This window comes from Loxodonta africana, chromosome 14, assembly GCF_030014295.1.
Source record: "Loxodonta africana isolate mLoxAfr1 chromosome 14, mLoxAfr1.hap2, whole genome shotgun sequence".
NCBI classification, from domain to species: Eukaryota; Metazoa; Chordata; class Mammalia; order Proboscidea; family Elephantidae; genus Loxodonta; species Loxodonta africana.
The window spans coordinates 24081983-24620623 of NC_087355.1; the positions used below are offsets into that span (position 1 = coordinate 24081983).

Below are 538641 nucleotides of genomic sequence, written 5' to 3' on the forward strand. Positions count from 1 at the left end.
AAAGTTCTGTGATAGATATATTTACAATAATGACCAGAAAAAAAAAAAAAAAATAGAGTGGTTGCTGAGGCTGCTTATGTATAATCAAAAACCTCCTGGGATTTGGTTTCTTGGTTTGGAGGTTTAGGGTCATGGTTTTAGGGGGCATCCCAGTTAATTGGCCTAATAACATGTTTAGTGCTTCTGTTTTACCTCCTAGTTCATTGCATAGTACCTAGGGTCTTAAAAGCTTGCAAGTGGCCATCCAAGGCACAAAAATTGGTCTCAATTTGCCTGGAGCAACAGAGGAAGAAGGAGAATCAGGATTAGAAGGAGAATATGGAATGTGTGGCTAATTGCCTCCATGAACAACTGCCTCTTTTGCCATGAGACCAGAAGAACTAGGTGGAGCCTGGCTACCATTACTGAACATTTTGATCAAAGATTCCATAGAAGAATCCTGATCAAAAGGGGAAAAATGCAGAACAGAATTTTAAATTCTCTTGGACTCCAAACTTTCTGGAGCCATGAAGTTTGGATGAACCCCTGAAACTACTGCCCTTAGATAATCTTTAAACCTTAAACCAAAAATATCCTCTGAAGTCTTCTTAAAACCAAACAACAATTTAGCTTAACTAGTGAAAAAAGGTCTGCCCTCTTTTCAAAAGTAGTATCTATATTGGATCAAAATGACTACATCAGTTTTTAATTGGGTTATTTTGTTGTTTTTAAATTGCAAGAGTCCTTTATGTATTCTGGATACCAGACCCTTAACAGACATATGATTTAAAAATATTTTCTCTGATTCTGTCAGTTGCCTTTCATGTTCTTGATAATGACCTAAATATGTATGAAGTCCAATTTGACTATTTTTTTGTTTGAAAGATTAGATAGAAACTTTAAGGGGCAGTGAATTTATGTCAGTGGAAAAGGAACAACTCAGAAAAGGAGGGTGAGAATAGTTGAACAACTCAAAGAATGTAGTTAAATATCACTAAATTGTACATGCGAAACTGTTAAAAAAAAAAAAAAAGAATTCAAAATGGATATAAGGACTTAAACCATAAAACTCTTAGAAGAAAGCATAAGGGTAAATCTTCTTGACTTTGGACTTAGCAGTGGATTCTCAGATATGACACCAAAAACATAAACAGCATAAACAACCCATGGGTCAAAGAAGAAATCACAAAGGAAGTTAGAAAATATCTTGAACTGAACCAAAATGGCAACATGCCAAATCAAACTTCATCATCAGCTAAAGAGTTCTGAGAGAATAATTTATAGCTTTGTACACTAATACTAGAAAGGAAAAATACCTAAAGTCTGTCACCTAATCTTCCACCTCAAACAGCTAGGGGGAAAAAAAAAAAGACCAAATCCAAAGTAAGTACGAGATAGGAAATAATAAAGGTCAGAGTGCAAATTAACAAAGAGAAAAACAATAAAGAAAATCAGTAAAATCAAAAGTAATTTTTTTTTAAAAAAAGATCCACAAAATTAGTAAGACTTTTGCTCACTAACCAAGAAAAAAAGATAGAAGACACAAAATACCAAAATCAGAAATGAAAGCGGTATCATACCAAAAGGCCCTATAGAAATTAAAAAGCTAGCAAAATAATACTACGAACAACTGTATATAAACAATCAGATGATTCAGATGAAGTGGTAATATTTCTGGAATGACACAAATTACTAAAATAGACTGAAGAAGAAATGTTAAAATCTTGATAGAACTATAACAAGTAAATTGAATTAGCAATTTAAAATCTCCCCACCAAATAAAGCTCATGCCTAGATGGCTTCACTTGTAAATTAATATCAAACATTTAAAAAAGAAATAATACCAATCATACATGAAATTTTTCAGAAAATATAGGAGGAGGGAACACTTTTTAACTAATTTGTTGAGGCCAGTATAAGTCTGATACCAAAGCCAAATAAAGACATCATGAGAAAAGAAAGCTATAAACATAGACACAAAAATACTTAACAAAATATTAGCAAACTAAATTTAGGAACATATAAAAGAGATTATGCATCACGATCAAGTGGAACTTGTCCTAGGATTACAAGGTTTGTTTAGCAGCCTAAAATCAATTAATGTAATATACCACATTAATAAAATATAAGACAAAAACCACATGATCATCTAAAGAGATGCAGAAAAGACAATTGACAAAACCCAGTGCCCATTCATGATAAAAGCTCTCAAAAAACTGGCTATTGAAAGGGACTTTCTTGACCTGATAAAGGATATCTAAAAACAAAACAAAACACTGACATCATCATATTTAAACATGAGAGACTGAATCCTTTCCTTCTAAGATTGAGAATGATACAAGTGTGTCTGCTTTCACTACTTCTATTCAATTGAAGGTTCAATAGCATAATAAGTTTAAAAAAATTAAAAGAATATAGATTGGAAAGAAAGAAGTAAAACTATTCATAGATAAAAAATATTCATATGGAAATGCAAAGGCCTTAAAATAGGCAAAATAAATTTGAAAAGAAAAACAAAGTTGGACTGACTCTATCTAATTTTTAAGCTTACTATACAAAGCTACAGTAATCAAGACTATGTGGTAATGGACATATGGATCAATGGAACAGACTAGAGTCCACAAATAAACCCTCGAATTTATGATCGATTGATTTTCAAAAGATACCAAGGAAATTCAACAGAGAAACAGAAGCTTTTACAAGAACTGGTGCTGGAACAACTGGATATTCACATGCAAAAAGATGAATCTGGACCCTTACATCACATCATACACAAAAATTAACTCAAAATGAATCATAGGCCTAAATGTAAGAGCTAAAACTATAAAACTTCCAGAAGATGTTAAGTTTGGCAAATATTTCTTGAATATGTCACCAAAAACATGATCTACTTGTAAAAAAGCAAAAATAAATTGATAAATAAATATAACATGATCCATAAAAGAAAAATTTGATAAATTAGACTATATAAAGAACTCTTAAAGTGTAACAATAAGATAGAAAATCCAACCTAAAAATGGTCAAAACTGGATATCCATCTGCAAAAGAATGAAACAAGACCCATACCTCACTCCATGCACAAAAACTAACTCAAAATGGATCAAAGACCTAAATATAAAATCTAAAATGATAAAGATCATGGGAGAAAAAATAAGGACAATGCTAGGAGCCCTAATACATGGCATAAACAGTATACCAACATTACTAACAATACAGAAGAGAAACTTGGTAACTGGGAGCTCCTAAAAATCAAACACCTATGCTCATCCAAAGACTTCACCAAAAGAGTAAAAAGATTACCTATAGACTGGGAAAAAGTTTTTAGCTATGACATTTCCGATCAGCGTCTGATCTCTACAATCCACATGATACTGCAAAAACTTAACTACAAAAAGACAAATACCCCAATTAAAAAATGAGCGAAGGATATGAACAGACACTTCATTCACTAAAGAAGACATTTAGGCGGTAAACGGATACATGAGGAAATGCTCATGATCATTAGCCATTAGAGAAATGCAAATCAAAACTACAATGAGATTCCATCTCACTCCAACAAACCCAAACAAGGATGGCATTAATCCAAAAACACAAAATAATAAATGTTGGAGAGGTTGTGGAGAGACTGGAACACTTATGCACTGCTGGTGGGAATGTAAACTGGTACAACCACTTTGGAAATCTATTTGGCACTTCCTTAAAAGGCTAGAAATAGAACTACCATACAATCCAGCAATCCCACTCCTTGGAATATATCCTAGAGAAACAAGAGCCTTTACACAAACAGATACATGCACACCCATGTTCATTGCAGCACTGCTTACAATAGCAAAAAGATGGAAGCAACCAAGGTGCCCATCGATAGATGAATGGATAAATAAATTATGGTATATTCACACAATGGAATACTACGCATCAATGAAGAACAATGATAAATCCAGGAAACATTTCATAACGTGGAGGTATCTGGAAGGCATTATGCTGAGTGAAATTAGTCAGTTGTAAAAGGACAAATATTATATAAGACCACTATTATAAGAACTCGAGAAATAGTTTAAACAGAGAAGAAAGTATTCTTTGATGGTTATGAGGAGGGAGGGAGGGAGAGGGGTTTTCACTAATCAGATAGTAGATAAGAACTATTTTAGGTGAAGGGAAAGACAACACACAATACAGGAGTGATCAGCACAACCAGGCTAAACCAAAAGCAAAGAAGTCTCCTGAATAAACTGAACACTTTGAAGGCCAGCATAGCAGGGGTGGGGGTTTGGGGACCATGATTTCATGGGACATCTAAGTCAATTGGTATAAGAAAATCTATTAAGCTAACATTCTGCATGCCACTTGGGAGAGTGGCGTCTGGGGTCTTAAATGCTAGCAAGCAGCCATCTAAGTTGCATCAACTGGTCTCAACCCACCTAGAACAAAGGAGAATGAAGAACACCAAAGACACAAGGTAATTATGAGCCCAAGAGACAGAAAGGGCCACAGAAACCAGAGACTACATCAGCCTGAGACCAGAAGAACTAGATGGTGCCCGGCTACAACCGATGACTGCCCTGTCAGGGAACACAGCAAAGAACCCCTGAGGGAGCAGGAGAGCAGTGAGATGCAGACCCCAAATTCTCGTAAAAAGACCAGACTTAATGGTCTGACTGATACTAGAAGGACCCCGTGGTCATGGTCGCCAGACCTTCTGATAGCCCAATACAGGAATCATTCCCAAAGCCAACTCTTCAGACAGAGATTGGACTGGACAATGGGATAGAAAGTGATACTGGTGAAGAGTGAGCTTCTTGGATCAAGCAGACACAAGAGACTATGTTGGCATCTCCTGTCTGGAGGGAAGATGGGAGGATGGAAAGGGTCAGAAGCTGGCCAAATGGACACAAAAAGAGAGAGTGGAGGGAATGGGTGTACTGTCTCATTAGGGGGAGAGCAATTAGGAGTATATAACAAAAAAAAAAAAAAAAATTTTGTATGAGACTGACTTAACCGTAAACTTTCACTTAAAGCACAATAAAAATTTTTTAAAATGGTCAAAATATTTAAATAGACATAAAAAAAAAAAGCCCCAGTGCCGTTGAGTCGATTCCAACTCATAGCGACCCTATAGGACAGAGTAGAACTACCCCACAGAGTTTCCAAGAAGCGCCTGGCGGGTTTGAACTGACGACCCTTTGGTTAGCAGCCATAGCACTTAACCGTTATGCCACCAGGGTTTCCTAAATAGACATATGAATGGCTAATAAGCACATAAAAAACGCTGAACTTGATTAATCATTAAAAACCCACTATTGTCGAGTTGATTCTGACTCACAGAGACCCACAGGACAGAGTAGACTGCCCCATAGGGTTTCTAAGGAGCACCTGGTGGATTTGAACTGCTGACCTTTTGGTTAGCAGCCGTAGATCTTAATCACTACACCAACACGGTTTCCTACATTAATCATTAGGGAAATGCAAATTAAAGCCACAATGAGATAGTAATACTGTAAAAATGGTGGTCTAGGGGCATGGGGCCTCCTTGTCTAACTTCACAAGAGGGGAGGAGAATCAGCAGCCCAAGGCTGATTACTGTAAGGTGAAGGCCAGACATATCTTCACCCTCCAAACTTTTTATCAGTTCTGACACAAGCCATCCCTCCCATGGCACTCTCTACTTCTCTGCGGTGTTTGCTAATTAGTTGCAATGGCCACATATAACTTAGAGACCATACTCACAGTTATGGGGTTTATTAGGGAAATCACAGGTTACAATTCAGGATCAGGAACAACTCAGGTTACAGTTCTTCTACCAGGACAGCCTCTTCTCAGCCATGCCCTCAGGCAAGACTCTCTCTGGCCCTTGGCCTCTCAGTCCCTTGGCCCCTTGGCCTGGTGTCTGCTCAGGTAAGTGTTACAAAACTCTTTAGTTCCGCCAATAAGTGCCTGGGAACACCCCACTCTGCCAGGAAGCCTCCTGCCTGAAGGCACTCAGCTTTCTTGCTCTGTGGGTTCAGCAAGTGTAGCCACCTTGCTCCGTGGGCCAGGAACCCCACCGTGCCTTCTCACGTTGGCTTCCTGGTTCTGCCACTATTTCTCTGCTGCTGCTTCTTGCCATCTTGTGCCATCTCTGCTATTACAACTCTCTCTCCCCCTGTGAAGTTAGAGGACCTCTGACGTACTTTTTTTTTTTTTTTATTGTACTTTAGGTGAAAGTTTATAGCTCAAGTAAATTTCTCTTTCAAAAGTTTATATACATATTGTTTTGCAACATTGGTTGCAATCTCCACAATGTGGCAACATACCCTCCCTTTCCACCCTGGGTTCCCTGTGCCCATTCATCCAGTTTCTGTCCCTTCCTGATTTCTTGTCTTGCTTGGAAGGGAGTTGTCCATTTGGTCTCATATATTCAATTGAACTAAGAAGCATGTTCCTCATGTGTATTATTTTTTGTTTTATAGGCCTGTTTAATCTTTGTCTGAAAAGTGGGCTTTGGAAATGGTTTCAGTTCTGGGTTAGCAGAGTGTCCAAGTGCCATAGTTTCAGGGATTCCTCTAATCTCTTTCAGACCAGTAAGTCTGGTCTTTTTTTGTGAATTTAAATTCTGTTCTACATTTTTCTCCGGCTCCATCTGGGACTCTCTGTTGTGATTCTTGTTAGAGCGGTTGTTGTTGGTAGCTGGGCACCATCTAGTTCTTCTGGTCTCAGGCCGATGGAGTCTCTGGTTCATGTGGTCCTCTAGTCCTTTGGGCTAATAATTTCCTTGTATCTTTTGTTTTCTTCATTCTCCTTTGCTCCAGGTGGGATGGGACAAATAGATGTATCTTAGACAGCCACTTGCAAGCTTTTAAGACCCCAGATGCTACCTAACAAAGTGGGATGTAGAACATTTTCTTTATAAACTATGTTATGCCAATTTACCTAGATGTCCTCCGAGACTATGGTTCCAGGCCCCAGCCCTAGCTACTTGGTCCCTCAAAGTGTTTGGATGTGTCTAGAAAACTTGTATGCTTTTGCTTTGGTCCAGTTGTGCTGACTTCCCCTGTATTTTGTGTTGTCCTTCCCTTCACCGAAGTTGACGCTTGTCTACTAACTAGTTAGTGATTTTCCCTCCCTCTTCCTCCCCAACCTCATAACCATCGACAAATGCTTATTTCTGTGTGTAAACCTTTTCTTGAGTTCTCATAATAGTGGTCTCATACAATGTTTGTCCTTTTGTGATTGACTTATTTCACCCAGCATAATGCCCTCCAGATTCATCCAAGTAGTGGGATGTTTCACAGATTCATCGTTGTTCTTTATTGTTCCATAGTATTCCATTGTGTGTATGTACCGTAATTTGTTTATCCATTCATCTGTTGATGGACACTTAGGTTGTTTCCATCTTTTTGCTATTGTGAATAGACCACCACACCATTTTTACAAATGCACAGCCACTACAATAGCTATAATCTAAAAAATTAACAATACTAAGTGTTGGTGAGGATATGGAGAAATTGCAATCTTCATATATCGCTGATGGGAATGTAGAATTGTGCAGACACTTTGGAAAGCAGTTGGACAATTTCTTTTTATTATTTTGTTGTTGTTGAGAATATGCACAGCAAAACACACACCAACTCAACGGTTTCTGCAGGTACCATTTAGTGACATTGATTACATTCTTCGAGTTGTGCAAGCACTTTCATCCTCCTTTTCTGAGTTGTTCCTCCCTCATTGACATAAATTCACTGCCCCCTAAGGTTCCTCTCTAATCTTTCAAGTTGGTGTTGTCACTTTGATCCATATAGATAGTTCTTCAAGGAGCATAATGCTCAAGGCAGGCATTTTTAACTAGTTAAGCTAAACTATTGTTTGGTTTTAAGAAGACTTCAGGGGATATTTCTTTCTGGTTTAAGGTTTAAAGATTATCTCAGAGCAATAGTTTCAGGGGTTCATCCAACCTTTATGGCTCCAGGAAGTCTGGAGTCCAAAAGAATTAAAAATTCTGTTCTGTATTATCCTCTTTTTGATCAGGATTCTTATGTAGAATCTTTGATCAAAATGTTCAGTAAAAGTATCTGGGCAGCATCTATTTCTTCTGGTCTCATAGCAAAAGAGGCAGTTGTTCATGGAAAAAATTAGCCATACATTCCATATCCTCCTCCTATTCTTGACTCTCCTTCTTCCTCTGTTGCTCTAGGCAAATAGAGACCAATTGTTGTGCAGTTGGGCACTTTCTTAAACAGTTAAACATATACTTACTATACAATCCAAGAGTTTCACTCCTAGGTATCTACCCAACAAAAATAAAAATGTTTGTCCACACAGACTTGTATTAGAATGTTTGTAGCAGCATCATTCATAACAAACAAAAACTAGAAATAACCTAAATTTTCATCAAGAATTGAATGGACAAGCAACATATGGTATATCCATACAATGGAATAAGAGGTAGCAATGAAACAAATGGACTACTGATACATGCAATAACGTGAACGAACCTCAAAAATATTATTATTGGTAAAAGAAGCTAGGCACAAAAGACTATCGCATTTATATGAAATTTCTAAAAAAGGCAAATCTACAGAGACATAAACAAATCAGTGGTTGTGTGAGGCTGGAAGTGGGAACACAGACAAGTAAAAACACACAGGAACTTTTAGGGGTGATAGAAACTTTCTAAAGCTTGGATATGGTGATTTTTGCACAACTGTATACATTTACAAAAAAGCATCAAATTATACATTTAAAATGGGTGAATTTTATGGTATGCATATCATACCTCAATAAAGCTCTTAAAAATTTAAAAGATAAATAATAAACAAATCAAAATCATGAACCTTGACTATATCCTGGATCTGAAACCATAAACTATAAGAGAAAATTTGGGGACATTTGTGGAAATTTGAAAATGGACTCTACATTAGATAATATCATTGGAAGTGGTAATTTTTATAGGTGTGATAATAACATTGTGGTTATGTAAGATAAAGTCTGTGCAGTGCCATCACCAGAAGGGAGCCAGGGTGCAGACTACACCAGCTGACACTGTCAGAGGGGATGACACCAAATTGACTGTCTAGAAAATTTTTGTGACGTGTCCAGCAGAAATTCATTATTTTTTATAAAAATATCCCTATAGCTATGAGTCAGAATTGACTCGACGGCGGTGGGTTTATAGTTATAACAACAACAATACTTTTTGTAAGCTTAGCTTACATGTATCAATATACCTAAGAGGCTAAAACTCTATGCTAATTCACTTTTTGAACCTTCTAATGCACTCCAGGAAACCTTGGTGGCGTAGTGGTTAAGCGCTATGGCTGCTAACCAAAATGTTGGCAGTTCAAATTCACCAAGCGCTCCTTGAAAACTCTATGGGGCAGTTCTACTCTGTCCTATAGGGTCACTATGAGTTGGAATCGACTCGATGGCAACAGGTTTGGATTGGTTTGGTTTAATGCACTCTGGTCAGAACTATCATTTTTATCCAATTACAACGGCACTTCAGATCATGTGATTTCCTCTGCACACTTCAGATCATGTGATTTCCTCTGCACACTTCAGATCATGTGATTTCCTCTACAAGCATGTGCTGTTATCTTCATTGCTGTTGCTGTTTTTATAGTCACTGATCTTGTCAAATATTCTGGTGTTTTAGCTACAGTATAGTGGTAAATAAGTATTTGTGGACCTATATCAATAACTTTTTGGAGAATGAAATAGTAATTAAAGAAAAAGGAGAAAGATCAAAAAAGCCTTCCGCTCAGTTATTAACAATGTAATTCAATGTAGAAAGATTTTACGAAGCAATTTTGTTGTTAGTATTCATATAATCTAAGACATACTACATTAAAGGAACTCATATCACATATTATTCTACAATTAAAATCGATAATAAACATTACTGGGGATTCTGTACAGTCTGATACAGGGGGAAGTCCATGGGGGTAGGGTGACACCATGCGGAACTGCACTGGGTGACACCAATCCTAGTAATGTCAATGAGTCTGTCTTAGGAGATGCTTGTTGAAGTATTTAGGGATGAAGTTTCATGAATCTACAACCCACTTTCAAATGCCCCATAGAATTTCCAAGGTTGGTGGCACATTAATTAATCACTCGGCTGCTAACTGAAAGGTTAGCAGTTTGAATTCACCAGTTGTTCCATGGGAGAAAAATGTGGCAGTCTGCTTCTGTAAAGATTAAAAAATTAGTGCCTTGGAAACCCTATGGGGCAGCTCTGCTCTGTCCTATGGGATCGCCATGAGTCAGAATTAAGTCTATGGAAATTTTTTCTTTTTTAATTTACGGAAGCCAACTGCCACGTCTTTCCCCTGAGGAGTGGCTGATGGATTTTAACCACTGACTTTTCAGTTAGCAGCCAAGTGCTTAACCATTGTTCCGCCAGAGCTCCTTTATAATGGTCGTAAACATGTCTTACTTGGTTAAAATAAGGACAGACCTAAAACACTGGGCCACAATAGCATGCAAGTTGGGAGAGAGTGATCGGAGTGAAAATGTTCCAAGATGCTTTTATTAATTTGGGAGAGTATTAAGATATAGTTTAACTTTAGACTTTAAGATAAATGTGCATGATAATATTCCAGTAGAAACTAATAAAGGAATAGCAAATAAGTGTATAAATTCTACACTAGTAGAGAGAATAAAAGCGGAAAAATAAAAATGAAAGGATGAAAATATTTAATCCAAAAATATATATATAATTTAGAAAGGAATACAAAGAAGCATAGAAAAAATGGGATTTATAGAAATAAAAATGTAATATGGAAGAAATAAGTCCAAATATACCAACTGTTGTGGGTTGATTTATCTTTCCCAAAATGGTATGTTCAAGTCCTAAACCTCAGTACCCGTGAACATGACCTTATTTGGAAATACCATGTTTTTACACAAATAACATCCACGTTTTACCTTTTTTGCCAACCACGCAACACCTCTCCCCCAGCTATTTTCGTAAGTGTGCTATGCTGTGTGTTGCATGTTTGGGCTCATTATTTACGTGGTGCATTATTTGAGAAAAAAATACTGTGGTGTCCTTGCTGATGTAATTAATTAAGCTAACCTGAGGTCACAGTGGAGCAGGGTGAGCCCTAATCCAATGTGACTGATATCGTTATAAGAAGAGACACAGAAACAGGTGCAAAGGGATACGGCCATGTGAAGACAGAGGCAGAGACTGGAGTTGTTCTGCCACAAATCTGGGGCTACCAGCAGCTGGAAAAGACAAGGAAGGGTCTTTCCCTAGATCCTTCAGAGAGGGCAGGGCCCTGCCGACACCCTGAATTCATACTTCTAGCCTCCAGAATTGTGAGGGAAAAAATTTCTGTTTTTTTTAAGTCACTTTGTGGTAATTTGTTTCAGTAGTCCTAATATGCCAACAATCATAATCAATGGAAAGGAATTAAACTCATCAGTTAAGAAAATAGAAATCAGATTGGGTTAAAAATAATCCAGCTATATATTGTTTACAAGAGGTACACCTAAAACAAAAGACTATGAAAAATTTCCAAGTAAAAGATGAAAAAAATGTCCTAGGCAGATGTTAAAGAAATTTGGTGTAGCCATATTACTGTCAGCCAGAGTAGATGTAGGACAAAAACCATTTCAGAGGGTAGACGATGATTGATAAGTTCATCGGAAAGATATAGCACTTCTAAACTTGTATACGCCAGAGCCTCAAAATATAGAAAGCAAAAATTGATAGGATTACACAAAGAAATATATAAAGTCTCCATTACAGTGGGAGATTTTAACATATTTCTCAATTATTGATACATGAAGCAGACAAAATATTCATGTAGACATGAAATATATGAACTCAAATAAAACACTCTAATGAATGCACATAGAGCTCCATGCAAAACAACTAGAGAATACAAAAAGATAAATGAAAAAATACTTAGATCTGAACATATTAATAAAAATACCACATGTCAAATCCTATGGGACACAGTAAAAGCTTTACTTCAGGAACATTTATGGCCTTAAATATTTATATTAGAAAAGGAGAAAAGCTGAAAGTGTCTGACTGAAGAAGTAAGAAAAAAAACAAAAACTAAACCCAAGTAAAATAGAAGGAAAATAAAGGTAAGAGGGAAATGAATAAAATAATCAGCAAAGATACTGTGGAGAGGATCAATAAAACCAGTGACAAACCTCTGGTGAGAGTTGACAAGAAGAGAGAGGGCAGAAATGATGAAAGAGATGGAAAGTGGGACATAGCAACAGATGAAGCAGAAATTTAAAACATAATCAGAAAATACTATGAAGAGCTTTGTGGAAATTGAATCAGAAGAAATGGTCAAAATAATAGAAAAACATAAATTAAAAAAATGATTTAAGAAATATTAGAAAATATGAAGAGTCCTAAAGCTAATCCAGAAATTGAATTAATCATTAAAAATTTTTCCACATATGATTTCTTCAGTAAATAAATTGTAACAGGAGAGACAGAGAAGCCATAGAATTAAAATATTTCATTAACATAGCAACAAAATTCCAAATCCAATGTGTGGACCTTATTTGAAATTTTATTCAAGCAATAAACTGTAATAAATTTATGGATAATAGGGAATATTTGAACATTGGATATTTGATGATATAAGGAATTATTGCTGGGTTTTTTTTTTTTTTTTTTTTTGGGTGTGATGACCCTATTTTGGTTACGTTCCTAGAAAGCCCTATTTTTTTAAAAATATATAGTGAAATATTTATAAATGAAATGACATCTAGGATGTACTACAAAATAATTCAGTGAGGGAGGAAGTAGGAGCATTAATGCAAAAAGATTGGCCATGATTTGATCATTACTGAAGGTGGGTGATGGGTACAGGCGGGGTCCATTATTCTATTCTCTCTACTTTTTTATATGTGATTGAAATCTTTCATGACAATACATGTATGTATATAAACCTGTTGCCCTCAAGTCTATTCTAACTCATAGCAACCCTATAGGACAGAGTAGAACTACCCCATGGAGTTTCCAAGGAGCACCTGGTGGGTTCAAACTGCTGACCTTTTGGTTAGCAGCCGAAGCAGTTAAACATGATGCCACCTGGGTTTCCATATATGTATATACATACATTAAAAAAAAAAATCAGTTGCCATAGAGTTGACCCGATTCATGGTGACCCCACATGTGTCAGAGTAGAACTGTGCTCCACAGGGTTTTCAAGGGTGTGACCTTTCAGGAGTAAATTGCCAGGCCTTTCTTCCCAGTTATCTCTGAGTGGATTCAAACGTCCAACCTTTCAGTTAGCAGCTGAGCATGTAACTGTTTGTATCACCTGGAGACTCTGCACAAACACATATCTGGTGTTGAAGAGAATATGGAATAATAGGAACTCTTACACGTTACTAGTCAGATTGTAAATGAGTCCAAACACTTTTTTAGAACAATTTTCGCTTTTTTGACAATGTGAACATCTGCATGTCCTACTAACTAGGAGTTCCGCTCTTTGTATATATGCACACTGACAAAAAAGAGGATAAATAAATTGCAGTGTAGTCATGCAATGGAAAGTTACGCATCAGTAAAAACTAACGCACTACAGCTACACCCAGTGTGGGTAAATGTTAAAAATACTGAGTGAAAAAAAAAAGGCAGAAACAGAAGGCTATATATAGTAGTATGATGCCATTTTTATAAAGCTCAAAAACAAGGAGAAGTAAACAATAAGTGTGTAGGCATACATACAAATATGATTATTTTAAAAGGAAGGAGCCCTGGTGGTGCAGTGGTTAAAGTTGTCAGCTGCTAACCAAAAGGTTAGTGGTTTGAACCCACCAGCCGCTCCATGGCAGAGAGCTGTGGCAGTTTGCTTCCATCAAGATTTACAGTCTTGGAAACCCTATGGAGCAGTTCTACTCTGTCCTATGGGGTTGCTGTGAGTCGGAATGGACTGGACGGCAGTGGGTTTGGTTTTTTCTGGTATCTTCAAAGGAGTGATAAATCCCAAAATTCAGGATAATGATTATCTCTGGGGAGAAAGCCCGGGGCCAAGGGATGGGGAAAGAGCATTGGGTAGATTGACAAATGTCCTAGTTCTTTGGGTGGGTGATGAGTCCCTAGGTTTTCATTATATTATTAAGCTTTAAAATGCAAATATATGTGATATATACGTATACATATGAAAACATTTTTTTTGTGATAAAATATGCACAACACAAAAGTTGTCATTTTAACCATTTTCAAGGATATAATCCAGTGGCATTAATCCCACTCACAGTATTGTGCAACTGTCATCTCAAAAATAATTTTTTTAAGATAAGTTTTTTAAATAAAGAAAAAATCCTATGATGCTATGATGTGCCCCTCCTTTAGGGATGGTCCTCTTTCTCTGTTGAGCTTCTTAGAAATCACAGGGTTAAATATGGATGGGATCTTGACTCCTGCCATTACTCTGTGGGTCTGAAATAGAGTATGTTTTACCGAGCCAAGAGCCCAGTCTCTGGCACCTCTGATGGCTCTTGCTCACTATTCATCTTACTCACTTGTTTTTTCCCTTCTGTATTTAGTGGCTTTATAATGTTCCAAAATTTTCCATGAAGATAATCTTCAGCAGAATGAACCATTGGGTTTGGACCACAAGCTCACTGGCTCACTTACTCCTGCAGGACCAGCAGAGAATGGCCTGGCCGCCCTGTCCAGTTAGGGCTCTGCCTGCCCGAGCCTTGTGATCTCACCAATCACATCTCCCAATGTCTCTGTTAAAGAGGAGAAGCCAGAAAAGCCACCTCCAACTCCTCTAGCTGGGTCTCAGTTCTCATCACTTTCTAGCCTTGAGTGAAAACACAGCAGAGCCTCCTGGGCTCCCCAAGTGATGCCTACAAGAAGGGGTGGGTATTCACGGAGGCCTGGCCCAGGCCTTCATCCTAGGCTGTACGTATTCTAGAGCAAGACTCTAATCCTGCAGCCAAATCTGGCCCTCAGCCTGTTTTTATAAATAAAGTCTTATTGGAGCTCAGCCACACTCCTTCACTTACATATTGTCTATGGTTGCATTCACGCAATGATGGCAGAGTTGAGCAGTTATGACAGAGATGATATGGCCCGCAAAGCTATTTACTATCTGGTCCTTTACAAAACAAGTTTGTTGATTGAGTGGAAATACCAAATTCCACAATTCACTTCTCTGATGCCAAATTTTGTTGATCAGTCAAAATGAATTTATTATCAATTGTGTTCCCCTCCGTCCCACTTCTGTTCTGATACCAGCTGCACATGGAGCACTTTTCTCTCTGACACTAAGCACAGGTCAGGTCTCCCAAGTTAAAGTACACAGTCCTCCAGACTACCAAGTCTACCCAACACCTCAGATGCCAGCTACAAGCTTGAGTTCCCACGACACCCCCACTTCTGACCTTTGGCTACAAATTCAAAGGATCCCTCTGCCCCCTCAGGACACCAGCCATAAGCTCAGGAGTTCCCAGCCCCCCTCACTTCTGACCTGCTGGCTTTCACTACTCCCTAAAAAAGGTTTGATAATTTGCTAGAAAGACTCAAAGAACGCATAGTAAGCTCTGTACTCACAACTGCAGTTTTATTAAAGCAAAAAGGATACAAATGAAGAGACTCATAGGACAAGGTCTGGGAGAATTTCCAAAAAGGGAGGTGCTACCCTCCCACATACACTGATGTCTCTCACCAACCAGGAAACCCATGGAGCTTCTGTGTCCAGAGCCTTTGTTTTTGTTGTGTTGTTGTTGGTGGTGCCGTCAAGTCAGTTCAGACTCATAGCAACCCTATGCACAACAGAACAAAACACTGCCTGGCCCTGCGCCATCCTCACAATCATTATGCTTGAGATCATTGTTGCAGCTACTGTGTCAATCCACCTCACTGAGGGTCTTCCTCTTTTCTGCTGACCCTGTACTCTGCCAAGCATGATGTCCTTCTCTACGGACTGATCCCTCCTGACAACATGTCCAAAGTATGTAAGACGCAATCTTGCCATCCTTGCTTTTAAGGAGCATTCTGGTTGTACTTCTTCCAGGACAGATTTGTTCATTCTTTTGGCAGTCCATGGTATAGCCAATATTCTTCACCAACACCACAATTCAAAGGCATCAATTCTTCTTCAGTCTTCCTTATTCATTGTCCAGCTTTCACATGCATATGATGTGATTGAAAATACCATGGCTTGGGTCAGGCCCACCTTAGTCTTCAAGGTGACATCTCTGCTTTTCAACACTTTAAAGAGGTCCTTTGCAGCAGATTTACCCAATGCAATGCAACTTTTGATTTCTTGACAGCTGCTTCCATGGCTGTTGATTGTGGATCCAAGTAAAATGAAATCCTTGACAACTTCAATCTTTTTTCCATGTATCATGATGTTGTTTATTGGTCCAGTTGTGAGGATTTTTCTTTTTTTTTATGTTGAGGCGCAATCCATACTGAAGGCTGCAGTCTTTGATCTTCATTAGTAAGTGCTTCAAGTCTTTTTCACTTTCAGCAATCAAGGTTGTGTCATCTGCATAACGCAGGTTGTTAATGAGTCTTCCTCCAATCCTGATGCCCTGTTCTTCTTCATATAGTCCAGCTTCTCGGATTATTTGCTCAGCATACAGATTGAATGGAAACCCTGGTGGCATAGTGGTTAAGTACTACGGGTGCTAACCACGAGGTCGGCAGTTCGAATCTACCAGCTGCTCCTTGGAAGCTCTATGGGGCAATTCTACCCTGTCCTGTAGGGTCACTATGAGTTGGAATCGACTCAACAGCAGTGGGTTTTCGGTTTTTTACAGATTGAATAGGTATGGTGAAAGGATACAACCCTGACGCACATCCTTCCTGACTTTAAACCATTCATTATCCCCTTGTTCTGTCCAAACTACCGCCTCTTGATCTGTGTAAATGTTCCTCATGAGCACACTTAAGTGTTCTGTAATTCCCATTCTTCGCAATGTTATCCATAATTTGTTACGATCCACACAGTAGAATGCCTTTGCATAGTGAATAAAACACAGGTTAACATTCTTCTGGTATGCTCTGCTTTCAGCCAGGATCCATCTAACATCAGCAATGATATCCCTGACTCCACGTCCTCTTCTGAAACCAGCCTGAATTTCTGGAAGTTCCCTGTCGATATACTGCTGCAGCTGTTTTTGAATGATCTTCAGCAAATTTTGCTTGCGTGTGATATTAATGATATTGTTCTATAATTTCCACATTTGGCTGGATCACCTTTCTTGGGAATAGGCATAAATATGGATCTCTTCCAGTCAGTTGGCAAGGAAGCTGTCTTCCATATTTCTTGGCATAGATGAGTGAGCACCTCCAGTGCTGCATCCGTTTGTTGAAACATCTCAATTGATATTCCATCAATTCCTGGAGCCTTGTTTTTTGCCAGTGCCTTCAGTGCAGCTTGGACATCTTCCTTCAGTACCAAAGATTCCTGATCATATGCTATCTCTTGAAATGGTTGAACGTCAACTAATTCTTTTTGGTGTAATAACTCTGTGTATTCCTTCCATCTTCTTTTGATGCTTCCTGCCTCATTTAATATTTTCCCCATGGAATTCTTCACTATTGCAACTCGAGGCTTGAATTTTTTCTTCAGTTCTTTCAGCTTGAGAAACACCGAGCGTGTTCTTCCCTTTTCGTTTTCTATCTCCAGCTCTTTGCACATGTCATTATAATACTTTACTTTGCCATCTCCAGCTGCCCTTTGACCTCTTCTGTTCAATTCTTTTACTTCATCATTTCTTCCTTTTGCTTTAGCTGCTTGATATTCGAGAGCAAATTTCGGAGTCTCCTCTGACATCCGTCTTGGTCTTTTCTTTCTCTCCCATCTTTTCAATGACCTCTCGCTTTCTTCATGTATGACATCCTTGATGTCATTCCACAACTCGTCTGGCCTTCGGTCACTAATGCTCAATGTGTCAAATCTCTTCTTCAGATGGTCTCTAAATTCGGGTAGGATATAGTGGAGGTCATATTTTCTCGTGGACTTGCTCTGATTTTCTTCAGTTTCAGCTTGAACTTGCATATGAGCAATTGATGGTATGTTCCACATTTGGTCCCTGGCCTTGTCCTGATTGATGATATTGAGCTTTTCCATCGTCTTTTTCCACAAATGTAGTCAGTTTGATTCCTGCGTCTTCTCTCTAGCAAGGTCCATGTGTATAGTTGCCATTTATGTTGGTGAAAGAAGGTATTTGCAATGAAGAAGTCGTTGCTCTTGCAAAATTCTATCATTCCATCTCCGGCACTGTTTCTATCACCAAGGCCATATTTTCCAACTACCAACACTTTTTCTTTGTTTCTAACTTTCACATTCCAATCATAAGTAATTTTCAATGCATCCTGATTGCATGTTTGATCAATTTCAGACTGCAGCAGCTGATAAAAATCTTCAATTTCTTTATCTTTGGCCTTAGTGGTTGGTGGGTAAATTTGAGTAATAGTTGTATTAATTGGTCTTCCTTGTACCCAGAATAGGCGTATGGATATTATCCTACCACTGACAGCGCTGTACTTCAGCATAGATCTTGAAGTGTTCCAGAGCCTTCATTGAGGCCTTATTATGTAGGCATGATTGATTGAATCAGCCCACCCGGCCCAGGCCGTCATCCCAGGGTGAACTTACTCCAGAGCAGGACTCTAGTCCTGTGGCCAAATTCAGTAGGCCTGGCCAGCCCCCATCTGAATTACCTCATTAGCATACCTCTGGGTAGTCTAGAGGCCTCTTCAAAGACACTTCAGTCACTTCGGAAATTCCAAGGCTTTAGAGGTTATCTCTCAAGAACCAAGGACAAAGACCAAATTACTTGAAGTAAACTTGGTATAAAGCCCATATTTCCCAGGGCAGGACTCCATGTCTACCCCCTGAGGGCAAGCTCCCAGTGTCAGACCTGCTGGCTGCACCACAGACAGCGTGGGTGGTTGGAACCCGGTTCTCCTCTACCTGTGGAATATCTGGTTTCGGGTCCCTGGTCTGCCACTTGCTGGAAAATCCTGACTTTCTCTCTGCCTCCAACTGCCCATCTGCCAGATAGAAAAGACAATACCTGCCCAAGCTGCTAAAGATCATATGTCTGAGGTCTGAGCTTCTCAAACTAAAAAGCACAACAGCAACTAGGGGAGTGGTTCTCAGAATCATCTGGCTGTTGTTAGTTCCCATCTAGTGGATTTCAACTCATAGCAACCCCACGTGACAGTAGAACTTCCCCACAGGGTTTTCTTGGCTGTAATCTGAATGGAAGCAGATTGCCAAGTCTTTCTCCTCAGAGCTGCTGGGTGGGTTCAAATCACTAACATTTTGGTTACCAGCCGAGCACTTAAACAATGAGCCACCATCACTGCACCACTACACAGATGTCCGCACCCCCAGAGTTTCAGATTCAGTAGGTCTGGGGTGGGGGCAGAGAAATTTGCAATTCTAGCAAGTTCCTGGGTTGTGTTGCTGCTGCTGCTGGTCCAGGGACCACACTTTGAGAAACTCTGCCCTAGCTTAGTGAGTGGCCCTCCACTGTAGCTGTACATTAGGCTCACCTGGGAGCTTTAAAATCCAGATGCCCAGGTCACATCCCAGGACAACTAACTCAGAATCTCTGGGAGGGGAACCCAGGCAAGTTTCAGAACCATTGATACATATGGGAGGAATATTTGAGGGTTTTGTGTGCTCTTTTATTAATGTTATTTCATTGAAAAAATTTTAAAAATCTAATAGAATATGGATACATTACGGAACAGAAGGCAAAATCTCTATGAATTTTCAGAGACATTTTCTGCCTACAGTGAACTGCTTTAGATTACATCTCCCACCTAGGGGAAGCCTTAATATAGGTATAAGCATCTTGAAAGAAGCTGTTATGAATTAAATTGTGTCCCCCCAAAATGCGCATCAACTTGGTGAGGCCATGATTCCCAATATTGTGTGGTTGTCCACCATTTTGTGATCTGATGTGATTTTCCTATGTGTTGTAAATCCTAACCTTTATGATGTTAATGAGGCAGGATTAGAGGCAGTTATGTTAATGAGGCAAGACTCAATCTACAAGATTAGGTTGTATCTTCAGTCAATCTCTTTTGAGATATAAAAGAGAGAAGTGAGCAGAGAGGAAAGGGACCTTGCTGTAATCAAGCAAGAAGAGCCAGAAGCGGAGCATGTCCTTTGGACTCGGGGGTCCCTGCACTGAGAAGCTCCTAGACCAGGGAATGATTGATGACAAGGACCTTCTCCCAGAGCCAACGGAGACAGAAAGCCTTCCCCTGGAACTGACCTCCTGAATTTTAGCCTCCTAAACTGTGAGAGAATAAATTTGTTTGTTAAAGCCACCCACTAGATAAATAAGACAGAAGCCAACCTTAAGGTGCATTATCCTGGCTGTTTTTACTTAAATTCTTCCATAAATTTGCACTCAATACAGCTATTGATAGGATTTCCAGGACTACCTCCTTCTGCAACCTGCTATGAATTTACTTCCCTAAAAATGTACTTGGAGTCCCTGGGTGGTACAAATGGTTAACACACCTAATTGAAAGGTTGGAGGTTCAAGTCTACCCAGAGGTGCCTTGGAAGAAAAGCCTGGTGATCTATCTCTGAAAAATCACCCACTGAAAACCCTATGGAGCACAGCTTTACCCTGACACGCATGTAGTCATCATGAGTTGGTGTTGACTCAATGGCAACTGGTGAGTCAAATGTACTTAGATCTATTTCTCTCTACCTGCACTGCCACCCCCTAGGCCAAGCCACCATCACCTCTCACCTGCACCCTGCAAGGAGCTCCGAACTAGACTTCTGGCTGCTCTTCCATACATCCCCTTCCAATAACAAGAGCAATTTTTATAAAATATAAAACCAACCATGTCTCTGCCTTGCCCCAAAACTTCAGTGGCTTCCCGTTGCACCCAGAATAAAATGTAAACTCCTTACCTGGTTTACAAGTCCTGCCCACTGCCCACCCCTCCAACTTTATCTTATTCTACTTTCTTCCAAACCCCCATGACGCTGGCCTTCCCTCAGCCTCTGGAAGAACCCAAACACTTCCCCACCTAAGGCCTGTCCTCCACCTCAACACTCTTCCCTAACTCTCCTTGTCTTTCAGGACTCAGTTTAAAAATGTCACCCCAAGATGCCTTCACCACCATCTTGTCTAAGGCAGGCAATCCCCACACAAAGCTAGGCTCTAAAACATTTCCTCTTCATCTGGTTCCCTTATAACATTTATGACAGTAATTATTTAGGGAGCCCCGGGGTGGTGTAAATGGTTCACAATCTGGGCTGCTGACTGAAACGTTGAAGGTTCTAGTCCATCCAGAGGCACGTTGTAAGAAAGGCCTGGCAGTCTACTTCTGAAAAATCAGTCACTGAAAATCTCATGATACATGCAGTTCCACTCTGATACATGTGGGGCCACCATGAATCAGAGGCAACTCAACAGCAACTGGTTGGTTGGTTGTTCATTATTTTATTTATTTTTTGAAGGGGTGGACTCCATCTACTCCTCTAGGCTCTAAATTCCTTTAGAAAAGGGACTGAGTCTTTTTGTTTTTGATCATGTCCCCAGAACCAAACATACTATTTAGATGTTCAATAAACACTTGTTACATGAGGTAGCATTACTATCAGCCATCCTTGCCTTCTCTCTCTTGTTCATAAGCGACACGACACATGGAGGATGAAATGCCAGTGCCCATAAAGTGAGGTAGGGAACAGCTGTGAGAGTGGGCCAGGCCTCCAAGGGCACGGTTACCACTCACTTCTGCCAAGTGCCGCCGCACAGGCCCATGGTTGCCAGATCTCCCAATGTTTCAAGGGATGAAGAGAGTACAGATTTTATGTGATTTTAAAATCCTGGCAACTAAACTCAACTTAAAAACAACAACCCTCGGGGAGGCCAAACAAAACACATAAGACATCTGGGGGCTGGACCCGCCTGAGGCTGCCAGTGTGCAGCCTCTGCTGAAATCCAGATGGAGGAAGCTCAGGCTCTCCTCTGATCTACCAGCCCAGTTACCGTATCAAAGGGAGGAATGAGGTTAGATGTGGTTTGGATTATCAATGTTGCCTAAGAAAAGATAGTCCTTTGAACTGTGAATTTGACTCTGGCCTTCAAGGGCTCTAGGCCCAGCTAGTGAGCAAGCTCAGGCAGCCTGTCTCTCAATAAACATTCCTTCCTACCTGGCAACTGCCAAGGACAGTGCAGCCCTTTGGGCAGTGGGTGGAGATCAAAGCCCTAAGCCACACTGCTCCTTGCCAGTCTCCCAACCAGCCCCTTCGTCACTTTGGCCTTCCGTGTCCAGCCCCTTCGAGGCCACAGATTCACTCTTAACCCCAATCCTCCACCAGCAGCAAAACTCACTGCTCCCCTTCCTCACTCACTCCCCCCTCCCCGCCCCAGCTCCCTAGAAGCCTGCTGGTCCCCAAGCACACTATCTCCTCTCCTACAGCCCTGTAGATGGAAGATGTTCATCCCCACAGCTCCCCTTTCTCCAGTAGGTAGCGGCCCTAAAGGTAAGTACTGTGGTTCAAGCAGTGGCCATCATCATGTGCTTTGTTATGTTTTGTTATATTTTGTTTTACTATCCTTGTTTCTTCACACACGTGTACTTCTTTCCCTCCCTCCCTCCCTCCCTCCTTCCCTCCCTCCCTCCCTCCTTCCCTCCCTCCCTCCCTCCCTCCATCAGTCCGTCTGTCCATCCATCCATCCATCCATCCATCCACCCATTTTCTTTCCTAATGCATTTCAAAGTCAATTGCAGACATCAGTACACTTTCCCCCTTCAGAACACACATTATTAATGTTCAATGTTATTAATTTTTTTTTTTAGGTAAAATTTACATTCAATGAAATGGGCAAGTATACAGCTGCAGAGGTTTGGCAAATGCATAGACCTGTATAACCCAAACGCTTATCAAGATACAGAACATTGCATTCATCCTAGAGAGTTCCCTCTTGCCCTTTTCCAAGTCAATCCCTCCGACCCTCAAAAGGTAGCACCGTTCTGATATTTGTCACCAAGGATGAGTTTTGCCTGTTCCAAAATGTCAGATAAGTGAGGTCACACAGCATACAGTATGTTGTGCAAGCCCTCCTGCAGGACAATGTTTTTGAGATTCATCCATGTTATTGTACGTGTCAATAGGTTGCTCCTTTTTATTGCCAAGTAGCATTCCATTGTACGTTTCTCTCTTTTCTATTGATGGACACGTGGGTTGTTTCCAGTCTTTGGGTATTATGATTAAGATTTCTATAAGCATTCTTGCACAGGCATTCTTGTTTTCAATAATTAGGGGTGGAATTGCTAGGTCACCTGGTTTTGATCAGGATTTCTATTTGATCAAATCATATAAGCAATCATAACTGAGCTTCTTCTATGGACCAGACCTGGCTAGATATGCCTGGAAAATGAAAGACAGAACTGGCCCTTAAGGAGCTTGCAGTATAGTAATAGGGACAGATACACACAAGTGTGGCCACTTAGATAGCAACACATGGGACATGGCTTACCATCTGCTAAAAAGGGAATGAATGAGGCAGCCAAGCAGTGCTTCATATTCAGAGAAGGGAGAAGCCCTAATGTCCAGAAGGCCTTCATGCAGGAAACAGGCCTTGAAGAGCACCTGGGAAGGTGGGTGGGAACTGGAGGGGAGAGCCAGGAAGGACATGTTAGGCAGGGGGAGGCAGGATAAGGCCAAACATGTTGAGAAGGCTAACAGAAGCCAGATGAGTTGGCCTGGCCTGAAAGTGTCTGAGAAGGGGAATAGCATGACATTTTGCTCTAGAACGTTTGGGGCTCAGGTCATTGAATATCAGGCTAAAGCACAGTGAACTGTGTCATCAGTCATTTTAGCCTCAAAACAACACTCCAAAAATCCAGACACAGCCATGGAATGCAAGAGCTCCTTAGAATTTCCAGTTGCAGAAAACTGAGCATGTCATTCCAACACTACTCTAGTGACATTTCATGTGATGTTTAATTGTATGTGTCAGCTTGGCTAGGTGATAGTGCCCAGTTGTGGGGTCAAACTTCAGTCCAGATGTTGTTAGGAAAGTTATATATGTGGTTAATGCTTAAATCAGTTGACCTTAAGTAAAGCATATGAGTGGGCCACATCTAATCAGTTAAAGGTCTTAAGAGCAAATCTTCCATCATGTGCGTGGGACTCAACCAATCAGTTGAAGTTCTTGAGAGCAAAAACCAAAGTTTCCCGAGAGAGGATTCTTTTAAGACTGCTGGAGCTTCCAGCCTGCTGCCTGGGTTTTGGACTTACCAGCTCCTACAACTGTGTAAGACGATTCCTTATAATAAACCTCTCAGTAGACAGATAGATACCTTACTGGTTCTGTTTCTCTAGAGAACCCTGACTAGTACATTTCAGTTCTGTTTTTCAGTGTCATGGTTAGGTGCTTAACTGCCACAAAAACCTCCTGTCACAGGACCAAGCAGTTACTGTTACTGCCTCATAAACATCCCCAATTTGTGACTTTGCACACCCTGCTCCCCTCCCTACAGTTCTGAAGGCTGCGAAAGCAGGATTTAGGCCAAAAGAGTTAAATGAGAACATCTTTGATGCTCGTGTTCTGTCCTCTGAGTCCTGGTCCACAGAACATGCTCCAAATGGACTGGCACCTTGTCAGGGTACCCACATAACACAAAGGAGACTGCATTTCACGCCTCTTGAATTCTTTACTAGCAGGACAAACCATCTCTGGACAAAAACAAATGTCTCCACTGCTTATAATCTACGTATCTTTTCCAGACTGAGCAAAGGAACTACCCTTGACTAAGCTGAGGTCTCTGACTCAGAGTCCCATAAAGACATTCAGATGGCCTCAGGCAGGAGAAAATATGTTGACCAATTCTTGCAGATCTTACAACACACTTGAGTTGCCAAGGCTCCACTCTGGCCTTTCACTGTGATTCACTGGGTTGTATGAGAATATAAAGAGGACCGCTCTTGGGGAGATACACCCGCTGAAAAGAAATGGAGAATTGCAGTGTGAATAATCTTAGCTCTTATTGGCTTTTGCACACGATTTTTTTCTTTGGCATCAGAAGATACAGCTTGCTGAAAGGGCTCAAGTTGGTTCCCAGGGTACAAATCTCTGATTTGATCTAGCTGGATCACGGAGAGAATAATTGCCTGAAGTTCCCAGGGTGGCCTGGCAGCCCGCAGCTAGAGGAAAATGTGTGTGGAAATGCAGGAACCTTCATGATTTCCGCTCCCCTGCTCCTAAAGTAGGAGCCCCGGTGGCGCAGTGGTAAATGATACGAATGCTAACCAAAAGGTCAGCAGTTCAAATCCACCAGCCACTCCTTAAAAACCCTTATGGGGCAGTTCTACTCTGTTCTCCAAGGTCACTATAGGTTGGAATTGACTCCACGTCAGTGGGTTTTTGCGTTTAGTTCCTAAAGTGAAGGTCCTGGGAAGGTTCTCAAAGTGAATGGTTTGCACTTGACTACTAACTGCAAGATTGGTGGTCGGAACTCACCCAGCAGCACTGTGGAAGAAAGTCCTGAATATCTGCTTTCGTAAAGGTTATATCCAAGAAAACCCTATGGAGCAGTTTTACTCTGCAACACATGGGGTCACCATGAGTCAGAACGGACTTCATGGCAATGGGTTTTGGTTCCTAAAGTATGAACCTTGGCAACAAAGGGGGCCAGCCAACCCAGTTTGCTGGGGCTTTCTAGTTTCAGCACTAAAAGCCTCATGTCCTAGGAAACTCTTCAGTTCCAGACAAACCTGAATGCTGGTCATCCTATAAACAGCAGCGATCCTGTGGAGCATTTTTCTCTAAATAAAGTTCGATTTTCTTAAAAAAAAAAAAAAAAAGACCAAACCCGTTGCTGCTAAGTCGATTCTTACTCATAGCAGCCCTATAGAGCTGCCTTATAGGGTTTCCACGGAGCAGCTGATGGGTGTTCGCACTGTCAACCTTTTTTTTTTTTTTTTTGTGGGGGTGGGTGTGGGGGTTAGCAGCCGTAGCTCTTAACCACTGTGCCAAAGTGCTGGTTAAAAGAGGAATTCTCAGAGGCATGTGCTGACAGCCTCTAGCCCAAATCCACAGACAACTCACCAGTCCAGGGGTGTGGCCAAGTGGAGCATAGCAAATGATCCTCTGTCAGCAGGGCTGGCAGCACTAGAGACATGTGCCCTGTGGGCCGCCTAGAGATGCCCACTGTGGTCAAGGAGGGAGAGTTGGGGAAGTTGGTTTCAGCTGCAGAGATGGATAAGCTTCCACAGTCTTTGATGAGGCAAGAGATGTTAAAGGCCTGTTTTACTTGCACATTTCAGAAGGAGCCAATGGTATACACCCAGTTAGGCTGACTCGCTGACCCATGGGTTGCAGGTTGGGTTATTGTAAGCCTTCAGAGGTCTTTGTGGTGCTGGGGTGGTTGAGTTTGTTCCCTTCTCCCACCTAGAAGAAAGAGAAGGCTCTGGAGAGTGCTTTGTTGCACCCTGCATGGTCAAAAGGAGACACCTCAGCTATGCAGTTTCTGTTGCTAAAAGTTCATTCTCCTCCCTAATACAAGGCATAAACAGAATACAAAACATTACCAAAAATGATGAAGAGGAACCCGATAACTGGGAGCTCCTAAAAATCAAACACCTATGCTCATCTAAAGACTTCACCAAAAGAGTAAAAAGACCACCTACAGACTGGGAAAGAAGTTTCAGCTATGACATCTCCGACCAATGCCTGATCTCTAAAATCTACATGATTCTGTCAAAACTCAACCACAAAAAGACAAACAACCCAATCAAGAAGTGGGCAAAGGAAATGAACACACACTTCACTAAAGAAGATATTCAGGCAGCTAACAGACACATGAGAAAACGTTCTCGATCCTTAGCCATTAGAGAAATGCAAATTAAAACTACGATGAGATTCCATCTCACTCCAACAAGGCTGGCATTAATCCAAAAAACACAACATAATAAATGTTGGAGAGGCTGTGGAGAGATTGGAACTCTTATACACTGCTGGTGAGAATGTAAAATGGTACAACCACTTTGGAAATCTGTCTGGCGTTATCTTAAACAGTTAGAAATAGAACTACCATACAACCCAGAAATCCCACTCCTCGGAATATACCCTAGAGAAACAAGAGCCTTCACACAAACAGATACATGCACACCCATGTTTATTGCAGCTCTGTTTACAATAGCAAAAAGCTGGAAGCAACCAAGGTGTCCATCAACGGATGAATGGGTAAATAAATGGTGGTATATTCACACAATGGAATACTACGCATCAATAAAGAACAGTGACGAATCTGTGAAACATTTCATAACATGCAGGAACCTGGAAGGCATCATGCTGAGCGAAATTAGTCAGAGGCAAAAGGACAAATATTGTATAAGACCACTATTATAAGATCTTGAGAAATAGTATAAACTGAGAAGAACACATACTTTTGTGGTTATGAGGGGGGAGAGAGGGAGGGTGGGAGAGGGTTTTTTACTGATTAATTAGTAGATAAGAACTGCTTTAGGTGAAGGGAAGGACAACACTCAATACATGGAAAGTCAGCCCAATTGGACTGGACCAAAAGCAAAGAAGTTTCCGGGATAAAATGAATGCTTCAAAGGTCAGCGGAGCAGGGGCGGGGGTCTGGGGAACATGGTTTGAGGGGACTTCTAAGTCAATTGGCAAAATAATTCTATTATGAAAACATTCTGCATCCCACTTTGAAATGTGGCGTCTGGGATCTTAAATGCTAACAAGCGGCCATCTAAGATGCATCAATTGGTCTCAACCCACCTGGAGCAAAGGAGAATGAAGAACACCAAGGTCACACGACAACTAAGAGCCCAAGAGACAGAAAGGGCCACATGAACCAGAGACCTACATCATCCTGAGACCAGAAGAACTAGTTGGTGCCCAGCCACAATCGATGACTGCCCTGACAGGGAGCACAATAGAGAACCCCTGAGGGAGCAGGAGATCAGTGGGATGCAGACCCCAAATTCTCATAAAAATACCATACTTAATGGTCTGACTGTGACTAGAGGAATCCCGACGGGCATGGTCCCCAAACCTTCTGTTGGCACAGGACAGGAACCATTCCCGAAGACAACTCATCAGACATGAAAGGGACTGGACAGTGGGTAGGAGAGAGATACTGAAGAAGAGTGAGCTAATTACATCAGGAAGACACTTGAGACTGTGTTGGCATCTCCTGTCTGGAGGAGGGATGGGAGGATAGAGAGAGTTGGAAGCTGGCAAAATTGTCACGAAAGGAGAGACTGGAAGGGCTGACTCATTAGGGGGAGAGCAAGTGGGAGTAAGGAGTAAGATGTATATAAACTTATATGTGACAGACTGACTTGATTTGTAAACGTTCACTTGAAGCTCAATAAAAGTTAATAATAATAATAAAAAAAGTTCATTCTCCTGTGTGCCTGCTCCTCTCCAGTAGATTTGAAGGATGCATTTTGCAGTCCTCTGAGATTCTTGCCCCAAGGACAAGGAAGTCATTTTTGTCCCCCAAATATGTGGGTGCTGCCCCTTTGGAAGCTGTTGCAGGTTGTGGCTTTGCACAACTGGTCTCTCCAGCCGCTATCTTTCTGAGATGCCAGAAGAAATACAATCAGAACACACTTTAGAAGTGAGGATGGTGAGACTTCATCTCGCTTACTTTGGGCATGTCATCAGGAAAGACCAACTGTTAGAAATGGACATCCGTTTGGTAAAGTAACAACAACAACAACGAAAACCCCAAACATGTTGCCATCGAGTTGATTCCAACTCATAGTGACCCTATAGATCAGAGTAGAACTGGCCCATTGGGTTTCCAAGGAGCAGCTAGTGGATTGGAACTGTCGACCTTTTGGTTAGCAGCTGAGCTCTTAACCACTGCAACATCAGGGTTCCTGGTAAAGTAAAGGGTCAGTGAAAATGAGGGACACTCTTAATGACATGGATTGACACATTAGCCACAACAATGGATTCAAGCATACCGTGATCATGAAGAAGGCGTATGTTTCACTCTGTGATTCATAAGGCGTCCATGAGTCGGAGCCGACTCAACAGCAACTAACAACAACAGCATTGTTCTATGGTGTTAGGCCGAATTGTATGAACCAGGTTTCATAGTCTGAGCACAGTGTTCCAGGGTTCGCCTCTCACCTCCACCACCCTCCCTGATATTGTGACAATGCACCTTTGACAATATCGTCGATTGTCCCACAGGGACATGTGGCTGAGCTCAGTGCAGACAGCTCTCAGACAATTGTGGGCATCTGTCCTCTACCGCCCATGCCAGCCAAGACTCACAATATGTTCTTCGTTACGACTAGACAGGGGGTCTGAATTACAAGGAAATAATTCAACTTGGCAGGTTAGGGTGAAATTGCCAACCAAAAGAACAATTTATGAGATCATCCAAACCTGGATATAAAATTAGTTCCATACATGATAACTCACCACAGACCACCTTGTTTAACTTTAATTTTTCCTAGTAATAGGATCTCCCTGCTATCATTTATGTTCCAGAAAATATAAAAACAATACAACCATCATGGTAGAAATTACTTTAAGTCTGAAACATAAAGGATTATAACAGTAGTCTGAGCTTTAAGCAAATTTTATATGTTATAAATGAACTCATTTGAAGAGTCTTAGCACGCTTATTAACCATTATTGTAATCCAGCAAGAAAAGTGGGGTTTTGGCCAAGATAGCTGAAACAGAACTTTCTGAAGCATTCTTGTTTCAAGCTCAAAGCTCTGGTCCATAAAACCAGGCTCACCTAGTGAACTGACATTGTTTCTGGGCTCCCATGAGAGAAAAAAAAAAAAAAAAAAGGCGTTTGAAGAAGACTGGGCAGTGCAAGTGATTTGCGACCAGCTGCTAACCTAAAGGTTGGTTGTTCAACCCACCCAGCTGCTCCATGGAAAAAAGGCCTAGTGAACTACTTCCATAAGGTTATAGCCAAGAAAACCATGAGGAGCAGTTCTACTCTCTAACACATGGGGTCGCCATGAGTCAGAGGCCAACTCTGTGGCAGCCAATAACAACAACAACTTGAGAAGAGTGTGTTTCAACTTTTGTCACTCCTTCCTGGCCCACCTAGCAAAATGTGGGATTCAAAGCAAATCAAGACCCCTGTACTTGAGAAGCTTACAATGGAGACTTTGAGGAAAAGTTAATACAGATGAAACAACATTAAGCAGTAGAAGAAAGCTAATTATGTTGCCATGGAGCTACAGCTTTTGCCAGCTGGAGGGTTTGGAGTAGGCTTCAGGGCTGAGCATACCTCACAGTGGATAGGGAAGCTGGGGTGAGCTGAATCAGTGGTGCTGAACAAAGCCACAACTACACTGTTACTGTGATCAAGTGTCATATCCTGTAACTAAAATTAGCCCTCAGTGTAAGAAAGAATGGAAACTTAGCTATCCGGGTCCACCAAGCTTTGGCATCTGGCCCTATCCCATGGAACTTGAATGAGAAAATGAGTGCCGTGTTCAGCCATCTGTATGAAAATGGCCCCTGCCTCAAGTGACTCTACTCGCTCATTTGGAGAGGTTTCCCTCTTCTCCTGTTGAACTTTCCAATCCTTCTGGGCCTCTACCCCATGCCTGAGACATTCACTCCTTGTATGCAAGGAGATAAAAAATAAGAAATATTTATTTAGAGAGGCAAAAGAAAATTCCAATCTTTTTGTTAGGAATTGTGGGAAAGACTCTGTGCAGCCGAGATGGAAGCTAATGGATAATTTAAGGCTTGCTTTTGCCAGTTTACCCCAGCAAATGGGTTTAAAGTTTAGGAAAAATATGAATGAAAACTGTTTCAATTATCCACAGCTGTGTAACAAACCAAAACCGGTTCTTTTATTATTTCACACAATTCTGTGGTTGTGCTCAGCTAGGTGATTCTTCTGCTCCATACGGTGTCAAATGGGGCTGCACTCATCTGAGGCTTTCTGGGGCTGGAGCACCCAAGATGGCCCACTCACATGTTTGGCAGGTGATACTAGCTGTCAGTGGGAGCTCAGCTGAGGCTGTTGACCAGTATGCCTACATGTGTCCTCTCCATGTGGCTTGGGCCTCTCACAGCATGGCAGCTGGGTTCTGAAAGTGAGTGTCAGGAGAGGGAGGGCCCAAATAGGGAGGAAGGAGGAGGCTAGACCCACCATCATTTCCACCATGTTCTATTGATTTAACAGTCACTGGGCCAACCCAGATTCAAGGGGAAGGGAAAAAAATTCCACTTCTCACTGGGGAGAGTGACAATTTACAGCCATCTTTAATCCACTACAAAAACCTAATTATAGCCTTTCCATATAAGACAACATATCCTAGTCTGTGCCTGAACAAGCCTTGTCCTCATAACTGTGGACCCTTACAGAGCCTTTGCCACAATTCCCCTCACCAGGCTGACTTCCAGTGAGTTTAACCCAATACTGTCTGCTTCATGGCTCTTCTCTTAACGTAGAAGCCGTATCCTCTGAAGGCATATAAAAGCAAGCAGAGCTAGGACCACAAGCCCACCAGAGCAAAGGATAACTCCTCACATTACCAAGGTGGGAAGGGGCTTCCAATTCTGAGCACTACCACAGGGCAACACCCACAGGCTGGTCATCCAACACACACTTGCAGCTGTTCCATCTTCAAATACAGCCAACACACTCCTCAGTCAGAAGTCACTGGGTAGAGTGCTGACCCAAGGGACAATCACTAGTTTGCAAGTTTACATGGGCATTGCCTCCTTCACAGCACTGACAGTGCCCAAGCCAGCACCATCTCTGGGTTTGAATGGATAGAAATTACTGACAGTAGTATCATTTATTCACTAAATATTCGGATACACATTGCTAATTGTCTTCTAGAAAAGTTGTGTCGACTTGCATTCCTTATATCTAGTGTATGAGTGCAAATTTGTACAGCTTTTCTAGAAGACAATATACTTAGGACTTGGCTCCACGAGCTGTCTAGCTCCTCATGAGTCCAACTCCCTTCCTTTCATTCTTTTCCTCCTCCTTCCTGAACAGGACTGTCAAAGGTCGTCCATGACCTCCTGATGCCCATTTTTATGGGCTCTTTTCCTATCTTTTCTTGCTTCACCTCACGGGGGCAACTGGCACATCTCTTCTAGAAACTCCTTCTTCTCTTGGCCATCCTTTTCTTATCACCTTGATTCTTTCTTAGAGTCCTTCATGACCTCCTTTTTGTCAGACTACCCCTTAAAAGTTGTTGCTTCCCAAGATTTTGTCTTTGGCCTTTTGCTCTTCTCTTATTCTACAGGATCTTTCTAGAGAATTTCATTAATTCAGATGTCTTTGATCACCACCCATGTGCATATTGCTCACAAAGACCTTCTTTCCAACTTAGATGTCTGTCCTGATCTTTGATACGACATCCTCAATTACCAACTGAAGATCTTTCTTTGGATGTCCTGTAGGAATGTTGACAAGCCCAGAACCAAATTCATTACTAATTTGCTCTTCTCCTGTATTCCTTATCTTAGTAATGAGCACTGCCACTCACCCAATTTCCCCAGCCAGGACACTGAAGCTGGTCTGGACGGCCACCCCACCCCTCGTCTCTACATCTGTTTGGTGATAGGCCCTATTGAATCTACCTTCTATATGCTTCTGACCTTTCCTATTCTCTCTCCTCACTGCGACTGCCCTCATCCAGATTCTTATCACCTCAACTTCATTGCAAATAATTTTTTATTCCCACTATGTGGAACTTTCTATAACTCTGCTACTCCTTCTCAGGATGGTTTACTAAAAAGCAATGTAAAAGGACCATTGTGTTGGTGGGACTACTTGAAACCAGACAGAACAGGAAGAATAAGCTGCCTTTTCCACACTGGCTATTTCCAGTCCACCCCTTTACCTCAAAGAAACTCACACTGACAAAAGCCATGCCCAGCTGACGCCTTGGTTTCCCTGATACCTGGGGCTGTTTGTGCTTTCCTAGGCCGCTGATGGGTTTCTTCTATCATCTTTCCCTGGTTCTCCGAGAAGTCCAAAGCAGGAGTTGCAGTATGAGGTGTGTGAGGAATGTGTAATCACTTTGTCAGAAATAATTCTCCAACCTGTGGGTCATTCTCACCAAACCAGTCTTGAGAGACATTGGAAGCTCAGAGATATTTGGCTTAGTGGAGAAAATATCTCAAAGATGATTGTGTTGCCTAGGTAGCCCACGGGAACTTCCTGCAGTTGCTTCCTGACCTGCGTCTGTGAGATAATACTTTCTTGGCAATCTTACCGTGATCCTCTATCCATGGGTGAGGCATGGATTGAACTCTCCCTCTTTCTCCACCTCAAGAGGATCTCTATAATATTTATGTATGAATTTTCCTAGTTTTAAAAGCAATGCATTTACAATGTAGAAAACTCAGGAAATACAGAGTAGTAAAAAGAATAAAAATTTCTTTCTTCTAAAGTTGGGGGGAAATGGAATGGGATGGTTGTCATTAGTGGAGATGGTGGTTGTGGAAAGGACGTTGACTCATACAAAAACCAAAAAACCCATGGCTGTCAAGTCGATTCCAACTCATAGCAACCCTGTAGGACAGAGTAAAACTGCCCCATAAGGTTTCCAAGGCTGTAAATCTTTACAGAAGCAGACTGCCACATGTTTCTCTCACAGAGCAGCTGGTGGGTTCAAACCATCAACCTTTCAGTTAGCAGCCGAGCACTTAACCATTGTGCCACCTGGGCTCCTTGTTGACTCAGAAAGCCCAAGATATCACAGGGATTTATCCCACAAAAGGAAACATGCAAATTGGATTCCTACAGCACCTTGCTTATAGGTTGGTTGGGCTGGCTCACCAAAAATTCAAGGTAGACATTCTTTTCAACATCAAAACCTGGTTAATTGACCCGAGTTTTCTCCGAATGCTTTTCTTAAGCACTGTGGGAGCAGGAGAAGCTGAAACCAATTCCTACTGAAGTTTGTCTATTTCTAATTTCTTGTATTTTCTTTATTTTGTTTCCATTTCATCTTCTCAATTGGACTGGAAATTCTTTCAGGGCAGAGACATTATTTTAGGCTTCGTTTGGTTCCACTCATGGTGACTAACTCAGGGATGGATACTCAACCCACATTTGCTGAATGATTGACGGATTAGACTTTAAGGTGGGAAGCAGGAAGACCGGATCTGTTCAGACAGCCATTTTCAGGTGAGTGGTCTCTTTGCCTCTTGAGACAGTGGCAGTAGCTGCAGGAAAACTGAATGCATGAGCAGTTGCTGAGCGTTACGTTGTGATGACTGTAGAAGCAACTCTAGTCCCAGGCAAAAAAAATTTGACCTTCTCTGACATCAGAGAGAACACCTTGGCTAGAGTCTCCTCAGAGTTCACATCCAGGCCTGGTCTTTGCCAAGGCTGGGAGCTTGATAATCATCTTGAATTGGTGAAGAGGGATCTGGTTCCTCCCCCTGCACTGAGAGAATGAGGAAGAACCAGTGGCCAAACATGTTTCTGGAAAATTACTGCTCATGCAGAAGACTTGGGGGTCAGGGGAGGACTTAAGAGTGAATGGAAGGTTTTGATTGCCTCATTCATGAAGCTAAGGAGATAGCATTTAAAGACTTACCTGCAGGGAACACTTAGTCTGTTCCAATCACAGATGCTTCTCCAGAACTTCCATTTCCTCATTTTTCTCTAAGGCAGCTGGGCTTCTTCACCCACTTGAGTTTTGAATCCAAATTTCTTATTCTTTTTATTGTCTACCTCCTCCCACCCACTCAAATAACCATGTCTCCTCCCTTCTTTGGCTCCCTTGAAAACTTTTGAGTAAAGTTTGAGAGAAAATTAGAACAAGATTTCCTCAGTTTCAGTAGTAATAATCAGAAAGTCCCTTACAGTAAGAATTAGCTCAGGATAACAAAAGCAGGGAAGTGGCCTTCCATCTTCTGGTTTCTCAGAAGTCACTGAGGGTGGATGGCCACTCTACCGTACAAATTTCTTATCATTAGTGCTGAAGGGTATCAGATTTTTCTAAATATACTAATTTGGGATCACTGGAAAATTTTTACTTCTTCTCCTAGGTAGTTTTATGACTCATTCAGGATAGCTTTGTAGTTCATCAGACCCTCCAAACTAAAGACTGAAACAATTAAAAATAAACAAAACACTGCAGCCTTTGCAAATCTGAGACCAATCTACGACATTTGGGAGAATGTTACTCAGTTATTTAAGCTTCACTGTTTACACTGAAAGTAAGAAAGAGCACATGATTATAATGAGCCTGTGTCCCTGGATAATGTGGGAAGAGTTGAAGCAGATACCTACTGAGTTGTCTACCAAAACAGTGATTCTTTGTTCTCTGATGACTACTCTACCCTGGTTCATAGGGGTGGGTTTGGGGCAACCATATTTATACAATGTGAGCCAGGAGTGAACACCTGGTCCAAGATGAACCAGTGAGGGGTTTCTTCCTAAGACTTTGGGAATGAAATTGAGAGACAGATTCAATGACACTGACATTCAGGGAAAGGGGAAATTATGAGAGAAGGAGAAAGACAACTTCCTTGTTTCTCCAGAGCCTTCCACTTCTGGGCTCTAATTCATTTTTGCATTTCTGCCCTTAGGTTTCCTGAAACACCCCTGTGGCTTTATTACAAATTTCCTATTGCTGGTTAGGATAGATTTTTATAACTTGCAACCAAAAGAATCTTAATTGATAGGAGTGGCATTTTGCTTTTAAGTAGCTGATAGAAAATTCACGACATATTAGAGACAAAATCTGAATTTAACAAAATTTTTTTTTTTTTTTACTGGTAATAGAGGTGCTAAACATAATACAAATGCATAGCTGTAAAGCTCTTAAGGGCCATCATTTTGGAATGACGTGGAAACTGAGGTACAGAAAGGCTAAATCGTTTGTCAAAGTCACATCTGTCTGTACCAGGTCTCTAGACTTTTAGCTCCTAGACCATTGCTCCTAGATCTAACATCCCTCACTTTGAGTTAAATATTGCATTTACTTCCACAACTTAAGCACTATTTTAAAAATAGACCATATTTACTTATATGTATTACGTATTTACTCCTATATAAATAACATATCTATTCCGGTAAACCAAGCAGCATATTATTATTCCCACTTTTGAGTGAAAAGCTGAATCTTTAAGATGTTAAAAGACTAACAAGGCCACACCTTAACAGAACCAGAAGTTTGTTCCCAGGTGGGAGCCTCCACCCAGTAGACCAGTCTTCTTGGTCCCTGCATCCAGGTCATCATTGATCCAGGTACACTGGTATATACATCATGGTGGGATTTCAGGGTCATTCATCTATTCAAAAAACATTTATTGAATACATACTGTATTAAAGAGGGCTCTGTTCTAGGGCCAGGAAATACAATAAATGCAGCGACTAGCTTACTGAGTGTTGGTGAGCTTAAAGAGTTTTAAATCTAGTATCTGTGGTTGTAGGTTGGGGGGTGCAGGTAGTGGATGTTTGGATGTGTGCGTTGGGGAGAGATAAGATTACTACTGGAGTGAAAATTCCTTGGAAGTACAGATGGTGGCTTGACAGTGTCACCGGATTATAGGATGGTGCCCAAAGCATAGCAGGGTGAGTGAGGGAATGAATACTTGACTGACTAAAGGAGACAGGCAGGTAAGCGCAGAATGCTCAATGACACATGCTCATTTCCATGTGTGTCTTTCTCATTAGTTAGAATGAGGGTCTTTATGGTGAAGTTGTTTATTTTTCTGAGTCCCTAGCACATTCTGATGTGTGCTGGGGATACAGTCAAGGGAATTTTTAGTTATGTTAACAGGTTAGAAAATAAGAGGAAATCTTTCCCAGTAAGGTACCTTTTAAACTAAGCGTTGGCAAGGTGAGATGGAGCCTACGTGGTGTCTGCCAGAAATAGACAGTTGAGTTTGACCGAGTCTAAGTAAGTCTCTGCTTTAAACTAGTTATTACAATGTCCTTCCTCATGAAGACATGCGTATGTGATTGTGGAAATACAGAAATGTATTTGAGGGTGGAGGCTGGAATTAAATCAGCTAATTTAGGGAAGGGATCTTAATGCAGAAATGGGAAGATAAGGGCACAATGGCAGGAATTTATGGATCCAGAATCTCCAGAAATAAGTGAGGGCTTTTTGGACTCCATGTTCCTGATTAAGAAATGCCACAGCTCCTTAGGGTACAATAATCTTATCAACAGTAATGCCATAGATAATCATGATTGCATATCTCTGTGTCACAAAAGCAGTGAGATTAAAAATTGATTTCTTCAACAGGATTTATCTATTCCTTTGATGGAGCATTTGTTTGCTCATTTATTCAATGTATCATTTATATATTTGTCAGGTGCCTATGGAAGATTCAAAGACAATACATGATTTTGACATTAACGCCTTATCATTTCTGTGTGCAAAACTGCTAGGCCCTCTATCATTCTTGGCCATAAAAGTACAAAGAAAACCTGGGTAATCACAGGGCTAACTCTACTTGCAGCAGGGATTTAATAACCACTCAATTTCTCTGCACCACATTTTCAGGGTCACTAAACAAAAAACCAAACCAGTTGCCACTGAGTCAGTTCCAACTCATGGTGACTCCATGTATGTCAGAGTAGAGCTGTGCTCCATAGGTTAGTTTCCTATGGTTGATTTTTTGGAAGTAGATTTTCCAGGCCTTTCTTCCAAGGTGCTTCTGGGTAGACTAAACCCATTGCTGTCTAGTTGATTCCGACTCATAGCAACTCTACAGGACAGAGTAGAACTGTCCCATAGGGTTTTTTATGGAGCGGCTGGTAGATTTGAACTGCCAACCTTTTGTTTAGCAGATAAGATCTTAACCACTGTGCCACCAGGGCTGCCTGGGTGGACTGGGAGTTCTGAAAACATACGTATAATAAGGCAAGTTCTTCATCCATCTATTTTTATTTTATGATGCAGGAAATTGGTTGACGCTGTCAAAAAGAAAGTCACTATTCAGAATGTTTGCTGGGGGAAGAGTGCTAGGACGACTTCTCAGAGAGTTCACCTCCGGAAAGGGTAGAGATACCCTTGTCTCAGGTTGATCCATGGTGTCTCACCATTGATCTTTGGCAGGTTGCGCTGAAAAGGGATGGTCGGAGTTCCAAAGTGCAATTTTATATTTCCAATTAAAGTGTAAAAACAAACCTTTTCCATAAAACACATTGGCCTCGGCACTGGGAACTGACTACAAAGCCCGAAGCTGATTGAGAAAAGCTGAAAGCAGACACTGTAATTGATAAAGGAGATAAGTCAATCCATGTCCTTTAAAGAATAATGAGTTCCATTTTTCATCAAAAAGATCTGCTTGTGCCGAAGAAACATTCTTTCAATAAATCTACTTAATGGTTTCCCCTCTAATGATATATATATAACCTTTAGCTTTAGATCCTAGCATCCCAGCAGGTCCCTGCAAGGGACTGCAGGCCACCCATCATTTGCATTGCTAATTAACCCAAAGAAAACCCAAAGGTTTCTCAGGAGGGCTGCTGTTCCAGGAAAATATTTGAAGGCCGTCCTGGTTCTTCTAGTAGGTAAATATCCTATCATTAAACTTGAGAGGCTATGCAAATTTACACCCCTCCATTCTCCCCGCCCTCACCACCACTACTCTGGGGTGTTCAGGGAAGTATCAGCTCTGAGAAGGACTCTAGTCAGACAGTTCCAGTGTTAAATGCTTCAGATACTTGGGTCATGAGAACTGATTAGCTTTGTTTGTTTCCTGAGCTCATCGCCCTCCCACAGACATGTCAGCCTTGGTGTTGTTGGGGACCATCGGCGGCAGGAGGTAGTCTGTGTTTATTGCATTTGGTAAACTGCAGATCCACTTTAATGATCCTGCCCGAAGTAGTGTGGTCAACGAGCCCATTCCCCACCCCATCCTGAGCTGCCTAAGCCTCAGGTGTCGAAAAAAGGGCCTGTCCCCTTCTAAAAGAATGATTTAGGGTCCTCTGCCTCTTGTATTAGGAAAGACTATTTTTCAGCTCAGTCACCTTTGTGAACCCCAACTTCACAAATGTGTTTTTCTTTCCACAGGACCCAGCTTTATGTAACAAAGCCTATTTCCTTCAAGGGCACCCAGCCCTCCCCATACTGCTGGACTTCCCCACATGGGAATCATTAAAAACAACCCCAGAGTTATTTCCTTATGTTGCTGTTTGTTTATTCTCCAGTCGCGTGTGAGTCAGCCAGATCATGATTTGTGGTGGTTTTGCTTGTGAAATCTTTCGTAATTGTATTCCTATTGTCATGTTGGGTCGAGCAGTTAGACTATATAGTGTTTTCTCATTGCACAATGTTTGCAAATCAATAAAGAGAAAGGCTTAACAATGAGATGACGTTTGCTGGTCGGGAACCCGGCCCAGGAGTCACCCATGAGGTGGCTCTGCAGTTTCGCAGATACAGCCAGTGGCACAAGGAGCCTGTATACTCTTTAATCCCACTGCTTGGCAGGGTGACTAGGCGGGTGGTGGCTTTTCTGACGGGTTTCACTGGGGTGATACTGAAAAGATGAGAGCGAGGGAATGAAAGAACAACAATAACAACACTTCACACATCAACTGACCAAATTTTTACTGCATTTGCTACACGCTGGATTCCAACATGCTGATCCGGAGCGTGGCTGGCTATAAGCTGGCGAGACTTCTTTTCCGGCCCTTCCAACAGGCTTTCTCTTCCCCGCCATGTACGTTATTTATTTTGATCCTATTCACTGTCCCAAGTCCAAAGACAGTTCTTAGGAACTTTCTGGATGCAAACAGTGAGTGGCTACAACACACGGATGAGAGTGGGTACAGTTTACACAACAGAACGTGGAATCCAGGGAAATGGTTTTTGGAGGCAAGACGCCTCCTTAGTTGCAAATAGTATCGTGGAGCTCAGAACCCAGAACTGTCTGTATTTTATAATTCCTGGAGTATAACGAAACTAGTTGTTCCTAATACATTTTGTCTTTTTAATCAAATACCTGACCTGATTTAAAACATTGTTGCTTGCATACATCTTTGAGTAGTGTGCCTTAAAGTTATTTGTATTGACATAGGATGAAGATTACAAATATCTGCATAAGAAGAGAAACTGCATGGCTCTATATGAAGACAACAACCATCACATTCCACAGCACGTCACTGGTAAATGTCCAAAAGCGTCAAGCATTACTGAAAATGAGAGAGCACGAATATAAGTGAACACAAACTCCACGGCAAAACAATCATAACGACAGAACCAAGGCCAACTTCTCTATTAATCCTTTTAAAATTTTACCTCTGTTTCTAGCACTTCGAATTAATTGTTATTTTAAGCTCCAGTAGCAGGATCGGATTTCTGCTGCCTCTGGGCAAATGAGTTATGATCTGATATCAAGTTCCAAGGGAAATGCTCAAAGTTTTATTTTCCCCCAGTTGAATAAACAGTACCATGTATATTATCTCTTGCGTTAGAATGGTGTTGTCTTCACATGAGACTCAAATAATGGTATTAGTCATTCATTTCCTTGAACACAGACACCCTCATGCGTGCTGACAGGTTTATAAGGATGCGGTGGCAGCTGTGGGTGCTGGGAGCTGCTAGATGCCCGACTTTGATTTCTTGCAGTCCTGAGCGATGGAGCCCAGGCGTGCCTGGTTATTGTCTGCTTTCTCTCCCAGATGCTTGGCTTGTCTGAAAGATTAATACATTAACAAGAGCTGAAGGTCCAGGGTTGCACATCTTCAGACATGTTTATTAGCAGATGGCACATAGGATTCAAAGGTCACCACAAAACTGACATTTTAAAGTGAAACAACAATATTTATGTTCAGATAGTCTACTGATGAGATCATGTGGAAATGGTTTTGATTAAATTAACTTATAAATGGTTGCCAATCCATAGAAAACCTAAAATGCCATGTCTGTTTACCAAATGTTTTCTTCTCACGATCTCACCTTTTAAATATTAATGACCAAATGCTGATTTGTTTTTTTGGTATGCTTATGTAACTGTAGGAGTCATATAATTGGGTTTTACTTCCTGGGTTATCTTTTCTTTTTTTAATTCTAAAAATGTCTCCTGTGTGTGTTCTGAAATCTCACCTGCTATGATTACTGCCTTAAGAGTTTGGATTCCACTATGTAGTTATAATTGCTTTAAATTTCTTTACTATAGATTGAGTCCCTGGAGACACCCAGAATTCAGTCTCTTATATAAGACCTTATGTCTAAATCTCATAAAACAATATGAGCTGGCTTTCAGAAATAATTATTATAGCTGTATTTTTACCTTTGCGGCCATTCTGCGGCAGAGTGTGTTTGTGTTTCATATTAACAGTGGAAAAGCAGAATGCAGTCAAGGAGAGAGAAGGGCCTCTCAACTTCTTTTGCTTTTCTCCCTGTGGTGCTCACAGCTTAGCATGAATGTGACTGAAAACGTTTACCTCAGAAAATGGTTTAGCCAGAGAATACTCAACAGTATGAAGTGAAAAACAATCTTTTTAAAGTTTTGCAAGTCTCTGCAGTTAATAAAGCTAACATAAATGTTTCCAATAAAGGCATTAAAATGAAGAAAAACATATCAGTAGATTAAAACTTTCACAGACATATTGTTGTTGTTGCTAGTTGTTGTCAAGTCGATTCTGACTCAAGGTGACCCCACTTGTGCAGAGTAGAACCGTTCCAAAGGGTTTTCAAGGCTGTGACTTTTCGGAAGCAGATGGCCAGGCCTGTCTTCCAGGGTCCCTCTCTGTGGGTTTGAACTGCCAACCTTTCAGCTAGAGGTTGAGTACTTAACTTTTTGTGCCACCCAGGGACTCCACAGACATAGTATAGGAGATGAATTTGACCATATATACTGCTTTCCATTTATTTACATTTAATTTTATGATCAATAATTTTGTAAGCTATAGATATATATATTATTGTCTTGCTTTTTTTTTTACCTTATTATTATCTTTGTCTTGTCTTTTGTACAATTACAAAATTACAAATGTAAGAATGACAGAATATTTACTCACTTTTCAAGAGAACCTTTTTCAATATTCATTGCCCCTTCCATTGGATCCAATCCTTGTTCAGAAAATTGTTTCAAGGCACTTAAGGCTGCCTAAAAACGGAAAGAAAAAAAAAAAAAAAAAAGACAAACAAGGAGATCCATTCACTGACTTTAATGTTATAAGCAAGTGATTGTAAAAGAAAGGTGAGATATACAGCAAAGGCTATCATTTTCATTAGGCTGAATAAATTTTTTGTTGTTGTTGTTTAGTTTAGCAAAATTAGATTTGAAAGTCTGCATTATCATGGAGCAACGAACATACATTACCAGAGCTGTGAGGGTTTTATTTTTAGAACGGGGAGTGAGTCATCCACAAGTCTCATCCCTTCTCAGCAATTTTGCAAAATCATGTGCTTTATCTGCAAACGTAGGAACACCAAGTGTAATCCTATAAAACTTCGAGGATGGCTCTGGATAATTTTCATCACATTACTGAAACTATACATTTTTTTCCTTCAGATGTAAGCATTTCAACTTCAATGCTTTTTCCAAAGTTAGCATAACTGTTCATTTTTACAGAAATTTAGCCCAACCAAGTCACAGAATGTTAGCAAAGGAATGAACAGCAGATACGTGTGCATACTGAGGGGATGGTATGATGGTATCACGTGTGCAGAGAGAACATTCGTGCTCCTCAGGGCTCAGGGGAGGCCACTTGGCCACAGCAGATCTCTGTGAGGTGTTGATGTGCCCGGGGTGTGTGGGAGGCTGACGGGTGTCGACAGGCTGGTGGAGCCTCGCTGGATAGCTGGGAGGCACCAAAAATGCGATGCTGATAAGATCTACATAACTTGACACTCTTGTGCATGTTCCAAATTGTTATTTCTTTGAATAAGAATTCGGTTGGTCTTCCCCTCCCCCGTGCAGCACTACTTCTAAACTTGATTAGAAGGGTTTTGTTGAGTCTGAGGTAGGTGTGAGCGGGCTGGGCGGTTTTAAACTAGGAGAACCCTGCTGGTTCACACGTTGGTCATCTGTACCTTCTCAGTTGCCTTTGAAAAACAGCTCACTCTTGCAGTTTTCCAAACTTTTATCTGCCAAGGACCCCTTTGGGGTAGCTAAGTAGATGCATGATCCCTTTAAAATTTCTTTACTAATACTTTTTTCTCCCTTCTCTCCTGGTGTTTATTATCATTAATTACAACTCCTACCCTGGTGGCGTAGTGGTTAAGTGCTACAGCTACTAACCAAAAGGATGGCAGTTCGAAACCACCAGCTGCTCCTTGGAAACCCCGGGAGTTCTACTCTGTCCTATAGGGTCACTATGAGGCGGAATCCACTAGATCGGGACGGGTTGGGTTACGGGTTTATATCCAACCACAAATAAACTTGTCCTTTTTTCTTTAAAATAATCCTTCCGCTCGGATCTGTATACTGATTGCCTTAGTGCAGATGCGCTAATCCGAGCGCCCACGGGTGTCTGCGGCCCTGGCCTGGGCACCCTGGGGCGGGAAGGAGGCCCCTACTCAGAGTTTCCGTTTTCATCATTAGCTCTTTGAACCCCGAGTCCCGCAGGGACAGGTCTTGTTCCCGGGCCGACTACCCCAGATTCTGCCCATGTTCATACACTACAGCGAGGATACTGCTGTTTGCAAAAATCCTGTAAAAAGAAGGTCTGGGTGGGCTGTGTTGGTGACTAATCTCGCCTCAGCGGGGTTGGAGTGTGGCTATCTCTCTGGGGGCGCATCTGAGTTTTCCTGTTTAAGAATCACAATATCACACAGTCTCTTTCTATTAAAGTTTCCTTTGATTATCTTTTTATTATGAAAATCGTTTTCCATTACAGAAAAATCAGAAGCAAAAAGAGTGTGAAAATATCCACCATCCTGCCCACTATTGAAAACCTGGTGCGCATGCGTCCATACCTCAGTCTATCCCCTCTCCTCCTAGATATAAAGCACACTTTAACCTGGATCATGTCTTGATGTTGCCCTTTTGTAACCTGCCTGTGAGCAGCTTTCTCTACCAATAGAAACACTTCAGTAACACCATTTCTCAGGACTGCCCGGTATCCCCTTCACCTTTCTGGCCCTCCTATATTTAACTTATTTAACCTACCCTTTTTTTTTTTTTGGGTGGAGGCTTGATGGTGCAGTGGTTAAAAGCTTACAGCTGCTAACCAAAAGGTCAGGAGTTCAAATCCACCAGCCTCTCCTTGGAAACCCTATGTGGCAGTTCTACTCTGTCTTATAGGGTCACTGTGAGTCAAAATTGACTTGAAGGCAATGGGTTTGGTTTTTTTGTTTTGTTTTATTTTGAGTATTTAGGTCATTTCCAATTTCAAGCTGTTGTAACACTGCACCAAGCTTCCTGATAGTTAAATCTTGGTATATGCTCTTGATAGTTTCCTATGATAAATTCCCAGAAATGAAACTTCTGGGCCAGAAGACGTGCACACTTTTAAAAATTTTGGTCTGACCTTTCCGTCTGCCTCCAGAGAGGTTATGCCTTCAGCCTGCAGCATGAAGTGTGTCCATTTCTCTAGGTGCTTTTGGAATTACCTTTCCAAACCACTTTGCCGGTCATACTGATAAACCCATTGTGTCATTTTACAACCCCACCTGATTTTTAATTTGTCCATCCTGATCATTTACCTCATTCGCTAGACTCTGAGTGAAGTTTGGCTGCTTTCGAAAACCAAATTCACCCTCAAAAGACCCAGATTTGGACAATTCCAAAAACCAAAATGGAAATAACAAGGTATTAACTTGACTATTGTTTAGATATAATTAGGTGGTCACTTGAGTTCCTTTCAGATCCTGAAATCCTGAGTGACTAGGCAGACTCTCAAGGTGACTACCCTGGAAGCAGTCATGTGGGTGTGTACATTCTTGTGTGCTTTCTGAATCAACTCTAGTTTTGCTCCTCATCTATGCACGTGGGAGCTAAGAGCCAGGCCCACTCACTTCTAGACTGGAGATCAGACTATCCCTGACCCTCTTTCCAGATATCTCTGACTTCATGGGTGCGCTAATGTATATAGAGTTCTTTGTAGAGACAATTTTGGGTAAATAAGCAGCTATTTTGTTCTGACCTGTTAATATGTGAATTATTGGCAGGAATGCTGACTTTTAGCTATTTCTTCCCAAAGGAAGAAGTACAGAAGGCTATTACAGAAGGCTCTTCAGTACCAGAAGATTTACATTTGCAACGTGACGTTGCTGAATGAAGCTCCGGAGAATGCCAGGGCTTCTACGTCCAAACAGGGTCAAAAGTATAACCAAAAACAAGTTTTTAAATACTTACTCAAAATCATTTATAGGCTAATCGTAGCCCATTTTATTAGCTGCCTTTGGAATGCTTGATTCTTTCTGGCGTGCAGGCGCCTGAATGCCAGGAGCCAGTGGTTATGCGATGTGGAGACATTACCTGTTTCACCAAGCACCTAGTGACACCAGCTCTCTTCCACTCAATGGTGTTAAGTGCACATAGAAGGGGAAGGCCAGGTCCCAGGGAACATGTTGTTTTAGCTCTTAGAAAACCTCTTGGATGATTTTATCGACATGTCAGGTCCTCAGTGTACTGTCCCAATGATTGTCATCCCTCAAAGAACTTCCTACGGGTGGAATGGCAGAGTGCTCTTCCTTTTGATGCCACAAACGATTTTCAGAATTCTTCTGTTGCTGCTTCCCTCCAAAAGTATGCTTAAATGCTTCCAAGTAACATTCCCTTATCTACCAGATGAGACAATTCAACCCATATCTTACTGAAAACCCTGAATATAATAGCTTAGAAGTATGAGAGGACTTCTAATTTATAAAAGGCAATGAAGACAACTCCACCTCAGTAAACAGTAATAGTCAACGTTGGATGAGCATCAGTCTGTGACAGTCGTGGCACCAGGCCCTTGTGATCACAGCCCTGCAAGGTGGGTCCTACTCATAAGGAAACAGAGGCCCAGAGAAGTCAGTAGCCTACTCAAGGCCACAGAGCGAGTAAGTGGCAGAGCCGAGATTTGAACCCAGCCCACAGGTACTTCTTTTAAACTTGAAAACTGCTTACATGCAGCCTACCCAATTTCACCTTAGCATCTTCTAATATCATTATTTTAAAATCATATTATTCCACACTCATTCTATTAACTATTTCCCACAATAATGGCTTGAGGTAAACTCTTAAAGTTCTCTCCATTTTCTAGAAAAGCACAGTGAAGCTGGGAGGGATTTATTACGGGGACCACACAGTCAGCTTCCAGCCTCCAGCTTGTTCAGCTCTTCTGTAACACTTGCAGTTCTGACTGGACAGTCATCGTTCGTCCAGTGGAATGACCACAGATGAGATGACTTGATTCTTCATTTCTTAACAGTTTGAGGGCAAGGAGCCTTGGTCACTTCATTTGCCTCTCCGCTCTACTTTTCTAAAAAGAGTTTTTCACTGTTTACCTTCCTGCTGGCAAGAGGGAGAGACAAGTCTTCTGGATTTTTGGGGGATGGTGAGATGCAAGCCCCTATAGTGAGGGCAACATTGACATTGCCAAGATGAAATGGACAGAAAAAGGGGGAAGGGTTTGACTGGTTTATAGACAGCAATGAGCTGAATGGGTTTAAGAAAGCAGACATGGGCTGAGGCCTGCTGACCAAGGGCCTCCTCTTATACATACTCAAGACCACCACACAGACTATCATCCTGAGATACTCTGCAAACCGTAAGCAGAAATTATCCTTTTAATTAAATAACAGATTGGCTCATAAAATCAAGAATATCACTTAGAATAATGAGCTCCTTTAAAAACTCACCTGCGTGAGACCAAATGGCCAAAAATTACTCTAAAGCGAAGATGAGAAGGTAAGGCGGCAGGGAAACTAGAGTACCGGAAATAGTACAACCAGAAGGAAATGAATGAGAATGATGACACATTGTGGAAAACGTAACCAATATCACTGAATAATCTGTGTAGAAATTGTTAAGTGGGAACCTTATTCACTATGTAAACTTTCACCTTAAACGCAATAAGATATTAGAGAAAAAAAAAAAAAAAGAACTGCTGCAGAACTGCTTCCTCCTTCACATGCCATGACTTTAGCTGAGGAATCAGAGCCTCTACTCCCACGCCCGCCACCCGTTCGTTACCCACTACTTGCCCAGAAAGGACAATTAACAGATTAAGAAATTTCACGGAAGATGAGTCTGCTTCACTTCTCTATGGGGAAATGCCCACAATAATAGGATTATACAGCAATACCCAAAGAACCACATTACATTTAAAAACCAGTTGCCATCAAGTTGATTCTGACTCCTGGCAACCCCATGTGTGTCAGGGTAGAACTGTTTTCCACAGGGTTTTCAAGGCTGTGACCTTTTGGAAGTAGATCCCCAGGCCTTTCTTCCAAGGCATCTCTGGGTAGACCTGAGCTACCAACCTCTCCATAAGCAGTTGAGGGCATTAACTCTTTGTACCACCCAAGGGCTCCACATTACATTTAGCAAGGCCCAATTACATACTGAGGTAAATGAGCAAAATAAGCCTCTGCTATCAGATCAATCACTGGACAGAACAACATATAATGGAGTGGCTTTGTGAGTAAATATTAAAATTTAACAGTCCAAAAAAATATATGTATTTTTTTGTACTTTAGATGAAGGTTTACAGAGCAAGTTAGTTTCTCATTAAATAATCAATACGCATATTGTTTTGTGACATTGGTTGCCAACCCCACGACATGTAAACACTCTACCCCTCTAGACACAAGGTTCCCTGTTACCAGCTTTCCTGCCCCCTCCTGCCCACGAGTCCTTGCCCCTGGGCTGGTGTGCCCATTTATTCACCTTTTGTCTAATGGGCCTATCTAATCTTTGACTGAAGGGTGAACCTCAGAGTGACTTCAGTAGTGAGTTAAAGTGGTGTCCAGGGGCCATACTCTCGAGGTTTCTCCAGTCTCTGTCAGACCAGTAAGTCTGGTCTTTTTTTTCCACAAAAATATTTTACTACACATCTACAAACCTGGCCAGAAGATGGTAAAATCAACAAAATCTTTACGTTTAAGTTACTTGACCTGAAGACACCGTTACTTGCTAGGGGCCAGTAGCTTAAAAAAATTCAAAATGAATTATAAATACCCCATGTAATATTAAATATTGTTTGGAGTCAGGAAAATCAAATAGTCTTCAACTGGGGCGGGGGAGGGGGGAGGACACAACTGAAGCTCAATTAAGAAGCAAGCTCTGACTTGTCTATTTACCAAGGGAATCAACGCCCGACAAGCTGTTCAGCCCCCACTGCCTGCAGTTCATCCTTTCAGCAAGGACAATTTGCTGCGTGATAAATGTAAACTAATCTTGGGGAGTCGTGGGAAGGAGGTAGAGTGGGGTTCCTTAATAAGGAACATCCTGAGTGATACTTGAACCCTAGTTGTGTAACTTCCCACACACTGTGGATTAGAGAATTTCAAAGATACACTAACATAAGTGCCCAGAACCCTCCATAAGTCTTTGGCCATAAACAAATAGATGACTAAATGATTTCATTTCCAAGGTCAAAAAATGTTTTCCTAGCAAATCAAAACAAACTCACTCAGCATCCATTTGCATGTTACCGCAGCCTACCAAATGGAATCTTAAACTTTAGCTTTATGACAGTTTATGTGTTCTGGAATTAAAAAAAAAAAAAAGTATATCCAAGGCAATAAATGTAGCTTTCAAAAAAGCAAGGAGAAAAATTAAAGCAATATTTTAAAGAAGTGGATGGCATTTCCTTTTCTTATTCCTGTCTCTTTAACTCAATCCTTGTATCCATTTGTGCATGTGCGTGTGTGTGTGTGACTGGGAGAGAGAGAAAGTGGTGTATTTCCCTTAGAGGAGAGCATCTGCATAGATACACGGAAATATTTTTGTCCCCAAAAGATTTTACAACTGTTTTGTGAGTAAAGCCCCACAGGTTCTAGAACAGATGTCGCTACCATTTCATGTATCACTTGTTTTGTGTGTAGTTATAGCAATGCTGGAAACATGATGCCAATAAGATACTTACCAGGCCTATTTGCTGGTCTTCACGGGCATGTGTGCGTGAGTGCGTGTGTGTGTGTGTATGTACAAGCACAGAGCAGAGGTGAGTCTCTCTAGTCATTTCTGTAATTTCTAACTTTCCTCTTGTCAATTGGCAATTAGCAAATAGTGTTGAAACCAGTGACTATTCTTCCTGCTTCCTTCTTCAGGGATTAAATCGTTTGTAATGACAGTTAGGTCATTCTTTGGGAGACAACAACAAGTCTTCATTAGCAAGATGTGAATTTTCAACTCACTCTTTTATGACACACAGTTCTTAGTGAAATCTTTGAACATAATGCCCAATGGATCCTTTTACTTCCTTTTTTTCCATTTCACACTTATCTCCCCTCCCCCGACTTCATATCCTGATTCCAGAAATACACAGACTGTTCCCATTAAAGTCAATGGTAACCATACATGTCTAAATGTGGACTTCATTTTTGGAGTAGCGTTCAAGGTTTGTTTAGTTACGCCTTTTCTCCCTGAAGTGCTTGCCCATGTTGAACTCTTCCTGGGAGCAGATATAAAGGGTAGATTCATGTTAGAATGCACGCAGTTGCCGTATATGCAGTTAATGAAATCAGTCTCCTTTAATAAGAAAATGATACGTTTCAAATTTAAAGGTCTTCATTTGTAGTTGGTGACTCCTCTCCTAACATCTCATTCCAACAATCTCTGAGACTGGCTCTATATTAAATCATTTAAGTGACCGAAAAACCAGAAATTTCTTCAGTAAGTTTGAAGGTTTATTGCCCAAAGAATGTGAATTTTAATGATTCTAAGTTATCATTTTCTTTAACTAGTTAGGTCCTTAACTAAATGCCAAGTTTTCCTTTATGTAAAGTAAGAGAAACCAAGAAGAGCCCTACATTTCTAGACTTTATCATATTATGAGAAGATCTTTGGTCTATTACATTTCAGATGAATCAATGATATCACTTTAAAAATAAAATGGAAAAAGAAAGATTATATTGGGCTTAATTAAACCATTTCCACCCTACTTGCTAACAATTTCATGACAGCATGCACTTTTCATTCATGCTTACACAATCCTATTAGTTCAGGCGAATTCCATAAAATTGGTATTTTACAAAATGGCTCACCCTTTGAACAAAGGGATGTCTGCCTGCTAAAGTGATGGCTACTCTTTGCAAAAAAATAAATAAATAAAGAGGGGGTGAGCAGAGAGACACGTGGCTTTTAGACAGTCTACTAAAACAAAGAACAGGAATTCTGACTCTACAATCTGGGGAATCAGTACAAAACTGGGCCCTTAAACTGCAGACTTGCCCATCACCTTTTATTTACACGGTCAGGCTCTTAGGATGGGCAATCCGTGTAGCTGCCAGCCTTGACAACAATACAGAGTTGAATTTAACACAGGATTAACTGTGCTGAGGGACGTTTCCAGTGTGCTTAGAACCAGCTGGAGCAGCGGCACCCTCATTACCATGCTTCCTCCGATCATGTTCTTTCTGTTTTACCAACATCATTCCTTTTCAAATTCCTGCTTTGTTCTTTATTTACCTCCGATTCAACAAAAAGTCCCCTGTGTAACGAAGTTTATAAGAGCAGGGTGTCGGGGCACATCAGCATGCTGCCAAGGCCAGTGTCCATAAATGACAGCATCATTCTCCATGCCAGGCACAATAATGCCCCCAAAGATGCCCAGGTCCTAATCCAGGAAACTGTGATTCTGTTACCTTACATGGCAAGAGAGATTTTGCAGATGTGATTAAGGTTATGAGTCCTGAGATGGGGAGATAATCCTGGACTATCCAGGTTGTCCCAATCTAATTACAGGAGTCTTAAATCAGGGAGTGGGTTTTTAAATCAGGGAATTTTTCTGGACTTTGGTCAGAAAGATATGGGTATGGAAGGCTGGTCAGAGAGATGCTACACTGTTCGCACCGAAGGTGGAGGAAGGATATCAGCCAAGGAATGTGGATGGCCTTTAGAAGTGGAGAAGCCATGGACATGGATTCTCCCCTAGAACCTCCAGAAAGGAACTCAGCTTAGTCAACACATTAATTTTAGTCCAGGGAGACCCATGTCTGACTTCTTCCCTCTAGAACTATAAGATAATGCATTTGTGTTGGTTTAAGCCACTAGGTTTATGGTAATTTGTTACAGCAGCAAGACAGAACTAATACACTCTCCCTGCCATCTGGATGAGGAAGGTGGAGGGGCATGGAATTTGGAGTCTGTCAGGCCTGGATTAAATTCCTGCTCTACTGCGGGCCACCTTGTGTTCTTCTACAAGTTAATTTACCTCTTTAAGCCTCTTTCATCATCTGTAAATTAGAGACTACAACACCTACTGCACTGGATTGTTGAGGAGTTAATGGCTGGACCACAGTGGCGCTTAATAAATAGTCGCTTTTTCACCTTTGCTCTCTCTTGAGCCCCACATCCATTCATAAAATTCTTTGTACTCTCTATCTCCATATTAATTTATGTCCAATTTATTACACATTTTAGTTAATTTGTTCAGCACCTTGCTCACCCACTGGTTTACCTAAAAGAACCTTATCACTATCCCTTCCTGCTAATCAAAATCCGTTAATAACTCCCAGCCCCAGAAGATTATTCCATATCCTTGACCCGGCATTCTAGGCCTCCCATCAGCTAACAACTTCCATTCTATCTAACAGTCTCATTTCCTACCAGTCCATTACAGCAGTGTTTCCCGTGCAATGCCCAAACCAGCAGACCAATCACCAGCCTCAGGAACTCCTGGCAGGTTTCAACATTATTAACAAGCTCCCCAGCCAGCTTGTTTGGAGGCACATCAGATTTAAGAAACCCTGCCCACATGAATCTCCTGCCCGAGGAGGCTGGTCTACCCACTGTCCGTGGAGTTTTGAGTTTGCCTGCCTCCGCATCTTTGCTCACGCAGTCTTTCTGCTTCTCAGGGAAGACTTCCTGGTTTCCAGCCTATTCCCACGTCTAAATTTCTAACAGCCCTTGCCATTAGCCTCCCTGAACTGTTAGTCATCTTTGATGTGTTTACCCCCTGTCTACCAGGTAGTCAGTCAGCCCTTGGCCGGGAGACACATTTTCCTCTTTGAAATCACCACAGTGTGTTTACAGAATGTCCTCAAGGAATATTCCTTGATTGATTATCCATCAGCTTCCATGTGAAGCTCCCCCAAACAGACAAGTGCTCACAGACACATTTCTTCTGTCTGTTATCTCTCTTCCCTCAGAGTCGGTATCTTGGCTTTCCCCACTGCAGGGCTTCTCCACAGTTTGTCTCTGGTGGGGCTCTCTCTCCTCCTCTTAAACACTCCACCTCCACCTGAAGGCTCTGTGCCCAATATGCTGAGGAATAAACAATCCTGTGAAAGCAGGACTGGGTTGTATCTATCCATTTAAGAGAAGGTTTTCCTGCCCCATAATTTACCACTAAGGAATACAGATAATAGTTACTGTCTTTGCAAAGTGTCAGTCATTTGGGCTTTGGCTTTTGTCATCTTTGAGGTCTGCAACAAGAGCTCTGGCCTCCTCAGACTAGTCTGAGGTCTGCAGAAGAAGTGCCTGGGAAACCTTATCTGGGAGGACCTTCAGTCTCCTCAGCCCAGTCTGCAGAGGGTGCCAGGGAAACCCTATCTGGGAGGACCTTCGGCCTCCTCAGGCCAGTCTGAGGTCTGCAGAGGAAGTGCCTGGGAAACCATCTGCCCAAGACCTTGGAGGTAGCAAATCCTGAAATAGAAGGGCCAGAAGGGAGCCTATTCCGCCTGAGGTGAGCCTGGATCTGCAAGGCAACCAGGGCTGAATTCTGCCTCAGCACCCCACCCGCTGCTTTGAAGGTCCATTTGGGATTTTTTTGGTCCTTTGATTCTACTCCAGAAAGTATGCAAAGCATTCCTGCTGAACATGGACACGGGGTGCTCTGTCTATTCAGGAATGCCATTTTGGTTTGAGTATGTGACTTAAAAAACCTGTTGCTGTTAGCTGTTGTGGCGTCGACTCCGACTCATGGCGACCCATGGGTGTCAGAGTAGCAGTGGTGCCTCTAGGAAGGTGTGGGCCACACCAGGTGACACTGTCAGAGTGGGTGACACCAAAATGACTGTCTATAAAAAATATTCCTGTAGTTAGTTATAACAACAAAAACATTTTTCATAAGTCCAGCTTATATATATCAATATATCCACAAGGGTAAAACTCTATGCTAAGTTACTTTTTGAACCTAATGTACTCTGGTCAATTATAATGATGCTTCAAATCACGTAGTTTCTTCTGCTGTTTTCATTTCTGTTGGTGTTTTTATAGTCGCTGATTTTATTAAATTTTCTGGTGTTTTAGGTACCATATTGTGGTAATTAGTATTTGTGAACCTATATCAATAGCTTTTTTGAGAATGAAGTAGTAATTAAAGGAAAAGAAGGAATGATATGTGGGAATTACGACTTATGAGTAACATCAGTACAAAAAGCATTTCTAAGGATCCTGTATGGTCTGGCACGGGACCATACAGGTTCACGGGGACCAGGGGTGGAGGGTGACAGGATGAGTTACTGCACTGGGTGGCTGATTTTTCAGAAGTAGATCGACAGGACTTTCTTCCGAGGTGCCTCTGACTGAACTGGAACCACCAACGCGTTACCCATTTGCACCACCCAGGAACTCCGATAAAACCTTACATTAGAGTTACGTCATAATTTTTGCTGTGCCCATGTATTCCTGAATTACATGTGCACGGAAGGCAGGAGGGAAGAGGGGAGGAGGAGTGATGGTCATGCAAGATAACTTTTAATTTCTGTTCAATTCTGAATCTGATTGTATTGAAATAGAGTCTCAGCATAAACTGATAGTAAATGAGTGAGGCATGCAGCAAGTTGGATGGTTTTCTAGGGGACTTTGGTGGCCATCCCTGTAGTTGGGCTGCAGCAGGAGGGGCCTGGAATGGACCCTCTCCTCTATCCCAAATGTCTCTTTAACTTGCTGCTGACACCAGAGTCTTTTCTCTTTTTAACTTTTTAAATGAAAAGTTTCAAATATTCACAAAAAGTACAAAGAATTACCCCTAAATATCTATCACCCAGATCAAGAATTATCAAAATTTTGTAACCTTGTTTCATGTATCTCCCCTGAAGCTTTTTCTGAAGTACCCTAAAGCAAATATCAGATAAATATCATAATTATCAGAAAATTAAAATAACTCCTTTAAATCATCTAAATACCCCAGTCAGGTTAAAATTTACCAAGCAGTATCAAAGATGTCTTTTAAAGTTAGTTTTCAAATCAACACCCCAACAAGGCACACGTTGTATTCGACTGATAGATCTCTTAAGACTAAGGAGTCCTGTGGTGGACAGAGAAATGGCCTCCAAAGATCCCCACATCCTAATCCCCAGAACCTGTGAACACACTAACTGCAAAAGGAACTTTGCAGGTGTGATTAAGGGTAAAGACCTTGAGTTGGGAAAATAATTCTAGATTACACAGGGGCTCAGTCTAATCACATGAGTACTTAAAATCAGAGACCCTTTCTTGGCTGTGTTAGAAAGGAGGATCAGAGAGATGTGATAGTGCTGGCTTTGAGGATGGAGGAAGGGGCCATGAGCCAAGTAATGAAGGTGGCCTCTAGTAATTGAAAAAGCAAGGAAACAGTTTCCCCCCTAGAGCTCCAGACAGAGGCCTAATAACAATCTTGGGTGGTTTCAGACCTGTTGCTCAGAAAAGGGAGGCACACTGCTCTGGCAAAGACTGGGCCAAGCCCAAGGGGTACAAGCAAGTGGATCTGGGCTCAAAACAAGAAGAAACCTTGAGTTCAGCAAGTACACGCTGGACCCTGAGGTGAACCTGTGATGCCCATTGCCCAGAGCCATCTGTCAGGATGGGTGGTAAGGGGACAACGCAGGGAGGCAAGGGGCTTTGAAGGCCTTCTCGTCACTCAGGGCAGCATACAAGGACATGGCCACACAGATAAAAAACACCAGCACATTTGCAGTGTGAGAAGGGTTATTGGAGACGCCACATTTACACCTTGGGAACATGGTATGAGTCTGGTTTGTTGGAGAAAAATGAGCTCTCACTGTTAGGGTAAAAGTCTGGATCTGAGCTTCACCATTGGTTATGTGAGAAAGCGTCTATTCCTTGTTCCTCAACGTCTCCATTTAAAAGACTGAATCAGTAAAACCTTCCTATCATAGGGATTAATGGATGGGTATTTGTAGAATTCTTTGAGGTTTCTGGAGTCCCTAGGTGGCACAAAAGTTCAAGCTTGTAGCTACTAAACAAAATGTTGGTGGTTTGAATCCACCCAGAAGCACCTTGAAAGGAAGGCCGGGTGATCTGCTGCCAAAAGATCAAAGCCATGAAAATCCTATAGAGGGCAGTTCTATTCTGCAACACAAGGGGTCACCACGAGTTGGAATTGACTTGACAGCAATTTTTTTTTTTCTACTGGTTGGAAGATTCTGCCATGTACAATGGTGTGCTGATAAATGCTTAACAACTGGCTCCCTAGAGGCAAATCTCTAATTTGTAGCATTTGCTACAAATAGCTCCTTGATGGTCAATTTCTACCCTCCAAGGTAACTTTGCTGAACACAGAGTTGGAAAGGGATTCTCACAGTTGGGTCCTACGAGCCGGTTTGAGCCACTCCAGCACACCACTGCATGTAACGTCCAGCAATACCTACAGGTCTCCGCACCCTGGAATTGACTCGGTGCATGTCGATGGGTGCTCAGAGCCCGTACAGACAAGTGGTGAAGAGCCTGGGATTTGCAGTTGAACAAACCTGGACGCTACAACTGGCTCCAGCTCTTATAGCCATTGACCTAGAGCAAGTAAAAATCTCGATTATTAAGTGACAATGACATCTAGTGCTGAGTGAGCACTTACTCTGCTCTAAGGACTTTTCATCTCCTAACTCATTTAATCTTCACAGTCACCATGTCAAGTAGGCTTGACTCTCACCCTATTTAAAGATGAGGCTACGGAGACACAGATGAAGTAATTTGCACAAAGCCATACAACTGGTTTTTGGTAGATCTGGAATTTGGACCTAGACAGTCTGGCTCTAGACCCTGAATCCTTAACCACTATACTGTACCACTTCTCAACCCAGTGAAAAAATGTATCATTCATGTTCTTAAGAAATAGCACAAGCCAGACTAAAACATGGAACTCTGTAAGAGCAAGGGTCTGGGGACAGACTCTGAGAACATGGTGTTCCCTTTTTGATCAGCCTCTTACTTCCTCTATGCTCTGCTTAAGCTGTGGTCTTCAGGTGAGTGAAGAGGCTGGGGTGGTAGTGAATGGAGAAGGTGGAGAGCTGGCAGCAAAGGTTCTGGGCTTATCTAGGTAGGAGGGTAAGTGACAACTTCGGGCCGGGATCAGGCCAGGCAGCTTGGCCTCAACAGTGGAAACTTTTAGATGGAGCTAAGATCTGGAGTGCCAAAGCTGGAACCCAGATAGGCTGGGACCAGATATTCACTGGACTAACTAGAACTACAAATGAATATACTTTAATCAGGCCAGATTTCTCTTGGCTTCTGAGACCTTCTGTACTCTTGTTTCTCTTCTTTCTTCACTAGGCACCTCTTTTCAGTCTTCTTTGCTGTTGGCTTTTCCTTTTCTTCCTGACTTTTAAAGTCTATCATTGGACCTCTTGTCATCCCTATCTATGTTCTCTTCCTAGGTGACTTCATTGAGTCCATTGGCTTAAATTCCTTATAAACACTGCTGGCCCCCAAATTCCTATCTTCAGCCTAGCCTTCTCCCCTAGAGTTCACATACACAACTGTCCACTGGATTTCTCCATTTGGATTTCTAGTAAGCATTTCAAAATGAACTTGCCTAAAACTGAACCCTTGAATACCATCCTCCAAACCACCCCTCCCCCAGGAAATGGTGTCCCCATTCAACCAGTTGCTCAGATTAAAAAACTGAAGAAAACAAAAGTAGGAATTAACCTCACTTGCTTCCTTTCTCTCTCACCTCCCTCATCTGATCCATTTGCACATTCTGTTGGTTCTTCTTTGAAATACGTCTAGAATCCAACCACTTCTCACCAGCTGCTCTGCTATCATCCTGGCCCACACCACTGTCACCTCTCACCTGGGCTACTGCAGTAGCCTCCTAACTGGTCTCTGCCTGTATATCCTTGCCACCTAAAGCCTATCCTTTGGACATATCCAGACTGATTTTTTTTTAATTGTGGTAAAAATATATATAACAAAGTGTTTGCCATGTCAACATTTTTTACATGTACAATTCACTGACATTAATTACGTTCACCATGCTGTGCAACCATCACCACTATCAGTTTCCATATTCTTTTTATCACACCAGAGCGGTTATTTTTGAAATATAAATGAGAACATGTTACTACCCTTCCAATTGCAGTGGCTTCTTACAGCTCTTAAAATAAAATCCCAATTCCTTACCATGGCCCAAAGCCCTACATAATCTTGCCCCATCTATACCTCCAAACTCATCACCTACCACTCTCCCCCAAGTCTACTGAGTTTCAGCAACATTAGCCTTTCTGCTCTTTTTTGAAAACTCTGAGTTCATTCCTGTCTGAAGGACTTTTCATATGTTTGTCCCTAGACCTGGAACACTCTTTTTGCAGATCTTCCTATGGCTCAGCCGCTCACTTCATCTGTTCTCAACTCAAATGTTACCTCCTTGTGACAACTAAATTAGGAGTTGCACCACTGCCATACTCAATGTGTTGTTCTTTCATTTCCCCACACTGCCTGTTTTTTCTTATTGCCCCCTAAAGCTTTATTATGTATTTAATCATTTACTTGCTTTTTGTCTAGGTCCCCCATTAGAACGTAAGTTCCATAAGGGCAGAGATTTGTCTGTTTTGTTTATTGCTGAATGCTTAGCACCTAAAATAGTAGACACTCAGTAAATAACTTACTGGTTGAATGAATGAAAGAACAAATAGATGGTTAAAGGAGTGACCATGTTTAAGAATATCTAGCCATCTCAAAGTCTTTGAAAACTCATATATATATAGTCTCACTGATTCTCAGAAGTTCCCTATGGAACTTCCTCCATTTTTATTTGAAAATAAAGTAGTAGTAATTCATTCGATGCTTAAAACTGATCATTCAGCTGGAGCAAGAAGCCACTAAATGTTGGTCTTTCAAATAAAGTAAGTAATAGTATCACGGTAGGTCTCCAATATGGGTGCTCTCATACGTGGTATGTGTATTTTATGCCAATTATATTATTGCAACTTTGGAGGAAATGATATTAGAATTAACTTGTTATCTAAATATTTTTTCTAGAAAGTCTTCATTTTTTTTAAAGTGACACAAATGCAAATTAACTCTAAAGTTCAAGATGTAAGCCACATCTTCCTTTTCTTATTAAAACTGAAAGAAAAGCACATCACTATAGTAATATCACATTTTGGTTTGGTAATTTTTTTTTTTTAAACTTCATCAAAATTAATTTTTAAATCTATAGTTAAATAGGAGTGCTGGTGGTGCAGTGGTTAAGCACTCAGCTGCTAACCAAAAGGTTGGAAGTTTGAACCCCCCAGCCTCTCCGTGGGAGAAAGATGTGGCAGTTTGCTCCTGTAAAGATTGTAGCCTTGGAATTCTGTAGTCTTGGAAACCCCATGGGGCAGTTCTACGCTGTACTATAGGGTCTTATAGGGCAATTCTACTCTGTCACTATGAGTTGGAATTGACTTGACGGCAGTGGGTTTTTTGGTTTGTACTTAAGTCACCATCTTAAAGGAAAAACTAGTATCTTCATTTCCTAAAAACATCTTCATTAAGGCAACATCATTAAACAAAGAGATTTACTTTGTGTTTGAAAAGGTATGATCACAAGTGGTCCCTCTCACCCACTTCCACCCTTAAATGGGAGAAGAAAAAAAATTTCGTATGTTCTTTTGATTATGTGGTTTAGGTCTTATACCTACATTAAAAAAAAAAAAATCTAAATTACTTTGAGAAACTGCTAGAACTCTGTGAGAGGGCTGACACATTTGAATACGATATCCAAGCACAGTCTTTCTAATTGCACATGAAGATGTAAGGTTTGGAGTATAAGAATTCATGTGATGATCAGTGATGGCTCCTAATCCACCTTAAGCCACACGTGTGACATCTGGCAGTTCCCAACATGTATTAAGACACAGAGATTTTTTTTTTTTTGCCTGAAGGTGTGTTCCCTTTTAAAAGCAGAATATTTTTCTTTCTTTTCTTTTTTCTAAAGGTATCATGTTAGACTCCTTTCTTGATGGTTAATCTTCTAAGTGGGTAAGATAGAAGAGGGAATCTGTAATAGATTTAAAAATTGGGGGCAAAATGTAACATGAAGCATTCCAATATGCAATTTAAAGTCAAAACCTTAAATCAGGCAAGGGATATTCTATCAACCAACAGCATTCTTTAGAAATGCCTAGCATTCAATTGGATAAAATTATACATTGAAATAGATTGTAGACATATCGTGAATGTTTTTCCTCCAGCATCTGGTAGTATCAAAGCTCAAGAGGAAAAGTGGCTGACCATGCCAGAATTTAAAAAGCTGACTCTTTGGATAAATATTAGAAGAGGACATGAATTAAGTTATCAAAAAACTAAAAGAATTTGCTGAAAAGTCAGGGGAGGGAGGTGCTAAAAGCAATAAGCCATTTGGATTTTTTCCCCTCAAATGTCAGAGTTCTTGGTCAGACTTGAAAACACTTTTAAACAAGTCCTCGGCAACCTCCACATTGTTTTTGGTGATGTTGATATCCTTGAGGCCATTGTCTTGGGACCAGAGGGCATATTAAAAAAAAAAAAAAATCACTTTAACTATTTGGAATTTGATAGCATGAAAATTTAGTGCTTTGTATAGCTAACATTGTTAGCCAAATAAGGGTGAAAAGTTATTTTAGAAAAAGAAAATTAATGAAATGAGTACAAGCAGAAAAAGCACCAAGGCAATACTCCAATTTATAAAAGTCGGTAGTGCTTAGAGTATCTGAGATGCAATATGGAATGAGCTCCAAGAGAAATTAGGCACCTCCTCCATGAAGCCTTCTATATCTGGAAGGGAGTACTGCCTTCTGACCTCTGGGTATATTGGTCAAGGAAGGTTAACTGCAAAACAAACACCCAGGATCTCGGTGCTCACGGAAGTCCCAGCTGGATGTTGCAGGCAGTGGACCTTTGTCAGTCAGGGTCCCAGGTCCCTTCCGTCTTGTGACTCTGCCCTCCTTAGGGTTGGCACCACAGGCCTCTCCAGTCAGCCAGTGGATGAGAAAATTCGGTGGAAGATAGTGCAAAGGATTTTAAGAACGGGGACTGAGAATGCTCACATACCATTGGCCAGAACTCAGTAACATGGCCACACCTAACTCATGGGTGGTTGGATAACTAACATAGTCTAGCTGAGAGCTGAGGAGAACAGGAAGCCGATTTGGTGAGTCCCTACCACAAGTGGTACCATGTTCCTATACTTACTTCTTGAGGAATTTACATATCTATCTCCCTACACTAAACTCTAAGTCCCTAGAATAGGCAGAATTGGGTCTTAGTTGTCTCAGTATCTGTAGCCCCCCAAACGACATGGAGTCACTGCTCAGGTCATAGTCAGTAGATGTGGGCTGCCTGGCTCACAAAGATCAGGAGAGTCACCTGAAGATGAGAAGATGGTGCTCCGTGCTGGGAGCAGGCACTCTCATATGCCAAGAAGTGCCTGGAGCTTTCTCCCTTCCTTAAGATGGCCCCTTCATGAAGACATTTCCAGAGGATATAACAGTGGGCCAGGGGTGCCTACTTTGTGAATTCTCATTTTCTCTTCCAGCTAGGAGAAGCCTTCAGAGGAGAAGGATCCTCATGCCTTTCCCTCTAGGAGATGCTCTGGTGTGGTAAGGGAGAGGGTTCCTGAAAGACAAAGAATGGGCTGGAGGGTTTTTAGTGAACCCCAATCTCAAAAATAAAAAAAGAACCAAACTCTAACTCCCTTTACCATCTGAGAAAGAAGTTATAAATTACAGAAGAGTGAGCAGAGCTATCAAACTTTATAAAAACATGGAGCCTTATTCCTTCTGTCTCCATTGTTGTTAGGTACCATCAAGTCGGTTCTGACTCATAGCAACCCTATATACAACAGGATGAAACACGGCCTGGTCCTGTACCACCCTCACAATTGTTGTTAGGCTCGAGCCCATCACTGCAGCCACTGTGTCAATCCATCTCATTGAGCGACTTACTCTTTTTTGCTGACCTTCTATTTACCAAGCATGATGTCCTTCTCCAGGGACTCATCCCTCCAGATAATGTGCCCAAAATATGTAAGACATAGTCTCGCCATCCTTGCTTCTAAGGAGCCTTCTGGTTGTACTTCTTCCAAGACAGATTTATTCATTCTTTTGGCAATCCATGGTATATACAATATTCTTTGCCAACATCACAATTCAAAGGTGTCAGTTCTTCTTTGGTCTTCCTTATTCATCGTGCAGCTTTCACACACATATGAGGTGACTGAAAACACCATAGCTTGGATCAGGTGCACCTTAGTCTTCAAGGTGACATCTTTGCTTTCCAACACTTTAAAGAGGTCTTTTGCACCAGATTTGCCCAATGCAATGTGTCTTTTGATTTCTTGACTGCTGCTTCCATGGATGTTGACTGCGGATCCAAGTAAAATGAAACTTTTTACCACTTCAATCTTTTCCCCGTTTATCACGATGTTGCCTATTGGTCCAGTGTGAGGACTTTTGTTTTCTTTATGTTGAGGTGTAATCCACAGTGAAAGCTGTGGTCTTTGATCTTCATCGGTAAGTGCTTCAAGTCCTCTTCACCTTCAGAAAGCAAGGTGTGTCATCTGCATAACACAGGTGGTTAATGAGTCTTCCTCCAATCCTGATGCTGCATTCTTCTTCATACAGTCCAGCTTCTCAAATTATTTGTTCAGTATGCAGATTGATTAAGTATGGTGAAGGATACAACTCTGACACATACCCTTCCTGACTTTAAACCATGCAGCATCCCCTTGTTCTGTTCATATGACTGCCTTTTTGATCTACGTACAGGTTCCTCATGAGCATAATTAAGTGTTCTGGAATTCCCATTCTTTGCAATGTTATCCACTGTCATAGATTGAATTACGTCCCCCCCAAAAATGTGATTATCAGTTGGGCTGTGCCAGGATTCCCAGTATTGCATGATTTTCCTATATGTTGTAAATCCTCCATCTATGATGTTAATGAGAGAGGATGGGCAGCAGTTGTGTTAGTGAGGCAGGCTCAACCCACAAGATTAGATTGTGTCTTGTGGCAATCTTTTGAGATATAAAAGATAGAAGCAAGCAGAGAGACAGGGGGACCTCATACCACCAAGAAAGCAGCACCAGGAGCAGAGTACGTCCTTTGGACACGGGGTCCCTGCGCCTGAGAAGCTCCTCAACGAGGGGAAGCCTTCCTCCAGAGCCAACAGAGAGAGAAAGCCTTGCCCTGGAGCTGACACCCTGAATTTGGACTTGTAACCTATTAGACTGTGAGAAAATTAATTTCTCTTTGTTAAAGCTATCCACTTGTGGTATTTCTGTTATGGCAGCACTAGATGCCTAAGACGTCCATCACTGTTATAATTCACACAGTTGAATGCGTTTGCATAGTTAGTAAAACACAGGTAAACATCTTTCTGGTATTCTCTGCTTTCAGCCAGGATCCACTTGACATCAGCAATGATATCCCTTGTTCCATGTCCTCTTCTGAATCTGGCTTGAATTTCTGGGAGTTCCCTCCCTGTTGATATACTGCTGCAGCCGCTTTTGCATGATGTTCAACAAAATTTTACTTGCATGTGATATTAATGATATTGTTTGATAATTTCCACATTTGATTGGGTCTTCTTTCTTTGGAATAGACACAAATATGGATCTCTTCCAGTCAGCTGGCCGGGTAGCTGTCTTCCAAATTTCTTGGCATAGGTGAGTGAGCACTTCCAGTGCTGCATCCGTTTGCTGAAACATCTCAATTGGTATTCTGTCAACTCCCAGAGCCTTGTTTTTCACCAATGCCTTCAGGGCAGCTTGAACTTCTTCTTCGGTACCAATGGTTCTTGATCATATGCTACCTCCTGAAATGACTGAACATTGACCAACTCTTTTTGATATAGTGACTCTGTGTATTCCTTCCATCTCCTTTTGATGCTTCCTGTGTTGTTTAATATTTTCCCTGTAGACTCTCTCAATATTGCAACTTGAGGCTTGAATTTTTTCTTTGGTTCTTTCAGCTTGAGAAATGCTGAGTGTGTTCTTCCCTTTTGGTTTCCTAACTCCAGGTATTTGCACATATCATTATAATACTTTACCTCTCCAGCTGCCCTTTGAAATCTTTCGTTCTGCTCTTTTACTTCATCTTTTCTTCCATTTGCTTTGGCTACTCGACGTTCAGAAGCAAGTTTCAGAGTCTCTTCTGATATCCATTTTGGTCTTTTCTTTTTCTCTCTCCATTAGGTTTCATTTAAAACATAAACAGCCCTTGTGGATATTCGGGGACAACACAGAAGGGGTTGCTGGGGAGCTTGCAGCCAACCTTGCATTCAGGCTGGGTAAGATGAGTCTTAAGGAAGAGATTGAGGGCAATAGCCTTATTGTTTTTGAAAACAAAATTACCATAAAAGAAAAATGGATAAATTTGATTTCATCAAAATTAAAAACTTCTGCTCAGTGAAAGACCCTGAAGAAGTTGAAAAGACAAGCTACAGCCTAGGAGAAAGTATTTGCAAACCAAATATATGATCAAACCACCAAAATTCAAATCTATTGCCATTGAGTTCGTTCCAATTCATAGCGACTCTCTAGGACAGAGTAGAACTGCCCCACAGGGTTTCCAAGACTATCTTTACAGAAGCAGACTGCCACATCATTCTCCCTCAGAGTGGCTGGTGAGTTCGAACTGACAACCTTTCAGTTTAGCAGCTGAAAGCTTAAACATTGTGCCACCAGGGCTCCTAATTATCTGACAAAAGACTCATATCTAGAAAATAGAAAGATCTCCCAAAACTCAACAGTGAAAAAAAAAAAAATCCAATTAGAAAATGGGCAAAGGACATGAAGAGACATTTCACCAAAGAGGATATAGGGATGGCAAATAAACACGTGAAAAGGTGTCCAACATCATTAACCATAAAGACCACAATGAGATATCACTATAAAACCAAACCCATTGCCGTTGAGTCAATTTCAACTCATAGTGCCTATAGGACAGAGTAGAACTGCCCCATGGAGTTTCCAAGGAGTGCCTGGTGGATTCGAACTGCTGACCTTTTGGTTAGCAGCCGTAGCACTTAACCATAACCACCAGGATTTCCAATATCACTATATACCTATTAAAATAGCTAAAAAAAAAATAGAGATGACACCAAATGTTAGAGAGAAGGCAGAGAAACTGGATCTCTCATATATTGTGGTGGGAATGTAAAATGGTACAGCCACTCCGGAAAACAGTTTAGCAGTTCCTTTAAAAATTAAACATACATCATACAACCAGAAATAGCACTCTTGAGCATTTATCCCAGGGACATGAAAATTTATGTTCACACACACACACAAAAGCAAAAAACTTGTACCCAAGTATTTCTAACAGCTTTATCTGTAATGGCAAAAAACTGAAAACAAAAAAAATATCCCGTAGTAGGCAAATGGTTAAACAAACTGTGTCATATCCATACCAGGGAATACTATTCAGCCAAAAAAAAAAAGAAAAAGGATCCAAGAACCTGGATGAATCTCAAGGGCATCAGGCTGAGTAAAAAAGCCAATCTCAAAAGGTAACACTCTATATGATTCCATTTATATGACATTCTAAAATGACAAAACTGTAGAGATGGACAGATTATTGGTTGGCAAGAGTTAGTGATGGTGGTATTTGGAGGAAAGGAGAAGGGTGAGCCTATAAAGACAGAGCACAAGAGAGATATTTGGGGTGGTGGAAAAGTTCTGTATCTTGATTATAACAGTGGTTACATGAATCTATGCACGTGATAAAATGCACAGACGTGTACAGACACATTATACCAATGTTCATTTCCTGATGTGGAGATTGCACTATAGGTACAGAAAATGTAACCACTGGGGGAAACTGGGTGAAGAGTACATAGGACATCTCTGTACTATTTTTTGCAACTTCCTGTTAATCTATAATTATTTCAAAATAAAAAGTAAAAAAAAAAAAAATTAGAACTGTGCTTTTTGGAAAATTAGCATTTTTAATTTTAAAGTTAAAAATTCTCATTGAAAAATTTTGAAAAGTACTTAAATGTTAATGAAAAATCTCCCATATTATCTTCAACTCCAATCCCACACCACAGAAATAACTACTATTAAGAGTCTGGTGTGCTTTTTTTCCAGCTATTTTATTTGTTATATTGGTTTTTCCTCGAATGGAATCACTAGGCCTATTCTTTGGCAACTTGCTTTCTTCACGCAGTAATAATACACCTTGGGCATCTTTTCATGCCACTATGAAGTGCTCTATCTCATTCTTCTTTTTTAAAAGTCTCATTCTTCCTAATGGTTACATAGTATTTCACTGTATGGCTGTACTACGATTCATTTAATCATTGATACACATCTAGATTGCTTTTAGCTCTTAAAAATAATGCTGCAACTTTAGGGGGTAGTAAGTTTATGTTATTGAGGGAGGAACAACTCATAAAAGGAGGGTGAAATGGTTGCGCAGCTCAAAGAATGTAATCAATGTCACTAAACTGTACATATAGAAACTGTTGAAATGGTGTATGTTTTGCTGTGTATATTCTCAACAACAACAATATAAATAAAATGCAGGAAAAAAAGAATGCTGCAATGCATATTCTTATAGTATGTATATTTTGTGCAAAAGTATCTACAAGGCACAATTAAAATTTTGATAGATATTGTCACATTGCTTTCTAAAGAAGTTGTAACAAATTGTGGGAAGAGAAGTGAAGGGTAGGCTGAGTCCCCAGAGTCTGGGCCTGGAAGGGAAAGGCAACCACTGGAGCCTCCTGGGCTGGGGAGGTGGCCTCCTCAAAGATCTACTCTGCCTCTGGCTCCCACTCATGGGAAGGTGCATTTATTGGAAGCTGGCAGAGGTTTTCTTGTTTCCTCTCACCTCTCAGCGGTTAGATCACACTTCATCCCTGTCTGGAAATCAAGTGAGAGGGCACATCTTACCATCATCTGGGAATGTGAACAAGGCTGGTCTTCCCTCTCAAGGAAGCTTTTCGGGAGCTTAAACACTGGTTAGGGCATCTAGTGGTGGGATTTTCAGCCAACAACTTCCAACGTCTCTTCCTTTCATCAGAATAAATATTAACTCTTCAATTCCCTCTTTAAAATCATTGGGCACCACAGGTAGGGAACTTCCCAGTTAATACTGGCTTCAGGATTTAGAGGAATGCATTAGATAAATTAATTTCTGGTTAGCCTTTCCTTTACCAGAAGCAACATTCACAGAATGCTATGATCATTGTAAATAATAATAATTTAAACATCATTTTTCCATTATTATTTTAGGTAAATACCAATCTTATCATCCATTCTTTTTAACAGGAACCTCTCCCATAAGCCTTTCTTGGCTCTTTGCTAACAGCAGAACAGAGTTGAGTACAATAACACAGCTCCCCACAACCTGACCATAATGCACCTCTCCAAATTTCATCTCCTGCTATTTCCCCTCTTTCATTTTATTTCCCTTTTGTACCTTCATATTGTTTGTAGCTCCCCTGCATGCATGTTATCTCCTACCTTTTCTTTCTCTCACCTGTTCTCTGTTTGAAATCAAACGGCCGCCCCACCTTTCTTAACCTGGCTAACTTTTGCTTCTAGATCCAGTTTAGACATCTTTTTCTCCAGCTTTTACTTGGACCAAATTCTGCTCTGTACAGACATCTAGCACTTTCTACATAATACTAAAATTCTCTCATTATTTGTCTGTTTACCCCTGCAGACTAGGAGCTCCCTGAAGCTATGGTCCATGTCTTAGTCATCTTTTTACATTCAGTTTCTAGTCAAACAGGAGCATAATAAATGTGACATGAGTTTGACATGGATTTAAGTAACTAAGGATGCTCCTGGACATACATACTCTTTTCTCCCCTCAACCTGCATTCGTGTGAATACTGAGCATGGGCTAATTTTAGGCCAAGGGTAGTAGATGTGAGAATTCTGGTCCTTTCTAGCTCTGTCTTTTTACAGCATAAGGAACATTAGAAATAGTATTTTTATTGGTAAAATAAGTGGTGTTTAGGATAAGTAGTTTGCAAAGATATTATATGGGGCCACGTCCTTTGCATTACTGAGAATAAGAATAAGGTCCAGCAGCCTAATTCCTTCACAGCAGCCCTAGAGGTCCACCGTGCCACCACCATGTGTTGCTCACTTCCTGGAGAACTTGGTTGTCTGGCTCTCGTGTAAGGTTGGCTGGCCCTGCTGATAGTTCATTGATGCATCTGTTCTGGACTGAGCTTTATTGGCGCATCTGAAGAGAGAGGTGGATTTTTCCTGCACTTAAAATAACAGGCTATATGAAAGTTTTTGCACCTGTTTACTTAGAAATGTTGTACGTCTGGCAAAATTTGGTCTACTAATAGCTTTTTTTTTAGCTTTTATGTTCAAAATATATCTTTTTTGTGGTAAAAATATATGTAACAAAACATTTGCCATTCAACAATTTTAGCATGTATAATTTAGTGGCATTGATTTTGTTTTATCATGCTGCTCAATCATTACCATTATCCTTTTCCAAATTACCCACCACCATTAACAGAAACTCAGTGCCCCCTAATAATTGCCTTTTTTTTTTACATGCCACAGGATAGCATAGTTAAACAAGGAAAAGCAAGTATAGCTCTTCCCACATCTAATCGCCAGAGGTGACCAAAATTGACCAAAGACTCCACCAGTTAACAAGAGTCCCTCACAGTAAGCCCAAGAGATGCTGAGTCAGGGGAGTGACAGTCCTGACTCTCCTAGTTAACAGGTCATTGTCTGCCCTCCGCCTTGTTCCAGCCAGAGGTCCATTCCCAACACAGTTCCAGTCTGACTTCACACTGGACTAACTCAGGTACAAAGTGATTGGTCTTCCCAAGGAAGAACCTGGGCAAAGTTATAAAACGTGCCTGCTGTAAATCGCTTCCTCTCCCACCCACCTGCAGACATCAATGAGTTTAAACTAGAGAAAGTAAAGGCTGGCAAAATCATCTTGGCTTACAAGAATTCACGGGTCAGGAAATATTTTGGGAAAGAGAGGTACAGATTTTTACATTCATTAAAAGGAGACACAGATATTAAAATGGTTGAGAAACACTGACCTGGTCCCTTGCCCATAGTTTACTCAGGAAGTTGTATCTCAGCAAGGTACTTGGTTTGTCTAAGGCCACAGAGCCAAGAAAATGGGCACCCTGGCCTTGAACCTAGGTCACCTGGTTCCCATGTCACAGTTGGAGTTGCTGGGTGGTGCAGTTAACACACTCAGCTGCTAACCTGAAATGTTGGCTGTTGGGAGTCCACACAGAGGCATCCTGGAAAAAAGGTATGGCAATCTGCTTTTGAAAAATCAGCCACTGAAAACCCTATGGAGCACAGTTCTACTCTGACACACATGGGGTTGCCATGAGTTAGCATTGACTCCATGGCAATTGGTCCCCATGTCAGAGTTGATGGAAAAGTGGGAAAAGGCATGAGAAGACAAACAGGCTCGAGGGATGGCTCCACGTTCATCCCACACTACCGATGTCAAGTACTGTGCTGGGCTCCGTAAACCAAAGGCGACACAGAAGCGACCCCCGCCCCGAGGTGCTCCAACGAGCCGGGCAGTCAGACACATTCGTGATGACATGACGCAGTGAGGGCGGAGGAGCTACGCAGGGGGTTAGGGGATGCTCAGAGAAGCCCTCAGCCTGGGCCGGTTAGGGAAGACTTTTCGAATAAATGGCTGCTGAGTTTTCCCAAAGGAGCACGGGAGTGGGCCCTAACGCAGTGAGCAGACAGGCGTTCTGGAACCAGGCTCAGCCCCGCTGAGGCACAGATGAGAAGCAGAGCTTTCTGTGAGCGGAGAACCTGGAGGGGGAGCGGGGAACGTCCTCACAGGCAGCTGGAGAGTTAGGCTGGGCAGGCCCCGAGGGACCTCAGTCATTTTAAGGAGCAGCAGCAGGCTCAGGTGTGCGTTCTAGAAGGAGCTCTCCGCCCGCACCCAGGTGGTTGGCCGCAGGGAGACCCGTCAGGCGACCGACAGCGCGGACTAAGCTTTTTCCTTTTCTGACTGCGTTAATGTTTCTTCAGCTTTTAAACAAACCACTGACCGCCCTACTCATTGTTACAGCCGCTCCTGGTTGAGCAGACGTCTTGGCTCCCTTGCAGCCATGAGGCCCAGCCATGGGTACCTGGTCAGGTTGTGCAGAGGTCTTTGCCGGGTGGGGGTGGGGGTGTCCTGCTGTGAGAAGCCCAGGAGGCAGAAGAAGGGCGCTGCAGGGTCCTGCTCTGACCTGGCCTACTGGGCACCTTCCGCAAACAACAAAACGAGCAACACCTTCCCAGCAGGGCTGCAGTGAGGGCCAAAGACAATCCTGTGGCCAAAATACCTTCAAGTCACACAGCGCTGGACAAAGGCAAAAGGATGTGCCCAGAGGCACAGGGCTGTTTGGGACACATACTCCCATCCCAGTGACTGCCAGATGGGTGACATTTGCACCAACCCAGGGGGTTCAACTTTGGTCCTTAGGCCCCTAGGGGTTCATGAACTGAATTTGGGGGTTCTATGAACTTTTTTTTTTTATGAACTTAGATGTGGGAAGAGATTACATCTTTAGGTTTATGAACATGTAACAGAAAATTAGCATTTTTAGGCAAAGTATTAGAAATATTGGGAGTATATTAGAAGTATAGTTAATAGAGAAACTGCTACATCTTGTGAGTCAATATTTCACTAAAGAAACATTCCTTACAACTGCACAAATTTATTTTGCAAAAATTTTGATAGTTGTATTGCAATACAATTTTTTGAAATCTTACATAATTTTATTTTATGCTATTGGATTATTGGAAAATAGTCTTCTGGGACAAATCCATTGGTCTCACCTGACTGCCAAAAGGGTCCCTGGCTCAAATAAGGTTAAGAAACGCTGCTTAACCAAGGCCACATATGTGAGGTGGAGATCAAAGAAAGGAAAGGAAATGCTCATTTTACCCTCTAATAATAAGACATTTGGGACTTGCGAGATCTAAGCTGCTCCTGAGCCACTAGCAAGTTTAGGGCTTCAGAAGCAATACAGATAAAGGAAAGAAGAAGATGGGTGTTCCTCTGATGCTAACTGTCCTTTGGTTTTAACGAACCTTTTGAACCCAAGCCACAAATCTGAAAACACCGCGTATCTGTATGACGCTGATCATCTCAAGGATGCCTCTGCCTTCAGTCTTGGATGTGTTTTTTTAAAACCTAACAATGTATGCTAAACATGAGGAAGGTTATGGAGGAAGGAATTTTGCTAAAATCACACGTGTGTATTCTGTCTTTGTTCCATCCCTCAGAGCTGACTCCATGCTTCTGTTGTTATGTATCAGGACACCACAGGGTGTGGTGGCCCTGGGGACTCTATCACCAACCCTAGAGGCACGGTGAGGCAAGAAGGTGACAGCATATTCATTACCAACTGACCTCTTGCTCCTTTGAAATGTTTTTTGTATTACACATCCAGATGCCAGCACGCAAGGATGTGCAAACCAGTCCTGGGATGACACTGGACACAAACACGCAAGGATCCTGTTATCCGGGTGCTGAACCCACGTACCGGCGAGCAAAGCCTGCAGTTGGTCAGCATCTTCCACATTTCTCTCCAAAGCAACCAAATAAGTATAACCCCTGGATAGGACGGTCTCATTTTCAACAGTTTTTTCCTAATTCTGTGCTTTCTCCTGTTTGATACATTGTCTTTGCTCATCCCACTTTAACCTATAGCAATCAGCTCCTTTAACAGGGATGTCTATAAAGAACTGCCCTGGAATATGCTTTTCCAGTGCACTTAATGTCTTTCCAATTAAACCCAGATGTGAAGAGCTGAAGGAACAGTTCTCAGGACTGAAAAAGATGACATAAATCTTGCAGCTGACAGAGATCCCACTGAGCTCAGTTGGGGAAACTCACGGAGAACTTGTTTGGGGCCAGAAAAGCTGCTGGGTGTAAAGACAGATGTGTATACTCTGATTCAAAAAAACATGTTAAAAAAGAAAACCCGCTCCTCTAACAGTGCCTACAAATAGGGCCGGAGGCACTAGGCAGGTTAGTGTAGCTCCCCCTCCCCACACTCACAGCTAGATCAAAGGAGGTGATTGAAAAGGCTTTGCTAGAAAACAGACAAACACAGCCATGCTTCCTGGTCTCCTTAACGGCTCTTCTCAGGCCGAGGGAGGTGGGCACTCCTGACAGGCTTCTGCAGGAAGAGAACAAGGGCTGTTTGTGCAGCTGAGAGCTTGGCTTTTATTTTTTTAATTATCAGGTTTTGTACACTTTCCAGAAAGTTCTTTTTAAAAATAGTATATTCTTCCTCCTCTTCTCCAGATGCTAGGAAGTCCAGGTTCAACCCAAACCGTGTCTATTTCAAAGGGACACAAAAACCGGGGGCTGGAGTTAAAGAAGTTTGATGGCATGAGGCCCAAGGACTGAAGGCTTTGGTTTTCGCTTAGTTTCCCAGTAATTTCGTTTTCAAAGCTTGGAAAACAAATTCTGCTGAACATCAGCTTCTGTGGGATGCAGCATGGAGAGGGGCGGGGCGGGCAGCGGACTGAGGAGCTGGGTGCGAGGAATGACTCCGGGCGGTTCGGACAAGGTCGCTGACAGGTGCTGCCGCGCACAAAAGGCTTCCAAATGCATCCAGGCTGCACGCCTTCTAGAGGCAGCGGGGTTCTCCGAGAGCCTCCCCCCGATCGTCTACCCCCCTCTCTCCAGCCCCCCTCCTGCCCCATCACGGTTCTGTGACGACAGAGGTCTCGAGGCTGTCATTTGCAGGCCTGCACAGTGCTGCTCCGCGAGCCCCGGCCAGGGCCCGACCCAAAGCAAAGGAGACCTTTCGCTTTGCCCTGCGGTGCATCGCCTGGAAAGCCCTAATTATACCTGCATTTCATTTACCATTTTATGACCCGACCATTTCCCCTTGTAACCATATCTTTAAAATGGCTCCTTGTCTTCACGTGGGTGAAGGCAGAGCTGGGCTGTCTTTCCACTTCCTGCTGCTCAACGTCCCTGCCTGAAACAATCGTATTAAAGTCTTAGAAGGTGAGCTCTGGATCCCAGCACTGCACACATAACTTTGACCACTTTTATTTTCCATCCTGAGATGAAAGCCAAGCCATGTTGTTTAAATTTAGTTGGACATTACTTTCTGAGGGAATTCTAAGTATTGTAAAGATGTCTTCAAAGATAGACAACTTCCACTCTAAAGAAATTAATGCAAATTACAGTGTATCTCTGTGACATGCTAATTTATAGCCCCGTAAAGGTACAGTTCAAAGCTCGAGTGAGCCAGAAGGAAGTCTGTGGATTGATGGTTTGCAGTAAGAAAGGCCTAGAAACAATAAAATGTAACTAGGATTTTAGTTTGGAAATGAACGAAGCAGTCCATTTGTTCCAAGTTACTGAGTTTTTAATTTAAATCTGCTGTTAAAACCTAATGCATTTTGTATTTGTGGTTAGTAAGTGACTCTAACTTGGTGTCTTTAAGGAAAAACTGCGAAAGAGCAGGAATAATTCTCAAAGATAAGACTCACAGCTGCAGGTTTCTTAGCAAAAATGTAATCTCTACATCTCACTTTTAAAATTTGATTACAAAGCAGAAAAGTCTGAGAAAAATAAGGTACCTGTGAGTTTTTTTTTTTTTTTTTTGAGGTTAACAATTACTATAAAAGGGAAAACACATTTCAGTACAGGCAAAAGTCACTTGGAGTAGCACATAAAATCTTATATATTCATAAACCATTGCTGACAATTATTAATCCCAAACATTTGAATCTGAGCAAGAAGATACAAACTATGATTCGAATGTTTTCCTGTGATTACATAAGGATGAACTGCCATTCCTTTGGTCGGTATTCATGCATGGCATTTATATTCTACACCTAAGACTCTAATATATTCAGAAAACACACCCTTTAGGTTCTGAGGGCAGTCTGGGTAAAATCGAGAGGCACTTCACTCCCAAACCAAGCTGGTAAAAATTGGCATATGGGTGGTTTCAGGCCTGAGTAGCTAAACCAGTTGGAAAACGAATAGCTCTTTTCAGGAATCAGGAGAAAAAATTTCAATGTAGGTAATTTTTTTCCATTTTTATACCAACAAGAAATACAAACTCTGGTAACTCAGATAACAACATCTCCTTCTAAAAGGCATAAAGCTATGGATTAAGCATGTATCCTTTTTTTTTTTTGTAAAAGAAGGCAAGTGTCTTGGGTGTGGGCCAGCACTACCAGGACTCTTGTCCCCATGTGTGTGCTCAGGATCTGAGCAGACTTCTCGCTCCAGCAGCCACTCCATTCTGGCGGCAAGAGCTAGCGTCTCACTGGTATGTGCGTCTGGACAGTCAGAAAACAACTGGGGCTTTCATTAAAGGCTGCCTTCCTTTTATTCAAGACCACCTGATTCTAAAGACATTTTTTAGAAAAAAACCAGAATGTTAGATTTGTTGTTGTGTGCTGTCAAGTCGCGTCTGACTCATAGCAACCCTATAGGACAGAGTAGAACTGCCCCACAGGGTTTCCAAGGAGCAGCTGGTGAATTCTAACTGCCGACCTTTTGGTTAGCAGCCTGAGCTTTTAACCGCTGTGCCACCAGGACTGCCTAGACTATGTGAAAATTAGTTTGTGAGAGGGAGGGGAAAATGGAGGCTCACTCTCAGGAGACACGGAGCTTCTGTTACGGGTAATGGGAAAACTGGGAAATGGATAATGGTAATGTCAAACCACATGATAAGCATATCACTGAATTGTACACGTGAAGAATGTCTAAGTGGCAAATGCTTTACTGCATATATACTTACCACAATTAAAAATTTAAAAGTTTATAGATAAACATAAATTAAGCTATCTATAAACCGAAAGCTATTAAAATTGGTGTTTCTCCTTAAAGATGGTTCAAATGGCAAATTTTATGTTATATATGTTCACCACAATAAAAAAAAAAAAAAAATTGGTGTTTCTCAACAGAGTAAGCTATAAAATAGGAATTCTGCTCACCAGTCCAAATTAGCAGCTACATGTTCAGCACCTTCAGCTGTGTGTTCGTTTTTAAATGCCACACATTCATAAAGTTGCATTTTACTACACATACCAAAACATTAACCAATAACTCTGATGTAACACCCACTGGGCAAATGCAAAATTTATAGAACCCTGAAGAAGAATATTTCTTTTTGGATGATCGCATCGCCTACTTCATTTGCAGATACAACGTAATTTTTTAAATGTTAAATGGATCTACTTTCAACTCACCTATTTACTTAAACTTCTTGATAATATCATCGTAAAAATGAATTTAAAATGCTTCTGCCTGTGGTTTTTGTTTCTGCCTGCGTTAAAGGATTTTTTTTTTTTTTCCTGAACTCTACTGGTGGCAACAGGGAAGCAAAGTGAGGATTAGGATCCATAGGGATGGGGTCCTGGGGCCTTTGGCCCCAACAGTATACACCCACCATTTATCCACCCACTCTACATAAAGATGGCAATAATGGCCCATGATGACATCTTACATTTGAATGGCATTTAGCATTTTATTATCTTTGAAGGAAGAAGAACAAGAGTACTAAGAAGTAAAGGGACATTCTTTCAAAGGCAATTAAATATTATCTCAGGCTTACTGAGGTGTAGAGGTTCTAGACACACAGCCTGTAGATGTATAGTAAAGCACACAGATGGCTGCTTAAATGACTTTATGGTAAAGTCAGCAGTGAGACTGTGTTCCCCAGGGAACAATGGCACCGAAGATCAGAGCTGCAGACCGTACAAGTCTGTGATTGTTAGTGCTGGGAGGTGGGTGGCTGTGGAGCAGGCAGAGTAGTTTAGTCAGGAGCACTAAATCCTCCCCAGGCTAGAAGAGGAGCGGTTTTGGCAGGACCGCCAATGCAGCTCATACTTAAAGATAGGGTTCAGCCTCAAACAGAGATGAAAATGTTTAGCCAGTTCATCCTACTCAGTGTTTGTGGCATGACACTGGAATTCTACCATGTACAAATCCCCAAACACATGCCGTGCTGCAGGCAAAAGTCCATCTGGATCCCATCTCCTTGTACAGAGGTACAGGTCATGGAACCTACTCCCTGCTCTGATTGGGCTGGCCCTGAGACTCATTGCTATCTAATGGTGGGAAGTTTACTCTTGCAAAGGTTCAGGAAGGAGAAACACAATGATCTGGGGATCTTAGGAGCTGTGGTTTCTGGTCAAACTACTACTCTCATTTGTGGCTAGGATGGAGGGTCCAGGAACCAAGACCACAAGTCAGGAGTCAAAGGTCAGCATGCCCAGAAGGCTCACTCCAGCTGCAGCAGACACTGACACCCCTGACCAGAGCACTTGACCTAGAGAGGGTGTGGGGAATGTTCCCAATGGGCTCTGGGGCAGCCACATTCAGGGCAGGCCAGGGCAGTCAAACCAGGAATGCGAGGCTGACCCCACAGTCCCCAGAGACAGGCCCAGTGAGTGTTCTGTGGCTTTCTTAGGGTATCCCCATTGCCTAGAAAGCCTTTCCCTCCTGTCTTCACCTGAAAACCCACTTCTCATTATTAAAGATTCAGCTAAAATGTCATTTCCTCACTAAAACCCCAAATCCCCTGAGGGTGGGTTGCTCTGTCTTTTGAACTTCCAGAATGCTTTGACCATATATCCATTCACAGATTTTTATCACACTGTATTGTAATATGCGAGGCTACATGTCTTGTACTCCACTTGGCAATGAGCTACTCAAGGTCAAGGGGTATGTTTTATTTATTTCTCTAGCCCAAACACATAACCTGAGACACCAAAACAAAACAAAACCCAAACCCATTGCTGTTGAGTCGATTTCAACTTATAGCGACCCTATAGGACAGAGTAGAACTGCCCCATAAGAGTTTCCATGGAGCGCCTGGTGGATTTGAACTGCCAACTTTTTGGTTAGCAGACATAGTTCTTAAACACAGTGGGTGTTTAATAAACGTTGGGTGGATGGACGGATGAGGCTCAGTGTCTGAGGTGTCCACCAAATCAAAGTTCATTGGCTCTTACTAGAATCTAAGAAGATGGACACAATGTCTAGGTCCAAGGGAGCTAGAAATCCACATATTAGCACAAATTAATCATGATGGTGGAATCGTGATGGTATACTCTCGCCAGTGGGCAGAACAGTGCCAGCATTAAGACAAATACTCTTAGAAGATTCAGATCTGTAAACAGCATGTATTTCAGTCTTGTTGCCAAGGAGCATTGTAGAATTAAAAACCAAAAGTCAAATAGGGCATAATTACCCCCATGAGATTAGGCACAAAAGGGCAATCTAAAACATACGGGCAGTCTTTTTAAAACAGGTCCCAGTTGGTGGAATAGAAAACTTTAAATAGGACCTATTTAAAATAAAAATATATATATACTTAAAATAGGTGAGCCTAAATTAATCTAGTGTAAGAAATGCAACCTCTCATCTTGCCTTACACCGAGAAAGAATAACTGAAATCTGCCCAGAGTTATCAATCATTCATTCAGTCAGGTATCTTTTGAATACTGCCTAAGTGTACAACACAGTCTCTGCTTCAAAGAGGATATAAGGAAATAGGAAATGTGCATATGAGAGGGGACGAATTTGTTAGGTGGGAGGGAGAGGAAGCAGACTCTTCTCACGGCAGGAAGGGGAGAGGGCAGAACAGCTCTAGATGCAGAGGCAGGACTGAGGATGGAGGCCTGTATCAGGAGGTCTTGGGGAATTTTCATTCCATTCCATTTTACAAGATAATTACTATCTTCCTATTACTCATATATGGGTCACCTGGGGAGATAAAACTCTGTGTTTTTAGAGCTACCGACATTTTCTCTACAACACATATTTTTCCAATATGGAAAAATTTATACACAAACCCATGTGAGCATCCATTCAAAAACAGATTTAGCATTTTATTATCTTTAAAGAAAGTAGAATAGTGCGAGGAAGGAAAGGACTAAGACGGTCATTCTTTCAAAGGCTACTAAATTCATATTTGAGGAGTTATAAAGAAAATTTATATTTTGCAGTGAATTGCATACAGTGTACCAACTAACAACATTTACCAAATGAAATCAAGGTTCTTTCCTATCCCAAAATCTCTGATTCCCTGATATAAAAATGTATTGATACTTGAGCTTGCAAATGATGTTCTTATAGCCCTATCATCTTTCTCTAATTTGTACTGTGCACTCCCAGAAATGCTATGATTTTTCCTCAAACTGACACATTGTGTCATGGATTAAAATTTTTCATAATCCTCTCTGGCCTTTTCTTGATAATCGAGGGCAGTGAAAGACACATAAATGACCAGTGTGCAGTCAGCTATCTATTTTACCGACGGAAAAAGGAAAGAATACTAAAGACTCCTAGTCAAGCTTGGAAATACACAGAAAGAAATGCCAACAACCAAAAAAAGCACTCCTTCTGTTGTTATGGTCTAAATGTCATAAGTAATACTGGACTATAAGTAGGCATCTAAATGAGGGCCCTTGGAAACTGTGGGGCTCTCGCGGGGAACGGTCTCTGACAAGGGTGAGTGCCCAGCATGTGGAGTCATCAACAAGGGCCAACCAGCCCGTACCAGGGTGCCAAGCGTCCTCCAGGCAGCCCCGTCAGCCACAGCTTTTCCATGTGCAGTCGGGTCTTCTCAAATGAACCATTCATGCTTAGGCATTCTCTCGTATTTCCATTTGTAATGTTGTCATAAAAGAATTTCATTTTATGCTTTCCAGACAAAGTGATTTGGTACAAAAAAGATATGCCACCGAAATAAAAGGATGGGGGAGGAAAAGAATTCTTGCAGACAAATCTGTGGATCTGCAAAGAAACAGGCCGGGAAAAACTATGCAGCGACTGCTTCCCTCTTCCCCCTCTTTCTTAGGCCTCCAAGGCTCCCACTACTGCCCTCACTTCGTTCTGTTCACCAGCACCAGTTGCTTTTCTTACAATTTATTCAATCTGGGTTCTAAACACCACTTTTAGTTTTCTCTTTGGTGTAATTTGCCTGACTTTCCTTTCTATCCAAGTGTTCGTATTTTAAGAAGCCCTAGTGATGCAGCAGTTAAGCGCTCGGCTACTACCCAAAAGGTTGGCAGCTCAAACCCACCTAGTAGCTCTGTGGGAGAAAGACCTGGCCATCAGCTCCCATAACGATGCGTGCATGTTAAAAATAGGGAAAACCAAATGAGATTGGAAGTCTAGGAAACAATGTTGTACCAATGTCATTTTCCCAGCTTTGACACTATACTGCAGTTACATAAGATGTCATCATTGGGGAAAACTGGGTCAGAGGTATGGAGTAGTTCTACTTTGTCACATGGGTTCGTTATGAATTGAAATCCACTTGACGGCATCTAACAACAACATCCTTATTTTAGTTGCTTTGATTTTATATGATTTCTATCAGGATAGGGATAACGTGCAAAGTATTGAACAACAAATAGGGTGCTGGCACCGACCTCGTGGAACTGATGCTGCCCTGGGCCTTGGGCAGGGTCTTAGACAATCTGTTGTACCGGGTACTAGCCTTTAGTTGCAGGATCTTGGGGAGGTGGAGGAGGTCTCAAGGGAGAAACCTGGGCAGCCATGGGGGTGGCAGAAGACGCGAGGACTTGAGGCAGTAGCTATTTACCAGTAGGCATGGAAGAATTTCAGTTATTTTACCAGTCTGGCTGGGCCTGCTGGGTGGTACTGGGGTAGTGCAAACAGTTAACATGCTTGACTGCTAAACCAAAAGGCTGGGGATTTTCAGTCCACCCAGCGGTGCCTGGGAAGAAAGGCCTGGTGATCTACTTCTGAAAAATCAGCCACCTAAAACCCTATGGAGCACAGTTCCACTCTGACACACGTGGATCACCACGGGTTGGAACTGACTCATCTGCAATGTTTTGTTCTGTCTTTTTAATGGCCATACACCATCCTGCTGAACATCATCTCATTAAGCTCTATCCTTAAATTTCACTCCTAAATTCAACTTTTAAATTTCTTTCCCAGGAATCTCACAGGGAGGACTACTATTTAATTAAAATGTTCAGTTTTACTTCCATAAAATAAAATTGGCACTGTGACTTGGAATTTTGGTTTTCACAATTACAGTTTTTCATTAGACAGCTCAGCTTCATGACAATGTATTTGAATCTCCTGGTTTCTACTTTGATCCCAATTCCGTTTTGTTCTGATTATCAAGAATATTACTTTTACTCCTTTCATTTTAATGTACAAATACTTTCTTGCTCTATCAGTTCTCTGGACCTAATCTTGTCTAGTAAGTTCATAGAAAAAAAGAAAAAGAGCCTGTAGTTTTATCAACAATTACCAGACGTTCTCTCCCAACACTTGTCAAGCAAGGCTCAAAGAGATGGTCAAAAAAAGTGAGAACAAAACAGATCCTCTAAAAACTAAGTACGGTTGAAAAAAAAATTTACTGATTTAAGTACTATCTCTAAATGTAAAAAATGTTGGTTCATTCTGAACTCAGTTAACAAAGATATAAGAAAGTTACCTTTGGTTACGTGAACCTGATTCTTGTCATGTGTATTCTCAAAAGGGGAAACCAGAATTTTATCTAGATACATACAGAACCAAAGTGGTGTAAACCCAGCTCTGAATACAAAAAGAACAGGAAGAAGTTGATGCTGGTCAGTGGGTGGAGGGCATTGGAGAAGGGCAATAACACTTGACATTAATTATACATCGTCCCACCCGATCGTAGTCAAGGTATTTGCCAAGAAGTTCTTACATTCCTGTGGCTGGAGAACAGGGCCACACTAAAGCTTCATGGAAAACAACAGTGCATTATAAAACATCTTAAGCACTTCAGCTCCCTGCAATGATCAAATAATTTAACAAAATAATTTCGTTGAATGGAAGCCTACTTTTGTGAAAGTAACTAAATGCTGATTTTAAGGTATTTTTAAAAAGAAGTTTTCTCTAACAACTACAGATTTAGTGTTAATTTGCCAAGGTTTTTATCCCATGCAGATGCAGAGATATAATTTGAGAAGAGTAACAATACATAAAGGATGCCCTTACGTTCAGAGTGTATAGTCACAGAGGAAAAACAGGGCTCCCCCTCACCTAGCATGACAAAGCTAATTCCCGACAAATAGAGAGAGGACAAGCCACTTCAGACGGGCTTTACTGTTACATCTGTACAAAAGACTTGTAATATTTTTCCAGGCCATAGAAACAGCTTTAGAGAATGCATTTTCCTTAAGGAAACTGGAAACCCCCAAATCCGTTCCGAGAGCCCTCTGAAGGTCCAAGCCGCTTTTAAAGAGATGACTTTAAATGGCTGAGAAGCGCCCTTGTTTCTGGTGTGCACCAGCATAGGCGTTGCAGTTGTATCCTTCTCCCTGTCAGGAAGTGGGGCCTCCTACATGAAGTCGGCTCTCATTAAGATGATACCCTCCACAAAGACCTCAAACGGCGGCCCTACCATGTGCCCAGCTCTCAATGAAATCAAAACCCAGCCTCAGACTCACAGGGCTCTGCCCCCAGATCTCCCCACGTCCCACACATGCTGTTGTCATCACACCCACGCTGTTGTCACAACACCCAAAGGGCTGTTACTAAGGGCCCTGGTATGCTGCCGAATATCTGCATTAAATAGGAATTTCCAAAACATATTTTAGGAATACTTGTCCTTGGCTCCGAATCTTCACTTACTCAATGCCGCCACTGTCTCCCGAGGGGCCACTCCTATCAGGCATACCTCCCTTTGCCTCTTGAGGCTCCTGGTCCCCAGCCCTAGTTGTGAATACACAATAGAAATCAGAGGAATGCTTCAGGGAGGAATCTGGGGCAATGCTTAATTGGATCAGTCTCCTTCTATGAGACCATTCATACAGGTCAGCACGTCTCACTTCACCCTCGTCCTCTACTTAGCAGTGGCTGCCAACCCAAGCTCAAACTCAATTCAAGTTTTGTATCCTTATCTTCTTAAGATTCTCTGTGTCTTAGCCTGAGGTACCTGACGAGTTATATGTCTGGCAAACATTACCTCAGGCACCCCACCCCCCCCCACCCTTTGATGTTGTGGAGTAGCTGTTGACTCTATATTTAACCAAACAAGAACTACAAGAAAATGGGGGGCGAGAGGGACAGTTGTTTTGGATTAAGGTGGTTTTGAGACGGTCATGTGTTCCAAGTTAGAAAAAGAGGCATGATTTGATAGTACAAATTACTAAATCAATATTTGGGGGCTTTTAATACTTGTTAAACATGTATGCTAAATTACCACAGGGAATGAGAGAAGTTGTGAACAAGTTTAAACACATTTGATGGTATCTAGCTTTAGAACTCTTTTACCTTCTCAGGGAAATTGACAGCGGGGATGAGCAAAACGACAGAGGTAAAGGATGGCGAATAGTAATTAATTACAAAGGACTTCTGAGGAGAACATTTTAATGAGGGATGATTTCTCTCCTCTACTAAGGTTCTGAGTACTTTTAGATCCATGGTCTTCCAGACTCCAGGAGTTCCTCCCCACCCCCGCTTTGGATCTTTTTTTTTTTTTTAATGCTTTAAATGAAAGTTTACGATTCAAGTCAAGTTTCTCATACAAAAACTTACACACACATTGTTATGTGACCCTAGTTGCTCTCCCTATAATGTGACAACACACTCTTCCTCTCTACCCTGTATTTCCTGTGTCCATCCAGCCAGCTCCTGTCCCCTTCTGCCTTCTTATATCACCTCCAGAGAGGAGCTGCCCACTTAAGTCTCATGCATCTAGTTGAGCTAAGAGGTACACTCCTCACCGGTATCTTTTTATGTCTTATAGTCCAGTCTAATCTTTGTCCGAAGAGTTGGCTTTGGGTATGGTTTTTTTGGACTAACAGAGACTCCAGGGGCCATGTCTCAGTCAGGCCATTAAGTCTGCTCTTTTCACTAGAATTTGAATTCTGTGCCCCACTTTTCTCCTGCTCTATCAGGGATTCTCTGCTGTGTTCCTTGTCAGGGCAGTCATTGGTGGTAGCCAGGCACTATTTAGTTCTTCTGGTCTCAGGCTGATGGCAGACTCTAGGAGTTTTGTGGTATCTATCCTTTAGTTACTTTGGAGGTCCTAGCTTTGGTGACCACAGAAATATTGATTGCTTCCAGGAAGAGGCATGATTATTTAGTGCCATGTTTTATTATTATCTATACATAGTTTTGTTTTCGTGTTCTTCACACTGATGTCATAAGGAGCTCTAAGATTATCCTAACATACTTACGGTATGTTGGTCACATCCCACAAATTTCCAATGTGCTTCTGAGAGCAATTCATTCCAAATGATTTAGCCATTGATACTAAAAACCAGCGTTGGATTAGGAGCCTGAACTGCAACTCTGAGCTTCAGTTTTGGGGGTACACCTGCTCCACTACCCCGCACCCCCACTCTTTTTCTTCTTTCAGTTTAGTTCACTGACTGATTCCAACTCATGGTGACCCCATGTATGTCAGAGTGGAACTTTACTCCATAGGCTTTTCAATGCCTGATTTTTTTTGGAAGTAGATCCCTAGACTTTTCTTTTTAGGGTGCCTCTGGTTGGACTCAAGTCTCCAACATTTTGGTTAGCAGCTGAGCAAGTTAACTGCTTGCACCACCCAGGGACTCTTTGCTGTATATTAGGTAGACGAGAAGACAAGTTGTCAAGTCAATCCTGACTCATGGTGACCCCATTTGTGTCACAACAGAACTGTGCTTTATAGGGTTTTGAATGACTGATTTTTTCAGAAGTAGATCCCCAGATCTTTCTTCCAAGGCACCTCTGGGCAGACCGAAACCTTCAGGTTTTCGGTTAGTAGCCAAGTGCATTAAACATTTGCACCACCCAGGGACTTCATATGTTACCCCATTGCTGTTGAGTTGATTCCAACTCATAGCAACACGATAGGACACAATAGAACTGCCCCATAGGGTTTCCAAGGAGTGGCTGGTGGATTCAAATTTGTTAACATATGGAGCCCTGATGGCCCAGTGGTTAAGAGATCAGCTGCTAACCGAAAAGTCAGTAGTGGGTAATTATATGGGCGTTGGAGTCAGGTCCAAGTGGCCTGAAAACCCGTGGGAAACTTCACCTGAGTCTCAGTTTATTCAATGTATATCCTCAATGAGATAATGAACACAAAGTATCTACCACAGTTACTGGCACATAGGAGATGTGTAATAAATAGTAGCTCTTTCTCGTTGCAGTTGAGTTGATTCCGACTCATAGTGACCCTAAAGGACAGAGTAGAACTGCCCCATAGAGTTTCCAAGGAGCGCCTGGTGGATTCAAACTGCTGACCTTTTAGTTAGCAGCCATAGCACTTAGCCACTATGCCAGTAGCTCTCATTGTTACACAGATGTATGACAGGCCACAAACAGCTTGTGGGCTATTGGGGAAAGTAAACACTAAACAGTTATTTCAATATTTCCTGCTAAAGCCCACCACCATCAAGTCGATTTTGACTCATACTGACTCCACAGGGTTTCCAAGGCTCTAAACCTCTACAGAAGCAGAGTGCCGCATCTTTCTCTCATGGAACCACTGGTGTTTTGGAACCGCTGACCTTTGGTTAGCAGTTGATTGCTTTAATCACTGCACCACCAAGACTCCTTATTTCCTACTAACCTGTTAACCTGTTGCCATCGAGTCCATTCCAACTCACAGCGACCGTACCGGACACAGTAAAACTGCCCTATAGGGTTTCCAAGGAGCAGCTGGTGGATTTGCACTGCCGACCTTTTGGTTAGCAACCTGAGCTTTTAACCACTGAGCCACCAGAGCTCCTATTTCCTACTAGGTGCTAGTTTTAAAGCAGTAATACTTATCCCTGGCTTAGTAAGTCGTTAAGTGGAGGGTGAGGCTCAGAGGGGAATACAGGAATTGATACTTGAGCTATAGCTTATTGGAAAAGTAGGGGAAGACATCCTTTCTCTTTGGTTTGGGTGCAAATCACAAGCCTTGTAGAGTCATTATTAATTTGGCAATTAAGAAGTGATTTCGGAGGTTACACGTGATTTCTTCTGTGTATTTGCAAATGCATCCATATGCTAAGAACAGGATGCCCCTGACATCATGTCATGCTGGTGGTTGCCAAAGAGGTTAACAGAAGCACAAGCATGGGGGCAGATGGGAAGAGGATGGAGACTTTGGGAGGTAGAGAATGAGGTGGGGAGAAGCACAAGTCAGGCAGAGATCCAGCCATGGGCTTTTGCCCAGACATGGAATGTAGGGTACCTCTGAAACTCAGAGCCTGCAGGGATGGAGTTGGACCAGTCCCCTGGAACTTCATGCTTGGGACTCCACCCATCTGCAAGGCCACACTCAGGCTCCTTGGTCCATTGTTCCAACAGTTCTGCTCCCACTCTTCCCCTTTGGCAACCCAATTTCCCTGCTTCTTTGTCTCAATTTAGTCTCTTTGCCTGCCACATCACCTTCTAAATCTTCTCTCCCCATCCCAATTGATAATGACTTTTTGCCCACATCTACCAATAACAAAAGATTTAAACCTAAAGAGCACATAAAAGATTTTCCTCATTCCTGTTGCATTTATGAACCTCAAGTCTCACCTACATTGTGAAATGCCAAAATGTGCTTGTAGTCTAATTAATGTCTTTACGACGTTGTTGTTGTTTCGTATCGAGTCAGTTCTGACTCATATTTACCCTGTGTACAATAGAATAAAATGATGCCTGGTCCTGTGCCATCCTCGCAGTCATTGCTATGTTTGGGCACCTTGTAGCAGCCACTGTGTCTTTATGATAAAAAAAAAAAAAAAAAGCATTAAAACATACTGGACCTATTTGAGTGTCTTTGGAGGGCACACAATTTGGCAATAAGGACTATGGATTCCAGAATGTGCAGCCAATGGTAAGGAGACATCTTTGAAAATGTTTTACACACTAGATAGTTAACATGATTGTTAGTTGCCATCAAGTTGATTCCGACTCATGGCAACCTTGTGCGTACAGAGTAGAACCGCTCCATAGAGTTTTCAAGACTGTTGCCTTTCAGAAGCAGATTGCCATGCTGAACTTCTTTTTTTTTCAGGGAGTTTGGATGTATCTACGGAGCTTCCATGAACTTGCACTGGACAAGTTGTGCTAGCTTCCCCTGTATTGTGCACTGTCTTACCCTTCACTAAAGTTACCACTTCTCTATTGTCTATTTAGTGTTTTTCAATCCCCAGCCCTCCCCTCCCTTGTAATCATCAAAAGATTGTTTCTTTTTGTGTGTAAACTTTTTCATGAGTTTTCATAGTAGTAGTCTCATACAATATTTGTCCTTTTGTGATTGACTTATGTCACTCAGCATTAATGCCCTCCAGATTCATCCATGTTGTGAGATCCTTCCCAGATTCATCTTTGTTCTTTATCGTTCCATAATACTCCATTGTGTGTATGTACCACAGTTTGTTTATCCATTCATCTGTTGACAGGCATCTAGGTTGTTTCCATCTTTTTGCTATTGTGAACAATGCTGCAATGAACACAAGTGTGCATATGTGTATTCATGTGATGGTTCTTATTTCTCTAGGGTGAATTCCTAGGACTGGGATATGATCCATATGCTGGATCATATGGTATTTCTATTCCTAGCTTTCTAAGGAAGCGCCATATCATCTTCCAAAATGGTTGTACCATTTTGCATTCCCACCAGCAGTGCATAAGAGTTCCAAATTCCCCGCAGCCTTTCCAACATGTTATTTTCAGTTTTGTTTTTTTTTTTAAATCGTGCCAGTAATGCCAGGGGGAGACTAAGCCTTACTTCTGAAGCGCCTCTGGGTGGGTTTGAACTGCTAACTTTTTGGTTAGTAGTGCAGCATTTAACCCCTTGCACCACCCAGGTACTCCTAGTTAAGGTAAAGCCAGTCATTACTGGAAGGCCAAAGGAGGTTCCTTTTCTTCCTTCTGGTTTGTCTGCCTGCCTGTCTACCTACCTACCAGCATTTACTGAGGCGACATGAAGTGGGATCTGACAGACCCAGGTTTGAACTTCTGGCTGTGGGATATTGGACAAGTTATTTAGTCATTATGACATGATTCAAGAGTAGATGGACACTGTACTGTTTTATCTTATTTTATCAAAGTAAAAACACCATCCCATATGCTGGGCGTGAAAATACAAATGGCTCTAGGTTTTTACGTGTGGCAATGCACACATGCTGGATTTCTATTGATCCATTTGTACTCTTTCCTGACCTGCCTGGAACTAGTGAAATGCAAATTAAAAATGCATTGTTATAAACAATATCTACAAGAGTTGTATTCTCCATCTCTATTTCATCTCATGTGTGCCAATTCTGAAGAGTAAATATGCTTTATGTATGAACTTCTCAGTACTTGATCGTAAAGGATATTATTGCTTCATGGGAAAGACTGTAGAAAAATAAATCACCATAATTATTATGTAAGCCAACGACACAGAACAAATGTTCACAGTTCAGGTTTCTAAGTCTTTCTAAGTGGCCGAGGTCTTAGTTTGATACTCTTCCCACGGCTCTGCTAAAATTTTATTTATTGATGTACAATCCAGGATTCGAAACCCTTCCTTTTATGAGAAGTATATTCAGGAAAAGGAGTCAAGGTATCTATTCCATTTGTGAAGGAGACTTTCGAGAAGGTAATTTCCTTTCGTCCTGATTTATCCCCTAGCTGGAATGAATAAAATTTGGCTTTTTGCAAAATGACTTCTGCTCAATAAGCAGCTGCAGGGGACATTCGTGCTCTGCAGGATGCGGAAAGAGATAAGGAAAGGACCTATGACTTGTGGAAGTGGCTTTGTGTGTTTTTCATTTGAACCTTCTAAGCAGGTTCACGAATCATTGTGTGTATGCTGAAGGGGGAGTAGGGGCCAGTGGCTATGAAACCAAGACATTAAAGTGGTGCAGTGTGATTCTTCCCACCAAAGGCCATATTTATTATGAAACATCTAAAGACAGCCCAGTTTTTTTTCTTTTTAATAGAATGTTGGGATTTTTGAGACAACACCTTACAAGTTGTTTGAAAATTTATACCAATTTCTAGTTTTTGAATGAAAATTTTCAGGGATATTGCCTGAAGCGGGAGGCCCTGGTTTCTCTCTCTTTTTTTTTATTGGCATATAAGCTCGTAAGAGACTGGCTGGCAGACAAATCAGGCAGAACCCTGTTTCAAGAGACTCCTCAATCTTCTAAGCTCACATTGAGCTATAAAGTTGGTTCTCAGAAGTCTCCATTTTCTCTCTGAATCCTCCCTGAATAAAGGTTCTTGCGTCTCCTTACTATTTTTTTGGAGGGTGACACCTATTCTCTATTCTGCTTTACTTTGAATATCATTTTTCAAGCTTTCTGGGAAGCGCTGTTACACTTCTATGAAGAGACTCCAACTGCCAATCTTGAAATATTCTTTGAAACCAGTAACACCAGGTGCTCTGTTCAAGAAGGATAGGAGGTAGCTCCATATAATATACAATACAACGTTTGTTCAGGGGCAGTATTGGATTTAAACACACATCACACACACACACACATACACACACAACTGCAGCTTTAATAGCTGAATGTTTCTCTTGAAATACTCTAAGGATTTCAGGAAATGCAAGGAAACTTTTTAAAACAAAGTATCAAAAAAGGAAAACAAAAGAATCAAAGGAAACATTAAAAAAGAAATCCAAGTTGAACATGGTTTGTAAATAACATGCTTAACCAGAAAGGAAGTTGGGAAGTTAGATGAAGTTGTATCATCAACCTGCAAATAAGCATGATCTCTTTCCGACTGATAAAAGATCTACTCTTTACGAGCAGTTTCAGAGGGGTGGATTTGTTTTTGTGATACCACGTTAGGAAGATGAAGCTAAAATAAGGTTACTGCCCATCAGAGTGTGCCACTATTTTCTCAGCACAACTTACGTATGGAACCAAAGGAAATGGAAGAAAAACATTAAATGATGCCTCGTACAGCTGCCAAGAAAGTATTTATTTTCCTTTTACATTTTTATACAACCTTGCTTTCCAAAGTGCAGAGACCTGCAAAGGAGAGAAGTCAGGTGAGAGACAGAGATGGATTTCATCTCCCCAGGCCATAGTCCTGGGCAACTGGGTTTGGCCCCTCAATTTCCCTGCCATGCAGCCAGTGTGGCTGAATAGTTCTGGGGTAAAGCTGCTCTCTGCAGGTATTGCTTTAACCTCTTCAATGTTCAATAGTTTAAAAACATGATAAGCATTTCAATTTCTTTTTGGGCATATACTTTGTTTTTCCAGCACATCTGATAATATTTTATTGTTGTTAGTGGCTGTGGAGCTGGCCCCAACTCACGGCGACCCCAGGCACGATGGAACTAAAGTCCTTCGCCATCCGCATGATTGGTTGCGGATCAGACCTCTGTGATCCACCGGGTTTTTATTAGCTGATTTAGGAAGTAGATTGCCAGGCCTTTCTTCCTACTCTTACTCTGAAAGCTCTGCTGAAACCTGTTCAGCATCATAGCAACACACATGCCTCCACTGACAGACAGGTGCATTGGCTGGGAATTAAACAGGGTCTCCTGCATGGAAGGTAAGAATTCTACCACTGAACCACCACCACCACCCCGATAATATTTTAGTGTTTAATAGCATTGTTCTCATAGTACCTTTATGATATTCCATCCTCCTTATTTAATTTCTACATTGGTAGGAATGCTTTTGACTAGAAAATGTGTTAGACCCATCTTCTTTGTACAAGTACTAAAGTAACTCATTTATTTTTTACTTCTTAATTATTTCTTCATCTCTTCCAAACTAAGGTTGGATGGCTGCATATAATCTTTTGGTTTGGGGTGATTAACTTCCCTCTTTCCTTTTATATGACATTTTGAAATTTTTCCTTCTCCTCACCATCCTCCGGTGTGCCTGTTTTGAATTCGTTGCAACTGACATTGAGCATCAGTAACTGTGCATCTCCATCATAAGCTCGCCTTGGTTATCTATATGCCTGTGTGTTTGTGTGCGTATGTGTTTATATGCAGATTGCTTAATTATATCAAAATGAGACTTAATATCCCCCTTTTTTGTTACTTTTTCACTTTGTTGCTATTTTCTCACCCCTGTGTTTAAAGGCAGTGCATGCTATTGTATGGTTATGCCCAAATACTCTCATCTTTTTTTCCTTGACTAATTCATCAAACACTAGGGACACAGTCTTGCTCTTTAGAATAGCACACTTACAGAGTTCCCAAACCTGGATGGCAACCCATGCATTAGATTGTTTTAAACCAAAACACTGTGGTTCAATACTATAACTGTTTTTCCGGGTTTCAGATTCATGAAATTACCCAATCATCTTTATTATTTCGAAGTTCAATTTATTTTAATATGGCTAAAAAATGTGAGCTCTTCCTTCTTTTCAATAGAGTTCTCGGGCTTTAGGAAAATAATTTTGCCAGCTATTATATCTCTAGTCTTTGTAATAAAATTCCTCAAGAGGAGAGGTGAAAGGGCTTGAGCAACGCCTTTCTACCCTCTGGCTTATTAGAGAGGATGAAGGGTTTCTGGGCAGGATGAAAGAAAGAATCCAGGAAGGAAGCCAGGAAGAAAAGGGGGTGGAGGGAAACTTAAGCCAGTGTCAAGAGGTTGGTGAATGGAAGAATGTGACACAGAAGACAGAGAAAAAAAAAAAAAAAAAGGAAGCCGCTCTGATAAATCTTACCATCCATCCTTGAAGGCTTATTTCAAAGGCTTCTTCTCCATTCCTGTCTTTCCCACCCTCTCACTCTCCCACCTAATCCTTCCCTCCACTGAGATCGCTTAACATTTTATGTAGATCTGCGTTGTTGTTATTGTTGTTAGCTGCCATTGAGTTGGCCTCAGACTCATAGCAACCCCAGGCACAACAGAGCAAAATGTTTCCCAGTCCTGTGCCATCCCACGACTGGCTGGGGATTGGACCCTTGTGGTTCATAGGGCTTTCCATGGCTGATTGTTGGAAGTAGATCACAAGGCCTTTCTTCCTAGTGTCCCTTAGTCTGGAAGCTCTGCTGAAACCTGTTCAGCAATACAGCAACATGCAAGCCTCCGCTGACAGTTGGGCGGTGGCTGCACATGAGGGGCATTGGTTGGGAATCAAACCGAGGTCTCCCACGTGGAAGGCAAAAAGCCTACCACTGAACTACCACTGACTGCCTCATATCTATCTCTCTTATTGTTGTTGTGTGCAGTTGAGTCGATCTGAACTCATAGCGACCCTAAAGGACAGAGTAGAACTGCCCCATAGGGTCTCCTAGGCTGAAATCTTTACGGGAGCAGATTGACAGGTCTTTTCTCCTGTGGACTAGATGGTGAGTTCAGACTGCTGACCTTTCAGTTAGCAGCCCAGTGCTTAACCATTACACCCCCAGGGCTTCTGCCTTCTGTATAACTAAGTAAACTAACTTGTCATCTAGTTGATTCTGACGAATAGCAACCCTATAGGAGAGGGTAGAACTGCCCCAGAGAGCTTCCAAGGAGCGCCTGATGGATGTGAACTGCCAACCTTTTGGTTAGCAGCTGAGCTCTTAACCACTGAACCACCAGGGCTCCACCTCCACCTCCCTCATAAAAAAAAAAAAAAAAAAAAATTTTTTTTTTTTTTTTTTTTAGCACTCATCAATTTCTACTTTGTATTATAGGTATTTGTATAGTCTCCTGTAAACCCTCCATCCATTCAACATCTTAAAAATTATTTACTGAGCACCTCTCTTGATGCTGGGCACTTTGCTAGATACCAGGGATACAAAGATAATGGTGACATGATCACTGCCCTCAAGAGGCTCACAGTCTTGGCCTGGCCCTTGCCTACACCACCAGGCCCGTTCTCTGTCCTCATCACCATCTAGTTTGTCTTTTCTGCGTCAGTGCAGTCTTCCCTGCCTGAAATGTCCTTTCTCTAGTCCTTGCTTGTTTGTCTTTCAAGGCTTAGGCATAAACTCTCCAGGAAGTTTTTCCTGAACTGCCAGGCTGAGCTGAGGGCCTTTCCCTGCACTCTCCTAGCACACGCACACTTCTCTCTTAGCACCTGCCACAAACTGAAACTTTCTCTTTACAAGTCTTATCTCCTCCAGGTAACTCAAGGGCAGCAAACTTGCCTTCTAATCTTTGCTTCTCCAGGCTCAAGCACTATGTCTGATCCACGGTAGATAGCCAATAAATATCAGCTGAATTAATAATTGACTCACTTTCCTCATAATGTCCCTCTAAGAAGAGGTGGGGAAGATAACATTTATTCCCTTTGACAGGTAAGAAACAAAAGGACGGAGAGGATAAATCGCCTGTCCCCAAATTTAAATGGTGGGTTGGGCAAGAGGCCACGTCTTTTGCTCTGTTCACCAGACTATATCGATTTGCTATTAAGAAGGTACACCCATCCCCCCCATGTCATTCTGGAAGAGTGTTTGAGTGGGAGACTGAGTAAAAGAACTGGAAGGCAAGCAGACAGGCAGAACAGATGGGGGTCCTATCTGGCAAAATAAGGAACAACTGAAACAAACCACTTGTGTTTATAGGCAAGACAGGTTGGGAGTAGTGTTGTTGCATGGATTCTATTAACGGTTAATTCAAGAAAGAGAAAGATGAAGGCTGAGGGAAACAAGGTGGGAAGCAGACTGGAAAGCTGCTGCTTGTACAGGGCAAGAGCATAAACAGGTGCAGACAGACAGCACTAGGAAGATTCGGATTTCAGTTAGAATTAAAGCAAGGCTGCTTGGAGAACAAGACTGCAACCTTGGAAAAATGAGAAAGAGATTTATGAGAAAACTTCTAACCAATGTGATTTTTAAATGTGGAGAAATATATTTTTATGAAAGAGCGACCAACAGGTAGCACAAAGCAGTGGGAGGAGCCTAGTTGCCCTATTTGAAGTCAGAGCCTTGGTTTTAAGTCTCTCAAAACTTACAGGCTTTGTGACTTTGAGCAAGTTATTAGCTTCTCTGAACTTTAGTTTCTTCTTAGATTAAAAAAAAAGAAAAATAGTGGGTATAATACTATACCTTGATAAGATTGTGAAGATTGATTCTCCTTTTCAGCAATAAATTCAGATTTGTTTTTCAAATTACTCCATTCAGGGTTGGATTAAGTAGTTAACCAGCTTTCCTAGAAGCATCACAGCAGTTATCCCTTCATGTCTCATTGACAAGATTTCAGTCATATGGCTACTTCTAGCTGCAAGGGAGTCTGGGAAAATGACTACCAGTTTTTCTTTTTCTTTCTTTTTCCTACTGTAAAGGTAAGATTTTAAGGCAGGAGGCAGTTAGGAATGGCTTTTGGATTAGTCAACATTTGCCATAATACCTAATACCCAGTAACAACAACGCATGCCTAATTGGACAGAAGAAAGGAATCATGGGACTAACAAACTAAGCAATAAGCTTGGGATGAGGAGTCTGATTAAACTGCAAATTAAAGTTAATAAGTACAGTGATAAAGAATAGCCCACTAAGAGAAACTGTTGGAGCAGTACCACTACCGTTTCAGGAAAAGTAATACAGAGACATGTTCCCAGCAAAACTGAAGAGGAGACTGAGTTACCTTTGTTATTTTAGGGTCTCCCTTTCTTTCTCATTAGCTGATGTACCACTTGCTTTTCACTTCTTCTCTCCTCTCAACCCCAGTGGTTTTTAGTTCCTTTAAATCCCTAATGCTATTTTAGGATAAACTCCATTTTCCAGGGTTTTCTTTTTCTCCTTCTTTTCCCCTAACTCAACTATCTTATGTTTAGCTTTCTGAGATCCCAATTCTTAGTCACTGCTTCTGTGATTTAAAAAAAAAAGGAAGAAAGAAATTCAAGCTAAGACAGTCAAATTGTAGGTTTCTTAGCCCTCTCTTGGAAACCCTGGTGGCATAGTGGTTAAGTGCTACAGCTGCTGACCAAAAAGTCAGCACTTCAAATCCACCAGGCGTTCCCTAGATACTCTATGGGGCAGTTCTACTCTGTCCTATAGGGTCACTATAAGTCAGAATTGACTCCATGGCAACAGGTTTGGTTTTGGGGGGTTTAGCTCTCTCTTATAATATTTGCATTTTAATAGCAGCCATTGATGCCTGAATGCAAAGTAGTGCTACAGGTAAAATATTTTTAGTATTACAGGATAGGAGCCCTAGTGGTGCAGTCGTTAAGAGCCCAGGCTGCTAACCAAAAGGATGGCATTCAGATGTACCAGCTATTCCTTGGAAACCCTGTGGGACTCGACTCAATGGCAATGGGATTTATTGTAGGACAGGACCTGTAGAAGAGAGATTTTTAGATCAGACGACCTTGCCTGAATTTGTTGTATATTACACACCTACACTGTTTAAACTAAAGCCTATCCCTGCCAGCAAAATCCCGAAGTGGAGGTGCAGGCAGGGAATGCAGAATAAATTTGCCCTTAATCAGTGTGCAGTGTGACAGGACAGGGTGGTGTGTACTGGAATTGGGTGGGGAAGGACAAATCTGTCAAAACATGAGAAGAAAAACCGATGCGCTTGGAAGAGATGACATCCGGTTTAAAATAAAGCTTCATAAAAAGCTATACATCTGGGTAACACTCAATCAAAATAGTGCCACTAATGGACTAATTATTAGCACAGAGATATAACTGTGAGTTCCACAAGGTAACTGAGGGGTGTGGGTGGATGGAAGGGTGAGTAGGATTGATGGACGGTACATGAAAGGTAAATAAAATGTTGGTCTCACATTACAACACAAACCAGATAAGAATTAAAGTGTCTTTCTTTTGCGTATTCTTCAGTAAAATGCACTCTTTTTTTGTCCTGCGTGTTTAGCTACAAGTATATACTATTAGAAAATGATCTATAAAAGAATATGTATAGATAAATCAGAGAATAATTACTCAAATATCAGATAATTACTGACTTTATAAAAAGAATTCTCCTTGAGGTTTCTTTAAGTGCCATTTCAAATACTATTCAATGTACCAAAGATTTTTTTAATGCACAGCACAAGGTTTTAAGAAATATATTTCATAAGGTTAGGCAAACCCATGCCATAAAGATTTCAGTTGATTTAGTTCAGCATATAAAAAACAAGAAACATACATTGCTTATACGTAATGGAGATAGGAAAATGCAACCTACCTTCAGGGATAAGGAGCTGTTTTATGTGCTGTGTCAGCTCCTGTTTCACCAAGAAGAATTCATTAAGTAGAGAGTAAGTCAATAAAACTGAGCTTTCTTAAAAAGAACTGATGTAATTAAAGGTATTGCTGAAAACTAGCTCAGTTATCAAGGGCCAATGACTGCAGCAAGTTTAGGAAATGAAACAATATACCACAGATTTTTTCTTTTCCAATTTTAACTTATTTGGGGAAAAATATGATAATTGACTTAATTTGTAATAGCCAAAGTGAATACTGGCATGATGGAGCTTATATGTGCTTATATAAAACTGCCATTCTTCATATAATAATGAGTTGTAGTATCGACAGTGCTGGCAGCCCAAGAAATTTGGTAGTGAGGCTGGTATAAGAAAGCACACGACTTAGGCTGGCATGGCTTAAAATGGGGAGAGAAATTTTCATTAATGCTGTTCTGTATGCTACAGTCTAGATGAGAGCATTTGCTTTCTGGGATACTTAAAGCTGCATACTGGGAAAACTCTGCTTAAGACTCTCTGAGAATCTCAAATGACAGTTCTGTGGAAAGAAAATGAGTAGGGTAGTCAAATGATAGAACGTCCACATATGAAAGGGCAGCAGAATGGCTGTGCAATATAGTTTTTAAAAAGAATGGTCCTATCCAAGTTTATGTGGTCTGAGTCACACGGTTTGAATGTGGGGCAAAAATCCACACGCCTCAAGACCAAGCAATGTGCACACTCGGAACTTTTGCAGATCTCAGATATATGGATGCGCAGGGAAATAAGGGGAGTTGTGTGTGGGTAATTAGCACCCTCTCCCCCTGGAGAGCCCTCAGCTTAGTGGTGTCTTGTGATCTGAGCACTGGCTTGGAAGACAGAAACAGCCAGAGGCTTGGATTTGCCAGTGATGTCATGTGACAAGCCACTGCCTAGCCTAACACCTTCTAATGTAACACCATCAAAAGGATTAAGTGCTTACTGGCTAAAAAAAATGATACAAAAAGGTGGAGCAGAAGGTGCTCTAAGCACTAGAAAGCTTAATGTAATGTTCTCCTGGCTGCCTCACCCTCACATCAAGGATGTCATGGCAGAAAGAGGGGGAAAGGAAGAGGAACACTCTGAGAAGGAGGGGGATGGAAGAAATTTAGAAATTTCCAGTTACAAAAATAATACGCAACCCATAATAAGATCAGTTACAAGTATGTGGCACATTACAAATTATAACACAGTATTTTCATACCCTCTGTGATCCATACAACCTTTCTTGCCCATCTCAGAGAGTTGCTAAGACAATTACTCAAATGAAATACTGTCTGCCAGAGTTATTTATGAACTAAAAATTCTTTAATAATTTATTGTGGCCTAAATGGTTAAAAAAAAAACAACCAGGAAGCTTGAGAGGAGTATCTGAAAATGGTTAGGCCTTTATCAAATTCTCTGGAGTCTGCAGCCATTTTCCCCTTGAAATGCTTGCCAACAAGCATCAGAATTACAAATTCGGAGGCAGTCAAAGGGAGATGGTCTTATAAAATATAAAAGTTGGATGACTAAATCTGATGGATTGGTTATTTCATGATCTAATTACCGCCAACTTACTGTGACACATAAATAAAGAGCAGTAGAAAAAGTTTTAAGTTTACTTTATCTAAAGAATGAACTTTAGCTCTTTCTAACCACAAACTGTCACTCTGTTAACAAACAAAAAAACGAAAATGAAAAACACCGCTTTCGATCCCTAAGTACTGTTTAGGATTGGGTGTTTCACAACTTTGTTCTATTTGTCAATCCTCACCCAGAAGGGTATGTTCTGTTCTTCTCCCATCTTAATGGGCGTGTTTATTGGTGGGAAAAGAAAAAAAAGTTAGTTGGTTTGAATTTAAATTAATCCAGTCCCTTTGATCCCTATAAAGCTAATTTCCACTCAATCTCCCAACAGATAAGTGGTCTATATGCCACAATAACATAAAAGACTATGTTCAAAAATGGGTCCAATGAGTTTCCCAATAGAAATGGGTACATATGTTCACCAAAAGATATAAATAAGAATGCACATACCAGCATCATTCATAATAATCAAAAACTGGTAAGGATCAAGAAATTGTAAGATTGTCACATCATGGAATATTATACAACAGTGTACAGGAATGACCTGCAATTACACTCAACACTATGTATAAATATAATATTAATTGAAAGGAATCAGACATAAAAAAGCATTTAGAGCAAGATTTCACTTATGTAAAATTAAAAAAAAAAAAAAAAACACAAGCAAAACTAATTTATGTTGTTGGAAGTCAGGATAGTGGTGAACTTCGGGGATATGTATGTGTTTCCTGATCAGGATACTGGTTACGCAGGTGTGCTCAGTTTATGAAAACTCAGCAGATATGCTTGTGCTATATGTACATTTTCCTGTATGTATATTGCACTTCAATAAGCAGTTTTATAAAAAAATAGGCCAGCCTCTAAATTGATAGGATTCAATTAAATTTTAATTCAATTCAATTTGCTTTGACTGGTGTTCTGACATCACCTGTTTTCAAATTTCCTGGCTGCCATAGATCAGGATGTTGTTAGTTATTAGGTGCCCTCAAGTCAGTTCCTACTCATAGTGACCCTACATAAAAAACAGAAAAACACTACCCGGTCCTGCGCCGTCCTCAAAATCGTTGCTATGCTTGAGCCCATTGTTGCAGCCATTGTGTCAATTCATTTTGTTGAGGGTCTTCTTCTTTTTCGCTGACCCTCTATTTTACCAAGATGTCCTTCTCCAGGAACTGGTCCCTCCTGATAACCTGTCCAAAGTATGTGAGACGAAGTCTCACCATCCTTCCTTCTTAGGAGTATTCTGGCTGTACTTTTTCCAAGACAGATCTGTTCATTCTATCTGGCAGTGCGTGGTATATTCAATATTCTTCACCAACACCATAATTCAAAGCCATCAATCTTCTCCAGTCTTCTTTATTCATTGTCTAGCATTCAGATACATGTGAGGTGATTGAAAATACCATGGCTTGAGTTAGGTGCACCTTAGTCCTCCACGTGATATCTTTGCTTTTTAACACTTTAAAGAGGTCTTTTGCACTAGATTTGCCCAATAGATCAGGATGCAACTGATGAACAAAAACTCAATCTGATTCTGAGACTTAGTAGCTGAGACACAGAATATAAGTATTTTTATTTTTACCATAAAGCATTTTGAATAGATGATATTTTAGTAATTTGGATTTTGTTCTATCTTTAAGATTTCTTAAAAACCTTGGAAGGTCTCACACTACGTGATCTCAGAAGCTAATATACAGCCATGGTATATCGGCCTGGTATTGGTACAACGACAGGCTCACTGACCAATGGAATTGAGAGCCCAGATGTAAATTCACCCCCCTGGGCAGCTGATCTTTGACAAATGCCCAAAGCCCTTTAAGTGGGGAAAAGGCAGTCTCTTTAACAAATGGTGCTGGCAAAACTATTCATCTCTAAAAAAATGAAACGGGACCCATACTTCACACCATACCGGAAAATTAACTCAAAATGGACCAAATACCTAAATATAAAACCTAAAACTATGAAGATTATGGAAGAAAAAATAGGGGCAACACTAGGGGCCCTAATACATGGCATAAATACAGTATAACCCATAACTAACAATGCAAAAACACCAGAAGATAAACTAGATAACTGGAATCTCCTAAAAATTAAACACTTAACGCCCATCAAAAGACTTTACCAAAAGATAAAAGAACCTACACACTGGGAAAAAAGATTTTTTCGCTACAACATATACAACAAGGGTCTAATCTCTAAAATCGACAAGATATTGCAACACTGAAACAACAAAAAATACCTAATAATCCAATTAGAAAATGCGCAAAGGATATGAACAGATGCTGCACCAAAGAAGACATTCAGGTGGCTAACAGACATATGAGGAAATGCTCTCGATCATTAACCACTGAAGAAATGCAAATCAAAACTACAGTGAGATACCATCTCGCTCCGACAATACTGGCACTAATTTAAAAAACAGAAAATAACAAATGTTGGAGATTAGAACTCTTATGCACTGCTGGTGGGGATGTAAAATGGTACAGCCATTTTGGAAAATGATACGGCTCTTCCTTAAAAAACTGGAAATAGAAATATCATATGATCTAGCAATCCCAGTCCTAGCTATATATCCTAGAGAAATAAGAGCTGTCACACGAACAGACCTATCACACCTATGTTCATTGCAGCATTAGTCACAACAGCAAAAAGATGGAAACAACCTAAGCGCCCATCAACAGATGAATGGACAAATAAACTATGGTAAATACACACAATGGAACACTATGTAATCAACTATAAATCAATTGTGATCAAGTATATACTTTGTGATGTAATAAGTTAGTACTAAAATTTGGTAGTGATGATATATATATGTATGTGTGTGTATATACATAAAAACAAAACAAAAAAAGCCCAAACCCGTCGCCCTCGAGTTGATTCCAACTCATAGCGACCCTATAGGACAGAGTAGAACTGCTCCATAGAGTTTCCAAGGAGCACCTGGTGGATTCGAACTGCTGGACTTTTGGTTAGCAGCCATAGCTCTTAACCACTATGCCACCAGTTTTCCACGGGTATATATATAAAAATATGTATATATATACACACACACACATATACGGTATATATATATACACACACACACATCCCCTGTGTACTTACCGTGTTATATAGAAACATATATGAATATAAATCAATCTATCTATTTATTATCTACTATAAAAAAAATTTTTTTTCTTATCTTTTTGGGTATCTATCTGATTTACCCATCCATCTGATTTACCCATCCATCTATAGTAAGTACAAGGGATTTTCAAGTCCTCAGAATTGGGAGACAAACTTAAAAAAAAAGAGACACTTTCTAAACTAAATGCAAATAAGAATCATTATAACATGGTAAGAACTGTAAAGGTTAAGGACAATGCATTTGAGCCTTTAGCACAAGGCCTGACACATTGTAGATGCTCTAAAAATGTCAGTTTTCTTTCCCTCCACTTGCCAGCACCTGTCAATAAACCTCAAGATACAGCAACATAAACTATTCACATGAGTATATTTCAAGTCACCTGAGAGCCAGATTTACCGGATGATGCTATCACTCACGAAACCGACCATGTTCTTTGTTTCACGATGGCTGCCAAGAGGGCTGTTCATGAAGCCTCTGTAAATGTGCAGAATCTCATCATACATTTTATATACCTGCTTGATCTTATTTTTAAGCCTTTGCCTCAACTCCTTCATTTGAAATAATCTTACTGGAAATTTTTTAAGTCACTTTACATCTTTTTTAAAATAAGGCAAAGCATACATATAGGTAGGTAGGTAGATAGATAGTTGAAGCAGATCGATGGCTGCATTCCTGATTATTAATCAAAGACCTATGGTTTTGAGTAGCTTACTCAGTTCCCTGAACCTTTTTTCTTTCTTTTCCTAAAAGTATTTATTATAAAAAATATCAAGCATATACAAAAGTAGAGAGAATAGTATTATTTCCCAGGGTCGACAACTGTCAACTTACGATTAATTTGGTTTCACCTAAAGCCTCATCCTTTCCCCTCACACCTAGACTAATTTAAAGCAAATTCCAAACACTTTATCATTTCATTGGTAAATGTTTTAGTATGAACCTCCAAAAGACAAGGACTCTTTCTAAAAACATAACCACAACACCATTATCATACCTAAAAAAAACGAATAATTCCTTAATACCACAAACATCTGTCAGTATTCAAATTTCCCCATTCTTTCATAATTTTTAAAGTTTGCTCAAATTTTAAACCAACCAGTTGCCATTGAGTGGATTCTGACTCATGGCAACCCCGTGTGTGTCGGAATAGAACTGCTCTCCACAGGATTTTCAATGGTTGATTTTTCAGAACTAGATCTCTAGGCCTACCTTCTGAGGTACCTCTGGGTGGACTTGAACCTTCAACCTTTTGGTTAGCAGCAGAGCACGTTAACGACTTACACCACCCAGGACTCTGTTCAATTTTTAGATACTGATTATTTCTGGGCCAACTTATCAAATACTTCCTCAGAAAATTAAATTGGGGACCAGGCTAGGAACCTGACCAAGACACCTTCACTTCATAGCATGAGGCTGGGATTCCTCCAGCTTCCACTCAACTTCTCTCTTTGTTCCTGCATCCCTCCCATTCTTCCTAGGTCCTTTAACCACGACATGTGCACTCACACACACACGCACACACACATATAAAAATGGGAGAAAAGCTTTAAAACTTGCTGTGCTGCATTGTAAGCTGTATGAAAACAAGTGTTTCATATGAAAATGAAAATTGCAGATACAGCAGAGACATGGGTTAAACAAACATTTAAGATAACTAGTCTCAAGAGATGTCAAATGTGTAATTAATGACAATTATTAGACCTCTGAGTAGGGAGTTTCAATAAAGATCTATTTAAAAATATGTAAAAGCTGGTCTAAAAGAACACTTCACTGTGTATCTTCTAAATGAAATGCCCTACTCCAAAGTTTCTGGAAAAGTTTCAGATCCAATACATCTCTTTTAAGGATCCCTGGTGGCGCAGTGGTTAAGCACTTGGCTGTTAACCGAAAGGTCAGTGGTTCGAGCCCACCAGCTGCTCCGTGGGAGAAAGATGTGGCAGTCTGCTTCCGTAAAGATTTCAGCCTAGGAAACCCTATGAGGAAGTTCTTCTCTGCTATGCGTACGAATTGACTCGATGGCAACAGATTTGGTTTTTTGTTTTTTGGTTTTATCTCTTTCAAAATGTCTCCAGGAACATAGACATATTAAAACGAATGGCTTCCTGATGGCAAAGGCAATACAGAATGTGGGCAAAGTGTGCACAACTGAACCAAGGTAAATGATGACAATAAGAAATACACAAGATTAAGGGACTTTAATCTTGTAAATACTATAACATACAATTTGGCAACAACAGCAATAACAACCGAAAAATATGTGAGTGGTTATACGGATAGATACATATGCATGTATGTGTATAGCAAGGTATATGCGTGTATATACGTGCATTATAAGTGTATTTGTAGGCACAGATATATACACATTTATGTGTGCTGCATATATGTCCATATATATAATAAAGCACATTGGGGGCACAGTCACGGGTATCTCCCAGACATAACCAAACACCTCACAGGGTTTGAAGGAATAGGACCATAGTCTCAAGGGACAACTCAGTCATCCAGTATGGTAAGTAGTGTCTGGGGTCTTAAAAGCTTGCAAGTGGCCATCTAAAGTACAACTATGGGTCTCTACTCATCTGAAGCAAAACAGAAAGAAGGAAATCAAAGACTGAAAGAAGAAACTAATCTACAGGACTAACTGGCTACATGAATCATGGCCTCATCTATCCAGAGACCAGAGCTAGATGTTGCCTGGCCACCACTATCAACCATTCTGACCAGGGGCACAATAGATGGTCCTGGATAAAATGGCAGAAAATTGAAAAACAAAATTCTAATTATATTAAAGAAAAAAAAAAAAAAAAAAGCCAGGCTTACTGGACTGGTAGACACTAGAGGAATCTTTGAAACTATTGCTCTGAGATGCCCTTTAAACTTTGAACTGAAACTACTTCTGCAAGTCACCTTTCAGCTAAAATCACACATTGGCTCATAAAATAAACAATATCGCCCATGAATACTGTGCTCCTTTTTAAAATTAAAAAAAAAAAAAAATCATCTATGTGAGGCTAACTGGTCAACGTTTACCCTAAAGCAAAGATGAGATGGGTAGGGGGCACAGGGAAGCTGGGTTAATGGAGCGGAACAACCAGAATGGAAATAATGAGAATGTTGACACAATGTAGACAATGTAACCAATATTACTGAAAAATATGTATAGAAATCATTGAATAGAAACCTAATTTGCTATGTAAATCTTCACCAAAAACTTAATGTTTAAAAAAATGAAGTGAATGGCTTCAGAAAAAACAGCATCCCATGCAGAGTCAGTTCCTCTGCTCATCAGCCCCCTTTGTGGTTTCCCTGTCTTCAATCTTTCCCTCCTCAATTTCACCTAACACATGGATGCTCACAGAGTTAGTTTTCTAAAACACAAATCTAACATGTCGTGTCTTAAATACTCACCATTGCCTACAGAATAGAGTCCAAGCTTCTAAAAATGGTAGTAAAGGATTATTAAAATTTCTCCCAACCTACTTTCCTAGTCTTGTCTCCTACCACTTTTTCCCATCCCAATAACATCAGTGCTCAGGTTGTGTCAGAATAGTCACTACTTGAACATGTCCTCGTTATGCTTCTGTGTTTTGTTCATGCTGTTCCCTCTGCCTAAATCGAGGGAGAAACATCATTCCTTATTTCTTCAACAAACAATAAATGAAAGCTTACAATTAACGTATAAAGATACGGAATAAGGCAAGATCTTTGCTCCCAAGGAATTCACTAACATAATGGAAGACATAAATAAGTAAACTAATTCTAGTAGAAGAATGACAACTATGGATAAATATATATGAACTAGGTTCGGTGATGAAACAAAAGAGGGAGTATGTAATCTTGTGGCTTTGAGGCTATCAGTCAGCATCCCAAAACACAACACATACAAAATGCATGGAGGAAAGAAGATCCAAAGTATACCTGTTGCCATCGAGTCGATTCCGACTCATAGCGACCCTACTGGACAGAGTAGAACTGCCTCATATGGTTTCCAAGGAGCACCTGGTGGATTCGAACTGCCAACCTTTTGGTTAGCAGCCATAGCTCTTTACCATTATGCTACCAGGGTTTCCGATCCAAAGTATGATTTTTAAAATCCCAAAATCAAGCATGTGGAATTAAAATGTAGCCACAGGATGGCTATGTCCAAGAAGTCAATTTAGAAGTTTATTACAGGTAATGCTTATGAGAGATTGTAATCACAAACTTGTTACCAGATAAACACCAAATCTGTGGAAGTGTACGACAGGAAGGAGAAGTGAGCAATTTGGCGTATGCAAGGGAGAATGAAGCCATTACTTCTAACAAATTAGGAAGCATAAGAAACGGACTTAGAAAAGGAAGAATTTCAATGTAATATTGAAAGTCAAGTATCATTAAGAGTATGCCAGACTTGCTGCCACACTCACTCTGATGTCATTTAAACAGTTAAAATATTTTTTAAAAATTATCGTTGTGAAGAGTGTAATACATACAAAAGAATACCACACAGTTTTATTTAAAAAACAATAAATATCCATGTACTCACCTCCCAGGTTAAGAAACAGAGCACTACTAGTACCTTGGGTGCCCCTAAAGCCCCCCCTTCCTATGAGTGATAACCACTATCTTGTTCTTTTGTGTTAATCATTCCTTTGCGTTTCTTTATAACCTTACCGTTTGCATTTACCACCTAAGCAACACTTTGTTTTAGTTCTGGAAAACTGCATAGCCAGCACAAACCTTGCAGTCTAAAGAGAGAGCAATGTTGCCTTTACTAGATGGAGATCCTTCTTTACTAGATGGGCTCACAAGCATAACGATTGTGAGGATGGTGCAGGACCAGGCAGTGTTTCCTGTTGTACACAGGGTCGTTACGAGTCGGAACTGGCTCAACAGCATCTAACAACAACAACAAGATGGAGATCCAGGAGAGGAGAGACTCGACAGGGGCAAAGTATGACTTCGTGTTCTTTGAAGATTTACAAAAGCCTCTACTGCAGGAGCCAGAGGGCAGCAAGTCCATCCTGAGAAACAGAGGCCTCATCACATTAGGGCTGTGTCAAGGCAATGGTGGGGATCAGAAACTGGATGTCCAGTAGGACTATGGTCAGGAGTGGGCTGCTCTGTATCTTCTGCTTTTAAGCTCACCATGTCCTACCTCCAGCTCTTAGAAGAACACTTCAGTGGAGGTGAAATGGGTGCCTTCAGATGATTAGGAAACAGGACATGGAGGGGAAAGTAGGAACTTCACTGATACATGATCAAGGGGAAAAAAAGTACAGAATAGAATCTGGGCTAGGTTCATCTAGCATAATGTCTTCAGGTTAAAAGACTGTACTGTTCTTCGTCTTATTTTGAGGTAGCACATTTTAAAGCATCTTCTTGAAAATCCAAAACATTGAGATAACACAAAGTATCTTCTCTGATCACAATGCCACCAAAGTAGAAATTAACAACAGGAAGAGCAAGCAAAAAAAAAAAAAAAAATTACATGGAAACTGAATAACACCCTGCTTAAAACCACTGGGTAATAGAAGAAATCAAAGGAGGAATTAAAAAAAAAAAAAAAACTCCCAGAATCAGATGAGAATGAAAACACATCATACCAAAACCTTTGGGACACAGCAAAGGCAGTGCTCAGAGGTCAATTTATAGCAATAGATGCACACATCAAAAAAGAAGGGGCAAAATCAAAACATTAGTTACACAACTTTAACAAATAGAAAGAGAACAGCAAAAGAAGCTCACAGCCACCAGAAATAAATAGAGAATAGAAAATACAAAGAATCAACAAAACCAAAAGTTGGTTCTTTGAAAGGATCAACAAAATTGACAAACCACTGGCCAAACTGACGTAAAAAAAACAAGAGAGGATGCAAATAACCCAAATAAGAAATGAAATGAGGAACATTACAACAGACCCAAGTGAAATAAAAAGGATCATAACAAAGTATTACAAAAAATCATACTTGAACAAATTTGACAAGCTAGAGGAAATGGACAAATCTCTAGAAACATCTTACCTACCCAAACTACCACAAAATGATGCTGAAAATCTGAACAGACCCATAACAAGAGAAGAGACTGAAAAGGTAATAAAAAACTCCCAGCCAAAAAAAGCCCTGGCCCAGATGGCTTCACTGGAGAATTCTATCAAACATTCAGAAAAGAGCTTACACCAGTAGCACTCAAACTATTTCAGAACATAGAAAAGGAAGGGATATTTCTGAATTCATTGTACAAAGCCCGCATAACCCTAATACCAAAACCAGGCAAAAACACCACAAAAAAAGAGAGTTACAGACTAATGTGTCTCATGAATAAAAAAAAAAAAAAATCTCAACAAAATTCTAGCCAATAGAATTCAGCATCATATCAAAACAATAATACACCACGACCAAGTAAGATTCATACCGGGTATGCAAGGATGGTTCAACATCAGAAAATCAACCAATGTAATCCACCACATAAATAAAAGGAAAGAAAACAATCACATGATCATCATAGCTGATGCAGAACAGGCGTTTGACAAAGTCCAACACCCATTCCTGATAAAAACTCTTAATAAAATAGGTATAGAAGGGAAATTCCTCAACATAATAAAGGGCATTTATACAACATCAACAGCCAACACCATTTTTAATGAAGCGAGGCTGAAAACATTCCCCTTGAGAATAGGAACAGGACAAGGATGCCCTTTGCCACTACAGCTATTTAACATTGTGGTGGAACTCCTAGCTAGAGCAATAAGGCAAGAAAAAGAAACAAAAGGCACCCAAATTGGTAATGAAGAACTAAAACTGCCCCTATTTTTGGATAATATGACACTATACATAGAAAACTCAAAAGACTGTGTAAGAAAACTACTGGAACTAATAGAAGATTCAGCAGAGTAGCAGAATACAAGACAAACATACAAAAATCAGTTGGATTCCTATACATCAATAAAGAGAATGATGCAAAGGAAATGAGGAAAACAGTATCATTTATAATAGCCCTTAAAAAAATAAAATACTTAGAAATAAATTCAACCAGGGATGTAAAAGATGTATACAAAGAAAACTACAAAACACTTCTGCAAGAAACCAGGAGACCTGCATAAATGGAAAAACATACCATGCTCATGGATAGGTAGAATCAACACTGTGAAAATGAAAATTCTATTCAAAGCAATCTGCAAATACAATGCTATCCTGATCCAAATACCAACAACATTCTTTAAAGAGATGGAAAAACTAATCATTAACTTTATATGGAAAGGGAAAAGGCCCAGATAAGTAAAGCACTACTGAAGAAGAAGAAGAAGAAAGTTAGTAGAACTCACACTACCTGACCTCAGAACCTACTACACAGCAACAGTAGTAAAAACAGCCTGGTACTGGTACAATGACAGATACATTGACCAATGGGACAGAATTGAGAACCCAGATGTAAATCCATCCACCTATGGTCACCTGATCTTCGACAAAGGCCCAAAGTCCATCAAATGGGGGAAAAGACACTCTTTTTAACAAGCTGTGCTGGCAAAACTGGATGTCCATCTGCAAAAAAGGGAAACAGGACCCATACCTCACACCATACGCAAATACTAATTCAAAATGGATAAAAGACCTAAATATGAAACCAAAAACCATAACGATAATAGAAGAAAAAATAGGATCAAGGCATTAACAGGATACAAACTACAACTAACAACACACAAATTCCAGAAGATAAGCTAGATAATCGTGATCTTCTAAAAATTAAACACTTAGAAAGGTAAGATAGTACACAATACTGGGAAAGCCAGCACAACCTGTACAAGGCAAGGTCATGGTAGCTCCACAGACACATCCAAAATCCCTAAGGGACCAAATTACTGGGCTGAGGGCTGGGGGGACCATGGTCTCGGGGAACATCTAGCTCAATTGGCATAACATAGCTTATAAAGAAAACGTTCTACACTCTACTTTGGTGCATAGTGTCTGGGGTCTTAAAAGCCTGTGAGCAGCCACCCAAGATACTGCACTGGTCTCACCCTGTTGGGAGCAAGGGAGAATGAAGAAAACTAAAGACACAAGGGAAAGATTAGTCCAAAGGACTAACGGACCACGACTGCTGCGGCCTCCACCAGACTGAGTTCAGTACAACTGGATGGTGCCTGGCTGCCACCACCGGCTGTTCTGACAGGGATCTTAGTGGAGGGTCCTGGACAAAGCTGGAGAAAAATGTAGAACAAAATTCTAACTCACAAAAAGACCAGACTTACTGGCCTGACAGAGAGTAGAGAAACCCTGTAAGCATGGAGAAATCCCATGAGTATGGTCCCTGGATACCCTTTTTGCTCAGTAATGAAGTCACTCACGAGGTTCACCCTTTAGCTAAAGATTAGACAGGCACACAAACAAAACAAGACTAAAGGGGCACACCAGCCCAGGGGCAAGGACTAGAAGGCAGGAGGGGATGGAAAAGTTGCTAATAAGGAACCCAAAGTAGAGAAGGGTAAGTGTTGACACATTATGGGGCTGTTAACGAATGTCATAAAACAAAATGTGTACTTATTGTTTAATGAGAAGCTAGTTTGTTCTGCAAACCTCCATCTAAAGTATAATAATTTTTAAAAAGTAGCTTCTTGAAAAAAGGGGGCATAAAATGTAAATATTTTGAGACTTTGCATGTGGGAAAATATCTTTACCTTCATTATTGATTGATAGTTTGCACTGGTAAAGAATTCTAGGTTAGACAGTATTTCCCTTCAGAATTCTGAAGACATTGCTCCATTGTCATGATCTCCTTCCAGTGTTGTTTTTGAGAAGTCCAAAGCTGATATAAGTGCTGACCCCTTAGATGCAATCTCTAGAAGCTTGTGGTATCTTCTCTTTGTCCTCAATGCTGTGAAATTTCACAATGATACGCTTTTGGTGTGGAGCTAATCCATCTACTTCACACCAATATGGAAACTCATGTCCTTCTTTCTTCTCTGTACTCTATTTCTGAGACTCACGATATTTAGATGTTGGACCTCCTATACTGAACCTTCTTTCTGTATTAATATCTTCTATTTTCCATCTCTTTATCTTCTTCTTCTACTTTTTGGGAGTGTTCCACAACGTTATTTTCCAGTTCTCTTAGCAAACAAAAGGATATTTCTGGGCAATTACATCATCAAACTAGTATGCCACACTGTAGTTAAGACAACAGCACACCGTCTGAGCAAAAGTTTTAGGCCAAGTATTATGGGAAAATGGAGCCAAACCCTTTAAATAGCAGTTGTAGCAGACCAGGTAGAGTCATATAATGTGGCAAGTCCTATTGGATTTCTTTGGGTTTTTTTTTTTACTAGGTAGCCAGCTTTACTCAATCATTCTCTGCTCAAGGGAGTTATAAAAATCTCCTTCCTGCTGACTCTGCTTTTTTCATTTTAAGAATTGACAACTCCATCAGTACTGACACCTTTGAATGTCTTTCAAGGAATTTTTCCATTTCATATAAGTTATTAAATTTATTGGCATAAAATTGTTTATAATATTCCTTATTATCCTTTTTATATCTGCAGAATCTGCAGTAATATTACCTCTCATTCCTGATGATGGTAATTTGATCAGTCTGGCTAGAGGTTTACCAATTTTATCAATCTTCTCAAAGAACCAGGTTTTGGTTTCATTGATTTCTTTATTCTCTTTGTTTTCTATTTCTCAAATTTCTGCTCTGATCTTTATTGTTTCCTTTCTCCTTCTTATTTTGTTGTCATTTCTTTCTTCCTTTTTCGAGATGAAAGCTGAAGGCATTGATCTGAGACCTTCTTTTCTAATGTAGGCATTTAGTGTTATAAATTTCCGTGTAAGTACTACTTTAGTTACGTTCACAAATTTTGACAAGTTCATTTTTATTCAATTCAAAATATGATCTAATTTCCTTTGTGATTTCTTCTTTGACCCCGCTTTACTTAGAACTGTGCTTTTTAGGTCCCAAATATTGGGTATTTTATAGATAGCATTCTGGTTTTTACTTCTAATTTAATTCCATTGTGGTAGAGAACATACTTTGTATGCTTGAACCCTTCTAAGTTAATTGATACCTGTTTTATGGTCCAGAATATGGTCTATCTAGGTAAATTTCCCATGTGTACTTGAAAAGAATATGTATACTCCTGTTGTTAGGGGGAGCGTTCTGTAAATGTCAATTAGGTAAAGATGGTTGATAATTTCGAATTTTCTATATCTTTACTGATTTTTTGTCTCCTTGTTATCCCAATTTGTTCAGTGAGGAGTATTTAAATCTGACTATAATCGTGGATTTGTCTATTTCTCTTTGTGGTTCTATCAGCTTTTGCTTCATGTATTTTGAAGCTCTCCTCTTTCAAAAACATTTAGGTTTATGTCCTCTTGATGAGTTGGTACCTCTCTCATTATGAAATGACCTTCCTTATTCCTGATAATATTCTTTCCTCTGAAATCTATTTTGTCTCATATTAATATAGCCATTCCAGCTTTCCATTGATTTTCTTTGAATATATCTGAGTGCAAGGAACAGATGGCCGTATATAATCAACTTGACGGCAACTAACAACAACTTGAAAAATCTGACAAAAATCACAGAATTAATGCATCACAGTTTCTGAATGGTTGAAAAGATGACCTCCAGAGCAATGCTACTCAGTGTGATTCCCCAGACTGCCAGCATCAGCATCCGCTGGGAGTCTGATAAAAAGGCAAATTCTCAGGCTCCACTCGAACCTACTGCTCATAGTTTCTGGGGGTGGGACCCCAAAATCTGTGTTCTAACAAGTGCATCTGGGAATTCTGAGGCGTGCTAAAGTTTGAAAGTCACTCCCTAGAGTCCTTTCTAGCTTCATGATTCTAGGAATAAGTATTTGTATCAAAACCAGCCCTCCCCCGCAAAATACTTTTATGTCTGAGGGTGAATAAAACTTTCTCTAGCTAGAAGGCTATATCTGTGACCCCCACATTTATATAACACTGCCCCAACTAAAGGCCTGTTTTTTTTATGTTAGTTATATAATAATAGTCCTGATTAATGTGTAATAACAGCTTAACTATATAAAGAATATTTTTTTAAAATAGGATTATATTTCAGGAATATGCGGTAACATTCATTGCTTTGAATTTTTTTTTTAAAAGTAGGGAACACTCCTTATAGTAACATCATAATGAATTTTCACTGCATGTGACTAGTGAGTCTCAGGGATGAATCAGAGTTGGATATGACTCAAAAATTTCATCTTTTTAAAACAACTCTATAGGGCAGAAGTTATGTTTTCCTTTAGGTCTAGGACAGTAGGTGGGCCATTTTCTAAGTGCAGTTTCCCTACTGTGCAGTTAGTCTGTGTATATATAGTCTGTTGAGTGCTATCCCACACAGGTGGGATTCTTTTTCCTTTAATTTATATTTTACTTAGACATACCTGGAGATCTTCTTTTTGCTGCTACTGCTGCTGCTACTGACCTACACCGTTTTAAGTTTCTCTAGGTATGGGGCATCACATTAGGCCTTTTAGGTATATTATCTCATTTAATCCCCACTATAACCCCCCCTTTTTTTTTTTAACCCTACTGGAAACCCTGGTGGCGTAGTGGTTAAGTGCTATTGCTGCTAACAGAAGAGTCCGCAGTTCGAAACTACCAGGTGCTCCCTGGAAACTCTACGGAGCAGTTCTACTCTGTCGTATAGGGTCACTATGAGTCGGAATTGACTCAACGACACTGGCTTTGTTTTTTTTTTTTATAACCCTACCAAAGCAGCTTTGTAGTGCAATGGTTAAGCGCTGTGCTGCTAACCAAAAGGTTAGTGGCTTGAATCCACCCAGAGGCTCCTCAAGAGAGAGATCTGGCGATCTGCTTCCGTAAAGATTCAGCCAAGAAAACCCTATGGGGCAGTTCTACTTGTCACAACAGTTGAAACGAACTCAGTGGCACCCAACAAGAACAACATAACCCTGCTGAGTTCCTAGGTAGTACAAACATTAATGCACTCAGCTGCTAACTGAAAGACTGGAGGTTTGAGTCCACCCAGAGGCACCCCGGGAAAAAAGCCCAGCAATATACTTCTGAAATATCAACCACTGAAAACCCTATTGAACACAGTTCCATTCTGACACACATGGGATTGTCATGCGTTGGAATGGACTCAACAGCAACTGGTTTTTATAACCCTCCTCATTACACTCCAGGAGCCCTGGTGGCGCAGTGGTTGAAATCAAAAGGTCAGCAGCTTGAATCCACCAGCTGCTCCTTGGAAACCTTACCGGGCAGCTCTACTATGTCCTATAAGGTCACTGAGAGTTGGAATCGACTTAATGGTAATGCGTTTTTTGGTTTTCACTACACTCCTCATTTATAGAGAACTAAATGTGTAGCCTTTGGTCACACTGTGGGGGAGTCTGTGGCAGCTGTGGGAGATAATTCCTTGACAACAAACCCTAGTGAATTCAGACTGTGGCTACTGGTTATAACTAGAAAAATAAAGAAGAAAAGAAAAGAAAAAGCCTCATGCTAGTAAAAAAAAGAAAAGCTCTTTCAAGAAAGAGTAATGGAAGTCATTTCAGTATACCACCTTTTATTTACAATGGACTACATATTTATATTAAATGTACTTGTTTTATTTTTTACAGAAGTCTTTTATTTGTGTTATAAGGCATAGACACTAAAATTTTTTTTATAGCCCGAAATACAAAAAATCACTAATCATGGCATAAAAATTCTATCATAGGACAATAATCGGGGACCACAGAATTTTGATTTACACCTTGTTAACTCAATCAAACCACTCATTCAACAGAATGAATAACTTCATTCGTGGGATCAACTACCGTGTAGTCACAGCAAAGTTCAGATGTTGATTAAAGCTTGGATGCTATTGAGACGGGTAACTGCTAGATCGCGACTGAGTAGGGGTAAAGGAAGCATTCTGACTTCCCCATTCTAGCTCCAAGGGAAACCACGGACTTCAAGAAAGCGGCTGGGAAGAAACGCCGCTCAAAACCAGTCTGAGGTGCCCGCAAAGGCGCAGAGCAGTGCACGCATGCGCAAAGAACCGCAACTTGTCCTCCCGGTGACCTGTCACAGCTCTGTTGCGGATATTGGAGGGGGGGGGCCTGGGAGGAGCTAAGCCGACATTTTCCCTCTGCCGGGCCATTTTGTGAATCCTGGACTCCATTGCAGCTGTGCTGACCAGATGAAGACAATATCATCAAAGAAACCATTTTCCTGTCCCAGTGGGACATGTTCCTAATGCCCCCCCCCCCGAAGAAAGACCCTTCCTCAGCCTTCCCTGCCCCATATAAACCCTGGTGTCTGTTGATCGGGGTGCCATCTTGACCACGCAAGTCCTGGTGTGATCCTTTGCATGGCCAACCAAATAAAGCTTTCTTTTTTTTGCTTTCACCCGACCTGTGTCTCAGTGTCGCCCTGAGCCAGACCTGGAGGTCTCCTAACACATATTTAGCCAACTGTGATGGTTTAATTGTTGATTTTCTCTGTAAAGAATGGAAAATAGAGCTTCCATTATGTTGGTGGTGTTAGATGCTGTTAAGTCAGCTCCAACCCATAGCAACCCGACTTAGAACAGAATGAATACATTGCCCATTCGGCCCCATCCTCACAATCCTGGCTATGTTTGAGTTCACCGTTGCAGCTACTGTGTCCATCCATCTTGTTGAAGGTCTTCCTCTTTTCCGCTGACCCTCTACTTTATATAGCATGATGTCCTTCTCCAAACTGGTCCCTCTTGATAACATGTCCAAAGTGCATGAGACAAAGTCTCACCATCCTCACTTCCAACGAGCATTCTGGCTGTATTTCTTCCAAGACAGATTTGTTCATTCTTCTGACAGTCCACAATATATTCAATATTCTTCATCAACACCATAATTAAAAGGCATCAATTCTTCTTCAGTCTTCCTTATGCATTGTCCAGCTTTCATATGCATATGAAGTGATTGAAAATACCAAGATTGGGTCAGGAGAACTGTAGTTCTCAAGATGACATCTTAGCTTTCTAACGCTTTAAAGAGGTCTTTTGCTGCAGATTTGTACAATGCAATATGTCATTTAATTTTTTGCCTGCTGCTTCCATGAGCAATTGATTGTGGATCCAAGTAAAATGGAATCCTTGACAATTTTAATCTTTTCTCCATTTATCATGATGTTGCTTCTTGATCCAATTGTGAGCATTTTTTCTTTATGTTAAGGTATAATCCATACTGTCTTCATCAATAAGTGCTTCAAATCCTCTTTGCTTTCAGCAAGCAACAAGGCTGTGATATCTGCACATCACAGGTTGTTAATGAATCTCCCTCCAATTCTTCATACAGACCAGCTTCTAGGATTATTTGCTCATTATACAGACTAAATAATTATGGTGAAAGGATACAACCGTGATGCACACCTTTTCTGATTTTAAACCATGCAATATCCCCTTGTTCTGTTGGGACAACTGCCTCTTGGTCTATGTTCAGGTCCCACACAATCACAATTAAGGGTTCTGGAATTCTTATTCTTTGCAACGTTATCCATAATTTGTTATGATCCACACAGTCGAATGCCTTTGCACAGTCAATAAATCACAGGTAAATATCTTTCTGATAGTCTCTGCTTTCAGCCAAGATCCATCTGACATTAGCAATGATATCGCTGGTTCCCTGTCCTCTTCTGAATCTGGCCTGAATTTCTGACAGCTCCCTGTTGATGGGCTGCTGCAACTGTGTTTTAAATTATCTTCAGCTAATTTTACTTGCATATGATATTAATGATATTGTTCGACAATTTCCACATTCTGTTGGATCACCTTTCTTTGGAATAGGCACGTATATGGATCTCTTTTAGTCGGTTGCCCAGATAGTTCTCTTCCAAATTCTTGGCATAGAAGAGTGAGTGTTTCCAGTGTTACATCCATCTGTTGAAAACACCTCAACTGATAATCTGTCAATTCCTGAAGCCTTGTTTTTCACCAGTGCCTTCAGTGCAGCTTGGACTTCTTCCTTCAATACCACAAATGCTCCCTCCTAAAATGGTTAAATGTCAACCAATTCTTTTTAGTACACTAACTCTGTGTATTCCTTCCATCTTCTTTTGATGCTTCCTGCATCGTTCAATTTTTTGCCCATAGAAGCCTTCGATATTGCAACTTGAGGCTTGAATTTTTTTCTTCAATTCTTTCCGCTTGAACAATGCCAGGTGTGCTCTTCCCTCTTGGTTTTCTAGCTCCAGGTCTTTGCACATTTCACTAGAATACTTTACTTTGTCTTCTCAAGCCACCCTTCGAAATCTTCTGTTCAGCTCTTTTACATCATCATTTCTTCCTTTCGCTTTGGCTATTCTATGTTCAAGAGCAAGTTTTGGATAAAAGAACATTTCAAGATCTATCCTAAAATACAACACTGTCAGTGATAGGATACTATCCACATGCGTACAAGGAAGACTAGTTAATACGACTGTTATACAAATTTATGCACCAACCACTAGTGCCAAAGATGAAGAAACTGAAGATCTTGACCAACTCTTGCAGTCTGAAGTTGATCAAACATGCAGTCAAGATGCATTGGTAATTCCTGGTGACTGGAATGCAAAGTGTTGGAAACAAAGAATGATCCCAGTTGGAAAACATGGCCTTGGTGATAGAAATGACGCCAGAGATCGCATGACAGAATTTTGCAAGACCAACGACTTATATATTGCAAATACCTTTTTTCAACAACACAAATGGTGATTATACGCATGGATCTTGCTGGATGGAATACACAGGAATCAAATCGACTATATTTGTGGAAAAAGACGATGAAGAGCCTCAATATTATCAGTCAGAACAAGGCCAGGGGCCGACTGCAGAACATACCATCAATTGCTCCTATACAACTTCAAGTTGAAGCTGAAGAAAATTAAAACGAGTCAAAGAGAGCCAAAATACAGCCTTGAGTATATCCCACCTGAATTTAGAGACCATCTCAAGAATAGATTTGAAGCACTGAACACTAATGACTGAAGACCAGAGAAGTTGTGGGATGACATCAAGGACATCATACACGAAGAAAGTAAAAGGTCATTACAAAGACGGGGGGAGAAAAAAAAAAGGACCAAAATGAATGTCAGAAGATAGCTTCCATACCTCTTATAACCTGCTTATATCAGAACCAAAAATAATATTTAATATTGACTTTGTACTTTACACAAGAACAAAAAAAGCCCATACACAGAGTAATCAGTGGTTAGCAAAAGAATTTTAAAACCTAAAACAAGAGACACTTCAGATGATAAAGAGAGGTTGGCCTTTCCTCGTTTCCATTTCTAAGCAACAAACCAGTTGCCATTGAGTTGACTCTGACTCACAAAGGCTCCATGTGTGTCACAGTAGAACTATGTTCCATAGGGTTTTTAATGGCTGATTTTTTGGAAGAAGATTGCCAGGCCTTCCTTCTAAGGCACCTCTGGATGCACACGAACCTCCAACTTTTACGTTAACAGCGAGTGCGTTAACTGTTTGTACCACCCAGGGACTCTCCTTTCTGGTAGCATAAAAATGGAGTTATAGAAAAAGCGTTTTCAACATGTTGCTAAAAGATTAAACAAGAGTCACTTAGTTTGAAGGAATTTTAACTATAACACTAAGGGGAGAGAAGGCTGTAAAATAAAACCAAAAAACTTGTCCACAAGATACTGAACTCGAAGAAATCACGGAAAAAAAACAAAAAACCTCCCAAACTGTCTAGACAATCATGAGCAATCATTTACTTGGTTTGCTATAATTTCAAATTAACTCCTCTTAAAATAAATGATTTATATGTGACCATTTATATGGCTCTTATCTATGATTTCAAAGGTGATCAGTTCAAAGCTTAATAAATTTTCTTGATATTGAATTTTTAAACCTACGAAATCTTATATTTCAGTAATGTCCTATTAACATTTAAGCAAAGCTGCATGATCTAAAGAAAATTCAATCTCTTCTGATGATTAAATTTCAGTAATTGAACATAAAAACACTTGGAACAAGAAGGACTGTATAAATGAACTGTCAGCATATATTACAACATGACAATGTTGCTTAGGTAAGAAAATGCTCCTTGAAGAAGTTGGCACAATGAGAAGCCAATTGGAAAAACAGAGGAAGTACGCTATCACTGAAATAACGAAGAGGAATTCCATTAAGGCTCCAGGCCAGGTATGTGAAGGAGGTGTGATTGATACGCAGGACTTAGAGATTAACTGTGTGGGACATTCTAAGCCAGGCCTCCAAGCATCTAACATAGTGCTATATTTGGTATCAGAGTTTGACTGAAATGGTGTTTACACAGCCATTGCTCTTGCAAGCTCTTTTCTTTTTAAATACTAAGGATTTTGTTTCAGCCACAGCATCAGCAAGGGAGCATTTTCACAAGGAAAAGAAAAATATAATCATGTTCAGAGTTAGTCTCATATTAGGATGTGATTAGTGTTCACTTTTAGTGTCAACAACAATTTAAAAGGCTATATTTCATTACAAAGACATGGATGACAATGACCATGAGGCCATCAAGTCCCCATCTTCCTGTCTGTAGGTCCCTTTGGATACTGCTATTTAATGGTAAGATTTTAGATGCCAATATAATGACATGCTATAAAAACAATTTTAAAATTTTGATATTTACGAGTATGGGAGTATGGAAGAGGCCATTGTTCTGAAGCTGCTTCTAGAATTGCTGCAGAGCACTGGACTCTAGTTCACGTTAACATTCTTTAAAATGTTAAAAGACAAGTGTTAGTTCTGAGTCTGTATTTCTATTCCAAGTATTTATATAATGGAATTGAGGTCATTTGGATGGATTTGGATAGTCCCAGTCTTTCAAACATTCCTTTGGGAATAGCAGTAAGGTACCAGAAATCATTTACAGTAAAACCTTGTTAACAAATGGCTTTTTAGTACATGAATTTCAATACGGTGAAGGTTAAATGATGTTCTACAAAACCCACTTATCATTTAAATAAAAGTATGTATACTGTCCTAGTTTTTCAGGTAAGTGTTAGTCCCACTTGGCAATCCCAGGTTACATAAAGAGTCCCATTTTCCTGTTTATGACTCTTGCTATACATTACAAGGAGCCAGTGACCCATCTGTGATTCCTAGCTCTCCTACTAGGTCACTGTACTACCCTGATAAATCACTCAGCTCCCTAAGTCAATTAAAACTCAAAAACTAGGTACACTGGAGGTTAGTTTAATTCACCTATCATCAAAGCTTTTCTCTAATAAAATAAAGATTGACAACTGGAAAACAAATAACCTTAAGTAACATATTTACATTTTCCATACCTTATTAATTTGTTTCTAACTATACATCATAATTATACTTCATCATTCTTCCAATACCCAAATTCAGAGAGACACATTCTAATCTCATGGACAAAAAAGAACTACAGCAGCTAGCATTGCCAAAACGGTCCCTGCTATACGAATTCCACAAGGTATTCCTAAACACCAACGACCTGTATTTTGGGTGATTTAAAGAATCTTGTTTTGTTTCCCTTATCCTTTTGGAGAACTTTATTCCTACACTTTTAAAATAAATACACTTGTTCTAAAATTATAATTCAATTTAATATAATATATAAAGACTGAGTATCTTCTAGGGCAAGCACCAAAAAAGAAGACACTGCCCCAGAGGAGTTTAGAATCCAGTTACCAAGCGAGGGCATGAGAGAACTGCAAAGTCTGTGAAGGTTCAGGGAGAGATCTGAACTAGCCTACAAGGGAATGAAAAAAAAAAAGCTTTTGGGTAAAAGTGACCTCTGCAATGGGGTTTCAAGAACCAATATAACTGTGCTAGGCAAAGACAGGGAGAAGGCTGTCCAAAATAAGGAGAAAGCAAGAGCAAAATAGTTATGAAAGCTCAAGAAAAACTGGGGGGGTTTGTCTAAAGCCAAAGACTGTGAGCGGGGGATAGTGGGAGAAGAGGCTGACAACGAAGTTTGGGATATATTGCTTAGGACCTTTGCTGCTGCTGCTTCTGAGGAGTCCGGATAGAGGAAAAAAATGGAGTCCAGGCATCTTTCAAGAGGCAACTAGCCTGAAATTATGTCAACTAAGTGTGCAGTATAATATCTTTTCTCTGATTCTGTGAGCTGAATGAGCATAGGAAACATGTTTGCTCACTACTACATCCTCAGAGCCTGCCATTAGCAAACACATTTCTGTTGAATAAATAAGTAAATGAACAAATAACTAAATTGATTAATTAAAGGTAAATGTGAAAAATGTAATTTTTCTGGTAGTATATCTCATACTGGAAATAAGTTGCAATGTGATTTATTTCAAATAAATGAGCACTTAAATAATCCAATCGAGTTTTCTTCACTCTATATTAATTCTCTTTCTAGGTTACACAGAGTATTATATAAATCGGGAAATATTAACAAAGTTTATATGCAAAGAGGTGATGTTAGAAGCTTGTACTAGCCACTGGTTTTACATATTATCAGCCAGCTATTTGTAAAATAAAAATAAATAAAATACAAATTAGCTATTTTACCAAACATGGCATCTAATTGTAGAAAATCTTTTTCATCAGTTTTTCCTACTAAATATCAATTCTTCGTGATATCTGCTTTTAAACGACTTGCTTTAAGATGGGAAGACAAGAAAACCTTTCATAATGGCCACAGAAAACCAAATCTAGTATTTCCTTTCTCATTGGGCACTGAACTCTTGAGATTGGCAGGGGTGGTCAATGCAATAAGCTTTTTCCATCCTCCCCTGTGACGTCATTCAAGCAAGGAAGCATTTAATGGGGCCCGTGGCCTAATGACACTTTTGCTCATTAGGCTGCGTACAGAACGTGTGGGTCAGTTAGGAAAACGATGTGAAGAACTTCCTTTTGAAAGGATTCTTCAGAAATTACTTCCGGGAAGAACCTTAGGACTCAGAGCTTGTAGTTAACTCTGGTGCGTGGCAGGCAGTGGATGCCAGAAAATGTGTGTTGGATGGTATGGAAGAGAGGGAATCTGGTGTTTCCTTCCCTGTGAAAACCTCTCCTCACTGGTGGAAATTAACAAGAAGGTAAAGCGAAGACTTGCAACTTTTCTGTGGTAAAGAGGAGGCTCCCACACGTAGCAGTGACTATGGACCAAGAATTTACTCCCCTCCCTTCACATAAACACACAGGAGTGTCTTTCTATTTGATAAAGAGGGTGGCAGGAGATCTTCTGATTTGTTTGTTTGTTTGATGTCCAACTCTTGCCTGATTTCTCGCTGTACTCTGCTATTTGAAAAAACACTTTTGCAAACTGCCCACTTAAGGCATCTTGGCACATCCTAAGAGCTTTACCTGTATTTGTATAAGCCAATTTTGTGGCACTACTATTACTGTTGAACAGTGGTTCAAATAAACCCAGAAAGATTAGCTTGATATAGATTAACAACTGATACAGCAAAAGAAAACCAAAATTTGGGATCCAAACAAAGACCAGAATATAAATTTTCATTAGGTACAACATGTAACATAGAAATTAATTCATGTTTTATAATGAATCATAACCTATGTTAACTGATTATGATGAAATATTTCAGAGAACAATGATTGTGAAATATAAATTTTCTTCCATGATTTGTTTTGGGAAAAAAGAAAACAGTTTACTAAAATGAAAACCATTTGCGTGGTTCAAATGTTTAATCCAGGCAAAACAGTTTCAATTTTGTGGCATATAATTTGCATTTAACAAATGTTAGGGAATATATGCGTGAATGAATGAAAAATTTAACATAAACACTTTCTGTCCCTTGAAAACACAATGGGATGATACAAGTGTATTCTTCTACAGAGTATAAATTTTTAAATTACTTGATTTGTAAATACAATTTCAAATTCCAAATAAAATGATAGGACTAAAATAAAAAAATAATATATATTTTTCTGTATTTTACAGCACTTTTGACATTTTTATCCAGTTATGAACGTTAAAAGATAAAAATATATTCAAGTTACCTATTTAGAAGAACAAATTCATCATAAAATAGCTTTTGATTACACAGAACACAGCATGTATGTCTTTGCTGGTTCAAAGAGGTAAAACAGTAATAAAGGAAATACAGCTATAACAAATTGCTCTAAAAAAAAAAAGCAAAGTTAAAATGACCACCCAATTAAGCCATAACTTTAAAGATCACCTTGAGGTTAAATTGGGAAGAAATATGAGGCAAAAGGGCAGTTAAAGATCACTGTTTTAAATCTGAAGTCTCCTTTCTATAATGAAAGATTCAGTTACTTAAACTGTTCTACGCTATTTCATTTATGGGTGGCTTTTAACAATATCTCATCCCTTAACAGTGGAAATAAGGAATGCTCTTTTAAACAAAAGCTATACCAGGCTATCAAAATCTTTGCTAAGAAAAATAAACTAATCAAGATTGATCTCCTGGGTTTCTCAGAAGGTTCACCAATTGCAAATGTTCATATAACCGCCAAAAGGGAAGAAAACAGTAAAGCATCTCCATAATACAATGCTTGATAACTCATTGTGGGATCAGGGAGGTCAATATCAGTGGCATTTTGCAAAATACACTTAACCATAATGAAAATAAGCACTCATTTATTCCTTTTCCAAAAAAATCTAAGTTTCTATTCCCCAGTACTGAGGAGTTTGGGTCAATTCCGTCTATCAAAACTTAACAGATTTTTTAAAAAATTGTTCAAGGAAAACCTGAATGTGCTCCTAGAAATACTTTTGGCAGAGGGATTTTTTTTTTCAAGTTCATTATTTAAAAAAATCCAACAGCAAGGTAAGAAATATGTCTACAAAGAAAATTAAAGGGAGATTTCCTTTATATTTAAGCACACTGAGCAATTTATTTCTTCTCAAGAGGTCTTCGAAATTAGTTGTTGCTCAAGCAAATGAAAATAATAGAATTATGAATCAACTACTGAAAACAGACAGGTTTATTTCCCTTTGTTTCCAAATTCTCTTCCCACTTCTTTTAAATTCCACCAAAAAAGCCTAGTTCACTATAAATGCCACACGAATGAGATGGATAAATAGTTAAGTACAACCCAAGGAGGCCTTAATCTAAAGTACTGTTGTCTGTCAGCTAATCTCTCCTGGTTTAACAATTGGAGTTTAACTACTTCATGATGAATGAGACAGGGTGCAAATGACTTGAGCGTTTCAGCACCATAAAACAGGCTTAGGGAAATAAAACCTGCAAATTTGATCACTAGCCTTATAGTTGGCCATCACTGGTAATATAGTTTGGTTTTCAGGAGCTATAAAGGCTTTAAAGGAATTGTCTAAGTGTAATATTAAATAACGAAATGTCAATAATTTACACCTAAAGTACCATTTATCCTGGTGCAGCCTGCTATAGAGCAGTATTTGCTGTTAGATAACACAGAGCTGGGCAGCTCTGAATTGAAGGTGGTGAGCTAACTGTCGGAGGACCTACTGAGGCTGAGAGTTTTATAGACTCAGTATTACAGAAAGTTTCTTGGGAGCATTACCAAGTAGTCACATTAAGCATAAAAGACTCCAGTTGCTAACAGCAGTAGGTCTATTGTTCCAGGAGAAAAGCATTCCATGAGATTCATTATGGGGGGCGGGGGGAATCCTTTTTGGAGTTCTGCATACAAAATCTTCTCAAAAAGACATCTGCAGTCTTAAAAAATTCCGCCTACTTTTACTACTACAACCTTTGTTAATTTTCTACAGTTCTCTGCTCTACTAACTTAAAAGTCATTTCCTTAAGAAAACAGATGACAGACAACTTGAGTGACTGATGATATTGTGCCATCACTTTGTTTTTCTCAGAGGCCTTGCTTTAAGAGGATGGATGTTAGTGTAAATGACAGAAAGGGGAGCTTCGCATAAGATTTCACTTCTGTTCAAAGACAAGCTAATGTACCCTCACTGCGGTGCAATCAACTTGACAAATGGACACCGTGCAACCCTCTGCCTCCCACTGAAACCCAAGAGCCTGATTTACACAATATTCTCCCTGTAAACGGAAAAAGACTTCGTGCTGCTATGCTGTGTAATGGGTTGATCTGATAATTCTTTGCAGGTAATGAAATTTGATAATAAGAAGGTGAAATGCATCTCAAAGAATGAAATGAGTTAATAAACTTATAAAACTACACTTAAGTCTTTTAAAACTTGAATAAACAAAAAGGGACTTAGCTCAAATCATCTTGAGAAAACGCAGCAGATCTCATGCTGAACTCTGCAGTTAATTAAAGATAGCTGGCTTTTATTTACAATGTATAAAAGGTCCTAGCTCTAAAGAGTGCAGTTCTACTTAAACAATTCAATGTAATCTTTAGACCTCCATGTGCCTTATCTTTGCCATCAGATTTTGCAGGTCCTCATTTTTTTTCAGCTCTTTACCTCAAGAATTTTACATTACTTTATCCTGTTAAATGATTTCCCTGGAAGCTTAATAGTTTTCTTTTTAAAGTGGCAAATTTATTAAAGAATTTATAAACACTACCATGCAAAATCAACAAATAGTTCATCTGGAGATTTAATTAAGTGCAGCCTAAGCTGGCTACGATACAACAACACAAAAATTAGGACTTTATAAGAAATAAAAACTTCTGCTTTAAAGTAATAATATAAATGCTTACTTATTCGAAGTGTCAATGTTTGGGTGAATTATTTTTTTAAAAGAAACTCATGCGACAGTACATTTTGCAGGCAAGGCTGATTTCAAATCCTGGGTAGTAAAACTGTCTATGGGTATTAATGCCTGCAAATAAACACCATGAATGTAAACTGCCATCAGAAGCAGTTTTAACACATGTAAATGTTGAATGAGGTAGAATTTTAGTCTTATATTTACTTTGCTGTTGTCACAAATAAAAAAAGCACTTATGAAAACATTTCATGCTGAAGTGAATGGATTTCAACAGCTGCTGATTTGGTGACATGGGGGACCCCAGTGGAGACATCCTGCTGAATTAACGTTTTGGAAATGTTAAAAAGAAACTTCAAACAGACCCCGTTTAGCAGGCGGTCAAAGATTTTGCTCGGCAGGGATCATGTGAAGGCTAGCAGAGCAGTCACTCAGCCATGAATCAGACTTGTCAATAGTTGCCTATTTTCTCAACAGGTGACTCAAACAGGCACACAATCTATTTCCCTGAACATTTCTGCGTGTGCCTGTACAGAAGGCTCAGCCTAGCCTTCTGCTCTGGCATTGTTTAGGAAGGCACTGCATGCAGGGGTGGGGAAACAGTCATTTCAGGGGTTTAAATTCATTATTTTAATTTATATTTTTGCTTTTTACCAACCAAAAAATTGGCTAAGCTATATTTAAAAACTACTGATTTCCTGACAAATCTTTATCCTAAGTTAGAAATCTGCAACAGATGCAAACAAAGAATTATGGGAAAGTAAGAAATCCTAGAGAGAACAAAGATCAAACCCCTCATCTTACAGATGAAGAAACTGAGGCCTACAAAGATTCAATAGAGATTTAAGTGATTTGTCAAAGATCCCATAGTTATCTATTGATGTGTTAGGACTGGAACTTCCATTTTCTGGCTTCCAGTTCAATATTCATTACACTTATCCTTAAAAAATAAAATAGAATTAGGTTTACCTTAGCAATGTAGAAAATACTCAGGGGAAGAAACCGTTAAGCCGGGCAAGATCTCATGGTGCAGTATTTTTCTGATTTGGTATGTTTTGATTTTTTTTTTTTCCTTTCCTTTTAACTGGCCACAGAGAGATGGAGTTAATGGAAAATTCCTTCCCCACACTACCAATAAGTAGGGGGGCGCACAAGGGGTGAAAAGAGGTCTAGTACCAAGCTTTGTTTTCAACTTTCAACATTTACCAGTTAAGTACAAATATAGAGAATAAAAATAATAAAGCATTTCATTGTTACTGATTCAGGTCAGCACTGTAAACTATGCAATACAAGCTACTATTATGTCAGAAAATTACCAGGTATCCATTAAATGAGTCCAGACTGTTTTCTATTGTTCAAGGATGTTTTAGTTATTTCTGAAAGCCTAAGTACAGAGTTCAGTGAAAGTTCTCAGAGGTGACTCCACAATCATAGCAGTACTCATAGCTTAGTCAACCTCACCTACTGCTCCCATCGATACATGGTCATTACCGACCAATGCTAAAATTGAATCTGAGGCTGGATAAAACTCCTCATATTGGCAAGATGTTTCCTAGAAAAGTACCCTGTTGAAAATACTTTCTATATGAATCAGATACGAAAATTAGGAAAAAACTTAAGTAAATGCCAGTCCCATAAACACACACATACAAACATACACTCAGATCTCTCGGGACCCAAGTTCAATGATTCTTGCTGTTAAGATTTACCTTTCAGAAGTTTAACTCCTCATATGGTATTAGGAAACAGGGACTCTACTACAAAGGTTGAGGAGAGTGTAAAAAGAAAACCAAGTTTATATATCAAAATGAAAAATGCACTCGTCCCATGTATGGAAATTAACCCTGAGGAGATAATTCAACAAGTGGGGAAAGACATATGTGTAAGAAGTTTCATGGAAGTATCTTTTATGGTAATACAAAGTAGGAAACTAAATTGGTAAGAAAAGTAAGGTACATTCATAAACAGGCACATGTGCAGCTGTAAAAAATGGCCATTCATTTAATATATAATAAAGCTGTTAAAAAATCACCATTCACTTAATATAAAACTACAGTAATACTGTCATACAGATTGATAAATAAATCAGTGGCACAAAATTGAGAGCCCAGAACAGACCCAAGCTTATATTTTCAACAAAAAACAATGGTACTCATGTGGGAAAAAAAATGAATCTTAATCCCTTCCTCATGCCACACACAAAAACTTGAGATGCATCTTAAAGCTAAGTGTAAAAGCTAAAACTACAAAGGTTTTAAATTAAAACAAGAAGAATATCTTCACAAATTGGGGGTAGGCAAAGTTTCTTAAACATAGAGATATATAACCATAAAATAACTGATATACTAAACTGCATCAAAATTAAAAATTGCTCATGAAAAGATATTGCTAAGAAAACAATAGGGAAGTCACAGGCTAAGAGAAAATATTTGCAAGATATCTATGACAAAGGATTGTTATCCATGATATACTAAGGACTAATGATAGTAATAAGAAGAAGATTATGACAAACAACCCAGCTAACAATGAGTAAAAAATTGAACAGACTCTTCACAAAGAAAGATATATTGATAACCAATAAACACACGAAAAAGTACTCAACACCATCAGTCATCAGGGAATGATATATTAAAATCTTAATGAGACACCGTTACACACCCAGCAGAATAGCTAAAATTAAAAGGACAGCACCAAATGTTGGAGAGGATGTGCAGCCACCGGAACTCCCACATATCGTTGGTGGGAGTGTCAAATGGTAAAAAAAGGTCTGGTGGCCTCTTATAAAACTAAACATACACCTATCATCAAACAACTCCACTCCTAGGAATTGATCCAAGAGAAATGAAAACATATGTCCACAAGAGACCTGCACAAGAATATTCACAGCAGCTGTATTCACAGGAGTTAAAACCTGAAAACAGTTCAGATGTCTATCAAAAAGAGAATGAAAAAACAAATGGCATAATCATACAGTGGGATACTATTCAGCAATAAAAAGCAAAAACAAAACAACTGATACACACAATGACATGCATGAATCTCAAAACCATCTTGCTGAGTAAAAGGAGCATTACACAAAGAAGCACATACTACATGAGCTTGTTTATATGAAGTTCTGGAACAAGCAGAAATAATATGGTGAAAAATATCAGGACTATGGCTGCCTTTGGGGACAGTGAGGGCTAGGATTTGCTGAAAAGGGGCATGAGGAACCTTGTTGCAGTGATGGCCATGTTTTGCATCTCGAGAGTGGTTTGAGTCGCACAGGTGTAGAGTCAGAGCTTATCAACTGCTGTACTTAACATTTGAGTATTTTGTTGTATGTAGATTTCACCTCACAAGAAAAAAAAAGGAATCATAAGCAAATATTGAGCTCAAGTTAATTGTACACACACACACACACACACACACACACACGCTAAAGTATTTATTTTATACCTGGTGGCGCAATGGTTAAGCATTCGGCTGCCAACAAAAAGGTCGGCAGTTTGAATTCACCAGCTATTCCTTGGAAACTCTATGGGCTAGTTGTACTCTGTCCTACAGGGTTACCATGAGTTGGATCAACTCAACAGCAATGGGTTATACTGATGTCCTTGGGTGGTGCAAACTACTAGCCAAAACGCTGGCGGTTCAACCCCATCGAGAGGTGCCTCAGAAGACAGGCCTGACAATCTGCTTCCAAAAGGTCACAGCCTTGAAAACACCATGCAGCAGTTCTGCTCCGCACACGTGGGGTCACTGTGAGTAGAGATCAGCTTGATGGCAACTAACACCATACCGATGTCAGGTTCCTAGGTGGTGCAAACTGTTTGCGCTCCACTAACCTAAAGCTTGGCGATTCCAACTCACCTAGCAGGGCCATGGAAGAAAGGCCTGTGAACTGCTTCTTTAAAGATTACAGCCAAGAAAACCCTGTGCAGCAGTTCTAGTCTGTAATACACGGGGTCGACATGAGTCAGAATTGACTCAGTGGCAATGGGTTTGGTTTTTAATTTTATACTGATGTTTGCCACTGTCTTTCAAATGCATTAAAAAGAGATTGAGAGACGATTAAACAGAGAGATATGTGATGAAGCAAGTATACTAAAATGTTAATCGTACATTCTAGGTGGTAGGTATATGGATATTCACTGTAAAATTCTTTCAACTTTTCTGTATGCTTAAAAGTTTTCACAATAAAATATTGGCAAAATGATTATTTACATATATTTGTTGGAATGGAAAAATGTCTACTAGACTTTTTTTTTCCAATGTGATTTTCCTTTTTTTTTTTTATCGTGCTTTAAATGAAAGTTTACAATTCAAGTCAGTTTCTCATACAAAAACTTAAACACACATTGTTATGTGACCCTAGCTCCTTTCCCTACGATGTGACAGCACACTCCTTCTCTTCACCCTGTATTTCCCGTGTCCACTCAACCAGCTCCTGTCCCCCTCTGTCTTCTCATCTCACCTCCAGACAGGAGCTGCCCATATAGTCTCATGCGTCTACTTGAGCCAAGAAGCTCACTCCTCACCAGTATCATTTTATGTCTTATAGTCCAGTCTAATCTTTGTCCAAAGAGTTGACTTCAAAAATGGTTTTAGTTTTGGGTTAACAGAGAGTATGGGAGCCATGACCTCTGGGGTCCCTCCAGTCTCAGTCAGACCATTAAGTTTGGTCTTTAAATTTATTAGAGTTTGAGGTCTGCATCTCACTTTTCTCCTGCTCCATCAGGGATTCTCTGTTGTGTTCCCTGTCAGGGCAGTCACTGGTGGTAGCCGGGAACCATCTAGTTCTTCTGGTCTCAGGCTGATAGAGTCTCTGGCTTATGTGGCCCTCTCTGTTTCTTGGGCTCATATTTTTCTTGTGACTTTGGTGTTTTCTATTCTGTTTTGCTCCAGGTGGGTTGAGACCAATTGATGCATCTTAGGACCGCTTGCTAGCTTTTAAGACCCTGGACACCACTCACCAAAGCGGGATGTAAAATGTTTTCTTAATACACTTTGTTATGCCAATTGACCTAGATGTCCCCTGAAACTGTGGTCCCCAAGCCCCTGCCCCTGCTACTCTGTCCCTCAAAGTGTTTGATTGTATTCAGGAAACTTCTTAGCTTTTGATTCAGTCCAGTTGTGCTGACTTTCCCTGTATTGCCTACCATACATTTTTTGAAAGCATGTTATTGAACAGTTTTTAAATAAAACTATATGTTTATATATACAGATATTAACAATATTGGTAGCAGTGATATCTCTATCTCACATGTGTGTGCACACGCACAATTCCAGGTGAGTTTTTCCTGTAAAATAGTTTCTTTGAAACTATGAGCACGTATAATTTTTCCAAATAACACTTCCCCAAATGATATTTTACATCTTTGACATTCCTTTATCTTTGTAGTAAAGTTTAACTTCTAAAAGATGAAAACCCTGGTGGCATAGTGGTTAAGTGCTATGGCTGCTAACTGAAAGGTCAGCAGTTCAAATCCACTATATGCTCCTTGGAAACTATGGAGCAGTTCTACTCTGTCCTGTAGGGTCCCTATGAGTCAGAATTGACCTGACAGCAACGGGTTTGGTTGTTTTTTTTAAGATAGAACAACTGAATAAATTTTAAGTCCATCTACGGATGTGAATGTCAAAAGATGATATAAAACTAGTTCAGTGTGATCAGTAGATATGAATGTCAAAAATGTCCATGCTGTTGACAACCCTGAAGGGCAGCATCAATTTTACTACCTTCTCTTAAAACCGTATGACATGGCAGAGCAGATAACAATTTAAAAATGATCTATAACACAAATAAACTGTAAACAACTTGCTCTGTTTTTAAGTACCAAAATTATTATGAAATCAAATTATCTTAAATTTTCATGGAAAAATTTCTTAACAAATAACATTTAAATTTTGTAGATTACTTATTTACATGCATGCAGAAGGAAAAACAAAATCTTTTCAGTGGGTTGAGCCAACAAAACAGAGATGAAGAAAGTACAAGGCTCTCAGAGCCCTGTGGGGTCAGATATAATTAGAAACATTTTATTATTTTCTTAGTGTTCCTTTATCATATATTCAGATTAAAAAGCTGAGCTGTGCTCTCATTACTAAATTAATGTATTCTATTGACAAAAGGAAGAGTTCAGACTTTTATTTGTTGGGCATGATTTTTTTATTCACAATTGAAATAATAAATCTACTTTGTATCATATTCTGGGATAGCTGGCTGTAATCCAAAAATACCATTGCAAAGAAATTTATCTATTTAAATTAGAAGTTAGCTAGTCACTTTAAGTATTCTAAGTACTTAATTTTGTACTTGTTGCTATATACAAAATTTGATGTTTGTTATTTAAGAATTTACAGATATTACACTGAGTATGCTACTTAATATTATAAAAGCAGTATAAAAGACTCATAAAAAGATTTCTTCACTTTTTTGGGTGCTACAATGTGCTACTTCCCCTCAGGTATACTAATACTTCTTTACGGCAATCAACTACAACAATAACAATACTAACACTTAGCATCATATAGCATATAAACTATAAGTAAACTGCTATTTAATTGAAATTAGGCATTTTTATTTAATGGTTAATGAGTGTAAGAATGGTCAAAATGCTAAAGAAAATTTATCTTTGTCATTTATATTTTTCTTCTAGCAAATGACCAAAAACCTTCCACATATTTCAGTTATTTTACCAAATGATTTTATTCCTTATTTAATAGTTTCTCTATTTAATGTAATATTACATAGTCTTCCAGTTGTCAAATAAAGTACTAATAAAATTTTTTTCCCAATACTTAATTTACCTACATATAAAGATGGGGTCTCTTAAAAACAAAGAATGTAAATCACAAACCACAGGTAAATCAAACTATTTCTCAGGTTTAACAAATAAAAACATGACTATAACAAACAATGACAATGTCTAAAAGAGATTATGTCCTTTTGGAGGAACAACAAAATGAATATAGTCGTAGAATTCCATTCTGGAACTATCTTTCTCAAGATTGTCTACCTCAAGTACGTGAGTTTTCTATCTCTCTTACACACACACACTGCTTTCTTTTATGATCACTTTGTTTCAGACAAAATAATGACTTAGTAAACATCTCCAAATAAGGCTATTTCTAAAACTCAAAGCCACCACAAAAAGTCACAAACTTGCTATTGAAAGAATATTTAGAAAATTCTGAAGGCATTTCTGAAAGTGAAATCTTAAAGGTATGGCTAAAAGAAGCATACATAGCCTCCCATGATGCTAAGATGTTCACTTTGGAGGATGCAATACTCTTAACATGTATAAACCCTGGAATGTTTGCGTGGATAGTTGTGTTTCAGCTTTCACATTTGAAGAAAGTGCTCTATAATGGAAAGAAATGTATCAGGCGTGAAATGTACAGGTTTACGTTTTGTCTCTGTCATTTATAAGCTATGCAAATTTGGGTAAGTCCTTTCATTTCTTTAGGTTTCAATTTCCTCATCAGTAAAATTAAAGAGTTGATCTAGACCAGCACTGTCTAACAGAAATATAATGCCAAGCCACATATGTAATTTTAAAGCAGTGTTAAAAAAAGACCCCATCAAATTAATTTTAATAATACATTTTATTTAACCTAAATATCTAAAATATTATCAATTAACAGTTTAATCAATGTAAAAATTATTAATGAGATCATTTAAATTATTTTTTTTTGAGGGGGGATACTAAGTCTATGAAATCCAGTGTGTACTCTATACTTACAGTACACACCCAATTTGGACTAGCCACATTTCAAGTGCTCAGAGGCCACATGTGGCTAGTGGTTAATGCGTTGGACACAGCAGGTCTCAACTGCTGGTAAGTGTCCTTTCAGTTTTAAAAACTCTATTACTACTTTATTGTCAAAATTAATCTAGTAATAGAATTAGTATAAAATTCAGCACCAGTTTATGAAAATCATAGATCAAATGCTTCCACAGAATATCTACTCTCATCAGGAAAGGTTCATTAATTTTCTATCTTATTTGGCATTTTTAAACTCTGGATGATTTTTCCTAACATTGAACAATCATTAAGAAGTAAAGAACTGTCAGTTATCTTCTGAACTCAAGCCCCACCAAGAGTGGACTGCTTAATCTATTAAATTGGCTTAGCCTCTTAAAAAATTGCCAAGTCCCCATTTCATTTTATATGATGCAGGTTTGGCCTTACTCTGAAGCTTTAGGTCCTTATTTAATACTAAGACTGGTTGTCAAATGAATAAACATCCAAAATTACTACTACAACAATAAAGCCTATTTCATCTTTGCTTTGCTTCATTCTTGTCTAAATTATTAATACTGCTACAGGGTTTTATAGTAGTGAACCATAGCACAAACAATCAATGTTCAATAACAGATATTATCAAATCTTGGCAGCTTCTTGTTGGGAATGGCTATAGTCATTAAAACAAGTGATATAAAAATGAGATTAAGGCTCTAATTGAGACAATGTAGAAGTCATTAGTATCCCCTAATAACAAAAGAAAGGAGTAGAACCCACTTGCATCACAGGACAACATTTCAAGTACCAATTATATATGCACCAGACCCTCTGTAAGTTATTTATCTCCTGGTACCTTTGCTTGTGAGTTTATTATACCAAACTTGACAGAAATAATATAAATGTTCTCTCTAATATTATTATAATTGTTTGAACCTTCTCTGTTCCCCTCAAATTTATAACAGAATAGCCAAAGCACACTCAAGTGTTTGTGTCATTGTAATTTTTATATAACAGAATTCTGAATTTTTAAAAAAGAAGTTAATAAAATATCCCACATGATTTGTCAAAATACATTTCTACAAATCTCTAAAATTTATCTTAATATTACGTATAGTAAAATATGATACTAATAAATGTTTATGCATGTCAACATAATACATTGCGCCCTTAATAACTAGCATAAGAAATTGCATTTGTAACTTTGCTGTGAGATAAAATCATGTCAGCTGAAGTCAAATTTCTCCATTACCTACATTATTTAAGCAGCATTTGGCAGAGCCAGCCTCCACTACCATGTAATACTGCCTCATTCCTGGAGGAAAAAAAGGTAAATGCTACTGTTATGCTGTTGTAGTAAACCCATAATTCTCCCAAACAGTTACGTATGGCATGTCAGAGGTCGGTGAAGACAGCAATAAAGGCAAAGTTAGGGCAAGTCTTAATGTGGCATGTCCCCTGCCTAGCCTGACACTTACAGGATGTTCAAATGTTTGTTGAGTGAATGGCCACAGAGGATAATACACTCTACAGTAGGTATGTGCATATACACTGTGGCCTGCATTCATTCCGTGTGTATGTGCATGCGTGTGTATGTGTATACATGCATGCACACATATACTACATAGTCACATTTACTTTTTTACTAGAGAAATTTGCTAGTAGGAACTTTTAATCTGATTCTGAAGTCAGAATCTTAGCTCTCCATTCAGGTGATGTTGTAACTCATCTTTCTCCCGGTTTCACTCATTATGTACTTCATTTACTCATCAAATATTTATTTAGTGTCTTCCACGTCTACCTCTTCAGTTAACATGGTCTAGTACATATTCAGTTGCTAAACACCAAAAAAGGTTTTAACCATTCCTATAGCTAAACTGTCACTAAACAACAACAAAAAAAAAACAAACCCAGTGCTGTCAAGTTGATTCTGACTCATAGCGACCCTACAGGACAGAGTAAAACTGCGCCACAGAGTTTCCAAGGAGCGCCTGGTGGACTCAAACTGCCAACCCTTTGGTTAGCATTCGTAGCACTTAACCACTACGCCACCAGGGTTTACAAACTGTCACTGTTATCAGGTTATATGGAGTCCTGATGGCACAGTGGTTAAGAACTCAGCCGCTAACCAAAAGGTCAGCAATTCAAATCCAGCAGCCACTCCGAGGAAACCCTGTGGGGCAGTTCTACTATGTCCTGTAGGGTCGTTATGAGTTGGAATCGACTTGATAGCAATGGATTTTTGGATCAGGTTACTCAGCATAAAGTGGGAAACCTTTGGCAAAATATACTAATTTCTGCCAGAGGGATTAGTAAAAGGTATTGTTGGTCTGTTTTTGATCATTTGTACAAAATTTTTAAATAGAAGCTTGAAAAAAGATTTCTAATACATGGTTCAGTTATAATTCCAATTATAAAAATAACTAGATGATCTTTGTGGCCACAAGGAGAGATCAATATATGACAACGATAAAATAGTACCTAATATTTTCATCTCATTATGTTCAAATGTTTAGAAGACTAAATTTGAGACTAGTGATTGTGATAAATAACATTTATTTTCTTTGCTGTGAATATGAAGTGATTACACAAATAATATATAACGGCTTTCCTTAAAATATAAAAGAATTTGCAGAATTTCCTCACATTCTACTAAACAAGGAGATGGATGGTTAGAGGCTAAAATCTTTAGGTTCTCCAGTGATGCATTAACTAAACCAAAAAGACAACTTTACTCATTTCAGAATGTTTTATTAGAACAGCAATCTTCGAAGGCAAACACAAAAGATTCTACTATGCCTAGATTTTAAAACATAAATAACCAATTTAATGCATCACTAATGATGTACAATAGATGTCCTCTTGTAGTACCAATTCAAAAAAGAGACTGATGTAATCTGCCAGATACTTCAAAGTAACTAGTTTGGTAAAAAGAAAACACTTCTTTTGTGCAAACTTTCCTAGTTAAAATAATTGCAGAAACTCTCTCAGATACTTCATAAATAAAAATACTGAGCCATCATTAAAATACTATTTAATAAGACAAAGAGAACTAAGTACCATCAGTCTTGAAAAGTTATCTTGAGTAACATTAGGCTTTTAAATGGAAATACACCTCTATACAAAGAAAACAGATACTAATGCCAAAGTATGATTATTTTAGAATTGTGTATTTATATTCAATGTCATAAAATTTTAACTATTACTTTTGCTGCTATTATACACCCTGTACACAAACACACCAGATGTCTTACCTACAATATGAAAGAAGTCTACTAGTACATCTCACTTCCCTGTAAATCTTCCCTAGCAGGTTTAAGTAAAACATTACCCAGACTCTAAACTTCTAAAGTAAAAGCTTAGGTCAGAGTTTCCTGGGCATATTCTGTTATGATGTTTAACATGTTTTCCCAGAGAAAGAACCTTAGACTTTTCTCTGCCTCTGTTCTCCCGTGCCTATCATGGAATCCACAGTTTTAGTCTTAATGGGGGAAAAAAAAAAGAAGTGTAAAAACTCAGCAAGTATTTTACAAAGGATGATTAATAAGATTATTATTCTTGGTCTACACCATTTGTCAATTTGTCTTTTGGCCCACAAATGTCAGCCAAAATATAAATACAAATGAAGACATTTTCAAATGTTATTTCTTCTCCAGGAGCAGCTAATCCTGGGGAAAGTACCTATTATTCCACAAGAGAATGAGAAAAAAGGAGTTTCCATTTCTATTGACCACTGAAATGGGGAGTGGGGGTTGGGAGATCCAGGAGTGGCACACAGGGGATGCTTTTAGGGTTCCTTCCAATGGTATTCAGAACACCAAAGATTAATTACCTGAGTTGTGAAAAACATTTTTTTTCAATTGAGATTATTTTTTAAAGTTTGTAATTGAGTAGTTAGGATAAACACCCATAAGGTTAAAATAAAATTTTTCTTTACTGAATGCTATTTTAGGGTATATGTTTCCAATTAAAGAAAAATCTAAATCATTAAAGTTATGTAATAATGATGATATTATCAATAGAACATTATTATTTAGTCCACAGAATTTTAGAAGAGCCAGAAAAAGGTATTTCTTAATTTGCTAAACTATTTCTCATTTAATATAACTGTTGTATATGCCCTACCCACCACTCATCTATCAGTTTGTCATACTGTAATGGTTTATGCATTGCTACAATGCTTGGCGTGGTGGCGCAGTGGCTAAGAGCTATGGCTGCTAACCAAAAGATCAGCAGTTCGAATCCACCAGCCACTCCTTGGAAACCCTATGGGGGCAGTTCTACTCTGTCCTATAGTGTCATTATGAGTCAGAATTGACTCAGTGATGAGTTATGATGCTAGAAGCTATGCCACTAGTATTTCAAATACCAGTAGGGTTAACCACGGTGGACAGGATTCAGCTGAGTTTCCAGACTAAGACAGACTACGAAGAAAGGCCCAGTGATCTACTTCCAAAAATTAGCTGATGAAAACCCTATGGATCACAATAGAATAGTGTTCAAGTTAGTGATGGAAGATGAGCCCCCTAGGTTGGAAGGCACTCAAAATATATAGTGGCTACAATAATGGACTCAAACATATCAACAATTGTGAAGATGGTGCAGGACTGGGCAATATTTTCTTCTGTTGTGCATGGAGTTGCCATGAGTCAGAGCCAACTTGAGAGCTGCTAACAACTAATAATATGCCCTATACCAATAAATTGACCATAACTGCCTTGTATGTTTGCAAATTTTCAGTGGCTTCCCATGACGCACCGGATGGAATTCAAATTCTTTGTTCTGCTGTCCAAAACACAGCACAATCTGACCTTTATTACCTTTCACCCTAGTCCTTGTTCCCACTAACATTCAAATATCAATGCTATACTTCCACCAAAGGGCTATGTCTTGCTCCTCCCCACTCAATGTCTGGGATATTGCCAGCCCTGCTGCCATACCAATGCCTTTTCCTCCACTGCCTAGAGGAGAATCTGGTTCAGGCAACCTTCTGCATAGAATTTTTCTATCCAAAATCATTCCTACCCTGTCTCTAAAATTCCTTAAACATTTTGCCTATATTTCTCATAAGTCAGTTAGCTTTCATTTGCATTATACATTTTCTTCTAATCACGATGATCAATTCTTAGGGTGAGCATCCATTTCTGATACAATCCTTTCCATCCACATACTCTATATTGTCACACTGCCTTGTATGCAACAGCAGGCATTCAATAAAGGTTTATTGAGTGAATTAACTTTTATGTAATCATCATCTTTTATTCTGGATTTATTCTTACCCGAGCAGAAATAAGTGGCGAAAGCTGTCACTGCCTGTAATCACCTTTCAAAAGCAAGTAACAGAAATGATTAATTTCTCAATTACGAATGCAATTGGAGGTGAGACTAGAGAGTGGTCCCATTCATAAAACGAGCCAGTAGAAACCCATAAAAATACTAATGCCAGAAACTAAGCAATAGGCACTAAATGATAGGTTTTCCTTGTAAAAGGATACATTACTTATCAACATGTACACGGGAGACATCAAAATATAAATGAATACATGGTACACTGAAGTGCTTTATAATGAAGTTTTGCTGAATATATTCTTTACTACCCTGTTGAAGTAGTTGAATTTTAAAACCTCCCAAATCAATGAGGCTTAAAGTAATAGCAAGGCTCATTTCCTGGGATGACACATGAGTCTCTATACAAAGTTCTATCATCTACATATATTGAGAAGTCTGTAATGAGAGAATTCATAAAATAGAGTTTCCTTTGATGGAATTGACCTGGACAGTGATTTATAATTTTAAAATTACTCATCTAAAACAAAACCAAAAATAAACACCCTACCTTTTGTTTAAAAAGCAACAGTACTTTCTTTTTTTAGCACATAGAAATAATGAATATTGGCTGAATAGATAAATGACTGTCTGATTTTTAATTAGAATATTAAATAAAAGCATTTTGACAAGTGATGCAACGCTAATATCTGAGCATGTGTTTTAGGGGAAGAAAATGAAACTTGGCCTCTTGGCTGAGATTTGAAAAATGTTCCCCCAAACTTTTTGCTGCTTCTGGTTCTGTAGGGTAACAGCTCCAGGGAAACCCCACTATTCTTTGATGGTACTGGCCTGGACTTACAAATCTTAGGGAGATAATCAGTTTTTACTGGGGGAAAAAAAAAAATCAATAGTCTGCTGCTTGTCAAACATATCTGGAGACAAAAAGGACACAATAAAAGACAAGAAAAAAAAAAATACTCCTAAGACATGGAAAATCACTAATAATGTTAGTATTAAAAACAAAAACAGACCATTATTTGTTGCTATGAGTTGGAATCAACTTGATGGCAACAGGTTTTTTTTTATTACTTGGAATCAAGAAAACCTTTGAATAACACACTTTGAATGTGATAGTTTGTCTCAGGCTATTTTTAAGCATATTCCAAGCCCCATTTAATAAGGTCTCCAGAAATATTTTATATTTATGGAAGCCCAGAGAGGAAAGCAACCTACAGTGACAAATATTGGTTTAAAAATGACTTCTTATAGCTCCCCACCAGCTACCACCAGATACAGTAGCTTACTAAAATGGAGTTGGTAATTTAGCCCAAGGTTCTTCAACAGTTAAGCACTTCCCAAGGACTCTTGGGACAAAATTGTGAGTGACCACACCAATTTTCTCTTTACCAGAACATTCATAAGTGATTCAACAGGACAAGATGTATCTTGCTCTTCCTCCCTTTATGTTACAGGATACCTTAGATATTACATAGAATGCATATTTCCAGTGTATAGAGTAATTGACTTTTCAAAATGATGGGTTTAAAGACCACCACTTATCAAGAAGTGACAGAGTAGGTTGTGAGAGCCCTGCTGTCTGGTCCCTCTCTGGCAGCTTACTTTTGCCACCTAGTGGGGGAGGCAATTTCATAGTAAGGTTTTGTGTTTTGCTTAAGGATTGTCCCCTTTAAAATCTAAAAGTAGGGATCAGCTTATTAGAAAGTACGCAAACATGCTTTTCTTTGAAACTGGGGGTTTGAGATAGAATTTTCTTGGTAACTTTAAGTAACTTCTCCAAATTGGTCTGTTCTATGCCTATTAATTTTCTTCCAAGCAGTTAATTTTCACTACAATGATTAATCTAGAGAATTCAAGGTAAATGTAACTTTTTTGTATGGTTTATAATTCTTTGGGGGGGAAAAAGTGGCCATTTTCTAGCTTCTAATCTTTCTCCATTCCCTTACCTTGTACGAACTCACAAGGGCTATGTTTTGGCTCATTCCTGTTTTTCATATTTACCTAGAGACAAAATCTCCATCTTTATCCCTATTTTCTCATTGCTGCTCTAATCTCAAACCTTCGGTTATCTACTGAATAGCATCCCTGGACTTGAAATTTACTGTATCAAAAACATAAGTCATCATCCTCCAAAAGGATCAAATAATGGGCTTTTCTTTTTGAGCCAGTGTGGTGAACTTAATCAGAGCCAGAGGGCAGTCCAAGGTTAAAAATGGCAAAAGAGATTTTTTTTTAATGTAAAATTAATGAAACAAGTTAAGCAAAAAGGACCACCAGAAGTTAGGGTCAATTTACTGGGCTGGACTGCAGGAAACATGGTGATCAAGAGTTAGGGTGGAGCAGTAATAATTAACAGGAATTGAGGTCAGGAACATAGGAAATTTGAGGGAAGTCACAAAGCCTGAGTCCTTAGGCTTGAGATACACCCAAGTGTCAAGAGGGCTGAGCATTGGTGGAGATGTAGAAGGCCTGGGCCTAGAGATGCATGCCAGAAATGTTTCTTCACTCCACCTTTTTTCAAATTGTAACAACACCCCTACAACCCCCATGTAGAGTCCGCTTGAGAGTCCCTGACCCAAGCTGCTTACCAAAATTTCCACTATCGTGAGTAGCACTATAATCCTCTACGTTTCCGAGGCTTCTAAGTTTATAAAGCTATTTTTTAAGCTTTATTGAGGTATACTTGAAAAAAAATCATTCATTGTAATTTTAGTAAATTTATAAAGTTGTGCAAACATCACCACAACGTAGTCTTAGAACATTTCCACCAGCACAAAAAGTTCCCCGGTGCCCATTTGCAGTCAACCCTACTCCCATTCGCAGCCCGAGGCAACTGCTGATCTGCTTTGTGTTCTATAGATAATTTGCCTTTTCTGGAAATTTCATATGAATACAAACACACAATATGGGATCTCTTGCGTCTGGCATCTTTCATGTAGCATGTTTCATTATGTCGTAGCATGTATCAGTAGTTCTTTATTGTTGAATTCCTTTGCATGGGTATACTACATTTTTTGTTCTCAGCATTTGCTTATTATGAATATTCATATATAAGTCTGTATATAACACATGTTAATTTATCTTGGATAGATACCTAGGAGTGGAACTGCTAGATCATATGGTAAACTTACATAAACTGCCAAACTGTTTTCCAAAGTGGCTGTACAATTTTAACTTTCCACCAGTAATCCAGGAGGGTCCCAGTTTCTTTCTCCATATGTTTGTCAACATTTGTTATTGTCTTTTTGAGTATAGCCATCTTAGTGGGTGTGAAATGTTATCATCTCGTGGTTTCATTTTGCATTTCCTTGATGGCTAATGATGTTAAGCATCTTCTCAGTACTTTTTAACCAATCATACAATTTCTTTGGTGAAACGTCTATTCTTATCATTTACCCATTCTAATTGGTTTGCCTTCTTCTTATTGAATTATAGGACTTATTTACATATCCTAAATACAACTCATTTTTCAGATATGTGGTTTGGAAATATTTTCTTGTAGTTGGTGGCTTGTCTTTCCATTTTCTTCCTGGTGTCTCTTGAGGTTACAAAAATTTCAAATTTTGATAAAGTCCAATGTATCAAATTTCCTCTTCTATGGATCATGCTCTTGGTGCTGTATCTAATTCTTTGCCTAATCCAAGGTCATGAAAATTTCCTTCTATTTCTTTCAGAAATCTTACTGTTTTAGGTTTTACATTAAAGTCTATTATCCATTTTGAGTTAACTTTTGCATATGATATAAGGGTCTAAATTCATGTCTTTCAAATGGGCATCTAATTTTCCCAATACCATTTGTTGAACAGACCATCTTTTCCCCACTGAATTTCCCTGGCACCTTTGTTGAAAATTGAATATAACTGCAAAGGTTTATTTCTGGACTCTCAATTCTGTTCCATTGGTCTATGTGACTATCTTTATGCCACTAACTTGAATAGAGTAACTTTATTGTAAATTTTGAAACTGAGTAATCTAAGTTCCCCAAATTTGTTCTTCCTTTTCAAAATTGTTTTAGCTATCCTGGGCTGTTTGCATTTCCAAATAAATTTTAGGATCAACTTGTCAATTTCTCCAAAAAGCCTGCTGGGATTTTGATAGGGATTCCACTGAATCTATAGGTCAATTTCGGGGAAAGCTTCCAACTTAACAATAATGAGTCTTCAAATCTATGAACACTGAATGTCTCTCATATATTTAGATCTTTAATTTCTCTCAGCAATGTTTTGTAGTTTTCAAGTGCACAGGCATTGCATTTCTTTGGTTAAATATAGTACTTAAGTATTTCTTTTTTATGTTATTTTGAACAGAATTGTCTTTTTTTTTAATCATACTTTAGATGAAAGTTTATAAACTAGCTTCTCATTAAACAATTAATACACGTTGTTTTGTGACATCGGTTGCCAACCCCATGACATGTCAACACTCTCCCCTTCTCAACCTTAGGTTCCCCATTACCAGCTTTTCTGTCCCCTCCTACCTCTGGTCCTTGCCCCTAGGCTGGTGTGCCCATTTAGTCTCATTTTGTTTTATAGTCCTGTCTAATCTTTGGCTGAGGGGTGAACCTCAGGAGTGACTTTATTACTGAGCTAAAAGGGTATCCAGGGGCCATACTCTCAGTGTTTCTCCAGTCTTTGTCAGGCCAGTAAGTCTAATCTTTAGCTCTGTCCTGGACACTCTATTGTGGTCCCTTGAATAGAATCGTCCTAATTTCATTTTTGGATTATTTTTTCAAGTATATAAAAATATAATTAATTTTTGTATATTTATCTTGTACTGTGTAACTTCACTGAACTTGTTTTTAAGTTCTAACAGGTTGTGTGTGTGCTCATTTCTTAGGATTTTCTACATATATCACATCATTTGCAAATAAAGACAGTTTTGCTTCTTTTCAAGTTGCATGCTTTTGTTTATCTTTCAATTCTTGCATTGGCTACAATCTCAAGCACAATGTTGAACAGAAGTGGCAAGAGCAGACATCTCGCCTTGTCCCAGTCTTGGGGGAAAGCATTCCGTCTTTCACCATTAAGCATGACATTAGCTGTAGGTTTTCATAGGTGCCCTATATCAAGTTAAGAAAGTTCCCTCCTTCATAGACTATTGTTTAGAGTTTTTAGTCAGGAATGGATGTTGTATTTTGTCAAATGCTTTTTGTGTCTACGGAGATTATCATGTGGCTTTTCTCCTTTGTTAATATGGGGATACGCTGATTGATTTTCAGATGTTAAACCAATCTTGATCATGGTATTTTATCATTTTTATATGTTGCTTGATGTTGTCCCACAGTTTCAGAGGTTCTGTTCATTCTTCACTTTTTCCCTCTCTATTGTTCAGGCTTTATCATTTCTTTTGATCTTTCTTGAAGTTCAGAGGTTCTTTCTTCTGCTGTCTCAAATCTTTTGTTGAGTCCCTCTAGTGAATTTTTCATTTCAGCTATTGTAATGAATAACTGCAGAATTTCATTTGGCCTTTTAAAATAATTTCTATCCCTTTATTGAAATTCCTTATTTGTTAAGTCAATGTCATTTTATATTTTCATTTTTTAAACATGGTTTCCTTTCTTCCTTGAACATATTTATTGCAGCTGCTTTGGGTCTTTGTCTGCTGACTCCAACATCTGGACCTACTCAGAGCCAGTTCCCACTGGCTGTTTTTCTTACTAAGTATGGGTCACCCTTTTCTTTCTTTGCACGTTTTGTAATTTTTTGTTGAAAATTGAAATTTTATTTACTATATTAAAGTAGCTCTAGGTTTTGATATTTCTTCCTGAGGATTGTTGTCGGTGTGGATTTTTTGTTTGCTTATTAATTTGCCTGGATTGTGGAATCTATCTTCCCAAAGCATGTGGCTGCTCATGTGTCTTTCAGTTGTTGTTGTTGTTGTTTTTATTTATTCTTTATTTTTAAGCCTTGCTTCTTTGGGGTTATCCCTGCATCTGCATCATTTAGTGGTTGGCCAATGATTGGTTAGTGAGTGGCCAACAACCCTAAGCCAGGAAAGCTTCTACCCTCTTCCAACTGATTTGTGTTCTGATTGGGAAGCACATTCAAACTTCAGGCAGCTTTCACATCTTCCCTAGCTTTTACTTTCTGCCAAGTCCTCTCACATTCCCTATGCATATGTGCAGAATTTCATAGTCCATCAGAGATGCGTAGATAGCTTGAGCCCTCTCTGGCCTCTTCTGCATGTGTATGTAGCCTTTCAGTCAGCTTAAAAATATCCAGTAAGTTTATTGCTATATCTGAAACAGGAACTCCAGAATATTTAATTGTGCTCATGTGGAACCTGAAAATAGACCAAGAGGCAGTTTTTCAAACAGAACAAGGGGATACTGCATGGTTGTGATCATTAAGGTTGTGTGTCAACTTTGCTGGACCATGATTTTCAGTGGTTTGGCAATTATGATGTAGTCTGGCAGTTGTATAATGATGTAATCACCTCCAGGATGAGATCTGCTGTAATGTGATCATCCCCATGGTAGGATCTACTGTGAGTACCCAATCAGTTGAAAGAGAGTTGCAATGGGGGTGTAGCCTGCATCCAAAATACGTAAACCTTCTGGCAAAGCTCGCTGGCTTTTGCTCTGCTCTGGATCCTGCATTCGGCTTGTCAGCATCCAACCTCCAGTTCTTGGGACCTGGGCAATCAGGCTGTTTTCTTACCTACAGATCTTGAATTCATCAGCCTTCATAGACATGAGCCAGCAGCCTAAAATTTGACCTGTGGATCTTGGGTTCATCAGCCCCTGCAGCCACGTGAGTCAGGAGAAGCCTCCAGTCTGACATCTGATGCCTGACCCATAGACTAGGGACTTGCCAGCTACAACCGTGTGAGCCATTTCCTTGAGATAAATCTCTCTCTCTCGCTACACATATATATAGTGTCCATATATATATATATTCTTCACTGCTTTTGCTTCTCTAGAGAACCCAGCCTAAGACAACAGTTTAAAATCAGGAAAGGTGTGTGTCAGGGTTGTATCTTTTCACCATACTTATTCAATCTGTATGCTGAGCAAATAATCTGAGAAGCCGGAGTAAATTAACAATGTGGCATCAGGATTGGAGGAAGGCTCATTAACAACCTGCATTATGCAGATTACACAATCTTGTCTGCTGAAAGTGAAGAGGACTTGAAGCACTTACAAAGAGTACAGCCTTCAGTATGGTCAACATAAAGAAAACAAACATTCTCACAACTAGACCAATAAGCAATATCACGACAAATGGAGAAACTACTGAAGTTGTCAAGGATTTCATTTTACTTGGACCCACAATCAACACCCATGGAAGCATCAATCAAGAAATCAAATGATGTACTGCAACAGGAAAATCTGCTGCAAAAGACCTCTTTAAGGCATTAAAATCAAAGATGTTACCTTGAGGACTAAGTTGTCCCTGACCCAAGCCATGGTATTTTCAATCACCTCATACGCATGAGAGAGCTGGACAATGAATTGAAAGAAGACCAAAGATGAATTGATGCATTTGAATTATGATGTTGGCAAAGAATATTGAATATATCATGGACTGCCAGAAAAACGAACAAGTCTGTCTTGGGAGAAGTACAGCCAGAATGCTCCTTAGAAGCGAGGATAGTGAGGCTTCGTCTCACATACTTTGGACATGCTATCAGGAGGGACCAGTCCCTGGAGCAGGACATCATGCTTGGTAAAGTAGAGGGTCAGTGAAAATAAGGAAGACCCTCAATGAGATGGACTGACACAGTGGCTACAACAAGGGACTCAAGCATAGTAATGGCTGTAAGTATGGCACAGGACCAAGCAGTGTTTTGTTCCATTGCACCTAGGGTCCCTATGAGTAGGAATCGACTCCATGGCACCTAACCACAACATTGCTGTATCATTTTCCAGATTTCCCTGTTAAACTTCTGGCTGGTCTGCTGGTCCACTGTTGGCCCCAACCAAGACTGTAACCTCGCGATTTATTGAGCTGTTAGCCTTCCCTGTTGGCTGCTGAGATATCTACCATTACTCAAAATGGTACTGGGCATGGGGTTTTTCACATTCTACTTCAGATCAAGTAAGGCTCCTCTTCCAGTGAAGCTGCTGGTTTTTCCTGGCTTTCCTTCCCATAGGGTCGCTATGAGTCAGAATTGACTCAATGGCAACAGGTTCGGTTTGGTGATTTTATAGAACTGCGGAGCTGACAGAACTGGAGGTAGGAGATGAAGACAGCCCTAGGCAGGAACACCAGACTTCTACTTTTCTCACCTGAAGTTCAGTAGTTTTTCCATGAATAAATGCTTTTCAATTTGTTGACTTTGTATGGTCAAGTTCCAGAGTTCTGAAATTGCTGCTTTTGACAATTTTGTCCAGTTCTATTGTTTTTTGGGGAAGAGGATTTGCCCACCTCTCACTCTGCCATACTGATAAAAACCCATTGCTGCCAAGTTGGTTCTGACTCACAATGACACTGTCCAAAAACCTAACCAAACCCAGTGCCGTCGAGTTGATTCCAACTCACAGTGACCCTATAGGACAGGGTAGAACTGCCCCATAGAGTTTCCAAGGAGCACCTGGTGGATCTGAACTGCCAATCTCTTGGTTAGTAGCCGTAGCACTTAACCACTACACCACCAGCATTTCCAACGACACTATAGGACAGAGTAAAACCGCTCAATAGGATTTTCAAGGAGTGGTTGGTGGATTTGAACTGTAGGTCTTTTGGTTAGCAGCCAAGCTCTTAACCACTGCGCCACCAGGGCTTGTGCTTTTAAAGCTATTTTAAATGCTCTTTTACTTTCTACCATACTCAAGTGGTAACCAAGGTCTGCTGATTCTTTCTCTGAAATGTCTGAGAGAGAAGCTGTTTTCCTTGCCGTTTCCAGAGCCATACCAATCAAGGAAACCAGTACTCATTCCTGAATTACTATGATAGCTTTCCTTTCCATCATAGTCAGTCCTGCACCTGGTTGTCAAATTGATCTTACACACACTAGCATAATCATATCCCTTGTTCCTGAATGTAGAATCACCTCTTTCTGAAAAGAGCATAAAATTTATATGGTTCAGCCTAGCATTCAAAGATGCAGTCAGCTCCCCTTGATCTCATGCAACATCATTCATTCCTAGAGTTCCCACCAAGTTGAGTTTCTCTTCCTCCATATATTTCTTGCAACTTCCATGTTTTTAGCTTTTCTCATGTTGTTTCTCTTATAAGGAATGTCCTTATAATTTGTTTTGCAGTTTTTGGTCCATCAACTCCTAAAAGAAGTTTAATCAGGTGAATTCTGCTCTTGATCATTCCTATACTCCACATCCTTTAAATATCCATACACATAGTTTTTTTAAAAAAAAAAACATTTCAGACATTAAATCATGTTGCCTTGCAATTTGGCCCTCAATTGTTTTTCTGTATATGATAGTTTCTCTACCTTTAATTATACTCAATGTGAAAACTTCTACTTTGTCACACTTTAGTGTCTGGTACAGTAGTGGACATAGAGCTGGTACTTAACACATGACTGGTGAATAAATAAATGGAAATGCTTCCTGATTTTGTACAGAAAATTTTTTAAATCTTTAAATAAAAATTACCATTTTTGGTGTCATTTTTTGTTGTCATTGTTGGTTGAGCTAGTCATTAACAGATTATATAGTAAATCTTCTCTAGGAACTTAACTCTCACATATACCTCTGAAAGCAGGGGTGATACTCAGAGTATTTAATAATTAGTGCGGTATGGGCACCAGCCCGTAAGATCAGACAACAAAACAAGATCCTGGAAACCGTGTGGGGCCAGGCAATGGCTCATCAGTTCCTAGATCATGGGGAAGTCCCAGAGGTCCTAGACATGAGGCCATGATGGCAGGGGGTGATACATGGGGCAGCAATTTACCAAGTGGCATGAAAGTATTTAAACATTTTAACAACTGGTATAACCATATCAGTGCGCACAGACTAAGTATCATCTCTGCCAGCAAGTAAGTTGCTATTCTCTGGATTTTATACTGGCTGTAGAATGTGTTTTTTGTAGAATGTAATATCTATAAAATGAAATTCAAGTCAACCCTGAGCTCTTTTGGAATTGGGCGCCAATACAAGAATGAGTCTCTGAAATGCCAGGCACAGTCAAGAACAGCAAATCCTCAGAAGCCAATGTCAAGGACCAGTTAAACAGTACAAGATCACAAAGCACAAAAGTACTAGGAGGTGCAGACGAACCAACAGAGCAAACTCTGGGTAAGTAACCAGGAATCAAACAAAGTTCAAAATTAAGGAGGTAGGATCAGTCAAGCAAAAAACATGGAAGTTCCAGGTAAGGATCCCAGGAAAACAGCCTTGGAAGCAGAAATGTATCAGCAACAAGGAGACAGTCAGGTACCTTCTCCCTGAGCCAAAAAATGTCTTACATGCTTCCTCCGCAGGTAAGGGAAAATGAACCAGGTAGGAAGCCTATCAGCATATCAGGCTTTTAGACTGAGAAATGTAAGTGTGGGTCCTGGTAGCATAGTGATCCTGACCTTGGTTTGCTGGTAGCACATTACCGTACCACCTACAAACAGTAACAAAAGACATTTTTATCACTACCTCACCCTTGCTATTTTGCTTCACATATGTTAAACATTTTGGGCTTTAAAAATGCTTTCAAACTCTTTCCATCAGAGAATGCAAGAGAGAAGCCAAATAACTAAAAGATATTTTAAAAATATTTGACCTGAAAAGGCATTACCTGCCAACTTAGAAACAAAGAGAGCAGGCCAAATAGCTACTAGCAATGAAAGAATAAAATAGAAAAGTTTGAAAAATACCCAGTAACTGGTTTGTCTAAAAAGAAATTTTGAAATGGGGAGAAAGTATGATTTAATTGAAGGTAAGATAGAGAAGGTTACAGTTTTTCAAGTTTTAAATAGTGAAATAAATCATACACAACACCATAATTTGAGTTTACAAGGAAGGTAATACTCTGTAGGCTGTAAAAGTGATCTCCACTGGGCAATAATGCTCCCAAATCGGTGGCCTAGGGAACTATATTCCATTGATTGTCACTTTAAGAAGGGCTATATAGGCAGCAGTCTTCCACTGTAACTTTCACATCCATTTAGCCAATTATATACATACGGTATTTATTGGTCTAATAACGTTATCTGGTTATGATTCATTAATATGGACTGTTAACTCACAAAGGTTTTAAAAATATTTCCCCAATGATCTTCAAATCAACATCAAATATATTTAAAAAAAACATACAGAATAGTAGGAATAAGAAATTCTTACCTAAATATTTTTAATTTAGAGGAGACATTAAGAATTAGAATACTGAATTAAAACATTAAGGAATTACTAACGTGGAACATGGACTATGCGAGTCCAAAGTTGAACAAAACGTATTAGACAGAAAATCTAGAAAACATTTCTGGATTGTATTTATAATTATTATATTTATAATTATCTTCAAAGAGCCTGTTTTGAAACACTGACCTGCAGGTAAGCTGAGGTACAGCTTACATAACCGCACTGGAAGTCTATTTTAGTGTAGCTGGGGAAAAGTCTTTTTTTTTTTTTTTAAGCCCTAAAGTTCATGCTTTCTGCTAATTAAAAAGCTTCTATTCACCATTTCAGGAAAAAAAAAAGTGGGGGAAGGAAAGCAATAAATAAATTCGTGGGTTTTTAATATAGTCCAAAATTATTTCATAGTTCAAGTTAATAAGTCATGGTGTTCACAATATCCCTGGATGTATGCGACCTCTTGGAATGTAGTCATACCGTACTAAGCATAAATGAAACTATGAGTCAGTTATAAAATTCCAACTCGATGGCAGTGGGTTTGGTTTGGGTTTTTAGAATACATAATATTCAATCTTCCTGTTACCTTCCCCTATAACTCACTGTTGGTTCTGAAGAGTGCTTACATATCTGAAATGAAAGATCACTATGGAAACAACAGAATATTCCCTCCTACTTAAAAAAAAACAAAAAAAAAGTCCAACTGTGAAGTGTTTCTAAAGGAGGTCCCAGCAAGGAGACAAAAGTAAACTCTGCTACAAACTTTCTTTCAATGTTCTGATGAATATTGGTAAAGACAGACTATTCCCTTAGGGAATAAAATTTGTTTCTACTGTAAATAAATCCAAAATTCACAATCAAGTCTAACTGTGCTATAATATGGGCGATATTTCCGGGAAACTGGCTCTTTTCCTGAAGAGAATGAACTCTGAATGACCATGTTTAAGGTAACATTTGATACAAAATTCAAAAGGTGAAAGCCTAATGTTTGTTCTTCTAGTCCAGGGATAGGCAAACTTTCTGGAAATGGGCAGATAGTATTTTAGGCTTTACGGGTCACGTGGTCTCTGTCGTAACTACTCAGCTCTGCTGCCACTGTGTGAAAGCAGCCATGGGCAATACATAACGGATAGGTGTGGCTGTGTCCCAGTAACACTTTATATATGGACACTACATGGAATTCCATATAATTTTCATGTGTTACAAAACATCATTCTTTTGATTTTTTTTCCAACCATTTCAAAATATAAGAACCATTCTTAAGTCACAGGACATACACAATCAGGTGGTGGGCTAGCTACGTCCCACGGGCCAGAGTTTACTGACCCCTATCCTAGTCTATATGGTCACTTTGAGTTGGAATTGACTTGGCAGCAATGGGTTTTGGGTTTGGTTCTAGCCTAGAGATGAGAAGTTGATTTTTCCTGCTGTCTTTGCCTAGTGCTGCTCTAACAGAAATACTGTAAGTAGATGGCTTTAACAAAGAAAAACTTATGCTCTCACAGTCTAGAAGCCTAGAAGTCCAAATTCAGGGCTCCAGTTCCAGAGGACGCTTTCTCCCTCTGTCAGCTCTGGGGAAAGGTTCTTGTCATCAACCTTCCCCTGGTCTAGGAGCTTCTCTGTGCTGGGACCCCAGGTTCAAAGGATGCACTCTGCTCCCAGTTCTGCTTTATTGGTGGTAGGAGGTCCCTCTCCACTCTGCTTGATTCTCTCTTTGGTGTCTCAAAAGAGATTGACTCAAGATACAACCTAGTTTTGTAGACTGAACCCTGCCTCATTAATACAACTGCCTCTAATCTGCCTCATTAACAGCAGAGAGGTAGGACTTACAACACATAGAAAAGTCACATTAGATGACAAAGTGGTGGACAATCACACAATACTGGGAAACATGGCCTAGTCAAGTTGACACACATCGGTGGGAGGGGAGGATACAGTTCAATCCATAACACCTGCTAAGATTTTTGAAGATATGATTGAATTCTCTTACTGTAAGGCATATTTGTATAAAATGGAAATTTTCAAATAATAAAGTTAAGTCAGTAGAAGACACTTTAGCTCTATAATCAACAGACAAGTTTCTGATAGAGGAAAGACTCTGAAATATAAAAATCAAACATGAAAGCATTTTTCCAAAATGAACATTAAAATTGATATATCTTTTAAATATATCACTTTTAACACCCTATTTCATAAAAAGTAAATAAAAAATAAGTTATATTTTTAATTTTAGCAGATCTAGGGCCCCCTGGAAGCTGCCAGTGGGCAGTGACCATACTGTCTTCCCACACCTGTTGAATGCACTCAGCACTGTGGCTTGATACATGAAATAAGCAAAGCAGCTCAATGTCAAATCATATATTTAATCTATGTAATGTAAAGAATTCCAGAACCCCATTGTATTTACGTCTAGAATGATGACATGGGGTCTGTTATCATGCAATGTAAATTTAGTATGTCTTTAATTTTTTTTGATATTAATAAAAAGGTTTGTCTTGGGCAATTGTTGCTCAAACCTATGAAGGACATGTCTCTTTAGATTCTGAGGGATGCAGACATGAACGATGCTATTCAGTGAACAATGGCTTATATACCACACTGTGGAACACTAGAATCATGGTAACTTGAAGAAGGTAACCTGGGGCACTGAGAAGGAAGTACTCATGTGCATGATGGGTTACAGAAATTAAAACACAAGTAGATCAGTAAAAGGATAGAGCTATAAGACAGATTCCTAAGGACAGTTATATGTATTTAGAGTGTGTGAATACTCTGAAGTCAATGTTTCAAAGTACTCAGGTCTTTTCACAACAAATACCCTACAGGGGCACCACCAGAGAAAGCATACTAGGCCAAACATTCTATTTTCTCACTAATTCTACCAATTCCAAGTCATTCTAAATATTTAGAAATCCAATTTAATTCCATCCAATAAACATGTATTCACCACCTCCTAGGTGCTAGAGCACAGACAAAGAAATGAAGGTGAACAGGACACTGCCCTACGCCTCACAGAGGTTAATGCCCACTGGCTAGACCAACATGAAAAGAAATAATGGGGAAACAGTTCGATAAGTTTAACAATAGCATATGTAAAAAGTACAAAAGAGTGAGAGTTTTAACTCCCTCTACAGGTTTGTGGGGAGTCCCTGGGTGGCCCACATGGTTAACCTACCCAGCTCCTAACAGAAAAGTTGGAGGTTCAAGTTCACCCAGGGATGTCTTGAAAGAAAGGCCTGGTGATCTACTTTTAAAAAATCAGCCATTGAAAATCTTACGGAGCACAGTTCTACTCCAGCACACATGGGGTCGCCCATCAACTCGATGGCAAGCGGGTACAGGTTTGGAGAAGGCGTTTTGACTGGAGTGACATCCTGGTTGAACCTGACGGATACCACAATTCAAGTTCCCCTTGTGAGCAAGGGGAGGATGGGGTAGGCAGAGGGAACAGCACAAAGGCACGGGTGCAAGAGAGCTTCAGACGTGGTAACTCAAAACTGCTAGAGCGTAAAGCGTGGGTATTTGTTAGGTACAGGGTGAACGGTGAAGAATGAGGTTGGAGACATAAATAAAACCAAACCCACTGCCATCGAGTCGATTCCGACTCATAGCAACCCTAAAGGGACCAAATCCTAATATCCTTGGATGTCATCCTGCAGGCCTGTGCTGTCCAACACACATGTAGCTACTGAGCACTTGAACTGCAACTAGTCCAAAAGGAGATATACTGAGAACATAAATTAGATACCAGATTTCAGACACTTAGTATGGAAAAAAATGTAAAATATCTCAATAATTTTTAAAAGTTGATTATATGTTGAAATGATATTATAGATACACTAGGTAAAATATATTATTAAAATTAATTTCACGTGTTTGATTTCTTTTTTAATGTGGCTACTAAAAAAATTTAAAATTATACACGTGGTACTTAATCCCTAACATCCTTGTGGTTGATTCCTCAACAATCATTTCACCTCAAGCACTTAAACTAGTAGCGACCTCATTTCTCCTGCCAATGACCAGTTCAGAGATGGACATGTGACCAACTCAACCCAGGCCTATAAGCTATGAAGGAAAGATGACTGGAAGAGTTCCTAAAACAGATGTCTTCGCCCCTAAAAGAAGTCACAAGGAGACCAGGTCTCTCCTCTTTTGGATGTGGCTGTGCTGTATGTCGCACAGAGAACTACTGAGGCCATCTTTCCATGAGTCAGACAATGAAGGGGAGAAATGACAAAGCTAAGAAGTTGAAATAACCCAAGTCCATCATTGAGCTACTGTAGCAACTGATCCTGGAGTTCACTCCTTCTCTGAACTTCCTGTTATGTGAGATAATAAGCTCCCTTATTATTTAAGCCAGTATGAGTCAGGTTTTCTGTTACTTGCAAGCCAAAAGCATCCTAGCTGATACATTCCACTGGACTATCATTACCTCAAGGGCAAGGGATCACAGGCACAGGTATCTTCATTTAGGACCATGTTGCACATGAACTTGCAACTGTTCTGTACCCAGTCTACACTCAATCAATGCATGATTGTGGCGAGAATATATTCGTATGATATGTATGAAGGTTTTTCTTCTTTCTTTTAGTTTTAAAACACAAGTATAAGACATTAGAACATAATTACTCAGGTAAAGAGACTTTTAAGTAATTAGAAAATAACCTAAGAGCAGAACATAGTTAATTAAAAGTAGAACAGAATACCCATTAGATTTGTAAATGTTTATCACGCATATTGTCCCTTCATTGAGCAGTCTCACTCAAATCCTAGTCAAGGAATACACACTAGGCATTACACAGCTTGATTTTACTAATTTCGGCACAAACCCTTAAAGGTAATGTAGCAAATGAAGCATGTTAACAACTGCTACAGTTTATACCTCATAGAGTTATTGGCAGGATTAAGCAAAATGGTGTATTTAGAGTCTAGTACAATATCTGGTTCATAGTAAACACAATAAATTTGGTTTCTGTTTTTCCTTTCTAGAATTGTTGATTCTATGATTCCAGGTATGTGTTAAATTTTCACTGTCATTTACTCTATACGATAATTTTGCTTTGTGTCTAGAAGTTAGATTACAGCAAATATGAGTATGCTATGCTCGATGGTTAGTTCATGTGCTTGGTTAGTTGGTTGATTTACTAATTCATCCTTTTATTTATATGAAGCAAATAAGTCCCACAGCTAACATGGACAAAATAGGTAGGCAGTAATGAAAGTGTAACTAGAAATTAAGTTCTAGTATTTTTACTAACCTATACCTTTTTTTTTTTTATACCTACCCTCTGGGCCTCGTCAATCTTAGTGAGACTGATGAGGCAGTCCTAATAAAAACGAATGAAAAGAAAATATAAAGGCAGGGAAGAAAGTTTATGATTTGGGGGCTGTAACTAGAAGGTGACTGGTGTCCAACAAAAGAGACAGAGACGAAGTGGAACTCAGTTACATCTAAAACTGATGAAGGAAGATGTAGAATGAGTGTTAAAAGAGAGAGTACAAAAAAATTTGGTGAGTTACACTAAGTTAGAAGATTCCAAAAGCCTTTTTGCACTATTAAGCCTCTTGCATTTATAAAATATAAATTTAATTTCCAAATAGCATATTCTGAAATACATTAAGCAAAACCCTCACCAGCTCAATCTTAAAAAATGAACGTGCCACTCGGTAAATAGGAATGGCAATTCTTCACTGAAACCACCCTATGACATACAATTTTCAAATTGCACAAGGTTATTGGCTCACTAAATATTGAAACTATTAGTTATATTTGAATGCTCCATGATCTAGTGCAGTATTTGCCACATAGTTGTTCACAGTCAACATGTTTGCTGAAGAAACTAGTATCTGAGAATAGAAACCACTGTTTTTATTCTGGATAATTAAACATTGTAATGTGAATTTACAATATCATAAGCATTTGCGGTGATGGATAAAGCAAACACATGTAGAACATTCTCACTCAGGCACCATCAGGACCTCCACGCAACACCAACCCGACCGACTGCCCACTGTCTGGCTGAGAATTCATACTTCCGGAATAGAATCTCTAGACTACAGACCCTTAGACCATTTTTTTGGAGAGCAGTAATTTTTTTTTAATTCCTCTAGGATGTGTGAAGCAGGCCTTAACTAATTGGTGGCATTCACAGGAACTCTAAACCAGGTTTTGAGTTCAGTTTAGTGCACTCCAAGGTGGTTCCAATAGAAAGAGTACAGAGATGAAAGGGATGACATCTTCCACGTTTCCTCGGGGTCGATGCACCATATGAGTAACCAATAAAGAAATTAACCTGCTTTTTTTTTTTTAAGTTAGGTTTACTGAGTTATAACCCACATACAGTAAAACTTACCCTTTTTAGTGTACAGTTCTGAGTTTGACAAATGCATACAGTTGTATTACCACCCCCATAATCAAGACGTAGAATTTTCCATCACCCCAAAAAATTCCCACGTGCCTGTTTGTAGCGAATGCCTTCCTCTGCCCCCAACCCCTGGCACCCACTGATCTGTTATCGATCCCTATAGTTTTGCCTTTTCCAGAATGTCCTATAAGTGGAATCAGTGTAGAGCCTATCAAGTCTGATTTCTTTCACCAACCATAACTCAACTGACAGTGTTGAGAGCAAGAAGGCCAGTGAGCCAGGAACATAGTGAATGAACGGGAGGGTGGTAGGAACTGAGAGGGGAGAGGTAACCAGGGTCCAAATCACATACAGCATTGTATGCCATAATAAAAAATTTTGGATGTCATAATCTAAAGCCATTGGAAGGTTTTAAGCAGTGAGTAATGTGCTCTGATTAACTTAAAAATCATTTTGGCTACTATATGGAAGACAGACCATATTAGAACAAAATTAGAAAAAGGACCAGTTTCCCTATTTACTCACGTTTGTTAATTAATAAAGCATTTAGTGGTCCATCTTTCCACCGTGAGGTCAAGTTTACGCCGTTGGTATGGTAAAGAAGTACCTTTTGCTTAGACAGACTCTCAGGATGAAGAGCGGATAATGGCAACACAGTGTAGAATAGCCATCGAGTGTAAAGTAGAGGTTTACTCTGTTTTCCTCCCTCAGGGAGCCCAATTATCCAAATACAAGGGAGGAACACTAATCACATGCCCACCCCTACCTGGTACCTCAGAGGCAACCAAAGTACGTGCACAGGATGAGCGTTGTTGTCATGGTCCTAGTCATTCATTCATTCATTCATCCATTCAACTATTAGCAATACATCCTGAAAGTCTCTTTTTTCACTATAAAAGGTTTTTTTAAAAATTCATGCAAATTTTTACCTATGACAGTTGTTTTTGCATTAATATAAAAATAATGTTTCTATTTACTTACCACTGAGAAAAACTGACATTCCTTACAGATGTAGTATAAGAGTATTAAGTGCTGGTGTGCAGGCTGTGCACTGTACACCTCTAGTGGGCACCATGAGCACTGAAGTTACTGTGGATTTGGGTTACAATAATTTTCTGTTGGATAGCAGGTAGCAGTAAAACGCCTTGAAAGAATGCCTTTTCCTAATGTGTAAAGGTATCAAATGGTTAATAGTAGCACTGGACTTTGAGTGCTTTGGGACACAGACCTGGCACAAGCCTGAATCAGCCCCCTCATTTTACTCACAAAGGAGCCAAGTTTCAAAGAGGCGAAGAGACAAAGTCCCATAGCTGGTTCATGGCAAAATTAAGACTGACTCTCATCTCTATTCCCAGTCCAGTGCTCTTCAATAGCTACATGTGTTTTTGCTAATGGTGGGCTGCTCTTCTCAAGTGTGTAGTTTATTGCGGCACTCTTTCATGTCTTTGCTCTCAGCTTAAGGTGAGATTTGGTCTAATGTGCAATACTTGCCAAATGTTCACAAGGGTGGAGCTGCTACACTGTAAGCTCCAAGAGGGCAGGAGCTATGTCTAACAGTCTCACCAGTTATCCTCAGCACCCATCACATAGCTAAATTATTCAGTTCTTTACAGGGAAATAGAATACTCTCTGTAAGCTATGTTGGGCCACGCCCTCAGATGCCTGCTGCACTGTCTTCTGCAGCCGGAGCGTGCTTCAGCGTAAAAACGCGAGACGCACTGGAGTGATCTCTAAACTGCTTTTCAGATCAAGATGTTAGGACTTCATTATTGTCTGGTCTTGTTCAACCAGGAACAGGAAGCACTGTCTTAGCTATGACAGAACAATCTGTTATGGAATCATAAAACATTAACACTGGAATGGATCTTGAAAGTCACCTATTCCAGCTCTCTCACTGAACCATTCAAAGAAACAGACTCCCAAGGAGGTGGCATAATCCACCCGAGTAGCCACAGCTAATTTATGCCGTGGTTAATTCCACAAACTTCAATTTTCTGGCTACCATTTAGGTGCTCTTTCCTGAATACCACAGTAACACAGCAATCAATGTATGATTACTGGAAACCAACAATGTTTGAGACATTGTGGACTAGAGAGTTATGTTCCTACATATGTTTTTCTATGTCCCGTTGGAGCTGAACAGATAAATCATGGCCTTGAGAAGATACAATTGTGCTCTTTTGTTCTCTCCATGAAATAAGCAGTGCTCAGAAGGAAAAAAAGATTAGGCAGACAAGACTATTAGAACTCCTCAAATTTATGAGGAAGTGGACATGAAAGTGGGTTATGATTGCTTTGTATGTGAACGGTTAATTGAGAAAATATAGCTGGCTAGCCATACAGTAAACTGTGTATTTATTTTGACTTCAAGTTAGAAAGTCTATGACCTAGATCATTAGTCTAGTATAATCTGATGATTCTTTGACTAAAAGTGTGTATTGTCTTGGAAGCTACTCTCTAAACAACCAAAGGAATTTTCTTATTAAGAAACAACATACTTTTCAGATTTATTTCAGAAATAAAGCTTTAAAAGTAAAAACAACAACACTGGGACTTCATTTCAGTAATATCCCAAATTTGGGACTAAGTTAATAGTTCTTAAAGTTCATGTTATTTTTATATATGTTCTATGATGCTGAAGTCTCTTCAACAAATTCAAATGAGTATATTGTAGTGAAACTCTACTGTGTCCACATGGTTTGGCTGAACTTTCCTCCTATATTTAATTATTAAAAATAAAAGTGATCTGTGGGGCAATTCTTTTTTCCTTATAAGAGAGTTCTACGCTTAAACTAATAAAAAAATAGTGAACTGCAAATTAGAAGTCCAAAGTAATTAAAATCTCCTGAATTGATATAATTTCCCAACACAAATGATTTTGATTTTTTAAAAAGTCTAGCAAATGGTGTTAATGGATAATGTATTACGGAAAGCAAAGCTGCTTGTGTGCACATGGCTTCCATTGATGGTCCCTGATTTCTTAGCTGGGCCATAATGCAGCAAAATGGCAGTAGCGTATTATACCTGGTCATGGCTGGCTTCAATGGAGTTTCCAATAGCATGGAAAGTCATCTGCACAGGGGCTAATGTCAGACAGGTCACACACTCTTTGCCACTTTGTCTATCACAGTAGTGGACCTATAACAGAACACACGTTATCTTCTAAACACCGCTTTTAAGAGGGAACCAGGTATAATAGGTCCTTTCTTAATGGGTCTAGATTTCAAGAAATACTCAAATTTATGCAAAACACACCTCAAATATTTAAAACTGTACTGGACCCTCCAATATCTATGGAAAATGTATTAATTCCATTTTAAATATGCTTAAGGTTTTAAGGGAGTTTGGAAAAAGTGCTTCACATTATCATAGCTAGCAGAAAAATTCACTACTAAATGTTATACTGATCTTTAAGGTCCAGCTTTTCATAATGCATAATGCATAAAGGACTCAAGGGTAAGCATACGTCAAAGTTCATTTGATTCTGATGGAACCCTGTCAACTTGAATTTTCTCTCATCTTTGACTCTGTGCGTGTGTGATTGCCACTTAATTGGTAGTGACATTCTTCTATTTCTATATTACATTATAGTCCCTATAAAGCCACTGTTAAATATACATTACTATATCACGTTCTATTTGAAATTTTGACGTTATAATCAAACTGAATTAAACTGATTTGTAATGTGGAGACCAAATAAAGATACTACAAAATTATTTTTTCTTTTAGTTATTAAATTCAACCAACCATTATTAAAACCACATGGTAAAATGCTCCACAGAAGAGACAAAGTGTATGGAGGGGGGCATTGGGAAAATTTCCATCCTTTCATTTATCTACTACTTTCAAAAAATTCTTTAAAGCAGTTTTTCTTTTAATTCTAAGCTAATAAAGTAAGAGTAGTGTTGCTTTTGTGATAAATTAATGAAATTATGTCTGTAGAATGGAATGAAAGTCATACGAATTAGAGGGAAAATTAGTTTTATTAGCTATAATTTGCTCAATTTGTTAAATTTGTATGATTTAGGGTAAATGCTTGGGTGAAAATCCTGAATTTGTGAGGAAGAAAATTAAAACACATAATAATTAGTTGTCTGAGGTTTTATTCTAATTGCTACACAATGCCTATACACATGATCACAGATTATATAGAGAGTATAATTACAATTATGGCCTACGTAGATTTTGTCATGTATAATATGCATTTGACTGGAAAATACAGCAATATGAATCCTAGTCTAATAGTTTAATAATTCAACTTTTTAAAACCATTAGTGTTGTTAAGCATGGTCATCAGTTTCCCTAGAGGTAGGAAAACTTCTTCCCAGCAATCCATAGAAGTTTAGAGCTCAAATAAAGTCAATATACAAAGCGCTGTTTCCAAAGAACTTTAATGATTTTGTTATAAAAACATTTTTTCCAAGTTAACTTTGGGGAAAAAGATTTGACAGCAGTTCCAATTTACTGTGCTGTATTTTCTGAGCGAATTAAAAGCTCCCCTGGTGTCTGTCGGTTCAGGACTGTGGAAGGGTTGTTTACGATGGTTCAGCTAGAGATGATGGGGGAAATGAAACTTACGAAAGGTTTATGCAAAAGCCAATAAATGGTGACGCTATAACAGCTGCAGTTCACAATTTTTTATGGTACAGTTAAAGTATTATGTCTGATATAGTGCTATTGTAAAAATGCTCTTTTTTAATTTAGTAAAATAAAACCACCTTTTTGACTTCAATTGAAAGCCTATATGAAAGAAAAAGGCACTCTCCTAAATACACAAAGTGACAGTGAGCAAGCTTGTCTGTCAGCGAATTTATTACTGTTCTATTTTTTCTCCTAAAGAAATGAAAATTAGAAAGGACAAAAATGCCACAAGACAATTACGGTAGAAAAGATAAGCTTCAGACTTCATTTTCATCAGTTAGTGGGATACTACTACTGAAAGATTTAATTTTCTTTTAACTGTATCCACTATAAGCCCACAAAAAATAAAATAAAATAAAAATAAATGTGTCCTGAAGACATTCAGTATTGTTGTACATACATAACTCATATATAAAAGATAAACATAAAGGTGCAAGTTAGCACATAGCTCCCAAGAAGACTTTACAACATTCAGTAAACATAACAGAGACTGCTAGTTGTTCTCCAGTAGTTCTCTATGGTAACTCCTAGCTGGGCACTTGAATGCTCAGAATAAAGATCATATTTCCCAGGCTTCCTTAATGCTACAACTAGACCTATGACTAAGTAGAATGTAAACAAAAGAATTATTTGGCAGCTTCTTAGAAACTTTTAAAAGAGATTTCAGATGTGTGTCTCTTGCTCTTCCTCTTTACCCATTTCATCAATCCGCTGCTTAGAATATAATTACCACCATATTTGACCAGTGGACAAGATGAATCCTACAGACTGTAGGGCAGTGAGCTGGAAGGAACCTAGGTCCCTGAGGACTTCATGGAACCAAATCATCGTATCAGTTCTAAACTGCAAGCCTATAGACCTTTATGTGAGCGAAAAATAAACATCTATTTTGTTTAAGTCACTATATTGTCTACAAAAGAACCTAATCCCAATGGGATTTTTCTAACTGCCCCAGAATTGACACCAGGACCCATGGCCAACAGCAAAAGGAACTCTAAAACAGCCGCCAACATTTAGGGCTAGGCCTTATTCCCTTCCCTAACTCCCTCTGTAAGAGTCAGCAAAACTGGTCCAAACATGAAAAATACACATAGGCACAGCAGAGAGGGTAGTGTGAGGGAGGGAATCTGGGTCGTCAGCCTTATCAGGCTTACAGTATTGTCAGTGAGGGGGTAGTTCTAAGAAAACAGTTTAGAGAGAATGGCTGTACCTGTACAAAAGGCAGACTTACATTTCATTCCCGGGCTGGAGGCTTGCTGAAAGGTCTGTAAGCCCCCTTTGAAAAAAAACCTTGACTGTCTGATGTATGTCCCTGGCAGTTTGGAAGTATCTGAGTATAGGGACTGGGACTGGAGATTTCTGAGAGCTTACTGAAGGAACCTTAGGCAAATAATATACCTGAAAAAAAAAGGATTAAGGGAAACGTACTCACCCCGGATCTCCATGGCCCTAGAGGGACTGAAAGAATTCCAGCAAAAGCCAAAGGGGGCTACTCAGGCCAACCAAAGTGATACCCCACTGACAGAGGGGGTTAGAGGCATGGACCGCTGCTAACGCTCAAAGGAAACATGGTCGCCCCTCAGGGACAGGAGGAGCTGGGCAGAAGCTGAACACTGCCCCAAGAAAATCACAAGCTTTATCCAGCAGTGGATAAAACCAGGTTAAGAGTGACTTCTCCTACCAATAGGCGACGCTGGTCCCCATCCAAGTTTCCTAATGCCAGAGGAGTTAGGCCATGAAACAGAGGTGGAGTGTGCAAGAAGGTGTCTCAGAACCATGTCAAGCCCCCACCTCACCCTGAGTGAGAGGAAGAGAAAAGAGATCAATGTGCACATTCCCTCTCCAAGTCTCTTGAGCCAAAACAACTAGTTTGCAACGGAGGGATATGGGCATGGAGCTTTACCCTGAACGGGACCAGACTTTTAAATACTAAAGGTAACCAGAAAGTTATGGAATTTGCCAAAGATATAGCAAAAGAGCAGTCCTGGTGGCACAGTGGTTAAAAACTACTGCTGCTAACCCAAAGGTCAGCAATTCAAATCCATCAGCTGCTCCTAGAAACTCTATGCAGCATCTCTACTCTATCCTATAGAGTTGCTATGAGTCGGAATTGACTTGACAGCAACTAGTTTGGTTTTTTGAGGTACGCAAAAGAACATGAATGAAAGATTTGACAGAGCATGGAGGAAAGGGATGAACTGAGCAATATCAAATCACATGATGCTATACTCCACTGCACTGATACTGCCCAGTAAACCAGATTAAAATATGTGAAAAAATATATGAAACTATTACTTCAGAAGGACTCAATTTTGTATTAAAAAAAAATAATATACTGATAAAAGTCCTAAGAAAGATCCACACTTTAATATTTAACTACTTATTCTAATAAAAACAAGTCTGATATGGCTCTCTTCAGTTGTATATTTTCTTCTTGAAAATAAAAACATTAGAGTTCATAAAACTGAATTTCAAAAAAAAAAAACAGCATTTTGAAATTCATCCTTTTAAATCTAAAAATGCTTCCTATGACTCAAAGTATCAGCAGGAGTCAGGAATCTTAGAACAAGGAGGGTAATCAAGTCCCATTATGTTCTTAATGCACAAATCTTCAGGATTGACAGGGCAAATCTTTCTGCTAGAACAAAGCAGTGTATTTTGACAAATGTATTTGAAAAAATTCCAATATACTAATGTCATAGCACCTTGATTTTGATGAAATAAAAATGAATAAAGATAATTTTAAAAGATTACAAAAGTCTTTCCTTATGTTTACTTTGTAGAAGGTCAGGGAAAAAGAGAAAGACCTTCAGTGAGATAGGCTGACACAGTGGGTGCAACAATGGGCTCAAACATAGCACTGATTATAAGGACGGCATAAGACCGGGCAGTGTTTCGTTCTATCGTACAGTACAGAAGGTTGCTATGAATCAAAACTGACTAGTTGGCACCTAACAACAAAAATGTGTTTTCTTTAAGATGTACTGTTTATAAATCGTATCATTTCACTTTAAGTACTCTAAAATATAAGCAGCCGATCTTGACTTATAATGCCTTAGTGTATCTTCCAGATTTAAAACACCACCAACTATTATAAATTTACATTTTATTTCTTATCCCATAGATTTATAAAAATTGTTCCACTAAAAGGTAGATCAGAAATTTCAACATATGTGAATTCCTTTGAAATTTGGAAATCTATAACAATTTTTATTTTTTAAAATAAGTTTACTAATTTGATTTGTAATCCTATAAATCCAGAAAAGATACTACACTACCGCACTCTGACACTGATCTTGCCTTTTAGAGATTTATTCTTCCTGAAAAGAATGGCTCTAAGCATTTCAACTATTCATATAATTTAAGGGAAAAAAATAATAACTTTATAAGCTTTTAAAAAAAAAAAGTAATTTAAATATGAAGCTAGCTATATGAAGTTTATACACCCATTTGAAAATGAGGGGCCATTCAAAGGGAAATTTAAATTCCCTGTACCCCCCACCTCCAAAAAAAGTTGCATCATACTGTTTCCCGCATGGCTGGAGTTCCTTGATGTGGCAGGACTACTAAATATTTTACTAATCTCAGCAGGGAACTGGTTAACTGCTTGTCTGTCAGATGTTTTTAATGGTCATCCCTGTAGGACAAAAACGAGAAGGGTGTGAAAAAGACCTACAGTTAAAAAACGTTGCTTGTTAGATCATTAAGGAACGATAGAGGCCTGTGCGTAAATTCCTGTGGTACAGATCACAATCGGTGTCAAGGAAACATGTATTTGATCACATCATCTCAGGTTCATTAACCACGAAGTCTACTTCACAGCAGTAGGCAGAGATTCCATTGTTGCCACTGTACAGAAACCCCTGCCCAGAAGAATAAAGACAGCAACGAGCTAAAGTGCAATACATAGTTTAACACTAAAGCTTAGGATGTTCAAAACACGCCTGATTCTTGCAGTCTGCTAACCAGCTATACAAAAGACTTAAATTTTTATTAACGCAAAATAGCATCCTCTTGGCAAGGCGTGTGACAGTTTTGTTTAATAAACATTGACATAATAAGTAAATTAAGTTGACTATTAAATATTTCTTAACTATTTTTTAGATCACTTATATGGGTCAGCTATGCTCAACAGTACAAACCTACATTATGTTAGTTCTACTTATAACTGATGAATTACCTTATAAATAATAAGTAAAATGAGTTTATCCATGAAATGAACTTATAGCAGTGTCTGGCACATGGTTCGCATTTTAATATATCTATATATAAATATTCTTATTACTATTATAACATCTATAATGATGTAATAAAATAAAAGGTATGACAAAGTATGTAAGTATTAAATATTACTTATATTACCTTGGGATAATGTCCATCACTGACTTTCTCTAAAGATTTTTTTTTTTCCTGATCCCTTTCATAAGTAAAATCAACTTTGTAACTAAAATGTCAACATATAATTAACACACTCAGTTACGTACCAGTGCTCTAGCTATATGGGTAATATTGTTTCACTCTGCATGCAATATGCTTGTCACATTAATGCCTCTAAAAAGTTAAGTGGATGAATGGAAACACATTACACAGACTGAGAATCAACTTGTAATTATCTTTTCTCTCTTTTAGAAATTCTATGCTTGGCATAAGCTTTGAAAATTACAAGCCAATATTTACTGTACAAAATCTGGCAGTGATGTACAAAGATTTACTTCTTTAGACAGATAAAAATTGTCTAACAAAAGCAACAACAGATGTGCTGACAGCATTATAAGTGTGATAACTGCATTCTTCATGTTGGTTCAACACTTCTCTGCTTTTCAGTTTCCACTGACTATGCCAGCGAAGGCCTAGGGAGGTAAATAAATCTCACACACACACACACACACACACACAGAGTTATTGCAGTTTTACATTTCCATCAAAGGAAGGCACTGAATTATTTACAACGATCAATTTCATGTCTACTGGGAAAGAACTCCCCCCCTTGCAGTGTGTATTCATGTTTTGATGTACCCATACACACCCGTTTACATATGTAAAACAAACCACATTAAAATCTAGAGGAATTTGTAAAAAAAAAAAAAAAGACTTTTTAACAAGGAAAACTTTTTCTAAAGGAAAAGGGAAATTACCCTGATACAGGCAATCAGTATACTGACAAAGTTAAACTAAAGCAAACTGTTCCCTCAACAGGGCAAACTCCACTACTTTTCATGTATTAAAAATCTACTATATTAAGCATCATTTAAAAAAATGGACACTACAGCCTTTATAAGTCTTTTCATTAAATAATGGTTTCATTAATAATGGCATTTAATTAACTTTTACAAAAATATCGGAATATGGTGCTTTCTACCCAGGAATTACAGATTTTAGAAACATATATACTTACATCTAAAATATAGTTACATTAATGATTAAAAATATTTATGACTTTTGCTTTCACACAAGATGGACTAGACACTTTTCCTTATACCTTCTCCTAACTAAAAATGGTAGACATTACATAAAAAACAAACATTTAAGATTTTGAAAGATGGAGAGAAGGCAGGCTGGCTGGAGACCTTGGGACTTGAGGAACAACATGGTAGCGAGTTCCTGGGCTTTCTTTTGGCCTCTTATATTCCACAATGGGTGCTAGTGAAGCCAACAACCCAGAAATGTCAATGGGTGCAGAAAATAAAAAAGGCCCCAAGAATAGCCTGCTTTCTCTAGACAAAGGACCAGGAAAGGGATAACCTAGTTAGAAGAAAACACTTAAGACAATAAATGCCTACTCCAGCCAAACACTACAGAAAAAAAATATAACAGTCCCATCCCTACCCCAGCAGTAAAAGCCAACTGGGGCATCTAGACCTCCATCCTTACCAGACTACAGTGAGGTACCCCAACTTCCCCACTGGGGTGGTAATAGAGAGGCCAAGTGGGAAATCTGAACTTTCATTCCTGATGGGCAGTAAAGAGATCCCCATCCCCACAACATCAGTGGACCCAAAAAAGACAGTGAGGTGGGGAGGCTGGATTTCTGTCCCCACCTGGTAGTAGTGAGGTATCCCAGCCCTCAATGTTGGGGTGGAGTCAGGAGAGGCATAGTGGGGGGTCAGTACTTTCACCACTGCCCGGTGGTAACTGCCCCCTCCCTCCACCAGGATGCCAACAGAGGTTAAGGTGGGGAACCTGAACTTCTACCCACACCTGGCACTAACAAAGTGGTGTCCCTATTCTTTAGTTGTGTGATGTCAGAGGAGGCCTATGAACTCAGAAAACTTAAATAAAACCCAGAGTCTCTTAAAGTATGTCCAACGATTCACTTGTCCAGGATTCATGTCCTGAAAATCATTCATTACATCAAGAACCAGGGAAATCTCAACTTGAATGAGAAAATCAATCACCAGATGCCAACACAAAGATGACACAGATATTAGATTTATCGGACAAGTTTTTTTAAAATAGCCATCATAAAATTGCTTCAATAAACAATTACACATATGCTTGAAACAAAGAAAAAATAATAGTGTCAATAAACAAAGAGAAGATACAAAGAAAATCCAAACTCAAATTTTAGTACAGGCAGTCCCCAGGTTACAAACGTCCAACTTATGGACAACTCATACTTGCCCTTTAATGTTAGGTAAATTTCCCCTCAGTTTGAAACTACTCAACCAATCCCTACTCACAACAAATTCTTCATCACAATCAACTTTACTTGCTGCATGTGCAGATTTTAAATCATTGAACTGGCATCAAGGCTTTTCACACACTAAAGTAAGGCTACATAAGAACTGTATGCACCTGTTCTGACTCACCTACAAATTCGACTTAAAGACTCAAAGACACAGTTAGGAACAGATCTTGTTCATAACCTGGGGATTGCCTGTACTGAACAATACAATAACCAAAATTAAAAACTCAATGAATGGGCTTAAGAGCAGAATGGAGCAGAAAGAGGAAAGAATCAGTGAACCTGAAGAAGACAGGAAAATAAAAACTGGCCAGTCTGAACAAAAGAGAGAAAACAGACTGAGAAAAAAATGGACAGAGTCTTAAGAACCTGTGGGACCATAACAAAAGACCTAACATTTGTGGCACCAGAGTCCCAGGAAGAGAAGAGATGGTGAGTAAATTCAAAGAAATAATGCCAAAAATTTGCCGAATTTGGTTAAAGATATAAACTTAGAGATTCAAGAAGCTGAGCAAACCTCAAACAGGATAAATCTAAAGAAATTCACACCAAGACACGTAACAATCAAAATTTTGAAAACTAAAGAGAAAGAAATATCCTGACCTATAAAGAAAAACAATTACAACAGATTTCTCAACAGAAACCATCGAGGCCAAAAAGAATTGGCACATTTTTAAGTGCTGAAAGAAAAGAACTGTCAACACAGAATTTTATATCCAGCAATAACATCTTAATGAAAGAACAGGAAATCAAGACATTCTCACATGAAGAAACACTGAGTTTTTTTTTTTTTTTTTTTTTGCCAGCAGGCCTACCCTAAAAGAATGGCTAAGTTTTTTTGGGGAAAAAAAAAAAGATAAAAGAAGAAGCCTGAACGCCATCAAAAAGGAAGAAAAAACACAAGAAAGAATAAAAAATATTGGTAAATCCAATAGACTTTTCCTCTCCTATTCAACTTTCTAGAATACATTTGACTTTCGACGCAAAAATTGTAACACGGAAGTGGTTCTCAATGCATGTAGAAAAAATATTTTAAACAATTATATTGTAAACAGGATAGTGTAAAGGGCACAAAGAAGGCCACAACATTACTCATGTGGTATTCTTAACCAAAAGTGAATAATCTCAAGCAAATCTTGAGAAAACATCAGACAAAATCAAACTGAAGAACATTCTACGAAATATCTGACCGGTACTCTTGAAAAATGTTAAGGCCACAAAAGACTTAAGAACTGTTACTAATTGGATGAGACATTAAGCTAAATGCAATGTGGGATCCTGGCTTGGATCCTTGAACAGAAAGAGGCCATTAGTAGAAAAACTGGCAAATTCTGAATATCTATACAGATTAAAGTTTTTTGTCATCATTAATTTCCTGGTTCTTTTTTTTTTTATATAATTATACTATGGTTATATAAATTAATATTAGCCTCTGCACTATTTTCTCACTTTCTGTAAGTTAAAAAAATTTTGTTGTTGTTGTTAGGTCCTGTCTAGTCAGTTCTGACTCATAGCAACCCTAGCTACAACAGAACAAAACACTGCCCTTTCCTGCACCATCCTCACAATCGTTGCTATGCTTTAGACCACTGTAGCAGCCACTGTGTCAACCTAGCTCATTGAGGGTTTCCCTTTTTTTTACTGACCCTCTACCAAGCATGATGTCCTTTTCCAGGAACTGGTCCCTCTTGATAACATGTCCAAAGTACATGAGACAAAGTCTCACCATTCTTGCTTCCAAAGAGCATTCTGGCTCTACTTCTTCCAAGACAGATTTGTTCATTCTTCTGGCAGTCCATGATATATTCAATATTCTTCACCAACATCATAATTCAAATGTATCAGTTCTTCTTCAGGCTTCCCTATTCATTGTCAAGCTTTCACATGCATATGAGTTAACTAAAATACCATGGCTTGGATCAGGCATACCTTAGTTCTCAAGGTGACATCTTTGCTTTTTAACACTTTAAACTTAAAAAGGTCTTTTGCAGGAGATTTTCCCAATGCAATACGTCATTTAATTTCTTGACTGCTGCTTCCTTGGGCATTGATTATGGATCCAAGTAAAATGAAATCCTCGATAACTTCAGTATTTTCTATTTATCATGATGTTGTTTACTGATACAGTCATAAGGGTTTTTGTTTTGTGTTGAGGTGTAATCCATACTGAAGTCTTTGATCTTCATCAGTAAGTGCTTCAAGTCCTCTTCACTTTCACGAAGCAAGGTTGTATCACTTGCATATCACAGGTTATTAGTAAGTCTTCCTCCAATCCTGATGCTGAGTTCTTCTTCGTATAGTGCAGTTTCTCTGATTATCTGCTCAGCATACAGATTGAGTAAGTATGGTGAAAGGATATAATTCTGACGCACACATTTCCTGATTTTAAATCACACAGTATCCCCTTGTTCTGTACGAATGACTACCTGTTGGCCTATGTACAGGTTTTTCATGAGTACAATTAAGTGTTCTGGAATTTCCATTCTTTGCAATGCTATCCATAATCAGTTATGATCCATACAGCCAAATGCCTTTGCATAGTCAATATAACATAGGTAAACATCTTTCTGGTATTCTCTGCCCTCAGCCAGGACCCATCTGACATCAGCAGTGATATCCATGTTCCACATCCTCTTCTGAATCCGGCTTGAATTTCTGTCAGTTCCCTGTCAATGTAGTGCTGCAAATGCTTTTGAATGATCTTCAGCAAAATTTTACTGCATGTGGTATTACTGATATTGTTCTATAATATTTGCAATCTGTTGCATCAACTTTCTTCGGAATGGGGACAAATATGGATCTCTTCCAGTTGGTTGGCCAGGTAGCTGTCTTCCACATTTCCTGGGATAGAGGAATGCTTCCAGCATTGCAACTGTTTGTTGAAATATTTCAATTGGTATTCAGTCAATTTCTGGAGTCTTGTTTTTCACCAATGTCTTCAGTACAGCTTAGACTTCTTCCTTCCATACCATCTGTTCTTGATCATTTCTACCTTCTAAAATGGTTGCATGTCTACCAATTCTTTTTGGAACAGTGACTGTGTATTCCTTTCATCTTCTTTTGATGCTTTTGATTTTTTTGTCCATATAATGCTTCAATACTGCAATTTGAGGCCTTAATTTTTTCTTCAGTTCTTTCAGCTTGAGAAATTTCTTTAAGGGTATTAATAATATGGAAGAAAACCCTTGGTATCACAGAATTAAGAAGACTTTGAAAGGAGCCAACAGTCTATTAGAATAAATAATAGATAAGCTTAAGTTTTTCAATGCATATTAGAACTGTGTACTAAAAGAATCTTCAGAGAACAAGAGAAGGGATCAGTGAAGACAAAATTTTCTCCCAATTAGATTAAAAAAAAAAATACTAGGGTAGCATGGTAAATACAAAGCTATAATCATTCTACCTCTGATATGGGAAGGAAAAAGAATGCAGAAAAAAATTTTCTTGCATAAAAGCCTGGAAACTTTATCCAAAGCAGAATGAAAAAGAGGACTTAAAAGTTACTCCTTAAATCAGAGGTTTAGAGAAAAAAATTTAATACGTTATAAAAATTATAATATTCATGGGCAACCTAGTAATGGGGACCAAGAAATGTGAACCAAGCAACATCAGTAAATGCTAACTAATTTGCAAAACTAAGAAGAAATATGTTGTTGATTAACCTGCAAATTAAAATTGGTAGGAAATACCATCTATGACAGATAATTTTTTAGCTATTTCTATTTTACTCTGCCTTGGAAGACACACAGCCAGAATGCTCATTAGAAGCAAGGATGGCAAGATTTCATCTCACATACTTTAGACATATTATCCAGAGGGACCGGTCTCTGGAAAAGGACACTACTCTTGGTAAAGTAGAGGGCCAGCAACAAAGAGGAAGAGCCTTGACGAGATGAACTGACACAGTGGCTGCAACAATGGGCCCAAACATAGCAACAGTTGTGAGGATGGTGCAGGACTGGGCAGTGTTTCGTTCTGTTGTACATATGGTCACTATGCGTAGGAACCAACTCGAAAGCACCTAACAACAACAATCTTTACTCCAAGGAAGTACTACTATCACTATCTCTACTTTCGCTTCTACCATTCCCTTCATTACAATCAGTTTCCACTGAAGCTACTGTAACAGACAGCAATAATCGCCTAAATGCCATCTTTAAATGCTCTATCTGCAGCATTTGACAATGTGGACTCACTTCTCTCTTCCTCAACTTTCTCTTCTCTTGGCTTCTGGGATGGTAGTCTCTCCTTGTTCTCCATTCACTTTTCTTTTTTCCTCAGACTTCTTTGCTTAAATGGTGGTGTTTTCCAAGGTTGTCTATGGCCTACTTCTGTTCTTTTATTACTTTCAAGTCCCTCCCTTAGTAAATCTATCTATTCATCCCTAAGCTGATGACTCCCAAATATCTATACCTAGCTCAGGAACTCTTCCATGAGCTCTAGACCCATATGTTCCAACTACCTATTTGAAATTTCCATCTCAACATTTACAGGCACCTCAGTCTCAGCATGTTCAATACTGAACTCCTAATTTTTCCACCTAAATTGCTCAGGCTTTTGTGTTTCATACCTATGGGGAAATGGACCACTATCTACCCTGTCAAGGAGCCCTGGTGGTGCAATGGTTAAACACTTGGCTGCTAACCAAAAGGTCAGCAATTTGAACCCACCAGCTGTTCCACAGGAGAAAAGACCTGGTGATCTGCTCCCACAGATTACAGCCTTGGAAATCCTATGGGAGTAATTCTACTCTGTCCTGTAGGGTCACTATGAGTCAGAATCAGCTTGAAAGCCCACGCAAAAATAACAACATCCACCCTGTCAGCCAATTCAGAAATTTCACAGACTCCTCCCTCTCTCTCACTCCTGACATTAAATCACTTTCTGAGGCCTGTTAATTCTACCTACTAAAAATTTCTAGATTCATTCCCCTATTTCTAAATTTCCATGGCCATTACTTTAGTCCATGTTTTTCTTTTTAATCAGAATTATTGTGCTAAGTCTTCTAATTGGTCTCCCTGCTTCAAGTTTTACTCATATACCCTTTTGCAATCATTAGAGCATCCTAACTAAAACATAAACTTAATCGTATCAGTTTGACTTCAAATTCTTCACTGACTTCCCATTACCTTCAGGATATAGTTTATATACTACCTCCCTATGGGGCAGTTTTACTCTGTTCTATAAGGCTGCTATGAGTTGGAATTAACTCAATAGCAACTTTTTTTTTTTTTTTGGTTTCCTCTCCCTAGCGTGGTATATAAATAAATCCTTTTAATACCTGACTCTTGCCTACTCCTGAACATACACTCCATGCGTCAATAATAGGAAACTAATGGAAGTTTTCATGCTTTCCAATGTAAATGCGTTTTACACATGCTAATTCCCTCTCTAAAATCCTCTTCTCTATTCTTTTTGGTAAGGCTAATTCATACTTATCCCTTAAAACTGAGATCAGTATTCACTTCATTAGGAAACTATCACTGATTCTTCAATCTGGGTTAGTTTACCTTCCTCCAAGTTCTTGTAGCATCCCATGTTTAACTCATTCAGCACTCAGAATGATCTTTTCTAATTATCTACTTATTTTTCTGTCTTCCACAACTAATTTATGAGCTTCTCCAGGCAGAAACTTTATTTTATTCATCTGCAAATTCTGACCAACTAGTAGAGAACAAACATCTACTGAATAAGTAAATAAATGAATGAAAATGCTATCTCTTCTTCATTCCAGCCAACAAAGGTGGGTTCTGTTTCTAGTAACGGAAGAACAACTCCCATCAGAGCAACCATCCATCAGTAACCAACAATAAACTCTAGGCAAAACATAAGAAACAGCTACCTGGAGGCATTGGAAAGGAACCAAAAGCAGACAGGAACTTAGTTTCTCTAAACTGACAGTTGTAGAAGGAAATGATGCTGTTTCTGGTTTGTTTTTACAGCTTTATTATATTTGCCTTTCAGCAGCCTCCACTGGTGTGGCATAGAAGAGCTAAAACTCAGAAAATTTAAAAATTGGCTTCAAGAGTCAGAGAGAGAGTCCCAAATTCTGCATATAAACTTTGCCCAATTCTCTGGCTGATTCCTGAACTATACATGCATGGAGCAGACTCTAAGAAGCCTAGTTAGTACTAAGATAAACATGGATTTCAACTATTTCCCATAGCTGTGGAGAACAAGTTTGGAGTTTGAGTCTAGCCAGGTTCACTACCTAAGAAAACAAAATGCAAAAAAATATTCAGAGTAATATAACAGAACTCAGAATGTCTAAATATATCATTCATAACATGACACAATCCAAAATTACTACACCTAGAACAAGAAAAAGGTGACTCATACTCAAGAGGTGGGAAATCAATAGAGAGCAAACCCAATATATCTCAGATGTTGGAATAAGCAGAAAAAGTGTTTAAAGAACCTATTATTACAATGATCAAGGATATAAGAAAATATATAATGAAAGAATGGATAAGAAATCTCAACAGAGAAACAGAAACTATGAAAAACCATATGGAAATCCTAGAACCGAAAAATGCATCATCTAACATAAAATAATTCACTGTATGGACCTGATAGAGGAAAGAGTAAGTTAACTTATAGATCAAAAGATATTATACAATCTGAAGATCAGAGAGGAAAGAGATTGAAAAAAAAGAATAAAGCACCAACAACCCAAGTGAAAATATCGAAATGCCTAATATCCATGAAAATGAAGTCCTAGAAGAAGGGAAGTTAAAAACGCAGCAAAAAAAATTATTTGAAGAAATAACGGTCAAATTTCTTCCCAAATTAGATGAAAACAATAAATACACAGATTTAAGCAGCTCAGGAACACCAAGAAAGATAAATACAAAGAAAACCACATAGTCAAACTGCTGAAATCTATAAATAAAAAAATATATATATATATTTTTAAAAATTTTATTTATAGATCATCTTAAAAGTAGCCAGAGTAAAAAACACATTAAAAACCCAAAATCCAGTGCCGTCAAGTCGACTCCGACTCATAGCAACCCTATTGGACTGAGAACTGCCCTACAGAGTTTCCAACGAGCGCCTGGAGGATTCGAACTGCTGACCCTTTGGTTAGCAGCTGTTGCACTTAACCACTACACCACCAGGGTTTAAAAAAAAAAAATATATTATATACAGGGAAATAACAATATGAAAGTCTGACTTCCCTGAAAAATCAATGGAAGCCAGAAACAGTGAAATTACATCTTTAAAGTGTCGAAAACAAAGAAACAAAACACAAAAATCCATCAACCCAGAATTCTACATAAAACAAAAATATATTTCATGAATGAAAGTGAAATAAAGACATTTCACATAAATAAAAACCAAAAGAATTCATTGTCAGTAGACCAGATCTACAAGAAATGATAAAGAAGGTTCTTCAGGCTGAATGGAAATAGTGTAGATGAAAACTCAGGTCTTCATAAAGAAATGAAACATACCAGAACTGGTAAGCATGTAGGTATATATAAAAATACTATTTTCATCTTAATGTTTTTATAATACATAGGAATGCTTTAAGCAAAAAGTATTACACTGTATTGTGGGGATTATAATCTATGTAGCTGTAATACATATGATAATTATAAAAGGATCAAGGTGGGAGGAATGGACCTATCTCATTGCAAAATTACTGCCGTTTACATGAAATAGTAAAGTATCTAAGTAAACTGTAAAAAGTTAAGACAGCCTGGTCAACAATTACTTTAAAACAAAGATGAGAATGTAAAGGGGCAGGGTAACTAAATTAATGGAGACCGAACAGCCAGAATGGAAATAATGAGACTGTTCATGCATTGTGAAGAACGTAACCAATGTCAGTGGACAACTTGTGTAGAAATTGTTGAATGGGAACCTTAACTGCAACACAAAGCTTCACCAAAAACATGATAAAATATTATTTAATAAAAAAAGACAGCAAGAACAAAAAGTAAAATGGGAGCCCTTAATCCAATCCTATCAACAATTACATTAAATATAAATGTACAAAACACTTCCATTAAAAGGTAGGGATTATCAGATTGGATAAAAGAGCAAGACCCAGCCAAGTGTCATCTACAAAATGTGCACTTCAAATATAAAAATACAGATCAGATGAAAAAGATATATCGTGTAAAAGTACCTATAAGAAGGATGAACTGGTTATATATTAATATCAGATAAAAGAGACTTCAAGATTATAATAAAGATAACGGTAAAAGAGTCAGATAATACATAAATAATAATCATAAAGGTGTGTATACCTAAACACAGCACTTGAAAATACATGAGGCAAAAAATAACACAATTAAAGGGAAAAGTAGACAATTACACAATAGCTGAATATTTTATCCCCACTCTATCAACAAGTCAGAGAACTAGACAAAAAAAAGAGAGAGAAAATTTGAAAAACAGTATCAACTAATCTGACATTTACAAAACCCAATAACTACAGAATACACTTTTTTTCAATACACATGGCACTGAATAGACCATGTTAGGCTAAGCTTAAATAAATTTTAAAAAACTGGAATCACAGATGGTATGACCATAATTGAATTAAATTAGAAATCAATAAAAATAAGATTACTTGGAAAAATTCCAAACACTTGGAAAATAAACAACACACACCTACCCAAGTGTTGGCAAACTATATAGCTCAGGGGTCAAATCTGGCCCACTGCTTTTGTACAAACTACAAGCAAATAATGTTTTCACATTTTTTAAATGATTTAAAAAAAACAAAAAGAACAGTATTTTATGGCACATTTGTATCTCCCATATTTTGAATATTTCCCTTATCTCAAATTATTTTCGTAGGAAAGATATCATGATTATCAGTATTATGGATTTGTGTCCCCCGAAAAGGTATGTTGAATTCCTAACCCCTGATAGCTGCAATGTAACCTTATTTGGAAATGGGGTATTTGAAGATGTTACCAGTTAAAATGAGGGTGGATCCTATTCCAATATGAGTGGTGTTGTTATAAAAGAGAAGAGGCACACAGAGACATACAGAGGGAAGACGGCAATGTAATGATAGAGGCAGAGATTTTAGGAGCCACAGCTGACATCGAAGAACACCAAGAGTTGTTTGGAGCCATCAGAAGCTAGGAGAAAGGCATGGAACAGATTCTTCCTCAGAGCCCTAAGAAGGAATCAACATTGATACCCTGATTTGTACTTCTAGTCTCCAGAACTATGAGACAATAAACTTCTGTTCTTATAAGCCACTCAATTTGTAGTACTTTGTTACAAATGCCCTAGGAAATTAATACAGTTATTTAAAACTAATTAATTAAAATTAATTAATTATAATTAATTAAGGGATCGATTCAATGGAGATTAAAAAACAATTGCTGGAGTTCTGGCTTCTGGTAATGGAAAAATTAGTTCAATGGACAAAGACTCCCGCAGATAGCAATATAAAACACACATAAATTTTGATCACTGGAATGTGATCAACAGCAGACGTCACCAGGACAGACAGTCTTCACTTGAAAGACCAAAACTATATGGAATAATAATTGTGAGTTTATGGCTTCAATGCATGAGGGCATTCCCCAGCTTCCTATGGTTCTACTGGTAGAAAACTGTAGTTTCACCAGCTAGGGGTGGCAGAAGAAAAAGCTCAGGGCTGACAGAATAGCTGGAAAATTAGGGAAGAAATCCTATACACAAAATCTGTATATAAATTCTACCCAATCCCTGGGAAACCCTGGTGGCATAGCGGTTAAGTGCTACGGCTGCTAACCAAAAGGTTGGCAGTTCGAATCTGCCAGGTGCTCCTTGGAAACTCTATGGAGCAGTTCTTCTCTGTCCTATAGGGTCGCTGTGAGTCAGACTCGACGGCAGTGGGTTTGGTACCCAATCCCTGACTGCTAAACTTTGCATGCACAGGGAAAACTCTAGAGGGCCTAATTCAAGATATCATCAAGGAAGTAGTTAAGATTTGAAAGTTGGCTACTTGTTTTATGGAATCCACTTCCTAATCTGCACACAGCTAAAGCGGCAGAAAGCTGAAGCTTTATTGGTTTGATGTATCAGTGGTGATGGGGTTGACAGAATAGCTGAAAACTTAAGAAAGAAACTCTGGAAGCTAGGGAATGTAAAGAGGATGGGCTCCAAAATCTGTGTATAAATGCTGCCCATATTCTTGGCTTACAGCTATACTATACAGGATATGGGAGACCACAAGGGAAAAACAGGAGCTGGAAGCTAAAAGAATTGAGCAGAAGTATCAGCTCTGCAACCAGGGCTTCAAACTGATTTTTCCTGGCTTAATCATGGCCAAGGAAGTGACAAATGGAGCAGACACAAATTTTTTAAAAATTTGAGTGAACTGGAAGCATAATTGGAAGAGGAGAAATTATGGGTCAAAGCCCTGCTAGAAACTTAATCTCACTATTAGAAAACAAGGACAGTGTACACATTGCACAGCAACCAAATCTCTTGCCTGTTGGATTTTGCAGAGTCAGACACAGCAGTGCCCAAAGTGTTGCTCTGAATGTGTGTCCCTCTCCTTAGTCCTGGCAATAATCCAATCTTATGCATCAGGCTCCTGAAAGGGCTTACTACACCTCTTCCGAGTCTTCCATTCTAGGGCTTTGACCTGTAATTTTTCCTTTTCCAGTAATGGTTCTAGATCACCCAAAATTAAAAAATTTGGATCTGTTAAGATTTTGTTTAGTCGGTCATGATTGAACCGGTTTGAACTGGTTTGAGGCCCTGCCTGCAACACATCACGAGGGAGACAAAGTCTGCAGTTTTAGTACAGGTAACCTATTAGACAAAAACAAAAAAATCCTCAGAAGGAGATAACATAATCCAGAATTGCTACAACATATTATTCACGATGCTTGTTTTTCAAACAAAATTAGAGACATGTAAAAAGGGAAAAAAGTGACTCACCCTCATAAATAAGGCAGTCAATAGAAACTGATTCCTAATGTGCCCAGATTTAGTTGATAAAAGCTTGGATTTACTTGACAAAAGTTTCAACACAATGATAAAGATGTTCAAAGAATTAAAGAAAAATATAGTCTCAATGCCTAGGCAGACACAGAATCTCAACAGAGAAACAAAAAATAAAAAGAACCAGACGGAAAGGTTAAAGTGGAAAATACAATAAATGAAATGAAAACTTACTATATGGGCTTGGCAGCAAATTGGAGAAGCTAGAATAATCAGTAAACTTAACGAGAGATCAACAGAAAATATATAACCCAAAACTCTGAAACCTGTGGGAGAATATGAGGTCCAACATGTGTGGTAACTGAAGTCCCAAAAGGGGAGGTGAGAGGGATAGAAAACACATTTTAAAAAAAAGTGGTCAAAAACTTTCCAGAACTGATTAAAATATTATCTTATACTTTTAAGCCAGCACTAGAGTTTGTCAGATTGTCAGGCAGTGGTGGCTTGCATGTTGCTGTGATGCCAGAAGCTATGCCACAGGGATTTCAAATACCAGCAGGGTCATCCATGGTGGACAGGTTTCAGGGGAGCTTCCAAACTAAGACAGACTAGGAAGAAGGACCTGGGAACCTACTTCTAAAAAATTGGCCAGTGATAACCTTATGAACAGCAGCGGAACACTGATACAGTGCTGGAAAATGAGCCCCTCAGGTTGGAAGGCATTCAAAATACGGCTGAGGAAGAGCTGTCTCCTCAAATTAGAGTTGACCTCAATGATGTGGATGGGATCAGGCTTTCAGGACCTTCATTTGTTGATGTGACATGACTCAGAACATGCAATGTACAAAGTATAAACCTAGGAAAAGTGAAAGTCATCAAAAATGAAATGGAACTCATTAGTGAGCTGAAATGGACTGGTATTGGCCATTTTGAATCAATCATATGGTTTACTGTGCTGGGAATGACAAACTGAAGAAGAATGGTGTCACATTCATTGTCAAAAAGAACATTTCAAGATCTATCCTAAAGTACAATGCTGTCAGTGATAGGATAATATCCATATATCTACAATAGAGACCAGTTAATACGACTATTATTCAAATTTACACACTAACCACACCAAGGCCAAAGATGAAAAAACTGAAGATTTTTACCAACTTCTGCAGTCTGAAATTGATCAAACATGCAATCAAAATGCATTGATAATTACTGGTGATTGGAACGCGAAAGTTGGAAACAAAGAAGGAATTGTAGTTGGAGAGTATGGTGCTGGTGACAGAAACGATGCTGGAGATTGCATGACAGAATTCTGCAAGATTGACTTCTTCATTGCAAATATCTTTTTTCAACAACATAGATGGCGACTATGCACGTGGACCTCACCAGATGGAATACACAAGAATCAAATCAACTATATCTGTGGTAACAGAGGATGGAAAAGCTCAATACCATCAGTCAGAACAAGGCCGGGGCCGACTGCAGAACAGACCGTCAAATGCTCACATACAAGTTCAAGCTGAAGCTTAAGTAAATCAGAGCAAGCCCACGAGAGCCAAAATACGGCCTTGGGTATACTCCGCCTGAATTTAGAGACCACCTAAGAACAGATTCGATGCATTGAACACTAATCACTGAAGACCAGACAACTGTGGAATAACATAAAGGACATCATGCATGAAGATAGCATGATGAACAGAAGATTTCAAAGGGCAGCTAGAGAAGACAAAGTAAAATACGATAACGAAATGTGCAAAGACCTGGAATTAGAAAATAAAAAGGGAAGAATGTGGTCTGTAGTTCTCAAGCTGAAAGAACTGAGGAAAAAATGCAAGTCTTGAGTAACAATATTGAAGGATTATGGACAAAAAATTGAATGACACAAAAGAAGATGGAAGGGATGCACAGAGTCACTGTACCAAAAATAACTGGTCGATGTTCAATTATCTCAGGAGGAAGCATTATGATTAGGAACCAGTAATACTTAAGGAAGAAGTCCAAGCTGCAGTGAAGGCATTGGCAAAAAACAAGGCCCCAGAAATTGATACAATACTAACTGAGATGTTTCAACAAATGGATGCAGCACTAGAGAAGTTCACTTGTCTGTGCCAAGAAATTTGGAAGACAGCTACCTGGTAAACCGTCTGGTAGAGATCCATATTTTTGCCCGTTCCAAAGAAAGGCAATCCAACAGAATGCGGAAATTATCAAACAACATCACATTCAAGTAAAATTTTGCTGAAGACCATTCGAAAGTGGCTGCAGCAGTACATTGACAAGGAACTGCCAGAAATTCAAGCCAGATTCAGAAGAAGACGTGAAACATGGGATACCCTCGCTGTCAGGTGGATCACGGCTGAAAGCTGAGAATGCCAGAAAATTGTTTACCTGTGTTTTGCTGACTGTGCAAATACATTCATCTCTATGGATCATAATAAATTATGGATAACACTGCAAAGAATGGGAATTCCAGAGCACTTAATTGTGCTCATGAGGAAACCGCACACAGACCACGAGGCAGTCGTTCAAACAGAACTTTGAACGAGGGGGGTATTACCTGGTTTAATGTCAGGAAAGCTTGTATCCTTTCACCATACTTAGTTTGTACGCTGAGCAAATAATCCGAGAAGGTGGGCTATATGAAGAATGCAGCATCAGGATGGGAGGAAGACTCATTAACAACCTGTGATATGCAAAAGACACAACCCTGCTTACTGAAAGTGAAGAGGACTTGAAGCACTTAACGGATGAAGATCAAAGGCTACAGCCTTCAGTATGGATTGCACCTCAACATAAAGAATACAAAAATCCTCACAACTGGACCAATAAGCAACATCATGATAAACAGAGAAAATACTGAAGTTGTCAAGCATTTCCTTTTACTTGGATCCACAATCATTCCCCATGGAAGCAGCAATCAGGAAATCAGAGGACATACTGCATTGGGCAAATCTGCTACAAAAGGCCTCTTCAGAGTGTTTAAAAGCAAAGAGGTCACCTTGAGAACTAAGCTGTGCCTGACCCAAGCCATGGTATTTTCAATCACCTTGTATGCGTGCAAAAGCTGGACAATGAATAAGGAAGACCAAAAAAGAATGGATGCACTTGAATTATGGTGTTGGTATATTCAGAATACTGAATATACCACGAACTGCCAGAGGAGTAAACAAATCTGTCCTGGAAGAAGTTCAGGCAGAAAACTCCTTAAAAACAAGGATGGCAAGGCGTTATGTCACATACTTTGGGCATATCATCTGGAGGGACCAGTCCCTGGAGAAGGACATCATGCTTGGTAAAATAGAGGACCAGCGAATAAAAGGAAGACTCTCAAGGAGACAGAATGACACAGGGGCTGCAACAATGAGCTCAAGCGTAACAACTGGGAGGATAGGCAGGACTGGACAGTGTTTGTTCTGTTGTACACAGGGTAGCTATGCATCAGAACTGACTTAACGACACCTAACAACAACAAAATTTTAAGAGACTAAATGAACTGCAAGCAGAATTAAAAATAAAAACACTCCTAGACAAAAAACACATACAGTGAAATTGGTAAAAGTGTAAGATAAGGAGAATATCTTGATAGGGTGCAGGCAAAAATACCACATTACATACCTGGTGCTGAAACAACTGGCTATCTTATGAGGAAAAGAATTAACTCCAACCCTTTCCTCACACCATACACAAAATATTAAATTTAAATGGATCTTGGTCTTAAGTATAAAAGTTAAAACTATAAAATGTCTAAAAAAAATCTTTGCAACCTTGAGGTAGTCAAAGATTTCTTATTTAAGACCAAAAAAGCACAAACCACAGGGGAAAAAAATGGAAAACTGACCATCAAAATTGAAAACTTCTGCTCCTCAAAAGACATCATTAAGATAATGAAAGACAAGTAACAGACAATGTCTGCAATACAAAGAACTTGCATCCAATCTGGAAGGCATTATGGTGAGTGAAATTAGTCACAAAAGGACAAATATTGTATGAGACAACTATTGTAAGAACTCAAGAAAAGGTTTAAACACAGAAGAAAAATTCTTTGATGGTTACGAAGGTGAAAGGGAGAAGGAGGGGTAATCACTAACAAGATAGTAGACAAGAATTATCTAAGATGAAGGGAAGGACAACACACAATACAGGGAAAGTCAGCACAACTGGACTAAACCAAAACCTAAGACGTTTCCTGAATATAACCAAACACTTCGAGGGACAGAGTAGCAGGGGCGAGGGTCTGGGGACCACAGTTTCTGGGGACATCTAGGTCAACTGCCATAACAAAATGTATTAAGAAAACCTTCTGCATCCCACTTTGCCCACTTTGGTGAGTGGCACCTGGGATCTTAAAAGCTAGCAAGCAGTCATCTGAGACGGATCAATTGGTCCTAACCTACCTTGAGCAAAGGAAAGTGAAGAACACCAAAGACATAAAGAAAATATGAGCCCAAGAGACAGAAAGGGCCACATAAACTTCAGACTCCATCAGCCTGAGACCAGAAGAACTAGGTGGTGCCCTGACAGGGAATACAACAGAGAGTCCCTGATGGAGCAGGAGAAAAGTGGGGTGCAGAACTCAAATTCTAGTAAAAAGACCAGCCTTGATGGTCTGACTGAGACTGGAGGGACCCCAGGAGACATGGCTCCCGGACTCTCTGTTAGCCCAGAACTAAAGCCATTCCTGAAGCCAATTCTTCAAAGACTAGACTGGACTATAAGACATAAAATGATACTGGTGAGTGGGCTTCTTGGCTCTAGTAGATACGTGAGACTAAACGGGAAGCTCCTGTCTGAAGGCGAGATGAGAAGGCAGAAAGGGACAGGGGCTGGCTGAATGGACACGGGAAATACAGGGTAGAGAGGAGGAGTGCGCTGTCACATTGTAAGGAGAGCAACTGGGGTCACATAACAACGTTTGTGTTAAGTTTTTGTATGAGAAACTGACTTGAATTGTAAACTTTCACTTAAAAGACAACAAAAAAGGTTAAAAAATAAAAAAGAACTTGCATCCAGACTATATAAAGAACTCTTATAACTCAGTAAGAAGAAAGCATCCCAATTAAAAAATTGGGCAAAAGATTTAAACAGACACTTTACAAAAGATATACTAACAAGCACATAAGTACATGAAAAGAGCAAGTATCACTGTCATCAGAGAAATACAAATTGAGATATAATGGGATGCCACTGCACCATCACTAGAAGAGCTAACACAAAAAGGACTGATCATGTCAGTGTATTGAAGCCTTATACTTTGCTAATAGGAACATAATACGATGCAAAGTATTGAAAAAGAGTGTAACGATTTCTTATAAAATTACATGTACACTTACCATATGAGTCAGCAATTCCACTCCAAGGTATTTTTCTAGAAGAATTGGAAACATGTCCACACAAAATCTTGTATATGAAAGTTCATAAATACCTTTATTCATAATAGCCCCGAAGTGAAAACAACCCAAATGTTCACCAAGAGTTAAACTGTTGAAAAATTTGTGGTATATATCCATATAATGGACTAGTTCTTAGCAATAAAAAGGAACCAACTACTGATACAGAAAACACGGGTGAATCCCAAAAACATTATACTAAGTCAAAGAGACCAGACACAAAACTGTTCACACTACATGATCCCATTTATATTTTACGCTTGAACTCTTGAAAAGGCAAAACTAATCTTTGGAGCCAAGGGAGGTAAGGAAAATTGGCTGCAAAGAAGCATAAGGGAACTTTCTGCAGAAATGGAACTAGTCTTGACTATGGTGGTACTGTATTTTTCAAAATTCACCAAACTGTACAATGGAAACAGATGCACTTTATTTTATATATATTATTACTTCAATAAAGTTGATTAAAACATTTAAAATATGGTAATCTTCTTAGACACAAGAGTTGGAGACACTAAGTTATTGTTAATACTTCTCATAATTACTCAGTTAATTTCATAATTAGTTGCCAAGCAAGTCTTACCTTAGGGACTTTGTACTTCAGCACACTTACCATCACTTGAATTTATCCTATTTGTTTAGATGTGATTGTCTGTTCATCCTCCCCCCCACACAATCACATCCTCACCCACACCCACACACACACTCCCAATCTAACATTAGCTCCACGAGGGCAGGAACTGTGACGGTCCTATTCATGCTACATTCCCAGTGCCAAAAAGGGTACCTGACCCATTGTAAGTGCTCAAAAAAATGGACTGAATTAATGAACAAACCCAAACCCTCTGCCATCGAGTCAACTCTGACTCACAGTGACCCCATAAGGTTTCCAAAGCTATAAATCTCTATGGAAGCAGAATGCGACATCTTTCTCCCACAGAGCCGCTGGTGGTTTTCAATCACCAAACTTTCGGTTAGCAGTCGATCACTTTAACCACTGCAGCTTCAGGGCCCCTTATGAATGAAACAAATGAGTCCTTTATGTTAGTACTCATTGGGAATCTCTCCTAGGCCTTTGCCCACTTTCCCTGGTCAGCTTCATCTACTTCTATGGCTTCACATTATGGCTATATACTGATGACTCTCAGATCTGTGTATCCTATTAGTTCTTGCTGATCACCAGATCCATTTACAACTGGATATTGGACAACCTCATTTGGATGTTTCACAGGCAATTCAAATTCAACATATTTAAAATGGAACTTATTAACGTCAAGTTTATTCACCTCATCCATACTTAAAATAAAACCTTCCCTAAATTACACCTGACATTCATATTAACTCTCTGCTTTACTTCACTCTCAAAATTCTTGAAAGAGTATTTAATCTTCAAATAGTCTCTATTTATTCTCCAACACTGTGAATCTAGCTTTTACCCTGGCCAGATAACGAAAACATTCTAATAGAGGTCAGCACAAGAGATCATTTAATTCTTTCAGTTGGACCTTAGACAATTATACCTTAGCTCCCCTCGGCCCCCACCATGCCACTAATTGTCATATTTTAATTCTTTGTTATTTCTCTCCTGGATTTAGACAATTATACCTTAGCTCCCCTCGGCCCCCACCATGCCACTAATTGTCATATTTTAATTCTTTGTTATTTCTCTCCTGGATTCTTATAAAACTGTTCAAAATGGTCTTTCTGTTAACAGTCTTTCTCTTTTTTTGAGGGGGGGGGATCTAATTTATCCTTGACACTGCCTCCAGAGTTATCTTTCTACAATCCAAAAGCAATCGTATCACCACTAACCTTTCAAAAGTAAGTCAGTAGCCCCCCTTTGCTTAATGGCTAAAATTCGAACTCCCAGCAAAACACACAGATCTTTTCAGCCTCCCTTCCAGACCTTCCATTTTGTACTCCAGTTGTTTTCTAAAACACCAGGCCCTTTTATGTCTTCAGTACTTTGCTTCTTCTGCCTGTAACTCCTTTTCTCCTTACCTGCCTTAAAACTCTATGTACATATTCTTTATGACCCATTCCCAATGTGTCCTCTGCTATAAATTCTTCAGTCAGGATTACTCATTCCCATTCATGATTCTTGACATCACTAAACCACACTTCAAGTATAACTCCAGGTTACACCTATATGACACTTATTATATGCGGTAGGCACTACATACATTATTTCATATAGCATGCTACAAACTGTTGGTTATTTTTATCAAACTGTTGTATAACATTTGAAGACTGGCTCCTGGAAATAGGGGTCATGGTGATGGTTAATCTTCTTCTAGATATTGGTTTTATTTACCTGTCTGTCCCAACTTGCCCCTAACTCTTCCTTTGCCCAGTATTCAGCATGCTCCCTAGCATTTGTAGGTACATAGTATTTGGAAACCCTGGTGGCATAGTGGTTAAGTGCTATGGCTGCTAACCAAGAGGTCGGTAGTTCGAATCCACCAGGCGCTCCTTGGAAACTCTATCAGGCAGTTCTACTCTGTCCTATGGGGTCGTTAGGAGTTGAAATCGACTCAACAGCAGTGGGTTTGGTTTTTTTTTTTTAGTATTTTCCCAGATTAAACAAAAGTTCCATTTCCTGTTCTTCAGCTGAAATCAATTCCAGTGTTCAATGAGACAACACTGTACAGCCAGATTAACTTCATATTCATTCAGTTCTTTACATACATGCTGAAATAACTTAAGACTGTTCATAATGTACCAAGTCCCAAACCCCAACACACTGCATCGAGCTGATTCTGACCCACAGCAACCCTACTGGGCTGAGCAGAGCTGCCCCATAGGGCTTCCAAGGCTGTAAACCTTTACAGAAGCAGACTGTCACATCTTTCTCCCAAGGAGCAGCCAGTGGCTTCCAACTGCCGACCTCTTGGTTAGCAGCCGAGTACTTAACCTCTGCGCCACCAGGGCTCCCTATGTACTACCTTTCCCTTTCAGCTGTGAACCTTATTTTCTCAAATATTCCACTTTAGGACCTGTTCCTGAAATTTTCTTCTACTTAAAAATGACAATAGTGCCGATAAAAACATTTTTGAAGTTTTTCAAAAATCCATTTTCCCTGACAGTTAAATCTGCTTTTTGATATAATCATGTTAAGATGGTAGAAATTTACAGAACAGAAAATGTCAGGGTTTAAAATCAACTAATAATTCCATACAGGGAAATGAGAAAACACGTTCCTGATATGACGTTTTACTTGTGTAGTCCCTCAAATGTGTATCTATGTAATAAAATTTTATGTTATGAAGTCCAGAGCCCCTTCCAGCTCAAAAGAGAAGGAATTCCTAAATGGTTCAGACTCAGTTGTGTACATAGTTGAGGGCAGAAATTAAAGGCAAATGTAGGAAATATATATTTTTACTAATGACATAAAATATTAAAAAATACATTTGACTAGTACTATTTTTACTAAACCAAACCAATATCCATAAGACCATGAATTACCACCACAAACTAGTCCTACTTACAGGTATCAGTGTCCAAGCATTACATAATAGTTGGTTAAAATAATAAAAATTTTTAGGCAAAAATGTTCTAGGCACTTTTGTTTGCTTCCTGGAACAGTGTGTGTAATGCCTACTTCAATGACTGACACACGATGATACAGTTGATCAACGTCAGGTCCCTTCCTTTGCTTGCCACGCATCTCCTAGGTAAACCACGCCTCTGGTATGCTACAGTGGTTTTTTATTCAGCGTGCAGAAACTCTTTACATGCAGTATTCCATGTACTGTCTTCATTCTCAAAAGTGTCTTGAATGAGAAGAGAACAATGCATATGAACTTTTAGCTATTGGCATTTGCGGAAAAAGTCTCTTTAGACAGATTTGTCTTTAGCTGCCAGCCTGATCTGAGGGTACCTGATGGGTACACTGCAATTAATCTTATGCCTTCAAGTAAAAATCACATCCCTGCCAAACTTTTTTGGCAAAAGGAAAACATAATCCACCTTTGGATGAAAAATGTGTTTTTTTCTTCAAAGACTCCATTTTCAAATAATTCTGAATATCAGAATTTTCATGTTGACTTGAAATCTCTTCTCATACAAACAAACAAAAAGAAGCTATAGATACTTCTGCTTGGGTAAGACACAGAATGACAATCATTTTGCAGTGCCAGGTGGTTCATTTCTGACCCACAGAAAACATATGGTGGTGGGAACAGCTGTTTGTGTGTGTGTGTGTATATATATATATATTTTAATGTGTATGTATGACTTGGTGCATCTAGGCTCAAGATGACTGTCTTTGTCTTTTGAGTCCCTGTGGTTATACACTGCAGTGATTTAGGGTGGGGTTAGTTCTGAATAGTTTATGCAATAGTAATGGGCTGTTTTACTCAAAGCCTGCTTGATTCTTACCTGTATTACTTTTACTCATCATGGTATGTTTTTAAAGCATCAGGATTTCTTTCTTCAAACATGTAACATTTTTCTCTATAGAGTTTGGAATTTCAACAAAATGAGTTATCTATAATCCCACTACCTCTCCTGGAAATACAGTTAAGTGATATGCAGTTTGCATACTCCTGGGAGCTTAGCTGGGTATATGAAGGTCCAAGGATATCAGAGACAACACATCAGTCCGCATGAACTTGGGCTACCCATTTTAAGAAGAAATCTGGGTTTTAGGGCCACTATAAAAGGCTTAGCCTTTTGGAGAGCTCAAATAGCAATCAGTCCAAACTCTCCACATCTTTGGAAAGTAGTCAAGGTGAAATCCAGGACAGATTTTTAAGGAGTAACTGCAAATAAGAGCAAAATCTGCTGACCCCGTGTCAAACCCACAAATGTGTTTTCTTCATTTTACTCTAATTTCTCATTATTTTTTACTACCATTTTATAACAGCCCAGATGAAAATGTGGGCCCAGAAGTAACACAGTAAGTTATGTTTCAAGGACAAATAAATAAACATTTCTAAGTAGGAGTATATATGAATATACCTAATTTCTTACTCCATATTTTCTTATTAGAAACCTATAAATTTCTACTTACATTGGCCTTTTTAAAAATGGATACTTCATTCTTCAAAAAAATTGCTACAAACAGCCACTTTGATAATATACGGATTGCAAAATATGTAGTTTAAGCAACATACCAAAGAGTACAGAAAGGAGAAAGACTAATTCTCAGGGAAGCCAGCTCGCTCAAAAGAAAATCTCAATGCAATGTATACTAAGGTCATATTCTCAAAAATAAATACTTAAAATAAGCCTGTAACTATAAAAGAAGCCTGCTATAATCGTATTAAACTTCACAAAAGGAGACATACCAGTTGAAATGTATTAAGTCTGAATTGTATTTGAGAAGAAAGCTTTTAAGTAAACATTTCAAAGGCTACTACTGACATTTTCATCTTGCTGCAAATGACACCAACATTAAAACCTCACAGTAATGAAAACCCCTCTGTAAAACATTCCTTGATTTTGTAAAATAAACTAAATTATGCCTTATCTAAGATTACCAACTAAGTACTTCTTTATATCTTCTTCTGTAAGGAGTAAGAAAACTAGTTAATCATATTTTACTTGAAAGGTTTTACAACGGATGATGTTCACAGGAGGCGCACAGAAGAGAAAATTAAAATTAAATCTATCTAGAAAGAATACTAAAATAATTCACTTCCATTTCCAGTCTAATCACTTCTCTAATGACTCATTTAAACAAAAGAACTGCTTGTATTTAATTATACAAAATGATTTCTAATACAATTAGTATGCAAAAGCATACTAAAGATGTAAATGCTTAGAATAATGTAAATTACAACATAATAAAGTCTCCGTTTCTGCTGAAATGCACATTTCAAGAATGTCTTTTCCATAATAATAATTTCCTCAAAAAGCTGAATAATTTCGAAATATTTTGATATTATAACTAAAGAGTATCAAGTTACGTAACAAAAAACCCTGAAGCACTATGGTATAATTATAATTTAAAATGAATTTTTCTGAAATGTGTAGAAGTTATAGAAATGTACTAGCTGTGTCAAAGTCTGAGGTTCACAGAACTACTAACATAAAACTTTTTTTCCTAAAAAATAATAAAACAATCAATAAGCATGTTCAAGTTTTTAGGAAAGATAATTGAAATGTACTTATCAAACTCAAAGAAATACTCATTTATGACAGAGATCCAAAAGGCATGCTTCTAAAAGACAGTAAATGCTTTGGGTGCGTCAAAGCGAGGATGAGAGTTACTGAGACTATGCAAGCGTTCAGTCACATCCTGCTCTATGAAGCCAGCTTTATTAATAATAATTTCAATTATTTTGCAGATTTAAACAAAAGGATGTAAGCCTCATACCTACATTCTGGTGAGAAAACAGGCTTTTTGCAATTTATAAATTTCATTTTAAAATATTGGATAATGAAAAAATTTGAAAGTTAAAACAATTTAGTTTTCAATGCACTCATATATTTTTACTTTGTAATACAATATAGCTGTCACATACAATGGCTCTGGTAGGCTTAAATCAAATTTCAACGGCAACAGAAGTCCAGTGAAAGCTTTACACAAGGTTCAATAAGCAATACTATCTGTTCAGAGTACAATAACAAAACAAAAAAAGTACTAACCTAGAAACACAGAAAAAGAATTTATTTTTAAATTCCAGAAATAAAAATAACAGAATACCATGTAATCTATAACAAGCTGGTCCTATAATTTCTAAACTATAGGCCCATTAAAACATTTATGAAATGGGAACAATCTACATGTTCTTCTATCAGGTAAATATATCTGAGAAAGTTATCTGTAAAGAAAAGGCTGTAAAACTCTTAGCCACAAAGAACCTTCCACAGTGAAAGCTCTGTGCCTGATGCGACACTAGCCATTTCCCACAGGGATTCTGTTCACTGCTCAGCTGCAGGTAGCACTCCATCAGCAACACCGTACTAAGCTCATTTGACCAAAGAAGCACGGTAATGTTTTAAAACCATCTGTTTATATTCGTTAGTACGTAAAATCACAGTACACAAATTTGGAAATGTTTAATTTGCCCATAAATAAGAGTATATTATCTCAGCATAAGCTTAAAAAAAAAGGTCTAAGCAGTCAGCTCAATCACAGTGGGAGCAGACTCTACATTTTGGCTGAAGTCAAGATATTTTAAAATTAAAACTGTTGTCACTGCCAAGAACTAACAAATAAAGACAAATAAAACAAAGTAAGTAGTTCTTCTGGCAGCAGCAAAATTTTTACATCTACCATAATAACATCTCCAAGCAAGAATTAATTCGGAGCTTGAATGCAATTTGTGCTTTGTTTCTATAAAAATGCAGTGTTACTCTCAGACATTTCTAAATGACTAGATGCGTAAATAAGCGGTGAATTTCTTTTCATCACAAGTTTATTTCTAGTTCATCTTAAGCAGATTATAGATAGAACTAAAAATTATTTAGCTTTTTTTCTAGTACTTCAACTGGATGAATCAAGGTTTCTTTTTTAAACGGTGATTTATTGTAATTCCTAAGGTAAACAACAAAAACAAATTCTAAAATTGTTTAACTTTGAGTGTTTAAAATTTCAGATGACAGACCCAATAATCATTAACAGCTTCTTTAATTTCATGTTAACAGTCCAATTAAGAACGCTACCGACTACCTGGCAATAGAGTTGAAAGAACTGGAAGGTTTCTGTGAAGGGAATAGAAAAACATGCAAAATACCCCCCAGAACACATGATCTTTCTCATTTTATAATCTAAACTTGTAACATTTTATAAATACATGATCATTCTACACAATACAGATCTTCTAGCGCATTACTAAAGGAAATTACAGTTTTTGGTCTTAAGGAATAAGACTAAGATGGAAAAGCGGATGAAAACAGTGAAATCCGAGGGAGCAATACACCGCACACAGCACGCTGCTGTTCACTCCGTCAGCCTAGCGCAATCACAGTTCAGTACATGATTTTCAAGGCAACTAAGAAATCTGGACACAGGTATTTCCCCTTCCTAGAGTTAACAATTCTTTGAAAAGCTCTGATCTATCCATAAAGGACTGTTTTTCTTTTTCTGAAAAGGGAACAAAGAATAAATATAAAAAAAAGTTCCCACCTCCAAATTCATACATAACAAGTTAAATGGTAGTTTCAGGGTGTGCAGTGAAGTAGAATTGTTGGTACCATCTGAGGCAGGTTCTACCCTAAATGGCCCAAAACATGATCCAATAAAACAAACCTATGTTTTCATGTCTCAAACAACTAGAAAGCATTCCATGAATGTTCTGATGCCGTGTTTAGTTAACTTCTCAGGTAACAGGCCTCAAGGGTGGTATACCTTAACACTGTACCTGAATCTTTACTGACCATGGAATGCCAAATTCAAAACAGCTATGGAAGTAGAATCATCATTAGAAAAACTAAACCTTAATGTAAAACGAGGGAGAACTGAGTGCTAAATACTAATACCAAATATCTGAAGGCAGAATGTTTGTGGAAGACGGTGATGTACCCAATGAAAATCAACCAGCACAAAACAGAGAATGAAAAATGTCTGAGGAGACAGAGAGAGAAAGAAAGAAGGGAAATAGTGTAGAGTCAGAGCTAGACAGCAAGGAATTACTGGATAGATTGAAAATAAGGAAAAATGTGGCATGTGCATGGCTCTCTCTTTCTGTCCTCTGTGTTCCTAATAATTTACAATTCAAGTGGCATGTAGGACAAAACAGAAGGCAAGAATGAGCCTTCTGATGGATAGAAATGAAAGATTTGGGGCTAAGGGGTTGTTTCGTTTTTTGTTTTTGCTTTTGATTCATACCTGAAAGCCTTGAATCCTTGCTAAATATTCCAGTTGTTTTGAAGGTTGTACTGGAGAACAAGGGGGAGTAGGAGAACTTCCTTTTAAACCTATAGCTTCAGCTGTAGGAGACGTTCCATTCATAAGGAGTTCCCTTGCAATTGTAGCCGAACTATTCGATGTGGGAGATATACTGAAGAAAGAGCTTGAAGGTTGGTTCATATCTTTGGGTGACAAATAGCCCAGAGTAGTGCCAGAGATTACTTTGTGGCGGCTGGCTTCCATCTCTTGATAAACATCAGGAGACAAATGAAGAATTCCTTTTGGAGCTATAAATAAAATGAAGGAAGATTGTTAGTACACTTAAAATAATTGACATAGAAACATGTTGTAGCATCATTAACTCAACGATTTCACTTGGTATGGTAATAAAGCACTGAGAAACACTGTCAATCAAATGTCCTCTTCACAGCTGCAGAGGCAATTGCAACTGGAGAATAATGCATGCTTCAATATTCCTAAAATCTGAAGTTTAAATAAATCTACAAAAGGATTTCAGTGGACTGTGCGTGTGGTAGGGAAGCTATGGAGGGAGAAGAGAAACTGATATGTGGAAGTGCCATGGGGGAGAAGATAGAGAATATGCAGAGTGTTCACTTTGCAATGTAATATTTTATGTTCTGATAAAGAGACATGAAACCCCCAACTGGGGCAGAGTAGGTAAAACGAAAGCTATATCAATCCAAGTGTCTTCTGCAGTACAAACCCACACATCCAATGGCCTATTGATTCTCTCTTCTCCATACGGATGTCCCACAGACATCTCTAACTTATGAACATGTCAAAAAGTGACAGAGCATCTTCTTCCCCAAACTAGCACTATCTCCTATTTTGCTTATCTCATTATGGTACCATCATCTATCTGCTCAGTTGCCTAACCTAGAAATCTGGCAACCATCTTTCAACCACCCACAACCAAGTAGTCACCATGCCCCACCAAACATCTCTAGAATTTGGCCCTCCATCATTAAGTTCATCAGTTCATGTCAGGCCATGGGCAAGTTCTAACACCAAGAGAAGTGAGCCTGTGTGGGCTGTGCCATCAGCTGGTGGGCTTTTAAGCATATGAAAGGGGCACTTCCCTTTGACTACCATCTGTCTCAGAGATGTTTCAAACCACATTTCCCACTGCTTTCTCTAATGTCTTTTGATTCAATATTAACAATTCCAAAAGCGTGATGTCTTTTGAAATTACTGAAAAGTTACCACTTTTGGAGACTGTGCTCTGAGAGATGTAACTTAATCCTCTTTCTTCCACCCCTCCCTCCTCCAACATTAGCCTGATTCAAGCTCTCAATGTTTCTCACCTGGGCTCCTATAACAAATGCTAAAAGGAGTCACTGCTTCTGGTCTCCCCAGCGTCTATTTCCCAAAATGTGTTCCGTAACACTCTCCAGGTAAAACGGTTTTGTGATTGTTTTGGAAACAGACAGTGGTGATGGTTGCACAATATGGTGAATGTAATTAATCTTGCTGAATTACACATTTAGCAATGGTTAAAATCGCCAAAAAAAAAAAAATTGTCACATATATTTTACTACAATAAAATTGAAAAAGTAAAATTTTAGAAAAGGGTAGCATGATAAATAAATTTGGGAGAAAAAGGCAAATTATACACAGCTCTTTGGTGGGAGTAAAAATGCACACTACCAGAGTAAAAACTCTGAGAATCCAGCAGAATATAAGTGTCTTCACCTTGGTTTAACCCAGGGTTTCCTAAATTTATTTTATATCCAAGCATTTTTTACATAACATTAACAGCATCTAACACTTTGGGATATGCTAGAGACTAGACAATTTTCTTATTTAAAGTCTTTCACTGGATCCCCATCACTTTCACTATAGAATCCAAACTCCATAAGATGGCCTACAAACCCCTTAACGGTCTGGGTCCCAGTTACCTCTTTATCCTCATCTACTAATTCCTGATGAGGACCCCACACTCCAGTCATGCGCTCATTTGCACTTCTTCCAATACTTCACACTGCTTGATCCCATCACACCATTGTTTGTATTACTCAAACACACACACACACAAATTGAACTGTTACTGCTATGTCCTAGACAATGTGCTAACCAATACTGTCCTGCCCCTAAATCAGGCTCAATCTATTATAAGAGGAAAATGAAAACAGATCATATAATGTGATGGGTGCCTTACTAGAAATGGGTCTAGAGTACAGTGGGGAAGGAGATGCATTAGGAGCTCAGGAAAGATTTCTTGGAGGAGATGATATCGACAGTAAATTTTAAGGGATAAGGAGAAGTTAACCAAGGGAGAAGAGCATTCAAGGCAGGTGGACAGCTGAGTGAACGCACAGACAAGCAATGTGTGTGTCGCAGGAACCCTCAAGCTGGTCTTCAGCACTAGAACATAAAGGGGAAGTTGGGGAACTGCAAAAGGCAAAGCTGGAGGAAGGCAAGGGCCAGGTTCCAATGGGACTTTATCCTGATGGCATTAAAGCATTATTTTGTTTTCTTTTATTTTAGTGAAAGTATACAGCCAAAGATCCACCTTTCAGCAATTTCTACGTGTACAATTCAATGACATTGATTACATTCTTCAAGTTGTGCTACCATTCTCGCTATCCTTTTCCAAATTATTCCACCACCGTTATTTCAAACTCACCACCCCCTAAGCGTCCAATTCAACCTTTCGAGTTGCCATTGACAATCTGATCTCACATAGATAATTCTTTTATTTTTCCAGTAATCTAACTAGCTTAAAATAATTTTTGAATTCTCTTTATGCTTTTGTGTAGTTTTCAAGCTCTGTACATGTGAGTTTTATAATCAGGAAGGAATTTCAATAATTTTTTAATAAGAAAACGGTGAAAAAAATACTGATGGAATCTCACCAACCAGAGTAAACTACTTTTAACATTTTGCTTTTAAAGGTAGGCTTTTACTCTTTTTCTCCGCTATGTGCTTTTTCTGTTGTTATTAATTTGAAAAAGAAAAAAGTTATAACACAATATATTTCTATTACTAATTTTAAAAGCATAATATTTCATTATAAGAACTTGTTTCTTTAAACATTTCATATTGTCTGACATCTAATTTCTTTGTAATTTACTGAAATTATAAACAACATAGTGCTGAACATTCTTGTAATTAAATTCCTGTTCACATAAAAAATGATTTCCTTAAATTAGAAGCAGAATTACTAGTTCAAAGATATGCATTCTAGGTATTTTGACACTAACACTACCCTCCAAAAAATGTTGCACTGATTTCTCACCCACAGAAATATATGAAAGTGCGTTTCTTCCTACTTCAAAATTGGATATTATTATTTTAAAATCTTTGCCACTTATCTACAGAAACAGTGACAGAAAGCAGGTCAGTGATTGCCTGGGGATGAAGGCGGAGGGAGTGACAGATTGCAAAAGAGCACGAGGAATCTTTTGGGGTATGCAACGTTCAGTTCACGGGTATATAAATATGTCAAAACTAATCAAATTGTACACATTATGTGTAGTTTATTATATGTCAACTATAACTCCATAAAACTGTAAAAATCTTTTGTCAATTTGATATGTGAAAATGTCTTATGATTGATTTTTGTTTTTTTACTAGCTGCATAAATACCATATCTATTTCTTATTTAAATAATAACAAGTGTTATGGCTAAATTCTATACTGAAAAAATCAAGAAACTAACAGCATTACTTCAATAGTGTTATTACACAGCAGTAGTGGGCTTGCCCATAGCAATATTATAAAGCAAGAAAAATGCTCTCAGCGCTCAAGAGAGGCATTTCATCACAGTAGAAGAACTCATGCAGAGTTCAGGATCCCTTATTCCCAGCAAAGCCTGAACTGACTTTTCTTCATAACTAAATAAGTTCCTTTCTACAGACTTCCACTAACAGTCACTCAAAGAGTACAAAGACACATGTGGATCTATGGGGCCAGCTACTGAATGATTTTCAACTTCAGTGAAAACTGAATGGGTCTTTATTAATTTAGGTTCTTCCCGATGTGAATTTAAGTTGTTTTTCAATAGGGTAAAGACCTGAAAGCACAATCGAAGAGTGATTTAGGGTATGTTTGTTTATATGGCCAGTTAGGTCTCCCGAAAATCTAAACCAATTGATACTTGTTAGCAATGTGTGTTTAACCTGTTCCTACACATCTACCAAAATAGGTTTTAGTTATTTTCAATAATCATTCAGGTAACTCCAGGTTTTACTGGGAGAGTTGCAGAATAAGTTTTGAACTGGAGAGCTCTTACAAGATTTTATCATATGTACAGACAAGGAAACTCAGCAAAACCTTGCCTTTCAATGTTCACTAATGTCATGATTCTTCCAGGGAGGCTGAAGAACACATTTATGAGCAGCAAGTAGTGTTAGGGGTTTCAGAACAACAGGACAAGCCAATGTAGCAAGAAAGAAATCCCACTGCACTGATCCAAATGGTTAGTGTAGTCTATAAGGAAAGATTTCTCTGGAAGTCCATGAAAGACTGCATAGATGTTTCTTTAAACAGGGAATATGTCACTTTTTATACTAGAGCTTTGAAAAAAAAAAAAAAGAATTACATTATGCTCCCAGCTTGAATTCTCGCTGTAACTATGTTGGACTAACTTTTGTTTATAAATACTCAATTCCCAATAATATTCAGGTCCACTTCTGTCACACTGAATTTTTCATAACAAAAAATAATGCTATTTCCCTAAAAATAAATCAAAAAAAAACTGCTAAAAATAAAGAATTCTTATACTGAAAACACAGACTGTTGGTTCAAAACAGGAAATTTGAAAACGTATGACCAGCAACAGCATGATTTATCAGTCTTATGGTGATTTTTAAAGATCATTTATATGAAAACTGGTAAAACCAAATAAGGTCTGCAGTCTAGTTAACTGTACTGCACCCATATTAATTTCCTGGTTTTGATAACACACTTAACACACTGTAGTTACTTAAGATGTCACCATGAGTAATGGGTTCCCTCCTCTCTACCATTTTAACAACTTCTTGTGATTCTATAATTAGATTTTTTAAAGTTTTAAAAAATCAATTACAAGAAAACGCTGTTACCCTGGCTCTGAGCCTCTCCCTGAGTACAGAGGCCCTGGGACAGGGCAGTGCTGGAGATACCAAGGTGGCAGCCCTAGTCCCGGATGTCACACCATGGATAAGCCAGGCTGTGCTGGCAATGCTAGTTCCTTGAGTTCGACAGCTTTCATCACCACCTCAGCCTAGTGCATAGCCCCTGCCTCCCCAGGCTCAGGCTGCTTGACCTTTAGCTACCTGAGAGCAAGAGACCCTGATGGTAGTGTAGGCCTCATGGCTGGGACTCTTTCCCAGGGAAGCCTGAAGCCATTTATCAGGAGAGAGTGTACATAACCCCAGATGGAGCCCACCAGACCACCACAGTCACTCTTGGAGTTAGAGCAAATGGAATCTACCTTCTGCATGATCTTTAACTACACTAGGCTGATTCGATCTATAGAAATTTCCTCTTCCTGCTGTCCTGTTGTTGGTATCTAATAGGACGGGGGGCATTTGTGTGGGACACCACCTCTCCTTTTCCAGATAGCACATTATCAACCTGGCTTTCTAGCTGAGGACCTGAAGCCCCAGTTCTGCCTACTTTTTAAGTCAAATAAACACTATTCAAATGGAGAAAAAAATCTAATAGGGCAAAATTTAAAAGAAATTCTTCTGAATATTAAAATTAGAAACAAATGGAAAGTGTTGGCTAAGAACAATAAAAAATTTAAAAAGATGGTAAAAAAAGCTGTTAGAAGTTTCTTTTTAAGATCAGTTTCAGAAATCACATCAGAAGGTAAAGTTCTCTTAAAAAAAAATAAGGAAAATTTGGTCAGATCTTATACTAGAAAGGGGGCCAATACTGTTCTGGATTAAAAAGTAGCAGCTACATTTAAGTAAGAGTCATTACTGAACAAATGAACAAAATGATGTATTTTAATGTGCTCAAAAAGCAGACTTAAATCAGTGGTAAAAATTAACCTTGTTTTTGCTCTTAGAGTGAATTGTTTTCTTGGATGAAAACACTGATATTGCTATTTTGTGCGTTTCTTGGTCCTTTTTTTTTTTCTACATTTAACATAATGATGTATATAAACAGTTATTACTGTGGTGGCTACTCATGAAAGAAATTACTGACAAAGAACTTTTTGACAAGATATTTCAGTTTTTTGGTGAGTACAGTAATAGTCTAGTCCTAATCCATACAGACAAAACCCCAGGGTAGCAGAGCCTTGCTAGGAGGTCCGTCCGATACAGCCACCCATCCACCTCAAAAGACATCCCTTGATTTTCTCAGCAAGTCCAGAGTACAAAAGGGTAAATGGTAAGTTTTCTTTGAAAAATTACAAACAATGATAACAGAAAAAAAAAAAAAAAAGTTTATTGAATACTTACCTGTTTTTTAGAACAATCAGTAATGAAATGGAAAATGCTTTTGGAAAATTTGTTCTACTGTACAATGTTACTAGCTTATCAAAGAAAGGTACTGATCAGAGTTTTCAAACCCAGAGTTGAATTGTTATTTTTCATTAAAAGAGAGGGGGGAAAAGTATATAATGACAAATCATAAGAACCTGAATATGGTGAATAAATTCACCACTCATCTTAACAAGAAAGGTCTTGCTTAGTTGGCTTGTTTAGAATAAATTTTTTCAAGGCTAAACCTTTTCAATAAAGGCAGGACTGTCAGTATTTTCACCCAGTAAAACAAAACTGGCAATGAAAATGAAATTTGAGAGCAGCTTCTGGGATAATGAGCCATCTTCAATTACTAGTTTAATTATGAGGGGTAAAAATGTGGCTGGTAAAATAAAGATCATCCTCATTGGTCATCTTTCTTCACTGAAAAAAATGCTTTAGTTATTATTTCCCTAAGATTGCAAAAAAGACCAAATAATGGATTATTAAGTCTGTCATACGACACAAATCACTTGCCCTCTCAGCAGGAAGAAACACATATTGAAACATTTACTATAGCAGCACCCAAACATTGTACCACACTGTTCCTCTGCTGGCATCCTGAGTGTCTCTCCCTAGTCAATATATCATGCCAACCAGCTCACAAAACAATAATTATAGCTAAAACTCATACTAGATATCAGGCTTGTTCCAGAAGTTTTGCATGTATTAACTCAGCAATCCTCACAGTGATCCTGTGAAGTAAGGACTATGATTATCTCCATTTTACAGGTGAAGATTCTAAGGCACAGAGAGGTTATGTGAAAACCAGAGGCTACTGCCCTCACCTAGTGTCCTAAAATATCCAGAGCTGTTATATTACCTAACACGTCCAGTTCTCAACATAAAACTATGAGACATGCAAAGAAAGAAAAATGTGATCCACTGACCCATACATAGGGGAAAATATTAACAGGCAACAGAAACTGATGACAATTCTTCCCCAAAGTGATATACAGATTTAGTGTAATTCATATTAAAAAACCCAGCAAGATTTTTTGTACATAGAGACAAGGTTATTCTGAAATTTATATGAAAAGGCAAAGGAAATAAAATAGCTAAAACAAGTTTGAAAAAAGAATAAAGTGGGAGAGATCAGTCCACCCAATTGAAGATTTATTATACAGTTAGAGTAATCAAACCTGTGTGGTAAGGAGATACTGAACTTCTGTTACGGGTGACAGAAAAACTAGGACCAGATAACGGTGATGGATGAACAACATGATGAACATAAGCAATGCAATGAACTGTACATGTGAAGATTGTAGAAATGGAAAATGTTCTGTTACCTATATATTTACAATTTTTAAAAAATCAATTAAAAAAAAAAAACTGTGGTATTGATGAAGACATAAACACAAAAACTGATGGAAAAGAATAAAGAACCCAAAAAAAAAAACCCATATAAATATACCCAAGTGATGTCTGACAAAAGGTACAAGAGTAATTCAATGGAAGAAAGCTACCCTTTTCAACACATGGTTCTGGGGCAATTGGACATCAATAGGCAAAAAAATAAATCTCACCCTAAGTCCGATACCTTAGATAAAAATTAGCTCAAAATGGATCATGAATTTAAATGTAGAATTTAAACCTAAATCTTTCGTTTTGTTTTTTTTTTAAAAAAGCTTAGGATAAAATCTTTGGGATCTAGGCCTAGGCAAAGAGTTCTTAGATTTGATGCTAAAAGCACAACTGTAAAAAGGAAAATGATAAACTGGACCTCACCAAAATTAAAAACTTTCACTCTGGAAAAGACTCAGTTAAGAAGATGAAAACATAAGCTACAGACTGGACAAAAATATTGGCAAGCGACATATCCGATGAAGAACTAGTATCAAAAATACATTAAAAAAATAAAGAAAAAAAACTCACAAACATCAGCAGTAAAAAATTAAGCCCATTAGAAAATGGGCAAAAGACATTTTACCAAAGATGATATACAGGTGACAAGTAAGCACATGAAAAGATGTTCAACATCATTAACCATTAGAGAAATGCAAATTAAAACTACAATGAGATACCACTACACGCCTATCGGAACGGCTAAAATAAAAAATAGTGATAACACTAAACGCTGGCAAGGATGTGGAGAAACTGGATCACTCATACATGCATTGCTGGTGGAAACGTAAAATGGTACAGTCACTCTGGAAAACAGTTTGACAGTTTCTATACATACAACTGTAAAACTCTGGGCATTTATCTCACCGAAATGACTGCACAACTTGAACAATGTAATCAATATCACTGACGTGTACATGTAGCAATTGATAAAATATCGTATGCTTTGTGAAATGTATATTGGTATAATAATAAGAAAAAATTTTTTAAATGACATTTGTTCCATTTTCTTAAAGTTCCCCCCTTTTTTGTGACAGGCGGTGATTACTCATGTTTATCTTGTAGATTAACTTGCTTTTCAAGAAGCAATTTTGACTTCGAAAAACTAGTGAAATCATGCCTAATACCAAAATAGTATAATACAACCTATGAGTATTTTCTGAGTAAATGAGAGAAGGAATGAGGCATCTGTTATACACAGGTGTTTCAGGGAGACTGTCCCCAAAGCCTCCTGAGCCTTAACAGCCTTCAGCCATGTAGCTCCCTGGTACTTCTCTCAGTGCCTTACAGCCGATGCTCCGACCTCCCTCACACCTTACACTTCTCGTGTCGAGGGTGTGTTTACCTTTCCAGTCACACATAACCCAGGTAGTGTGTGCAAAAAGACCACGCTCCAAGCACATCTTCAGTCACATTTGTTTTAAACAAACAGTTTTAAAAAGATTCATATCAAAATACAATATAAAGATTTAATAATTAAAACTGGTCCATGAATAAACAGTCAGATGAACAGAGAGAGAAAGAAAGTCTAGAATAAACGCATCCAAACTGCCGAGGGACCGAATTACTGGGCTGAGGGCTGTGGGGACCATGGTCTCGGGGAACATCTAGTTCAATTGGCAATAACACAGTTTATAAAGAAAATGTTCTACATCCTCCTCTGCGGAGTAGGTCTGGGGTCCTCAAAGCTTGTGAGCGGCCATCTAAGACACTCCACTGGTCTCGCCCCTCAGGAGCAAGGGAAAATGAAGGAAATAAAAGACAAAAGGGAAAGATCAGTCCAAAAGACTAATGGACCGCAACTACCACAGCCTCCACCAAACTGAGTACAGCACAACTAGGTGGTGCCCGACTACCACCACCGACTGCTCTGGCAGGGATCACAATAGAGGGTCCCGGACAGAGCTGGAGAAAAATGTAGAACAAAATCCTAACACACAAAAACAGACCAGGCTTACCGGCCTAACAGAGAAACCCTGAGAGTATCGCCCTTGGACACTCCTTTAGCTCTGTAATGAAATCACTCCTGAGGTTCACCCTTCAGCCGGAGATTGGACAGGCCCATAACGCAAAATGAGACTAAGGGGGCACACCAGCCCAGGGGCAGGAACTGGAAAGCAGGAGAGGACAGGAAAACTGGTAATAGGGAACCCAAGGTCAAGAAGGGAGAGTGGTGACATGTCATGGGGTTGGTAACCAGTGTCACAAAACAGTATGTGTACTAACTGCTCAATGCAAAGCTACTTTGTTCTATAAATCTTCACCTAAAGCACAATAAAAATTAAAATTAAAAAATGCTACACTCAAAAAAAAAAAAAAAAAACAAATACATACAGAGTGTTAGTATATGGTAACAGTGAAGTTTCAAAGAGTGTTAGTATATGTTAACAGTGAAGTTTCAATGTAATTGGGAGTAAAGTCAGGTCCATATTTTTAGGATAAATCCAGTTGCATAAAAGATTTAAAGATAAGAGAACTATAAAAGTCAGCAGAAAAAGTATTTGATAAAATCCAATACCCCTTCTTGATGAAAACCCTCAAAAAGATTAGACTATAAGGGAAGTTCCCCAAGATGATTAAGGGCACAAATGAAAAACCAAAAGCCAACATTATACTTAGTGGAGAAAGACTGAGAGCTCTCCCCTTGAAATCAAGACTAAGACAAAGGTGCCTGCTCTTACTACTTCTGTTCAATATTGTATTAAATGTTTCAGAAGACAACTTAAAATAATTTTTTTATATCTCAGTGGAGAAGGCTTTATTAACTATGCCAAAATTACAAATCCTATAAAAGAAGAGCCATTCAAATACATTAAAAAAGGGAGAGAGAGAAAACTCCATTATAAGCAAATAAGAAAAAAAAAATTGCCAAGTCACCTCCTAAGGGCACGTGTGTGCCTATATGCACACACATGCTCCTACCAGGTAAGAGAAAAAGACCAACAGTGCAACTAAAAAACAGGCAATAGGTGACCATATCACTGCCAGAAAAAAATATAGAAATGCCTCTTAAATGTACACAATATATGTTCAATCTTAATCATAATAGGAGAAACACAAAATAAAACTACACTGAATACCATATTTCAACTATGAGACTGGCTAAGTTCCAGAAGTTTGATAGCATATAGTGTTACCGAGGCTGTGGGGAAACAAGAAATATTATATATTGCTGGCAGGAATGAAAATTGGTAAGTTTCTACTGAGGGTAATCTGGCAACATCTATCAAAATTAAAAGTACATATATTATTTGACCCAGTAATTCAAATTGTAGGAATTTATCCAGCAAATATACTAGCTCACATATAAAATGACTTATGTATGAGGCTTTTCCAGCTGGATTATTTAAAATAGAAAAATATTATAAGTAATCTAAATGTCTATGAATTAGAAATAAAGAGCACATATTTCAGGCTTCACAAGGAATATATATGGTTAAGATCTTTTAATTTCACTCAGACTTTGGACAATTACACATTTTCTTGCTAAAAAAAGAAGAAGTAAAAAGTCATAAAAGGTTCTCCAAGTGGACTTCAGTATACATTACTCTGCTTTCCTAACTTTTCATATATAATATTTAAGGCAGCCAGACTGTACAATTCAAGGCCAAAGTCTGTTTATCTGTGAGTGTTTTAAATGTATTTGATTTTTTATATCCACATGCGAACACTTTACGCCACACACAAAAATTAACTCGAAATGGATCCAATGATCTTTTAAATGTAAGAATTAGAACCATAAAACTCTTAGGAGAAAACAAAGAGGTAAAGTTTCAGGATCTTGTTTTTGGCAACTGATTCTTTGTTATGACACCAAAAACACAAGCAATCAAAGAAAAATTAGATAAATTGTACTTCATCAAAATTAAAAACTTTTGTGCATCAAAGGACTTTCTCAAGAAAGCCAAGAGATGACCTACAGAACGGGAGAAAATATTTGGCAGCCATATGTCTGGTAAGAGTTTAGTACCCAGAATACATAAAGAACTCCTATAATTCAACAACAAAAAGGCCAAGAATCCCATTTAAATATGGGCAAAGGACTTCAATAGAAGATACATAAATGGCTGATAAGCACATGTAAAGACGCTCAATGTCATTAGTCATTATGGAAATAAATGTAAATGTCCACTAGAATGACTATAATTTTTTTAAAAAGGAAAATAAGTCTTGGAAAAGATATGGAGAAATTAAAACCTTCATGCATTACTGGTGAAAATGTAAAATGGTACAGCCACTGTGGAAAAACAGTTCAGTGATTTCTTAAAAATTTAAACACTTAATTACCATAAGACCCAGTAACACCACTTCTAAGCATATACACAAAAGACTTGAAAGCAGGAACTCAAACACATACTTGTACACCAATGTTCACTGCAGCATTATTCACAATAGCCAAAAGGTGGGCACAATCCAATTATCTACCAACACATGAAAGGATAAACAAAATTTGGTACATCCCAACAATGGAACTACTGCTATTCCACCATCAAGGAAAATGAAGTTCTGATACATATTATGACACGGATGAACTTTAAAAATACTACGCCAAGTGAAATAAGTCAAACATAAAAGGACAAATATTGTATGATCCCAGTTGTATGAAATACCTAGAAGAGGCAAATACATAAAGAAAAAAGGTTACTAGTGGTTATCTGGAGCTGGGGGGAGGAGGGAACAGGGAATTATTGCTTAAGGGGTATGGTTTGGAGTGATGAAACTTTTGGAAATAGATTATGGTGATGGTTGCACAACATGGTGAATGTAAGTGATGTCACTGAATTATACACTTAAAAATGTTTAAAATGGCAAAATTTTCATTATATTTATTTTACAATTAAAATATATATATATATATATATATATATATATATATATTCCTGATTATAAAACCACTATGTTTATTACGGAAAAATATCTTTTCTATTTTTCCATACCTTTTAATTAGACTTCAGAAAAAAATGGGCCTAGGCTTTAAGCTTTGTATTACCCCAAAACCACTGCTGTGGAGTTGAATTTCCAACTCATACACAGAGACCCTATAGGACAGAGGAGAACCACCCCCACAGGGTTTCAAAGGCTGTAAATCTTCAAGGACGCAGACTGCTGCATCTTTCTCCCACAGAGCAGCTGGTGAGTTCGATCCGCCAACCTTTTGATTAGCAGGCGAGCGCTTAACCACTGCGCCACCAGGGCTCCTTAAGCTTTGCATAGAAAAAAAAAAAGTATATTTATTATTGCTAATTCACAATCCTACAAAGTATGTGACAACCTGCTTCCCCAACAGTTGGGGTTAGCATTTTTATATTCCTGCCAATTTTTATGGATCAAACATTGTCTAACATTTACTTTTAATCTGCTCTTCTCTAGTTGCTGAACACATTTTGTTTATTGTCTGTTCTTTTTAGATGTGTCCTTAAGTGCTCTGGCCTTTTTGCTATTAGTGTATTTGCTTTTTCTTATTGACCTATATGCATTCTTTTTATTTAAACCTGTTGCTTTTTTTTTTTTTTTTACATGCTACAATTTGTGCTTTCCATTTGTAATTTTCCTTTTTGTTTTCTCATGCTGTTCTTTGAATTTATGTTTAGTTTTTGTACATTTAAATCCATCTTTTTCTCCTTTATGGTTTCATCCTATGCCTTATGCTTAAAAATACTCTTCCTAAAATTAAAAAATGTACCCTTAAGTTCCTTATAGAGTTTCCTTTTTTTTTTAGAAAACATTTATCTATAATCTGTTTTGAGTGAAAATATGAGTAAAGCAAGTTTTTTAAATCAGGAAAATTTAAATTCATTAAATCTTTCCTGAGAATATTTCAGAAAAACATGTGGTTTGTGCTAATCTGATTCAAGAGCTATTTTCTACGTTCCTTATTTTCTAGTTTCAGATTCTTTTCTCCTCTAAATGAATGGGCCTTTAAATACAGTCTCAACCAGTATATGTTAAAACAAAAGAAAGCTTAATGTTGTCTCTCAACTTTCTTGACTCAGCGGGCAAGAAAACAGATTCCTTGTCAGAGCAATAAAAGGGCTAGCTTCTCACCACTCAGGCACGTCCAGCAGAGCCACCAACGTGAAACGGGGAGGGTGTCTTTCTGTAACACTTGGACCTTTCTTCCGTTGGTCAGGGGCAGAACAGCAAGCAAAACGCTTTATATTTAATTATATATTCATTAGTTTATATTGAACTAATTATCTAATTAAAAAGTGGTTTCTGTTATAGGTATCCCAAAAAGTAATTGTTCAGAAACTCTCCCCCAAGACATCATTAAAGAAAGAATCTATTATCTTAAAAGTATAACCCTCATTCACCAAGAAATAAAGGAAGAAGAAGAAGAAATTCTTAATACAGTACACAGCATATGAGAAACAAGCATCCAATCTATACAGTGTCATATCACTGGGATACTTTAGTCTACTGTTTCAGGATGTACAGGGTTTAATAATAAATGAGTATGACAGAAAAGTGACAAAAATTCTATGCCAACTACGATTCTGGAAAGGTCAATAAGAGCTCTATCTATCCCAAAAGTATTTGTCTCAGATCATCTCTAATGAACCTAGGAGAACCAGCATATTTCACAGGGGCTAAATAAAACTTTTTAAAAGGTTAACGGAAAAATATTTATGTGAAAAATTCCTCTAAATAATCTTTTAGTGGGTGGATTCGGCACATACCAATGAATACCTCTGAGCTTAGTCCAATTTTGAATTAAGCTAGAGTTCACCTTTAAGAAACAATGACTCTGTTTTTAAGTAAAACCCTGTATTAATAAGAAACGTGGAATGTGAATACAAAAAATAGAAGATATTATCAACTGAACTATATCTAAATATTTTATAGTTTTTCCATGAGCCATCAATAAAAAATAGTTTTTCCATGAGCCATCAGTAGATCTTCAAAATGCATGCTTTAAAAAAAAAAAAAACTTGTCAGCCATTCATCTGTAAAAATCTGGTTTTTTATGTACATGCCAAACATAAAATTGCCCCATGCTAAATTTAACATAAATCTCACATTACAGAGTTAGGTGTTCTTATACTTCAACATGACTATGACAGTGATTCAAAGGGTAAAAACACACTTAGATAAGATACCTTCTGCATTTCAGTACAATGAAGAAAGCCTGAAAAGCATGTAAAAATTAGGTCCATATTTTAAATCTGTAGGCAATCAAGCCAGGAAAATAAATTGAAAAGCCAGGCTATATAATCACAATCACTTGCAAAACCATTTAAACTATTTTTTAGTTGTAATTGTTAGCAGTTTCTTATGACTGTAATCTTTAAAATAATATCTTCCATTTCAAAAAATTAAATGCACATGTACATTAACTTTTTTTTTTATCTACTCGGAATCAGGTCTAGCTATGGCACATTCAAATTTCCCTTTTCCAATTCTGCATTCTCTTCTTTTAATTTTAGTTAAGTTATAGTTTCAAATTAATTTTATATTATTTATCCAAATAACAGCTGGCTTAAAATTTTGATCTTTGTAACTACAATTTGTGAAGTAATACAGAGTTTAACAGAGAAAAAAGTCTATCATAACGCAGAGTCACTTTATGATGGCATTCCTTTTTACAAAGTAATTAAAATGTTACGTTCTCAGATGTTATTCAAGGATGGTTAATCATTTTACATATGTTACGTAATCAAAGATTCTCAACATTATATATTGGTATGCATAGCTCTTAACAGAGCATATTTAATAATAAAATGTAAAATGAGTTGTTCAAGGTCAGAGAGCATGTCAGAAAGGCAGCTCACTGGAGACTGCATTGACAAAGTCAAATTCCAGTCTTCCCCCACGGTGCCATCCAGAGAGATCGCAGCTCTAGCCTTTGCCTGCAAAATGTTAACACAGGTATCCTTCATGGGACAAAAATTGCTTAGAGCAGAATTTCAAACATAAGGGACTGATTATGTAAAAGAAAACTTAACCTAAATGCTACTACCATAATATATAAATTTAATCTTTGGGTAATAGATTATCACCTGATCAATTCCTAAGCAGAGATCAATTTTTTTTCCTAATGTATTTAAGTGGCTAAGACCTGGCTCCAGGGGACTCTGAAGCCTCATCGAAGGGAACTAGTCCTTGGGGAGCGAAGGAGTTGCTTTTTGGAGCTGGGTTGCCTCCATCCTCTGTGGTAACTCAAAGTAAGGATCACTCAGTGTTCATGTAAAAGAATGTGTATATTAGCTTTCTCACTCCCTCACAGTTAAGAAGAGGCCTTCCTTAATTTCTCAATCTGAACCCACTGCAGACAAGAGCAGTATCTAAAGCATCAGGGGCGTGATTAAGTTTTAACTGGCTTCAAATAATTTTATCGCTTCTAACTTGATCTCTAATGCAAACATTTTTATGTAGTCTTACAAATTTCTGAACACTTGTACTCACTGACCTCTTTATGATATTCCTTCCCATGCTTGCAAAGGAATTCTAAAGTCCCTTAGAAAGTTAAAAAAAAATAATAAAGTCAACAAACAGTGAAATATCGCTGTTCAATGATGAAGCTTGCACGTTATCTATAATGTGCTTTCATGTTAAAACTATCAAGCTAATAACTGACTTCTATATTCAGATATACTATGTTTATATTCTTTGAAAAAAAAGTCTAGTGCCAAAATGTGGCAATTCAAAAATAAACTATAGTATAGTCACCATGTATGTGCAAAAAAACATCTGACAGAAAAAAAGTACCACCCACTGCCATCGAGCCGATTTCAACTCATAGCGGCCCTGCAGGACAGAGTAGAACTACTCCATAGTTTCCAAGGGGCACCTGGTGGACTCAAACTACTGACCTTTTGGTTAGTAGCCGAAGCTCTTAACCACTATGCCACCAGGGTTTCTGAAAAAAAGTACATAAGTGGAAATTTTGGCAAACCTACACAGAATTATATATAATTTTTATAAAAGAAAGGAGAGAGGTGGCAGGAAAGGAAATCAAAATTCATTATGTGCTTGCTAGGAACCAGACACTATGCTAATTACATAAAACTGCAGTCAATTTAGTGTTCCAATATCAAAGGTAACACAAACTATCTAAGAATACTGAACTGATTCCATTTTCTACCTTGGGCTGTGTCTCTTAACCTCATCTCCCTTTCTCTACACGTATGTGTGTACACATGTGTGTGCGTTATCGCAGGGATCAGAGTTAGACTAATTTAAATTCCCAGAAACTAACTGAAGAATACCATGACCCCACTGAAATATTTTTTTCAAGATCCAAGAACTCAATTCTGATTAGCATGCTTTAATAAGAGTTTGTTACTAATTTAATTATTTATCAAGAGATAAGCTACTAGTATCAAAGAACAAAGATCCCTCATTAAGACAATTTACACATTTAAACTTACTCAGCTTGCAAGGCTGTAAGAAACGAGAGAGCTAGAAACAAGACTGGTTGGGTTCTTAATTGGCTGAATATTTTGTTTCACTGATTTACAGTAAAAAGAGATGCTTTTCTTTGAAGAAGGGGGACAAAGAAAAATGTCTACGCTTCCAGTGCAAAACATCTTGCTCACATATATTTGAAAACAGAAATAAACTTAAGTGGATTTTTAACTCTCTGATAATACATGTAGCCCCTGATTTACGACATATTAGAGTTACGGATAACAGCGCTTAAAGACTTTTTTTTTTTTTTTTGGTACAACTTATCATTAGTAATACGCACTACATACAATGTTAAAATATATCTGTAAGTTTATATGTAATGTTTCCAACCCCCAGAGGCAAATAAAAATACTGATGATAAAAGGCAATAATAATTTAAAAAAAAAAAAAAAAGGAGGTATTCGACTTACTTCAGAATCGACTTACGATGGAAACGCAGGAACAGAACCCCATCGTTAAGTTGAGGACTACCTCTACTATAATTGAAATGACAATGTAATTTTACTCTTAGATTTCTGGTATTTCACCTTGTGGCTTTAATAAAATGCTAAAAATCCTAATAACTATGAAAAAATATATATGGCAATGTTAAATCATAACAGATTATGATTTTAATTATGTAAAAATTTGTGTTGTACCTAAAAAACAGTTAGAACTATGAAAATGGTTGATTTGAGAAGGTAACAGGCTCACAGATAATTACTTATTTTTTCATTCTTTTGTACTGCAATGTTGTTGCAATAAAAACAACTTAAAATAGAATGGCATTACTATGTAGCCTAAATGTCACCCCATCTGCAATGGTTTGATCGTGTTGCGGATATGAACACAAGTGTCTTAGTTTTCCAGTTATTCTGTAAATTCAGGAATGCAGACATCGTGACTTCTTTTTAGTCGCTACAACACTTATCATGGCATCTTGGTCCCAAATAGATTAATAAATTCCCAGTGATGGTCTAGTCACTGAACCACTGATTAACACCAAGTGTAGATAGCACAAAGGGGAAACTTACTGTTATTTGTTGGTTCTGGAAACCCAGCCTTTGGACCACTCCATCCTTTGTTTTCCCCTGTCTGAAAGATTAAATCAACTGTTTAAATCTAGAGACACAAGCTTATTCAAAAAGAGAAAAAGTTGACTGATTAATTAAGCAAGGGCACAGGGCTCTCACACAGTCATTCTGCTTATTCTATTCATCTCTGACCCCAAGGACAATGGACAGAAGAGTAACTAACACAGTGTCATCTATCCCTTCTCTATGATTTGAAACTATTTCTTATTGTCTCCTTTTTATCTGCTCACTTAAATTCATAATTCAATGTATTAAGAAAGCTTCATATTCAATACATGTATTAAGTTGAACATAGACTCTATCTAGGTCGTTAAGATAATTCTTAATCAAACAGTAGGCAGTAAGTATCATCATAACTTCTAAAGTGACAAAAAGAGCTTCTTTATCACTCCTGAGGTTAGGTTAACAATCAAAACACTATTATGTCCATACTGGAGAGGTGGAGCCAACATGGCACCCTAGACAGATACCCCATGCAGTCCCTCTGTACCAACGATCTGAAAAACTAAGTAAAACAGATACAAACCTGGAACCCTAAGTATCCAATGATGGGATAAAGAACTAGATCAGACACTGAATGGAAGAAGAAACTGACAGAGAACAGAAAAGAGGAAAGATAAAGAGTGGAGGTCCCCTGCCTACTAATGTGACACAGCACTGCCATCTTGAAGCTCAGCCAGCAATTAGCCCAGACAGGGAGTATGGAAAGGCAAATTTACCAAGCTCCCAACAGGAGACAGAGCAACTAGTAACCAGAGAAACACACTTTCCCACCCCTTATCCTTCTGGTGAGCAGAAGCAAGAACCACCTCCCACCCTAGCAAACCACACTGCCAGGGACAATACGAGCCCACTACTTCTGGCCCACCCTGCCTTTTTTTTTGTTGTTGTTCTCTTTCTTTCTCCCTTCCACCTACCATCATATACCACCCCTACTCCTGCTGCCCTTTGCCACACCACTGCTGCTAGAGAGTCATCGGCCCACCACAGCCCTGGGTCTTCCTGCCCCTACCTGCCGGCTCCTGCTACACTACTATTTTTCTTTTTTGCTTTTATTCTTCTTTCTCCCTCCTACCTACCCTGTACATTACCTCTCTCCCTTGCCACCAGGCCTTGGGTCTGCCCTGCCCCCACCTGCTCCTGCTGCACCACCATTTTTTTTTCTTTATTTTCATCCACTCTCTCATTTAGCCCCATAAGCCACATTCCTTCTCTTCCCACGGGCCCCCGGGTATGCCCCGATACCACTCACTGCCCCCTGTTGTACCATTTTTTTTCTCATTTTTCTTTTCTTACTTTTCTTTCTCTCTCCCATCTAGCCTTGTGTGCCACCTCCCCCACTTCCCACTAGCCCCTACCACTCTGCCATGGCTAGAGCATCCTCAGTGCTCAGACCAGTACCACCAGCACACCAGCCCCCACCATGTCACCATTTTTTTCTTTCTTTTCTTTCTACCTCCCACCTAGCCATGTATGCCATCTCCCCCCTCTTTCTCCCGGCTCCTAGGTCTGTCCCACCCCCACCTGCTGGCCACCTTTTTTTTTTTGCTTTGCTTTCTCCCTCCCACCTAGCCTTGTACACCACCTCCCCGACTTCCCACCAGCCCCCACCACTCCACCATGGCTACAGCATCCTCAGTGCTCACACCAGCCACTGCACTGGGCCCACACTAACCCTCCTCCCCCTCCATTTGAACAGCTGCTGAATGGTGAGAAGCGAGTCTGTAACACATCCTGACCCCAACACCCCCGCCCATCTGGCGAGGGGCTGTGAATGCTCTCACACCACTGGACCAACATCAGGAGGTAGACAGCACCCACCTTGTCTGCCCTCAGCCACCTCACGTAACCGGTACACAGTGAAGTGGGCTCACCCTGCCTGCTGCTGCCCTGCTCACTGAGACAAGGTGGTAAGAGCATCATACCCACAAACAAGCAAGCAGCAAAGCACACCCGGCCCACCCACCCTGACATATCAAAACAAAACAAAAAAAAGCAGGATGAAACAAACAATCGATAAATAAAGAGAATAATATCTTAATGTCTCAGAGATGGCAGATGATACCAAAACATAAAAAAGCAGGACAAGAAGGCTCCAGCAAGTGACCAAAATAAAGAATTGGATGACCTTCTAGTAGAAGAAAAGGCAGCGGAAATACCTGATACAGAACTCAAAAGACTAATATTTAGGGCTCTCTAAGACATCAGAAAAAAAGATCAAGGAACACACAGACAAAAGCAGGTAAAAAACAGACGAAATCATGGGAAACACAGACAAAATCTAGGAAAACACAGAGAAAGCAATAGATGAATTCAGGAAAATAATACGAGAACGAGACATCAAAATAAATAATTATATATCATATAAAAACAGCAACCAGAAATCTAAAAGATAAACGACAAAATTTCAGAAACAGACAACTCAATAGAAGGCTTTAGGAGCAAATTTGAAACACTGGAACACAGAATCAGAGAGACTAAAGACAAATTCATGGATGCTACTCTGAAGAAATATCAGAAAAAAGAATGAAGAAAACCCAAGAATTATGTGGAACACAGTCAAGACAAAAATTTGCACGTGATGAGTTTCAGAACACAGGGAGAACAGGGAAAACACAGGGAAGACTGTTGAAGATTTGCTGGTAGAAAACTTCCCAAATATCATGAAAGACAAAAAGACGACCATTCAAAAAGCTCAACGAACCCCACATATGACAGACCCCAAAAGAAAGGCACAAAAACATATCATAATCACATTTGCCAAAACCAAAGACAAAAAATTCTCAGAGCAGCTCAAGAAAAACAAAAAGTCACTGACAAAGGGGAAACAATAAGACTAAACTCTGATTACTCAGCAGAAATTATGCAGGAAAGAAGGCAATGGGCTGATATATATATCAAACCTTGAAAGAAAAAAACTGCCAACCAAGAATAATAAATCCTGCAAACTTCTCTCTCAAATACAATGGTAAAATTAGGACTTTTCCAGATAAACAGAAATTAAGGGAATTCATAAAAACCAAACCAAACTTACAAGAAATATTAAAGGGAGTCCTTCAGTTTTTTCAGTTAGAGAACCAACAACATCAGACAACTGGAGTCTAGGACAAAGGACAACATCAGCAAGATACCAATCTACGTAAAGAACTCTCAATAATAAAGCAAAGCAGACTTAAACAGGGAAACAGAGACGTCATTCTGTAAATGATGACAACGTCAAAACAAAACAAGGAGTAAATGGTGTAGGTATACAGCTTTCAAAAGAGAGGAAGTCAAAGTGACATCAAGTAATAAAAGACTGGTTCAAACTTAGGCAGATAAGGGTAAATTTTATGGCAACTACAAAGGAAGTTAACAAACCTACTCATCTGAATAAAAAAGAAAAACATAAACACTTGGTTAACATTAAACCTATAATAACAAAAGAAAAGAGAAGAAAACCCACAAACAAAACGAACTCTGCACAGGAAAGTAAGCAGAACAAAGAAAATGTCAGCACCACACACACACAAAAAAAGGCACAACAATACAACAGCAACAAACTTATACCTATCAATAATCACACTGAATGTAAATGGCTTAAATGGACCCAGTAAAGAGACACAGAGTGGCAGAAAGAGTAAAAAAAAAAAAAACAGAACCTATCGATATGCTCTCTACAAGAAATACCTTAGACACAAAGACATAAATCTATTAAAAATCAAAGGATAGAGAGGTTTACCCTTCAGCCAAAGATGAGACAGGCTCATAAAACAAATAATAATATACGTAGCGCAACCATATACCATATACGAGACGAAATGGGCACACCAGCCCAGGGGCAAGGATGAGAAGGTAGGAGGCGACAGGAAAGCTGGATGAATGGAAATGGGGAACTCAAGGTTGAGAAGAGCGTTGACACGTCACAGGGTTGACAACCAATGTCAAAATACAATATGTGTACTAATTGTTTAATGAGAAAATAATTTGCTCTGAAAACCTTTATCTAAAGCACAAAAAAAAAAAAAGGAAAAAAAATCAAAGAATGGAAAGAAATACATCAAGCAAATGGTGGCCCAAAAAAGTGCAGGAGTGGCAATATTAATTTCAGATAACATAGACTTTAAGGTAAAATAAACCATAGAAGTCAAGGAAGAACATTATGTAATGATTAAAAGGACCATCTACTGAGAAGACATAACCTTAAGAAATATCTACGCATCCAACGACTGGGCTCCAAAATACATAAAACAAACTCTAACAGCACCAAAAAGAGAAATAGACAGTTCACAATATTAGTAGGAGACTTCAACAAATACTAGAAAAATACTAATATAAAGATCATCACCGAGCTAATGACACATACAAAATATTGAAAACAGAGTTCTAATCTTAAGTAAAACATGTAACATACTGACTTTTGCCAGACGATTTGATCTGTGTTTGGTATAAATACATTCTGAAACACATAATTTTTTAACAATTTTATTGTGGTAAAATATAGAAAACATAAAATTTGCCATTTTAACCATTTTTAAGTGTATGATTCAGTGACATTATAACATATGCAGTGCTGAACAATCATCACCACTATCTACTTCAGAAAGCTTTCTATCACCCCAAACAGAAACTCAGAACCCCTTAAGCAATAATCGCCCCTTCTTGCCTTCCCCTGTCTTCTGGTAAACCCTAATCTACTTTCTGTATCCATGAGCTTGCCTAGTCTAGATATTTTTTATTAAGTGGAATCATACAATATTTATCCTTTTCTGTGTAGCTTATACCACTTGCATAATTTTTTGAAGGTTCATCCATGTTGTAGCATGTATTAGAGCTTCATTCTTTTTATGGCTAAGTAATATCCCATTGTATGTATATACGACATTTTTTTTAAAAATCCATTCAACTGTAGATAAACACTTGGTTTGTTGAAACACAGGTATCTTGAAGTAGTATTCTAATTAAAAAAAAAGATTTTAACTGGTTATGTTGTCTTTTCATAGAGCTAGTATTATTGATATGAAGTACTCTAGGAATTTAAAAAAAAAACTTATTTCCTATTATAATTAGCATTTTACATTTATGTTAACAGATGCCAAAAGTCAAACACATAAATTAAATTCAGATATAAACACAAAACACAATTCTAGCAAATAATTTACCAGGGTTCATTTTTCAAAAACATTGTTCTTGTTGAATTTTCTCTCTTTCCTTTTCATTATACATTACCACAATGAACAAGGAAAGATATAACAGCAGATAAAAGATGCAAAGAAGAAAATAAAGAGTCCTGAGAAATAAGCTGACAGTATGTTACAAACAACCACCAGCTCCATATTTTAAATCACTGCCAGAGGAAAAGCAGATAACAGGCTTCTCATTAAAAAAAAAAAAAAAACTATGCAAGTCATAAGACACTGGAACTGGGTCGTTAAACCACTGAAAGAAACAGAAAATCCAGATTCTATACCCCGACAAAGTAACTTCATGCAAATAAAGGCAAAACAAAGACTTTCTCAACCAACAATTGCTGAGAGAATTTAAGAGGGGGCTCTTTGCCTAGGGGACACTGAGGTTCTGTTAAGGGTGATGGTGTAATTCTAGAATGAAAAATGGGATGGTTGAACACCATCAAGAACATAATGTCACTGAACTGTACCCGTGAAGATTGTTGAAATTTCAAACACTCTGTTACATACATATTTACTACAAATAAAAAAGGTTACCCATAAATTGGTTTAACAAGGTCATAGGATACACATTCACATATAAAAATCAGTTATATTTCTATACTAGGAAAGAAGAATTAGAAATTGAGATGAAAAACCAATGCCAAAACCAATGGCATCAAAAAACATGACATACATAGGGATATATTTATTAAAAATGTGCAAGATATTTGTCTTAAAAAGTACAAAATACTGCTGCAACAAATTTCTAAAAGCCTAAATAAATGGTGCTATGTCTTGTTAATGAATCAGAAGATGCAATATTGTTAAGATTTCAATTCACACCAAATCGGTCTATACATACAACACAACCTCAATCAACATCCCAACCAAAATTTTTTTGGGGGGGGGGTGTAGAAATGGATTCTAAAATTTATATGAAGTGCAAAGGCTCTAGACCAGCAAAAACAATTTTTTAAGGCAGAACAAATTTGGAGTTCCCTCACTACACAATTTTAAACTTTACTATAAAGCTGCAATAATCAAGATAAAGTTGTGGGGGGGGCGTGGCCAAGATGGCAGAATAGCCAAACTCTTCTGGCGAACCCTGTTATAACAAAGACCGAAAAAAAAAACAAGTGAAATGATTATATTTATGACAAGCTAGGAGCCCTGAACATCAAAGGCAAAGTTAGAAAATGGACTGATCGGCAGGAGGAGGGAGAGGTGGTTCAGAAGCAGAGAGGAATTACCGGACCTGAATCACCAGGATCCCTCAGGCACCATTCTCGGGAGCGGCTGTGGCGGGCTGCTGGTAGCGTTCACCCGCAGTTCCCTCAAGGAGAAACAACCAGCCACACAGCCTACTCACGCCTCCAGAAACAAAGAAGAACACCAATTTCGGCAAAAGCTAAGTAGTTGCGTATGTTTTACCACGGCCCCTACACCCAAGCTGGCTTCAGTGGCTGTTGATTTCCCTGGGCCTGAGAAAGACACTGCTGACCGCCCTAAGCCATTGTCCCGGCCTTGGAGAAGGAATAAATTCACAACTGGGGGAAACGATAATTTGTCAGCTCCACTAACCTGGGGAGCTCAGGACAGAAGCAGCTCCTATCCAGGCATAAACGGTCCGTGGACTCTGAATACCTTTTGCCCCTGCATGGATCTGTGTGGGCCTATTTCAGGAGAACAGGCCCTTGTTGGCAGACTGCAGCTATTTCAGCTGTATGGTAGAGAGGTGCGCATTTGATGTTTGACACCGCTTCGACAGAAAAACAATTCAAAGAGTTAACAAGACTGAAAGCTGGTTCTTTGAAAAAATTAACATAATTGATAAACTATTGGCCAAACTGACAAAAGAAAAACAGGAGAAGAAGCAAATAACCCAAATAAGAAATGAGATGGGGATATTAAAACAAATCCAACTGAAATTAAAAGAATCATATCAGGTTCTCGATCATTAGCCATTAAAACCAAAAAACCCAGTGCTGTCAAGTCGATTCCAACTCATAGCGACCCTATAGGACAGACTAGCACTGCCCCATAGAGTTTCCAAAGAGCACCTGGCGGATTCAAACTGCCGATCCTCCAGGCAGCAGCCATAGCACTTAACCACTACACCACCAGGGTTTCCAAAACTGTCAGCTCACTGCATTTTGGTGGTATCGTGGTGAGCATAGCTGCCTTCCAAGCAGTTGACAGGGGTTCGTTTCCCAGCCAATGCAGTGGGCTGACATTAGCCATTAGAGAAATGCAAATCAAAACTACAATGAGATTCCATCTCACTCCAACAAGGCTGGCATTAATCCAAAAAACACAAAATAACAAATGTTGGAGAGGCTGTGGAGAGATTGGAACATTTATACACTGCTGGTGGGAACGTCAAATGGTACAACCACTTTGGAAATCGATTTGGCGCTTCCTTAAAAAGCTAGAAATAGAACTACCATACAACCTAGCAATCCCACTCCCTGGAATATATCCTAGAGAAATAAGAGCCTTTACACGAACATATATACTCACACCCATGTTTATTGCAACACTGTTTACAATACCAACCAAGGTGCCCATCAACGGATGAATGGATAAATAAATTATGGTATATTCACACAATAAAACATTTTATAACATGGAGAAACCCCGAAGGCATTATGCTGAGTGAAATTAGTCAGTTGCAAAAGGACAAATGTTGTATAAGACCACTATTATAAGACCTTGAGAAATAGTTTAAACTGAGAAGTACACATTCTTTTGGGAAGAATAAGCCTGGGAGAGCGTTATTTACTGATTAGATAGTAGATAAGAACTACTTTAGCTGAAGGGAAGGACAACACTCAACATAGGGAAGGTTAGCTCAACTGGACTAGACCAAAAGTAAAGAAGTTTCCTGAATAAACTGAATGCTTCGAAGGTCAGTGGAGCAAGGGCGGGAGTTTGGGGGCTATGGCTTCAGGGGACATCTAAGTCAATAAAAAAAAATAAAAAATAAATAAAAATAAAAAAACAAAAAAAAAAGTCAATAGGCAAAATAAATTCTATTAAGAAAACATTCTGCATCCCACATTGAAGCGTGGCGTCTGGGTTCTTAAATGCTAACAAGCGGCCATCTAAAATGCATTAATTGGTCTCAACCCCTCTGGATCAAAGGAGAATGAAGAACACCAAGGTCACACGATAACTATGAGCCCAAGAGACAGAAAGGGCCACATGAACCACTACTACATCATCCTGAGACCAGAAGAACTAGATGGTGCCCGGCCACAACAGATGACTGCCCTGACAGGAAGCACAACAGAGAACCCCTGAGGGAGCAGGAGAACATTGGGATGCAGATCCCAAATTCTCATAAAAAGACCAGACTTAATGGTCTGACTGAGACTGGAAGGACCCTGGTGGTCATGGTCCACAAACCGTCTGTTGGCCCAGGACAGGAACCATTCCTGAAGCCAACTCTTCAGACATGGATTGGACTGGACAATGGGTTGGAGAGGGATGCTGGTGAGGCATGAACTACTTGGATCAGGTGGACACTTGAGACTATGTTGGCATCTCCTGCCTGGAGGGGAGATGGGAGGGTAGAGGGGCTTAGAAGTTGGCAAAATTGACACGAAAAGACAGAGTGGAAGGAGGGAGTGGGCTGTCTCATGGGGGGGAGAGTAATTGGGAATATGCAGCAAGGTGTATATAAGTTTTTATGTGAGAGACTGAGTTGATTCGTAAACTTTCACTTAAAGCACAATAAAATTAAAAAAAAAAAAGATAAAGTTGTAATAGTTTAAGGACAAACACAGATTAATGGAACAGAATATGGAATCACACATATATGGTCAACTAATTTGCTACAAAGGTGCTAAGGAAATTCAATGGAAAATTTATCTCAATGGAAGAAGAACATACTGCTGTTTGAATAAACAGTAAATGGTGCTAGAACATTTGGACAGGCATTGAAAAAAAGAATCCCCACTTCAACCTCATATCCGTATAAAAAATTAACTCCAAGCAAAGGTTACTTAGATAGGATCAACAAAGTATGAATCATAAAAGAAAATTTTGGTAAAATAGACTTCAACAAATTAAAAACTTTGCTCTTCAAAAGACATTGTTAAGAAAATGAAAAGAGAACCCACACAATGGAAGAAAGTATTTCTAAAATACAGGTAGTCCCCAACTATGACGGGGTGCCATTCTGCAGTCTTTAGTCAGTTCTGATGTAACTTGAATACCATATTATTTTTTAATTTTTCATTATCTTTTATTACCAGTATCTTTATAAATCCAATTGTTATTTGTCTTTAGGGGTTGGAAACATATATAAACTTACAGATATATTTTAATACACTGTTATTCTTAGGTGGCATTGAGTCGGTTTTAACTCACAGTGACCACTATGTACAACAGAACAAAACACTGCCCAGTCCTGCACCATCCTCACAATCATTGCTATGTTTGAGCCCATTGTTGCAGGCACTGTGTCAATCCATCCCTTGAAGGTCTTCCTCTTTTCCGCTAACCCTCTACTTTACCAAGTATGATGTCCTTCTTTCCAGTGACTCATCCTTCCTCATAACATGCCCAAAGTACTTGAAATGAAGTCTCGTCATCCTCACTTCTAAAGAGCATTCTGGCTGTCCTTTCAAGACAGATTTGTTCATTCTTCGGGCAGTCCAATGTATATTCAATAATCCTTGCCAACACCATAACTGAAAGGCATCAATTCTTCTTCAACTTCTTTATTCATTGTCCAGCTTTCACATGCATATGAGGCAATAGAAAATACCACGGCTTGGTAATACATTGAAGAGGTCTTTTGCAGCAGATTTGCCCAATGCAATACGTCATTTGATTTTCTGACTGCTGCTTCCATGGGTGTTGACTGTGGATACAAGTAAAATGAAATCCTTGACAGCTTCTGTCTTTTCTCCATTTATCATGATGTGGTTTACTGGTCCAGTTGTAAGGAGTTCTGTATTCTTTATGTTGAGGTACAATCCATACTAAAGACTGTAGTCTTTGATCTTTGTCAGTAAGTGCTTCAAGTCCTCTTCACTTTCAGCAAGTTGTGTTATCTGCACATCATAAGTTGTTACTGAGTCTTCCTCCAATCCTAATGCCCCACTTTTCTTCATATAGTCCAGCTTATCAAATCATTCATTCAGAATACAGACTGAATAAGTATCATGAAAAGATACAACTCTGACATACACCTTTCTTGACTTTAAACCACAGAATATGCCCTTGTTCTGTTTGAACGACTGCCTCTTGGTCCATGTACAGGTTCCTTCTGAGCACAATTAAGTGTTCTGGAATTCACATTCTTTGCAAAGTTTTCTGCGATTTGTTATGATCCATGTAGTCAAATGCCTTCGCGTAGGCAATAAAACACAGGTAAACATCTTTCTGGTATTTTCTGCTTTCAGCCAAAATCCATCTGACATCAACAATGACATCCCACGTTTCCTGTTCTTTTCTGAATCCTGCTTGAACTACTACTGCAACAGCTTTTGAATGATCTTCAGCTAATTTTACTTGTTTGTGATAACACTGTTCAATAATTTTTGCATTCTGTTGGATCATCTTTCTTTGGAATGGACACAAATACAGATCTCTTCCAGTAGGCTGGCAGGAAGCTGTCTTCCAAATTTCGTGACATAGATAAGTGAGCACTTCGAGTATTCCATTCATCTGTTGAAATAACTGTAAGAAAGCAGGGCCAGGAGTAAAGCATGTCCTTTAGGCCCGAGGTTCCTGTGCTGAGTATCTCCTAGTCCACCGAAAGATTAATGGCGAGGACCATCCCCCAGAACCCACAGAGTGAGAAAGCCTTCCCCTATGGCTGGCACCCTGAATTTGGACTTCTAGCCTCCTAGACTGTAAGAGAATAAATTCTCTTTGATAAAGCCATCCACTTGTGATATTTCTGTTATAGCAGCATTAGATGACTACAACACTCCTTTCTTCACGGCATGAGGTTCCAGGTCTCACTTCTTTCTTTTGTATGTCAAGTGACTGGCTCAAGATGCAACCTACTCTTGTAGATTGAGTCCTGCTTCATTAACATAAATGCCTCTAATGCTGCCTCTTTAACATCATAGAGATAGGACTTACAACACACAGGAAAATCACATCAGATCACAAAATGGTAAACAATCACACAATCCTGAGAATCATCACCTAGCCAAGTTGACATGCTCATTCTGAGGCATGCCACATCAGCAAGTGAAGGTCCTGAAAGCTTTACTCCACCCACTTCATTAAGGTCGACACTGCTTTGAGGAGACAGCTTTTCCCCAGTCATATTTTGAGTGCCTTTAACCTGAGGGCTCATCTTCTGGCACTATACCAGACAATGCTCCACTGGTATTCATAAGGCCTTCACCGGCCAATTTTTTCAGAAATAGACCACCAGGTCCTTCTTCCTAGTCTGTTTTAGTCTGGAAGCTCCACTGAAACCTGCCCACCATGGGTGGCCCTGCTGGTATTTGAAACACCAGTGACATGGCTTCCAGCATCACAGCAAGACGCAAGTTACCCCAGTATGACAAGCTGAAAGACACATGGGGTTTCAGTACATGCTGTTGTTGTCATTTGGTGCCGTCTAGTCGGTTCCGACTCATAGTAACCCTATGCACAACAGAATGAAACACTGCCTGGTCCTGCGCCATCCCTACAATGTTATGCTCGAGCTCATCGTTGCAGCCATTGTGTCCATCCACCTCCTTGAGGGTCTTCCTCTTTTCTGCTGACCCTGTACTTCGCCAAGCATGATGTCCTTCTCCAGGGACTGATCCCTCCTGACAACATGTCCAATGTATGTAAGACACAGTCTTGCCACACTTGCTTCTAAGGAGCATTCTGGTTGCACTTCTTCCAAGACAGATTTGTTCATTCTTTTGGTCGTCCATGGTATATTCAATATTCTTCGCCAACACCACAATTCAAAGGCATCAATTCTTCTTCGGTCTTCCTTATTCATTGTCCAGCTTTCACATGCATATGATGCCACTGAAAATACCATGGCTTGGGTCAGGCGCACCTTAGTCTTCAAGGAGACACCTTTGCTTTTTAACATTTTAAACACTTTGCAGCAGATTTACCCAATGCAATGCATCATTTGATTTTTTTTTAATAATTTTTATTGTGCTCTAAGTGAAAGTTTACAAATCAAGTCAGTCTCTCACACAAAAACCCATATATACCTTGCTACACACTCCCAATTACTCTTCCCCTAATGAGACAGCCTGCTCTCTCCCTCCACTCTCTCTTTTTGTGTCCATTTCACCTGCGTCTAACCCCCTCCACCCTCTAATCTCCCCTCCAGGCAGGAGATGCCAACATAGTCTCAAGTGTCCACCTGATCCAAGTAGTTCATGCCTCACCAGCATCCCTCTCCAACCCATTGTCCAGTCCAATCCATGTCTGAAGAGTTGGCTTCAGGAATGGTTCCTGTCCTGGGCCAACAGAAGGTCTGGGGGCCATGACCACCAGGGTCCTTCCAGTCTCAGTCAGACCATTAAGTCTGGACTTTTTATGAGAATTTGCAGTCTGTGGCCCACTGTTCTCTTGCTCCCTCAGGGGTTCTCTGTTGTGTTCCCTGTCAGGGCAGTCATCTGTTGTGGCCGGGCACCATCTAGTTCTTCTGGTCTCAGGATGATGTAGTAGTGGTTCATGTGGCCCTTTCTGTCTCTTGGGCTCATAGTTATCGTGTGACCTTGGTGTTCTTCATTCTCCTTTGATCCAGGTGGGTTGAGACCAACTGATGCATCTTAGATGGCTGCTTGCTACCTTTTAAGACCCCAGACGCCACTCTTCAAAGTGGGATGCAGAATGTTTTCTTAATAGATTTTATTATGCCAATTGACTTAGATGTCCCCTGAAACCTAGGTCCCCAGACCCCTGCCCCTGCTACGCTGGCCTTCGAAGCATTGTTTATTCAGGAAACTTCTTTGCTTTTGGTTTAGTCCAATTGTGCTGACCTCCCCTGTATTGTGTGCTGTCTTTCCCTTCACCTAAAGTAGTTCTTATCTACCATCTAATTAGTAAGTGTCCCTCTCCCACCCTCCCTCCCTCCCCCGTCTTGTAACCACGAAAGAATGTTTTCTTCCCAGTTTAAACTATTTCTCAAGTTCTTATAATAGTGGTCTTATACAATATTTGCCCTTTTGCAACTGACTAATTTCATTTCGTTTGATTTCTTGACTGCTGCTTGTGGATCCAAGTAAAATGAAATCCAGGACAACTTCAATCTTTTCTCCCTTTATCACGATGTTGCTTATTGGTCAAGTTGTGAGCAGTTTTATTTTCTTTACGTTGAGGTGCAATCCATACTGAAGGCTGTAGTCTCTGATCTTCGTTAGTAAGTGCTTCGAGTCCTTTTCACTTTGAGCAAGCAGTTAGTACACACATACATAAAAAAGAATACAGAAATCATAAAGAGGTACTCCAATGATGATGAAGAAGAGTTGGACAACATTGGCGTTTTGTCAGTTGCAGTAATAGCTCCACTTGTGGAAGCTTCTGGATCATCTGGATTATCCTTGGGAATGAGGATAGCATTTCTAGTCAGAAAATTAGTGGGAGTTGTCTGTACGGTCCTTTCTCTTTTTTTCTTCATATATTTTAGGGTAACATCTCAATGTTTCCCAAACCTGCCTATCAACTTAAAACAATCAGTATTTGGATCCATTTTCAAGCAACTGAAGCCCCGGATTTAATTGAGAAAAAACTTTAGCTAATGCTTTCACTATAAAGTTTTTGACAGCTTCTATCCTTCCTCTTATTCACTATTTCTTTCTTCTTCACCATTTCTCTTCTCTTCACAATCCCTTAAGTCCTGGTCTGTCAATTCCCCTTCTTTGTGATCTATGAGTTGTTCCACATTGGTGACATCAAGTTCTATATTCAGCGTTCTTGCCATATGGACATTTTTTCTACTGATCTCCTCCAACATATTATCCTGATTAGATGCCTGGAGCATGTGCATATAACTCAGCAGTTTTTTCCATATCCTCTGCATCTGTTTTCCCATAACTTCCTCCCAGGAAGAGTCATTGTTCCAGATACACTGATGGTCGTAAGTGAGGTTCGTAGTAATTCGAATATATCGAAAATTGGGGACTACCTGTACATATCTCATAACATACTTGTATCTGAAATATATAAAGAGCTCTTACAACTCAATAATAAGAAAGCGTACCATCCATTTAAAAAGAAAAAGGCAAAAGTTTTGAACAGACACTTCAAGGAAGAAATAAGGATGGAAAATAAACACACTAAGATGCTCAACATTAACAGTCATTAAAAAAAAACCAGTTGTTGTCGAGTTGATTCCAAGGCATGGCAACCCCATACAGGTCAGAGTAGAACTGTGCTCCATACGGTTTTCAACGGCTAATTTTCTGAAAGTAGATCACCAAGGTGGCTTTCTTTCGAGGCACCTCTGGATGGATGCAAACCTCCAACCTTTTGGTTAGCAACCAATCGAGTTTGCATCACCCAGAGAAATGCAAATTAAAGCCAATGAAATAGATCACACACCTACTAGTATGACCAAAGCTTTCCAAACTGAAAATACCAAGAACTGGAGAAAAGGGGGAACAACTGGAACTCTCAGACATTGTTGGTGAGAGTGTAAAACGGTACCATTCTGGAAAACGGTTTGGCAATTTCTTATATAGTTATACATACAATTATGTACATACAGGATATACTGTAGGAATACGTACATATAAAGGCCTGTACATGAAGTTTGTAGTCACTTTATTTCCAAGAGTTCCAAACTGGAAACAACCCAAATGTCGGTGAATGGATAAACTAATTCCAGTGCATGCATATAATAAAAAGGCATAAACTAATAATAAGCATATTAATTTGGATGAATTGCAAAAGCCTATTATGCTAAGTAATAAGAAGCTAGACACAAAAGGCTACATAATGTATGATTCAATTTATATGAGATTCTGGAAAAGGCAAAAACTACACAGACAGAAATCGGATCAGTGCTTGCCAGAGGCTGACTGTAGGGGAAGAGACTGGCTACAAAGAGGTATTACAGAACTTTTTCAGGGAGAGAAATGTGATAAATCTTAATTGTAGAGGTAGTTACATGAAGCATTATTTGTCAAAATTTATTGACCTATATCTCAATAAATCAGAAATTTTTTTTAAAGTAGGGGTATAGAAGTATATAAGCACAGAACACTTTGTAAGAATCTTTATTTTTATTTAACAAACCCTTACATAACATTCACTATGCTTCGGGCACTGTTCTAAGTGCTTTAGGAATATTAACTCATTGTGGGAGATTGATGCCTTTGGAAGAGAGACCATAAGATGGACGGTCACAGGGGGAAGTGAGACATATTTTTTCACTATCTTTTGTGTTTTTGAATTTCTCAACAATGTGTATGTCTTGCCTGTTTTTAAAAAAGAGCTGTATAAAAACTGATTTTGTGGTTTCCTTTGAAAAACTGCCTTTGCCTCACTCACCAGGGATGTTACTAACAAACCAAAGTATTTAGTCCTTCTCCTACTTGATCCCTCTGCAGCATACGACTGCCAGCTACTCCTTAAAGTCATTTTCTACTCCTTCTTGTTATATTCTTCCTCTTCCTTCCACCTGTATCCCCCATGCATATCCTCTTATCTACAACTTCAGAAATATCTCTGGAGTTTTCCCCCTTCTCCTCTCTACCGCCACCACTTAGTTCAGACCTTCAGTGTCTTTTACTTGAACAACTCTGCTAGCCTCCTGACTGGCCTCCCTGCCTTCAGTCTCACCCTGATCGAATCTACACACCACATTACATACAGAATTGTCTTTTTAAAATTGCAAACCACATCAGGTCACTTCCACGCTCAAGTCTTCAATTAATGACTCCTCAAATTCTTTGTTGTTGCTGTTAGTTGCTGCCGAATTGACCCCAACTCATGGCGACCCCAAGCACAATGTGATTCGACCTTTGTGGTCCACAGAGAGTTGGCATAAAAATAGTGATCTCAGTTCCTCCTAACTTCCCAGACTCATCCTGATGTTCTCTAGGTTCCAGGATACTACAATTTATGCTATATGATTACAGCCCCTCACCCTCCCCATTCAAGGAACAGTCAGTTTCTTAAATGCAGAGACCAAGTTTCAGTCATCTTGTTATTAGTTAGTTTATCGTTAGTAAGCGTTTGGCATCTGTGAGTGTGTAAGAAATGCTTTTCAAATTAATAAAATTAATTAATGAAAGTAATGCTGGCTTTTCATTCTGTTTTGTTTTCACTTAACTTATAAATAAATGTCCATGAGGAGATTTATTTTGATATATATTTTTATAAATCACTCACCAGTTTTAAGTCAATATAAATGGGTTTTAAGTTAAAACAACACAACGTAAGAACTACAGAAACTTGAACACATGTTAGGTTTCATGTTACAAATACTTTCAAAAGAAGGAAAAGCACTGACTAGCCAGGTTACAAAAAGAATTGAAAGCCCTAGCAATACCACACAGACAAATGATTTTCTAGACGCTCATAAGAGTATTCATAGCTGCCTTAAAAAGAAAAGTATACCAAGATGTTTTATAATAGGTGATTCTGTTTCTTATTCTAAACTTCAGAAATGTGCTCTCGTAGAAACTACAAATCATCTCTTAAACAGGATCCTTATGTGAAAAAATGGCCCGGACACCAATATATTACTTTTGATAGAAACAAGTACTAGCCTGTTTTATGAATTTTAATAGAGATAAAATGTTAAGTAAAAATCATTTCTAACTATGCACAGATAACAAAACGGTAACAAAATTGAAATTAAGTCAGTTCCTGCACCAAGCTATCTGTGAAGTCCTAAATTCAGAGCTCTATGATTCCTGTGCAACAGAGGCAGGTGTTAGTGATGTCATTAACTGCTGCAGAAGAAATAGGGGACCATGAACACAGATTTTGGCAGAAAATAAACACTCTCTGAGTTTATCTTTAAATTTAAAGTAAATAGAAAAATTACTTTATAGAGTGTCTGTCCAATATAGTTCCTGCCCTAAAGGATCTTTATTTTCAGTGTTTTCAGCTGTATTCCAGAAACATAGGTTAACAACCTCTGTTTGTAAAAGCGCAAATTAAAACTGCTTAAACAACCAATCAATAAGCTAAAACATATTAAATTGGTATTATACAAAATATGCACAACCATAAAACTGTTAGTATTTGCTAATCATAAGATTATAATTACTCATTAATATTTTATCATGACACCATAATTAGATGCTGCTTTGTACCTTTTTTTTTTTTTTTTAAACCTAGAACACCTATTTTTAAAGATATAAATACAGGGTACTGCCTCGGAAAACTGAAGATGTCTAACAACAGTTAAGACATTACTCAAAGTCAAGGAATATGGGGCCAGAATTTGTTAACGCATCTGATATTCTGATAGAATTGGGCATACATGTAAGCTAAACTCTCACCTTGTCAAGCTGATCTTGAAGACTAGTTGATGCTTTATAACCAAGTTGTAACAGCATTGCTTCCGCTGCATTTTTTTTGGCTATCTTTTTATTAGGTCCTGTTCCAGTAGCAACTTCATTGCCTACCTTGACCTGATAAGATTAGACAAAGAAATTAATGATAGTTGTTTTGGTAAACAGGAACTCCTTCATATCATAAAGCAATGCATTCTACTGTTTAGCATCCAAAAAATATAAAGTGCAGTCCATAATAAAAACAGCAAGTTAAGATACCATTTATGTAATAGTATACATATAAAATGCACATGAGGAAAATATGAAAGAAAGTCCTCAAAATGTCAATGAGTGGTTATCTGAGATTGGTAAAATTTCAGACAATTTTTATTTACTTATAGAATTCTATATTTCATTTTTCTAAACAAAAAAACCTGTATTATTTACATAATCAGAAAAATAAGACTGACATTTTAATAGGGTTTATGTCGGTTATCTTCAGTACTTTTTATTTAAAATAAACTGAAAAGGATGAATTCATATTGGTGCCATTTGAAATAATGTTCATGTTGCATTCTAAGTTTACAACGGTTTATATTAAACAGTGCCAGGAAATAATTAATATACAAGGGGCACTACAATATCGTGGTTAGGAACAAAGGCCTCCAAGTTAGGTTTAGGTATGGACCCCAACTCTACTACTTCCTTCCTGTATGCATTGGTTCAAACTACTTAATCTTTGTAAGCCTCTGTTTGTTCATCAGTAAAATCAGGGTAATATTATCTACTTCACAATGTTGTTTTGAAAATTAAACCAGATAATTTATGTATACCACAGTATTTAATAAATTGTAATTGCTCAATAAATAGTGGCTTTTTATTATTAGAACTATTCCACAGTTATCTTTTGTGGGCAATTTATGTACCTATGCATGCATGTGTGTGTTTAAATATATATTAACCATCTTACAGCTATATGTAAAGTTAGGGCAATGCTTTTTCAGAAATGCATATGCCAAGACATAATGCAGATATAAAAAGTAAATTAGAAAGCAAACCCATGAGCGATACAAAACACACAACTGTAGTAGGATTTATTTCTCCAAACCTGTCTCAATAAGTGACAGAAGCAGATAAGAAGTTAAAATATAATCACAACTTTGGAAATTAAGCAATATAATTCTAAATAACCCAAAGGATTAAGTCCCGATGAAAATTAGAAAATATTTTGAATAAATACTAATGGTAATACAATATATTAAAACTTGAGGGATGTAGCTAAAGGTGTGTCCGGAAGAAAATACATAACTATAAAAGTTTAAAGAAAGGTAGAAAATTAATGAGCTAAACATCCATCTCAAGAAGTTATAATTGTAACAGAAAAATAAACCCAAAGAAAATAGAAGGAAAGAATAAAGTACAGAAATTAATGAAATAGAAAAGAAAGTATAATAGACGAGTTCAACAAGCCAAAACTTGGTTCTCTAAAGACTAAAAAAATGATAAATGGAAGGTAAGACTGATCAAGAAAAAGTAGAAAAGATACAAGAAAGAATGAAAATGGGAGATTACCAGAGCTCCTGTAGCATTACAAAATAATAAAGGAATATTGAGAACAAGTTTATGCTAAAATTTATTGGATATTCAGATAAAATGGGAAAATTCCTAGAAAATAAATTACCGAAACAAACACAGAATAAGCCTATAACTGAGCAGGCCTACAATTATTAAAGAAATTAATCCATAATTAACAACTTTTCCACAAAGAAAACTCTATGTAACTTCTCCAGCAAATTCTACCCAATATTTAAGGAAGAATAATGTCAATCTTAGACAAATTTATTCAAGAATAGAAAGAGAGGAATCAGTCCTCAATCTGCTTTATGACGCATCACCTTGATTCCAAAATCAACAAGAAGAGTGTAAGAAAGGAAATTAACAGACAGTTTCACTAATGAACACAGATGTATAAATTTTAAACAATATTATAGTAAATTGAATCAAGCACTATATAAAAAGAGTCACGACCAAGTTGGCTTTATTCCAGGAATGCCGGGTCAGTTTAACATTTGAAACTTGGGCAAAATCATTCAATGGAATTTGTTATATTAACAGATTGAGGAGGACAGACCATATGGATATCCTGTAAATAGAGCAAAAGCATTTGATAAAATTCAGCACCCATTCACAATAAAAATTCTCGGCGAATTAGGAAAAGGAGGAAACTTTCTTAATAAAAGGCATTTCACAAAAAACAGCAAACCTACTAACATTATACTTAATACTGACACTCTGAGATCAGAAACACAGCAAGAATGCCCTCTATTATTACTAGCATTTAACATTTTACTGTAAGTCTAGACAAAGCAATGGGCAAGAAAAAGGCATAAGGATTGAAAATGAACAGATAAAACTGTCATTATTTGCAGATGAAATTTATATATTGGAAATCCAAGAAAATCTACAGATGAATTATAAAAACTTATATGAGAATTTAACAAGCTCTCTGTATACAAGTTAACTGCATCTCTATATTCCAGCAGCAACCAAGTAAAGATGAAAAAATTCTAAAGATACAACTTACATTAAATGAAAATCAAATACCTAAGATGTACAAGACCTCTATGCAGAAGACAATAAACACTGAGAAAAAGTAAGGAAAACCTAAATAAATGAAGAGAGATGTCATGTTCATGGACTTGATGTTATAACAATATAAATTCTCTTCAAATTGACCTATAATGTCAGTGAATACCAATTCAAAACCCCACGTATTTTCATAATATTTGACAAGGTGATTCCAAAATTCACATGGAAATGCAAAATGCTAAGCACAGCCATGACCCTTTTGAGGAAGAACAAGGTGAAAGCACTTACTCTTCTGGAGACCTAGACTTAAAAGTTAACAAATGAAAAGAGTGAAAAATGTGGCTCCGCTAAAATTAATTTACCTCTCTTTCTCAAAAGTTACCATTAAAAAAAAAAGGAAAATCACAATGCAAGAGAAGATATAACTATACAACCACCAAAGACTCATATCCAAAAGCAAATTCCTATAGATCAATTTTTTTTAAGCCAGTAGAAAAAGGAGGATGAGAGCTGAACAGGCAATTCACATCTGAAACCTTTGACTACTTTCAGATGATCATGGTGCTCTCTGCAAGAAAGAAAGAAACAAAGGAGGGAGGAAGGGAACATCAATAGCTTCATGCCACTATCTGATAAAATTTCACAATGATAATACACTCAGTGCTAGCAATAAATGGATGAGTAGTACAAGAAAATCATATAGCATGATACTTCTAGCCATACTTTCCTTTTTTGGTTTTTGCGTAAAATCAAAATACTGCCTGTTTCACTTGTTTCAGAAATATAGCTTCCCAATTGGTATCCACACTTGAGTCCTGTCTGCCATTATTTAGCATGTTATTTGTGTTGCTATTTCCATCACTAATTTTAAGCTTCAGTAATCACCCACTTTTAAGGAATTGGGATTATACAACACAATGGAAACGAAATACAAATAAGCATAAACAAGGTGCAGATGATATAAACTCAAAGAATATTAGTCAAGATGAACAAAATGGCATAGTTCTTGGGGCAATGAATACATTGAAAATGTATTCATTACCGGATTTCTTTAACAACTATCGTTAGTTAACAACTAAACGTAATTTCATTACTTTTTCTTCTGAAACCAGAAGCCACCATATTGTGACAAGTCAGCAGTAGTCTACTGGGCTCACCCTAAGAGGTACTAATCTGGCCCAGTTCACTGTCAGATTCTTGATGCCAGATTAAACACACACTACGCCCCTTACCTATGCTTGCTTGAGCCTTTGCATCCCGGCTGGAGCCAGCCTCTGTAGCCTGGTGTTTCTCCAGTGCTTGGTTTGTTCCCCTGCCCCACAGCCCCTAGGTTGTTGCTGTAGTACGTGCTAGTTAAAAGATCAGGTCAGCTATGTCAGCAGCCTCCTCTACTGCTCTGAGGGTCAAAACACTTGCTAAAGTAAATGGAAGTGAAACTCAATGAATAGCAAATAACTGCAAAAATTTTTTTATCTGCTTTTACATGATATAGACACCTCACTCACATTCAATTCTTCTGCTGCTTCATCCCCAAATCTGATTTACCTACCCAAGCCTGATGTCCTCTGGCTTTAGACTCTCGCTCCTGGACTCGTCACTTTCTAATACTGTTCCCATCTCTGTATTCACCTTGTGTATGTATCATCTGACCTATTCTGATTTCTGTTCCTGATTCCTTCAAGACTTGCTTCTTCTAAGACAGGTGCTTCCCAGATTCACTTTCCCATTCACCCACCTGTTGCGCCAAACAAGTGTGTAAAGTATATGGCTCAACAGTCTGTGAGTAATTTTCCCAGAATAATTTGTTAGTACTGGAAGGACTCTCTTGCTAACAAGGACAATGGTCACTCAAAGAATCATCTCATTAAAAATCACTTCATTATGAAAATCAAGTAAGTATGCAAGTCAGCTTCATAAAACCATCTTCCTAGAAAGCTCAAAAATTTTATAACTATTATAAGATTTTTTCACTAAAATGTTAATTTTTATCTGCAAAAAAACTCGATTATTTTGCTATGCGGTAAAGCTAAGGCTGCCAAATTTTTGTCTTTAAACAAATCATTCAAAATGAATCAAGTCCTAAAAAAAAACTAAGAAACAAAAAATAGCATTTACCAGAAAGTTAATCCATTATTTTACACTGAGACATAAATAAAATGGATGAAATTTGCCTTACATATATTTTTAAACAGTCTAGAGGTGTTAACCATAGGTAGAAAAATTAACATATGATATATAATAGTGCAAAGTGCTGATATCAATTTAGCTATCATTTTCTCTTTGAAAAATTAAAATATCCCTCTCTTCTGCTCCCCCCCCCCCCCAAAAAAAAAGCTTTAAGAAATCTGCTTTGGAACTAAATATCCAAACAATGTCATCGGAGATTTTCTTTTGTTTATCTGGTAATCAACACAAGTAACTGCATCCATTTTAAAACATACAAACTTACTTTCTGGGGAGGTGACAGATAAAAATGAGCATATTATCTCCAGATATTTTACTTCCACATTCAATTAAAACAAATGATAACATTGCTTAAGTAGTTTATACAAAAAGTCTTTTACTTTGATAAAGCTGCTGCATACTGTAATGAATCCACTGGGGCTTCCAGAAGGGGGAAAAAATAATATGAATTCAGTGTGAAAACATTTAAAAGCACAGCCAAATGTCCCCGTTTGACTAGAATGTTTACGAATACCCATAAAATGGAAGCTGGCCTAAGATACTCTAAACTCTTTTCAAAAGGGCTACTCAATACATTCTATAGAAAGTGAATTGTTTAATAAGATCAAAGCCAGTTTATATTCCTATTTCATGTCTAGCACTTAGGTGATTTTTTTCTTCAAGCTTTGGAGTTCAAAGAATACTTTGTAGCATTCTTCAAAGCTAAGAATGTCAGAGAAAAAATGGTGAATATATTTTACCAACTAAAAATACTAGAATAACACCATTATGGGCAGACATCTAGATAATGATGTATTTACTAACCACAGAAGGACTACCTCTCTTTGGGTACCTGGGTTCCCAACAATGGTTTATTATAAGTTTATATGTTCAAAAAAAGCCAAACATACTAACTCTCAGTAAGGCTGAGGTGCAGGCAGTAAATATGTATCAAGTATTTATTAAATTAAGGTCCTACTTTTGGGAGCCCTGGTAGCACACTAATTAAGTGATTTGGTTGCGAACTAAAAGGTCGGCAGTTCCAATCTAACAGCCGCTCCTTGGAAACCCTATGGGGCAGTTCTACTCTGTCCTACAGGGTCGCTATGGGTCAGAATCAACTCAACAGCAACAGGTTTGGAGATTATAAATTTGTTGGGAAGGCAAGACTTAGATATGTATGAAAAGTTCATCAGTGAGGTACAATGTTTGAGTGCCAAAAAGCCTGGCAAGTGATCATCACTTAATACATGTCCATTGATTTTTAACTGGATTGTATTAAAAGAGAAATCTATGGGTTTGTGTGATTGAAAGAGGTTCTTTAACAAGCCAATTACAACAGTTTGGGGACAATAAGAAGAATATAAATACAGACTGGATATTAGGTGACTCCAGTGAATTAGGGATTAGGTCTAACATATGAAAAAGTCCATGTTTTTTAGAGATACACACAGGGCATAGAAGGCTGAAATGACATGCGATTTGAAATCAGCTTTAAAATACTTCAGGAAGAGAAGAAAGAGAGAAGGGGAGGGGAGGGAAGGAAAAAGAAAAGCTGATAAGTAAAACAAGTGTGGCAAAAATCTTAGTAATTGTTGCATAGGTAAAACAAGTGTGGCAAAAATCTTAATAATTGTTGCATTTGAGTGATAAATACATTGAGGAACCATTACACTACCTTTAGCTATGTTTGAAATTTTTATAATAGAAAATTAAAACAAAGATTTCTTCAAAACTAGGGCTTGAGTTGGCAAACAAAGGAACAGGGTTTTAAAAGGATGAGGGCATTTTAGGCATCCTATCCCATTCCTGCCAACACACTAGTCGCCACTCAGTTTTCTAGACTGCACAACGCAGCAGTCAGATCTCATCAAGTCCGTGCCCTCCGCCCCCACCATGATGAGTTACTTAGCTAGCTTTCTTTTCCTCATTTGCCTTATAGCCACGAGCTCATGCTCTTGGCCCTGTTCCATATACTACGTCCATCCTTTTGAATTTTATTTCTAATTCATTTGTTTTCATTTCCCAGTAGTTAATAGACTCCAGCTGCAAACTGTAACAAAAAAAAATTAGAGATAGGTATTCCAAATCTAAGTGATAAACTCTGCGGTAAATAACCTGCATGAACTCATAGCTCCTTCAAAAGCTCCAGGTGTCTATCTTAACATGTCCTTGACACTTGAGTGTTCCCACCAAGCTGGTGGGTGGGCATGGGGGTGAATGAAAGCTTTACGTGTAAACACAGCTCTACTTTCTGCTATTCACTCTTACTTGTCTTTCCCCATATCTCTATTCCAAGCTGAAGATTTCTAAATTTTTCAATAGTTAAAAAAATATATATTCTAATATAAAATGCAGAAATACCTGCATCACAAATTCTCGACGTCGGGGCATTCCTCTTTCTGAAAGCAAAACATAATCTGGTTCCTTTTCCTTTTTGGCCTGTTGAATTTGAGCCAGGCGGCTAATGGGGTTCATTCCTTGACCATATTCTGGTCCAGCCTAAAAAGTAAGAAAAAGTTTAAAATATGCTTGTAAAAGTTGTTAATGCATCCTTAAAGAAACAGTGGTTCTCCCCAACCCCACTCCCACACCTCCAGACTGTAACTGGAGAAGATAAATGAATCATTCAGAAAGATTTATAAAGAAAAATAAAGTAATAGATCTGAAATTAGGGCTTCTATTTTTTTTTTTTTTATAGGACTTGAGTCTCAAGGATACTATTGATAAGTAGAGTCAATTATGGTTTTAAAACTGAACAAATTTCCCAGTATAGTACAATTGCTTCATAACTTCTATTTATTGAAAAATACCAAAAATATAAGAAAACAAGCCATAAAACGGAAGGAGATATTTGCAACACATATATTAAAAAAAAAAAAAAAGTATTCAAAATACGTTTTTAAGAAATTCTAAAATTTATTAGGAAAAAGACAATCTAAATGAAAAATGGGCAAAAGAGATGGACAGATTTTAATAGAACAAACAAGAGAAGATTAGGACTCAGAAAATACATATTCAGACTACAATAAGATGCGATTTCACACACAACAAAATTAATAAGGCTGACAGGTCTAATTGGTAACAGAATCTCTGATCCAATTTCTTAGATGTAACTCCAAAATCACATTCCGTCAAAGGAAACAATAAATCGGATTTCTATAAAATCAATAATTTCTCTTCAAAAAAGACAACTCACAGGTTTGTAGAAAATAATTTTCAAATCACATATCTGGTAAGAATTTGCATCCAGAATATACAAAGACCTCTCAAAATTCAATAAGTTTATTATTGTTTAAAATAGGCAACCCACCTTCTAAAAATGGAGCAAAAGATTTGAAAGATGTTTCATCAAGGCTCATGTACCACTATGCACATGAAAAGATGCTCAATATCTGGCACAGTGGTTAAGAGCTACCACGAGCTATGGCTGCTAACCAAAAGGCCAGCAGTCTGAATCCACCAGCCGCTCCTTGGAAACCCTATGGGGCAGTTCTACTCTGTCCTATAGGGCCACTATGAGTTGGCATCAACTCGACGGCAATGGGTTTGGTGTTGGTTTTATCAACTGTCAATGGAAAAATGTAAAATAAAACCACAATGAGATACAACTATACAAATATTTAAATGTCTGAAATAAAAAGACTGACCATACCAAGTGTTGGCAAAGACGCAGAGCAACTGGGATTCTCAGACACTGCTGCTGGGAATGTAAAATGGTAAAACCACTCTGAAGGACAGTTGGTAGTTTCTTAAAAAGTTAAATATACACCTACTATGTGACCAAGCCATTCCACTTCTAAGTATTTACCCAAGAGAAATGAAAGCACATGCCCATAAGGCTTGTACACAACTGCACACAGCAGCTTTATTTGTAACAAATAAAACCTGAAAGCATTACAAATGTCCACAGACAGGTGAATGGGTAAACAAATGGTGGTATACTCATATAATGAAACACTACTTAGCAATAAAGTAGAACGAACAATTAACATACACATCAAGAAGGATGAATCTCACAATAATTATTCTGAGTGAAAGAAGCCAGGTGCTCCAGGGTGACTTCAATCTTGACTCTGTGAGGTTCCATGTTTGTGTTTTTAAGACACATGTAATTCCCACTTCAGGGTTCAACTGCATGCTTCGCTATTGGAGCAAAAATTGCTCAACCAACCTTACAGATTTTACATACAAATATACGTCGCAGTAAGTTGACTGGGTGTTTATCTTATTTTTTTTGAGAAAAGTTTCATGTACAGAGTACAAAAGGTCTGAGATTAATATTTATAAAACTATTACAAGCAAATTTTTAAAAACAGAAAGAAAGGTTGGGGAAAAGAACAAGTAAATTAAAGGAGAGACAAAGAGGAGGTTTGCAAAATAATGAATGCCATATGGACAGGATTGTGCAGTGAATTAGTTCTCAGAGTGACTGAAACCTCTGAAACCCAGTTAATTTTTTTTCCTTTGTAAGTTATATCCTTTACCTCAATCATGTCAAATTTTGTTTCACCTTTAGAAGTATCCAAAGAACATACCTGTTTGCATCATCTCCTACAACAAACCCTCTTAGGCCCCCATGCCTTAACTCAAAGATGCATGCAGCCTCACAGAAGAATTAGGAGCCAGGGAAATAAAAGCAGGAGTACTTGGCTAGAAGTACAAAGATTTTTCTATCACGTTCTATCTTTAATCAAGGTACATCTTCTCCTCAGAGACATCAGAGGAGGGAGGATCTGGCCCTACTCAAGTGAGGCAGGCCAATGCCACCTGCCCCATAATGTGCAAGTCAACTCATCTAGATATGCTGGAAAGTACCCAAGAAGAAAGAATGGAAGAGAAGAGCCAAGGGCAGCCCACTGTCCTGGCAGGGTGGTGATTTTGTTGTTAGGTGCCGTAGAGTTGGTTCTGACTCATAATGACCCCATGTACCACAAAATAAAACAATGCCCGGTCCTGCATCATACTCACAATCATTGTTACACTTGAGCCCATTGTTGCAGCCACTATACTTGAGTCATTGTTACAATCTACTTCATAAAGGGTATTCATCGTTTTGCATGATGCCCTCCTCCAGGGACTGGTCCCTTCTGATAACACGTCCAAAGTACGTGACAGGAAGTCTCGCCATCCTTCTTTCTAGTCTGTCTTAGTCTGGAAGCTCTACCAAAACCTGTAAACTATGAGCGACTCTGCTGGCGTCTGAAATACCGGTGGCACAGTTTCCACCATCACAGCAACACGTGAGCCACCACAGTAGGGCAAGACAGACAAGTGATAGGATACTATCACTGTGTAAGTTACGGCTCAAATTTTTCCAGAGCAAAAAAGAGTTCCTAAGTCTTCTTTTTAGAATTATAGTTGTTGTTATTAAAAATAACTTTATTTCTAATCCAACATTCCTTGAATTACTAAATCCTTTATGTGACTTTGTTGTCACGCTACTCCAATGAACAGCCAGATATGTTCGCCAGAAAAAATTCAGTTCAGTAAATATTTACTAAATACCTACTATGCTGCAGGCTTCGCAGTAGATACTGTGGATTCAAAGACGAGTAAGACACAGCCGCTGCTAGAAGAGACCAATATATTGTCAATTTTAATACAATTTAGTACGTACAAGAGTTTTAAGAACATAAGGGAAGGGATCAAACCCCAGAAAGGGTGAGAAAGAACCAAAGACGGTTTCCTGGAGGAGATGAGCCCTAGGCTGAGCATGATGACTTAAGGACAGTTAATGGGCAAAAACTGGGGTGAGAATAGGGATGGGAGTGTGGGAAGGCATTTGTAATGGACTGAATGTACCCCCTCCTCCGCCAAAATATGTGCTAGGATCCTAATCCCTATACAGGTAGTCCCCAACTTAAGATGTATTTGAGTTACAACAAACAGCACTTATAACCATCTTTTTTTTTTTTTTTTTGGTACATCTTGTCGTTAGTAATACGAACTATGTACAATGTTGCATCACATAATTTCCTGATGTTATCATTTTCATGCCAACCTCCAAAGACAATTAAAGACCGGATTTATAAAGATACTGATAATAAAAGGCAGTAATAATGAAAACTAAAAACAAAAAAAGGGGGTATTCGACTTATATCAAAACGAACTTATGATGGGGTCATAGGAAAGCAATTCCGTCGTAAGTCGAGGACTACCTGTACATGTGGATGTAATCTTATTTTAGGGTTTTCTTTGTTATGTTAATGAGGTCCTATTAGTGTAGGGTGCGTCCTAAACCTAATCATTAAACCTAAGGAGCAGACAGATAATATTTGAAGTTGATGGAGGCAGATGAGTCTATAAGCCCAGGAACTCCAAGGATTGCCAGCTACTAGAAGGTAAAATAGACAAGAAAGACATGATTGCTCCCTACAGCCAGTGCCCTGAATTCAAACTTTGATACTCCTGCACTGTGAGAAAATAAATTTCTGTTCTTAAAACCACCCACTTACGGTATTTCTGCTGCAGTTGGCCCTAGCAAACTAAGACAGCATTCTAGGCATGCGCCTAATGATCATTGTTGTTGTTGCTGTTGTTGTTAGGTGCCATCAAGTCAGTTCCAACTCAAAGCAACCTTATGAATGAAACACTATGAATGAAACACTGCCTGGTCCTGCACCATTCCCACAATCGTTGTTATGCTTCAGACCACTATTGAAGCCACTGTGTCAATCCATCTCATTGAGGTCTTCCTCTTTTTCGTTGACCCTGTACTTTACTGAGCATGATATCCTTCTCCAGGGACTGATCTCTATTGACAACATGTTCAAAGTATGTAAGACGCAGTCTCGCCATCCTTGCTTCTAAGGAGCATTCTGGTTGTACTTCTTCCAAGACAGATTTGTTCTTTTGCCAGTCCGTGGTATACTCAATATTCTTCACCAACACTACAATCCAAAGGCATCAAGTCATCTTCTGTCATCATTATTCATTGCCCAGCTTGATTTGAAAATTGAATTGAAAATACCATGGCTTGGGTCAGGTGCACCTTAGTCTTTGAGATGGCATCTTATTTTCAACACTTTAAAGAGGCCCTTTGCCTCAGAATAGCCCATTGCAATGTGTCTCTTGATTTCTTGACTGCTGCTTCCATGGGCGTTGATTGTGGATCCAAATAAAATGAAATCCTCGACAACTTCTATCTTTTCTCTGTTTATCATGATGTTGCTTATTGGTCCAGTTGTGAAGATTTTTGTTTTATGTTGAGGTGTAATCCATACTGAAGGCTCTAGTCTTTGATCTTCACCCTTTTCAAGTCCTCTTCACTTTCAGCAAGCAAGGCTGTGTCACCTGCATATCAAAAGTTGTTAATGAGTCTTTCTCCAACCCTGATGTCCCATTCTTCTCCATGTAGTCCAGCTTCTCAGATTATTTGCTCAGCATACAGACTGATTAAAAACATTGAAAGGATACAGCCCTGATGTACACCTTTCCTGACTTTAAACAACGCAGTCTCCCCTTGTTCCGTTCAAATAACTGCCTCTTGGTCTATGTACAGGTTTCTCATAAGCACAATAAAGTGTTCTGGAATTCCCATTCTTTGCAATGTTAACCATCATTTGTTACGATCCACGTAGTCAAATGCCTTTGCATAGTCAATAAAACACAAATAAACATCTTTTTGATATTTTCTGCTTTTAGCCAGGATCCATTTGACATCGGCAACAATATTCCTGGTTCTATGTCCTCTTTTGAATTTGGCTTGAATTTCAGGCTGTTCCCTTTTGATGTACTGTTGCAGCTGCTTTTAAATGATCTTCAGCAAAATTTTATTTGTATGTGATATTAACGATACTGTTCAACAATTTCTGCGTTTGGCTTTCTTGGCTGTGATCTTTATGGAAGCAGATGTCCAAGTCTTTCTCCAGTGGAGCTGCTGGGTGGGTTCAAACCACCAGCCTTTAGGTTAGCAGCTGAGTGCTTAACCATTGCACCACCATATTTTTAAGAACACTTGTCAATTCTGCAAATTCAATGACCAAAAACTTCCGAATGTTTCATTTCATTTATTGACTCACACTAGGATTCAGAAAAGACAGGCAGCGCACAAGTGATTCTAAGTGTGATCCATCTGAGGAAAAATGCAGGATGCTAACCTAGTCTGGAGTGGGAGGATGAACACAGAAGGCTTCTCCAAAGAAATCAGAGAAGGAAGAAAGGTAAGTGAAGACTGGGAGGGAGGGGAAAAACATTACAGACAGAGGAACTAGCATGTGTGGCCCACCTGAGGACATGTGGTCTATCTGAGGCCACGATGACTGCAGAATCTGAATGCACGGGATGAGACTGGAGAGTAGCAGGGGCCAAATCTTGCAGCATCTTTTGTACATTAAGGACTCTGGACTTTAACCAAAGAGCAATGAGAAACTACTAAAAGGTTTTAGGCAGGAACATGAAATGATCATCTTTGTGTCTCTAAAAACCACTCTTTTTAAATGATTATTTGGTGGAAGTGTACTTGTAAGAAAGCCAGTGGCACAGTGGTTAAGAACTCAGCTGCTAACCAAGAGGTCAGCGGTTCAAATCCACAGCCACTCCTTGGAAACGCTATGGGGCAGTTCTCCTTTGTCCTACACAGTCGCTATGAGTCAGAATTGACTCGATGGCAAGGAGTTTCCAGATTTTTTTGCTAGTAGTTCAGGAGACCCTGGGTGGAGCTAATGGTTAAGCGCAATTACTAGCCGAAAGGTTGATGGCTGGAACCCACCCAGAGGCGCCTCAGAAGACAGGCCTGGCAATCAGCTAGGTACACATAAGGTAGCCACGAGCCAAAATCAACTCAACAGCAACTAACAACGATAGTTCAGGGAAAAGGTGATTGTGAACTGGACCAAAAAGGTAGCGGAAGGGTGGAAAGAAATGGACCAATATAAGAAATATTTAGGTGATGGAACTGAGAGGGCCTGATGATTGACTGGATATGACAAATAAGAGAAATTAAAAATGGCTCCCAGTTTTCTGTTCTCAGCAGCCGGAATGGAGTGCCACTCACTGAGATGAGGAATGCTGGAGGAGAAACAGGCTTTAGAAGGGAAGATGATGAGTTTTGGACACAGAGTTTGAGGTGCCTGTGAGGTATCAAGCAAAGATGTCTAACAGGCAGTACAGCACAAAAGAGTGTTTAGAAATTATCTACATAAAGACTGATGTGAACTTCTAGAAGCAGGAGGGCAGCCCAGGTGGAGAGAAAGAGAGAACAAAGACTGAGAACTCCAGTACTGTAATGGTTAGGTAAAGAGAACAGAGATGGCAAAGAAGACTTCAAGTTTTTTATAAAATGCTAGTTTCTATCTATGTACTAAAAATAAAAATTAAATAAATTACAAAGGGCATGAAGAAGAACTGATGAGAAAAGAAACATTCAGATAGTAATTTATAAGTCTAAGACTGAGAACCCAATGAAAGGTTGAGGGTAGCTTTTGAGTTTGGCACTAGAAGTATGCCTAGTTCACAATGATGATCAGATAAATTAAGTCTATTTCCAATGCTACGTTGTCTTTATTCACATATGGTTCTCTTATGAGAACATCTTCAAGTTCCAATGAAACTGTTGTTGATACAGAGTCCAATGACAAGGAACTAAATGAATAAATCCAATTAGCTAACAATGGAGCTCTGAGAACATTAAGAATGGCTGGTTTCTTCCTTTGATTGAAACTAACTACAAGAACTGCTGACAATTACATCATTCCGTGGATACCAAGTCTTAGATTATCATCCCACAAACCAATAAAGACAGCTTTATAATAGTTTTGCCCAACAAATTTTATCTCCAACACTGGAAAGCCTTCTTTGAAGTTTCACCTTCGAGAAGTGAGCTACATTAAAAAAAAACAGGATAAAAGACCCAAAGGCATCATTGGGCCAGTCTTACATTTTAACAGGGTAACTTAGTGCAAATGTTAAAATCCAAATGAAGTTCACAATCAGTTTCAAATGGGCACTGGAGTCAGATATGACTGGATCTGAAAACTGATTCTGCTACATTTTCTTGGGTGGGTTTCATCTATAAATGGAAATAACAGCTATATCACAGAGTAATTAAGCAGATCAAATAAGACAGTGCTATAGTTTTATTATTTAAAATAAAATCAAGGCTAAATCATCAACAGATACTTTCTCAACTTCTACTAAATATAGGAACCACAGATCTTAGATATTTAAGACATATGAAGAAGTGACGACAATGCTGAAAACCCAGATACTGTTCCAAATGACCCATTGACTGGCAGACTGTAAAGTATGATCATACTTAAAGTCATCTAGATTCCAACTCATTACACGCATTTTGTTTTCTCAAAGTAACCCTACATTTCAGAGAATATCTATAGACTTTAACACGAGACAGACATGGCACAAGCAATTCCAAGTGTGATGTATGTGAGGAAAAATGCAGGAGCTAACCTACGTAGTCTGGGGTTGGGGGGAAACTGGTGAAGGCAAGCTTAAAGTCAGGTTTAAGCTGCAATCTGAGTGACGGATAAGAATGAAGTTCCGGAATAATATGCTTATATGCTGGAAGTGGTAGCAAATAATTTTGAGAATTCAAAATGTTTTTTTCCACTGGAGAATTAACATTTTTAAAATAGCTGTCTTCTAGTCTTGCTTTTCATCACTATAGTTAAAAGCAGTAAGTTGTATTCTACTATAGAAATGTTTCTCTAGTCTTGAACTCTCAAAAATAAAGATCTTTTCTAGCCAAATAGTTTACTATTCTTAATTATTAAAATGGTTGGGGCTAGTGTTATGTGCCATCGAGCTAATTCTGACTCATAGCAACCCTACAGGAGAGAGAACTGCCCCCACAGGGTTTCCAGCACAGCTTTTAACCATTGCGCCACCAAGGCTCTTTATTAAAATTAGGGTTAGTTTAAAAGAGAAGATGGAATTTATTATAATCAGTTTTGTGCTGCCAGTCTGATATAAAGCACTACTCTTCTAACATGGAAAAGCTATTTTACATATAAGAAGATTTAAGAAAACAGACCATGAATACATTCACAAATATATAAAAAGTGAATAGATGAGATTAATAGAAAATATCAATAAACCCATTGCCATCAAGTTGATTCTGACTCATAACAACCCTACAGGACAGAGCAGAATTGCCCCACAGGATTTCTAAGGGGCAGCTGGTGGATTCCAACTGCCAACCTTTTGGTTAGCAGACAAGCTCTTAACCACTGTGCCAACAAAATAACAATAGTTAGTATTTATTACTTCATTACTCTTATAATTAGCAGTAAATACTTAATAATCATTAATGTATTCTGTGAATTATTTCAGTTAATACTTTTAACAATCCTATGAGGCAAGTATAATTATTTTTTCCACTTCATAAACGAAGAAACTGAAGATTAGCAAAGTTAGGAAACTTGCTCAGGTCTCAGAGATTCAAACTCAAAATGGACCCATAGGTAATGCTCTTACTAGCTACGTCCTACTACCTGGTTGTGCGATTAGAGCATAAAAATGAAAACCACTCCTCCTCAGAACCACTACAACTCATTATGAGTCTATCTATTTATCAATTACGTTTAGTCTACCTTACATATAAAATACCGTGTCAGGAAACACATAGCCTAAATCATCTTCTCAGTGAGGTAACGGCAGCATTCATTAAAAAGAACAAGTATTTATGTATGTATGCATATACGCATGCACGTGTTTTTAAATAAAGCATAGATACAAAGGTATAAAACCTACAGAAATATCTAAATTGTGCCACTCTACAATCTAAGCATAGGAAATTCCCCACGGTTAAAATGTGTTTCATTTCTTCCCCCTTGATGTGTACAGCCTAACCAGAAGAAGGCTGCTAAATAAGTGAGGATGAGCTGGCAGCGGATGTGCTAGCAATTAAAATCTTTCTTTAGAAGCAGAAAGTTCTAGCATCATTCATGTCATACATACTGAACGCTCATGGGCACTGTCCTGTGCTAAGTGCTGATTCACCTCATTCTTCTGGCCTTTGCCTTTTTTTTTAACGTAAATAAAATCTGATTCAATAAAAGAAACAGTCACAACATCCTGCAAAGCTGTCCGCTATGTATTCTTCTTCAGCAAAGTATAAATGCCGGAACAAAGGAGAACAAAATAACACCTTGGACCTCACAGGGCTGCCATGAGGATTAAAGGTGATGAAGTACACAGAGTGCTGGGACAAAGCCTGGCACACAGACTGCGGTGTAACTGCTCTGCTGCTGTCAGGGTTGTATTATTCATATGATCATTTAATTACTCCGTATCCTGTTACCAACTCAAGGCACCTAAGAGATTACTGTGTAGCAGTATAGTATACAGAGAGAACACTGGATTAGAGATTAGACTAGTCAAACTATTCTACGTGATAGCTGAATAAAAGTGAGCAATTCTTTGAGCATGTTTTGTAAAACCTTATTTGTAAAATGAGGGATAATATCTATCTTACATGTTGTGATAAACATTGTACTAAGGAGATCATGAATGGGAAGGTACTTTTCAAATCAGAAAAAAAAAACTATAGATATGTAAGGTACTACTATTATCTGATGAACAAATGCAGGTATAAAAACCCAAAACCAAGCTGACTGCCGTAGAGTTGATGCTGACTCATGGAGACCTCATGTGTTACAGAGTAGAACTGTGCCCCATAGGATCTTCTGGACTGTAGTCTTTACAGAAGCAGCTCACCAAGCCTTTCTTCTGCAGAACTGCTGGGTGAGTTTCAACCACCAACCTTTGGGTTAGCAGCCGATCGCAAACTGCTTGAGCCAGCAGGGACCTACTCCAAGTATAAAAACCAAAAAAAAAAAAAAAAAACCCACTGCCGTCGAAGTTGATTCTGACTCATAGCAACCCTAGAGGACAGAGTAGAACTGCCCCGTAGAGTTTCCAAGGAGTGCCTGGCGGATTCGAAGTGCCGGCCTTTTTGGTTAGTTGCCATAGCACTTAACCACTACGCCACCATGGCTTCCAATGCAAGTATAAAAAACCCAAACCCAGTGCCGTGGAGTCGATTCCAACTCATAGCGACCCTGTAGGACAGAGCAGAACTGCCCCATAGAGTTTCCAAGGAGCGCCTAGCGGATTCAAACTGCCGACCTTTTGGTTAGCAGCCATAGCACAGAGGTGTTTAAAAAAACAAAACAAAATTCTCCTTTATGTATAGTCACACATCATACCCTGATTACATAAGTTTAGATGACTGCCTTGTGAAAAAAAAATTTTCTATAGCTACTGTAAAACTTATTCAGGAAAACTAAACAACTTTTAAGAGTACATACTTACCTTCACGATTGTTTTGGGGCGTTTTTTAAAAAATAATTTTGGCTTCTCAACTACAGGAAGAGGTGGAAGTTTTTTAAGCTCCTGTAAGACAGTGGTTGCAGCACGTTTCTTTGAGAGTTTTTTGCTATTTCCCTCTCCTTCTGCAGAGAATTCTCCCACTGATACCCGAGTGACAAAGCTTTTCATATGAGGTGGTCCACTTTCTTTAATAACCTATTAAATAAAATATTAAATAATGTACAGACACTAAAGATGTATTCTTATAGCATAAATCTTTCACAATACTCATATGATAATCAAAACTGAAATGATTAACAGTGATGCCAAAATTATTTAAGGAAGCTATTACGAAGGCATTTTATGAGGACTATTCATTAATGATACTTATTATACTTAATAAACAGGAGGTGAAAGAACAGAAATCTAAAAAAACATAATTCAATTCATAGTCACAATCTTTTTGTTGCTGTTACTTCGAAGTAGGTATTTCTAATTACGGTTACCAAGCTTCTTAGGGAACACAAAATTAAGTACATAAACATGCCATATTAGACTAGGTACACACACCCTCTAGAACAATAATCTGTATGTACTTGTATACATATTTAATTCTATCCAAACAAGTCACTATAGGGCGAAGACTACGTCTCATTGTAGTTCTATGGGCCGCAAAGCGTCTTGCATGTGGAAGCCTCTCAAAAACAGCTGATGAATGAAAATACTCCCTTTTTTTGACTTATTCATTTACTTTATTTCAAATAACAAATTGGCAACCTGTGGAAAAGAATGAAATAAAAATATACATGGACCCTTGTCAATTAACACTTCCTGACAGCTTCCATCACTTGATGGGTGCAGCAGTCTGGTGCTGTACCTGCTTCAGTCCAAGCTGCCTTCAGGGTCCCTTACATGGTTCCCACTTGTTACGTATATCTCAAAAGTTGTCTGAAGTAGTCAGACTAGCATAGTGGTGAACATTTCATAAAAGATTAAAACACTAACTAGTTTCTTTTGTTGTTGTCGTTCTGCTGTAATTTTTCTCAATTTTATTTATTTTGTTGTTGTTGAGAATATACACAGCAAAAAATACACCAATTCAACAATTTCTACATGTACAATTTAGTGACACTCATAATTCTTCGAGTTGTGTAACCATTCTCATCTTCTTTTTCTGAGTTGTTCTCTTCCATTACCATAAACTCATTGCCCCCTAAGGCTCCTATCTAATCTTTCGAGTTGCTGTTGTCAATGTGATCCCATATAGACAGTTCTAAAAAGAGCATAATGCTCAAAGCAGACCTTTTTTTCCTAGTTAAGTTAAACTATTGCTCAGTTTTAAGATGACTTCAGGGGATATTTTTGGTTTAAGGTTTAAAAATTATCTCAAATCAATAGTTTCGGGGTTCATCCACACTCCATTGCTCCAGAAAGTCTAGCGTCCATGAGATTCTGAAATTCTCTTCAGAAAAATACCCTTTTTTTGATGGACACCTCAGAGGCTATTTTATAGAGATGTTTACTTTCTGTGACATAATGTTAAAAGGGTAAGTAGATATGCCATAAAAATATCTAGCTTTCTACAGTAATGAATTATGACTATGTCAGTTATACATAAAATGCTGTCTAATCTGCTCTTACTATTAAAACTATGCCAGTTTTTGGAGGAAAGATGCTTTACAAAACCTGAGAGCTCAAAACTTCAGTCTCCTTCAAAATTCTGACCTATGAGGGATATCCTAATCTAGCTAAATAGTTTACTACTAAATATAAAAAATATATAGTTATTAGAATTGTTTCTTTAACATTTGGACACCGCTTGGAAAAGAAAAACAACACAGTATCTCAATAATTTAAAACCAATAAGTAATTTATATAAACATATTTCCCAAGTAATTTAGGTTTACTATTTTAAACACCAAAACTGTTTAATTTAACCACTTTGATAAACATTCTCCTCAATTAAAAAAAAAAAGTGACACTTTTTACTAACTTAATGGAGGATGCTAAATACGAAACCTTTTACTGCTCACATTAAAAAAAAACACCCCATTGCCATCGAATGACCCCATTAGATCATTATGAGCACAAAACATCCTATACAATATTGATACTCCTAAGAATCCACAGACTCAATAAAACCGTCTGTTCCTACACATCGTACCCTTTAAAAGACCCCACATCTCAATAATTTTTTAGTATGTACAATTACTTTTGATGGAGTCTGCACAGTTTCTCTATTATTTCTTATGTTATCAGTAGGCCTTCAAGTACATTTTCTCCATGCCTTTCTCATTTTGCTGCTTTTTAATCTGCTGCTGCTCTTGTTGTTAGTTGCCATCAAGTTGACTCCAATTCACCAGGACCCCACGTGTGCAGAGTAGGGCTACTCCATAGGTTTTCAAGGCTATTACCTTTTGGAAACAGATAGCCAGGCTTGTCTTCCGAGGCACCTCTGAGTGGGTTCAAATCACCAACGTTTCAGCTAATAGTTGGGCATTAAACCATGTGCACAACCTAGGACTCCTTACCCGTCACTGTCAAGTCAATTCTAACTCATAGTGACCCTATCAGACAGAGGAGAACTGCCCCATACAGTTTCCAAGAAGCAGATGGTGGATTCAAACTGCTGACCTTTTGGTTAGCAGCCAAGCTCATTTCAAATCTACCAGTCACTCCTTGGAAACCCTATGGAGCAGTTCTATTCTGTCCTATAGAGTTGCTATGAGTGGGAATCGCCTCAACGGCAATTGGTTTGGGTTTTGTTTTTTTACAGACTCCTTTAATCTGCTACAGGTTAAAGAAATCAGGTAATCCAACTTGTTAGAACTGTATCCTAGAAGACAGCAAGCAGGTTCCCAGTGAAGGTCACGGGATCCTGCCAGTGAGTAAAATGTGTGAGCTGTCTAGTGTGTGAACATCCTAACAGATAGAGGAGGATACTTCCACGCTGTTTAAGCTCATGTCCTGGTTCTTGCCTACTTCCAGATATGTGAGCTGCAAGATTAGTGACCTCTTAATAAGGCAGGTATTACAACATTTTAAAATATAGCGCGCTTACGAAAATACCTTGTAGGGGAAGGCGCAGCTGGCAAACATGGAACAAACATGGAAGGTGCACATTATTTATGTAAAAATACTGTGTATCATTTCATACTAGTGGGTGTGAACATAAAGAAGTACATATTCTCTTTTAGGTACTAGTCTACCAGTTAAATTTTATGTTTGTTTAAAATAATCAGTGGCAGGGGGAAATATTGGCTGATCTCTACTGAGCACATACCTCAAAACTGACAGGCATATTTCGCTTCAGAGCAATTTCAAACACTAAGCTGATCTCAGATTTATTTGCATCTTTGTCATCATCCATTTCTTTTCCTGATTCTCCATTCTAAATCACAAGAAAAAAAAAAAGATGATATCGAAACTTCACTTTGCAACAAACTTTACATATATTCTGCAATCTGGAGGGTCTATCTAAAATACAGTAAGAAACAGCAAACCGTAGACCCTGTCCAGTGGATTCCCGTGAAACCATTCAAGTACTTTGCTGCCAAGATTTTTGTTATTTGGTTTTTAGGTTTCTTCCTCAAGCAGAAGCATAAATGCTGAGTTTAGGAATCTTTCTACTCAACCATACACTAATTTGAATTTGTCCTATGCTCCTATATCCATTCTCTCATCTTACGATCTCTATCCCCTCCACACATGATACTCTGCTGGAATTGTAATATGATATGTAACCTCCTATGAAGACTAAGTTGTAGAAAGCGTACAGGATGCAAACCAGGATGCTAGAGCTCAGTGTCTGGCTCTGGCACCAATTCACTTATTTAATACATACTTCTTGAGGGCCTCACGTATGTTGAACACAGTGCAAGTTATTAGAGATAAAGAGTTAAAGAGACAGTATTTTCTGCTTTCAAGAAGTTTATAGTCTAGTGGGGAAACAGATAAGCAGATAAGAGTTATCATGAAACCCTACAAGGAGGAAAAACATCTAAGTCTGTCACTAAACCAAAAAAACCAAACCCACTGCCATCAAATTGATCCCGACTCATAGCGACCCTATAGGACAGAGTAGAACTGTCCCACAGGGTTTCCAAGGAGAGGCTGGAGGATTCGAACTGCCAACCTTTTGGTTAGTACCCATAGCTCTTAACTATTACACCACCAGGGTTTCCAGTCTGCTACAAGCTAAGTCTCAAAATACAGGTTTGGGGGAAGGGGAATCACAGAGATTGAAATACTAAGTAGAGAATATAACAGAAGGTGAATATACTATAGGACATGCTTGAGCTAGAGATACTATTTTGAAGTCAATACAGAAATCAACTGAAGCTGTGAGATTACACAAGAATAGCCTGAATTTCCTCATTTGTAAAATAAAGTAGGACTGGAAAACTCATAAAGATCTCCTACACCTTTAAATTCCTTGATTCTACAGTAACACAAGGTATCTACCTTCAATAAATATAGCATTAAATGCAAGGCAAATGAGTGTTACTTCTCATCTTTGCACACCTTCCAAAATCTTGAGTTGCCTGTGAAGTGAACGCCGTAGGTGAACCAAAGCTCTGAAAGGTAAGGTAATCTTGGCAGGTACATGAGTATAGTAGACAGGCAGCCTGAGAAGATCACCACTCTAGTCTCCCTCCCCTTAGAAGAGATTATTTTTCCCTTTTTTTAATAAAAAGGCTTTTATTTGTCTTCTCAACAATCCACTGGGGGACAACAACAAAGAGGTAGTCACATGTGGCAGCACCACACCTGAGGTGATTTTTCTGGAATAGGTTCATTCTGTAGTGCTTGAAGCGCTTTCATTGCAGCATTGTGTCTAGCAGCTTGTCGAGTCTTTCCTTCCCCAAAAAATTCATTATTTCCTACAGTCAGCTGAACATAAAAGATCTTAGGCATTGGGCAGTGATACCTAAAATAAGAAAATAAAAACACTGTTAGGTCAATGAAACCACTCTATACTCATTAATAAAATTTGTTTTGTTTAAAATGATACAAACTATATAATGCAGGTACTATGCCCCCTTATTAACCCTAATAAAATTTTAACCTCATGAAGGTATTTATAAAACATAAAACGGCAATATATTTACGGATAACAGAGTATGCATTGATCTCCACAAAAAGCATATTATAGAAAAAAAACAGTAAATATAAATGGTACCAACTAATTATTTACTAATTGATAACTATCAATTAATTGATTATATCACAGAAGACTTCCTGGAGAGAAGTTTTCAGTGAGATTGTGACAGAAGCGCACCACGTGACCTGGGGCCAAGGGATGGATACAGAGGATGGAGACAGGCAAGATGTTTAGGGACCAACACACAGATTGTGATGCTTTTATGGCAGAAGGTAGTTAGGACTAGAAATGGGAAAGGGGCAGAGAAATGGAGTTACTTTGGTGCAAGGCATTAGGGAAATCAGATTCAATACAACAAAGAATAATGAGTGTAAGCCAATTCTTAAGCGGAAAGTATAATAAAATAAAAAATGTAATCAAGGTGAAAATTTTTAATGAGACTGGAGTGAGGAGAGATGACTAGAACGCTTCAATAATGCAGACATGAAGGAATAAAAGTGGCTGTAACAGGAAAAGAACAAACCTAGATGGAATTAAAGAAGAAAAATTAAGAGGGCATGTAATAAAACTCATTGATTTAACAACTATATATCGAGTCCCTTCTATATGACAGCAGGATATGACGATTAACAAAACATACCAAAATTCTTTGCTGCTTTGGAGCTTACATTATAGTGGGGAAGAGAGACAATAAAGAAGATTAATAGGTAAAATATCTGGTATGTTAGAGACACATACTAAAAAAGAAAAAATACAGACGGAAGGGTTCAGAAGTGTCAGGGAGCGAGAGGAAGATTACAGTTTTACGTAGTGTGGTCAGGGAAGGTCTCATTTGGAAGACAACAGTTGTGGAAAGAGCTAGAACACGTGAGGGAGCAAATCATGCAGACACCTGAGGGAGTGCACCTGACGCAGAGAAAACCAAGGGCAGAGGCCCTGAGACAAGAGTGTGCCATGTGTGTTCAAATAACTAAGAGGAAGCCAGTCTGGCTAGGGTTGAGCGAGTGAGGGAAAGAATGCTAGGAGACGAGACGTAAGAGGTGACCAGATTCCACAGAGCCTTCCTTAGAAATCACTACAAGTGAGTGAAATGGCCGGCCACCGGGAGGCTTTGAGCAGAGAAGTAATATGATTTGACTTACACTTTGGAAGCACCATCTGACTTGTACATTGAGAACAGACTGAAGGGGACAATGGTGAATGCAGTGGAATGTATTAAGGGACCAACCCAATAATCCAGAGGAAAGATGGTGGTAGCCTGGGCTAGGGTTGTAGCAGAGAAAATGATGAGAAGTAGTTGGCTTCTGCATGGATTGTGGAAGTACAGCTGACGGAGTTTGCCCAAGGACTAGAGAAAGAAGAACCAAGGATGTCTCCCAGTATTTCTGACTTGAGCAATTAGAAGATGGGAGACAGTGAAGAGTGCAACAAGGAATGTGTTTACGGCAGGCTGTGGGGGGGATACCAGCAGCTCCATTTTGGGGTTGTTAAATTATTAGGCCTATTACACTTCCAAGTAGAGATGTCAAGTGGCAGGAAAGAGGTCCAAGCAGCATACGGAATGGTAAAAAATTTAAAGGCACAACACTGAGTAAGAGCTCTCCAGAATGAAGTGACAGGCATGGTGTCCTTCCTGAAAACAAAATGAAAAAAAGTATATCAAGGAAGAGGGAGGGATCAATTGTGTCAAATGCTGCTCATAGGTCTAATAAAAGGATCACAAAGAAATGACCTCTGGATTTAGCAAGTCAGCAAAACTAATAGGACCAATTTTGACGGAATGGTGGATTTACAAGTATAATGCTGAAAAATTAAGTTCAAAATCACTCCAGTACTGGAAAGTGTCTATTTCCAAGGAAAAAGTCATTCAATCAAGGTCCTAATAAGTTTTAGATGATTACTGGACATCTAAGTAAAGTGTTGTATGACCAACCCCAGAAAAACTGGACGAGGCCATCAAACGAGAATTCACCAGGCAGATGCGACTAACCAGTGAAGGTTTACTGAGGTGAAGGACTAGAGATGTGAGTGGGAGTGAAGATGCAGACTTGGGAGGCAATAATTGAAACCATGTGAGTGGATAAGCACCTGGAAAGGGTAAGCACAGAGGAACCAAAAAATAGAGCCCAAGACTGGAATCTGATTGATGCCCATGATCAAAGGGCAGGGGAAATAATAGACAGCAGTGAAGGAGATGAAAGAGGCCTCAGAGTTAGGAAAGACATTACAGCACAACGTCAGGGAAAGGAATAATCAACAGTGTCAAACATAGTACAGAAAGCAAGAATATGAAAAAAGAAAAAGTCACTGTTTTAAATTTTTAACCTAAACTTCATTTTCTTGGCCCACAGTTTTCTATCATTTTGGTTTAGGATAAAGTCTTGTAAATGTGTTTTTATTATATAAGTCACATGCTCTCATTTTCCAATTAGAAAATACAGAAAAGTTAAAAGAAGAAAAAAAATCACAGTAAGACTTAACATGCAAAGAACAAAACACATTAAAAACCATCATCTTTTCTGCTCTGATTACAATCACTAAAAAGTACACTGAAGTGCCCAATTTTTTATTATCTATTTTATCTTAGATCCCTTTAATGCAGAAATTTCGTAATATGAGTAACGTAGATTACCTTCATTTTATATCCCACAAAATTCAGTTTTTTCACCTCCATGGAATTCTGTGCATATTTTAAACTGGCTCCACTATAAAACTTTAAAACAGACAACTTGAAATCAGAAATTTACTCCAGGACTCAGGCCTTATATGGCAAGCTTTCACCATACAGCAAATGTTTACAATTAATTATGAACTTCTGAAAACAGAGGTGCACAACTGGAATGCTAACAGACCCTTAACTACAGTGGAGGGAGTGGGCGCCACTATAATCACTAAGGCCTGCTGACAATTACAAAACTCGTTTTGGTTTGCCACAGAGACAAACAAAATTTCTGTTCATTATAGTTTTACTGGACTATGATGTCATAACACATAGCCATACTGAAACAATCTGCTGATTTTCCGACCAAAATATTAATTGCACACTAAAGAGCCCTTGGGGGCTCTTCCTTTTTGGTCATCGAATACGGCTCTGTGTATGTGTATGTATATGTGTGTGCATGTGAATATGTATGTATACATAAATTATAACATATAAATATTAAAGGGAAAAATAGTTCTGTTGTGTTTTTAACATAAAAAGTGAAATATTCTAGCACTACCAACAGGAAATACTGAGACCGGATGCCTGACTTGTTTCATTCCAGTTTCACTCCATCCTCTTACTTAACAGTGGTTCTTAATAATATATCCCACGAGGTTTGAATACCTTATATATCATATCTCCTCATACCATGATGACAATTAAGATTAACCAGAGCACTCTCATTAATGGAGCCCTGATTGAACTATAGGAGAGATGCCCGAATGTTTTTTGTGTTCGATCCTGGTCTCCAAGTATTCATTTCCTTTGGTAAAGAAACACCCAAAGCTTATTAACTTTAAAAGTTGGTATGTTCTGTTTAATAGAGTTCCCTTTTCTGTTTTTCTTTATTTCAAACAATAAGCTTATTTTTGGTAAAGTACTTATAAGTAATGTACATATTTTTACAAATTAGTATATAGTTATCTAATCTTACATTGCTATTCTTGAATGACTTCTCTCAATCAGAATTTTGTGGTCAATGCTTAGATCTCCATACCGATTACTGTTCAAAGATGAACTGGGAAAATCCACTTTCCCAGTCTTTTTAAGTTTGGGTCAAATGGCTTCTCCTACCCACAAACACCAAAAGTCTACTATTTACAAAGTGTGACCTCACTTAGGTCAGGTTCATCTTTACTTGTTAAAAATGCAGATTCATGTGCTCCAACCCTGACCTACTAAATCAGGGTCTCTGTGGATAGAACAAGAATCTTCACTTTAACAAATTACCCTAGTGAGTCTTTACACACTAAAAGTCTAAGAGCCACTGTTCCCCAATATCATCACCACATCCACAATATGGCTTATATGACTTAGTGATTACTACAAACTTTATTTAAGGAAGGATTCACATACACTCCTTATAGCACCACAGTTAGGCCATTTATATCTCTTCCTCTTTTAATCCTCACAGCATCCTGGTGTTACCTTGAGAGGTAGCAGACCTCCCAAACAAAGTTACTGGGAGTCAAACTCAAGTCTGCCTAACTTCAGAACTCTGGCTCTTAAGGAGTTTCCTAAAAATCTGTCTTATCCTCTTTTTAATTGACTATCTCCTTTGTGGGCCTGAGAACCTAACACAAAGGTTCCAAGCTTAAAGTCCACCAACAGACCTCAGAGGTGTTTTACCGAGTTACTGCTAAAACAAACAGAAGAACTCCATAAGAAAATCCTATGTTCTTACAGCAGATCAAACCAAATGAGACCAAAAATGGATATATCTAAGTGATCTACCAAAGTGAAAATTCAGAATAATGAACATTATGGACCACACTACCCAATAGTCTAAACTTTACAAAGTTGGCTGGTAAGGCCTTTTTGTTTGTTTGTTTTTTCCATGCCCCTCTGCCCTCCACATGCCCTAAGTCTCACAAAAAAATAAAATTTTAAATAAAATAATAAAAGAAAATCATTCTTTTCTTCGACTGGCTCACCCCCACCTCCGAAAAAAAAAAAAGACTAAAGATTTAGTCTATATTCAAGACAACACTAGTAAATATAACCTTAAAGAAAAGATGCACACATCTATGGTCAACTGATTTTTGACAAGGGTGCTAAGTCTATTCAATGAGGAAGGAAGAATATCTTCAATAAATGGTGTTGGGAAAACTAGATTTCCACATACAGAAAAATGAAACAGAATCCATGCCGCACACCACACACAAAAACAAATTCAAGATGGATGATGGACCTAAATGTGAGAACTAAAACCATAAAATACTTAGAAGAAAATTCAGGGGCAACACTGCCAGGCCTAGCTTTTAACAATGGATTATCTAATATAATACCAAAAGCACAAACAGCAAAAGACAAAATAAACAAATGGGACATCATAAAAATTAAAAACTTTTGTTTATCAAAAGACTTTACAAAAAAAGTGAAAAGACAAGCTACCAACTGGGAGAATATCTTCAAAAACCACATATCCAGTAAGAATCTAATAACCAAAATACACACACACACACACACATATATATATAACCAAACTTTGACAACTTAACAACAAAAAGACAACCTATTTCTTGAATAGACATTTCACCAAAGGAGGCATTCGAATAGCCACCAAACACATGAAAAGAAGCTCAAGGTCATAAGCCAGAAAGATGCAAATCAAAACCACAATGAGATACCATTTGAGTTCCACTAGGATGGCTAAGATTAAAAATAATAATAAAATAAAATAACAAATGTTGGCAAGGACGTGGGGAAATCAGAACCATTATCCACTACTGGGGGAATGCAGGATGGTACAGCTATTGTGGAAAACTGAGAGGCAGTTCCTCAAAAAACTAAAGATAGAACTACCATATGACTCAGCAATTCCACTCCTCAGTATATACCTACAAAAATTGAAAGCAGAGACTCAGAGACTTGTACACCATTGTTCACTGCAGCACTATGCACAATAGCCAAAAGGTGGAAACAACTTAAATGCTCATCAACAGATGAATGGATAAACAAAATGTGGTACATGCATACAATAGAATACTACTCAGCCAGTAGAAGAAACAAAGTCTTGATACAATATGGGTGGAACTTGAGTAAGTTAATCACAAAAGGAAAATATTGTATGATCTCACTTAAATGAAAAGATAAGAACAGGCAAATGTAAACAGACCAAAATTTATTAGTGGTTACAAGGAGCAGGAGGGACGGGAAAAAGTAGGCAACGGCAGTGAATGGTGATGGAAAAATCACACTGAATAAGGGTAGGGTTGCACAGCCAATAACTCTAAGTGCTGTCAATAAGTTGTACACCTATAAAAAGTTGGCAAAAGTTGTGTGATACATAGTCTTAGTTACTTAGTGTTGCTGTAACAGAAACACCACAAGTGGACGGCTTCAACAAATAGAAGTTTATTCTCTCACGGTATAGTAGGCTAGAAGTCTGAACTCAGGGCCTCAGCTCCAGGGGAAGGCCCTCTCTCTCCGTGGAATTTGTCATCAATCATTTCCTGGTCTAGGAGTTTCTCCACCCAGGAACCCAGGTCCGAAGGACACGCTCTGCTCCCGGTGCTGCTTTCTTGGTGGTATGAGGTCCCCTGTCTATTTGCTTCTCTCTTTTATATCTCAAAAGATATTGGCTTAAGACACAATCCAATCTTAAAGACTAAATCCTGCCTCGTTACATAACTGCCACTAATCCCATCTCATTAACATCATAGTGACAGTATTTATAACACATAGGATAATCACATCAGATGACAAAATGATGGACGATCACACAATACTGGGAATCAAGGCATAGACAAGTTGATACACATTTTTGGGGGGACACAATTCAATCCATGACAGATACTGTTACAGATTGAATTATGTTCCCCCAAAATACATGTTGTAAATCCTAATCTCTAAGCCTTTAATTATAAACTCATTTGGGAAGAGTTGTCTTTTGTTATGTTAATGAGGCAGCACTAGTACAGGTTGTGCCTTGAGACAATCTCTTTTGAGATATAAAAGGGATTAAACAAACAAGTGAGCAAGCAGAAAAGGGAGAAAATAAGATGCCAAGCCACATGGAGATCTCCAAGGTACCAGGAAACAGGCTGAAGAGACAAGGAACTTCCCCTGAGCTGACAGAGAGAGAAAGCCTTCTCTTAGAGCCAGCATCCTGAATTTGAACTGCTAGTCTTCTGAACTGTGAGAAAATAAATTTCCATTTGTTAAAGCCATCCACTTACGGTATTTCTGTTGTACCAGCACTAGGTAACTAGGACAGGTATATTTATAACAATGACGAAAAAAAAAAAAAGAGCAGCAGCTAAGCCTGCTTATGTACAACCAAAAACCTTATGGGATTTGGTTCCTTGGTTTGGAGGTTTAGGGTCACGGTGTTATGGAACATCCCAGTTCATTGGCCTGGTAACATGTTTAGTGCTTCTGTTCTACCTCCTAGTTGGATGCATAGTGGCTGGGGTTTTAAAAGCTTGCAAGCAACCATACAAGGCACAACAGCTGGTCTCTACTCAAGTGGAGCAACAGAGTAAGAAGGAGAGTCAGAAACAGGAAGAGGAAATGAAATGTGTGGCCTCCATGAACAATTGTCTCCTTTGCTGTGAGACAAAGAAATGGATGGTACCCAGTACCATTACTGAACATTTTGATCAGAGAGTCCATAGAAGAATCCTGATCATAAAGGGGGAAATGCAGAACAGAATCTCATATTATCTCGGACTCCTCGCTTTCTGGAGCTATGGAGGCTGAATGAATCCCTGAAACTATTGCCCTGAGAGAATCTTTAAACCTTAAACCAAAAATATCCCCAGAAGTGTTCTTAAAACCAAGTAGTCTAGCTTAACTAGTAAGAAATGTCTGCGTTAAGCATTATGCTCTTTTAAGAACTATACAGGATCAAAGTGCCATCAGCAACTTGAAAGATTAAGTAGGAACCTTAGGGGGCATGACTTTTGTTAATGGAGAGGAACAACTCAGAAAAGGAGGGTGAGAATGGATGTACAACACAAAGAATGTAATCAATGTCATTGAATTGTACATGTAGAAACAGTTGAATTGGTGTATGTTTTGCTGTGTATATTCTCAATGACAACAAAAGAAAAATAAATAAAAGGAACAAAACAAAAAAGAAAAGATATATATTTGGTTCCAATGACTTAATACTTGATATTCCTTATACTGTTGTTTTTGGTTTGTGGTTTTTTTTTTTTTTTAAGTGTAGGAAAGATCTTACATTCACTTATGTTTGGCCATCACTTACAACAACCTTGCACGACATATATCCTTTCCATCCTCCCTAAAATCATCACTGCCCTCTTCATGCACTTGCTTTGTATTATCTTTCTAAAGAGCTAGATCCATGTGTCCTCCCTACCCTTCTACGACTGCCTTATTCTCCAGCATCTCTACTTTCCTAAGTAACGTTTTTACAAGGTGAGAAAGACATACTCCAAATAACATAAAAACTTTTAAAAATTGAAAAATAATTACCTCATTTTATTTGATAGCATTAATCATAAATCTCAGCACAGCTTACTTTTCCTAGGATATATTTTAATCTTTTGATATTTTGGCATTTATATTTCCTCTACAGGTTTATGTCTTAAAATATATGAAAATGTTATCTTCTGATCTAATAAGGAGAATATTTGGCTTTCTGTGTTTCCTTTTTACATTGACTGAAAAGAAAATGGTCACTTAACCTCTCTATCTCAGTTTAGTTATCTGCAAAATACTTGTAGAATCTATGTTTAAACAACTCTAAAGCCCAAAACTCAGAATTTAAGTGAATGTCAGTATTTTCACTCTTTGTACACTTTTTGGCACTGCTAAGCAGTCTTTTTCTTGCTATACAAAAATAACAGGTTTTGTCATGAAGTTATAAAATAGCCCCTGGCACATTTTCAAGCTGATGTGTATATAATATGCCTAGATAGGGAAGGGCTCTTTCTCTATTCACATCTATAAACTTTGAAAATATATCCTTTATGTAATCTGAATGTTATGTCTTGAAGAATTTCAAAAATTAGAACCTATTAGAAAAGATTCACAGGTCAGATGTGTAATGATATTCTAGTCTATATGGAATTACTGTAATTATATTAAAAATACCTAGAGAAAAATATGCACTAAAAACTGGAAGGTCTGTTTTGAACCCATGCAATCATATATTATGTTCTTTTCATAATTTCATTTTTTTTTTATTTTTTAATAATACGGTTGTACTGGGGTAAAAACAGAAGAAATGATTTACTTTAACCGAAGAAAGTCTGGTCCCCATCCACACAAATAAAGGTAAGTCTGTGTTCAAAAATGTAAACCTGATAAATTAGTGGGAGACCTTATGGAATATAGACTATGATCCAAGAGAAGAAATAATCCGAATTGGGTCCCTGACAACAGTACCACAATCAGGCTTACAAAAAGCAGACACCAGTACTACAATATTATCAAAGAGTCCCGTTATCATAAACACACCATCACCTTGGATTCTACACATAAATCTATTATCCTACACATAAACCTATTCTTGCTCCTTCCCTTAAAGTGGACATACGGGTAAATCATCATCACCACCACCATTATCACCAGACCCATGATTATAGCAAACACATACAAAGTACTTACTATGTGCCAAGCACTACTCCAACACCTTACATACTAATCTCATTCAATCCCCTTAACAACCCCAGTTTCATTTTACATGTGAGGAAACTGAGAAATAGAAACATGAGCTAATTTGCACAAGGCCACCGCACGTCAAAGTTGCACAGTCAGCATTTGAATCCTGGCAGACTCACTCCTGAGACCATGCTTTCAACCTCTACACGATGCTGCCTCTGAATGGCCTGCATACATGACCACTATAAACCATGGAGGTACTAACTATATACTCTTTGGAGAAGTCATGCCAAACTCGGAACATCAGCAGAATTTTAAATATAACTAGAGATGAGAGACCTGGCAGGTTCTGAAGGTCTCTGTAGGCAAAAGGCCATGTGCAGGACGTCAGTTACTAAAGGAAACACTGTGAGCATATTAGGCCCAAGAGACCTAGTCAACAGCAGAGTCCTTCTACCTCACTGCTTATTGTGTGTCTCCTCTCTTAATCCACCTTTCTGTGCCCCATGCCTAAATGTTGATGTTCCCATTCTCAAAAACCCATCACCGTCAAGCTGATTTCAACTCATGGCACCCCTATAAGACAGAGTGGAACTTCCCCCTAGGGTTTCCAAGGCTGTAATCTTTATGGAAGCAGACTGCCGTATCTTTCCCCCACAAAGCAGCTGGTGGGTTCCAACTGTAGACCTCTCAGTTAGCAGATGCAAAATCAAACTACAATGAAATACCACTCACACCTATTAGGATGGCTATAATAAAAAAAACAAAAGACAGAAAATTACAAGCATTGGCAAGGATGTGGAGAAAATGGAACCCTCATACACTGCTGATGTGAATATAAAATGGTCCAGCCCTGTTTACAATAGCAAAAAGCTGGAAGCAACCAAAGAGTCCATCAACGGATGAATGAATAAATAAATCACGGTATATTCATATGATGGAATATTCGCATCAATAAAGAACAATGATGAATCTGTGAAACATTTCATAACATGGAGGAACCTGGAAGGCATTATGCTGAATGAAATTAGTCAGACGCAAAAGGACAATATTGTATAAGACCACTATTATAAGACCTTGAGAAATAGTTTAAGCTGAGAAGTACACACTCTTTTGGGAAGAATAAGCCTGGGAGAGCGTTATTTACTGATTAGATAGTAGATAAGAACTACTTTAGCTGAAGGGAAGGACAACACTCAACATAGGGAAGGTTAGCTCAACTGGACTGGACCAAAAGCAAAGAAGTCTCCTGAATAAACTGAATGCTTCGAAGGTCAGTGGAGCAAGGGTGGGGGTTTGGGGACTATGGCTTCAGGGGACATCTAAGTCAATAGGCAAAATAAATTCTATTAAGAAAACATTCTGCATCCCACATTGAAGCGTGGCATCTGGGGTCTTAAATGCTAACAAGCTGCCATCTAAAATGCATCATTTGGTCTCAACCCATCTGGATCAAAGGAGAATGAAGAACACCAAGGTCACAAGGTGATTAGGAGCCCAAGAGACAGAAAGGGCCACACGAACTAGAGACTTACATCACCCTGAGACCAGAAGAACTAGATGGTGCCCAGCTACAACCGATGACTGCCCTGACAGGGAGCACAACAGAAAACCCCTAAGGGAGCAGGAGAACAGTGGGATGCAGACCCCAAATTCTCATAAAAAGACCAGACTTAATGGTCTGACTGAGACTAGAAGAATCCAGGTGGTCATGGTCCCCAAACCTTCTGTTGGCCCAGGACAGGAACCATTCTCAAAGACAACTCATCAGACATGGATTGGACTGGACAATGGGTTGGAGAGAGATGCTGATGAGGAGTGAGCTACTTGTATCAGGTGAACACTTGAGACTACGTTGGCATCTCCAGTCTAGAGGGGAGATGGGAGGGTAGAGGGGGTTAGAAACTGGCAAAACGGTCATGAAAGGAGAGACTGGAAGGAGGGAGTGGGCTGACTCATTAGGGGGAGAGTAAGTGGGAATACGTAGTAAGGTGTATGTAAGTTTATATGTGAGAGACTGACTTGATTTGTAAACTTTCACTTAAACGACAATAAAAATTATTAAAAAAAAAAAAAAATGGTGCAGCCACTTTGGAAAATAGCGTGGCAGTTCCTCACAAAGTTAAACACAGACGATTTGCTATTTGACCCAGCAACTTCACTCCTAGGTATATACCACAAAGAACTGAAAGCAGGTTTTCAAAGACTTGTATGCGAATGTTCAGTCCTATTACCGTATTTTTACATAAATAATGTGCATGTACTATGTTTGTTCGCCAACCGTGCCCTCCCCCCACAAGGTAGTTCTGTAAGTGTGCTATGCCAATTTTTTTTTACATGTTGCTATAAAAAAACAAATGGTATCACGGGGACAGGGCAAAGTTGACAAATGTAGAACACTCATTTTGCATAAAAATACAGTATTCATAATAGCCAAAAAGTAGAAACAACCCAAAAGTCCATCAACTGATGAACAGATAAACATAATGTGGTATATTCATACAATGAAATATTATTTAACCATAAAAAAGAATGGCGTTCCAACACATGCTATAACATGGATGAACCATGAAAACATGCTAAGTAAAATGCCAGAAGAGACAGAAAGCAGGTTAGAGGTCGCCAGGGAATAGGGGGAGGTAGAATGGAGAGTAACTGCCTAACAGGTACAGTAGTTTCCTTTTGGGGTAATGTTCTGGAATGGTTTGGGGTAATGTTTTGGGGAAAATCTTCTGGAATTAGTAGTGATAGTTGTACACCACCATAAAATTAATAAAAGCCATTGGGTTGTACACTTAAAAATGATTAAAATGGTGAATTTTATATTATGTGAATTTTACCTTAAAAAAAATTTTTTTTAATGCTGACGCTCCCTAGGGTTCATTCTCCTGTTTTTAATAGACAAGACACTCTTCCTAGGTTGTCTTACCTATTCTTGTACTTTACCTACTATTTATATTTGTAACAGCAACAACAACAAAAAAACCCCAAAAAAAACAAAAACCAGTTGCCATTAAGTCAATTCTGACTCACAGCAACCACATGTGTGTCAGAGTAGAATTGTGCTTCACAGGGTTTTCAATGGCTGATTTTTCTGTAGATTGCCAGGCCTTTCTTCCAAGGTACCTCTGGGTGAATTCGAACCGCCAATCTTTTAGTTAGACATTTAGCATATTAACCATATACACAAAACAGGGGCTCTACATTTTACTAGACTCCCCGAAATTAACCTGACAAATGGGGGTTGGAGGAGGAAATAGAAAACATCTTCTCTTTTGCACTCCTGGGTATTACTGAGCTGGTCTTATTCCTGTCCTAGTCTGATTCCAGAGGATCTATGAATGTAAATTAATAATTTAACAAATATTTATTAAGGGCTTACTTCATGCCACGGACTGTTTTAGTTCCCTCGGAGACAAGATGAGACAATACATACATACATACATACGATAATATCAACTAGTGAGATGGGCTAGGCACTAAAAGAAATCAGGTAAGGAAATGAAAGTAGTGGGGGCTTCTTCAGCAGGTGATGTTTGAGTAGAGCAGTGAGTGGAGAGAGAATTCCTGGACTGGAATGTCTGGAGGAAAACATGTTCTAAGCATATTGGAAAAGTAAGTGCAAAGGCCCCGAGAAGGTAACATATTTGGCTTTTTTTTTTTTTTTTTTTTGAGAAATGACATGTGTTCCTTGTGCCTGGAAATCAGTGAGTGAATGAGAAAGTGGTAGGAAACCAGGCCTGGGAAGCAGCCAGGAGGCAAATCAGAACTTACTGCCATATGTGATGTGACATCATTGGAAGGAAAAAAATGACATGATCTGATTTAGGATTTAAAAGAATCTCCCTGCCACCTGTTCAAAGAAAGGCAAGAGGAGAGCCACTGCACAGTCCAAGCAGGTCATCTGTGAAAACAGGAGACTGATTTGAGGGAAAATACAGTAGGAGCACAGGCAGTGCCAAAAAGACCACTTAAGGATTGTGGTCATTATTTCAAGATGGGAGCAGTCAGCATAGAAGTGTGCTTTTCTGTGGCTTCCTGGTGCAAGTGTGCAGTTAGAGGAGCTGGCTATGACCAGAGTTACAGTTTGCCAAGCATGAGTGATCATTAAAGCTGGGAAGGACAGAGAAAACAGGAATTAAGTGACCCTAGGACCGAGGAGAAATGGGCGATTAACCCCCAGGAAACAACCCCACAGAATCTAGTAGGTGAGTAAAGGCTACAACCAGCCTGGAGGTTCTGCTCCGTTCTCCCAAAGCACAGGCCCCAGAGAACAGCAGCCTACTTCTTGCCATCCCACAGGATGGTGGGTGAAAGAGGGTGTGGAGCAGGAGCGACAAAGGTTTGCCCCCCTTGTGGTGACAATGGAGCAGCGAGGTGCTAAAAGTGCTTCTGCGTGATAAATGCAAAGAAGGAGTCCTTTCATAGCTTCTGGAGGATCCCTTCCAGAGAGGGTGCTGTCACCACGTTTCTATGGGTGCTGCAGCAGGCCTGTCAGAGTCAGATAAAAAAAAGAAAAAAGCACTGTGGGAAGCAGCAGAAAGTGAAAAGTAATGTGAGTGGCTTCCTCAGGGCAGAGTCAGTCTCTAAGTGTGGGTCCCAGACAGCACACATCACAATCTTCCTAAAGGTGGAGGGGGGAGGTGGGTAGGAAAACCTGTTAGAATGTAGACTGTGGGCTGACTGAACAGACTCTTCTGGTGGAATCCAGGAATCCACACACAGGTAGTCCCCAACTTACGACAAACTCAAGTTACAAGGAACCACACCTTAAGACTTTTTTTTTTTTTTGGTACATCTACATACAATGTTGCAGCACATGACTTGCTATTATCATTCTCAGATGTTCACTAGCAGATGTTTATATATAATGTTTCCAACACCCAAAGAGAAACTAAGGTTGACCTTATAAAGTTAATAATAAACCTGTTGCCATCAAGTGGATTCCGGCTCAAAGCAATCCTATAAAAGGCAATAAATGAAAACTAAAAAAAAGGAGGAGTATTCAACTTACATCAATATCAACTCGTGACGAACTGTCAGAACAGAACCCCGTTTAAGTCAGGAACTACTTGTATTAACAAACAGCCCAGGTGATTGTTATGCACGCTAAAGGTTGAGAAGGCTTCCTTGCAGGGCTCTTCTTCCCTTCTGTTTGTTTTTAAATAACCAGCGTGTTATAATACCACGAACTATGCACCAGGCACTGTCCTAAGTACTTTACAGGTAGTAATTCATTTAATCCTCACAACAACCTTGTGGAATGCATGCCATTATTTTCACCTATATGTTCCAAATGTGGAAACAGACATAGAGGTTAGGTAACTTGCCTAAGGCCACACACAGCTGATAACGGGCAGCGCTGGGATATGAACCCAAGCAGTGAGCTCTGGAATCTGGTTCTTAACCACGTTACTGCCTCTCAACACTATACGCACACACACATAACAAAGACTGCAATAGCTACTAAATTAACATATTGTTAAACCCAGTGCCATAGACTTGATTCCAACTCATAGCGATCCTATGGGACAGAGTAGAACTACCCCATAGGCTTCCAAGGAGCAGCTGGTGGATTTGAATCACCGACCTTTTGGTTACCAGCTGAGCTCTTAACCATTACCAGTCATAACTTCCATTTCTTAGTTACTAAAGAAAAGGAGCCCTAGTGGCACAGCAGTTAAAGCGCTCACTGCTAAATGAAAAGTTGGCAGTTCGAACCCACCAGCCACTCAGTGGAAGAAAGATGTGGCAATCTGTTTTCATAAAGATTACAGCCTTTGAAACTCTATGGGGCAGCTCTACTCTGTCCTACAGGGTCGCAAAGAGTCGGAATCCACTTGACAGCAATGGGTTTGCTTTTGTTTTTTTTACTTACTGAAGTAATTAATTATCAAGTCGATATCACCATAAATGGAAAATCACAGATTATTTTAAAATACTATTGCTGTTAGGTGCCGTCGAGTCGACCCGTGACTCATGGACAATGGGGTCAGACCATTGTGATCCATAGGATTTTCACCAGCTGATTTTCAGAAGCATATCACCAAACCCCTCTTCCTACTCTTAGTCTAGAAACTCCACGGAAACCTGTTCAGCATCACAGCAACTGACAGACAAGTGGTTGCTCTGCTTCAGGTGCATCGGCCAGGAATCAAACCCAGGTCCCTCACATGGAAGGCAAGATTTCAATAAAGTTCAACCTGGGTAATCCTTTACTGGACATACTAAAAAGACCAAAGGTAAATGTCTTTGAAAGTGAATCAGCACTTCTACAGATTCCATTTCCGGTGTATGTTCCCCAACTCCCTTTAGTGACAGGAGCGGTCTGCCCATTATCAATTTAGGAATAATATCCTATTATGCTCTTCCTCTTCCCATCCCTACTTAAAATTTCAATGTAAATAAATTCGGTAAAAACTAACAGTGAAATACACTAGAGTGTGTCACCAAAAACCTTAAATACAATGAGATATGAAAAATAGAACTACAAAATCCTGAAAGAATTGGGATTTAATTGAACTCATGATTCAAAACACTTGTAACAGTGAGACCTCGTAACGATGAGATTATCATCCTCATCGTTATGATCAGGTTCTATTCTGATAGACGGACAGATGCGTGGAAAACAAATGTATTTTACCAAAGTACTTCTTGTATTTGGCGTACACAAGAAACACCTGAGGTGCTTAAAAAAAAAAAAAAATTCCCTGTCTCTACTCTGAATAATTCAGTCAGAATCTCTAGGGATGAGATCTGAGGAATGAATACTGTGAGGACCCCACAAGTTTCTCAACTTTGACCACAACGAAATGTACGTATTTTCCTCAGGTGAATATTTGACTTTTTGCAATCTATAATATCTATTTGGCATGAAGAAAATGTTTTCTTTTTTTTTCCTTTTTTTTAATTTTTATAATTTTTATTGTGCTTTAAGTGAAAATTTACAAATCAAGTAAACTCCAAAATTACTCTCCCCGTAATAAGACAGCCCGCTCCCTCCCTCCACTTTCTCTTTTCGTGTCCATTTCGCCAGCTTCAAACCCCCTCTACCCTCTCATCTCCCCACCAGGCAGGAGATGCCAACATAGTCTCAAGTATCCACCTGATCCAAGAAGCTCACTCCTCACCAGCATCCCTCTCCAACCCATTGTCCAGTCCAATCCATGTCTGAAGAGTTGGCTTCGGGAATGGTTCCTGCCCTGGGCCAACAGAAGGTTTGGGGGCCATGACCACTGGGGTCCTTCTAGTTTCAGACCATTAAGTCTGGTCTTTTGACAAGAACTTGGGGTCTTCGTCCCACTGCTCTCCTGCTCCCTCAGGGGCTCTCTGTCGTGCTCCCTGTCACTTTTTTTTCTTTGAAAATACTAACTTTTAGAATTGTAAGACTCTGTGTTCTACTTGGAAAGACCTCTTTACTTTGAGCTAGATATTTACCTGTGTTTTACTGACTATGCAAAGGCAATCAACATGTGTGGAACACAAATTATGGACAACACTGCAAAGAATGGGAAAGAACACTTAACTGTGCTATTGAGGAACCTGTACATTGACCAAGACGCAGTTGTTCCAACAGAACAAGGGATACTGTGTGACTTAAAGTCAGAAAAGGTGTGTGTCAGCATTGTATCCTTTCACCATACTTAGTATGCTGAGCAAATAATCACAGAAGTTGGACTATATGAAGAAGAACATGGCATCAGGATTGGAGGAAGACTCATTAACAAATTTCGATACACAAATGACAGCACCTTGCTTGCTGAAAGTAAAGAGGACTTCAAGCACTTACTAATGTGATGAAGATCAAAGACTACAGCCAGCCTTCAGTATGGATTCCACCTCAAGATAAAGAAAACAAACATCCTCACAACTGGACCAGTAAGTAACATCATGATAAACTGAAAAAAGACTGAAGTTGTCAAGGGTTTCATTTTACTTGGATGCAATCAATGTCCAATGAAGCAGCAGTCAAGAAATCAAACGGCCCACTACATTAGACAAATCCGCTGCAAAGACCTCTTTAAAGTGTTAAAAAGCAAAGATGTCACTTTAAGGACTAGGGTGCACCCTTACTCTAGTCATGGTGTCTTCAATCGCCTCATATGCATGCAGAAGCTGGGCACTGAATAAGGAAAACCAAAGAAGAACTGATGTATATGAGTTACGACGTTGGTGAAGAACACAGAATATACCATGGACTGCCAGAAGAATGCACAAATCTGTCTTGGAGGAAGTACAGCCAGAATGCTCCTTAGACGCAAGGATGACGAGACTTCGTCCCACATGCTTTGGACACATTATCAGTAGGGATCAGTCCCTGGAGAAGGACATCACGTTTGGTAGAGGGTCAGTGAAAAAGAGGAAGACCCTCAAAGAGATGGACTGACACAAGGGCTGCAACAATGGGCTCAAATATAGCAACGATTGTAAGGATGGTGCAGGACCAGGCAGTGTTTCGTTCTGTTGTCAAACCGACTTGACACTACCTAATAACAACTTTGCGCTATTAATCTTTACGTTTTCTTCTAATGCTTTTAAGATTAAATATTTGATTATATCCAAATTTATTTGTTATAATGTGTGATAAAAGATTCCAATCAGTTTTTTTTCCAGATGCCTACCAGTATTATTTCCAATTGGCCAAACACCGGTTACTGATTGACGTCTTCCTCACTGACTTTGTCATCTTCGTCGCATACTAAATTCTTATATATATAAGGGGCTATTCCTGGATTTTCTCTTTTGTTTTACTGACACGCCTCTCTATTCATGACCAAGCTTCACTGTTTTTTAGTTATTATAGATTTAAAATATGTTTTAATATTTGGTTGGTTTAGTTCTGACTCATTTTGCTTCATTTTCAGAGTGTTTCTGGTTGTTCCTTGCTTTATTATTTTGCCATGTAAACTTTAAATTGATTTGCCTCATTATTAAAAAAAACTCCATGGGAAATCTTATTGGATCTCAGAGTTATAAACATCTTGATGATGTTGAGTCTTCCTACTTAGGATATCCTTTTCTACTTGTTGGAGTCTTACATTTCTCAGTAGCTTTTAAAAGTTTTGTTCATATGTATATTCCACATTTCTTTTAAAATGCATTCCTTCTTATTTCATCTACTTTTTGTTACCATGTAAAAGGGGTCTATTCTTCTATTATATCTTTAACCTCTTGTTTGTGAGTATGAAGTCTTTATACTCATGAATATTAACTTTGTACCCATTTCCCCCACTGAACTCTCGTACTCTTTGTAAAAGGTTTTTAGATAATTCTTAGAGTTTTCCAAATAAACAATCATATTTTATCAAAAATTATAATTTTTCCTATTTCTTTCTATATTTTATTCTTTTTATTTCTTTTTCCTATCTAATTGTGCTGATTCATACCTCTAAAACAACCTTAAATAACAGCTGATACAGTTGATTCTTGTCTTGTTCCTTAACGTTAATGGGAATGCAGCCAGCATAACCCGTCTTATTCAGTGCTGCTATAACAGAAATACCACAAGTGGATGGCTTTGACAAAGAGAAAGTTATTCTCTCACAGTCTAGGAGGCTAGAAGTCCGAATTCAGGGTGCCAGCTCCAGAGGAAGACCTTCTCTATCAGCTCTGGGGGAAGGTCCTTGTCATCAATCTTCCCCCTGTCTAGGAGCTTCTTTGCACAGAGACCTGGGTCCAAAGGACGCATTCCCCTCCTGGTTCTTCATTCTTGGTGGCAGGAGCTCCCTTGCTCGATTCTCTCTCTTGTGACTCAAAAGATACTGACCCAAGATACAACCTAAATGGACCACAACTACCACAACCTCCACGAGGCTGGGTCCACCACAACTAGCTGATGCCCAGCTACCACCACTGACTGCTCTGACAGGGATCACAATAGAGGGTCCAGGACACAGCTGGAAAAAAATGTAGAACAAAACTCACTTCATTACATAGCTCAGTAAAGAAGCCAAAGAGTAGACAGGCCCATAAAACAAAACGAGACTAAAGGGGCACACCAGCCCAGGGGTAAGGACTAGAAGGCATGAAGAGACAGGAAAGCTGGTAATAGGAAACCCAAGGTTGAGAAGGGAGAGTGCTGACAAGTCATGGGGTTGGTAACCAATGTTACAAAATAATATGTGTAGTAATTGTTTAATGAGAAGCTTGTTTGTTCTGTCAACATTCATCTGAAGTACAATAATAAAAAAAAAAATAAAGGAGTACATTCTAGCAGTGAGAAAACTCTACAGGAGGAATTGTCTAATGACTCAGGAGACTGTGAGATTAGGATAAATGGTAATTGGAGGTGTTTAAGCATTTGGTGGAATTTAAACTTGGCTGGGTGGTTGGAGTAGATGACTTTATGGTTGTGGTTCTTTCCATCCATGGTCTTAGCCCCAACATTTGAAAGGCCGGGGCAAATGGAAGCTACATATCATGTATCTAAATACAGTTACAAATCAAAGTAACCACTAATAAATAAAAGGTGTTCTCTCCCACTGGAAAAAAGATACAACCTAATCCTATAGATTGAGTCCTGTCTCATGAACAATATAGAGGTTAGGATTTACAATACACAGGATAATCACATCAGATCACAACATGGTGGACAACCACACAATACTGGGAATCATGGCCTAGCCAAGTTGACATGCATTTCTGGGTGATACAATTCAATCCATAACACCCCTATTAAACATATGTTGGCTACTGGGTTGGAGTGGGATGAGTTATGTATGTGCATAGAGTATATATTTTACAATACTATTAAGTATTAAAGTATTCATAAAGTATTCAGTTTTCAAAGTCATATGGAGTTAGTATTCCATAAATAATATTGATCTGAAATTCTATCCTTTTTGTTTTTAAACTGGCATTGCTGAACTGGATATTAAGACTATTCTTGATTGCTCAAAATAATTTTTTTCTATGTTTCAAATATCCAAAAAAAATGTTTCTGTGAAACCATCTGGGCCAGCTGCTTTACTTCAGAGCAGTGGGGAGTGGCTGGGAGAGGAAGTAATGGTAGCTAGCTATTTGACTTACTCTTTTACTTATATGGCAACTGGATCTATTTTTTTCTTCTGAGGCCAGTTTTGGTAATTTATATTTTCCTACAAAATCACCCAGTTCACCCAGGTTCTGAAATTATTTTTTGCGTGAGTTGAACAAGATAGTCCTTTGTGAGAATTTTAACTTCTTATCCATCTGTAGTTTTTTTCTCCATCATCAGTCCATTTTTGTATACCTGTGCTTTAAACTCACAATTTCTTGCCTTGATTAAATATTTACATATTTTATTGGTTCTCCCTAAAAATCAGATACTGGATTCCACATGTTTGTTCTATCATTCTTCTGTTTTCTAATTCATCTCTTTCTGTATTCATTCTCCTTCCTTAGCCTTATTTTGTTGTTTCTTTCTTAACTTCTTTTGTTGGCTATTACTGTATTCATTTTCATAGTTTATTAATATGGAATAAGGTTAACGCATTTAACTTCTCATAGGTTTTATGTTGTCTGCACTATAAGGACTTCAAGAAGGAAACATACTACATAGTGTTTCTAAATATTTCCAAATATTTTTGGCAATGAAACTTCATTAATGAACTATCATTTGTGTTCTATGAAACACACCTTCGGATATGCTACTGTAGGTAGTCTGCCTTGGGTTAAGAGTGTGCTCTCTGGAGTACTTGCTTAAATCTGTTAAAAGCTTTTATCTTGAATGTAATAGATTATTTAAAATTTAACAACTGCAATTAAAATGTTTTATCACATATTTTTATAATCTTTAAGTAAATAAAAACAGAGATATGTGGATAGAGGAAAATATCTTTAGATTCAGAGTAAGTTCAACTGGACTTAAGTTCCACCTAAGAGCTCTATAAAGACTTTAGGCAAGATCCCTTACTTTCTCTACATTTCATGTGTCTCAACTTTCTCAACCTTATTCAAGGGGCAAACCAGGTGGAAATTATTCCGTTTTTCAATAAAGATCGCAGCATATCTGTGTATTATGTACACACATATACATCTTTTTGCATTTCAAAACCACTCATTAAATGTTTTCTAAAAATACCATTATAAGTTTCTAACGTATTTACAACATTGCATGCTAATAGTCTAACTGAATAGTCTAATAGCAGATTCTTAAGTGTTAATAAAATTACAGAAAATATGGCTAATTTTTTGTTATGATTCCCATTATTCAATTCCAGCAGCATCTTTGATTAAGGGTTTGCTGAAAATGTTCTTTGAGAACCACTAATGTAAAGAATCTCTCCTTCCCAGCAACAAAAACTCTAAAATTCATGAAACTGGTTCTGTAAAATATTTAAAATGCTTCTGTTTCCCCCATTATTTTAAGCCCACAAGTATATGCTTTAGAGAAGTCTACATTTTATTAATTACAAAAATTATGTATTTACAAGGGTTTTTACACCCTTGTTGGATAAATTAATTTTGTAATGTCTAGAATAAAGGATTCCAATGTATGATTGTATTTGCTCTGGAATCTTCCAAGAGCTGTAGAAATTGTTTGCTTTGTTACAATGTCCAACCCAGACATCTAACCCAATGCCTTTGCCGATCAGAATTAACTATCAACTTTGGATGCTTGCCCACTTCAGATACTCCCAAAAGTAACAAAGAGACATTACATCAGCAGCATTGCAGAAAGATTAATGTGCTTTGTTTAGAGATGCAAACAGTAATTATACTTACTGCATACTTCTAGTATTTTGTCTTTTTCATCCAAATCTAAGAAATTCTAGTTGTACCTCTGCATATAGTTTAATGATAACAATAATATGCAGTTAACAGAAATTAATTGGAATATAAAATTTTACTTGGCATTTTCCCAGCTAATTGTTTTTACAGCTTGACTTCACGTTAAGCATTAGCTACATTCATAAAGAGGTTTACATAAAGCAAATATTTTCATACGAAATCCCATTTTCCCACTGTTGCCCAATATTAAATCTTGAGTTGTATTTCTATAGGAAAATGTCCCAACACATAATAAAAATTATAATTAAGAATCTTAACATTTAGGTCAAAGAATAAGTACATTTAGTCAATTCTTTAAAAAAAAAAAAGAAACATTTTATCCTCTCAACTGCAACGAGGATTAATCACCTAAATAATCATTTCGTCTCATATTCTCACAATCACTAGAAGGGCACATACGTTAAAAAAAAAAAAAAAAACTGCAAGGTTTCCGGTAACTTCATAGAAACCAAAAACAGAAATATAATTTATTAGCTGGACTATCACATGGAGATTTGTTTTCAGATAGGTTTCAGGCAACGTAAATAGTTTCAGTTATTGATAATAACCATTTAAGGGTCTTAGAAATTTCTTCTGCTATCTGTAATACACTTCTGGGGTTTTATTACAATCCATACCAGATGATTTACTGGAATTACATACATCCTTTGGAGCAAATCCCATTGTCTAAGACCAATTTTCAAAGAAATGGGAAAAAGGGCTTGCTCAACTACCTAAATCCTTTTGCAGTTATAAAAAGTGTAAAAAGTACCTTTTGCTAAAACAGTAGAGTACCTGGGACTTACAGAAAACCCTTCTAGTTTTAATAGCAAGGATTCTAAAGTAATGCTAAGCAGTTTATAATTTTCAGTCATTTTGATTTTTACTTTTTCTGCACAAATCTTCTACATGGATTCTAATTTTCTACGCTCTCCTTTTCCTATACTGCTGCAAATCAAGCTATGCTTTTATATCTGTAAGTAATGTGAATGTTTCTTATTCCAGGATGTGCACTAAGTTGAGAATTAGCACATTTATATTTTTTCCATATACTCTGAGGAAAAACACTGCAACAAATTAGCTCAGACGATATAGGTAAAGGTATGACACTATACCAGCCTGACTACGACACATGGGAAGAGGCTGGGGTGAAACTTACATTACAGCTTTGAAAAGCTGACAGTCTGGTCTCTGATTACGGTGGTTTATTCCTATTCAGAATATGAGTAAGAGACTGAATTCAGTTATAAATTCTTTTTTGTGGGAAAAATAGTTTTTAAGAATATTCTGAATAAGTCTGTTATGATATTCTAATACTCTCAAAGAGCAGGCCTTTATATTCTCAAAGACCAGAGAGCACAGTGTAGCACGAAAAGTATGAGCTTTGAAGACATATAACCGTAAGTCGGATGGCCAGCTAGGCTTTTACTGGCTGTGCAAACCAGAATATAGTAGCCTCAGGAATTCTCAATTGTCTGCCTTCCCTCCTTGGCAAATAACTCATCAGCCTTCTTAGACATTTCACAATGTTTCTATGATGCTTCAGCGCCTCTCATGCTTTTTGTTACTCTCTGTATGGAATAACCTAGAGACTTGGCCGCTGGCTCCTCAAAGAACCTAGGGACCATGCCACTAGCTCCACATTAAGACATCTACTTCAGAAAGACCCAGGATAGGGTTGTGGTTATGCTGTCAGGTCTCTTGCCTTTCACTTCACATGCTTAGTGGTGCCCCATCTGTAATTCTACTGTATCAGGGAGATCTGACTTCAGGCTTCCCTAGGAAACCTGACATTTGGTTCATCAGCCCTTCAAGAAAGGGAATATACTTCAAAATAACTGGCAATGTTCAAAAGACAAACTGACAAGTTCAGATACTACGAAAAGCAGTAAAAAAAAAAAAAAAAAACTAATTAAATCCAGAAGAATTTAATGCAAAATAATGAATAATGTTACTGTCACTATAATTTTTAATTCTCATTGTCTTATGCCTTAAAGGACATTTATCTAATGTTTTGAAGTTATGTTTTATATAGTCTGTTCAGTGACCTGTAGGTAAACCAGTGTACAAGTTTAGTTAATTAATTTATCTTTGAAGAAGTAAGTGCGTCTTGACCAGAGAACGTGAGAATGTCAACAATAATAAGGAAGTATAGAAAGTGAGTAGGTCAAGGTCCTGGTAACTGAAGCCAAGAAAAACCCTGGGAAATTGATGAATAATAAGCTCCCAGGAAACACAAACTAAGCCATGATGAGACTACCTGAGATAATTAAATATGTAGTCCAAACATGATTGCTAAGACCCTAAACCTAACCCAGAAATAAAAAAGAATCAAAGATTTGAAGTTGCTCGTTTTCATCTCAATGAGAGGAAGGAGGGATGAGAAAAAAAGAAAGCATGCAAGTGAGTGAAGAATAAAAATACTTGACATTAGGTCTGACCTTAAGGTTACTTTATTATATTGCATTAGAAATACAAACTATAGAAAGCCTACATAAAGAATTTATTTGGATTTAGAAAAGATGAAAACATAAGGTTTTATTTTTGTTTTAAGATGGTACATGAAGACAAAGAATAAGTTCAATACAGTAAAAAGTATCTTCCTGCATTTACTGATTTGGAGAAAGTCTTGTATACGTTCTTAAAAAGGCAAAGTGTCAAGCGAAACCAATGAGTGAGTCAAACCCAGTGTGTATAAGGTGCCAAAAGTATTTGAGAAAGCAACTTGGAGAATTCTCAAAATGTGAGACCCACATGGAGAGTAAAATAAAGTAAACAAAGTTTGCTTATTATTCTTTTTATTATACTGAAAAATTCACTCACAGGAACAAAAGAAAGGTTTGCAAACAAGACCACACAATCTGATTTACAGAGGATGATACTTCTGAGACTTGGGGAGAAACCTGCAATATAATGGGAGACTGTTAGGACTCTGAGAACTCCAAAGCAGAAGCGCGATCAAGACTGACAAGGGCATGAGCATGGTGATCTCTCAGGAAGCAAAATCACTCTAGATATGCACAAGGAATTCTGGCCAGAAACTGAATACTTTTGATACTCTAGTTGGTGAGCTCATTAGACGAAAAACTAAACTTACAATCTTAGTTGTCACTTGACTCTTGTTTTATCAAAATGTAATTCTAATAAAATTAAAATAGATCTATCCTTTTAGTTTTCAAATTTAAGAAGGTCAGGACTCCTTTGCAAACCTCTATTAGAAACATAATTCTTCATCAAAGGAAAAACGTTTAGCGTAAATGATTCACATACTACTCTGGGAGTGGTGCTCTAGGAAGGCTGTAAAGGGAACGATTTATGCTCATACACAGAGAAAGAGGGAGCCTCACTCACTGTACCCCTAGTGTCTTATCTGGCCTGATACCTGACACTTAGAAGGAGTCCAGTAAAAATTTGTTAAATTAGTGGTGGCAGCTAACATTTATGAGCAGAAAGGAAATGACAGAGTCAAGAGATAGATCAACAGAAAGTATACAATCTAGAGAACAGAGAGAAAAAATTGGGGGGAAAAAAAAAAAACAGAGCCTTAGAGGCCTATGAGACAATATTAAAAGATCTAACAGAAGGAGAAAAAAAAGATGGCAGATAAACATATTAAAAGGCAGAAGAAAGAAAAATAAATCCATTTCTGTCGAACAGATTCCAACTCATAGTGACCCTACAGGACACAGTAGAACTGCCCTATAGGGTTTCCAAGGCTGTAATATTTACGAGAGCAGATCACCAGGTCTTTTCTCTGCGGATCGCCTAATGGGTTCAAACTCCCCACCTTTCGGTGAGCAGTCGGGCACTTAACCACTGCGCAACCAATGCTACTTAAAAGACATAAAAACCCTCTTACTGCTGAGTCAATTCCTACTCATAGCGACCCTACAGGACAGAGTAGAACCGCGCCATATGGTTTCCAAGGCCATAGATCTTTATGGAAACAGACTGCCACATCTTTCTACCATGGAGTGGCTAGTGGGTTTGAACTGCCCACCTTTTGGTTAGTAGCTGAGTGCTTAACAACTGCCCCATGAGGACACCTTCCCTTAAAAGACATAGGAGCTAAAAATGTCTTAAATTTGGTAAAAGACATATTTACATTTACATAGTCAAGCTCACTGAACTATATTAATATAAATAAAACTACATGAGACACATTATGGCTGAACTCCTAAAAACTAAAATGGCATACTGCGTAAAGGGAACAGCAATTCAAATAACAGCTGACTTGTCATGAGAAAAAAACAGAGGCCAGAAAATAGTGTAACATCTTTAAAGTGTTGCAAAATAAAAAAACCTGCCCACTCAGAATTCTATACTCAGTGAAAATATTCTTCAAAACTGAAAGAGAAACAAAGACATTTTCAGTTAAAGAAAACTATGAGAATTCACTGCCTGCAGGCCTCCACTACAAGAAATGCTACGGGAAGTTCAGGCTGACGGGGTAATAAAGCCAGATGGAAACCTGGATCTTCGGGAAGGGATGAATAGCATGAGAGGCGGTTAAGTATGCTGGTAAATATAAAAATCTATTTTTTTCCTCTTAAGATATATATGCCTGTTTAAGTAAAAAATTGTAACATTGCATTGCGGTGTTCATAACATATTTAGATGTAGTATAAATGACAACTATAATAAAAAGAATGTGCTGGGGAGTTAAACAGACCTATATCGCTGCAAGGTTTCCATAATTTTCATAATAAAGTTAGACAATATGATGCAGTTCCTTATATGCCATGGAATGATCTTTAAGATATATTCCAGATAAAAAAGTAGATTCAGAACATTGTTACGAGATGATTCTTCCTCAAAGTAAATGTACACAGACAGCCACAGAAACTGAAACATGAAACTGGCAACACACGAGGGCAGGACTGGTGGCACAAGATCGACATTTGCATTCAAGTTTTTGTACTGTATAAAATACAGACACACAAAAATAATCAAAAATAAAATGCTGTGTGCCATCGAGTCGAGTCTGACTCACAGAGACCCTATGTAACAGATTAGAACTGTCCCACAGGGTTTTACTGGCAGTTTAACAAAGTTGCAACCACTAAAATTTTAGACTTAATACTGCCCAAGATATTCTTATATGTAGTCAATATTCCATGGCTTACTTATTTTTAAAACTCTTCACTGAATTTTCCTTATATTCCTGCCCAAACTAAATGAAATCAACTGAGAGCACAAAAGACTGCTTGTTGAACACATAAACAGTTTTCATACAAAAATGCCACAATATATTTCCTTGATTGCTAAAGCTTGATACGAATTATTCTGATGCAAGAAAAATGGAATCATAACCTCTTTTTACTTATAATCTGACTGGTATTATTTAGAATATATCCATCTTGGTATTACAGTTTTATATAGAAACAAATTTTCCCATGCGATGATATACTAATTTTACTATTTCCTTCGGGTTTTTAAATGTACCTGCCAGTCTTCTTTCTTTAATAGTGTACTTTATTCAACTTATCTTTAAACCTACACCAATAAAGGAATAAAAGCATAATTTATGAACACCTAGAAATTCTATAATCGTGAAAATTGTGTATAATGTTCTATATTTCTTGAAGGTAGAATACAATCCTAGTTTCATTTGTGCTAATAAGAAGAATTTATAATTAAAAGATCTGGGCGAGGAATGAGAAGTTAAAATGAAAGATGTGGAAGTCTAGCTACATTCCACTAGTTTTCTTCTTTATAAAAAAAAGGATAGTACTAATCCAAAAACCAAATCCCTTTTTTTCAACAACATAAACAGCAACTATACATGTGGACATCGCTAGACAATACACAGGAATCACATTAACTACATCTGTGGAAAGAGACGATGAAAAAGCTCAATATCATCAGTCAGAACAAGACCAGGAGCCAAATGCAGAACGGATCATCAATTGCTCATATGCAAGTTCAAGTTGAAGCTGAAGAAAATTAGAACAAGTCCATGAGGGCCAAAGCACAACTTTGAGTATACACCAACCAAATTTAGAGACCATCTCAAGAACAGATTTTTTTTTTGAAGGGGGGGACTTTTTTTTATTGTACTTTACTTACTTATTATAGTACTTTAGATGAAGATTTATAAAACAAACTAGCTTCTCATTAAACAATTAGTATATGTATTGTTTTCTGACATTGGTTACCAATCCCACGACATGTCAACACTCTCCCTTCTCAACCCTGGGTTCCTATTACCAGCTTTCCTGTTCCCTCCTGCCTTCTAGTCTTTGTCCCTGGGCTGGTGTGCCCCTTTAGTCTCGTTTTGTTTTATGGGTCTGTCAACTCTTTGAAGAATGAACCTCAGGAATGACTTCATTACTGAGCTAAAAGGTTATACGGGGGCCATACTCTCAGGGTTTCACCAGACTCTGTCAGGCCAGTAAGTCTGATCTTTTTTTGTGAGTTAGAATTTTGTTCTACATTTTTCTCCAGCTCTGTCCTTGACCCTGTATTGTGATCCCTGTCGGAGCAGTCAGTGGTGGTAGCTGGGCACCATCGAGCTGTGCGGGGCTCAGTCTGGTAGAGACTCTGGTACTAGTGGTCCATCAGTCCTTTGGACTAATCTTTCCCTTGTATCTTTGGTTTTCTTCGCTCTCCCTTGCTCCAGACAGGGGGAGAACAGTGGAGTATCTCAGACAGCCGCTCACTCAAAAACAGATTTGACACATTGAACGCGAACGACCGAAAACCAGAGAAGTTGTGGAATGACATCAAGGACATCATACGTGAAGAATGCAAGAGGTCATTAAAAAGACAGCAAAGACCAAAATAGATGTGAGAAGAGACTCTGAAACTTGCTCGTGAACATGGAGTAGCTAAAGCAAAAGGAAGAAATGACGTAAAAGAGCTGAACAGAAGATTTCGAAGGGCTGCTCAAGAAGACAAAGTATTATGACATGTGCAAAGGCCTGGAGTTAGAAAACCAAAAGGGAAAGAACATGCTCAGCATTTCTCAAGCTGAAAGAACTGAAGAAGAAAAATTCAAGCCTCAAGCTGCAATACTGAAGGATTCTCTGGGCAAAACTGGAGCCTGATGGCACAATGGTTAAGAGCTATGGCAAGCTACGGCTGCTAACCAAAAGGTCAGCAGTTCGAATCCACCAGCTGTTCCTTGGAAACCCAATGGGGCAGTTCTACTCTGTCCTATAAGGATGCTATGATATGGAATCGACTCGACGGCAATGGGTTTATGGTCAAAATATCACATGACGCAGGAAGCATCAAAAAAAGATAGAAGAAATACACAGAGTCACTGTACCAAAAAGAATTGATAGATGTTCAATCATTTCAGGAGGCAGCACATGATCAACAACCCAAGGTACTGAAAGAAAAAGTACAACATGCACTGAAGACACTGGTGAAAAACAAGGCTCTAGGAACTGATGAAGAGCAACTGAGATGTTTCCTCAGAGGAACACAGCACTGGAAGTGCTCCCTCATCTATTACCAAGAAACATGGAAGATAGCTACCTGGCCAACCGACTAGAAGACATCCATATTTATATCTATTCCAAAGAAAGGTGATCCAACCAAATGCAGAAATTATCAAACAATATCATTAATATCACACACAAATAAAACTTTGCTGAAGGCCATTCAAAAGCAGTTGCAGCAGTACATCAACAGGGAACTGCCAGATTCAGAAGAGGACGTGGAACGAAGGATATCATTGCTGATGTCAGGTGGAACCTGGCTGAAAGCAGAGAATACCAGAAAAATGTCTACCTCTGTTTTACTGACTATGCAAGGTCATTTGACTGTGTGGATCGTAACAAATTATGGATTACATTGCAAAGAACGGGAATTCCAGAACACTTAATTGTGCTCATGAAGAATCTGTATATAGATCAAGAGGCAGTTGTTCGAATAGAACAAGGGGATACTCTGTGGTTTAAAGTCAGGAAAGAGGGTTGCATCCTTTCACCATATTTATTTAATCTTTATATTGAGCAAATAATCCGAGAAGCTGGACTATACGAAGGAGAACGTGGCATCAGGATTGGAGGATGACTCATTAACAACCTACATTATGCCGATGACATGACCTTCCTTGCTGAAAGAGGACTTGAACACTTACTGATGAAGATCAAAGACCACAGCCTTCAGTATGGATTACACCTCAACATAAAGAAAACAAAAATCTTCACGACCGGACCAATGAACAACATCAAGATGAAAAGAGAAAACATTGAAGTTGTCGAGGATTTCATTTCACTTGGATTCGCAATCAACACCCATGGAAGCAGCAGTCAAGAAATCAAATGATGTATTGCCCTGGGCAAATCTGCTGCAAAAGACCTCTTTAAAGAGTTAAAAAGCAAAGATAGCACTTTGAGGAATAAGGTGCGCCAGACCCAAGCCAAGGTATTTTCAGTTGCCTCATATGCACATAAAAGCTGGACAATGAATAAAGAAAATCAAAGAAGAATTGATGCCTTTAAGTTATGGTACTGGCAAAGAATACTGAATATACCATGGACTGCCAAAAGAACAAACAAGTCTGTCTTGGAAAAAGTACAACCATAATGCTCTTTAGAATTGACGATGATAAGACTTAGTCTCATACCATTTACACGTTATCAGGAAGGACCAGTCTCTGGAGAAGGACATTACACTTGGTAAAGTGGAGGATCAGCAAAAAAGAGGAAGATCCTCCACAAGATGGACTGACACAGTGGCTGCAATAATATATTGTTCTAAAACATCATTATCTGCCAAAACCATGACTGAATCAAAGCTAAAATGAAGTATTCTTAATATTTTTAACAACCACCATAAGGATGGCACTGGATCATGCAGTGTTTTGTTCTGTTGTACACAGGGTTGCTATGAGTCAGAACCGACTGGACCTAACAATGACAATACCAAAACCAAACCAAACCCTCTGCCATTGAATCAATTCTGACTCATACTGACCCTACAGGACAGAGCAGAACTGCCCCATGGGGCTTCCAAAGAGAGGCTAGTGGATTCAAACTGCTGACCTTTTGGTTAGCAGCCAAATGCTTCACCACTGTGCCGCCAATGCTCCACAGTACTAATAGTGGGGAGTTAATGAGCTGTAATTAATACCTATTCTCAGTCTCTATAATCCTCTCAGGTTACTCATGATGAAAATCAATGTCTATATTAGAAGAGAAATTTTAAAAATTACATTTAAAAGGACATGTTAAGTATCTGCATATTTAAAAGTGATTTCTTAAAAATGTAATACTTTAGGGAACTTTGAACAAGACAGCAATAATTCCATTATCCTTGCTCTGGTTTGATATTATTTTTACTTTACTTCTCCAAAAAGTTTATAAAAAGAACTAAATTCATCTGTTAAACTATTCACATATCTGAAAACAAAAATGAAACCAACTCGCTTAAGAGTCAAAAAGAATGTTCCCAAATAGAATACATAATAGATATTTCAAATTATATAAAATTGAACTCGTAGTAATGTTCAAATTAAGGAGGTGAGGTATTCTAAGAATATTTACTCCATTTGGGTTAAGGGGGAGGGGAAGCAACTATTTAATAGTTGGACCAACTAAATCCAATAAGAATACTACTAATTTGTTGCTTACATTATAAATTAAAATAATTATTTTTGGAGAGTCTATCAGAGTCAATTCCAAACACAACAGTTTTTCCCATAAATCAGGTATTTAGGAAAAATATATAATTATTACAAATTTCTGTTTATTCTACAAAGAAATACTTCCAAACCCAAGGGCTTCCTATCACAATATATGATATCATATACTGTCTACTGATTAATGGGAAAGGGAAGAAAATTAACTAAAATTTAATCTACATCTACCATAAAAAAGAGAAGAACTAGCAAGGACAAAGTCATGGAAATTATCAGAAGATACCCATTTAGACACCTGGATGTACATAAAATACAGCCCTTCATATTTCGGATACTTAAACTTACAAAATACTCTCATAAACTCTATTACTCATTAATTTAGACCAGGAGTCAACAACCTTTTTCTGCAAAGAGCCAGACAGCAAACATTTTAGGTTTTACAGACTCTACTTTTACAGTCTCTGTCACACCTACTCCACTCTACTGTTGTAGTACAAAAGCAGCCTTTGATAATATGTAAATGAATGAGTGCAACTGTGTTCCAATAAAACTTTATTTATGGACACTGAAATCTGAATTTCATATATCACAAAGCATTGTTTTTTTTTTCCAAGAATTTTTAAATGCATAATCTTAGATCACAGGCCATACAAAAACAGGCAGTAAACTGGATTTGGCTCATAGGCTGTAATTTGCCAATCTCTAATCTAGAAATACATGAAAAGTGGTTACTAAAAATACTTACCAAACTTTTTTAATTGAATATAAATAATGTTGCATTTTTATTATAACATCATTCTTCCAGTATGTTGTTCTAAAACATCACTATCTGCCAAAACAATGACTGAACCAAAGCTAAGAAAGCTAAAATGAAGTATTCTTAATATTTCAGTCACAAAAATGTGCAATAAAAAGAAAGTGTTATGTCATTACACATTCCGAAGTCATAAATTTCACTCGGAATTAAATTCATTGTATATACTACTTGCCCATTGAGCTAATGTTAAGTTATTCGTTATATTTACGCCACATTTAGAACTTCATTATACCCAAATGCAACATAATGTTAAAATGTGGTCACAAGAATTCTGGCATTTTTATAGTTAATGCTGTTACATACGGTAATATTGAAATGTCTTGGAAAAAAAAATCAGAGGATGGAATTGTAAAAACTGTATTCTAGTTGTAGTTTACCTCTAAGATCTTGAACAAAGTATGTAAGTCAGCATTTCCTAAAATGTGCTCTGTATCCACAGATGATTCATGAGTCACAGGATCCATGGCAAAATGAGTTTACATACATTTCTAGGAGATTTATAATGTACACAAGCATATTCTAAGTTTTGAGAAGTCCTGCACTAGAAATCCTTTGGTTTACTCTAGTACTCTCCAAACTTACTTGATTACTTTTTTCTGTGCAGCACTTATTAACAACCCGAAAAGTTAAAATTCCTTGAAACACACTTTGGAAAAATTTCACATCAGCGGAGATTACATAAGCATTACTTCAGGAGTAATTTTGTGAAAGCTGTTCAACTATTAAATTCCAGTTTACAAACCCAAACCTCTCTGGATCAAATGTACTTCTTATGCTGTCACAGCAGTCTGATCTACCTCTTTCGTAGTCCTTATCTTTGGATTGAAATGATCTTTCTAATCACCTAGATTCAACTCCTTAAGTGCAAGGACCACGCTCTATTCATTCTTATTTCTTCAGTGCTAACGCAGTACCTGGATTTTTAGTTTTTTGTTTTTGTTTCTATTCTACTGCAATCATCTCCTACCTGATCTACACATAACTGCTTTTGCCCTTCTCCTACTGCTTCTCTATAGGAAGGTGATCATGTCTCCTCCTATTTAAAAGCCTTCATCTCCCACTGCTCTTAAAGTGAAGACCCAATTTCTTACCATGGCCTTGGAGGGCCTAGCCTCTGCCTACACTTTCCAGCTTCATTTCATATCATTGCTCCTCTTTACGTTATCTGCTCTAGCCACGTAAGGCTAGTATAGATGGTACTAAGTGATATAGGGAGCCCTGATGGTGATGTGATTAAGAACTCAGGCTGCTAACCAAAAGATCGGCAGTTCAAATCCACCAGCTGCTCCTTGGAAACCCTATGGGGCAGTTCTACTCTACAAGGTCACTATGAGCTGGAATCAACTCAACAGCACACAACAACTGATACAGAGAAAAATTAAAGCAGGGTAGGGGACTGAAGAATGTCAGGGTGAGATGGGGGGCAAGTTTAACTAGGGTGGCACTGGTAGGAATCACGGAAAAGGCTATACTGGACATTAGCAAGTGAGCTGGAACAGAAAATAAATACCACCTAAGATGGGAGTATGCCTGACTTGTTTGGAAAATGAGGCCAATGTGGCTGTAATGGAGTTGACATGGTGGAGAGTAGTAGCTGAGGTTAGACAGGTAATGGGAGGCCAGAAAGAGTAGGGCCTCGCTAGGTACTGTATACGTGGTCAGTTCTCATATGTATCTCTCTAATCCAGATCTCTCCTCTGAGGTCATGTCTCCTATATCAAATACATACTTAACAACCCCTGTTAGACATCTCACTCACATGTCCAAGCCTAAAGTCTTAATTTCAACTCCAAATCTGTTTCTCCTCTATCCTTCCCACCTCAGTAAATAGCAGGAACCTCTACACATTGCCAAAAGCCAGAAACCTGAAAGCTCCTCCCCCTAAATTGAGAATACATATAAAATTCCAATGAGACACCTCCATACAGGTAGCTAGCTCCCTTCATCAGCGCAGTAAACATGGCGAAGAGTCTTATCCAGTATAGGCAGTGCTCTACTGAGTACTGCTACCTGTGCGTATTTTACATGCATATAGGAAGGAAATCGCCTGCATCTGATTCCCATGTAAGAGCATTAACATTCCTTTTGGGGCAGAGGAAACCCTGGTGGCATAGTGGTTAAGTGTTATGGCTGCTAACCAAGGAGTCGGCAGTTCAAATCCACCAGGTGCTCCTTGAAAACTCTACGGGGCAGTTCTACTCTGTCCTATAGGGTCGCTACACGTCGGAATTGACTCGACGGCAGTGGGTTTGGTTTTTTTTAATTGGGGCAGAGGCTAGGTAAAGTAGGATACTGAATCTGGGCATTCTATATAATGATAAATTTCCATCTAAAACAAAATAATACATGTACCAAGGGTTTAGCCCTAACAGCAGCTTCAGGCTGAGAAAAGAGGCAACAGAAATAGAGGAAGAGGTCCCCATGGGCTTTGACGATGTAAGTCTAAAAGTGGGAGGGGCTGGTAAACCCCACCAGCAGGATCAATATCCCAAATGGTTTTACTTTTCTAATCTCAAGAAAGAGACGGGGACTGTCGAACGGGAACTACTGCTGTGCCTGAAAACTTCTGGAACCTTTGTAACTTCCAAATGTTGGCTATCCTTACTCCAAGAAGGCTAGTAACAAACTTGACAACAAAAATAACAAATTACGATGTATTTCTACAGTGGAATACCATGCAACCATTAAAATTATTAAGTAGACGTATATTTAGTTATGTCAAAATTTTACATTTTTAAGTGAAAGGTGAAGATTTACAAACCAAAATATATGATCTGTATATACACATACAATCATAAAATGTTAGTAGTAGCACCTCTGGCAGGTAAAAATTACAGATAATTCTTTAACTCTTTAATGTGCTTATCCTAGAAAATAGCAAGAGAGCAAGAAGATAAAAATGCAAACTTAAAAATTAAACACGGATTTAGAAATGTATATTTTACTAAACATACTATAACCTTTTACCAGCCAAAAAAAAAAAAAAAAAAAACTTGGCCTTTATATTCCTTTCCACTATTGATAGTCCTATTATTCAGAATATTTCCTGAAAAAAAAAAAAAAAAACGGTTTCCAACAATAAAACACAAATTCCCACCTATATTTAAAATATCAACCTAACCACCTATGCTGCTTTATCCTTAAAATCCAACAAAAATTACACACTCGAAAGGACATAAGGCTGTTTCCCAGCCAAGGTGGAGTAGACTTACTTCTCATTCCTTCCACTAAGTACAACTACAAGTCCTGACCAATAACATATGCAACAAACATAAAATTCTTAAGAACAAAGACTGGCTAGAGACCTTGGGACTCGAGAAACAACAGTGAGTTCCCTCAGTTTTCTTTTTCTCTAATATATCCTGTATTGGGTGCTAGAGAAGCAGCAACCTGGAAACACCAGTGAGTAAAGACCAAAAAAGAGCCTCAAGCAGAGCTTACTCTTTCTAGTCAAAGGACTAGTTCAGAGGCAGAGACGCAGCACATGAAACTTTTGACAATAACTGCCTTATTCTGGTCAAACAACCACAAAATAAGCCGCACTCCACCCTCACCTGTCTCTCTTAACTTCCGTTCTTCCCTGGCTGTTAACAATGAGCTCCTGTTCACCCAATGGGACGGTAAAAGAGAACACCAAGTGACAGGTGGGACTTCCATCCCCACCTGGAAGTAATGAGCCTCCTTCCTGCAACAAGTTGTCAATACAGGCTAAATAGAGAACCTGAATTTCCATCCACACCTGGTCGTAATGATATAGAACCGTCATTCCACTGCTGGACAGTGGCAGAAGAAAAAATTTAAATGAGATTTAGAGTTTCATACCGTAGTACCCAATATGTCCAAGATTCAATAAAAAATCACCCATCATACCAAGAACCAGGAAAATCTCAATTTGAAATAAAAAGAACAATTATTAGATGCCAAACTGAGATGGCAAAGAGACTGGAATTATCTGACAACTATTTTAAAACAGTCATCATAATAATAATTACAAACATTCTTGAAACAAATAAAAAAATAGAAAGTCTCAGCAAATAAATTAAAAGTCTGGTCTCAGCAAAGAAATAGAAGATATAAAAAAGAACCAAATGGAAATTTTAGAACTTAAATAATAAAACAGCTAAAATTAAAAACTCACTATAGGCAGACAACAGAGGTAAGATCAGTGAACGTTTAGACAGAACAACATAAATCCTCCAATTTGAACGAGACTGAAAATAGATGAGGAGAGGTTCAGAGGCTTGCAAGGCTACCACAAATGACATTTGTGTAATACAACAGGAGTATAAGAGGAAGAAGAGAAAGTGTAGGGTTGAAAAATAATTGATAACAAGTAATGGTTGACAATTCTCCAAATTGTCAAAAGGTATAAACTTACAAATTCAGGAATCTAAGCAAACCCTGAACAAGATAAATTCCAAAGAAACACACAACAACACTACCTCTTAAGTAGCATCCAGGGTCTTAAAAGCCTGTGAGCAGCCATCTAGGATACTCCACTGGTCTCACCCCTTCAGGAGCAGGGAAAAATGAAGAAAACTAAAGACGCAAGAGAAAGATTAGTCCAAAAGATTAATGGACCATGTCTACCATGGCCTCCACCAGACTGAGTCCAGTATAACTAGATGGTGCCCAGGTACCACCATTGACCGCTCTGATAGGGATCACAATAGTGGGTTCCAGAGAGAGCTGGAGAAAAATATAGAAATTCTAACTCAAAAAGAAAGACCGGATTTGCTGGCCTGACAGACTGGAGAAACCCTGAGAGTATGGCCCCCAGATACCCCTTCAGTAATGAGGTCACTCCTGAGGTTCACCCTTCAGCCAAAGATTGAACAGGCCCATGGAACAAAAGACTAAAGGGATGCAGCAGCCCTTGGGCAGGGACTGGAAGGCAAGGAAGGAACAGGAACGCTGGTAAAAGGGAACCCAGGGTTGAGAAGGGAGTGCTGACATGTTATAGGGTTGTTAACTTATGTCACAGACAATGTGTGTACTGTTTGATGAGAAACTAGTCTGTTCTGTAAACTTTCATCTGAAGTTAAATTAAAAAAAAAAAAAAAAAAAGACTACCTCCTAAAATCTAAAGACAAAGAAAAAATTTGAAAGCCAAAACAGAGAAATGACACTGCCTATATGTGAAAAACCACTCAAATTATAGTGGACAGTTCGTCAGAAACCACAGAGGCTGGGAGAGGAGCCAAGATGGTGACCTAGCCAGACAAACCTTGCCATCCCTCCACAACAAAGACCAGAGAAATCAAGTGAAACAGATACAGATGACAATCGTGGAACCCTGAGCATCAAATGAAAGGATAAAGAATTAGATCAAACATTGAATGAATAAAAAACTAATCGAAAACAGTGAACGAGGAGCTATGGAACAGAGGAGCCCTGCCAGCTCTCCTGGCACAGTGTGGCCATCTTAAGACAAAGCCAACAGCAATCCTGGGTGAGAAGCACAGAAAGGCAACTTCATGGAATTCCCAACGGGACCCAGAGAAACTGCACTGAATACCTGAGTGAAGTGGGGTGATCAGTACATGAACTGGACCTAGGATGGAAGGGTGCAGGAGGGAGGGCGAGAGCTCCAAGAATCCCGGTGACCACAGAGCAGGGAAGGTGCTGGGACCCAGAGACAGGGTGACTTACCAGTGGCAGTCCCTGACCATTGGGGTGGGTGGTGTCACAGGTGGAGTGACAGATCTGCAGAGTGTTAGCAAGAGCTCCTCCAACCAACTAGACCATGGGTAGCACCCCCTTCCTCGCACTTCATCAGGGCCACGTCCCAATAGCTGACTGCAACCAATGGGAGGCGCCCAGGAACCCTCACCCAGTGACCTGAGAAGCATGCTGCCCCTCCCCCTACCCTCCTGGTGATTAGAAGCACGAATTCCCCCATCCCTGCAGTCTCCCACCACTGGAGACACATTCCAAGTTCCCCATTTGGTCCCCCAAACCACCCAGTTCACCATCCTCCTCTTGCCACTCCCCGCCACCGCCAAATGGTGGCTCCCAGCTGCCCAGCCCCCACCACTTGCCCCCCCCCCAAGCAGCTTAGGATGCCTTCGGTGACCCTGCCTGTGCAACCCTGCCCACCTCCCCACCCCTCCAAGTGGTGTGGAACCTCTCCAGCAACACTGCCAGGCTGACCCTTGTCCCCTGTCCACCACCCCGCCCCTCTGAGCCATGTAGGACTGCTCTGGCTATACCACCTACCTGACCCTTACCCAGCCCCTCTGAGTGGTGCAGAACTATTCCGGCTACACCACCCACCTGATCCCAATCTCTGCCCACCACCCTGTCCCTCCAAGTGGCATGGGACCACTCTGGCTAACCTGCCTGCCTGGCCATGTCCCCCGCATGATGCCCTGTCCTTCTCAGCAGTGCAGGACCACTCTGGGCAAACCCACTGGCCCAAGGCAAGCAGAGGAGAGCACGCTTCTATGCCCCAGTTCCCCTGCCACATCTGCCACCCGGCCCACACGGGGAGGGCCGCCACCCCATCTCGTGCTGCTGGACCAATAATAGATGATGGCCAATGCCTGCCAAGCCCATCCTCAGCTGCCCTACACAACTGTGAACCCCTACCCATACTGTCAGCCACTGCCCTGCCCACCCAGAGTCAGGTGGTAAGTGATCCAGTGCTGCCACACTATCAACCAGCATAGCACACCTGCCTCACCAACTTGGACATATCAAAACAAAACCCCAAAGTCAGGACACAGCAAATATACAGTCAATAAATTAGGAACACACCATAATGCCTCAGAGACAACAGACAATATCAAATCACATAAAGAAGCAAGAGAAGATATCTCAAGCAAAGTGAGCAAAATAAAGGGCCTGAAAAACTTCCTGAGGAAGAAATGGTAATGCAAATACCTCATAAGGAACTCAAAAGACTTATATATAGGATCCTGCAAGAAATCAATGAAAACAGACAAAATCAAGGAAAACAAAGACAAAACTCTAGAAGAATTCAGGAAAATAATACAAGAGCAAAATGACAAGATAAATAGACAATCAGAAACCATACAAAAACAGCAAACAGTTAAAGATTAACTATAAAATTTCAGAAACAGTTAACTCAATGGAAGGACACAGGAGTAGAACTGAATCAATGGAAGACAGAATCGCAAGACTGAAGGTAAATCCCTTACCGCTAATTTGTTTGAGGCACTATCAGAAAAACAAATGAGGAAAGCCTAAGAGTTATGTGGGATACTAGCAAGAGGAATCATTTACGCATGATCAGAATTACAGAACAGGGGGAGACCAAAAAAAAAAAGCACAGAGAGAATTTTTGAAGGTTTGCTGGCATTTTTGAAGGTTTCCCTGGTATCATGAAAGATAAGATGAATCTATCCAAGAAGCTCAGCAAACCCCATACAAGACAGATTCCAAAAGAAAGTAACCAAGACATATCAAAATCAAACTTTCCCAAACCGAAGACAAAGAAAGAATTCTGAGAGCAGCTCAGGAAAAATGAACTCTCACCTGCAAAGGGGAACAAATAAGACAAGTCTCTTATTTCTTCACAGAAACCATGATGGCAAGAAGGCAATGGGATGACATACGTGAAGCTCTGAAAGAAAAAACTGCCAACCAAGAATTATATATCCAGCAAAATGGCCCCTCAAATACAATGGTGAAACTAGGACATTTCCAGATAAATGTAAATTAAGAGCATTTGTAAAATAAGACCAACCTTTCAAGAAACACTAAAGGGAGTCCTTTGGACACAGAACCAACTGTATTAGACACAAACCTGGGATTAAGACACACAACAGCACTGCCCAGATACCAACCCAGATAAAGAATTATCAAAAACAAAATAAAGCTACAAGACTGAAAAGAGGGAGCCAGAGACATCCATCTGTAAATGACAACAACTTCAAAGTAAAAAGGTGGAATAAATGGTGTAGATACAAATCTTCCACATGGAGAGGATATCCAGGCAATATCAAGATATAACAGATTGTTTTAAACTTAGGAAGATAATGGCAAATTTCAGGGTTAACACAAAGAAAACTAACAAACCTATTCACCAAAATAAAAGAGAAGAAAATCATAAAGACTCAGTAAACACGAAATCAACAACCAAGAAAATGAAAATAAAATCCATAAAGAAAATTCAGTACAGAAAAGTAGGCAGAACAAAGAAACCATCACCACCACCAAAGAGAAAACAAAACAAAAAAAAAACCCACAACAAAATGGTACCAGTTGAGACAGAGAGTGGCAGAATGGATTTTTAAAAACGACTCATCAATAAGCTACCTACAAAAGACAACCCTCAGACACAAAAATAAGAACAAGCTAAAAATGAAAGGATGGAAAAAATATATAAAGCAAACAGTAACCAAAAAAGAGCAGGAGTAGCAATATTAATCTCTGATAAAATAGACTTTAAGGCAAAATCCAACGTAAGACAAAAGGGCACTACATAATGATGAAAGAGTCAATCCACCAAGAGGACATAACCGTAATAAATATTTATGTACCCAACAGAGCTCCAAAATACTTAAAACAAACCCTAATAGTACTGAAAAAAAAAAAAAAAACCAGAATATTCCACAATAATAGTAGGAGACTTTAACACACCACTTTTGATGAAGGACAGAACAAATGGAAAAAAACAACAGCGAGAAGGCCTAAACAACACAATCAACCAACATTTAAAATGTTATATGCAGGTTGACAGTAAACAAATGGAAAAAGATGGTTCTTCCAAACATTAATCAAAATAAAACAGGACTGACAGAGTAGACTTCAGAGCAAAGAAAATTACCAGAAACAGAGGACACAACCTAAAGAGTCAATCCATCAAGAAGACACATAAATTCTGAATGTGTATGTACCAAATAACAGAGCTGTAAAATATGTGAAGCAAAAACTGATAGAACTGAAAGGAGAAATGGACAAATCCAAAGTTGTATTTAGAGAGTTCAAAATATGCTTCTTAGGATAACTGATAAAACAACCAAACATCAAACTAACAGAAATACAGAAGAACTCAAAAATACTATCAACTATAGGATCTAATAGACATTTATAGCATACCTATCCTTTTCAAGCGCCCATGGAACATTCAACGAAGTAGACCATATCCTGGGGCATAAAACAAATCCCAACAAATTTAAAAGAACTGAAATCATACAAAGCGTATTCTCTGACCACAATGAAATCAGACTAAAAACCAATAATCTATATATACTTGGAAAGTGAACAATACACTTCCAAAATAATCCACGGGTCTAAAAGAAAGTCTTAAAAGAAATTAAAAAAAAAAAAAAAAAAAACTGAAATGATGAAAATGAAATACAACCTATCAAAATATATGGGACACAGCTAAGGAAAGCAGTGCTAAAAAAAATTTTATATCATTAAATGTGTACAGTAGAAAACAGGTAAAGTCTCAAATCAGTAATCTAAATGTGCACCTGAAGAACCCAGAAAAAGAAAAGCAAAATAAGCCCAAAACAAGTGGAAGGAAGTAAATCACAAGATAAAAACATAAACTAACAAAACTGAAAACAGAAACGCTATTAGAAAAAAAGCTAACAAAAAGCTGGTTCCTTGAAAAGACTGATAAAACTGACTAACCTCTAGCAGAACTGACAAAGGGAAAAAAAAAAAGACATTGTACTAATATCAGGAATGAAGCAGGAAATATAACTATAGACTGTGTACACATAAAAAGAATAATATAGGAATACCACAAACAACTCTATACATATGAAGTGGACTAAATCCTCAAAAACCACAAACTGTCACAACTTACCCAATACAAAATGGATGATATGAATAGTCCCATAGGTATTAAAGTGAATGGTGGAAAAGGTTAACATGCTCAGCTGCTAAGCAAAAGGTTAGAGGTTTGAGTTCACCCAAAGGTGCTGTCGAAGAAAGACCTGGAGATATACTTCCAAAAAATCAGCCACTGAAAACCAATGGAGTACAATTCTACTCTTACACACATGGAATTGTAATAAGTCAGAATGAATTCATCTGTTGGTCCCAATCCAGCAACCGCAGCCCTGGGCATCTGTCCCAGAGAAATGAAAATTTACGTCCATACAAAAACCCCTACACAAATGTTCACAGCAGCTTCATCTATAAAAGCTAAAAACTGTAAACAACCAAACTGCCCCACAATGGATGAATTGTTAAACTGTGGAATATTCAAAGCATGGAATACCACTCAGCAATAAAAAGGAACAAATAGTTGATACACACAACAACTTGAGTGGATATCAAGGGCATTAGCTGAGTGAAAAAAAGTCACATACTTCAATGTCATTAGCCATTCAAACCAAACCCAGTGCCATCGAGTCGATTCCGACTCACAGCAATCCTATAGGACAGAGTAGAGCCGCCCTATGGAGTTTTCAAGGAGCGCCTGGCACATTCGAACTGCCAAGTCTTTGGTTAGCAGCCGTAGCACTGAACCACTACGCCACCAGGGTTTCCCATTAGCCATCAGAGAGGTGCAAATCAAACTACAATGAGATGGAGAAAAATGTAGAAAAGTTTGACAAAAAAAAACCAGGCTTACACTGGTCTGACAGAGGCTGGGAAAACTCCGAGAATATGGCTCTCAGACACCCTTTTAACTCAGTACTTAAGTTACTCCTGAGGTTCACCCTTCAGCCAAAGATTAGACAGGCCCCATAAACCAAAAAAGACTAAACGGGCACACCAGCTCAGGGTCAAGGACAACACGACAAAAGGGGACAGGAAAGCTGGTGATGGGGGACCCAAGGTCAAGAAAGGGAGAATGTTGACATGTCATGGGGTTGAAAACCAATGTCACGAGACAATATGTGTATTAAGTGTTTAATGAGGGGAAAAAAAACCCGCAACGAGATATCATCTCACTCCCACTAGGATGGCAAAGATAAAAATAAATAAATAAACCAGAAAATAACAAATGTTGGCAAAGATGTGGAGAAATAGGAAACCCGATCCATTACTACTCGGAATACAACATGGTACAGCTGTTGTGGAAAACTGTGTGGCAGTTCCTCAAAATAATTAAAAACAGAACTACCATATGACTAAGCAATTCCACTCCTAGGTATACAGTGTACCCAAAAGACTTGAAAACAGAGACTTACACACCAATGTTCACTGCAGCACTATTCACAGCAGTCAAAAGGTGGAAACAAGCTAAATGACCATTAATAGATAAACGGATAAACAAAATGTGATACATAGCTGCTGAAGTTGTTTATGTATGACCAAACACCTCATGGAATTTGGTTCCTTGGTTTGGATGTTTAGGGTCATGGTTTCATGGCACATCCCAGTTAGTTGGCCTAATAACATGTTTAGTGCTTCTGTTCTACCTTTTAGTTCATTGCGTAATGCCAGAGATCTTAAAGCTTGAAGAGGCCATCCAAGGCACAACAATTGATCTCTATTTGCCCGGAGCAACAGAGGAAGGAGGAGAGTCAGAAACAGGAGGAGGGAATGGAATGTGTGGCCAATTGCCTCCATGAATACCTGCCACCTTTGCCATGAGACCAGAAGAACTGAATGGTGTCCAGCTACCATTACCGAACTTTTTGGTCAAAGATTCTATAGAAGAATCCTAATCAAAGGGGGGAAAATTCAGTACAGAATTTCAAATTCTTACGAAATCCAGATTTTCTGGATCCATGGAGGCTGGATGAACCCCCGAAACTACTGCCCGGAGATAATCGTTAAACCAAAAATACCCCCTGAAGTCTGCTTAAAATCAAACAATAGTTTAGCTTAACTAGTAAAGAATGCTGCCTTGAGCATTATGCTCTTTTAAGATCTACCTACACCAAAAACACAATTTTTTTTTTAAAGGTTTATCTATATGGGGTCAAACTGACAATAGCAACTCAATTCTGCCAGTCAGAAACATTTTTTTAAGAGTCAGTGAGCAGCATCTTTACGCAGATCATTATTCTTGCTTAATAATTTCAGTGGTGATAATGTATTATCATCGCTGTATCACAATAAGCATTTGCAAACCAAACACAATTCTAGGGCTCTGGTTATTTTGAGGGCACACTTCTCAAACTTGCTCTTCTATACTTTTTAGTTTTCATTTTTTATTATAACTTTAGATGTATTAAAAAAGGTACAATGGCCCCCAGACACCCTTTTAACTCAGTACTGAAGTCATTCCTGAAGTTCACCCTGAAGCCAAATATTAGCCAGGCCTTTAAAACAAACAATAACACACATAGTTCAACCATGTGTACTAGACTAAATGGACACATCAGCCCAAAAGCAAAGACGAGAAGGCAGGAAGGGGCAGGAAAACTGGACGAATGGAAATGGGGAACCCTAAGGTCGAGAAATGGAGAGTGTTGGCACATCGCAGGGATGGCAACCAATGTCACAAAATAATTTGTGTATTAATTGTTTAATGAGAAACTAATTTGTTCTGTAAATTTTCACCTAAAGTACAATTTTTAAAAAAAAAAGTGCAAAGATATTACAGAGAGTTCCCGTGTATACCCTTAACCCAGCTTTCCCTAACGTCAGCATCTTACAAAACTACAGTACATTGGTCAAAACTAGAAAAGTAACACTGGTACATAAATACTAACTAAATCACAGATTTTATTCAGAGATTCTACACTTTTTAAGTAACTGATGACACCTCTAAGATAACTGGACATCCAGATGCCTTGAAGAATTACAATTATAATCTCTAACTCAGTTCTATGATGAACTTTGACTCTCTATGAGATACGACACAGAGTGTTAGTGTTGGAAGGAGCCTTAGAGGTCATCTAGATTGGTGTTTTTCAAAGTACAGATTGAGACCCATTCATTAACAGGTCAAGAAATAAATTTAGAATCACAATTAGCATTTTCAAGAGAACAAAACAGAATATTAAGAGTACAACACACATGTTGGGGATATTACTGCTTTATAAATCTTTTTAGTTGTACATATGTATTACTGGGTTATAATAATTAAAAATATTCCTTACTCTGAGTCACAGCCAAAAAAGTTTTTAAAACCATTCATCTACATCAAGTCAAAGAAAGAAACCTCTTTTTAATATTATGACAGATGATAACCCTACCTCTATTTAAATACTACCCAAGGTACAGCACTTAGTACTTTACAGGGCAACCTTATACTCCAGAAAGCTCTGTTAGGAAATTTTTTGTGAGGAATTAACATCTATCTCTACTGGAATTTTGATACACAACTCACAAAAAAGTAGGTTTGTTTTTTTTTTTCTTCTAAAGAAAAATATTCAGGAGTTCTAGATTTTTCTTTTCCTTTTTCCCCCAATCAGTGAACAGAGGTTATTGTACTCAGAAATCAAAAAGTTACGAAAGAGAGTTTCCCTTTTGGTTCCCGAGAAGAGACTCTGCAAACAAAGGACAGTAACAGAAGAACAGAAAAAAGGGCCCTAAGTGGGAGAAGAGAGGCCATGCCGAACGGAACGGCCAAATCTGTAATGTGACTCAATAAATAACATCTTTGTAGAGGTGACACGAAAAAAATTATCAAACACAGACAATTTTATAAGAGTATGCATTATTTACTAGCAAATCTCTCATTTTGGAAAGTAAGTTTCACATTTTTATTCTTTTTAACACATACACACGCAAAGAAGAGGAAGAACTCCCATATTCAAAAGGAGAAAAAAAAAGTCATGGAAAAAATGAACTATGTCAGTCTTCTTTAGCATAAGAAAGTTATTTTAAAGCAATTAAAACAATTGTTATTTCTGTCTAATTTTAAAGTCATGACATGTAAAAAAAAATAATAGTAATAATTCGCCAAACCTATATTCAGCTATCTGGCAGCTTCAACCACTCAGAATACAGAGGAAAACCAAAATATAAAAAAGGGAAAATAAATTCTTAACAGTCAAAATATTCATGAACTAAATAAAACTCATGTACTTACAGTAATTCTAGGCCTAGTTACTCTTACTTTGCTCCCAATTCTAATTACAATATCACTTTTCAAGACTATAGCAATTTAAAAGCATTAAATTAACAGAGGAGGGCAATGACTGCTGTATAAGGGTGCACTGACATGCAACAAGAAACAAGATGGCAACCTGATTGCCAAAGATGATTTAGAAAGTAAGAAAAAGCAGATTTGGGTAATCAAGAAACAGATGTCTGGAAGTATCTGGCATAAAGACAAACTATGTAAGTATCTCGTGGGACTCATAGTAATGGTTGTCATTTACAAAGCTGACACTGAGTCAACGGGATTCTTCCTGCTTTGCTCGTAATTGTGGCATTTTCAATTTAAGAATATAAAAAATGTATTGAAATTTTTCTATCCAAAATGACTGAAACACAAAAAGTGTTAAGTTTTCAAAAAAGGATGAATTCTTCGCACTTTAGAAAATCTAGATATCCAGAATTGATTCCCTGAAGATTGTGGTTAACTACAATTTTTACTTTCTACCTTACTCTCTTTTGAAGGTTCTCCAATTACTTAAATCAGCATACCAAACCAAACCCATTGCCCCTGAGTCCATTCAGATGCGTAGCAGCCCTACAGGACAGAGTAGAACTGCCCCATAGGGTTTCTAAGGAGTGGTTGGTGGATTCAAACTGCCAACCATAAAATAATTCTTGATGTTAACAGAGGAGGATACGTGTGGGGGTGGGGGGGGAGGGGAATTCCTATGGCTGGACATTAGAATAATCTGGGGAACTTTTAAAAATACTGGTGTTCAGGTTGGCCAAACAGAAATTCTAATTAGATAGAATTCGGGCATCAGAAATTTTTAAGCTTCTTAGAGAGCCTGATCTTCAGCCACGGTTGGGAACGATTAGATAGTCTCTGGGTGATGCTTTAAAGAATCTTATGGGGTCCTTGAACAGATACAGTATGCAGCATTTCCCAATTTTATCTTAAGATCTCTTTGTTCGTGGAACAAACATCTTGTAACACAGAATTAGTAATTCTTCAGCTGAAAATCAAGGTAAATACTAAGTTTAGGAGTAAACTGTACAACTTTCCAAATGTCATATAAAAGCTCTCATGTGCTTGATGGTAGAGGTGGGGGAAGAAGAAAGAAAAAAAGTTCTTACTTTCATACTGTTACCACTTTTATTATCACATTCCAAAAATTCTAAATGAAAGATTTCAATTTTAACTAAAAAAAGTTCATTTTCATGCTCAAAATCATTCATATGCTGTAAAAGCTAATCCCAAAGATAAATTCATACTGCCCTCTAATGGTTCAAGACAAGTATTTTTGCCTATACTTTACAAGAATTTATGATAATAAATATAATGTCTTACTCTTGTATAAATGGGAGAATTACATTAAATACCATACAAGGAATTTGTTTTTTTACCATAAAAGGAAAATAAGATTTCACTTTTGGGTGTAACTGAGCTCAGAAGGCTATGTCTGCTATATTCACATTCAAGACTTTTATTTATTAAGCCATTTTCATCAAATCACCATATTTGCCTCTGTATGTGTAAATCAAGATGAAAACATACGCTACTTCTGTGCATTCCCTAGTGGCCCACACCTTCTTAGACCATCTTTAATTCAGCTTCTTTTCTAAAAGTCTACAACAATGGTCTTCAAAAGTAATGCTCAGATACTCATAAAAGAATTTTGAAATCTTCTTGAACATTTTAAATTACATTTAAAATTTTAACTGGCATCAAAAATTCAACTTGCAAAGGACATAATTTCTAGTTTACTGTAAATACTGACATTGTAAAATAAAAATGTTACACCAGTCTTTTAAATACAACAAAAAGAATCTAAATATTATAAATCAGTATCTACTCTCATCTACTTAAAAAATACATAAGCTCCTAAATATAACAGAAATTTTACATTCTTTTTTTCTTGAACTTTTATTTTATTCTACTCTACATAATTTTATCCTGATGTGATATTAATATTTTACTAACTGAAAATCGTTGTTTACCCTATCATAATTCTATGCATCATAAACACAGGTATTAATTTAAATTTTTAGAAGTTTGTATTTCCTATGACCATAAGTATATGGGTTAAAATTTTTTTGTGGAATGAGCCATTAATTATTATTATTTTTGTTACTATTAGATAATTAATGAAGCAATAAAAATGTTATAAATTTTGATAAATAATTTTTAAACAAAAAGTAAAATCTTAATGGACATGCATGTCAGTGAGAGAGATGGGGTTTATTTGTTCTTAACTTATATTGATGTATCTAAGAAAAAATATTTCTTACTACTAGAATGAGACAGGTTCTCAATTTTATTGTTATTTCACAGTTTGCTAGTATAGCACTGAGAACTTCTATCCACGTTAAGAAGTAAACCACCCCTGAGTTTTGTTATAGTAAGATCACTGAATTTTTTTCTATGCCAAATCTTATACTGTGATCTACCATGAGAAATTATTTTTAATGATGTGGCAACTGATGACTTGATTAGGTCGTCTTTCAATTTGTGGAAAGCAAAAAACTTGAAACTCTGCCTGACTTGCAGAAGTTATTCAGCTTCTCACTTTCTGGGAAACATTCCAAAAATGCATTACTAAGACTTATCAAACGGCTATTAATTATACCTGTTACTCTTTTACTTAGTGACACTTTTATTTAATTTCATATATTCCAAAAGGTTAGAAAAAATATTGTTAATCTCAGTACTCCTCTGCTGATGTAATATTTGTTTTATAAAATGCTTTTATCTTATAACACACTTCAAATACATTTTCTCCAAAATCTTGGAGTAGCACACTTAGCACATTTAATTTACAGTAAACATTCACCAGTACTCACTGGCAATCAATTGCCAAATCAGGCTTTCTATCAAAAAGTGCCCAACTTTGTTTCTCAAGTCAAACACATGTTGGGCTTAAAAGACAAAGATTTTCAATTTGGCTCACAAAGGAAGACCCAACTTAAAATAACAAATGCAAGAAATAACAAAAACAGAGAAAGGCTAAAAATGAAAGGATATGCAAAAGTATACCAGGCTAATGGAAACAAGAAGAAAGCTGGGATTGTTATTCTTACATCAGACAAAGTTGAATTCAAGCTAAAATTCATTAATGAGAAAGAATGATGTATTTAATGCTAAAATCCATACTTTTCAAGTAATATATAACAGTTATAAATATCTATGTACTAAATAATATAGCCACCACCTTATGAAGTTAAAACTACAGGCAGTACAAGGAGACAAAGAGAGAAGCACACAAATAATAAGACATTTCTACACATCACTCTTAGTATAATACACAGCAAGTGGGGGAAAAAGAATAAGGAAGACCTAAAAAACAAAATCTCATGAAAGATCTTATGAATACATACATAAACACACACTTATTGTTAGGTGTCACTGAATTGATTTCTGAGTCTTAGAAGCCCATGTGACCGAGCAGAACTGCCACATAGGGTTTCTAAGGCTGCGATCTTTACAGAAGCAGACTGCCACGTCTTTCTCCTGTGGAGCAGCTGGTGGGTTCAAATCACTGACCTTATGGTTAGCAGCTGAGTGCTTAACCACTGTATCACCAGGGCTCCTTAATTGTGATCATGTGGAACCATACACAGAAAAGATGCAGTCATTCGAACAGAACAAAGGGATACTGCATGGTTTACAAGCAGAAAAGGTGTGCATCAGGGCTGTATCCTTTCACCACACTTATTCAATCTGTATGCTGGGCAAATAATGTCAGAAACTGGACTGTATTTGAAGAAGAATGCAGCATCAGGTTTGGAGGAAGACCTGCCATATGCAGATGACACAACCTTGCTTTGTGAAAGTGAAGAGGACCTGAAGCACATGCTGATGAAGACTACAGCCTTCAGTATGGCTTATACCTCAACCTAAAGAAGACAAAAATCTTCACAACTGGACCAATAAGCAACATAATGATAAACAGAGAAAATGCTGAAGTTGTCAAGGATTTCATTTTACTTAGATCCACAATCAACAACCATGGAAACAGCAGCCAAGAAACCAAATGATGTATCATGTGGGGCAAATTTGCTGCAAAAAGCCTTTTTAAAGTGTTAAAAAGCAAAGATGTACTGACCCAAGTCATGGTATTTTCAATGGCCTCATATGCATGTAAAAGCTGGACCAATGAACAAGGAAGACCAAAGAAGAACTGATGCTTTTGAATTATGGTGCTGGTGAAGAATACGGAATATATCACGGACTGCCAGATAGAACGAAGGAGTACAGCCAGAATGCTCCTTAGAAGCAAGGGTGGTGAGACTTTGTCTTGCTTACTCTGGACATGTTATCAGGAGGAATCATCCCTGGAGAAGGACATCATGCTTGGTAAAGTACAAGATCAGTAGAAAAGAGGAAGACCCTCAAGGAGATGAATTGACACAGTAGCTGCAACAATGGGCTCAGACACAGCAATGACTGTCCGCATGATGCAGGACTGGGCAGTGTTTCATTCTGTTGTACACAGGGTCACTAAAAGGAGGAACCAACTCAATGGCACCTTACAAAAACAACATATTTTCATGGGAAATTATCTGTTTTACAGGTTTGCTGAGTTGGAATCGACATGACAGTAATGGGTTTGGTTTTTTTGATCTAAGCTTTCAAAGTAATCCCCTATAACTTGTTAAAATTTTTCTCTGTTCCAAAGGTCATTTTCTCCTTGTCATTTCTTATTTTATTTGTGCTTTCAACAGTTAACACAACTGTTTATGTGTCTATGTTGTAAATTTTAAAAACTAGGGCTCTGATTTATCAATTAGATCTACTGTTTTTTATTCTCTACTTCATTTCTGCTTTAATATTCATTATTTCTTCCTCTGTATTTTCTTTCGGTGTACTTTTTTTAAACTAGCTTTTACGATGTTGAGTCATCCTATCCAAGAGCAAAAAATGTCTGTTTGTCCAAGAATACTTTTATTCATGTATTTTTCATGTATTTTTGTACATTCTTGATCAGTTAATTCCTCTGTATTTTATCTCCTTTGTTCTTACTATAAATGGTGTTTTCTCTACCATTATATACTCTACCTGATCGTTGCTTATATATTTGAAGGCTATTGATTCTGGATGTTAACTATACAGCCTGCCACCTTACTGAATTCCCTCACTGTTTGAACTGTTCTCCAATTCTTATGCCTCTAAAATGACCTCTCTCCTCTGACTGAATTAATACTCTAGTATAATGCCAAATACTATTGGATATAGTGTGATCTTGGTGTTCAATCATTGAAATAACCCTTTAATGCACTTTCAAGGCATCTGGTGGTAATCTCCACTACAGCATTTATCATGCTGAGTTGCAACTGTCTATCTTCACCTACTAAGCTTTAAGCTCAAGAATAATGGTAGTGTGTTACTCATCTTTGTGTTTCTAGCATTCAGCTTCTCAAAAACTGTTAACTGACACTGACATACTGAATAAATCAATCTATGAATAAATATATTCCTAATGTCAATGAATCAGATTAAAAAAAAAAAAGGTGTTCCTGGACAAGAATCCAGAACTAAGGGGCAGGGTTAAAATTTGTGGGAAAAGAATTTCTCTCCTTCTCTTTCTCTCTAGATGTTTTTCTCTTTAATCTGAGAGACTCTGAGTAAGTTTATACTCCTGGGTAGTTGGTACTAAGATACCAAGTAGCTGTTATGTTCAGATGGCCCTTCTAATTCTAGAAAGCAAGCTGTAGCTTACAAGTCAGATTATTTCATTTCTGGTACTTATTTTGTAATTTCAAGCTTTATATAAAATACTCACCAAAAGTTCAGTTGTGCCCTGGGGATTAAGGAAAAGATCAAGTATCTACCCCAGGTCACAGTACAAAAGGGGAGGTGACGACATCTCTTCCCTTCTGAAAGACACTGTAGTGAAGGCTGTAGTACCAAAAGCAAGAGCTCACCAAGGGGAGGGTGAAATCTCAGTAGGTAAGAATATGGCTATTTCTCTCCTGATAAAATTGTTGTTGTTATTGTTAGTTGCCATAGAGTTGATCTCAACTCATAGCGATCCCACGTGTGCAGGGTAGAACTGCTCCATAGGGTTTTCAAGGTTGTGACCTTTGGGAAGCAGATCGCCAGGCCCATCTTTGAAGGCACCTCTAGGTGGATTCAAAGCACCAACCTTTCAGCTAGCAGTGAAGCACTTAACGGTCTGCGACACCCAGGGTCTCCTTTCCTATATAAAGATCTTCCCATAATTTCCAAATTTGAAGGATCTCAGTTTTATTTTATAAAGCAGGAACTTCCTTATATAATGTAGGAATTGTTTTGTTATAGCTCAACAAATCATGGTTGCACTAAACATTAAATTCTACACTCTTGCTGTAAGGCAGATCTTACCCATGGTGTCCTGGACTGTCACAGCCTTTACCACTTCTTCTACCTGCAGCTACCCTATCTGCTGCTTCTATACCCCATTACTTAGCCCATTCCTGTCTTTAAGCCTTCTCTTAAAACATGCACAACACTTGAGGCACCCATCCTTCCTACCGCTGATTAAACTCTCTTCTAGTAATAAGCAATTTGAAATTAAAGCTGTAGAGAAGGGTAAATTGTCTCTCTCCACCACCCTGATGGTGTCTGGCACATTCCTATTGCTAGACCTACGAAAGACCCACTTCCACTGATCAGGTGGCATCAAGGAGAAAGTATTCCTTGGGAGCCCAAGTTGGAACCATTTAGAAGGTATACTATTCACTATAAGTTAAATGGGCTTTTACATGCCATCTGGGAATTCTGCCACCATTTATCACAATGTTTCTACGAGAAAATGCATTCTAAGCTTCCAGTAACCAACAGGAAAACACACTTTTGGAACATGGCCTATTTTGATGATCACCCAAAGTGTTGCCCAGAATTTATCAGACAAAATATTACATTTCCAAGAAATCTCATTATTGCAGAGACTTCTATAAACATGTAATATAAACTCTTCTTATTAATACTCACAGCACTTGCTTTATAAAGCATAAATTTATTTGTAAATCCAATTAACATTAAAAACCACAAAGTCGTCTCTAAAATTCAGTAGTTGAAGACAATATATAGAAAGTAATTGAGTATTAAGAGGAAACACCTGGTAGATATAACATTGTTTTTTTTAATTCATAAAGAAACTCTCCAAGACAAAGGAAAAAAAAAGCTTCAGAATTTTTCAAATGTCTCAGAGCTAAGACTAGCAAGCTAAATAAAATTTCTTAGCTGAATTCTGAATACTGAAAGCCCACTCATCTGTATGTCACCTGTAACATTAAAAAGAGCTTCATAAATTGTACTGACATTTTTCTCATCGATTTTAAAAAAAAGACAAGTAAATCAGCACTGCTAAAGCAAAATCACTCAACTGAACAGAGAGATGAAGATACTTTGTGAGACAGCACTGCTTTAAACACAGATAAAGTGAATTTAGGGGCCCTAGTTTTTGTTTTAGTGGTGCAGTGGCTAAGCGTTCAGCTGCTAACCAAAAGGTCGGCAGTTCAAATCCACCAGTCACTCCTTGGAAACTCTACTGGGCAGTTTTACTCCATCCTATACGGTTGCTATGAGCCAGAATTGACTTGAAGGCAATGGGTTTTCTGAAAGTGAATTTAACAACATCGTACTTGTTTCGCCGAGCTTGAATAATAAATTAGCCTCATATGAAAGAATAGAGGATGCTGTTTATTTTCCCTAGTCTACGACAAAAGTTGTTGAAATTAGAATTAGAAAGATAGATTCCTTCCTGTAAAAATTTATGAATTTAGCATTTATCATATTTAAGTCATGGCTACACTTCCCTTGTTAAAGAATCATGATAAACTTGAAAAAACGAACAAAAAACTTAAGCATAATTATTCCTTTGGTGCTACTTTCCTTATATTCACCTTTGTGGAGAATAATGCTTAAGCTTTTAGCATAAAGAACTCAAGAAGGATCTTGAGAGCAGTAAATAAAAAGCAGCCACTGATCAAAATAATCAAACACAGACCCATCCAGATTTATAAATGGGCATTTTTTTTTTTATTTAAGAATTTGCTTTTTTCTTTTGGTTTTGTTTTAGAGGAATATGAAAAATGTTAAAATTATGTGACTTTAAGAAAAAAATTTTTTTATTTAATAAACACACTACATATTTTCAATAGTCGCTAATACAAAATTGAGTGGTGAGTCCTGGGCCTGCCTGCCTGCCTGCCTATAAGAGCAAAACAAAGGCATACAGACTCCTGAAACTGCATCACAGAAGATTTATTACCAAGTTATTAGTCCCTGAATACTAGTTCAGTGGCAAGAAAACACAGGCTACAATTCCCTGGGAATAAAAGCAAGAAAGTGGAAAGGTCAAAGGTAGAATAAATGACTATCCAGCTGGATGGAAAAGGCAGAAGAGGAGGATATATTAAATACCACATACAGTTTCATAATAAAGGACACAGATTTTCTGAAGCTTATATTTAAACTCCAAGTTATTAACTCTTGATGTATACAATAGTTTTCCAATGAAGAAATAATTCTCTGTGCTGCTACAGTTCAGGGTCAACTAAATTCAAACAAAAGACCGATAGAGAACCAGCCATCTCCTATAAAGCATACACCCAGAAATAATAATGAATCATAGCCTGATTTTTTGGGAGGCAGCAGAAGTGAATTCTTAAAAAAATACTTAAGGGCCATGTGTAGTCACTGAATTGTTTTATTTAATCCTGAAAACAACACTATGAGGAAGCACTATTTAGTCTCCTCAATTTACAGATGAGTTAACTATGGAATAGAAGGTTGAGTAACCCACTCAAATCCACACAGTTACAACCCAAACTCCAGAGTCCATATTTATAACTAGACTATAACATAATAAAGTCTAACCATTACTGAGCAAAGGCAAAGCTAAGCAATTTACAGGCATCTTGTTTCATCCTCAAACACCCTATGTGGTAATTATTATTTTAACCCCTAGAAAGACGTTTCCAAGGATCCCTGGTAGTGCAGCAGTTATGCGCTCAGCGGTCAGAACCCACTAGCCGCTCGGCGGGGGAGAGACAGTCTGCTTCTGTAAAGATTTACAGCCTTGGAAACTCTAAGAGTCAGTTCTGCTCTGTCCTATAGGGTCACTATGGGTCGAGATCAACTCAACAGCAATGGGTTTAAGGCAGCGATGAGTTTAAGACGTTTATTAAGGTGCCCTGGTGGTGCAGTGGTTAAGTGCTCGGCTGCTAATCAAAAGGCTGGTGGTTTGAACACCCACCAACTGCTCCATGGGAGAAAGATGCCGCAGTCTGCCTCCCTAAATTTTACAGCTTTGGAAACCCTATGAGGCAGTTCTACTCTGTCCTACAGGTCACTAAGTCAGAATCAACTCAATGGCTCTGTGGGAGAGAGACCTACTGATCTGCTCCCACAAAGATTACAGCATAGACTAACCCCATGGGGCAGTTCTACTCTGTCCTATAGGGTCACTATGAGTCAGAATCAACTCACTCGCTCTGTGGGAGACCTAGTGATCTACTCCCACGAAGATTACAGCCTAGAAAAACCCTATGGGGCAGTTCTACTCTACGACATGGGGTCAACTGTGAGTTGGAATCAACTCAACAGCACCTAACAACAAGACATTTGCAATGTTTTTGGCCAAATGCCTAAGAGGCAAAAATCTGATGCTCTCTTCAAAGAAAACTGAGGAATACTTTATATTTTTTAATCCAATCGATTGAGGTTATTGAGGTAATACTTACATATAATAAAATGGGCCTATTTTGAGTGCATAGTTTGATAAGTTTTGTTCCTGATCTTATGAAAAAATATTCAGTCTTTCATCGTAAAACATTATTTAAAGGCTATTTAGCGAAGCGCTTTGTCAGATTAAGGAAGTTCTCTTCCATTCCTAGTCTGCTGAGAGTCTGTATCATGAATGTGCGGTGAATTTGTCAAACGCTTTTTTCTGCATCTAACGAGATGCTCGTGGCTTTTCTCCTTTATTCTGTTATTATGATTAAATATTTTGATTACTAAATGTTAAATAAATCTTGTTTTCCTTGGATAAGCTCTACTTAATCATGGTGTCTTATGTTACTTATATTCTGCTGGATTTTATTTACCAATATTTTGTTAAAGATTTTTGTGTCTGTGATCATGAAGGATACTAATCACAAGTCTTCTTGTAAGGTCTTTGTAGTTTTAGCATAAGGATAATGTTGGCTTCATGAACTGAGTTGGGAAGCGTTCCTTTCTCCTGTTTTCTGACAGTACTGGTATTATTTCTTCTTCATATGTTTGACAGAATTTACCTGTCGAACCATTTGAGATTGGAATTTTCTTTGTGGAAAAGTTTCTAGTTGTAAATTAAATTTCTTTGGTAGGGTTGTTCAGGGTTTTTTTTTGTGTTCTTAAGTTGATTTTAACAATTTATGCCTTTTAATAAATTTGCCTAATTCCTCAAGGGAAAAAGCAGCAGCAGAGAAATGGCAGCAGCACAGGCAGGAGATGGCACGGTGGGCTTCCCGCCCACAGAGCGAGAAAGCTGAGTGCCTTTGGGCAGGAATCTTGCTGGCAGGGTAGGGTGCCTCTGGGCACATATACCAAAAAAATCCCAGTGCCACTGAGTTGATGCTGACTCATAGCGACCCCAAAGGACACAGTAGAACTGCCCCATAGGGTTTCCATGGAGTGGCTGGTGGATTCAAACTTCCAACCTTTTGGTTAGCAGCCAAGTTCTTAACCACTCTGCCACCATGGCTCCCTGGGCACATACAGGCAGAGCTAAAAGAGCTTTGTAATGCTTGCTGAGTAGGGCCAGAGAGAGGTGTGCCTGCAGGGACAGCTGAGAACAGGCTGTCCTGATGAAAGAACTGTATCCTGAGCATTCCTGAACCTGAACTTTAACCTGTTACTTCCCTAAGAAACCCTATAATCCTGAGTATTATCTGAGTTCTGTGTGGCCAACGCAATTAATTACAGAACTCAGCAGGTAAGTAGAGAGTGCTGTGAGAGGGAGAGTTGGTGTTAGAGTCAGTAAAGATGGTGGAAAGAGGGGGCATGTCTGACATCTGCATCTTAGGAGTCAGCCTTGGGCTACTGATTCTGAGTCTCCTTCCCCCTTGTGATGTTAGAGGAAGTCAGACACTACCCCCACACCATTTTTACAAAGTCTGTAGTGTTGCTGCTTTTCTGTCCACTTATTCTAAGGTCTGTTGGTAGGTGCATGTATACTTAAAATTGTTAGGTCCTCTGGATGATTTTATTCTTTTAACTCTTTCTCCCTCGTAATATTTTGTGTTGTATGGTCTACTTTGTCCAATGTTAATATAGCCACTCCAGCTTTATTATGATCAGTGTTTCTACTTTTAACCTATCTGTGTCCTTATATTTAAAATGGATTTCTTTACATAGCATATGGTTATATACGCTGTTCTATCCAGTCTGACATTTGATATCTTTTAACTAGAATGTTCAGACCATTTACATTTAATGTAATTACCAACATAAAAACTAAAAAATAGTTGGTTTTAAATCTACCATCTTGTCCCCTGATCTCTATTTGCCCTATGTGTTCCTTACTCCATTTTCCCACCTTTTTTTCTTTCACTTTTTTTAGACTACAAATTTTTTATGATTCTATTTTATCTCCACTTTTGGAGTCTTAGCTATTCTTCCTTTGTTTTCTTTTATTTGCTCTGCAGTTTACAATATGCATCTTCAACTTGCCACAATTCCCCTTCACATCATTTTATATTAGTTCACGTACAATGTAGGAAAATTATAGCGGCATACTTTATTTCCACCCTTTTTATCCTTTGTTCTATTGTAATCATAATTTTACTTTTACCTGTTATAAAATTCACAAAACACTATTACGTTTTGCATTCTCAATTTAAATAAAATTTTAATGTTCTTTATATTTACCATATTCCATGCTTTTCATTACTTATTTTTTAATACCCTTGGCCTGAAGAACTTCATTTAACATTTATTGCAGGACAGCTCTGTTGGTAACAAATCTGTCACCTTCTGTCTGGAGGAAAAAAAAAAATCTTTATTTTGCTTTCATTCTTGAAGACATTTTCACTGGGTACGGAATTCTACATTGACATTTTTTTTTCTTTCAGCACTTTAAAATATTGTTCCACTGTCTTCCAGCTTTCATACTCGTTCCTCTGTATGCAATGTGTCTTCCTTCTCTGGCTACTTTTAAGATGTTCTCCTTATCACTGGTTTTCAGCATTTTGATTATAATGTACCTTGGTGTAGTTTCTTTTGAGTTTATTCCGTTTGAGGATCATTGCACTTCTTCGCACCACAGATTTATATAGTTTTCATCAAACCTGGATGTCTTTCAGCCATTGTTGTTGTTGTTCTTAGGTATCATTGAGTTGGTTCTGACTCACTGCAACCCTATGTACAAAAGAACGAAACACTGCCAGGGTCTGCACCATCCTCACAATCGTCGTTATGCCTGAACTCACTGTTACAGCCACCATGTCAATCCACCTCATTCAGGGTCTTCCTCTTTTTCACTGACCATCTACTCTAAAAGCATGACGTCCCTCTCAGGGACTGGTCCCTCCTGATAACATGTCCAAAGTATATGAGAAGATGTCTCACCACCTGTCTTAGTTATCCAGTGCTGCTATAACGGAAATACCACAAGTGGGTGGCTTTAACAGAGATATTTATTCTCTCACAATCTAGTAGGTTACAAGGCCAAATTCAGGGTGTCAGCTCCAGCTGAAGGCTTTTTCTCTCTGTCAGCTCCGGAGGAAGATCCTTGTCTTTAATCTTCCCATGGTTGAGGAGGTTCTCAGGTGCAGGTACCCTGGGCCCAAAGGACGTGCTCTGCTCCTGGTGCTGCTTTCTTGGTGGTGTGAGGTCCCCAAGTCTCTGCTTGTTTCTCTTTCTTTTATCTCTTAAGAGATAAAAGGTGGTGCAGGCCACACCCCATGAAAATTCCCTTTATATTGGATCTTCGAGGTGACCCAGTAAGGGTGGTGTTACAGTCCACCCTAATCCTCTTAACATAAAATTACAATCACAAAATGGACAACAACCACACAATACTGGGAATCATGGCCTAAGCTGATACACACATTTTCGGGAGGGACATAATTCAATCCATGACACTATCCTTGCTTCCAATGAGCAGTCTGACTGTACTTCTTCCAAGACAGATTTGTTTGTTCTTTTGGCAGTCCATGGTATAATCAGTATTCTTCCCCAACGCCATAATTCAAAGGCATCAATTCTTCTTGGTCTTCCTTACTCATTGTCCAGCTTTCATATGCATATGAGGCAACTAAAAACACCATGTCCTGGTCAGGTGCACCTTAGTCCTTAAAGTGACCTCTGCTTTTTAACACTTCAAAAAGCTCTTTAGCAGCAGATTTGCCCAATGCAATGCATTGTTTGATTTCTTGACTGCTGCTGCCATGGCATTGATTGTAGATTCAAGTAAAATAAAATCCTTGACAACTTCAATCTTTTCTCCATTTATCATGATGTTGCTTATTGGTCCAATTGTGAGCATTTTTGTTTTCTTTATGCTAAGGTGTAATCCATATGAACACTGTGGTCTTTGATCTCCAAGAGTAAGTACTTCAAGAACTCTTCACTTTAAGCAAGCACAGTTGTGTCATCTGCGTTAACACAGGTGGTTAATGAGTCTTCCTCCAATCCTGATGCCCCGTTCTTCTTCATATAGTCCAGCTTCTCAAATTATTTGCTCAGCATACAGATTGAGTAAGTATGGTGAAAGGATACAACCTCGATGTACACCTTTCCTCGCTTTAAACCATGCAGTATCCCCTTGTTCTGTTTGAACGACTGCCTCTTGGTCTAAGTACGGGTTCCTGATGAGCACAATTAAGCTATTATTCTTTAAATATTTTCCTGTCCCACTCCTCATCCTGGAACTCCAATTACACATGATAGTCCACTTAACATTGTACCACATATCTCTGAGGCTTATTCATTTTGTTTCAGCCTTTGTTTCTTTTTGTTTCAGTGTGTACAGTTCCTGTTGTTGTATCTTAAAGTTTACTGATCTTTTCTTCCAGTGTTTAAGCTGTTAATTCTATGCAATGATAACTTTTCTTTCAGTTCATATATTATGATTTTCATCTACAGTAGTTCCATCTGGATATTTTTATATCTTGCCCATTTCTCTTCATTGTGTTCCTGATTTCCTTTAAATCTTTGGTTATATTTACAGCATCTGTTTTAGCATACTTATCTGATAAGTCCATCATCTCCATTATTTCTGGATCTGTTTCAATTGACTAATTTTTCTCCTGATCATAGGTCACACTTTCCTCCTTCTTGGTAGGTTTAGTAATTTGCTATTGAATATTAGACAATGTAAATTTTACATTGTTGACTGCTAGATTTTGTTGTGCTTTAAAGAGTGCTGGACTTCGTTATGGCAGAGGGTTAAGGTACTCGTAAATCAGCCCGATCTTCCTGAGGCCTGTTTTTAATCTTTGTCGGGGCAAGTTTAGAGTAACCTTTATTCTCTGGCTAACTCAGCCTCACCAGTAAGGCAAGGCATGATGCTTCTTAGGGTCTCTACTAAATGCCCTGGGTATTCAATGAGGAGTTTCCACTCCTCTGGTTGAAACTCAAATGCCTTTTAACCCTGGGTGATCTTTGTGTATTGTTCATCTCACAGGTAAGATCTTTTCCTGGCCACATGGATTTTTTACCCTATTCATACACATCTTAGATAGCAGCAACAGAATCAACAGCACCCTTATGGAGTTTTCTGGGGTTGCTTCTCTATGTATCTCCCTCCTCCGCATTTTTCCTAACCACAAATTCCACTTCAGCCTTCCTAAACTCCAATCTCTATATTCTCAGCTCAGCAAGACCACAGTGCTCTCTGTTTGGGATTCCTCTCCCTGTACCAAAAGTAACTCCAGGCAAAAAGCCAGGGTGATCATAGGGCTCACCTCATTTGTTTCTCTTCTTTTCAAAGATCACAGTACTGCGCTACCTGATTCAATGTCTATGATTTATTCAATGTTCAATGATCTATGTCCAGTGTCTAAAACAATTTTATATATTTTATGAGGCTTTCTAGTTATGGTAGGAGGGTAAGTCTGCTCCCATGTTCTGTAGTGGCCAGAAGCATAGGCTTCCAAAATGTATTTTTAAATTATTTGATTTTTATCATATACTTGGGGAAACATGTTTTGGGGCTTTCCTCATAGCTCATTTCAGAAAAAAAAGTATTTCATTTCATAAGTATTTTATTTAAAATAAAAAAGCGTCACATCTGGTCTTACTAAACAATGAGTTTTGCTTTAAAGGGTTGCAATGTTCACTAGGTTCCTGTTTATTCTCAATTTTAAACACACACCTGAGACGAGAGCTTCTGACCCAGAATTATCCTCTTATTTACCCTGAAATTATCCCCCTGGCTCTCTGATTCTCTGGTTTCAGGATGAGTTCACACTCCTTCATCCTTGGTAACCTGTTGAAATTTTCTTCTCTGGCTTATGAGAGTTTTTAAAGGACAATATATTTTTAATTTGTCTTTAATAGGGGTTTTATTTCCACAAAACAAAAAATATCTCTAAGTTAACAATGCAAGCCTATATGAACACTTAAAAAATTTTATCTTGCAGCCTACCTTTCAGCTCTACATATATTCTATAAAGTGCTGTCCTCATGAGGAAGTGTCAGTGAAAGAAAAAAAAAGTTCTGACATATAACTCCATGTATAAAGATATAAAAAAAGAGAAATACATTTCCCAAACCAAGGGACGTAGTACACAAAAAGTAAAGTTATATACATACATATATATATATAAAATACATACATGTTTTATATAAATACATACGAGACTCAAAAAAAGCAAACCCATTGCCATGGAGTCAACTTCAACTCATAGCAATCCCATACGGCAGAGTACAACTGTCCCATAGGGTTTCCGAGGAGCAGCTGATGGATTTGAACTGACCTTTTGGTTGGCAGCAGAGCTCTTAACCAATGCATCACCAGGGCTCCGTGTGCGTGTGCGCACGTGCACAAACAGTTAAAGTGCTCAAATACTAGTCGAAGGACTGGCAGTTCAAACACACCCAGAGGCACTTCGGAAGACAGGCCTGGCAATCTGCTTCCAAAAGGTCACAACCTTGAAAATCTTATGGAAAAACTGCACTGAATAAGGGTAGGGTTACACAACAGATTACTGTAATTGCTATCATAAGTTTTACACCTATGGAAAGTTGAACTGGCAGAAGCTGTGTGATAGATACTCTTAGAACAAACAAACAAAAAAAAGGTAACTGCTGAGGCTGCTTATGTACAACCAAAAAACCTTATGGGATTTGGTAACTTGGTTTGGAGATTTAGGGTCATGGTTTCACGGCACATCCCAGTTAACTGGCCCAATACCATGTTCAGTGCTTCTATCCTACCTCCTATTTTGTTGTGTAGTGCCTGGGGTCTTAAAAGCGTGCAAGAGGCCACGAAAGGAACAACAATTGGTCTCTATTCACCTGGAGCAACAGAGGAAGAAGGAGAGTCAGGAACAGGAGGAAGAAATGGAATGCGTGACTAATTACCTCCATGAACAACTGATTCCTTTGCCATGAGACCAGAACTGAATGATGCCCAGCTACCACTACTGAACATTTTGATCAAAGATTCTATAGAAGAATCTTGATCAAAAGGGGGAAAATGCAGAACAGAATTTCAAACTTATGTATTCCAGACATTTTAAAGCCATGGAGGCTAGAAGAACCCCTCAAACTACTACCCTGAGATAATCTTTAAAACTTAAAGCAAAAATATCCCCTAAAGGAACATCTCGGTCAAATGGCATAATAAAATCTATTAAGAAAACATTCTGCATCCTACTTTGGTGAGTGGCATCTGGAGTCTTAAACACTAGCAAGTGGCCATCTAAGATGCATCAAGTGGTCTCAACCCACCTGGATCAAAGGAGAATGAAGAACACCAAAGATGCAAGGTAATTATGAGCCCGAAAGACAGAAAGGGCCACAAATATCAGAGACTACATTAGCCTGAGACCAGAAGAACTAGATGGTGCCTGGCTACAACCAATGACTGCCCTGACAGGGAACACAACAGAGAATCCCTGATGCAACAGGAGAGCAGTGGGATGCAGACCTCAAATTCTCGTAAAAAGACCAGACTGAATGGTCTGACTGAGCCTGGGATGACTCCAGAGGTCGTGGTCCCCAGACCTTCTGTTAGCCCAAGAAAGGAACCATTCCCAAAGCCAACTCTTCAGACAGGGATTGGACTGGACTATAAGATAGAAAACGATACTGCTGAGAAGTGAGCTTCTTGGCTTAAGTAGACACATGAGACTATGTGGACAGCTCTTTTCTGGAGGAGAGATGAGAAGGCAGTGGAGGACAGAAGCTGGCTGAAGGGACACGGGGAATACAGGGTGGAAAGAGGGAGTGTGCTGTCTCACTGGGGGGAGAGCAACTAGGAGTACATAGCAAGGTGTACATAAATTTTTGTATGAGAAACTGACTTGACTTTTAAACTTCCACTTAAAGCACAATTAAAAAAAAAAAAAAAGGAAAAAAAAATCCCTAAAATCTTCTTAAAACCAAACAGACTAGTAAAAACTATCTGCCTTGAGCATTATGCTCGTCTAAGAACTATCTCTATTAATCAACATGACAACAGCAACTCAAAAGATCAGATAAGAGCTGTTACGGATTGAACTGTATTCCCCAAAAATATGTGTTGTAAATCCTAACTTCCATGCCTGTGGTTGGAGCCCTGCTGTCACAGTGGTTAACAGCTCAGCTGCTAACAAAAGGTCTGCAGTTAGAAATCACCAGCCACTCCCTGGAAACCCTACAGGGTCACTATGAGTCGGAATGAACTTGAAAGCCATGGGTATGCCTGTGGTTATAATCCCATTTGGAAATGGGCTATCTCTCTTATGTTTATGAGGCAGGATTAGAGTAGGGTGTGTCTTGAGTGAATCTCTCACAAGACATAAAAGGAGCAGATTAAGCAAGCAGAAACAGGGGAAGATAGATGAGAAGCCACATGGAGATCTCCACAGAACCAGGAAACAGAACAAGGACCTTCCTCCAGAGTCAACAGAAAGAGAAAGCCTTCCCCTAGAGCCGGTGCCCTGAATTTAGACTTCTAGCCTCCTAAACTGTGAGAAAATTAATTTCTGTTTTTTAAAGCTATCCACTTGTGGTATTTCTGTTATAGCAGCACTACATGACTAAGACAGAAACTTTTAGGGGGCAGTAAGTTTATGTTAATGGGAGAGGAACTACTCAGAAAAAGAGCGTGAGAATGGTTGCATAACTGGAAGAATGTAATCAACGTCGCTGAACTGTCCATGTAGAAAAGGTTGAATTGGTGTATGTTTTGCTGTATATAATCTCAACAAAATAAATAATAAAAAAAAGAAAACCCTATGGAGCAGTTCTTGTCTACACACATGGAGCTGCCATGAGTCAGAGATGACAGCAGTGCTCCCTTCGGCAGCACATACACTAAAATTGGAACGATACAGAGTAGATTAGCATGGCCCCTGCGCAAGGATGACATGCAAATTCGTGAAGCATTCCATATTTTTGTGGTATGCAGATCTCAAATTCTCATAAAAAGACCTGACAATGGTCTGACCGAGACCAGAAGGACCCCGGAGGTCATCATCCCCAGACCCTCCGTTAGCCCAAGACTGGAACCATTCCTGAAGCCAACTCTTCAGACAGGGATTGAACTGGACTATAGGACAGAAAATGATACTGGTGAGGAGTGAGTTTCTTCACTCAAGCAGACACATAAGACTATGTGGGCAGCTCCTGTCTGGAGGTGAGATGAGAAGGCAGAGGGGGGCAGGAGCTGGTTGAATGCACCCAGGGTGGAGGGGAGGAGTGTGCTATCTCGTTAGGAGCAGAGCAGCTAGGAGCACATAGCAAGGTGCGCATAAGTTTTTATACGAGAGACTGACTTGATTTGTAAAGTCGCACTTAAAGCACAATAAATTTTAAAAAAAAAAGAGGAACTGATTCAATAGGAACTAACAACAACAAATATATTTTCAGAAGGAATTCTTGCTTTTCACTACTTCATGCTTGTTTCATTTATCCAAGAGGCTTTCAAGTTGTGTACTTGGCTGACTTTTTCCTATTAGGTTGAACCATATGAAACTGACATTTCTATAGGTCAAAAAATTCAAATATCAGCAATGTAATATGGTTTAACTTCTCATTTATCAGTTAATCGCTGGCCTTAGAAACCTAACCAAAATGAACTTACCCAGTCTGTATTTTGTTTTATCAGTACACAAGCACCATCTGGTGGCAGAAGGCAATAATAGTAGACTTATATCTGCTTATGGAAACCCTGGTGGCATAGGGTTATGGTTGCTAACTATGGTTGCTACCCATGGTTGCTACCCAAAAGGTCGGCAGCTCAAATTCACTAGGCACTTCTTAGAAACCCTATGGGGGAGTTCTACTCTGTCCTATAGGGTTGCTATGAGTCAGAATTGACTCGGTGGCAACGGGTTTATACCTGCTTCTGCCGCCGCTGGTACAAATATTTTCAATGTTTTCAACTGTTCTACTTTCCAATATACTTTTTAAAAGGGCATTACAAGCTAGCGAGGACCACTATAAGCCATAGTTTAAACAACCTCAAAATAAATAGCAAACCAACATTATCACAGCAACAAGTCATCACTCTATGTAACAAACTTTGAAATACAGTCACGTGCCACATAACGTCCGACTGGGCAATGTCCAACTGCATATACGTCTATGGTCTGGTTCACACCCTCCAGGAGATGCCCACAGCCCAACTTGGCAGCAAGCCTACACTGCCACCACCCACCCACAGGAATAGGCACCCGTGCTGCTAGGAGAAGATGATGCCCAATCCTACTCCTGAGCACCCCAGGTCAGCAGGCATGGCAGGCCTAGCTGGGGGGAGGAGGGAGAGCCCAACTGGCCAAGACCACTCCCCTACTGCCCCACCCTGCACCCAGAGCCTCTTCACCCTGACCTTCATAGGGCTGCGCACTGAGCAGGACCCGGCCAAGCACCTGCCTGAGGCATCCGCAGTGGGAGCTGCCCCAGACGTGCTCTGCATGGCAGGCCTGGTCCATGAGCCTGGAAGCCCCACAGAGCCAAGTGTTCACACAATGTCCAAACAAATAACGTCCTGTTTCACATATCGTGGACATTAAGCAACGCATGACTATACAATAATGCAAGTTATTTTCATAAACTAAAATATCAGTTATTTCTAGTTTTATGATAACTAACATAGTAAAATAGTTTGGATGCTTCAAAAAAACTTATTTCACTCTACCACATTTTCACTGAATAAATGCCATAGCTATCCATAAAGTTATTTCCAAGTCTCACAGATTTATTTCCCAGGGCTATAGGAGAGACCATGAAGACTCACTAGTACCTGGCTCTGCCCATAGGAACAAGCACCTTTTTAGGCAAAATAACCCAAATCCTTTCCTTGTTGTTTAACTGCTATGACCCATACATACCACATGTGTTAAGGCGAAACAACTCTACTAACTTAGCTTATAAGTGACTATACCAGAAATTGGATACATTAGCCAAAGGCAACCAAATATCATCTAGACACAAAATATGCCAACCACTTGTAAGGATGGGAGTGTCTGACATAAAACAATGCGATAAAATTGTTCCAAATTGGATAGCAAACCAACATAACCAAATCCTTCCAGCTCTGTACTCTGAAGTACCTCTTCCCATGTATATATCCAACAAGCTCTCAAAGCCAAAATAATCTCTGTATATACTTTGCTGAAGTCTTAAAGAGTAAATGGTGACTCCTCCTAATATCTCATTGGCAATTTAAGCTCATCATATTCAAAACTAAATTCCTCATCTTTCCAAAAGACTGCTTCAGCTCCTCTCATGGTGCACATTATTTGCCATCAAGATATATGAACGTTATCCTTAATGCCCCATCCAGTCAACCACTATCAAGTCTACCTCCTAAGTATCTTTAGACTCTGGTTCCCTCCTCTCCATCTTTACTGTTCCAGGCCATCATCACATTCACCATGGATTATAAAAATACCCATATAATTCATCTTTATCCCTTGAATTTGAAGCCTACCCAAACTATTTTCCGTACTGTTGCCAAAACAATATTCCTAGAACATACATCCAATTAATTATTCTACCCCTCATCTTAAAATCCTTTAATGGCTCCCAATCACCTTCAAGATAAAACCAAACCTCTTAGTATGACATATGAGGACACACTGCAAGTCCACGAATGAACTAAACTTCCTCAGGTTTCCTTACCTTTGCCCCCAAAACCTGGCTTGTTTTTCCTTCCCATCTTCACCTGCCTAAATCCTAGTTAACCTTGAAGAATCAGTTATAAAGTGTCATTTCCTCCTGGGAGGCTTATTTGATTCCCCAATCTAGGCAAGGTGCTTATTTTCAATGTTTCCATAGCACCATACAGACACATCTATTTATTATTGTTTCTTCTGATTGTCTTCCTCTTCTACACTCAGAGTCTACTCCACTGTCTTTCATTAATGTCTCTAACACAACATGCAGCACACGTTTGCTGACTGAATGAGGCCTCACCAAATCTTTTATTTGGCATTATTATCTCTATTTACCAAATGAGGAAACAAAGGGAGGCCCAATGTCTTGTCCAAGGTCACATGGCTAAAAGCATTAGAACTAGGATTTGAACTAAATGTTCTGACTGTAGTGGAAATGAATTTCCCTCAGAATCTTTAACTTTAGGGAGTCATTTTATGTCTATCCTATAAAGTAATTTTGCTCAATATAGAAGTTCGGATGGGGTTAAACCCTATTTATTCAGGGTGGACACATAACCCAAGCTTGGCCAATTAAAGTATCCCCCAACCCCAAACCCAGTCTGAATGACTAATTCTGGGTTGGATAGTCTATTCAGAGTTTTTCTTGGGCCATTTCCAAGAAGTAGTCCAAAAAAAAAAAAAAAAAAAAAAACCTTGCTCCACCTCTAGTACTACAAGTCTAATGGCGAGGTAGCAAACGAGGTATAGCAAATAGAGGAAGAACTTGTTTGAAAATGAAGTTAAGCAGAGGAAAAATGAGAAGAGGGCTAGAAGGAGAAAAAATGGGAAATGAGGAAGAACGCTAAATTTCTACCTCCAACCATGCAGAGAACCCCCAGCTACTGGGCCAGTAAGCTCCCATTATCACACAATCTAGTTTGAGTTGTGGCCCTTCGACAGTCTCATCAGCAGACCAGGGGGCTTTCTGGCCATTTGACAAGCAATATTGCCTCTTTTATCTGTAAATATATAAAATAGATCAACTGTCTCTAGGGGGCCTGATTTCAGCTATTCCAGTCCTTGATAAAATGTATATAACTTTTCATAACAAAGATAGGAGAACAAAAGCCTAAAATGTTCTCCAATTCTTTACATCCTGTCCTAAGAATTTTCACATGCTTGCTATGCTCCAAATGAGAAAGAAAAAGTTGTCAGTGGATGTATTCATTGTCAACACCTTGGACATAACAAAGGAAGAGAAGTATTTCAGTATCCAGGTCAAATCCAAGGTTTGCTCATGGGTAGATCTCTTTTTTACTCTACCCATCATTAAATGGGGCAGGAGAAAAAGCAGTCCTCCCTAGGCCTGCAAATGAGTTCAAGTGGAAAAATCTGATAGCGAAGAACAGATAAAACACAATGGGGAAAAAACACTATGGGTGATGCAAATCAAAATTACAATGAGATACCATCTCACCCCTACAAAAATGGCACTGATCAAAAAAACAGAAAACAAATGCTGACAAGGTTGTAGGGAGATTGGAACTCTTATGCACCGCTGGTGGGACAGTAAAATGGTACAATCACTACTGAAAACAGTATGGCACTTCCTCAGAAAGCTAAAAATAGAAATACCTTATGATGCAGCAATCCGACTCCTAGGTATATATTCTAAGGAATTAAGAGCAGTGACACGAATAGACATGTGCACACCCATGTTCACTGCAGCATTACTGACAATAGCAAAAAAATGGAAACAGCCTAAGTGCCCATCAATGGATGCATAATGGATAAACAAATTGTGGTACATAAATACAATGGAATATCACACAATTAGAGAGAATAATGAGTCCAGGAAACATAACATGGATCAATCTTGAGGACATTATGTCAAATGAAAAAAAGTCAATCACAAAAGGGCAAATACTGTACTGTCTTACCTTTATAAGAAGTCAAGACTAGGTATACACACAGAAAGCAAAGTTCTTAGATGGTTACCAGGGATGGGAAAATGGAGGGGAAATCGCTTTCTAGATATTAACACACTTGTTATTTCTGGTGATGCAAAACCCAATATCCAGCAAGGGTGAAGTCTGCACAACTTGACCAAGGTAAATGAAGACACCAAGAAGTACATAAGAATATGGGACAGTTTTGGCAAATGCTATAGCATATATAATTTTGCAACAACAGTAATAATCAAAAAATATGTGTGCAGTTATGTATGTATATATGTGTACAGGAAGGCATATATGAGTACAGGGGCGTGCACATACAGGTGTATCTATAGGCGTATGTGGAAACCCTAGTCTGTAGTGGTTAAGCAGTTTGAATCCACCAGGCGCTCCTCGGAAACTCTATTGGGCAGTTCTACCCTGTACTATAGGGTCGCTGTGAGTCAGAACTGACTCAACAGCAATGCGTTTGAAACTCTATTGGGCAGTTCTACCCTGTACTATAGGGTTGCTGTGAGTCAGAACTGACTCAACAGCAATGCGTTTGTTTGTTTTTTAATAGGCATATGTATATACACACTTCTGTGTGCTGTATACATATTCACATATATAATAAAGCACATACAGGGCACAGTTACAGAGACTACCTACACGTATCCAAACACCTCGTGGGCTTGGTTTACTGGGTTAAAAGGCTTGGGACCTTAGTCTTGGAGGACAACTCTGTCAACTGGCATAACACAGTTCATAAAGATGATGTTCTACAGTCTAGTTTGATGAACAGTGACTGGGGTCTTAAAAGTTTGTGGTGGCTATCGGCCTCTACTTGTCTGGGGCAAAAGAGAACAAAGGAAACCAAAGACTCAAAGAAGAAACTAGTCCACAGGACTAGCCCACACAAACCACAACTTCACCTAGCCCAAGACCAGAAGAACTAGATGGTGCCCAGCTACCTCTACTGACCACTCTGACCAGGGACACAGTAGAAGGTCCCAGATAGAACGAGGAAAAAATGTAGAACAAAATTCAAATTCCTAAAAAAAGACCAGACCTACTTGACCGACAGAGGCTAGAGGAACCCCCGAGACTATGGTCCTAAGACAACTTTTGAACTTAGAACTGAAGCCACTCCTGGAGGTCACCTTTCAGCCAAATAATAGACCAGCTTATAAAGTAAAAAATATCTCCCATGAGTACTATGAAACCAAACAGTCAACATTTACCCTAAAGCAAAGATTGGAAGGTAAGGAAGAGCAGGGAAGCTAGGTTAATGGATGAGAACAACAAGAATGCTGACGATTCTGAAAAACGTAATCAATGTCACAGAACAATTTTCATAAAAATTTTTAAATGAACATAATTTGCTGTGTAAACTTTCAACTAAAACACAATAAAATGTTATTTAAAAAAACAGTATGGGTAATCTCTAATTATTAGTTAATATTGTCTTAAATAGAAAATGAGAGGACCTTTTCAAAAAAAAACCCTCTAAATGATATCTGATTCTTAGGCTTTTTAATCTTTCACTCTCTATGAAGAAGCTACTATTTAATTTGATGTCTGGCAAGGAGAAAGGAATCTCCCCTGATCTTTGGTGCCAAATTCCCTGTAATATATTCATTTTTTGTCATCTGAAAAGTAAAGTCATGTGTGAAACCAGAATTTTAACAGTCTGTTGAGTAAATGGTTAGGTCTTGGTGTGCAGACAGCCAAGCTTAAGCGGAAGCATGGCTTTGGTAGCTTAATAGTTCTTCCCTGTTTTCTTTTTACCCTTTTTGTGATCTGCAGAAAATTTTAAAGACTTTCCAAATGTCTGAGGGGAAAATCCACTTTATCCATTAAATAGGAATGGTCTCAGGCACAGCCCTTAGAAGAAGCCATAAAATTCTTGCACACCTCATGACAACCAGGGAATAAGATCTTGAAACTAAAAATTGCCAACAAAGGAAAAATGGCAACATTCTTAACAGAAAATCTATGTAAAGTAGACATCTCTGAAGCCGATGTCTACTTTAGAGATTCTCTAAGACAAAGTAGAACTGTCCCATTGAGTTTCTAAGGCTGTAAATCTTTACAGAAGCAGACTATCACACCTTTCTCCTGCAGAGCTGCTGGTTAAGTGCAAACCACTGACCTTTCAGTTAGCAGCTGGGTGCTTAACCACTGTACCACCAGGACTACTTAACAGAAAATCTAAGTAAAATCTAGGGAAAATAAAGTCAAACTAAACCACATGACCACATGCCCTCCTGTTACCTCCTCTGGTATCATCTCCCAAATGCCCTACTCCTTGCTCACTCTTTTCCAGCCACACTGGCTTCTTGGTTGTTCATCAACATGCCACAGTCTTTGCACTTGCTATTTCTTCTGCCTGGAATGCTCTTTCCCTTCATATTCACACTACTCTTTTCCCCTCTTACTTTAGCTCTTTATCAAAAGTCACCATATCTAAAAGGATGTATTCTCCTTCCCTGGTTTATTCACTCTCCTGAGTCTTTGTCACCATCTAACACACTGTATGTATTTCTTCTCTTATTGACTGCCTGCTTCCTCCACTAGAACATGAGGTCCATCAAGACAAGCATTGTTGTCTGATTTTTCAATGCTTTAGCATTAAACCTCCTTCAATTAAAAGTAATAAATTCACTAGTCAAAACTCTAACAAAATTTTAGTAAAAGACAATAGAAAGAAAAAACAACAAAATGTTTAAACATAACACCCTTATGAATCTATTCATTAGACTACATTAAAAATAAAATATCTTGCAAGTATAAAATAGACAATGTGTTCCTAACTCAGGTGACCAAACATATCTATTGTGTTTAAGTGGGCAACTGGTTTTACATTAGGTAACCTCAGACTGAAAGAAAGACAATGGCTGTTATACAGAAAAAGAGAAAGCAAAGCAACAGTAACAGTAATATTATATCTCCCGTGCCTACTACTGCAGAGTCCAGTGTGGACTCCAAGTTGAGAGCTAAGAAACCTGCTACTGGACGATCCACAGGAAACACTACAAAAGAGGATGGGACTGAAACAGCATACCAGGGGAACCAGGAAAATTGAGGATTTAGGCCAAGTTAGCAAGGACAGGATGGCAGATACCGTCTGAAAAGCATTATCTGAGCAAAAAAAAAAAAAAAGGACAAGTCATCAATGCATATTTCAGCAGGGCAGGCAAGAGAAGTGCACAGCTAGCTGGTGGTCAATGGACATGAGCACAAAGACCAGAGGAGCCAAAGGACAGTACAGGACACCCACAGAGAAGTCAGGGCTCACTCTTTCTATAAGGATGAGACGGTAAATTCTCCCAGGCCCACCTGGGGAAAAAAGGAGGAGGGTGCAGAAGTCTGAGACTGTGTACACTTTTCTAAGAGACCTGAGCAATAAATACTTGAACTATTTACAATTTGTATAAGACTAAGTTTTAAATGGGGCCCTGGTCGTGTAATGGTTAAGAGCTTGGCTGCTAACCAAAAAGCTGGCAGTTTGAACCCACCAACTGCTCCTTGGAAACCCTACCCCCATTGCCATCAAGTAGGATTAATGGTAATTTTTCTACTACCAAGTAAAATACCAGTCTTAGATAATTCAGACACTAAATACCTTCTCTGCCCATCTGAGTCGTAATGTCAATAAACATACAGCACCATAATGAAAGCATCAGCAAATACCTGATTACACACGGAAAATAATTTCTTAGGTATAGAAACAGTGGGAGAAAACACAAAAGAAAAAAATCAATACATTAGACCATATAATATTTAACACTGTAGTACATTAAAAATACAAAATTAAAAGCCAGATTTTTAAAAGCAGGGAAATCATGACAAATAAGATAGACTTAACACTAATATCCTCAACACAAAAACATCTGAAAAACTGTCAAGCAATGCAATAAAAAAAAATCAGACAAATCAAAAAGAACGGCTAATAAACATTTGAAAAACTGTTCCGCCTCACTAGTAACCAATAAAATCAAAATAAAAACAACATACTACTTTTACCTATCAAAAATGAAAAATTTTCTTAAACTTACAACAGTGTTGTCAGAGTAGAATAGTGATTCTTGGATACTCTAAGAAATTAGTACAAATTCTAATGAAATTGGACAACACATTACTCGTTTTTAACCCAATATGCCCCTTTAGTAATCTATCTTAAGGAAAAAATCAGTGATGTGAAGGCTTATGGATAAAGTTTACAGCAGCATTATTTGTAACAGCAAAAAAAGAAAGAAGCAACCTAGATGATCAACAAAAGGCATAAAATGAAAAAAGTACACCTTGGCCATATGACACATTATGTAGCCATCAAAAATATTTTCAAAGATTAAAGACATGAAAAAGGGTTGCCAATATTAAGTAAAAAGAGGGCACAAAAAATGCACACACAGGATAAACATACAATGAAGTACTATACAGCAATAAAAAGGGGATGAACCCCAGACACAGGCAACATGGATAAATCTCAATAAAACAAAAACAAACAAAACCAAAAAAACATTAGGCAAAGTAAAAGAAGTCAGACACAAACAAATAAATACTGTATGGGTCTATTTATATGAAGTTCAAGGACAGGCTAAACAAATCTATGGTGACAGACATTAGAATGGTGGTTACTTGTGGGAAGGGGTGTATCAGCTGCAAAGAGGCATGCAGAAACTGGCAGGGGTGATGAAAACTCTGTATATCTCGAGCTAGGCTGTGATCACACGAAGATATACATGTGCAGAAATTCATCAAATAAAGAATAAATATGTACATACATAAATAAAACAAGTTATCAAGATGTATATTGATACAGTTTCCCATACATATATTACACCTCAATAAAGTACTATCAAAATTGCACATAAAGGATAACTTTGATTTTGTTAGATGTATTCATATGCAAAGAAAAAAAAGAATGTAAAAGTACATCAAAACATTAACGATAGTTAACTCTAGAATCACAAATTATTTATATTCTCTTTTTACCTTTCTAGAAACATTTTCTACCTTCTCTATAATGAGCTACATGACTTTTATGATCAGAAAAAAAAAAAAACTATTCTGCAAACTGTGTCACACTTTTAGAAGAAAACTGTTACCCTTGTTAACTATCACGAAATCATGCCATGTCCATAAAGACTTAGCAAATCCTTCCTCCCTCCCACAAATGTCCTATAAACTACAAACACTCATATTTGTGAGTCATCAGAACGAATCCAGAAAACCACTGAGCTCAGCACCTACTACAGTTGATTGGTGCAGGCCATGAGAAAGCCACTGGGCAGACAGCACTCTAAACTGTACAGTGGTTTTAAAATGGATCCTCAAACAAACACAGGGCTCTCAGGACTCAATAAAAACTAGCTCCTAAAAACTGTTTTTTTAACTGTATTACTTTAAATATGCCTTTTGAGCCCGATTTACCCAAAGTTCATGCAAAATGCCCACAGCAAATTTTATTTTCAATGGCAATACTCTGAGTTTCAGAAACGTGTACAACATGTGTAAAATGATAACATAAGAACAAAACCAAAGGAGACATACAAACCTCTGATTGTACATGCCCCGAAAGTTGTAATTAGCTCTATAATTTGGGAATGGCTTTGGATCTAATGGCCTGTAGATGGCAGGCTCTCCCCTTTTCATAGCGAGCCCATTCAGTTCCACAGTTGGAGTTATACTGCCTGTTCAAAAAAAAGGCACAGGAGTGAAATATTTCCACAATAAACCATGCATGCGACATCTGTAAGGCATCTCATTACCAGGAAAGAAGGCAGGGGTGGATGGCCCATCTGCAGGATGTTCTCTCTAAGTGAGTGCTCCAACAAACTAAATAAACACGAAAATAGTCTCTAATAAAATCTCTTTGGGGTTTTTGCTACACTATCTATAAATTAACAACAAAAAATTCAACTTTCCAATCATACTATTTCAAAACAATGCAAACAAAAAACACTTAGATTGCTCATTTTGGATATTATTAAAGAAAGTATTGAACGTCAACATTACTTACCCCAGAAAGCTTGCATGTATTTAATGAGTGAAAACATTATTATCTGTGAATATTTTATTTATACTTTGGTTAGCAAGCAACTAAACATTAGAAATGAATACAGGGGCATCAGTAAAAATTACCAATTATAAAAACTAATTCTTGGTCTCACCTAAAGAAAAAAAAAACCTTAAAGAGTTTTTCCATAACATATAACAAAGTAAACGTTAAGTGACACTCTCTGTGGATGTTTTCTGAATTAAATTGTTATTTATTCCTAGCTAATACTAAAAGACACGTACATTGTTAAAGACACACACTAAGCATTTATTGATGAAGTGCTATATCTGAGATTTACTTCAAAATAATCCAGGGCAGGGGAGCAGGGGGAGAGATGAGAAACAAGATTGGCCATAAAAACAAACATGTTGCCACTGAGTTCATTTTGACTCATGGCAACTCCATGTATCTCTGAGTAGAACTAGACTCCACAGAGTTTTCCACGGCTATAACCTCACGGAAGTAGGTCGTCAGGGCCTTCTTCCTTGGCACAACTGGGTGGATTCAAACTGCCGGGCTCCCAGCAGACTGGCTGCTATGTATTGATAATTGTTGAGGCTGGCAATGGCTACAGGGGAGGTTCACTATCTAATTCTACTTTTGTATACATTTGAAAAATTCCATATTTAAAAAAATGCAAAGTAAAATTATTCTATCAAATTATTTTAAGTACCAATAAAGGTTATTTGGAAAAACTTATGTAGGTTTATTCCATATAGCAAATCACAAAAGGAATATAAAGCTTTTACAGGAAGTAAAATCTATTTCGATGTAAATTCTGTAATATTTTATTTGAATTATGTCTTTTATAGTATACATTTAAGATACCATCACATACAAAAATGGGTCCACTTATCGCAGCACAGAAACTGAGGCTGGCACAAAGTACCAGCAAAGGAGTGGCAGAGCCTGAGTCAAATGTACATTTGGCATCCAGGTTATCAGTAACCCATCAAGAGTCACTAAACCACTTATTTTCTGTCTTTTTTTCCAAAGAATTCATGTAAAACCACAGAAGAGGATAATGGGAACAGGAACTAAATCAAGGTTAAGAGGTAGAGAAAAGACAATGGGAAAGGGAGAATGAAGGAGGAGAAAGAAAAAAAGACAAGGATAGGAAAGCAGTGAGGAAAAATCAACATACTGAATAGTAAATCCCTAATTTAGTCCAAATCCCTAATTTAGTCCAAATCCCTAATTTAATACATATTCTAATGGCAGAGGAAGGGAAAGTCAAGCCTAAAGGGATTTTCTTTTCTTCCTTCTTCCTCTTTCTTCCTTTTTTTCTTTTATCAAGGGATCAGAAAAATACACAATGAACTGTTACATACGTAAACACTCATGTGACCACCATTCAAATAAAGACAGAAAACATTTCCATCACCCCAGAAAGTCCCATCCTGCCTCTTCCCAGTCAACACCCACCTCCCCCAAGATACCTATTTTGACTTCTTTGGCCACAGATTAGTTTTGCCTGTTCTTCATATATACACAGGTACTATTTTCTGTCTTGCTTTTTCACTCAACAATGATTTTACTGCATGTATCAGTATTTCAAACATTTTTATCACTGAATACTATTCCACTGAACGAATATACCACAATTTGTTTAACCTTTCTGCTGGTGAAGGGACATCTGAGTTGTTTCCAGTTTAAGGGCTATTATGAATAGAACTACCATGAACATTTTTGTCTTTTAGTAGACATATGCACCTATTTCTCACGGGTATATTTTTTATATACCTAGCAGAACTGCTAGGTCAGACAGAAGGTTTACATTTAACTTCATTAGAAACTGCCTAAAAATTTTCCAGGCTTTTTAAACACCAGAGAAGAAGCTTTACTTTTAAAAGTTTAAATTTTTCTTACTTCATGAAGATTTCAGTTAATTTCATGTTAAATAGTTACACAAGATTTATAACACTTTGAATTCTACTTTGTAGTAATCATACGGTCAGTCACAAATAGCCCAAAATTAAAGCGGGGAGGAGGGGTTCCAAACAAACCTGGAAGACCTCATCTTTTACGTATGGCATTTAAACAGGAAACGAAATGTGTCTCAACCGCCAGTGGAGCGATTTTTCACGCACTGGTGGAATTCACTATGTCTCCAACCCATACTATAAAACTGGATTTTTAAGTAGGTAAAAGTCTTGTATTTAGATCATTTAAATGAATGAATAATCCCATGTAAATTCCTCAGTTAAAAGTGAGGCTACAGTATTTTTCTTCATAGAAATGCTAGAAACTGATCTTTGTGAAGGAGACTGGAAGAAAAGCAGGGCAGCATAAACCCTGCTGAAAAGATTTCAACTATTTTAGAGCAAAGTATCTCCGACTGCTTCATACAGAGCTACTGACATACCCACTTAAGCACATCCTCTTTACCTGTACAGCTCCCAGTGCTTCCACAGAAAACACAGAGTAACATCAAACTGTGAGATGGCTCCAGGTAATGCTAAGTAACATTGCTTTCAGCGTGTGATAGTTGGACTCAGGCTACAAAAGATAATCAATACATAGGAATCCTCATGTATTATAAGGCTACAGAGTTGACGTTGAAAACTCATAATCAGTTTTTAGGGTTTTTGGATATATTAGAGGGAATTTTTTGTATTTATCAGTGATAAATATGAAAAGCCTAATTAATTAGGTATACAAATGTCCGTAACAACAATTTTGGATTCTTCCATGTGACAGGTCAAAGAAAAATGCCACAAATAACTTTTAAGGAACAACATACTACTAACACGTGAGAAAGCAGCTTTGTAGGAAGTTAGGTAAGTCCCTGGTACAGTAATCACTCAATAAATATTTGTTTAAAGAATAAATTGATTAATCCACCAGGGCTTCTTGGAGAAATGACTGGCTCCAGGGCTGGGGCACAGAAGATACAAGACGACTTTGGAACATCATATTATATCAGAGAAAAAGAAGCATCTAAAGGAAGACAGGAAAACATCCGAAGGACACAGGAGTCAACTTGAAGGAGCTAAACCACTGGCCAAATCTGGGACAACTTAAGCATCAAAATAAATAATAATAGTAACAGATTATAAGCCTTTAAGTAAAATAGGAATCCAAAAGTCAGCAGTGATATAAACAGTCAAACAAACAAATGGGGAAGAAGAGAAAGCTCTACCTCAGGGTAGAATGCCAACTAATAAACCTAAAAACAAAAATTTCTAAGAATTAGGAAATCATCCTTTGACAACTGCCAGAGTAATATTTGATCCAGAGAAGAGTCATCAATGGTTGCTAAATCTGGTGGGTGAAGGTTCAATAAGGAGCAGAATATTTACACAGAACACATAATTACTTACTCACTGCTTTGTATTTAATAAACAAAACACACGTATTAATTAACTTTATCACCAAGTGATAAGAGCCATCCATCACTAATGTGGCAAATCAACATGGGTGTCTCCTGACAAGAGCCTGGGTCACTTCTGTGGGAGTCACACTAAAAATGCATAAATCAAGGGGAAACACCAGAAAAGCTCAACTTTAAAGACAGCTACAAAATACGTGGCATGTACTCTTCAAAAATGTCAAGCTCATAAAAGACAAGAAATGCTGAGGAACTATTCCAGACTGAAGAGGAATAAAAGAGAAATAAATGATAATCACATGTAACACACAACCCTAATTAGACCCTGGACCTTTAAAGGACATTATTGGGACAATAAGTAAAATCTGAAAGGGGTGTGTAGATTAAATGTTCATACTGGTTCAATGTTAACTCCCTAATAGGAGAGTGCTCATGCGTGTAAAGTGGTATCTACAACTTACTCTTTTGTGTGGGTGTCTGCGCTTTAGATGAAGGTTTACAAAGCAGATTAGTTTCTCATTAAGCAATTAATACACATACTGTTTTTGTGACATTAGTTGCCAACCCCACAACATGTCAATACTCTTTCCTTCTCAACCTTGGGTTTCCCATCACCAGCTTTCCTGTCCCCTCCTGCCTTTTCTTCCTTGCCCCTGGGCTGGTGTGACCCTTTGGCCTCCTTTTGTTTTATGCGCCTGTCTAATCTTTGGCTGAAGGGTAAACCTCAGGAGTGGCTTCAGTACTAAGTTAAAGTGTGTCCACGGGCCACACTCTCAGGGCTTTTCCAGTCTCTGTCAGACCATAAGTCTGGTCTTTTTTTTTTTTTTTTAATTGTGCTTTAATTGAAAGTTTACAAAACAAGTCAGTCTCTCATATAAAAATTTATATACACCTTGCTATCTATATTCTCCTAGTTGTTCTCCCCGTAATGAGACCCCACACTCCTCTCCTCCCTGTATTCCCGTGCCCATTCAGCCAGCTTCTGTCCCCCTCTGCCTTCTCATCTCCCCTCAAGTCTTGTCTTTTTTTGTGAGTTAGAACTTTGTTCTACATTTTTCTCCAACTCCTTCTGTGACCCTTTATTGTGATCCCTGTCATAGCAGTCAGTATTGGTGGCTGGGCACCATCTAGGTGTGCTGGACTCGATCTGGCAGAGGCTGTGTGGTCCATTAGTCCTTTGGACATATCTTTCCCTTGTGTCTTTGGTTTTCTTTATTCTCCCTTGCTCCAGATGGGGTGAGACCAGTGGAGTATCTTAGATGGCTACTCACAAGCTTTTAAGACCCCAGATGCTACTTACCGAAGTAGAATGTAGAACATCTTCTTTATAAACTGTGTTATGCCAATTGAGCTAGATGTCCCTGGAGACTCTATAACTTATTCCTAAATGGTTCAGAAATGTTAACCATTGGGGAATCTGGGTGAAGGGTATATAGGAGTGCTGTATACTACTTCTACAAATTTTATATAAATCTGAAATTAGCCCCCCTCCAAAAAAAAGTAAAAACAAATAAAAGGAGGGAGAGAAAAAATACTTTCTTGACATATTCCTAATTAACTAGCAGAGTAAGCCATGCTATGTTGTCGTTAGGTGCATCACATTGATTTTCAACTCAAAGCAACCGCATGTGACAGGGTAGAACTACCCCATAGGGCATCCTAGGCTGTAATCTTTACGGGAACAGATTGCCAGGTCTTTCTCCCGTGGAGCCACTGGATGGGTTTAAACTGCCAACCTTCTGGTTAGTAGCCGAGTACTTAATCATTGCGCCTGGTACCAGGGCTCCTTAACCATGCTATTAATGAACTGAATTCCTGTCTGGGATATTATCACTATCTAAGACCCATCTACTCACTGTGAAGCCAGGACTGGATCTCTCCTCCTCCACAAACACCTTAGTCCTCAACACTCAGTTGCACTCACCTGGTTTACAGACACATATATAGTCACCTGGTTTGTAACAAAGGTGCCACTGAAATGCAGAGGGGAAAGGATTGTTTTTTTAAATCAATGGTGCTAGATTAATTGAATGTCCTTGTATTAAAAAGAAGCCAAAGACTAGACAAGCCCATAAAAGAAACAATAATACACGTAGCTCAACCACGTATACTAAAGGGGCACATCAGCCCAGGGGCAAGGACAAGAAGACAGGAGGGGACAGGAAAGCTGGATGAATGGAAATGGGGAACCCAAGGTTGAGAAGGGGGGATGCTGACTCATCGCGGGGTTGGCAACCAATGTCACAAAACAATATAAGTATTAATTGTTTAATGAGAAACTAATTTGCTCTATGTACCTTCATCTATAAAAAAAAAAAAAGAAGAAAATCTTTAACCCTTCCTCATATTATACATAAAATTCAATTCCTGACAAACTGTAGACCTAAATTTGAAAGATAAAATAATAAAGCCTCTAGGAAACAATGTAAGAGGTTATCTTCACAACCTTGTGGAAGATAAAGATGTCTTACAGTATACAAAAAGGCACTAACCAAGGGAACAGGTTTCCCTTCATTAAAACTGAGAATTTCTATTAATCAAAAGGCACCATCAGGATTACGGAAAAAGAGATCTGCAATACTCTCACAGAGGATATAAATGCAGAATATATAAGAACACTAAAGTCAATAAAAATTACAACACAGACAATGTAGGTTTTTTTTTTTTTTTCAAGTGGGCAAAATATTTCAACCAGTACTTTATAAAAGAGGGTATCCTAATGCCAACATACATACAAAAAGGTGCTCACTTTCATTAGTTATTAGGGAAATGAAAATTAAAACCACTACTATGCCACCAGAATAGCTAAAATTTTGCTAACTGAAGATACCAAATGTTGACAAGGATGTAGAAAACTCTCATACACTGCCAATGTGAGGGTAAATTGATATTGTTTGAGATCATGTATTAATGCTGAACACAGCATAACCTATGACCCAACACTTTCATTCCTAGGAGTATTCCCAACAGAAATGTATATGTACAAGAATATTCTTAGCAGTGTTATTTCTAATAGCCTCAAACTGGAAACAATCCAAATGTCTATCAACAGTATAATGAATAAATTATGGTATACTCATGCAATGAAATACTATATAGCAACAAACATACAGGTAGTCCCTGGCTTACTATGTATTTGAGATACAATGAACTGCACTTACATCAGAACAGAACCCCAACTTACTACCTGTATTATATACAATGTTGCAGCACATACATATGTTTATGTTTCTATGTAATGTTTCCAACCCCAAAGACAAATAGAGACTGAATTTATAAAGATGCTGATAATGAAAGGTAATAAAATAAAAATCGGTAATCGACTTACATCAGAAGTGACTGACGACAGAGTTGTCGGAATGAAACCCCATCTTAAATTGGGGGCTACCTATAAATTACACAGCACAAACATAATATTGAGAAAAACAAACTATCACAAGAATACACTGTATGATCCCATCAAGCAGGCAAAACTAATCTAAGATGGCAGAAATCAGAACAGCGGTTTCCTTTGCAGTTGTTTAACTGCTAGAAGGAGTGTGAGGAAAGCTTTCCGAGGCACTGGGAAAGACATCTATATTCATATAGAGACTAAACACATGTGTTCACAGTGTAAAATTTCATCAAGCTCTACGTTTGTAATTTGTGCACTTGTCTGTACATAATATATTTTAAAAGTTTACCCAAAAACTCTATCAACAGCAGAAATTCTTATCTCCACTGGCCTTTCAGAGTCTCTCCTGTTTCCTTCCTCTGACTCTTTTGCTGGTTTACTTCCTGCTATAATTCTCTAAATGTGAATTTGACCCAGAGCTCAGCACGCACTGCTCTTTGTTTACACTATATGCCTTGGAGAGCTCATTCCCCAGCATGGCTTTGGCCTCAGATAGGTAACACCTGTCCTTCTGATCCATTCCCATGGCCACTCCCAATACTCCTGCAGAGGGTGGGACATGTGCTGCTCAACCATGTGGCTTTCTTCTTCCCCCTCATTAACTATGGCAATGGTTTCTTAACTCATCAAAGTACCTTTCTGCTTCCATTCATATGTCAAGCTCAACTTCCTAAATGACACATCACCCACCTGCTCATAAACATTAAACAATTCCCTCCAAACTATACATACAATTTAATCTCCTAAAGCTGGTATTCAAGTCTAACACAATCTGGTCTCTATCTACATTTCCAGTTTTATCTCTTATTAGTCACTTACCTGCTCTAATTTAAAAACCATCTACAAAAACTTTTTTTTGAACCAAATCCATTGTGCATATTCTAACCAAATGCCTTTCCTTATAGAAGTCCCTTTCCTCTCCTCTATACCTGCCCACTCTCCATTCAAAACCCATACTTCACTTTCTTAAACTACTTCAGTCCATGTTTATCATTTCCTAGAATACTGATGGCATTTATCATTCACTTGGTAGATTATTTTTACCATCAAGCTGTGTATAAGACTAAAAGATCCTCACAGAAAAATACATTGTCTTATACCACATATATACACACACACACATATATATATACACATATATATAAAAAAAAAGAATATACACACATATATATACACATATTGGAAACCCTGGTGGTGTAGTGGTTAAGTGCTACAGCTGCTAACCCAAGGGTCGGCAGTTTGAATCTGCCAGGTGCTCCTTGGAAACTCTATGGGGCAATTCTACTCTGTCCTATAGGGTCACTATGAGTCGGAATCGACTCAACGGCACTGGGTTTATATACACATATATACACTTTTTTAATATATACACACACATATTTTATATATATATATAAGCATACCAGTTGCCATCGAGTCAATTCGAACTCAACAGAGACCCCATGTGTGTCGGAGAATTGTCCTCTATAGGGTTTTCAATGGCTGGTTTTTTGGAAGTGGGCTGCCAGGCCTTTCTTCCAAGGCACCTCTGGGTGGTTTCAAACCTCCAACCTTCTGGTTAGCAGCCAGGTGTGTTACCAGTTTATACTACCCAGGGAATCCAGACATATAAAAGCAAGTGATTAATAAATACTGGTGGTAATGTGGTGCTACAGTAAACTGAATAAGTTTTTTAAAATTAAAATAGGTAGCTTCTTATGAGCTACAAATTGAACTGGATTTTTTTTCTTTAATAACATTTTGGCTTATTTAAATAAGAATAAGTACTGGAATCAGTCAACAGAAGTAAAGGGTCTAATAATAGGGAAGCCACGGCGTTAAGACTATGTCTATCTAGCACATGTCACATCAGACATGAAAAGAAGTAAGTACCTACGTGGATTATAATTAGATTACAGAGAAATTGTTGGCAGGTGCAATGTCTTTTTTTTTTAATCTATCACAAAAATACATAAGGCAATATGGGTCAGAAGGTAATCACTTAATAATAAATGAGTACATGGAAATATGGCTGCTACTAAACTTACAGGGACTTTATATTAACTTGATGTTATCAGTTAATACACTATTGTCCAACAAAAGTCTGTCTCTTCCCAATAGATAACTGAACACAGAGTTTTATTGACACTGCACACTTAAATTATTTTTAAGAGCTTAAAATCAGAACAATCACTTACTGATCAACCATTTCTAAAATTTTATACCAACAAACAAAAGCATAATAAGATGCTTATGGCTAATTTTATTAAAAGTTTTTTATTCAATTAAAATAAAGGATAATTATTTTAATTATTAAAATTATACATTACATATTTAATAAAAGAAACTGACAATTTTTATCTGTAGAAAAAATCTGTTGTAATTTCTGAGCTTTGAATCTACAAGTGTTTTTGCCAACATTTAAAAGTAAAGAATGAGGGGAAGAGAGATGCCATAAAGATACATCTCCAAGTCCAGGAATGCCAAAGACTGCCAGCAGCTACAAGAAGCTGGAAGAGACAAAGGACCTGATACTCTGAATTCAGAGCTGGCAGAAAATAAATTTCTGCTGTTTAAAGCCACCCACTTGAAAAAAAAGAAAGAAAGCCAACCACTTTTGGTATTTTTGTTATGTCAGCACTAGGAAACTAAGACATAATGCATATTTATGTATTAAAGTCTCTGAGAAATCCTGTAGTAAAGCTAGAGCAAAAAAAAAAGATAAAGCAAATTTTTAAAAATAATTACAATTATCTTCTTCATTATTTTACCTTCAGTTATTAGTCAGCTGTCCTTTCTTTTTTTCCTCTATTATTAGCTTGTCTTAGTTATCTAGTACTGCTACAACAGAAATACCGCAAGTGGATGGCTTTAACAAAAAGAAATTTGTTTTCTCACAGTCTGGTAGGCTACTAGTCCAAATTCAGGGCATCAGCTCCAGGAGAAGGTTTTCTTTCTCTGTCAACTCTGGAGGAAGGTCCTTCTCATCAACCTTCCCCTGGACTTGGAGCTTCTTCATGCAGGAACCCTGGGTCCAAAGGACGCACTCTGCTCATGGCATTGCTTTCTTAGTGGTATGAGGTCCCCCTCTCTGCTTGCTTCCCTTTCATCTCTTCCACTCCAGGGAAACTCCTTTTACACTGGATCAGGGATGTGACCTCGTAAGGGTGTTACAATCCCACCTTAATCCTCTTTGACATAAATTTTAACAATCACAAAATGGAGGGCAACCACACAGTGCTGGGAATCATGGCCTAGTCAAGTTGACACATATTTTGGAGGGACACAATTCAATCCATGACACAGGTGTGACTACGCAACTAGCCACTATCAATGAAACTAAGCTTACCCTCCACATAGAGAACAGCACACAGAGCACACAACAGCACAACAGAAGGAAACAAGCCAGTGCCATACCTGGGTTATTATTAACATTACTTTTGGGTGGTTTCTGAACTGGTTTGGGAAGTGTAGATTCTGTCAGAGCTTTATTAGCAACCGCTTGTTGGGCCTTCTTTATACTGCTCCCTTCGGATTCCCATGTCTGCTCGCCGAGACTCAGCTGCACTGAAAACATCTTAGAAAACATAGATAATGAAAACATTACGATTTTTCAGGAAGTAAAATGTGTAAAAATTAAATACATCACAGAATCAGAATTTTAGAGCTACAAATGAACTCAGAGATGATCTGCTCCAAAAAGTTCCAATTCTACCTAGCACAAGAATTCTGTTCTACCTACTCAAAGGCTTAACGGCAGCTCTAAGCGTACATTTCGGGCAGAATAAATCAAGAACTCTCTTCCCTATGTGGAATCATATTGTTAACATCATTCAAAAAGTCCTCAAAAAAGCAGAATAAGTACAAGGAGTACAAATACAAACTCAGAGAAATCAAAGGCTGTATCTCTGTAAGACTTTTATAAAATCTTTTAAACTTTATACTTGGCACATGCTAGTCAGTAAGTCAGGCAATCCAATTAAATATTCTACCACCAAGAAACTCTCTCAAGCCTCCACTACCAACATTTAACCAGACACCAAATTCTGCCATTTCTAACCTCATAAATGTTTCTCATGTCCCCCTCCTTCTCTCTCTGCCTCTGACAATGCACTGGATCCAGCTTTTTATCCCCTTTTGTTTGTACATAATAATTTTCCAGCTGACTTGTGCTCAAACTATCTTTTTAAAATTCAAACCCAGCAGTATCACCCCCACCAAACCCAGGTTAAAAACTCAATTTTCCCCATTTTGGCATGGCACAAAGGCTCTATCTGTCCGTCCTCGTTTCACACCCCTCCTTCCCCTCACACCTCCCATGTTCTGTTCACACCATATTTCTATACAAGCCCCAAAACCTGTTGTTCATCTTTAAATATTTAGGATCAGGATACAGATGTGTACATAATCCACAGATTTACTTCACTAGAGTGCCTACCAATTTCTAAGAATACAAAGTGTTAAAATATTTAATAATTACAAAGGGAAAAAAATATCTTTGCCGGAAGGAGTCAGGCAGAAAACACCTTAACCAAGTGATCAAAGTTAACATCATCAATAATCAGATAAAATGGCATCAAGTGCCTCCTGGCATGATTCAAGGAGAAGTACACAACATCAACTATTAGGTATTCTGAATCTAATCACAGGGTAACAATCAAAGAGGTCTAGATTGTAAAATATTCTAAGACATGAGATAACTGGCTTGGACTCCAAAAATGTCAATGTGATAATAAAAAAGAAAAAACCAAATCTGTTGCCATCGAGTCAATTCTGACTCATAGTGACCCCACAGGACAGAAGAGAACTGCTCCACAGGGTTTCCAAGGAGCACCTGGCAGATTCTAACTGCCGACCTTTTGGTTAGCCACTGTAGTAGTTCTTAACCACTACGTCACCAGTGTTTCCAAAGCAAAAGAAGAAGGGGGGGTTATAAATTAAAGGAAATAAAAGAGACATGAAAAAGACATGATAACCAAATGCAATGCATGATCCTTGATTGGATTTGTATTAAGAAGAAAAAAAACACTATAAAGGACATTTTGGGGACAATTGAAAAAATTTGACTACAGACTATATATTAAATATTATTAAACCATTACTATCAAGGCTAAATTTCTTAAGTGATGATAATATTGTGGTCATGTAGAAGAATATCTTTGGTCTTAAGAGACAGTTATGTAAACATTTAAGGGTACAGTGTCATAACATCTGCACTTTGCTTTGAAATTGTTCAAGAAAAAAACTATGTCTATATACAAAGAGTGATAAAGGAAATTTGACAAATATATTAATTAGTGAATTTGAACACCATACAAGTATCTGTTGTATCACTCTTTCAATTTTTCCTATAAGTTTCTAATTTTTAAAAACAGAAAAAAACTGCAATCATTTGAAATTTAAAATATATACATAGATGTTAAAAGTGATTAAATTTTCTATCATCATGATTCAGTTTAAAATTATATACCTAAGGCGTATCTTTAATATATTTACCTGATTTTAAATGATTTTTCAATGACTAACTCCTTTTTTTTTCCAAATTGTGGTATTTTACAAAGAACTGTACCACAAAGATGAGAAAGTTTAAGGTTTTACATCATATAAATTTTACATGTTAGAACACAGGAGTACCCACGGGAATATTAGATATTAAGATTCAGATCCTAATACGACACCACGAAAACACATTACACTTAGTCTCCATAGTTCCTGGGCCTGAACTCTCCTAAATACCAATCACGTCAATCAAAGTGTCTACTGAGTATTTCCACAAATTCATGAGGTATAAAGTTAAATAAAACATCATCCCCTCCATTCCCCCCCAAATCAGTTCATACTCCAGAATGTTCAGTCCATTATTCTCCCAATAATTCAGGCTCAAAACCTCAATGGCTTCTTTGTTTATCCTTGCCTTCCTAAGTCTTACTTAACATCTCAAAATTGTTCCCTTCCTATTTCTACTGGACCACTGGTGGCACAGCGGTTAAGTGCTAGCTGCTAACCAAAAGGTCAGCGGCTAGAACCCGCCAGCCACTCCTTGGGAGAAAGATTTGGCTGTCTGCTTCCATAAAGAGTTACAGCCTTGGAAACCCTACAGGGCAGTTCTGCTCTGTCCTACAGGGTTGCTACGAGTCAGAATCAACTTGAGGGCAGTGGTTTTGTTTGTTTTGGTTTGGTTTATTTCTATTGTTACCACCTTAGTCTAAAGTCCTTACACACAGAATATTTCATTTACCTCCTGCCTCTAATTTTTCTTGCCTTTTAATTATCCAGATGGCACCATTTTCCATGTCTCATAGGCCAGAAATCTTGGTGTGATCTTCCTTGTCTCCTCCATTTCTCTCTCCATTCTCTCCTGCATCCAATTATCAAACTATTAATTCAGTATCAGGAATGTTTTTCAGATGTGGCCTGCCCTCTTTATACTCTTCGCCATTGTTTTAGTGAAAAACATCAGTATCTCTCCCCTCAACTACCACAAAACCATCCTGAGTAATTAATTCCCTTAACATCAAACTTTTCCCATTCAGACCATCCTTCTTACCGACGTTAACATTCTTTAAAAAAAAAACAAAGGTCTTCAAGTCAATCATCTACTTTTCTAAAAATTTCTTTTATGAATCCCACTGCAATAAAAAAAAGTTTAGAAATTCTAAGCAGGAATTCTGCAGTTGCTGTTTAAGCTGTGGCTCCACCATTTACTATTTAAGCACCAGGGAAGTTACTTATTCTTTCTCTCAGTTTTCCAGGCTGAAGAGTGAAATGGGGCTAACAAGAATACACAGGATGGTTGTGAAAATTAAAATGGAATGGTATTTGAAAAGCAGAGATGTCAAATTGCATAAAAAAAAATCAAGACAACTATATGCTGCTTATAAGAAATTCACTTCAAATATAAAGATAATATATTGGTTAAAAGTAACAGGATGGAAAAGTGTACGTGACATGAGAGTATATGCTAACATCAATCTAAGGAAAGCTGGAATGGCTATATTAACGTTAGACAAAGGAGATTTCAGAGCAAAAAACATTACCAATGATAAAAAGGGTCATTTCATAAGGGCAATGGGGTCAATTCATCAAAAAGACATAATCCTAAACATTTATACATCTAATGGCAGTTTCAAAATATACAAAGCAAAAATTGATAGAACTACAAAGATAAATAGAAAAATCCACAACTAAAGTCATAGATTTCAATATAAATACTTGATATAATACATAGGCAGAACATCAGAGATAGGAGACTTGAACAACAGTATCAACCAACTTAATCTGATCGACACTTTTTGGAACACTCCACCCAAGAAGAGCAAAACATACACTTATTCTCAAATTTACATGGAACATTTACCAAAAGAAACCATATTCTGGGCCATAAAACAAGTCTGAATAAATTCAAAAGATTTAAATCATACAAATCTGTGACCACAAAGATTAAATCAAAAGCCGGTAACAGAAAATAACATAATTCTAAATAATCCATGGATAAAAGAAGAACTCAAAAGAGAAATTAGAAAGTATTTTAAATTGAATTAAAATGAAAACACAACATATTAGAAGATGCCACTAAAATAGTATTCAAGAGGAAATTTATAGCACTAAATGCCTCTCAAATAAATGACTTTAGCTTCCATCTTAAGAAGTTAACCCCAAAGTAATAAAAATCAAAGCAGACAGCAATGAAATAAACAATAAAGTGGAAAAACATCGATGAAACCAAAAACTGTTCTCTGATAAACCTCTAGCCAGATTGATCAGAAAAAATAAAAGTTACCATTATCAAGAATGAGGGAGGTGACATCACCATAGAGTCTACAGATATTAAAAATAAGAGGATATTTTGAATAATTTTATACCAATAAACTCAACAACTTAAATACCCCTGAAAGATACAAATTACCAAAGCTCACCCAGGAGGAAACAGAAAACCTAAATAGCGTATGTACATTAAAGAAATTGAATTTGTAGTTAAAAACCCTCCCACAAATAAAACTCTAGGCCCAGATGGCTTCAAGGAATCCTATCAAATATTTAGGGAAGAAACAGTATCAATTCTACTTAAGAAGAGGGAATGCTTTCCCACTTACTCTATGAAGCCAGCATTATCCTAATACCAAAAACTGACTAAGATATCACTGGGGAGGGAGAAAAAACTACACATAAACATCTCTCATAAAGATAGACATAAAAGTCCTTAACAAAATTTTAAGGAATAGAATCCAACAATACAGAAAAGGAATTAACACGTTTTAACCAAATGTCTTATTCCAGGAATGCAAAGGATAGTTCTACATTTGAGAGTCGATCAATGTAATTCACCATATCAAGAGATAAAAAAGAAAAACCATATGATCATTTCAATGAATGCAGAAGCGTACAACAGAAGTCAACACTTACTCATGTTAAAAACTCTCACCAAACTAGAAAGAACCTCCTTGACCTGATAAAGGGCATCTACAAATGGTAATATCATCATTAATGGTGAAAAACTGGATGCTTTCCTCTTAAGATGAGGAACACAGATGTCTGCTCCCACAACTTCTATTCAACACTGTACTGGAGATTCTGGCCAGTGTAATCAGAAAATAAATAAAAGACATCCAAATTGGAAAGGAACATTTAAACCAGATGATACTCAACAGAATCTACAAAATAGTTATTAGAACTAATGAGTGAGTTTAGCAAGGTTGCAGGACACTGGGTCAATATACAAAAAATCAACTGTATTTTATATGCCAGTGAAGAATAAAAGCAATCAAAAATTGAAATCTAAAATACAATTTCATATATAATAGCATCAAAAATATGAGATGCTCAAGGGTAAACCTAAAAGATGTAAAATACCTATCCTCTGAAAACCACAGAATATTGCTCACAGAAATAAAAGAATACCTACACAAATGAGAGATATAACCTGTACATGAGTTGAGAAACCGAATTTTATTAAGATGTTAATTTTCCCCCAATTATCTATAGATTCAAGGCAATTCTATTTAAAATCCCAGGGATGAATATGTACAGGTATTGGATCATAATAGGAATTATTAGGAGCCCTGGTGGTACAGTGGTTAAGAGCTCTGCTGCTAACCAAAAGGCCAACACAGTTCAAGTCTACCAGGTGCTACTTGGAAACCCCGACAGGCAGTTCAACCCTATCCTATAGGGTCAATATGAGTTGGAATCAACCTGACGGAAACGGGTTTCATTTTTTTGGAAGAATTATTAATTCACACACAACATGATTAATGTAATTGATGTCACTAAACTGTACATGTGAAAAATGTTAAATTGGCAAATGTGTTATAAATATTTTTTGCAACAACTGAAAAAAAGGATAATTAATTCATTAGGTGTGATAATGGCATGGAAGGTAGGTCTTTTTTTTTTTTTTTAAGGTCCTTATGAATTAGAGATGCGCATCAAAGCACTTAAAAGGTGAACCAACACAATCCTTTAAAATATTCCAGGGAGGAGGGGATAATAAATCCATAATGGAAAAATACTGCTAATCATTGAAGTTCTATTTTTGGGAATGTTTGAAAGTTTTCATAATAACTTAAAATAAAAATCTTGAGAAGTTGGTGGGCTTCATAATGCATGTCATGAGACTGAGCTCCTACGGGTAGGATATGCTTTTTTTTTTTTTAAACATATTTCTAGTCGGAATAGCACCTGTCACATAGTAAATACTCAATAGGTATTTTACCGAAGCCTTTTTAAGAATTCTATATACTACTACTAACAAGCAATGATATATTTATTTGGGAACTAGCAACATTAACATAACTCTTAAAAATTTACAAATAGTTACTCCATTATACCACATTAGAACAGGTATTGTGTTCTTCATTTTACAGATGAAAAAACTGAGATTAGTTGCTCAAGGCCACACGAGCTGGGCAATGTAGGGCAAAGATCAAACGTGACAAGCCTAGCCAGGATTCAGGAAAAAAAGAAAAGCAAGAAAGATTACTTGGCTTCAAGGCCACTGGGGGGTGCTGCCTCTCTCAAGGACATGCACTCCAAAGAAACCTTTTCCAAGTTCCAAACCTCGTGCAGCTTTCTTAACATTTCTTAAAATTTAGTCATTGTCTTAGTTATCTAGTGCTGCTGTAATAGAAATACCACAGGGGACGGCTTTAACAAACAGAAATTTATTCTCTCACAGTTGAGGAGGCTTGAAGTCCAAGTTCAGTGCACCGGCTCCAAGGGAATGCTTTCTCTCTGTGTCATTTCTGAGGGAAGGTTCTTGTCATCAATCTTCCCCTAGTCTAGGAGTTTGTCAGCACAGGGACCCCAGGTTTGAAGGGCGCGCTCCCTCCCAGCTCTTGTTTCCTGGTGGTATGAAGTCCCTTGCCACTCTGCTGGCTTCTCTTTTGTATCTCAAAAGAAATTGACTCAAAATATAGCCTAATCCTGTAGATTGAGTCTGCCTCATTAACATAACTACCTTTAATCCTGCTTAATTAACATCACAGAGGTTAGGATTTATAACACACAGGATAATCACATCAGATCACAAAATGAAGAACAATCACACAATACTGGGAATCATGGCCTAGCCAAGTTTACACACGTTTTTGGGGGACACAATTCAATCCATAACAGTTATGCATATTAACAACTTAACAAAATTAAGGATTAGGAGAAGACGTTATTTTATGACATTCCTAGCTCTCTTCCTTATACTCTGAATTGTAACAGCCTTTTTTTTAGATTTGAGAAAATAAAAACAAACAGGAAATCCATAGAAAAAATAAATAACTGTATATAGCTGCCTAGGAGGTACAGCGATATTGTAACAACTCACATTAATATACCCATTGCCATCGGGTTGATTCCAATTCACAGAGACCCTACAGGACAGAGGAGAACTGTCTCATAGGGTTTCCAAGGTGCAGCTGGTGGATTTGAACTGCTGACTTTTTGGTCAGCAGCTCTTAACCACTGTGCCACCAGGACTCCACATTAATATAAGGTATACTAAATTATTTCAGAGTTCAATTGAAGAGTAAGAAGAAAAACCAAAGATGACAAGGCAAACAGTATAAAAATTATTTTTTACTTATGGTCATATTTCAAAAGTTGCCATAATAAATGAATTAAAGCAACACTGCAGGGTACTAGATAAACACACGAAAATCACTGTGTTTCAACAAGCTGGAAGGGAAATTAAGAGAACAATTCCATTACAATAGCATCTAGGGAATAAAATAACCTAGGAATAAATTTAACAAGGGAGATGAAAGACTTGTACACTGAAAACTGAAAGAAATTAAAGACCAAAATAAATGAAAGAATCCTGTAGTCACGGATTAGAAGACTTAATATTGTTAAGATGTTAATAGTACCCCAAAGTGATCTACTGATTCAACATAATCCCTATCAAAATTCTTTTTTTTGTAGAAATGGAAAAGCCAATCCTCAAACTCATACGGAGTTACAAGGGATCCCAAAAGGCCAAAACAATCTTGAAGAACAACAAGTAGGAAGACCCACACTTCCCAATTTTAAAACCTACTATAAAGCTACAGTAATCGAAACAATCTGATACTACTTTAAGCATACATATATAGACTAAATGAATAGAACTGAGAGCTCTGAAACAAATCCATACATCCTTTGGTCAACTCTTTTAACAAGGGTGCCCAGTCCATTCAATGAAGAAAGAATAATCTCTATAGTAATTGGTGCTGGGATACCCAGATCTCCACATGCAAAATAATGAAGTTGGACCCATATCTCACACCTCATATGAAAATTTACTCAAAATAGACCTATTACCTAAATAAAAGAACTAAGCCCATAAAACACAGGGTTTATTGAGACCTTGTTTTTGACAATGGATTTTTAGATATGACACCAGAAGCACAAACAGCAAAGGACAAAGCAGATGAACTGAACTGCATCAAAATTAAAAACTTGTACATCAAGGACTGTAACAATGAAGTGACAAGACAACCTACAGACTAGAAGAAAATATCTGGGAGCTATGTGTCAGATAAGGATTTAATATCCAGAATATATAAAGAACTCCTACAACTCAACAACAAAAGGAAAAACAACCCAAGTAAAAAGTGGGCAAAGGATATGAACAGACATTTCTCCAAAGAAGATATACAATTAGCCAATAAGCACATGATGCTCAACACCATTAACCATTAGAGAAATGGAAATCAAAACCACAATGAGATGCCACTTCATATCCATTAGGGTGGCTATTATCAGAAAAACTGAAAATAACAAGTGCTGACAAAGACATGAAGAAACTGGAACCTTCATGCACTGCTGGTGAGAAGACAAAATGGCACCAACAGTTTGGGGGCTCCTCAAAAAGTTAAACATAGAGTTATTACATGATCTAGCAATTCTACTCTAGATATATATACAAAAGCATTAAAAGCAGGAACTCAAACATACTTGGACACCACTGATCACTGCAGCACTATTCACAATAGCCAAATGGTGGAAACCCAAATGTCCATCAACAGATGAAGGGATACACAAAATGTTGTACATACATACAATGGAATATTATTCAGCCATAAAGAGAAATGAAGTTCTGATATCTGCTACAACATGAATGAACCCTGAAAATACGCTAAGTGAAATAAGTCAGATACAAAAGGATAAACATTGTATGATCTCACTTATATGAACTATCTAGAAGAGCCAAATGCATATATAAAGACTAGTGGTTACCAAGGGCTGGCAGGGGGCAAAGAAATGGGGAGTTACTGCTTAAGGGGTGCTGGGTTTCTGTTTTGGGTGATGAGAAACATTTGGAAACAGACAGTAGTGACAGTTGCACAACATAGTAAATGTAATTAACGTTAGTAAATTACACACTTAAAAAATGGTTAAAACGACAATATTTCTGTTATATATATTTTACCACGATAAAATAAAAAAAAATAAAAAGTTGCCGTAAGTTGTTCAGATTCTGTGAAACTTTATGGAGGAAAAAGAAAAGCATGCACACATAAGGTAGGTCATTATTTCCCACCAAGAAGTCTGCATAAGAAGACAATTCCACACCTTGCTCAAAACACTAAATCTCTACACTAGTATTTCTCACCTCTGGCTGCACATTTGAGTCATTTGAGAGTTTTAAAAACATTCTAATGCCTGGGCCTCAACCCCGGCAAATTAAATTAGAATTTCTAGGGGTAAAACTGAGAATAAGTATTTCTTGACACTCTCCTGGTGATCTGCATAAACCATCAAGGTTGAGGATCACTGCTGTAGGCATTTATATATGTACATACGTATTTTCTTGGGACAATAACCAATTACATGGCAAATCACATATGTACACAAACACACAGAGAGAGAGAGATACAGGCAGTGCGCAGCTTACAAATGTCTGACTTACGGTCAACCGGTACTTAAGAATGGACTGCCATAAAGCCTATTATATTAAAAACTTGAGTTAATTACAATGGTTCATAATAACGAATGCATGCGCTACTCTGTGACACTCATGAAAACATTACATGATTTGGAAGTGTTTCTTAAGTGTTTTATAAACATAAAAAAAAAAACATAGGAAGGTAAAATATATACTATATCTAAGAAAAAGAGTTGACTAACTGACGCTAAAAAAGAACTATATGTACCTGTTCCAACTTACCTACAAAACTCACTTAACGACTTAGGATCTGATCTCATTCACAATTCAGGGACCGCCTGTAACTATACTGGCCATCTAACTGGTTAATGTGCAAAAAAAAAATTAATGAGTTGTGACTAGGTTCAAGCTTTTCTTGACAGAAATAATCATTTATTTCATTAAAATACATTTATGCCTCACTTAAAGCCACTGGTAGACACATATGAATGAAAATTACTTTTGTTTTTTGTAAGAGGATCCAGCCTTAGCACACAATGTATTAATAGCCATAATTAAGGAATAAGATCTTACTTATACTCATTATTCTCATTCAAAAATATGCAAATTAGTCTTCACTCTTTAAAAAAGCGTGAGTTATAGGCTAAATGGAGCCCTGGTGGCATAGTGGTTAAGAGCTCGGCTGCTAACCAAAAGGTCAGCAGTTCGAATCCACCAGCTGCTCCTTGGAAACTCTATGGGGCAGCTCTACTCTGTCCTATAAGGTCACTATGCGTCAGAATCAATTTGACAGCAAAGGGTTTGTTGTTTTTTTTTTTTAATTAGACATCTAAGGAGAGATGATTAGCAGGATGTGAAAAGAATACAAAATACTCAGAAGAGTGCAAATAGTTCAACATGATTAAGGGCAAGAGTGGGTATGAAAGAGTCAGGATAAATGGCTGGACAGGTAGACGATGGCCACACCACTTTCTCTGCTAATGCAAGAACTAACAGTACCATAGATATACAATGCTAGAATATAGCGGAGAGCTCTGAGCTGGAGACATAAATACAAGAGTATCAGCATGCAGATGTTATTTAAAGCTATGTGATCACCAAGGGAAGAAGTCAAGAAGGTGAGGAAAAGAGGTACAAGGTCTGAGCACTGGGGCACTCCAACATCAAAACATCTTGAGATAAGAAAAATCCATCAAAGGACACTTATAAATTGTGGTTAGTGAAATAATTGAAAAACCAGAGAGCACAGTGTCTTGGAAGCCAAATGAAAAAAACATTTCAGCAAGAAGGAGTATCGATGCACTATATCAAATGCCACTGATAGACCAAGTAATATGAGGATTGACAACCGACCGTTGTATTTAACACCAGGTCACTGGTGGCCTTCATCAGGCAAGTTTTGATGGAGTAGTGGGAGCAAAAGCCTGAATGGAGAGAAAATGGGATAAGAACTGGAAACAGTAGTATGAACAACTCTTTTAAGAAGCTTTGTGGTGAAGAAGAGAGGAGAAATGAGGTAATAACTGGAATAGGGAGTAGGATCAAGAATTTTTTTTTTAAGATGGGAAAATAGTAACATATTTGTATGTTAATCAGAATGATCCATTGGGGGAGAAACTGAAGATATAGGGAAGGTAGGGAAGAAAAAAAAAGGAAGGGTAAGAAAAATGGGGTAGGGAAAGGGAGAAAACAGGCAAGGGAGGCAGAGCTAGGCTAGAGGAATGTCCTTGAATAGATGAAAGGTCTAGTACACAAACAGAGGAGTTGTCCTCTACAGGCAGTTCATTCATAATTCAGAAGGGAAGGTAGAGTTTGGATTTGGGGTTGGAATTCTGTCGAGCAAGTATTTCTAGCCAAAAGGGGGCAAGAGAACTGAGGGAACATGCAAGAATTCACATGCATGTGGAATTTAATCTGGGTAAGGGACTATGTGAGAACTGAGGGACATGAGAAATCTAATCAATGGGTTTTAAATTCCAGTGGTGTGGAAGAATTGCTGAAATCAAACCATTAGAGGGAATGAACCAGAATATTAGGAGATAAGTGTAAGAGGGATGCTTAAAATTAAAATTATGGAGAGTCTCATAGTTATTAGTAATGATAAGGTCAAGAATAGGATCACAGTACCGAGTGGCTAAAGGGGAGTCAAGGGCAAGATAATTGGAGAAAGTCAAGTAACTGAATGTTGGAGCAATCACCTATTTAGGCAAAAAAAAAAAAAAAATCACCATAAATTAACAGGAGTGTTGGAAAGAGTGAAAGTAAGCCATGAAAAACACGGTGGAATCACCCAGGGGTCCCTCGATGACCAAGATGAGACGTGGGTGAACAGTCTGATGACATGAAATACAAAGATGGAGGATTATATCCAGGAAGAATACCTGGAATTCGCAGTAAGAAGAAGGGAGGACATATGCTAGAGGAACCAGAAAGTACAGGAGAGCAAAATATACACCTTAAGTAAGCTCAGTCTAGCACAAGAATAATGACCAACATATATCTTTGTTCTACAACTTGGTGAGGACTAAAACTGAGAAAGGTCCTGCTGGAGTCCCAGTGGAAGGATCAGAGGTTTCACAGAATTTTGGAAGGTGTGATATGTGAGGTGAGTATTCAAAAATGAATAAGGACAAAAGGACCTTCAAGGCAGACAAAACACTACCACATAGGCAAAGGCAGACAGATGTGACAAGAACACGAAAAATTCGGAGAAATGCAAACAGTTCAAAATGATTAAGGACAAGAGTAGGTATGAAAAGTCAGAATAAATGGCTGGACAGGTAGACAACAGCCCCATCATTTTCTCTGCTAATGCAAAAACAAGCAATACCATCAACAAATCAAAGTATTGCCCATAAATCCTTCATAAAAGCTTCTAAAAGAGAACAAAATTGACTGATCTTAGGTTTTTCCTTAGAAGGAGGTGGCAATAAACAATAATATAACCCAAAAACCAATTGCTTTATGAAGAAGGATTAATCTGGATTAACCAACCCTCAGAGAATCAAACAGCAACAATTGTGATGACAGTGCAGGACCAGGCAATGTTTCATTCTGTTATATAAAAGGTCACTATGAGGTGGAACCAAATCGACAGCACCTAACAACAATAACAACAGAGAATCAATAACTTCCACAGATCTATCTACAAAAATTTATGATCATCAGCGTAACCTCTAACTTTCAATACTAAAAATTTGCCAAGGAAAATTATGCATAACGGAGATTTTTCAAGCAGATGAATCAAACTATACGATGTACTAGTTGTAGGCTGCCTTGCAACATGTACATATGTAACATATGTGTATGGCTATATATGAATATGAATTGCTTTTCCATTAAAAAGAACAATATTGTATGTGAATGTATGGGTAATAACAACAATGATATAGTCAACTTTCATAAAGAACACATCTTGGAATTTAACATCACTTTGGAAAAGAATGTCTCACTATGTAAAGACAGGTGTATTTTTACTCTGTCCCCATTTTTACTTTTAGCAGCTGTGATTTAACCGAAAGAGCACTGTACTTGGGAGTCAAAGCACACATATTCAAGTGCTCACCCTGGCACTTACCAACTATGTGACCATAGGTAAGTCACCTAACTTTTCTGTGTTTGAGTTTCTTAATTTATAAAATGGAAATTAAAAATCCATATCCCATGTGGTTTTGTTAAGATTTTGTGAAGAACATTACAGACTTCAAAATATTATTACTACAGAACTAAAAGCCTTCAGGCCATCCACTATTCCCCCTCTTCCCAGAAATAAAGCACAATTAAAACCTGAAATTATAAAGCTGATAGAGTTTGATAAGTATGTCTCACCACCTCTCTTCAAAACCTTACCTTCGAATGAGCAGGCCCTCTTTCATTCAGAAGTTTATACTGAGGTTGGACTCTATTGAAACGGGCTAACTCATTTACCAGACACATTGGAGTTTTCTCTTTGGGGTTAGCCATTTTATCTTGGAGAGAAGCTGCAAATAAAAAAGCTGTAAAATTTTTGTGAAGAATGACTTTACAAAATGGAGAAAAACTAGTTTTGACTTTTCAGAGTGAAGTCACATTGCACATTTGGATTAAATAATTTTCATGAATGTTGTGTAAAAATACTAAATCATATAATATCTCCTACTACATGAAGCAGAAATATATATCACATATAAAATAATACATTAAGGTTACTTTTTTCCTAAGTACCTAGCTTGATATATATACCATATATGTGTATAAATAATAAATATAAAATATACATAACAGCATGCTTAAAGAGTTTTAAATAACCTAAGATTACAATGTCTAATTTATCCTGTAAAGTTTCCTGTCCACTCAAAAATTTTTAGCATAAACACATAATTTTCCTGATTCTTCTTACTATAAAATTTTGTCTGCCTTTTTTATCATTTGATCTTCTTTTTTTCTTCCTTTGCATTTTGAGGCAGCATGTTAGTAGAAAAAGCTCTAGACTTGGGAAGTCAAATCCTAAAGTGTAAGTCATAGCTCTTCCAATTACTATTTTTGGTAACCCTAAGCAAACTGCAAATTAAGGAGCTCTGGTGGCACAGTGGTGGTTAAGAGCTCGGCTGCTAACCAAAAGGTCAGCAGTTCAAATCTACTACCTACTCCTTGGAAACACTATGGGACAGTTCTACTCTGTTCTATAGGGTTGCTATGAGTCAGAACTGACTCGATAGTAACGGGGTTTTTGTTTTTGTTTTGTTTTTTAAAGCAAATTAAGCTTCCTTTTCCTTTTTGGTTTTTTAACGAAATTCTGAAACTGAGAAGTAGAAACAGTAATTTAACAAATGCCCATGTACCTACCACCCAGAACTGAAAATTGTTAACACTTCCCATGACTGCTTTGCTTAGAAAAGTAGTATTACATTTAAGTTCCCTTTATCTTTTCCATAAACTATCACTTTTTATTTTTTTATTATCCCTTTATGAATTCAGAATGCATATATGTATAACTGTGAACACTTTTTTATATGTGGTTTTGTATTCACACAAATAGTATTACAATGAACACATCATTTTCACAACTTTTTTTGAGATCTTATATCCACCTAGTTCATTACTTTTAGCTGTGATAATCTCTATCACAACACTGAACCACAGTTTACCTACTCCCCTAATGATGGACATACATATCGTTTGCAATTCTTTACTCTTACAAGCGAGAACACGCTGCCAAAAGGCTCTCAAAATAATTGCACCAAACTACCTTCACCTGGCAGCATGAGGCTCCCCATTTCCCTCATCCTTGAAAACATGCAGCATGGTCAGATACTTTAATTTTTATTAGCATGATGGCTGAAAAATGGTATTCCACCATTGTCTAACTTGCATTAAAACAAGACGGTTATCTTCTGATACGTTATTTGACCTCTTCTGTGAACTGCTTCTTTCCCTTTTTTGGTTATTTTATGTAATGTATTATTTATCAACCCTTTCTTCTAGGTTTTGTGATTTTTGTGCCTTGTTTAAGAAAGCGTTCTCTAACCTGCAAGGTCTTAATGATTTTTACTTAAACTTACTAAGCTTCTTATTCTGTATCTTTAAAAAAAGAAAGTAATGAATCAATCCTACTTAATTCAGAGAGTTGTTGTGAGGTGAATATTTAATGGTTAACAGTGCATGGCAGTTTTCTAAACTATACCAGCAAATATAAGGTATTATTATGGCTTCAGAATATTTTAATTGTTAAATTACGCTAGATTGTTATATTTTCCCTTCATCTCACGTACAATTTTTAAATGTTTTTTACTGTTTCTTTTCTCTCCCATAAATGAGTGCCAAAAAAATAAGTTTTTTTCTTAATCTAAGCATAAAATACGCAAGTAAATTACTTCCTGCTCAGTTAAACTATAGTCACAATGTATGTAGAATACACAAAGCAATGGAAAAACCTGGCTTTTGGAAACTCATCTACAAACTTTCTATGACAAGGTTTAACGTAGAAAATCATTATCTTCTGAATTTTAGTACTCTTGACAGGCCCAATAATTTGGTACAATGACTTCATCATGATCATTATAATTAGGGACCTATTTTGTGAGAAAACTACATAAATACCTTGTGAGAGGTAAAAAGAATCAGAATCTAAGCAACCAACTCTAGGATCAATACAGCTGGAAGTTGATTCTACAATTAAACCACACCCAGTGGCTTGGAAGCTCCCCAACCCCCAAAAACTAGTAATTATTATTTTGGGGGACAACACAAAAAAAACAAAGTAATTTCAGAGACATTTGAAGAAGCCTGCCTTTTTCTTTATTGCATTGTGTATCACTCAAATAAACATTTTATAAATTGTTCCATTCAATTCAAAAATTCAATAGTCATGTAAAACATGAAGCGTGACCTGAGGCTATACAATCAGTTTAGCTTCTTGAAATACTCAAGTGCAACACATAGCACATCTGCTTGAACATAAAAAGCAAAACCAGAGTAAAAATGAGTTAAAAATAATATTAAAGTCTGGTAAAAATCACCCAATAAGTGCATCACAATGGAACAGCTGCTGCTTATACTGCTATTGTGCAATTTTCCTAACTCAGTAACGCTGCATATCATCTGTTCTAAAGGAAAAAATATTAGGAGAATAAGGAGGTATAATGCGAAAATTTCATAGTATGAAAAATTTTAATAGCAAATGATTAAAATATATTAAAATGTACTTAAAATTGTGATTTTATAGCTATGTGAACTACTTGCTAAGAAAATAAGATCTAAATCATTTAAAGAAAGTGCTAGTAATATGGCATTAACCTCATATTCCATTAATTTTGACGCTCTGCTTCATAAAAGTAACATAAATACCATAAAACTTCTTTATTTTATCGTGCTTCAGGTGAAAGTCTACAGCGCAAATTAGATTCTCACTCAAAAGTTTATATACAAGTTGTTTTGTGACATTGATTGCAATCCCCACAAATGTGTCAAGCACTCTCTCCCTTTGCCTTTACACTCTGGATTCCGCATGTCTATTCCTGCAGTTGTCCTGTCACTTCCTGCCTTCTCCTCATGGCATTTGGACAGGTGTTGTCCATTTGATCTCATATACTTGACTGAACTAAGCACATTCCCCACTTGGTGGCGTAGTGGTTAAAGAGCTCGGCTGCTAACCAAAACAATGGCAGTCTGAATCCACTAGCCACTCCCTGGAAAGCCCACAGGGCAGTTCTACCCTGTCCTATAGGGTTTCTATGAGTTGGAATCAACAGGAGGGCGCGTAATCTTCAGCTGAAAGGTGGACTTCGGGAACAGCTTCAGTCCTATGTTAGCAGGGTGTCCGGGAGCCATTGTCTTGGGGGTTCCTCCACTGTGTCAAGACCAGTAAGTCTGGTCTTTTTCTGTGAAAATTTCAATTTTTTTCTACATTTTTCTCCCGCTCTATCCAGGGCCCTCTCCTGTGATCCCTGTCAGAGCCATCAGTGGTGGTAACCTGGCACGACCTAGTTCTTCTGGGCTCAGGCTGGTGGAAGCTGGTGGAGGCTGTGGTTCAGGTGGCCCATTAGGCCTTAGGACTAATATTTTCCTTGCGTCTTTGGTTTTCTTCATTCTCCTTTGCTCTGGATGGGATAGGACCAATAGATGTAACTTAGATGGCACTTGAAAGCTTTTAAGACCCCAGACACTACTCACCAAAGTAGGATGTACAACATTTTCTTTACGAATTATGTTATGCCAATTGACTTAGATGTTCCCTGAGCCCTCAACCTCAGTAACTCTGTCCCTCAAGGTGTTTGGATGTGTCTAGGAAGCTACTATGACTTTGTCTTGGTCAGGCTGTGCTGATTTCCCCTATATTGTGTGCTGTCTTTACCTTCTTTAAAGTTAACACTTGTCTACTATCTAGTTAGTGATTTTACCTCCACATCCCTCCTCTCCCTCATAATCATCAAAGATTGTTTCTTTCTATGTGTAAACATTTTCTTGGGTTTCTATAATGGTGGTCTCATACAATATTTGTTCTTTTGTGATTGACTTATTTCACTCAGCACAATGCCCTCCAGATGCATCTATGTTGTGAGATGGTTCACAGATTCATCGTTGTTCTTTATTGCTGTGTAATATTCCATTGTATGTATGCACCATAATTTGTTTATCCATTCATCTGTTGATGAGCACTTAAGTTGTTTCCATCTTTTTGCTATTGTGAATAATGATGCAATGAACATGGGTGCATATGTCTGTTTGTGTGACAGCTCTTATATCTCTAGGATATATTCCTCGGAGTGGGATTGCTGGATCATATGGTACTTCTATTTCTAGCTTTTTAAGGAAGTAACATATCATTTTCCATAGTAGTTGTACCATTTTACATTCCCATCAGTGCATAAGAGTTCCAATCTCCCCACAACCTCTCCAACATTTTTTTTTATTATTATTAATGCCAGTAATGTTTGGGTGAGATGGTATCTCACTGTAGTTTTGATTCCCATTTTTCTGATGGACAACAATCATGAACATTTCCTCATGTGTCTGTGGGCACACTGAATGTTTTCTTTGATGAAGTGTCTGTTCATATCCTTAGCCCATTTTTTAATCAGCTTATTTGTCTTTTTGTTACTGAGGTGTTGAAATGTTCTATAGATTTTAGAGGTCAGACCCACGTTGGATATGTTGTAGCGAAAATTTTTCCCAGTCTGTAGGTTTTCTTTTTACTTTTTTGGTTAAGTCTTTTGACAAGCCTAAGTGTTTGATTTTTAGGAGCTTCCAGTTACCAGTTTATCTTCTGGTGCTTGTGTATTGTTAGTTACAGTTTGTATTCTATTTATGTCATGATTAGGGCCATTAGTGCTGTCCCTACTTTTTCTTCAATGATCTTTAAGTTTTACACTTAGGTCTTTGATCCATTTAGAGTAGTTTTTGTATTATGGTGTGAGGAGTGGGTCCTGTTTCATTTTTTTTAAAGACAGATTTCCTGTTTTGCCAACACCATTTGTTAAAAAGACTGTCTTTTTCCCCATTTAACAGACTTTGGTCCTTCGTCAACTATCAGCTAACCATAGGTGGACTGATTTACATCTGTGCTCTCAATTATGTTCCATTGGTCTGTGTGTCTGTCATTGTACCAGTACCAGGCTGTTTTGACTACCGTGGCTCTATAGTAGGCTCTGAGATCAGGTAGTGTGAGGGCTCCTACTGTTCTTTTTCTACAATCACACTTTGCTTATCCAGGGCCTCTTCCCACATTTTCAGAGAATACTGTTAGTATTTGGATCAGAATTGCATTATATCTGTACACTGCTTTGGGTAGAATTGACATTTTCACAATGTTTAGTTTTCCTGAATCCATGAGTACGGTATGTCTTTCCATTTATGTAGATCTCTTTTGGTTTCTTAGTGTTTTGTAATTTTCGTTGTGTAAGTCTTTTATGTTCCTGGTTAGATTTATTCCTAAGTATTTTATCTTTTTAGGGGCTATTATAAATGGAAATGGTCTCCTGATTTCCTTTTCAAAGTTCTCTTTGTTGGTATATAGGAACCCACCTGATTTTTGTATGTTGATCTTGTACCCTGCTGAATCTTCCTATTAGTTCCAGTAGTTTTTATGGAATCTTCGGGGTTCTCTATGTATAGGATCATATCATCTGTAAATAGGGATAGTTTTACTTCTTCCTTACCAATCTGGAAGCCCTTTATTTCCTCCTCTTGCCTTACCGCTCTAGGAGTGGTGATAAAAGCCATCCTTGCCTGGTTCCCATTCTCAGGGAGAATGCTTTCAGCCTCTCTCCAACGAGAATGACTTGTCTGTTGGTTTTGTATCGATGCCCTTTATTATGTTGAGGAATTTCCCTTCTATACCTATTTTATTGCGAGTTTTTATCAGGAATGGGTGTTGAACTTTATCAAATGCCTTTCGTGCATCAATTGAGATGACCACGTGATTTTTGATTTTCTACTGTTAAACCATCCTTGCATAACTGGTATGAATCTCACTTGGTCGTGGTATATTATTTCTTGATATGATGCTGAAGTTTACTGGCTAGCTGCTGAATTCTATTGGCTAGGGTTTTATTGAGAATTTTTGCATCTATATTCATGAGAGATATTGGTCTGAAACTTTGTTTTCATGGTGTCTTTGCCTGGCTTTGGTATCAGGGTTATGCTAGCTTCACAGAATGAATTCAGGATTCCTTCATTTTCTATGCTCTGAGATAGTTTGAGTAGTACTGGTGTGAGCTTTCCTCTGCATGTTTGGTAGAATTCTCCAGTGAAGCTGTCCAGGCCAAGGCTTTTTTTGTTAGGACTTTTTTCTATTACCTCTTCAATCTCTTCTCTTGTTATGGGTCTGCTCAGATTTTCTACCTCAGTTTGTGTTAGTTTAGGTAGGTACTCTGTTTTTTGAAATTTGTTCATTACTTCCAGGTTCTCATATTGCTTGGAGTAAAATTTTTAACAGTATTCTGTTATAATCCTTTTTATTTCAGTTGTATCTGCTGCAATGTCCTCCACCAAATTTCTTATTTGGATTATTTGCTTCCTCTTGTGCTTTTCTTTTGTCTGTTTGGCCACTGGTTTGTCGATTTTGTTGATCTTTTCAAATAACCAACTTTTGGTTTTGCTGATTCTCTCTACTGTTTCTCTATTCTCTATTTCATTTATTTCTGTGCTAATTTATTATTTCTTTTCTTCTGGTGCCTGTAGGCTTCTTTTGATATTCTCTATTTGTTCAAGTTGTAGAGCAAATGTTTTGATTTTTGCCAGTGCTTGTTTTTTGATGTGTACATTTATTGTTATAAACTGACCTCTGAGCACTGCATTTGCTCTGTCCCAAAGGTTTTGGTATGATGTATTCTCATTCTCATTTGGTTCTAGGAATTTTTTGATTCCCTCTTTGATTTCTTCTGTTACCCAGTTCTTCATAAGCAAGGTCTTAATCAGTTTCCAAGTATTTAGTTTTTCTCCTTGTTCATTCTGTTACTTATTTCTACTTTCATGGCATTGTGATCAGGGGAATGCTTTGTATTATTTTGTTTTGGGTTTCACCGAACATTGCTTTGTAGCCTAAAACGTGGTCTATTCTGGAGAATGTTCCATGTGTACTGGAAAAGAATGTATACTTCGCTGCTGTTGGATGAAGTGTTCTATATATGACCATGAGGTCAAGCTGGTTGATTTTGGCCTTTAGATAGCTCTTCTGTATTTTTCTTGAGTTTCCTTCTAGATGTTCTGTCTTTTATCGAGAGTGGTGTGTTGGTATTTCCTACTACTATTGTAGAACTATTTTTCTTTTCAGTGCTGTTAGAGTTTGGTTTATGTATTTTGGAGCCCTGATGCTGGGTGTGTAGATAGTTATTAAGGTTATGTCCTCTTGGTGGACAGTCCTTTTAATCATTATATAATGTCCTTCCTTGTCTTTTATGGTTGATTTTGCCTTAAATTCTATTTTATCTGAGATCAGCATTGCCGCTTTTACCCTTTTTTGGTTACTGTTTATTGAATATATTTTTTCCATCCTTTGATTTTTATATATTTATGTCTTTCTGTCTAAGGTGTGCCTCTTGTAGATAGCATATTGATGGGTCATGTTTCTTTATCCATTCTGCCACTCTGTCTCTTTACAGGCACATTTAAGCCATTTATATTCAGTGTGATTATTGACAGGTATGAATTTATTGCTGTCATGTTGGGTTTTATTTATTTATTTATTGTGGGTGCAGACGTTTTCTGTTCTTCTTACTTTCCTGTGCTGGGTTCCTTTTGTTTGTGGATTTTCTCTTCTTTTCTTTCAGTATTACAGATTTTGTCTTTACTGAGTATGTTTTTCTTCTGATGAGATCTGTTAACGTTCTCTGTGGTTACCTTGAAATTTACCCTCATCTTTCTATGTTTGAAACAGTGTTCTATTACTTGATATTGTCTTGATTTCTTCTCCATTTGAAAGTTCTACATTTATCCCGTTTATTCCCCCTTTTATTGCTCTGGCATCGTCATCTTTTACAGATTAACATCTCTGTTTCCCTGTTTAAGTCTTTTAGTTTCTTTTATTACTGAGAGTTCTTTACCTAGGTTGGTTATCTGGATGATGCAGTCCTGTGCCCTAGACTCCTGTTGGTTTCTGATGTTTGTTCTCTAACCGAAGGACATCCTTTAATATTTCTTGTAAGTTTTATAGGGTTTTTGCAAATTCCCTTAATTTCTGTTTATCTGGAAATGTCCTAATTTCACCATCATACTTGAGAGGGTTTTGCAGGATATATTGTTCTTGGCTAGCAGTTTTTTTTTTCTTTCTTTCTTTCAAGGTTTTATATTTGTCATCCCAATTCCTTCTTATCTGCATAGTTTCTGCCAAGTAATCAGAGTTTAGTCTTGTTTCCCCCTTTGTAACTGACTTTTTTACTAGAGCTGCTCTCATGATTCTTACTTTGCCTTTGGTTTTGGCCAGCATGATTGTGATATGTCTTGGTGACCTTCTTTTGGGGTCTATCCCGTATGGGATTTGTTGAGCTTCCTGAATGGTCATCTTTTTGTCTTTTATGATATTTAGAAAGTTTTCTGCAAGCAAATCTTCAACAATCTTTTCTCCATTTTCATTTTCTCCCCATTCTGGAACTCTGATCATGCACAAATTTTTGCTCTTTATTGTGCACCACGTAACTCTTAAGATTTTCTTTTTTTCAATTTTTCCTCAAAGTGGCACCCATGAATGTCTTCAATTTCATTGATTCTGTCTTCCATTCTTTCAAATTTGCTCCTAAAACCCCCTATTGAGTTGTCTATTTCTGAAATTCTGTTGTTCATCTTTTGGATTTCTAGTTGCTGTTTTTGTATGATTTCTAATTGTTCATTTTAACATTTTGCTCTTATATTACTTTCCTGAATTTTTCTATTGCTTTGTGTTTTCTTGATTTTAGCTATGTTTTCATTGGTTTTGTCTATGTTTTCATTGGTTTTGTCTAAGTTTTCCATGATTTTGTCTATTTTCCCCTTGGTTTTGTCTGTTTTCCTTGATCTCTTTCCTAATCTCCTGGAGACCCCTAAATATTAGTGTTTTGAATTCCACATCAGGTAGTTCCACCGACTTTTCTTTTACCAGAAGCTTACCTGATTCTTTATTTTGGTTACTTGCTGGAACCATCTTGTCCTGCTTTTTTATATGTTTTAATATTGTCTGCTATCTTCAAGACATGAAGGTATTATTTTCCTTATTTATTGATTTTATGTTCATTTATTTCATCCTGCTTTTTTGTTTTGTTAGGGCGGGTAGGCCAGGTATGCTTTGCCACTTGCTGGTCTGTGGGCGCAACAGCTCTCACCACCTTGTCCAGGTAGGCAGGACAGCAGCAGGGGGAGCTCACTTTGCTGTACCCTAGTTTGGTGGCATGGCTGAAGGTGGGCTGGGCAGGTGCTATCTGCCTCCTGAAGTTGATCTAGTGTTGTGGGAGCATGCACAGTTCCTCAACAGACAGGAAGGGGCGTCAGGGAGCGAGTGGTACAGGCTCACTTCATACTGTTCAGCAGCTGGTCAGGTGGCAGGAGAGGGGGCAGTGCAGGCATAACGCAGTGGCAGGCCCGAGTGCTGGGGATGCTCTAGCCACAGTGACATGGCAGGGCTGATAGGAAAGGGATAGTGGTATACAGGGCTAGGTGGGAGAAATAAAAAAGAGGAAAAAAAAAGAAAAGAAAAAGGGTAGCCAATGGCTGGGGGGTCGGGCGGTACTGGGGGCCAGTGGGAAGGGGGGGAGGTGATGTATGGGGCTAGGTGGGGGGAAGAACAGAAAGAAAGGAAGAAATGGCTGCATGGCAGAGGCCAGCTAGTGGGGACAAGGCAAACCCAGGGCCGGTAGGAAGGGGAAGTGGCTTAAGGGCTAGGTAGGAATGGGAAAGAAAGAAAAAAAAATTGCAGCACAGCGTAAGGTGGCGGATGGGAGCTAGATGAACCCAGGGTAGTCGCTGGCCAGTGGCTCTCTAGCCATGATGGCACAGTGGGGGCTGGAAGAAAGGGGGAGAGGTGGTATATGGGGCTAGATGGGAGGGAGAAAGAATACGAAGAAAAAGAAACGGCAGTGCAGTGGGGGCCAGTGGATGGGGGTGGTGTGGATCCAGGGCCAGTGGGAAGGGAGCAGAGGTGACAGACTGGGCTAAGTGGGAGGGAGAAATAAAATAAAGGAAGAAAAAAACGGCAGCATGATATGTGCTGGTGAGTGGGGGCATGGCAGACCCAGGGCAGCAGCAGGCTGGTACACCAGTAGCTCTCTAGCCATGCTGGCACAAAAGGGGCTTGTGGGAAGGGAGTGGGGTTGCACCCAACATTTTAATGTGTGACCGAAACTCTTGTTTGAAAGGTATATAAAATACCTGCAGATTCCACTTTGATAAAAGTTTTATAACTAAATCAAAGTGTTTAAAGTTGATAAATTAAAAAGTAATCAGTTGTAGCATTAGTTTTTTTAATTTGTAAAATGATTAATTATGTTAAATACCCGCTCCTCTATTTAATCGGGAACCTTACTACTTGACAGAGCTCAGTGATAGAGCAATAATTTGAAAATCAATCCAAATTTTTGATAAAATACAAAATTATGAAATGAACTGATCTATAAAAATCAAGATACATAAACATATATGTTTTTATAAAAGTTAACAATGTAAAAAAGATATATGTAATGTTACATAAGTATAATGTATCTGTTTATTTGTTAATCTATTTTGTAAATCATATCTAGAGATCTAAGAACATCCTCACTGAAGATATTCTGTAATACTTAAGTCAATTTTGTGGCTGGAATCACAGGTGCCTACTTTAGAAGTAAACAAAAATTAATGGTAGTAAGTTTCATAAGCTAAGACTTTGCTATTTTGAGAGAGCAACTACTATATGTGGGTCACGAGCCTCTTTGGGGTTACCTCTGCCACTTATTCACGTCTATGAGACCTTGAAAAAGTTAAGTCTCACTTTCCTCAACAGTAAAATAGAGATAATACTTGTTTTATCTCACTGGGTGATTGTATGGATTGAATCGATGATGAAAGATACTATTAAGTAAGATTAAGAATCCATTATTATCCTGATTACAATTATTTGTAAAAGCAAACTAGCACCAAATATGAAAAGAGTGACATGGTTTTATCAACATTACTTTTTTTTCATAGTTTTCTAAATAAAAATACTCTAGGTTGAAATACCCTGTGAGAATAAGTTGATTTTATTATACTAAATGGATACACTTCTTTAATATTCTGTGAAAAGAATGTATTTATTATTTTTTTCTACTGACTTAAGATAAATTTCTAAGTTTCCACTGAAAAATTCCTAACTCTCCACAACTTTAATATGAAACATTGGTAAAATAGATATATTAATAACAGTATCTGCATACACAATAAAATATATATATATATATATTCTAACCAGTTTATTTCTATATAGTTAGAAAATTTCTTGGAATCTCTGGGACTTGAATCTTCTTACCAAAATACTATAGCTTAGTATTTGACGAAGAGACAAAATTCCTGCCCCTGCCTTCAAGAAGCTCACAATCTATTAAAAGAAACAGACACATATAATAGATAAATACAATAAACTATAATATGGTAAGTGCTATAAATAAGGTTGGTACTGGACCCTTTAGGGTAAGGAGGTATAGGAAGGCAGGTTTAAGAGGTGGTGATTAGATTAGTTAAGGAAAATAGGAATTCACCAAGCTAACAAGAGAGTTAGAAGACATTTCAAGCTTCTCCAAAGAGCACAGACGCATAAGAAAGCACATAAAACAGAGCACATTCTGGAAAATGCACGTAGATCATTAGCAAAATATAAAATGCATGGGAGGTTAATAGCAGGAAAAAAAAAATGTGATCAGAATTCACTAACACACCAAAAGTTTCCTAAGACAGGACTTAAAAATAACATCTTTTTAGAAAATAAAATCTAGCCTGCAATGTAGCTACGACATTTAATTTTATGCATCAACTTGGCTAGACTATGGTGCCAGTTGTTTGGTCAAACACTAGTCTAGATATTGCTGTGAAGATATTTTGTTGATGTGAGTTATGTTTATAATCAGTTCATGCTAAGTAAAGGTGATTACCCTCAACAATGTGGCTGGATCTAACCAGCTGAAGTCCTCAAAGCAAAAAAATGAGGTTTCCTAGAGAACAAATTCTGCCTCAAGACTAACATAAATCCTATCTGAGTTTCCAGCCTGCCTGCTCGCCTGTCCGACAAATTTCAAAATTACAACAGCAACATCAACTCTCTCCTGAGTTTCCAGCCTGCCAGCCGCTCCTACAGATTTCAGACTTGCCAGGCCCCAGAACCATGTGAGCCACTTCCTTAAAATCCATCTCATCTCTTCTCATATGTATGTATATATGTATGTATATGCAGGTATATATGTGAACTCCCTGGGTGGTACAAATGTTTAACACATTCGGTTGTTAACCAAAAGCTTGGAGGGTTGAGTCCACCCAGAGGCACTCCAGAAGAAAGGCCTGGCAATCTACTTCTGAAAAACCAGATATTGAAAACCCTATGAAGCATCATAGTCAACTCAACAGCAACTGGTTTGGGTTTTTGGCTTGTGTACATATGTATAAAACCCAAACCAAATCCACAGCCATCAAGTCTATTCCGACTCATAGCAACCCTATAAGACAGAGTGGAACTGTCTCATATGGTTTCCAGGGAGCACCTGGTGGATTCGAACTGCCAACCTTTTGGTAAGCAGCCACAGCTCTTAAGCACTACACCACCAGGATTTCCGTATGTATGTATACACACACACACAAATGTATACCCTATTGGTTATGTTTCTTTGGAGAACCCCGACTGATAAAAGTATCAAGGCAAATCTCTCCACAGAAGAATCTCTTTCTATCCCTGGTCCCAGCTATGACTCGGAGAGAGTTTTCATGTCTCTTTGCTGGCCTCCCTTTCCCTATGCCCTCCTATTGGGGAGAACACATTGTAATTCCCAAGTAAAATAAAGAGGAAGAAAACAGTCAAAAGAGCAAAGGAGTTTACCTTTCGTGGGCTCTTGCCTTCTAGGAGAAACATGATTATCTGTCCACAGCTATCACTAAAACAGACCTTCGAACTTCAGGTTAGGCCTTATCCTAACACTGTCCAAAAAAACACTCATGTAACTACCCAAGGGCCAAATTGTTCTATTATAACTGTCTATCCGTTAGAAAAAAAGTCTAAGCTACTACTTCATATAAACACAAAGGTAAATTCCATAAAAGACAATATAAAAATATAAAAACACAGAAAAGATGGCAAAATACTTGTCATAATCCTGTAAAATAGGCCTTTCTAGATAAGAAAATAAACCTAGAAGTCATAAAGGAAAAACTGACCAATTTAACAACATAGATGCGTAAGACTTCTGCAGAGCAAAAGACACTATAAACGCTAAAACACAATAAACTGGCGAGGGGTGGTGAAGAGAGGTATATCTGCAACATAGGTGAAGAGAAATTATTAACATCCATAAGATAGAGGAAAAAAATCAATTTTTTTAATTAAAAAAGGGCAAATGATATATATAATCAATTTGTATAATTCACTGAGTAAACATATCTGTTCAAAAATTAATATTAGAGATTAAAATAAAAATTTGAATTTCAGTGATATAATTTTGCCCTATTATGCTGATAAAGATAAAAAAAATGATCATATACGTAATGGTAAGGATGGGGAGAAATGGGTGCAAACTCCCTTGGTGCAAATGTAAATTGGTGGAAACTTTTTGGTGGACAATCTGGCAAGAGTGATCAGTTCTGATTGTACTTATCTTTAAAACAGTACTTCTACATCTAGGTTCTCATTCTACAGGCACACTCACATAAGATACGTCCAATGACAATCTGGATAGCAAGACCGTAACAGCAAGAACTATAAACAAGCTAAATATTTACCCAACGATAATGGATTGGTTAAATAAGCTACAATGAGGTGCACTGCCTATGTACTGACATAGGAAAACATTACAAAATACTGAATGCAAAAAGTTGCACCGCTTATTGTTTGATCTTATTTTTATTTTCTTTAAACCAAACGTGTATGTTTAAAAGGAGAACTGGGACTGCAGGAGGTGGGATTCTCACTTTCTACTTTGAAGTACTGTATTGTTTTGCTTTTTTACAACAAACATGTTTCTTTTACACTTTAAAAATTATTTTGAAAAGCCAAAAGTAGGTAATGGTTTATAACGTAAAAGTCTTAAGCTCTAATTGCTATTGTCCTTTCTAAAGTCTTAACAGTGCCACTATGATTCTGAAAAATAGAAGACTCTCAAGAACCTGATTCAAAACACGTCTTAAATGTCATGCCTACAATCTCCAATTTTTCCAAAGAAGCCATCTTGGGATTTTAACAGTATGGCCTCTTAGTTTATCAATTTTCATGTATCTTAAAGGTAATTCATGTAAGAGAGATCCTAGAATATGTATCAAACCTCATGGGTATTTAACAAACATCTTGAATTGTTATGTATCTTTCCAAATCTTGCCAATTAAATAAAACTGAAAAAAAGTGGTGTCCTACACTTATTTTATTACTATTACTGATCTAAAGAAGAAATTTAGATGGAAGAAAAACAAAATACCACTGCCATCAAGATGATTCCGACTCACAGCAACCCTACAGGACAAAGGAGAAGTGCCCCATAGGGTTTCCAAGGCTGCAAATCTTTACTGAAGCAGACTGCCATATTTTCTCCCACAGAGCAAACGGTGAGTTCAAACCTCTGACCTTTCAGTTAGCAGCTGAGCACTTAATCACTGTACCACCAGGGCTCCTTAGGTGAAAGAAGGGGAAGGAAAACAACATTTTGGAATAGCTGTTATGCATGTTTAGAAAGTTAGTCAGCTAACTTCAGGTTTGTCTGATTTCAAAACTCATGTGTTCCTCCAGCACAATAAACTGTTTCAACAGAGGCAAAAAACAGAAATATGGTAATTTAAACAAAAAGATGAAGAGGCATACTCCTGAGATCACCTTTGCTTTTATTAGCATCCATCAACCCAATGTTATAACCTACAAGAAAATAGCACTTTCTCCTAGAAGAAAATCCACTCAACTTGCAGGAACACATTCCCATTTTTAGATAAAATCACTAACATTTCCTCCAATATTTTTCGACCTGCTCCTATGAAAAGCACTAGCTAGACTTCTACGACATTACTTTTTGGAACTTCAAGAAATATTGTTTAGCTCTTTACACAAGAAATCTTAATACTGTTTATTCATTTCAAAGTATTCCTACTTGTCTTAGTTATTTAGTGCTGCTGTAACAGAAATACCAAAGTGGATGGCTTTAACAAACAGAAATTTACTTTCTCACAGTTTAGGCTAGGAGTCCAAATTCAGGATGCTGGCTCTAGGGGAAAGCTTTCTCTGTCTGCTGTTAAGGAAGGTCCTTGTCTCCTTGTCTCTTCAGCTTCTGATCCGGGACAATCTTCATGGGCTTGGCACCTCTCTTCCCCCATTTCTCCAGTTTGCACTTAATCTTTTATATCTCAAAAGAGGTAGACTCAAGATACACCCTACACTAATCCTGCCTCATCAACATAACAAAGACAACCCATTCCCAAAGGGGATTATAATCACAAAAACAGAGGTTAGGATGTACAACACACATGTTGGGGAGACACAATTCAACCTATAACACCACTGTTCCTTCAGAGTTCATTCACAAATAACGGTAACTGTCTTTTTGTAGGGGACATCATTCAGCCCTGTTAAGTTGCTTAAAACCTTGTATTTATATTCGTCATAGTGACGGATTTCCAATGTTTTTTTCTGAGACCTTATTAATTTGCTCAACCACAGTAATTTCAAATGCTTTAGGGATCTCAAAAATGCTTTGAGCAGTAATACCCTTCCAGGGTGAATATGTTGAACAGAGCAGCATATGCTTGAAAGTACAAACTCCGTAATCTTATCTTCCAAAAAAATTATACGATCTTAACTGTCTCCACGTTTAAAACAAAAACCCAATCCTGATTGATTACACTGCATATCTTTTTCCGTCCTTCAAGCTTTAAAAGCAGCTTTATTGAGATATGTCATATATTATAAACTGTACACATTTAAAGTGCTCAATTTTATTAGTTTTGACATATGTGTCAATGCACAAAATCATCACCACAATCAAGATAGTGAACATCTCAATTACTCCAAAGAAGTTTCCTCATGTTTTTTTGTAATCCTTCCCACCTACCGGAAACCCTGGTGGCATAGTGGTTAAGTGCTACAGCTGCTAACCAAAAGGCTGGCAGTTCAAATCCGCCAGGCACTCCTTGGAAACTCTATGGGGCAGTTCTACTCTGTCCTATAGGGTTGCTATGAGTAGGAATCGACTCAACAGCACTGGGTTGGTTTGGTTTTGGTTTCCCTCCAGCCACTCCCTAACCCCTCATCATTCTCAAGGAAACATTAGTGTGTTTCCTGTCACTATTGGTAGTTTCCATTTTCTAGAATTTAAAATAACTGGAATCATATAGTATGTACTCTTTTGTCTGGATTCGTTCACTCAGCGTAATTATTTTGAGATGCATCCATGTTGCTGCATGTATCAGTAGATCATTCCTTTTTCATTGTTGAGTCATAGTCCATGGTATGGGCATGCAAATTTGTTTATCCATTCACCTCTTGATGAACATTTGGATGGTTTCCTGTGTTTGGCTATTAAAAATGAAGCTGATATGAACATCCATATACAAGTCTTTCTATGGACATGTACTTCCTTTTCTCCTGAGTAAACACCTAGTAGAGGAATAGCTAGATCATAAGGTGAACATACACTTAACCTTTTAAGTAATTGTCAAATTGTTTTCCAAAGTATACAATTTTACATTCCCATCATAATATATGAGAGTTCCAATTCTTCCTTATCCTTATCAACATTTGGTATGGTCAGTCTTTTTTAATTTTAGCCATTCTAATAGGTGTGTAATGGTATCTCACTGTGGTTTTAAATTGCATTTTGCTAATGTCTAATATGGTGAACATCTTTTCATTTGCTTAGTTGCTATCCGTACCTCCTCTCTGGAAACCCTGGTGGCGTAGTGGTTAAGTGCTATGACTGCTAACCAAAGGGTTGGCAGTTCAAGTCCACCAGGCACTCCTTGGAAACTCTATGGGGCGGTTCTACTGTGTCTTATAGGCTCACTATGAGTCAGAATCGACTTGACAGCACTGGGTTTGGTTTTGGGTTCTATCTCCTCTGATAAAGAGTCTATCCAAATTTTTTACGCATTTTTTAATTGGGTTTTTTTTTTTATTGTTGAATTTTACAGGCGCTTTATATATTTTGGATACAAGTCATTTGTAAGTATGCTATACAAGCTTGCAAAGATTTGCTTCCAGTCTGCAGCTTCTCTTTACATTCTTTACAGTCTGTGGGAAAGCAGGAGATTTTGCTCTTTTACGGACTGTCCTTTTGGTGTTGTATCTAAGAAATCATTAACTGAGGTCTCAAAAAGATTTTTCTCCTATGTTTTCTTCTAGAAGGCTTTATAGTTTTAGGTTTAACATCTGGGTCTAAGAGTCATTTTGAGTTAATTTTTTAATATGGTAGAAGTCATGAATCCAGCTTCATTTTTTTAAGTGGATATCCAATTGTTCCAGGATCATTTGTGGAAAAGGCTACAATTTCTCCATTCAATTGTCTTCATAGCATTGTCAAAAAATTTGTTATCTATGTACAAATGGGTCTATTTCTGGGCCATCTGTTTCACTATTTGTACATATTTTTGCCAATGCTATGCTTCTTTATAATAATTCTTGACATCAGGTGGTATTAGCCTAACACTTTTCTCTTTTCAGTTACTCTGGCCATTCTAAGTCCTTTGTATTTTTGTATGAATTTTAGAATCAGCTTGTCTATTTCCCCAAAATAAATAAACAAACCCTGCAGGGATTTAGAAAATGTTGAATAGGAATGGTGAAAGTGGACATCTCTTCTGTCTTGTTCCTGATTTTAGAAAGGAAGTGTTCAGTCTTTCACCAATAAGTACAACGGCAGCTAAGCGGGTTTTTTACAGATGCCCACTATCAGGTTGAGGAAGTTTACTTCTATTCCTAGTTTGTTGTGGATTTTTATTAGGAATGGATGTTGAATTTTGTCAAATAATATATTGTGCATGTATTGAGATGATCATGTGTTTTTTACATACTGGTTTGTTAAAATGGTAAATTACATTGATTAGCTTTTAGAATGCTAAACCAACCCTGTATTCTTGAGATAAACCCTACTTGGCCGTGACATATTATAATTTTAACATATTGTTGAATTAGATTTGTTAAAATTTTGTTCAGATATTTGTATCTCTGTTCATGAAGAATGTTGGTCTATAATTTTCTTGTAAAGTCTTTGTCTGGTTCCGGTTTCCAGGTAATGCATGCATCGTAGGCCTTAGGACATATCCCCTCCATTTCAGTATTTTAAGAGTTTGTGTAGGAGCAATATTTTTTAATTCCTTAAATGTTTAATAGAATTCATCAGGGAAGCTAGCTGGACATAGAGTTCTCTGTGCAAAGGTTTTAAACTAGAATTACAATTTCTTTAACATTAATAAGGGCTATTCAGGTTGTCTACTTTTTCCTGAATGAGCTCTGGTACTTGTCTTTCAAAGAATTTGTCCATTTCACAGAAGCTGTCAAATTCATTAGCACAAAATTATTCATAATATTCCCTAATGATCCTTTTATATCTGACAATGTCATGATGTCATTTCTCTCATTCCTGATACTACTAATTTGTATTCCTGCCCCCCCCCCCCCGTTTTTTCTACTCATCAGTCTGCCTAGAGGTTTATCAGTTTTACTGATCTTAAGCAACCAACCAGCTTGGATTTCACTAGTTTTCTCATTTTTTTTAATTGATTTTTGCTTTAATATCTATTATTTCCTTACTTCTTACTTGGGAATCAATCTGCTTCTCTTTTTCCAGTTTCTTAAAGTGGAAGCAAAGGTCATTTATTTATGACCTTCTTTTACAATGTAGGCATGCAGCACTGTAAATTTCTCCCTAAGTACTGCGTTAGCTGCATCTTCTGAGACTTTATATTTTTATTTTTGTTAGTGTAAAATATTTTCTAATTTCCATTTTGATTTCTTTTATTTCTAAATGAGTTATTTAGTTTCCAAATATTTGGGGATTTTACAAGGATCCTTCTGTTAACGATTTCTAATTTAATTTCACTACAGTCAGAGGACAGCTTTTGTATGACTTGAATCCTTCTGCACTTAATTTAACTTTAATTTAATTGAATCTTTCTGAATTTGAAAGACTTGTTTTATGGTCCAGAATATGTCTATCTTGGTAAGTATTCTGTGTGAATATGTGAACAAATGTGTACTCTGCTCTTCTTGGATGCAGTGTTCTATAAATGCAATCAGGTCCAGTTGGTTGATAGTGTTACGTAGTCTATGTCTTTGGTGATTTTCTGCCAATTTGTCATATAAATTATTGAGAGTGGATACCGAAGTGCCTATTATTGTGGATTTCTCAATTTTTCCTCGCATTTCTGTCAACTTTTATTTCATGTACTTAGAAGCTCTGTTATTAGGTGCATAAATGTTTACGACTCTTACGTCCTCTTGATTAACTGACCCCTTTATCATTATGAAATGATGTTCTTTGCTCCTGGTAATATCCCTTGCACTAACTCTACTTTTTTCTGATATTAAGATAATGACTCCAGGTTTCTTAGCTAGGGTTGGCATGGTATATCTTTTTCCATCTTTTCACTTTTTAAACTATTTGTATCTTTATATTTAAAGTTGGTTTCTTATAGATAAGTACATAGTTCAGCTTACCTTTTTATCCAATCTGACAATCTCAGCCTTTTAATTTGGACATTCAGGCTATTTATATTTAATGTGATTACTCATATGCTTAAGCTGGAGTCTATCACCTTGCTATTTCTTTTATATTTGAACCATCTGGTTTTTATCCCCTTTTTCACTCTTACCTCCTGTTGAATTAATCAATTATTTCTTTATGATTTTATTTTATTTTTTGTTTATTAGTTCTGACTCTGTTTTGCTATTTTAATGGCTACATTGGTGTTTCCAGTATGCATCTTTACCTTATCACAGTTCTACATTCCAGTGATACTATACCATCTCATTCAGAACATAAGAATCTTAAAATAGTATACTTCCATTTCTCCCTCCCAGTCTTTATGCCATTGTTACCATGCATTTTGCGTTAGTATGTTATAAGCTCCACAGTACACTGCTAATAATTTTGCTTTAAACAGTCAATTATCTTTTAAAGAAATTTAAACAGTAAGAAAAAAAAAATCATATATTTACCCAAGTAGTTACCATTTCTGGGGCTTTTTTTTTTTTTTTTGTAGATCCATATTTCCATCTGGAATCGTTTCCCTGCTGCCTGAAGGATGTTCTTTAAAATTTTTTGTAGTGGAGGCATGTTAGGGATGAATTCTTCCAATTTTTGTGTGTCTGAAAACATCTTTATTTCACCTATGCTTCTGAAAGGTACTTCTGTCAGATACAGAATTCTTGGTTGATGATTTTTATCTTTCAGTGTTTTAAAGATGCTGCTCCATTGTTTTCCTGCTTGCATTGTTTCTGACAAGAAATCTAACGTCATCTTTATCTTTGCTTGTCTGCACTTAATATAAACATGCCTTTTTTCTAGCTGCTTTTAACATTTTCTCTATATCATTTGCATACAACAATATAATTATGGTGTACCTTGGTTCAGTTTTAAGTTTATCGTACTTGGGGTTCATTGAGCTGCTTGATCTGTGGAATTACGGTTTCATTAAGTTTGGAAAGTTTTTGGCCATTATTTCTCAAAATACATTTTTCTGTATCCCACCTTCTTCAGAAACTCCAACTACTCATATATTTGGTTGCCTGATGTTATCCCACTGCTCACTGATGGCTCTTTACTTTTTGAAACCTTTTTTCTCTTTGTGTTTCATTCTGGAGGCTATTCATATTATTATGCCTTCAAGTTCACTAATCTTTTTTTCTGTCTAATTTGCCATTAATCTCATCCTGTGCATTTTTCATGTCAGAGTTTCCACCTTTACATGTTCAATCTGGATATCTTTTATATCTTTCATATCTCTGCTTAAATTTTTGAACATATGGAATACCATTTAGTACCTGCCTTAACGACCTCTCTTAATTCTACCATGTGTGTCAGTTGTGTGTCAGTTTTGACTGATTTATTAATCTCATTACGGGTTGTGTTCTCATGCTTCTTTGCATGCCTAGTATCCTTTGACTGGATGACACACATTGTAAATTTTACCTTGTTGTTGATACGTACTTTTATTCCTATAAATCTTAAAACTTTTTTTGGAATGGAGTTAGGTAACTGGCAACAATTTACTCCTTTCAAGTCCTGCTTTTATAATTTGTTAGCTTGGTCCAGAGCTGCTACATCACCTCAAGTCAGGGAGCCTGCCAGGCTCCTCGCCTCAGTTCCCATTTCTTCCACAACATCCTGGAAACTCTCTCAAGGCAGTAAGCCAGAGTAATTGTAGGGGTCATGTCTGTTTCTTATCTCTCATGTGTCACTGACCTTCTTTTCCTAATGTCCAGTATCTTGTTTTTGTTTTGTTTTTTCCCAATGTATTTTGTCTTTTTAAGGAAGAAAAGGGATTTTTTTCAGGGGGAGGATAAATACGATCCGTTACTCCATATAGCCAGATGTAGAAGTCCCCATCCATCCTTTTACTTTTTTTTTATCTGTGTCTTTATATTAAAGTGGGTTTCTTATAGACATCATACAGTTGGGCCTTGTTTTTCTATCCAATCTGATAATCTTTGCCTTTTAACTGGAGTATTTAATCATTTAAACTTAATAATTATCAATATAGTTAGATTTAAATTTATCATCTTGCTATTTTTTGTCCCATCTGTTATTTGTTCCTTTTTCATCTTTACTTTCCTTCTTATTTTTTTAGTATTCCATTTTATCTCCCCACTGACTTATTTTTCTTTATTTTATTTTATAGTGGTTGTTCTAAAGTTTACACTGTCTATCTTCAAATAATTATACCACTTCACATATGGTATAATCATACTCTCACCTTTCCCCTTATAAGTTATAACCCCACAAGGTATTTTTATGATTTTTACTTTAAATTCATTATCTTTTAAAAAGGTTAAAAATTAAGTAACTGTCTTTTATATTTACACTATATTTTACCATTTTCTGCACTCTTCATTCCTTTCCATAGAACCAAATTTTGATCTGTTATTATTTTCCTTTTGCCTAAAGTACTGCCTTCAAAACTTCATGTAGTGCAGGTCTGACAATGAATTCCCTAAGCTTTTGCTTATTTAGAGTTTTTATTTCACTTCATTTTGAAGTTTTTCAGTGGGAACAGAATACTAGGTCAACAAGTTTTAATTCTTTCAGTACTTCAAAGATGTTACTCCACTCTCTTCTAGCTTGCAGTTTCTAACAAAAAGTCAGCTGTCATTCTTTATCTCTGTTCATAATGTGTCTTCTTTTCTTCTGGCTACTTTTAATATTTTCTTTAACTATCACTCACTTTCAACCATTTGATTATGATGTTCCTTGGTATAGTTTCTACATGCTTCTTCCACTCTGAGTTCATTGAGCTTCTTGGATCTGTGAGTTTACAGTGTCCACTGAATTTAGAAATTTTTCAGCCATTATTTTTTCAAATATTTTTCTTGTTCACCCACCTTTCTCTTGGAACTCTAATTACATGTATCTTAGACCACCTGATACAGTTCCATAGCTCACTGATGCTCTATTCTTTTTTCCCCAGTCTTTTTTACCCTGTTTAGTTGCTACTGTATATATTCAAGCTCACTGATCTTTTCTTCTGCAGCGTCTTGCCTGCCATTAATCTCATCTAGTGTGTGTGTATTTTTTTTCCTTTTTTTTTTAATTTCAAGTATTATATTTGTCAGCTCTAGACATTCTATTTGAGTTGTGTCTTTTTGGTTTGGTTTCGTTTGGTTTTTATCTTCTATTTCTTTCCTTACCATATTTTCCTCCCTTCTTGAACATTTAGAGCATTTAATAACAGCTGTTTTTTACATCTCTGTCGCTAACTCAAACGTCTTTGTCATTTCTGGGTCTCTTTCCATTAACTGATATTTTTTGTCCTGGTTATGAGTCATATTTTTCTGCTTTTTTTGAAAGCCATTTTAATTTTTTATTGGATGACAGTGTGAATTTTACACTGTTGGGTTCTGAATTGTGCTGTTTTCCTTTAAATAGCATTGAATTTTGTTCTGGTAGACAGTTAAGTCACAGGTTTGCTCTGCTATCTGAAAGTAGAGCATTCCTATGAAATCTTTCATAAGCTGAAATGATGTAAAGAAAAGAAGCAATTACCATTAACTTACATGGGAAAAAAATTGAGGGACATTCCCAGACTCAAAAAAAAACCTATCAAATCATACCAAATGACACATAAAGCCTAAAATAATACTAACATATAGTAAAAGCTGAGATGCTGACAGTAGTTCCCAGGGAAGGAGCTTAGCAATGCCATCTCGCTGCACGGGGTGCACGCTGCCTCTTTAATGGCCCGCTGCAAAACAAATACTGAATGCTATTCCCACCTTTCGCCTTTTTTCATAAAAGCAAAAATCCTCTTCAGATTTCTTTTGGTTAGCGAAAACAGGTACTAATATAGGCCTTTCGTAAGAGCGAAGTGGTATAAAGCAAACTTTCAAAAAGCAGGGGATAAACCAGTGCCGTCGAGTCGATTCCGACTCATATGTGCTTAGAATCACTTGAAGCCTTGTAAGGACTCTGTCCAATGTCCCATGTATTATTACCAGGTCTGACTGAGGCAAACATAAACTATTACCAGACAGTGCGACACATTACTACACTACTGGGAGGGTGTTGGGGGCGGCGGGGGGCGGGGATGAGAAAGCATGGGGCAACCAGACCACTGGGCTCTGTTTTGGTTCTTCCTCCCTGCCCTACAGCTTATAAACTGCCTCCAGGCTGTACCGTAAGCTGGTAAAATCAAAGGGCATACCTCATTTGTTTTGATTCTCTCAGGGATCACAGTCCAGTGCTATCTGTTGTCAAATGTCTAAAAACCAATGTTTACATATTTTATATATTCTCAAATTGCTTAAGAAAGAAGGATGTATTATTGCTGTATAACAAATTACCCCCCACTTAGTGGCTTAAAAACCACCACCATTTATTATTTCATACAGTTTCTGAGGGTCAGCAGTCAGGGAGGAGCTTGGTTGGGTGGATCTGGCTCAGGGTATCACATAAGGTTGCAGGTAAGATGTCAGTGGGGCAGTAGGCTAGGGTTGGAAACTTGTCTAGGGCTGGAAGATCTGTTTCCTGGAAGGCTCACTCACACACTGTTGGCTGGAAGCCTTAGTTCCTTGTTGGCTATGGGCAGGAGGCCTCAGTTTCTCATCACAAGAGCTTCCCCATAGGGCTGCTCACAACATGGCAGCTAACTTCTCCCAGAATGAGCAATTTGAGAGGAAGGCAGAAGCCACAATGTCTTTTATAACCTGTCCTCAGAAATGACCTATCATTTCCACCATATTCTATTGTTCAAACAGACCAACCCTGATACGTGTAGAAAAGGATTACGCAAAGGCGTAAATACCAGAAGGCAGGGATCACTGGGAGCCATCCTGATACTGGCTACATAGAAGATAAATTCAGTTACTGTTATACTACCAAGAAGGACAGCGAAAGTCCTTCTTACACATTTAATCTCCTTAGTTTCCTACTATGTAGTTGCAAAGGAGAAGACAGGGAGATCCTAATCCACAGCCAAACTTGTAGGAAAAAAAATACCTAAGAGTAAACAGATGCAGCTTTAAGAGCAAACAACAAATGGAGTTCCTGGTGACTACAGCAAGAAAGAGGAGAGCACTAGAAGTCAACCTAGGCTTGAGAAAGTGTCCAAGTGCTTCATTCCCCCAAACAAATAGTTTACTCAATAACCTGCCTAGAAGTCTCCCTTCCTTTCCTACCAATCTTCAGAGCCAGGCAGCAATAGCAACATTAGTAGTAATATTAACAGCAGTAGCAATACACTGGGACAAGCCTAAGCCTTTTACTCTTGTTACCTTAATTACTCCTCACAACAAACCTGTGAGACAAGTATCACTAGCCCTTAAACTGTAGGCCTTTGTTCTTGATGATAATAACCCTAGCTTTACATTTTACAGTATCTTATTCTTCCTATAACACCTGGCTCCATCTTACCCTATAGGGTTCTCCTACTTCTCTGACACCAAAATTCTATCTTGTCCTCACCTGTCCTTCCCTGTTCCACTTCAGTCAGGCCTTACATAAAGCATTCTCTTAGCATCTATGTTTCTAATATCTACTACCAAACCTCTTTAAAAGTAGCCAGGCTACTTAAAAAAAAAAATTAGAACTCTGTAAATTCCCTACTGCTAGGCTCTACCAATACTCCAGCTGCCTAATGTAGACTTTCCCAATCCCTTGCAACACAGTGACCTGTCAAGTCGGCCTCACCAGCTAATCCAAAAAAAAAAAAAAATTGGCCCTACTCCAATCACTCATTTAAAAATATTATTTCATAGCACATGTGACTTCTTAATTTATATTTTCTAAAGCTTAATGTTAAAATGAGTTTCCTTTCCCTAATGGCTTATAATTAATCATCAGAGAGAAAGGCCCAAAAATACACCAAAGCCCCACCAAGGACAGTACCCTGGAAACTACTAGATTCACATTAGTTATGTGCTGAATAATTAATGAAAAAATACAAAGTAATGATCGTAAATAGTAGCTCAACAAATTCCCAAAGGGTATAATCAAAATTATTTTATTTACAAATAAAAAGCAAACGATGACAGGGAACACAAATAAGCAATTCACAAAAGGCAAACACAAAAGAGCATCAAATATAAACAAATCATAGAAATGCAAATTAAAACACCACTTTTTGTCAGACAGATTGGCAAAGACTGAAAATTTGTCAAGAAAGTAAGGAAACAGGCATTCTCATAGACTTCTGGTTGACATAATTTGGTATTTTTGCCACTTTTATGCATCATATATCTTTGAAATTTACATATCTTTGGACTAGCAATTCCATTTCTAAAAATTCATTATAAGGAAATAATAGGAGAAAGGAGCATGCATATACGTAAAAATAAATTCACCGTGGCACTAACAATAGTATTAAAATCTGTGCAACAATAAGTGGTCGGTTAAATAAATTTTAGTACTACTAAACTATGAATTATTAAATCATTTCAGAAAATTATGTACTGTATAATCCCAGCTTTTTTTAATAACATATATTCACAGAAAAACATACCTGCATAGAAAAAATTCTAGAAGTATACACCCCAAAATGTTAGCAGTGATTATCTCTGTAAAAAAATAGTGGAATTATTTGATTTTTTTCTTTTTGCTTTATCAAAAGCACCTAATTTTTCTATAGTAAGCTGGCCTGTACATGGATAATGACATACATTCTTAATAGGCAAAAGCAAAATCGAGGATCACAATTTAAAGGTAAAAGTGCCAGCATCCTAACAGAACAGGGAACATTCCCATGTTCCATAATAATGGTGTCAGACAGAGATAACATCAAACAAGACATCAACTTAGTATTCACTAGCCTAGTCATTTTTAAGTAATTCTAGGAACATATATGGAAGAATCTGTTAATACTGGCATTGTAAGACAACAAAACAAAAGACCTCCCAAATTAAAATTCAGTACTATTTCTAAAGACAGTACTGAAAATCACACAGTAACAAATCTCAACTGTTGCCAGATGAGACCAAAAAAACTGCTGCCGTCGAGTCCATTCCGACTCATGGTGACCCTACAGGACAGAGTACAACTGCCCCACACAGTTTCCAAGAGGCAGCCGGTAGATTCGAAATGCCAACCTTTTGATTAGCAGCTGTAGCTCTTAACCACTACACCACTAGAGTGTCCTTCAAGTTGAGGGTCAGCTTAAATCACTTTTTCATGCCTTTTCACAATTATCTTGAGAACCCTCACTCTCATGAGGGATGAAACATATAGTCAGTGAAAAGACAGATTCCTTAAGTCATTCTAGAAATACATATTATAAGCAATGTGTGCATATATCCAGGCACTACGTACAATTTCTAGCAAAGCTCAGGGAACTGCCTATGGCCATGCAGAATGCTGCCTAGGAACTGTTTGCCTGCTTCAATGTGACCTGTAACCTAGCCAGTTAGTAAATCTCCACTAGGACAAATCCATAAACTATAACTTTCAATGAATTGACTGGCATAAAATGAATGACCATTTCAAACTGTTTATGACAAAAAAAAAAATCAACCAAATGGTTCTACTTGTACCCATGTAATTATTTTGCAGTAACTTCACACCTATACAATACGGCTTGCATGTCATGTGCTATAAGCACCATACCCCTTGAAACCCATTGCCATTGAGCTGATTCCAACTCACAGCAACCCTGTAAGACAGAGTAAAACTGCCCCACAGGGTTTCCAAAGAGCAGCTGGTAAATCTGAACTGCTGACCTTTTAGTTACCAGCTGAGATCTTAACCACTGTTGCCACCAGGGCTCAACAAGTCCCATAGATGCTTCCAATAGGATTTAATAGCTGCTGTGAAGGTACAAGAAGCACTGAGCACACACAGTACAGCTTTAAGATTCCTTTAAGTCCGTATTAGCAATATCTTTGATGAAAGCAATATTGTTGCAGAAGAAAATTTTCTAGTAGAAGGAGAAAAATCAAAGAACTTTGCATAAGGGAGAGAGTTAATGTTAACAGTATTTGTATAAAGCAAATGTCACATAGTACCAAAACTGACAACACAACTCTGGTTATTGTTGAAAAAATGGAGATCTCCTTGCTTTACTGATAAGCCTAGCACCATTCCGCAAATTCAGGAAAACTATATCCAAAAACTGGACTAGGCCTGGGGACATAAGAGTAAACAAGCAAAGTCCCTGCTTTCGTGGAGCATACAAATCTAACACGGGAGACAGACATATTTAACGTATTTGAACATAACTGCATATTCCATATGTGATGAAATAAAAAGGCGGGGTGATACAAGGGCATTTACTATCCTAGGTTTCGAGAATGGCTCCCTATAGAAGTGAGCCAAGCACAGGCAAGAGGAAGAGAGGTCCAGGCAGGAGTCATCTCCTGTGCAAAGGCCGTGCAGCCGCAACAACCTTGGTCCAATCTAGGTTCTAAAACAGTCCAGTGTAACTAAAGCATTTACGTAGATTGTTTCTTAGCAAACATTAAGTGTGAGACGTATAAAGACATCCAAATTAAGAGATCAAGTTGGTAACTGCGATGTGAGTCTCTAGCTCAGAAGAGAAGGTCTAGACGAAATATAAACTTAGAAGTCACTGGCTTACAGATAGTGTGTGACACACAGGAACTGCGATTTAGACAAGGTGAACGAGATTGGGGGCGGAGGATTATTTCCTCAGATTACAGGGGGAAAAATTAATCACTTCTCTCTTGATTTGCAATCAAAGAAATAAAAGTATTTTCTAACATTATAGTTATGATATAATGGCATATTTGTTCAGAAAGGATAAAATTAAATATATAAAGTTCTTGGAGAACTGCTAAGACCTAAAACGATACTTCTTCCATTGAGTCTAAGGTATATCATATTATACAGTTTATTTAGCAGAGCATTTCCTTCTAGCCTTTTCTAGTGCCCTAGAAAAGGAAACTCTTTTTACCCACTGATACAACTACTTCACAAGATTTGTCACTAGAAATGCTTCCAGCCTGCAGAACTGGCACCTGCTAAAGCTGTATCACTATCACAGGCATTCTGAACACACCAACGAGTCCCACAAGAATGTGACCTCAAAAAGAATAAACCTTCTGCTCGCACACTCAAAAGTTAACATCTTTCAAGACCATCACTACAATCCTAAAACAGCCTGCCCTGTCCTGTATAGTCTCCTATGATGAAGATATGGTATGTAATTGCTCTAAAAAGCGGTGGTCAGGTTTGAGTTATAGAAAAGCTGAATTAAAATATTCTACAGTTTATGGCCAAAGCACCATATAAGCATGGCATGCCTTAATACAAACTCACCTGATTTATTTGAAGCATGTTAAGACAATATTGACCAAACTGCTATACCCCTCACGGCTCCAAAAACTGGAAAGTGAAAATGAAGAAATAAAGTTCAACTTAGTCAGTGACCTCAATGATTAGCATTTTAAACACATGCCCTTGATCAAAATCAAATATAAAATGGGAGTTGATACAGATCAGTATAGAACTTTCAATGATGATGGAAATAGTCTATATCTGTACTGTCCAACCGAGTAGTCACTAGCGACATGTGGCTACTGCGTTCTTGAAATGTGGCTCCCGCAACCAAAAAAGTAAATTTTTTAATTTATTTAATCTGAATTTGTTTAAATTTAAACAATATAAAGTATGTGGTTAGTGGCTACCATACTGAACAGTGCAGATTTAAATTGAACAAAGCCCCTTCTACCTCTAGAGTTTTAAAACCCAGCAAGAGTGAAGCTATTAAAAAAAAAAATCTTAAAATTTAGTGTAAACTCCCCTTGCTCTAGTTAGGTTTGAAACAACGTTGTTCCCATTCTCTATAAGACAAATTAAGCCTGAAGAAGATGCAACACCCGCAATGTTCTCTTTTTTAAAGAGCACATAGTAAGATTACCTAGCTAGATTTTCTTTTCTTTTTCTCTAACTGTATACTTCTACTATTGTTATTTATAAAAATAGCATGCACATTAAAATTCAACATAAAATTTTCACCAAAAAATCACCCATAGTCTCACCACCCTGACATATATCCACTGTTACATCTGGGTTTGTTTCCTTCTGGGTCCAGCCCTTTCCTCCTGGTTTTATTTCTTTCCATGTGGTAAATCTCCTCTACACTTAACTCAGAAATACATGTTAAAGACAGGCAGGAAAACCCAAATCTTAAGTAAATAAAGTGTGTGCCCTTATAATAGGAAAAGTCTACACAAAATATAAATTATGTATAAATCCCCCAAAACATTATCTACAAAGCAACAACAGTCTTGATATACAGCAAAAGTGCTAAGTCCAAGCAACAAAGTATACATATTTATCACTGTGTAGAAATTTTTATGCTCTAAAATTTTCTCTTAGAAGCAAAGGTTCTTAAAATACTTGCGTGTGTGTGTGTGCCCATGCAAGAAATTTCAAGACATACACATACACACACACATATATATACATACATATCTGTATTACCACTTTCTGCAGATGACAAATTGGGGTCAATTCAAAACGACTATGCAGGCCCTCAGTATATTTCTTACAAGTGTCCTCTGTATCTGTATCAATTTTCATTTATTTTTTAATTATTTTCCCATTTTCTAATAGAAAGAGCACAAGGCATGGGTACCAGTGAATTTGAGTTTTAGTCCTAGCTCTTCAGGCAATTATGTCTTGAGCCTTGGTCACATTAACTTGTGTATCTGAGTTCTTAATCTTTCTCCTTGGTTTTTTATTTCTGTTTTGTTTAATCTTTAAAACGTAAAGTCCTTGTGGTAGGCAGCTCTAACGAATACAGTACAGCAGAAATAACGAGATACCACTTCCAAGATTAAATTATAAAAAGACTGTAACTTCCATCTTGGATACTCGCCCTTGCTTTTTCTGTTACTCACTCACTTGCTCTGAGGGAGGTTAGCAGCCATACTGTGAGCTGCCCTCTGGTGAGACCCACGGGGCAAAGAACTCAGGGAGGCTTTCACAAACAGCCAGAAACAGCCAGAAAGAAACTGAGGCCCTCAGTCCAACAGCCCACAAGCAGTTGAACGAATCCTGCCAACAGCCACATGAATGAGCTTCAGAGCGGACCTTCTGCCAGTAGAGCAGCAGATGAAACTGCAGCCCCAGCTAACAGCTTGACTCCAACCTCATAAGACCCTGAACCAGAAACACCCAGCTAGGCTCCACCCAGACTTCTAATTCACACAATAAATGTTGTTTTTAAGCCCTTAAATTCAGTAATAATTTATCATGCAGCAACAGTTAACTAAGACAATGCTGTTCAGCTCTATAATTGTATGTAATCCTACAGTGCTTTGTGCTGAAGCACTCACTCATCTATGCCAAGAAATGTAGAAGACAGCTACCTGGCCAACTGACTGGAAAAGATCCATATTTGTGCCCATTCCAAAGAAAGGTGATCCAATAGAGTGCGAAAATTATTGAACAGTGTCATTAATGTCACACACAAGTAAAATTATGCTGAAGATAAATTCAAAAACGGTTGCGGCAGTATATTGACAGGGAACTGCCAGAAATTCAACTCAGATTCAGAAGAGGACATGGAACGAGGGATATCACTGCTTATGTCAGGCAGATCTTGGCTGAAAGCAGAAAATACCAGAATGGTGTTTACCTGTGTTTTAATGACTATGCAAAAGCATTGGCTGCATGGATCATAACAAATTACAGATAATACTGCAAAGAATGAGAATTCCACAACACTTAACTGTGCTCATGCAGAAATGTACATAGACAAAAAGGCAGTTATTCAAACAGAACAAGAAGATACTGAGTGGTCTAAAATCAGGAAAAGTGTGTGTCAGGGTTGTATCTTTTCACCTTCCTTATGCAATCTGTATGCTGAGCAAACAATCCAAGAAGCTGGACTGTATGAAGAACACAGCATCAGGATTGGACAAAGACTCATTAACAATAACAACCTGCATTACGCAGATAACACAACTTTGCTTGCTGAAAGTAAAGAGAACGTGAAGCACTTACTGATGAAAATCAAAGACTACAGCCTTCAGTATGGATTACACCTCAACATGAAGAAAACAAAAATCCTCACAACTGGGCCCATGAGCAACATCATGGTAAAAAGAGAAAATACTGAAGTTGTCAAGGATTTCATTTTACTTGGATCCACAATCAACAACTATGGAAGCAGCAGTCAAGAAATCAAATGACGAACTCAAGAAAAATTTTAAACACAGAAGAAAATATCCTTTGATGATTACAAAGGTGGGGAGGGAGAGAGGGGTATTTACTAATTAGACCGTAAACAAGAAATATTTTAGGCGAGGGAAAGACAATACACAACACTGAGGAGGTCAGCACAACTGGACTAAACCAAAAGCAAAGAAGTTTCCTGAATACAACCAAACGCTTTGAAGGCAAGAGCAGCATGGACACGGGTCTGGGGACCATGGTTTCAGGAGACATCTAGGTCAACTGGCACAACAAAATGTATTAAGAAAATGTTCTGCATCCCACTTCGGTGAGTGGCGTCTGGGGTCTTAATCACTAGCAAGCAGCCATCTAAGATCCATCGATTGGTTTCAACCCAAATGGAGCAATGGAAAATGAAGAACTCCAAAGAGACAAAGTAAGTATGAGCCCAAGAGACAGAAAGGGCCACATAAGTCAAGACTCCATCAGCCTGAGACCAGAAGAACTAGATGGTGCCCGGCTACCACCAACGACTGGACTGACGGGAAACACAACAGAGAATCCCTGACGGAGCAGAACAGTGGGATGCAGACCTCAAATTCTCATAAAAAGACCAGGCTTAATGGTCTGAAGCTGGAGGGACCCCAGAGGTCATGGCCCCTGGCCGCTCTGTTAGCCCAAGATTGGAACCATTTCCAAAGCCAACTCCTCAGACAGGGATTGGACTGGACTAAAAGACAGAAAATTATACTGGTTGAGGAGTGAGCTTCTTGACTCACATGAGACTATGTGGGCAGCTCCTGCCTAGAGGGGAGATAAGAAGGCAGGGGGGAACAGGACCTGGTTGAATGGACACAGGGAATACAGGGTGGAGAGGAGGAGTGTGCTGTCACATTAGAGGGAGAGCAGCTAGGATTACACAGCAAGGTGTGTATAAGTTTTTGTATGAACGACTGACTTGATTTGTAAACTTTCACTTAAAGCACAATTAAAACAAGAAAAAGAAAAATGTCGTATTGCATTGGGCAAATCTGCGGCAAAAGACCTCCCTGAAGTGTTAAGCACAGATGTCACCTTGAGGACTAAGGAGTGCCTGACCCAAGCCATGGTATTTTTAATCACCTCATACATATGTGAAAGCTGGACAATAAAGAGTAAGGAAGACCAAAGAAGAATTGACGCCTCTGATTTATGGTGTTGACGAAGAATGACTGTACCATGGACTGCCATATGTCCTGGAAGAAGTACAGCCAGCATGCTCCTTAGAAGCAATGATGATGAGACTTCGTCTCATGTACTCTGGATGTGTTATCGGGAGGGAACAATCCCTGGAGAAGAACATCATGGTTGGTAAAGCAGAGGGTAGTGAAAAAGAAGACTCTCAACAAGATGGACTGACACAGTGGCTACAACAATGGGCTCAGAGCAACAACTGTGAGGATGGCACAAGACTGGGCAGTGTTTTGTTGTGTTGTACACAGGGTAGCTATGAGTCGGAACTGACTTGACAGTCCCTAACAACAGTGCTTTAGGTATTAATGAACTTATTTCAACAAGCCAAAAAAATAAGTTTCCTGCTCAATCGGAGCAAATTAGTAACATTAAGAATTTGAAAGCCGTAAATTAAGAAACCTAAACATTTACATTTTCAATTCAAAATAGAGTGCAACATTATTCAAATGGTGTTAAAATATACTAGGTATAACTAACAATACAGACCCGACTGTCTCTTTTTTAATTGAAAATAATTTATTTGGAAGCTGAAGTGTGAATAAATCACTAAAAGCATTTCAGTGATTTATTTTTACTCTTTAGAATTCAACATTATTTAGATCTCAACAACTTTGAGAAACCCCTTTTGTTTTCACTTAATATAAGCCTCTAAATGTTACAAATATTCACCTATAGACCTGTATATAACTCTTCAATATTAGGGTTTAGTAACCCTGCTGGCTGATATCAAGCAATAGGCTCAGTAAGACACAAGAGTACATTTTTAAAGCTCTACATCTGATGTAAAAAAACAGTCTTAGGATGTGTCATGGATTGAATTATGTCCCCCCAAAAAATGTGTGTATCAACTTGGTTAGGCCATGATTCCCAGTATTGTGTGGTTGTCCTCCGTTTTGTGATTGTAATTTTACAGTGAGAGGATTACAGTGGGATTGTAACACCACCCTTACTCACATCACCTACCTGATCCAAGGTAAAGGGAGTTTCCCTGGGGTGTGGCCTGCACCACTTTTTATCTCTCAAGAGATAAAAGGAAAGGGAAGCAAGCAGAATTGGGGACCTCATACCACTAAGAACACAGCACCAGGAGCTGAGTGCATCCTTTGGACCCGGAGTCCCTGCACCTGAGAAGCTCCTCGACCAGGGGAAGATTGAGGACGAGGACCTTCCTCCAGAGCCGACAGAGACAGAAAGCCTTCCCCTGGAGCCAACGCCCTGAGTTTGGACTTGCAACCTACTAGACTGTGAGAAAATAAATTTCTCTTTCTTAAAGCCATCCACTTGCTGTTATGCCAGCACTAGATGACTAAGACAGGATGTAGCAAAAATGAAGTCACATATGACATAAAATTGACAATACAATTTTAAATATTCTGTAAGCCCTTCCTTCACAATTGTTGTTGCTGTGTGCCATATGATAGAGTAGATCTGTTCCAAAGGGTTTCCTAGGCTGTTATCTTTACGGGAGCAAATCCCAGGTCTTGTCTCCCATGGAGCCACTGGTGGGTTTGAATCGCTGACCCTTCGGTTAGCAGGGCAACACTTAACCATTGTGCCACCAGGGCTCCTCCTTCACAATTATATCTATAGAAATACAAACAAAGATCTGTATAAATTAAAAAAATTACAAATAAAGATCTGTATAAATTAAAAAACATACAAGCTAATAAATCAAAATAGCACTTTGGACGGTAACTGAATAACATTCTGAAGTTATTCCTTTTCACTAAGCAAGTTTTATTAGATTTACATCAATATGAAAATTATAATTCACACTATACCATGGATAATTCAGAATATCCACAATGGTACATGTCCTTAAGACTTAACTTCCTACATGATCACGTTCATGGATGCAGAAAAAGCATTTTCACCCTATCTTGATGAAAACTCTCATGAAGACTGAAATTGAAGGAAAGTTCCTCAATATGATTCAGGACATACATGAAAAGCCAACAGCCAACATGACACCTAATGGAGAAAGATTGAGAGCTTTCCCCGTGAAATAAAAAACAAGGCAAAGGTGCCGACTCTCACAACTTCTATCCAATACTGTATTAGAAGTATTAGCCAAAGCAATGAGAAAAGAAATAAAAGGTATCCAGATCGGAAAAGAAGTAAAATTATCTTTATTCACGAATAACATGATCCTACATAGAGAAAATCTCATAGTCCACAAGAAAACTTCTAGAGCTAACAGAGGAATTTAGCAAAGTTGTAGGGTACAAGGCCAAGAAACAAAAATCTGTTGGGTTTCTGTACACTGGTAATGAGAAATCTGAAAGGGAAATTAGGGAAACAATTCTATTTACAATATGATCTAAGAAAAAAAAATACCTAGGAATAAATCTAACCAGGGATGTGGAGGTCTTAAACAACGAAAATTATAAAACAGTGTTGAAAGAGATTAAAGAAGACTTAAATAGAAACATATTCCATGTTCATGAATTGGAACACTTAATATTGCTAAGATGTCAACATTACCCAAAGCAATCTATAGATTCAATGCAATCCCAATCAAAACCCCAACAGCCATCTTTACAGAAATGGGAAAACCAAACCTCAACTTTATACGGAATGCCAAGAAGCCCCAAAGAGCTAAAGCAATGTTCAAAGAGAAGAACAAAGTAGGAGAGCTCACACTTTTTTATTTTAAACATACTATACAGAGCCCTGGTGGCACAGTAATTAAGAGCTCGGCTGCAAACCAAAAGGTCAGCAGTTCGAATCCACCAGCAGCTCCTTGAAAATCCTATGGAGCAGTTCTACTCTGTCCTATAGAGTCACTAAGAGCCAAAATCAACTCAACAGCAACAGGTTTTTGTTTTTGTTTTTAAATACAGCTGCAATAGTCAAAACGCCTGGTACTGTTAGAACACTAGACACACAAACCAATGGAATAGAATTGAGAGTCCAGAAATAAACCCACACATCTATGGTCAACTGATTTTTGACAAGAGTGCTAAATCTACTTGATGGGAAAAGAAGAGTCTCTTCAATAAACAGTTTTGGGAAAACTGGATTTCTACATGCAGAAAAATGAAACAGGATTCATGCCTCACACCATACACAAAAAAAATTTAAATGTTTTAAAGACCTAAATGTGAAAACTAAAACCATAAAATTCTTAGAAGAAAATGCAGGGGCAACTCTATTCTGTTGGGTCTAGCTTTTAACAATGGATTATCTGATATAAGAACAAAAGCACAAACAGCAAAAGACCAAATAAATAACTGGGATCTCATAAAATTAAAAACTTTTGCTCATCAAAAAACTTTACCAAAAAAGTGAAAAGACAAAAGACAAGCTACCAACAGGAGGGTATCTTCACAAACCATATTATCCGGTAAGAATCTAATAACCAAAATATACATAAAAGTCAATAAATTAACAACAAAAAGACAAATAACCCAATCATAAAATGGGCAAAGGACTTTGAATAGACATTTCACCAAAGAAGGCACTCAAATGGCCACCAAACACATGAAAAGAAGTTCAGCATCATTAGCCATCAGGGAGAAGCAAATCAAAACCACAATGAGATACCATTTTACTACCACTTAGGATGACTAAGATAAAAAAGAAAATGTTGGTGAGGATTTGGGAAACTGCAACCATTATCCATGGCTGGTGGGAATGCAAAATGGTCCAGCTGTTTTGGAAAACAGTGTGATCATTCCTCAAAAAACTAAAAATAGAACTACCATATGACCCAGCAATTCCACTCCTAAATATATACCCAAAAGACTTGAAAGCAGAGACTCAAAAAGATACCTGTACAGCAATGTTCACTGCAGCACTATTTACAATAGCCAAAAATTGGAAACAACCTAAATGTCCACTAAATGTGGTCCATGCATACGACGAAATATTACGCAGCCTATAAGAGAAATGAAGTCTTGAGATATGCTACAATAGGGATGGAGCTTGAAGATATTTTGCTGAGTGAAATAAGTCAATCACAATAGGACAAATACTGTATGACCTCATTTACACAAAAAGACAAGAACAGGCAAGTATATGGAGACCAAAGTTTACTAGGGTTACCAGGGGCAGAAGGGAGGAAGAAAAAGGAGTTGGGTTTCCAATGATGGAAAATCTCATTAAAAGTAGGGTTGCACAGATGATTAATGTAACTGCTGTCAGTAAGTTGTACATCCGTAAAAAGTTGAATAGGCCAAGTTTTCAGATATATTTCCAACAATGGCCAAAAAAAAAAAGAGAGTAGCTGCTGAGGCTGCTTATGGACAGCCATACATCTCATAGGATTTGGTTCCTTGGTTTGGAGGTTCGGGATTGTGGTTTCAGGGATATCCCAGTTAATTGGCCTAATAACAAGTTTAGTGCTTCTGTTCTCCCTCCCAGTTCATAGCATAGTACCTGGGATCTCAAAGGCTTGCTAACGGTCATTCAAGACACAACAATTGGTCTCTATTCACCTAGAGCAACAGAGCAAGGACAGTCAGGAATAGGAAGAGAAAATGGAATGTGTGGCTAATTGCCTCCACAAACAACTGCCTATTCTGGCATGAGACCACAAGAACTGGATGTGCCCAGCTACCTTACTGAACATTTTGATCAAAGATTTTATAGAATTCTGATCAAAAGAGGGGAAATGAAGAACAGAATTTGGAATTCTCATCAACTACTCCAGACTTTCTGGAGCCATGGAGACTGGATAAACCCCCATAACTATTGCCCTGAGATAATCTTTAAACCTTAAGCCAAAAATACACCCTGAAGTCTTCTGAAAACTTAATGACAATTTAGCTTGACTACCTGCCTTGACCATTGTGCCATTCTAAGAACTTTCTATAAGGAATCAAATTGCCAATGGCAACTTGAAAGATGAGACAGGAAACTTAAGGGGCAGTGAGTTTATAAACAATGCCGAAAAGGAGGGTGAGAATGGTTGTACTACTCTAAGAATGCAATCGGTGTCATTCAATCATACATGAAGAAATTTTTTAATTGTTCTATGCTCTGTTCTGTATATTTCAACAACAAAAATAAATTATTTTTAAAAAAGACTTAATTTCACCTTTAAATGCATACTCAATCTACTGTCCTATATTTTAACCAATTTGATAAAATAACAAGGCATATAAATAAAATGCAAAGCAGTTTCATACAAGCTATGATTTCATAAAATCCACCTTTTCTTCCCTCCCCCCGACCCCGGCAAAAGTTTCCAGGTACAGTTCATTTCAATTACAGCTAAGTACTTTTAGAGAAACCTATTCACATGTCCCAAAAATGCCCTACGGTGACATCCTGTCAGATACATTAGGACACGAAGTTCTAGAGTCTAACAAGCTACTAAATGAAAGCAGGTGGGGCACTTTATGGAGAGCGAGCACTCTCTTTGCTGTTCATGAACAAGTTAGGGTCCAGCCTATATCTGAAATGTACTGCTGATATAACCCAATGCTTTTATTGTGAACTTATTATATTCACTTGATAAACTGATAACTGCACATAATTAAATCTATATAATCCTCAACAATACTGTCTTATAAAATTAATATCTGTAATTTTTTATATCAGCACCCATCCCACAACTGATATGCAATTCTCACTTAAATGTCTTGTTTGACAATATACAAAGCAAAAACATTAGGTATTCCCACTTTGGGACTACAAACTACTACAAAACTCAGTAATCAATTCAGAGCCTCTAGTGATAAAAAAAATTCATGGAGTCCTTTAAAAAGCTTTTAAAAAATGTTTTTCATTTTCTCTTTAAAAGTCAAAAAAACTGCTTTTAAGCAAGAAAAACAAAACAATTTAGTACAAATTTATATGTCTCCTAAAAGCCTATGAAAGATTCTAAGTATAGGGAAGTCTCACTCCATGCACTATTCCAGTGAAAAACTCCATACATGACCAGCCAAGAAAAAAAATTTTTTCCAACACCAATTTTATAAGCCAGGTGCCATCATATTTTGCCATTTTATATTAACTCATTTAATCTTCACCACCTTGGGATGTAGGTGTTATCCCCATTTTTCTAGAGGTTTGATTACTTGCCCATGGTCACATAGCTAGGATTCAAATCCAGTTCCATTGGTTCAAAGTCCTCCTCTCTTGACTATAAAGACTTGACTTCTTAAAGTTTTTCCTGTAATAAGGTCAAGGGCCTAACCTCCTAGGTCAAGAATTTTGGGGATTTACTCAAAATCAAACAATGATAAGTACATAAATATAAAATATAATTATTATGAGTTCCAGACATCTAAAATTTTCGAGTACCTAGCAGAGGTATAAAAATATTTATATATGATCATACTATCCATGCCTCAAACTACAGTCTAATATCAACACAGGATTTAACCTTGCAGTACCTAGATTTTTTTCCTCTTTATAATGATCTATACACAAATGATCAGATACTCCCAAGAGACAGAAAGGGCTGCATAAACCAGAGACTACATCAGCCTGAGACCAGAAAAACTAGATGGTGCCCAGCTATAACCAATGACTGCTCTGACAGGGAACACAACAGAGAATCCCTGATGGAGCAGGAAACAGTGGGATGCAGACCTCAAACTCTCATAAAAAGACCAGACTTAATGGTCTGAGACTAGAAGGATCCCGGAGGTCACGGTCCCCAGACCTTCTGTTAGCCCAAGACTGGAACCATTGCCAAAGCCAACTCTTCAGACAGGGATCAGACTGGACTCTAACACAGAAAATGATACTGGGGAGGAATGAGCTTCTTGGCTCAGGTAGACACCTAAGACTAGGTGGGCTGCTTCTGTCTGGAGGCGAGATGAGAGGCCAGAGGGGGACAGCAGCTGACTGAACGGACACAGGGAATACAGGGTGGAGAGGAGGAGTATGCTGTCTCATTAGGGGGAGAGCAACTAGTAGTACATGGTAAGGTGCATATAAGTTTTTGTATGAGAGACTGACTTGATTTGTAAACTTTCACTTAAAGCATAATTTAAAAAAAAAAAAATCAGATACCCCTCACTCAAAGTATACTCAAAGGAGATAGACGAACATGAGTAAAGAGAAAATAAGGGGGGCGGGGGAGCAACATCTGAGCCAACTATACTGTCCCGAACCTGATCGTAGCACAAAGGAAAATCATTTTGTGTATTGTTTATATACTAAAAAGTTAGAAAACCACCTTTGATTTTTTGGATACTCTTATTCTTTTTTGAAAAGCACACCAAGTCACTCTATCCTATAATTTCATTCCAGGTAGGTCAAGCAAGCATTTTTTACATGTAAAATTATCTGATTTTCCACACTGAAGTATTCAGAAGAGCCATGATGTATGTAACTTGCTCTAAAATGGTCCAGGAAAATATATATTTATTATATATATACATATACAGGATGTGTGACACACTGTGAACAAATGATAAAGCACATGGGTAAAAGGGTAACAGGTGAATCTGAGTAAAGATGACACAGATGTTCACTGTATTACTCATCCTTCGTAAGTTTGAAATTATTTCCAAATAATAAAACTTAAAAAAAATGGCAACTTCTTCGTAAGTTTGAAATTATTTCCAAATAATAAAACTTAAAAAAAATGTATGGCATTCTATCTGAAGTTAGCAATACATACTTGAATTATACAGAAACATTTTTTACAAACACAAAAACTGGTTTTTAAGGAAAAATTCAATGGTTTGCAAGGAAATATGCACCACATCCTCCCAATTAATGATCACTTACAAGTAAATTTCAAATTACACTGCAACGTAAGGAAATGTGGCAGTGGTGAAGCCATACTATAAAAGAAAAAAAGCACACAAATCCATAGTTCGGCAGTAACTGCTTCACAAATTTAATACAGGCCTGCTGCAAAACGCAGGAAATCTACAAGTGATATAGAATTATCTCTGGTTTGCAGTAAAATACAGACAAACTGAACAATGAAAAACTTGCCATGTTACAAAACAATGGAGATGCCAAACAAGTCTCATTTTTTTATGGTTTTATTAAATAAGATTTTTCCGCTGTAGCTCAATTCACAACAGTATACTGGCATCATCAAAGAAAGCAAGGATGGAGAAAATCTATTCTCCTGGAAAAAATGTTACAATCTTTTCTTCTACAAGGTTACTACCATCCGGCCTGCCCAACACACTTTTGATTTTAAGCGTTCACCATGCTTTCCTAAAACATAAAGGTGCATCAGCAGAGAACTAATGCTAGCATAAGGTCGCCAAAACTACGAAACCAAACCAAAATAAAAAAGCTTTTCAGTTAACAATGAAATACCTTTAAAGGCTAATCTCTATCCTTTCTGCCAGATCCACCCACTTCAAAATTCTTTAGTAAATTCCCGGGTCTACCCTAATTGGATGGTCCTCTACCAAAGAAGTTCTTAACCTTGGGGGGGAGGGGGACAGGGAGTAAGATCACAACAAATATGGTCCCTTTCCAAAGAAAAATTTCACAAATGCAAAATTCTACACATATTTCCAGGAACTTCCAGAATCCCAAGGCCACTATCCCCGCCCCCCTCCCTAAGAATCTCAGATTTGCATCTCCTCAATTGACTGCAGAACAACCCCCTCTCCCCATCCCAATCCCCAGCTCTCCCCTGGAGAGACAGAAGTCCCTCCTTTCACACAGTGGATTCTGTAACTGATCTTTGTCTCTTCGCAACTCCCTTCGCCCCGGCAAGGTCACTACAGCCAACTACCCCTTTAAGCCGAGACATCACGGTAGTAGTTCTTAAGAACCACACCAAACTTGCCTGTCACAGGATATATTTTGTCCCCACGGCCCCACCTACTTTCCCCATTTCGGCCAGTTACGTCTTCCCCATTTGCCCATTATACAGAAATAGCCGCCGAAGCCCCTGGCGCGCCCCTGCCCCGCCGGCCCCCGCGCAGCGCCCAAGGCCCACTCCTCGCAGACGCCCCCAGGGCCTCGCTCCATCTCTCCCCTCCGCAAGATCCCTCCCTGCCCGGGCCCGCCCCGTTCCCTCTCTCCCACCCCGCCGCTGCCCTTACCACCCCCTCTTCCGGCCGCTCCCACCTGCCCCCACGACCCCCACCTTCCTGCGCCCTCGGCCCAGTTCCTGCCTCCCCCGAAACCCCTACTTGGGCCGGCCTCCTCGCCTTCCTCCCGGCTCCTCCCCTCAGGACACCTGTGTCGCCCCACCCCCTCCACACACGCCCCCCCCCCCAATTCATTCGCCTCCTCTCCGGCGGCCCCCATCCCTCCCACCTGCTCCCACCCCCGCCCCACCCCCACTGCTCCCACCCACTCAGTCACCCTCTTCCCCTCCCCCCTCCCGCCAGGAGAGAGCCCGAGGAAGGAGGGAGGCGCGGGGGAGGGGAGGCCGCGAAGGGGCTGCTCTTCTCGGGGTTCGCCGCGCGCCGCGGACCTGCAGGGCTCCCCAGCGCCCTCTGCCTCCTCTGCCAACGGGGCGGAAGTCGGGGCTCCCGGGCGCCCCCAACGAGGGTATTTACCTTCTTGCCAGGGACACTTTGCAGACGGCTCCAACATTGGCAAACACTACAGAGAACTGACCCCGCTCGGCCGCCGCCGCCGCCGGCTTCCACCCCTCGGGCTCCCCGCCCCCGCCTCCCTCCCCTCTGCTCCCCTCCCCTCCCCTCCGCTCCCGCCGCGCCCTCCCAGGCCCGCGCCGCGCGCCCCCGCCTGCGCAGTCGCGCCCGCGCCCCAGCCCGCCCAGCCCCCGCGCGCTCCCGGCCATGCCTCCGCGAGCCCGCGCCGCGCGCCCGACCCAGCCCTACCGCCATTCAGCCTCCCGCGGGCCAGCGGCCGAGCGCGGCCATTGTTCGCGGCACCGCGCCCGCCCCCTAGCGGCCGCCGGGCCCCCGGCAGCAGCGGTCGCCGCGGGCACTGCGGTGCTGGTCCCGGCTGTGTGGGCGCCGGGGCGAGGGCCGCTCCTGGGGGTTTGGGGAAGAGGGCGAGCGAGCGCATGGGGAGGGCGCCCCGACCGCAATCTACTTGTCCCCGGCCCGGCTACCCGCCCCTCGGCTGCAAAGGGTTGGCCTGGAGCAGCCCCTTCCACACCTGCACTAGGCAACTTCCTCCCCCGCCGCACTGACCCTCTGCTCCTTCTAAACAGCTGTCCGTGCCCCGATTTTCTGCTCGTACCTTCGCCTGGCTCTCTGGCTGCCCCCCTCTGCTCTGCTCAGGAAGCGCGACCATCCCGCGTCTGCTCTGGCCGCCGCTGTGCGCCGCACTGTTTAGCAGATACTGCACCTTTCCAGACTGGGGGCGGGGTGAAGGGAGGAGGGGAATAGTTAAACTGTCTCGCTCAGAGAACGCTAGTGATCCGGGATCACCCGATCTCCCAGATCGGTGCCCTGGCCAAACATCCTCCTCAACTAAAAAATAATTCGTATTTGGTCATACAAAAAACAAATCCTTGCAATCAAAAATGAGGTCCATCTTAAAACAGTGCCCTAGATCCTAGATTTTTGAGGCAAGAGTGCTAGAAAACTCGAATGGCTTTTTGGTGCGTCCTGGTTTTGATGTGGGTTACTTATATCCAGATACCTTCAACCCAGTTAAGGCCAGTGGAGCTCAGCACTTGGTTTAGTAAATGGCACCGAAATTAATCTGCTAATGAAGTCTAGAAGGAAAGCTGTTAATTCATTTTCACAAACTTATTCATTTGCATTATTGTTCCCCAGGGTTCCTTCCTCTGCCTGAGAAATGTCTACCAGGCCTGTGATTTCAGTCACCGTCCAAAACCCAGGCCTGTGATTTCAGTCATCATCCAAAGCCAGTAGTTCTTAAATCTGCAACTGGCGAGACAGTACAGGCAGTGGTTAAAAGCAAGGGCGCCAGAATCAGATAACTAGGGCTGGTTATTTACATGGTACTTACCCAGTGTGTCAGTTTATTCTGTTGATTAAAAGGAGACTAAATGGAATAATAAAAAAAAAAATAGGTATTATTAAGTGCTAATATATATACATACCCTTTCAACAGGCTCTGGCATATATGGTAAGTCGCATGTGGTAGGTAAGATAGTAGCTAACTGCTACATCTTCCTCCTAGAACTAACCTATGCTCCTTTCCCACCTTTTCATCTCTGCCAATTCCCCCAAGCTCAACATGTTGCATCTTCCCTAAATCTGTCCTGTTCTTGTTAGTTGCTGTCCTGCCGGCCTGACTCATGGTGACCTTACGTACAACAGAACTAAACCTTGCCCAGTCCTACAACATCTTCATGATCTTTGATATGTTTGAGTCTATTGTGGCTGTTGTGTCCTTGATTAATAACCTCTAGCTCCTCAAGGCTGGCACCTAGTCAACATTTAAACACTTGTTGAATGTCTTCAGTGAATCCATGCCCTTCACACCAGCCATGGGAGTTGTCTAGGTGGCGCAAACGGTTTGGACTACTAACCTAAAAGTTGGCTGTTGGAACCTGCCCAGCAATGCCACAAAAGAAAAAAGGCCTGGCGATCTGCTTCCATAAAGATTACAGCCACAAAAACCCTCCAAAGCAGTTCTGCCCTGTAACACATGAGGATGCCATGAGTTGAAATCAACTCAATGGCAATGGGTTTCGGGTTTTTTTTCTCTTTTGGTTTTGTCACACCAGCCATACCAAATGACAGGTCCCCCACCTCTGTGCCTTCTCCCTGCATCATGCTGCCCTCGCCGGATGAATAAACCATCCTTCACATCATTCAAAAATCACCTCCTGGAAGGTTTAGGGTCATGGTTTCATGGGATATCCCAGTTAATTGGCCTAATTATGTGCTTAGTGCTTTTGTTCTACTTTCTAGCTTGTTTCGCAGTGCATAGGGTCTTAAAAGCTTGTAAGCGGCTAGCCAAAGCACAACGATTGGTCTCTGTTCACCTGGAGCAACACAGGAAGAAGGAGAATCAGGAATAGAAACAGGATATGGCATGTGTGGCTAATTGCCTCCATGAACAACTGCCTCCTTTGCCATGAGACCAGAATACTGCATGGTGCCTGGCTACTGTTACTGGACATTTTGATCAAAGATTCCATAGAAGAGTCCTGATCAAAAGGGGGAAAATGCAGAATGGAATTTTAAATTTTCATGGATTCTAGAATTTCTGGAGCCATGGAGGGTGAATGAACCTCTGAAACTATTGCCCTGAGATAATCTTTAAACCTGAATCCAAAAATATCACCTGAAGTCTTCTTAAAACTTTAGCTTAACTAGTGAAAAAGGTCTACCTTGAGCATTGTGCTGTTTTGAGAACAATCTACCTGGGATCAAATTGACAACAGCAACTCAAAAGATTAGATAGGAACCTTAGGGGGCAGTGAATTTATGTTAATTGAGGGAAGAACAACTCAGAAAAGGAGGGTTAAAATGGTCACACAACTGAAGAATGTAATCAATTCCCTCAATTGTACATGTAGAAACTGTTGAATTGGTGTATGTTTTGCTGTGTGTATTTTTTTTTTTTTTCTCTCAATAGTAACAACAAAATAAACTAAATTTAGCAGGAAAAAAAAAAATCACCTCCTTGAGAGGTATTCTCTAAGTCTCTTGATGCTCTCTTTGAAATTGTATGTAGATGAGCTTGTTTCCAATCCTGTCTCCCAAACTGTGCAGGCTCTGCATCTCATTCATCTGTGTCGTCCCAGCATCCAACAGCAAGTGGGTGCATAGTTCAATGGAACAAATGGATGAGATTCTGCTTCTGGAGGTGACTCTGAAGTGGTCAGGAATTTCATTCCTTTTGATTCAGATCATTAAAATTAATTGAAAACTTTATCCCAGCTGTCACTTTTTCTTATAGTAACTGCAGCCCTGCTGGTGCAGTGGTTAAGAGCTTGGGTGCTAACCAAAAGGTCAGCGGTTTGCATCTGCCAGCCACTCCTTGAAAACCCTGTGGGACAGTTCTACTCTGTCCTACAGGGTTGCTATGTGTTGAAATCAACGGCAATGGTTTGTTTTTTAAAGTTTTTAAGGTTTGATTTTAAGGTTTTGGTAAACTCCAAATAGAACTGAATTTTTCAAAGCCACTGTTATTCGAGCAGAAATTGTTTCTTAGCTCCAATCACCAATTCCAATCGCTTAAATATTTAGCATTAGGACATACGTACCTGTTGTTGTTTTTAGGTACTGTCAAGTCATTTCCAACTCCTAGCGATCCAATGTACAACAGAACGAAACACTGCCTGGTCCTGCGCCATCCTCATGATCTTACCTGAAAAAAATGAAAATCCACATATAAATCTATTGTCTTCTTAGTATTTGTATAGAAGTTGAAAATATTAGATATTTAAAGAGCAGTGGGTCTTGGCAGCTGATTAAAACAAAGCAACCGACTTATGGATGCATCTTTATCACCAACATTGCAATCAAGTACTCAACCATCAGAAAAAGAAAATGCTTTCCAATTTGTCATGGTCAAGTTCAAGATGTTTGAATGGGACAGATTCCAGAGTCATAAATCATAGTTTCTTTTCAGGCTAGGTCCTTCCGTTTACTGTATTATAACATGCTTTTCTTGACATCTATTTTTTTGTAAAATTCAACTTCCCCCACCTCTACCATGTAAGGTAAAACCATTGCCATCAAGTCAATTCTGACTCATAATGACCCTATAGGACAAAGTAGAACTGCCCACATAGGGTTTCCAGGGAGCAGCTGGTGGATTTTAACTGCTGACCTTTTGGTTAGCTGCTGTAACTTTTAACCACTGTGCCAGCACAGCTCCACCATATAAGGTAACCAAAAAAAAAAACCAAACCCTCTTTCGTTGAGTCGATTCCTCTATCTGCTCATATCTGAACATGTTTTTTATCACCACACTCTATTCAGTTTCTTTGAATATACCTTAATCTTCTCAAAGGCAAGAGCAATGGCTTCCTCATCTTTGTCTCTCCAGCATTTAGCACAGTGCCCATAAAAAAACCGGAACCAAACCCACTGCCATCAAGTTGATTCCGACTCATAGCAACCCTACAGGACAGAGTAGAACTGCCCCCATAGAGTTTCCAAGGAGTGCTTGGCAGATATGAACTGCCGACCTTTTGGTTAGCAGCCGTAGCACTTAACCACTACGCCATCAGGGTTTCCAGTGCCTATAGTGCTCAATAAATGCTTTTTGAATGAATGGATTAGCAAATTTGACAAACATTTACTGGTGCAAACGGTTTGCACTCAACTACAAATCTAAAGGTTGGCAGTTCAAACCCACCCAGCGGCACCAGGGAAGAATGGCCTGGCAATCTGATTCTGTACAGATTACAGCCAAGAAAACCCTATGGGCCAGTTCTACTCTGTCACATGATGTTGCTATGAGTCGGAATCAACTCCACGGCACCCAACAACAACATATGCCAAGTACTATTCTTGGCCCAGGAACATAGCAGTGAAAAAACACTACAAAGTCGTTGTCCTCAAGAAACTTACAGAGGAGTGAATGTGTACGTGAATGTATGAAATAAACACTTCTAAATATTTTATCTCTATTAAAGCTTCATTCTGGAAATTCCCAACGTAGTTATGTGTTCACTAATAAATTGATTGCTTAGAATTCAGTATTTTTTCCATGATAAAAAAAAATTTTTTTTTTTTTGATAGTGGTATCAAAATATTTATTAGGGCATCAGTCAGCTAAAACACTATACTACAAAATAGTAGAAATAAATAATGTTACAAATGCAATCACTAAGAATAAAGAAACAAAGATTTATTTAATAAATTATGCAAAGGTTCTTTTAAGTCCTATGGAACATTGTGTCCAATAAATATTTCTGAATAAAAATAATACGGACCCACTTATCCTTATATTAACTTGCCTTTTTCCTCAATATCTATCATCTTCTCTCTAAATCTCTTTTTTTTTTCCTTAGGGAATATCTAGATTTTCCATAACTCAGTACTTTGATCTTTAGCTACATTGTGTCTAATGTATTGATTCTAATTTCTTTGTTAAAGTCGCGGTATAGTAAATATTGGTATGGTTTTAGATCTCAATTCTATTCCTTCATAGCTAAAATACAAGATAAGATAGCTTTACAATCTGCCTTTTCATCTCAATCTATACTTTATCATCTGTAAACTGAGTTCTTTTTTTATTGACTATATACTTGCATTATGTTTGTCTACAGTGAAAAAAAAATTTTTTTTTAAAAGCACTCATAAAAAGTATTATTCTGTCCCATAAGATATTTTTCTTTTAGCCTGGGTTCTTCTTCCATCTTTTGAATGCAATGGTGCCTTTTTTTTTTTTTTTCTATAATATTTGGCATAATTTCTATACTTATTTTTATTTTATTCATGCTTAATCTGGGTGACTCTCTCTCTGGGGAGGATAAAAATTATGTTTTGCTTTTTCATTTCATTAGTTTGTAGGGGTAGGAGGGAGCCAATAATGTAAATTATGCCACGATCTTTACCCTGAATTTCTGATACTTTTCTTGAATCATATATAGCTAACAAAGCCTAGAAATGTGCCTTCTTTATAACTATTTAAATTTCCTTGCAGCAGAAATAAATTTGTGACATCTTTGCACACTGTGGGGTGGGGGGGGTGTGGGAAGAGGGAATTGGTGGAGGGAGAGTGGTCGGTGTTGCTTCTTAAACAAGTTCAGTAACTGCTTCAAATACTTTGTAATTGTGAATATTTCGAGAGGCATCATCTTACAATCACCTCACCAACTTTTTTTACCTTACTATCCTCCCCTTTTCAAAACAATTATTTACTTCATAAAACATTCTTTCCCCTTTCCCTTTATAAACAGTGAAAGAAAAAAAAAAAAACCTGGAAATTCCAGCTATTTATACCTTCTCGTTCTGTCCTCTCTTTGGTATTTGTGAACGGCATTCCGAATTAGTAATACGTTGCAGTGTAATAAACCATCTCACAAGGGAGTGGGTTTAAAACAATAATGTATTTAGTTCAGGCAGTTTGGGCAGGGCTCGACAGCTGATCTGTGCTCCAGGGCAGCATAAGTGAGGGCAGCTCTAAGGCTGAGGCAATGGGGTGACCGGGAGCTAGAATCACCTAAGAGCTCAGTCACTCATATCTGCTGTTGGTACTGGTTCTCAGCTGGACTGTCCTCCAGAACACCTGCATGGGACTTCTCTATGTGGCTGCTTGGCTTCCTTACAGCACGGTGGCTGCGTTCCAAGAAACAAGAAGTAAAAGCCATCAGTTCCTTAACTGGACCCAGAAACTGGCACAGCATCACTTCTGCCATATTCTGTTGGTCAAGTAGTCACAGGGACCAGATTCTAGGGGAAGGTACCTAACCCCATCTTCCCATATCAAAGAATTTTAAGGTCACGTTTAAAACTGCCACACACTCTCTTAACATATAACCTTGTCTTCTCACTGCATTGCTCCTGTGTTAACATAAAACCAAAAAAAAAAACCCATTGCCATCGAGTCGATTCTGACTCATAGCAACCCTATAGGATAGTGTAGAACTGCCCCATAGGGTTTCCAAGGAGCAACTGGTGGGTTTGTACTGCCAACCTTTTTGTTAGCAGCTGAGCTCTTAACCACTGCACCAGCAGGGCTCCGTGAGCACACAGGTGACATTAAAAATTTCCTTCCAGGGAAGAAGGACTGGGAAAGTGATCTCTGCATGAATCATGCCATTTGATTTCTCTCGTCCAACACCTCCCTCATGCATTGAAGACACTTGTACACCTCAACTTTGAGGATTACAAAAACCAAGTTCAAGAAGAACAGAGCCCCAGAACAAGGGGGAAGGTTTTGGCAAGCCAATGCAGTTAGCAGTTGCAACAGCAGGAGAGATGAAGTGACAAGTTGAAAGCTGGAAAGGATCAAGGAAACTCCCAGGCAGGAACGTGTAATGGGAAACATTGAATCATGCTCTGATTCTGGGGGTGTGCTGTGGTTTGAAGTGGGCCACGATGTCACTGAGGAGGTGAGAATAGGCTTCTAGATCAGACAGGGCACGTGACTTAGGAAGGGTCCAACATAAGGTAGTCAGACAAGTCAGGCCAGGCTAGTAGTATGAAGAGTGCTCAGCACCCAGAGCTGGGGTTGATCTCTCCTCTCCCAGTCCTACCCCAGCAGCCCCTGTAGGCTCAAGCCACTCATTCATTAACTCATTCAACACACAGACCTGCCAGTGACAGCGAGGGCTGCCAGTGGGTTAGGAAACCATCTGTTGCTCTTTTGCACCACTGCTATTGTGTGTGGCCCATCTACTTGTCTGCCTCCTCAGCCCAAGTTCTTTTTTTTTTTTTTTTAATTTATTGTGCTTTAAGTGAAAGTTTACAAATCAAGTCGGTCTCTCATACAAAAAGTTATACACACCTTGTTATGTACTCCTAGCTGCTCTTCCCCTAATGAGACAGCATATTCCCCTTCTCCTCCCTGTCCCCCTCTGCCTTCTTATCTCGCCTCCAGACAAGAGCTGCCCACATAGCCTTATGTGTCTACTTGAGCCAAGAAGCTCACTCCTCACCAGTATCATTTTCTGTTTTATAGTCCAGTCCAATCCCTGTCTAAAGAGTTGGCTTTGGGAATGTTTCCAGTCTTGTCAGCCCAAGTTCTTGGTGTTATTCTATCATCCTGCCAACTGCACCCCAACACACATACACAAACACAGACACACACATGCACACACACACCATACACATGGATAAACATATTTCTCCCTTAAGACCTGATACATGACTTCCTCCTACCTAGTGCCTGCCAACCTCTATGCCTGGGGCTAAACTCAGCCTCTGGTCTTCCTCCATGCTGCCCCTGACATCCATGAATAATATAATCCCTATTGCTTCAAAGCTTAGATGTTGACCTTCTCTTCCCTTTCCCTTCCCCACCCCAATTTTGACCAATAATGTTTACTTGGTTTGAGTTGAGACTGGCACAGGTCCTCAGAGTTGTCCCAGCATTTGAGAACATATACTCCCAGCCACTAATTTACTTGGAACTTCACTAAGGAGTCTACCCTTTACCTTTCCGAGAGTCACATTGGCAGGATCATCATTAGCGCCTTTGTAAGAATTCAAGAAGTTACCCCTCTGGGTAGACGCGGCTCCATAAGCCCAAGTCTCACCGAGTAAAAGTCACCCATTGGGCCAAGAAAAAAGGAGTGAACAGAAGATACACTGGATTTCCACCCCACTTGCCCCTTAAATGGGGTTCATGTGCTCAAACTGTATGTGGCAGCTCTACACAGTGAGCACATTGTCTTTGGGTTTCCTGGCTCAGTGCTAGCTGCTGGCATACGTAATACCTTTAGCTCCAAAATGATCTAAACCTTTCCATTCCACTCCCACATTAGTGCTACTTTTCCACTTGCATCCAGTGACGAAAGTCTCTCTCCTCTCTCTTACAGAACAAAAGAAATGAAAACACTTGTCACTAGATCCTATCAGGTCACCATTTTCCCCGAACTTCTTTTAGCAGCAGGCTCAATGAACCCTGACAGAATCATCCTTGAATTCTCTAAAAACAGAACAGAAAGCTGAAACCAGGAAACTTTTGACCTATCTGTTCTCAAATCCCAGACTATAAACAGGACTGATTCAGAATATCATGTACCATCATGCCATGTAACCATTCCATCAGACGTTAATAGACGTCATGTAAGTAAAGGAAACTTTGATTAAATATATCCAAGCTGTGAATCAAACCAAGTTATTAAGCTGTGAATCAAACCAAGTTAAACAAGCTTCTTTACTGCAGAACTTATCAGAGGCTTTATTCTGCCAATACAGACTGAGTCTCCAAGAAAGGGGTAGGATATGCTCTGTTTCCCAAATTCATTTGACCATTGGAACTTTTCAGCAGGGAGCACATCCATGGAATATATTTTGGGTAACATTAAGCCATGGTCTTTCCTTTTTTTTTTTAATAATTTATTTTTATTTTGCGATTGTTTTTGAAAATATACACAGTAGAACATAAACCAATTCAATAATTTCTACATGTATGATCCAGTGACATCGATTACATTCTTCAAGTTGTGCAACCATTCTCACCCTTCTTTTCTGAATTATTCTTCTTCCATTAACATAAACTCACTGTCCCCTAAGAATCTATCTAAACTTTTGAGTTACTATTGTCAATTTGATCCCATATAGAAGGTTCTTTAATAGAGTACAATGCTCAAGGTCAACATTTTTTACTAATTGCACTAAACTGTTGTTTCATTTAAAGAAGACTTCAGGGGATATTTTTGGTTTAAGGTTTAAAGATTATCTCAGGACAATAGTTTCCAGAGTTCATCCAGTCTCAATGGCTCAAGAAAGTCTGGATTCCATGATAATTTGAAATTCTGTTCTGCATTTTTCCCCTTTTGATCAGAATTCTATAGACTCTTTGATTAAAATGTTCAGTAATGGTAGCCAGGCACCATCCAGTTCCTCTCCTCTCACGGGCAAAAGAGGCAGTTGTTCAAGGAGGCAATTAGCAACACATTGCATTTTCTCCTCCTCATCCTGACTCTCCTCCTTATTCAGTTGCTCCAGGCGAATAGAGACCAATTGTTGTGCATTGGATGGCTGCTGGCAAGCTGTTAAGACCCCAGGCACTATGTAAATGAACTAGAAAGTAAACCAGCAGTACTGAACACGTTATTAGACCAAATAACTGGAATGTCCCAAGAAACCATAACCCTAAACCTCCAAACCAAGGAACCAAATTCCATGAGGTATTTGTTGTACAAAAGAAGCCTTGGTAATTGCTCTTTTTATTTGTTGTTGCTGTAAAATATATATATCAAACAACATTTGGCAATTCAACTTTTTTTCAGGTGTAAAACTTACTGACATTAATGACATCAATCGGCTGTGCAACCATCACCCTTAATCAATGAGAATTTTCCATCACAGTAAACCAAAACTGAGTGCTCCATAAGCAGTAACCCTGCTTTACCCCCTCCCTCCCACCCTTGGTAAGTACTAATAAACTTTGGTCTCGATACATTTCCCTGATCTTGTCTTTTTATATAAGCGAGGTCACATAATATTTGTCCTTTTGTGACTGACTTATTTCACTAAGCATAATGTCTTCAAGCTTCATTCATGTTGTACATTGTCTTGGTCATCTAGTGCTGCTGTAACAGAAATACCACAAGTGGATGGCTTTAACAAAGAGAAATTTATTCTCACACAGTCTAGTAGGTTACAAGCCCAAATTCAGGCCATCAGTTCCAGAGAAGGCTTTCTCTCTGTGTCACCTGTGGAGGAAGGTCCTTGTCATCAGTCTTCCCCTGGTCAAGGAGTTCCTCAGGCACTGGGACCCCAGGTCCAAAGGATGCGCTCTGCTCCAGTGTTGCTTTCTTGGTGGTAAGAGGTCCCCTGTGTCTCCCTGCTCACTTCTCTCTTTTATATTTCAAAAGATATTAGCTTAAGACACTAACTAATCTTGTAGATCTCATCAATATCTCATTACATCACAGCGATAGGATATACAACACATAGGGAAATCACATCAGATGACAAAATGGTGGAAAATCATATAATACTGGGAATCGTGACCTAGCCAAGTTGACAGATATTTTGGGGGGACACAATTCAATCCATGACATACATGTGTCAGGACTTCATTTATCTTTCTAGCTGAGTAGTACTCTATTGTATATATGTACCATATTTTATTTATCCATTCAACCATTGATGGGCATTTAGGTTGTTCCACTTTTTGGCTATTGTGACTAGCACTGCAATGAATGTGGTTATACACCTGTCTGTTCACACTGTTTCTTTTGAGTCCCTTTGGTATAGTCCTAGGAGTGGAATTTCTGGGTCATGTGGTAGTTCTATTTTTATTTTTTTGAGGAAAAACCACACTGTTTTCCACAACAGCTATACTATTTTACATTCCCATCAGCAATGGGTAAGGGTTCCACCTTCCCCACATTCTTACCAACATGTTATTTTCCTTTTTTTTTTTTACATCTAAGCCATCCTAGTGGGGGTGGTATGGTATCTCATTGTGGTTTTGATTTGCATCTCTCTGATGGCTAATGACATTGAGCATCTTTTCATGTGTTTGGTGGCCATTTGAGTGTTCCCTTTGGTGAAATGTCTATTAAAGTCCTTTGCTCAGTTTATGATTGGGTTGTCTTTTTGTTGTAAATTTGTCGACTTTTTGTATATATTTTGGCACTAGATTCCTATTGGATATATTGTTTCCAAAGATATTCTCCCAGTCAGTAGCTTGTCTTTTTGCTTCTGCGGTAAAGGCATTTGATGAATAAGAGTGTTTAATTATTATGAGGTCCCATTTATTTATTTTGTCTTCTGCTATTTGTGCTTTTGTTCTTGTATCAGATAATCCATTGTTAAAAGGTAGGCCTGACAGCCTTGCCTCTGTATTTTCTTCAACAATTTTATGGTTTTAGTGCTCACATTTTGATCCTTTACCCATTTTGAGTTTATTTTATGTATGTTCTGAGGCATGGATTCTGTTTCATTTTTCTGCGTGTGAAAATGCAATTTTCCCATCACCATTTATTGAAGAGACTGTTCTTTCCCCATCAAAGGGACTTAGCACCCTTGTCAAAAATCAGTTGACCATAGAAGTGTGGGCTTATTTCTGGACTCTGAGTTCTATTCCATTGGTCTATGTATCTATTATTATACCAATACCAGGAAGCCATGGTCTTTTCAACAACCTTATATGATTGTGAAAGCTAGACAATAAAAAAAGGAAAAATAATCAATGCATTTGAATTGTGGTACGGGCAAAGAATATTGAATATACCATAGACTGCAGAAGAATGAACAAATCAGTTTTAAAAGAAATGCAGCCAGAAAGCTCCTTAGAAGCGAGGATGGCGAGACTTTGGCTCTCTTGCTTTGGGCATGCCATCACCAAAGATCAATTGCTAGAAAAGGACATCATGGTTGGTAAAGTAGAGGGTTAGTGAAAATGAGGAAAACCCTCAATGAGATGGACACAATAGCTTCAATAAAGGACTCAGACATACCAACGATCCTGAAGATGGCACAGGACCCGGAAACGTTTCATTCTGTTATACATAAGGTTGCCATGAGCTGGACAAAACTCCATGGAAAGTAACAAGGCACAGTTGGAGATCAAGTAGAGGGGATCAGCCTGTTGGTGGGGCTAAAGGTCCCTTCTAGGGACCAGAGGATCTTTGGTGAAATAAGAAAAGTCATTACATTGCTAATTTCCCCTGCATCTTAATCATTGAAAGATTATATTTTTACAGGTGTTCAGCTCTGTTCTCCAGTAGCTCTATTTTCTTCATTCTAAGCCTTAAAATGTTCTCATGAAAGGACTATCGATGGCCCATTCAAGATGTATCAACACCAACTCTGGAGACAAATGCTTGCCAACATTTCATTACAAATTAAAAAGCTGGGAAAAACAGAAAACACGACAATGTCTAAAAAATAGATTTCAATGCTTTAAAACAAGGGTCAGCAAATTATAGTCTGGGGACTAAATCTGGCCTGAGACCTATTTTTGTAAATAAAGTGTTACTATAATATCTTCATGCCCTTGAATTTACATATTGCTTCTGGCTGCTTTAGTGCACTGCCCAGTAGTTGGGGCAAACTGGAGGGTTCGAAAAATCTAAAGTATTTACTATCTTGCACTTTACAGAAACGGTTGGCTCCTACTTAAAAGAGGAAAGGAAGGGGGTAAACAAAAATAAAGAGCCCTGATGGGCACTCCTTAAGCATTCGGGTGCTAAGGGAAAGGTCAAACTCACCCATGATGAAAAAAAAACCCACAAAAGGAAAAACCTGATAATATGCTCCTGTAAAGATTACAGCCTAGGAAACCCTATGGGGCAGCTCTACTCTGTCATATATGGTCTCTGTAAGTCAAAAGGAGCCCGGGTAGTGCAGCGGTTAAAGCACTTGGCTTCTAACCGGAAGGTTGATGGTTCAAACCCACCGGCTGTTCCATGGGAGAAAGATATAGCAGTGGGCTTCAGTAAAGATTACAGCCTTGGAAACCCTATGCGGCAGTTCTACTGTGTCCTGTAGGGTTGCAATGAGTTCGTATCGACTCCATGGCAACAGGTTTTTTTGTTTGTTTTTTTTTTAGTAAGTCAGAATCAATGGGAACCCACACAACAACAAGAAAAAAAAGTAGGGACAAAGAAGTTTAAAATACACAATTTCTACAGCCTCTGTATTTTCCTGCTTGTGTTGGCTGAGTATTCATTACGTGTCTTTTTCAAAATCGTATTTCAGTGAGTTCTGATAATTTAAGTTTGTTATTGTTGGGTGCCATGGAGTTGATTCCAACTCACAGCAACCCATGTGACAGAGAACTGCCCCACAGGGTTTTTTAGGCTGTAATCTTTACTGGAGCAGATCGCCACGTCTTTTCTCCTGCAGAGCCACTTGGTGGGTTCCAACTCAGTACCTTTTGAGTTAGCTGAGCACTTAACCGTTGAGCACCAGGGCTCCTTTAGTTTAAGTTTAAACTAATGTAATTAATTATATAATGTGTCCTCTAACCATCTCTGGGAGCCCTGGTGGCACAGTGGTTAAGAGATTGGCTGCTAACCAAAAGGTCAGAAGTTAGAATCCACCAGCTGCTCCTTGTAAACCCTATGGGGCAGTTCTACTCTGTCCTATATATGGTCGCTATGAGTCAGAATCTACTCCGGACTCATGGGGTGCGGAGCTGTTGGTTAACCATCTCTGTGTAATCTTAAGGATTTCCTTTCTCTTTTCAGAGATCTTATCTACTCTTCCGAAGAGGAGTTAAATGCAAACTATTTTTTCAAATTTTTGGTACTTCTGGTTTAAAATGGCGGATTGAATGCATTCATTTATCTCTTGTCCCTCCCACATACTATTATAACTTAAAAGAATTTCAAAGCCATAAACCCACAAAGACAAATAGAATTATATCTCCGTTTTAAAAATACATGGCACTAAATATCAGTAGTCAGAGCTACAAGAGAAAGGCATGGTAGCCCCTGGGGAGCTGAACTGGCACATGAAGAGATAGAGCTGATAATTTCTGCTTTTTAAATTTTTTTTAACGTCTTTTAGAGTATTTCCAAATTATAAAATATGTACACATATTATTTTGTTAAAAAATAAAAATTCCTTCTATAAATCATTGCATTTTGAGCCTATCTAAGGTCGCAAGAAAGCTGAGGACCGAAACTAAAACACTGGTAGCAAATTATGCTGCTCTATATAAAGAAAAAAAACGTTTTACTTTGGGACATAGTGAAATCTATTTTCTTGCCTGCAATATATTTTCTTGAATTAAACATCTGGGAAGGCTTAGAAAAAAGGAAGCCCAGAAATAGAGGTGGCATTGGTTAAGTTGAAGCCAATGAAAAGCTAAACTCAGGAAAAACTTAAGTGAGCCAAGATCTTTCTTATTTATAAAACTAGTTTAAACACTTATGCTTGAAGATAAAATTAAGAAAAGGGAGCTACTAAATTGTAAAATGGCTTCATATCCCAGGTGAAGACAGAAATAAAGCAATCAGTAATATATAAAGTTCACTGGGCATCTGTCAGTTGGTTGGACTGTGGTCTTTTATGGGTTGCTGTGATGCTGGAAGCTATGCCACAGGAATTTCAAATACCAGCAGGGTCATTCATGATAGACAGGTTTCAGTGCAGCTTCCAGACTAAGACACAGTAGGAAGAAGGACTTGGCGATCTACTTCTGAAAAATTGGCCAGTCAAATCTTTATGAATTAGCAGCGGAACATTGTCTCATATAGTGCTGGAAAATGAGCCCCTCAGGTTGGAAGGCACTCAACAGACGACTGGGAAAGAGCTGCCTCCTCAAAGTAGAGTCAACCTTAATGATGGGATGGAGTCAAGCTTTGAGGACCTTCATTTGGTGAAGTGGCATGATTCAAAATGAGAAAAAACAGCTGCAAACATCTGTTAACAGTAGGGACGTGGAATGTACCGAGTATGAATCTAGGAAAATTGGACGGCGTCAAAAATGAAGTAGAATGCATAAAGGTCAATATCCTAGGAATTAGTGAGCTGAAATGGACTGGTAACAGCCATTTTGCATTGGACAATCACAAAGTCTCCTATGCCGGGAATGATAACTTGAAGAGGAATGGCATTGCATTCATCGTCAAAAAGAACATTTCAAGATTTATCTTGAAGTACAACACTGTGAGTGAAGGATAATATCCATATGCCCACAAGGAAGACCAGTTAATATAACTATTATTTAAATATACTTACCAACCAGTAATGCCATGATGAAGAAATTGAAGATTTTTACCCACTTCTGCAGTCTGAAACTGATCAAACATGCAATTAATAAGCGTTAATAACTACTGGTGATTGGAATTTGGAAGCTGGAAACAAAGAAGAAGGATTAGTAATTGGAAAATAAGGCCTTGGTGATAGAAATGATGCTGGAGATCCCATGACAGGATTTTGCAAAACCACCAACTTCATTGCAAATACCTTTTTTCAACAACATAAGCGGTGACTATACATGTGGACTTCTCGAGGTGGAATACACAGGAGTCAAATCAACAGTGTGTGTGGAAAGAGATGATGGACAAGCTCAATATCATCATTCAGAACAACACCAGGGGCCGACTGTGGGATTGCTTATATGCAAGTTCAAGTTGAAGCTGAAGAAAATAAGAAAAAGTTCACGAGAGCCAAAGTACAACCTTGAATATATTCCGCCTGAATTTAGAGACCATCTCACAAATAAATTTGACACATTGAATACTAATGACCAAAGACCAGACGAGTTACGGAATGACATCAGGGACATCATACAAGAAGAAAGAAAGAGGTCATTAGAAAGACAGGAAAGAAAGAAAAGAATCAAATGGATAACAGAAGAGACTCTGAAACTTGCTCTTGAACGTCAAGTAGCTAAAGCAAAATGAAGAAATGATGAAGTAAAAGATTTGAACAGAAGATTTCAAATGGTGGTTTGAGGAGACAAAATAAGTATTATAATGGCAAGTGTAAAGGTCTGGAGTTAGAAAACCAAAAGGGAAGAACATGCTTAGCATTTCTCAAGCTGAAGGAACTGAAGGAAAAATTCAAGCCTCGAGTTGCAATAGTGGATTCTATGGGGAAAATATTAAACGACACAGGAAGCAGCAAAAGAAGATGGAAGTAATACAGAGTCATTGTACCAAAAAGAATTAGTCAACGTCCAACCATTTCAAGAGGTAGCATATTATCAGGAACCAATGGTACTGAAGGAAGAAGTCTAAGCTTCACTGAAGGCGTTGGCGAAAAACAAGGCTCCAGGAATTGATGGAATACCAATTGAGATGTTTCAACAAACAGATGCAACGCTGGAAGTGCTCACTCATCCATGCCAAGTAATCTGGAAGACAGCTAGCTGGCCAACTGACTGGAAGAGATCCATGTTTATGCTTATTCCAAAGAAAGGTGATTCAAATGAATGCAGAAATTATAAAACAATATCATTAATATCACATGCTAATAAAATTATGCTGAAGGTCATTCAAAAAGTAGCTGGAGCAGTACATAGACAGAGAACTGTCAGAAATTCAAGCCAGACTCAGAACAAGACGTGGAACCAGGGATATCATTGCTGATATTAGATGAATCCTGGCTGAAAGCAGAGAATACCAGAAAAATGTTTACCTGTGTTTTATTGACTATGCAAAGGTATTCAACTGTGGGAATCATAACAAATTATGGATAATGTTGAGAAGAATAGGAATTCCAGAACACTTAATTGTGCTCATGAGGAACCTGGACATAGATCAAAGAGGCAGTCATTCGAACAGAGCAAGGGGATACCGCGTGGTTTAAAGTTAGGAAAGGTGTACATCATGGTTCTATCCTTTCATCATACTTATTCAATCTGTATGCTGAGCAAATAATCCGAGAAGCTAGACTACGTGAAGAAGAATGGGGCATTATATAATTAATTACATTAGTTTAAACTTAAACTAAAGGAGCCCTGGTGCTCAACGGTTAAGTGCTCAGCTAACTCAAAAGGTACTGAGTTGGAACCCCTTGTCCAGTCCAATCCATGTCTGAAGAGTTGGCTTCGGGAGTGGTTCCTGTCCTGGGCCAACAGACGGTCTGGGGGCCAGGCAGAGACATTCTTGTTTTAAAGTTGAGCACAACATTTCAAATTGAAATGCTTAGGAATGTCTCCTAATCACCACTAGCTGCTCACTGCAGTGAATTGCCATTTTTGTGACTTTCCTAGTATGTACAGGCTCACTTCCTGGTATTTTAAATAAAACTTACTCTAAGTGTCTTACGAGTTTGCAATTTACTATCCAAGACACAGCCATTGCTCTCTATTTGCCTGGAGTAAGAGAGGAAGAAGCAGAGTCAGGACTAGAGGACGAAATGGAATGTGTGGCTAATTGGCTCTGTAAACTACTGGCTCCTGTGCCATGGTGCCAGAAGAACTGGATAGTGAATAGGTACCATTACTGAACGTTTTCATCAAAGATTCCATAGAAGAATCTCTATCAAAAGGGTGAATGTGAAGACCAGAATTTCAAATTTTCATGGAGTCTATATTTCCTGGAGCCATGGAGGGTGGATGAACCCCAGAAACTATTGCCCTGAGATAATCTTTAAACCTTAAGGGAAAAGTATCCCCTGAAGTCTTCTTAAAATCAAACAACAGTTTAGTTTAATTAGTAAAGAATGTCAACCTTGAGCATTGTGCTCTATTGAGAACTGTCTATATGGGATCAAATTGACAACCCAAAATTGACAACAGCAACTCAAAAGTTTCCATAGCAAGCATAGGAGACAGTGTTTATGTTAATGGGGAAGAACAACTCAGAAAAAGAGGGTGAGAACGGTTGCACGACTTGAAGAAAGTAATCAATGTCACTGAATTGTACATGTACAAACTGTTGAAATGGTGTACGTTCTGCTGTCTATATTTTCAAAAAACAACAACAAAACATAAAATAAATTGTACAAGGAAAACTGGAAAAAACACAAGGAAGCATTTTTTTCTCCTCCGATGAACTGATAATGTCCTTCTTTTAATTCATGACTTTGCATGATTTTATCATTAAAGACAAGAAAACGAACATTTCTTGAGCAAAATCAAACCAAAAAAATGTGCTCTGGCCTGACAGAGTCTGGAGAAACCCTGGGATATGGCCCCTGGACACCCTTTCAGCTTAGTAATGAAGTCACTCCTGAGGTTCACCCTTCAGCCAGAGAGTGGACAGTCCCATAAAACAAAATGAGACTAAAGGGACACACCAGTCCTGGGGCAAGGACTAGAAGGCAGGAGTAGACAGGAAAGCTGGTAATAGAAAACCCAAGGTTGAGACGGGAGAGTGTTGACATGTCATGGGGTTGTTAACCGATGTCATAAAACAATATATGTACTGTTTAATGAGAAATGATTTTGTTCTGTAAACCTTCATCTAAGGTACAATAAAAAAGGAAAAAAAAAAAAGGCCTAAGTGAAGGTAATGATGCACAAATAATTTCAGTTATCCTAAATAATATTTTGAATGTTGTTCCTAGTTTACTAGTTTTAGCAAGGATTCTGTCTTTTACTCCATTATTTATAAAACACAGGCTGATATAAAGAATAAAACTGTCCTAAAGTAATACTTGGTCTATTATCTATTGTTGTTGTTATGTGCCATCGAGTTGATTCTGACTCATGGGTATCCTATGTACAACAAAAGAAAACACTGCCTCGTCCTGTGCCATCCTCACAATCATTGCTATGTTTGAGCCCATTGTTGCAACCTGTCTTGGGCTGGATTCTCTAGAGAAGCAAAACCAGTAAAGCATATAAATATATATACAGAGATTTATATCAAGGAAATGGCTCATGTAATTGTACAGGATGGAACGTCCCAGGTCCATGGGATAGCATAGAGGCTTCCCCTGATTCACGTAGCCACAGGGGCTGGTGAACCCAAGATCACCAAAGGCTCTTGGTCACAGGCTGCAAAGATCAATGAACCCCACGATCGGCAGGCAAGACTGAAAGTAATCTGCTAGCTCAAGTCTAAGAACCAGAGGTCAGATGAACAGGAGCCAGCTGCAGGATCCAGAGCAAGCAAAAGCCCTTGAGCCACATGCCCAAGGAACTCCCTTTCAACTGATTGGCTACTCACAGCAGATCCCATCATGGAGGTGATCAAATTATATCAGTTTTCATCATGGAAGTGATCACAACATCATATGACTGCCAAACTACATCGTGACTGCCAAACTACATCGTAACTGCCAAACCACTGAGAATCACAGCCAGTCAAGGTGACACACAACCTTAACCACCACAGTCCACCCCAAGTCAACTTGGCCCCTGTATATATCTCCTAAAACCATACATAATGTCTAAATAAAGACAATTATAAAGTCATACTTGCATCTGATGTGATAAAATGCACTAGCCCCGTTTATATCCTACATTTTATAAGTGAAGAAAACAAAAATACTTGATGCACACGCAGAAAACAAATACCCATAACAATTACAGTTCTCATTTCTGCAACTGGTCACATAGTCATAATTGGTATTTAGAATTGCCTTCTTCCACCACCCATTCCGTACTCCCTTTGCTCTTAGCAAGCACCTCAGCTGGTTGTGGTTCTTTGCCTGGTGAGGTGATCCAAACCTTCATTCCTGAAGGTTCTGGGCCATTAGCAGTCATGTCGGAATTGGGTTGCTGTAGTTTTCCACTGACTTTAATCACAGGAGTATGTCTGCATTCCAGACATACTCCTCTTTACCTCCATTATGTAATATCAATTTGATTTCCTCTTGATAATCAGGATCAATCACAATAGCCAGTATGGTAACTCCCTTCTTTGCCTGTTGATCCAGAGGCATAAGGAGCCAAAAGTGGCCAGGTGGCATTTTTAGCTTCCAGTTCAATGGGATCAGTGATGTGCCTCCAGGTGAGAAAACTCCTCCCTTTGGAACTGAGACCCCTAGACCTGCACAGCATAACGTTGTGGGGACAAGAAGCAAAAATTTTGTGAGTGAGACATGAGGGCTAATACTGAGTGGTTCCACTCCCATTTCCACAGCTTGATTCCTGGACCCATGAATCCTGGCTATGGGAGAGACAGCACCATATATTGGATGCTGGTTTAGAGTATATACAGCCTCCTGGAGAACATCACCTGAAACCTACAAGATATTGCCATGATAATTGTGTCTTTAGAAGGCCTTTCCATCTTTCTATCAAACCAGCTGCTTCAGGATGTTGGAGAACATGGTAAGACCAGTGAATTCCAAGTGCATGGGCCCATTGCTTCATTCGCTGTAAAATGAGTCCTTTGATCTGAGGTGATGCTGTGTGGAATACTGTGACGGTGGATAAGGCATTCTGTAAGTTCATGGATGGTAGTTTTGGTAGAAGAATTGCATGTAGAGAAGGCAAATCCATATTCAGAGTATATGTCTGTTCCAGTAAGAACAAACCTCTGCTGGGGTCTTAGAAGCCTGTGAGCAGCCATCGAATATATTCCACTAGTCTCACCCCTTTGGTAGCAAGGAATAATGAAGAAAACTAAAGATACAAGGAAAAGATTGGTCCAAAAGACTAATGGACCACATCTACCATGGCCTCCACCAGACTGAGTCCAGAGCAATGAGATGGTGCCTGGCTATCACCACCGGCTGCTCTGACAGGGATCAAAATAGAGGGTCCCAGACAGAGCTGGAGAAAAATGTACAACAAAATCCTAACTCAGAAAGAAAGACCAGACTTGCTGACCTGACAGAGACTGGAGAAACACTGAGAGTATGGCCTCTGGACACCCTTTCAGCTCAGTAATAAGGTCACTACAGAGGTTCACCCTTTAGCCAAATATTGAACGGGCCCATGGAACAAAACAAGACTAAAGGGGTGCACCAGCCCTGGGGCAGGATTGGAAGACAGAAGGGAACAGGAAAGCTGGTAATAGGGAACCCAGGGTTGAGAAGGGAGAGTGTCAACATGTCAAGGGGTTGTTTGTTAACCAATGCCATAGAATAATATGCATACTAACTGTTTGATGAGAAACTATTTTGTTCTGTAAACCTTCAACAAAAGTGCAATTAAAAAAATAAATAAACTAACTAAAAAGAACAAATCTCTGCCCTTTCCATGATGCAAATGGTCCAGTGTAATCAACTTGCCACCAGGTTGATGACTGATCACCTTGAGGGATGGTGCCATATAGGAGACTCAGTGTTGGTCTCAGCTGCTGACATATTGGGCACTCAGCAGTGGCTATAGCCAAGTCAGGCTTGGTGAGTGGAAGCTCCCATTGCTGAGCCCATGCATAACCTCCATCCCTGCCACCATGACCACTCTGTTCATGAGCCCATTGAGCAGCGACAGCAGTGACTGGGGAAAGAGGATGACCGGTTTCCACAGAACACATCATCCTATCCACTTGATTGTTAAAATCCTCCTCTGCTGAGGTCACCCTTTGGTGAGCATTCACATGGGACACAAATATCCTCACTTCTTTAGCCCATTCAGTCAGCTCTATTCACATATTTCCTTGTCTCCCATTTTCTTATCATGTTCCTTCAAAGTCCCTGACCATCCAGCCAAATCATTGGCCACAGTCCATGAATCAATATATAATCACACAATTTGCTTTCCAAGCAAAGTGAATAACCAGGTGTACTGCTTGAAGTTCTGCCCATTGGGAGGATTTCCCTTCACCATTGCCCTTGAGGGAGGTTCCAGAAAGGGGCTGTAGTGCTGTCACTGTCCATTTTCAAATGATACATGCGTATCATGCAGAACCATCTGTAAATCAGGCATGAGTTTTCTCTCTCAGTCAACTGATCATAAGGAGCTCCCCATGAGGCCATAGGCGCAGACTGGAAGAGGGAAAGTAATGTGACAGGAATGGAGACCACGGGGATTTGGGCCACTTCCTCATGCAACTTACTTGTGTCTTCAGGTCCTGCTCAGGCCTGATCTCATATATATTACTTCCATTTAATGATGGAGTGCTACTGTGCACATCCAACTTTATGGCTCTGTGGGTCAGACAACACCCAGTTCATGACAGGCAGCTCAGGTTGCATGGTGACTTGGTGGCACATGATTAAAAGTTCAATCTCTAGTACGACCCAGTTACAAGCCAAAAGCTGTTTCTCAATAGGAGAGTAGTTATCTGCAGAGGATGGCAGGGTTTTCCTCCAAAATCCTAAGGGTCTGTGCTGTAATTTACCAGTAGGGGCCTGCCAAAGACTCCAAACAGCATCTCTGCCACTGACCCTTCAAGCACCACTGGATCAGCTGGATCATATGGCCCAAGCTGCAGATCGGCTTGCACGGCAGCCTGGACTTGTTGCAGAACCTTCGCTTGTTCTGGGCCCTGCTCAAAACTAGCAGCTTTTTGAGTCACTTCATAAATAGGCCAGAATAGCACACACCTAAATGAGGAATATGTTGCCTCCAAAATCCAAGGAAGCCCACTAGGCATTGTGCCTCCTTTTTAGTTGTGGGAGGGGCCAGACACAATAACTTACCCTTCACTTTAGAAGGAATATCTCGACATGCCCCATACCACTGCACTCCTAAAAATTTCACTGAGGTGGAAGGTGCCTGAATTTTTCTGGGATTGATTTCTCACCCTCTTGCATGCAAATGTTTTACTAATAAGTCCAGAGTCATTGACACTTCTTCCTTACTAGGTCCAATCAGCATAATGTCATCAATGTAATTGACCAGTGTGACAGCTTGTGGAAGGAAAAGGTGATCAAGGTCTCTGTAGACTAAATTATGACATAGGACTAGACAGTTGATGTAGCTTTGAGGTAGACAACTTAAGGTGTATTGCTGGCCTTGGCAGCTGAAGGCAAACTGATTCTGGTGGTCCTTCAAAACAGGTATGGAGAAAAAGGCATTAGCCAGATCAATAGCTGCATACCGGATACCAGGAGATATAATAACTTGCTCAAGAAATTAAACAACATCTGAAACAGCAGCAGCAATTGGCTTCACCACTTGGTTAAGTATTCGATAGTACACTGTCATACTGCAAGATCCATCTGTTTTTTGCACACGCCAAATAGGTGAGTTGAATGGGGATGTGGTGGGAATCACCACCCCTGTATCCTTCAAGTCTTTGACGGTAGCAGAAATTTCCACAATCCCTCCAGGAATGCCATATTGCTTCCTGTTTACTATTTTCCTTAGTAGGGGTGGTTCTAATAGCTTTCACTTGGCTTTTCCTACCACAATAGCCCTTACTCCATTTGTCATGGATCCAGTGTGGGGGCTCTGTCAGTTGCTGAGTATATCTATTCCAATTATGCATTCCAGAACTGGGGAAATCACTACAGGGTGGGTTTGGAGACCCAGTGGATCTACTGTGAGAGGGACATGAAGTAAGACTCTATTAATAACCTGATCTCCATATGCCCCCAATGGTATTGGCCATTTTTGAATTGGACAATCATATAGTCTACTATGCCAGGAATGACAACTTGAAGAGGAAAGTTGTTGCATTCATTGTCAAAAAGAACATTTCAAGATCTATCCTGAAGTACAATGCTGTCAGTGATAGGATAATATCCATACACCTACCACGAAGACCAGTGAATACGGCTATTATTCAAATTTAGCACAAACCACTAAGGCCAAAGATGAAAAAACTTAAGATTTTTATCAGTTTCTGCACTCTGAAATGGATCAAACATGCAATCAGGATACATTGGTAATTACTGGTGATTGGAATGCGAAAGTTGGAAACAAAGAAGAAGGACCAGTAGCTGGAAAATATGGCCTTAGTGATGGAAACAATGCCAGAGATAGCATGATTGACTTTTGCAAGACCAATGACGTCTTCATTGCTAATACCTTTTTTCACCAACATAAACAGTGACTATACACGTGAACCGCACCAGATGGAATACACAGGAATAAAATTGACTACATCTGTGGAAAGAGGTGATGGAAAAGCTCAATATCATCAGTCAGGACAAGGCCAGGGGCCAACTGTGGAACAGACCATCAATTGCTCATACGCAAGTTCAAGTTGAAACTGAAGAAAATCAGAGCAAGTCCACGAGAGCCAAAATACGACCTTGAGTATATTCCACCTGAATTTAGAGACCATCGCAAGAATAAATTTGACACATTGAATACTAATGACCAAAGACCAGACGAGTTGTGGAATGACATCAAAGACATCATACATGAAGAAAGCAAGGAGTCATTAGAAAGGCCGGAAAGAAAGAAAAGAATCAAATGGATATCAGAAGAGACTCTGAAACTTGCTCTTGAACGTCAAGTAGCTAAAGCAAAATGAAGAAATGATGAAGTAAAAGATCTGAACAAGAGATTTCAAATGGTGGTTGGAGGAGACAAAGTATTATAATGGCATGTGTAAAGGTCTGGAGTTAGAAAACCAAAAGGGAAGAACACGCTTGGCATTTCTCAAGCTGAAGGAAAAAAAAAAAACTGAAGTAAAAATTCAGGCCTCGAGTTGCAATAGTGGATTCTATGGGGAAAATATTAAACGACACAGGAAGCAGCAAAAGAAGATGGAAGGAATACACAGAGTCATTATACCAAAAAGAATTAGTCAACGTCCAACCATTTCAAGAGGTAGCATATTATCAGGAACCAATGGTACTGAAGGAAGAAGACCAAGCTGCACTGAAGGCGTTGGTGAAAAACAAGGCTCCAGGAATTGATGGAATATCAATTGAGATGTTTCAACAAATGGATGAAATTGGCCAACTGACTGGAAGAGATCCATATTTATGTTTATTCCAAAGAAAGATGATCCACCAAATGTGGAAACTATTGAACAATATCATTAATATCACACGCAAGTAAAATTTTGCTGAAGATCATTCAAAAGCGGCTGCAGTGGTATATCGACAGGGAACTGCCAGAAATTCAGGCTGGATTCAGAAGAGTACGTGGAACCAGGGATATCATTGCTGATGTCAGATGGATCCTGGCTGAAAGCAGAGAATACCAGAAGGATGCTTACCTCTGTTTTATTGACTCTGCAAAGGCATTCAACTGTGTGGATCATAACAAATAATAGATAACGTTGTGAAGACCGGGAATTCTAGAACACTTGATTGTGCTCATGAGGAACCTGTATATAGATCAAAAGGCAGTTGTTTGGACAGAACAAGGGGATACTGAGTGGTTTAAAGTCAGGAAAGGTGTGTGTCAAGGTTGTATCCTTTCACCATACCTATTTAATCTGTATGCTGAGCAAATAATCCGAGAAGCTAGACTATACAAAGAAGAATGGGGCATCAGGATTGGAGGAAGACTCACTAACAACCTTCATTATGCAGATAACACAACCTTGCTTGATGAAAGTGAAGAGGACTTGAAGCACTGACTCATGAAGATCAAAGACCACAGCCTTCAGTATGGATTGCACCTCAAAATAAAGAAAACAAAAATCTTCACAATTGGGCCAATGAGCAACATTATGACAAAAGGAGAAAAGACTGAAGTTGTCAAGGATTTCACTTTACTTGGATCCACAATCAACACCCATGGAAGCAGCAGTAAAGAAATAAAAAAATGCATTGCACTGGGCAAATCTGCTGCAAAGGACCTTTCCAAAGTGTTGAACAGCAAAGATGTCACCTTGAAATCTAAGGTGCGCCTGACCCAAGTCATGGTATTTTCAATCACGTCATATGCATGTGAAAGCAAGACAATAAATAAGGAAGACTGAAGAAGAATCGACGCCTTTGAATTGTGTTGGCGAAGAATATTGAATATACCGTGGACTGCCAAAAAAACGAATAAATCTGTCTTGGAAGAAGTACAACCAGAATGCTCCTTAGAAGGACGGTGAGACTGCGTCTTACATACTTTGGACATGTTGTCAGGAGGGATCAGTTCCTGGAGAAGGACATCACACTTGGAAAAGTACAGGGTCAGCGGAAAAGAGGAAGACCCTCAGTGAGATGGATTGACACAGTGGCTGCAACAATGGGCTGAAGCGTAACAAGGACAAGCTGACAGATGGGTGATGGCTATTACCTTTAGTACAACTATATTTGGTGTAAACTCTAGTATATTTAGTATCCATTTAATAATTTATAAGATTAAGTTAGCATCCTATATTTAATCTACCTTATCTACAATTTACCATAAAATAGTATAAATTTGAAAATGCACTTGCATTAGCCTTTAGTATCATCTTTGTATTATCACCAGGTTTTATTAAAGTGTAGAATTATCACATAGTCTTCAGTCCTTTGTCTTTGAATTGTTAGGTTCTAGAAATGAAACCAATGTACTGACATGTCATTCTTACACTATGCTGTGAGCTCATAATTACTTCCATATTTTAATAAATTACAGGAACATCACAGATCACTTTTTAGCTTCAAATCCATTGCCTGATTCAAATTTGATCATTATGCAACTTAATATATCATATATAGTCCATAAAAGTGATCATAAAAGTATTTGTGCATTGGACATTCATCAAGTCTTTTAAATAGTAGAATTTAAGTGAATTGAAGACTAATACATATTGTTTTGTATGTTTTTATAATGCTCTCAAATCCAATAAGATATAAATCACTATTATGCTTTCAAAATACATATGTATAATCACTCATAATATGAACTTAGGAATAGAAATATGTCTACCTTTGTGAGGCTCTCTAACATGAATTATAAGCCCTTAAAAAATTTTTTTTTTTTAGAAACTTGTAAATCATGAGAAAATTATTTAGAAATATTCTGAACTTAGATGTAGAATCATAGAATCTTGTGTAGCATGTAAAGAACGTAAACAACTTTTAAGTTGACTTTGACCTGACATGGCTGTGATAAAGAAGATATAACATAGTTAATCTTTATAAACTAGTATTGAGACATAAGTCTAAACAACCTCCCTAATATCTAACCTTGAAGAAAACATGTGTCATTTGGTTCATCTCTAACCATGGATAAAAGGCACAAAATACTAGTCTTCGACATCACACTGGCCCTTATTGTGTGAGGCCAAGGTGAGAATTTCACATAGAAAACCTTTATTGCTGCTCATGCAATGAGAGAAGGCAAACAGGTTTTTCTCTGGCCTCCTCTCTCTGAAGACCAAGAGCCTGCTGAGACCCTGGCCACCGCTACCAACCTCAGACCTTAGCTACCTTAGTTCCAGTGGAGGCATGGTTAAGCCTTCCTCCTGGAACCTCTTGTTAAAAGGTAAAAAGCCTTCAACCTCTTGTTTAAAGTGTAAAGATTTGGACTCTAATCATTGAATTAACATTGCAATTGTAATTGTTGATTCTGATTCTCCAGTTCTAAATGAATGAGATCTTACTTGCATGCTTTGCCATAACTACCTTGCAATAAATGAGTTTATGTATCATAAACCTGAGTATCTATTAATTTTCTAAGTTAAAATCTGTATGATACATGTAATTTACCTTTAAAATATATTACACATATTCTTTATGAAACATCTCTTATCGATACTTCTTAAGATGTTTATTATTAATAACTTTCAATTGTTCTTCAATATAAAATACAATTAATGATAAAATATAAGATTAATGTTGCTTTTGTTAACAGAATGCCAGATATTGGGTCTCTTAGTCATCTAGTGCTAGTCGTAACAGAAATACCACAAGTGGATGGCTTGAACAAAGAGGAATTTATTTTCTCACAGTCTAGTAGGTTACAAGTCCAAATTCAGGGTGTTGGCTTCAGGGGAAAGCTTTCTCTCTCTGTTGGCTCTCAAGGAAGGTCCTGGTCCTCAATCTTCCCCTGGTCAAGGAGCTTCTCAGGAGCAGGGACCCTGTGTCCAAAGGATGTGCTCTGCTCCTGGTGCTGCTTTCTTGGTGGTATGAGGTCCCCAACTCTCTGCTTGCTTCCCTTTTCTCTCTAGAGAGATAAAAGGTGGTGAAGGCCACATCCCAGGGAAACTCCCTTTACACTGGATCAGTGCGATGACCTGAGTAAGGGTGGTGTTACAATTCCACCCTCATCCTCTTAACATAAAATTACAATCAGAAAATGGAGGACAACCACACAATACTGGGAATCATGGCCTAACCAAGTTGACACATATTTGGGGATGGGGGGGACACAATTCAATATATGACAGTGGGTTTTACTATGATTGAGTTCCAACAAACATAAGAGGAAAAACATTAGCTTTCTTTCACCATTCAAGTATCACTTAGCAAATATTTATTTTCTTTCCAATAGTGAAAAAAATGTATATATATGGTACAAAATGTACAGACATAAGCCACTGCAATCTAGATGGCATCTACCTCCTGCTGTATCCCTTCTGACTCCCCAGATATTTTACATTCATGCACAATCTCACAGGTTAGAATATTTTAGATAAGTACATGCACAAATACAGAACTATTATCTGCCATTTTGTCAATACAAATACCTGGCTGTAGGTAAATGCTGCAGTCATGCAGTCACTAAAAACCAAAAACCCATTGCTGTCAAGTTGATTGCAACTCATAGCAACCCTATAGGACAGAGTAGAACTGCCCCATAGGGTTTCCAAGGAGTAGCTGGTGGATTCAAACTGCCAAACTTTCCATTAGCATCCATAGCTCTTAACCACTGCACCACTAGGGCCCCGCTGTGGTCACTGGGTGGTGCCAAAGGTTAACATGCTCAGCTACTAACTGAAAGATTGACGGTTTGAATCCACCCAGAGGCACCTCGGAAGAGAGGCCTGGGAATCTATTTCTGAAAAAATCTGTTGAAAGCCCCAAGGAACATAGTTTTACCCTGACACACATAGGGCGCCACGAGTCAATGGCAACTGGTTTAGGTAGATGTTCTCTGCCCCTTAAAGTTCCCTAAACCCATTCTCATTGTGTTGGGAAAGCCTTTCCAATTTCTTTGGTTTTGAAGGGCTGTCAATCTTGTTGCCACAGGAGCAGCCATGCGACCTGGCCATAGTTCCCCATATCCCCAGTTTTTGTGACGGTTGAGAGGTGGTTCCAGATTTATGATTCAAATAAGACCAATAGAAGTCTTCTTTAATATGGATACAAAAAGACTGGGAAAGAAGATTGTTTTCTTTTTCCTCTCTGAGTTGTTTGACTAGGAAGATATTGCTGTTAGTGACCACCCTGCCCACTCCTCAGAGAGGATCTGCCATGGAATAAATCAAAGCAGAGTTGGGAGGAGGAAACAGAGCCCAAACAATTCTCTTTGAGCCCGTCTCCAGCTATTCTTTCTTTTTTTTTTTTTTAAATAGTTTATTTTTGATGGCAATATACACAACCAAACATACATCCATTCACAATCTCTACATGAACAGTTCAGTAGCATTGGTTACATACTTCACGTTGTGTCACCATTCTCACTCCCAGACCCTCACTATCTCTACTCGTATTTCCCATCATCATTACTTTAGGCTCTCTCCCCCTTAAAGTTCTCATTTGTGCTTTAGATTAACTGTTGTTTATGCTCATACAGATAATCCTTTCTAAGAGTGCTACGCCCAAGGCAAACATTATTTATTAATTGGGCTAAACTGTTGTTTAGTTTAACAATAGCTTCATGGAATAGTTTCAGTTCAAGATTTAAAGATTATTTCCAGGCAGGAGATTCAGGGGTTCTCCCAATCTCAATGGATACATTACATTGACAGCATTATGCTCATTGGACCTAGTAAAGAAGTATCAACAACTCTCAACTTTATTTGTAAGACATTTGCGTGCTAAACCAAAAACTAAATTCATTGCTGTGGAGTCAATTCTGACTCACAGCGACCCTACAGGACAGAGTAGAACTGGCCCATAGGATTTCCAAGGAGCAATTGATGGATTCCAACTGCCAATCATTTGGTTAGCAGCCAAGCTCTTAACCACTGTGCCACCAGGGCCCCTTTTGCATGCTAGAGGGTGGGAAAATAACCAGACAAAAATTCAGACCTTCCACCTCGGTGAAATTTCTAGAAGTGTGGGGCATGTCAAGATATTCATTCTAAGGTGAAAGATAAGTTGTTGCATCTGGCCCTTCCTACAACTAAAAAGGAGGCATCATGCCTCAGGTGGGCCTCTTTGGATTTTGGAAGCAACATATCCTTCATTTGTGTGTGCTACTCAGACCTATTCACTAAGTGACTTGAAAAGCTGCTAGTTTTGAGTGGAGCCCAGGACAACAGCAGGCTCTGCAACAGGTCCAGGCTGCCGTGCAAGCCGATCAGCAACTTGGGCCATATGATCCAATGGTGCTTGAATGCTCAGTGGCAGAGATGCTGTTTGGAGTCTTTGGCAGGCCCCTATTGGTGAATCACAACACAGACCCTTAGGATTTTGGAGCAAAGCCCTGCCATTCTCTGCAGATAACTTCTCTCCTTTTGAGAAACAGCTTTTGGCTTGTTACTGGGCCTTAGTAAAGACTGACCTCTTAACCATGGGCCACCAGGTTCCCAAATGACCTGAGCTGGCTGTCATGAACTGGATGTTGTCTAACCCACAAAGTCATAAATTTGGACATGCACAACAGCACTCCATCATCAAATGGAAGTGATGTGTATATATGAAATTAGGCCTGAGCAGGCCCTGAAGGCACATGTAAGTTATATAAGGAAGTGCCCCAAATGCCCACGGTCCCCACTTCTGTTACATTACCTGCTCTCTACCAATCTGCACCTATGGCCTCGTGGGGAGATCCTTATTATCAGTTGACTGAGGAAGAGAAAACTTATGTATGTCTGGTTTACAGATGGTTCAATATGCAGGCACCGCTCATAAATGGACAGCTGCAGCACTGCAGCCCATTTCTGGGACTTCCTGAAGGACAGTGGTGAAGGGAAATCTTCCCAGTGGGCAGAACTTCGAGAAGTGCATCTGGTTGTGCATTTTGCTTGAAAGGAGAAATGGCCATATGTGTGATTGTATACTGAATCATGGGCTGTGGCCAATGTTTTGCCTGGATGGTCAGGGGCTTTGAAGGAACATGATTGCCAAGTTGGTAACTAGGAGGTATTGGAAAGAAATATGTCCATAAAACTCTCTGAATGAGGCAAAGAAGTGAAGATATTTGTATTTCATGTGAATGTTCACCAAACGATGACCTCAGCAGAGGATTTTAACAGTCAAGTGAATAGGATGGCACGTTCTGTGGATACCAGTCAGCCTCTTTCTCCAGTCACTCCTGTCATTATCCAATGAGTTCATGAACCAAGTGGCCACGGTAGAAGGCATGGAGGTTATACATGAGCTAAGCAACATGGACTTCCACTCACAAAGGCTGACTTGGCTACAGGTACTGCTGAGAGCCCAGAGACTAACACTGAGTTCCCGATATGACATCATTCCTCAGGGTGATCAGCCAGTAACCTGGTGGCAGGTTGATTACACTGGATCGCTTCCAGCATGGTAAGTACAAGATTTTGTTCTTACTGGGATTGACACTACTCTGGATATGAATTTGCCTTCCCTGCACGCAATGCTTCTACCAAAACTACCACCCGTGGACTTACGGAATGCTTCATCCACCATTATTGTATCCCACAGAGCATCACCTCAGATCAAGGGTCTCACTTCACAGCAAATGAAGTGCAGCATTGGGTCCACTCATGGAATTCACTGGTCTTACTATGTTTCCCATCATCCTGAGACAACTGGGATCTTTTGAAAGACTCAATTATGGCGCCAGACAGCCAGGTGGAAATACCTTGCAGGGTGTTATAAATTGTGTCCCCCCAAAATCTGGCAACTTGGCTAGTCCATGAGTCCCAGTATTGTGTGGCTGTCCACCATTTTGTTATCTGACATAATTTTCCTATGTGTTGTAAATCCTACCTCTATGATGTGAATGAGGCAGGATTAGAGGCAGTTATGTTAATGAGGCAAGACTCAATCTACAAGACTAGGTTTTGCCTTAAGTCAGTCTTTTTTGAGACATAAAAGAGAGAAGGGAGTAAAGATAAAGGGGGACCTCATACCACCAAGAAAACACTGCTGGGAGCAGAGTGTGTCCTTTGGACCCAGGGTTCCTGTGCGGAGAAGCTCCTAGATCAAGGGAAGATTGATGACAAGGACCTTCCTCCAGAGCCGACAGAGAGAGAAAGGACTCCTCTGGAGCCTTCCCTTGCTGGTCTAGAGATCTTATTTCTAAAGGGAGGAATGCTCCTACCAGAAAACACAAGACTGATTCCACCGAATTGGAAGAATGCCACCTGACCACTTCGGGCTCCTCATGCTTCCGAATCAACAGGCAAAGAAGGGAATTACCATATTGTCTGATGTGATTGAAATGGATTCCCAAAATCTAAACCCACTGCTGTTGAGTCTGACTCCTAGCGACCCTATAGGACAGAGTAGAACTGCCCCATTGGGTTTCCAAGGCTGTAACCTTTATAGAAGCAGACTGCCACATCTTTCTCCTGCGAAGCAGCCGGTAGGTTCAAACCACCCACCTTTTGGTTAGCAGCTGAGTGCCATTCCACCAGGGCTCCTGATCCTGATTACCAAGAGGAAACTGGACTGTTTTTACATAATGGAGGTAAGGAAGGGTATGTCTGGAATACAAGAGTTCCCTTAAAACAAACAAAAAACCAAACCCGTTACCATAGAGTCAATTCCAACTTGTAGCGACCCCATCAGACAGAGTAGAACTGCCCTTTAGGGTTTCCAAGCAGTGCCTGGTGAATTTGAACTGCCAACATTTTGGTTAGCAGCCACAGCTCTTAACCACTACGCCACCGGGGTTTCCACATTTATATATATGTGTTTTCTTCCCTCCCTATCCCATTACATTTTATTAAATACAAGATGTAAAGGGGCTAGTGCATTTTTTGTTGTACACATATTAGCTGTATCGTGTTAGGTGTATGACTTTATAATTGTCTTTATTTGTAGATTATGTATTGTTTAAGATGTTTATAGGTGCCAGGTTGACATGGGATGGAATATGATGGTTAATGTTATGTGTCAACTTGACTGGGCTATGATTTTCAGTGGTTTGGCAGACATTGGACTGATTGCTCTTCCATAATGTAACATATGAGCCTCCATGATGTGATCTGATGTGATCAACCAATCAATTGAAAGGGGATTTCCTTGGGATGTGGCCTGTTTCCAGTACATAAATGGATATTCCAGCAAGGCTCACTCTCTCAATCCTGCACTCATCATCTGACCTCTGTTTCTTGGATGTAAGCCTGCAAAAATCTTCAGACCGCAGATTTTGGATTTGCCAGCCCCTACAATTGCATGAGGCATTTCCTTGAAGTAAATTTCTATGTATTTATGAGGAGCCCTGGTGGCACAATGGTTAAGAGCTCAGCTGCTAACCAAAAGGTCAGCAGTTCGAATCCACCAGCCACTCCTTGGAAACCCTATGCAGCAGTTCTACTCTGTTCTGTAGGGTCGCTATGAGTCAGAATCTTCTCGACAGCAACAGGTTTGGTTTTGTTCGGTGTATATATTTGTATATAGCTTCACTGGTTTTGCTCCTCTAGCGAACCCAGACTAAGACAATCATTGAAAAGAGTTAACATTACTTCTTGGGGAAAAAACTATGCTCAAGTAAAATTAGAATGCATTCTTCTAGTCTAAATCCACAGGAGATTGCCTTGAGTAGGTCTATTCTGGATTCCTGAACTGGAAATCAGAGTCAATTACCCTTGCCAAGATGGCCTTCTTGCTGGCCTGTCCCTGAAAACATGGAATACAAAGTGCTAAGACAGTAACTATAGTTTGGAGTCCAGTGAGATTCTTGATGTGTTTCCTGGCAAGAGTGCAACCTGCTGGATTAGGGGCCTTGGTTCCAGGACCCACATATTCTTCCTATTTGGGACAAAGCCCTGTATAGAGGTCTCTGATTCAGTGCATGGAAAGCATTCTGAAAGATGGCACCCCATCCTTGCAGAGTACTGACTCCAAACTGACACATCCACTGCCGACTTAGACTAATACTCTCTCACCCTAATTGCTTCTGGATGGTGCATATGTTATATGATCAGTTGACTATGGTCATGGCCCACTCTTATACCTGCTTTGCTGTGCAGTGGGTCTCCTGGTTAGATGCTATGTTGTGTGGAATCCATGACTATGGACCAGGCACTCCCCTAGACAGTAATGTTGGGTCATAGACTCTGCAGGCTAAATGATAAACCAATACCCAGAGTGTTATCCCTGAGAACGAACTGCTTGCCCTTACAAAAGGGTCCCAATGCAGCCAATTTACCCCAGTTGGCATGTTGGGTGCTGGATATATATTATTTCTGTTAATAACCTAAAGGTTTGTTCTGCAATGCAGTTACTTGGAAATAGTTTAATGCTCTTGAAGCTTGCATTTTACACTTTTTTGTAGGTGGGCACAGAGCAGTGTTTAATCTAGGACTAATTTCTCCCCTCTACTGGAAACCCTGGTGGCGAAGTGGTTAAGTGCTACGGCTGCTAACCAAAAGGTCGGCAGTTTGAACCCACCAGGCACTCCTTGGAAACTCTATGGGGCAGTTCTACTCTGTCCTATAGGGTCGCTGAGTCGGAATTGACTCGATGGCAGTGGGTTTGGCTTTTTTTTTTACTGAGGCAATGATCTTCTGAATATTCCACCCTATGCCTCATGAATTACAAGTTTTTCTACTTTAGCTGGTAAGAACACAAACTATCCCCAGCCCCAAGTGATCTCTGGATACTGCTCCTTCTAGTGTTTTCCCCGGAAACCCTGATACCATAGTAGTTAAGTGCTACGGCTGCTAATCAAAAGGTCAGCAGTTCGAATCCACCAGGCACTCCCTGGAAACTCTATGGGGCAGTTCTACTCTGTCCTATAAGGTCGCTGTGAGTCGGAATCGACTCAACGGCAACGGGTTTCGGGTCAGTATTTTCCTCAGCCTCAGGTAGCTTCTTCACAAGCTGAAGACTTGTTGACAACTATCTGTGGATCACTAGAGCTCCCTTGCTGCAAAGCTCTCTACTCTCCAACATTCTGCCCTGAAAACTCTAGTCATCTTTGGTCTCCCTGGACTACCAGCTCTGTCTCCTCCACTCAGAGAAGCTGGTGGGCTTCACCTAGTTCCCCTTCCTTCCTTTGCAATTTGGCCTCACTAAATATGATGGCTCTGACCCACAGGCCAACGACTCAGTTTAAGGCTTTTGCCAACTGGCAATATGTCAATCCCAGTTACACATTCAGGAATGGGAAAAAAAAAACAGAGTCAGGCCACAGACCCAGTAGACCCACAGTAAGAAAAATGTTGCCACGTACCAAAACTGTTGCTGTGGAGTTGATTCGGACTCATAGCAACCGTATAGGACAACGTAGCACTGCCCCATTGGGTTTCCAAGGCTGTAATCTTTACAGAAGAGGACCACCGTATCTTTCTTCCAAGGAGCAGCTGGTAGGTTTGAACCGCTCACCTTTTGGTTAGCAGCCGAGCACTTAACCACTGTGCCACCAGGGTTCCTTGAATGTTGCTCAAGACCCTGTTTACTGTCTGGGTCCCATTTGCCCCACTCTAACAGGGGAGCCATGATGACCCTTCAGGTCTCCTGTGTTCAAGAGTTCTCAAAACACCCGAGTATTCCCCTTTCTTCACTGTATAATCACCTGAGTAAACACTTGTATGGCCCTTTGGGGGACTTGGGGAAATGTTATAGTATATACTTGCCATGGTATTGCAGGATTCTTCCTCTGAGGACTGGGCTACCTCTTCAATGGGCTCTGGGTATAAGCACTGTTAGAGGTCTGGAAATGTGGCACACTGTGGAATTTTATTGAGGCAAGGCAACCACTCCCCTCAGCCTCCTGTTCAATCATCCTTGTTTTCTTTGGATTACTTATAGTGAGCAGTATCTTCATTGGCTGCCTCTATTTTTGCCCCTCTGGAATGCTGATAGCCATCTCCAGGACTCTACAATAACCGAAGCCCCTGACTTCCAGTGATTATGCATCACCCACCTGTTGTACGTTGTTTTGGGGCTCCATAATTGCTAACACTGATCTAAGTTTTGGCAGAGCCTTTCCTACCAACACCTTGGCCTGCAGAGAGCAGCCATCATTGAACTTCTTAATGATTCTAGTGTCCATCTCATTATCCATACCTGTCAATTCTGACTCATAGTGACCCTACAGAACAGAGTAGAACTGCCCCATACGGTTTCCAAGGCTGTAATCTTACGGAAACAGACTGCCACATCTTTCTCCCTCTGAGTGGCTGGCTGGTGGGTTCAAACTGCTGACCTTTTGGTTAGCAGCCAAGCACTTAACCACTGCTCTAGTAGGACTTCTTCCTCTCCTGAAACTCTACAGCTAATCAGTCGATCTTAAGCTCATTTCACTAGCACCTTACTAGTGGCCTTGAGGACAGTTGCCCTCTGGACCCTACCATGGGAACATAATCCTCTGGTGTCTTCTGACCTCACATAACATCCACTCTAGTCTTTACCACTTTTTTGAGACTTTTCTCCTCTTCCTCCATCTACAGTGGCAATTCAGACATTTAAATTTAGCTCAGCACTGCCCATTTTCCCTTTAGGAGTCTAAGATCCATCCTAGTAGGGAGTCTGCATCATAGCCTGGGGTGCTTTGCAGGGTGTTAAATCACAGTTCCCAAGAGAATGTTCCCAAGGCAATGAACTCTTCCTTATCCAGGTTCATGCTCCAACACCTTTGACCAAACACCTACAAAATTCAGTCCCAACACTCAGTTTCTGCAGGCACATGCTGGATAATATTTTGCAGCTACTTTTAAAGTATAGCCCCTCACCTTCCGTATTAGGCTTCGCAGGTCCCAGCAGGGTATGCTGTGACTTAAACCTACTTTTTGGCCTGACAGCTAGGAGGCGATGTGAAGGTAGATCCTGAGGAAGGTGCCAGATGCGTCTTTTTGCAGAGGAGGGTTTTAGCTTTTTATAAGGAGGTATGGGCCACTTCTACAAGCTCAATTTCAAAGGAGGCAAGGGAATCAAAATTTTGGTGTCATTCATCCAGATGTTTCTATCCATGGTGTCTTATTTCCTAGAATGTGATCACCTTTGTGTGTTACTCACTGCTTTGAAATAATCTTTTGTAGGAATAACTTGAGACCTATGAAGATATTTTCCTCTAGATTCTCATTTGCTCCTACAAGTCATCTCCTGAAAGCACTGCAAGTCTGAAACTACACCTTAATCCAATTGCAAGGCTTGACATTCTCTGAACCACAAAGGACATAGGTGATCAGGCCCTAGGGTACAAATCTGAATCAGGGCTGGTTTGCTCAGTTGACTTGTACTCTGAAGATACAGCCCTTTTAGGTTCCAGCTTTATTTTTTTTGATGAGTGGGATGTTATTAGGGTACTGGTTCAGACACTTCGTTGTTGGCTTTGCTTCCTGGACAACTTTCCCCATGATGCTGCTAAATCAGTGGCTCAGTTTCACAGGTATTTCCTCTCAAGTGATAAATGCCCCGAAGATAAAAGCAACTTTTGAGTGCTGGGCTCCCCTCTCCACTAGTGGGAAAAGAAGTGACCATCTAAATTTTACCAACTGACAAGGCCCTACATCACCCAGCCCCTGGCTTTTATTCCTAACTCCCCTGCTTCCTGATTCACTCTGAACCAGCGACACCATCCTTCTTGCTATCTTCACACAAGCACTTGTCATAAGGTTTTTGTATTTGCCTGGAACCCAAGTTTCCAAATTTTTGAGTCATAACAGTATTTTCTGCAAACAATTCATTTCTGTGGTTAGAAAACCCATTTATCTGCACTTCTTGGACCCTTACCACTGTTTATACTGCATATTTTCTATGTATTATCTCCCTTATTAAATAGGACCCTTGAAGACACAGGTAGTTCTCGACTTATGATGCATTAGTTACCACAAACTGCACTTACAGGACCGTCTGGTCTTTGTTTCCTGTACATTTCACTTATCATTAGTAATATGTACTACATACAGTATTGCAGCATGTAATTTGGTAATATGATCAATCTCAGACATTTGAAGATGGATTTATAAAGATACTGATAATAAAAGGCAATAATGAAAGCAAAAAAAGGGATAATTGACTTATGTCAGAAGTGACTTATGATGGAGCTGTCGGAATGGGACCCTGCTGTAACCTGGGGACTACCTGTACATGCCTTCTCTTATCTGCCATCCTGCTGGGCATACGGGGTGCTCAGTATTTGCTTAATGTCAGTTTTTAACTTTAATGAGTTTCAGGTTTACCTTTATGATCTCACAACTCCTGAGATGTATTTAAACATTATTCTTAATCAGTGAATACATTCAAGGCATGCAATTTACCTCAGAAGTAAAATAAGGATATGAGAAAGAAGGCAAACACCAATGAAGAATGATTAATAATTAAAAATAATTCTCTCAAACTCTCTGGGACTGAAAACATAGGGTATTCTGTTATCACATTTCACTCAGATGGTGGTTTGGATATAGGTTTCACAATATCCAGCATCTGAATAAATAGTGTAAGTTTCTTTGGAAAACAAAAAAACCCCACCAAACCCACTGCTTTCGAGGCGATTCTGACTTATAGTGACCCTATAAAACAGAGTAGAACTGCCCCATAGAATTTTCAAGGAGCGCCCGGTGGATTCAAACTGCCAACCTTTTGGTTAGCAGCCATATAGCTCTTCACCACTACGCCACCAGGGTTTCCTTCTTTGAAAAAGCTAGGATAAAAATACAAGTACAATCATGTTAAGTCAACAAACATTTATTAAAAGTCTATATGCTAGGTGCTATGTGCTGGGGACACAAACACAACAGATATTTCCCCTATTGTTAGAGCTCAGGAAAGATGACTGGTAAGGAGGGGAGATAGGAGATGGGAAAAGTATGGTAACATTTATAGCTACATTTGAATTGGACCTTTCAGCTAGAAAAGCGGGTGATGAACATTCCAGTAATAGGAAAGAACATTGTCAAAGTACAATACAGTTTTGTATTACTACTACTTATGGAACAAGGTGGTGTGTGGATGACTGACGAGGCACCTGCAACACCAGGACCAGTGTTGTGAGGTCATAATGGCTGGGGAACTCGAAAAGAAGGGAGAAATTTCAGAAACGTTTTAAAGACAGAATCAACTGGAAGTAAAGACAAAAACAGTGACAGCTGACTAGAAAATAGTATCAGATCTTTCATTTGGATAATTAAGTTGGACAGGAATTAATTATGAAAGATAAGAGATACATGCTTTTGTTGGGTAAGAGCAGAGATGGGTAAAATTTTTTAACGTTGAGTTTTCTTTTTTGCAGGATATATCCATCCACATTACGTCCTTGCCTGAGGATATATTTTCTACCTGTGTTTCTTATTCCAACTTTCCTTAGTAAAATATTCCCATACTCCACTAAACAAGGCACTCAGCTACTCCCATTTATATAAATATCTTGTATTCAAGCAAACATTAAAAAGAAATCCTATAAGCAATTAAGAAATGTCACTGACAGGAGTTCCCAAAAGTACAGATATGTAACGACTGTGGCCTTACCATACAAGCACAGAAAGGCCTCAGCCGTGACATCTGACCCTTCAATTCAGCTGATGTTTCATTTTGCTATGTGTTAGGTAACATGAAAGTACTAAGGAATATAGCGAGGACTTAAACAAAATCACTTATTCACAAGTAGCTTACAACTAGTGGAGAAAATAACTACTTTGGAAGACAGAATTTATTTTAAGCATTATGATAAAGGAAGAGAGTGCCATCAAAGTGTCAAGAAAGATGGGTCTTGCATTTACTTGATCAGCTACTTATCTAGTTGTTTAGGGATGCAGATACAACTTGTTGAGGTCAGAAAGTTTTACAGCAGTATGGCTGCCCCAATGAGAAGTAAGGTGCTTCTGGGGTAAGTAGATCCCCTGTGGAAGAGAGAACTTAGAACACCAGAAGACTATATTGGATTTTTTCCTGCAAGGAATGACTGAGACGCAGAGATTTCCCCTTCTCTCTTCTCATAGCTTCAGGAGCCACCAACTTAAGTCAGTCAGGTATCCATCTGTATACTCAGGCATCCAGAAGTCCTTTACAGTATAGTCCTTGTTATTAATTGCTCAGTTTGAAGCTCAGTAACACCAGATTCAGGGTAACTCTAATCAAGTGGCCAGGATTCAATTTCCACCTTCACTGAAAATTCCCGTTCTTAAATCACTATTTATTTAATTAAAGCATGATGAACCACTACAATAAACTACCCACACTATTAAGATGATCTGTTATAAACAAATGGCTTTAGTGATTATCTTCAATCTGTTGCACTCATTTTGGAAATGGACATTTTACTGATGCCATAATCCTTTAAAAATCAGTCTTTTGTAAAGATAAATTAATGTTTACATTATCAGAAACTACAAAGTGGTTTAAATTAAAAATCTATACAATTTAGTATTCAAGTCTACAAAAAATAACAAATGACAACTGCTTTATTATTAAAATTTAAGGAATTCCATAAAGCAAACAAAGCAATTTATATTCAACTAACAAAAGTCTGATACATATATTTAAAAATATGTAAACATATAGGTTTGTCTCAATTTCAACATTTATACTCTATTTAAAAAGTTGTAGCTGTACACATTTTACAAGCTGAATTTATAAAATATATACATCCACCCTATTCAAATCCATAAGTATAAATATTAATAAAATGCACAATATGTATTCCTGAATATCGAGAGAAAAATGGTATCAACCAAAAACAATTCATTTTGCCTTGACCATGCACTTAATTCTTGCCTACTAGATAATTAACCTAACGATCCATTCAAATAATTACTTTACCGCTGGCCTGACAATTAAGCTGCATTTCTATAAACAAACTGTGGTTAACTAAAGAGGCTTGCATTTTCATGGTATGACAAACTCCTTAGGAGTCCTGTTTCAGGCTTTAAAAGACAGACAAGATTATTCTGTCTTTCCATATGCCAGAAAATCTGACAAGTGATGTAACAATAAGTCAAAGCCCAGTAAAGTTTGAAATCATGCTCTTGCCATTGAAAAACCTGCTTCAAATTATTATAGGGGCAACCCTTTCTCAAAACCCAGACAATGTGTGCCAAGAAACAGAACAAGACCTGAATCTCCTTTTCCCAGTAACTAACTACGCACTCAACTTGTAAAATTAGAGTTCTCGAGGTATATTAAGGTACACCAGCTTCTATTCAGACATTCCATCCATGTATCAAATAGCTCCAGATTTTTTCACAAAAAAATATTCATGTAATCATCCTGGAGATTCATCACCAAATATCAGACCCAATGCTAACATTTGAAAATTGAAATTACAATTAACACCTCACTTATTAGGATAAAAAAAAAAAATTATTTTACTTTATTTTTATTTTTTTTTATTAGGATAATAGATTCCCCAGTGAATTATGACTTCAACTTCAAGGACAGAGAACTAAGTCTGAGGAATATGTTTATATTCCATCAGCCTCTATTTATAATGATATGTATAAACCTGTCTTTAAATTAATATACAATATATTCTGAGAAAGTGAAAGTTTCTCACAAATCATTTCTTTTAATGTTCAACATCTGAAAATGGCTAGAAAATTTAAATGACAAAACACTTTACCAAAACTAATTTATCTGGGCAATAATTAGGCTTTGGGAGATTAATCCATCGTCAGCGGTTCGATTCTGAGTCATAGCAACCCTATAGGACAGAGTAGAACTATCCCATAGGGCTTTCAAGGCTATAAATATTTACGGAAGCAGACTCCAACATCTTTCTCCTGCAAAGCAGTTGGTGGTTTAGAACGCTGACCTTTCTGTTAGCAGCCAAGCGCTTCACCACTGTGCCTCCAGAGCTCCTTTTTGGGACATTACTACCCCTTGTAAAAATAAAATAAAGTTCCATTAATTTCAGTATTTAAGAACTAAATTAGTTAACAGCCCATTTATCAAGTCAATTATTAGCCAAACTTAGCCATCAACTGATGACGTACAATTCGGTATCAGAAACCCCATGTACTGTATTTGTAGGAAGTGGAGTTCTGTGCTTTTGTTTTTAATTTGCAATGCAATTCTCACAATCTTCCTTCTCTGGATTCCCTGCCTCAAAAATAAAGAATAATTTAGATTAGAAGTCAGAGAGGAAAACTGCTGAAGACTAATACATTGACATCTGAGAAGAGACAACAAGAAAGGGCAAATAAATAAATAAAGCAAGCAAGCAAGGAGACAAACCTCAAAACAACAACAAACAAAAAAAAACCTCGACGACTGCAAAGAGGATCGGAATCGCTTGGTACAGACTCAAAACACCTTCTTCACAGATCGCAATCCACAAAGGCATTAAAGGCATTAGCGGAACACAGAAGAGTATAGTAGCTAATTTTCCTAACAACGAATTCTCAGAAAAGTATGGTTAAGCCTCAGTTCTCGAAAACCAGCTTATACACAAAATTAAACATGAATGTAAATTTAAGCATTCAGCTAAATATGTACAAAAAGAACTTCAAGTGAGACCAAGAAAGATATGCAACAGTAACCATAAAGGCTTAGAACTAGTGACACTGAATTCTTTATTTAAAAAAATTTTGAACACACAGTACCTCCCCTTCTATTTTTTTGCAAGAAGTTTTAACAAGTTTTAAAGTATCTCAATTTTCAAAAACAATAGGCTTTTTAAAAAATAAAACTTGATTACTGGAAACAAATACGTAGTTACATACCATTTCCATTATCACTACTCATTTCCATTATTTGTCAATTCATCTTTGATGCAATCTGGAAACAAATTAAGCAGTCACCAGATAACTTATAGAATCTGAAGAAATTATTATCCACCAAAGGAATCTAATGATGTATATTTTCCTGCATATATTTGAAATTTCAGAAGGGAAAAAGTAATAAGCTTTCTAGTTACTTTATACCAAATACTTAAATACCTAGTCCAAACAACAAGGCTTAAGATCTTTCTCCAGTTGAACTGTTGACTACACAAAAGCTATTTTCAGCATTTTCTTCTGGGGATTAAAAATGCTTTATTACCGTGCTAGATAAAATAAGAAACTATACAAGTAAGTTCTTTAGAGGTGAATATTAATTCCTTAAGCGAACAGCCATAAAACATATTATTTAAAAAAAAACGAAAAATAACTAAATCCAACCTCCCTTTAAAATCTATAGCGTTAATACCTAAGTTGACATCTTCTTTTTTTGAAAGGGCACCAAGTTCATGATCTAAGCATGCATAAATAAGGAATTGAATGTATCACTGTCTTAAAAGAATTTGGCAAACAGAAGAATGGCCTAAAATAAATAAATAAATAAATAAAAAGGAAGAGAGTACATAATATTCTAAATACGAAAGTATAATTCTGTAGGTCTATGCAGCAAATAGTGCCCCACGGAGGGGATGCAGGGAAAAGGGAAATAGTGTGTTCCTATGTACATTTTCTTCGTATTCTGGTTGTCAGAGAACAACACATTACAGAAAACATTCTTCTTATTACAAAGCAATTAATTGCCCTTTCTAGAGCAATGATTCAGGTAAACTTCTTATATCTTTTAACAATGTAACTTATACTTAAAATTAATTTAATGATTAAATCTAAGTGCAAAAGAGTATTCAGTAATTCCTAAATTCAAAGGGATTAGTGAATGAAGTTTTGTCTGATTACAATTTTTGAATGGTTGGCATTCCTACATTTAGGATGTTTCATCTTATTTTCTTTTCTTTAAACCATAAAAATGTACCAAAATTATTTGGTTTTCTGTTACTTTCCTCTGCTTCATATATCTATTTTACGGTATCTGTTTTTGTATGTAAAGAGAGGTATGTTAAAATACTGTCATTCTTATTTTAAAAAACTCAATTGAGTCTATATGTGACCTATTAATCTATAGTAGAGCATTTTTAATCTCTGACCTGGTATATTAATTGCTTTGGTGAATAAATGTCACAGGTCATTTCTTTATAAAGTGATTTTAGTAAGAGGACCAGCAGTCTGGAGAGACACCCCCCCCCCGAAAAATGATCAAATCAATCAGTAGTTTAGAGCAATTATGTAAAATATGAAAATACATAATTTACAACTGCAAATTTCATATTAAAAAGTGGTCAAAAACTAAGAGTAGTTCAAAGCATTCCAAAAACCATTTTCTGTCTTGGTTAAACAGGCCAACTAATACGGCTGATAGAGACTGCTGTGAGAACTCGTATGTATCTAGTCAAGATAGAACAAAAACGGGAATAATTTTTAAAAAGTGGTAGTTGTTAACTAGTACTTTTATAAACAGTGCCCACAATTTGGTGGCCGGACATGGTTTGTTTGTTTTCAAGTTATTTCTACAGCAGACGTATTTTTTAAGTCTACCCACCCCTGAGTTCAGCAATTATACTTTTTAGAGTGTAAAATTATACGCCCTTAGTTAACATGTACAAAGCTATAAAATGTCATCTATACAGAGATTAAAAACAATATTTTTAAAATACTCTTTGCCAATTATTTGTCGGATAGTTTTGCTGGGGTACATATTTTGAATCTTTCAATTAGCTTTATTTTTAAGCCCAAATTGATTCATATATTCACCACAGGATATTTCAAAAAGAGCTCAACAATAAGGCATTAGTAAAAATAACATTGTAGTAGAAACAGATTTTGCATATGTGAAAAGGTAATTTATAAAATACATTAACTGCTTCTTAAAAAGAGAACCTAGTTGCAGTATCATTAAATTACTTAGTACTGAGAATACTTAGGACCTTCCAACAAATTTTTTCCTATAGAAAAATTTTATCTAGCTATAAGCAAAGTCTTTTAAATGACAATAACGACAACAAAAAAACTAAACAGAACAAATCCCATCAGGAAAAAATGTATGATTATGTGAGACAAATAAGCAAAATACCATTTTATAGTGTACCTTTGCCTAAATTTTAAAATAAAAATGTCCACACTCTTTTGTTAAAACATTAAGCCTCTGTCAAAAATGTATTTCTTATTTTATGGTACAGGATTGAAGGACAAGATGATACTTACAAGTAAAGAAAATTTACAAGAAAAAAAGTTGACAAAAGTTTTCAATTAAAGTATTGTAACATTCAAACTTGACTTAAAACTTAACAAAAGAAACGAGATTGCAAATAAAAATGCTTATGGATTTTCAAACATAAATAAATGAAATAGTGTTTAGGCAGTAGGGCTCATGCTGATGGCTAGCAGGAAGTAACAGAGTGTAATCTACTTGGAAAAATCTTCGATGTACAAATTACAAGCCCAAATTATGGACTGCAGCAATTCAATCATCACTGCCATTTTTTTTAACTTCCAAAATAAAGCCTTGATTAAACCATTCATACCCTATATTACTCATACCTTTACTTTAGAGATTCAAGGAACTATATACAACAAATGAGTTTATTTTCACCATAGGGATAACGTATTGTACCTCTCTGCCAATGCTACTTGAAAACCTTCCATGTCAAAACAATTTGACAGCAGATATAAACAATTCAATAAATATGCAATGATCTTTCATTACAGTCCTTTAAGACGCATGTTAATTCATGCTGCTAACCATAGAATCACAGTGCATAGAATCCAAATATAAACAGTTGGGGTGACTTTCAAAGTGATGTTGGATCCCTCACTTTATTTATAATCCCATTATAATCAATAAGTTCATTTCATAGGCCCTTATCATGCATTAATCATTTGGTGGCAGGAGTAAGTGAAAACTTTTCCTTTTACAACGTCCATTGCCGGCAATGAACGTCCCCAAACCGCCAAGAAAGTCGCTGTTATTGCACAATACGTGAGGACCTGGAACTTTTCCAAAAGCTTAAAAAAATAAAAATAAAAAATGGAATTATATCTGACATTTCCTGACACCTGCATTAATACTGTATGACTAACAAAAGCATGTCAGTTGCCTGGACTGAACCAGCGATCAACATGCGCCCAGAATGCACACGAGTAAAAATGCAGTAAAAGGAAGTAGTCTTCATTGCCTATAGGTCACTTCCAGTCAAAGGTTAAAGTTCAAAGACTGAATGATCAAAGTGCTCATTTTCTCAGTAGGACTATCTTCTGCTAGGAGGATGATAACAGTGGCATCAACAAGTATCATCTTTAAGAAAAGGGAAAAAAAGATAATTAAAAAGTCAAGCATGCATAAGTTAAATCTACAAGTTAGTTTACATATCTCACGCGCCTCCCCCGACGCCTGCAAATAACAACTCCAATTTGTGTTCAATTATACTATACAGTAACAAATGAATCAAGTTTTATTCTTTCAGGGAAATGGCAGCTAACGCAAACCTTAAAATGATGTACTATTAATTAGTATGTTAGTTCTATTTAAAACAAATGACTATGAAAACCCACAAAGCTTTTTTTTTTTTTTAACTTTTTTTGCGTGGGAGGTCTTGTTTGTTTTTATAGACAGACAAAATAGAATACTCAGGTATTTCAAAATCTGTAATGATCGGTCAGAACATATTCAAGATTTATCAATCTTAAAAGAATAAGTTTATGGGTAGCAATTTAAAATTACAATGAGACAGAAAATAGATTTTCCTGGTGAACTCTGCCATACTATTTAACAATGACATACAGCATAATACAGGTCAAATCTTTATACTATGAAGGAAGTAACTCTTTGCCAATGAAGTACAATCTCCAAATCAACCAATAAAAAGTAAATGTTATTAATTTCCCATTAGAAATTAAGTTTTCAGCATGAATAGATACATATGCAAAGGAGGTCATTAAAAAAAAAAAACACAGAATTGTTTACTATCTTCTGGTAGGCCTCAGCACATAATATTTATGTAACACAGAAAACTTTGGGTTCATGGCTTATTTTACAAAATTTGGTTTATAAAACATTATCTAAAGGATTTCTTTTGAGGACTGATTATTCTTCAGGAAAAAGTAAGACTGGTGACAACTACCCAAGAATTGTCAAAGCTCTTAAGGAGGAAACTGAAAATATTTTACAAACTATTCCATGCCAGAATCGATATATTGCTAATAAAATTCTTACCCATAAAAACTCAGTAAGAGCTAAAAACTAGTATATCTGACCCCTATACTGGGCAAACCAGTAGAATATTCCATGATTCCATACCTTATGGGTGGCACAGTGGCTAAGAGCTACAGCTGCTGACCAAAAGGTCTGCAGTTCAAATCTACCAGCCACTCCTTGAAAACCCTATGGGCAGTTCTAGTCTGTCCAACAGGGTCTCTTTGAGTAGGAACTGACTCAATGGCAACAAGATTTATAACTTAAGCGTGATCTAAAAAGTAAAATGAAACTAAATTAAAAAAAAAAATCGTATCTAATTCATAAAAAAAATTTTTTTATCCTTTAATGAAATTAGTAAGAATACTTTTAAGAAGAAAACAAGTAGACTGTTTATAGTATAAATCTCAAGTGGAAGAATCTGTTTAAGTTACTGTGGAACTTGGAATAGAGATGGTATATTTGTCACACGTGTAAAAACCAACTTAGGAATATGAAGAGGCTTCTTAAAATAGTCATTTCTCCAATAGAGTATTTTTTTTAACAATAGGGCTCCTGAAATTAATATTAAAACTAGTCATACTTCATAATTGTGAAATCTCTAAGCTTAAAGATGGCATTAAACTCTACCAAATAGAATATAATGTGTCAAACTACTGGGGATAAAAATATTAGGATGATACCACCAGCAATGTATACAAAAAAAAAGGTGGCAGATAAAATTAGATTTGAACATAGTATTACTTAGTTAGCCACCAATAAGCTTGTATCTCCAAAGATACACCATCTTTGATAGGTGGTACCATAAATAAGGGTTCTTGAGTGGACAATCAGTTTGCACTTGGCTACTAACCAAAAGGAAACCCTGGTAGCATAATGGTTAAGAGCTACAGCTGCTAACCAAAAGGTCAGTGGTTTGAATCCACCAGGCGCTCCTTGGAAACCACATGGGGCATTTCTACTCTGTCCTATAGGGTTGCTATGAGTTGGAATCAACTCCACGGCAACGGGTTTGGTTTTTTTTTTTTTTTTTTTGGTTTTTGACTAACCGAAAGGTTGGTGGTTTGAATCTACCCAGCCACACTGGGGGAAGAAATGGCTGGTGATTTACTTCTATAAGATTACAGCCATTGAAAACCCTATGGAATGCGCTTCTACTTTGACACACATAGGGTCACCATGAGTGGAATTAACTCGACAGCAACAAGTTTTTTCTTTTAATCATAAATATATCTTTTTCAGGTTACTAACGCTGGAAGGTTTTCAGTACAATAGACTTTTACAGAATGTGCTAACAACCACCAACACAATTATGGAAATCCATGTGAAGTTATTCTGCATAGCTCAATTCCTATCTTGAAACAGGTGTTCTAAGAAATTTACCCCATAACTGATACAACACTACCTGTCTTAAACATCCTATCTTTGGAGAGCAAGCTTACTACATAAGTTCTAAAGATGAAGTCTAATTATCTTTAATAGCTAGACCCACAATAACTTGCAGAATTACAAGTAACTGAAATGAAATACTCTTTAATTGGCAATATACAATCAAGAGTCTATAAGCAAATACTTAAGTGCACTGACAGGTACAAGCCAAAGCCATGTCCATTCTTTCCCTAAACGAGAGGGTCATAATCCTAAGAAGCAAAAAATCCACTTGTTAGCAGAAGGAACACAGTTTGCTAACTAGGTAAAGAGAATTGTTGGATACAAAAGCTGGCTCATCAAAAAAATTAAGTTTTTGTTGGAGTAAACCCATCTCGGGTCAAGACAAAGATAGGTCTATAAAAGGTAGTGAAAGAAAACAATATATTTAATCTCGGCTGAAGAATCAGATAAAGACAGAAAAGTATTTGTAGCAAGGCTTCTTGGGAAAAAAAATCTCATAGTAACAATTTAAATTTTCTGGAACTACAAATGACCCTCCTAAAAATTACAGTCTCAGATATACAAAAATTACCAGTTCCAAAGAGGTGACATCTACCATGGCTTAACTTCACTGGGCTTCTGGGAAACATGAATGAGAAAACTGTATTAGAACATGGTCATTTAGTTTTCTCCAGAGTATAAGAACCATCACATTACAATGGAAAACATCTGCCTGGATATTTCCAGGGGATAGAAAGACTAGAAGAAAGTGAACACGGTAATAGGTCAGTAGTTATTAAGTTGGATGCTATCTCCAAGAAGGACAGAAATAAATCTTTACAGTTTTGTCTCTCAGGAGTTTAGGGAACTTAAGTTTTTCTTTGATGAACCCATTCAAGAAAGATCTGATCCAGCAGGAAATAGAAGGCAAAACATTAGAGTGAGAAAAAGTTTGGACTCAGGAATTTAGAAAATGGTTTTATAGTAACCCTAAAAGGTTCGCAACTAATTTGGCTAAATCTATTGATAGCAACTACAGACAGGAAGAAATGGACTCTGATAAAGTAAATCTGAGAATTTAATGCTTCTGTCCTCTCACAATCCTTGTAATTCTCTAAGAATTGTCCAGGTGAATATAACCAGAATGTAGTCAATGTTTGTTTTTTTTTTTTTAAAGATAACCCTCTACTCCTTCCAAAATTACAGATTTTCAGTTTATAGGACATGCCATCTAAACCCTATGCCAACTTATTTCCAATAAGCCTAGGTTTCTTTAGCCAATACTTGATAAAAGCCTTAAGCTATGGTCTATAATTCTCTACCATCTTAAAAAGAATGCTTTAGGAACCACTGTTCTATTTTGTTTTGAACTGATCTGCACTCTCCTTTAAGGAAGGCAATTATTTATGAAACTAAATTGTATATGCTTAAACACTGACCCCAGGAAATAGATGGATCATATTATAATGGATTCTAGTTACTTAACTGAATTATTTTTACAGTCTCATGAGTAACTAATAATGTCTATTTTGTATCTTTTCTAAAAACAATTATTACGGCTGTTGTGTGACACACAACTTTGAGGCCTGAATCACTCATTCATTTATGCACTGAACTGAACGCAGACCTGTCTCTTAAGATTCTAGCCTTGAATCAGGGGTTAAGTCCTCAGTTCATTGGTATACTGAGGTGGGTTGTACAGAACTCATGAACCTATTTTGGTTAGGCCTATTTTGCTTTGATACTTACTGGCTAAGGAGCCCAGGTGGTGCAATGGTTAAGCACTCAGTTGCTAACCCACCAGCAGCTCTTCGGAGAAAAGAACTGGCAATCTGCTCCTATAAAGAGTATAGCCTAGAAAACTGTATGGGGTAGTTCTACTCTGTCACACAGGGTCACTATGAGGAGCAATTAACTTGACAGCATACAACACTGCCACTTATTGGCTAAGTTGGAGTTTACCTGTCTCCAAACTAATAAAAAGTCTTTTCTACTTCTGTTACGAAATACGGATTTTTTTCAGGAACAGATATAAACTATAACTCTGGAAAATAACTTTAATGCATTTTGCTTTGTTTTAGAGAATTAATTTTTATATTTCTAATTTCACTATGTTATCTTTCTCCCCTTTTTTCCTCTCAAAGCTGGTCATAAGAAATACTCAAAGTATTCTGAGACAAAAGACTTCTCATAAATACTTTCAACTATACGAGACAACATTAGAAGGACCTGAAACCTAATTATCTTTTTGAAATCTCTCTGCTCCAGAGTAAAGATGGGAAGAAAATAGGAATATACTCTAACTGTGGTGTGGAACAGGCTGAGAGAAAAGGTTGTTATTACATATACATAAACATGCTAATCTTGATGAATATGGGAACTTAGCATACCAAGTTAAACGTGATCTGAGACACTCAATGAATGTTAGTTAAAAGTTTTCTTTGTAAAGGCACAGAGGGTTAAGAGATGGCTTAGTGCCTGGTCCTAAAACGCGAAAGGATGGAAGAAGAATGAAAAGTCAGCAACGTAAACTGAAGTAGGGGGTCACTTCATTAAAGTAGGATTTTTTTCTCAATGCCCAGAAAGAATTCCTTAAGCTGGATTACCTAAGAATCCCTGAAGTACTAGTTCCCAAATGACCAACTACACTGGAATTATCTGGGTATATTTTAAAAAACTAAAACAAAACTAGCATTCCAAGCACAGTAATGAAGTTCAGTAGGTTCCTCAAAATAGGGAGTAATCAACAAGGCTTTGGTGAAAGAGTTCCCCAAAAGAGGGAGGTATAGGGTGGGTGGGTGCACGTGCAGTGGAAGTGTGTTCATTCCAGGCAAATAACACACGTAGAGGCAACGATTAGAATGGCAGAACAAGGATGGAGTGTATATTATACATAACGTTCCACTGAATATATCCTGCATAAAACTTTTCTTGTGCTAAAAATTATTTTCTTAGGATGGACTCTCAGAAGTTTAATAACTGAGACGAAGAGCTTGATCTTGAAATTTAAACTTCTTAAATATTGTTAAATTGTTCTCTATAAGAATTATACTACCTTGTCACACCACCAAAAACCAAAAACACCACACCCACTGCTGTCGAGTCGATCCCCACTCATAATGACCCTATTGGACAGAGTAGAACTGCCCACAGGGTTTCTGAGGAGCACCTGCTGGATTCAAACTGCCGATATTTTGGTTAGCAGCCATAGCTCTCCACTACGCCACCAGGGTTTCCATACCAGCAGCAAGTATGAAAATACTGCTTTATTCTTTCACTCTCCAGCATTCCATTCATTTTATAGAACTCTGTTAATTCAACACAACAACTCTTCACTTATTGACATGGTTAGGTTTCAAAGACCAGGTCGTTATGCGAAAATGGAGGATGACCACATCAGATCATAAAAATGGGTCATTACATTACTGCCAGATTACATCATTACATAACTCCCAAACCACTGAGAATCATGACCCAGCCAAGTTAACACATAACCTTAACCATCACAGCCAGCGTCACTCTCACCACACATCTGGGTGTTCGTTACTGCCAGACACATGTCACTAATGTGCAAAATAGTCCAATGGTAGATTTTTTTTTACTATTGTCATAAATACAAAATGTTGGATAAGAAGATAGTCAATAAGTGAGTAGGTGTAATCAAGTTTTAAAATCTTAAATTTATAATTCTTTTAATGAGTTGAACTTTTTTGTCTATGCTATTGTATTTATTCTTAAATAACTTTTACTCATGATCTTTATTTTTAATAAGCTGTAAATACTTTTTTTTTTTAACTTTGCATTGAGTGTTCTTTGAGGTTTTTTGGTGCTTCTTCTGAAGGTTTTAAATTTCCATAGAAGTATTTAATTTGCGATTCAGAAATTCCTTTTTCCTCCAGAGAACTGATATTCAACTTTTTTCTTATAGTTTTTCTATTGCTGGATTTTAAAACAAATTTAACTCAATCCACAGGAAATAGTTTATATGAGGTAAAAATTTAAATTTATTTCTTTCCCAAAGTGATTAGCAATTTTCTGTTAGGATTACTTACTAAAAAATCTTTCCCCTTCTCACTGATTTATGATGCCTTATTTACCAAACTCAAGTCTTATGTACAACTAGGACTGTTGTTAGCTGCCAGGGGGTGGGTAAGAGTAATTCTACTCAATGATCTATTTTTGCATTAATATGTTTCAGTGTCTGGTAAATTAATGACCCTTCATAATTCAAAAATTTGCTTTTTTCACCTGCTATTTTTTTTTTAATGAACTTTTCAAGCATCCACCTTCCACAATTCCACCGGATTTTCACTAATATTAAAGCTATAATTTGTAAAGAACATGCATTTTTTATAACACTTTTCACCATAATATGTTTTCTCATTGCTCTGAATAAAGTATTATCATTTTCTTCTTACAGATGAACTGTGTTTCCCAAGGTTATTCCAAGTTTTCATATTTCTGTGGTTCTCAGGAATGGTGTTTTCTTTTCACTATATTTTCTAACTTGTAACAGCTGGGATAGTGGTATTGCAGTGACTCTGGTCTTTTATCCTAACACTTCAGAGAACTTTCATAATTTAAAAAAAATTTTTTTAATTCACTCAATTTAAGTGAGTTTTCAGGTTTCACATTGGACAGAAGGATAAAGGGGAAAGGCCACACTCCTATTAATGAGTTTTGCCAATTTTAATTTATTAGGATAAAAAAGGGAAATGAAAGAAATGCTCATATATGTACAAAGTCAGATGGGATGGTTTTTCTTAATTCATTTCTAAGACTGCATTGTGTAGAATATAAAGTTTTTGTTTTCCTTCAAGTATCTTTTTGGGATAATACAGTCATTTTAGAAATTACTGTCAGCAGCTCTAAATTATAAAGCTATCATCACCCCTGCAACAAGGTTAGATATTTAAAATTAGAGCATTGTATTCATAAAGCTACAATCAGCAGAACCTCAAAGTTTTTAAGGGTTAACTATTAAAATAAAAACAGCTTTCTTTAACTTGAAGGGCCACCTCTAATTTAATGTGATCTTTTCCTTGTACTGTGAATAGTACCAGAACTAAATGAGTACACAAGGCATTAAAACTTTTACTTCAGATAACAAGTTTCCCAATAGTTAGTTCTAATTTGATCTACAAATTAATGATTTCTTTTTAATAACAAAATGATTATCTCCAAATATTAAAGCATTTTCAGATTTTATCTGTATAATGGCTATCGTTTCCCTATTAAAAATCCAGTCTAATTTATCCATATAACATTTAACTATTTTAAAGAATCTTCTCCATATTAAGAAAACATAACACCAATTATATCTTCACGTCTTTTTCCCAAGTCTTAGCAAACAGAAATACAACCTTTCAAATGAAAAAGTTAAAAAGTTATCATTCCAAATTAAAACTACTTACCATGATACCACCACTTTGTTTTCTTTGGATTCTTGTTACATGTTCGAACATAAAAAGAATTATCTGGTGGTCGTCTCTGAAACCAAAAAGAGTTTAAATAGATAAATTAAGAAGTTGTAAAGTAGAAAAGATAAGGAAGGAGGTAGGTTTAATAAAAGCTTAAGCAAAATTATTAAGAGAATACATATGAAAACAATATAAAAGCTGATGACATAAAGGAAAGGCTAAAAACTAAAATACATTCCAAGAAATGTATAGACTCTTGATACCTAAATTGTTCAAATATAGGGGTATATGTGTGTGGCTGGGTTTCAGTGAGATCACTAGAGAATGGCTATCAACCAAAAGTGGCAGCATCAAATTGTAAATAATTTTGTTTTCATTTATCTTGCTCCTTCCTAGAAATAGTTACTTTTATGAAATAATTAAAACAAAATTTTACCTGACTAGGTTTGTCTGAGAAATTTATAAACCTCTATAAAGGATTCTTGGAAACCCTGGTGGTGTAGTGGTTAAGCGCTACGGCTGCTAACCAAAGGGTCGGAAGTTCAAATCTGCCAGGCGCTCCTTGGAAACTCTATGGGCAGTTCTACTCTATCCTATAGGGTCACTATGAGTCGGAATCGACTCGACGGCACTGGGTTTGGTTTGATAAAGGATTATTATTTTATTCTGAGAGGGTATCATTAAGAACAGATGAAAGGACTCAGTTTCCAAATGATATATAAGAGGAAAGGAGGGGAAATACATATATTGGCATTTCTGCAATTCATATGCTCTGATTAGCATAAATGAAAAACATGGCAGCAGCTCTGCAAGGCAGCTACATCAGATACGGTGTTGTCAACAATGCTGAACGTGGACAATTTTTCTGAAAAAGTGACTAGACACGAAAGGAGAGACTGGAAGGGCTGACTCATTGGGGGAGAGCAAGTGGGAGTGCGGAGTAAGGTGTATATAAACTTATATGTGACAGTCTGACTTGATTTGTAAATGTTCACTTGAAGCTCAATAAAAGTTAATTAAAAAAAAAAGTGACTAGAACACAAGACATATGTAACCCTTTACAAAGATTTGGGAAACATGTAAAAATTTATGTTAAATTTACTGAGGACAAGTTTATAAATAATATCTAACAGATATTAGATATAGTCTTCTTTTTGCCTCTTTTCAGGACCATTCTGACTAATAACTTGATTATTCATATACTTAAATATTTTTTAGTGACTAGTCAAGTTTTCTTTTCAGACTTAATCAACTCTGTTTAGCCAAGCTAATGAAGGTAAGAAACTGGGAGCTTTCTTCTATTCGAGACTAACCAAAAGCAGTGTATTTGTTAAGACATCATTTAAGGAAGGTCCAACCAGAAACTAATGGTGAGCCGAATGGTAAACCAAAGGAACAGGCAGTCCACTTGGCATTTCTAAAAATCATGTAGAAAACTATCACCTAGATTGATTCTCATAATGTCCTTGTGAGTCATTATTAGTAATTTAATAAAAGAGAACATTAGAGAACAAGAAATTAAAACAACTACTCCAAGATTAACTTACCGATACAATTTGAGAAATGAGACCTGGTGGCACAATGGTTAAGCACTCAGCTGTTAACAAAAGGTTGGTGGCTCAAACCCACTCAGTGGTTCCACGAGAGAAAGATCTGACAATCTGCTCCCATAAAGATTACAGCCTTGAAAACCCCACGGGGCAGTTCTACTCTGTCACGTGGGGCTGAAAATTGACGCAATGGCACCTAGCAACAACTTGAAAAAATTCCTGAAAAATCAATATTATGAAACTAGATGCCTATTGCAAAGAATAGAAAGATGCTCCTCTCTGTTACTTGTCCTGAAAAGTCATAACCTGTGGACAAGTGGAATAAATTGCTACTACTATAAAAAGTAATTTCATAAACTCATTTTATCTACATATTGATTAGAACCCAAGAACCACTGGAAAACAGCCATCAAAAGATAAATATTTAAGAAAGTAAACACAGCTCACTCTATTTGCTTAAATCAAGAGTATAACCAAACTGCTAAGTGATCAGAGATAGATGGGTCTTAAAAGAAAAAAGTTGTTTTAGGTACGGAATACAAGCTGGAAAAACTGGACAAGTTCATTACAAGGGCACTGAGAATAAAGGGTTGATTGCCGAAAGCCTTCTTGTATCAACATTAAAAATACCTTTAATCTATTGACATACTGAATTTAAATGCCTTCACCTTAGAAAACCATTCTTCATCATAAAAAAGTAAAATAGAATGAAAGAGTTACGACTAAATACAAGTCCCCAAATCCCATAGTAAAAATTAAAGTTCATATTCAAAGAGAGTCAACTATTAAAGTGAAACGCATAGAACCATGTCTGCCACAGAATATAATTTACCTGTTTTAATAGTAGAACGTTAGGTGGACATTTTAAGGCCTTCTTAAAGTTTAGTTAGAGCTAGATCCCTTAAGGTCAAAGAAAAACCTCCTCTTCATTTTTATAACCTAGCAGTTAACACAGTAAACAACAGCACATAGCAGGTACCTAATTTTCAACCCTATTTCACAGAACTAATCTGCCAGAATTCTGAAAGTATCATCATGGTTAAACATACGACAATTCTATTAAAAACACAGCATACCAATAATTTAAATGGAATGATTAGTCTTATACTAAGTATGCAAGAGCCACTAGTAGCAGACAACTAGAATGTGAGTGGAATGATGAGGGTTAGCAAAGGATGAAAGGATGTACAGAACATAGTTCTCTAGCTTTTAAGAGTAAATCATTACATTTAAATGTAAACAGAAGTCAATAATCATAAGGCAAAGGCAACAGCTATGTGCAGGCTTCACTTGCATTCACCTCTAGTAACTTCTCTTATTAAATCCTACTGTTACTTTCTCACCTTTCTGTAGTCATTAAACACAGCAGGAATACAGAAACCCTTGTAAACACAAACAGCTCTGCCCTACACCTTAAAGTTTAAAAGTGTGTGTTGGGGGAATGGAGAGAAGGCACTGAAGCAGCAAATAAATACAATTTAACCCAGCATTTGCCATGCTTATTTGAACAAATCTTTTTTAAACCTAACACCAAGAAACCTCTATAAAGCAAAGGTCCCAAGAAACCACTCTGGGAAGCAGCAGCTTAGAGTGTTTCAGACGCTAGATAACCTACCATTTTAAAATGAACTACTTACTATCTTAAATGTTCTCTAAGTACTAATTTAATATAAAAGTATCAACTAGTTCAATCTGAAGAACAAAGAAAAACTTAAAAAAAAAAAAAGAGACAATTCTCTAATCTCTAAGGTAAATTTGTTTCTCCTTTAAACAGAACTCAAAAGGAAACCCTCATAGTGGGCTCTGGGGACCATAGTCTCTGGGAACATCTAGCTCAACTGGCATAACATAGTTTATAAAGAAAATGTCCTACATTCTACTTTGATGAAGAGTGTCTGGGGTCTTCAAAGATTGGGGGCAGCCATCTAAGATACTCCACTGATCTCACCTCTTCGGGAGCAAAGGATAATGAAGAAAACCAAAGACACAGGGAACGATTAGCCCAAAGGACAAACGGACCACAACTACCACAGCCTCCGCCAGACCGAGTCCAGTACAACCAGATGGTGCCCAGCTACCATCACCGACTGCATTGACAGAGATCACAATAAAAGGTCCCAGACAGAGCTGAAGAAAAATGTAGAACAAAATTCTAACTCAAAATAAAAAAAGAAAAAGACCAGACTTACTGGTCTGACAGAGACTGGAGAAACCCCAAGAGTATGGCTCTCGGACATTTCTACAGCTCAGTAATGAAGTCACTCCTGAGGTTCACCCTTCAGTCAAAGATTAGACATGCCCATAAAACAAAATGAGATTCAATGGGCACACCAGCCCAGGGGCAAGGACAAGAAGGCAGGAGGGGACAGGAAAGCCGGTAATGGGGAAACTAAGGTTGAGAAGGGGGGAGTGTTGACATGTCATGGAGCTGGCAACCAATGCCACTGAACAATATGTGTATTAGTTGTTTAATGAGAAGCTAGTTTGCTCTGTAATCCCTCATCTAAAGTACAATAAAGCTTTTAAAAAGTTTTTTAAATTTAACAAAAAAATGCAATTTGAAAAAAATATTACCAATTAAAAAAAAAAAGAAAGCCCTCATAGAGAAGAGAGAATTTAAAAATATAGAAACACATGAATATTATGCTACACTAACCCTCAAGTTAAATAAAGTAACAACGACTGTGAGGATGGCACAGTGCTGGGCAGTGTTTCGTTTTGTTGCACATAGGGTCACTATGAGTCAGAAACGACTTGATGGCACCTAACAACCCTCAAGCAGGAATAACATAGAGCCAGAAATGCATAAAGAGAATTCAGACGACTTTAAAGAGTATTCTAAATCTACATAACTCACGTGGTTTCTCTTTCTGGTCTTCACCCCGCCCCCCGCCCAACAGAATCTATGGAGTAGTAAAGGAAAACAGATGAAAGAGTCCTTAAAACTCTGCTCCTAAACTGGCCCTTCCTCCTTCAACCTAATCATTACCATAGGAAAGCTCTGGTTCCTGGGTAATCCCCTAAGAGCAGCTTATTAAGTGGGAGCCAGCAAAGAAGGGAGCTATGATGCATGTTCCTCGAGCTTTCTACTGTGAAATCTAGAAACAACAGTAGCTTGTACACTTTTGCCTTGTGTATGCTTACAGAGATAAAATTCAGATTATTTAAGAACATCTGCACAAATACTCTGTTCAAGAAATATAAAACAGTAAGACGGACTTCTAGCCCATTTAACATTTAAATCTTCTTTTGTGAGTGAAAGATTTTCAAAATAATTTTCCAAATTATTACTAAATACAACATGCTCTATAATTTTATAATAAAAATGATGTCTTTCCTTCAAATAAAATTAATTATACATTAAAATAGTTTATCTACCTAAACTGAAAGAAGAAATATTACCTGGAATAATTCAGAAAAGTCCTACCTTTTCTTTGCAGCTGGAAAGCATGCTAATAATGCTAAGACAAACTGATTGGACTGAGAGCGCTGGGGACCAGTCTTCTGTTAGAATGGATAAACAGATATGACCATTGCTATAAACATGAGGATGAACAGGAATATTTTCACCAGTAAACATGACCTAAGAAAGAATAAAATTCCATTAACACTCAAATAGTCTAGATCACAAAAAACTTAAATTTTCTCCACATATAAGTACTGATTTTTAAGAACAACAAAAAAAAAGAAACACAGTGCCAGGAACAAGGTAAACAACTGCTTGTTGTTTTTTCTCGTTAACTCAACAAGTATTGGTTTTGCTATATAAATAACCATTTGGGGGGAGGAGAAACCTCCAGAATATCTATTTCATATTTCAGCTATTTTAGACAAATTCCCTTTAAAATTTTCTAAATTACTACATAGTTTTAAACTAGTGAAAGACAACTACATGTACGAGACTTTTTTCAAATTCTACCCATTGCTCTCTGCATATAAAAATCAAATACAATAAAATTTTAAACAAGAGTATTCAATCTTGAGACAGTATGAATTATAAGTAACAGGAATACACCTACCACCTGTAACAACGCTAGCACCTAAGGTGCTTCTACACAAAAGGACATTACTGCTACATATTCCACTGCCTCTAAGCTCATATACCCATTATGATGAGCACAAAATCATTACTTATTAAGCAGCGAATAACTATGTGCCTAGACGGAAAAAACAAAGATTGAATAAGTCTCCCAATTACTCGCTGTTTTTCTCCACCTTTCCTTTTGCTTAATGTTTCTAACAATGTTTTTCCCTTCTCCATCTTGCCTCAGCACTGTTTTATGAGACAATAAAACTATTATTCCCTTCCTTTGCCCTAGTAATTCAAATATTCCAACAGTAGTGTTTCCTAAACATATTTATGTAAGCATCTGAATAGCTAAATTCATATATCCTCAGGAATCTGTAATGCATAACCCAAGGTAGCTCAAAGCAAGCACAAGTCTGATGTTTAAGAATTTATACATATATGCTACTCCGTCATACTGAACTATTTACTCTGATATAAAAAATTTTAATTGACTTAACCCACCCATCTTTAAACAAAGTTAAATAATAATAAAGCAAGATTCACCGTATTTACTCTGTGGTTCAGTAATAATTCCTAATCCCTAAGCTGGTCATAAAAGAAACCACCTGAAGATCTGGTTAAAAATACAAATTCCAAGGCCTCAGTTTCACAGATCCTGATTCAGTAGGTATGACAGAATTTTTATAAAGCTCATCAGACGTAAGCCAGTAACTCCCAAACCAGACTTAAGGGTATCTCTCTTAGTCTTGCAAACTGCCTCACACCCAACAAGCACAGGAAAATCTCAGTAAAGAGAAAAATTCTACCTTCAGTTATGACAGAATCGATGAAATATGTATTACTCTAGAAATACCTTTCTTTGCCTTTACAGAGCAGAAAAGAAAGCGAATGAAATAAGGATGGCCACAGTAAGGTATGTCATAGTTGAATACGGGATTTGTGGTGGGAAATTATCATGAGGTAGGTTTTTGTTTTTAAATATCTAGGTACAAAATTTTATTACAATTTTACACATATTTACATTTTAACAAGGGAGCCTTTCACACAACAGGGTGGTCTTCTAATATTTCAAATATATTAGTAACAAATGGGACCTCATTTTCTTGGCTGAAGCTAATATAAGACAGTGGAAGGAATTTTCTTTTGCCAAAGGAATGACTTCGTACATTTGCATATTTTTTCTTTAAATTCTGGTCATCCACCACACACACACACAAGCTGAAATAAAGTTGAAAAGTAGAAGTATAAAGGAAATGTAAAGCCACCAGTTCTTCTCAGTTGCAGAAGACTGCCTGAAAGGAGTTTGGCTTTGGCATGGCTATGTTCTAAGCATTCTATTTATCTCTAATTACGTAAGTGTTGTTGTCAGGTGCTGTCGGGTCCATTCTGACTCACAGTGACCCCACGTGACAGAGCAGAAACAGAGTAGAACTGCCCCATCGGGTTTTCTAGAAATTTTACAGGTCTTTTTCTCCTGCAGTGTCACTGCGTGGGTTTGAACTGTTAACCTTTGCCTCTTAATCACTTTGCTAAAATGATACTTTAAGAAGCATGACATTTTCCTCTGTATTATAAACTCAGGGAAAAGAATTACCACCTGTAATGAAGATGGCACCTAAGGTGCTGCTATCCAAAAGGAAATGACTGCTTAAAGGGTCTCACAGTTCCACACTTAAAATCTATCCACAATTATCTTTAACTAAATTTTATTTTTTATAAATATAAATTATAATTTATTACATCATATGCATTTGATATTCCCACAGTATGTTGCAGACGTCTAGAACAGGAGTTTAGAAATGTCACAGAATATGGATCTACTTTGGGGTACTCTTTTTGCCACAAAAAGTCATTTGACCAGTGGGATCTATTTCGTTAAGCTGCTTTTAATAAGAACACAAGCAATGTCCCAGGACTTATTCCCTGGCCGTGATGATTTTTTAAAGGATTTTTTTCCCTCAATGAGGTCTCTTTATCAAGAAGTAGATTAGTGCTCTGAAGGTGCCAAAAAATGAAGAACTGTCAAAAAAAAAAAAAAAAAAATTTTTTTTTTTTTTTTTTTTTGGTCAAGATTATCTTCTTTGACAAAAAGAGATCAGTGTATCAGTAACCATCAAGGGAAATACACAGACCAATCAAAGACTAGCCAATTTGCTGAGCCGAAGGAAAGCAGTATCATTCTTAGCAGAAAATGGTTATGAACTAAACTACTTGCCCTGAGAGCTGAGAAGCCATGAACCAAAAAGGAAATCAGAAGAGAAAGAAAAGGGATGAGTGGCCAACAGCAGAAGAAACAGACATTCCATAAGTAGAGAAGAGAGCCAGAAGACAAAAACAGCTTTGAAAGCTGAAGGGACGGAAATAAAAATAAATCAAATCTCAATAACCGTTAAAGCAGGGATTTTTTATGCATGCTGCATGCAGGGCAAATACAGCCGGCCTGAAACCTAGCAACCAAAACCAGGAATTTCATTAGTTGCACATATCATAGCAACCTCTAGGACCTAAACTGCCATGTACAGAATTTAAAAGTTTCTCTAAACCATGAAAAAGCTGAGTTTACATGCCAGAGATGAATACCTGAAATAACAGGAAAAGTTTTTCAACAGTTTATTCACATAAAAGGATGGAAAGCACAATTTCCACAGTTTTGGAGTAAACTCTGCTATTATGGTTCTCTATACGATATGATGGAGAGAGGAATCAATGCTGAATTTCTTCAAGCTCATGCTCTCATCAGTCCTCATTTATTTACTACTCAGTACAAGCCAAAGGAGAAAATGGAGAGTCCTGTCATTCTAATGCAGTTAAACAGGTTCTGAAAAAATAAGATTAAGCTATTTCCAAAGTGATATATAACAAGACAACTGAATACAATGAATCTGAAGCCACAGGGAATGAGAATTTCAAACTAGTCATATAAACAGTTAATGACTGGAGACTGCACACATTCCCCACTGCATAAACCACACTGAATAAAACAGAATTATACACTTTCAAGAACAAGCTATTTGATGGACATAAAGTTCTAATTTTAGAAAAAGATCTTAGACCTAATACATATGAATCATGTTTGAAATCCTAACTCTGTATAGCAGTCCTCAGGATCTCTCAATTTCCAAACATCCATCAGTGTGGTTCTTTTTTCAGAGCAGAGGAGAGATTAGAGAGAACTAATGCTCAGGGTTCCTTATAATTTTGGAGGTAAATATGCACATCCCATATCCAACCTAAAACTTTAAACAGTCCAACCTCTGGGTAACTTTTGGATCAACTTAGTACTGTGAATCTAGTCTGCATTGCTGGTAGGAAAAAAAAAAAATAGGTGAAGATTAAGTAATTGTTTCTAATATGAAATTCACGGTGGTGATACACGAAGATTTTCAAACATCAAGCCCAATACTGAAAAACTTTATAATACTGAGGTCCTATCACAAGGAAAGGTATGTTCAAACTAATGGTCTGGGGATAGAAAGTCAGACACTTTAGAATGGTGCCAAGCTAGGTCAGAACATAGCTGAATACTTATATAGTAGTATATACATAAAGGAGCAATACAAAGCAGGCTATAATTATAAAAGCCAGTCTACAGTATGGTCAACAAAGTTTCTCCCTGGAAATATTCTCTGTTCAAAATTTAAGATTACAATCAAGGACAACTATAAAAACTGAACATACATGTACAGACTTTTCTGTTGTACTAAAAATTAATCAGATATTTAGTTATGTTTAATATATAACATAGGTAGTCTGGCATAAATGGTAAATACTTGATGGAAGTGACCGGGAGTTAGTATTTTAGCATAGTTTTCAATTCAGTTCTCCCTTGAGTCCTCTAATATGTATCAACAGCGTCAATATTAAGTTTTCCCTGGCAGTCCATAATTACCACTACCATGCAAAAAAAAAAACTCCTGGATACAATGCAACTAACCACGGGTTCCTTTGGATAGTAACCATTCTCTACCCTTATACTCTGTGTTCTTCTAGCCTACCAGCCTTTATCTCCCCTGTTTCTCCCCTAAGGCTTTAATGACTTGGCTTCACTGTTTACTACCTCCTCATCAAGTGTCCCAGACGCTAAACAGTTTAAGGCATAAAAATTGCTCATCAGTGCATCAATTGGTCTCAACCCCCCTGGATCAAAGGAGAATGAAGAACACCAAGGTCACAAGGTAATTATGAGCCCAAGAGACAGAAAGGGCCACATGAACTAGAGACTACATCATCCTGAGACCAGAAGAACTAGATGGTGCCCAGCCACAACCTATGACTGCCCTGATAGGGAACACAACAGAGAACCCCTGAGGCAGCAGGAGAACAGTGGGATGCAGATCCCAAATTCTCATAGAAAGACCAGACTTAATGGTCTGACAGAGACTAGAAGGACCCAGGTGGTCATGGTTCCCAAACCCTCTGTTGGCCCACACAGGAACCATTCCCGAAGCCAACTCATCAGACATGGATTGGACTGGACAATGGGTTGGAAAGAAATGCTGATGAGGAGTGAGCTACTTGCACCATGTGGACACTTGAGACTATGCTGGCATCTCCTGACTGGAGGGGAGACAGGAGGGTAGAGGGGGTTAGAAACTGACAAAACGGTCACAAAAGAAGAGACTGGAAGGAGGGAGTGGGCTGACTCACTGGGGGGAGAGAAAGTGGGAGTATGTAGTAAGGTGTACATAAGTTTATATGTGAGAGACTGAACTGATTTGTAAACTTTCACTTAAAGCACAATAAAAATTAAAAAAAAAAAATAGCTAATCAAGATTTTGAAAGCTTGACCACCACAAGAACTCCGCCCCCACCCCCCCTCAAACAACAAACCTATTGCCATCGAATTGATTCCAGCTCATAGCAACCTTGTTTAAGGGCAGAGTGGAACTGACCCACAGGGTTTCCAAGGCTGTAAATCCTTAAAGAAGCAGACTGCCACATCTTCCTCCTGCTTAGCAGCTGGTGGGTTCAAATCGCTGACCTTTCAGTTAGCACCCAGGCACCTTAACTACTGCGCTATCTGGGCTCCTGCCACACGAAACAGCAGGGAGAAATGACTCCAAAATATCCTTCCACTCTTATTTCCTGCCATAGTCTTCTATGTAGCTCCACTTAAACAACAATAGCACGTGCTCACAAATTTCAGAAGAGGCCATGTCCTTTCACGCCTTGCCTCACTTTTCATACAAACTCTTCTTGTCCTTTAAGGCCCAGTTCAAATAGGTTTTTCTTTACCCCCTTATTCTAATCTAAATCAGTCACTGCTTTCCCTTTTGTTCATAAAGCATATAATTCATACTGTCCTTCCAGTTGCTTAGGCCAAAAATCATGAACTCTTCTTTGACTCCTCTCTTTCATTCAAATTCCACATTCAGCCCATCAGCAAATCCTGCTTACTGTGCCTAAAAATCAGATCCAGAATATGGCCACCTTCCATAACCTCCACTCCTACCATTCCAATGCAAGCCACCACCATTATCTCTCACTTGGATTACTGCAATAGCCTATCTGGTCTTCCTGTACACCTTTGTTGCCCCAGCAGTCTATCTGCCACACAGCAGCCAAACTGTTACTTTTAATTTCAAGTAGGATCGTGTTATTTCTCTGCTTAAAACCTCCCAAAGCCTTCCCATCTCACCCAGAATACAAATTCAAGTTTCTACAAAGGGCTATAAAGACTCTATACAATCTGTGATGTATTCTCCAGTCCCAAGTATCTGTCTGACCTACGTCCGACACTCCCTCTTGCTTATATACCACTCCAGGGACCCCCATGCATGCTCCAGATTCAGGGCCTTTGTGTTTTGTTTTTACCCACTCTCCTCCAGACAGATACATGCCATACTCCCTTCACCTATTTCAGATCTCTGCTTAAATGTCACCTTTTCAGTAAACCCTTTACTGACCACTCTATCGGACACTGTAACATGCCTATCCCCTATCCCCATTCTCTTTTCTACCATCTTCCATACTATATGTATTTTACTTACTGTTTTTCTCTCACTACAAGAATGTAAACTCCATATAAGCACAAATATATATATATATATATATATATATATATATATATATATATATATATATTTTTGCCATTTTGTGCGCTACTGAATCGCCAGCACTTATAACAGTGTCTGTTCTATGTTATGAACTCAGTAAACAGAATGAATGAATACATGTCTACCTATCCAAGCACTGGAAACCCTGGTGACATAACAGTTAAGAGCTACAGCTGCTAACCAAAAAGGTCTGCCGTTCAAATCCACTAGGCACTCCTTGGAAACCCTACGGAGCAGTTCTACTCTGTCCTATAGGATCACTATAAGTCAGAATTGGTTTTTTGGATCCAAGCACGAAACAGATTATAAACTCTTTAATGGTAAGCTTAATGCCCTTCTAATCTCTGTACTCTCTCCCATCTTTCAAGTACATAGCACAGTATTTGGCACACAATGCATGCTCAATACATGTGAAATTAACCAACCATTTACCTGCATCCAAGCATCGAAAAACAGAATATATACAAAGATATTTTATTTTCTGTATAGCTGGCAATAAGTGCACATTAGTGGAAAACACTGATGGAAACGTGCCTCATCTCTGTCCCCATGTCAACAGAAAAAGTTTTTGTTTTGTTGTTTTTCCTTTTAAAACAAATGAGCCAAACATCGTTTTTGGGGTAGGATTTTTCACTCTAAAGTGAGATACAAAGTGAGAAATTAACCATAACCGGCAGGGGAAAAAAAACACATCAAACTATAATGGTATGTATGGTCTTACAGATCTCATTTACAGGTACAGAAGAAATAGTTTTCCACTGAGACTAGTCTAAAATATTCTAGGGATATTTCCCAAATTCTACCCTTGTAAGTAACGGTGAATTTAGTACTGCTTATAATGTAGGAAGATGAGATATTAATTCATCTAACTAATGCCAATGCTGCAGGGTATCATTGTTTGGTCGACGGGGAACTGAAGTGGTTCCAACCACTTCTCCATGGCAATGGACCTCTGCAAAGCTTCAGTTACCAGAAAAATATTGAAATTTACATGCACATCAAGCATTGATTGTTGAACCCATTACAATTATTTTATAATCAAATAATGTGATTAATAAAAGAAATCAATTTAAAAGTATAACTGGACTAAGAGTAGCTGTCATTTTCTTAGTCAATGGGTATTAGAAAAAACAATTTCTATGAGATGGGAGAAACTATGAAATTATTTAAATAATTTAATCAAATATTTAATTATTTAAATTATTTAATCCTCATATTTCAAAAGACTGGGGACTACTTCACTAGAGCTTTTTAAGGTATCATTTCACATACACCTATTTCATTTTCAGAGAGGAAATTATTGCATGGATATACAGCTATTTTTCTTATGCCAATATACACACCTAACTGGCAGTATGGTGTAAGAGAGAGAAATAGTCGGGTTTGAATCTTGACTGAATATTGCTGAAATGGTTAAGTTCAGACTCAACCATAAAGGGCCTTGAATGCAAAGCTAAAGATTTTTTAAACTGAACTCCACAGGAAATACAGAACACTTAGAGGTTTTATTGCTCAGGGTAGGGGAAGAGTGGAAGCCAGTGAGATAATTATGCCTTCAAAGAAATCTAGTGGCACTATGAAAGGATGGCTGTAAGTTGAAGAACCAGAGACTAGTATAATAGTTCAACTAAAGGATAAAAGCCTCAACTATCGCACTGATAGTGAGATAAAAAAAGAGTAGACAGGCTTAATAAGTATTGCAAAAGGATTTTAAAAATGGAATATAAAAATGAGGGAAAGGGAAGGATTTAAGATAAGCAATAGATAGTAACTCAAGAGAAAGGAAAACAAACTTGTTTTCGCTTATTTCATTTTGCTATGGGGAAGGGTTGAGTTTAGATGTGTTAAATTTAAGATACCTTTTTTTTTTAGGTACACAAGTAGAGCTTCCAATAAAACCAAAATGTTACCGTTGAGTCGATTCTGGCTCATAGCAACCCTACAGGACAGAACAGAACCGTCCCATGCGGTTTCCAAGGCTGTAATCTTTACGGAAGCAGAAGGCCAAATATTTTTTCCACAAAGTGGCTGGTTCCACGTACTTCTCCCACAAAGTGGCTGAGTGCTTAACCATTGTGCCACCAAGGCTCTTTGTGCTTCCAATAGTGGTGTCAAATTAAACCTCAGAAAGAAGAGGTTATACCTAGTTGCAGATCTGGGAGTTAGCAGCTTAAAATAGTTGGAGATTTTAGAGAGAAGATAGTGCTGAAAAAAGAACCTGGTGAACATCAAAATCAGAAGAGGAGAGGGAAGAAAAATCGGCAAAGTAGAAGGAATTTGATGAATGATCTAACTTATACACATATTAGAAACAAAATTCAAAATGGTGCTTAAGTTTGATATTAGACTTAGTATTAAATACTATAAGAAAGTCTAGAGGAAGCTCTGAAGGTAACAAGGGGATGCCTGAGCTCCCATTGCCTTCAGGCATTAAAAGAAATGATGCTGAGCAGTAAGATTGCAACTAAAGAAAGTGAAGATAATTTTCTGGAAAGAAGGAAAATGGTTGTTTTGGCTTTTAATTATAGTCTACGGATGATTATTATAGAGACCTAAAGTCCATGAAAACACCTAGCCTTTCACTTTATTTTTATGAAAATAAAAAACTGAGTCCCAAAAGTCTTATGCTTTTCTGCTCTTATGAAAGCTTAGAACTCAAGGAGTCACTGCGATGGTTAACTTTATGTGTCAACTTGGCTAAGACACGGTACCCATTTGTTTAGTCTAATTGTTGCTGTGAAGGTATTTTATAGATATGATTAACATTTACAATTAGTAGACTTTATGTAAAGGAGGTTACCCTCAATAATGTGGGTAGGCCTCATCCAATCAGCTGAGAGTCTTAAGAACAAAAACTGAGGTTTCTCAGAGAAGAAAGAATTCTGCCTCAAGGTTGTAACATAAAAATCCTGCTGGCCTGTCCCACAGATTTCAGACTTGCCAGCCCCCACAATTACGTGAGCTAATGCCTTCAAATAAATCTCTTTATTATAGTATATGTATTATTTACTTATTATATATACATATGTGTTTATACTTATTTCCTATTGGTTCTATTTCTCTGGAGAACCCTGATAGTCAATAGCCATTTAATTCTACGTCTTCAAACAATTCTTTTATCTACAGGATAGTTAGTATCCATTTAATCCTATGTCTTAAAACAATTCTAACTATAGCACAGTGCAACACTGACTTCCATTTATCCTCCTACATGGTCAAGAAAAGATTAAACTATGTTTGGTATTATCGGCTTAAAGTAGAAATGAAATATGGCTTTCCTCAAAACAGCAAAACTTTAGCACCTATCAAGCTGAATTTCCGGTATTTGGGAAATTTTGTTATCCAGAACGTCTCATCACCTAGCAATACTAATAGATGAGCCTTAAAAGCCTAATCATTTTAGCCAACAGAACTCACAAACCTCCAATTTTAAAATCTAAGTACTTTGTCGTAATATTCTGACAAATAAGTAATTCTAGTAATTCATCTACTCATCTCACCAAACCAGAAATCTGGAAGTCATCCTAAAAGGTTTAATCATTTACCACAGCTAAGTAGCTCTCAAAAACGTTTCTCTACCATTATCCCTTGTCCAAGTATTAAGTCGTTAACTAAGGTGACTGAGCCTCAAATAACAATTATCAGATTTTTGGCTGACGTCTTGTAATGTAGTCTGCCCTTGTAATACTAAAAGGTTGCAGTGACAGCATGTCAATCCAAAATCAAAGAAGAACTGTGAGTTTCAGCAGAATATACGCCTCTTCACCATGTCATTGTGTCATTACATCACCCTATCTATAAAGAAGCATCTCCAGTTATTCCAAAAGGCAAACTTCTCCCACAACCTGTACGCCTGGGCTAGATTTCTATTCCTCTTTCTGCTAACGTCTATGAATAATAAACAGCTTTAAATTCTTAGAAGCACAAAAGTAGCAAAACCCTAATCCCAGAAAGTAAAATGTTTCTAAGATCTTGATTATATTACAAGTAAGATAATGAAGGAACAAATCCACCTACATATCTATAATAAACTTCTTTTGTAAGCTTTTACTTAGTCGACATTTGTAATTTAGCATTTTGCTATAACTTAAGACTACAATAAAATAAAAGAGCAAGATAATTACCTGAGGAGAGTCAAAAGGGTATCGACTACTAAACTTAAATAGAAGTTGAAATTTTTCTCCTTCATATAAGGTACCTGGTGCACCTTCCATGTCTACAATCCACCTAGAATATAAAAACAATCAAAAACTTAACATTAAAGGTGGCTGGGGTGAGAAGGAAAAAGGGAACAATGAGTACTTCTTCCTCTATGCCGGTACTGGGAATGGAGTCGTTTACATTTAACAGCACATTTCACCTTCCCAACAACTCTAAGAGGCAGGTACTAACTTCTCTTGCCCTCTTCCCTTCTCTAACACTCCAGTGTTAAATAGCTAGACCAAGGACAGAGAGCTCACAAAGGGCAAAACCAAATTTTAATCCAGGTCTGAAAACAAAATAAAAACCCAAACTTAGGTGTGTTGACACCAACGCCTGTGTACTTCTCAATCATGCTACATTACTTTTTTATTATTATGGCAAAAACATATACAACAGAACTCTTGCCAATTCAACATTTCTTACATGTACAATTCAGTGACACTGATTACATTCAACATGTTGTGCAACCATCACTACTATCCATTTCCAAATTATTCCACCACCATTAACAGAAACTCAGTGCCCCTTAAGCAATGACTCCCACTTTCTCCCTCCTCCCCACCTGCTGTTATCATTGTTGTTGTTTGCCGTCAAGTCGATGTCAGCTCACAGCAACCCTGTATGAACTGCCCCATAGAGTTTTCTAGGCTGAAATCTTGCCGGGAGCAGATTGCCAGGTCTTTTCTACTGTGGAGCTGCTGGTTGGGTCCCAGCTGCCGACCTCTCGGTTAGTAGCCAAGTGCTTAACCACTGCACCACCAGGGCTCCTTTCCAACCCCTAGTAACCACTAATGAACATTGGTCTCTAAACGTCTGCTTATGTAAGTGTGTTCATGTAATACTTGTCCTTCTGTGACTGATTTATTTCAGTCAGCATTGTTTTCAAGGTTCATCCATGTTGTAGCAGATATCAGGACTTCAATTTTCTCTATGGCTAAGTAATATTCCATTGTATGTATATATGCCCCATTTTATTTATTCATTCATCTGCTGATGGACATTTCAGTGGTGTCCACCTTTTGGCTATTGTGAATAATGCTGCAAGGAACACTGTTGTACAAGTTTCTGTTTGTGTCACTGCACTCAATTCTTTGGGGTATATATTTAAGAATGGAATCGTGATGTTACCTTATTTTTTCAGTGATGGGAAAAAAATTATAGATAACACCAAACTAATCAATTGCCTTTCAGATATCAATTATTTTAGAATCAATGGGGGAAGCAGGTATCAGCAATGACTGCAGAGAACTGTAGCAGGCAGATCTATTTTCTTATCAGTATTCTAGAAAAAATTAAACAAGAAAAAGGAAGTTAAATTGTGGTCAGTCCACTTACTGTTAGGGCTATTCAAGGCTCTGTATCCCCTTTCCTTTGACTTGTTTTGTTTAAATTGCTTAGTAAAGCCCAGAATAGACTTCTACGACATATATGCACGCTTACCGACTTTGTTTTCATTGATAACAATTGTGAATATAGATGTTTGCATTTATATTCTAAACACTATCTCTTATTCTTTTCTTTAGAGCAAGGGGGGAGGAGAGAGGAGGAGATAAGGGATCACAATGGCAATGATGGCAGGGGCAGGCAGCATCTAGGAACAAAAATCAACTAAAGTCTTAAGAATCAGTTTCTAAATTATAGCTCTGTCAGTTATAATTATTATTCCTTTAACCTTACACTCTTCATGTATGAAATCTTATGATTTTAAATACAGAGAAACAAAAGGAAAAGAGAGAAAACAGTGTTAGGGTTCTATTCATCACCCCATCCATATTCTACATATGTAAAATAATAAATATACCTATTTTTTGAATAGGTAACCCTGGTGGTATAGCAGTTAAGAGCTATGGCTGCTAACCAAAAGGTCAGCAGTTCGAATCCACCAGGCGCTCTTTGGAAACTCTATGGGGCAGTTCTGCTCTGTCCTTCAGGGTCACTATGAGTCAGAATCAACTTGACAGCAATGGGTTGGTTGGTTGATTATGGCAGAGTATATTCCAACGTAGCCTCCCGTGGGTAATTATGACTATACACAATTTTTGATTTACTTGCTGACTACAGACTATAACTTAAGTGACGCCTTTTGACTACACTAACCTGAGAAACCATTTCCCATTTTAAATGAGTATATATTCATATATCACTTTGGTAATAAAAGAAACAAATATTAGTACCTTTAAAAATTAAATACATGGCCCCTCGACTCTCAGCCAAAAACTAAAACCATTCCCGAAGCCAACTCTTCATACAAAGATAAGGCTGGACTATGAAACATAAAATGATACTGGTAAGGAGACACATGAGACTAAGTGGACAGCTCCTATCCGGAGGTGAGATGACAAGGCAGAGGGGGATAGGAGCTGGTTGAATGGACACGGGAAATACAAGGTGGAGAGGAGGGGTGTGCTCTCAAATTATAGGGACAGCAACTAGGGTCACATAACAATGTGTGTGTTAAGTTTCTGTATGAGAAACTGACTTGAATCATAAACTTTCATTTAAAGCACAATTAAAAAAAAAATTAAATACTTACTGTGTAATTGAATTTTGAACACTCTTTTCATTTAAAGTCATCCCGGGAGGTGGATCATTTTGCAAAGCCAACAGTTCTTTCTGTAGTCGTTTCTAGAAAAGAACATCAATAACAATTTGTACTTTTTTTTTTTTACAATGTAATACCCTTCTATTATACAATCCTTCTATTATAAAACCCTTACTTAAATTTTCTCCAAACGCTCATACCTTTTTCTTTATGTCTTCTACATATCTTATAGGCTTCATTCTCAAAATCTGAATTGCTTGCCTTATAATTCACAATCTGTTAAACATCGAATTATTTCTAAATGTATTTGTAAACATTGATGCTATGAAGCAGTTATGAAGAGCAGCCAATTACCAACAGGACATCAACTTCTTTGGAGTCCCTAGGTGGCATGAACAATTAAGTATCACCAGATTGGTGGTTCAAACCCACTGAAAAGCACAAAGGAAGACAGACCTGGCAATTTGCTCCAAATGGTCACAACCCTGAAAACCCTGTGGAGCAGTTCTATCCTGCACACGTCATTTCACCATGAGGTACAATGGGTTTGACAACAACTAACAACAACAGCAGGCTAGGTTTTAAGTGCTTAAAAAGCTGCAGCAGTGCTGCTTTTTTTGGTCTCCAATTACAAAAATCATAGTTCTCCGTAATCCTTAAAGATTATGTTATTTAAGACAGACAAGCTTTCCAGAGAAGCAACAGAAAAAAGTTAACTCTTTATGCAAATAGCCTTTTGAAAAAAAGCTTAAATAATTTGTAATCCATAACCTCTGTTTCCTTAAACAGGATCAACTGCATATAATTTAACCTTTCAAAGTCATATTACTACGAACATTATTTATTGTACAACATATCAGGCCTAGAGATATGTAAGGTCATCTCCATACTAGCTAGCTCCAAAATGGCTATGTATTTTGCATTCTTGTTTGTACAGGTTTTATTGTTCTCCTCTTTCCTTATCATCAGTGGACATTTTTCTTCAGTGTACAACAAAGCAAAACAAAACACAGCAGCCCCCTGATCCAGACTTTCTGAAGCCACTGAGGCTAGATGAATCTCTGAAACTATTGCCCTAAGATAATCTTTAAACCTTAAATCAAAAATATCCCCTGAAGTCTTTTTTAAACAATAATTTAGCTTAATTAGTAACGAATGTCTGCTTGAGCATTTAACATTTTATTGTTCTGCAGGTTAAAGTTTACAGAGCAAGTTAGCTTCACATTCAACAACTTACACACAGCTTGCTTCCTGACGTTGGCTGCAAACCGCTGAATGTGTCACACCCACCCCGCTTCCTCCCCAGGTTCCCCGTGTCCGTTCACGGAGCTTTATTTATTGCCCTTCCGAACTTTGTTTCTGGGCAAATGCCACCCTTTAGGTCTCACGTAGTTGATTGTTCTGAGGTGTACATTCCTCACCAGTGTTACTGTTTATTTCATAGGCCTGTCTATTGCACGGTTATAATGTGATCTCCAGGAGTAATTTAAGTTCCAGTTTGAAGGGTGTCTAAGGAGCACAGACTCAGGGGTTTCAACAGTATGTCTAGTCTTTTTTAGAGCATTGTGCTCTTTTAAAGAACTATCTATACGGAATCAAAGCGACAACAGCAACTTGAACAATTAGATAGAAAGCTTAGGCAGAATGAGTTTACGTTAATGGGGGAGGAAAAATTTGGAAAAGGATGGTGAGAATGGCTGTACAACTTGAAAAATGTAATCAATGTCACTGAATTGTACATGTAGAAATTACTGAATTGGTATATGTTTTGCTGTATGTATTTCCAACAACAACCAAAAAATAAATTATTTTAAAAGAAAGATCTGATTCAAATATAGCAAAATGTTTGCATTTGTTAGATGTGGGTGGGGAATGCACTGGTATTTGTTGTAATATTCTCAGGTCTTTACTATAGGTCTGTATTATTTCACAATTTAAAAAAATAAATTATATGGGTACTGGAAACAAACAAAAATCCACAGCAGCCCCTATTTTATGGGCCTGAAAACCAAACAGCCATTTATGGGATTGCATACAAGACTGATTCTTAAGGTGTCTTTTCTCGGATTAAAGTAGATAAACACGGGTATCTTTTCAAAATTCAAGAGGTCTCTGCTTACAAACTGGTTTCTGCTTTTCTAGAAAGTGAATATTACTACCAATACAGCAATGTTTCTAGATCTTTTCAATCCATGATATCACTACTGATTAGGAAATTCTTCCCTTCTTTGTTGAGAATCACTTAATAAAGAGGACATTATAAATAACCCTTTAAGTTGCAAGGAATGAATATTTTTTCCTCACATCTTGCAAGATTATTATTGCTATTAACAAGGAAAATAAGGTGTTGATGCTGCAATACTCTCCAAAGAAAATAATCACAAATTGAAAATTAGTTAAGAAAAAATTTAGTTCTCCAAAAATACAGAAATAAAGCTGCCTAGATAGATGGTTTCTATGTTACAACAGGGCTTCAAATGTGTTCTACCAATGTTAACAAACATGGGTTTTGCTGTCAAATACATTTTTTAAAAAACACGTACACACACACACAAAGTAAAACCAGTTTCTTCAGTGCAGTACTCCTTAGAGACTTCTGATTTACTAACTTACAAAGTAATTCTCCAAGAGGAGGAAGATGACAGAAAAAGGTTTCCAAAGATAATGGAACCATAAAACCCTCTCTGCGCAATACATCTGAAAAGTGTTATTCCAATGACCACATTTTAGGAAACTACTGTGTAAATCCTTCAGATCTTAGGAACTTTGCTAAGACACGGAAGGCAGCCCATGTTAATGAAGAGAGAATATAAAGGCAAGTGAAGAAGGGTTTTATTGATATGATTATCCTGAGGTCTCCTGAACATAATGAAGGGTATTAGGGAAAAAGAAATGTTTGTTCTCCCCACCCTCCCAGTATTTCTTAGATGTTCACAGCCAACCTCCAAGAGAATCTCTAACTCAACTCCAGCTCCCGGTATTCACACCTTGGGTAGTCTCCTCCCACACTGTATCATGGTTGGTCTGTGTGACCAATAGAACACAGCAGAAATGATGGTATGTCACTTCCTGGTCTTGAAGTAAGCAATTGGGCCCCACAAGAGTCCTCTGCCTTCTCTTAAGAAACAAGCTCTAAGTTCTCTGAATGTGGACATAGAAGAGTTAAAAGAGAAGAGTCTAAAGAGAGCTCAATGCACAGAACCCAGAGGTAAATCCATCCAACCTACTGTCACCTGATCTTCGACAATGGCCCAGAGTCCATTGAATGGGGAAAAGACAGTCTTTTTAACAAATAGGGCTGGCAAACCTGAATGTCCATCTGCAAAAAAAAATGAAACAAGACCCATACCTCACACCGTACACAAAAACATACTCAAAGTGGATCAAAGACCTAAATATAAAACCCAAAACTATAAAGATCATAGAAGAAAAAATAGGGTCAACTCTAGAGGCCCTAACAGGATACAAATCATAACTAACAATACACAAACACCAGAAGACAAGCTAGATAACCAGAATCTTCTAAAAATTAAACACTTATGCTCATCAAAAGACTTCACCAAAAGGGTAAAAATAGAACCTACAGACTGGGAAAAAAATTGGAGTATAACAAATCTGACAAAAGTCTAATCTCTAAAATCTACAGGAAAATCCAACACCTCTGCAACAAAAAGACAAATAATCCAATGAAAAAATGGGTAAAGGAAATAAACAGACACTTCTCCAAAGAAGACATTCAGGAGGCTAACAGACAAATGAGGAAATGTTCAGAATCACTAGCCATTAGAGAAATGCAAATCAAAACCACAATGAGATACCATCTCACCCCAGCATTACTGGCACAAATCGATAAAACAGAAAATAACAAATGTTGGAGAGGCTGTGGGGAGATTCTAACTCTTAGGCACTGCTGGTGGGAATGCAAAATGGTAGCAGCATTTTGGAAAATAATATGGCATTTCCTTAGAAAGCTAAAAATAGAAATACTGTATGATCCAGCAATCTCACTCCTAGGAATATATCCTAGAGAAATAAGAGCTGTCACACGAATAGATATATGCACACCCATGTTCACTGCAGCATTGTTCACAACAGCAAAAAGATGGAAACAACCTAGGTGCCCATCAACATATGACTGGATAAACAAACTCTGATACATACACATAATGGAAAAAAAAAAGGAATACTACGCAACCATAAAAAACAATGATGAATCTGCGAATCATCTTACAACATGGATGAATCTGGAGGGTATTATGCTGAGTGAAATAAGTCAATCACAAAAGGACAAATATTTTAAGACACCACTACTATAAAAACTCATGAAAAGGTTTAAACAAAAAGAAACAATCTCTGATGGTTACAAGGGAGGGGCGGAGTGGGAGGGAAAACACTAAATAGACAACAGATAAGTGGTAACTTTGGTGAAGGGTAAGACAGTACACAATACTGGGGAAGCCAGCATAACTTGTCAAAGGCAAGGTCATGGAAGCTCCACAGACACATCCAAACTCCCTGAAGGATCAAATTACTGAGGGCTGTGGGGAACGTGGTCTCAGGAAACCTCTAGCTCAATTGGCGTAACATAGTTTATAAAGAAAATGTTCTACATTCTACTTTGGTGAGTAGTGTCTGGGGTCTTAAGCTTGGGAGCAGCCATTTAAGATACTCCACTTGTCTCACCCCATCTGGAGCAAGGGAGAATAATGAAAACCAAAGATACAAGGGAATGATTAATTCAAAGGACTAATGGACCACAACTACCATAGCCTCCACCAGACTAAGTCTAGCACAACTATATGGTGCCCAGCTACCATCACCGACTGCTCTGACAGCAATCACAACAGAGGGTCCCAGACAGAGCTGGAGAAAAATGTAGAGCAAAACTCTAATTCATACACACAAAAACAGACCAGACTTACTTGATTGACAGAGACTGAAGAAACCCTGAGAGTATGGTCCCCAGATACCTGTATAGCTCAGTAATGAAGTCACTCCTGAGGTTCACCTGTCAGCCAAAGATGAGACAGGCCCATAAAACAAAACGAGACTAAATGGGCACACCAGCTCAGGGGCAGGGACGAGATGGCAGGAGAGGACAGGAAAGCTGGTAATAGGCAACCCAAGTTCGAGAAGGTAAAGAGTGTGGACATGGGGTTGGTAACCAATGTCACAAAATATGCATATTAACTGTTCAATGAGTAATTAGTTTGCTCTGTAAACCCTCATCTAAAGCACAATTAAAAAAGATAAAAATAAAATAGAGTTCAATGTAAAAACAAAAATTCATACTTGTGAAGATTTAAAGAACTGGTATAACCAGGTATCATCAATCATCAGAAAGCTATAACCACATGAGGAGACATCTGCCTCCCAACACTGAAGACAAAGTGTTACAGAAGTAGATGAGAGGCACTACCAGTGGGATAGCGGGATAGAGTAATAGCAAAAGCAGTATCACCACCAGATTATAAGACCATCGTTATCAACACTGGCCTGCTTTCCCAGGCAGTGGTGAAAATGGCACCTAGAGAATGAGATAACTGTAAAAGGGAGGAATAACTGCAAAAGGTAACTAATATACCTAAAGAAATAGAACCACTCAGAAACCATGGGGGGAGGGAAGGTGTTCAAAGGGCATGGGAGGGGGTCACACCCACATATCATCCATATCTGTTCCCAAATTGGTAAGGCACAAGAAAACTCATTATGTATACAGGTAGTCTCCAACTTATAATGGGGTTCTGTTCAGATGACTCTGCTAGATCGGTTCTGATGTAAGTCGAATATCTTTTTTTTTTAAGTTTTCATTCTTATTAATGTTTATTTCATTATTATTGCCTTTTATTATCAGTATCTTTATAAATCCGATCTTTATTTGTCTTCAAGGGTTGGAAACATTACATATAAGCTTACAAATATATTTTAAAACATACATACATAAAAAATATACAAATCAATGGACCACAATTACCACAACCTCCACAAGACTGAGTCCAGCACAACTAGATTGCGCCTGGCTACCACCACCAACTGCTCTGACAGGGATCACAGCAAAGGGTCCTGGACAGAGCTGGAGAAAACACAGAGCAAAATTCTAACTCACACCACACAAAAAAAGACCAGACTTACTGGTCTGACAGAGACTGGACAAACTCTGAGAGTATGACCCTAGATGACTTTTTAACTCAGTACTGAAGTCACTCCTGAGGTTCACCCTTCAGCCAAAGACTAGACGGGCCTATAAAACAAAAATAACACATGTATTTCAATCATGTATACGAGGCTAAATGGGCATAGCAGCTCAGGGGGGAGGACTAAAAAGGCAGGAGGGGACAGGAAAGCTGGATGAATGCAAACGGGGAACCCAAGGTCAAGTAGGGGAGAGTGCTGACACGTCACACGGTTGGCAATCAATGTCACAAAACAGTATGTGTAGTGTTTAATGATAAACCAATTTGCTCTGTAAACTTTCACCTAAAGCACACACACACACAAAATATCCCCACACAAATCATAAAAATTTACTCCAATGATGAAGAGTTGGATGACACTGGCACTTTGTCAGCTGCAGTAAAAACGCCACTTGTGGAAGGTTCTGGATCATCTGGATTATCCCTGTGAGTGAGGATGGTGTTTCTTGTCAAAATTAGTGAGAGGTGTCTATATGGTCTTTTTTTTTATTTCATGTATTTCAGGGTAACATCTCACTGCTTCCTGAATCTGCCTATGAACTTTAGCATTGTGATCAGCATTTGGGTCCGTGTTTTCAAGCAACTAAAGCCCCTGGTTTAGTTTAGAAAACTAAACCTCTATGTCAGTGTTTTCAACAGTAAATCATAAAACTGAACTCTGCAAGTACACACCTGAGAATGGTAACATCAGCAAATTATGTGCTGTGACACTGTATACAGCATATGTTACCCATGATGAGATGTATCCCTCCCAAAAAAAAGGCAGTTTGTTTAAGCTGGAGTCTACCTGTATGATAAATAAGCGTTTCTCTGAATCTAACACATACCAACAACTGTAAAATGAACCACTATTTTAAGAAAAATAGCTTTGCAATTAAACAGTGACACATCATTGAGAAGACATTTTGATTTCAGAGATGTTAAAATCTTCCATTTTTAAATATATGGAATATTTTAAAGCTAATTCACCTGAAGCAAGAGAGGAAGAAGGAGAGTCAGGAATAGGAGAAGGAAATGGAATGTGTGGCTAACTGCCTCCATGAACAACTGCTCCTTTGCCCTGAGACCAGAAGAACTAGATGGTGCCTGGCTACCATTACCGAACATTTTGATCAAAGATTCTACGGAACAATCTTGATCAAAAGAGGGAAAATGTAGACCAGAATTGAAAATTCTCAAAGAATCCAGCCTTTCTGGAGCCATGGAGGCTGCTTGAATCCCCAAAACTACTGCCCCAAGAGAATCCTTAAACCTCAAAAGTATCCCCCCAAGTCTTAAAACCAAACAATAATTTTGCTTAACTAGTCAAGAATATCTGCTTTGGGGTCTGGAGACCATGGTTTCAGGGGACATCTAAGTCAACTGGCATAATAAAATCTATTAAGAAAACATTCTGCATCCCACTTTGGGTTCTTAAACACTAGCAAGCAGCCATCTAAGATGCATCAAATTGGTTTCAACCCACCTGGATCAAAGGAGAACAAAGAACACCAAGGACACAAGGCGATTACGAGCCCAGGAGACAGAAAAGGCCACATGAACCAGAGACTACATCATCCTGAGACCAGAAGAACTAGATGGTACCTGGCTACAACCGATGACTGCCCTGACAGGGAACACAACAGAGAACCTGAGGGAGCAGGTGAGCAGTGGGATGCAGACCCCCAAATTCTCCTAAGACCAGACTTAATGGTCTGACTGAGACTAGAAGGATCCCGGCGGTCATGACCCCCAGACCTTCTCTTGGCCCAGGATGGGAACCATTCCTGAAGCCAACTCTTCAGACATGGATTGGACTGGACAAGGGGTTGGAGAGGGATGCTGGTGAGGAGTGAGCTTCTTGGATCAGGTGGATACTTGAGACTATGTTGGCTTCTCCTGTCTGGAGGAAAGAAGAGAGGGTGGAGAGGGTTAGAAGCTGGCGAAATGGACATGAAAAGACAGAATGGAGGGAGAGAGCGGGCTGTTTCATTAGGGGGAGAGTAACTGGGAGTGTGTAGCAAGGTGTATATGGGTTTTTGTGTGAGAGACTAACTTGATTTGTAAACTTTCACTTAAAGCACAATAAAAATTGTAAAAAAAAAAAAAAGAATATCTGCCTTGAGCAGTGTGCCCTTTTAAGATCTATGTGTATGAGATCAAATTGACAGCAGCAACTTAAAAGATCAGATAGGAAACTTACGGGGCAGTGAATTTATGTTAATGAGGGAGGAACAACTCAGAAACGGAGGGTGTCATGGATTGAGTTGTCCCCCTAAAAGATGTCAACTTGGCTAGGTCATGATTCCCTTGTGATTGTTTGATTGTCCACCATTTTATCTTCTGATGTGATTTCCCTATATGTTGTAAATCCTATCGTTATGATGTAATAAGATGGATTAGTGGCAGTTATATTGATGAGGTCTACAAGATTAGGTAATGTCTTAAGCCAATCTCTTTTGAGATATAAAAGAGAGAAACAAACAGAGACACAGGGGACCTCATACCACCAAAAAAAGCAGTGCTGGGAGCAGAGTACGTCCTTTGAACCTGAGGTTTCTGCACTAAGATGCTCCCAGACCAAGGGAAGACTGATGCATCACATGGACCTTCCTCCAGAGCTGACAGAGACAGAAAGCCTTCCCCTGGAGCCAGCACCCTGAATTTGGACTTCTAGCCTACTGGACTGTGCGAGAATAAACTTCTCTTTGTTAAAGCCAACCACTTTGGTATTTCTGTTACAGCAGCACTAGGTGACTAAGACAGAGGGTGAGAATGGTTGCACAACTTGAAGAATGTAATCAAAGTCACTGAATCTTACATGTGCTGCTATGTATGTTCTCAACGATGACAAATTAAAAAATTTAAATTTCCTAACCCTAAAGTGCCATAAATACTTGAAAAATAAAACTTCACTAGTTAAGTATCTTAGTGTATTCATTTATTTAGTTTGAAAATTATTATGTTGTGTGTGTATATGTTTAAGGTGAAAGTTCACAGAGCAAATTAATTTCTCATTAAAGTTAATACACAAATTGTTTGGTGACACTGGTTGCCAACCCACACTGTGTCAACACTCTCCCTTTTCCACCTCAGGTTCCCTGTTCCCATTCATCCAGCTTTCCTGCCCCTTCCTGCCTTCTTATCTTTGCTTTCGGGCTGGTGTGTCCATTAGTCTCGTATACATGATTGAACTACAAAGCACATTTCTCACATGTGTTATTGTTGGCTCTACAGACCTGTCTAATCTTTGGCTGAAAGGTGAACCTCGGGAGTGACTATAGTACTGAGTTAATAGGGTGCCTGAGGGCTAAGTATCTTAGTATATTTAACATGTCTAAAATGATTCTTATCTCAGCACACAACCTAAATTGACTCAAGATATAAAAAATTTCAACAGACCTATAAGGCATTGAATCAGTAACCAAAAACCTCCCAAAAAAGAAAATTCAAGGACCAAACCTACCAAATATTTAAAGAATTGACACCAATCCTTCTCAAAGTCTTCCAAAAATCAGAAAAGTAGGGAACACTTTCTGATTCATTTTATGAAGCCAGCATTACCCTGACACCAAAGCCAGACAAAGACACCACAAGAAAACTATACTCACTCCTCACTTATCAACATGGCTTGATTCCAAAGATCAGGTCGTTATGTGAAAATCAGGGTTATGAGAGAGTCGGGCCATGCCCTGTCTTTGGTACCTGTGTTCTCCCCTCAGGTTGCTTACCACACCCATCAGGTACCCCTGGCATGTCTTGGGATATGTGTGTGGTGCAGTAGGCTCCCCCTTCCTCACCATGCCTTTCCACGACCGCAGAGCCTGCAGGGGTTGGAGGTGGTGTAAGTGGAGGGTTGCCCGCTGCTTCCTGAGCAGGAGAGGCCCACCATCACCTGGCCATGCTCCAAGCCTCTGTGAAGACCCCCACACCTCACCCTCTCCACATTGCCAGTGGGGGTTCTGGTGGTAGGAGCTCCCAGGCCTGTGGGCAGGTGAAGCCACACCACCTGGGCCCAGCGGACGTGGCAAAAAGGCCCCTTTGAAAGAAGAGACTTCTGAGGCCCGATTCCTGCGGTCCCGACCCCCCGCCCACCTCCTCACAGCTCAGCCGCCTCCGCCTCCTGTGTGCCACCTGCCTGCCCCACACTTGCTGCAGTCATCCCTGCCCAGGTAATCCAAACTGTCACCAGCCCATGCAGTCTTGCTCATTCTCACAAACCTCACCCTCCTTCTCCTCAGCTACTTGTTAATGTGCAAAATAGTCAAATAGATTTTTTTTTTTTACTATTGTCGTAATGCAAAATGTCATACAACGAGATGGTCGATAAGTGAGGAGTGGATGTACAAATATCCCTTATGAACATTGAGAGAAATCCTCAACAAAATACTGTTTTTGGGTGCTAATCCCTGAGGTCACCTTGTAGCTGAATAACAGACTGGCTCACAAAATGATTATCACCTGTAAGTACTGTGCTTCTCTAAAAAATCACCTATATGAGACTTAATGGTCAATGATTACTTTAAAACAAAGATGACTATGTAACGGGGCAGGGAAACTAGATTAATGGAAGCACAACAACCAGAGTGGAAACAACGTGAATGCTCACACATTGTGAAAAATATAACCAATGTCACAGAATAATCTGTGTAGAAATTGTTGAATGGGAACCTAAACCTTCACCAAAAACACAATAAAATACTAAAACAACAACAAAAAGGTATCTGAACTGAAAAGGAAGAAGCAAAACTACCTCCTCAAAAGATGTGATCCTATATATAGAAAATCCCAAGAATCCAAAAGAACTAATAAATGAACTCAGCAAGTAGTACGGTATAAGATCAACACACAAAAACAAGTTTCTATACACCATTAATGGCGCCCTGGTGTCACAGTAATTAAGAGCTCGGCTGCTAATTCCAAGACCTGCAGTTCAAAATCACTAGCCCACTCCTTGGGAACCCTGGGTTACTAAGACAATGGTACATACATCATTAATAAACAAGCTGAAAAGGAAATAAAACAACTTTATTTACAATAGCATCTAAAAGAATACAATATCTAGGTATAAATTTAACCAGGGGGTGAAAGACTTGTATACTGAGAACTATAAAATACTTCTAAAAGAAATTTAAGAAGACCTAAATAAATGGAAAGACATCCTATGCTCATAGATCGGAAGACTTAATATTGGTAAGATGTCCATACTACTCAAAGCGACCTACAGATTCAACATAATCCCTACCAAAATTCCAACAGCCTTTTTTGCAGAAATGGAAACACCAACTCTCAAATCCCTGTGGAATTGCAAGGAGCTCCAAACAGCCACGACAATCTTAAATATGAAGAACAAAGTAAGAGGATGCACACTTCCTGATTTCAAAACATACTACAAAGTTACAGGAATCAAAATAGTGTGGTACTAGTTTAACGACAGAAACATAGACCCATGGAATAGAATTGAGAACCCAGAAATGAACCTAAACATCTATAGCCAAGCGATTTTTGAAAAGGATGCCAAACCCATCCAAGGGGGAAAGAATATCTATTCAACAAATGTACCATTATTCACAATAGGCAAAAGGTGGAAATAACCTAAATGCCCATCAAGAGACGAATGGATAAACAAAATATGGTATATACATGAAGCCCTGGTAACGTAGTGGTTAAGGGCTTGGCTACTAACCAAAACGTTGATGGTTTGAATCCATGAGCCTCTCCTTCAAACCCTATGGGTCAGATGTACTCTGTCCTATAGGGTTCCTATGAGTTGGAATCGACTCCACGGCAATGGATTTGGGTTTTTTTGTTTGTTTATACATACAATGCAATAGTATTCAGTCATAAAGAGAAATGAAGTTCTGATACATGCTATGACATGGATGAACCCTGAAAACATTATGCTTAATTAAACGAGTCAGAGACAAAACAATATATTGTATGATCTCACTTATATGAAATAACTAGAACAGGCAAATCCATAGATGCAAAAGTTTATTATTCGTTACCAGGGTTTAGGGGAAGGGGAAAGGGAGTTATTGCTTAATGGGTACTGAGTTTCCTGTTTTGAATAATGAAAAACTCTTGGCAGTAGATAGCGGTGATGGTTGCAAAACAAGATGCATGTATTTGTCACTGAATTGTACACTTTAAAATGGTTAAAATGGCAAATTTGTTATCCAGATTTTATCACAATAAAAAAAATAAATATATTTTTAAATGATTCTTATCTCATCATTAATGCATGTACCTATTCCAACCTATCTAGGAGCTGCCTGAAGGACTGAAACAAAGTACTCCTCTTAGTTTGGCCTGTCTCAAGTGCACACAGGGCATAGGAGCAGTGGGCAATACCTAAAGCCTACAATCATCTGAGTCTAAGGATTGAGGCATACAATAAAGACTGGAAGAGAAGCAGGGAGAGAGAGTTTCTTTCCAAAATCACTGCTATCAAAAGCAACAGGAATTGAAAGAGCCACAGGGATGCCTAGGGCAAGATGCATGACCAGAAATTACCTGAGAAGACCCTATACTTTCACCTAGGCTGATCCCTAGGCTCAGTGCAAGCCGGCTAAGTGTTGAAGGCAGACGCCCTCACAGAGCCACAGATTGGGAGAGGTTTTCTAACCCGCTCTTGGCTTTCAAAGAAATCTAAGTCAAAACACTAGCTGAACACAAAGAGACAGAAAACAGAGATTACAGTGTCCACACATGTCCAGGAATGCAGTCTTCCAATAATTCCACTCCTAGGTATATACCCAAAAGAACCGAAAGCAGGAATGCAAACAGAAACTTATATACCGATATTTGCTGAAGCACTACTCACAACAGCCAAAAGGTGGAAATCTAAATGTTCATCAACAGATGAATGGATAAACAAAATGTGACACATACATACAACGGAATATTACTCAGCCATGAAGAGAAGTCCTGATACATGCTGCAGTATGGATATGTCTTGAACACATTATGCTGAGTGAGGTCAAGAAAGGACAAATAGAGAGCTCCCTGGGAAAGTCCCAAGATGGCTGCCTCCACCCTAGTGCCAGTGTGAAGCCAGTAGTGAAAGTTCTCGAGGTTATCTCCCTGAAGGGATACGTCTGGTACTCACGTTTAGAATCGTGCGTGGGTTGCTGCAGAACAGACAAGAGCAGAGGGGCAGGCAGGGGCCCGTGGGGCTGGGTGTCCCTGGCCTGCAGAACCTTTTCTCTGGGCATTCCTGGACTGCCCCATGTAAGGCTTACCCTCCCACCCCCTGAAGTTGTTAAATCATTGGAACAAGAAGAGAGCTGTGTTTGAGCTGTATGGCAACACTGGGATCCTGGATAACTCTGAAAGGCACCCCAAAGAACTGATCAAGGACCCCAAATGGCTTCGGGGTTGGAATGGGAATGAACTACAGCATTGTATCAGAAAAGAAGAAAATAGCTAGGAATCGCATGTTCCTGGATGACCTGCAAAAACTTAACAAACGCATAAACTGTCTTTACAAACACTTTATTCAACATAGACAGTACCGGTAGAGGCGAAGACTGTGAATTGTGGAAGTGGTACATCTATCATCCTGAATAAGGGGAACAGTGTCTTTCCTTATGAGGAAAAAGGGCTTTGTATGTTTTCTGTAATAAAATGGGGTTTCTTTGGAATCTGCTAGCCATACACTTTAGTTTCTTTTAGATGTTGCTTCTACTTATTCACTTAAAATATGAAATCTGATGTATCCCTAAGTCTTATGGTCTTGCGTTTGGACTTCATTACTTGCCCTTTGCAGACTAGCCATGCCTACATATTTAAAAAAGTTTTCACCCCACTAACTCAGAACTGAAGCCACTCCTGAAGTCCACCTTTCAGCCAAAGATTAGACAGGCTTATAAAACAAATAGTAACACACATGAGGAATGTGCTTCTTAGTTCAAGAATACGAGACCAAATGAGCAACACCTGCCCAAAACAAAGACAACAAAGCAGGAAGGGACAGGAAAACTGGACGAATGGACACAAAGAACCCAGGATGGAAAGGGAAAAGGGAGAGAGTGCTGACACACTGCGGGGATTGCAACCAATGTCACACAAACAACTTGTTTATAATCTGATTGCAAACTAATTTGCGCTGTAAACTTTCACCTAAAACACAATTAAAAAAAAAAAAAAGGGACGAGTATTGTATAACCCCGCTTACACAGTTACGTGAGATACCTAGAATAAGGAAGTGTACAGAGACCAAGAAGGAGCCCTGGTGGTGCAAATGGTTAAGCGCTCAGCTGCTAACAGAAAGGTTCAATCCCACCACACTCCCAGCGAAAGAAAGATGTGACAGTCTGCTCCTGTAAAGATTACAGCCTAGAAAACCCTATGGGGCAGTTCTACTCTGTCCTATATGGTCACTAAGAGTCAGAATCAACTTGATGGCAATGAGTTTGGAGTTTTTTGGGGGAGGTTTATAGAGACCAAAGTGATGACCAGGGGTGAACAAAAGGGAGAGGGAACAGAAGACACAATGCTTAGGACACAATGAGTTTCGGTTAAGCGTTAAGGAAATATTTGGAAATGGTTAAGGGTGATAGCTGACCAACATGATGAACATAATTCATGTCAATGAATTTGTACAAGTGAAGACTTGAAATGGCAGATGTTTTGCCACGTTTACCATATTTAGTGGGTTTTTTAACCATAATTAAAAAAAAAAAAGGCAAAACAGCAGACCCTTGGGAATGGGAAAAATTCACTTCCAGAGTTACCACATTATAATTCAAATGTCCTGATGTCAACAAAAAAAAATCACAAGACATAAAAGAAACAGGAACTGTGCTGACGCATTGCAGGGACTGCAACCAATGTCTTGAAACGGTTTGTGCATAAATTTGTGAATGAGAAACTAATTTGCTCTGTAAACTTTCATCTAACGCACACACCCACCCCAAAGAATCTAATAGCCAAAATATCTATAAAACTTCAACAGCTTAACAACAAGAAGACAATCCAATCATAAAATGGGCAAAGGACTTGAATAGACACTTCACCAAAAAGGCATTCAAATGGCCACCAAACACATGAAAAGATGCTCAGTGTCATTAGCCACAACAGATACCATTTCTCTCCCACTAGGATGACTAAAATTAAAAAAAAAAAAAAAACAATAAATAACAACAAATGTTGGCAAGGATGTGGACAAATCGGAACACTTATCCATTGCTGGTGGGAATGCAAAATGGTATAGTTGTGGAAAACAGTGTGGTGGTTCCTCAAAAAAGGAACTACCATATAAAAAAAAAAAATATATATGACCCAGCAATTCCACTCCTAGGTATATACCCAAAACACCTGAAAGCAGAGACTCAAAAAGAGACTTGTACACCATTGTTCATTGCAGCACTATTCAGGATAGCCAAAAGGTGGAAACAATCTAAAAGCCCATCAGCAGACAATGGATAAACAAATGTGGTCATATACAATGGAATCTACTCAACCAGTAGGAGAAATGAAATCTTGATACGTGCTACCATATGGATGGAGCTTGAAGACATTGTGCTGAGCAAAAAAAACAATCACAAAAGGTCAAATATTGTATGACCTCACTTATACAAAAAGACAAGAAAGGCAAATGTATAGATATCAAAGTTATTAGTGGTTACAAAGTTTGAAATGATACAAAATATCTTCTCTGACTACAGTGGAATGAAACTAGAAATCCATACCAAGAGAAAAACTAAAAACCACCAATAGGAAATTAAGCAACAAACCATTAAACAACCAACGGGTCAAGAGCAAATCACGAGGGATATTAGAAAATACTTAGAAATGAATGAAAATGAAATCCCAACATACCGAAACATGGGCTACAACAAAGGCAGTGCTCAAAGGGAAATTTATAGTTGTAAATACCAACGTTACAAAAGAAGATCTCAAATTAATAACCTAACTTTACACCTTGAGAAACTAGGGGAAAAAAAAAAAGAACAAACTAAACCCAACGCTACCAGAAAAAAGGAAATAAAGATCAGAATGAAGGTAAACGAAGGTAGAAAATAGGAAAATGGAGAACCAACAAAGCCAAAAGATCAGTAAAATCAATAAGCCTTTAGCCAGACCAGTAAGGCAAAAAAGAGAGAACTCAAATAACTACAACTAGAAATTAAAGTGAGGACATTGCTACCAACTATACAGAAACACAAAGAATTATAAGAAAAACTGTACTCCAACAAATCAGATAACCTAGATGAAGTGAACAAACTCCTAGAAGCACAAAAGTTTCCTAAATTGCCTCAAGAACAGAAAATCTCAAGAAAATGATAACAAGTGAGGAGACTGAATCAGTAGTCAAAAAAATTTCCAGCAAAGAAAAGGTCAAAGAAGAATTAACACCAATCCTGCCCAAACTCTTCCAAAAAAAACAGAAGAGGGGGGAACACTTCCTAACTTATTCGGTGAAGCTAGCATTACCCTAATACTAAAGCAAGATAAAAACACAAGAAAACAAACAAATATTCTTTATGAATAAAAAAAATGCAAAAATCCTCAACACAATACTAGCCAACGCAATACTAGCCAAGTCAAATCCAAAAGTGCATTAAAAGAATCGTACACCATGACCAAGTGGATGAATCCCAAAAGCAGTAGGAAAAACCAATCAGTGTAATAAATATTAATAAAAGGAACAAAAAGAACCACATATTCATCTCAATTAATGCAGAAAAAGCATATGACAAAACCCACCGCCCTTAGGAATGGAAGGGAAATTCCTCAACATAATAAAAGGCGTTTAGGAAAAACCCACAACTAATATCGCACTCAAAGTGGAAAAATGAAAGCTTTCCCTCTAAGATCAGGAACAAGAAAAGGACTCCCACTTTTATCACTGCTATTCAACACTGTACTGGAAGTTCCAGCCAGAGCAGTTAGGCAAGATGAAGAAATAAAAGACATCCAAATCTGAAAGGAAGAAGGAAAACTATCTATTCATCGATGACAAAATCATATATACAGAAAATCTCAAAGAATGCACAGAAAAGCTACTATAGCTAATAACTGAATTCAGCAAAGTTTCAGGATATAAGAGCAACACACAAAAATTAGCTGTGTTTCTACATACCAGCAATGAACAATCGAAGAAGGAAATTAAGAAAACAATTTCATTTATAGTAGCATCTAAAAGGATCAAATACCTAGGAGTAAATTTAACCAAGGAGATGACTTGTACACTGAAGATAAAACATCACTGAGAAAAAATCAAAGACCTAAATAAATGGAAAGACATCTGCGTTCATGGATTGCAAGACAATAATACTAAGATATCAAATACTACCTACAGTGATCTACAGATTCAATGCAATTCCTATCCAATCCCAAAAGCCTCTTTTTTGCAGAAATGGAAAAGCCAATCCTCAAATTTCTATGGAACTGCAAGGGGCTCTGAACAGCCAAAACAATCTTGAAAAAGAACAAAGTAGGACTCACATGTCCCAGTTTCAAAACCTATAAAGCTTCAGTTATCAAAACTGTGTGGTACTGGTATAAGGACATGTATACAGAATGACGGAACAGAACTGAGAATTCAGATATAAACCCATACATCTATTGCCAATTTATTTTCAACAATGATGCCAAGTTCATTTCATGGGGAAAGAACAGTCTCTTCAACAAATGGTGCTGGGATAACTGGATCTCCATGTGTAAAAGAATGAATTTGGACCCATACCCATACAAAAGTTAACTGGATGGACCCCTGAAACTATTGCCCTGAGATAATCCTTAAACCTTAAATTGAAAATATCCCCTGAGGTCTTCTTAAAACCAAAAAGTAGTTTAGTAAAAAATGTCTGCCTTGAGCACTGTCTTAGTTATCCAGCACTGCTGTAACAGATACACCACAATGGGGAGCTTTAACAAACAAATTTATTTTCTCACAGTTTAGGAGGGTAGAAGTTCAAATCCAGGGTACTGGCTCTAGGAAATGGCTTTCTGTGTTGGCTCTGGGGGAAGGTCCTTGCTTCTTTGAGATTCTACTCCTGGGCCATCTTCATGTGGCTTGGCATCTCTTTTCCCCTATCTCTGCTTGCTAGCTTGCTTTTAATTTCTTTTATATCTCTAAAGAGATTAACTCAAAATACTAATCCTGTCTCATTAACATAATGACGAACCCATTCCCTTATGGGCATAGAGGTTAAGATTTACAACATATTTTTGAGGGACACAATTCAATCTACAATAAGCCTTATGTTCTTTTAAGAACTATCTATACGGGATCAAACTGACAACAGCAACTCAAAAGATTAGGTAAGAGCCTTAGGGGGCAGTGAGTTTATGTTAGTTAACAGGGGAGGAGCAATTCAGAAAAGGAAGGTGAGAATGGCTGCACAACTCAAAGAATGTAATCAATGTCACTGAATTGTACATGTAGAAACTGTTGAACTGGTGTACATTCTGCTGTGTATATTCTCAACAATAACATTTACAAAAAAAACAACAACATAGATAAACTGGACTTTATTAAAATTAACATTTTTTTGTGCATTAACGGGCTTTTTCAAAAAAGTGAAGAGATGAACTAGAGAACAGGAGAAAACATCTGCTAACAATATAGCTGATAAAGGTTTATTATCCAGAATATATATAAAAAACTCCTACAAGTCAACATCAAAAAGACAATTCAACTAAAAAATGGATGAAGGACTTGAATAAGTATTTTTCCAAAGATATACAAATGGCCAATAAGCACATGAAAAGCTGCTCCATCTCATTGGGGAAATGCAAATCAAAGCCAAAATGAGATGCTGCTTCACACCCACTTGCGTGGCTATTAGGAGAAAAACAGAAAATAAGTGTTGGTAAGGATAGGGACAAACTGGAAACGTCACCCGTTGCTGGGTGGATTGTAAAGTGGTACAGTGGCAAGGGAAAACAAAACAGGCAATTCCTGAAAAAGCTCATCACAGAATTACCGTACCACCCAGCAATTCTACTCCTGGTTATACATCTAAAAGACACGAAAACAGGGATTCAAATAGATACTCGGACTCCAGTGCTCACTACAGCATTTCTCACATTAGCCAAAAGGGGGAAAGAACCCAGTGTACCACAACAGATCAACGGATAAACGAAATGTAGTATACACATACAATGGAGCATTACTTAGCCATAAAAAGAAACCAAGTTCTGATACATGCTATGGCACAGATGAATCTTGAAAACCTTACACTAAGTGAAAAACAGACCTACTCCTCACTTATCTACTATCTCATTACCCAACATTTCGCATTTACTCCTAAAATTCCTTAAAAAAAAAAAAAAAAAGCCAGATCTACTGGGCCAATAGAAACTAGAGAAAGCCCCAAGACTACTGCCCCAAGATACCCTTTGACCTTAGAACTGAAACTATTTCTGGAGGTCACCTTTCAGCCAAATAACAGATGGGCTTATAAAATAAACCATATCACCTGTGAGTGATGTGCCCCATTAAAAAATCAACTACACCCACTCCTCACTTATTGACTATCTTGTTATCCAACATTTTACGTTTACAACAGTAAAAAATGTACTATGCAACTATTTTGCACATTAATGATGTACATCTGATCGTAATAAACGCCAAGGTGCAATGCAACTGTAACACTGGCTGTGATGGTTAAGATTATGTGTGAACTTGGCTGGGCCATGATTCTCAATGGTTTGGCAGTTATGTAACAATATAATTTGGCAGTTATGTAATAATGTAGTCGCCTTCAATTTTGTGATCTAATATGGACGTCTTCCACGTTCACATAACGCCAATTTTCACCTAACGACCTGGTCTTTGGAACCTAACCACGTGGTAAGTTAGGTGCAGACGTAAGTCAGACACAAAAGGATAAACAGTGTATGATCCAGCTTTCATGAAATATCCACAACAGGCATACGCATAGGGACAAAAATTTATTACTTGTTCCCAGGGGCTGGGTGGAGGGTAAAATGGAGTTACTGTTTAAGTAGTATTGAGTTTCTGTTTGGGGTGATGAAAACCTTTGGAAAACAGACAGTGGTGATGGTAGTACAACACGGTAAATGTAATTAATGTCACTGAATTATACACTTTAAAATGGCAAAGCTTTTGTTATACATATATTTTACCACAATAAAACTGAAAAAGAAACTAACAAGTGCCAGCAAGGATGTGGACAAATTGGAAACTTCATATATTAGTGGTGGGAATTTAAAGTGATACAGCCACTATAGAAAAGTCTGTCAGTTCCTCAAAAAGTTAAACATAAGAGTTATCATTTGACTCAGCAATTCCACTCCTAGGTACATAATCCAAAAACCAAACCCAATGCCATTGAGTTCTGATTCATAATAACCCTGTAAGGACAGAGTAGGACTGCTCTGTAGCCCCGTAGCATTTCCAAGGCTACACATCTTTACAGAAGCAGACTGCCACATCTTTGTCCTGCAAAGCAGCTGGCAGATTTGAATTGCTGACTTTTCAGTTAGTAGCCAAGCACTTTAACCAATGCGCCACCAAGGCTTCTTCTAGGTATATACCCAAGAGAAATTAAATCACATGTCCACATAAAAACATACAGAATCAACTCAACAACAACAGGTTTGGGTTTTTTAAAGCCATAACAAAGACGGCCCCGGTGGTGCAGTACCACCACTCACTAGCAATAGATTTTTTGGTACGGGAGGTCATAACAGGCTGCCTTGGTTGTAGCCAAGTTAACCACAAGTTTGGCAGTTCACACGCACCCAGCAGCTCTGCAGGACAAAGACCTGGAAATCTGCTCCCATAAAGATTAAAAAAGATTACAGCCTAGAAAAACCCTCTGAGGCAGTTCTACTCTATCTAATGGGGTTGTTATGAGTTGAATTTGACTTGACAGCACCTAACAACAACAACAGGCAATAACGAGAAGTTCCTGGATGGTGCAAAAGTGCCAGACTACTGACAGATATGTTTAATGTTTGAATCCACCCAGAGGCACCTTGGAAGAAAGGCCTGGTGATCTGTCCCCCAAAGGTCACAACCATGAAAATCATATAAAGTGCAGTTCTACTCTGCAACACATGGAGTCAACATCAAGTGGTACTGGTAGGCCATAACAAGAATTTTGGACTGTCTTCTAAGTAGAGAAAAAAGTGACTTTGCTTTGATTTTTGTTTTAAAAGAATCTAGCTAATGGGAAAGACAGTAAGGGGAGAAGGGCAGAAATGGAAAACCAGTTATGAAGCTGTCGATGTAATCCAGGGAGGAATGATAATGACTTGCATTAGAGTATTAATTCAGAAGAGGGAACACACAGTTGGATTCTGGATACATTTTGAAGCTAGACCTAAGAAAATTCACAGATAGTTTGACTGTGGTTTTTGTTCTGAGCAAACAGAAGAATGAAATTACCATGTACTACAAAAAGATTACAGAAGTAACAAGTTTGGGGAAGATGAATCAAAAATCCAGTTTTATATATGTTCACCTCTCTGCTAAACTAAATCTGCCTTTGTCTTAACCACTATAATTCACACTAAATTTCGTGCAGCATAACATTTGTGAAACAAGACCTGAAACTAGGTCTTCTGATTACATATCCTGTCCTTTTTTTTCCCAATGAAGTTTATGAGGGCAAGTGCATGAGATATAGTTTTTCTCAGAACAAAACAACTCAAAGGCATGTACTACTTATGGTGATCCCAAGATTACATCCACAAATAAAGGCTAGCAAATTGGGAAAAATACAATTCAAAACAACTGACAAACATGAACAAGTATTTTGCAGACAATATTTGTAATGAAGCAGACTGTAAAAAGATTATCTTTGAACAGTAAAAATTTGCCACTATAATTTTACTCAGTACACAGGTCTATGCATAAAGAATGTCTTCTTAAAAATTGATCCATAACCAGACAAGGATACCCTTTATCACCACTCTTATTCAACACTGTGCTGGAAGTCCTAGCCAGAGCAATTAGGCTAGATAAAGAAATAAAGGGCATCCACAATGGCAAGGAAGAAGCAAAAGCATCTCTGTTTGCAGATGACATGATCTTATACACAGAAAACCCTAAGGAGTCCTCCAAAAAACTACTGAAACTAATAGAAGAGTTCAGCAGAGTTATCGGGTTACAAGATAAACATAAAAAAATCAGTTGGATTCCTCTACACCAACAAAAAGAACATCCAAGAGGAAATCACCAAATCAATGCCATTTACAGCAGCCCCCAAGAAGATAAAATACTTAGGAATAAATCTTACCAGAGATGTAAATGACTTATACAAAGAAAACTACAGTACACTTTTGCAAGAAACCAAAAGAGACTTACGTAAGTGGAAAAACATACCTTGCTCATGGATAGGAAGACTTAACATTACAAAAATGTCTATTCTACCAAAAGCGATCTATACATTTAATGCAATTGCGATCCAAATCCCAAGGACATTCTTTAAGGAGATGGAGAAACAAATCACTAACTTCATATGGAAGGGAAAGAGGCCCCGGATAAATAAAGGCATTACTGAAAAAGAAGAACAAAGTGGGAGGCCTTACTTTACCTGCTCTTAGGACCTATTGTACCGCCACAGTAGTCAAAACAGCCTGGTACTGGTACAACAACAGATACATGGGCCAATGGAACAGAATTGAGAATCCAGACATAAATCCATCCACATATGAGCAGCTGATATTTGACAAAGGCCCCAAAACAGTTAAATGGGGAAGGCAGTCTTTTTAACAAATGGTGCTGGCATAACTGGATATCCATCTGCCAATAAATGAAACAAGACCCATACTTCACTCCATGCACAAAAACTAACTCAAAATGGATCAAAGACCTAAATATAAAATCTAAAACGATAAAGATCATGGAAGAAAAAATAGGGACAATGTTAGGAGCCCTAATACATGGCATAGACAGTATACAAAACATTATAAAGAATGCAGAAGAAAAACTAGATAACTCCTAAAAATCAAACACCTATGCTCATCCAAAGACTTCACCAAAAGAGTAAAAAGATTACCTACAGACTTGGAAAAAGTTTTTAGCTATGACAGTTCTGATTAGCACCTGATCTCTAAAATCTACATGATACTGCAAAAACTCAACTGCAAAAAGACAAATAACCCAATTAAAAACACAGGCAAAAGATATGAATAGACACTTGACTAAAGAAGACATTCAGGTAGCTAACAGATATATGAGAAAGTGTTCATGATCATTAGCCATTAGAGAAATGCAGATCAAAACTACAATGAGATTTCATCTCACTCCAACAAGGCTGGCATTAATCCAAAAAACACAAAATAATAAATGTTGGGGAGGCTGTGGAGAGACTGGAACACTTCTACACTGCTGGTGGGAATGTAAAATGGTACAACCACTTTGGAAACCCATTTGGCACTTCCTTAAAAAGCTAGAAATAGAACTACCATACAATCCAGCAATCCCACTCCTTGGAATATATCCTAGAGAAATAAGAGCCTTTACACGAACAGATATATGCACACCCATGTTTACTGCAGCACTGTTTACAACAGCAAAAGATGAAAGCAACCAAGGTGCCCATCAGTGGATGAATGGATAAATAAATTATGGTATATTCACACAATGGAATACTACATATCGATATAGAACAGTGAGGAATCTGTGAAACATTTCATAACATGGAGGAATCTGGAAGGCATTATGCTGAGTGAAATTAGTCAGCTGCAAAAGGACAAATATTGTATAAGACCACTATTATAAGAACTTGAGAAATAGTTTAAACTGAGAAGAAAACATTATTTTGTGGTTACAAGAGGGGGAGAGAGGGAGGGTGGGAGACGGACATCCACTAATTAGATGGTAGCTAAGAACTACTTTAGGTGAAGGGAAAGACAGCACGCAATACAGGGGATGTCAGCACAATTGGACTAAACCAAAAGCAGTTTCCTGAATAAACTGAATGCTTCCAAGGCCAGCATAGCAGAGGCAGGGGTCTGGGGACCATGGTTTCAGAGGACATCTAAGTCAATTGGCATAATACAATCTATTAAGAAGACATCTGCATCCCATTTTGAAGAGTGGCGTCTGGGGTCTTAAATGCTAGCAAGCAGCCATCTAAGATGCATCAATTGGTCTCAACCTACCTGGATTAAAGGAGAATGAAGAATATCAAGGACACAAGGCGATTACGAGCCCAAGAGACAGAAAGGGCCACATGAACCAGGGACTACATCATCCTGAGACCAGAAGAACTAGATGGTGCCTGGCTACAACTGATGACTGCCCTGACAGGGAACACAATAGAGAACCCCTGAGGGAGGAGGAGAGCAGTGGGATGCAGACCCCAAATTCTCATAAGACCAGAATTAATGGTCAGACTGAGACTAGAAGGACCCCAGTGGTCATGGCCCCCAGACCTTCTGTTGGCCCAGGACAGGAACCAATCCTGAAGCCAGTGGTCATGGCCCCCAGACCTTCTGTTGGCCCAGGACAGGAACCAATCCTGAAGCCAGCTCTTCAGACATGGATTGGACTGGACAATGGGTTGGAGAAGGATGTTGGTGAGGAGTGAGCTTCTTGGATCAGGTGGACACTTGAGACTATGTTGGCATTTCCTGCCTTGAGGGGAGATGAGAGGGTGGAGGGGGTTAGAAGCTGGCAAAATAGACACGAAAAGAGAGTGGAGGGAGAGAGCGGGCTGTCTCATTAGGGGGAGAGTAATTGGGAGTGTGTAGCAAGGTGTATATGGGTTTTTGTGTGAGAGACTGACTTGATTTGTAAACTTTCACTTAAAGCACAATAAAAATTATTTTTAAAAAAATGATCCAAAGTAACTTTCTATTATAAACCGTAAGAAATATTTTTCTGATTTTCTTAGCTACAGAATACTTCAGTAAATGCTCAATTCTTGACTGAAAAGTTAAATAACTATCCCAGTGATTTGTTCACAATGTCAAAATTGTTAATGTGTTCATTACCTATAACCCCACAGCATCCGTAGTTTTCAGAGCCTAGTTTCTAATCTTAGCTTCACTACTCAGTCACTATATAATTTTAGGTAAGTCACTCTGTGTCTTTTTCCATTAGAATGATATGTCATTTGACTTTCCATTTACAAGTCCGGAATAAGAATCCAGAAAGAAAGAATATAAAAATACTTTGGAAAACATTAGTTACAGCAAACACATAAATCGAGAAAATAAGTCGACTTTTGGGGGACATACATGTAATAGAAATGTTAATTTTAAATTGTTCCATTATAGGTAATCATTTGCTTGCTGTTGTTGTTAGGTGCTGTCGAGTCGGTTCTGACTCATAGCGACCCTATGCACAACAGAACGAAACACTGCCCAGTCCTGAGGCATCTTTACAGTCGTTGTTATGCTTGAGCTCATTGTTGCAGCCACTGTGTCAATCCACCTCGTTAAGGGTCTTCCTCTTTTCCACTGACCCTGTACTCTGCCAAGCATGATGTCCTTCTCCAGGGACTGATCCCTCCTGAGAACATGTCCAAAGTATGTAAGACGTAGCCTTGCCGTCCTTGCTTCTAAGGAGCATTCTGGTTGTACTTCTTCCAAAACAGATTTGTTCATTCTTTTGGAGTCCATAGTATACTCAATATTCTTCACCAACACCACAATTCAAAGCTGTCAATTCTTCTTCGGTCTTCCTTATTCATTGTTCAGCTTTCACATGCATATGATGCAATTGAAAATACGGCTTGGGTCAGGCACACCTTAGTCTTCAAGGTGATATCTTCGCTCTTCAACACTTTAAAGAGGTCCTTTGCAGCAGATTTACCCAATGCAATGCGTCTTTTGATTTCCTGACTGCTGCTTCCATGGCTGTTGATTGTAGATCCAAGTAAAATGAAATCCTTGGCAACTTCAGTCTTTTCTCTGTTTATCATGATGTTGCTCGTTGGTCCAGTTGTGAGGTCTTTTGTTTTCTTTACGCTGAGGTGCAATCCATACTGAAGGTTGTGGTCTTTGATCTTCATTCGTAAATGCTTCAAGTCCTCTTCACTTTCAGCAATCAAGGTTGTGTCACCTGCATAACGCAGGTTGTTAATGAGTCTTCCTCCAATCCTGACGCCCTGTTCTTCTTCATATAGTCCAGCTTCTCATATTATTTGCTCAGCATACAGACTGAATAGGTATGGTGAAAGAACAAAACCCTGATGCGCAACTTTCCTGTTTTTAAACCAATCACTATCCCCTTGTTCTGTCCGAACAACCGCCTCTTGATCTATGTAAAGGTTCCTCATGAGCACAACTAAAAAAAAAAACAAACCCAACCCGGTGCCGTCGAGTCGATTCCAACTCATAGTGACCCTATAGGACAGAGTAGAACTGCCCCACAGAGCTTCCAAGGAGCGCCTCGCGGATTCAAACGGCCCTTTGGTTAGCAGCCGTAGCACTTAACCACTATGCCACCATGGTTTCGGAGCACAATTAAGCGTTCTGGAATTCCCATTCTTCGCAATGTTACCCATAATTTGTTATGATCCAGACAGTTGAATGCCTCTGCATAGTCAATAAAACACAGGTAAACACCCTTCTGGTATTCTCTGTTTTCAGCCAGGATCCATCTGACATCAGCAATGTCTGACAGAAACGTGGGGGGATCATTTGCTTAGTACTATAAAATTACTTAATAGATTTCTCTAAAATAAAATAATGCATAATTTGCTATTTATGAATGTTTTCTCAAGTGTCAAGTGATGGACAAGTGTTTTCTGTATTCACTATGTACACATTTAAGTAACACAAGGAAAGCATTTTTCCTACTTTCATGGAGTCTATGGTCCAGGGGAGAGAAAGAGACCTGAAAACTTAAATAAAATCCTAAGCAATCACCTTAAGACAAAAATGGAAGGGATCTCATAGAGCAGTATTTGATTAACAGCAAAAAGTATGGACAATGATTGTTTTGAAAGTTAAGAGGACTACCAAAGATTTATGCTTTTATTCACATGTGGTCTACCATCTACTTATGTTTATCACTTACACAGAATATCCTGAATTCTATTCTATGCTATTATCCTTATCCTTGATCCCTGCTCCAAAAGTTCCCAGATAGCCCTATTCCTAGCCACAGTATCAAAACAACCTTCTCAAATATTTTAATTCTGGCCATACTGTGCAAGTCCCCATTGTCAGTAAGCCTTGAGATCCAAGATGGCGTCAATTTTCTAACTTTTCATTATGCTGTAATCCTTCACAATGATATCAACAAATAGGCATATGGTATCTAATCGTCAAGGCAACATGACTACCATAACAGTAGAATTAGTAAGAGCACATATTCTACCTGTTAATCACTACAGCCAATTACTTGAGTAAAGAGCAATGCAAATTGCAAATAATTCAAAATAACTATTTTCAAGTCGTTTGAAAATAAGAAATGAGCCAACACTGATATTCCCTCTCTGGTTCCTAATCTCCTTCCATCTAGCCAGATTAGCAGTCAATAGCCTAAGATCCAGCTAGGTTAAAAGAAAGAAAATGTAGAAAATTCATAAAAAAGTGACTCAATTGGCTATTTCTAGCTATTATGTACTTTCTAAAATTTTAAGACATTATGTAAGGGATCAACTCAATCACAACTAAGCAACAATGGAAGAGGAGTCTAAAGACAACAGTCCATATTTAAAATTAATCTAGATGGTTAAATTAGAAAACTATACTGGGTATACCTAAAAACTTGTAATATAAGTCTGAATGAAACAACTAAATTCTAGAAACAGAAAATACATCCAGGAGGCCAAATTAAGTATTCCACAATATGAAACGAGTCACAGGAAAAAGAAAAAATTAAATATTATCTATGCAAACGTATGGTGGCATAGTACTTAAGTGCTACGGCTGCGAACCAAATGGTTGGCAGTTTGAATCCACCAGGCGCTCCTTGGAAACTCTATGGGGCAGTTCTACTCTGTCCTATACGGTCACTATGAGTCAAAATCGACTTGATGGCTACGGGTTTGGTTTTTTATATAAACATAACAAAAAAATACAATTTTATAGTTTAGCTGAAAATACATACTCCAAACGCTACAATTTTGAGAACTGTTTAGAATCATATAAAAATTTACTTTAATGTTTTTACAGTTTGAGGATAGGAAAGCTGTACCATATAATCAGAGTACCTGAAATGCTAATACTAAAAATATGCTACAATTTTCCATTTAACATTTTAAGATTTCTAGAATTACTAAAATTAAATATAGAGCTATTTCTTTAGTGTAAATCCTGCCAACTTTAAGTATCACCATGAGTGTTTAAGAATAATTTCTTAAAACATAATCTAACCATAATCTTACTTGGTGATTTGTGACTTTGTTCACAGGAATAAAGGAGTGGGGAGAGAAAAGAAAAAAATAGTGGAAAGTCTCAAAAGGCTCACATACGTTTGAAAACCACAACCTTGAACTGTACTTACAACCCTAACAATATAATATAGAGCAGAACTTCCCAACATAACAGGTTGTGCCAGAATATTGATTTCCCTGGATCCTAGAAGCACTGGTGGCACAGTGATTAAAGCGTTCTGCCATTACCCAAAACGGTCAGCGGTTCAAAGCTACCAATCTTTCCATGAGAGAAAGATGTAGCGGTCTGCTCCCGTAAATATTTAAAACTTTGGATACAGTATGGGGCAATTCTATTCTGTCCAATACAGTCTCTACGAACTGCAATCGACTCGACAGCATAGAGCCTGGCCGGGGGATTCCAGGCTCCAATCTCATTCATCAAAACTTATTTTCTATGTGTGCCATGACCTGAAGAAAAGTTGGAAGGCACTGGTAGAATACATTAAAGCAGTCACAACCTCTCCTTTAAAACTGTCTCCAATGCGAAATGCGAAGTCTATCCCTAATTTTTAGTGCATTGCTCCTGAAGACTCATTTTTTCGTCTTTATCAATTCAAGTAATCAATCACACGTTACATTCATATAATATACTTGTTTTTAAAATACAGTTCCCCTTACAGCTTGAATAACTTCTTAAGCAGCAGTAACATCCTAGTGTGGGTTAAATAACCTACTTAAAGCTTTTTTAGATGAGGACATGGTCAGAGCAGCATACTTTTTCCTCATTACCCTATCTAAAATATCTACTTCCAAACCTCCATCCACTCTATATTTTTCTCCACAGCACTTTTTACCTTCTAATTTAATACACGATTAACTTAAATATTTTCTTAATGTCTGTCTCCCCCAACTAGACTTATATCTACAAGGGCAGAGACCTTGTCTGCTTTTGTTCACTGCTGGATCCTCAGCATCTAGATGACTGCTGGTGATACATACTGGGTCCTCAAAAAACAATTGTTCCATGAATGAACAAATTTAATAATTTGGTTATTGCTTTATGTATAGTTCAGTTGTTTTAGAAAGAGTTAAACTTTGCTATTAAGACTATCAGGGAAAAAAAACTTTGTTCACCCCACACGCAGACAGTATTGTCTCAAAAAGTGTGACCTATCCACATTAAAGTATTTTTTAAGATTCTACCAGAAAATCCGTATATTTTAAAAATACAAACAAAAGGGAAAGATTTAGTTGTATTTTACTTAAAAAAGGATGTATCAATTTTCCATTCCTCTAATCACCAAGACACAAAGGAAAAGAAAAGTGGTAAGACAGACTGAGGTAGTACTTGTGACATAGAAAAATGCAATATTGCACTGGCAAGTATTTTTGTCCGTTGTTAAAGTACAAAAAAAACAAAAACAAAACAAAAAACCCCAAATCAAACCCATTGCTCTGAGTCAATTCTGACTCATAGTGACCCTATAGGATAGGGTAGAACTGTCCCATAGGGTTTCCAAGGCTGTAATCTTTCTGGAAGCAGACAGCCACATCTTTCTCCTGTGGAGAGGCTGGTAGATTTGAACCACTGACCTTTCGGTTAGTAGCCAAATGCTTAACCACTGCACCAACAGGGCTTCTTACTGCTTAAGAAGCCATGTAAAATTCAAGATTATTAAGTTCTTTACCAGCTTGGGTTTTTTCTCTTAAAAACTGAAACATCCCTTTTCCAGATAACTGAAAAGCTAACTGTCAGTTACCATCCCTGTAACGCTATGCTCACTTGTCAAATACAATCATGCAAGTGTTGTGGATTTTAATTTTTAGTTTTAAAACAAATGTTTTAATCTTAATACACTAATAATCTTAAATTGGTCACGTAGCCCATCTACTGTTAAATTTAACACAGTTCCTTTTTTGGCCTCAAATGAGGAAACTTCTCTAACGTCTCTCAGGGAGACTGGTGTAAAGTACAATGTTTCCTGAAATTGTTCTTGTTTTCTCCCTCCACTGTTTCGTCACATCTTTTCAACCAGAAATGTTATATACAATTTTTTTCTGTTCTGCAAGAGTCCATAGGGAAAAGCAAAGGTAACAAGACTATCATATGAAAAACAGATCGAAAGGGGTAAGACAAAAGCACAAAAGTGTGGAACAAAGAACTGATGTGCACAAGAGAGAGAAGATGCAGAAGAGATGTAAGAAAAACACTGCACTCGCACAGAAGAGGGGGGAAAAATGAGGGGGTACTTGCTTTTTCTTCTAGATACAAAAACAAAAAATCCTTCTAAGAAAAAATGCGGTCTCTTTCTTCACTTAAGGGGATGCTTTTTTAAAACTCTAAAAAGCGTTCAGTTGACATTCCTAATAAGTTCTACCTTCTCTTGCTACGTTTTGATACGCTAGTCTTCATCTGTGAATTAAACGCAAGCTACAGATTAGATAATGCAGAGTCAATCTCTACAAACCACAACTGTGGTTGCCATCTTTGCCTGAAAAACCAAACTCCTCTCTAAACTGCGTTGGAAAGCCAGAAAACCACGCACTGACAAGTCAGGTAGCTAGGACACAGGTTACGCACTCCTCCTAATAAACTAAGGTTCTACTAATGGTCTGGAGAATAAGGGTAAAGGGCGACAGCCTTACCGAGACCGCAAGGGTGGGGCACCAGAGGAAAAATTTTCTTAGAGGGTGAACTATCCCGGGAGGCATAAGGGGCTAGTGGTTCCCGCAGATTGCAAATTAGGCGGCAAATGATGTTAATAGACTAAGGGCAGCTTCGAGCTGGGGTGAGAAAGTGGGCGGCTCGGGTAATGTCTGTGAGAGTGCCGTGACTCCTAGGAGAAGGTATCCAAGGGGCATTAGAAGTCAAAGGGAGGACAGCGGAGGTGTCGAGCAGTCAAGAGAAGCCAGGCGTGGGAGGCCTGAGCAGAGGCTGCGAAGCGCCTTCTGCAGCCAGCCGCCTTCTCAGGGAATGTCTTTCCAGTTTCTCCACACCCAGCCCCTTCAGCGCCGCTGCTGCCCCGGCGACAACGGCGAGAGCAGCTGTTTCCGCCGGCCGGGGACCGCGGAGAGAAAGGCATCCCTGGGGCTGGCCGGCGACCGACTCTGGCCGTTTGTGTGTGCGGGAAGGCGATTCCGAAAGCACTGTGGCGGAGCCAAGGCCAAACTTCGACCTTTCCTCCTCTAACCCCTCTTTATCCCCCAACTTCCCGGCCGGCTGGTGTCCGCTTCGACCGACCGAGACCCCCCCACCCGTCCTTGCCCTGGCCGCCTCTCACCCCTCCCCAACGCCCTGAAACTAGCCAAAGACTAGGACTGCTCCCGACGCCGCCCGAATACCTCCGAGCCCCGGGCGGCGCTCCCGCCCGAATGATCGCACCCTCGCGGCGGTTCCCTCGCCCTCCCAGCTGCAGCAAACTCCTCTCACCTGCATTGACGCCATGATGGAACCATCCCCCCTAGGCCGGCGAGGCCAGAGACGCAGGGGGCGGAGCTGCCGTGCTCGCGTCACGCCGCGGGGGCTCAGCATCCCGGGCGCGGGGGAGGGGCCTCCGATGGGAAGGAGAGAGCGCAAGGGGATTGGCTGGCGCGCTGGGGGAGGGGCGGGGTGCGGTGAATAGCGCTGTAGGTACCGGTGATTACAACTCGTTTTAGTGCGTCCGCGGCGAGCCCACGCCTTGCCTTGAGTGCTTGAGAAGCTCCGGAAGCGTGGTTCCGGTACCGACCGTGCCAACGTAGTCGGTTTATATTACGAAATCCTGGTGATGTGCTTATCTTTGGGTTACTTTTTGTTTGGTTTATTTTTCCAGCCGCAGGTGTACGGTTTCGAGGTTTTCCTTTCGAATACCCTTGGGCCGGATAGAATTTACCACGGGGCTGCTTTCTGGTCTTCGCCGACCAGAAAGACTTCTTGTATTCCTAATTTGAGAGACACAGGTTTCTTTCTACAATGGGATGAGAACTGAGAGCAGACAACGTTTTGGTGTTTTACAGTTAAGAGTTTTTTGGATTTGCAAAACTGAAACTTGTCTAAAAAAAGAGAGACTTTTTTGAAGTTTTTCTAGTGTGTGTGATATCCACTTCCTTACCCCATAACCTCAGTTCATGTGTATAATAAATAGTTAAGGTTGTTACGGAAATCTAAGTTTGCTCAGAGATTTAGCCCTAGGCATGATTTTTTTTTTTTAATGTGCCGGTATCTCGTTATAATAAGTACTTAATACATTCTATAAAGTCCAGCCTTCTCTCCAGTCTATTTTGTGGGTAGGCAGCTTTATGGTCATCCAACCTAGAGATACTGGGTAAGGAAGGTTGAGCATACAGAATTAACTTAAGCAATGCACCCATTCTGCCAACATTTACCAGAAGCAGCGTTTTGGAGAGCTGTTCCAGAACTGAAAATATCATGGTTTTTTAAAGAGGAAAATGGAAGCCCTTGCACCTCGTGTTCTCGCTCTAAAAAACTGAGCTGGCTGATATATTGAGTAGAAGACTTTGACTTTACCAGAATGAAAGCTTAAAACCTGTCATTTAATTGACTTGGCTTTCTTTTTAGAAATTTCAGTAAGTTAAGATTTAAATATAAAAGCAGTGTAGAATGTCATCCTTCCCACTCTTAAGATGGATCATTATGTTTCCTGGGAACTTCCCTAATGTGAAATGTGTTCATAAAGGAAAAAGATCTTTAAAATACACCAATTATTAACTAGATGGTGCCCACCTACCACCGATGACTGCCCTGACAGGGAACACAACAGAGAACCCCTGAGGGAGCAGGAGAGCAGTAGGATGCAGACATCAAATTCTTGTCAAAAGACCAGACTTAATGGTCTGACTGAGACTAGAAGGACCCCAGTGGCCATGGCCCCCAGACCTTCTGTTGGCCCAGGACAGGAACCGTTCCCAAAGCCAACTCTTCAGACAGGGATTAAACTGGACAACGGGTTGGAGAGGAATGCTGGTGAAGAGTGAGCTTCTCGGATCAGGTGGACACTTGAGACTATGTTGGCATCTCCTGCCTGGAGGGGAGATGAGAGGGTAGAGGGGGTTAGAAGCTGGCAAAATGGTCACGAAGAGAAAGTGGAGTGAGGGAGCGGGCTGTCTCAGTAAGGGGAGAGCAATGGGAGTATGTAGCAAGGTGTATATAAGTTTTTGTGAGAGAGACTGACTTGATTTGTAAACTTTCACTTAAAGCACAATAAAAAACTTTTTAAAAATACACCAATTATTGTATGGTATAATATTAAACACACTTCCGCACCCAATTCCATTTATTGCCAGAAGTGAGCTGGTTTTCCCTTTATTGTACAAAATGATGTGTCCTTAGAAATGTTTGGATGCTCCTGGCAACCAGGAAACATCCAGAAGCACATCACATGTCAGGTTGTTAAATCACACATATCCCAATGAAAGAAGAAAGCTGATAGGAAAAGTTTCCAAGTATATTTCCTTTTAGAGATCTTCTTCCCTATTATTTCATAAAATTGCTCCAGAAATCAGGTTTTACTATATGCGGTTCACTTTGTTTAAAAACTCTTCCTTCCTAAAGATATATAACATCAGATGACCCTACAAACAAAGCATTATGACATCATAAGAGCTAACAAGTATTAACAAGGAAGAAAAGAGGTTATAGGAATCCTGACACTTCTCAGCAGAAACAACATCTGGCACCTTGAGTTTCAGATGTGTTAGAAGGATATTCATATGAGGGGAAAAGTCAGTGCCAGTTATATCCCTCTTAAAGTGGTTGCTGTTGAATCAGTTCTGACTCGTGGCAGCTCAGTGTGGGTCAGAGTAGAACCACAGGGTTGTCAATGGCTGTAATCTTGTGGAAGTAGATGGGTAGGCCTTTCTTCTGAGGCACCTCTGGATGGTTTTGAACCACCAACCTTTTGTTTAGTAGTCGAGTGCTTAACCGTAAATGCCACCCAGGGACTCCTAGGAAATACTAACTAGCACATAATTACATATCGTCTTTACTCTTTCACTAATGTATAATAAAAAGATCCCAGTGCATAGAGCAGCTAAAACAGTGACTTTCAGATGGGATGGGGATATATAATTATCTCCAGGGAACATGTCCAGAAATGGTACAGCGTCAGACCTCACTAACTTCAGGGGGAGACAGAAAATCACTGTCAACATCAGCCCAAGGCTGATTCCCACATACTCCCACTCTCCAACCTTTTTACCAGTTCTGACACTAGCCATCCCATCCCTCCCACGCCACTCTCTACTTTGCTACTGGGTTTGATAATTCATTGCAGTGGCCACATAGAACTCACAAACCGTATTCACAATTACAGAATTTATCAGGGAATAACAGTTTACAATTCAGGGCCAGGATCAACTTGGTAGTAAAAGGAACGACTTAACAAGACAATTAATCAGGACAGCTTCTTCTCAGCCATGCTCACAGGCAGGCTTCTCTCTCACCCTTCAGTTCTTGGCCTTCTTGTCCTGTTATACTTGGACAGGCAAGTATAACAAAGGTCTTTAGCTCTGCCAACAAGTGCCCACAGGCACCCACTCCCCCGGCAACCACCTGCCTAAAGGCACTTACCTCTCTTTTCTCTGTTCATCAGCAAGCCTAGCCTGCCAGTCCTGTGGTACTGGTCTCTCTCGTGCAGTCTTCAGTGTTAGAACTCTCTCTGTCTCCTGGCCCTAGGAGGTTCTCAGTGTAGGGACCCTAGGTCAGAAGAATGCACTCTGCTCCTGGCTCCTTTTCTTGATGGTAGTGAGGTCCCCCTCTCAGCCTCTGGGATTGGCTCCCTTTAAACCTAGTGGGATGGCAAAACCAGCTATTTCCTACAAGGGTTCCATGCACCCTATATGCATGGTCCCACCCCCACAAAGATTTCAAAACTGTCCAATCCCCTTGGTGGGCCACAAGCACCTTATTTGCATAATCTCACCTAATCATTTTGTGGGAGTTACAAGAACAACAGCTAAAAAGGGCATATAATAGTAACTCACTGCACTACAGTGTGAAATTTCTGTATTATTTTATATTATATATTTCTTGAAGACTATGTTCACATTCCATTTCCTTACAGAGTGGGGCTTACAAAAGTTTAAATGTCTGATAGGCAAAAGTTTAAATGCCTGATGATACCAAAAGTAGGAGAGGGAGTGAAGCTTTTATAAACTCAGAGTGAAATTGGTACAATTACTTTGGAAAACAGTTCGGCAGTAGAGAAGTTGAAGTTTCCCACGCTCTCAATCTCCTAAATAGCATCATTTATGGTAAAAGATATTTAAAAGACATATTAAGCAAACACAATATGTCAATTTTGTTTGAATCCCGATTCTAACAAACCAACTGTAAAAAGACATTTTTGGGAACTGGCAAAATATAAACACAGAATAGATATTAGATGATATTAAAGAATTTTTATTTTTGTTACATTTGATAATGGTGTTTATTTTTTATTTCCACAGCAATTTGAAATGACCATCAGGTGACAAGGAGGTGATTTTCCCCTGTTATAGATTGAATCTTGCCCCCCAAAAATGTCTGTCAATTTGCCTAGGCCATGATTCCCAGTATTGTGTGATTGTCTACCATTTTGTCAATTGATATGATTTTCCTGTGTGTTGTAAATCCTACCATTACGATGTTAATGAGGGAGGATTAGAGGCAGTTTTGTTAATGAATCAGGACTTAATCTACAAGATTAGGTTCTATCTTGAGTCAGCCTCTTTTGAGATATGAAAGAGAGACAGGAGCAGAAAGACAGGGACCTCCTACCACCAGGAAAGCAGAGCCAGGAGCAGAACATGTCCTTTGGATCTGGTCCCTGTGCTGAGAAGTTCCTAGATGAGGGAAAGATTGATAACAAGGACCTTCCCTCAGAGCTGACAGAAAAGAAAGACTTCCCCTGAAGCTGGCGCCCTGAATGTGGACTTCTAGCCTCCTAAACTGTGAGAGAATAAAATTTTCTTTGTTAAAGCTGTCCACTTGTGGTATTTCTGTTATAGCTGCACTAGAACTAAGACATCCCCCATCTGCCACACTGCCCTCACCTCTGCCTCCCTAGAAGAAAAAAATTAGGACATATACAGGTTGTGTACGTGTCTGCGGTCTTCCCTCCTGGGTAAAGGCAGAGCATGAGACACAGAGGAATACATTAGCAGCTAGACTCCGTGGCACCAAAGAGGAGGAAATATGGGAAACCAAATAGTCTGGTAACATTAAAGGACCTACAAAGGGACCACTAGGTAAATGCTGCAGTACTGATGATGTAATGTAGTTTATGAATGCTTGAATTCCTATGATTCACTAGGCTGCACAGTCAGGAGCAGTCCAGTGAGGATATGCTTGTTGGAGCATGAAAAGGCAAAGTTGACAAGTCCTTGCTTGAGCTTGTGTCTCCACAGAGTAGTTGGTTCTTAGTCTCTTCATGGTTGACCTCACCAGAGAAATGAAGGCAGTTCAACAGCACACAGCATATTTGTTGGAACAGGCACCAAACTAGAAATCCAAGGCTTATGTTCTTGTCCAAGCTTTGTCATTAGCAAGCTTGGGCAAGGCTCTTAATCTCTCTGGGTTTATTTCCTTATCAATAAAATCAGCAAGTCAGACTGCATAATCTTTAAGGTTTTTTTCCAGATTTCAAATTCCATTCACCTATTAAAAATAATCAAAGTTTGTATATTTACAACAACAACAAAAATTATGAGTAGCTGCTGAGGCTGCTTGTGTATGACCAAATACCTCCTGGGATTTGGTTCCTTGGTTTGGAGGTTTAAGGTCATGGTTTCATGGGACATCCCAGTTAATTGACCTAATAATGTGCCTAATGCTTCAACTCTACCTTCTAGTTCCTTGCGTAGTGCCTAGGGTCGTAAAAGTTTGCAAGCCGCCATCCAAGTCACAACAATTAGTCTCTATTCACCTGGAGCAACAGAGTAAGGACAAGAGTCAGGAGTGGGAGGAAGAAATGGGGTATGTGGCTAATAGCCTCCATGAACAACTGCTTCTTTTGCTGTGAGATCAGAAGAACTGGATGGTGCTGGTTACCATTACTGAACATTTTGATCAAACATTCTGTAGAAGGATCCTGACCAAAAGGGGGTAAATGCAGAACAGAATTTCATATTCTCATCAACTCTAGACTCTCTGGAGCCATGGAGGGTGGACGAACCCCTGAAAATGTTGCCCTGAGATAACCTGTAAACCATAAACCAAAAATATCCCCTGAATTCTTCTTAAAACCAAACAATAATTTAGCTTAGCTAGTAAAAATGTCTGCCTTAAGCATTGTGCTATTTTAAGATCTATCTGTATGAGATCAAATTGACAGCAGCAACTTGAAAGATTAGATAGGAAACTTAGGGGGCAGTGAGTGTAAATGGGGGAGGAACAACTTAGAGAAGGAGGGTGAGAATGGTTGCGCAACTTGAAGAATATAATCAATGTTACTGAATTGTACATATAGAAACTTGAACTGATGTATGTTTTTGCTGTGTATATCCTCAACAGCAACAATAAATAAATAAAAGATTTTTACCAGAAAAAAAAAAATCAAAATTATTTCCCACACAAACCATGGCCTCATCTAACCTGAGACCAGAAGATCTAGATTGTGCGTGGCTACCGTTACTAAACGTTCTGACTAAGGACACAATAGATGGTCCCAGATAGAATGGGAGAAAAACATAGAACAAAACTCAAATTCGTAAAAAATGGCCAGGCCTATTGGACTGGTAGAGACTTGAGGAACCCCCAGGGCTATTGCCTTAAGGCACACTTTGAGCTTGTCACTGAAACCAGTCCTGTAGGCCCATTTGAGCCAAATAATACATTGGCTTATAAAATAATATTACCCTGGAGAAATGTGTCCCTTAAATAATCACCGATATAAGACCAGTCAACAATTACCCAAAAGCAAAGAGGGGAAGGGAAGCTAGATTACTGGAAACAGAACAAACAGAATGGAAATAATGAGAAAGCTGACACATTGTGAAAATTATCACAGAAATGTCACACAAAATGTCAGAACGATTTGTGAAAAATGTTAAATGGGAAACTAATTTGCTATGTAAACTTTCACCTAAAACAATAAAACATTTTTAAAAATTCAAAAATATTTCTAAAATACCATGCTAAAAGTCTAAGATAAAATGCAATGGGGATAATGTAGGATTTTGAGTTTTTTAAAAAATTGTTTTTGTAAATACAATAAGGAACTTGGCTTCAATGTAAATTATGTAGAACTATTCAAAGGGGGGAACCCTGGTGGTGTAGTGGTTAAGAGTTCAGCTGCTAACCAAAAGGTCAGCAGTTCAAATCCACCAGGTGCTCCGTGGAAAGCCTGTGGGCAGTTCTACTCTGTCTAATAGGGTCGCTGTAAATTGGAGTTGACACAACAGGTTTGGTTTTTGTTTGTTTGTTTGTTTACTTGGAGGGGTATGTAGTTTGACAAATTTAGATGTTAAAGTAATCCAGTTGAGCCTATAGATGGGATTTCATAAAGTAGCAAAAACACAAAATTCACAACTTAGAGTAATACTGTACTTTAAGAAAAGCATATGTACAAAGCATAAGTGTATTTTTTAAAAATAATTTTGTACCAGCACCAGTCATTTCATGTGAACCTCTTAATAAAGGCCAAAGAAAATAACAAATGGTTTGTAGGTGTGACTTATTCTATATGTTAAAAATAGTTGATTTACATACATACCTAATTTGCATTAAAGTAGTGAATGAGAAGAACTTTGTCTTCACTTTCACCCGTTCCCCTGGCTCTCTAGGAAGAATTCTTTTACCCAGATCTGCAGCCTTTGAGCACATTACTTGCTTATTTCTCGCGTAGACCTCTTACAAAACATGTTGTTTTTAGGTACTGGCGAATCAATTTCAACCCTTTAGGACAGAGTACAACTGCCCCATAGGGTTTCCTAGGCTGTAATCTTTAAGGGAGCAGATGGCCAGGTCTTTTCTCCCATGGAGTGGTTAGCGGGTTTGAACTGCCAACCTTTGAATTAGCAGCAAAGCACTTAACCATGTTCTTAGCATATTATTAATTGGAAAGGCTGTAATTTTTTTTTTTTTTTTTTTGCCGTGGGCCCCTTTAAAAATCAAATGAAAGCCGTGGACCCACTACCCAGCAAAATGCACATACTCATGAAATTTTATATTTTAGGGAGTTATCTGGCCTTCTGAAGTCATCTATCCATAGAGGTTTGTGAACCTCAAGAAAAGAACATCTTTACCGAAGAACTGATGATGGATGCCAGCTCAATCTCTTGCCCTACCAAAATTTGTCTTTTACGTAGACAAAATAATTTCATAGCACTCACTTTCTTTTTGTTTGCTTGTTTGTTTTCTGGTCTTCCAGAGAAGCAGGCTGCTGTGTGAAAATTGGATTGGGAACCAGAAGAGGTGGGTATTTGCCTTGGCCTTGCCCAAAGGTGGTACTAAACATACTTAACAACAGGTGTGATACAGGTACCAACCATTCAGAACAGAGGATGCTCACTTCTGGGGCAGGGGCCGGTGGCTCCCTGAGAGTGGGTCAGGTATCTTTTGCTAGATTATGGGGAAGGTCTAGGAGCCATGGAAGTAGGGTTCTTCAGGGAGTTTGAGGGCAGCGGCTATTTACTAACTGACCCTGGTGGCGTAGTGGTTAAAGCTACACTGCTAACCAAAAGGTTGGCAGTTCAAATCTACCAGGGGCTCCTTGGAAACCTATGGGGCAGTTCTACTCTGTCCTCTAGGGTTGCTATGAGTCAAAATTGACTCAATGGCAGTGGGATCATGGGATAGAAGTATTGCAATGTTTTCTTTTGGGGGGTAAAGGAAATGTTCCAAAGCTAGATTGTGGTGATGCTTGCCCAACTCTATGAATTAACTAAAAGTTCTGGAACCATACACTTAAAATGGGGGAGACTGGTGATTTGGTGGTAGAATTCTCACCTTCCATGTGGGAGACTGAGGTTCGGTTCCTGACCAATGCACCTCATGAGCAGCCACCTCCTATCTGTCACTACCAGCGTACACATTGCTATGGTGCTGAACAGGTTTCAGCTAAACCTCCAGACTAGGACAGACTGAGAAGAAAGGCCTGATGATCTACTTCCAAAAAATCTGCTAATGAAAACCCTAGGGATCACGATGGTCCAATCCCATTGTGAGTGGAGTTACCATGAGTCCAGGGCCAACTCCACAGCAGCTATCGACAACACTTACTGTGGGTGAATTTTATGGAATGTAGATTATACATTACGAAAAAAAAAAAAAAGCAGTTTAAAAAAGGAAAGAGAGGCATTGCAATATTTTAACACAGCCATACCATTAATATGGCTATTAATGGTTATGAGATGGAAGGCTGGTCACTCATCTCCCTAGGTCTGGATTTCCTCATCTATAAAACAGAGAGTTGATGATTTCTTGAAAACTTTCCAGAAAATTATCCTCTTTGTCAAAAAATTCTGTAATTGTGTAATTACAATTCATCGTCCCTCTTTTCACCTGCTCACAGGCCTTCACTTTTAAAACACATATTCATCTTTCCTCTGTTCCTTAGGAGGGATGGCAGCCCTACTGATTTTATCCTTGCCAGACATTTCTCTTTCTCAACCTACGACCTTACCTGCTGCCTAGTTTTCCCACCCTTGTTTGTGCCTTTTTTCCCCCTGATCTCCACTTGTCATGCATCAGAAAACGCACTCACCTTTGAGTCATAAGACCTAGGTTGGAATCCTAGGAGTCCCTGGGTGGCACAAACAGTTAAGCGCTTGACTACTAACTGAAAAGACTGACACGTCAGAGGATAGGCTTAGTGATCTGCTTCCAAAAGGCCACAGTCTTAAAAACCCAGTTCTGCTCTGCATACATGGGGTCACGATGAGTCAGAATTGACTGGACAGCAGCAACTAACAACATATTAGGTTGGAATCCTAACTCAGCTTCTTGTTAGTTCTGTAACCCAAAGCTGTCCTTCAAGCCTCTCTGAACCTTAGTTTTACAGCGATAAAAATCCCAACACATGGTTTGTGGTGGGATCTAAATGTAATCACGGGTATGAAGGAGCTCCGTGAACTGTACACAGCACCACACTAATCAAAGGTAATATCTAGTTTTTCTTTCTCCTCACTCTGTTTTCTGTCCAGCAGGCAGAATAGATGTTAGCCAGAGATAAGGAGTAGGCCACAGGGCAGAGACTGAGAAATAGCCCTGCCAAGATCCCCAAATTTCATACCACTAGTGAGTCTGGGAAGTCACTCTGCTCTGAACGGAGATTTTCATAGACAAAATTCAAGATTAGGATGTTGCTTCTCCCAACCCTACACAATTCAAAGATGGCCCTGTGGCTTCCCTACCTTCCCCAAGTGTGGCATCTTCACAGACTTGCCCTTATCAATGAAAATAATGATAATACCTACATTTGATTGAATATATGTGCCACGTCAGGACTGCATGAGGCACTTTTTATTTCCGGTATTGTTTAAAACAATGCTATGGATTACTTAAAATTATTCCCATTTTACAAGTAAGGAAATTTAGGCTCAGAGAAGCTAAGTCATTTGCCAGAGTCACCCAGCTTATGAAGAGCAGAGTCAAAATTATACCTTATGAATTCGCTAACTCTTTCACTCCAAAGATTGAATTCTTTAACCAACACACAATATTGTCTTTCCAAATCCATTTTCCTAAGGAACTATATCAATGAGGTTTTAAAAATAAAGTACAGACAGCCCCTGGGTTATAAATGTCTGACTTACGGACAACTCATACTTAAGAATGGACTGCCATAAAGCCTATTCTATTAAAATTTTGAGTAAAACACAGTGATTCATAATAACAAACACAAGCATTACTTTGTGACACTCGTGAAAACATTGCATGGTTTGGAAGTGTTTTATATGCTTAACCCCATTGCCGTGGAGTTGATTCGAACTTATAGTGACCCTATAGAACATAGTAGGGTGTCCAAGGAGCAGCTTGTGGGTTGAAACTGCCAACCCTTTGGTTAACAGCTGAGCTCTTAACCACTGCACCATGGCAGTGGTTGCAGTGGACTGCCTGTAAATTCTGATCAAATTGATTTATTTTAAACTATGACAGTTATAGGTAACGTGGATTTTACTTTTTTACCAGGAATATCTGATATCCCCCAAATATATCAAATTGGTGAGTTTTCAGACAATTTGACAAAGTAAAAAAATACGTGGCAATTTTGTCCAACAAACATATATTGAATGCCAGGTACTGGGGATGTAAAAAGGAATGATACAGTCCCTGTTCTCACATGGCTTACAGTTAGGAAGACGAAGGAAAGAAAGACTTTTGGTAGAATATAGAAAAAGCTACTCACTGACTAGGAAGGGATCATAAAGGAGGGGCACTTGTTCCCACCCAAGAGCTGAGGAAACCCTGGTGGTGTATTGGTTAAATGCTACTGCTGCTAACCAAAAGGTTGGCAGTTCGAATCCACCAGGCACTCCCTGGAAACTCTATGGGGCAGTTCTACCCTGCCCTATAGGGTCACTATGAGTCAGAATGGACTCAATGGCAATAGGTTTGGTTTTTGGAAACTCTGGTGGCATAGTGGTTAAGAGTTTGGCTGCTAACCAAAAGGTCAGCAGTTCGAATCCACCTTGGTGCTCCTTGGAAACCCTCTGGGGCAGTTCTACTCTGTCTTATAGGGTCACTATGAGTAGGAATCGATTGGATGGCAAAATCAAAGACAAAGTGGGAATTTTAAGAGCAGCTAGGAATAAATGAAAAGTCACCTACAAAGGAGAGTCAATAAGAATAAGCTCATATTACTGGGCAGAAACCATGTAGGCAAGGAGGCAATGGGAGGACTTATATAAAAAAAATTGAAGAAAAAAAATTGCCAGCCAAGAATCTTATATCCGGCAAAACTGTCTCTCAAATATGAAGGTGAAATTAGGACATTTCCAAATAACCAGAAGTTTAGGGAATTTGTAAAACTCAAACCAAAACTACAAGAAATACTAAATGGAGTCCTTTGGTTAGAAAATCAATAATATCAGGTATCAACCCAAGACTAGAACACTGGGCAGAGCAATCAGAAGTCAACCCAGATAGTGAAATCAAAAAAACAAAGCAAGATTTAAAAAAAAAAAAAGCTCAAAACAGGGTAATAGAGATGTTATTATATAAAAGAAGATAACATTAAAACAATAAAGAGGGACTAAAAAATGCAATCATAGATCTTCCATATGGAGAGGAAGATATGGTGATACAAAAAAAACTACAGGCCAATGTCTCTTATGAATATAGATGCGAAAATCCTCAACAAAATACTAGCGAACACAATCCAACAGCATATTAAAAAAGTCATACACCATGACCAAGCAGGATTTATTCCAGGAATGTAGGAATGGTTCAACATTAGAAAATCGGTCAGGACTTTCGATCAAGATGGTGGCCTAGTCAGAGCACCATGCTGTCCCTCTACAGCAAAGACCCAAAAAACAAAGTGTAACAGATACAGAAGACAACCCTGGAACACTGAGCATCAAATGAAAGTATATAGAATTAGATCAAAAGCCAGTTGAAAAAAGCAACTAAACAACAGCAGCAAATGGGGAGAGAATATGGAGTGGAGGTGCCCTGCCAGCCAGGCTGGCACAGTGGGGCCATTTTGAGACAAAGCCAGTAGCGACCCTGGGTGAGGAGCATAGGAAGACAACATCACGGAACTCCCAATAAGAGATGGAGAAACTGTGAAGACATACCCAGAGTGAAGCAAGGTGAGCAGGACATGAACTGGAGCTAAGAAAGTACAGCAAAGAGCACAAGGGCTTCAGGGATTCCAGCGTGCACAGAGCAGAGAGGAATTCAGGACTCAAAGACAGGGCGACTCTCCAGTAGCATTACCTGACCGCCACCAGGCTGATGGCAAACACAAAGCAATAGACTAGCTCCCCCCCTTTTTTCCTTATCTTTTTTATTTTTTCTTTTCCTCTGGCCCCTCCCATCTACCCACCCCTAGGCCATTATTATATGAGACCACTATTATTTGAGACTATTGTATGAGATCACTATTATAAAAAGTCAAGAAAAGTTTTGCACACAGACAGAAACATGCTTTGATGGCTACCAGGGATGAGGGGTGGGAAGGAAAACCACTAACTAAATAGTACGCATGTACTAACTTTGAAGAAGGGAGAGATGATATACAATATGGGGAAGTCAGCACAACATAATCAAGATAAAGGAAGACACTGAAAGGTATGCAAGAGTAAAAGGCAACAAAGGTAAATAATACATATACAATCCTGCAACAACAGTAATAATGATAATGTATGAGTAGATACATAGGGAGATATGTAAGTTGGACAGAGGTGGAAAGGCTTATGGATCTATACCATGTACATATATATGTGTACATGCTGCAAATACACCCATGTATGCAACAGTGTGCACAGGGAACACAGTCATGAGAACTTCTTAGCCATAGCCAAACATCTCCTGGGACTGAGATTCTGGGCTTGAGGGCTAGGGACCGTAGTCTTGGGGGTCATCTAGGTCAAATGGCATATCATATCCATATAGAAAATGTTCTACTTTTTACCTGAGTGAGAAGCAACTTGGGTCTTAAAAGCTTGTGAGCAGCCATCTAAGATATAGCAATTGGTCTTCTCTGTCAAGAGCAAAGAAAAATGAAGAAATCAAAAGACTGAAGAAAACAATTAGTCCAAAGGGCTAATGGGCCACATGAAACACGGCCTCCACTAGCCTGACACCAGAACTAAATGGTGCCTGGCTACCACTACCGACTGCCCTGACCAGTGCAACAATAGTAGGCCATGGACAGAGCGGGAGACAAATGTAGAACAAAATACAAACTCATAAATAAGGCCAGACTTACTGTTCTATAGAGATTGGTGGAATCCTCGAGACTGTGACCCATAGACACCCTTCAAACTTGGCACTGAGATCATGCCCAGAGATCACATTATAGCCATATAATAGACTGGCCTAAAAAATGAACAATAACACCATTGATGAATGTACACCTTGGAACCATTAACTGTACGAGACCTAAAGGGCAGCATTTGCCCAAAAGCAAAGTTCAAAAGGATGGTAGGAGCTGGAAAACTGGGCAAATGAACACAGGGAACCCGGGAAGGAAGAGGGGAGAGTGTTGACACATTCAGTGGTTTGCAACTAATGTCAGGAAACAAGCTGCATATAAATTATTGAACGGGAAACTAATTTGCTCTGTAAATTTTCACCTAAACAAAAATAAAGTGTTCAAAAGAAAAAAAATCAATGTAATGCACCACATCAACAGAACAAAGGAAAAGAACCACATGATCATCTCTATGGAGGCAGAAAAAGCATTTGATAAAATGCATTGCCCTTTTTTGATGAAAACCCCAAAGAAGATTGGAATAGAAGGGAAATTCCTCAACATGATTCAGGTATATTTGAAAAGCTGACAGCCAACAGTATACTTAATGGAGAAGGACTGAGAGCTTTCTCGTTGAAATCAAATCAAGGGTGCCTGCTCTCACCACTTCTATTCAATATTGTATTAGAAGTCCTAGGCAGAGCAATACCCAGACCAAACACACTGCCATCGAGTCGATTCCAACTCAGCGACCCCATAGGGTTTCCAAGGCTCTGTGGAAGCAGCCTGCCACATCTTTCTCCCACAGAGCCACTAGTTGTTTCAAACTGCCAACATTTCAGTTAGCAGTCGATCACTTTAACCACTGTACCACCAGGGCTCCTAGGCAGAGCAATAAGGCAAGAAAAAGAAATAAAAGGTATCCAGATTGGAAAAGAAGTAAAATGGTCTCTATTAGCAGATGATATGATCCTATATATAGAAAATCCCAAAGTCCACAAGAAAACTTCTAGAGCTAATAGAGGAATTTAGCAAAGTCACAGGGTACGAGGTCAAAAAACAAAAATCAGTTAGGTTTTTTTTTTTTTTTTTTTATATATATACACTAAAATACTAGCAACCAAAAATCTGAAAGAGAAATTAGGGAAACAATTCCATTCACAATAGCAGTTAAGAGAATAAAATACCTAGGAACAAATCTAATCAGGGACATGAGGGACTTACACATTGAAAACTATAAAACACTGCTGAAAGAGATTAAAGAAGACTTAAATAAATGGAAAAATGTTCCATGTTCGTGGACTGAAAGACTTAATATTGTTAAGATGTCAGTACTACCCAAAGTGATCTATAGATTCAATGTAATCCCTATCAAAATTCCAACAGCCTTCTCTACAGAAATAGAAAAGGCAATCCTCAACTTCATATGGAATGGCAAGAGGCCCAGGAATAGCTAAAACAACGCTGAAAGAAAAGAACACAATTCCTGATTTTAAAATATACTATACAGTAACAGTAATCAAAACAGCCTTGTACTGGTAGAACAGTAGACACATAGGCCAATGGAATAGAATTGAGAATCCAGAAATAAACCCACACGTCTACGATCAAATGATTTTTGACAAGGGTGCTAAGTCCATTTGAAGGGGAAAAAAGAGCCTCTTCAATGAATAGTGCTGGAAAAATTGGATTTCCACATGCAGAAAAATGAAACAGGATCCATGCCTCACACCATACACGAAAACAAATTCAAAATGGATTAAGGATCTAAATGTGCAAACTAAAACCATAAAATTCCTAGAAGATCAAGCAGGGGCAATGTTACCAGTCCTAGCTTTCAACAGTGGATTACCTAATATAATAACAAAAGCACAAACAGCAAAAGACAAAATAAATAAATGGGACTCAATAAAAATTAAAAACTTTTGTTCATCGAAATACGTTACCAAAAAAGTGAAAAGACAAGCTATTGACTGACAGAACATCTTCAGAAACCATATATCCAACAAGAATCTAGTAACCAATATATATATAAAACTTTGACAACTTAACAACAAAAAGACAACCCAATCATAAAATGGACAAAGAACTTGAACAGACGTTTCATCAAATAGAACAAATGGCCACCAAAAGCTTGAAAAGATGCTCAGCGTCATTAGCCATTAGAGAGATGCAAATCAAAACCACAATAAGATACCATTTCACTCCCGCTAGGATGGCTAGGAAACCCCAGTGGCGTAGTGGCTAGGTGCTATGGCTGCTAACCAAAGGGTCAGCGTTTCGAATCTATCAGGTGCTCCTTGAAAACTCTACAGGACAGTTCTACTCTGTCTTGTAGGGTTGCTGTAAGTCGGAATCAACTTGATGGCAACGGGTACGGTACAGTAGGATGGCTAAGATTAAAAAATAAAACAAACAAAATAACAAATTTTGATGAGGATGTGGGGAAATTGGAACTCTTATCTACTGCTGGTGGGAATCCAAAATGGTACAGCCATTGTGGAAATCAGTGTGGCAGTTCCTTAAAAAACTAAAAATAGAACTACCACTTGACCCAGCAATTCCACTCCTAGGTATATACCAAAAAGACTTGAAAGTGGAGACTCAAAAACAGACTTGTAAACCAATATTCATTGCAGCACGATTCGCAATCACCAAAAGGTGGAAACAACCTATAAATCCCCGTCGAAAGATGGATGGATAAACAAAATGTGGTACACATATACAATGCACTACTACTCAGCCAGTAGAAGAAATTAAGTCTTGACACATGCTACAGTATGGATGGAGCTTGAAGACATTATGCTGGGCGAAATAAGCCAATCACAAAAGGACAAATATTGTATGACCTCGTTTATATATCAAGACAAGAACAGGTAAATGTATAGAGAACAAAGGGGTGGGAGGGAGGGGGAAAAAGGGAGTTAAAGATGATGAAAAAATCACATTGATTAAAGACAGAGCTGCACAGCCAATTATTGCAATTGTTGTCAATAATTTGTCCACCTGTAAAAAGTTGAATTGGCAAGAGTTGTGTGTTAGATATATTTACAATAAGGAAAAAAAAAAAAAGAGTAGCTACTGAAGCTACTTACGTACAACCAAACACCTCATGGGATTTGGTTCCTTGGTTAGGAGGTTTAGGGTCATGCTTTCACAGGACATCCCAGTTAATTGGGCTTATAACTTGTTCAGTGGTTCTGTTCTACCTTTTAGTTCATTGCATAAGCCTGAGGTCTCATTTATAACCATGACAATTACAGAGATTGCCTCAAAAGAATGTTAAGGAGTGAGAACAGAATGCTGAGGTCATCTAGGAAACACCACCATTTAAGAGGAGGAGAGGGGCCTGGAAGCCAGGAGAAGAGTTTCTCAAGAAGGGAGTAAGTTATGTTGGCATCTCCTGCCTGGAGGGTAGATGCGGGGGTGGAGGGGGTTGGAGGCTGGTGAAATGGACATGAAAGGAGAAGGTAGAGGGAGGGAAAGGGCTGTCTCATTAGGGGGAGAGTAGTTGGGAGTGTGTAGCGAGGTGTATATAGGTTTTTATGTGAAAGACTGACTGGATTTGTAAACTTTCAATTAAACCACAATAAAAATTATATATATATAAAAAAGAAGGGAGGAAGTAGTTAGTAATGTAAATTCATCCAAGAGGATTGAACCAGCAATATGGAGGCCATCAATGATCTTCATCATTACTCTTGTTGGAATGAATTGTGGAGTAAATGGGTAACTGAAGAAATACAGATATCGAGGAAGTTAGTTGAGAAGAGAAAAAGAGAAAGATGAAACAATTCCAGAGACAAATCCAAGGCCAAGAGTAGGAGGAATGTCTTAGGGGAGCAAAACCAGCAAAGGTATACATAAATATATAGAGAGAGATTAATTTCAAGGAAATGGCTCACATAATTGTGGAGACTGGCAAGTCCCAAATCTGTGGGTCAGACAGCAGGCTGGAGGCTTCTCCTGACTCACATGATTGCAGGGGCTGACGAACCCAAAACCTGCAGGTCAGGCCACAGGCTGCTGGCTCCCATCCCGAGAACTGGAGGTCAGAGGATGACAAAATGAATGCAGGATCAAGAGACAGCACACGGGCTTTGCCAGAACATCCATATATATTGGATATAGACCAAACTCCCAGGGGAACTCCCTTTCCAACTGATTGACTGCTCATATCAGATCACAAAATTGAGGATGATAACATAATATCTGCCAAACCACTGAGAATCATGGCCTAGCCAAGTTGATATATAACCTTAACCATAAAAAGGAGGTTTTTCTCTTAAAGAGTGAGAGATATGAGCATTTTCATAGGTTAAAAGGGAATCAATAGGGATGTCAAAGATACAGGATATAGAGAGAAGATTGATGCAGCTAGGAGTTTGAAGAGGGGAGGCTATGTGGGTTATGTGTATTTGGTTTTGATGTGGAGGAGAATGGAAAGCTCCTAACAGTTTCTTGAATCATAATATCATATATATGCATACATGAATATATTCAATATAGGATCTATCTATCTATCTGTCTATCTATCCGTCCATCTATCCGTCCCCCTATCTGTCCCCCATCCGTCCCCCTATTCATCCCCTATCCACCCCCTATCCACCCCCCATCCATCTATCATCCATCCATCCATCCAGCCAGCCAGCCAGCCAGCCAGCCAGCCAGCCAGCCAGCCAGCCAGCCATCCATCAGTGCAGTGGTTCCAAGGGAGAAAGATGTGGCAGTCTGCATCCATAAAAATTCCAACCTCATTGCCATTGAGTCGATTCCGACTCATAGTAAACCTATAGGACAGAGGCTGTAATCTTTACAAAAGCAGAAATAGATTGGCACATCTTTCTCCCAAGGAGCTGCTGGTGGGTTTGAACCATTGACCTTTTGGTTTCCAGCAAGCGCTTAATTACTGCGCCATCAGGGATCCTTTATAAAGATTACAGCCTTGGAAACCCTATGGGGCAGTTCTACTCTGTCATATAGGGTTGCTGTGCGTCAGAATCGCTCAACGGCAACGGGGTTTATATACACAGTCATGCACAATATAACATCCACTTGGGCAACGTCCAACTGCGTATACACCTACAGTCTCATAAGTTCAGAAATCCTTATCAAAGAGTGAGACATAGCGGACATAACTGGACTCGGAAGGGAGCTACCACCTTCACCCCTTAGGGAACCTACCCTGGGTTTACCCTGCACCCTTAGACCTCATCCTGAGAGAACTGGGCCTGCAGGGCTGTCTGAGCCTCCAAAGGGCCCCCTGCCTACCTCATTTCCCCAGAGCCTCACCTGAAGGCCCAGCCCCTGGGTTCCACCAGCTCATTTCACACCCTTGCCATGTCCTTACCTCCCGGGATGCATCCACTGATCCCGGTTCCGACAGCAGCGAGCAGAACTCCCAGCCTTCCCTGTCCCTTGGTAAGGAACATTTCCGCTATCTCAAAGTTGCCGTAAGAAAACAATATGGTGTTTGTACAACACGCAAATCACATAATGTCCCATTTAGCAGAACATATCTTGGATGTTAAGTGATGCATAACTGTATATACACAGGTAGTTCCCAACTTACGATGTATCATAGTTACCATGAACTACATTTTTTGTACATCTTATTAATAATATCTACTACACGTAATTTGCTGATGTTATTCTCAGATGTTCACTCACAGGTGTTCAGTGTTATGATTTGTAAAGATACTGATAATAAAAGGCAGTAAGAATGAAAACCAAAACAAAAAAAATGAGGCATTCAACTTAAATCAGAACTGACTTACGATGTCACCCTAATGCATGGCCATTGTAAGTAGGGGCCTACCTGTACTCATACATACAGTGAAACCTGTGAGAGCTGGAACTTGATGGGCCTGCCTCATTTTTCTGGGTCTCTCAAGTTTTCGTCTTTTGACAGGGTGCAGCTTACCACTTTTCTATTCTTCTCTTGTTGTTAGGTGCCCTCCAGCTGTTTCCTACTCATAGCGACGATGTGTACAACAGAATGAAACACTGAAGGTCCTGCACCATCCTCACAATCATTGCTATGTTTGGGCACATTGTTGCTGACACTGTGTCAGTCCATCTCATTGAGAGTCTTCCTCTTTTTCACTGACCCTGTGCTTTACCAAGCATGATGTCCTTCTCCAGGGACTGATCCCTCCTGATAATATGTCCAAAGTATGTGAGAGGAACTCTAGATATCCTCACTTCTAAGGAGCATCCTGGCTATACTTCTTCCAAGACAGATTTGTTTGCTCTTCTTGTTGTCCATGGTATGTTCAATATTCTTCACCAACATCGTAATTCAAAGGCATCAATTCTTCTTCAGTCTTCGTTCTCTATTAGTGGAAAATATTTGAGTTTTCCTTCTCTGACAGGTTTTCACCTTACACAGGTCCCAGCTTTTGCAAGTTTTACTGTACATATAGACACATATGTGTGTGTGTGTATACGTATGTGTATATAGTAAAACCTGTGAAAGTTGGAACCTGTTTAAGGCAGAAACCTGTCAAAGAAAGAAGCTAATATTTTCCACTAAAAAGAGTGATACAAAAGTGGCAAGACTGCAGACTTTCAAATGCAGAAAACTTGTAAGACCCAGAAAAGCAAGGCAGTCTTTTCTAGTTCTGGCTCTCACAGTTTTCACTGTGTACACCCACACATACATTGGGAGGTGAAGAATTACTTTACCCAAAGAATTTCATCCTTTGTCCTCTGTTCCTGGGAGGTAATCTCTAAACCTTTGAAATTTCCAGAGTGTTTGGAGTGTCTTTGTTATTCCTGAGGCACTCCAAACCACACCTGAGAGTTTATGCTAACATGAGGTGACTCATGTTGGGTGGGGACTGGCCACACCAAAAAACCCACCACTTGATATTAGCAGGTGCAGTTGTTAAGAGCTACAGCAAGAGCTAAGGCTGCTAACCGAAATGCTGGCTTTTTGAATCCACCAGCACCTTCTTGGAAACCCTATGAGACAGATCTACTCTTTTCTGTAGGGTCACTGTGAGTAGGAATCAACTCAACGACACTGAGTTTTTTTTTTTTTTTTTTCCCCAGTGAAGGGGGGAGGCTGGAGATTTACTTCAATCACATGACCAATGATTCAATCAATCATGCCTGCTTAATGAAATCCCAGTGAAAATTCTGTACACTGACTCCAGGTTGAGCTTCCTGGTTGGTGATAGACATCAATACACAGGACGGTAAATGTGTCCCTGGAGACACAGGATCTTCAAATTGGAGACCCTTCTAGACCTTGTGCTATGTGTCTCTTCTTTTTGCTCATCCTAATTTGTATCCTTTATAATAAAACCCTAACTGTAAATATAGCATTTTCCTGATTTATGTGAGTCAGTCTAGCAGATTATTGAACATGAGGGAGTAGTGGGAACCTCTGGATTTATAGCCAGCAGTTTGGAAGGGTGGACACCCTGGGGACTCCTGATCTTGTGGCTGGTGACCTGAGGAGGTAGTGGAAACCACCAAATTTGTAGCCAGTTGGTCTGAAGTTTGGATGGCCTGGGAAATCCTGAACTTGAGACTAGTGTCTGAAGTCTTGGGCAGACTTGGAAGTCTGGAGGACTCTGTCCTTAAACCTGTGAGATCTGACCTAACTCCAGGTGGCTAGGGTCAGAAGAAAAAGGACTGCATTGTTGAAACATAGTTGACATGATTTTAGATACATAAAATCATATATTTATGAACATGTAATGAAACTAAAGAAACCTCATTGGTCACTTATGGGGTTTGCTAGGTCACCAACACATAGTAGAAAAAAAGAAAAGATTAGCATTTTCCTACCTGACCTGTACAAACTGTATTTCAAGGTAACCAAATAGTTGATGAGGAAGAGTTATTTTTATAGAAGTATTCCAGCTATTGTACATGGAAACTTCAAAATAATTACAAAATCGTAACTTTGCAACCCCTAAGAACACAGCCAGGGATCAACTGAGGAAAAATCAATTGCTCATATGCAAGTTAAAGTTGAAGCTGAAGAAATTAAAACAAGTCCACGAGAGCAAAAACATGACCTTGAGTATATTCTATCTGAATTTAGAGACCATCTCAAGAATAGATTTGATACATTGAACACTAATGACCAGAGATCAGACAAGTTGTAGGATGACATTGAGGACATCATACATGAAGACAGTAAAAGGTAATTTAAAAGACAGGTAAGAAAGAAAGACCAAAATGGATGTCAGGAGAGACTTTGAAACTTGCTCTTCAATGTACAGAAGCTAAAGTAAATGGAAGAAATGATGAAGTAAAAGAGCTGAACAGAAGATTTCAAAGGGCGGCTTGAGAAGACAAAGTCAAGTATAATGATATGTGCAAAGACCTGGACTTAGAAAACCAAAAGGGAAGAACACATTTTGCATTTCTCAAGCTGAAAGCACTGAAGAGAAAATTCAAGACTTGAGTTGCAATACTGAAGAATTTTATGGGCAAAATATTGAACAACACAGGAAGCATCAAAAGAAGATGGAAAGAATATGGAGTCATTGTACCAAAAATAATTGGTCGACATTCAACTATTTCAGGAGGTAGCATATGATCAAGAACAGATGGTATTGAAGGAAGAAGTCCAAGCTGCACTGAAGGCACTGGTGAATTGAAATGTTTCACCATACTTACCCTTTCATCACAGTTATTTAATCTGTATGCTGAGCAAATAATCTGAGAAGCTGGATGGACTCTATGAAGGCATCATGCTTCAGCACTGGAGGAAGACTTATTAACAACCTGTGATATGCAGATCGTCTTAGCTATCTAGTGCTGCTATAACAGAAATACCACAAGTGGATGGCTTTAACAAAGTGAAACTTATTCTCTCAAAGTTTAGGAGGTTAGAAGTCCAAATTCAGGGTGCCAGCTCCAGGGGAAGGCTTTTTCTCCATGTCGGCTCTGGGGGAAGGTCCTTGTCATCAATCTTCCCCAGTAGAGGAGCTTCTCAGTGCAGGGACCCTGGGGTCCACAGGACGCACTATTCTCCGGGCTCTTGTTTCTTGTTGGTACGAGGTCCCTATGTCTCTCTGCTCACTTCTCTCTTTTATATCTCAAAAGAGATTGATTTAACATACAACCTAATTTTGTAGATTGAGTCCTGCCTCATTAACATAACTGTCGCTAATCCCACCTCATTAGCATCATAGAGGTAGAATTTACAACACATAGGAAAATCACATCAGATGACAAAATGGTGGACAATCAATCACACAATACAGGGAATCACAGCCTAGCCAAAGTGACACATATTTTGGGGGGGACACAATTCAATCCATAACACAATTGATACAACCTTGCTTGCTGAAAGTGAAGAGGACTTGAAGCATTTACTGGTGAAGATCAAAGGCTACAGCCTTCAGTATGGATTATAAAAATACCTCAGTATAAAGAAAATAAAAGTCCTCACAACTGGACCAATAAGCAATATCATGATCAACGGAGAAAATATGGAAGTCATTAAGAATTTCATCTTACTTAGATTCACAATGAAAGCTCATGGAAGCAGCAGTCGAGAAATCAAACGACTCATTGCATTAGGCAAGTCTGCTGTAAAAGACCTCTTTAAAGTGTTAAAAAGCAAAGATGTCACTTTGAGCACTAAAGTGTTCCTGACGCAAGGCATGGTATTTTCAGTCACCTTACAGGCATTTTTTTTTTTTAACTGGACAATGAATAAGGAAGATTGAAGATTAATTGATGCCTTTGAATTATGGCACTGATGAAGAATATTGAATATACCATGGACTGCCAGAAGAACGAACAGATCTATCTTGGAAGAAGTACAGCTAGAATGTTCCTTAGAAGTGAAGATAAAGAGGCTTTGTCTCACATATTTCAGCGTGTTCTCTGGAGGGACTAGTCCCTGAGGAAGGACGTCATCCTTGGTAAAGTAGAGGGTCAATGAAAGAGAGGAAGACCCTCAACAAGATGGATTGACACAGTGGCTGCAAGGATGGGTTCAAGCACGGCAAGGATTGTGAGGATGACGCAGGTTCAGGCAGTATTTTGTTCTGTTGTATGAAGAGTTGCTAGGAGTCGGAACCCACTGAGCAGCACCTAAGAAGCACTGCAACAAATGAAATAATGAAGCCAGGCATCGATCATCAATGAATGCTAAAACAATTAGATGAAAAGTTGCTGGGTGTGGTGCAGTGAATTACTTAATATGGCCCTTCTAGTCATGCGTGGTCTTGTGACTCCCACATAATGATGGGGTGGGATTATGCAAATCAGGTGTCTGTGGCCCACCAAGATGATTGGACAGCTTGCTAATAATGCAAATAATGTGTACAGAAAAATTGTGGGGTTAGACCATGCAAATAAGATGTATGGAACCCTAACGAGGGATTGGTTAGTTTTGCCATCCCGCTAGGCTTAAAATGAGCCATCCCAGTGGCAGCAAGAGGGGACCTCACTACCACCAGGAAGAAGAGCCAGGAGCACAGGTCTTTTGGACCTTGGGTACTTGTGCTGGGAACTTCCTAGACCTAGGAGACAGGGAGAGCTGTCATCAGAGATGGCTAGAAACAGCAGTAAGCATGGCAGAATCCAGTGGCAAAGAAATGGCAGCAGCAGAACCAGGAGACTGATACAAGATAGCTGCAGTGGGCTTCCTAGCTCACTGAGCGAGGAGGCTATGGTGCGTATGCTGAGAGAGAGTGGAGTGCCTTCTAGGAGACACTTGGGGGCAAAGTGGGATGGCTCTGGGCACTTATCGGCAGAGCTAAAAGAGCTTTGTAACACTTGCCTCAGCAGAGCAGAGGCCAGGCCAAGGACTGAGAGCCAAGGCCTGTCCTGAGGGGCCTGAAAGGAACCTGTCCCCGGGGGCCAAAAAGAGTCTTGCGTGGGCCAAAGGAGCTGAGTTGTCCTGCACTGAAGAACGGAGACTTTGCCTTCGCTCTTCCTGATCCTGATCCCTAGTTGTGATTTGTTACTTCCCTAATAAACCCCATAAATGTGAGTATGGTCCATGAGTTCTGCATGGCCATTGCAACAAATTATTGAACCCAGCAGAGAAGTAGAGAGTGCCACAGAAAGGACAGCTGGTGTCAGAATTGGAAAAAAGTTTGGAGGGCAGAAGTATCTTTTACCTCCACCTCATAAGAATCAGCTTCCTGTTGATCCAAAACGTTTTCACACCAGGGAACTTCATAATAGATGGATCATGCTGACGCTCATGAACCCACTGATCAATTTTAACATCACTAAAAGTGGGACAAGCAAGCATTATGTGCCTCCTGAAGGTGGCACAATAGGAAGTGCTCAGCACCATATGTGAAGTATTCTTGCCCAAAGAATCTAATCAAGACACTATGTCTCATGATGAGTTTGTAGAAAATACAGGGGTGGGAGAGGCACAAAACAGGAAATTGTTAAACCACATAATCAGGCTGCAAACCACAAAAGTCAGACTGTACGATGTTCTACAAGAAAAATGACCCAGTTTCTTCAATAAATGGCTTAAGAGAAAGGTGTATGGAAACTGTTACAGATTCGATAAGTATAGATTATAATACTTTGAGACATATTAAATAAATTCATTGTTAGTCTTGTTTGGAAACTGATTCAATCATAAAAACACTTGTAACAATTTTAGATATTTAAACACAGACAAGATATTAGTTTTTGAAAATAGTTTTTAGAAAGATTAGAGAAAAAAATGATTGGTATGGAAGACATAGAAGTGTCATAATATATATATAGGCATACTTAATAGTTTCTGAGGAAAACCAGAGCAAATGACATAGAAAAAATATTAAAAGATAACATCATACATTATATGGAAACCCTGGTAGTGTAGTGGTCAAGAGCTATGGCTGCTAAACAAAAGGCTGGCAGTTCGAATCTACCAGGTGCTCCCTGGAAACTCTATGGGGCAGTTATACTCTGTCCTATAGGTATACATCAGCCATAAAGCCAGCATCAAAGTTAATGGGGAAATGCTAGAGGCAGTTCCACTAAGGTCAGGGATAGATCAAGGACACCACCATCTCCATTACTATTTAACATTGTTTTCAAGGTATTAGCCAATTAAATCAGAGGAAAGTTCAAACCAAAAAACCAAACCCAGTGCCGTCGAGTCGATTCCGACTCATAGCGATGCTATAGGACGGAGTAGAACCGCCCCATAGGGTTTCCAAGGAGTGCCTGGTGGATTCGAACTGCTGACCCTTTGGTTAGCAGCCGTGGCACTTAACCACTACGCCACCAGGGTTTCCCAGAGGAAAGTTAGAGACATAAAAATTGGATGGACAGCTGACACTCCAACTCATGTCGACCTTCTGTACGGTTCAACCTGCCAAAAGTGGAACCTCTCAGAGAAGGAAAACTGAAATACAGTAAAACCTGTGTAAGCTAGAACCCATGTAAGGCAGAAATCTGTCAGAGAAGGAAAACGAAAATATTTCCCACCAAAAGGGATGATAGAAAAGTGGTAAGGCTGCACCCTGTCAAAGGTGGAAAACTTGTAAGACTTGAAAAAACACGACAGTCCCCTTGAGTTCTGGCTCACACAGGTTTCACTATACAATAGAATCAAGCTTTGCAGGCTCTGTGTCATCCTCACAATTACTGGCATGTTTGAATCCATCTTTGTGGCTCTTGTGCCAATATATCTCACCAAGTGTCTCCCTTGCCCTTGCTGGCCTTCTACTTCAACAAACGTAATATCTTCCTCCAGTGATTGATCTCTCCTGATGACATGTCCAAACCAAGCGAGTCAAACAAAGTTTTGCTGTGATCCACAGGGTTTTCACCAGATAATTTTCATAAGTAGATCACCAGGCCTTTCTTCCTAGTCTATATAATACTTCACAGCAATAAGAATAAACAAACTATTTCTAAATGCAGCATAGATGAATCTCACAAGCAATGCTGAGCAAAAAAAGCCAGGCATACTGTTGTTGTTGTTAGATGCCGTCAAGTCGATTCCGACTCATAGCGGCCCTACTCACAACAGAACGAAACAACACTACCCGGTCCTGACCCATCCTTACAATTCTTGTTATACTTGAGCTCATTGTGGCAGCCATCGTGTCAATCCACCTCACTGAGGGTCTTCCTCTTTTCCGCTGACCGTGTACTCTGCCAAGCATGATATTCTTCTCCAGGGACTGATCCCTCCTGACAACATGTCCAAAGTATGTAAGATGCAGTCTTGCCACCCTTGCCTCTAAGGAGCATTCTGGCTGCACTTCTTCCAAGACAGATTTATTTGTTCGTTCTTTTGGCAGTCCATGGTACATTCAATATTCTTCGCCAACGCCACAACTCAAAGGCGTCAACTCTTCTTCGGTCTTCCTTATTCATTGTCCGGCTTTCACATGCATATGATGCGATTGAAAATACCATGGCTTGGGTCAGGCGTGCCTTAGTCTTCAGGGTGACATCTGTGCTCTTCAACACTTTGAAGAGGCCCTTTGCAGCAGATTTACCCAATGCAATGTGTCTTTTGATTTCTTGACTGCTGCTTCCATGGGAGTTGATTGTGGATCCAAGTAAAATGAAACCCTTGACAACTTAAATCTTTTCTCCATTTATCATGACGTTTCTCATTGGTCCAGCTGTGAGGATTTTTGTTTTCTTTATGTTGAGGTGCAATCCATACTGAAGGTCTTTGATCTTCATTAGTAAGCCCTCTTCACTTTCAGCAAGCAAGGTTGTGTCATCTGCATAATGCAGGTTGTTAATGAGTCTTCCTCCAATCCTGATGCCCCGTTCTTCTTCATATAGTCCAGCTTCTCAGATTATTTGGTCAGCATACAGATTAAATAGGCATGGTGAAAGAATACAACCCTGGTGCACACCTTTCCTGACTTTAAACCAATCAGTGTCCCCTTGTTCTGTGCGAACAACTGTCTCTTGATCTATGTAAAGGTTCCTCATGAGCACAATTAAGTGTTCTGGAATTCCCATTATTAGCAGTGTTATCCATCGTTTGTTATGGTCCACACAGTCGAATGCCTTTGCATAGTCAATAAAACACAGGTAAACATCCTTCTGGTATTCTCTGCTTTCAGCCAGGATCCATCTGACATCAGCAATGATATCCCTGGTTCCACGTCCTCTTCTGAAACCAGCCTGAATTTCTGGCAGCTCCCTGTTGATATACTGCTGCAGCCATTTTTGAATGATCTCCAGCAACATTTTGCTTGCATGTGGTATTAATGATATTGTTCTATAATTCCCACATTCGGTTGGATCACCTTTCTTGGGAATAGGCATAAATGTGGATCTCTTCCAGTCAATTGGCCAGGAAGCTGTCTTCCATATTTCTTGGCATAGACCAGTGGGCACCTCCAGCGCTGCATCTGTTTGTTGAAACATCTCAGTTGGTATTCCATCAATTCCTGGAGCTTTGTTTTTCGCCAATGCCTTCAGAGCAGCTTGGACTTCTTCCTTCCGTACCATTGGTTCCTGATCATATGCCACCTCTTGAAATGGTTGAATATCGACTAATTCTTTTTGGTATAATGACTCTGTGTATTCCTTCCATCTTCTTTTGATGCTTCCTGCGTCGTTTAATATTTTCCCCATGGAATCCTTCACTATTGCAACTCGAGGCTTGAATTTTTTCCTCGGTTCTTTCAGCTTGAGAAAAGCTGAACATGTTCTTCCCTTTTGGTTTTCCATCTTCAGCTCTTTGCACATGTCATTATAATACTTAATACTTTACTTTGTATTCTTGAAATCTTTGAAATCTTCTGTTCAGTTCTTTTACTTCATCAATTCTTCCTTTTGCTTTAGCTGCTCGACACTCAAGAGCAAGTTTCAGGGTCTCCTCTGACATCCATCTTGGTCTTTTCTTTCTTTCCTATCTTTTCAGTGACCTCTTGCTTTCTTCATGGATGATGTCCTTGATGTCGTTCCAGAACTCGTCTGGTCTGCGGTCACTAGTGTTCAATGTGTCAAATCTATTCTTCAGATGGACTCTAAATTCAGGTGGCATATACTCAAGGTCATATTTTGGCTCTCGTGGACTTGCTCTGATTTTCTTCAGTTTCAGCTTGAACTTGCATATGAGCAATTGATGGTCTGTTCCACAGGTGGCCTCTGGCCTTTTTCTGACTGATGATATTGAGCTTTTCCATTGTCTCTTTCCACAGATGTAGTCAATTTGATTTCTGTGTGTTCCATCTGGTGAGGTCCATGTGTATAGTTGCCGTTTATGTTGGTGAAAGAAGGTATTTGCAATGAAGAAGTCGTTGGTCTTGCAAAATTCTATCATTTGATCTCCGGCATTGTTTCTATCACCAAGGCCATATTTTCCAACTACTGATCCTTCTTCTTTGTTTCCAACTTTCGCATTCCAATTGCCAGTAATTATCAATACATCTTGATTGTATGTTCGATCAATTTCAGACTGTAGCAGCTGATAAAAATCTTCTTTTTCTTCATCTTTGGCCCTAGTGGTTGGTGAGTAAATTTGAATAATAGTCGTATTAACTGGTCTTCCTTGTAGGCGTATGGATATTATCCTATCACTGACAGTGTTGTACTTCAGCATAGATCTTGAAACGTTCTTTTTGACAATGAATGCAACACCCTTCCTCTTCAAGTTGTCATTCCCAGCATAGTAGACTGTATGATTATCCAATTCAAAATGGCCAATACCAGTCCATTTCAGCTCACTAATGCCTAGGATATCGATCTTTATGTGTTCCATTTCATTTTTGACGATTTCCAATTTGCCTAGATTCATACTTCGTACATTCCAGGTTCCTATTATTAATGGATGTTTGCAGCTGTTTCTTCTTGTTTTGAGTTGTGCCACATCAGCAGATGAAGGTCCCGAAAGCTTTACTCCATCCACGTCATTAAGGTCGACTCTACTTTGAGGAGGAAGCTCTTCCCCAGTCATCTTCTGAGTGCCTTCCAACCTGGGGGGCTCATCTTCCAGCACTACATCAGACAATGTTCTGCTTCTATTCATAAGGTTTTCACTGGCTAATGCTTTTTCAGAAGTAGGCTCCTGGGTCCTTCTTCCTAGTCTGTCTTAGCCTGGAAGCTCAGCTGAAACCTGTCATCCATGGGTGACTCTGCTGGTATCTGAACACCAGTGGCATAGCTTCCAGAATCACAGCAACACACAAGCCCCCACAGTATGAAAAACTGACACGTGGGTGAGGCATACTGTAGGATACCACTTATATAAAGTTCAAAAACAGGTATCAGACATCTGGAGTGATTATCTTTTGGGGGAACAGTGACTATGGAGGGGGCACAAGAGAGGTTTCTGGGTGATGGCAAAGTTTTATTCCTTGATCTGAGTACTGTTACATAGTTGTACACTCTTAGCAAAAAAATTAATTGAGTTGTGCATTTAGTATTTAGTGCTTTCCTGTATGCATGTTATACTTCAGTAAAAAGTTTGCCTCAAAAAAGTAAAAAAGGAGAAAGACGAGCATTTACATAAGATTTCATTTGGTGGGGGGATAGGTGCTGAGGATTAAAACTGGAACAAAACAAATACTTATTTTCTAAATAGGCTACCATATTTTACAAACAGCAGAATGGTTTTATAAAGCTCCCAAAACAGTCTAGGAAATACGTAATGAGAGTCTAAGTAGAGTAATAACAGTTGGTGTGAGAAGCAGGGTATCAATTCAAGAAGTATTATTAACGTAGAATCAGTGTTTGTTTGTTAGGTGCCATCGACTCATAGCAACCCCATGTGACAGAGTAGAACTATTCCATAAGGTTTTCTTGGCTGTAATCTTTATGGAAGCAGACTGCCATATCTTTCTCCTTGGGAGCCCCTGAGTGGGTTTGAACTGCCAACCTTTCCGTTAGCAGCTGAACAGTTAACTATTGTGCCACCAGGGCTCCTTTTGTAGGATCGATAGTATTTGGCAATTGACTAGATACAGGGGTGGGAATGATCCAGGAGTTGAAGATGATTCCAAGGTTTCAAGAGTATGTAACAAAGAAAATGAAAACATCATTAACTTTTTTTATTGTGATGAAATGTATAAAACAAAACATTTGCCAGTTTAGCCATCTTTACCCGTGCAGCTCAATGACATTATGTTCACCTTGTTGTGTACCCATCACCACTATCCATTTCCATATTTTTCCATTACCCTTAACAGAAGCTCAGTGCACCTTAAACAGAAAATGGTAAAAAAGAGAAGGTAGTTAACACATGTAAATTTACACAGGCCATTGCAGGGAAGGAATACAGGGAGAGAACAGAATTGCTTTAAGGCTGAAGAGGGTTTTTACGATGTCTCTCTTCTACTGCTGTATTTCCTTTGGCTTCAGCCAGTAGACCACCTGACTGGAGTTCTTTACCCAGGGGAGTTACCTAAACCTTTATTCCTGAGGGATCTGAGCTCCTGATGGTCCTACCTCCATGGAGTTGCAGTAATCTTCCATTAACTTTGATGCTGGATCCAGGGAATCCCAGAGCTCCATTTATACTTCTAGTAACAGGTTTGAAAACAATGATGGGTGGAAGTGAGAATCGGCAGGGAGTCACTGCTTCTTCACTCCAAGAAGATCGGGCAGATCTAGCCGTCAAGGGAGGGTCATCAGGGGTTGGGAAAATTATCCCTGTTTAATTTTTTTGATTCCCACTCCTTTCTCAATCAGTGCCCTAACATCCTATTTCAAGTCTGGGTCAAACTTTGAGTTTGTCTTTACAATTATTGGAGAGCAGTCTGTTAGCTGAAGAATAGAGTACTAGAAAGTCCCTAGGATTCTGGTTGTACCTAGCAATGAGACTTGGGAATTTGAGATCATCCTCTTTCCTTAAGCTATCCAGGACCATTAAAAGCAACCATTTCCTTTAAATCTCCAATCAAAACTATCCCCTGAGATCACCTTTTAGCATAAAAGCAGAGTGACACTCAAAATGAAGAATATTACCTGTTAGATTTGTAAGAAGCCATCTGTATGACTCCAAATGTCAACATTAATCTAAAGCAAAAATGAGAAGATAAGGGGCAGGGAAAGTAGAGTATTGGAAATGGAATAAACAGAACACAAAGAGAATGTTGACACATTGTGAAAAATATAACTAATGTCACTGATCAGCTTGTATGGAAATTGTCAAATGGGACCCTAACCTTGTTCTTTGGTAGGTGTATTACAAGCACCCAAAGCCCTGCCTTCAATGGGCTCTACACTCTCAGAAATAATTTCAATAGCTATTTCATCTTCATGAGCTACAGGCTTTCAGGTTCCCATTTATGAATACTATAAAAAAAAAAAACTTTTTTTTTTTTTTTTAATAGAATTGCCACTCATTTCAGCCTTAGCTGGACAAGATAACCAAAATCACCTCTCCCCCCATTTTCCTGAGGGTTTGTTACTTGCAAGCTAGTCCTTAGGTATCAATTTCCGTAAGAGTCATGGTTCTTAATTGGAAGCAATTGAAATCAAATAGAGTTGTCTAGGCAGAAAAGGCAAATGCTGGAAGGATGAACAGGGTTCTTTGGTCATTTGCCTGTGCCTTGGTAGTCAGGAGGCAGGGAGAAGTCTCTGTTTTGGCTTCAATAATTGGGCATTGGGACCCCATCTTCATCTAGATTCAGATAATGGGGATTTCCTAAATCCAAGACAGGGATTTCCCAAATCCAACATGGGGATTTCTATGCTGGAGAGCTTTTAACAAAACAAGACAAACAAAAACTCCCCACAAATGTCCATTACATTTTCCACTTTATGCTTTCTTTCAAATTTTAGAATTTTTCAGCTGACACTTGGAATTTTTCTGAAAAACACTATAGTGCTTGCAGACTGTCATGGATTGAATTGTGTCCCCCCAAAATACGTGTCCACTTGGTTAGGCCATGATTCCCAGTATTGTGTGGTTGTCCTCCATTTTGTGATTTTCCTATGTGTTATAAATCATAACCTGTGCCTGTGGTTAAAGCGGATTAGGGTGGGATGTAACACCCTTGTTCAGTTCACATCCCCGGTCCAATGTAAAGGGAGTTTCCCTGGGGTGTGGCCTGCACCACCTTTTATTCTACAAGAGGTGAAATGAAAGGGAAGCAAGCAGAGGTTTGGGTACCTCACACCACTAAGAAATTAGTACCTCTGGACTTGGGGTTCCTGCACAGAGAAGCTCCTAGTCCAGGGGAGGGCTGATGACAAGAACCTTCCTCCAGAGCCAACAGAGAAAGCCTTCCCCTGGAGCTGACGCCCTGAATTTGGACTTCTAGCTACTAGACTGTGAGAAAATACATTTCTCTTTGTTCAAGCATCCGTGTGTGGTATTTCTATTATAGCAGCACTAGATACCCAAGACACAGACATTTTTGTTTCTTACCAATATTTATACCTAATTTAAAAAATTGTAACATTATCTGAAAATTTCCAAGCAATACTAAATAGTAGAGGGTCAATGAAAAAGAGGAAGACCCTCAGTGAGATGGATTGACACATTGGCTGGGTGTCAATTTAAAAAAATTGTAATATTATCTGGAAATTTCCAAGTAATACTGAGTGGTATATTGATAATAGGCAGTCTTTGGTTGGTCCTCATTTTTAATAGAAAGTCTCTGACAATTGTTTTTTTTTGTTAAGTTTATGTTAACTGTTGGTTTGAGACTATTTTAAAATCATATATGAAATATCCCTCTATTCCTAGTGTATGAGCTTAAAATCAGGAGCAGAGATTGTATTTTGCCAAATAATTTTTTAAACATCTATTGAGATGATCCTACTTTTTTCTCTGGTAAATTGTATCAATAAATTTTCTTACCTTAAACCATCCTTGCTTTCCTAGAATAAACTTTAATTATGTTTTATTATGATATAGTGTTCCTTGACTACACTCTGGATTTTTTACTAATTCTTATTTTCTAATTAAGTGTTTCTACTATTTTTTGTCATTCTTATATCTTATTCTTATATCATATGTAATCATAAAGGCTATGAATTAGCCTAAATTGGATTATCTTACCCCATAAACTGATATTTAATCACTTTTTTAGAGTAATGCGTAATCATAAGGTTTTTTTTTTTTTTCTTTCACCAGTTATTTGGATATTTAAAAATTCGGTAAGGATTAGTTAAAAAATTAAAACTTTTTTGATCAGTTTCTAGTATTATTACTTCGTGCTTACAGAAGTTAGTTTATATAATTTCTGTCTTAATGAGTGAAAACTATTTTGGAGAATGGTTCTATTGTCAAGTGGATGAAACCTCACATGTTCTGGAACTTTACCCAGCAGTTTTTTTCTTAAGAAGTTTCATTATCTCCTGGGATTGTAGTGCATAAAATAAGATCAATAATCAGCATATGTATCAGTTTAGTAAAGAATGTGGCCTTTGAAGACAGACTTGAGCCCTAATCCCAGTTCCATTACTAGAACAAAATGCTGTACTTCATGTCTCAAAGCCTGTTTCTTCATCTGCATATGGCTATAAATATCATCTACATTGAAAAATTGTAGTAACTTGCCCATGACCACACAGGCTAAGGTTTAAATACTGGCTTTTTCCCTAAAGTTCTTTCCACTACCATGTTTGTTCTGAATCTTTGAAAGTAGGTTGTCTAAAAAAAGGAGGGGGGGGGCAGTGGAGAGGCATAATGGTCACTACTATCATTTATTGGAGGCCTTTTGTGCCCTTCTATTTACAGGCCTTTAATTTTTTAAGCTGCTTTTTTTCCCATGGGCCTTTACTCGAGCTTCAACAGCACTTCTGGAAAGTAAGGCAGATATTACTAATCCCATTTCTCAAAGGACCAAATCAATGGAATTTCAACATGATGAAAGTCTATTAGTAACCAGTAGATCACTATTTGTGGAGGTAGACAAAGATCTGGAAACCACGCTGATTTGTAGAATAATAAAACACCTGATAATTTAAGAGTAGAAAACTTTACAAGCAGACAGTATTATACGTATGCAATATGAATCACAACTAGTGATATACACACTTACCTAGGAAAAGTACTTAACATAATTGGTTGTTATTAAATTTGAAGACTAATGACTGAAGACCAGACAAGTTGTGAGATGACATCAAGGACATCATACATGAAGAAAGCAAAAGACCAAAATGGATGTCAAAAGAGGCTCTGAAACTTACTCTTAAACATAGAGCAGCTAAAGCAAATGGAAGAAACAATGAAGTAAAAGAGCTGAACAGAAGATTTCAAAGAGTGGCTCAAGAAGACCAAGTATTATAATGAAATGTGCAAAGACCTAGAGTTAGAAAAGCAAAAGGAAAGCACATACTCAGCATTTCTCAAGCTGAAAGAACTTTAAAAAAATCCAAGCTTTGAGTTTCAATATTGAAGATTTATGTGCAAAATATTGAACAACACAGAAGGCATCAAAAGAAGATGGAAGGAACACACAGAATCACTGTACCAAAAAGAATTGGTCAATATTCAACCAACTCAGGAGGTAGCATATGATCAGGAACTGATGGTACTTAAGGAAGAGGTCCAAGCTGCACTGATGTTGTTCTTGTTGTTGTCAGGTGCCGTCAAGTCAGTTCAGACTCATAGTGACCCTACTCACAACAGAACGAAACAACACTACCCGGTCCTGACCCATCCTTACAATCCTTGTTATACTTGAGCTCATTGTGGCAGCCACCGTGTCAATCCACCTCACTGAGGGTCTTCCTCTTTTCCGCTGACCGTGTACTCTGCCAAGCATGATATTCTTCTCCAGGGACTGATCCCTCCTGACAACATGTCCAAAGTATGTAAGATGCAGTCTTGCCACCCTTGCCTCTAAGGAGCATTCTGGCTGCACTTCTTCCAAGACAGATTTATTTGTTCGTTCTTTTGGCAGTCCATGGTACATTCAATATTCTTCGCCAACGCCACAACTCAAAGGCGTCAACTCTTCTTCGGTCTTCCTTATTCATTGTCCGGCTTTCACATGCATATGATGCGATTGAAAATACCATGGCTTGGGTCAGGCGCGCCTTAGTCTTCAGGGTGACATCTGTGCTCTTCAACACTTTGAAGAGGCCCTTTGCAGCAGATTTACCCAATGCAATGTGTCTTTTGATTTCTTGACTGCTGCTTCCATGGGCGTTGATTGTGGATCCAAGTAAAATGAAACCCTTGACAACTTCAATCTTTTCTCCATTTATCATGACGTTTCTCATTGGTCCAGCTGTGAGGATTTTTGTTTTCTTTATGTTGAGGTGCAATCCATACTGAAGGTCTTTGATCTTCATTAGTAAGCCCTCTTCACTTTCAGCAAGCAAGGTTGTGTCATCTGCATAATGCAGGTTGTTAATGAGTCTTCCTCCAATCCTGATGCCCCGTTCTTCTTCATATAGTCCAGCTTCTCAGATTATTTGGTCAGCATACAGATTAAATAGGTATGGTGAAAGAATACAACCCTGGTGCACACCTTTCCTGACTTTAAACCAATCAGTGTCCCCTTGTTCTGTGCGAACAACTGTCTCTTGATCTATGTAAAGGTTCCTCATGAGCACAATTAAGTGTTCTGGAATTCCCATTATTAGCAGTGTTATCCATCGTTTGTTATGGTCCACACAGTCGAATGCCTTTGCATAGTCAATAAAACACAGGTAAACATCCTTCTGGTATTCTCTGCTTTCAGCCAGGATCCATCTGACATCAGCAATGATATCCCTGGTTCCACGTCCTCTTCTGAAACCAGCCTGAATTTCTGGCAGCTCCCTGTTGATATACTGCTGCAGCCATTTTTGAATGATCTCCAGCAACACTTTGCTTGCATGTGGTATTAATGATATTGTTCTATAATTCCCACATTCGGTTGGATCACCTTTCTTGGGAATAGGCATAAATGTGGATCTCTTCCAGTCAGTTGGCCAGGAAGCTGTCTTCCATATTTCTTGGCATAGACCAGTGGGCACCTCCAGCGCTGCATCTGTTTGTTGAAACATCTCAGTTGGTATTCCATCAATTCCTGGAGCTTTGTTTTTCGCCAATGCCTTCAGAGCAGCTTGGACTTCTTCCTTCCGTACCATTGGTTCCTGATCATATGCCACCTCTTGAAATGGTTGAATATCGACTAATTCTTTTTGGTATAATGACTCTGTGTATTCCTTCCATCTTCTTTTGATGCTTCCTGCGTCGTTTAATATTTTCCCCATGGAATCTTCACTATTGCAACTCGAGGCTTCAATTTTTTCTTCAGTTCTTTCAGCTGCACTGAAGGCATTGGCAAATAAGAAGACTCCAGGAGCTGATGGAATGCCAATTCAGATGTTTCAACAAATGGATGCAATACTGGAAGCACTCACTTGTCAATGCCAAAAAATTTGGATGAGAGCTACCTGGCCAACCGACTGGAAAAGATCCATATTTGTGCCCATTCCAAAGAAAGGTGACCCAACAGAATGCAGAAATTATTGAACAATATCAAATGTAAGTAAAATTTTGCTGAAGATCATTCAAAAATTGTTGCAATGTTATATTCACAGGGAACTGCCAGAAATTCAAGCCAGGTTCAGAAGAGGATGTGGAATGAGGAATATCATGGCTGATGTCAGACGGATCCTGGCTGAAAGCAGAGAATACCAGAAGGATGTTTACCTGGGTTTTATTGACTAGCAAAGGCATTCAACTGTGTGGATTGTAACAAATTACAGATAACATTGTGAAGAAGGGAATTCCAGAACACTTAATTATGCTCAGAAGCCCTGGTGGCATAGTGGTTAAGTGCTATGGCTGCTAACCAAAAGTTCAGCAGTTCAAATCCACCAGGCGCTCCTTGGAAACTCTATGGGACAGTTCTACTCTGTCCTATAAAGTTGCTATCAGTCGGAATTGACTTGACAGCAACGGGTTTTTTTTTTTTTTTTAAGTTATGCTCATGTGGAGCCTGTACATAAACTAAGAAGCAGTTGTTTGAATAGGACAAGGGGATACCATGAGGTTTAAAGTCAGGAAAGGTGTGTGTCAGGACTGTATCCTTTGACCATACCTATTCAATTGGTATGGTGAGCAAATAACCTGGACTACATGAAGAACACTGAGTCAGGATTGGAGGAAAACTCATTAACAATCTGTGATATGCAGATGACACAACCTTGCTTGTTGAGAGTGAAGAGGACTTGAAGCACTTACTGATGAAGATTAAGACTACAGCCTTCAGTACAGACTACATGTCAACATAAAAAAAAAATCAAATTCCTCACAATTGGACCAATAAGCAATATCAAGATAAATGGAGAAAATATCGAAGTTGTCAAGGATTCCATTTTACTTGGATCCATAATCAATGCCCATGGAAGCGGCAGTCAAGAAATCAAACATATTGCATTGGGCAGATATGCTGCAAAACGTCTCTTTAAATTGTTAAAAAGCAAAGGTGTCACTTTGAGGACTAAGGTGCCAAGGCACAGGTCTAGCGCCTCATTTGCATGTGAAAGTCGGACAATGAATAAGGAAGACCGAAAAATAATTGATGCCTTTGAATTATGGTATTGGTGAAGAATACTGAATATACCACGGACTACCAGAAGAATGAACAAATCTTTCTTGGAAGAAGTAGAGCCAGAATGTTCCTTAGAAACAAGGATGACAAGACTTCGTCTCATGTACTTTGGACACATTATCAAGAGGGACCAGTCACTGGAGAAGGGACATCATGCTTGGTAAAGGGTCAGCGAAAAAGAGGAAGATCCTTAATGAGATGCATTGATACAGCGGTTGCAACGATGGGCTCAAACACAGCAACTTTTATAAGGACAGCACAGGACCAGGTCGTGTTCCGTTCCGTAGTACATAGGGTCACTACGGAATCGGAAATGACTGGACAGCACCTAACAATGTAACAAGTTGCACCTATAGACAAAAAATAGTAAGTTAAAAAAAATTTAAGGAAAAGTAAATCCTGTTAACTTTTTGTTTATAGGCAGGGGAAAGACCACTACTTTTTTAATGAGGTGAAATATAACATAAAATTAACCATTTTAAAGCGAACAATTCAGTGGCATTTAACGCAATTACAGTGTTGTGCATTCATCACCTGTATCTAATTAAAAAATATTTTCACTACCCCAAACTAAAACGATACATCCATTAAACCATTATTCCCTATTCCCCCAGCTTCTGGCAGCCACCGATTTGCTGTCTCTATACATTTACCTGTTCTGGATACGTCATATAAATGGAATCATATGTGGCTTTATGTATGGCTTCTTCACTTAGCATATTTTCAGGGTTCATCCATATTCCAGCATTTATCAGTACTTAATTTCTTTTTATGGCTGAATAATATCCCATTGTATGTATATGAACCATGATTTGTTTACTCATTCTTCAGTTGATGGACATTTGGATTGTTTCCACTTTTTGGCTATTATGAAAAATGCTGCCATAAACATTCGAGTACAAGTTTTTGTGATGTTTTAGTTTTTCTTGGGTATACCTAGAAATTGATGAGCCCAACTTATTATCTACAGTGGTGTGCCACTTTACATTCCCATCAGCAACGGACAGGGGTTTCAATTTCTTTACATCCTCCTCACTTGTTATTTACCATCTTTTTATTATAGCTATTTTTTTTTTATGCTAGCAGTTGTGAAGTGGTATCTCATGTGGTTTTGACTGACATTTCCCCAGTGACTCAAGACGTAAAGCATCTTCTCACATGCTTATTGGGTATTCATGTATTTTCTTCGGAGAAATGTCTATTCAGAGACCCCTACTAATTTCCATGAGGGAACAAGAATCTAAGTAGGAAACCAATGATCAAGAACCAGCTTTCTGCCTTCCAATTCAGTATTCTTCCAAGTGTGTGACTGGATGACGTGCAGACATTTACTCTCAAATTCATCTCCCACTAGAATCACTTATTAAATGGGACATTTAGTTTTTCTCCAGCTTTTAGATCTGGAGTGAACACGTAAAATTTAAAGACTAAATGGAATGTGATTAAGACACTGCCTTTTCACACCAGTATGATTCAACTCAGTAAGCATTCGTTGAATGCCTACCACGCGTAAAGCACTGTGCTAAGCACTGGAGTAGATGAGATAAACACCCCCCTCAAAAAACAAAAACCAATTCCTGCTCTCTGGATCACAATCTAGTTTTTAGAAGATACACATAGAGCAAAAATTGCCACTGGAATGATAAAAAGAGTTGCTTTTGAGAACAGGTCTGAGAACTTAAATAGCTGTTTAATGAGCTTTTGGCTTTTTATGACTCTAGTACAGCCATTTCACCAGCCCATGTTACTTTATGTACCCAACTCTTTAGGAACAGGTTCTCACCGAAGCAGATCTTCAGTATTTAAGGATGGGTGGCACCTATTTATCAGGTAAACACTACTCTCCTCCACAAGAACAGGAAAACTCTTTTGCATTATGACGGCCCAAGAAGCCAACATGCCAAGAGCGCAATGCTCAAACTCTATCTACTTTGAGCAAAGTAGCTTAGATGTTTGTAAGACAGAAGTTTTATAAAAACCCTTTTGAATTTGAGCCTTGATGCACTAACTTTCCTTACTAAAAAAAAAAAAAAAGCAAACGTTTGGTGATTGGTTTAACAAAGAAAATTGAATAAGGTTTCCCCTATGAAATTGTTTTCAACAAATATACTAGAAAAAGAATATTTGAAGTCACAATGAAAAAGAATTTAACTACTTTTATTTCCAAGTGTAAATTTGAGGCTTTAAACTTGGTTCTGTGACCTTCTTCCTGACCCAACATGGGTATTCATCCTTACGTTTGGATCTAAAGCATTTATTGCCTGCTGCATATTTAAGGAAAAGCATCTCCCACCACGGAGGCTATTCAAAAGAACATTTATTACAAGCTTTTTTTTTTCTAAAGGCAGTTCCATAGACATTTTGAGCAACAACAGCCCTACTAAGGATGGTATTCATTTGGATATGTTATATACATATTTTTAAAGCATTTATTTTATAGGCACACCTCATGCATTAACTTCCTACCTCAATTCTACCACTTAAATATTCTGTATATTATTTAAACACTTTAGTAAACATGACTTCCTTTTCTGGGTATAGAATTCATTCATATGCAGTCTCTAGAATCTAAGCACCATGTTTGTTCTAATCAATCTGAACTACAATTGCATCAGAACCTCATAGCAAACTAGCCTGTGACACTGAATTATCACAAGTTTTATCTTGGATCCTCATTAAAAAAAAGGTACATATTGGTTGAGCTCAAATACAGCTGAAGAAATTAATGAAACCTATTATCAAAAGTAGTTGAACTTATGGAAAGCCAAAAATTGCCTTTGATAGTCTGAAGAAAATGTCCTTTCCAATTCGAAATTACACTTGAGACTGATACAGGCCTCTCTAGAGCAGAAGTGATACTACACTGATTCAAAAGTAAAATATATTTGAAAAGTCTGCATCAAAATTTTATACGCTGAAAGGAAAAAAAAATTTTTTTTTATGGTTAAAAATCCTACTGAAACATTTAAAATAAGAACTCCGACAGTGGATCTGGGTTAGCTGGTATGGATAGGATTAACCAGGTTTATTTTGTAACGTAAAAGAAGGTTCTGATGCAAAGCTTTTAGACAATTCTGATTGAATAAAGTCACCAAATTTGAATTTTTCTTATCCTGTCGTTTTACGCATTCTTCTCTAAATAATAATCTATCTTAAAGTTCTTAATAAAACAAATCTAAGTCGAATGTGATAAAATATTTTTATATTAAAAAGGGCTGCAAGTATCCAATACTACAGAGAGAAAAAAATTCTGTACCTATGATTCACCTACTCCTATAAGTCTGTTTTCAGCTAGAGATATATGAAGAAAAAGACATGATATAGACACCTAATTGATGATAAATTACTAGAGCATGAATGAAAAATGAGTTCCAGGTTGACCTGGCATTGTATATATACTGGTATGAAAATATAAATCCCCTTTATATCATTGATTACTGCTAAAACCCAAACCAGACACACTGCCGTCAAGTTGATATCCAACTCATGGCAACCCTATAGAACAGAGTACAACTGCCTCATAGGGTTTCCATGGCTATAAATCTTTACAAAAGCAGACTGCCACATCTTTCTCTCTTGGAGCAGCTGGTGGGTTCAAACCACCGACCTTTTGGTTAGCAGCCAAACGCTTTCACCACGGTGTCACCAGGGCTCCCTGATTACTGGTAACCAGAGCTAAAATTGATTTTCTTTATATAGCAGGTAATAAAAAACAACTGCAAGGATCCTAAATTGGTCTAATTTATTCAGTACTGATGTGGAATACTTAATGCCTAATTTGAAGGCATCAAAAACTGAAATTTATAGACTATTAAAAGCCCTTTACTCTGTAGTTTACAATTCAAATCTCATCACCTGTAATGTTGAAATCCTGGATTTGCACAACATCCACAAATACAACCTTGTTCATTAAAAAAACAAAGGCGATAAACATAACCCTACAGATGCTTAACCCCAAATTTTTTTATAGGTGTGAAATTGAGGCCCACTGGCTTGTTCAAGGTCACAAGGCTAATTAGCACAAGATTCCATATGTTCTACCTCCCAGTTTGGTGCTGTCTTATGTAATACCAAAATACTTCCAGGCTAGTTAAGTATTTATTTAAACCAACAAGCTATCAGGAACAATATTCAAGTGTTTACGCCTAACAGGAATATAAAATCTTAGCATAAATATGAGTGGCCTAGAATTAAGTCAGATTTACATATTGCAAATAAAACACCATATATATAAAATAAATGGTTTCTGTTGATTACCAGACATTATTTCATCAGACTGGGACATAAACAATCAGAGGCTCAATTAAGCTCTGCTAAGTCTGGATACATTCAGCTTTGTTAATTTGTATGAAATTTCCTCCATATAGATAGGAACCATGAGGGTTAATTTAAATACTCTTCCATCTTTGACAGCCATCTTATTTCTCAGAATACTTGTATGATTTTGAAAGAATTGGTAAGTTTAGCGTAATGATTCACACCAAGATGACAGCTCCATACATTGCCAATGTGTCTCTAAAAGTATTTATCTGTTAAGATCAGCTGAACTTACCGCTTATAATAAATTATATTTCTCAATATCAACAGGACTCTTCAAAAGCATGGTGTTTGTTATCCATCATTAATAACTGCATGAGAGATAAGCAATCTAAAAAAGCATAAAATAGTCTAGACAGCACAAAAATGAAACGTTAACTGAATAAAATGAATTTTGTGGAAATATTTTCTGTGCAGAATACTGGAGGAATTTGAACAAAATTTAGCAAGTTAACTACCAAGTGCAAGAAAACAGTTGCTTCAATGCTATACAAAATAATTATCTCTTAAATTTAACCAAATAAAAATTTCCACTATTCAATCACATTTTGAGAAGTATTAAACCAAGTTGTTTCATCCATCTTCAAAAAGGAGAGAGTTAAGGCTAAAAAGATTAAACACCAAGTGTTCATCATACCTTTTAGTCAATACAGACTTTGTTAACATGCACCATTTACCATGAGATATACAGGTTTTCCTAATTTTTATTTCAGTTCTATTTAATGTCTTAAGCTACTTCTGGATCTAACACACAAAGTAAACCTACTAAAACCAGTTAAAATTTATTTCTATCACCTTGACTTTTGAGATCATCATGTAGGTTTATAATTGGCATTATTTGTCACAAAGTAGCAGAATAAACTTCTGTACTAAAATATGTACCAGTATGTCTTACGAAGTTACCAAAATATATACAACTAACATTTATATTTAACTACTTTCAATAAGGTGGAAAGCACAATGTTCAGGTTGTTTAAGAGCATAAATTACCTTTATAGATATAGATTGTTTATGTTTGGCTTTTGCAGTTTCCTGAAAAACTCGTCCATATTAAGCCAGTCTTGGAAGACCTAAGCGGAAGATTTAAACTTATAGACCCTATAATGACACCTTTGTTCTATTATTAATATAGTAACACTAAAAAACCCAATCCCAATGCTTCTTTTTCATGCCTAACCAGAGAGATGCTCTGTCACAGTCTTTCAAGTTTTTTGTCTTCTTAATATAAAAGCTGAACAACTCCCTTAAGAGTCTGACTTCAGTAGAAAACCCACAGATTATGGGTATCATATTTATTGGGACATATTTTCTTAAATAGGAGATAATTCATGTACTGTA

General features: G+C 38.6%; 2 protein-coding genes, 1 non-coding gene and 1 pseudogene across 36 annotated transcripts; 2 read left to right on the forward strand and 2 right to left on the reverse strand.

The window, feature by feature from the left end:
* Positions 1–29803: 29803 nt before the first annotated feature.
* STAU2 (staufen double-stranded RNA binding protein 2) lies at positions 29804–392201 on the reverse strand. 27 transcript variants are annotated; one of them, XM_064267825.1, is made up of 17 exons: positions 390789–390810; positions 377248–377313; positions 374480–374534; positions 359625–359693; positions 348047–348177; positions 334258–334417; positions 323633–323768; positions 248149–248308; positions 246662–246769; positions 243382–243594; positions 232471–232608; positions 225361–225492; positions 207705–207765; positions 189437–189744; positions 156067–156180; positions 41875–41963; positions 39338–40546 (listed from the first exon to the last, which is right to left on the reverse strand). In XM_064267825.1, exons 5-17 carry the CDS (start codon positions 348158–348160, stop codon positions 40453–40455), a joined length of 1827 nt encoding a protein of 608 aa, XP_064123895.1. In that variant the 5' UTR covers positions 348161–348177; positions 359625–359693; positions 374480–374534; positions 377248–377313; positions 390789–390810; the 3' UTR covers positions 39338–40452. The 27 variants fall into 27 exon arrangements, with proteins under 27 accessions (XP_064123913.1, XP_064123911.1, XP_064123912.1 ...); XM_064267828.1 differs by having other exon boundaries at positions 348047–348192; XM_064267839.1 differs by lacking the exons at positions 348047–348177; positions 359625–359693; positions 374480–374534; positions 377248–377313; positions 390789–390810 and adding exons at positions 326525–326635; positions 328768–328850; positions 329392–329440; positions 330796–330855 and having other exon boundaries at positions 39292–40546; positions 334258–334369.
* Positions 313326–313432, forward strand: LOC111750133 (U6 spliceosomal RNA). Its single transcript, XR_002785286.1, has one exon. It is a non-coding gene; the product is annotated as a U6 spliceosomal RNA (small nuclear RNA).
* Positions 392202–418804: 26603 nt separating the features above from the next.
* On the reverse strand, positions 418805–495273 carry UBE2W (ubiquitin conjugating enzyme E2 W). 8 transcript variants are annotated; one of them, XM_064267847.1, is made up of 7 exons: positions 495154–495188; positions 471217–471361; positions 463277–463368; positions 460665–460767; positions 449882–450037; positions 444899–444974; positions 418806–419064 (listed from the first exon to the last, which is right to left on the reverse strand). In XM_064267847.1, exons 2-7 carry the CDS (start codon positions 471265–471267, stop codon positions 418964–418966), a joined length of 579 nt encoding a protein of 192 aa, XP_064123917.1. In that variant the 5' UTR covers positions 471268–471361; positions 495154–495188; the 3' UTR covers positions 418806–418963. The 8 variants fall into 8 exon arrangements, with proteins under 8 accessions (XP_064123915.1, XP_064123916.1, XP_064123917.1 ...); XM_064267850.1 differs by lacking the exon at positions 495154–495188 and adding an exon at positions 469814–469903 and having other exon boundaries at positions 418807–419064; positions 471217–471316; XM_064267845.1 differs by lacking the exon at positions 471217–471361 and having other exon boundaries at positions 418805–419064; positions 495154–495273.
* On the forward strand, positions 475477–479430 carry LOC135227615 (large ribosomal subunit protein mL51-like; annotated as a pseudogene).
* Positions 495274–538641: the final 43368 nt, after the last annotated feature.

Coding starts and splice junctions, on each gene's coding strand:
- STAU2 (XM_064267827.1), bottom strand. CDS start 348,160: ATGGCTAACCCCAAAGAGAAAACTCCAATGTGTCTGGTAAATGAGTTA. Junction 323,769..334,257: donor TAATGTTAATAATAACCCAG/GTATGGCACTGG, acceptor TTTTTTGAACAG/GCAGTATAACTCCAACTGTG. Junction 232,609..243,381: donor GCCCCAAAACAATCGTGAAG/GTAAGTATGTAC, acceptor CTTACTTTTTAG/GCTGGACCAGAATATGGTCA.
- UBE2W (XM_064267845.1), bottom strand. CDS start 495,255: ATGCTGAGCCCCCGCGGCGTGACGCGAGCACGGCAGCTCCGCCCCCTG. Junction 460,768..463,276: donor GTTCAAAATTCAATTACACA/GTAAGTATTTAA, acceptor TTTATATTCTAG/GTGGATTGTAGACATGGAAG. Junction 419,065..444,898: donor AACAAAGTGGTGGTATCATG/GTAAGTAGTTTT, acceptor TTATCTCTCTAG/AGAGAAAAGGGAAGCAAGCA.